The sequence below is a fragment of the Strix aluco genome, chromosome 3 (genome assembly GCF_031877795.1).
Source record: "Strix aluco isolate bStrAlu1 chromosome 3, bStrAlu1.hap1, whole genome shotgun sequence".
NCBI lineage: Eukaryota > Metazoa > Chordata > Aves > Strigiformes > Strigidae > Strix > Strix aluco.
The window spans coordinates 53,646,108-54,222,823 of NC_133933.1; the positions used below are offsets into that span (position 1 = coordinate 53,646,108).

At 40.1% G+C, this 576,716-nt stretch overlaps 2 protein-coding genes across 7 annotated transcripts; both read left to right on the forward strand.

The window, feature by feature from the left end:
• Window positions 1-28,300: 28,300 nt before the first annotated feature.
• TBXT (T-box transcription factor T) lies at window positions 28,301-36,518 on the forward strand. 4 transcript variants are annotated; one of them, XM_074820691.1, is made up of 8 exons: window positions 28,301-28,506; window positions 28,667-28,931; window positions 29,535-29,669; window positions 30,372-30,433; window positions 30,523-30,584; window positions 31,544-31,720; window positions 33,343-33,475; window positions 35,321-36,518. In XM_074820691.1, the coding sequence occupies exons 1-8, from the start codon at window positions 28,301-28,303 to the stop codon at window positions 35,586-35,588; spliced, it is 1,308 nt and encodes a 435-aa protein (XP_074676792.1). In that variant the 3' UTR covers window positions 35,589-36,518. The 4 variants fall into 4 exon arrangements, with proteins under 4 accessions (XP_074676792.1, XP_074676793.1, XP_074676794.1 ...); XM_074820692.1 differs by having other exon boundaries at window positions 33,346-33,475; XM_074820693.1 differs by having other exon boundaries at window positions 31,547-31,720; window positions 33,346-33,475.
• A 51,397-nt stretch (window positions 36,519-87,915) lies between these two features.
• On the forward strand, window positions 87,916-469,919 carry PDE10A (phosphodiesterase 10A). 3 transcript variants are annotated; one of them, XM_074818613.1, is made up of 22 exons: window positions 87,916-88,379; window positions 360,352-360,480; window positions 395,664-395,692; window positions 407,428-407,548; window positions 409,511-409,560; window positions 424,288-424,428; window positions 426,817-426,972; window positions 429,776-429,826; window positions 432,603-432,661; window positions 435,330-435,381; window positions 438,901-439,043; window positions 441,178-441,270; window positions 441,916-442,102; window positions 443,540-443,682; window positions 445,744-445,827; window positions 446,426-446,576; window positions 449,608-449,763; window positions 452,976-453,148; window positions 455,128-455,239; window positions 459,577-459,657; window positions 463,695-463,783; window positions 469,411-469,919. In XM_074818613.1, the coding sequence occupies exons 1-22, from the start codon at window positions 88,289-88,291 to the stop codon at window positions 469,526-469,528; spliced, it is 2,409 nt and encodes an 802-aa protein (XP_074674714.1). In that variant the 5' UTR covers window positions 87,916-88,288; the 3' UTR covers window positions 469,529-469,919. The 3 variants fall into 3 exon arrangements, with proteins under 3 accessions (XP_074674714.1, XP_074674712.1, XP_074674713.1); XM_074818611.1 differs by lacking the exon at window positions 87,916-88,379 and adding an exon at window positions 277,292-278,410; XM_074818612.1 differs by lacking the exon at window positions 87,916-88,379 and adding an exon at window positions 277,292-278,410 and having other exon boundaries at window positions 395,667-395,692.
• The last annotated feature ends 106,797 nt before the right edge of the window (window positions 469,920-576,716 follow it).

Here is a 576,716-nt window from a genome sequence, read left to right on the forward strand (position 1 = left end):
GTTGCACTCTTTACTTAGTTAAGCATAAGACAAAATTGTTTCCCGATATATTACAATAAAATATTACAAACACATAACAGCTTTTTGTGGAAGGTGGTAGAATACAGGTGGATCGATAGCTTAGCTCATAAGACTTTTGTTTTATTTCTATGAAACCCTTGTCAAAACCTGCACATTTTTTGATGGGATCTTGGAAAATCATATTGACTGCAAATTTTTAGGCTTACTAAGTTATTGAAACCGTAGAACTGGAAAGTTCTTTTCTTCTAAAGAAAAGCTAATCTAATCCTCTCCGCTGCCCAGCACAGCCTCAGATAATACCCACTCACCACTGACAGATATTTATCTAACTTTTTCTCAGGGACCTGCTCTCCCTGTCAAACTTGGTCCAGAGCCCCTGTCTCCTTACCATTAAAATGCATTTCTCAACCTTTTCCTGCAACTTAAGCCCATTTCTTTTTGCATTTTTCCCCATGGAATAAGTAAATAAATAGAAAAACCCTATAATTTCCTTTCCACAGATTTGCAGACTTTAGTGTCTTCAGTCTTTTCTTTTTAAGCTAAAACCATTTTAATTGATTGTGTTTTCTAGACCTTTGTTCATTGTTCTCTTCAACTGTTCTGTGTCCCTCTTGAAGCGCCTCACACACAACTGGATGCAGTACTCCCCCCGAAGCTGTAAGGCAGCATACGGTTGAATTAGTATGTTTTGTGATTTCTAGGCTGGACTTAGGTTTATAGTTCCTCTTGCAGTGTTTGGGTTTGCTAAACTTGCAATCCTTGGTAGCCCCTCAGCTTTCATCTCTGTAGATGTCACTCTCTAACCAGCTGTTTTGCAGCCTATCTTCATATAGTGGATTATTCTCGCCTGTGTGCACTGTCTTGCATTTGTCTGTGCTGGATAACCTGCAGCTTCTTCAGACCATGTTTCCAATTTGTCAAAATCACTTTGTATTCTAAGCCCAGCTTCCTGGTAATCTCTTCCCAGTTGGTGTTATTCACAGGTTTAAACAAATGCATCCACTACTCTGTCATCCAGGTAACCGCATGATGTATTATGGACTCTAAGATTAATCCAGGATGAATATAAATATATTTTCTGAAAAGGATTTAAAGTTGTATCTAGTGGTTCTAGTAGTGGTCCTCAGAATACTAAATCAGGAGCCGCAGTGGTGAAGTGTATGAATGTACAAGGACTTTTGTCCTAGAAAAAAAGGAGTTGGGAAGTAATAGGATAAAAGGCAACAAGATCTATCTTCCTGATAGACCCCATTTCCAATAACGTAGTAGCATGTCTAGTGACAGAACTAAACGTTAAATTGGAGATAACAGAAATTCTTCAGTTGAGGCTAGGCTCACTTTTCCCATGTGTCTTGGTTCCAAGTGGTTTATGAATGTCACCAGAGTAAAAGCCTAAGCCCTGCCATAGTTCTTTTTACACTTCATTAGAGACTGGATGATGGCTGTGTTGCCCTCATCAGCTGACTGCCTTTTTTTGTACTGACATAAAGGAGAATCTCTGTAAACCACTCCCAGGTGAACGGTAACTGAAGTTGTGACTCATTTCTGCTCTCAGGAAAGTAGAACTGCATTCTATAATGTCTGGATCAGAAAGATTACTTTTGATAAGGGGCCCCAGAAATACATTTATTATTCTTTTGGCACATTGCAGCCCTAGCAACATGGGGATCACCAAGTCCCACAAGGTAAGGAGAGCACATTGGGTTGTTGGGTTTGGGGACTGTCCAGGAATTCCAGCAAGTGATGGAGATATGGGGGGTAAAAAATAAAAGGCATTTTCCTCCACATCAGCACTAAATGAGTGCTGTAGCAGACTGTAAGCTACCATGCTGTTTCGCAGTGTGATGCTTTGAATGAGCTTTCACATGGGTTTTTCTTTTTAAAATTTGAATGGTTGTCAAATTCTTTCTCAAGGTAAGAATGGTGAGGTCTCATTGGAAGAGGGTGGAGTATTGCACACTGAAACACTGTCAGCAGTCTGCAATCCCTGTTTATCCCACTGGGCTCACTTTTTGTTATTTTTGTTTTATGCTAAACCTCAATGTTGGGTTATCTCCCACAGCTGCAGATTTCTGGGCCCTCTGAATTGCAGAGAAGACTTGAAGAGCCTTGGGAGGAGGTGAGTTCTCCCAGCAAATCTTCACAGCATCTCTCTGTTACCCGTGATTTCTCCACACTCCCTCACCCCCTAACCCGACAAAAAAAAAAAAAAAAAAAGTTTATTCCAACTCTTGTAATTATATCTGTCTGGGAGAACTGAAGTGTCAAGGTATCAAAGTGAAATTCAGAAAAGTCAAGAGCCAAGTGGAGACTTGAAGGAGCAAAAGGGAAGTAGAAAAAAAATGCTGGTCTTTATCATGGTAATAGTAATGAAGCCAAGCTGAAAAAACCCAGACAACGGGCTGGGTTACTGTACTGTAAACTGCTTCCTGCCACTGGGCTTCACAAGGCCACTTCACTGAGCTGATTAGGGAACCACGGAGCCGCTCGGGTTGTTTCAGGGGACCCTTGGGGAAACTTGCCAAGCCTTGGGACTTCTGTCACTTGGGCATTTCTGGTTCTCAGTCCTGAGAAGTGAAGGAGCAGGAAAGACTAAAGAAGCAAACAGCTCACTGCTTAAGGGTGGGGAGCGTTTGGGTGGGCAAAACAACATTTCTTGTGCTGGAGAGCCTCGCCGCAGGGGGCTGAGTGTCCTCACATGCTGGCTGGCTTCTGGGCCAGCTGGGCCCGTCAGCAGCCAGTAGGAAGTAGCACTCGGATTTCTCTTGCTGGGCCCCTCTCTCCAAGTCTGCTGAGCTGATGTTGTGCTTGGGAACACGCTGGAGATGGCGCGAGCGCTGATCCACAAGCGGTCAGTGGAAAATGATTTCTCAGCCCAGGCTCCAGCAGTACAGGAGAATCCCTTTCTGTGAAGTAGCCCTGGAAGCTCCCTGCCTCTGTGCATGCATATCCCCTCAGGGCATCTAGCCCTTCAGGGATGCAATCAGGCTTCTAATCAATTAGGCAAATTGACTGCAGAGGTAAGCTATTTCCTATTCATGGCAACAAGCCTGGGTTACGACGTTAACTCCATATTTCCCAGGAGCCCTGATCGTCCTCGACTTGGTGTTTTTTTCAGATGCCTGAAGGACAAAATTATGAAAAAGTGGAGGAGTGTCTAGTAACAGTGGACATAGTCTGTTACGGCAGAAAGCAAAATAATTTAGCTAAGTGTGGGAGGATTTTGGTGACCCTTTAAAAAAAAAAAAAAAAGTATTAATTTGGATTCAAAGGTGAAGGGACAGATATTCCAGTAAGCAGATATCGGAACATTTGCTTTTTAAATCCCAGTCATCCAAAGACACAGTGCACATGAGCAGTCTCACAGTTACTCACAGAACTAGTGCTGTATGCATTTAAATCTGTATGCGTTACAAGCGGTTATGAGATACCACTTAACCAAAGACAACTTTAAAAGTCCTGAGGATGGAAATTCCAGATGAAAGTTAAGCTGCGCTTTCCCTCTCTGTTGTTCTTCATAGCAGGGATTTATTTTTACCAGGTTCTGCAAGGATTTCTGCATAAACAAGTCACTGAAGGCCAGAGACTCCACATAGGCACAGGTATATTGGAGGGTCAGGGCCATAGGATGTCACACGTGTTCTTAAACATTATTTTAGATATACCAGCCTATTGGTTTCACAAATTGTTGCGAAAGATGGTATCAGGCTACACTATTGTGTCTGATTTCATTTGCTATTTCAAGAGTTTTCTTCAGTGTAACTTCTTGCCTTACATACGGGACAGAAAAGCCAGCCCACGCAGTACTGCAATCAGTTGCTTTCAGTGCTCAGCTGAGCAGCCCACCAAGCATATGGCCCTGCTCTTGTTTCTGTACAGTCCTACCACTTGCATTAGCCTCAACTCTAGTGGAAGACAGAATGCTGAAGGTGTTGTATAATGAGTCACCCACACCAGTAATTTATATATTAAAAGTGGATCCTGCATTAAGAATGATTCCTGAAGTCTTCTGAAGCCCAGCTCCAGAGCCTTAGCTTACAGTTGGTCCTCAAGTCACTCAAGAATTTTAGAGATCAAATTTTTTACCAGATTTACTTCCTTTGGGAGGCAAGAAAGCTGCTGAATTCATATAGAAAGCAAAATTAAGAACTCGATGATTTTGTTAGCATACAAACATAAAAATTAAAGATTGCTGCAATTAAAAATTGGTACTCAAGGTCATTAATGATGGTTTATCTATTCATTGCAAATTACAAACTGAACATTACATGTATAAGAGTGACACAGTCACACAGTGAAATAATGAAAAGTAGAGAGTGACAAGTGGCATTTGCTTGCTGGACCAGTCAGCAGAACAGGGAAAATATAAAAATTATATTTTATAAAGAATATTAAATCTCTCTATAGCTATTCCAATACAGTAGAAAACTGTAATTTAACCATAGTTTTTTTACTTTTTTAAAAATTACAGTATTTCTGAGTCTAATTCAAGGCTTTATCAAATTAATTAAGTGAAAAGGAATTTCAGGAAGTCATTAAACATCAAGTGTTTTACAGGATTATAAGGACAGTGTTCATCTCCTAGTTGATCCAAATATGAATATTCCTTTAAGTAATCTCATAGTTTATAATAATGTTTATAATAATCACAGTTTCTAATATCTTTTTTACCTATAGTACAGAACCTCTAAAAGGAGTAAGAAATATTTCCAACATGAAAGGTACCTTTTTTACTTGTATCATATATATCGTCTTGCCTTTCTTAATATGCCATAGTCCAGGAGGCCAGTTGCTGTCATTATATATGAAGATTTTTAATTTTATCTTATATGAAGACATTTTCAGGCCTTCTGAGTTAACAAATAGCTCCACTGCATAACAGATTTCTGTTGAATTTTGGAAGATGTTATTATACTAACATTTGTTTTACAAGCATTTCTTTTTGTCTCCCCATTTGCAAAAATGATGACAGGGTTTCATTCACAATTGTTAATCAAAGAGTACCAAAATGATGGAGCAAAAAAAAGTCACAAATATTAAAAATCATTAGACTAAGATGACCCTACTGCTCCCATGTTAATCATGTGCTCAAAAAAAGGAAGAGACCAGCCAGTAGGTACCTGAAAATCTGTTTAAACTTCAGATTTATTTCTCCACATGTAACACCAAATTTTGACAAAGCAAGGTTATAAATTTGCTGTATTTCATGCTCTGTGTTGCATGAATGAATACATTTGTGTCAGACCAAAAGGCCTTAAAGACAGAAGGCCAGATACAACACCTAAAGAAAATCTCAGTTACATTAAGACTAGATTACTGTATTCCCATGTCAAAGTCCTTTTTTTTTTTTCAACTACTAGAGCAATAAAATATAAATGTAATACATCTTGATCTAGGAATGTGAACTGAAGGATCAGAGTGGCAACCTGCATTTGTTGTTAAAAGAAGTCCTCTCCTCGTGGAACCCCAATCTTGTGCATGTCCTTGCAGACATCTTGCTTGAGTTTCTTTGAAATACTTAGGAATACAAATGTCTTTCCTGATTGTAATATTGTCTCTTTAAGATGGTGAGCAGACTAAGTGTTTTGATGGTCCCTCACACCTGTTAATGTTTTTCTCATGGACAAAGACACAGTGAGGCTCCATCTTAGGAAGCTAAGTCATTTAAAATTTACACCTGATCCATGTATCCCTGTGCAAGAAAACCTGTTTCCATACTTGAGTTCCAACGAAGCACTTGCTTTTATGACAAAAGACTCTCAGTCCTCCCCCAAAGAAGCAGACCATTTATAATGTTGAGGGTTCAACAGTGGGGACAGTGATTTGGCAGTAATGATAGTATCCGCTATATGTTTAGGGACTGATGAACTTTATTGTTTTTCTCCAAATAAGTTTCTCTATTTGGTGCTACTTGGAGCGGGAAGCTGGAACAAAACAACCAGTTTGCAGCTGTTGAAAATGTGTACAGCATTCATGATCTGGTTAGTAATCAAATGATCACAGCTTTCTCCTCTGCTTTGTTTTCTTTATTGAAGAACTTGCAAGGCAAAGTAAGAACTAAAGCACTTTTCTAGAGTATTGCTATACGGGGTGTGTGTGGGTCTACGCTAAAATGAGTTACTTTGCAGTGAAAGCTTATAGCAGATGGGTGGTAGGTACTAGGGACTTTTCATGTGGAAACCTTTGGAACCCCTACGCAGTTTGGTATAATTGGCATAAGGCTGAGTTCAGGACTGAGGTAGCAGAAATCTGATAATATTGAGAGTGGTAATTGGTGGGCAGACGAGCACTGTAGGCTGAATGCCCTCTAGCACTTGTAATTTGTTCTTGTGGGAGCTAAAACCAACCAAAATTTTTTAAAGATTTTTTGAAGAATTGCACTTCTGGTAGAGTCAATGGTAAATCTGCCCAGAAGACTGGAGGAGCAAGAGTTTGCATCTTCTCTTTTCAACCTCTCCCTGTTCATGAATTTTAATTAAAAAGAAATTAAATTAAAAGAAATTGCCTGCAAGCATAAAGTAATACATTTTAAATAGTTCTTGGATGTAAATTTCACGGTTTTATTACCATACAGGTTAGAAATATTATATTAACCAGAAAAAAAAATCAGACTCATTTTATTTTTTAGATCTTCTAGGCTTTAAAACTGGGTTTTAATATCTACTGATATCTAATATCTACAGATAAGCCTTTCAAGCCAATTATATCAGGATCCTAGGTAGCAGAAAATGAGCTGTGGGTGCTATTTGCCTTTGAAAAATAATAAACTAAAAGTAAGGCTTAGGTTCCTAACAGAGCACCAGTTTGCATGTATGAGTCCAGAACTGTAGTAAGGCCAGAAGTAAGCTCTTATTTTTATAGTGCACCATAAAAGGGAATGCTGGATATTTACTAATAATAAGATATATGAAAGCCAAAGGGAAAATATGAGAGTAAAGACGCATTTTTTTGAAATGAATTTCTGATTATTTTTTTATATATATGAATGACAGACATTTGACTAAAATAAGAATCATTATTTCAAGCAGTAAAATAAATAAATAAATATTTCCCTCATTTAGCTAATACTGAAGAGTATCTGACCCAGCAAAACCCATGAATTGGTTATGGTAGTCTCAGACTGTGGGATATTCTTACTGAATTCAGGGGTGTATGGCTCTTCCAAAGAAACAAAATCTTTAAACACTGTTCTTTCACAGGCTTCTCTTGCATGATTCCTCCAATTATTTCTTTACACTGTGTACTTAACAAGCAGTGTGTGTAGAGGTATTAACTATAAGTGTTTGGTAGAGCAAACCTACATAAAACAGTAGTTAATTTTAACAGCATTTATCTTACCTATTTTTAAGCACCTGCTTTAAATGTCTAACCTTCTGCTTATCTCACCTATCCACCTTCTGTCACTCATGAGGAGTCAGGGCTTCCTCACTCACCTCACCCACCATGCTAACTGGCAGAAATAGACTTTCTTACTCATTCCAAAATTCAGTCTAAAACTATTATTGAGGCTCAAATGTGGTGAATAGTTCTAGTAACTAACAGATATTATCCAAAGCTTGAGGTAAAGATGCATTCAGTTCTGAGCATGTTATTGATTGTTACCATATTTGATGCCTTTTAGCTGTTTGCAGTATTCTGCTGTGAGGGTGCAGACTTGCTTATTGTTACTCAAAACAATTTTGTGTTTCTCCTATGCCAAGGTGAATTATTTATTTCCGTGAGAACATAAATCACCAGGTGCCACTGAGCAAGAGAAAGAGGAAAACACATTTCCAGTTTTGGCCAGAAAGAAGCAGCAGGGACAGCACTGCAAGAGATCTTCAAAAGCATGCAAAGTTTTCAATGAATTGAGAAATTAAGATAATGGAGTCACAGAAATGTGAGTATATTTTCTCCGCATAATGATTTGAATCAGCATATTTCCTAGATCACAGCCATTCTTGCAGGAAGCCCTATCTAAAGTTTATTTCTACAGGGATAATAGTAGGTCCTGTGAGTAAAATGCCTATATTCCCTCATTCTCTGACTGAAAGCAGAAACCTTATTTATTATAAACAATAAGGTCTCCAACGCCTTTTTCCTTTTGTAACTGTGATTCAGAACAATGCAGTTCTTAAAGTAATCACACATTCAAATACAAGTAGGTGTGAGCCTTCAAATATACTGAAAGTGAATATTCAGAACATCACATCCTGGTGTTTGCTTCTGATGTTAAGAAAAACCTGCTGTGCAAACCAGGATGCATGTTTTCAAAAGTCTATACTTTGTTATTTTGAAGCCAGATTTCTTCAAACAGAGCAAGGCACATACTTACCTTCCAGGGATTTGTGCCATTTGTGCCAACTTTGGTACAAATTTTGAGTTTCCTTGAATGCAAAAATGCATGTAAATACAATTTTCACAGCTTATTTTTAGATAAATTTGTTTAGGTGTTCTGGAGTAACATTTTACTAATAGTTTATTTTCACAGAATCACAGAATCACAGAATTATTTTCAGTTGAGGCGGAGAAGGTTTGATACTGTACTACCAAAGAAGACGTTCTAAATAAATGAAGATACAAATTAATTTATTATAATACAAAATTCATTTCTTATGTAATTATTTTGCAAACATAGCACCATGCCGTAGACATTTACATTAGGTCTATTAAATTAATTATTTATAGTAAACCTTTTCAGAAGAGTTTTTGATGTATCTTGCAGTCCAGAGCATTGGAAACCCAGTACCAGTGCTTTAGCCCCACATGAAATAAAACCTGTGCCTTTGACTCTTTGAGAGGTGGCTCTGAAGCATCCAGTGCTGGTATGTTCGGTCCTCATTTATTCTACATCATCATGTTCAGTTCCGTAAGTCTGTTGTAACAAGTTTGGAGGCTTTGTCCCATTTCTGATCAATTGAAGAGAGGTTTGGGTTTGACTTTGCATTCAAGTCTGAACGCAGCAACAGAGACTCCAACTCTCCTGTCTGTGTATAGACAGGCACATGTTGGTATTAATGTCTTTTCCCTAAAAGATAGTATTAGGAACATTAAAAGTACAGGTTTTAGGGATCTGGTTAGAATTAGATTTGATGAAAAATGAGAATGCATGAATTTTGAAACATTTTCTCCTTTCTGAACAAAAAAAGTAAAATATTTTGTTCTCCCCAAAGAAGAAATCTCAAGATTCAGTCTGGCAATAGGAAAGATGCATTTTGACTTGAAAACCCAAACTCTCTCAGCTAAAACACTGATGTTCTTGTCTCAGATTGTGTTGTTTCGGTTTGTTGTAATGAGACGAAGTACTCTGGGTCAGCTCAGTGTTAACCTGTATTCTTACTATGTCCTTCTGACTCACAGGGACTAACTCACATGAGAAGAGAAGCACAGACTACCTCTGCCAGACTCCCACATCAAACCAGCCTTCTGTGCTACACTCACTCATGAAACCTCCAGAGCATTACCAGAGGGGAGACCTCCTTTCATCATATGTACATATAGAGTATGCAGTCCAGCCAAGGGAGCCCCAGTGGAAATATGTCACCATTCTTACATGGAATCTGGCTCAAAGGCAGGCAGGTGTTATACTTGACTTCAAACATTCAGACCGGGTTAACAAATAGTAGCATTGGGACTCAGATTTTACTTAAAACCAGATTATTTTTTGTATCAATTTTTCCGGTTCAAATTATACATGTTCTGTGAAAATGCTTACTTCTGCAAATACTGCATTCTTCTCCCTCCTTAAGTAAGTAGCAAAGTACTAAAGTATTTGTTAAGAGGCTAATAGAACTAAGATGATAAATCTCTTGTTCGGGACTGATACTGTTAGTGTACATGGTTTAATTCTTCAATACAGTGGTGAACTTTTGTTTGTTCTTTAACTTCAGGAAGCTAAATCAAGATTTACTCATTGGACTAATTATGCAGATAAAAAAGAAATCTCCTAAACTGGAAAAGAATGAGTAAAATGTAGAAGCTAGAAATTGCCTTTTTATAATTTCTCAAAAAGCTGCATCAGGTACAGATTATATATGAATACTTGGAAGCCTCGGTATTAACAGTCACCCTGGCCCTGCGTGAAGATAAGAATTTTTCCCACTCTTATCTTCCTCTTCTGTAAAAAATCTGCAAAGTAATTTTTCAGAATGCTTGGTGTTACTGCAACTGAAAGCTTAAACTCGTATAATGACACATGAATTTCTCCGTTTGAGCTAATATACAATAATCACAATACAAGTGATTTTTAAATTTTGTGCTACAACTAAGTTGGAAGAAAATGTTTTCCAGTGTAAGACCTTCCATGTACCAGTACGTACAAGCAACAAAACTGAGTATGAATCAATAAATTAAGCTTCCCAGGGAACAGTATAATAAACATATTCAGAAGTCTTTTCATGTTGTTGGTATATTGAAGAAAATGGTTTTCAGTTTTGTTTTATGAAAGACTTTGTGCCTCACATATGAGTGGGATGTCTTACACTCTCTCAGTAACTGCTTGTAGAAGTAAACAGACAACAGATTCATGTAGCAGAGACAAGACACTCAGCTGTGTGAGAGGACACAACTCTTGCAATGGGAGAGATGAGAACATTTAAAAGAGTCAGAAAAGGTCAGTGGCGAAGAAAAAAACCTCTCATAGATGGGTCACTAACTATTTTAAACTAGAAATATTTACTGACAGCTAGGAGTTTCAACAAAATGACAAATGTAATTGTTTATGAGGGAGAAGGAAATATATAAACCCCAGAAAGTTGTGTGTAGATAAAACCCCCAAATTTCTATATATGTAAAAATTGATTCCCTCACTCTTTAGAACATGAAATGGACAGGCAAATTGGTTTTCCTGTCACAGTTGGAAATTGCCAGGCAAATTTAGCCAGGTATGTAAGCTGCCCTCCTGGTCCCTGAGAGCTGACTGGGCAACTCTCAGCTTATTTAAACATGGATAAAGTCAAAGTGCCAGCAGCTCCCCCCCAACTGTTGGAAGAAAAGCCCTACAGCAGGTATTACAAGACCATGTACTAGTGGCCACTTCTAAGTAAGCAAAGCTTTGGAGGAGATTTATCACACTGCAACCATGCAGAAGAGATTGCTTTTAAGGCTTGAACGCCCTAGTTACTAGCAGGGCCAGGGCTGCATATGTAAGGGTGATGTAACTTCATTGCAGAAAAAGGAATCTAGAGAACAAGTTCATTTCTTACTTCCAGAAATGGCTGCTGGTTTTGTATATCTTGCACAGAACACAACCAACACGTGTTAAAACAGAAGCAACTGAAACTGTAAATGTGTTAAAGGTGAAGCCAGTGATGACACTTTACAAAACAACAAAAATGGGACTGGCCAGCTTGCTTTACAAGAGCATGGCTATTCTGATAAACAATTCATGTTCACAGGAAGAATCTCCTGAAGTTGATGTTTTCTCTTTTGAGCCATTTTTTCAGGGTTAGTAAAAAAATTGATGTTTAATCCAATTTTATAACTGAAAATTCAGAGTTTAACTCCATTCACGCAGAGATAAATAGCTTCATTTCCAACTACCAGTTTCAGAATTCCAAGTATAGCAGATAAAGACCTGGAAAAAAACCTCTTCCATGACCAATAAAGAAAGTTTGCCAGACTTTACTCATATCTTAAAATAAATTTTAAAAAGAAACCAACAGTTTTAGCAAAACAAGGTGTCCTTGTTTCTTTGCATTATACTCCGGGCACCAAGCCAGGGGATAAAAATGCTATTTACAACAGACGTGCAAGCTTACAAAAGGGTTTAGTAAAGACACATTTTGTTGAAGTCACCTAAAATCCAGAACAAAGGTTGTAAGATTTTTAAATGGTATATTTCTGCACTTAACTGCTAATAAAAGTGGCTACTAATTGTTAGGCCCAAGAGTTATATGGGAGGGACCATTAACATGTTGTTCTGGTTTTGAAGTATCTGTCTGCATTAACATAGGGCATTGTAGTGCAGATTACATTGAAATGCTGACTACTCTGCTGTAATATTGCTAGGAGGAAAAGATTTAGTCCTACAGTAAATAATTGATATTAGTTAACTTAGAAAAGGTAAATATTGCTCTGGTTTTGATATTTTAGATGGTTTGCTTGATGACTGAAGGTATATATTAATTTCCCAGGAGGATTTGGCATTTCTGCTTTCTACAAATAAATGTTTTCCACCAGGAGTTTTTAACGTAAAACAAAGCCGTTACATATAGAAACAGTACAAAAGCTTTGACATTAATGCCAACTTCTTCCTGATAAATCTCTTGTACCCAGGAGAATTGGAGCAGGATACACCACAAATTTAAGTTTTAGATTTAGAGGAAACTCAAATCACTCCGGGTCAGGTTAGTTTTATTTGCAGCAGTCAGCCCCATCTAAGAGAAACCAGTACCTCTGAGCTGCTAAAAATACATACATTTACAGTGTGCCAAGATCAATGAAGTCAATATCTGTAGCTTTGCCATATTAGATTTTCAGCTTTACATTTTCATATTAAATTGTTTTTGTCCAAAGTGAATTAAGTGCCAAAAGAAGAGAGGGGGGGAAAAAAAGATAGTTAATTGTCACAACCAGAGCAAAAGCAGCATGTTTCTTTGCACATGCTAATCAGCTCCCTCTGTGTGTTTATGTTTGCCTCTTCGTGGGTGCAGACTGAGAGTGGATAGGAATAATGAATTTCTTGTAACCTGACAGCTATGCTTCTTCCATCATCTCTCCTTCCCCTTTGTTCTCTCCTCCAAACAAAGACATTTCTCCTACCAGGCTTCTTCTCAGCTTACCAGATCTGGCTCCTCTCTGCTCCCATTCCCCCCACCACCCCATGGCCCCTTCCCCCACCACCTTGCCCTTCTCCTGCCTGTTCCCACTGGTTTTCCATCCTCCTTTCCATCTTCTTTCCCAGCACTTCTGGCTCTTTGTTCCCACAGCACTCTGGAGCTGCGCAGAAGGAGCCCAGCTTTCTCTTTTACGTTTTTTCTTTTTCCAGGAGAGAAACCTGGAACATTTGAAGTCCCATTGACAGCAGACAAGAAGATAGAAGAGAAAAGAAGGAACTGTCGTATGCCTCAAGAAAATGATATCACAAACCACAGCCATGTTTTCCTTCAGAAGGAGGTATACAAGTACCAAGAAAGACTGCATGCAACTGGCATGCAATTATGACAGATTGCTGTTTAAGTCATTTGTACAGAATTAAGGACTTTCCTTCATCACACATTTAACAACATTTTTAGAAGCACATTTATACCTGTGAAGAGAAATTAAGCTAAACAGTTTGGGCTGAAGTTGCCACACAAGGTTTTTAGAAAGGTTTTACACATAGAATTAATGAGTATATTTTTTCAAATCTGTGTAAGGACCTTTAGCAAGGAACTAGCTTTCTGTACCAGAGTACAGAAAGGCCTCAGGTGCATAGTATTAACATGCTGGTGTGGTGGTGGTCTGGGTCAGAGAAGTACAGACTTTAAAAAGGGAGAGAAGGCACAACTATCATTTTCCCAGCTTTGGAAAGGCATATCCCGAATTTTTCATTAAAACCATAAAAAACAACTTTGATCCCCACCATATTATGATTATGAGAATAACTGCCAAAACAAGTTTAAGCAACCAAGAAAAAATGTTTATAAAGTGCTATGTCTTTCTTATATTCACCCTGTTTAAGAAAGATATGATCACAAATGAAGCACCATTGCTTTCTAATCAAGTTCTACTGACAGTTTTAAAAATCCCAGCTGCTTCCAGTTTACACTTGAGATAATCATAAGGTGTTTCTTATCACCAAGTAAATGGAACAAGCAGCAGTAGTCCACTTAGGTTTCATGGCAATGCTGAGGAAACTGAAGCTGCCTACAAATTCATTATCCCTAATATCAAAGATCAAAAGAGTCAAGTGTTGCTCTGTAGCACAGCACATAAATTACTTTATAGAGGAATTCTCATGCATCCTGATGAACCTATGAAAACTGGCAGACATTAATAGCCAGTAAAATAATTTCTCTAGAAGTTCACTTCTGCGGTTTGTTTACATACCTCTCTGGGTCAGAAGAGAAATTTGCTAGTATTTCCACCTGAATCCTCCTCCCACACATTGAAAACAATTAAATTCTACTTGAATTAGGACAACAGGAGCGGCAATTTAAAGGGGCCCTAAGGATTGAATCTCTTAACCACAACTGTGACAAAATGCTGTCATCCTTACTGGCAGTTCCCTAGCAATTTACAGTACACCAGTGTAACAGGAGGAGACCTTGCATTGTGAAGAAACCTGACTAGATACAAGATCTTCATCTTCTGATTCCCTTGCCCTTGCAATATTAAACAAATCCTAGTGATCACCAGTTACTCTGCCATCCTGAAGCCATTTGGGATCTAGCTTTTGACCCTGACATTGTATCTAAAGTTATGCAGAAACCAAAGTCAGTGCAGACTTTGGTTTCTGAGTAACCCATTTAATGAGGAGGGCATTTCAGTAGGACTGTGTGAATGCACACCAGCAGCCCCATTAGGCTGCAATAGGAGCTTAAGAGTTTTTAATACAGGGGCAACCTAAAATCTCTCATTCCGGTTGAACTGTGGTTTGGACTGCTCCCAAAAAGGGGCTTCCTTCCTGCGTATAAGACAGAAATTGAAATGCTGTACATCTTTTCCCTGGGAGGTACTGGAACCCTGTTCCTCAGATCTAGGCTGCCCCATGTCTAGCAGTTGTTTTAGCCTATTAAAAAAGAAATAAGTAGGAATTGCCTGACACAGTGCTGCTGACCAGAAATGATCCTTACTGCAGCCATTCAGCAAACAGTTCACTTATAGTCCTGCTACTTCTGAGCATATCTGTATATATAGATTCAATTTACCTCATTACTAGATGCAACCGTTTCATAGAGTGCTTCTGGAGACAACTGCTTGAGAGACTTTGCTAATGCCTGTTACTAGAGTTTAAAAAAAGAACATATCAAAACTGAAGGGCAACAGTATACTCTCTTAGCTAAACTTTTGGAGAATACCTGCCTTTTTCACCTTTTTTTAACAGATCTTCCCTGAAGAGAAGTATAACAACTTACATTCACTTACATTTGTGACCACAGGTTGAGAATCTTCCCCTGAGAGGACTTGTAGTGTCACCTCCTCATGATAGTGTTTAGCTGTTGAACATGTCAACTGATAACATAGTTTGTGAGATACTGCTTTCATGCTTAAGGACTGGGAAAATCTGAGTAAATAGTTAATACCTGTCTACTTGCAAAATGACAAGTTGATTTACTGTACTGCAACTAGTGTAAACCAGAGCAACTGTGTTAACTAAGGAGTTACGTCTCACTACATGTGAGATATCATCATATATATCTCACATTATATATATATATAATTTTTATAGTTTGTTTTATACACACACAATACTTATCTGGTATATATATGATTTGTTTTGTGCAGAAAGATTTCTAAATGTGGTTGCTAACTGCTATTAGGGTAGTAATTGTTACATTTAATAATATTATTGAAGCCAAAACCCTACTCTCCTTACAAATGTAAGACTAGTTTCTGAACTCGTGCAAGCATATATTGAGCTTCTACATATTATCTTCCTCATCCTCAAGAAGCCCTGCTAGGCAGCAAACCTTGCTACTCCAAATCTGACTTGGTCCAAGGTGTTACAGAAAATAAAAATATGAGACTCACAAGAATCAGCAGGCAAAAAAATACGGTAGGCTATTTAAAAATTTCTCACAGATTATTTCACTATTCTGAAACGTATGAAAATGAATATTTACCAACTATAAGCCAATGATTAGAGGTCAAGGATGGAGAGTAAGAGATGTAATGCCACAGTGCAAACCAGGACGTGGTACATTGATTTGTCACATTCACCTCCATTATGCTCTTGTGAAATGACTTAGAAATTATAAGTAACATAGTAATAATTTACAGTGAATTTTAAAGGAGAAGAAAAACTTACCTAAAAGCTAACTTGAGTTAAAAAAAAATAAAAATCATAGTTTATTCATGAATTTGTGGTCAGATGGAAAACTATGGGGAGTCTAATTTAAATCTGAAAATCATAGTATATTATGTCTTAAGATTTTGCTTGGTTCACTTGGCTGATGTTCAGAATTCAGTATCTTTCTTTGGTTAAAATGAAGTCTAAGCAAAGGAATAGACCTTAACATTGATGTGTTTCTTTCCTTAGATTAACAGAGTGTATACACAAAACCAGGCAGGGGAACCATGAAAAGGAAAAGACCCCATTTCATTCCACTGTACTGCAGCTGGCTGGCCACTGGTGAATGGCGATGGGAATTGACTCAGTCTCCAAGATTTAACTGGAAGTCCATTGCAAGTGATGGTGGTATAAACCTGAAGCTCAGTCTTAAGTGAAGACAGCTTAAAAATCAAAATAAAATTATTTTTATTATATTAAAAAGTTATAGCAAAGACTATAATCTTTAATCCAGACACCTTTGACAGAGAAATACTTCTAAATGACAGTAGGTGTTCTTGAGACAGGACTTAAGCCATCTAGTCTCACATTTCTTGAGGGTGAAAGCATTCCCTAAATGGGATTCTGTATCTTTTATTTTCCTTTTTCCCCCTCTCTTCTCTCTTTATGACCAGTCAATTGAAAAAGACAGAATAAATACTGAAAAAGTAACATTTTCCAGTATATTAAGTGTGATCAGTGTACTTTAAAGTGTACTGCTAAGTCAACATCCCTTTCCAGAATAGCATATCTCTGCTGACTGCCTCTTTATGCAAGACTTTGAGACTAATTCTCCATGAAGAGTGTAGCTTCCAGCAACCTGTAAAAAGTATCTTCTTTTCTTATGAAGTCTTTTAGAGATTATAATTCATGTAGAATGAAGAAAATAATATAAAATCAGCTATGAAATGGGTTATTGCCTTTCCCTTCCTGAGGTGTCCATGGGTTTATCCTCTTGAAGGAGATTCTCACCATGACTTTCAGCAATGGAAGGAATTCCTCCAGTGCTCTGCGCAAAGCTCTTCAGCTACAAGCGAAAGGGAAGATAGTGCCGTTGCATCCACTTCAGGATTTCTACTTGGAAGGCTAGTAACAAAACATTGAAGTAAAAATAATTAGAAAAACTTGGGATTTAGTGTCAAATTTTCTCAACTGACACATTTCAGATATACGCATGGCAAACACCCTCCTACCCTTTGCTGTTACTGTTCAGTTACTGTTCAGTATTTCTGTTCAAATAATGTATTAGGCTGGGATTCTGTATATCTATATAGTTGCTTTCTTACATCTTCTTCTTTTCTTTTTCTTTAATGTTTAAGCCAAAAAATGTATCAAACTTCTGTGGCTAAATTTAGGCATGTGATTCCAATTCAATAACTTAATTTCTGCAATTGCTTTATTCAGTGTGATTGAGATGCAGTTAGTTTGGTGAGTAAACCGGAGAATATGCATACCTCTCTATGTCTGGGGACAGGTGGGAAATGGAGGTTTTGGGGGCTGAACTATCCTACTTTCAAGAGTTCTTGACTTTGCTAGGAATTGTAGGTATTTAGCCCCACTGATTAACAACTTATTTAGGTGTTTAACTTTAGGCAAACAGATAGGTTGAGTTTTGAGGTCGTTTGTTTCTTGAGTTTGGATATAAGTGAGGAGAGGGTGACGTTGTATATCTTGTAAGATGTAAAAGCACAGAGGGAGAGAACTGGTTTGAGATTGCATATGAAGATATGTCTAGGAGGAATAAGATGAAAGCTGAGCAGAGTAAGATGTCTGCAGCATATGAGAAAAAAGATGGCTCCCGAGTGTGATACATGAGAGTGTTTTCCAAGACAAGCAAAGGAAATTTTAGCATGCACAGACATTTGAAAGGGCTCTGGATAAAAGGAGGCATTTGCTGGACCCTGCGTAGAAATGGTTTTAATCTCTGATACTGTCTCTGGATATTTGGCATGAAACACAGTGATTTTGTTTGAAAATACGTGGGGCAGCCAAAAGCTTGTAGCCACTCGTGCCTTGCTGAGAGATCAGCTTCCATAAAACTGAGTTCCTTTAAAGAAGGTGCCATGCTGTCAGCACATCTGTCTCGAGAAAGGGAAGGAAGCACTGAAGGTGGAGGATTGTTCTTCATTAATTGCATCATATTGAGCTACCAGGCAGACAAGTACTTGAGACAGCCAAAAGGTGGAGATTTTTAGGTTTCACCCCCTGATTTTCCTTCTCCTCCCCCTTTCCCAAAGGAAATGCTTTGCCAAAACCTCCTGTGGCAACACAACAGTTTTTAAAGAAAAGTTGAGACCAAAGAAAGAATTTTGGAGACTTGGTTAATTCCAATCCTTTCTCTTCTGGAAGGAAGACTTGTAACGTGTACACTCTATCATGTTACACCTCTTCTTCACTGTTACTCAGGGTGCATATTCAAAAAATTAAATTAAAAAAATATAAACAAAAAACCCCCAGGGGCACAAGTCATTACCAAGTCTTGTAAATACAAGAGTTTTCAGCTTCCAGTTGTTGCTCTGATGATAACAAAAATGGTAAGAATTATGGAGACATTCACGCTTCATTCAATTTTATTCTTGTATGGATTACTCATGTAAAACTTCCTATGCTTTCAGTAGAATTTTTTTGCAGGTAAGATCTGTAGAATCTAGCTGATGTTTAAGAACATTTTTAGTGTAAGGGTTCATTAATAAAATGAGTTTGTGGATTTTATAATTTCTTGATCAGAAATGTATACCTGACTTACTAACTTAATATTGGTTCAGTTTTGCACACTGTAATCTTATATATAGCTGTCAAATGGGGAGAAAACTTTTCAGTGCATCACAGCAGTTGCTATTTGAATAGAAATATATTTACTATAAGTGTATACAACTTAATGTGTGAGACAAGACATCTGCTGAAGATGAAGCCTTGAATTAAATTCTATTTTTATCAAAGCTGTCAATGTGTTGGGGCTTGCAGTGAAGGGTTTTTTCCTAACGGAAGGTGCCTTGAAGGTAAAGCAGTTCTTTTTCTACTGCTCAGATTGGCTGTGTCCTTGACACCTGGACAGACAGAATCAGGAGTGAATTCCTGGGGATACATGGCATCTGCCACAAGATCCTGAAAGTGAAATGAACCTTAAATTACAGACTTGGACAATACTGAAAATTTCCTTCTGGTTTCTTAAAGAAAATTTTTGCAAAGCCAGTGTTAAATAATAAGCTGCCTAAGGCATAGAACTGGAGGAGGCTTCAATTAGTGGTGTTTGTGGGTTTTTTAATAATATAAAGCAACAGTGAATATAACATGTTTGAGATTTGATTTAATTCAACTGAAGATTAACAACTTGTTTAAAAAGCTAAAGAAAGCAAATAAATGTTTGCAATGTGCCTGCAAGATTATTAGTGTATAACATTAACAAGGATGCAAGTGGAAAGTCCATGACCGAAAGTAACCTGCCAGCTTAAATGAACACAGGTTTGAGAAGTTCTCAGGTATCAGAGCACCTCCGAAAGAACATAAACGTAATTCAGATTTTAAATGCTTGATACCTCTTATATGATGGCTATTGTTTTTTCACTCGTGTACCTGGGATACTGATCTGATACTCTGGAATACCACTGCAAATGGGTCAAAGCTTTCCAGTGCTCACTGGGAGAAAATTCCCATAGAGTGGTGTGGAACAACATTAAGGACAAATGACAAAATACCTTTTGAATTAGGAGCTACCAAAAGTACTAATGCAGACAGACATGATTGGGATCAATGTCTTTTTCTGTTCCCACACAGAAGTTAGGTGCACAGATTTGTAAAGAAAAGGTCAGGACAAGACTTGAAGGTTCATCGTTGCGTACAGCAAGAATATTGATGTGAGCACACTAGACATGGTGTAAGCGTGTAGCACAACATTGACTATCTAGCTATCACAAAGTATGACTTTATACTTGCTGAGGAGGGGACAAAGGTATTATTGAAGGATTTTGTACAACTAAAGTCCTAGCAATAATAAAGCTGGGTATCCCAGAATTCATATTCTTTTAGAGATCTGGGTGAATTAGCCTGTTGTTCTATCATTAGCTTTTAAAATAAGCGATTCACCTTCTTCAGTGATCTTATATATACAGGGGAATGTAAGAGCTCTTATGAGATGATGAGAGGAAACTTGGGAAAGGAGTTTTCTCAGGTCCAAGGGAGTAAAAAGAAATAGCTGTCCCAGTTAAATCCACTGCTGTTTAGTTGGCCTTAGCTGAGAGTTTGATGTTAAGCCTGTTGGAATCAGCATTGAAAGAAAGAAACTTAGTGCACAGTGTTATCAAAATTGTGCCTCTATAGCTTGTTTTGGACTAGTTAACCACTAACTGAGGTCGCTGGTGTTTAACATGAAAAGATAGTGCAGATTTTCTAGGCGAGGGAGCTATACATTTTTCCTAGCAACCTGCAAGAATATTTATGATGACCCGGGAATGCAGTGAACATCTACTGATCTGAGATAGACATAAAATGTAGTTTCATAGGAGTGAGCAATTTTAATTAGCATAAAGATCATAGGCAAAGTGGATAAGAAAAACATTTAAAATTAAATTGGTTTATAAAAAGCGCAGGTGTAAGTCTTGATTCCTTGGGGAATAAGTGAGTCAACAGAACCACAAAAGCAATGCCTCTCTGTCTGGAAACATTACGAAATAATCTGCATAATGAGAGGTGAAGGATCACTTCTTCCTATGTAACAACTAATCACTGTTAGATGGCACATCAAACTACTTGGACCACTAGTCCTAGGTCACAGATGACATTTTCTTAGCAAGGGCAAGAAATATTTTCCGGCCCTGGGAAAGCATCTACCTTGCAGAGATTTCAAGGAGAGGCTCGGGTGTCTGCAGTATCTCCTAGGCATTCCTGGCACTGCCTCCTGTGGCCCATGTGCTGGTGGTTACTACACGATGTTGTCCCCACACATTCATCATTTGCTGCTCATTCACCATCTCTGTTGTATCTGCATGTGGTGCTGACAGCATGGGCTGGTAGACAAAAAGGTGTGGCTTAAATAGTCCCTTTTTACTATGCAGACTTTTTTTTTTTTTTTTTAAAAAACAAATTGGAAATACAAAGTGAACCGAAGTCTGCAGCGTGCTGGAACTAAGTGGGACTAAAATGACAGTCTGGTAAAATTGCAAGTGTTCAAAAAGCATCCAGCAGGAAAAATGCACCCTTTTTAGTGAATCAGACTGGATTTGCATTACCAGAGAACAAAAATTGACAATTTTTGTTTTGACATGTAATTACTTTTCATTATGCATTATTAGCTTATCGGATACTTACTTCCATTGTAAGTGGTTCCAGAGAAAATAAGAATGGGCTATTACCAGTGAAAATTTCTGTGTAATATTTTCAGTATGAAATGGAGCAGCTTACCAAAGTGGAGATCCAGAAGACTTGCCCAAAGTGAGACAGTGAGTCAGTGGAGCTCAGAATCAGCCCTCCTGACTTCCAGTCTCTTGTGCTGTACATTAGATTAACCATCTTTCCACAGCTAAACTCATTAGGTGGCATAAGGCAGGAACAAAGGTCCAAGACTCAATGAACCTTTGCTGAATTCAAAATAGGAAAGTGTAGGAAACATTTGTGTTTGTCAGAGCTTGATGGGTACATTTAAGGCAGAAAGGCTGAAGTTTGCAAAACATTTTACACTCCTGCTCATGAAACAGAGGACCAGAAGCATGTTTGAACATCCCAGAAGCTGCTCTCCAGGTCTGAGCCCTGTATGACAGGAAGAAGATGGCATTACTTCACCCACTGTCTCCCTGACAAGAGGAACTTCTTTAAGGAGCTGTTGTGTCAGTAGTTTCTCTTTTCTCTGTCACTTTCCAGTGAATGTTGCCTTATCTATTCCTTGTCCACATTTAAAGTTGCTGACATCACAGTCCTGTTCTTCCACTCTGTGTGGTCCTTCTACCACCTGTTTTTCTCTGAGCAGACCTGTCCAGGATGGTGCACAACACAAATGTTGTATACATAATAGAAAAAAGATTTACAGGAAAATATGGTGGTGACTTGATCAGTTCAGGAGTTTTTCACTTTCTTAAAAGTAATAATATGAAAATATTTAGATCAGATGTGGAGAAGTCCTTGCTGGTGAAGCAAGTGTGGGTAAGATGAAGATTTGGGTATAGAGAGTAGAGGTAGGTCATATACAGCTTGGAAGAAAGAAGTTAATTGGGTTCAGAGCAGTGTAAGAGAGGAGACAGTGCAGGGGGCTAAAAAGTAGCTCAGTTGATGTAGAAGTACACTACCTGTGAGTTCAAATAATATCTACATTGAGTTAAGTTCCAGTTCTTTCCTATGAGCCAGCTGCATCAAGATGATGAAAAACAGCATCAGAGTTATGCAAAACTGTTGCTATCGGTCAATGGAGATGAACTCAAAGGAGGTAAAGAAGAAAACAGTTTTCTATCAATCAGATAGTTTCCTTGCTGATGAGAGGCGGAGAATTTGCTTTCAGTAACCCCTTATTGCTAAAGCTGTTCAAGTGCTTTTATTTCATATGGATGAGGGAATTACCAAGAGCAAGAAATCAGGAAATAATCTTGGCAGTAAAGGTCTCAGAAGAGGCTGTAAGCTTTGAGGCCGCATCCAAGGCAATTACTAATTCCAAAACATGAGATAATCTAGATTCGGGCACAAGTTGCCCGGTGAATACTAAAAATGTTACCCTTATTTTTAAAATAGTACTCATCGACACTGTGTATTTACCTTTCCTGTGGAGCAGTGAGGAGGAGGAACAAATGTGTTAAAACAGTAAAGGAGGAGAAAAAAAAAACCACAACGGAAAAGGAGTTGATTTTTTTTAAAAAAATCTGCAATTACAAATTAGGACATGTATCTTTTTTTTTTTTTTTTCTAGAGGTGTTAATCTTATGTAGCTATGAAGCACACAGTTTGTCTTAAACCTTGCAATAATCTCCATGAAATCTTGAAAGGCAAGAGAAACGAGAAACTGTGGATTCCCAACTGCCTTAAATCTTTTACTGATATTAAAAGAACTGCAAGAGAAATATGGCCTGTTTGATTCTCAGCACCACAAACTTTTATAGAGAGATAATGCTCAAGGCAAAGATGAATATTCCTGTAAAAGTATGTTGTTTCGGTTATTAACAATAATGTCAGAAAATCGTAGGACTTCTGTATTGAGACTTGAACATTAATTTTTTAACTTACCCTGACATCTCTCAGCAAGAAAGGTCACGCTTACGTTAGTGCCCTTTAGGAACTCTGAGCTGAAGTAGAAGGAAAGGTGTTGTTTATGGTAGGGTCTCCTGCTAGGATGTTTATGATGAGGCAAGAACTTTCTGTCATCAGACTCCTATGGTCCCTGTTTGAAGCAGAACTCATCTTCGGTATGTGGGTTTTTTTGTTTTGTTTTGTTGCTGTTTTGGGTTTTGTTGGGTTGGTTTTGTAAGATTATCTTGTAGTCCAGGATAAAGCAATATCTGTTATGCTACCACCTCTCTTTGCAGCCCCAGTGCTCCATTGTGCCTGTCCCTCTTTGCAGTTTTTAAAGAAATGGCCTGTTAAGAGTGGTGGATGGCCCTTATTTGTGTCATCTATGTGTTCCTTCTAGCTGACGCGGGATAACTTGGTTTAAATATCTCTAGTCTTCTGAGCAATATAATTAAGATATTGAAAAGGATATTCTAGCTCAAAATTTTGAGTTTGGATCAAAAGTATTCTGCTCTCAAGTCTGCTGATTTCATCCATCTTTGAGTCAGACTCTCCCTTAAGGGCTTTCATGGGAGCTTCAGTTTGTTTTGTTGTTTTTCCCCAGTTGGTGCTGTCTAGTGCAGCAGGAGCTGAAGTCACTGGAAGTTTGATCATTGACTTTCATGAGGGAAACCTCAGGATCTGAGCATCTGAGATGGAGAGGGTACTTAGCAGTACTCAGGCAAAGATCTGACTAAGTCAGTCAACGGGAGTTTTGCCACCTTCAGAAAATGCGGGATGGCACTCTGCCTTTGCCTTGCCTTCCCAAAAGTTAAAGGGGGAAAGCAAAACAAATCAAAATCAACATGTTGTGCTGCGTTCACACTACTTGACAAAGAAAATGTTTTTCAGAACTGTGTATGCATTAAAACCTTTGGAGAAAATCAGTCCTACTTCTTCAATGCTAAAAGTAGTGAACCTGAAACATATCTCTTCCAGGGGCTTAACGCTCACAGTGTATTAACTTAAAATGGATAAAACCACTGGATGGTTTCACACGTTGACATTTCCTATGTAGGTATATGTTAGTACGTTGGGGTTACAAAATGGTGAGTCTTATAAAGAGCTCTCCCAGAACGATCTTTAGGCTTTTGCTTGTTTAAACCTTGTATATAAGGAAAACCTTATGCCAGATTAAAACGAAATCTTATGAAAATGGCATTTACATACTCGATCAATGTCTCAACAGTAATATCAGTAGGACATTCCTCCCCAGTGTCCAGGAAAAAGCAGCTCACAAGTAGAGATGGAGATAAACATCTCTATTACATCTAGATTATATCAAACGTACTCATTTTTCTTAAGGGGGGGGGGAATTTTTTAAAAAAAGTAGATCGTGGGAAAGTAGGTGTTTATTCTTCAGGAGTGGGACTTTTTGACCTTTGAGGGGTGGGTGGGTCCCCCCGGGTCCCCCCCCTACTCCCACCCCGGGGACGGTGGGTGCCGGCCCGGCTGGGCGCTGCTCCCCGGGGCGGCAGCGGGGGCTGCAGGGACGCGGGGCCAGCACCGAGGGCGGTGCTCGTTGCCTCGGTGTCTGTCTGTCTGTCTGTGTGTCTGTCCCGAACTGCAAGCTGAAAGATAATTCAACAGATCCCCCCAACACCCCACCACGCTCTCATTTTCGCTCGGCGTCCCCGGGCGACTGAAGCTGCCCACGGCTCAGCCGGTGCCTGGGAGCGGCGGGAGCGACCACGGGCCGGTTCCCCTTGGGAAGGTGCCTGGGGATTTGAGCTGTCCCGGGGAAGAAGGTGGGGAACGAGGGACAGGTCTTATGAACCCGAGGTAACAGCTGGAGGCTACTGCTCGCCCCATGCGAGAAGGAAAGTATTGCTATAAATCGGGAATCTTTATAGCTGTTCGGCCGGAGGAAGCTTTTTGGCTGTAAACTGTCATGCACTGCAGCCCTCGGTGAAAAGGCTGTGGAAGTGGGGAGTCCGCTCTCCTGAGAACCAAAGTGCAATTAAGATCAGAAAGAGGGAGAAGGAAATAAAATAAAGACGGCGGGAATCCAAGCCGAGGAAAAACTTTACGGTTTGGCTTGATTCCCCCCCCCTCCCCGTTCCAAAGATTCTGTATAACTTCTGGAAACTTTTTTTTTTTTTTTTTAAAAAATGATCATTTAAAAATGTAAAGTTGGATAGACTTTTTTTTTTGAAAGACCAGCTAAATTTGAGTGCATACATTATTCGTCTGGGATGAGCGGCGCGGCCATTTGCTAAGTATTAAGTAAAATGTGAAATAAATTAAATGCAACTTCAACTCTTCTCCCTTTGCCTGAAGAGAGCGATCAGTGCAAAAAGTAATAAACATATAGATAAGTGTCTGGTGCCGAAGGGGTTGCGGTTGCTTGTGTGCGTATATATATAAATGTGTTAAGAATTAGCCCTTCCTTGAAGCATCCATCCGGAAAAATTCGAACCGTGATTTTAAAGCTCGGACCGCCTAAATACCCGCTCAGACCGGCTCTATTTATTTTATTTATTCATTTTCGGAACCGTTCATTTTCCACGGAAACGGCCCCGTCGCTTTTAATTCCGGCTGGTTCTGCTGCTTTCGGCTCTTAAACACGTTCATTGTCAGGTGAGGTCGAGTTAAGGAAGAGCTGAGGCTGGAGTTTGCCCTACGCGCCCCCCCCAGCCCCTCCCGCCCCCCTCCCCGGACCGTACCCTAAAAGGGACGCGACTTCTACAAGGGGGGAAAAAAGTCCCTTCTCTCCCCTTCACCTGCACGGAGTGAGTGACTGTCCTTCTCTGGGGTTAACTTGTCCTGGTGCTCGGCTTTTTCAGGATTAAGATGTTTGGAATGTCGCCTTCAAAATCCAAACCCAAAGTGGGATGGTGCTGCCAACCCGACCGAGGCACAGCGTGCCGTGGTCTGGGAGGGTTTGAAGGCTTTTGCTGGGATGCGTTTGGTTGGTTTGAGTGTAGCACCTTAACTGAAATAAATACCTGAGAGCGAACAGACCGTCTCAAACTATCTATAGCAGCCGCTAAGTATCAACTCAGTAAGCTTCGCCCGTAATTTCTTTGCAAATGCTGCTTTCCCCTGCCGAAGAGGGCAAAAAGCGGGCGGGAGATGCTCGGGCAGAAAGAGCTTTAGGAAACTTTAACGCAGGAATTAATCTGAAGGGATAACAATTTTTCGCGAGTTTTTGGACAGTGGTTGAAGAGAGCTGGCGTGCGGAATTTAACATGTCAGGTTGAAGGGGGAAAAAAAGCTCTGCGGAGCTGAGCAAGTTAATGATACATGAGCCCGATGGTGCTGTGTAATGAAAATACAGCCGTGAGTCGTAGCTTCTAAACCAAAAAGAAACCGAAAATAATAACGGAAGGATTGGGTTTATTTGAAGTTGGATGAGGGCAGACAGCCCCGGGCTGCTGCTCCGCTGTGTGCGGAGCGTGGAAAGGCAGGGGGTGCAGGCAGGGAGTGCAGGCAGGGGGTGCAGGCAGGGAGTGCAGGCAGGGGGTGCAGGCAGGGGTGCAGGCAGGGAGTGCAGGCAGGGGGTGCCTCCTCGCAGAAGGAGACGGTGCCCGGACTGAACTGCCGCCTGCAAAAGGGACCCTCCCGCCTGCCTTCCCCTGGCAGCCCCGACTTCCAGCTCCTCCTGCTCCCGGACTACCCCTGACTACCCCGGGCAGTTTATCCTAAAATCTTAAAAATCCCGGCCGCGATGGTGCGCGGCGTCTGGAAAGAGAGGAGATGCTTATTTTAAAAGAAGCCTTTATTTTACACCGCGCCGCTTCTTTTTCCCTCCCCTTTGCTCCCGTTTAAAGAACTTGTTATTGTTTAAAGAGACCCCATTGAACTATTTCCTGCTCATTGTCACCTCTCTCCCCTTCGCCCTCTATCCAGGGATTCTCACGGCAAGGTAATAAACTGTTTCCCTCACACCACAGACCGCCGCAGCCCCGGAGAATGCAAACTCTTAAAACACCGGCGGGCGGGAGTGTTTCAGAACAGCCCTCCTCTCCCTCGCCCCATCTCTTGCTTTTGCGCCAAACAATTTTAAAAGAAATCCAGCCCGTTGCAAAGTTTCCCCCGCGGGGCTCAAGCTCCACTCTTGCCCGCAGAAACTCGCGGGGGTTCCTCCTTGTTATAGGGAGCGAAGCCTTTCGCTATCCAGGTGGTTTTTAGACCCGAGTTTTTATTTAGGTGGGATGGCTCGTAACCGCGGATCTGGTTTTAGATCTTTTACAAAATGATTTCATTTGGGTGGGACGGCTCGCAGCCATCGTGGTCGAGCATCTCGGCTGCCTGTGCTGGCGGGGGGAGGCGGCCTCGGCGCCTCTTCTGACGGGTGGGCTCTGGTGCTCGCCACGAACCGGGGAGAGGGTGGCGGGGCTGTGCCTTTACTGTGCCGGGCTCCCGGGCAGCGGCTCGGCAGGGCGGTTTCAGCTTTTCGGTTACATTTTCCAGCGAGGCTTCTCGCTGCCGACTGCAACCTTCACTTCAGCAGAAGCGCCACGACCCGCGACAAGGGAGCGTGGGGAGCGGCGGGGCGGGCGCGGCGGGCCGCCGGCGGAGACGGACCTGCCGTTTCTCTCCTTACACCTCAATCGGCGGCGGGGGTGTCTCCCGCCCGGTTACCGGCTGCCTAAAGGCAGGCCCGGGGGCTGGCCGCGGCGGGCGGCCGTGGCCCCGCGAATGTCTGCGGCGGGGAGGCGGGAGGGAGCCCCACGCGAGTTATGAGGCTCTCGCCGAGATGGGCCATTTCCTCCGCGGCCGCCGGAGCCCCGGCCCCGGCGGCTTTGATAGAGGTGCAAACATTTGGGGGCAGATTTACATAAAATAGCCGCGTTTAATCCCGCGGGCTGCAATTAACATCACAGGCTTCCCCGGGCACCGTTGTGATATGGCCGCGGGCAGCCAATCGGGAAGGGCGGCCGGGCAGATCAAAGCGGCCCTCCGCCAATCAGCGGGGCCCCCCCGCCGGCATTGTGATGTCACCGGGGGGGTGTTTATGACGGGGTATAACAGCGGCCCCTTCCCCGCTCCCGCTCGCTGGGGCCGCGGAGGTCAAGCGGAGTCAGCCCCGGCCCCCCCGCCGCCGCCCGGGGCTGTGCCAGGGCCCCGCCGGGGCCCACGATGAGCTCCCCCGGCGCGGAGGGCGCGGGCAAGCCCCCGCAGTTCCGCGTGGATCACCTGCTGAGCGCCGTGGAGAGCGAGCTGCAGGCGGGCAGCGAGAAGGGAGACCCCACGGAGCGGGAGCTGCGGGTCGCGCTGGAGGACAACGACCTGTGGCTGCGCTTCAAGGAGCTCACCAACGAGATGATCGTCACCAAAAACGGCAGGTAGGGCAGCCGCGGGGCCCGCGCCCTCCCGCCGCCCCCGGCCTACACACGCCTCCTGTGGGGGTCCCGGCGGCAGCGGGGGGCGGCCGAACCGGCGACAGGGGACGGGGGGGGGGGGGCTGCCCCCCGCCGTGCCTCGCGCCGCCGTGTCGCCCCGCAGGAGGATGTTCCCAGTGCTGAAGGTGAGCGTGTCGGGGCTGGACCCCAACGCCATGTACTCCTTCCTGCTGGACTTCGTGGCGGCCGACGGGCACCGCTGGAAGTACGTGAACGGGGAGTGGGTACCGGGCGGGAAGCCGGAGCCGCAGGCTCCCAGCTGCGTCTACATCCACCCCGACTCCCCCAACTTCGGCGCGCACTGGATGAAGGCGCCCGTCTCCTTCAGCAAAGTCAAGCTCACCAACAAGCTCAACGGCGGCGGGCAGGTAAGCGCGGGGACAGGCACCGGCACCGGGACCGCGCCGCCCGCAGCGGGGCTGAACCGACCCGACCCGCCCGTCCCCGGGGGACGGCGGGGTCCTGCCGAGCCGCCGCTCGCTCCCTGCCTAGTGCTCGTTCTTGTCCTGCTGTTACCAAACGTGCTGGGGTGGGTCGCGCATTTACACCCCCTTTCCGCTCCCCCCACCCCGACTGCATTCTTTCAGCAGAGCCGGCCTTTCCGCCGAGGATGGGGGCCTCCGTGTGTTGAATTTCTTTGTTAAAACTCTTTCTGGTCTGAGTATCTTGATAATGCCGAAGGTGTAGTAGATGCATCCGTCTGGCTATCTGTTGCCAACACGTCTGTGGCTGTGCAAGCTGCCCTGTCAAGTGACAGGGACGAGGATAGCTAGGCAAAAAGTCGGGGTGCTGACTGCAGTGCTCCTTTTTTCTTACAGCTTCGGTTTTAGGGTTTGTTCGTACCTGTTGCCTCTTTCTCCTCTGTTGGAAAGGTGGTTCATCAGCTACTTAAAAGCCCGAGTGCTTTCTGTGCCTGCCAGCGCCTGCCGCCACTCTGTCACTGCTTACCTGCTCTATCCGTTTGCCCGCAGATCATGTTGAACTCTCTGCACAAGTACGAGCCAAGGATTCACATAGTGCGAGTGGGTGGCCCGCAGCGGATGATCACTAGCCATTCCTTCCCAGAGACCCAGTTTATAGCCGTGACGGCCTACCAGAACGAGGAGGTATGCACAGCAGGGAAGGAAGGATGCAAGTACCAGGAGGTTTCAAGTGGCAAAGTGCAGGTTACAGAGCAAAACAATGGATCTCGTTTCACGTTTTTCAGTTCTTTCTGTGCTTTTTTATATATATGTAAAAGCCCCATGAATGTAGAATAGCACCAAATTCTGAATATGTACTGTAAGTTCATTGCAGGAGAGTAATTCTTAAAAGATTCTGTGTGGCAAACAGGTACGGTAAGAAATATAGTTGTCGTTTTCAGCTACACAGTGAAATAACTGGATGTGTCATTTTCAAAACTGGCCTCTCTCTGTTAGCCAAAATGCACGCCTATGCTTCATGAGTCTGTGAATAACCTACCTTACTGAGATTTTTTGATGCCCACTCTGCTCTGGCTTGAAATGTGAAGCTTTTTAGAACTCTCTAGTGTACTACCTTTCCTAGCTGTTTCCTTAGCTGATCAATAAACCTCGGCAATTAGGTCTCTTAGAATTTGGCAGAGGGACTATTTCCTAGCCCTCTGCTAATACTTCAGACTTTAGGGGCTGTTAATTGGTGTCCGTAGGTTGGTATTATGGGCCTAATCTTCTTTCTTCAAAAATCTATGATTTCACTAACTTCAATGGGTAATCCTAATTCAAATCCTAATATCTGTATGATAATGAATGGTGATACTTGCAAATAAAAATATTTGTTGTTGTTTTTAGATCACAGCTTTAAAAATTAAATACAATCCATTTGCAAAGGCATTTCTTGATGCAAAAGAAAGGTGAGACCTCTTAATTCTAAAGCGTGGATTTTTTTACATAGACTTGTAAAAACATGTTCTTAACTAACACAACACGGATTCTTTTATAGAAGTGATCACAAAGACATGATGGAGGAAGTGGGAGACAACCAGCAGTCTGGGTATTCGCAGTGTACGTTTCCTTTCATTGTGCATCGTGAACATAACTTTGATTCCTTCCATCTCACCTGTTAAGTTAAGCAAAACTTTGAGAGCAGTGTTTGCTGGCTGGCTTGTTAGTTCACAGGGAGAGTAATATTACCAATCCTTATGATTGTGGTTCATGCAGGTTTATGATTGTATAAATATTATGATCTCTGTGTGTGTGGTTAAGACTTCTGTATTACGTTCAAAATCTTTTAATAGAATCTTGCAGTTACCTTCATGTCCAAAAAGACAGTCGCCTTTGTATACAAGGACAGCAGCAATATTCATATGGATATGGAGACAAAAGTTTACTTCAAAATACAGCAAAAAAATTATTGAAATGTTACTAATGTTTTAAGTACTTTAAGAAAATTAGGGGCATCTGCTTAAAAAGTTTTTTCAGATTAATAAAAAGCATTAGTGTGTTAATTATTTCTGTTTTAACAGATTATTGCCAAAATATGTCTGCAGCCTATAAAGAGGAAGAAGTTGAGTTGCAGCACAAATTATTTTGTTTCGGTGAAAATACTTAATTTTTAAGAGTTTGTCTGAGCAGTCTGAGAAATCTCAGACCTTAGCTATAGATTGAGACCCTCAAAGAGCAATTTAAAACTGAAGATTACACTAAAAATTACCCTGAGCACACACTACCTATGTAAGGGAGGGTTTAACCATTTCAGTGTTTCCTTACTGTGATTGTAATTAAATGGTAATTTTAAACATGTTAGCTTGACCTGGGGCTCTTTCTAAGCTGTTGTCTAATTTTCCTTCATAAGATCATTTAAGAAAGTTGTAAAGATCCAGGTTTTTCAGCCATGTTGAAACTCCGTTTCCTTTCCCGAGTGTGCATTTCCTCACTGATCAATTATTTATCTCGTTGCTGTGATTCTTTCCCTGCCTGGCTGCATTACGTACCCATCTGACAAACCTCTTGCTTCCTCACAGTAGGTAGTTGGCTCATTCCCGGGACTGGGACCCTGTGCCCACCTGCCAATCCTCACCCTCAGTTCGGAGCCCCCCTGTCGCTCTCCCCTGCTCACAGCTGTGAAAGGTACTCATCGCTGAGGAACCACCGTCCTGCCCCCTACCCCAACCCCTACACCCATAGGAACAACTCACCAAGTAAGTCTGACATTGCAGCTCTGTAAAAAGATGGGAAATGAGCCGAGGTATGCGAGCTTTGTGGTGGGCTTCTCGAGCAATGCCACAGAGACTGAGGTCGCTGTCTGGCACACAGGGCTTGGGGCCAGCATGGCAAAGAAATAGGGACGATGAGTACGTGTCCCCAGTCTCTGTACGATGGAAAAACTGAGGGTGTGTAGAACTGCCTCCTCCTAATTGATTAGATTATATTGTGCTGGCTTTGTCTTGTGCTCTTGAATTCTTGTAACCAGCGAGCTTAAATTTACTTTGACCTTTTTTAAGTTTGAAATCGAAGGTTTTAATCATTAGTTATAGTTAAGACAATGAAATGAAGAAGTATATGTCTGGTTCTATCACTTTCACTTGTTAACACATAATATTTGAGGGCCTGATTCTGTCAGTCTCACTTGCCTGGTGCTGTAGTTAACATGAATACATTAAGGTTGTTCTCAATTAATGTGTCACAACTGGATACACAGAAACAATGTGGAGCTGAATAAACTTCAGAGCTATTTCAAAGTTGTGCTCAGAAATAGCCAAGTAACTTAAGGCTTGGTGCCTTAAGCCACGAGTACTTAAGGGAGAGGAGAGAAGGGCATATTTAACAGTGATCTTTAATTAAAAAAAAAAAATCACACCCCCCCCCCTTCTTCTGGCAAAAGCCTGTTAATTTTTTCCCTTCAGCCTGTACGTATATTGAAGGTTCCCATTTAAAAAAAAAAAATAATAATTTTGATTTGTAAACTAATATGCGGGCTGCTAGATGCAGCCTGACCAATCTTGTATGTAACTTTGTAGTTCATTTTAAAGTGGAAAACAAGATTTCTGTGGACTTTTCTTGCATCTTAGAAATTTTATGCAAGTTTTGTGACTTGAAACAGAATAAAAGAACAAAACACCTCCTGCGTTCATTCTTGTTCCCTGGTCCTTAGCAAGGAACCTCTTCTCCTTCCCTCCACCAGCTGCCACAGCAACTTCTTTCTTGCTACAGATGGCTGTATAGGATTCCCTTTGTAGCTTCCTAGTGCCTCTGCTGTGTTGGGCAGCCAGTTTTGGTCACAAGCCGACTAGTTTAAGCCACAGTCCAATCACTCCTGGTGGTGCCTAAGGCAGACTTCAGAGCTCATGGTGGCATGCTCAGCTCAAAACTGGGGTGTGTGATCCAGTGATACGCTTGTTATCCAGGGCTGCCAGACTGTTACTGCCAGTGTAGATGATGGAGATAAAGAAGGTGCCCTGGAAGAGGGATTGGTATAGTGTAAGTAAGGAGCCCATCTCTTCCCACTGACCAAATAAGGAAGCATGTGCTGAGTTAGCAGGTGGTTTGAAGACAGCTTTTTGGCCATAGAGCCTTCACAGAAACAGGACTTTGTAGTTGCAATTTGAGCAAAACAACACATCAGCAGGGGCAATGCCAGTGAAAGTGTAAGTTTGACACAACTGGTAGCTGACTTCATTTTCCTGCGTGTGTGTAATTTTGTTTGGTTTTTTTTGCAAGGCAGTAATGGGGGAGTGTGGTTTAAAGCTATACATTGCGTTTGAATACAAGATCATTATTTGGCCTGATTCTAGTGTGTTTAAGTGCTTGCTTGTTTTCTCAGCAGCCTATGCCGATAACTCCTCTGCCTGCCTTTCCATGCTGCAGTCCCATGACAACTGGTCTTCCCTAGGAGTTCCCACACACACGGCGATGCTGCCCATGAGTCACAGCACCGGCACAGCTACCAGCTCCAGGTAGGAGACCATCCCTCAGCAGCCCTCAACTCTGTATAGGAGAAGAAAGCTGAAAAAGGAGGTGAAGAGTCACCAGCAAATTAGAAATCCTTGTGGCCATGTGTGAATCATTAGCTCTTGGGGGGGAGGGCACTAAGAAGGACTGTTCACAAGGAAAACAGATTGAAGAAACAGATAAAAATTAATTTTTTTAATATTTTGGTTTTGGAATTGTAGATACTTGTGACAGCAATATTGGTAGATTAAGGATTGCAAATCGCTTAGACACCTACCCATTGAATTTAGGGATGTTCTTTTAAGCTTAATCTCTTTTAAGCAAAACAGTGTTTAAAAAGTTTATTTTTGATCTGTTTCTTCTTTAGCCAGTCACTGCTTTCCCAGCCATCTCCACAAACCCTCATTCTGCTACAAACGAAGTGTGGAGAAGGAGCAAGTGGTTGGGGCAGAAATTCTCTGCTTAAGCATTGCCATACAAGCCAGCATAGCATGGGATTATGCTTGTGGTGAAAGCCTTTGCCATTTTGTGATCATATAAATGTATCTTTTCTCCTCTTTTTACTTTATCTTAAACTTTTGGATCCTTTAGCAGAGATTTAACTTACAGTCAGTCCCTTGGAGCTAAACCTGAAAATTTAGAGACGTAGATAAGGTGGTAAAATCTTTGCTATTAACGACAGAGGGTTGAGGTTTGGGCATCTTTCTCAGAAATGCAGACCTACCACTCTGTGGAAAGCATTTTTATCTGAACCATGCACATGGACACTTAGCTGTTAATCAGAGTATGTACTACTACCCGGTATAAGATAACTGTATTGCTGATCATAAGTTTTAGTCCTGAACATATGTTAATCAAGTAAATGGGTCCTCCTAGCACTTCTTTCTATGTCTGACCCCCAGGATACATATTTGGAAAGTTGCAAAGTCCACTGACTTTAAGTTGCTACACTGAGTTGTCCAGTAGATAAAATCAGTAGAACTGGAACTGTGGGACTTCAAGAAAGGCACTTCTGCCACCCCTTTTGTCTAAAACCCCTGTCTGTAAAGTAACAATACATTTATCTTTCCAGTTAAACTGCTTGGGATCAATAGGTTGAAAGTGTTCTGTAGTGGTATACAGCAGGAATGAATTTTTTCTCATAGTGTTTCTCTTGAATCACCTTGTTTCTTTCAATTCATATGTGTGTTTATACATATGTGTGTGTGTATACATACTCAGAGGGGAGAGAGTGTGGAGGCTGTACTGTCCTGACAAGGGTTTTTTTTTTCCTTTCAAGCAGCCCTTTCTGTAGTATCCGTGCAATGTGCAGCCATCAATCTGGCTCTTCCCCTTCTAACATGAGATGATGAACGAGGAGGGCTGAACTGCTGTCTGGAGGCATCCATCCCTCTCTGACTACAGAGGCACTCAAGGGGGGTTAGGGCTCTGACAGACTTGTGGCAATAGATTCCAACCTGCCTGGGTCCAACAGCTGCTGTGTCCAGCCACCTCTACCAGGTCCCTTTCCCCTGAGGCAAGGGTACGGTATGGCTCAGGAATCAGCTCTCAAACCTCTGCATTCCTCAGCCAGCCTGTTCATTCCTCAGCTTGGCTTAAAATTTGCTAGTATACCTAGTGCTGGAACCTGCTGTTGGAAAACAGGGAGGTTAGATTTATTGGTGGGGTGCCATGAACATGAATCCTGCCTGGGAGTCCTTTCTACCTTGCAGTGTCTGGGAACTTCCTAAAGAAATTCACTGTCTTCAGCAAGTGGACCCAGCCTGGCAGCTGTATTATGACCCGAGCAACTGTCAGCAGGCACTAGAGTCACTAATAACTTGTTTTATTTATCACTTTCCCTCTTTCAGTCAGTATCCTAACTTATGGTCTGTGAGCAACAGCACCATCACACCAGTGTCTCAGTCGAGCGGGATGTCCAATGGCCTGAGCTCCCAGTTCTTACGTGGCTCTCCAGCGCACTACACTGCCCTTCCGCACCCGGCCACGGCCGCCTCCTCCGCCTCCCCCCTGTACGACGGCGGGGCACCCACGGACCTGCCCGACAGCCAGTACGATGCCGCTGCACATGCCAGGCTAGCATCCACGTGGACACCTGTCACCCCCCCTTCCATGTAAACCCACACCCTTTTACTAGAAGACAGACTTTTTAGCTACTGAATTACTCTAAATGCTTAATCCTCAAGGAAGAAAAAAAGGAAACGTGAAGTAAATAACAGACAAAGCATCTGCACTGCTTTGCATAGAGCATCTACATTATACCTCTTATAGCGAACAGTGCATCGTTGACTTCATGTAGAGTTTACAAACCTGGTGAGCGTGCAATTCTGAGAGCAGATTCACTGCTTCTAATCTTTTTTCTTTTTTCTTTCTTTTAAGTTTGATAGACCTAAGTTTTAAGATTTTTACTTAGATTCCAAATTTCTCAGTGTTCTGATATACTTGGACCTGAAGTTTGGCATCGTTCTTGAGTAAGTTACTCCTAACTGTTTTTCAGTCAATTTTTTTAATGGCAAACTTAGCTATAGTTATGAGAAAACTTTTATTAACCATCTAGTTAGAAGCATTCTGAAATATGCACAAATGTAGCTGAGGAGTGAAGTTTTTGGAAAATCATGTGCACTAACACGTATTTGCCTCACAAATACGTTGTGTTCTTAACTGTATGCTTATTTCCTTGCTGCTGAATTAATGTCGAGACAATCTGCAAGAACTATATTCTTCCTAATAAACGCAGTATTAACGTTTGGTCTAAATCATTTTACCCAAAAAGACTCCTTTTAGAGGTAAGTTTTGCTGTTTGATCATATAGATTTCAAATACCTGTCAGCTTAGCTAAACATCTCATTTCAAACAGCCAGTGTCTAATAAGGAGCCCTATCCAAAACCTTTTCAAGCCATTGGTTTTTTTTGTGGTCTCTGGCTCAAGCCTTAAGGGAGGGAATTCAACACCTGGAGAATCATTCTAATTTATTTTATTTCAATATTGTACTCTGTCAATCTATATTTATTATTTGGTAAGTTACAAGTTTATTTTCTACATGTTAAGATATGTAAATAATCCCTCAATCTACGGTGTACTCTGAAGACAATCATACGTGGGATATGTCACCCAATGGCACATTGAACAGCATGGATGTAAGTAGTTAACTTATTGTAAGAGGGAAAGCTCTAGTTACCAATAATTTTTGGGAAAAATGCAGATATATAAGCTTTAAAATACACCAACTGCTTGACTTGCTGGAAAGATCAGGTCTTGGTAAAATATTTCCTTCAGGACTGATAATATTAAGTAATATGATCTAAATTTCTAATGCAGCTTAACCCAAAACAATGGCTCAAAGTGTGCTCTGGGACATGTCTCTTTTTCCCACTGACTCTGACAGGTACATATCCCAAGGAAAGTGAATTGTTTTTCATAAGCCATAATAGATAACTTTTCTAATGAAGTGCCTAATATAGTGAAGCAAAATTCTATATCAGGGAATTCCTTAAATGACTCATCGATGTGTGCTCATGTGCTACACTGGCAGCTTTAAGATGAAAAAGCAAATATGTGCCACCATTTTGGTCTTTTGGCACCCTATGGGCAGGTCCCTGCACCTAGAAAGACTTTGGCGGGGCTTTCTCCCTGCAGAAGAATTTGTGTGCAACTGCAGGCTGCAGTCTCCCGGAGGTACTCCAGCAGGAGACAGCACCAGAAGCAGATTGCTGCATGTCTGCGTTCTCTGTCAATATGTAAATACTGATCTAAGCGCTCCTATTTTATTGTGAAGGTAAATTGTGTAAATGATGTAAGTGCATTATTATTTAGACCATTTTGTAGAAATTAGGAACATATTTCATTGTGAGGTTTTTTACTTGTATTTCGGAAGTATAATTTAAATTGAGAAAGAGTAAAGATTCTTAAATAAACTCAGTGCTTAATTTTCAGTTTGTGGGGGTGGTGGGAAAGGTGAAACAAGTACACATCAGATATATTGAACCTACAGTATGTTGACCTTCCACGGAGCAATTGCACAAATGGTTCCTGCTGCACAGCAGCTTCCGGATGTGGGCGAAGGGTCAGAGAGTCATGAAGAACTTAAACGGATCTCTTGAGATCCTACATTTTTCTCATCTGCTTCTCCCCCTCACCTTTTTATTTTTTTTTTTCTTCCTTTTGGTAAATCCTTGACCAACTGGTGGTCAGAGGTGGTAGCCGCAACTGGTGTTGGATGAAAGCTCTTCTCCCACAGTGACCAATTTGTAGGGTAAACTGTGGAGCTAGATGCAAGCCTGGCAGCTGCTGTGTTCTACTTTGTTAACCAGATTTTCAAGTGTGTTTCTGAATAACCCCTCTACAGTAAAGCTTTAAAGCAAACTGACCATTTCAACATCTGCCTTTTCGCAGTTGCTCTGCCACCATCTTCTTCCTGAACTGTGCTTTTTCTCTTGCTGGGTTTGTGTGGCCAAGCAGCCATCAAAGGCACCTCAGGCTCACCTTACAAATACCATCAGGGTTGTAGTTGCTGGAGACAGTGGGCAGTCAGACGCAGATGACTCTACAAATACTCAAGCCAGCATGAAAACCACATGGATTTTGTGTGACTCATCTGTAGAGGCTTTTCTTTCCTGTGGGCTAGCGACAGCAGCACAGTGCTGCGCTCCCGCCCCAGCTGCCTGACAGTGCACCGCTGGGGCTGATGGTGGAGGCGAGGCGGACACACAAACGTACCCAACATTTCCAAATGCTGAGGAAGGCTGGTGTGAGACAGCTCACCTCGGCCGGCCCACCGGCGAGTGGGGCTCTGCGGTTTCCTGCACCAGCTCTACCGTGGCTCTTTGCTGCTCCTGTCACCGTGCCACACGCCAGACAAACACTGGGACTAGAGACAGCTGCAAGGCTGGGAGAGGCCCAAGTGCTCAGGGACTAAGCCACCAGAAAATGCTCAGGACTCTTAGGAAACATATACTCTTTACCATCTCAACATGTTAATGCTTTTTTCCTTTATTTTCCTTTGGGTAATGAATAGTTGCTGTCTCAGGCCTATTGTGCAGAAATGTCTTGCTCTGTCTGCAGAAGCCATGTGAATACTCAGTCCCCTGCCAGAGTAAAATGTGAGACTGGGTATTCCCATACTTGTCTCCAGCCTGACTCTTCTCTGCAGACGTCAATTAGATTTGTGAGTTAAGTGACATAATACACATTAGGGTACTACATCACTGATGTCAATAGTCCAAGCAGTAAATGTAATTAAAATAAAAAGCATAAAAAATTAAGAACCCACACATATTCTTAGGCAGGTGTAAAGAAGACAATAGGTAGAAACATATATGTTTTTAAATCACATACAGACCTATTCCAGGGGTTTAGATCTGTGGAGAAAATAATTTCCTCTTTGGAGAGCCTGGTTTTAGCTGCTTCCTGAATTTCTGTGCCTTTGGAAAATGAGATAAAGAAAATGAGGGAGCCAGTCTGAGTGGTGCATGGTGAAGTTCCAGTATTATGCAGTTCTCATAGTGTCTAATAGCATCTTACAGATTCCTTTATTCCTGGCGATGTCAAAAATTCCTTGAGAAGATAAGAATAAACCCAAATCCAGTTTCTCCCACTGCACACACCGCTGTGATATCAAGGATTTGCATATTGTGGGCTTTAAAGCCCAGGGTTATATGACTGGCTAGAGCAGTTGCTTTTGTAAGCAGAGAAGCCACAGGACTTCTCAGGGATCTCCTCCTGGAGCCATCAGTGCTTTTCCACTCACAAAATTTGTCCTTCTGTCCTTTGTATTCATCTGCACCCCTTGCTCTCCCAAGCTGACGCTGCTAGTTTTATTCCTGCAAAGCATCCATACACAGACGGAGTTTTTGTTAGCTGAAGTGTTGGCTTATGTTTATCATGTTTATCATGTTTGTCATGTCTCAAGTGTATCTACACTGCTGAATGGAGCAGGGCGGGTGATGAAGCCCATTCCCAGCGATAGTTTCCCAGAGGTGGATGTTGGCTGGCTGCACCGTTGAGTCAGTGTGGAGCAAACAGCAGTGCATTGGGGCTTACACATATCACGTATCCCCCGTATGATCACATAGCTCACTGCAATTTCAATTTCAAGCCAGTCAAGGCTTTTTTCCCCTCTTTTTATGGATGGCACAGCTATAATAAATATATACTTCTGGTGTTGCATTCCCAGTGTGTCTCTAAGCCCTGTCTCCCAAGGCACTACCTGGGATAGTGCTGCAGGTATGTGACCAGCAGAGTGAATGTCCTCCTGTAGATGGCTGTCTGTACTTGCTTGCAGCTTTTTCTTGCGTTTCCCTCTCCCAGTCTTGCTGCACTACAAAAGTAGGTTACTGCTTCTTGATGCCAGTAAACTTGTTAACTGCCTCGGTCAGTCCATCAATGCCAATAATTTCTCTGTGATAGGCAATTACCAGACTTGTACCACACAGAGTTGGAAGGGGCCTCCTGAATCCAGTTCCTTATTTATAGAGAATCCCTTCACTGAGACCTTTTAGGAAGGCACCTGGGGTTTGTCTCAAAACCAGTTGGTGAGATTTTGGGGAGGTTTTGTGTGTTCCTTTGTGCCTTTGGCAAGTGGTCCTGCTGCTTTTGTTGGGAGACTGTTGCACTCCCCTTGTTTCTCAGTGCTTAGGATCTATCTTTTAATTGCCAACTGAAATTTATCTATAACTGTTTTATGACTATCTGTTCTTGGGCCAAAACCTATTCCCAGCTTAAATAGTTCTTTTGTCTTGGTAGTGTTTAAGCTGGTATGTATTGGTATTTCTCTGCTTCTCTTTTGATAGGTTATAAAACCCCTCTCTTTTTCTCAGGTAGCTTACCCTCTCCTGCTGGCCCTCTGTGCCCATACGGCTCAATGGAAGGGAGAGTATGAGTGTATATGGTATAATGCACGAGCTTGCAGAAGACCCCATGCAGTGACGTGCTGCTTCCCTATCTGCACTGAAACTAGCCATTTTGATAACTCTGAAAACCACATTTTCATTATTTAGAGTTATATTAGTGATTGACTGGTCATGGTGATCCAAGTCCTCCTTTAGCTATTTTTTGCTGATAAGCTCCCATCTTTTGGCAGAAAGTATTATTATTAGTCTCTTGACTATGACTTTGCCCTTGTCCCAGACAGCTTAGTTCCACTTCTATTGCTCCCCAGCTGTCTAGTTTGTCCTGTGAGGTATCTCCATTTTTCTTGGCATTAACGACATCTCTCAGCCTCTCCAGCAGTCAATGTCAATGATCTCTTCATTCTTGGACTAAGTCATTAATGAAAGTGCTAAACCAAGATTGGTCCAAGTTCTCTGCTAGCAAACTTTCCCTAACCTGGTCCTTCCCCAATAACTATGCCCTTACCTTGTCTATAGACTTGCTAATCTCCATTTGTGATTTTAGAGGACAGTCTCAGCCCTGTGCGGATGGGGACAGCAGCTGCTCTGCTGGCAGTAACCTGTGAGGGCCAGAGCTAGCAGGGAGAAATGGTGTTGGGGGGAGAGATGCGTTTCTATAAGGCCCCCCCCCTAAAGCTCTGTAGATTGTCCTTGGCCCTGTGAGTGGCATGGGAGGTTCAGAGGGTTGGAGAGGAGCTGTGACATCTTAATGCTTCAACTGAGGCCAGATAACAATAAACCCACAGGCCATACTAGCTTCCATTTCCATCCCTACCCTTCATTATCCTTCTTTTCAAACTTTGTAGTGAAGCTGTTTGTTCTGGAAGATGAACCTCCCAAAGTCTGTCATGTGCGATCGCATCTCTGCGTGTCTTAGCCTTGCTCAAGCAGCTTCTTTCCCCTCCTCATAAAACACACCTCTGACATTTGCTGCTTGCTAAATGTGCTGAGGAAGAAATGTTTGCTGCTGGGTTGGGATTTCAAGCCTCCAAATTCTGGAAGAGAAATGATGTGTTTATCCCCCAAACTCAAGTACGCTCACCCGCTTGATCCTTGTTTGCATTTGTGAGGTGACAACTCCCAAGCCTTAGCTCCCATTAGCTTTTCTGCCTTTGCCTCCGCATTATACCTCCTCCTCCTCAGGGAGAACAGAAGCAAGCTAATGAATGCTTGTGAAAACAAACCCTGCATTAGCCTTAATTTCCATCATACTCTAATGGCACAGGAACCCCACTTCTCTCTGTGCACATGGGCTTCTCTGGTCCTTACCCCTGGTGGAGGCTAAAGCAAGATGGAGTGTGTCAGGTTTGCAGTACTTGAGGTCTCTAAATATTGTTAAGTGACTACTTCTTGGAGTGTCATTCAAGGCCCAAGTTATGTGGGTCAGTATGGGGAGAGTTATGTGGTTTACACAGGCAACCTGGAAAAAACCCACTTGCTGAACGGGGAAAAGCCTGGAGAAACCTAACAGGAGACTCAGAAAAGAAACCAGAACATTTAGAGCTCATGAACAAGATCTGCCTGTTTGTTTATATTTGTGATCTAGGATCCCTTACTATTTATGCAGGGACTGGTGTGCAAGCTGGACAACTCGTGATCCATTATGAAAGGCCTTACGGCCCTGCAGAAACTGGGCCCACGGAGCTGGCACACGAGCAGCACAGACCCATCTCATGGCTGGCCTGCCTCTGTGGGGGGCAGGGAGAGCAGGCAGGTCAACCTAGTTTGGGTGGGCACAGGTGGGGCTTTTGGAGCAGGCAGAGCCAGCTGATTGTGTGGGAGGCTAATTCACTAGTGGGGAAGAGAGGGAACTGCAGATATGTTTGGGATGTGCAGCACAAGGGTGAGTCTGTCTTTTACCTCAGGAACAGCTAGCCTGGAACTTGCAGGTAGGTGTGGAGGGATTCCTGGGCTGGCATTATGCTGTGGGACTGATGGTGCTGGGAGAAATGAGTTGCTGTGGGCTGGTGATGTCTTTTTCACTAGATCTTCCTAGAGTAGATATGCTGCTTGGCTGTACTGCTATGGTGGGATGGCCAGGAGAGCCTGCAGTTTGGTCCCAGGGGCTGCCCTGTGGCTCAGCCTTCAGAGGGGCAGCTTGCTGCAGTGTGGTTGTGGTGCTCACTAATGTACTTAACTAATGATTGTTTCTGTAATGGAGCTTTTAGTCTGGAAGTGTAAAACCTTCATGAGCCTTGCTGCAGGCATCTCTTGCTTCTGAGGTGGAGAAAATGCTTGTTCTTCCTGGTAACAGGGAGGCAGTGGTGAGGCTGGCTGCTGCTTGACCTGCCAACACTGGGGCGGAGGAGGCATCCCTAGTGAAGGGGAACTGGCTGGTACTTGTGACCTGGAGGGTCTACCTATTTTCAAAAATATAAACTTGTCTCAGTGTCAGAAAACTCTGATGCCTACTAGAAGAAGTTTCTCTAAGAGAAGCTGAAATTGGCCTGTAGCTTGTCTTAGCTTTGGTTCAACTTCATGAATTTTCTCTTATTTTAGATTCTAGGTGCCTGCCACTAGTTACCCTGCACAACCTTACTGGCAGTATTTTGCAGAAGGTTTTTGGCTTGTTGAGTTGGGTTCTGTGTGTTGTACTGGATGTATGCAACTTAATTCTTGATATGTTTTGCCATTCTTCACCTTAATGCAGCATTAGTAATAGTAATTGTGAAACTTTAATCATTCTGAGAACTTCCCACATGAAAACTTCTGTTTCAATATGCTAGAAGTGGTGTCCCCTGCTCTGTTCTCTGCCTGAATTTATGCCCAAAGGCGTATGGTCTGTGTGTGATGCAATTGTAATACTTGTAACCTGGGATAGCTATGTGTTCTGGTTGTCAGTCTCTTACTAATATATGGATGGCTCATATGAGTTTCCATCATCTGCTACTTCTTTGCCCAGATATACGTTGACTATGGTGGGTGGGAGAGAAAAGACAGAAATTTCCACTCGCCCCAGCAGTAGGATTTTGCATTTCCTGTAGTTACTTTATGTCTCTACAAAATGAAATGCAGTCTTACCATTGGGGTGAGTGGAAACTTCTGGCTTCTTCATGTACTTCTGGTTTGGACACATGCGGACTCTCAAAAAAAACCAACCAAAAAACCTGCAAAATAGTCATGGGCTGGATGTAAGCTTTTCTTGGGCCCTTGGCAGCCAGAGAATCTGTCACCTTTTGGTGGTGCTTCAGCTGCTGCCGGGATACTTGCAGGGCTGGAGCTTGGGGAACTGTGCAGAGGAAGGGGGAAATCCAGGCTTAGTGAGACATGTAGGTGGAAGGGGAGCACTCAGTCAGGAAACTTGAGAAAATGAATCCTGTAAATTTTTGAGATCTTTCCTTTACAGAAATTTTCTTATATCCGAGTAGATTATTTGTAGTAAGTTTAGTGATCACTTCTACAGTGCATAAAGATCATTGACACAGCGTCACTGCGGGTTTCATGGTGTAGATGTTAACATAAAACTAATGAGAGCGAGTGTGACTACCCTAAACTAGGGTTATTTTTTAGTGCCCTAAAAATACCCAGCAACTGGATACTAACTTGAATATAAGGTCAGTGACACCTTCTATTCCAGGATGAGTAAAAACACATTAACTTTGGTAGCTGGACATGCAGCAGTCTCTCCTCTAATTTTTTTTTTTTTTACTTACAACTACATTTTTCTATGTAGGTGAGGAATGGTGTTCATCTTTAAAGCACTCACTTCTGAAAACCACAGAGCCATTGTTGGGGAATGTCAGGGAATTCTGCAAATACACTGACTGCCAAAAAATGGTAGCAACTGAACAGCCTGTAAAAAAATTGCCTGTCAGAAGACTAAAATTGTGTTTTTAAACTGACCAGCGACAGTAAACAAAACTTTTCATTTTGACTTGGTTTTTTGGTGGGTTTTTTTTTTGCTAGTAGTTTGATGCCAGCATTCCCTCAGCCTGCTAATTTGTCAGTTTAAGAAATGCCTGCCTTTTTTTGTTGAATTTCTGCTGTTAGATAATCAAAGCAAACTTCATCTGCAGTTCATTGAGAGCTTCAGAAGTTGGTTTCAACACATAGCCAAGTTGTGGAGTGCACCTTTCTCTTATTCGTTGTGTGAATTTGCACTGGTGAAGCTTGGCTGATGACATGCACAAAGTCCATGCTTAGAAAGGCTGCCTACAGTCTAATTCACTTTGACGGACTTGATATCAAATGGTCACTACTCCTCCCCAGTTTTATTTCAACTCTGATTCATGTGGTTGTGGTGGTCCCGGTTAACATAAGGATTGAAATTTATCACTGAAATGTGCATTTCCCCCCTGAACCTTGAATTTCTTAAATTAGTGCAGAAAAAAACTGCACACAACTATCTTTTCTTTGTTGTTTTTTTTTTTTTTTAAGAGAAATTCAGACTCTGACAGACACTTTCTTCTCTGCTTTAGCTCTTGCTCTGTCCCTCTTGGAGGAGTTAGTGTGCTGCTGCTGCTGGGATGGTCTCCATAAGCGTGCTAAGTGTGCTGTCAGGGTTCACCCCATTCTCTCTGCTTGCAACAGCATCCATGCTGCTTTCTGGTACATTGCTACAGGGAAGTCACCTGGTCAGAAACTGGGATTTGGAGAACAGACCTTGTGCAGGGACCTCCTTCTGCAGACTGCATCAACCTGAAATGTTTGTGGAAACACTTTGCACTATTTTTTTTTTTTTTCCTTGCTGTGAATTTCTATAGAGTTCAGGGTGTCACTGCTGGCACTTAGCAAGCATTTAGTGTTGGAAAAATTAAAGCAATTAAATTGTACTGTCAGCTGGAAAGCTGATCCTGAGATAACAAAGCTGGAGGTTACCTAGCCCTAACTGAAGATTCCACAGCCTGAAATTCCATCTTCCTGCCTGGGAACAGCAATTATGTCAATGTATGACTCTGCAGTTGGGCTTCAGGCAGCTTCAGAATACCTTTGTGAGAGATGGAGACCTTCCTTATGTGTGTAGCCTGTGCCACTGCCTGGGCTGTGTCTAGCCCCATCTCTTCATTTTGGAGGTGAGCATGACATATTCCATCCACTTGGATCTTAAGAAACATCTTCCAAGTGAAAAGTCCCATAGCTGATCTTTAAATACCTTTTTTATTTTCTCCTGGTGCAGTGCGTGCTTGTCCTGCTGTGGCAGGGTCTCCATGCATGTGCTAGCATGTGTGATGAGCTGAGCTGAGGCTCATCTGAAGGCTCCTGCTTTGGTAGCACAACCTGGCCTAGGTAGGAGGAGGAAAAGATCCTGGTCATGTCCCAAGGCTGGGGAGTGAATACCATGTGGGATGTGCCAACAGGTCTGCAGGTACTGCTGGGGGCAAATCTCTGACTTGTCATACACATGAGTGTGGGTGCAATGGCAGAGTTGGGTGGGAGCAGCCAGCTTGTTCCCCCTGCTGGGGAATGCTGTGCTGGTGTGGAAAACTCAAACCAGCATTTGCTAATGGCCCTGCCAGCCTGTAGGGAGGCTGTGGTGGGGTTTCTGCTCATCTGTGTGATTAGGCCTCAGAAATTGGCATTGCAGCTGAACCCCTCCTTAGGCTGTTGCGCCTTGCAGCCTCTGGTCCTGGTTCTCCTCAGGTCTGTGCTGTGAATGTGACACAGGTGGTCCCTGAAGCGTGGGAGCTTGAGTTTTGCTGGCTGTCAGGGGATGTCAGAGTCCCAAAGTGACCACCAAAATGTCACCGTTATTTCTAGAACAAGACCAAGCATGTTGCTTGTGACAAAGTACCTCCTATCAGACAGTAAACAATGCTAATAAGAGTGTCCCCAGTCTCACCTGTGGACCACAGACACTTTTTGTGCTTGGACCTTAGTTACAGAGCATCAGAACCACTCCAGTAAGGAAATGCTCAAAAATAAATGCTCATTCTTTAGCATCTTTCACTTGATATCAAACACTCTTGACTGATAAACAGCTCTGCTGCAGCATCAGGCCTCCTCTTTGGGCTACTGCTGGCGATGAATTTCACCAGCCATAGCTCAAATGCCTCCTTTTTGCCTTCCTTCAACATAATCAAAATTGCTGATTTTGTATCTGCTTATTCAGTTTTTGCTTGGTTTCAGAAGTTCAAAGTGAGCAGGTCCACGGGGTACTTCATTGTTCTCTAAAGTGCTTCTTTCCCTCCTTAGCCCCCTTCTGCTCTTCCCCTTCCACCCCTGTAGGATCCTTGCTAGGTCGCAGTAGGGGAGGGAGCAACACCTCAGCCCGAGGCTGTACCAGCCTGTTGGTGTACACCTGTAACGGAGCAAAAGGCTCGCTATTGCTGGTCTGCTATCTCCCTCTCGTGGACAGACTCCTCTTTCCTTCTGCTGAGCGTGGAACGTTGCAGTGGTATGTGTGGTTTGGCACAGCTTGCAACTGATATAAATTAATTGCTAGGCAAGCATGTTCTGTGTACTAATTATTAAAGCACACTGGGCTTGCCTTGTAACTCCGTTGTGTGAACCAACCTCAAACTGGCCCCGTGAATAAATGCTGCTGCAGAAGAAACCAATCACTGTATTTGCATTGGACAGAATTAAAATTTTTAATAGCTGCCTTTCACATTTTGGCTGTTACTTGCTACCTTTTTCTGTTGCTAATATGTTGCATTTTAGCAACTGGAATACTACTGATTCTGTGCTGTGTAAGTTTTCAGATATTTTAACAAGGAAGAGAACAAAACTAGACTTAGTTTTAAAAGTGCATATATGAAAGTCACAAGAGCAGTAACTTCAGATTTGCCTGCATTGTGGTCATTCTTTTCTGCATTTGCTGCCTTACACATGATAAACTGCAACAAATCTGTCCCATGGTTACTTGTTGTACAGCTGCTCTGCCTCTGAAGCACCACTTCCAGGATTGCCTTGCTGAAAGTCTCATTCTAACTTGGCTTTAGTGGCATCTATGTTTGTTATTTTTGACCATTTAAATCTATTTTGATTGGAGTTTTAAGAGAAGAGCTGAGCCAAGGACAGACGATAGTGTTCTGCTGGGTAGAATTTCATAAATGCAGCAAAGCATGGCAACTCTTGCACCACTTAACTAGTCTCACCTTTCTGGATCTTAAAGTATGTTAATAAACACAAACTTTCCTGCTTTAGGTTATTTACTTCAAATAAAGTGCACTTAAAATATGTCCTTTCTTTTTGTATCTCTTGACCTGTTGGGACTGTAAAAAGCCATAGGGAGGAGATGGTGAAGCACTCCTTCGGGCAGGGACTCTCTGGTCTGTTGTTGACAGTGGTAAGGGGTTTCCCTCTGCGGCTCCTCGGTGTTATACAAGAGGCTTTTTTAGTTTGGAAAGAAGCATCTTAAAAATTAAAAAACCAAATCATAATTAAAAATAATAAAAAACCTGTAGGGGGAAGAGGGAGGAAGGTGTGATAGATGAGAAGGGAGTGCTCCTCAGCCAGCTCAGCTCTTGGCACTGCTCTGGCTGGTTCTTGTTGCCTTACAGGAGATAGGAATCTTTCTTTTCAAAAGGCAAATGCACCATCTCGCCAAACGACGTTACACTGGGCCATGAAGCTAGGAGGCAGAGATGAGTCATTGCAACTATGATTTCCATGCTGCAGTGAAGTTTTCTAACTTGTTACCTGCTTCTGAGGGCATATGAGGCTTCCTGCTACCCCTGAAAGTGATGTTTGAGAGTGATTCAGGAATAGGGGAACTGATGTTTGCTGCTAGAAAATACTCTCTTTGTACAGGGCTTGACCATTAAAGACACTTACGAATGTGTTCATTATTCATTGTGTACTTAGGCAGTTTTTAATCCCTGTTTTGGTAGGGAGAAATACACCGGGAAACATAACTTCCTCAGTGCAAAAGCTGTATAAAAATATATTCTGAGGCTAAGCACTTTTAAAAAAAGTACAGATAGCTAATCAACTAAGTAAGATGAGACACTTATTTTAAAATAACTTATGTAGCTTTGTGTTGGATAAGTGCATGGTTAGTCTAAAAGATGCTTCTCTTGAAACTGTCTCAGGTTTTCTGAAGGAACATTTTGGCAAAGGGTCACATCCTTTGAGAGAAGTCTGGAATCTGATTATGTAATGTAATATTAAACATTGTAGTTGCTTTTATTTATTGTTCAGAGAAGAGGTTGCTGCTTTTGATGCAGAAACTGCCCTGGGTATAATTTTGTGACCTAGGGTAGAAATTATATGAACTAGCAGCACTTAGTGGTTGGGTAATGAATGCACACACAAAATCTGTATCAATATTGTTCCTTCCTTTTGTGAAACTTCCTTTAAAACTAAAGCAGATGATAGTCATATCCAACATAGCTTTCTAATTCATGCTTTCACTGCTGGCTGTTCTTCTGCTGTCATGCTCATGGCGCTTTTCCAGCTTTCTGGGCATGAGGCTGTTGCCAGCTCTCAAAGCTTCTTGGGGACAAATCCTCAACCCTTAGCCCTGTGTTTTAAATGGGAAGTTGGAAGGTGGACTGGTGCTGTGTGAGACTTACCATGGGCTCAGGCCTAGGACCAAGTTCTTGACAGCACACTGTCCCATTGACCTTCTGGTAGGAGAAAAGAGCATTTTGGGGGATAAACCACTGACATCTGCCTAGGCAGTTGGATGAATGCTGGCAGCATATCACACTGACACCTGCCTGCTTAAGGGTACTTGGAGATCTTCTGGGCTGGGTGGATGGTTCATAGCATCATGCCCCTGGCTCAGCCTCACACCCACCTCACAGCACCCCTGGGCTGGGTTGTGTGAAGTGTCTCTTCCCTCCTAAGGTGGAACAGCCTGAAATTTAGCATAACCTCCTTGTCAAAGTGAATACATGATGCTACTTCAGAGCACCTGTGGCACGTGGTGTGGGTACCACTTTGTTTTGATGTAACCTGGTCAGTTTGGCCAATTTCACATTGAGGAGGCCTGCCAGTGGAAACTTGCCCAAGGATCTGCTGTTTCCAGCCTCTGTGGGGAAAAAAGCAAAATCAAGTCTATCATAGACAACTTTAACTGTGTGTTGTTCTTGCTCTACACCACAAGCTGTTAAAGACACATGTTTGTTTTATTTAATTCGCAAAAATCCCTGTCGTTGATGTGTAATGGTTACTATGACTTTTTCTTATCCCTTCTTTTCTCCCACATCCTCTCAACACTCTGCCCCTGTACAGGTTCCATGTGTTGCTCCCTGGACAGGGAAACCTTAGCCTTTATTCTGCAGGGAGAGTTGTCCGTGGAAATGGACAACTAAACCCCTTTCCTCTGGAAAACTAGGCTAGGATTTTGAAACAAAGCCAATTAATTCAGCAATCCTTTTACCATAATTTCCAGGGCAGGTTTTGCCTTCAGGGCTGGGGGAAGAGCGAGGCACATCAGGGAAAAATGTCTCTGGAGTGAGATTTACTTACATTTACAGTGAGTGAACATGTATTGTTCTTGTCCTCTGTGTTTTCTTTTTTTAAGGGGCAGGAAAAGATTTTGTAACCTTCTGTGAAGAATAGCCTCTCCTTCTGCAGCTTTGATTCACAATGAATTTCCTCCCCTGAGCTTCCTCCAGGAGCTGCTTCAGCCACAGATGCTTTGCATATGCGGGAAAAGCATGCGTTTTTTCAGGAGTGGAGCACCCTGGCCTTCAAAAACTTTAATTGTCTTTCTATTGGCAGTGCTGCTTATGAATTTATTGTTCCTCATATGGCAGAGATGGTATAAAACTTAGAAAAAATCTGAATTTTCAAGATTTGTAAAAGGATTACTGCAAGAAACATGTAAGTTGAGCAGCAAGATCAAAGAACAAAAAATGACCCTTGAGCCCATTCCCCCCTCCTCCTATTCCCCATCAAGCTTTGAGGTTTCAGCCATCCAGTGCAACCTTTCCCAAATGTTCATTCTCATTTGCTAAGGAAACAGCACTGGTGGGAGTTTGCTGGCTGCCTGTTGATCTGTTGGTCGGTATTACCCTAAAAGCTTTTGAACTTACTGCACAGTTTGTTGCATGTGAGCAGGAAGACAGAGATGTCCCAAAGGTGAGGAAGTAACTGTGACTTGAGGAATGTTCTCACTGGGAAGACGTGGAGCAGGTCTCCTCAGGAAGTGGCTGTTGCAGGCATGCAGCACCCCTCTGTTCGACCCTGTGTGTTCTGACCAGACACCTTAGGGTATGCTGGAGCATGTAATCAGGAGTATCTGGTGTGGAGGGTGGGTGTAGGTGCCTGGGCTTGGGAAGCTGTCTGAAACTGGGCTGCCTTAGTTCTGTTGTGCAGGGAACAAGTTACCTGTGCTGTGTGAAATGCCCCTTTCTACCCCCACATGCACACTTCTGAAGTCAAGGAGACTATAAGTAGAGATAATGTGTGGTTCTACCTGTTGGCAAAAGGGCATAAACTTCACTGAAGTTGAAGTAAATAGAAGGAAAATCAAAGGTCAGAGAGCTAAGACTCGGATTTATTTTTTTCTTGCATGGGTGTTACTAAGGCAAGATTACCTACTCCTTTGTTCTCCACGAAGCTTTCACCTTTATACTTAATCTTTCACAATAAAGCCATGTCTTATACACCTTGAGGAGAATGCTGATCACCAGCTTGCCTGTGAGTTTTGGGGGCTACTGCAGCTCTTGAGATTATTTATCCCATCACTTCATGCTGGGACTGTTAAAATTCAGACTTGTTCCATGTGAGGACAATGCAGGCTACTTTTTGAGTCTTTCTGGAACATCAGTAATAATCAACAGACACTGGCAAAGAGCCTGAGGGACAGAAGTTGCTTCTGGACAAATATCTTCAGTTTAAGCAATTGTGGGATATTCTCAGCATTGCTCTGCCCTGCTTTCTGTGTCACTCTGGAGCTTCTGCCTGTGACCTTTCCTAGGCTTTTCAGTGCCTTGTTATGGAGTTGAAAAGCCCTCGGATGGATGTGTAATGCTTTTTCGTTGTTTATATGCTACTTTCTTCTTGGTGAGACAAGACCTCTCAATGAGCATTTGGAAGTTATAAATGAATTTAACTTGAAAGTTAGTGATACTTTTAAACTCCAGCTAAATAGTTGTTCATGAGAGCCAAACTGAGGGGATGGAAACTGGAGTCAATAATGGGGCTGGGCAGGAATTAACTGATAAAATAGCTTGTTTGCTTGTGTAGGGAACGATGTTTTGTCAAAATGGAGGTGTGTGTATGAATGGCAAGTAATGCTCTGGGAGGGGGTTTGTGCCTGGGTGTCCTTGTGGATAAGTGCCCAGGAGGGTGCTCCCGTGCTGGGAGTGCCATGGCTCCTGACTGCAGCACAGCCAAGTCCCATTCCAAGGCTCCTGGTTTAGACACAGCTGCTAAATTTTGAATGGAAATGCTCAGAATAAGTTATTTCATGGGTAGCTGCTGCAGGAGTTTTGCTTGGTTTGGATTCTCCCCTCCACAGGGAACTTCTACATTTTTATTCAGTTCTGGAATGTAAGTTTGCAAGCATAGTTCCCTAAATGAAAGAGCACAAATCCTGGTTGTTTAATGAAGTGGGGCCTATGTCTGAAGAAAGTGCTAGAAAATAAAATGTGGTAATAGCAGAAGAAATAAGATATCTCAGTTTTATTAATACAGATATCATGTAAGAATTGATGAAATAACTTTTTTGGTTGAGTAACATGGCCTATATATCAGCAGAGGTAATCTATCAGTAACCAGATACATTACTCTGACAGCCAGTAGCTATAGCTGTTGATCTAGCCGAGTAAATATTGCATCCAGTAACCAGATTATGACTCCATGCAGAACTCATATGCATGAATTGCCAAGGATACGTGTTTAACAGTACAATAGCCTGCATAATTCAGATGACTCTGTAAATTACTTTTTTGGAATCATCTATGAAGTCATTAAAGTAGCTAGACAACACCTAGCTACAAGGCTGAGATTCAATATAAAATACAAAGTGTTCAGTATGTCACAAGGTACCAGTGTCCTCTGGGTAAAATGATGTCCTTGCTTTGCAGAAATACTGATTTATTTATTTATTTTACTGTATGCTGCCTTGGATACTACAGAGGCTGCAGTAAAAGATCTGGAAATAAGAGTCTGTGGAACAGCAACTTCAGTTTAACATTTCTTTTTTTAATTGAACCCGGTTCAAAGGACATACATGTGGTAAGTAATGGGTTCCAAGATGTGCAAGGGTCTTGCTCTGAGAACTAAAATGTCATTCTTTTATGAAAATAAAATCTGGTTTGCTGCTGTCCATCTGATCAGATGCAAACTAGTACTCATTTAAGCAAATTCTCCAGAAAGTTCAAAGCTGGAGCCCAGCCAGCCTGTGCTTCCAAGGAAGGGAAGTTCATATGAAAATTCAGAGGAAGAAAATGTGAACTTGTGCCTAGAAACTTTACTGCTATACCCGTTTTAAACGTATCTGAAAGTAAATGGTTATGTAATGCCCAGTATTCAATCAGTGTTAAAACAGAGCTTTTTGCAAAGCTATTGAGAATTTTGAAAAAAATCTGAGAGTAAATTCATATATAGCAGAAATGCAAGCTTCAAGATATGCTTGAGATGCATGGCTGTGATTTCAGCCTAGACCAAGTGATTTTTCATCTTTACCTATTGCAAGCTATTTATCAGCCAATACAAATATTGTGATAGTATGTTCAGAAAAACCTTGAGTTGTTCACCTGAACAAAATGCCAATTATTTTTTTTTCTGAGGGATGAAGAAAAAGCTCATATTTTGGTAGCAGTAGCAATCTACTGGAAGCAAGCATTACTTTAATCCACAGTGAGGCAGTCATGGTTTACCTAGTGTGTGACTTGTTTTAATCTCTTTAACATGTATGCAGGGATGAAATGGAAGTTTTGCAACATGTATCACTATGCCAGGGAGAATCATGGTTTGAAAGTTTTTTCACATGTATAAGTTAAATCTATTTAGTAGTATTGAATATAGTTTTCTGTTCATTTTATTAGGGAGGTCTGTTAACCACATGTGTTTCTATTAATTGTGGGGAAATATTGATTATGTGTGCCTTGTTAGGGAATTACTGCTTACACTATGGCTTCATTTGAAAGGATGGCTGAGCTGGGGCATAAAGCAATGCTTCACTTAACTGTTGGGCAATGATGAGCTCTGCTTTCTGGGGGTGTATGGCTGCAGGACATGCTGCTTCGAAGTAGCTGTTTAAAGGTATGGTTCCAGCAATGTGTATGTAAGGGAGAAAGCTCTTGGCACAATTGTTGAAGAATAGCTGGCATGGAAATACTGTGGTTTTGTGTCCCACAGCACAAGACAAGCTTTTTTAGGAAAAAGAGAGTCATGGGTCTTTAAAGGAGAGATTTGGAGGGACAGGCACAAGATTTCTGTAGGTAAACTTTTATCTTTTGGTGGTGAGTCAGTATTAGCATCCTACTTGGATAGGAATATTAATGGCAGAATCTGCACGTGCTTCCCAGAAGAATGGGGGGAGGAGAAACTGTTTTCTTTTATCTAAAAGCTATGGCCAAGGAGCAGCAATGGACCCTGACTTGGTATTTGCTGTAGTTTAATTTGCCAGGAAAGAGTTGTCTGTCATTTGCTGGAAACTCACAAAGCATCCTTTAGTACCGTGCATTGTTCACATTAGGCTTTGCACTTGTTATTTACTCATGCCAGCATAAAACCGTGCCTGGTTTTACTGCTGCAAAGAGACTCTTCTGTTATACGGCCCTGGTTTGAGTGTGAGTGTTTCTGCTTTGGGGTGCTGATATCTCTCTCACTTCACGCTCAGTTGCAGAGCTTAGAGCTGTCTGGCCTTTCTCCAGGAATTCAGCTATCCATATTTTAAGGGTGGACGTTCAAATGCGTGCAAGCTGGAAATAATCGTTGAAATGTTTTTTCAATGAAAAAATGGATGCAGCATAAGGTTATTTGCCTGCAAAAGAAAGTTGCAGCATTCAAGTGGACAGTTTCTAAAACTACCAACTTGTAATACATATTAAATATGAACATGCTGAATTGTTTTAACTTGCTTATGAATGATGTCAAATTGTTGCCTTGTATTAAAAATATCCATGTAATTGAGATAGATATCTTTTCATGAGACCATATGTCTGATTGCTTGCCTCTTCCAAGTTGTAGTCTGTTTATGCTCCAACACCTCACTGAGAAGTGTGCCGTTACCCTCTGTGCCCATGTTGAGTCATCTTCAAATAACAGTGTTTCTGGGCAAACAAAATTTCCCTGGCACCATGCACAATATGAAGTTGGGGTCTTCAATTGCTAACTCTTTGGAGGCATCTGTTGTCATAAAGTGTCTGCTAAACTACTATGTTTTACAAGAGGACCTGGCTACTCAGATCTAGACCTGGGACATTGTGACGCTGTGCAAACAAGATGAACTGCTTCCTCTCCTAGGTATTCATAATCAAATATTAAAAAGATAGTGAGTTAGGAGGATATCTTCTCACCTGTGTGATTATTTATTTTATTGGAATACTAGAATAAATGGCCTCAAAACTTTGTGATTTAACAGTGTCTGGCATAAAGAAACATGCTAAATAATCTGGTTTTTTGGCTATAAAAACCAGTTCTGTGATTCAAAGTTCTACAGTGCTGTGTCTTGTGAAACATATCTGTACTGTTAATACCTCATTTTAATAAAGTGGAAAGCACTGAAAACTGTCAGAAGGTCAAATGGGCTGGATATCTGTCATATTGTTTATCATATTTATTCACTTGACTCTGACACAGTATACTTCTAATTGGCAGACAGGCAAATGAATTGGCTATAATTCTTCCTGCAATGTTCTCAGCAGGATGCAAGGGAATGGGAGAGGAAAGGAGAAGCTTGAATAGTATCATGCCTAGTGGGAAAATAACAGGACAGAAATCCAAGAAATCGGAGCTGAAAGAATAAAGGAAACTTCAGAGGAGGGAAAACTATGTGTGCAGAAAGTTCCATTGCACTGATAGCAGCTTGAGAGGAGGAATTGGAAACAACCTTCCCTGTTTCCCTAGGGGACTGATTTTTTTGCAATCTCTTCTGTGTGGGGATCTCTCACAGAAAACAGTGAGGAGCTCTCTGCATGAAAAAATGGCTCTGAGCCTGGGGTTACAGTGGGTCCAAGTTGCAGAAGGTTTGTCTAATTTTGTGTCTTGTCCTCAGGGTTGTGGCAGACCCATGCCAGCCTTGACTCTTCTCTTTAATTTTGGTGAGGTTTTTTTAACTCTTGGATTAATGTAGAACATGAAGAGTCCTCTAAGCTACCATGTGGTAAAAGACAGTCATATCTTCTTTTGTGCCCATGGATACATCTCCATGCCTTTTAATTAAGCTGCTTTTGAGTTTTGAGGTACATTCTTCAGTTAAAATCATTAAAATCAAAGGGGAGAATTTGATAGTACTGGGATGCAGTCTTAAACCTAGGATACAAAATGCTTCTTAAATTTGAAAATTGCAAACCAGCAGCATTTGGCAGGTGGCTACTGTGTCTTACTGAGCCTTGGAGCCTGGAGAGATTTAAGGTGAATGCAGTTGAGTGCCCAACAGAACACCTGGTCACTTCAGTGCTGGAAAGGTTTAATGGGACCTGGCCTGCCTGCCTTCATGGAAAAGCAAAGAAACTAAAGACAAGTTCTGCTGGTGATACTGACAGTTTTAAGACAGAAAAGAGCATAAAGATAGAACCCAGATCGTGCTCTGTGGGTAAGGAGACTTAAAAGAGGAAAAAAAGGGAAGAACAAGAGGGTTTTTGGGACTTTCCAGAAATTTCAGTTAACAACCAGAAATCCAGATGCATATCAGCACTGGATCCATGTGCTAAGGAAAAGGTTTCTTAATAAACAAGAGGGAGGATGGTGCTTCAAATCGGTCTCCTCAAATCATATTAAATGCTCAAGTTCTATTTCCAGCATTTGAAAATGACTGCCAAAACCTTGTAATGTCTGTCTGTTATGATGGCTGCCACTGCTATTAACCATTCCCTTGTTCATTACCCTTTATCTCAGAGGAAAAAAAGAGCCGTTTCATTATTGGAATTTGATGTTGTATTCTTTGGGGAAGCAGCAAGCAGAGGTTGGACGGGGGGAGCATGGGGGTGACTGCTGTATTTACTGCCTCAGACACTGCTGCTTGCTTATTTCATGACTAACAGACTTCCAGAAGGAAAGCAGGGTTTAAGGAAAGAAATAACTTTTCACAGTCATGACAGGCCTCAGAAGATTAGCCTGTGTTACTTTAAACTTGATTAAACTCATGCCAGGATATTGCTTTCTGATACTCTGTTCAAGGGGAAAGTAGTTTAAAAAGTGTAAGGAATTTGGGTCACAAATTAACAATTTTTCCATTGTTCTCCTTCCTCTCTGGTTAATAAACTGTAACATTATTTGGAGAACTCATCATGTACAACAATTGCAGGAATAGCCCATATTACAATCTGGTGACTCTTCCATGCAAGGCACACGCTGTTTGCGATATTCTTTCTGCTTTATCTCAGTCACCAGCTGTGTAACCTCTATGAGAATGAGACTCTTAACCGAACATAACTCTACAGGTGATGTGCTCATTTCCACTGCTGTTTTTCCCTGATTTTTCCAAGTATGAGCATCATTAAAATAGATACCTACATAATGTCAGCTACCATTTTAAGTCTGAATCTGCTTTGTTGAGGGAAGTCTATTTTATTGACATCTTCTAGTAACTTTTTGTAAAAAAACTTGGATACTGATTCTCAAAAATATGTTGTTATAGTAGGAAAATGCTGATGATATGACATGGCTTCACCCAATATATCTTTTTTCAGGTATTTTATTCTAATACCTCTCCAGAAAAATTGGACAAGAGCAGGCTAGGTTTGTCCAGCTGAGGTTAAACTGGAGGCTTGTGGCAGAGCATAAACTAAATTCAGGTGTCTCATAGCAGAAGCAATTATCCTTTTTTCCCCTTAGATTTTTAGCAAAGTTGCAGAATTGCTTCTTGTCCCTTAAAGGTGCATTGTGGATGGTTTCCATTAGGCAAAAGCATAAGCTGGCGTTACAGTGTGGGAGGAGTGTAAGAAAAGGAAGAAACAAAAGACATTTTTCACAATCCCTGGAAAGCTTTCAAAAAAAGAAAGTATTAGTGCACTAGGGGGGAAAGTATGAAGAAAGTGCACACAGCTGCTATCAAGTAAATTATGCAGGGCTGATCAGATGACAAAAATGTTGGAATATGCTTCAGGGACTATAACTGCATTGCCAAAGGAAATCTGGTAGAAGTTCCATAAGTGAGCAGGAGTTGATGAAAAACTGTTCTGCTGACGTACTTTTAGTTATAAAATGATGTTCATGCTCTCCCTGCTGCTGAATCCTCACCTAAGGAAGTTCTTACTGTAACTTAGAAGAGTTTCCAGCATTAAAGGAAACTGAAAGTAACACTAGTTTTTTGCATATTCTGGTTTACAAGTTTGGTACTCATGTGCAGAATCTCCATGAAATAAAGGGCTCTGCCCTGTTCAGAAGGAGGCACTTCCACACACCCACTAAACTAAGGAAGGGCTGCAGAAAGTGTGGCTTATCTGCTGACACATAGACAACTGCTACTCAGAAATGTGAAGAGCCTTTCAGAGGTGGGGCTGCAGTTAGCTGTTGTGTGCAGGTCATGGCAGTTCTGCAGCAGTGCTCTGGGAGTGAAACTGCACATTTCTCAAGGGATAATGTGCTTTCTGCAGTGGTGTTGTGCATAGCTTCCAATGCCCTTCCCGTACTCACCTCTCCACTGCTGAGGCCCATAGGAGGAATAGGCAGGATTTTCTGTTAGATGCAAGTTTTAACTTGTTGAATTTACTTATCCAAAAGAAAATCCAGAAGTCAAGAGGCAGTGGGTACAAACTGAAATACAAAGTATTCTATTTAAACATAATAAAAATATTTTTTTTTTATGGTGAGGGTGGTCAAGCAGTAGAACAGGTTGCCCAGAGAGGTTGCATAGTCTCCATCTTTAGAAATATTCAAAACCAGTCCTGAGCAACCTGCTGTAGCTGACCCTGCTTTGAGCAGGGGGGTTGGACTAGATGATCTCCAGAAGTTACTTCTCAACTTGGCAGTTCTGTGATTTTTGTGAAGTAGGATAAAACCTAAACTCTTAGAGTCTTATTCATCTATTGAATAACCAGTCCTGGTGATATTTCAACATGTCAGTAAGTGGAAATAAATAAGAATAACTATTGGCCAGTTTCTAAGTGACTATATGCTTATATATTGAGGTTAACAGAAACATATCTTTACCTTAAAGTCTCCCTCTCCAGTAATAGATTCTACAAAGTGAGTTTACAGGCAACGGAAACATCCCATTAATTCAAGATTCTTGGAGTGTGATCCTGAATGCTTGTTTTGACACCAAAAGCAGGATTCCAGTACTGTTTAGTTGCCTAGATCAAAGACAGCAAGCTAGACAGTCCACACTCAATGGCTGCCTAGCTAGAGATATGTAAAACTAATGAAATTCCTTCCTGTTTGGCCCAAAAATTGTGCACGTGAAGCTGGATGTGCAAACATGCGCCCAAGAAGCCAAGTGTGGGGAACTGGGCCCTTGTGACAACCTGGGTGCTTTTATGACCCACAGCTGAAGTAGTGTTTGTGACTGAAAGCTCCTGAGGGGTTGGCTCCCCTTGATCTGCTCAGAGCACACCTGAGCACAAAAAGCCCACCTGCCCATGCTACTCTCATTGAAAAAGGCAGAGAAGGAAGAGATGTTCACCCCTTGCATAGTGGCTTGGCAGCTACTTGCAACTCCTCCCTAGAAAGTGATAGCTCTGGGTTCAGCTATTTCTGCAGTCTGTCTCCCACTTTCCAGCAACATCCTTAATTCACATACTGGGAAACTGTCCAGGCTGGACCTGGACTCTGGATGAGTTTTGCTGCAAGGAAGTAATGAGATCAAATGATGGCCAAGCGAAAGCAACATAATTCTGTAGCCTAGTGTCAGCAGTAATTTCCAGGGTTATTTCTGTAGCTTAAAATGTGTATTCAGCCCTGGAAACGTGCAGTCAAATGCTTTAACCATGAGACTGTCACGCTAAAGTCAGGTTCAACCACTCTGGTTCAACAGGACCAAGACTAGCTGAGATGAATGCAGAATCCCAGAAGAACACTTGCTGTTTTGGACGTCAGACAGCTGGAAGTGCCTACACTGTGGGTCTAATACAGCTGTCAGGTCCAAAAAGAATCTAGATATATACCATGGCATTCACTATGGGGGGGTCCAGTAATTCATCACTCTGTATATACACTTTCTGGGTCATTCTTCAGAGACTAGCTTGTCTGTTGACTCTCTGAATTAATTACCTAGCTGTGGGTAAATACACAACTTTTAGGGGTGTGCTACGAAGAGGCACACTGAATCTGACCTAGTTCTATTGTGTTTCTAACTGTAACCAACAGCTGATGCCTAGCAAATAAGGATAGGAGCGAAGTGTAGAGATACTTCTTCAGAGTACCCTCACAGAACAATACCTGGATGTGCTTGAGATCTGGACAGGCTGGAGCGATGGGCTAAGGCCAGCTGTATGAGTTTCAATAAGGCCAAATGCCGGGTGCTGCACTTCTGCCACAACAACCCCCAGCAGCACTACAGGCTTGGGGAGGAGTGGCTGGAGAGCTGCCAGTCAGAGAGGGACCTGGGGGTGTTGATTGACAGCCGGCTGAACATGAGCCAGCAGTGTGCCCAGGTGGCCAAGAAGGCCAATGGTATCCTGGCTTGTATCAAAAATAGCATGGCCAGCAGGGACAGGGAAGTGATCTTACCCCTGTACTCGGCACTGGTGAGGCTGTACCTTGATTACTGTGTTCAGTTTTGGGCCCCTCACTACAAAAAGGACATTGAATTACTCGAGCATGTCCAAAGAAGGGCAACGAAGCTGGTGAAGGGTCTGGAGCACATGTCATAGGAGGAGCGGCTGAGGGAACTGGGGTTGTTTAGTCTGGAGAAGAGGAGGCTGAGGGGAGACCTCATAGCCCTCTACAACTACCTGAAGGGAGGTTGCAGAGAGCTGGGGATGAGCCTCTTTAACCAAGTAACAAGAGATAGGACAAGAGGGAATGGCCTCAAGTTGCACCAGGGAAGGTTTAGACTGGATATTAGGAAGCATTTCTTTACGGAACGGGTTGTTAGGTGTTGGAATGGGCTGCCCAGGGCAGTGGTGGAGTCCCCGTCCCTGGAGGTGTTTAAGAGTTGGGTTGACATAGCGCTGAGGGATCTGGTGTACTTGGGAACTGTTAATGTTGGGTTGATGTTTGGACTGCATGATCTTCAAGGTTTTTTCCGACCTAGACGATTCTGTGATTCTGAGTGCTCTTGTGTCTAGTAAGATATAGGATTAAAAAGTTTGCAGAGATGTTTTAGTTGTATTGTTCTCAACAGCTGAGACCAAAAAGTCTCTGTTACCCTAGGAATCCTTACAGACAGACCCTACATTCTGTGCAATGCCTAGAACCACAATCGTACAACCCCTTCCTTACCTGTGCAAGAGGTGTTGCCTTCTATGATTGTATTCAAATGAGCTACATTACTCTTTAGCAGTCTGATTTCAATGGGTTATGTGCAGAGGTTTTGTGCCACTGAGATACACTGGAAAGATTGTATGGGTTTTGATAACTGTAGGAAAGCGTTTCAGGTTTTAGCCAGGAAAACACAGGCTATGGTTTTGGTAACTTGAGGGAGCTGAAGCTTTTGACAGTAGTGAGAGTAAAGCTCCTCTTTCCCTTTCACTCTCTTGGCTGGAAGCAAATGCAACCCATGTGGCATTGAGCTTTGCAATTTCCACTTGCTTATCCCAGTAGTCATGGCTGTAAGCTATCTTGCTATGGCATTCATCTGTTGATCACTTGTTTAGGTCAGACAGACACCTCAGCCTGACGTTTCTGCTGTGCACACTGGTGATGAAATAATTAAGTCTGTGTCGTAATAGCAATGACCAGCAACCCCATAGCCACGTTAAGGTGTGAGGAAGCGGGTCTCGCTATACTAAACTATTCTACAGTCTGAGCTGGCTGGCTGCAGTTTTGGCCTGCCATTGACTTTCAGTTGGGTTTTGGTGGGTTATTTGTCATAGCAATAGGAGCTGTATAATTCTTTATTTATATTATTAACATCCGAGTACAGATTTTGTGGATTAAACTTCCTCAGTAAACTGTTCTCAGCCTTTCATACTGTGTTTGAAGGACACCTAGCTGATGGGTGCCTGATCCATGACTGAGGTTTCCCGGCAGGATTGCAATCAGGTCAGCAGTTCTGTTTTCAGGCGGAATTTGATTGTACTGGGTGATGTAGGAGGGGGTTATCCTTCACTGCTTTCCCACAGTGCAGTGATTAATGATAAATCAGTTAATGACAGTACAGTGATAATCCCTTCAGCAGGTAGGTAGACTGAATTCAGTATTTCTGTACCTCTTCTATGTCTCTTTTTAAATGCAAATAAAAACTCCTAAGAAACTTCTTAGGTGCTTTTGTAATTGCTGACATTCTTGAAGAAACAACTAAATCTTTCTAGGCATAGTTTAAGGCTCCTCCATTTACATCTATGAAAACTGTCTAACTGAAGGTGGTCTGCAATACCCACCCTTGCTGCATTTCAGGGCTGACTTCTAAGTTCAGTACTGTAGGCTGGGATTTTAGGTAGGAGAATGAAAGCAGCTATCTCTTTGAAGATAAGAAAGTGCCAGCGATTTAAAAGGAGACGGTAACTGTAAAAGGAAACTGTATGAAATGGCATAAAACCAAACCTGTCTTGTAAGAGGTACAAAGTCAGATCTGTGGGTCATTCACCAGTATCAGAAGAGTTGTGCGCTTATTTATGTGAGAATATAGCTTATAAAAACACAGCACGGTTTGGACTTTATTTTCCTGTATGGTTGCTCTTTATTTTTTTACAGTCAATGCTGGCTTGCATTGACTGTAAAATTAGGTCAATTGCTTTGTGGTATCCTGGTGGAATTCACTTTACCATGTGTGTTCATCTGATGACCATCATCTGTTACCCACGAGGACTGAGTAACAGAACCACAGAGCTGAATACATTGATTTTTTTGCATCTTGAAATAAGATTTAACAGGCTTGCTTCCTGTGCCATAGGCTAATCTTTCATTCCTAACTTGTCTTTAGAAGAAACTTAAAATATACATATTCTTTTTTTCCTCCTATTGGACTTTACAAAGCTGAGCATTTGAAAGCTGCAAGAGTGATTTGGGTAGGACATGAGTTAAATGCTAATTGGTGTCAAAAAGAAATAATTCAGTTAAGACATTACTTCATAATCAATTATTGAAGTTTTTCTTGCTTCCATCCAGAAGATGATGGTCTGATGTAGGGGAGCAATTCTTGTGTATTTAAGTTCTTTAATTGTAAATGTAACTCTTCTCATTTTGTATTCCAAACGGACACCACTGACTTTGTGTAATGCTTATTCTGAAGAGAAAGCAGTCAGATTTAATTTTCTTCTTCTAGAACAGTCAAAGAAAAATGGGGCTTTACATCAAAAATATTCTAATATAATATTTTGTTTGATTTTTTTTTTTTCCCCCCCTTGCACAAGCATAAAAGCTCCTCTAGATTTAATACTCCAAATTCACATGTTGCTTTTCACCCTGGTGCCTGAGTGCTTATAAGGACTTGAGCATCAGAGCTTGGCTTCAGTCCCCGTTTGCGAATACTAAAATTTAGTGCAGAAACAGCAGGTGCTTGCTTCCTGAGGCAGATTCATTGACAATATAATACAGAATGAAAACTGAGCTGGATAACACTGCAATTCTAACACATTAGAGCAGATCCTGCACTTCCTGAGTACCCTTTATGTAAAATATTGCAGGCAACTTGGAAGTTTCAAATTCACCCAAAGATGGGAAAAATAAAATGAAACTATTATGTTTTATGTAACTATTGTGTATGCAGTTTCTTTAATGAGGACTCAGTTAAAATTTGTTTCATTAAAGTAAATGGTTCAGGGTATCATCTATGAAACGTAAATAGAAAATTATGAACTTCTGAGGGCTGTTTTACCCTTAGTGGCAAGTTTAAAGCTGGATGATAAGCTAAGGATAGGAGAATAATTTTGATAGTCTTTTATCTAGCACTGTCCTGAGCGTTGTTGAGCAAGGTCTATAAAGATGAGTGACACCAACTTTTACAAAAATGGAAGCTGGGCATGAAAGTTACATGTGCCATCAGTGACAGAGCAAGGAGCGCAACTTGCATCACAATTTCTGGACCAAAGCAGGAAAATTTGACAGCTACAACTCTGAATCTTCATTTAATTTTGGGTGTTGGGAGGCTAAATTGTTGTCACAGATGATGAACTCTGATCTCTTGCCTGTGTGATGAAGTGGGGAACAAACTATACAGTTTTGGCATCCAGTTATTCCTAATACTGGTAACTTCAAAAGAAGTAACTATTGGGGACAAGCAAGTAATTTGTTCAGGAGATATGGCCCCATTCACATCTTTTTGTTATGGCAGAGGGAGTTTTTCGTGTTCTAGCAAATTGAGCCTATCAGAATTAGTCATGAAGTCACATTGAATGTGATGAATAACTTCCATTCTCTCCAAAAAAATGATAAATAATTTTGGAAAGGAATGAATTTTCTATTTTAAGTTTGGATTTTCTTTTCCAGGAATATATTTAATCTAAAGCAATCAGGAAAAGTAAAGTTCTGAAAATTAAGAAAAGAAATGGTGCATTCATCCTCAAACTAATTTTTTTAAATCCCAATTTAGCAATAAATCCCAGACCCACTTACTTGCCCCCTACCTCTATGTTAGAGATTTGATGAGCCAGTAATTTATCAAAAAGTCTAAGGGCCCCAGTAGTGAATGTTGTGACATTTGCACCTTTTTGTGACTCAAAGCCAGACTTCTCAAAGCTCAATCCTCCAGCTGCATTGAAGGCCTGGAAAACATTTTTCTTTGGCATCTAGCACCAGCGAAGCCCCTTACAGTAGAATCGCTACAATTAATGGCCATCCCAGTGGATTTGGACTGCCTCCACCTGAAGCAGTGTGAAACAAGGGACGCTTTTAAATTGTGAGCAATTTTCTGTCTTTGCTGAGAAGATTGTTCGGATTCAGGTTAGTGTTCCCCCTACCCGCCTCCAGCAAGAGGGTCACGTCAGGAGGGAATCCAACACCTCTGGTTGAATTCAGTGGGTAATCTTATTGGTTTGCAGAGTTACTTGGAGAACTGAGAGCTTCAGTCTGTAAGATGGACTACTGCCCAGTGTGGCTAGTAAAAGTAAGAACACTGTTAAAGTCATTACCAGAGAAAAAACACACCAGCTAACTTCAAATAGGCTGTTGGTTTTTTGAGACCGGGCCAAGGTTCTTTTGATACTGAGAATCTTGCCAGTTACCCACCCTTTATATATGTATATATAAAATGTTCTTTTTTAGCCTGAACTGCTAAGAAAACAAGACATATGTGAGCTCACTGTCTGTTTATCCATCCCCATTCCTTTCCCTCCCATAGCTTTTAGCCCCACTGCTCAATTTCCACCAACTTTGAAAGAAGGTTTTAACGACTGTTAAACTCCCACTGTTTTGGGGGACACTAGGAACTGAGTTGAGGAAGGACCTGCTGCTACTGCACCTCTGGTGAAAGAATAGGAACAGCCCAGGACTCTGTGCAGCAGCGGGCTGGTCAGCTTGCTGATCACCTAGAAGGTGACTGGACACAGTATGGGCTGCCTCCTACCCTGCTGGGTGCTGGGTGGATGCCGGGGGAACCTGGGCTGTAGCCAGGAAAGGTGGTTGAGAAGTAATGCCTGCAGTGTGCCAGCAGGCAGGAAACTAGGCTTTGCTAGCTGTGCTGCTTGCAGAACAACTTCTTAGTGAGACTAGGTATAGAGATGCATTGCTCCTGACTTCCTCAGTTGCTTAGTCATTTGCTGTGCCTGCTTTGAGGCTTCTGGCCATGCACAGAGCTGCACTCATCTCACTGTTCAAATAGCTCTTATGCTCTGAAATAAGAGCAAAAAAAAGTCTTGTCCACACTGAAGTCAACAGCAAGACTCTGATGGCCTTACCACTGTGTTTGGTTTCACCTGAGGGCTTCTTGCTTATTCCTTTAGGACCACAAGCCTTTGAAATTGCAGATAGTATCAACCTTCCTGTGACAGGGATGACTGGATTTGTGTTCGAGGGGCTTCCTTTTCTGATAAAGAGGTCTGAGAAAGGAATGTTTCAGGTGATGACATATTGGCCAAGGGAAGCTCTTTTGGGTAGAAATTACAGGATCTTGTTTGGTTGTTACTCCTTCCTATTCCCTGTATGCATGACGGCCCACTTGAGTGTGTAACTTCTTTAGAAATTATAGGACACAGGGTTTCTCTTCAAAGGTGTGCAACTTCAGCATGTCTCTGAGTTTTTGACTGCGGCTTGTTACTACTGGATGTTGCCACTAGAAATTCTCTGAAGAGAGACCATTTTCTGTGAAGGTTCTGATCTGTGAAATGGGTTTCTACAGCTGATCTAGTAATGGGTGTATAGTATTCAGGGCAAATGGTAAGATGATAAGATGATGGATCTTGCCTGATGTTAATTATCTGATGCCTTATCTATCAAGGAGAATCCATTGAGATCATACTGTTTTCCTTCAGTTTCTAGACATATATCTGTATGGGTTTATATTTTCTATAAATTTTCATTTTTAAAAACATATACAAATATTCTTCATTCATTCTCTTGGAGCAGAAGTACAACAAACCAACCAGCAATTTTAGTTTGGTTGTAGAGATATTTACATGACTTGCAGTCTTACTGTAAGTGAGGTGGAAAGACATGTGTTGAAGTGATTATGTATAAAGAATCTGTTCCAGCATGTAATCCCTACACTCCTTTTATAAACAAACACTAATTCATGTGTTCTGTCTTATGTAAAGCATTGGTTAGAATTTAACAGGATTTTAGGGGAAAAAGTGAGTGGAAATCTAAGAAGCAAACAGTAAATGAACTAGATCCTGGTGAATTAACACGAGAGAAAACAGATGGATGATGAAATGTTTACTGGAAGAACTATCTTCCTAACTAAAATGACTTAATACTTCACCCTGTCAGCCTCCACATGGGCCTGAAACAAACCTCTTTGAATTCAGATGCACATGCATGGTTTGAAATGAAGAAATTTTATTTGTCATTACAAAGCCTGCAGCTATAGTATCACAGAAATAATCTGCTGTAACTGGTAGAAATGGCTGTAAATCATTAACTTAATCCAGAGGGAAACTTCTGTTTCAGCGCTCACTTCTTGATCTGTCTGTGCCTTGGCTCAGGCTGCCCACATGTTGCATCTCTGTGCATCAAGGCGTCATACCACAGCACTGGTCCTTTTCTGGCAAGTACATGGACACAACACCCAAAATGTACTTGGGATGCGTTATTCCTTTCAATGGAAAATTAAAAACCTTAAAATGAACAATATTAAATACTTAATTTCTAAAATAAACCTTCTCCCAATAGTAAGAGGATATTTCTAAGACGACTAGTATCTTGTAATATATTTTGAGATGTACTGGGATGTTCTGTGAAGCTTGCTTTTTTTTTTTTTTAAAGTCTTCAAAGGGTCTTTCTGAGGTTATGGAGGGACTGTGCAAATACTGTCACTGTGTCAAAGGTGAGCTGTGGAAAAATAAAAAGAAGAGATTCAAGAACTAACATCCTGGCATTTAAATTTCCAAGCAGCTGTGTGAGCTGCTGTTTCTTCCTAAATCAACAGTGTCTCATGGGAAATGGCTGGGACAAGCTGCTGGGTGTTTTTACGTCACTGTAGTGAATCTGCTCTTCCTGAAAAGCTGGAACCTATTTATTTTTAACAGCCCCACTTACTTCCCAAGGGTCAGCGTGTTTTCACATACTGCATTTTAAAAATTTCTGAAGCAGAAATGATGATTAAACCTGTCAGTTCTTTCACAGTGGCAGATTTTGTTTGCTGCTTGTTCCTTCACCTCCTTTCAGGGTGGTAGGCCATAAGATTTTGAGATGAGAATACAGTGACATATTTCCACTTTTTGACACTCCCTCCACTTTGCTATAATCATAACCCAGGTTTAATACCCTGTTGTTCAAGCTAATCTGGCAAAAAGGTTAGACACCAGAATATACAGGGTGAATATGCAGATAGAGAGGTAGTGCAGGCAGTCTACCTGAGTATTGACTGAAGGTTTCTGGGCTTGTAATTAATCTCTTATGTACTTTCTTTACTGCAATTGGTAGTCCCCCTTCTTCTAGGGGCTCCCCCTTGCACGGGGCTCACTGGTTCTCCTGTTGTGGGCACTGGCTGCCATGGCATGTGAAGAAGGATGTAGCTGGGGGCATGGGCTATAGAAGAGGGTTAAAGGCACCCAAACTGCTGTTCCATGAAATACAGCAACTGATCAATGGTATTAAAATGAAATGGGAGAGAATGTATTAGTTTGCTCTTTTAGCTGACTGTGTTCGCAACTGGTTTGTGACAAAATCTGAAAGTGCGATGTATATGAGGATTTTCCACAAAACTGGAATTCTAGTTCCTATTCAGCTCTAATAGAAACTCTTCTGCTCTTTCTCTGCTGCATAGTCTTGATATGTGAAGTGTGGGCTCTCACTATAGAGATGTTTATCAGTGACGGCGGCTGGTCTTCCAACATGCATGGATATTTCTGTGAAACTGAAAGCATGTGATAGTCACTATTTTTCCTCTGTCTACATCCTACGGGAATTAGACCTTCAGCAAAATACAGTGTTTCCTAATGCCATAACAAGGTATCCATCTAAGCCTGCTATGGAAGGAAATAGTGTTCACTGAAACAAACAAGTAGCAGATGACTTTCCTGACTCTGTCATTATCTTTCTTCTGAAAAACCTTAATTCCAGTTAGTTGTCAATACCTTTAAGGTGGTTTTCAAGTCTTGAGTGCAACACTTAACTCCTGCCCACACAAACAGCTTTTATATATAAATCTTACTAGAACAATTCTAAATATTTTCTCATTTTAATTTATTGTTCTTAGAACTATATTCAGGACATATTCCCTTACTGTAGATCTATTAGGACATTAGATGACTATTCCAGCAGTGCAAATAAAAGTGATTCTAAAGATCTATTGGTTACTTAAAATCATTTGTGGTTGAAGTGAGTTAGGAGATTAGTAGTATTAGTAAAAGTGGGAAATGTTTATATATTTGAGTTCCTCTACTGTAAATGTCAGGCTTTGGAAAGAAGAATGAGTTGCACTGAAACCCAGATAATGGGTTGCTTTTAATTTATTACTTCAGGTAAAGAGCTAAATTAAGTACTTCGCTGCAGCAAGTAAGTTGAAGTTGGGTTTTGGTTTTTTGTTTGGTTTTGGTTTTTTGTTTGGTTTTTTTTATTTATTTATTTTTATTTTTTTTTTTATTCAGTACATACATCCTGGCTGGATATCTACAGGGAATTGTCAAAACACCCAAAATGTCCTGTTGCAGAAGCAGTTGAGTATGGAATAAAACCCGGGCTTTGTCTTTGCTTTGGTTGTTCCAAAAACCTTTCTGGAACACAGATTTTTTTTTTTTTTTTTTTTTTTTTAAAATAAACAGTGGCAAAAAACAGGGACAAATGCTCCTATTTTTGTGTTCCTAGCTTCAGTAAAACACCAAAATGAGTTATTTCAAAGACCCTAGCACACTCCATCACTGATAAGAACATATAGAGGAGTTACGTTGCTGATGTGAATTCCCAGTCTGCTGGCGATTTTCCACAACTGTCAAGAACCCAAGGTAAATATCTCCTTGGAAGATACTGTTGATTACAGACTTCCCAAAACTGGAGCTACCTTAGAACTGGTTTATGAAGCACTTTCTTGAGATGACTGAATAACTACCATAACATCCCAGATCAGGAAGAACATGAGCTTAATACATACAGCTGGGACAAATTATGAGGTAGGTTTGTAACTCCATCTTTGGGGCTCACTGCCATGAAAATAATAAAACTGTTCTTTGGAAACTTAAGATAACGGAAGGAATTTCATGCATGAGACTGAATGCTGTTTTCATACACAGCATGAAAAAAATCTTCTTAATTTAATTTTTCAGGAGTCTTTTATGTGGAATCCTTCACTGGTAATGGCATTTTCAAGGCAATAAGCAAAGTATCCTGCAGGCACAAGCACTGAGTCAAAGTCAAGGCAGTGGTAGAACATTATTCCAATATCCTCCGCATGCTACCATGGGCATTGTCCCTGTTACAGTACTGTGTTACACTAGACTAAACTTAAGTACCCTTAACTGTCACAGTGCAGTACAGTAGGTACAGGAAAAAGCTACTGTGAATTCAGTCAGGTGGTAAAGACTCATTCATAGCACAGTAGACTTTGATGGACTTACACGTGGCAAGGTAGTGTACCAACTTTGAGAGTTTAGGATAACTTGACTGCCTAGATATGAATTTTCCACAAGCTTGCATTTTTCTCCTCTAGAGAGAATGGAAGGAAGGCTTGTGCTTTTAAGTCAGAAATGTCTTTTCTTAGCACACCTTGTCCCAGAGAGCAGAAACAATCTATACAGTGTTTTTAGTCTCTTCTCTTGTTAATGAATGAATGGGCAAGATTTTTCCAGGTGTGACTCAACCTCAATTAACTTCAGTGATCAGGGATTATGCTGGTTCATTGAGTTTCTCTCAGGTTTGGTGGGCTGCCAAAATGAATCATGGCAATATGAGGGCTTCTTATAAGTAAGGCTTGAACTCAAATTCATTCATTTATCTTTGTTTCACTGGCAAACCACACAGTTGCTTACACTGGCACCTGTAAACAGAATGATGAGAATCCTCTACAAAGTGTTTCCACAGCTTTCTTGAAAATATATCCTTCAATTTCTTGTTGCCCTAATCATTGGCAGAAATGTTCAGCTTAAATTTTCCAGGTAAAGTTTAGTCCTTGTGTTCACATTTCCCTTCCAGAATAATGACCTTCACGGTTAGCTCACTTCATGATTTCTTTTGATAAATTTAGCTCTGGTTAAAAGTGTTAAGCCTTGTTTGTATTCCAATGAATACACTCAATCTTGGAGGTGAAGCTGTTTCAGACCACTCTGAAACTTGGAGAGACATTTGAAAGTCCCAGGGACTGAAGGCACAAGCCAGAAAGTCCTGGCCAAGCACTGGTTTAGAAAGACTGAATGAGATGGTACATCTCATTTGACTTTCTTGTTACTCTTGGGCTGACACAGGAGGAAAGGAGAAGGGAAGAATAGCAACTAAATTAACATCTTTGGAGGCTGAAGTCCTCCTCTGACAGAAAAAGCAATGGATGCTGAGTGCAAGATTCCTTGCTTGATATGATGCCACAAGGGCACCCTCAAATTCATTCTCAAGGGAGCTCTCCAGAGGAGAAAAGTACTTGTTCCTGCACCTGTGACCTTGCTGCTTACATTGTCAGAGACGACTGCAAACTCAACCAGTTTTGAGCTAGAGGTGCCTTCCTTAGTTTAAACTGTGGACCTGATGTCACTCCTGACATAGGTATGGGCCTTGGAACACAAGCTGCCTCCTCATCTACCAAAAAATAACACTGCAAATTTTGTTCTGCTGGTGGTATTTCTTCCCTAGGAAAATCAAAAACTGTCCTCTGAAATGGCTGTTGTCTGGGGCACGTTAATGTTTGGTATGCATTAGCATTTAAGTTTGGGCCAGGATCCTTATTATCATTCCTTTGTCCTGATGTCCTAAATCTCCTACTTCGTTCTAGATACACGTCATTATCTGAATATTGGCCTCACCTCCACGGTCACAGGGATTATTTTGTTGTGATTAGATAGCTGTAACTAGTATAATCCCTGTACTTTCTTACGCAAAACTTGTTCAGAGCTTCCCAGATCTTGTCTCTCTTGGAGAAGCGTATACACAGAGTTGCATGGCCTTTGTTTATCGGGTGATGGTAGGGAACAGCTGGGCTCCAACTGCAATTTTGGATAGTTCTCCAACTGTAGAGTCAGAATTTGTGAGTGTAGAAAGCCTGGTTACTGCTGGAGCTAGCACGTGTGTGTGTGTTTATGTGCACTGAGAGCAGGCACAGGCTGAAGTTGTAAGGAGACATGCTAAGAAAAGCTGAAGGAACAAGGCTGTAGTCTTACTGCGATATCCTGCTGCTGATTGCTGCAGTCACAGAGCCTGCAACAACTAGCTGCAGAATCTGGGGGTCATACAAAATGGAGGGCACACCTGATGTTTTGAAGCCCTCAAGTACCTACACAGCAAGTCATCTTAGTCCCACAGCTGATGGTGTGTTTGAGTCTAGTGCCTGCACATGTGGATGCGGTCACTCAGCAGGCTCTCGTTCATGGACACAGCCCCAGAGGTTCCTCTGCAGAGCAGAGCACCATGCAGCTTGCTTAGCTTCAGCTTGTGGGGTTGCAGGTGATGTGCTGCATGCAGTACCACCTTGCTGTGGAGTCTTGCATTTGCTGGGCCTCTGGAGATGTAGACGTGGGTTGGAACTGGCTCTGCTTACTCTCAAGGGAGAGTATACTGCAGTAATGACACATGCCCCTTTTTTAGACTTTCTAATCAGGGATGGGGTGCAGCCTGAACAATGGCAATCAGGCTTATTCACACTATCTCCATCAGCACACTTCAGTCCTCTTCAGTTCTGGATCAAGGAGGTATTTTCAGCATTGTTTCTCATGATGATTTGCACATTCAAAGTTGATTTTTAAGGCCACGTAACCAGAACTGCCAAAATAAAAAGCTCTCCTAAGAAACCAAACTTAAAGAATTAAAGGAAATAAGATTTTGTTGGGAGAGAACAAGAGGAAATGTAAACAGTAAATATAATCTCCTCTCCATCCCAGTTTTATGTTCCCTTTCAGCAAGGAAGGGCTTGTTCCCTTTCTCCTAAAGTCAGTATCTATAGACTCTCTCCAGAGCCAGGATTTCCTGATTCACGGATGCTGTTGGTAGACAGAAGGCAGCTAGATGTCTCCACTCCACTGCAGTTCTCACCAAATTTCATATGGGTATTTGTTTTAATTCCATCCTTTTCCTAATCGGGTAGATGTGAGGGAAGGCTGCACCAAACCACGGTTAAGCACCCTCCATCCTCCCCTGAATTTATTTTCTCTCTTTTCTCCTGTAAATTTGATCTTCTGTCCAACAACATACAGCCTCTTGTGATACAAAGACACTGCTTGATTTGTTAGAGTTATTTTTAAGATCTGCATGTAAATCATATAGATGTAAATGGATGCTAAAAAATAAACTGAACTTTGCTCAAGGGAAACCTTACCTAAGAGTAGGCTAATCTGTGTTCACTGTTCACTAATTATCAGGGTCCCATGTGTTCCAGAGTTAGAAGGACCATTAGGATAACCATCTGACTTCCCAAATAGCGGGGCCTAGAGAATCTCAACTAGAAACTTTGGCAACAAGATTAACATCTCTAGGAAGGTATCCAACCAGTCTTGAGTTAAAGACTCCAGAGTGAATTGTGTCCTGGGGAGGCAGTTACAATGGTTAATTTTGAAACACAGAAGATTTTGTTTAGCTTCATCTTTCAGATACTGGATCCCAGTCTGACTCTTTAATATGTGTTATACTGCTTATTGTTTATAGTTAATTTTTTAAATTGGTGTCACATGGAACTGAATCTGAAAGACTTACAGAAGCCTGTTACCTCAAGATGGTTCTCTTTCAACATATGCATTTATAAACTGAAACAAAACAAAACAAATTGAGTGTTGTTTGAGGCCTGTTAGGCTGTTTTTAAAAATCTGTGTTAACTGGCATTGATCATGTTACTCTCTCATGTTACTGTGTTATTTTACATAGTTACCACATCCTAAAATGTTACTGTTGTGCCAGCTGAGTTATAGTAACCAGGTGCAGGTGCTCATAATGAATGGCAAATGAGAAGGATACTGGCTATGTTGGCCAGCAATGAGAAAGAGGTAAGATAAATCCAGTTATTTTCCATTTGTTGTAGTCTCTATCCATTCACATGACAACTGTGACAACTTCGGTGGCACATAATTGATGACCCTGTGTCTGCTCTTTTGCTCTTCCACAGTTTTGCCTAGGATCAGTGCCAAGCTGAATGACCAATGGGTACATCCTGTTTATTTTTTTATTATTTTTTTAAAAAATATTGGCTCTACAGTAGCTCTTTTCCAGTAATCTGGAACTTCCAATTGACTTTCCATTGACTTCAGTGCATGTTGGATCAGATCTTAAAATGAACATCTGGTTGCAAACTCATTATCCAAGGCCTAACAAGACAGCCTCCGTGAAACAAATACCTTCAGACTTTTTGCTTTGATACTCTTTGAATGTCTTACTATAAAAATTTGGTGGTCTTGAACTGTAATGCAGTGGCTCTAATAGCAATGTCAGCGTGGCATTGACAATGTGCTCACCTGCTGTTCTCTGATCCTGTTATTTCCTCTTCAGAAGTACAGCTCAACATATTTCTGGCTATGCTGCCCAATACACAGGATTTACAGCTCAGCTGAGCTAATGTTGGTATTGGAAGGTTACCTTCTTAATTTCTCCCATTCCCTTTCCATTTAGTCAAGAAATTGTGCTGCATTTTTCTAAAGTGATTCCAGGGTCTCGGTAGGTGTTAGGAGTAGAGTTCCCCTGCTCTCCCACAGCCAACAGGTTAGCAGCAGGCATTGGAACCATCATTTTTATGTAACTGTTGAGTCCTCTTTTAGAACTTGGAAGGGATCTAAGTGGTATTTTAGGCTTTGAGGGTTCATTTCATCTGCAGAGGAGGTATTTAGTTTTCTATAATTCCAAATAAGTGGGAGTAAACCTTAGTTATACATGTTTGTATTATCATAAACACACAGGCATATAAAATCAGGGAAAGTAAAACCTGACCCACTTCATCTATCCTCTTTTAATTTGCTTCCAGTAGTTTACATAAGCAGGAAAATACATGAGGACACAAGGGGAAAATAGGCTTCTAAAGAGGTTGGATTATTCTGGGGGAAAAAAAAAAAATTAAAAAAAATCCCAATGCACGTTAAGAAAGGCAAATTTGATAGTTCATTTAGCAAAGACATCAGTGCCTGCAGACACAGAATTTTTACAGCTCTGCTGGATTCCACCCTTTCAAAGTTTTTGTTGTTGTTGAAAACATAAATTTATAAATGTTATTCCTGTCCTTTTTTGGACTTTATTTAATCAGTTTATATTCAGATTATCTAGATCCCTCCTGGTGTGGATTTTTCTGACTAGCAGTGCATTTATAGTTAAACAAGTGAGGCATTTGGACTGTAGTCATTTTGATTTATAGCAGCAGGAACAAAGCGAGAGAGTACAGACGTCAGTGCTGCTGCTGCTGATCTGGCAACAGAGACTTCCTAATGTACAAATTACGTCTTTCACCACACAATTCCCTCTCTACCCTAACTAGAGACAGGGAAGCATGCCTATTTAATGCAGTGCGTGCAATCTATACAAAGGTGTATGTACAGTACTGAGTGGCTATTATATCACTCAGTTTAGGCATACAGTTTATAGATGCTTTCTACATTTTAAAATTAATTTTCCATAATGGCAAATATGCAGTAATTCAGTTTTCTTGCCTCTTCTAGACAGAACAGTTAAGTGTGAGTTAAAGCCAGTTGTGGAGGTGGCTGTGGTGCTTTACCTATACCTGTCCACAAGAAACTGTAGTGAAACTATTAATTCATTGTCTATAGACCACCAAAACACCACAGCGTTTTGTCCACATCTGGCCCTGGAGGCCTTTGAATAACTACCCCATGGGTGAAAGACTCCATATGTTCACACTCAGCTCCCTGCACCATTGAATGGAAGGACTGTTTTGATAATTAATATTGAATATGGGTAGTGGAACAAAGCAAGACTCCAGAGGAGATCTTCTCTCAGTGGTGGCATTTCAGATTCCAGGGCTGAATGTAACTGTCTAAACCTACTTCTGTATGTAAAGATCCTGCCAGTTTTCATTTTCCAATGGCATGAAGTATTCCACTAACCAAAAACCAGACTCGACTCAGTTGGATAAAACAAAATCTTCTGGCAGTCATCACACCCAGGGACCAGGCATCACACAGCTCTGGTTAATAGGTAGCTGCATTTCATTAGTGGCTAGAGTGATTCCTGTGCATATAGCACCATAGTCTGTATATCTGCTAAGCCTTTAAAGAACTTTGAGATGAAAATAGCTCAATGCAAAATAATGGTCTCAATTTAGCACTGCAATCTGCAGCCAAAGACTTGGAGCAACTCCCAAGGCAGAGCAAAGATTGACTTGTTTCAAACCTGCTTCTCCAAAGGCAGATCCAGTGAGTGCAGTGCTGCACTCTGTGCAAAGGCAGGGAGCTACCCCCCAGCCCGTGAGGCGGGCACCACTCCCCTCGGCCATGCTGACATGGAAGAGTGACTGTTTCTGCACAGACAGCAGACCGCTTCCCGCTCCATGGACATTGTTTCGCCTTCAGTGTTGTATGGCATACGCTGGCAATGGCTACCCTTGTTCTCACAAGGTCAGCTTTTAATGTGGGGAAATAAACAGTAAAGTTTCCCTTATTAATATGTACTAGTGCATGCTATTTGTCCTGTCTCCCATTTACCATGCTTGGCTACTGAGAGCTGTGTTATTCATAACATGGAAAACACGCACAAATGAATCCTGAGTTTGGCTTTGCCACACTGAAATTAAATAGTAAAAAAATTTATAAGAAAGCGCACGCAGTCACCGTGGCAGAAAGTAAATGACTGCAGGTGAAGACAGGCCATTTGCCATCCCTGGGACTCTGCAGAAGCCTTTCCGAATGCCCGCCTTTCTTTCCTCGCATGTCCTGTGAGTAGGGCAGATTGCTGAACTGCTCACATGCTTGAATCTTACCTGGTACAGCGAACCTGGGCCCGCTCAGTTCTCTGTCCTGCGTGGCTTTGTGGCCTATCTGTTAAATGGGTATTTATCGAGGAGAATTGCCACTGATACATATAGTAAAATATAGTTAAACAAAAACGTAATGTAAATAGAGTTTAAAGCATAAACTGGGTATTAAAATGGGTAAGCGTATTCCTGTTGTTGTAAGGATCCCTATTGCTATCCAGCATTGTTTTTATGATACCGGGTTTATGTTTCCCTTTTTTTGTGTGTAAAAAAGCAAATAACAATAAGTTTCAAATGCATAGTGAAGCTCTTGCTGTGCACAATTTATTTGGTTGTTAGATTCCTTTTTCTCTTCAGAAATCTAGTTTGTGGTCTAATGGCTTGCCCTTTTAAAATATTTTTTTCCTTGTATTTTGAAGCAAAATGGTTATTCAAAGTAGTTGGCGCTATAGAACTGAACTGTTTCTGAGACTGTTGCTTTTTGCATCAACAGAAAAAAAGAGAGTTTCTGCCATACACTTGTTAGTATACCCTGAGCTGGAGGGGAGCAGGGGTAGGTGCAGCTGGGAGGATGTAAAAATGACTGTGCCTCATACCCCTGGGGCTTGGACGGCACCAGGCTCCTTTGCAGTCTAAATTAATACAGTCTTTAGGCTGCTCTAATTTATCCAGCCAATCCCTGACCTCGAAGGACCTTTCTCTGCTGGGGAGGTGCCTGGAGGTGGAAGCCAGTTTCGGGTTCCTTGCATGGCGGCAGCAGGGAGGTGCGGGACGTGCTCCAGCTGCTCAGCGTCACCAAGGATTCCTGTATGGGAGGGCAGCGTGCGCCGGCAGCACCAGCCGGGCTCGCAGCGGCTTGGCACGGCTGCAGTTAAGATGAATGGAAACGGGGCTGGGTTTGGCCAGAGCATGGCTGCACGCTCTGCCAGCCCAACCCAGTGACGCCTGAATTCACTGATTCCCCTTGACTTTGATAGGACCAGGATATCATCCTCTCTGCCGAGCTAAGCGCAGATATGTTCTGAAGTAGGGCAAGGCCTGACCCCACAAAAATCCGGGGAGCTTTGCCATCGGATTCTCCAGAGGAAAAGAAAAGGGGTAGTAGGAGACAGTCTGGAAGAAAATGTAAATAAATGTGTTTTGGGTTTAACTGTGCCCTCAAGTCTTCTGTCTGACCTTGATGAGCAGGAGAGGAACACAGATGGGAGGATGGGGTTATGCGTGCAACTGAGGACATGCACACAGCAACCATTTTATAAACCATTACTCTTTAGAGCCCAGGACTTGATGAATAATCGGGTGGAGGGAGGGGGGGACAGTGGGAAGAGGAGAAATAACGGTGGGTGTGCAGATAATGCAAAAATGCTGAACAAGTAAGCTATTAAAAATAATAAAAAAAAAGTTGCTTTTCTGGGAGAGAGGGAAATCCGTTATAATATAGTAAGCTGAGAGTGTGCTGGGGACGGCCTCCTGCTTCCAGCCTCCCCCAGCGCTGCAGTGACAGGGAGGGTGAGGGTGGGGGTGGGGGGTGGTCGGTGAGAAGACCCACGTCCCCCCGTGTGACACGGGAAATAAATACATGAAATAGTAATTGTTCATTAAAATTATTATTTTAAAAAAAATAAAAAAGGGGGGGAAGGATAGAACCCCCCCACAGAAAGGAACCGTTAACTGTAAACGTGCCAACGGCACCCGCCAGCCGGCCCGATTTATAAGGGACATCATTAAAAAAAAAAAAAAAAAAATCCCATTAAGGCGTCTCATTGAGGGGGAAAAAAAAAGCAACAAAAAAAAACCCCAACAAACGGGAGAAAGGAGGAGGCGGGTGGGGGTGGGGAGCGCAGAGCCCCGGTGCGTGTCACTGAGGCAGCATTGACGCAGGCAGCGCTGACGGCAGCAACCGCCGCGCCGGGGACGGCGAGAGCCTGAATGGGAGCGGCGGGCGCGCGCGCGGGGGGGGGGGCGGGGGGGAGCCGCGCGAGCGCGCGAGCTCACTCCCCCCCCCCCCCCCCCCCCCCCCCGCGCCTTCCCGCCTCGCGCGCGTGCGGGGGCGGTTCTCGCAGGCGTCGCTGCGACGCTGATCGTTGTGCCGGGCACGGAGCGGCGGGGGCGGGGGGGAGAAGGTGCGTGTGGAGGGGAAGGAGCGCGCCCCCAGGGCCAGGCTGTGTCCCCCCGCCCTGCCTGGCGCCTCGGCGGGGCGGGGCACCTCAGGGCTCGGCGAGGGGAGCGGGATTTTTGCCCCCCCCCCATCCGCCAAGGGGCTGTGTCCTTCCCGCCTAGCCCCGGGGTGAGGGCGGTGTGTGGCCCTGTGGGTTCACGGGTTACCTCAGGATAAGCCTTCACGGACCTGAACGGCGGAGGCTGGCCGCTGTGGGTAGGCAGCGCCGATTTTCTGGTAGTTACCGCTTTACAATTTAGGAAGCGGAGGCTGGCGGACGCTTCTGAAACCCGCCTGCTCGTCCCTTCAGTTTGTTTTTCGAGGCTGGTAGAAAGTTTGGGGACGGTGGCCTTTGGGGAGGAGAAATTAATCTTTCCTGCAAATTTCTCAAGGCTTTTTCCATACAGTCTAAGATGCAAAAGAAAACGATTATAGTATTGCTGGTAATACAAACAAACGCTTAGGGTTTGCTTGTCTTTGCAACTGACTTTTTTTTCTCCGTTAAGAAAATACAACTTGAATCCCATTCCCAGGCTTTTCTCTGCAACTACAACATAATCATTTGTCTTCAGGACCGGAAGACTTTTCATAGAACTGTGAAAGGTGGCAACACAACATTTTTTTGCTGTGCTTCCCTGCCTTTGGTGTTCCAACTGCTGTTAAGCAACCCTGAAAATATCTCCTTGTCGGCGTGACTGATGTTGTGCTGTTCCCAAACACTACTTATAAAGGACCTCACATTTTGGGGTCATCAGTCTGGTAACTTCTAGCCCTGTACTGACTGCAAGCTTTTTATCAAAAGGACAGTACAGGAAAGAGTTTTTCTCCTCTGTCAAGCAGGATGATTTCTGAAGGGAAGCAAAAATGTAATGCACAGGCCCTGACTGAAAAATCAGAGGTCAGTATAGCAGCAGAACCTGTGGAATGAAACTGAAAAGAAGGCTGCTGGTGGCTGTGTCCTAGCAGGTGTTAAACCCTATAGTATGTTATATTTTCTTCAAGCAGGCAGGACATACATAGGAGCACACATGAGCTCATGGCATCTAATTGTACTCTCACATCCATCCAAATGTATAGATTAACACTGGTGGAAGAGGAGAATCGTTTCTTTTGTCCTCTCTGCTCTCCCCAGAGAGGTCTCTGTTCTGTGTTCTAGGTCTCATCCTACCAAACTTGCGAAAGCAAAGCTTCTGCAAGACAAATTCTGCCCTTGAAGAAATGAGGTTTGCTGAAAAGGTTTTCACGGAGTTTTCAAATCAGAAGGGCTATCTGGAACACTGCTGAGGCTTATGACTGAGTGCTGGTGTTTGTCGCTGTTCCTGCCTTACGTTTTCACTTTTACACAGATACAATAGTGAAGCAATGCAAAATGCACTAGTATTAACAGTTCTTTCAGAAACATATAGTTTACTTGGATGGTCACACAAAAAGAAGTGAAGGCATAACATTTTGATTTGGTAAAAAAACCACAACAAACGACCACAAACAAACAAACAAACAAAACCAACACAAAAACCACCCCAAAACCCAGTGCGTTTAGAAAAGCCTGAATCTGTTCCCATAAGTTCAGTGGTGAAAATGCAAGTAAAAAGAATTTACAGAGCGGAATTACAGGTTCAGGTGGGTGGGGACCTCAGCAGGTGTCCAGTCCAAACTCCTGCTCAAAGCAGAGTCAGCTGAGAGATCAGACCAGGTTGCTCAGCTCAGCCCTCTCCTCTCATGCACAGTAGTTTTTGGCACATCTAGCAGAGCTGTCACTGGTGGTAGGTTTGAATGGTAGGACCCAGATTCTTCCTTCTCTCGCTTACATTGGATTTGTACATTCTGGGAGTGGGTGCAGTTACTCCTGCTCTGTACTAGTACAAGGGAGAGCAGAAACCAGTACTGTTGAATCAAAATGAAAAACTCTTTGTGTATGGTTACTGAATTGCATTTTAAAGACTATAAATATTTTGTTTTAACTACTCCTTTAAAGTTATGGTGTATTTTGACAGTATCCTACACTTACTGTGTATTTTTTCTTTTTTTCTTTCTGTTAGCAGATATATTCAGATGGAAATGCCAACAAATATTCTCTGAGAGCCAAAATCATAAGGGTATATGATTTGCTGTAGAGTAGAATTCACAACAGGAGTGGAATATGTTTCTGACAGAACTTGATTTTGTTCTGGGTTCCTTAAATAAAGGGTTAAAAATAATTGGAAATATAGAGTGGAGCATATCTTGCAGAAACATGCAGTTAGAATTGATTTTTTTCTCCTTCTTCCACAGAAAATTGTGAAGAAACAAAAAACCTATAGGCTGGACTCTGTGGCAGAGGTTTAATAGGTAACTCCTGTGAGCCACTGGGATGGTTGAGGAGATGTAGCTTGAAAGCAGAATGAGAGCTAAAAGAACAGTAAGTGGAAATTGTGTGTTTCTCCAATACTGGAATTACTTATTTAGACTAAAATATTGCCCCCCCAATATAATTTCAGATGAAGGTTTTTTACTGAAAACCAAGGAGAACCTGATTGCTTATGCTTATTCCTATAAAAATTATACATAATCAAACATGCATTTTTTTACCCAGGTGAATTTGAGAGGGTTTTACCCCTCACTACTCCAAAACATTGCAGTACAAGAGACACCAAGCCAGGCTGTGTGTGGCAAAACATGCGGAGGCCAGAGAATGTGGGGAAGGCAGAGCAGCTAAACCATCTTGATCCTCCCCAGGCGCAACAGCTTCTCAGGTAGAGCGGCCCCAGTTCAGCCCCGCAGGCCTGGGTTGTCTGGCTCCGCCACAGGGCTCTTCCCTGGCCCAACTCTCAGCCTGCTGCTGCGCTGCCGGGAGCGGGCAACTGAGCCCTGCGCTGGTGGCACTCCCCAAAGGGCAGCTCCCTTCCCACCACTGACTCTGCCAGCAACCCCCAGGGGCCTAGTGTGGGCCTCCCTGTCTTGCCGTAGAGACTTTGGTCTGTAAAGGAGGCTACAAGGAAGAGGGCTACAGAAGTAAATAAATCAAATCAATAAATAAAAAAAGACGGGTCTTGGATCTTTGGAAGAAAGTGTCATGGAAAATGGCAGGAACAAAGCCCAGAGTGGCAGTGTTTGAGGATGAGAGACCTTTGGAGGCTGTTGTCTTCTATTCCAGCCCTTTTGTTACCTAAGGTACCACAGATTATTTTTCAAGTATACAGCGTTTCACATACCCCCATCATAGAAACTCTCAGTACTGACCTTCTAATGCTGGGCTAGAGTCTAAGAAACCTAGAAACTTGTGAGCAGAGTGTCTTTTACAAAACATAACATAGTTACAAGTTTCATCGCATTGATGCCATAGACACTGACAAGGCAGGTGCATGCTTTCTCAGCTGGGTAGTGGACGGTGGATTTGACCTCCCAGGAGTAAAGGAGTTGTGAAATTACTGCCATCCGAATAGAAGAGGAGAGGAATGAACTGGAGCAGAGACAGGGTAGGGGAGGAAAAGTGCTGGAGAATCAGAGCTGCTGCCACTTGGAGATGGGGAAAGTTTCTGTACTCCCCTCCCCATCCTAAGCAGTAGTTGCTGCCTGAACACTTCCGTCCTCAACAGAGAGGTATGTGAAAATCCAATCAGCAAATTCACAGTTCTAAAAATTGGTAAAGGCCCAAATAAGCCACCCTATTTTTACAATTAAAAATGTTACTACACAATGATAGCTAAGGTTTATAAGGAGACATGGATCAGGACTTGGTGCTCGTATGTGTTGAACAAATATGAGGTGTCTGCAGAAGTAGGAAGGAGAAGTGGGCAAAACAACTTTATTCTGGAAGGTGAGAACACCCAGTTCCCTCTAACTTAACAGAGCAAATTCAGCAAGGCCTCTCTAGGTTACTGTACTGATCTTCATCTGTTCTGTGAAAATACAAAGACGATGTTGTGAAGTTAGAGTATGCATTCCACACTGAAAGAACAATATTTAAAAAAAATAGAGACATGGCTTTGTACCTTGAAACTGAGTTAGTACCACCTTCTTTGTAGTGCTGAGTTTCATATTAAACTTTTAAGTGCACCTTTCATCCCCCTCCTTTGAATTGTTAAGTTACGAGATCAAAAAGGTGGTCATTTTTGTAGCATACGAAATTGGGAACTGTGTCAGTGCTCTGAGTTTTTTTGTGTTATGTGTCAACTTGTACCATATGTAATGTCGGTCCAGTGGGGCTACTTGATCATTATTACTACTGCAAATTAGCTTGGGGGGGTGGAAAAAGGACAGATATGGTGGTAAGTTCTGGGTTTTGTTTTTAAATTGGGAAGGTGTGTGAAGCAAAAGAGTGTGTGTGAGAGAGAAATTTCAGTTCTAAACCTGCACTAAACTCTCATCGTGGCCTTGCTCAAATCACTCAGTGGAGGACACTGTGATTTTCAGTCCTATCAAATAGTATCTTACCGTGCAAGAATTTCCACTGAAAGAAGTGGAACTAGCCAGGGATTAAGGCAGTAATCAATGTGAATAAAGATGATAGAATGGATTCTTCACCCCTCTGCTGCTGCTTCCCAATTTATAAAATGAGGATAATAAAATTTGCCAACTGTTCTGGGTGTTGTAAGGATACATTAGCTCATGCTAGCAAATAACTTTGAAGACAAAACCAAATGCTATACAGATGCTAAGGATTCTGTCAAGATGCACGGGAGTGTATCTGCAGTTCAGGGACACATACCAGAAAAACGGCTTTGAGTGGGGAGACGGCTTTTGCAAGAATTAGGCTTTAATGATACAGATGTCTACAATATCTGAAACGGTGTGTTATAAGTCACCTCATAAAGACATACAAAGAAAAAAATTACAAACTGCTTCAGAAAAGTGATAGTATGGCACTGCATGAAAGAGAATTGATTCTCTCTTTTTGCTGTTCATTAAGTATTGGTTACGTATCGCTGGGTCAAATAGCTCTGAACTGAGTCAGCCGTGTGAGAGAAAAGTAAGAGAAAGCAAACTTGCAATATAAGACCTCTCTCGGTCTTACGGCTGTTGCATTTGGTTATTTGCTCTGTCTGTGCAGTGTGTATTGTACAGAGGTGGGTTTGTCTTAACCAATGCTATTTCTATCTCCTCTGAACTTTTAATTTTATATCCCTTTAAAATATGCTGCATTCAGACTGACTAGTCACTGTAAACCGCCGTGAATGGTCCTTTGTGAACATGATTGACAGGCTAGGCTGGTAATGCTTTAAAAAATAAAGCAAAAAGTAAAGTGTTTGCAAACCGAGCTATATTTATTGAAGGTCTTTTGCCTGATGATTTCAGTTATTGACTCATGTGAGGCAAATACCCAGTCCAACTCCATAAGCCTGAAAACACTTCAAGTCTATCTCCGAGTACAACTGTGTTTAGCAGGGCCTTAACTCCAGGCCCCGAGGCCTACTTCTAGAATCCCAAAGTGAGGGATCACGGAACACGATGTAAGGATTCCTATTTACCTTCACAAGTTTTAGATCAGAACCTTCTTCTCTTGCAATGAAAAGACTTTGTATTTGATATACTAAATGCCGCTTGCTTACGTTTGGTGACATACGGCCACCAAAAGAAAACTGTTCATGTAATCCCATCCAGAAGAAGTTACCAAAGTCACTGAAAGCATTTAAATGAGGAATAGCATAGAAACTAGTTACTTTTCAGAGCATTAAAAAGGAACTAATAGCAGAGCTCTCATGTACCATATTAGACCTTTTTTCCTTGAGGACTACCTGAGGGATAGCTAATCACAGTGCCAGGCAGAGATGGAAGGCAGCACTCATCTGGAGGTGGGAGTGAGAAGTACTAGAATTCCTACATAAAAAAAAAGATTGGTAAATAATGGTGATACACCAAGAAACCCCAAACACTGGTAACGTATTTCAGACTGGTACTATCCCCACCCCAAAAACTTTTTCTTTGCTTTTGTCCTCTAGGCCGTATCCAGTCAACCATCAACATGCCATCTTCTCCCCTTCTTCCATTTCTGAGACTGTCCCCACGTGATTTGAAGTGCAGAATCACTTCTAGACTGTGAGTACAGAAAGTCAGTATTGATATGGAACATGGAAACTGGTACTGCCTTCTATTTTTTCCTTCTTCCTTCTCTCCTGTTGTACATGTCAGAGTTCAACTATGGAGAAGGTAACTCCTTGACGTGGTCCAAATCTTGTATGTAGTGGGAAGAAATTTTAAAAAGAGTCCTTAGGAGTAACCAGATGGAAAGCTTTCCTTTGGCAACATCCAACAGGGAGGATGGAATAAAATCCCAAAGGGAGTTAGGCTTAAAGTCTGGCGTGGTACAGCCTCAGAGATGATTGTTTATGGAATTATCCCGTTCACCCCATATCCTCCCCCCAGGAGATGATCTATTCTGTATTTCCATCCCTGATTTCCATGATACTGTAATAAAAACATGATCTGTCAGCATGGTAATAATTTAGTGGAAACTCTTGATCTTGATGGGAACTTCCTAAAACGCAGATGTGGGATAATGCAATGTCTTATATTGTGATAGATATATTGTGACTTCTGTGTGCTGAATGGGGGGAAAAATACATTTAGAAATGTAGTACTTAAAATGAAATACAACGCGGCATAGGATTGCCCCTAAAGCTTGACACATATATCCAGTTCTGGTCTCTAAATTTTTTAGGGTATCTCTCTGAAGGAAAGGGATGTGCTACTAGGTCCCGAAAAAATCCACAAATCATTCACAAAAATAAACACCTTGCTGAATCAGACTGTGTAAGAAAGCAAGCATCCTCTGCTGATGATTTGAAAATCTCCTCCTTCATTACGCAGCCAAATCTTACCAAAGCCCTGTGTGGGAGATTATTGTAACAGATATATCAAAGGCCATCATGAACGCCAAATTTAACATCCATGTGAGCAAGAGTCTTTATTCCTCCTCTCCCTGCTTGGCACTCCTGGTCGCCGTCTTTCCCTTCTCGCCAAGATAAACTTTGAAAAGAGGAAACACCCGGCACCTTGTGAGTGCTTCCAGCAGACAGCGAACCTGATTCGGGCTTGCAGTGATACCACTTACATCACCAGTATCTAAAATTGTTCCAGCCAAAGAACTGGCTTAATGGTTTGGGCAAGTAGCCACGTTCCGTCTGCGGTCGCCTGGGGGCCGAACACGCCGTGCCCCGGCCTGGCAGGGCGCAGGGGGGAAAATCTGGGCGCTAAGCGTGGGGCTGGGGATGAAGAGAGAGGGCAGAAAGCTGCACTCACGGGGAGCCTCAAAAAGCGGACCCGGCCACGCAAGCCGGTCAGCCCCCCGCGTGGCTCGACGACACAGCGAGGGCCCCCGGGGGGGCCGGGACTCCCGAGGGCCTCCCCCGCCGCCGCCCGTGTCGCCCCCGGCCCCCTCTCCGGCGGCGGGCAAGGCGCGGAGAAAGGGGCTGCTGGGTTTTCTCCCCGCCCGGCTGCGGCCCAGCCTGGAGTCACCGCAGCGGCAGCGCGGACACGCGTGGGCCGGAGCAGCCGGGAGAGGCGCTGCCCTCCCCCGCGGCGGGGCCGGGCGCGCTGCCCGCACCGGGAGCGCGGCGCGGTGCCGGCGAGCGCGGTGCCGCCCGGGAACCGCCTAGGGGGGCGGCGCGGCTCCGCAGCACCGGGCTGTCCTTTGGAGGTCGGCGGCTACGGGAGGGGCGGGGGGCAGCCCCCCCGGCGCCCGCAGGGATCGGCAGCCCCGAGGTGCGGCCTCCCCCCCCGCCGCCCCCGCGCCCGGCACCCCCCCCACCCCCCTTTCTCCCACCGCCGCTCGGGAGCGCGGCGGCGGTCCCCATATGCGGTCGGAAGCGTGGCAGCGGGAGTGTGACCCCACAGGGAAAGGAGCCGGCTGCTTCGCATCGGCTTTTTTTTTTCCCCTCTTTTCTTTGTGACCACCTTCCAGTGCTAAAAAAAAAGAAAAAATAAAAAATCGTTGCAGCCTATACACCCAGAAATTGCTACTTAAGAAGATCTAGCGTGTATGGCTATGATCTGGTGCATGGCTCATACACCAGAAACACTTCAGCATGTACCCGAGCCTAAATATATTTGGAAAGATGGGGGGAGGGCACTTTTACTCGGCTTTCATCAATGCCTGCTTGAAGAGAGACAGAAATAATTAAGGGGAAAAAAAAAAAAATCCCTCCCCTCCCCCCACCCGAGCAATCATAATACATTGAAATTTCCCAAAGTCTAGTCAGCTGCAAAAAATAAATGTTTCTGGAGCTAGAGGATCATGTTGCAGAAGCGTGTGACTGCAAGACCTAGATTCCTTTCCCTGCTCCCCCGTCTCTTTCCTTAGGTGTTTTTTAGCGTTATTATTTGTTTTGGGAGGGGAAAAACCATCTTCGCTTCGGTCTCTTGCTAGAGGTCCAGACTGCTTACGTCTGAGCGCCCCTTATCATTTCAGTGAATGGCAATTGCAGCCTTGGTGCTGTTATAGCAATGAAGCTACAGACGTCATTGCCTCCTGTTGGACGTGAGATGTGTCCAAGCATCAGCCCCTTCTGCTTAAGAAAAACTCTTTAACTTCCACGCAGCCGACAGGCAGGCTTTTCTAAGATCCTGTGGACCCAACACTGTATTGAGAGAGTTCTTTTTCTTTATATATACATATGCACACACACAGGTGTGCATGTGTATGTGTGTACGTATGTATATAGAGAGCCAGAAATAGATAAATTAAAGCTGCAGCTATATTGCAAGCTCCTCTAAATTCCTGCTCGTCAGAGTAGCTCTCCGCATCGTTTTGTTAAATACAGCCCGGCGGGAAAGCCATCATCAATCAATTTCGGGTAACAAGGAAGACTTGTTGAACACCTTGTTCTCCAGACCCGGGGAAGATGCTGGGCTGCTGGAGCGTGGAAGAGCCAGGACTGTGCCCTGAACTTCACCCACTTGGCAGCCGCTATTCCTAAACCATTTCCCCTCTCCTCCCCTGCCTCTTTGCCTCCCGGACTGAGAATCTGCTCTTTAAAGTTGATCTGAAGGGGAAAGCAGAGACGAGCTTGTGCATAGTTTGGAGGGTAAGTTGTGTCCTCGTCCCCCCCCCCCGCCAATAAATACCGCCTGAAATCCACCAGGAAAGGGGGCAGGGGGGCAGGTGGCCGGGTGGGAGGGAGGGGGGCGCGACGGGACTCCCCGGGGGAGCGGCACATCTTGCACCCAGGACTGAAAGGGTTACAGAGGGAGAGAGAGAAAAAAGACCGACCGACCGACCGACCGACTGACCGCGGGGGTACCGACTTCACAGCGGAGTTTGCGAGGTGCGAGTTATTCGTGAATATTCCCCGGCGGCTGCGGAGCCCCGCCGCGCCCGCAGGTGCCGGGCGGGGTGACCGCAGTCCCCGCCGAGCCCCCCCGGGGCCCGCGCCGCGCCCCTGCCCGGCCCCGGCAGCCTCCGGGGAGCCGAGGATCCCCGGCTCCCAGAGCACATGACCCCTGCAGGGAATTTAGCCTCCCTGCACCTGCAGGCTCTTGTCATCCCTCCTCCTCTGCTCCTGGTTTTCTTTTTAATCCTCTCATCCTCCCCCTCTCTGCTCTCCACCCCCCATCCATTCAGCTTTTACCTTTTTTTTTTTTTTTTTCCCCTTTTCTTTTTTTAACCAGAAGGAATCCCAACAGGGGAAAATAATATCAATCAGGTTCCTCCTTCCTCCCTCCCTCCCTCCCTCCCCCCAATAAAAAAAAAAAACAAACCACCACCACCCGCTAATATTTGGAAAAAACGACGGAGGACTATTGGCTCTGTCTTTAATTTTCACTCACACACTCAGATGAACGAGCAAGGAAGGGGGAGACCTCAACAGCCCCTTTAGACGTGGGGCTGAATTGATGGGATTGTGATTTGTAGGATTTCTCCACTTAGTCCCTGCCTCCTACTTGCTCTCCAGCCACTCCAAAGTCTCTTCCCCTCTCTTTAAGCAGCGATTTCTTTCAATCTCTCTCTCTCCCTCCCTGTGTCTCTCTCCCTCACACTCTCCCTCTCTCTCCACATACACTCATCTCCCCGGAGAGAGAGAGAGAGGAGAAACTCAACTCCCCAACACCGACCAGATGTCGAAGAAACGCAAAGCCCTGGAGGGCGGCGGAGCCCGGCTCCCCCCCGAGGACCCCAGAGCCCGCTTTGGGGCCGGCGAGGAGCAAGGTAGGGCGGGGGAGGCCTGCAGGTGGCCGGGCGGTGGGCAGCCGGGAGCCCACCGCAGGGGCGCGTCAGCCTGGCTGGCCTCCCGCAGCCCCCCGCCACTGACACCGGGGTGACTTTGGCGTTTAGGCCAGGCTGCTCCCACCACCGGGCTCGAAACTGCAGGGCTGTTCCCAGCGCACCGACACTGAACTTCTGAGAGGGGGAGGGCTAAGGGGGGCAAGGGGAAGGGGAGAGGTGTGGGAGGGTGGCTGAGGGGGGCGGCGGGTCTGCCGAGCGGTCCAGGCTCCCTTCCCTGCTGCAGTTTGTCACTGGCATGGGCATAGCCACGCTGCCTCATTGATTTGTAGCTCGTGTAAATCTCTGTTTGCAGGGCGCTCCTTGCTTGGGTAGTGAATGAGCTATAGGCACCTAATACATACATCGTGGTTTTGCGTGGGTCCAGTTTCTTTCAGCAAGCCCCCGTCCCTGGTACGATTTCGGTTGCGTCACATTGAGGCTTCAAATGCTGCACTTGCAGCGCACTGTGCATCCAGCTAAAGTTGGTTTTTCCCCAGCCTTGGTGCTTTGCTGTAATTTTCAAGCTCCAAGTATTTGTGGTGAAAACTGCTCTGTACTTTTTGACAAGATAATATCAATGTAGCAGCCGAGTGGTGTAAAATCAGCTATGCACACAAGTGTGAGGGAGTTCTGCAGCCGAATTTCTTCTTGTTGTTCAGCCAGCCCAGGGGGTTCCTTTGCTTTGTGTTTATTTTAACTAAGTGGGCCCAGATGAACCAAGCTGAGCTACAGGGCTCTGGGCTTGTGGCTGTAATGCAGAAAGGAGAGGAAAATACCGGTTGGATTCAGAGCAGTGTTTCAGGCTGTTCTGAATGGCTCTGGAGGCTACGCTGGGAGATGGTGGGTGTGTGGTGGGTTCAGATGATGCTGTGAAAATGTCTCTGTGCGTGCTCGAATTCAGAAATGCGGTGCTTTTGCCTGGGCAGGTGTACACAGAGCAGAGAGGGATGGAATGAGTGTGTTCTCCAACATGGAGTCCGTGGCCCTTTTTGTAAAGGATGTGAAGGATCATAATGTCACAAGTCACCCAGATCATGAAATTCACTCGCCACCATGGATGTTTTTGCTTTTTGCAAGGAAATGTCTCCAGCACAGTGGCTGGTGTGCTCTTCTGGTTTCATTAGACAGGAGCACTGGTTTTGGGTTTATGTGGTTGTTGGTTTTAAATTGCTTGGCTCTCCCACAAGAAAATAAGATCCATGTTCATATTTTCTTATAATTTCTCTGCCTAAGACCAAGCTGGACATGGGAGGGATGTTTTCAGACCCTGTGAATGACTTTATTTGCATGACAGCATTCAATGTTTTTGCAGTGTGGAATTTTGCTGTTACTAACCTGGAAAATCTTACCTCTTTGTCAGCAATGGAGGAGGTTAAACACAGAAAGGGCATTCAGCATAGACCTGAAAGTTGGCTATAGATTACATGTAATTTTAATTTAAATGTGTGCCAGTAGTGGGTGTAGGAGCACCTTACACATTATTGTCATGCAGTGATGTGTGCTTGGTTGTTTTTTTAATTTTTTTTTTTTTAACTCCACAATAGTATTTCCTATAACACTTCTGGTTATGTAACAAGAAACAGAAAACAAAATACTTTAAAACAGGATTGTTTTTTCTCGATTTCAGTGTGTACAAAACAAATGAAATGGAAAATAAAAAAATACTTAATAAAGCATTGATGTGTATTTAAAGAGAGTAAATAAGGTATCATTTTCCTCGTAAGGGGACACGAGGTATTTTGTAAATCAAACAAGGTATTTTGTAAATCAGACCTGTGCTTGCACCCAGGTAATCCAGGTTTCTGTCATCGTTGACACAGTAAATGACAAAATTAAATTAAAAATGTAGTTTTATTTCTGAGTTCAAATTTATTTTTGTGAACTTTTATGCTGTTTATTTTCTCCCCCCTATTTTACAGGAAGGAATGTAGCTTGTTAATTACATTGTCTGTGACTATGTAACTGTAGAAACCATTAAGTGCAATGTATCTCAATGTTGTAGGGAGTGTATTTTTGTGTGAGATGGTGGATGTGAAGCTTTCTTAAGGTATGAGATGTGCAGGTAATTTTTTGGGATTAATCTGAAGTATTTCCCTATGAAGCACTGTGCTCTTACAGCAGGTTTATTACCTCTGTGGAGAAGGCATACTTGCTAGTTTGGAGGGAGAGTGTGTAATATTTGCCCAGAAGTATGGAAAAGCCATGTAACTCCTGGGTTTTAGCGTTAAAACGTGTGTGCATTGGGAGCAGAGAGGCGGGGAAGGGGAAATGGGCATTAGTAAACGAAGGGAAGAAAAATAGAGAGCTCAGATTTCTGGAGGCTGCCAAATCCTGTGTTCCTGCAGAAGTCGAATGCAGAAGCCCTGCTGTCCTCAGCTAACGAGGTGACTTCTTTCGGTGACAGAAGTGCAAGTGCGTGAGAGCCTGGATCGAGGTCTGCCATCTTAGGTCTCTGTGTCACCTGGTCAGCTGAGGGCATGTGTTGCTAACAGATGAATCTCAGACCCTTTTGAGGGTCTGCACTTCTCTTTTAGATCTTAAGAGAGTGCAGACAAATTCTTAGCTGCTCCAGACTCTGTTGGATATTTGGCCAACTGAAGTGTGCGCTTGCGGAGTTTCATTCAGCTCTTGTTTATCCTCACTTGGCAAAGCTGTGGGTGGACAGACACTATGTAGGCCACGATACAGATTTTTCAAACTTCCCTGGTGTGGTTTTGTTTTTACTCTCTTTCAAAGTATTTTACGAAGGTCTCTGTAATCCATATTGTACCCTTGCCTTTTATTATGGGGTCCGATGCTATATGTTTCAAGCCTCATTGGTGTAGAGAGGAGATAAAGGGATGAGAGTACTCAGCATCTCCCACCTTCTCAGCAGTGAGAGCCTGAACCCGTCTGTCTAATTCAAGGCACTTCACTGCTTCGCCTTATTAAAAGGTGAGCTCCTAAGGCTCATTCCCATAATTTGTGGATACACAGTGGCATTGCTGGGGGCAATTCAGATTTTATGTGAGCTGAATTGCCTCTTGGAGGTGCCCCTTTCTTTCCATTGACTGCACGGAGCCTAGGGTGACTACGTTGGTTTACTTGTACCAGTCTAATGGCAGGAACTCCAGAAAAGCTGATAGGGTCTTAGCAGAGAAACCAGATATGGTCATTCAGTGTGATACCCAGCATGGAGAAGGTGGGATTTGTCTGTTGAAATGCAGCTCTCTGGACTCTCTTTCTAGTCAGGAAGCAGAACACTTCTAGGCAGCAATTCATCTCTTCCTGAAGTGGAAGTCTACATTCAGTCAGCAGAGTCAGATCTGAGAAGTGCTGTTTCTGCCAACTGAATACAAACATCTAGCATGGATGTAGACAACTGTATTTCAGCAGATGACTCCTGCCTTTTGACCAGATCTTTCAGGCTTCAGTGCAAGTCAAATGGCAAAGGTATTTTTCAGCTGCAGTTGAAGCAGAGGTCTTCCCTTCTGGTGATAAACCTTTTGCTCAAAATCATAGCACAAAAAAATTGAAGAAGGATCCTTTTTTTCTGTGAATCACTGTTTTCTATGAATGTGTTGAAAGCCAGTGTGGAAGATGTAAAAATGGAGGGTGTTGGTTTAAAAACAAACAAATAAAATGTGGATGCTTCTCTGGACCAAATGTAACATGATGTTGTGCCTAAATTATTCAGTAATGCTGCTTACAATTATCCAGCAGATCCTGGATATAGTGTAATACAGTATTTTGGAAATTTTCAAGCAGAGATTTTTTGATCATGATAGATTCAGGGAAGGAAGAGTCTCTAAGTTCTCATTGGGCTGCTCTTTCTCTATTTGGATTGCATATGAAGATAAATAAATGCATTTCTTCTTCCACTTCCCCTGTGGTCCAGTTGTTCAGAGTGCTGAATGGTCTCCATTGTCACAAATGTGAGTGATAGTTGAGAGTTTTCTGCATTTTACAAAATTGGTCTCTAAAGAGAGAACTGTTGCAAAACTCTTTCAGAGGCAAAGTTGAACTCCTATCTGCCCAAGAGTAACTTTTTTAAGACATGATTACTTTCTTTGAATTCAATGGGACTGGCCACATGCATAAAAGTTAATCATCTGCATAAGGAAGTGTTTGCAGGATTTTGAGAGTCTTAGTTATTATTAACCAAAGCCCTCTTGAGGGTCACTTCTACATAAAGGATATTTCCCTAGTAATTACTAGGGGGAGTAGTTTATACTAAACTATTCTCTCTAATACTAGATGACTTGTGTGAGTGCTTAGCATTCATGTTTGTCTTGAACTTTGGTATTAAGTTATTGATTATTATTATATCTTAATGTGGGCTCATCAGGCACAGGAAATCAAGTTCTGTCCTGTTATTCAAGTCTTAGTGATGTAATGGAAATCAGAATTGAACCCAACTTCTGAATTACAGTTTTCCCCCCATACTCGGTCTTCATCAATACAATTAAGTTACAGTCTTTACTCCATTTATTGTTTTATCATGCAAGTGACTACTGGGATTCCTTTAAGCTCTACACACTGTTGTTGTTTGTCACGTTTCTCTGATGCAGGTGGAAAAGCAAAGCAGTTCTTTCCTTGTGTGTGCAATTTGAGGCTTCAGTTTCTTCCGTACTTGTGTCCGTCTTCTATGTCCTGACCATTCTGTTCTTTTCACTTAGCTTCTGATCTCTGACACGAGCAAGCCCCTTCTGTCTCTGGATCCCACTCTGGAAGATCTGACTACTTGGAGTTAAGGTGTTTAGTGAGAGAGGCTTATGCATTTGTGAGAGCATGGGAAAGAGAAGGGAATTACTGTACAGCTTGGGTTTTGTGCTGATACTGTAATAGCAGTGAAAAAAGTGATCCTTTTGACTTCGTTTGGAGGAAAAAGTTTGCATCACCAAAAAAAGAAATGCAGCAACAGCTTTTTGAGGGCTTTGTTAATGGAAAAGAAACCGTGCTTTCCAAAGCTGATTAACTCAATGGTTACTGATAGTTTCTTATGTTAGATTTTAATTTTTGATCTCTTTCTCCTGCGACAGTCAAGGATCTGCCTTCCAGATGCTGTGAACGGTAGATGGGGTCTAACTTTTGTTTCACAGGATCAAATTCAACATGCTGAAAAGGAAGACAGTTTTACCAACCCACTTCATTGTATGTGAAGCTGCAAACTGAGAATGCTGGAAAGATGTGAAGCTAAGGAGAATTCAAAATGTTTGGGAAGAGAGAGGGGGGGTCAAGTTATATATGCTGTGAAATAGTGTTGTAAGTGCTCCCTGGAAAAAAAAAAATCTACCTCGGGTGTTGTTGCTGACTTGCCTTTCTATCCACTGTATCCATCTTGTAAAGACTGTTGAGAAGCTTTTCGGTTCCCATTTGTTTCAGAAAGGTATGTTAGTGTGTGCCTAGGTATAAGTTTATGAGCCTTGTTTGAAGTAAAATACAAAGGCTAACGCTTGAGCGTTTTGCTGAGTCGGTGTTTCCATATAGGAGAGGACTTTTCTGTCCAGCAATGCAGTACTGCCTAATACAGCTTGGTCTTGAGCTGCTGCTAGCAAGACATGATGAGGTCACTGTCTGCATTCTAGGGGGAAAAAAGCTATCCCAACTGACGTCATGAGGCAGAGCCATAGGGAAAGGAGTGGTATTTTAAGTACTTGACAAAGTTGCTTTGGTTGGAAAGTGTGACTTCGGGTGAATTACTGACTTGGTCTATAAATAAATTTATCCAAATATTTTAAAAAATGGAGATGACTTTTTAATTATTTGTGGGCACTTAGATATTTCAGCTATGCTGGTCATGTAGTGTGTATGGTAATGCTATAAAAATGCCTAGTGAGTCAGGAATTGAAATTTCAGCGAAAAGCAGTGGAGAAGTCTCCTGAGTGACTTTTAAAAATGGGACTTTGGTTAAATAACCAGCCTTTCCAGGAAAAGCATCTCTTGAAGCTTTGTGATAATTATTTGAGACTGCTTTGGGCTCCGTGAAGTGGTAGGATAGTTACCGTGATGATGGTGCTGTAGCCCCATTTCCATCTGGCTGTGAGTATAAGATGTTAGTCCTCTCAGCTGGCCTCAGTCTGTAGATGGTGATACTCCAGCGTACCAGTAAGTGTTAACTCAGGGTAGCATCTGTTGTCAAATGGAGTCAAGTTGTGCAGCTGGCTGCGTCCACACCTGGTGGTCGCTGTCTCCCTACCTAGAGAGTGAATGGGGAGAGAGCGGCTCTGAAAAAGATTTTCAATGGAAACGCCCTCCTGACTGCACAATGAGCCCGAGTGGCCTCCCAGAGCAGACTAGGACTTGTCTTTGGAGAGCCTGGCTCTCACCTGGCCTCAGGTGCTCCCCTGACTTGTAGAGGTGCTGCCTGGTTAATGGAGACCCTGGCCTGACAGAGAAGAAAGGCTCTTGATTTAGGATGCCTTCTAAAACTTTCTGAAAAAGCTAAATAGGGAGGACAGCCGTAAAGGTGAGAGGATTACAAAGGAAGTGAAATTGAAAATGTGAAAACTTTGCAGGTGTCCTTTAATTTCTGGTAGAATGCAAATCTGTGTGAATCTCCTGGGTTTACTAATAGTGTATTTTATTGTTTCTGTTTGTTTTCCTTAGTCACTCTCCTCTTTCTGTAAATACATAAATAAACGAAGCTGCTTCTCTATCCCTGGTCAGCCAAGGAATGTGTATCTACCCTTACTATGAAATGTGTAAGGGAGAATCTGGTCTCCCTGTTATGGTGTCCACATTCACCTGATCACACAGTGTTGGCAGGAGGCTGTGTTATTGATACCACCTTGCCATGGTTTCTGAACATACCTGAGTGCAGTGCTTCTATATGGGAAAGGAGGAGAGTTGCACAAGCCAAGTGACATGAAAATGCAGATATATTTATTTTTTAAAGGCATTGTGTTGTTAATATTTAAAACCAGAGACTGTAATAACCTTTAACGAAGCACTTGTTTATTAATAAAGTTGCTTTGCGTTTTCACACTGTGGCCTTAAAGTTTTTGTACTATTTGGGCGTAATCCTGTTTTTAAGTTACTAGTGATAATGCAGAAACCTTGGCAACTCAGTGAGCAACAGTTGTGACTTTATGCTGGAGGAGGAGAAGAGGGGTGCTGTCTGGGTTTGATGGGCTAGAATACAGTCAGTTTACGTGTTTATCACTTCAGTCACAGTGTGATGCCTAATAATGTTGACATTTAAGGTGTGCCCACACGTTGGGCAATTGAGTTTGTGTTCCTAAGCTCATTCTTAGTATATCTGCTAACATGTGGAATGAGCAGCTGTATTTCGGGTGTCAAGCTGTATTAAAGCCATCCACACTGTGTTTTAGTTGAGTACCATATCTCAGCTGAAGGGCAGTTGATAGTAGATGGATTCTTACATTGTTTTTCAGTTAGTGTTGAGCCCAGACATAATACAGAAAAATTAAAAATGAAAACCAGTACAATACAGATCAGAGGTGGCATTGTCATACATGACAGCAATATGAAATGATAATTATACCAAATGAGAGAGGAAACAAAGATAATCCTCAGACTGTACTTGGAAAGCACTGATAGATGTCCAGCCTTCAAGGGAAGGCTTAAGTTTAGAGATGAAGGTAGAAAAATGACAGAGCGAATATGTCGAGGCACCTGGAGAAGGCAACTTCTGCATGAACATAGGCTAAATGTCAGAATGCTGTCTTCAACAATACCCCTTTTTCATAACATTTTTTATGAAATTGTCTTAATCTTTATGTAGCTGTTAGGTTAGCATAATGAATTAATACCTATGCAAGATAAGCATATTGATTGTTCTGTGCTCTTTGTGACCTTGCCCATGGAAAGTCTGATTTATTTTTTGCTTTTAGTCTTTATTCACCTGCATTATTTTTCTGTCATATTTCCTTTAGCATGGATACAGCCAAGATGGCCTTATGCTGTCTATTATTCAGGCTTTGCAGATGTGCTCTGTATATTGTTAATCACTTTCTAATGTTATGTTTTGTAACTAAGGCTTGCAAATGAATAAGATCAGATGGTAGGTCTTTGTTTTAACTGCCCATGCAAGTTCTCCAGCTGTCTTTGGGAAAAAATTAAATAAGTGACAGGTGGTTTCAACTTTGTGTGACCTTGCCAGAAATGGGACTAGGCGCACTCACACCTAGAAGCTGTCAAGAAACAACTAAGTGGCCTTCCTCCTGCTTTTCAGCTGTTTTTTGCCATCTATATAAGATTGCATGAGTGCTTCTAGTCTCTTGCAAGGACAAACCAAAAACAGGCTCACAGAGTCACATCGTGGCTTGTCTGGGCAGTGGTAACTAACAGTTGAATGTGCCTCCAGGGCGTGAAGAGTGTCCTCAGTTGTGTGGAGGGAGCTGCAGGCGGTTTTGTCTGGTCTGCCATGCTTCCTCAGCATAAGGAAGGCTTGGCTTCTTATGAAGCTCAGTACCTTCTTGGAAACGCAAGAAACGTGCAGGCCAGTTTTTGCATTGGTTAACTCCAGGCCCTTGCCTTCAGTGTTTTGGGGATGTTGGTGGATTTTTTGTTTTATTTTGTTCTCTTTACAGTATGTGAAGAACTGCAGCAGTTTCTTGCAATGGAACTTCTGATCCCAGGAGACAGTGCTGTGGCCCATGTAGGGTTCTGAGGCAAATCATGTGGATTGCATTGGCTTCTGGTCACGGTACCTGAAACAGGCTATTTCTTAAGAGCCAGGTACTTTTCTGCAGAAGGTCCTATTTGAACGTTGGTCATTAGTGTACTGCTTGTCCTTTAACTTACATAACCTGTTAGTTTCAGACTGTATATGCTTACCTTAGCATGAGGATGTGGTGAAAATAGTTGGTATTTCAGTGCTGTATGCAAGAACCACATGCTGAGATTTAGGCAGGAAGTTGAAGGTGCACATGAGACACAAGCATTTGACTAGATGAAATGCCTACAGTTGGCACATCAACAATGGTAGCATACAGCTCTACAGATTTAAAACTCCACGGGAAGACAACTGTGACTTAGCCACACACCTTCCTCTGCCACATCTGGGGGAGTGAGAGACCCACTGCAGTTAGTCTGCATAGGTAGGGAGAAAGCAGCAGGTAGTCATCTTGTCCTCTCTACTCCATGAAATACAAAGCCACAGTCCTGACTGGTGGTAGCTAGTACTTGCAAAGATACCTAAATGTACACGCCTGCTAATGCTGCACATGCAGCTTTGGAAAGGATTTTAATGAAGATGTGAAGCTGCTAAATCCAAGGAATGAATGGATTATTGCTGGGAAGAGACCGATGTAGTTATATGTATACACATATATGCTGTATAAAACATTTTTATTGGGTTTTGAAGGGTCAAAGCATCTAGCTAATCCTTTATCTAGGCCTTTTCAGCTAATGATGCAAGTGGCTTCTGGTATGCAGCTGCTCACAGGATGCTCTTGACAGATGCCATTCATTCTGGACTGCAGCCTGGGTCTTGGGTGTTCCTGTGATTTTCCTCAGTAGGACTATGTCTTCTTGCCTTCTTGTATTGCTCCCAGGTAAAAGGAGAGTAATTAGGAATAGGCTGTGCCCCACTGGTTTTTAAAGGCAGAAGATGTGTGACACTTAACCTTTTTTTTTTTAATCATTAAAGAATTATAGCAGTCATTTTTGGCCATGAAACTGCAGAATAAGCACCACTAATCCTAAAGCATTATATATTTTTAATTTGGGATTATAATAGGCTATGAAGGAAGGAGGAAGAAAAAAAATGTAAAGCTTAACATGAAGGAATATTTAATTTTATTCAGGAAACATTTTGGCAAAAATCCCCTGGATCTGCACAGAACCTACAGATTTAAGATGTCTTTGCACAGCCAGAGGCTGAGATCATGGCTGTCTAACTACAGTTGGATATTTTCATATCTGCCAAGTTTAGCCTTAAATAAATAAATGAAAAAAGGTCATGCTTCATGCTTTGTTCAAAATCTTGAAATGGTTCTCACTTAATATTCTAGGGGATAGTGACCTCCCTTTGAAGATACTGTCCTCCTGCTCAAAATCCTGCATGGAACCAAGAAAGTAGCCATTTAAATGAAGCCATGAAATGTCTGAAGGTACTTTCTGGAATCCCTTAAAATGACCCTGGTTCAAGAAATATGCCCTACTTACTGCCAGGAGTGCAGTAAACTCAATCACTGGAAATCTATTAGTTGTGGGCAATTGCAAGCGCGTTACCCAACATTAACCCACAAAAAGGAAAATTAACACAGTTAAGAGTAGTTCTTGCCAGAGAAAGATGAACAAATAGGAGCAGAAGCTGAGTGGGAAGCTTCTAGCAGCAGGAGGGGGGGGACTGTAAAGATCATCTGTTCAGACGTGCTTTTTTACTTCTCCCCCCTCAACTCCCCAGGTGTATCTCTCTCTCATTTTTTTAAAGACACAGATGCAAATATACCTAATAGCTACTGTGAAATCTGTAATAAGGATCAACTAGCCAGAAGGCAGTTTTCAAGGACCACTGTGATCGAGGGTAATGTTTTTACAATGAGGTCATGTCCAAAGGCAGCCTCAGCTGATGGCAAGCCTGTACTTGAGCACTGAATAAGCACCTTGTCTTGCGTGGTCCCTGCTCCAAAGAGCCTGCAATCTAATAAGTCTGGCACACACATACAGGGCTGTATTTTTAAAATTGCTCGTTTTATGGTTTGGGGGTTTGGGTTTTTTTGCTTGTTTCAAGTCATTGAACTCTTCCTTCTTTATCTCCCTCTATTTACTCATCTCTTCTTTTAGTACTCCAGCAAGCCAGTTTTGTGCAAAGTGTTTTTCTTTACCTCACAGAAATACTATCAAGTTCTGTGAAGACAACCATGAGATTGACAGAAGAGAAGCATCAAACAGGGCAGAGAATGTTTTCTGGTAGACCTGCAAAGAGAACAGGAAGGACGGGCGAGGAAGTTCTGTCTGCTTGCTCCTAGCTGCTCCTTTATTTACAGTTTTCTGATACTATTTCCTTTTTCCTTAGAAATGCCCATCTCTGTGATAGCTGCATCTGTGCTCTGCGATAACCTTGCTGTTCAAATGGCAGGATGGAATGGAGCATATATGTGAGAAAAAAATATCCAAAAAGTCAAACAAACTTAGGCAGGATTGGACCAGAATGTTTTGCTTCAGACTTCTAAGCCAAAAATGCTCAGATAAAATGTCTTGCCTTGTTGGGCTGTGTTCATAGCCATGGCAAACCACGTAGCATCTTACGTGGCATTTTGTGACCTTTGAAGTGATGGCCTCTGTTTCCAAATACATGTAGACTGTTCAAGTCTTTGCAGGCTTGTCATGACTCAGCTTGAATGACACCAGTTTATACAAATTAAACCATGAAATAGCTCAGGGTTCATTCTGGTATGGTAAGGTGGTCCTTTGTACTATGTTACCATTTGAGGGTGACTCTTCTTCACTGAGTTTAATATCCCATCTTCTTTCATTGAAACAGAAAGTCAGTATTTTTGAAAGTAATGATATTAGACATATAGAAATTCTTGTTTGATCATCCTTTCTTTTATCTGTTTGAAAATACTTTTTTTAAAAGAAACTAAATGTTCTTAGAATTTTATTCTGCTGTGAAAAGTCTCTCTTACCAAAAAAAAAAGAAGGAGAAGGAAAGAGAAGGTCATTCACTCATTAAAACACCTTGCTGGGGTATTTAGAGACACCTTTTGTTTACCATGAGGGAGTATTGCTTTAGGATAGTTGGGGTTTTTTGTTCAGTTTCTGCTGTCCACTGTATCTAGTAGAAAGAAAACAAAACACACCTGGTGATCAGGGAGAGTGGTTTACTGGTAGGTCAGTGGCTTTTGGTTTGGGGGTTTTTGTGTGTCATGCAGGGGAATTTATGAAAAATAATGGGCTTGGGTAAGTGTTGCTGAGGAGGACACTGTGAAGGCTATAGTAGTACAAGTTTATTATAGAGTTTTGGTTGACCAGTGGAGCTTTTTGCTACTGGTTGTGGTGCTAGGTAAAATGGGGAGGGGTTTTGGTATGGCTCTTGGAACACAAATTGAATTTGCTTCCTTACAATAAAGACACAATGAAGATTTTTACACAGATTTATTGAGAATGGAAATCCAGGAAAAGATTCCGAACAGGGAATGCTGTGACTTCATTTTACAGCTCCCTTCACGTATTTCTGGTGTTTCATGTTGGATTATTCTTTTTCAGTTTTTTTCTCTAAAATGATCCTCCAAATTTTCTTGTGGGATGCTATCTGTGCTTTCTTCCTCTCCAGTTGTTTGTGCTTAATTTAGAAAACCTAAATAAGTCCTATGATAATGTATAGACTAATGGTTTTCCTTAACCGTTTTCTTCCATCCTCCAGATGTCTCTGGAGTACTGCATGGTACAGAAAGTTCATTTTGAAATGAATGCTGGGCTGGACTATATAAACTCCATAACTACTTGGATGTCAGCTGGAGGAAAAATCATGTCAGGCCATCACTGGAAACTGCTGGCACAGCTCTGTTTTTCAGTAACTTTTAGTTTTCTTAACTTTTCTCATTTTATTTATTAGAAAATAATAAGAGACATTAGGTAACTCCTCATCTACCTTGTATCCTTGCATAAACAGGAATGCCATGCTGGTGCTTGCTGTTAGAAGTGCTATTAAACTGTACAGCTGGTATTGAGGGTTATTAGAATATGTCTGGAGCATGGCATTTGCAAAACTCCAAGTTATTACTGAAGTCCTGCATAAGTTTTTAGTATTTATAATGATATGCCTACACAGTATTAATACCAGGTTAAGCTTGTGGGTTTTTCTGTGGGTTTTGTTGGGGGTTTTTTTGTTTGTTTGTACTTTTTTCTAAGTAGTTTTTTGTTCCTTAACTGTCAAGTTTTGTCTTACAAGGGTCCACTTATTTTTATTTAAATGATGACCAGACATGATGTGACTTATGCTTTCATGACCAGCCTTTCAGCTGAGGTCAGAAGCTACGAACTTCCTCTGCTGTTTCATCAGCTTGGTGAGATTGGTAAAAGCAGATATTCTCTCTCACAATTTGCTAATCACTGAAGAGCACAAAGACAATAGGGCAATGCTGAACAAACCCAAATGTCTCTTTGTGCTGCCTACATGTCGTTGTTGTAGTAACCATCTTTGTTCATTTTGCTTTCTTCTGATTTTTCATTGTGGTAAAAACTCTTCTCCTTCCTTGTCCTCTTTCTAAATGTACCCTGCTCTGCTTAGAATTTGCTTTCTAGAGCATGAATGATCACCATCTTGTCAGATCTGGGACTCTGTAAGAAGTGGGGTTAAGAACTGAAGAAGAAAAATCATTTGAGTTTTGGTGTCATCTCCATCTCATTTGCAGACTGAATTCTTCTACTTCTTAGACTGGTTTGTTGCATTTGGGCATTTGTATTTTAAATTAACTTAAGCTTAGGAGTTTGTTTGTCAGGTAGCGGAAGATGAGAAGCACCTACTCCAAAAAAGCTAGCTGAATTATCCAGGTGGAGCAGGCACAGTAGTAAGTTCAAGGATGTACTGAAAGAATGGCAAAAATGGTTACAAGAGTAGAGTGATATATATATATTTAGTAATAATAAAAATAATTTGCTATACTTGCTAAGTCTGAAACCTCTCTGTGGAAAAGCTGCTTCTTACCCTTTTTTCTCTTACCTCAGAATTCCTCAGCTTAACTATTGGTATTGGTTAACTGCAGGCCAGAACTTCTCTACCTGCCAGAAGAGATACTTTTAGTTGCAAGAATCTGTAGATTTTTTTTTTTAGTCTTTAAGAAGATGGCTGCTACCAGCCTACCAGAACTGTTTTAAAATTGGTAATTTTAGATAATATATTTAGCTTTGTTTTCCGAATCTTAATTATTAAGTGCAATACTTTGACTTTGAGGATAGGTAGGAATAGAATTTTATTTCTGGAATCAATGTTGTCCTTGCTGACATGGGACAGAATATGGTATGTGACATTAAGCCACATCCTTACATAGGGATAATTGTTAAAGTTAGAGGTATTGCATTGCCCAGTACAATTGGGCTCTGCTTAACTACTCTAGAGCAACAAACTGATGCTGCCTGGGAAAGGGAGATTGGGATGAACATTCATCCACTGTTGTCACCCTTGCTTGAGCTGGTGAGGGGCCTACTATGAATATTCCTGATGTGGTGTCTAAGGTGATTGAATTGAATCTGGCATGAGACTCTAAGCAACAGATAGTGGAAGAAATATTCACTTTTGAATATAGTGTGTAATAAACTTTTAAAATGTTTGCTGAACATGTTTTTCTGTAATAAACTTCTACAACATTTGAATGTCTTCTGTTGTCTTTTCATGGAAGTTTCATGTTTCAAATACTTTACATGTGTTGTGAGGGTCCTTTTACCACAGGAGGTGAATTATCCAGATTATCTTTATGGTGAGTGGGCTTCTTTAGTAGGAGTTGCAAGCAGCCATGTTCTCTGTTTTGAGAGTTCTACCTTCGCATTAGTTTGGGGGGCAATTACTGTTTGAAAGTCTGGCCTTCGAGTTTTCCTAAACTGTTTTTTTCTCATCTGAAGAGGGTTTTTTTGCCTCCAATAGTGGATGGATTGAACAGATGTTTGATATCAATGTTACTGACTTCTCCTGCTTCTGGTCTAAGTGACAGGCAGTTAGTATAAACAACCCCTTCCCTGTGAAAAATCCTTTGGATTGCTTTGGGGTGGAAGGGAAAAGAGGGATTTGAGGGGGGACAGGATTGTTTTTAAATAAAATGAATGTTTGAGACATATCTTCTGTTGTGTTTACTGGACTATCTCCCAGCACTAGGATCTTCTGGAGGAGGTCTAGCCCCGATTAAAGCACTGAACAGTGGTTGCTTTAAGAGAAGAGATGGCCTGTTGATTTTGTTCCTTTCATGTTTTCATATGTATATAGGGGTCAAAGAGGTAGGTTCTGTCAGCAGTTCATGGCAGGACAGCATTGGAAAAGAGAAGACCAGATGTTTTTTGACTTATTTTATTTAGGTCTTTCTTATATTCTAAGAAGAGACAGTCTGGGAAATGTTACCTGGTGTTTCCTGCTCACTGAACACCCAAGTGCTAGGTAGGAGGGCCAGCTTCCAACAAAAAGTTTTTCGTAAATTTGTAACAGACAAATGTTTTTTTCTGCTTTTTGCTAACAGTATGGCCCACTTACCTGTAGTTTTTAGATTGAAGCTGAAGAGCACACTCGCTCAGCAGCCTTCACAAATGATCTCTCCACCTGTAGTAATCTGCTCCACTGAAGAACTTTCATTCTGGCCTCTTGTGTTGGAAGCATACACAATTTGTCAATGGAAGCTTTTGGGACATTGCTAGTAATGCAGTGGTGGGTCAGGATTTGGGGATTAGCCACTGTCCAACCATCTTTCATTTGCTGGTACCTTTCTATGGTGAAGCTCCTCTTGAAGATCTGTTTCCTTTCAGGCTTACACACAATTCAAAATGAATGTTTATTACAAACACTTCATAAAGAAGTCCAGCTAGAGGAGTCCCAACTAGAATATCATGGAATGATATTTCTTTCATTTGCTGGTAATAGTCCTCAAATGATTTTTTTTCACTGATAGTTTTAATAATCCTTGTAATTTACACAGGTTTTCTGTCTCATTTTAGTTTCTGCTGGGGCACAGACACTAGCTATAGTTAGGTGAGAGGTGCGGTGTGGTGTGAAATATGAAAGAAGCTTGATATCAAGGCAGAAATGGGATCTCCAATTTCACTGAGGTCAGGTGGTCACAGAGTAGACAGGTTTCTCTAGCCTGGAGTCTGCTCATGCCACTGCGTATAGCATTTGCTGTATGTACTGAAGACAGTTCTAGGGACTTTGCTTTCAGCAAAGTCTGATATGCAGAGCTCTCTCAAAAACCTTCTTGAGGTTTTTGCTTGCCTAAAAAATCCCTGTTTTGCAGTGATGTCTAAAGGCTGCTTGCTAGTCCTGCTGGAAATGTATGGTTCCCAGACTTTTGAATGACAGTTTCCCCAGTGAGCTGTTTTTCTTTCACTTGATTAAATGACTTAGTTGCATGCAGAGATTCCCCAACTGTGGCTCCATTTCCCAAAAGAGGGAGGTGGATGCCTTTCCCAAATCTTCCTGGGATCTCACAGTCTTTGCTGTAAGTCGCAGCCCTAGTAGGTGCCATTATCCCAAGTACTGTACAAACAGAAGTCACATAACAGTTCCTTCTGCAAAGAGTTTGCAGATAAACTGATAATAGAGTGAATATTTAGGTAAAGCTAGTTTCTGGATATATCTAAGCCTTTCTTAACATGCACACTGACTTAACCATCTTGAGAAGAAAGCAACAAAATATCCACTATGAGTTGGCTCCTTTTTAGGAGTATATATGTTTGGTCCACTCTATGCTAAGCAGAAACTCTGGTTTAATCCTGAATTTGGAGACGTTTCAGTATTTGAGATGCTGAGGTTTATGTTCTGGTTCCATCTCCAGGCAGGAGTTTACACCAATTCTTCAGGACTGGCATAAGTTCCCATGTGACAGTGTCACCACCAGTGTTACTCAGGGATCTCTCTGGTACAAATGGTAGATGTGGACTTCTGTTCTGCATCTGGGGAGAGAAGGAGGAGTGGTTTAAAGTGATACTTAACCAGGAGAGGCCTTCCATAGAGTTTAGACACCTTTGTGAGTAATAGCAACCTTCTGCCGTGGTTGTGGGGGTACTGTAACATTTTCTGAAATGCCAAAAGTACTTAAGCCTTGCTTTTGATCCTGATCCTTCGAAGTCCAGCATACTGCCTTCAGCAGCACTTTTGAGATCCCTAACAACAAAATGGTCTTTCTTTTTTCTTCTGTGTTTTGGCCAGCCTGTCTTTTACACATTGGAACCAAAGCTTTTGGGTCTCTTTTAGACCCCTCTGTCCTGAGGCTGTGTTTTGAGGGGTCTGCCCCAAACATTAAAATTGTCACTTCTTCCTTTTTTTCTTATGAAAGTAAAGTCAGTTAAGGTTTTGAAGTCTCTTTCTTCCTATGATTACTAGTTTTTTTTTTTTTTTGAGATTGATTCTTTGTGCTCATTTGCCAAACACTCATCAATCAACGAATAGTGAAGTGTGAAGTTATTAACAAAGAGGGAAACCCGTGGTGCCCACTGATCTCAGTGGCTAGTTTGTGGTATGCTGCATGTTGCAAAAAACCTCTCAGCCCTGGCTGTGCTGTGTACAACACTGGACTGCTTGAAGCCTGACTGCTGGAAAGCGCAGCAATACAGATCCTCCTTCTGTGGGGCATACGGCAGTGAAAGGAGAAGAGATGGGGTGGAAAACAAATCAGTGTTAGGTAGGGAGCAGCAAAAACAGTGGTCTGTTTGCAAGGAGTGTATTGCTGAAAAGGCTGACTGGGGCATCTGGGGCTGAGATGGGGCATGTTTGGCTGACTTGGATTGGGTGATTAAATAGTGACAGATGGTTCACATGGTTTTCTAATGCATGAGAAGGTATGAAGCACGTCTGTGTTTGTGTGAGAGAGTGCCAGAGCTCAGAGGATTGATTACGTGCGAGAAGTTTAACGTGTGAGTGCAGTGTTTGTGTGCAAGCATGCAGTCAGGAGTGTTTGTGTCAAAGGGGGTGTGTGTGTGAGAGAACTTGTCTAGCTGGTGTATGTGAGTACACAAGGGAGGTTCTCGATGTTGTAGTAAGAGAGGACCTGAACATATTTGTGTTGGCTGCTAAGTTTTGTTGTTTTTTATTTTTTTTAAAAGCTGATATAACTTGCCTCACTGTAAAACTATAAATGCTGCAAAGATGTATTTCCCTGCTGAAATGTTCTTTCCTGCAAATATTATAAGTTCTTGAAACCTCATTATTTTTAATAAAGCATTCCGTCATAGGACATAAAAATTTCTCATCTGATATTTTGAAGTATGATGAAGCCAAATTTTGCACTACATACCTAAGTCATAACATATAGAAGACACTTAATTTGTGGTCCATTACAACATTTCAGGTTATGTTATGGCCAAAGGCTGTGACTTAATTTACCCAGAAAGTATTGTAATCACACTGAAATGCACTTCCTGAGCTCTCTTACTGTTTTTTATGGGCTGAATTTTTAATTGTTTTTTTACTGTAAGAAAATAGTCAGCTCTGTGCATTTATTGGGCATGATGGAAAAGTATCTGATATTGCTGACCACCTATCAAAAAATTTTGGTTCTATCCAGAATTTTCCAGTAATGTTATGAAGTATAGATGTGTATAGTAGTATTTCATTTAGCTAGTTTACTTAATGGATAAACAAAAATCAAGATTGGACCAATACTGCTATGGTTTAAAAATCATTGTGGAGAACGATCAGGATTGTACCAAAGCTTTACGACTGCCTCACAGCTGTGCCATTCAATCAGAATACTTTAGAAGAGCAAAAGCAAATATATCAAATTTGGACAAACTAAGAGTATGTCTTAGCAAAATCAGTCTGATGTTATTTTATTTTTCTATAGACTTTCTTGTGTGTTTTATCATCCTTTTCAGACCTGCTGTGTTCTTTCCCCTCATTCATGGTCAGCCCATTGAACTCATTCTGGGAAATCTATGCAGTCCCTAAATTCTTTACGTATAAAACAACCTGTGCTTCAGAAATTGTTCTGGGTTTTTTTCCTGTGGTTTGGGTTGTTTTTTGTTTTTGGTTTTTTTTTTTTTTTTCCTTCTTATTATAGGGCAGCCCTTGAGGAATTTGTTCCTCTACAGTCTAAGCTCACAGCAACAAACAAGAAATCTATGAAAAATTTAAACTCCATCCTAGTAGTAAGAGTCTAGTTGCAGACATTAGTCTAGGAGCAGTTGGTTGGGAGTAGGAAACTGAACATTTTTTAAGGATGGCCTCACTTTGGCTCTCAGCTTACTGAACACATTGTAAACTTTTTTATTCTAATATATATATAAATAGCGTGCCAAGAACAGCCAGAGAGAGAGGTGTTGAGCATGAAGTTAGGCTATTCTTTTTTTAACTTATTAGATAGTCTGACACGTTAGGGTAATGTGTTCTGCTGCAGTCATACCGCTCCCCCATCAGCTTTATCCTGCAAAGCAGGGAAAACCCTTCAGTTGGAAACTGCTGGGTTGGAGTTGGGTACTATGGAGAAGTCACCCAGGGGGGGTCCGTAACTTCCACTCTGTGCCGCAGGACTGCCAGGAGCAGTCAACTACTGAAAAGGTTGTATTGTAGTTGAGAGGTAGGAGGAAAGGCCTTGACTATTCAGGGATGAATGAGTTGATGCTGGACAGCTGGTGTAACCCTGCTATCTCAAGTGGTCTCGGATGCTGCCAAAGAACAGGCAAGCAGTTAGTGTGTGGGGAAATAGAATTTGAGGGGCAGCTCCTGCCACCTGTCATCAGGGGATTGATTTGTACTCTGGAGCAGAATGATTGCTTCTGTCTGGTTTGAGTAAATATTCTCACTGTTCACATTTAGCAATTTTGATTGATATTAAACTCTTGATGACCTTGGTGCAACTGCATGGGGAATAAGCTTGTCAAGTTGGTTTGTGTTGGTGGGGGAGGGGAGCAGGAATTAGGAAAAATAAAAGGTTCATTAAAGAAACAATTGCTGCTTTTGATGCTATCACATGGCCATGATTTTGTCAAGGTGTTTCTGCCCTAAAAATTGCACCTTTACTAAAATGTTTCTGCCTTTTGTTCTGTCCTATCACATCACTTGCACTGGGAACAAAATAGCCTAGTTACGAGTGTCTGTTTGTTGAGGCATTCAGCATTTGTCATACTATTTTGTTACAGGTCTACCACAAAGTCCCAGTGAAGCTTCTGTCTTCAGAGTCCTATTTGAAAAGGGGGTGGAAGACACACTGTTACCTTTCCCTAAGCCTTAGCCATTGCTTACTCACTGTCCCTCTGGTAGCCTTTTTATCTTCAGGTTGAGAGAGGCATAGCATCTGGCTTCTTGACAGAAGGTGCAGGTGATCAGAATTGGCCATTATAGAGTCAGTGGGGGTGTTTTGGGTGTGGTCCCAAACCTAACCTGATTTTTAGAAGTGCTGTCTGGTGTTGTGTTGTAAGTCGCCACAGAAAGTAACCCCACATGTACAAAAAGTGTTCATCTATTAGTTGGGAGCATGTGAATTCAGTGTTGATTATACTGACACAAAGTGTGTTTTAATTGATGAAGACTGAAAGGAGTGCCAAGATTATAAATGGTTTCAAAATTACTCTGATCTTCCATTTTTAGCTAGGGAGTGAAGGAGAGTCTTCTTGTTTATTGCTCTCAAAATTCACTTGCTATTAGTAATCTTTCTGATATCAACTGGCTTCTTCCTGCCTCCCCACACTCAAAAGGAGCAATCTCCAAAGCATGATGGAGGTATTTTTTTCTTTTACTTTGGTGGGTGCTGAAACTCATCTGTGTAGGTGGTGTTTTTTGATTTTTTTAATTTAATTTAATGGAGAACTCTTATTGACTTCTCCAGGGGACTTTGAATCAGACCTTGCTTGCTTGTTTTAAAATATTGCGGAAGGAAGATGTGTATTGCAGAAGTTGTTATTTAAATGTTGAAGGGTGGGTGCGACTGAAACATGCACTGAAACTTTTGGCAATTGTCTTGAAAAAGTCCTGGAATATCTAATGAAATATTAAGCTGTTCCACTGTACACATCCTGTTCCTTTTATTGCTTCCTTATAAACACTTCAGGACTATAGAGTTTATGGAATTTTTACAATTATACATAAGGTTGCTACAACCTTTCTTTTAGAGTTTTGGATCACACTAGTGTCTGTTACTTATGAAAAGCTGCTTTGTCAGGTGATGCCTGGGAAACCTGGGGCTACCCACCTGCTGAGCCACTTGCTTGTTTTGCTGCACGTTCTAACCTAGGCTTTAGCTTGCCTGAGAGCTTGGCTGAAACCCACAGGCAGAGCTGAATCACCTCAGGCTTGATCACATTTAAAATCTTACATTGATGCTAAACTGAATTTTTATCTAGGCTTTTTGACATGATTCAGCCCTCAAGCTTTAAAGCAAGTAAGAACCCATGTGAACCTGACACGATGATGTTTCCATGTATCTGTGTGAATTTGTAGTGTGTACTTGTCATATACTGCAAGCCTTCCTAGGACATGAGAGGTGTCAAAGAAGTGTTCTCATTTTACTCTTTCAGTGTAAAGTTACTTTGACCTTTAATTGCTAAATTGTTCTGCTTGCATCCATGCTATCGGAAAGACAAACATAACTGGTAGAGGATAAACTGGTTTTCTGTCTTCTTTCCCTTGTTTTCAGTTCATTGTGTCATCACTAGTATGGAAAATTTTAGGTTGTTTTGTACCTTTTCATTGTTTCTTTCCTCTGGCTTACAAGCTCTCTGACCATGTTTAGTTACTATGCTGTGATTAGTGGCATGTGGCCTGGGAGAGTTAGGTGATACCTCATTTGAGTAATGTTTATAGTGTTTTCTGTTAGAAAGTGGATGCTTTGTAGGGGCCTGACTTGTCTCCCTTCTCCCTTTAGAAAGTGTGTAAGTTTTTATTCGCTAGGTTTTTAAGAGTAAATTTTTAAAGTCGGACATCTAAAGGTTTTATCCCACTTACTCTGGGATTCTCTGCTGTAGCATTGTCCTCCTTCATGTATCTGAAGATATGCTAAAGTTCTGGTGTAGATCTGAATTTCTGCAAAATTTGTGTGAGAGAGTGGGGACTTGGTCTGAAAATCACCAGAACTTTTACTGAATGGCTCTGTGTCTCCATTTCACTCTCTTGAGTCTGTGCCTTCCAGGTGCTTTCAATGTTTTATTATTTATATGTCAGCAGTGCTTACAAGCTGTGGTCATGAATGTCAATATGCAGTTGGACTTTATGCAGATTGGTTTTGACCCTGGTTTTTCTCCTTAAAAATACCTATAAATCCTTATTTAAAAACATTTAAGAAAACTGAAGTCCTCTTAACTCAAAGTTTTTTCTTACGTTCTGAAATGCCTTCCTAGGCCGAAACTGGTCTTTCTGTCTGTGTTTTTGATAAATGGCAGTTGTATTTACTTAGCTATTGCTCAATAGTGTTACCTATTTTTCATATGTCTGATAAATGAGGTTCTTCATCACTTTTATGTTCCAAAGCTTGATAAAACAAATATTTTCACTCTCAAATTGAGCCAATTCTTTTAGTCACAATCAGGACTAGTAAAATTTGCTGAAGTAAAACAATAATGACTTTGATTTCAAGTTATATCACAAACTGGAGAGCAGGTACTGGGATCTTGCTAATGTTTAGCCAGTAGAAGTTATAAGGAAGTCCTAAACTGGATTTTCTATTCATCTATGAGATTACGATGGAAAAAGTTTTGAATAACCAAGTCAGACAAAAGGCAATTTCATACACACCTCCTCTCCTCTTTTTCTTTTTTTTCCACAATTATGGCTAACTGGTGTTTTGTTTTAGTTTTTTCCTTGGGGAGAATGGGGACTTACAGAATAACATAATACATGATGATTTTACTGTAGTTACAATGAATCAATTCAAGCTTTCAAAACTTCAGTCATGCAAAATAGGATGGCATTTCAGGATAAGACACAAAATAAAGTATGAGAGCTGTCAGCACAAAGTACTAGAAACAATACAGGGAAAAAAAATATATTCCCCAGAATGTGGGATTAAAGCTGACTTCCTGAACATGCTTGAGGATATTCGTAAGACTACAACTAATTCAGAATTATAGGAGCCTGCACCTGCAGTTCTTGATCTGGCCTTGTTATAGGAAAAGCGTGGTCAAACGTCCTTTAAAACCAGATGTCTTACACATATTCTTACATAGGAAACAATATTTCATAGTTCCCAGTTCAAAAGAAAAATAAGATCTGACAGTATTGGGTATGTGTCAATATAGAAATATTAATGCTCTAAAATAAAACCCAGACTCTGAAATCTTTGTGTTTACACTGAGTAATTTCCTATTTTACAATTAGCCAACAGAATGCCTCTGGAGTAAAGACTAGTACTTACTGAGAATAAGCATGTGTGTGTTGGTCTCTGTTAATTGTAGAAGAAAATTTCTATATTTGCATATCTGAAATGTTAAAAGTTCCAATAGTGGCTCTGAAACAGCAGTCAAATGTAAAATCTTGGGTTTGATGGTTTTGTCATAGACTTGTATAGGATCGGCTTTTCTCCTTAACCAGTGCAGACTGGTTGTGAACGTAATAAAAGTTAACAGTTCAGTTAAGTTTTGATTCAGATTGTCATTGTCCCAGAAACTTACAACTAAAAGATACTTAGGACATGCTCTTTCTTAGTGCTGGATATCATGCTCAGTATATAAACTGTGGGGAGTTGCCCCGGAGGTGCAGATCACTGCTTGGGGATCAGTCAGCAGGTGGTGAGCAGTTGCATTGTGCATCGCTTGTCTTTGAGTTTTATTTCTCTTTTTGTTGTCTTCCTTTTCATTCCTATTGTTATTATTCTTACTACATTTTATTTCAATTATTAAACTGTTCTTATCTCAATCCTAAGGTTTTTTTTCTTTCTGATTCTCCTCCCCATCCCACTAGGGGAGGGGGGAGGAGGGAGGAGAGAATGAAGGAGTGGCTGCCTGGTGCTTAGTTGCCAGTTGGGGTTAAACCATAACACCAAGTCAGAACAGGGCATGAGCACTTGTCTTTGAGTACATTCCACTGCTGTGGCGGGGAAGTACTTACAGAGAGAGGCTGGTTTCTAAACTACCAAATAGTTTGCCTTGAGAGAGGTAGAGCTTGGCTTGGGGCCGTTTCTCATGTGGAAACATGTTTGTCAGTTATCTCTGTGTCCTTCCACTCCCCTCTCCTCTCATTCAGGGATGTATAGAGCGACTTCACAGCAGTCAGGGCTGGTAGGAAGGCCTGTGAGATAATTTCATAGACTTTGTGCATGGTGAAATCAGGATCGTCTTTTCAGAATGTACTTGCTCCCATCCTGGCATGCCCAACAAAACCCATCCTTGTTTCTGCTGCCAAAGCATACATAGCAGAAGCTACTTGCTGCTTCTGTTCTTCCCATCCCCTCCAACCGTAGTTTTCTGTGGTTGTGCTCTAATTTTGGGTCATTCTTTGCAGCCAGGGAACTTCCTCTCCTCTGTGTGATGTACCAAACAGCTGGATGCTGGATATCTAGTTAACAAAAGGGAAGTTGGCTTCGGGAAAATCACTAGAATATGGAGAAGGGAACTTTTTAGCATATGTAGGAAAAATGCCATTTCCCTTAGGAAAAAGTTATGCTGACTTTATTAGATGTGTAACCAATATAGTTCTATAGACTTTATTTGACAACATTAATTTAAAAGAAAAACCATAAAAAGAATAATGTTTTCTATAGAACAATTAATCTAACAGGTTTTACAGTGAGGATAATATTCTGTAGAAACTTTTAGCACATGGGCCTTTCCCTGTAAGCATTGTCACGGTTTCTTCAAAATATCCTTCAACCTTTCCATGATAAATATCTTCTCTTTCCCTTTGGGTTTGCTCTGGCAAAACTGAAATCTATTTAACTTTTTACTTTTTTAATAAGGTTAATAGCTAATTCAGAAGTGCTGGCAGGCTGTTGGATGAGGAGCAAATGATGTTCTTTTGTGTCCTGCAGTAAGCTCTTTGGAAGAGGAGTGCTGGATGAAGCTGAACGTGTGTCTTGCAGAACCTCACTGCAGTTGTCTGAATATAAAACTGACTTGTGAACAGGTTTCAAGTTTGACTCCTCTTAACTCTATCACCTTAATCATTAATTCCAACCTGAATTTTCATCCTGTGTGGCAAAATATGGAAATGTGAACATACACATGCTGTTGGCTAGGATTCTTCTGTTTTCCCGTAAGAGTTTACAGGAGTGCATTTTGTTAAATAAGCATCTTGCTTTGCTGTGGTAGGTATGAAAAGAAGGGTACACTGAGATAATTAATCCTGCAAAGGAATAATTCATGTTTTTATTATGTTCTTTGGAGTGAGTTTTTTATGTTTGAGGTAAAAATGAAAAATCAATTGTAGGTTGGAGCATGTAGGTCCATCCATTGATTGGAGAGCCATGTATGAATTGAAACCTTTGGAATGCTAATATGAAAGACACAACTGATAATGTAACACTTTTAACAACTACTTGACTCTCGATTTTAACAACTTTTAACGAACACTTTTAACGACTACGCACCTCGATTACTGTGTCCAGTTTTGGGCCCCTCACTACAAAAAGGACATTGAATTACTCGAGCATGTCCAAAGAAGGGCAACGAAGCTGGTGAAGGGTCTGGAGCACAGGTCTTATGAGGAACAGCTGAGGGAACTGGGGTTGTTTAGTCTGGAGAAGAGGAGGCTGAGGGGAGACCTCATCACCCTCTACAACTACCTGAAAGGAGGTTGCAGAGAGCTGGGGATGAGCCTCTTGAACCAAGTAACAAGCGATAGGACAAGAGGGAACGGCCTCAAGTTGCACCAGGGAAGGTTTAGACTGGATATTAGGAAGCATTTCTTTACAGAACGGGTTGTTAGGTGTTGGAATGGGCTGCCCAGGGCAGTGGTGGAGTCCCCGTCCCTGGAGGTGTTTAAGAGTCGCGTTGACATAGTGCTGAGGGATATGGTGTAGTTGGGAACTGTCAGTGTTAGGTTTATGGTTGGACTAGATGATCTTCAAGGTCCTTTCCAACCTAGATGATTCTGTGACCCTGCATATGGGTGTCCCTATGTGTTTATTTGTTGGCTTCTATGGGATGTAGACCTGCTTTTGTAAGTTCAAGGATTTTTTTTCTTGAGAATTTTGATGCAAAATAAATATGCACTTGAAAGGTTTGTATCTCTACTTTTTTTTTTTTTTTTTTTTTAATGAAAGTCATAGTTAAGTATAGACAGATAGCATGTAGTAAACTACCTTTTGCTTAATGGAAGGCTTTACTATGGCTCCTGGGTTCTCAAATACATGATAGTTAAAATCTTGTTACAGAATATAAATGTGTACTGTGGTTGCAAATACAGTGCATGTATCAAAAGTACATTATTGTCTTTTGAGAATGAATTCCTCACAATATACATTAACACTTCTTATGCTTAGCTTGCATTTCTTTATTCTATCAAGTGTTTATTGGTTGGTCTGATAACTGCTTTCTCTACAAACTAACTCTGTGGTTTAAGTCCAGATGACAACTGAGCATCACGCTGATTGCTCAATCCTTCCCCATCGGGTATGGGGAGGAGAAAATGAACCAAAAGGCTTGAAGATGGAGACAAGGATAGGGCGGGATGACTCACCCATTATGATCGTGGCCAAAAGACAAACTCAATTGGGGAAGAAAATGAACATCAATTTAATTTGAACACCATCACCACTTAATTTACCAATCAAAACAGAGTAGAACAGTGAGAAATACAACCACATCTTAAAAACACCTTCCCCCCCACCCTTTCCTTCTCCCCAGGCTCAACTTTGCTCATGATTTCTCTACCTCCTTCCCCTGTGGCACTGGGGGACAGGGGATAGGGAGGTGCAGCTCCTTCCTCTTCAGGGGGAGAACTCCTCACACTCTTCCCGTGCTCCAGCGTGGGGTCCCTCTTATGGGAGACAGTCCTCCATTTGAGTCCTTCCCACAGGCTGCAGCTCTTCATGAACTGCTCCATGTTGTCTTTGGAAAGCTAGAGCCTGATATGTTCATCCTGGTTTCCGTCACCTTCTCTGAAGGAAGGGCAGAGCAAACAGGGAAGTTTTTCCCACCCACTCCCTGCCATGTGTGCTAATGGACTCTGCTGGTGAAGGTGGGAGCTAGCCCAGTCTCTCAGCTGACTCCAAGGTATCCAGAAAATGGATCCCTAGATGTGAGTGCTTGACAGTACTGTAAACATTACTGTAGACTGAAGGTGTCCAAGTAAGTTTTCAAATGACAGATAGAGGTTGCTATGGCCTTTTAACCACAAAAAGAAGTAATGCTGGGTTTCTGCGTTTCACTGTTGGAAGTTGAATGCCTAAGCTACTTTCTCAATACATAATACATTGTAAAAGTTTCAGCATTGTTTAGAAGCTTTGTCATTTCAAACTGCTGTGTATAAACCCAGAGGCATTTATCAGGTGTATCTATTAAAAATAAAAACCCTACTGAAGGAAAACCAAAGAAATTACAAGCCAAAATTAATAAATAACGTGAATGTTGACCTCAATAAGTATGTATATCCCACTATGCAGTCTCTGACCTTTCCCCTTCTTTTGTAACAAAACACTTAACAAAACTAAATAAATAGTGCCCATTTTATATTTTGTGATTAAATTCACATGGGTGGGTTCAGGGTTCTCATACAATCTTGTTGCAGAGCATGAGAGAAAAGACCTGGTAAAAAGAGAGGGGGGAAAAATACCAGTAAACTTAAGCTGACTTTTAAAATTAGTTTAATACTTTCAATTATGCTTCAGTTTTTCAGATATAAAAAATAGAATTGCTCTGCTGATGTGGAGGGCTGAAAAAAGACTTGATTTTTCTCTTTTGTTTACCTACCTTTTTCTTTCCTTCCAGGTTAAAGGGAGAGAAATGTTTTTTAGCTAAAGACTGTTTCTAAGGACCAGAAAAATGCCCAGAACTTCAACTGTTTCTACCTATTTGTGTCAGATATGTAGGTTTTTTGTCAATGAAAATTTCAGGCAACTCTAAACCATCTTCTTAAAGCATTTACAGTCCATAAAATAATAAGGAAAAAAAATGTTTTTTTTCTACATGACCTGAATATTTAAACCCATTTCTCCTTTATTCACTATGGCCTTGATATATAAGGCTGTCAAAATAGAAAGACCCTCATGCTAGGGAAAAATGTCCTATCAACTTCTAATTAGCCAACTGTCTTTAAAGACAATGCTACTATGTATTATAATCTGTATACCTGATCATAAAACTGTATGAAGGGAAGGGCTTATATGGCAACAAACTACTTAACTGTGTAGATCAAACTCTTTAATTTTTAGGTGTTATATGAGGGTCTTGTCCATCTTCTCCCACAATTAAGAGACTGGCTGTTAAGAAAATGGTTCATGCCCTAAAACAGTAATATATAAACAAGGCAAGAACTTTATTGCTTTGGGGCACAAGTCACTAACGGTGATTCTCATCTCTTCCGATTTACAGTCATCTCACTTTAAGACATCTAATTGTTGCCGGTCAGCTTAGGTTGCCTTTGTATTCAGTGGAGCATATATTCAGTGAGACACAGGCACCACCAGATAGTGATTCATCTAATCTATTTTAAACACCTATTTTAAGACGAGATGAATCATCTAGTGAAGGGGCCTTTCTCATAGAATCATAGAAGAATTTAGACAAGCAGAGCTCTCTAGAAGTCACTGGTCCAGCCCCTTGCTCAAATCTGGGCTAACTTCCAAGTTAGATCAGGTTGCTCAGGACCTATCCAGTTTAGTTTTGAAAATGTCCAAGGATGGAGAGTTTGCAGCCTCTCTGGACACCTTCTTCAGTACTGAACCACTTGTACCTGGATTAATTTTTTTCCTTATGTCTGATCAGGATTTCCTACATCACAATTTGTGACCACTGTCTCTTGTCCTTTTGCTGAACACCTTTGAGAAGACTCTCATGCTGCCTGTCCTTTAGCTAATTGAATTCAGCCATTGGCTCTTAGCCTTCTCTTTTTCAAGCTAACCTAACCCAGTTCCTTTAGCCTCTCCTTGTATATCTCCTAGTACCTCCAGCTGCTTAAGTGACAGTCCTAGTCATTTAATGCTCCACTGCTGTACTTTCTCCAGTTTGTCAACACCCTGTTGAAGTCCTTCTTTGCAGGGCTTCTAACCAGTTGGTTGCCAGCTTGTACTGATATTTTTTTTTTCTTTCTGCTGACTATAAAAGAAGCCAGTGGTGACTAGACTTAATGCTAAAATTAGGTCACGTAAATACCACCCTAAAAGCTGATTTCTATCACTAGATTAAATGTTAAATTTGGATATGCTGCTATACTTGTAATCTTAAGCCTTGGAATCCTGCCTGCTTATTAAATGCTAGGAGTTTGGATGTACCAGATGGATATGTTCTCAATAATTTGTCTGCTTGAACTGAGTACCACAGGGGTCTGTCCTGGGACCTGTCAATGAGCATCTTTGACAGTGACCTGAGGAGGAGATGGAGGGCTTGCTCTTAGTTTGCCCACGACACTGAACTTGGGGGACCAGTCAATATGTTTAAGGGTAGAGCTACTGTTGAGGGACCTAGACAGGCTGGAGGGATGCGCCAGCAGGAGCTTTATGAAATTCAGCAAGGACAAATGCCAAGTCCTGCACCTGGGAAGAAACCCTGCTTTGGAGCAGTACAGACTGGGGAACAGCTCTTCAGAAAAGAACCTGATGGTCCTGGTAGACAGCAAACTGAATATGAGTCAGCAGTGTGCCCTGGTAGTGAAGAAGGCAGCCAACAGCATCCTGGACTATATTAACAGAAGTATGGCATGTAGGTAAAGGGATATGATTATCCCCCTTAGCAATTGTTAGGCTACCCCTGTAGTACCATGTCCAATTTTGGATCCCCAAATACAAGAAAGACATTGCTAAACTGTAGTGAGTTTAGAGCAGGGCCACCAAGATGGCTGGGTCCAGAGCACTTGGCTGGTGAGGAGAGGCTGAGGGACTTGGGCTTGTTCAGCCTGGAGGTAACTTCAGGTGGACCTAATGGCAGCCTCCCAATTTCTGCAGGAGGTTATCGAGATCATCTTTATAGATGATCTAGATGAAGGGATCGAGTGCACCCTCAGTAAGTTTGCAGACGACACGAAGTTGGGTGGGAGTGTTGATCTGCTCGAGGGTAGGGAGGCTCTGCAGAGAGACCTGGACAGGCTGGAGCGATGGGCTAAGGCCAACTGTATGAGGTTCAATAAGGCCAAATGCCGGGTGCTGCACTTCGGCCACAACAACCCCCAGCAGCACTACAGGCTTGGGGAGGAGTGGTTGGAGAGCTGCCAGTCAGAGAGGGACCTGGGGGTGTTGATTGACAGCCGGCTGAACAGGAGCCAGCAGTGTGCCCAGGTGGCCAAGAAGGCCAATGGCATCCTGGCTTGTATCAGCAATAGCGTGGCCAGCAGGGGCAGGGAAGTGATCTTGCCCCTGTACTCGGCACTGGTGAGGCTGTACCTTGATTACTGTGTTCAGTTTTGGGCCCCTCACTACAAAAAGGACATTGAATTACTCGAGCATGTCCAAAGAAGGGCAACGAAGCTGGTGAAGGGTCTGGAGCACATGTCGTACGAGGAGCGGCTGAGGGAACTGGGGGTGTTTAGTCTGGAGAAGAGGAGGCTGAGGGGAGACCTCATTGCCCTCTACAACTGCCTGAAAGGAGGTTGCAGAGAGCTGGGGATGAGTCTCTTGAACCAAGTAACAAGTGATAGGACAAGAGGTAGTGGCCTCAAGTTGCACCAGGGAAGGTTTAGACTGGATATTAGGAAGTATTTCTTTACAGAACGGGTTGTTAGGTGTTGGAATGGGCTGCCCAGGGCAGTGGTGGAGTCCCCATCCCTGGAAGTGTTTAAGAGTTGGTTTGACAGCGCTTAGGGATGTGGTATAGTTGAGAACGGTCAGTGTTAGGTTTATGGTTGGACTAGATGATCTTCAAGGTCTTTTCCAATCTAGATGATTCTGTGAGAAGGTAGAGCTGGGGTCTTCACAGTAGTGTATGGTAGAAGGACAAGAGACAGCGGGCATAAGTTGAAGCGAGAGGTTTAGACTGGCTATAAGGTAAAGCTTTTTCACTCTGAGGACAGTCAAGCAGTGAAGTAGGTTGCCCAGAGAGGTTCAACTTCCATCCTTAGAGGTTTTCAAGACACAGCTGATAAAGCCCTGAGCAACCTGGTCTGATCTTAGCTGACCCTGCTTTGAGCAAAAGGTTGGACTAGAGACCTCCAACCTGAATTATTCTATGATCCTATGAATTGCATTTAGTACCTTCATCTTGTCTTTTAAAATTATTTTTGTTTGTTCCCTTTGGGGAGAGGAGGCAGGTGCAGGGTTTATATTTTCTTGTTTAAAATACTGCGCAAGAAATGAGAAATAATTCTGTGAATTGGTAAAAATATAACATTTAGACATGTCATACTTCATTTATTTCCATATGTTTCAATTGCTATGTTCCTTTTTTATATACAGCAATAAGGCCTTTTTAAAAAGTCTCTTTAGAAGGCGGTGGTTACTAAAGGAACCTCCAGACAAACTGGTTAAGATGCTACCCATACGTTAACTAGCTATAGATAAAAATACTGCTTTCAGTCTAATGAGTTTGTCCTTCATGTAGTCCAAAAGCACTTACGAGTAGTGTTTCTCCATTCTGTGCTTTTCCTTTAAACAAAAATACCACTGGGCTAAATTCAGCTCTGCAGCTACTCTGATCTCAGACACATCTCTGCAATCTTGTTGATTCAGCTTTAGTGGGGTATAAAAAGAAAAGCAGTTGAATAGGTTCTTTAGACATTAATGGCTAAGGCTAGCAGGTTATTTCCAGAACTAAGCTTTAAATACTTGAATGTGGAATTAGACAAATACCATGCTTTAAAATGAAGGTCCAGATGAACATATTTTCATGTTCAGTCTTGTTCCAAAGAGGGGACCTTGATGTCTATGGATCTTCATTGCAACACCATCCAGCATCTCATACTCCAATTTGGGGTAGAATGAGTGGCAGGGAGGTGTAGAAGAGCTGTTTATACTCTTTTAAGCAATCTGGGTCTTTTACCTTGCTCAGTGGATCTGTGAACCTGTCTTAAAGGGCTAGAATCAGCCCCAGAAAATATTTTGCACCAGCTGCTGCCTGGGGCTCTTGGCAGACCTTGCTAAGTCATAACAGTGTTAAAAGAATGCTCACGACCCAAGCAACAAACTTCAGAAGGGGGAGACAGTTTCTTTACTTAGCTCCTCTTTAGTCTCAGCTGGTTAGTACTGGATGTGATTGACTCCTTTCAAATTGGGTAGAGACTGGAGGATCTCTTGCTTCCCCAGAGCTGTGCAGTTCATACAGTGTGACTCAGATTCCTGAGGCTGTAAGGCAGGCTGTCTGAAAATCCTCATTCTGCAAGATTGTACCTGTATGCCGGCTCACTTGCTAACATAGATAAAGACTGCCTGCCTTAGTGGTATCTGTATTGTTTATGCCTGGCAAAGCTGTATTTTCATCATCTTCAAAACATTGTTAACATGGTTACATCTAGGCTATGGTCAGGTATGCTATGAGCATTCTGATTGCCCAGACTGAGGAGCTGTGGCTCCTTACATGCCTGCATTCCTGAATTCGTTTCCTTGGGGAACCAAGGATGCATGCCCAGATCTCACCCTGAGATAGGGATCAGGACTCACCTGGTCTGTATGCTTACCTCCAAGAAGTGAGAAATTACGATGTAAATGAGGTTTAGCTGAAGTTAACTTTTTGAGGGCAATTATGTTAGCATGTTGCTGCCCACTGGGAAAATAAATGGCTTCACTGGAACGTATGGAAAATTTGTATTGGTTATAGCAGGAAATACCTTTGCTTGAAGAGCAGATCGTTCACTGGGGTTTTGGGCAGGGAGAAATGATTTCTGATGCACCTGAGGACAAGTATAGGTATGTCATGGGGACTGCTCTCTTCTGGCAGTATAGATCTTCACCTCATTCAAAAAATTCCCATTCATGTAACACAAAATAACTTTTCTAGATGGTGGCTTTGACTTTTTTCCACCTCTGTAAAGTAAAAGCACTGGAACTGCCCTGCAAGCCCTTATGTGACTCTCTGCCTTCCTGATGCAGAACCTCCATGCCATGTGGGTGTGTTGGCTGCAGACCCTTTCTGTGTATTTGTCAGGCTTCTATACAGACACACTTGAGCTTTGTTCTGTGCCATGTTACATGAGTAACCTATATGTTTTGAATTTCCTCCTCCATAGCTTCTGCATGCTGACTGTTGCTCACAGCACGCTGTACCTTAATTCCATACCTGGTGCCTGTAGCCTAGCTATTGTGGCTCATGCTAATTGGTGCCATCAGACAAGGTCCTGTGTATCACGGAGGACATTTTATTTGCAGTTTTTTTGTCTGTTTTTTTTTTGGTCTTAATAGTTTGCCAAAAGCTCTTTGAGGTAGGAGTTTCATCTGTGTGGTGTTTGCAGAGCATCTAACAAAAAGATTCAAACACATGATCAAAAGGCGCAGGTGCTTTTTGCAGTGCAGGTGTGAAATGCTAAAATGCTTGCTTTTCCTAATTTGAAGGGATTTCCATGAGTCAAGCTTACAAAAGCTCAAACATACAGAAACCCTCTGTATGTTGACAGATATGAATTGATTGAAGTTGGATCACGATCATATGCTATTTCTAGATACATCCTTTCTAGATATATCTAGTTACTTTGCCTTCCTGATGAGGTAGGCCTACAATAGCCTACAACTGCATAATTTAATTAAAATTGGGTGTTTCCCTCCATCAAGAGGTAGATTATTGATTATACTTAACTAACATTCCGATAGCTAAATCATGTTAGGATCTGTTTCATGGAAAGATTTTAATACCTCTTATTGCAATGGTGCCATAAATATGTATAGAGAAAGTACAATATTAAAAAAAAAAAAAAGGCAAATTATTTTTCCCTTAAAATAGATTTAGTCAACATCTAGCTTATGAAAAAGCAGTATTGGTAGGTAGTCTTCTTTTTTTTCTGAGAACATATAAAGTAAATCCTTCAGTGAGTTTGAATTTATTTAAAAGTAATATTCTTCTAAAGGATTATAAAAATTATTTTAATGTTTTTAACCTGGATTATTTTTTACAGTAAAATGATTCTTCTGTCTGTCAATCTTGATAAATTTCACTGGTGCTTTGTACATGGACAATATCCAAGGCTTTAAACCAGTTGGCCTATGTAGGTAGTCATATCTGTGCTTCTCTAAAACTATGATTAAGTTCTTCAATCATCTGTTTTGATTAAAAAACAAAACACCTTTGAGGTGTCTTCATGATGAAGAAAATGTAAAAAATGTGAGGTGAATGTAACCAGAGCAGTGAGGGGTCACCATACAACTTGCAGCAGTCACTCCATGTGTGGAGTTAAGTTCACTTAACGTGAATTGTGGATCTTCTAAAATGCCTCTTTTGCACAGGCAAATCCAAAGCATATAAAGTGCAAAACTGTCCTAGAAGTGTTTCAGCTTTGATGAGTTTTCACTGAAACCCTTTTCTTGCTGACCGGCTGTCTGCACTGCAGACTCCAGGGCCTTCACACTCTGCGGACTGGGCAGCTGCTTCACGGATGCTTCTCCGGACTGGGGGATTCCCTCACTCTTCCAGCTGTGGCAGCTGCTAGGAAACCAGCAGATCATGAGATCAACATCTTGATATCAGGAGTTTGAGTCTTCTTGCCAGCTGCCTGAGAAACCTGGCAGCAGCCAGTGCACTTGGGCTTTGGGAGGCTTGTTCTTCCCTCCAAGGGGGAGGTGTATTGCAGAGTTTTTGTAGCAAATTCTGAGTCCTGACCAGCCCAGCTGTCCCAGCAACTACCGCATTCAGCCAAGTGAGTTGGATACCCTGGAAAAAACTGTTCAGATGTTGACATGTGTTGACATGAACCATTCATTGCCGAATTTTTATTTTTTAAAAAAAAGTAGAAAAATCAGAAAATGTGCCATTACTTGTGAGCAGCTTCTCATTTTCATGCCTGCTAGTGGGGTATATTTCACAGCTGTTTTTTCCTCATTTCTGCGGTTGGGAGGTAGGAAGCCTGGGAACGTGACCTGAGCTCATAGCAGGCTCTGCAGTGGAAAGTTTTGGGAGCCTTGATAACCCAAGGTGGCAGCATTTGAAGCAAGTCACAACCAGATGTAAACAGGGAACTTGAGTCAAGAGTGCTTGTGTCCATCACACTTTCTACCCTGTCTGTTTTCTCCCGCAGGGCTCCTCCTCTCCTTGAAGAAATAGGGGTGCTGGGCACTGCTTGCTGTCCTACCTCACTATTAGGGCCTGTGAGGAACTGGCAGGGCTAGCTCGGTGCTTCAGCCCCTGGCCACCTTGTACCTGTAAGTCAGGGAAATGTGATGCAGACCCCTGAAGAAGTTTTGGATTATTTCTAAGCATAGTTAAAAAAAAACCCAAAACAAAACAAAAAAAAGAAAAAAAGCCTCTGAGAACTGTAAAAGAAATATTTGGACAGTGGCAGCAGCTTTCCATGTAAACATGATACTTCATTTAATGGCCGTGAGCATTCTTTGCAGTAGATGGGTGTGTGGCAGGAAGAAAGTGCTTTAACAGTATTCTTCTGGATCAATTTTAAACAAAAAGCAAAGTTTTTTTTAGCAACTAAAATGCATGTTGCTGAAGGGACAAAACCAATTCTGCCATTAATCCTGCAGTCAAATGTAAAATAAGGATATGTTGTTCTTTTATGGAAGGCTGTCCTATTGCTGTATGGATACTGGTCAGTTTTGCAAAAACATCAGATTTTTTTAATGCATAATTTTGAATTTTGAAGTCCTTTGGGGTGTTTAAAGTGGGGGACAGTGATCTATATACCCCTGAAGATAAATATTCTAAATAAAACAATTTTAAAATATTGTTATGGTTCTAAAGCATTTCTTTTATTTTAATTTAATTTTATTTTTACAAGTGTGCATCCCAAATTCAACTTTTCATTCTGTGTGTATGTCATTGCCCTCTACTGGACAGATTTAGAATAATTTTTTTAGCAATGCTGCCTGCTTGCTTGGAGTCCGTGATTGTTACTTCAGTGTAATCGGAAGAGGGATGCCTTCACACTCCAAGTAGTAAACAAGCATATGGAAATATCTCTGTAAGGTGGGTAGGTTTGTCTTTGTGTTCTCTGTGTTTAGCCAGTAGTTTTCTGTTTTTAATTTATAACTAAAGCCTCTTACAAACTGATGTTTTGAGACCTTTGTTTATTTTGTGGAAAGTTATGCAAGGTAAGACTGCTTATCCTTATTATGAGCAATCACTTCCATGGGATGGATGTGGAAAATTCTCTTTTGACTTGGTAAAATCTCCCAAACGTTTCATAAAATAAAAGGATTCTGAAAATTACTTTGGCAGTGAAAATATAACTGTAATGGGCAATGTACTCATGTTGTAGTTCATGGCTAGGCCAATGTCATATATTCTAATCCTTAAAATGTTTTTAATGAACAAGATTAGAATGGGTAAATAATTAAAACCAATTGGCTCTGTCAGTGTCACTGTTTTCACATTGCAGTCTGGGGGCTTGATCCTGCCTTATGCCCAAAGATCTGAAAGCAAGCTGCCTACTGACAGCTTGGGCAGGATCAGCTCTTTTTTGGTTAGATGTTTTTGCTTTATTGGTGGCTGGTTTTCTGCTGTTAACTGAGTTTTGCCTGGTGCTGGTGTTATTTCACACTGAGCAGGGACAAGACTTGATTCTCTGCTACTTTGCGGGTTTCGGTTCTGGGGGTTTTTTTTGGGAGGAGAGGTGGGAAATAAGCACACATTGCACCTTGCATTTGGTGGAGGCTGCTGCACCATGCAGCTTTCCATACAGCACAGGAAGAGCGGGTTTGGTAAGAGTGGGAGGAAGGTGGCAGCTGTCACTAGCGAGTGGCATTTGGCTGGGTGTCTTGTTTGGGGATGCTTTTCCCCCATCTGCTCACTTACTTGATAGCTCTCCGCTTCTGTGGCTAGATGGATATCTAAACACACTAAATGGAGAGGAAAATGTTGCTGCTGTCTTCAAAGGCAGTAAAGTTGAACTTTTAGCACTGTACCGCATAGAGAGTGTTTGGTTAAACAGAAGGAAAGGGGAGGAAACAGGTACATATATGATACATAAGGATCTAAATAGAGTTGGGAGGGTGGTGGGCAGAGACAAAGAAGAAAGTGCCAGCCTTGCTGAGTGAGGATCTACTAGTGGAATTCCTTGAGAATTGGTCTTGGGCCTCCTGTGTGTAATATTTTGATGTTGACCTCAGGCACAAAAATTGAGAGTAATGATGAAATTGGATGATGGTGGAAATTTGAGAAGCGTTGTAAATACAGAGGAGGGTTAGACTGTCACACAGAGAAAACATGGACTATCTTGAGGGCTTCAATAACAGGAGAAATAGGATAAGATTTTAATAATGCAGAGAGCAAGGTCATATTTGAAGTTTCTTTCTGGTCCTTTTCTCATCAAGTAGATGTGTAACGCATACAAGTCGGCAGGCCTAGCTGTCAGAGATATGGTAGTCAGCATAGTTAATTTTAAAGCAGAAATTGATTTTAATAAATTTAATAGTATGCTGCTGCCAAACTGCCATGACTTGGTTTTTAGCAGATTTTAGGACTGATTTTGGCCAATGATGCTGTATCATCTTTTGAGTTGTGTGGTTTTATGCATGTTCTCTTTATTTCATTCCTCTTTTACAGTTATAATCATCAAACACAATAGTAAAGGAAGATGGGAAAGTGACATTTGTTCTTGGGACAGCATGCACAAGAAACATGGCATAACTTTTAGGTGGCAGGAAGCATCTCAAATGACATAAAATAATTTAACTCTTCAACATAAATCTGTCTTTAGCTTGTTCCTGCATATTTTGTAAGCTTTTTCTGAGACTTGGATCATGTAGCAGCCAGACTGTGGATAACTGTTCAGGTCTTCAGAGAATTTCCTTTACCTCTTTGGAGCTTGGGAAAACGAGAAACTTGGATACCACACATTAATGAGGCTATACTGAACGTCTCGGTGATTCTCTCTGTTGTCTGAAAGTCTGAGTGAGTTAAGAGTCTTCAGGGATTGTTTCCAGTTGTACAGTGCTCTGGAATTTGTTGGTGGCTGATACAAAAGTAGATCAGGAGGCAAAGAAACATGGCTTCTGTGTTTGCCATCTTTGGCATTGACAACAAAAGAAAAAGGTGGTTCAACATCTCAACAATAGAAGAGGCATACAATAAATGCGCAATGACATTGCAGATATGCAGAATGGAAACTTTACCTGGACTTTGGGAAATCCTTGCTATTTTCTCTAAAGTGTTTTAGAACAACAAATATGCTATTATGGCAGGAGCACTAAGAAGCAATATGGAATGAGACCTGAAGGGAAACAAACCTGCACTGAGTCACCTGTAAAGTGACATGCAGATGTTTCCAGTTTGCCAGTGTTCATTAGAACTTGTGTATATTAAGATATATATCATTGTGTACTTAGTACGATCTAAATAGAAACATCTAGGCAGAGCTTCATCTCACTGGCATTTCAGAGACAACTTTTTTTACTAACATTTTAGAGTGTGATGAATTTGGATAGTCAATAAGACAAATTAGCATAACAGTTTGCATACAGGATATGTAGCTTTTAGACAAGGCATCAGGTTATAAATGAAACTCATCTGCATCCAGCCAGGAAGCACTATGTTTGCATATATAATCTGACTCACTCACTACCAGTGCTCTAGCCCTTACTATGTTATGCCATTGAGAGAGAATAGCTTGAAACAGTTACGAACTATTTTTAGCTTACGTTTAGCAAGGGATAGGGTTGAAAGGAAAAAGAAAGTTAAGGGCAAGAGAAGAAATTATGTTCTCTATTTTAAATGTTTGAATGCTATATAGTGGTTATTCAAGGTAGCAAGAGCTAATAGGAAGTCACTTTACCAAAAATCACAATGTTATGTATAGGACAGAGGTTGGTGCTGGATTAATGCTGGAATCTGCAAGAGATTTACTACGTAATCTTGATTTTTTTTAAAAACCAAGTGTAAGTCATACTGGCACTGGATGCTGAAGTGAATAGGGAACTTGTACACTAGTAGGATGGTTTTGGTACTCTATGCTTTCCAGAGTATGTCAGACAGCAGAGATGAGTGCTTTAAACATCCTGGAGTTGGAAGATGCCTCTGAGAATGGAGTGGTACTAGAGATCAGGAGGGCAGGTAATGGCTGAAAACACACTGGAACAGTGGAAGTGGTTTCTGTAGGCAGCAAACTGATGGGTATTGTCATATGGACACAAAGTACATGGAAGGATTTTCTTTGTTGGTGACTCCCATTGCTGTCCCAGAAAACCAAGCTAAATAATTCCTGCCTGACATAAATGTGACTGTAAGGCGAGGGATGTACCCAATACATCAGAGTTAAGTTCATGATGTGGGGAAGCATTTGTTCAAAAATTTACCACTTGCACACCTGAAAAAGTTCACTTAAGATCTATCGATGAACAAAAGGCAACTTAACTTAAAGGTAATTTAAGTTATTTACCAGCTTCACTAGCAAATGTGGTGTCTTTTTCCTCACTTCACGGGCTGAGTGGATTTTATCACAAACACTGGATTTTCACAGCTGATGTAACCTCTGAAGAAAAAGAGTTGGGATGCAACAGTATGCCTCTGAGGATGTTGGGGTCAGACATGTAGGAGGAGCAGTTAGCAATGGAACTGCCTCAGGAGGGAATCAGGCAGCAACGGAGGCTGTCCAGATGAATGCGTCCTTCATGCTGTGAGGCTGGACTGGGGTTAAGGCAAGCGGAGATAGTGAGGGTGCTGGCTAGAGCAAAAAAGTGGTTTCTGGGTACTGAACATAGTGGTATGGAGATTCAAATGTGTGCATGTTATAATTTATGAGGGATGACTAAATACAGAAGGCAGCTGGTTATCAAAGCACTTTGCAGTTTGCTGAAGGGTAACTGTAAACATCTTGAAATGGCAAGATCTTCAAATAAACCCATGCTTTCTGTCCTTCTCGGGCACCCTCATAAGTATGGCTTGAAAATACAATTCTTCCACCTAAAATTTGTGTTCCACAGGCTTCATTCATAGCAGCTTTGTTTCTTCCAGTCTAGAAAATACAGTGCTCTGCCTGGAGGGTTTGGAGAAATAACATAAGGAATCGGTGTTTTGGGTATAAAGGAGTATAGACTCTTCCATTTTGACCAAATAATTCAGTGGCTGTTTGATGTGAGAAACTCAATCATGCAAGCACTGGGCAAAATTTTCTGTCTGTCTCCCATTTAATAGTGAGGGATGTCTCTACCTATTTTAAGCGTGTACCCCTGTTTTTTTGAAAGGCAGCACTATTCTGACCAGTGTTAGCTTTTGTTTTTTCTAAATCACTCTAGGGAAACTCAAGTTTATGGCCTGAGTAAAATCTTAACAATGCACAGAAAACATTCAAGTGATATGCACATATAATCTTCATAAATTCTCTGCTATAAATGACAAGAAATCAGGGTCATATATTAAATAATATATGATATATTAAATATATCATATTAAAATAATTTAATTAGGTCTCTTTGAACTGTGTGGCTTGTTTTGGAGCCAATATCCTGCTTTTCCTACGAGCAAGGAAATCCTGCTGATTCAGTACAATTCCAGATGTGCATGCCAGGATATCAGAGAGAAAACTTGTCACACTGACTTGGATTGGAGAACACTATTTATCTTGCTTCTGCAGTTCCATGACTCTGGAACTTGCCCTGTTTATTGGTACAAAATATTTAGTGATCTTGCAGTCACTCTGGGGAAGAAACTTGTTCAACAGGATTTTGGATGGGACTAACCACATACGTGCCACAGCAACAAAAGAGTAGAGTGGCAGAAAGGAGCTTTTATTTTATTTTTCTTTCCATAGATGGCAAGTTGGCAGAATTCTTTGTAGAGCCATTATTTTAGATGCTGCTGGAATTCTGTTCAAATATTGTAAAAAGACTGCCTTGAAGATTTCATTGTTTTTTTTCAGAGGGGAGAAAACCCACTTAGTTAAAGCACTGGACATGTGTATAAAAAGGAAGGTGAGTGTCATTATTCGTGCTTCACAGCTCAAGGAACTGAAGCATAGCGAATTGAGCCTGGCTTGCCCAAGATCATGCAGCATGGTGAATTGGATGGAGTGGTGGATCCAGGAGCAGAATGCTGCTTTTTTACTCTGAAGCAACATCCAGTCCACTAGAGAGTAAAGTCTCGGTAGCAGCCCTACTGACACTGGGGTCATTTAAAAATATGAAAACTTCCATCCCCAAAGACCTGCTCAAATCAAACGTTTTTGAAATGAACACTTTGGGTTTAGTTAGAATAATATGAGAGAGACAATCCAGACTTGCTGCTACTAAATAAATGTATACTAGAGCACAGCTTGATGATTTTTTTTTTTTTTCTTAAATTGAAATGTGCTGGAAAAGACTAAAGCCAGTAGCAAATTTACAGTCTGTTCTTCCAGAATATTTAATGCATGAAAAATCTGAGAGGAAAAGAGGGAAGGGTGATAGCTGTACATGGACATCTTTCTCTCCTGTTTTGTAATTTCTGGAATGATTTTGCATACTGTTTGACTGTAAATTCAAATTTAAAGTAAAGTTACAGCATTGGTGTGAGCCATGGTTATGGCTCTAGCACCCAGTGTTCTTAGTGATGATTTTTTCACCTGTTTGGATTTCTCGCTTATGAGTCCTTATGCTCTGCATCAACAGATTGCAGATGAGGAATTGACTGTAGTCTTTTCCAGCAAAATCTGTAATGATTATTTCTTTTGTATGGTTTTTATTTTGGTAGAATGCTTATCTATTCAAAAGTTAAGGTTCCCATAGCAATGTTAACATGGCCACATTGCACATATGCAGCATTTTCAATAACTGTTAATTTATGCTCTGCTATATATCTTAAACGTTGCTGAATTACTGTTGCTGTGGGAACCTAAACTTTTGAGCCTTCTGACTTCTTTGCCTAGCTTAATGCCCAATTATAAAAATTTGCAGTGTAAAAATGGTGCTAGCATTGAACTTTTTTCTTAGTCTCCTGAGAGCTGGATATGTTGGAAAACAGTGGGCAAAGTCGAAAGAGGTTTTGAACATATTTTCAAGTAAAGCGTTTTAAATTTTACTTCTATCTAAGCTAGTTACCCTAGAACAGATAACACAATAGCTGCACAGCTCAGGGTATGCCCCCAGTTCCTTCAGAAGTCAAGTGCTGGTACAGCTGGTACATATCTCTACTAACGTCTACCTCTGCAGGCAGGGCTTTTTGTGGTGTAGACCAGGACCATCCTTGGCAGCAGTTTCTGACCATATGAGTGTAGAGGAGCAGGCATTCAGTGGCATGGATAGTATTTTTATATCCTGTAATGAGGTATGTCTACCAGCAGTAATACTTGTTGCATGCTCTGGAAATCCTGTGATGTATTTGTCATTTCCTTTATGGACTTTTGTATAGATGATTTAGGGGAACTGTTAGCCATAGATCTTCTAAGTGAATGCAGATTCTTTTTGAAGTTAAACAGTAGGGGTCTCCAGCTGTGCAATGAGATCTTCTGCAGTGTTCCTTCCGGTAGCACTATGGTTTAAGGATTCACCTGTATGAGGAAAATTGATTGGCAGGACTGTTCTCTTCTAGCTATTAGGGTATAATTTAGCTGTTCCAGAATAACTCCCACATGTGGATGAAATATTCCAAAATAAAATGATTTTATTCTATAACAATTATTTCACTTTGGAAATGGAGTAATTATCCCAGAATAAAATAATCACTCTTCTTCCAGAGCAGAATAATTATTACAGAATCAGAGTTGCTTATTTTGGACTAGTGCGTGAGCACTGAGGAGCTGTTATAGAGAAGTTATCCTACTTTATTTGGCCTCCCTAGTGTTCACAGCCAAGTGAATCCTGCTGGTCATACTATGCCGCTGGTGGCCTTGAAGTTGTGTTGGAGAACATATGTGCTGCAAAGAGGGGTCTTCAGTCATATAACCAAAGGCTTCAGGTTAAAAAAATCATCTTAGTGCAGCAAGTCTTTGAGTTCTAAGAGTATTTTTAGAGGTTGATTATTAGTACAGGTGGTTCAGAAATAGTTGATTTAAATAATGTGTCCAATACTAGCATGACACAAGGCTTCTTGGGGTTTTTAATACTGAGAAGCCCTGCTGATGGGGCTTATCCAGAGCCAAAGGGTTAGAAATTGAAGCCATGCTCAAATGAGAATGAAACTGTGCCTGTAGGAGGTTGGTTAGGCAATGGAAGAGGCTACAGAGGGGAGAGGTGAGTTTGCTCCTTATTAGGGTCTTCAAATCAAGATGTCTAGGAGCCCAGCCCAGCCCTAGCCAAACCAGTCTGTCCTTCCCAGGAGAGGAAAAGCAGCTGGGTTCTGTGGGGGCTGCGTCATGTTGGAGGTGCCAGCTCAAGCTTGGCTGGGCACGTGCCTGGGGCAGGAGCAGGAAGTCTGGGGATGCCGATGTCTGAAGGAAACTTGACATATTTCCAGAGTCGGTGTGGTTCACTGGTGACGACATATAATCGCTGTCACCTAGGAAATGAAACGTGTTCCCATGGCAACCCCAAGGCTGCGTTATTACTCAGCTTCAAAATGTTGACAGTTGGAAAAAGGCCTCTTCAGGTACCACCCCCCACCCCAAGGGTTTTTTTTCCTCCTTAAAAAATGCACTTTGTTATTTAATCTTAAACAGTGAGGGGAAAGGCATAGATTTAACTCAAGATGCTTCCTGGAAATAAACCTTTGGAAGGAAGAGAAGCAGGATGTTTTACTCACTAAAAGACTCCACTACCTCCTAAAATAGTTCCAGATCCTGTGAAGGTAATTTTAATGAAGTGTACGGCACTTCAGTTGGCTTAAATCATCAGACAGCTCCTGAAATTATTTTGCTGGATCCTTTTACATAGTTTGAATCACTCTGAAAGTCTCCAACTGTAAGCTGTAGCTTTGTTTTGTAACCATGTAAATAACTGGGAAATGAAACCTTCATTTTACAGTAGTATGAATGGAGACATGCTTGCTATATCCTGCCTTCAGCATTTCTTCAGTATTTATTTACCATGGTCTTTTTCCTTCAGTTACCTGCCCAGATCTCATCAGTCCTACTGGCAGCACCTGTGCATGCATAGATGCTATGCTTCTTAAAGCAGTGGGTATGGACTGGTAGGGAGTAAATGCTATAGTTAGTTATTTGTGACAAAAAGGGCCATGCTTCTTGCTGAGAAGCTCACTAACAGCAATGAAGGCCTATGGCCCCAGCATCTGCTGCTGTTTCTGGGGGATATGTCCCATACCTGTGTGACCTTAGTGAAGTTGCATGGACAGGAGGGATTTCATCACAGCGGTTCTCAGCTTGTTCACGTGTCTTTTTCTTGCTATCTCAAGTCTTGTCGGTGTTGACAGTGCCTCTGAAATTCATGTTTTCTGTACATTTTCATCAGGACTCCCTGTTTCTTTGTACTAAAGTGCTTCGTGAAAATATTAGTACCAACCTATGAGGAACACAATTTCTCTCCTATAGATAATAGTGCTTCTCAACACTACTTGTTGCAAGCTATTTCTCCACCTTTTTAATACTACCAGCAGTCATTTTCTTCTATTAATGAATTATTTCCTACATGGCATCGTATCAAACGCTTAAGTAGGTAAGAAGTACCACTTCTGGGTTTTGTTTGGGTTTTTTGGTGGGAGTTCTTGTGGTTTGGGGTTTTTTTTTTTTTTTCCTATAAGATTACTTTTGGAAAGTTCTGTCAAGTTAGACTAGCACAGTCTATCCTTAAACTATCCTTATCCTATTTTCTTCTCCGCTCTCTGTCTTCTTTTATCCTTTGTTTTGAGATCTGTTGTAGATCCTTGCATGCAAGTAAGATTCCATGGTTTCTTGGCTCTTTCCTTTTCACCCCCCTTCTGAAATAAAGGTCCTATGTCTGCTGTTCTCCTGTTGATATCTCCCTGTGCTTGACTTCAGGAAGATGTAGAGCTGAACCAGCAATTTTAGCCTTTGGATCTTTCAGAGTTCTAGTGTGGTTACCTCTGCCCTTTCCCTGTGTGTACTGACACATCTGTGAGTACATTGAGCTCTTGGCTTGCTTGCAAAATTTGTTTCCATATCTTCATTCTCTTTAGTCATCCTGTTATAATAGACATCTTCATTATCACACTTATTGGTAACTCAGACAAAGCATTCAGTTCGACTTGAGACCATACTTCTGTTAGTTTTTGTACCGTGCCAAATGCAATGTGCCTCTTCTTTTTCTGTCTTTATTCTCTTGTTTATATAGCAAAATAACCTTCCCCCCTCCCCCAACATACAGCAAAGTATATCTTGGCTTGATTTTTAAATAATTTTCACTTATCTTTTCGCTTCTTGATCTGTGGTATTAGGAAGATTGTATTCCTTGCCATTTCACCCTCTTTTCAATTACTTGGTAGGCTTTCCACTTATTCTTAGTATCCTCCTTCGGGTAGTTAGTCATACACTAGATCTGATGTCCCTTAACACAAGTCTTCTTAATTACTGAAAATATAATTTCAGCATTTATACCCTGGGTACCTGTGACTTGGAGAAGTTCCAGACATGCTTCACAGTCAAGTCCCTGACATCCTCAATCCATCTGATTTTACTGTAGAGTTTAACAAAGCTGTCTGTTTTCCTTGTAGAAATCTGTTGTGGACTTGCTTTCTTTGTATTTCCAGTTAATTTAAACAGAGACCTCTTGTGATCCTTCTGTCCAAGGTCAAATTCTATATCTAGATTTTCTATAATGTCCTTATTGCTCAGCAAAAGCAAATCTAAATTTGCTTTTGTTACTGCATTGAATGGCTGAAGAGGTCAGAATAGCTGATTGTATCTGTCATCATTAGCTCCTTGATTGTATGAGAGAAAGGTTTATCATTGTTAACATTATTAATCCTTACTAATGCTGTTGAATGAAACCTATAATTTTACTGTGAGATGTATTTATTTCACTGTAAAATGCTGAAATTAAACTTCTAATATAGCTTGGAAGAAAGCAATATGGAATATCTCATGATTTTCTATTTGGTGAAATTTTGTGTGCTCGTTGTAAATATTAGTTTACATGCAGTGCCACTTCATTTTGGATCAACTAAGAATCAGTAATATGTGAAATAGATGGCAATTCCTGTACATTGAGAAGCTGGTGTGGACTTTTGCAGTGTTTCACTGTCTGTGATAAAAATACTGCTACCTGAAATGAGCATCAGGATTTCTCCCTTGATGTTTTACTTACGTTTTTCTGAGGAATCTTTCATCTGGAAATGTAAAGGTATTTCAGTACCTACCTTGGTGTTAACGCTGTTCATAAGGTTGATATTGGCAACACTCCCATCAGCTGCTGATTCAGAAGGTGTTGACTAACCTAACTACCATCAGATAATCTCTTGGCTGTGACCTCAAGTCAGTTGAGATGTGAGGTTGTAGAGATGAAATGACAGGTTAGTCAGAAGGCCCACTGGAAAGGATTAAACCTTTGCAAAGAAGGTAAAAAATCTCGTCCTGGAATTTGGTTGCGTTTACACAGCCTAACGCTCAGAGGTGATTTGAAATAGATGTTAGGTTTCTAACTACCTTGGGAGATAGCAAGCACCAGTAGATCAGGACAAGCTTTCTCTGTTGGGCGCTGATCAGAACTGTGTGGGAAGGTGGAGTCATACTGTAACAAGAGTAAGAACAGCACCAAGGCAAGGTGTATTATCCCTTTGTGAGGTACGTAAATGGAGATATCTGAGGTAACATTAAACATGGATTCTAGGAGGGATTTCCCCCCCGCCCCCAGCATTCATTAAAACCAATACAAGCTAAAATATTTGAGTAGAAATTGGATATTTGAGGACTGATTCAGGGACCAAAGCACAGGCATGCGTGTAATGTGGTTTTAGATTTCCTGTGGTACCTGAGACATTGGCAAAGACATGGCAGATATGATGCAGAGTTTATGGGAGACCCACCCTCTTCTAGGGCAGCAGCTGAAAGCCAGATTGAATACCTTATGACTTCTAAAATACTCATGCATACCTAAGTTTAAGCTCTTGAGTCTCTCTCCAAATAGCTCTGTGGATCTAGGCTTTACTGTTTGGTGTCATTGTTCTGTTGGATGCTCAACTGCTGAGTCCATTCACACAAACAACTCAAAAGTTGTGCTCGCAAGTTTCATTTTCCTGTCATTTCCTCTCAAATGACAAGCTTTTCAGGTGCTATCAGAGCTGTTCTGCCTCACAGTCCTTATTCTTCTTTCAAAGGAAGATCCTTCTCCAGAGCTCATGAGGGAAAAGGAGAGACTTTGATAAGGTCATTGATTCCTCTTTGCTGACCTCGGCCGAAGGGAAAGGCATTAGAGATCAAATTTTAATTTTATTTTTGTAAGCTTCCTCAAGATAGAGGACCATTTTTTTTTTCTTCAACTTCTCCTCCGGTCCCTCATGTTTTTCATTAGTCCTTTTTTTTCCTCTAGGTCAACATCCTGGCTCTGGTTACTCTGTAAGGTACATCTCCCTAAGCCTATGTAATCATTGAAGGGCAGAATGTCCTGCAAGCTTAGCAGACAGTACTGTTTCTGACTAGTGAGTCGTAGTTTGTAGACTGATCATGGTGAAGACCAGTAAGATATTAGAGAACAAGGAGATTAAGGGGGGGGGACGACCGTTGCTGAGCAACAGCATGACATAAGCATGGTTACAATCTATTTTTACAGCAAGAAGGTTGCAGAAGAGTATGGAAAACATTTTTTTTCCAGATCCTTATTAATATCTGTGGGATGACAGTGGCCTCAAGGGAGGAAATACTGTACTGAGTTGGCTAGTAGCTGCACCCCTATAATTGCCTCACTGTATGGCCAGGAGTTGGCAGCAGATTAGAAGAGAATAGTTGTGTACAATCGTCATATCACAGTTTTTGAAGGAAAAGGCCATGGCTATAACACAAGTAGATGTAGCAGAGAAGCACAACTGCTGGTAACATCTGGAAGTCACTTTTTCCACATGCATCAGCTATATGAAGCATTCTTACTTTTTTAAAAAGTCCAGAATATGTTAGCATAAATTTTCTTTGGGCAGCCAAGATGTCTGCCACATAAATTGTTCTGTGCTTGAGACAAGGGCATTTAGCATCTTTTCCAGCTTTTCTTTTCACATACCTTCCTGATCCCCTAGAAACAATTCTCCTCCACCCTATCCCATCCCCCCCCCCCCCCCCCCCCCCCAGTTTTATGTCCAGAATGGGCTGCCATAATGATGCAATTTTTCACCCTTTTCTGTGGGGACATTCAACAGCAGTCAGGAGGAAGAGTCAAGTCTAGGCATCACAGTACAAAGATCACAAGTTTGATTAGCTAGAGTCCTGAAATCAAGCAGAGCCATGCCAGCTATGGCTTTTTTGAAGGAGGTTGGTTTGATCTTTTTGGCAAGAGGTGCATTGCAAACAAATTGACAGAGCCTACAACTTCAAAATATTGATGATTTACCAACTATGCTAGCATATCTCTTGATTAGTTTGGCATTGGACAGAGAAGCGAAGTGGTAAGGTATGAAGAAGGCAGAAAAAATTATGAGCAGAGGCAGATGTGGCATGAATTAAAAATAAGTATTTCATCTAAATTTAATATAAAATTTTTAAACTGCTTGAAGGTTTAGAGAGAATAACTTTGCACAGTGGCAGCATCTCTTCATAAAGCCTTTATCACTAGAAACTGTGTGAACAAGTTCCCGTGAAACTACTTCATAACTTTCAGTTAAAGGTGGCTCTGAAAAAATTACATTAAGTCATTGTCCTATCCCATTCTAAAAATGTTCTTATTGACTTGTGAGGGTTTTTTAATTGTTTCTTATTCTTTAATTTAATAATAATGATAAATACAGACTTTCAAATCCCAGCTTTTGAGGTCTACAGTTTACATGAAAAGTTGAAAAAGCCATTATTGGATTATTTGGTGCTCTTTCCATGTACTTTGTTCTCTTTTCTCTTGTCTTCTGTTTGAGCTCCTCATAACTGAGAAGGCTTTAAAAAAATGGTGAGGCACCAATTGTGAACTCCATGCAAGATATATGCACAATTTACTTAATTTTATATAAGCAACACCTTTTAGTTAGCCTGTGACAAGTGCCCTCAATCAAATGAACCCATCTATGTAAAACATTTTACATAAGTTTTTAATATACCTGGAACAGGAAGAGTATTTTCTCCCTTGAGATTAATTTTGAATGTTTTTTTCCCTCTGGTTTAGTTTTTATGGATGCCTTTTCAATGTTAATTCATTTAAGCAATATAGTCCTTCTCAATTATGATTTACTGTCATTCCACACAAATTTGTTCTCCATCTCAATTTTGCTGATTATTATTTACTTTGGATCAAACAAAACACCCTGTTAATTCCAGAGTTACTTTTTGTAATGGCATCCTGTATCATTTGTTTCACTTAAAAATTTTTTTTAATAACTTTGACCTGCTGTGGTGTGGATTCACTCATTACTGTGTTTATGTGGACATATGTCTTTACTTACGCATTTGGGAACATGAATTACAGTTCAGGAACTAGTCTTTTTGTTTCAAGTAATAATAACGTATATAAATCAATTGTAATACTCTTGTTCTGTCTCTCAGCTGTTTTCTTTATATTCTAACATTTGCTGCCATCCTGTGGTACACGCAGAGAGGCACACATACACAAACAAATGGTAGAGTAACAGAAATGGGGAATGTTTAAATGTACAGGATGAAGGAAGCTGTAGAGGTGTTGAGAAGAGAAAACATGGGCAAACAGTCTTCACTTGTTGCTAGTTTGAGAAGTGTAGTGTGCCCCTCTTTCTCACAGATACCAGAAGGAAGGCTTATGTGTCGCTGCAAGAATGGAGCAAAATTTTATGTAGCTCCACCGAAGATGCAAAGGAAATCTGAGGTTTGGCTTTTTTTAAAATTGGGAATTCTTCTTTAAAAAAAAAAAAAAAATTCTCAAACACCTTCTCTCCTTACTGCTTAACTTTACAGTGATAAAAGCTTTAAGAGTTGTCAAGTGCCAGATACTTGAAAAAAATGTTGACAGTGCTACAAAGAAGGAAGCTTCATGCAAAGGCTGCTGAGCAGGAAAGCTGGGTTCTTATACTGGTTTGATCTACAGTGATGAGATCTACAATAAACTGATCTACAATAAATAACAAATAACAAACTGATCCACAATAAATGTGATTTGATCTACGGTAATCTGAGAAAAAAGATAATGCTTTAGATTAGCTGGTATCTTACTGGCTTGTGTACTTGCATTGATTGTGAAAGATCCAACAGATATGTCAGACACTCACCTGGATCTTTTCTGTCTTGTAGGATTGTTACCTTTGGGAGGAGGATGGGTAACCTAAGCAGGATACAGGATAGAAACATTTCCATGTTCCTCTTAACAATAAAGTTCACCCAAAATCTGAGACACTTTCTTGATAAATGGTTCGGGTCTTTCTTGTCATAGTCTGATGACAGACCTTTTTAAAATAAAAACTCGGATCAGGTATGAAAGTAGTGTCTATATTCCTTTACAAAAACCTTTTACAGTTATATGTAGCACTTATAATCTCAAACAGAAGAAATGCCTTGGAGGAAAACCGTGGACAGTGGCTCTTCCTTTTCTGTCTTTGCTCACCTACTCTCTCTCTCTGCACCTTCTGTGAGAGTCCAGCCTTCAGCCTGATAGCTGGGACCAGCCTGGACAGGGCTTCCAGAAGTTTCTTGCATGCTAGAGAGATCAGAGGACCTCTTCTTGACTCCTGGATCATCTCATGACATAGTCAGCATTCCCCAGTCCTGTAAAGAATTTCAGGATTGATAAATAGATGGATTAATATGGGCTCACACTGAATGACTTTATAGGTATATGAAAAGTGAGATCAAAGATTTCTGGAGGTTGACAGAAAATCCAAAATCCACAAATAATACTGCTCTTATTTTAAGATTTGAAGCAGGCAGTCTGTGCCTTTCCTGAGGCAGCCATACTCAGTTGTGTACAGGAAGGTGAAATTTTATAGAATTAGACCTATAAGTGTGGGGAAATGGGGCTAAGTTTGAGTCTAGAACTGTTTTCCCCTACTTCCCAAGTTTCTGTTACTTGCCATTGGTGTTTTCTGGTAAGATTTGTCTCCTTATTCCTCTTGGCAAGACAGGTTTTTCTTACTGCTCTTTTCTTCTTACCTTTTCAAGGAATGAGAGACTGTGAGATCTTCTGGCAAAGTAGGAGGCATTCAGATTTCCCCTTCTCCACTAAGAAAAGATAACTGAAAATGTACTTCTTGTTATTCTCTAGTGAGGGCTGTTCCAAATTCTTCTGAGTTTAGTGCCAAGTTGGCTGGCATGACTGGAAAAAGTTTTGTCTTTCAATTCTTCTAGGTGAAAAGGGTGGGGAACAGAGTTCTAACAAAGACTTGGAGAGGCTGTAAATGTTAACAGTCCCACAGAAGACCCAAGACAGTGGAGCAGTAAGCCAGCTCTCTAGGCAGAGATAAGATGGGAAGGATCATTCCAGGGGCAAGTCCCCCTGGAAGCCATTCCCAAACATACTGAACATAAGAAGGTGATTTGAGGTAGTTAACATGGATTTATGAAGGGGAAGTCATGCTTGACCACCTGGATAACTTTCTATGGTGAGATGACTGGCTCAGTGGATCCAGAGAGAGCAGTGGATGATGTTTATCTTGATTTTAGCAAGGTTGAAACTGTCTCTTATGAAAACCTAATGAAGTACAGGCTAGGTAAGTGGTCAGTGAGATGGACTGAAAACTGGCTGAGTTGCTGAGCTTGAAGGGTTGTGACTGGTGGCATGAAGTCCATCTGGAGTCTAATCACTTGGTGTTCCCCAGGGACTGACACTGGGGAAGAAACTATTTATCATCTTCATTAATGACCTGGATGATGGAACAGAGTATTTTCTCAACAAGTTTGCAGATGATACAAAACTCAGAGGAATGGTTGATGGTTGTGCTGCAATTCAGATAAGCTGGACAAATGAGCCGACAGGAAGCTCATGAAGCTCTACAAAGGCAAATGCAGAGGTCCTGACCTAGGCAGAAAGAACTCCATGTGCCAGCATGTGCTTGGAGCTGACTGGTCAGAAGACAGCTTTGCAGAAATGGACCTGGGTTTTCTGGTAAATGATAAAGTAGACATGAGTCAGCAAGCCTCACTTGCAGCAAAGTCAGCCAACGGCATCCTGGGCTGCATCAGGGAGAGCGGTGCTAGCAGGCTGGGGGAGGTAATCCTTCCCTTCTACTCTGGTGAGACACATCTGGAGTACCAGGTCCAATTCTGAGCTTGCCTTAGAGAGGCAAGGGATGTTGACGTGCTGGGGTTGTCCGGCAAAGGGCCATGAGGGTGATTAAGAGCTTGGGGCATTTGATGTCTGAGGAGAGGCTGAGAGAGCTGTGACAGTTCAGCCTACAGAAGAGAAGACCCAGGAGGATCTGATCAGTGTTTACCTGATGGTGGGGAGTAAAGAAGACAGAGCTAGATTCTTCTCAGCATTGCCCACCAACAGGATAAGAGGCAATGGACACAAACTGAATCACTGGAACTGCTGTTTAAATGTAAGAATTTCTTTTTTTTAAATTTAAGGGTGAGTGACGTAAGATGCCCAGAGAGATTGTGGAGTCTCCATCCCTGGAGCTATTAAAAACCCAACTAGACACGGTCCTGAGCAACCTGCTGTAGCTGACGCTACTTAAGCAGAGGGGGTTGGACCAGATGAACTCTAGAGGTCCCTTCCCACCTTCCTGAGATTCTGTAGCTGCTGAGCTGAGTGACTGGCAGATGCTGCTAGAAGAACTTTCTCCAGGGGAAAAAAAACCCCAACAAACAAAACAAAACCAAGAGAGAGGGATTTTATGCTGTAGAAGGTACTAAATGTAGGGCTATTAAGAAACAGAAACTAGTTTGATGGGAGAATTTGCTTTAAAGAGTTTCTTTTCATCCTTAAGCATGTGTCTTGTTTTTTCTACTTGTTGCAGGCTTTTCATACCATGTTAGTAAAGCAGACCCCATAGAACTTCCTTCAAGTTCAAGCAAGCTCAGAGGGCTTCATGAGTTTGGCAGCAAGGGGATGCATAAATTGCAAGTGTGAAGCATGTCAATATATCCTGTCGCTTGTTCAAGGGTGATTTTTTTTTTTTTTTGGCAGAATTGGAACAGGCTGAAAGTGGGAAAGGCCAGTGGTCTGTGTCCAGGGAATGTGTGAGAAAGTCAGAGGATGCCTGAGAACAGGACCTGAGTGTTTATTATCAGGGCTCTGGGGGTACCACCAGGCCTGACTGTTCCTGCCTGGCCCCCAGCCCAGGACCCCATGTCAACCCCGCCTGGGCTGTCAGCCCCTGCCCCAGTGATGCCACAGCAGAGCTGGTCTCAGCTCCCCACAGCCCTGCCCTGCCTGGCCATGGGCCCCACCAGGCCTGTGTCCTGGCCTGGCCTTGGCCTGTCCCCAGGGAGGTGCCCGATGCCCGGGGCTGGGGCTGCCCCAGTGCCCCCCGCTGCCCTGCTCCTGGCTGGGGCATGGGATGCGCCCTGGCTGCTGAGCCCTGCCCTGACGGAACCCCATGGGCAGCTCCCACTGCCCCCAGCCCACAGGGTGTCCCCAGGGCCCCAGTAATTGCTCTGCCACCTTTCTAGAGATGTTCCGAGGCAGTTTGTCAGCATTATGTTCATTTAAAGTTAATGCCTCCCCAGGGTTTCTCTGGGACCCAGCTCCTAGTCAGAATTCCTGCAGGCAGGTGAATGCCTGTTACATTCCTTGGGCGAAAACTTCTAAACTTAACCTATGTTTCATTGACTTTGAAAGACACTTATGCTGGAGTCAGATTAGAAAATGTAATGTGGGTACCTTGCGAACTTTATTCCTTTTATTTCTGTGACAGAGCCTTGCTATTAAAATAGCATAATAGATGTGCACTAGGTAGTGCATTAGAAGGAAAAACAAAGGGTAACTAACTTCTGAGAGACTATAGATAGTGCGCTAAATGGTGACTTTTTTTTCTTGCTAACTTGCATATCTTGTCATATGTTAATTAAATGCCTGGAAAAATCTTTAGGAGATAATAAGAAGATAATAGTGCATAGACTTTAATGTAAATTGGAAGCATTACGCCATATCTCTTCTTCTGTCTTTCTTTTAAAGCTCAGTAAGAATTCTTTACTCAAACAATTGATCTTAATGTACTAAAAAGTAAGACAATTTAAAAGTAAATTAGAGAGTTGAAAAGCAAGCTTTCTGAATTCAAGTGATTTGGTCTGTCTTCATTGTTTAACTCCCCATTTCCCACTTGTTTATGTATCATTTCAGGGTTTATAATAAAGGCTATCCTTGTCCTAGCTGATCTTTTCCCACTGGGAAAAATTAGATCTCTTACATATTGTTTTGTTCCTCCTTCCTCCCCATTTTCCTTTCACTTTTGGAAGTCCGCTTCCTGTGGATTTGATCACGAGTGTGAAACTATAGTTTATGTGCATTCATGCAAAGGCGTTGGGAAGATGTCTGCCATGGCTGTAATGAACTGAATTCTGCTATCCTTGGCACAGAAGATGGGAGAGGGACACAGCTTCTTATTATCCTCATGACTGCACTAACTGTCCTTGTAAAGGCTGATACTTGCATTCCAGTAGGGCTTGATCCTGTGAACCACAAAAAGTAACCTCGTCATTCATCTTTGTCCTCCCCAGCACTAATTGAAGTGAGAACACTTCACTCTGAGGAGGAATCCTAGGCAAAGCTGTGCTGTCCCACAACTATCTTGTAAGACTGGATAGTTGTTTACGTTAGATCCAGATAACAAAAAGATGTTCGGAGCGCATGCACAGTCCAGCCAATATATTAATCATGTAAGTTCCTGAACACCCTGATGCTCTTGCAATTCTAACATCTTGTGTGGTCCACTGAAATCCTTCATCAGAGGAATACATTTCTCAAAACACAGGGAAAATAGGAGTTTCTTTGGCTGCTTTCTGATGTTTCTTCATTTCTTTCTTTCCCTTTCTTCCTCCTCCCCTCATTCTGTCCTGGAAAGGAAGACTTGACATTGTTCTGTATTGAGACCAGTTTTCCCATCTGTTCAAAGCATTAAGTTTGAGAAGGCCGTGCTGGCTTTCAACTCTAGCTGCAGGTCCTCAGTTGGAAGGAACCTTGCTAATGGCCTCCAGGATGCTTCTTTCTAGGTAGTGATTCATGCAGCATATGGAAATGGTCCACTTGAAATCACAAACAATTTCCACGGCAGTTCAGAGTGCTGTCATTTACTATATCAAAAGTAAAGATTTGCATGATGTCTACTGAGTGTTGCAGCTTGGGTCAGAAAATCGGGATCTCCCTTTTCCGTTTATTTTCTGCAACAATTTCTGTCTGATAACTTTTTCTGGTCTTGCCTGGTTTTGGCTTAAAAGTGAAGAAAAATTGATGCTCTCTTCAGTTTGGAAGATAGCGTTCACAGGAGCTGCTTTATTATGCATCAGAGCAGTGGTGACTGCAGCTAAAGACAGGCTTCAAATCATACCCAGATTTTCTCATCCACCTACAAATCTGTCCAACGGTGTTGATGAAGACTTGTCTGAGACTTCGGGATCGTTGCTTCCAGGTATGTGCACCTCAGCAAGGGAGACCTGTACACCTTAAAATCTTACAAGAAAGCCATACAAATAACTATTAATTATGATCTACATGTTCCCTTTATGATCAAGATATTACAGTGGTGGAAACACCATTTTCTGTAAGAGTGTCCTTTTCTGCACCATTATTAGTGGTTTTGATGACACTCTACACCAGCAAGGGGGGTCCATGTAAGCAGTTAAAAGCATAAGTCATGTCTGGTTTTCAGGAAACTCCTCTTTGGGAGCTAAGAACTCTTTGTTTTGGCATGCAGAGTTTTTTCTCTCATTTCTAAAATATCTAACCATTAAAATAAGGAATTAGTGTTCTCTTAAATTAATCCAGGGTGACATTCATCTTTTCCTTTCCAGCTCGGTCATCAGCCATACTATGATACTTTAGACAGCCTGAGCTCCCCTAGTGCTCACATATCCGGCAACTCAGCTTGCCAGTCTCCAGTTCAGGACATCTTTGTATGAAAGAGTAACTATTTTCTTTAAAAAAAACCCCAACACTGAGAGCATATATTTATTCTTCCCTTCATGGCTTCTAAATAATGTTGTCATAAGATTAATGGGCTTACTTTTTGAACTGTGAGTTTGTGTTATGAGTGTCATTGTTTTCAGCCAAACGGTCCTTATGGTAGAAATTGTAGCAGACAGAAAGGTAGGTGAGAGGGACAACACCCCCATCTGAGGTATTTTATAAAGATATGTTGTTTGTTTGGATCTTCCTTGCTGTTTTTACCTCGCTGATAGAAAAAGATTATAGCTGAGATTGTGTACCTATGTAGCAGTTTCCTTAAAACCCCAAACTAAAAAAGGGCAAAGGTAAATTTCACAGCTTTGATCTTCAGGAAATTCTGTTTCTACCTGGATTAATTTAGCTATTTAAGTCTGTCTCTCTCATTGTCCTTAATTTGTAGGAAGAACGTGAAAGTTCAGTTCATTGCAACACAGGTCTTTTAGAGTACTAAAGATCGCATACTAAAGATATGTGGGAAATAACTCAATTTCCCCATCATACTGAATGGGTTGTTAGGATTACATGATACTTTGGCTGGGCTGGGCTACAGTGTGTTCAGGTCCTCAGCATGTCTCCCGTGGTACAGTGAATCATCAGCAGTGGCATTTATAGAGAGGAAAAAAAAATAAATCTAAGTAGCATTAGCAGAAGGGATGACTTCTGTGATGATAAATGGTTTGTGAAGAGGTGCTGTCCATCTGTATTCTGTGATCATGCAATCTATAGCTAAACGGGCAAAGTCTGCATCCTGTCCCGGAGAGATGAACAACCGGGGTTTCCTTATATCTCTTTCGAAGATACCTGGGATGTAGACGTGATTCCCAGTGGATTCTGATGGTTTGAGGAACCTAAGTGTGTACATTGCCAGTGGAAAATCTACAGGCAACTCACCTACAGGAGCAGCTGTAAAAATTCCAAAAGGTGATGACTTCTCCCTGGTGCCAGTAAATTTCTGTTTTGGCTAGCAGGTTGAACCCAAGCAGTATTGAAAAGAGTTTTGCAACATGTTCTTTTTTGAAAATGTGTTTAATAGATGCAAAGAGTTTTATGAGCTGTCTTCTGCCACAAGGGACATGATTTTGATATCTATTTTTAGAAATGTACGTACAGATCTGATTTGAAGTTATTGAAGAATATGAGTTTTCTTTCATTCCTGTTAATAGCAGGGTCTTCAAAATCCATGGAAACATCTTTTTAAACTTCTTAATTGTTGATGTAAGGTTACAAATTATACTCATGAATACATGCAGTAGCTTTAAATGACAGAAACAGTGGAAAGAACCTCAGACTTATGAAATATCTGAGTGTATGTGAATGTCAGAGGGGACATTATTTGTTTTTATGCTGATAGCTTCTGAGGGTCCGATATGGGATCAGGATGCTGTTGTGATGGTGGTTTTGAAACTATGAAAGTCTGTACCATTCTGTAGCTGTGCAATGGATTTTTATATAGTTTGAAAAATGCTGAGCTAAAAAAAGTGTAAGCATTCCCAGTATATTCAAAGCATCCCTTTCAAATAAGGGATATTCCCATCTTTGTCTTTCCCATCTTTTTATTTTACTATGTCTTACTACCTCCTTAGAGTGGAATCAATCTGTGGAGCTATGTTAAATCAGCTTTTCATAAGTGACTGCCATTCAAAATGCAAAAGTAGAAATGGTAGCAAAGTCTGAGCAGCTGATGAGCAACATCAATTGACACATTATCCTATAACCAAAGAAAGGAGGTGAAGCCAGCTAGCTGGGAAAAGTATTGTTTCCTAAGAGCTTGCTAGGGGTTTCTTCACTTGCTCCCCTTCTTCCTCTCTCTTTGGAAGTAGTTTTTTATTTCTAAACTGGGAGAAGGAAGTGGACAGAGTACTTCACCTTTCTGTCTTTCATTCTAATTCAGTAGGTGAGATAATTTACATGTACTGTATCCTACGAGTGTCATGTCCAAATAAGTATATTTAGTCATGCTTCCTAAATGAGGTATGCTAATTTATGTAATGGTGAATTCAGCACAGGATTTTCCCTGCCCATCTTTATTTCTTTCCAAAAATATTACAAGTATGTACAAACACCTTTATGAACCCTTGGGCTGAAAGGTGCAACAGCTGCTTTAATCAAGAGTACCATTTGCATCAGCATTGAAATTGGAGCTAACAATGTTAATTTTGCCACTTGCTTATGTTTTTAACCATTAAATTTACAGAGTCCCTTCCAGACTTCTTAACAGTGCTGTGAATTTCTCCAGAGGGAATACAGCAATTATGTTGGGGTCACTTATTTAGAGGTTTTGTTGGTTTTGCTTCCTGGACTCTTCTGTGCATTACTTGGGAATTGGTCAAGGGTACATTCTCTCCTCAGCTTAGATTAAGAAATTACTTTGCTGAGAAAAAAATAATTTGGAGTATTAAAGGATTTGTTTTAGACAAACTATAGCTAGATATGCCAGTAAACTCAGTTTATTTTGAGGTTATTTTGCTGCTACAGTTGTTCTAGGAAGTTTTGTTCCTTTTCTGACTTTTCTCAGCATTTAATGAAGTCTTCCCAAATGGCTGGTTATCCCAAGAGCAAACATTTTTCAGGTTAAGAAATGCTCTTTCTGAAGAACCTTTACTTATGTTGTGGCTCTCCTAATTGAGTAGTAGTTCTATGTTTACCTATTGTCTGAGCCGAAAGGAGCACCAGATGCTGCTGGACATAAGACAACCAGCCCCTTTGTAGCAGAGCAGATGGTCCTCAAACAGCTGGAGGCCTTCTGGAAAGGTGCTCCAAGCCTTCAGATTTTTCGACCAAATGGTGCACTCGTGGTTTCTTCCTCAGCTGCCTAATTCTTCACTGCTTCCTGTCTCATTTGCCTAGAATGGGGCCACACGCGCAAACATTTCACTGAATGGTCATCACCTTCCCCCACCATTATTTTGAGAGTGCAAGTATATTTGAGGAAAAGCCATTGCCTAACACCAGAGCTGATGAAGGTAACCATGCAGGGGGATGAAGTCTGTCCAGATGATGAGAGAAATCGAGCTTCTGTATAAGGCATGGGAAAAAGATTTGAGTTTTGGGGAAAGATCAGACAGACAGATCAGCATATCTAAGAACTGGGCAGATTCTGCCACTCCGACTGTCGTTTCAGCCATGTTTGGACAATGCTGCATCTGTTGCCAATAATGTCATATCGGGAAGTATTTCAGGTAGTAAGGATGGAAACCTAATGTGGAACTATACTGAGCTATACTAGCTGAGATTCTGGTTTAATGGGGAATCGGAACAAGGTTCACATTCTGCAATACCATGTTTAAAACTCAAGACAGATTCTCTGGCAGATCGCTTGGCTCCGGGAGAGTGAATTATGGGTGGACCTGAATGCTATAATTTTTTATCTCTGTAGGCTGTTCATCTTTTTTTGTATTGTATAGCAACCACTGCAGTGATGGCTGCATAAATATTCTTTACGCTTTATTCTCCTTTACTCCAATACCTAAGGGAAGAATTTTATTCGAAAATTTGAAAAAAAAAAAATAAAATTTAGGCATCTGAATACAGAATACAGAAATGTGTGTACATGTGTGGTGGAGAAATAATTTACTAAATGTGTATGTGTGCTTCTCTGAGCAGTTCAAAAGCTGAAGGGATGAGGAAGACAGTCTGTGGTTTGTTGGGTTTTTGTTTGGTTTGGGTTTTTTTGTTTGTTTGATTTGTTTTTTGTGGAAATATGCCTTCTGGAGAAGCCTCCACAAGTGTTTTGGAGATCTCTTGTTTTGTCTGTGTTATTTCATATTTGAACAGGACAGCTACCACACTTCTTTCTATAGGTCCCTTTGGAATTGAGAGGTTTCACAGTAGAGGCTATGTAGCTCGCTTAAATGAATACTGAAAAAAATACTGGTTCTGAGGTGAAACTCAATAAAATATGTAGGACTCCTTTTGTTTACTTTAGTCATCTGTGGACTGGAAACATGGTGAAAATATACAATGCAGTGAGGTAAAGCTTCATAGGAGTCTTGTGGTTTTTATGTGTCCTATCATGTTAGTGAAAGGCTTCTTATTTGCATGCACTAATTTGTTAGCAAAATAGAAACTTTGCAGCTATTCTGGAAATCTGTTAAGGTGGGGTGTGGGATGTCCTGCTGTTACTTGGGAGAATAGTTATAGTTATTAAATACCTCTGTTATTTATTAGCTACTATATCCTTTAGACTTCTAGGTAATTCCAGTAGAGCATAGCTCTATTGCCGTCCTGTCTGCTAGCTGATAATATTGCAGAGCAAACTCTTGGAGGCCCTCCTGATTCAGGCTTTGTAACCCTTCGTTGTATCAGGAGCTGGTAGAGCAGAGCTTTCTCTTTCTGTCTTTTGTCATAGACCCTCATTAAGAGACTGCACTGAATAGAGTATATGGACCTGATCCTTCTTTATATCATAGAATCAATCATAGAATCATTCAGGTTGGAAAAGACCCTTTGGATCATTGAGTCCAACCATCAGCCCTACTCTACAAAGTTCTCCCCTACACCATATCCCCCAACATCTCATCTAAACGACCCTATGGACCTGTTAACTTTTTTTTTTTTTTTCAGTGATGGATTTAGCTGCTGTGGTATAGTTTTAGTTTAAAATTTGTCATTTGAAAGAGTAGAAGAGGCATGCAGAAGTCTATTGGAGAGCTTGGAAATAATGATGCCAGCCAGCCATCTTTAAGCTTTTACTGCATGGTAATCCTGTTCCATGTGTGGTTGGAGGGGCCACAATCCTGAGTTTATGCCATGGTGTGGCCTGCATAAAACAGAATACCAGGAAGGAGAGGATGCACCTTGGATCTCTGTATCCCTTGAAAAGGGGACAGTTGGGGATGGAGAGGAATCAAGTGGGAGGGAGTAGGGCAGAGAGATCTACAAAATGTAACACCAATTTTATTGCTGTGATTGAGAGACTTTCCTGGAACATTGCCCATGCAGGCATAATCAGTCTGTGCTCTGAGGTACAAACCAAACTGTAGAGCTGACCTGATTAATTCTATTTTTATTTCATTTTTGTATCTGTAGGCACAGACTAACTCAACGAAACCTGTGAGGAAAGCTAATACAAAAAACTATATTATTTTACGTTTTCCTTTACTGATGACTTTTTGGTCTTGTTTGCTAGCACAGCTAACTTTTCACCATACCTTTGTTTGCTTACTGTTTCTGTCTTTCAGTGATGCTTTTGCTGAGCCTCATTAGTTCACAACCTAGCTTGCGCGTCACGTACTCCGCAATCAGCTGGTGAGAGAGTGGTGCCCATTTTCTGTCTCCATTGTTGTGTTTCTGCCTGCTGACTGTGTGCTCTCCTCCCTGCCTTCCTGTAGGCACAGCACCAGAAAGCAAAACTTGCCAAGATGCTCAGCGTGAACTCTGTGTTTTTCTGTTCCACAAAAGAGTTTGAACTGAGGTTGGCTTCACCGCTGGCAGTCATCATTAGCAGCTGTGTCCCACTTTGAAAGTCCAGTTTGTGGATGCACGCACTTTGTCTGCTGAGAAGTTATTCAGCGTGGGTAGTCTCATTAGAAGTCACCCGGCAATAGTTATCTGAGGGAGAGACCTATGCACTAGTCCTGAGTAGCAATGATACATGCCAGGCATAGAAGGATCCAGGGAAGTTGGGTGCCAGCGTCACTGGGTCTCCTGCCTTTGCCCTTTCCTCTTCTCATTTCTCCCCCTGACTTTTGAACTCTCAGGCTAAATTTAGCCAAAGTTTAAAAAGGAATAGAATTTTAAAATACAATTAGTTTCATTAGTTTCCGTTGCAATGCTGGTGGGAGAGAAAGACCCAAATTAGTTCCCCGACAGAGGAAAAACCGGGCAAACTTCAACCATGAGGTACGGTATTTAAGAGTATCCAGGTGGCCACTCTTCCCATGGTCAGGCTGGTCAGTCAACATGTACTGAACTCTAGAGTAGCCATAACATGTATCATCTCTCACACGCAAGACATTACAAGGGTTGGTGTTATTGTAAGAGTGAGAAAGGTTTAAAGGATGATGGACACAAACTGACAGAAAATTAATCTTTTCTAGTTCATGGGACAATTTTTGCAGTTAGATATGAGAAAAAGATCTTATATAGGCAACTGCTGTATATTTGCAAATATAATTTACCCCCTGGAGTAATGGAACTTATCTGCCTTTGCGTCCGTGGCGTGGACCCTCTGTGGATACTATCCGTTTGATGTTGCTCTGCCAGAGTAGGAGCCGCTAACTTGCTGGCTCCTTGGCTGTGACAGTTTGCAGATGGAGTTCTGTGGGAAGCATTTTCTATATTTCTTGTATAAAAGTAGAAAGGAGATTGGGCAATTTTATACCTCGGTTCAGAGCCCATACTACAGCTTTCTGATGTTCCAATGCAACTAATAACAGAATGTTTTGTTTTCCTACATTTCTTAATTTTCATATTTTTTTGTAATAAATGTGTGATTAAGAAACTGCATGATATACTGCCTCTTCCAGAATCTTCCTGGAACAGAATTAATTTGAAGTGTTACAGAAACAACTTCTGTCCAAACATAGTCAGAATGACAGTGGATATGGAAAATCTCATGAGTCTTGGCAGTCAGGTGATGCTGCAGCGAGTCACATATGTGATTTGCATGTTAGACAATTGTATATTTTCAGTTGCAGCATTTTTTACTATTTTGGAAAAAATCTGTTGTGCTATTTTGATCATTTTAACCAATGAAAAAAGAAGGTAATATATGATTTTGTCTGTAAACGAAGCTATCCTGAAGAGGCGTTGTCAGTTCTGCATGCCAGGTTAACAAAAATCTTTGCTTTTAGCAGTAAATATCATTTAACAACATTATGCAGTTTAATCAATTCCATTTACTCTCTGGCATTTATACTACATTTACTTTATATTATACCTGGAATATCTTATTACAGCTTGTTATATCTGATTAGATTTGGTAATACAATAAGCATTACATGCTTATTTTGAACAGTGACACAAATATTTGCTGTTGGTGTGCTCCTGGGGTGTACTTCTATTTTCCATGTTTCCTGCAGCCCTCATCAGTGTCAGAGGCAGTTTTCAGACCTGGGAAGGTTCATAGGAGCAAGGATTAAATTACCCCTGAGTCACAGAAGGCAAAGTGAAGAGTTCCTGACTGCTGGTCAGCATCATGCTGGTCTGCACAGTGCTGGGACTTCATAGAGGACACGCGTTAAGTCACAGATATCCAGATTTGATGTTAAAGGTCAAATAAGCCATCTGTGTTATTAAAGGATGAGCTTAAGCTTAAATGGAGTGGTTTTGCCAAATGTGTCGTTAAAGCCTTTAAGCAAGCAGAAATTGAGGGAGAATGACAGAAGTTGTTACAGAGATGGTGTACTGTCTCTGTAAATTAATTTCAGCCTGTGTGCTGCTCACAGACCGCACGGGGTTGCCTTGTTTCATATTTGCTGTTTTCAGTGGAGCGACTGGTCCAGGGAGGTTCCCTTTCGTGTCCTGTTTCTGATTTGGTTTTAAAATATCCAAAAAGACATCATAGTCCTGTAAGAACAGGCCTGTAACAATGCAAGACTTAGGCAGAAAATGTTTGTGAATGGCAAAGGGTGGGCTGAGGTTAATAACCTGCTGATTTAATAGCCAGGGTAGGCACAGTCCTCTTGCTGGATTGCCCCACTGAAACAAATGAGCAGAAATCTTTGTGAGCTATTGGGGGAAGGCACCAACCAAAGGCAGGCTGCCACAGCATGAGATTAGTACTACAAATGTTTTCTAGAACAGCTAAAACTCTAAATGTTTCACATAGCTTGTCCTGTACCTCAGGCCTTGCCCTCAGTGTTTGGGGAGTGTGTGCAATGTGTATGGGATATATTAAAGATGTATTTTAAGCTTGGTATTTGGTCCTGGGTGCTGCCTGGGTGCTGTGTCCCACCCATACTCACTGCAGCTGTGTTTGTTCTTTACCAGCATGGTATAAAGCCACAAAGGGCTATTTCATATTGCTATTAGTGAGGCTGATTCAAGATTTTTTTGCTCAACTGCCCTATTATTTTCATTGCTGCTGACTGCTCATAAGCTTAATAAGAAACTGAGGACACTTGCAAGCCACTCTGGTGAAAAGGCAGCTATAAACAGCTCTGTCTATGAAGTGGTGAGAGGGTATTCCTTCTAAAAGTGCTCCTGGAGATGTGGTGGTGTTTCTGTTACTGTTTGTAATTCCTGCAGAGGATGTGTGCCCCAGTTGATGTGAGAAAAGTTCACCTCAAGGGTAAGGCTCCCACCTTTCATGTAGGCTGCATCTACCATCCTGGATATGGCTGGCTGGAGCAGAAATGCCAGAGGCCACCAAGAAAAGTCCCATGGCTTTCATAGCAGCTCCAAAACTCTGATCTGACCCAGCATCTTTGTTTTCCATGGACTGTCCAAGAAATAATGACTAATTGTTGATCGATGCTTGTTCATCGTTTCCTTTCAGATGTTTTGAGGTTAAACATAATGCTGTGTTTGAAATTCATGCAGGAACCAGAAGTCTTGTTGCCATACAATCCTTCTGCTGGCTTCTTAGCTGCAAACAGGCCCTGCTGCCAACAGTTCCTACCAGATCGAGCTTTCCCCAGTTTTCCTTCCAAGTGTAAATTGCATACTGGTCAAATCGGGTGAAACATGCACTCCTTTCCTCCTTTCCTGTGTCCCAGTCTTTCAGCTTAAATCACTTCTGCTTGGCAAGAAGTCTGGGCCACAGATTATTGCACTTGTTAGACTGCAGCGCTGGAATTGTGAAAATTACTATATGATTGACAGTCATGAAAATGAATCCCACAGCACTAAAGCAAAGTCTCTCCACTTTTCTTGGCAGGGTATTGATTTCAGCTGTGCTTTGCTTAAAAGATACAGAATTTCTGAGATGTAGAAGCTGATCATGATCGTTCCTGAAAGCAGTGTCTCTGCACATACTCTCCTGAGTCACAGGTACAGCTTTCTTGCAGAGCCAAAGGGAGGACCAACGTCACCACTCTCTTTGTGTGTTGTCCACTGGAGGTGTGGCATTTTTTCGGGAAATGTTACTCATACAGATTATGAAGTATGTAGAGAATAATCTCTTAGGATGCTGTAATAGTGATGTTTTCAGATTTGAAATATTAAGTGATCAGAGTTCACTGCTGTGAAATTCCTTAATTAAAAACAAATCTGCTGTGTTTATAAAATGTCTAAACGTGCTGTTATGGTTAGAAGAACACACAAGAGAAGGCTTTGTTGAAATGTAAACACTTCGTGAATTATTACTGCAGTGCACTGTCTGAATGCACTCATCTAATGACACAGTGCTCAACATTCAAGTGAATATAATTGAAGCAAAGGGCTATTAGGCTCAGATTCAGTGTTTAGGCTCCTAACTTTCCACTGAAACAGTTTATTGAATCCAGATCCTTTGTTAACTTGCTCTTTTTTTTTTTTCCCCCCCCTCTTTTTCTTTTTTTTTTTGGCATTTCTGTAAGATTTTTTCTTTATCAGGTAGTTCCTTACAGTGATGGAAACTGGTAACTTACTGTTTTGTACGTCATGCAAAATTAATTTGCTGAGAGGGTCATGCTTATAAATGAGATCTTCAGCACTGTCTTTCTCTAACACCCTAAGAAGAAATGGCTCTGCCAGAACACTGGGGAAGATTGTGGGAATTGGAGGAAAATGGTTCCCCCAAAGGATAAATGAGAAAGGACCTTGCTTATTTAGGTCAAAATATGAGTTTAAACTAGCTTTATCACTCACCTGAAGCCAGTGCAAAGTGTAGAGGAGCTGTTGTAGTGGGTTCATAGGTGCAGGCAGGGCAGAAGAGAGACTGAGAGGTCTTGGATGCATATGCCACTGGACTCCTCCAAAACCTCATCTACTGTTATTGGCTTTTGGATGCCCCAGATGATAGGGGGTAGACTTCTCTGGTATCCCTATCAGGGGTGGGTGCTGAGGTGAATGGTTCTTCTGAAACTACAGCTCCTGAGCAATGGCAGCACAGCAGGTGTATAGCTTAGATGTTGAAGTGGTGGTATCTGCAGATTGAACAGTTTGATCACTAAAATCCTTGCAAACTACCTTAAATCTCACCACAGCAAACAACTCCACATTAGAGTGTCTGTAGAGCGAGCTGTGGAAAGTTTGGATGGATTTCAGAAGGAGAATAAGATCAGCTTTCTATTCAGAATTTGCCTGCTGAAATTTGTAATTTGAGTCATCTCTGGCAAAGATTTAGCACTTGTGGGCATAATAGAGTGTTAATGTTATGCCCACAAACTTGATTTTAGTTGGGATTTTGAAGAATTTACTACAGGCATGGTGAGAGGAAATCTGAACCAGCCATCTGAAAACTATGCTGATGGTAGATTCTGTATTTTAGTATAGGCTAAAGAATATATCCTCAGCTTTAGGACTCAGGGGATTTGGTCAATAAGTGATTTGATTTTCTGAAGTTGTACTTTTTTTTCTGATTTGAACTAATGAAAACAAAGGCGTGCCACATCCAGAGTTCTCCTCAGTTTTGGAAACTGCTGAGTTGATGTGAATCTTGCTGAAATCATCACCAAAGCTAAAATCTTGCATGTAAAGTGTGCACATGTTCTTAAGAGGCAGACGGTGGTCTCTGCCCAGTGTTTTGCTGAGAATACTTCTACATTTAAGCAGACCAGAGCTAACTACTTTACCCTGTTGCAGCGAGCTGCGTTACAGGTAGCCAAGGCATGGTGAGGAGAGGATGCCGCAGTAGCACAAAGCAATGGCATTTTCGAGGATCCAGTATCCACCGCTGAACACCAGAGGGCACAAACTCTCTAACAGTCGCCTCTTCTCTCCCGGCTCTGTGAATGCCGACATTTAAACAAGTCTAAATAAAAGCAGGTTTAGAAAAGCAAGCACGAAACTTCACTAGAAAAGGAAAAGGAAAGTCAATGTACTAGCAGCTTCAGAGCGCAGATTGAAAGTCTCACACGTCCAGGATGCGTACAGCCATATTATGGGAACTTGTGTCAAGGACTGCTGTATGAGATACGCATGTACGGGTTTATTTTTAAATGCAAGGAGACATGCTAGCAGTGTGCCGCCGCCACCACATATTTACGAGAGTTGTGTTAGGTATGAATGAGAACATACACAGATTAAGCAGGTCATTCTGAACTAGTGACAATCAAAACAACTTTATATAAAATGCATTTATTTCTGTAGGTTGTGTTTTGTAAAAAGATCATTTTAGAAACAAGATAGGACCATTTACCTACCTGATTGCCCAGTTCTCTGTGTCAAAATGGGTACTTCTGTTGTCATGGTCTCGGTTGCACGGAGTCACAGGGAAAATTATTGGTACTAAATCTAAAGACTTTTCTAAGCTGTGCATAAAATTATTGCTACAGTAGCCTCTCCTAGCTGAATATAAATGAGAATTTGTAAGTGGATTCATGTGAGTTTTCAACAGATTTTTAAAGCAAATCAGAAGCCAGACTGTGGCCTTTAGAGCCAGTAGCTTGGGACCTTCCAGGCCTCAAAGCAAGCGTTATCTGTCATTTTGTCAAGCTTCTGCTGTAGGAAAGTATAATACTCCTCTTTTGAGCTGTGTGAGGCTGTCAGCTTTACAATGTTAGAATTAAATCTGGAAGAAACAGATTTAAGAGCTGATTGCAGTTTATCATGTGATACAATCTCAGTGTATTTTATTTTAAATTTGAGTCTAAAACGGGTGAATAAAGCTGTAATCATCCTGTCAGCACATGTAACTACTTTCAAAATTAGACAGTGATCAGTCTAACTGAGTAAAATTTGGTTGTAATTTCAGTAATACCATTAAACTAATTACTAGCAAATGAGGCTGGTCCAGTGGTCCCAAAGCGTATCTGTGATCTGGGAGACCCAGGTTTAGTGTCTAGGTGTGCCACTGGCTTCCTGTCAGACATTAATCTCTTGGTGCCTTGAGTCTAAGGCCCTCAGAGAGGATTAACTCTCTCAGGAACTTGGGCAGAGTTCAGGATACCCAAACATATCCTGAAAGTGTTATTCAGGGTGCTTATGCTCAGTCTGGCGCTCTCAAGAAGAGCTGAAGCCTGTCTGAGCAAGCTCATTTGGGCAGGAGGGAAGTCCTTTACTAACTTTTTGTGTAGTGTTGGCTGGGTGTATAAGAGTTTGTGCTAATGTGGAAAACCTGAACTGTTCTAGCCACATGAGAATCTTTGGGCATTTGTTTAGGCTGGTGTGTGGGGCTGCATCTTCCTGCATCAGAGAGCGCCTTTGTTTACATCATCCATAATTGGTTGCTGGAGTTGTTATATTTTATTTTCTTTTTTTTCTCCTGGCAAACACTTGCATTTAGGATGCTATAGGCCAGAGGTTGCATGTCAGCCTCTGGGGAGGATGTGATTAGCTCAGTGTACCAAGGCAGGCTGCTGACAGATCATGGCAAACTGGAAACTTTTTAGTTTAATTTTTAGGGAGCTGCCTGTGGGTGCCCACTTCTCAACCAGAGTGACAAAACGTGTGTTTTCCTCTATGGCAGGTGGTGACCATAGCAGGAGTGCTTCTGGCTTGTGCTCTTGATCTTTTTTTGCCCAGGGTAGCCTAAATCAGCAACTGGGGAATAATATTCCAGTTCGGGAAAGCTCCTGCTCTCCCTGCAGGATGTAATGACGCAGTAGTGATGGCAGCAAGGCTTCAGGCCAGCTTTGCGCAGGGCAGGGAGGTGGCTGGGGCTCCTGCCTGGCAATGTTAGACCACCAGAAGACCTTTCACTCAGGGGAACACAATGTTGCCCCTGAGGAGGAGCTCCCTGTCAGAAGTGTCCTTGCAAGCTGGCTCTGAACCAAAATTGTCAGTCCCAGGTGAGGAACCCAGGTGGCAGGAGTGGCAGGTGCATGGTGTGAGTGACAGGGACAGTCAGAAATGCCGTCAGGACTCCCTTGGTGTTAACACCCGCCTTACGCTGGTTAATATACTTCCCTCAGGGAGTCTGAGCTCCGTCACGCCTGTCATTGCTGAAGCTTCCTCCCGTTCCTTTGTGCTCCCAGTCCAATCTTTTAAGTTTTGTAGCCATGCTGTTAGTAAATCTGGTGATAGACATGTCTTCCAAATCTTTTTGAAGAGGTGCCTCAGAGCAGGATGATTTGGACAGTGCAAGTAGAGACTGAGCGTGTTGGTACAGCTGCAAAGAGTTATTTGCACTATGCCTGCCTCCAGCCTATGCAAATAGCAGGAGAAATGATTCCTTGCTTTTGTATGACCTGACTCCAGGTGTGCACCTGCGCATTTATGGAACATAAACAGACTCTGCAGCAGAATGGAAAATCTATGAAGAAGCACAAAAGTACCAGTTCTGAGACTGCAAAGGCACCCAGGAGAGCGTATCATTTGAGCAAGCTGAAGAAATAAATTTGGAGTGTGTTACTAGACATTTTGCAGGCACATTTTAAAAAGAAAAAAAAAAAAGCCTCCCTTAGAAACAGTTGTCTTTGATCTCTTCTAAGTAGTGCCTCTTTGCTTTTAAAGCAGCTAAGATTCATCATGCATCAGATAGTTAAAAAATCTTGTTTGAGATCAGGAAAGTGACTGTAAGAAGTGTCTTTCCCTGAATTCAGTGGTTCTTTTATGAGTATATTTATCAAGGAGGTAATGGACAGAGAGATACATTTAACACTGTTATTCATCAGCAACATATCTCTGAATTTTAATGAGTTCTTCCTAAGCTTTAAAGAGCCTCCTGTTTTGTTCCCATCAGGTGCTCTGCCCTTTCTGTATTCCAGCTCTGTCACACCCATTGAGGATCACTCCTTGCTGTCGCTGGCTCCTGGGAAGGTACTTGGTTGTCTCCATGGTCTTATAGAGCTGCATCCATACTGCTTCAGGTTAGGACAGTGATGTGACGTTTGTAAGTGTCATGTTTAGGCTTTCAATGCTGCTCCTTCTAAGCACTTTAAAAATCAGTTACCTGCCATTCCATACTTTCTGGTTTAAGAAAATCCACAAGAGATTTCTATTTTGTGTGGTGTTCCTGAACTGAACTGTCCCTAGCTCTCTGACCTTCTTCCTTGTCGGCTGGTAGCCACCATTAGTCCAGCTGAGGCAGTGACTACAAAAAACTTGGGGCAGGCACTTGATTTCTTACACATGCTTCGTAGACGCATGTTATTAGGAATAGCAGCAGTGGTGCTCTTACCAGTAGTAGTGCCATTTCTTAATAAACTTAAACATTTACTGAAAGAAAGGACTTGCAGGTAGTGGTCTATCAAAATTAAGTGTTGGTTTTCTATAATGTGCTGTAATCTAGGAGAAAATCAACTAAACCCATTAATGTCTGCAGCCATTCTAAATAAAGACCTAATCCTCTGTAAGACATAATCATTTTAAATGCAGCTGCATTCACTAGGATGCTTCTAGGTTTGCCTGGAGATCAAAGTTTCAGTTACTCTCTAAAAGCAGTGAGTGTTCTGGTTGGGGGAATTTAACAATATTTTGTTATCTGGTTTTTGGCTTCTTGCCAAAGAATAGTGCCACTAGGGCACTCACTGCTGTTTATATGATTTTCATTGACTGCAGTGGGCATTGAATCAGGCCTTATAAGCACAATTTCCTCATTGTTAGCAGCTGTTCATTGCTTAGCATTACTTGAGCCACTATTCAGCTGGCCATCTGTGATCTGGGACTTCTCAGACTGCAAGAAAATTGTTAGTTGTTCCATTTTGGCAAGAGAATATTGTAACTTATCTTAGGGATGTATTTGTACAAGGGGTAATAATGTTTTTCCCCAATAGCTATTGCTTGTCACTTGGCCATCTGTGGTTCTAGCACACAAATGTTAAATAATAAATACAGTAACAGAACCAGTGCTTCATACATTCAAAGGCATGTTCTTTCACCAGGATGCTGAGAAATTAAGTCTGTTAGCAGGAGGCAGTCCATAGTATCAGTATACATACTTGTTTGTCGATCTCTGACGCTAGTCAGTCCACAGAGAACCTAGTAAAAGTTTACAAAATCACAAAAACAGGTCCCTGTCCTGGAAAGCTTGGACAGTGAGTTTTGACACCAAATAATGAATGAGTTTTGGATGCAGCTGGATTAGAGTGTATAAGAGAAGAATTGAATGTATGTTACATTAAGTGTTTGTATGGGTGAGAGCGGCCATTTAGAGGTAGAGGTATTGCCCTATAATAATTCCTCTCCAGAAAGAAGCAGCTGTGGAAGTGGAGGTCTGTACCAATAAATCATCACTTCAGCTAAACTGTTGACTATTATCCTGTATTCCTTCCAAGACACACCTGTACCTACATTCTGCTTCTTGCAGGAACCATTTGCAAATTTCTGATGACAAATATTTCCCTTAAAATTGAGCCCCATTTAATAAGAAGGTTTAAAGGAATGTAGTGAGGGTCAGAAAGAAGGAATGAAGGATTGGTTATGTAAGTCTGCCCATTTCAAGGAAAGGATATATTAGCCCAAGATTGTAAGTGATATATGGAGACCTTACTAGAAGGGAAATTATCTTTTTTTGTTTAGAAATATTTTACCTCTATTTATAATAATTCCCAGGCTAAAAGCTGCTTCTCATTTTGCTCATGTGGTAAAATAAATGACTGCAACCCCGAGTTTGGCTTCTGGTGAGTAGCCCTCTGTCCTTTATGTACTTTCAGTCATGTTCTTGGTAGGTACTGGAGATGTGCATCTCTGGCATTGAATGGGAAAAATCTCAGCTTTCTCTGGTTTCTGAATTAAGCGTCTGTCACTTTCAAGTTTTCATCTAAAACCAGGGAAATCGATTTCACTGTTGCTGCTGAAGCTTGAATGCTCATTTATGTGAACAAGGACTACAGAAATGAGGTCGGGGGCAGGAGGGAGAGGCAATGGGATTTCCCTGACTTCCTGAAACACTGTGCCCAATTTTTCTATTTCCAGCACAGAGCATTAGTGCCCAGAGATAAGATAAAATTACAGTATTTCATCAAAGATTCCCAGAGAATAGGAACTTACAAAGTTTCATGCAAATTTCAAAAAGAATTTTCTGGATGCCAAAATAAATGTCTGACTTCACTATGCCCTGGGAGGAGAGCCCACTGAGCTCTCCTGCAGCGAGAGGGAGGGTCTTTGCACTGTACTAGGATCTTTGTTGACACTCTGAGTCTGTCAGCAAAGTTTTGGAGAGAATATGCAGGACTGTACCTTGCTCTGGGAACTGCCAAGAGAAGCACAAAGACTCCGTCCTGTAAACAAGACAGGAGACACAAGTTCTCTCTTTCTCAGCCAGCTGAATGGCTCAGAGAGCATTCCCTCCGTCAGGTGACGGGGGGGTGGTGAGGGAATATTCATGCATCCCCCAAAGTGTGTCTTAAAAGGGTTTAAACTAATGAAATAACAGTTTTCCCTATAGTCAGGCTTTATTTGCCAAATCATGAAGTCTATGTAGTAAGTAAACCTTATGAAAATGTAATAAATCTTCTACATATTTAGCAGATGTTGGTGGATTTATCCACTATAGGAAGTTATATATCAAACTGTACAATTTAGTGCCTGTTCTGTGTACTCTGTGAATCCCAGACATGTTTAATATTTCTCCCTCTGAGGTTTAACAGCCTATAAATAACATTTAATAAACAACCTTTAAACAAATGTATTTAGACGTATGATGTCTGCTTAGATCCCATATTTTAAGAACACTTATAAATACTGGACAGGACTGATTAAATCTAGCAATATGTCTTTAATTTACATGCATTCAGTCTTTCTCACAGCAGCATCATTTGCAGCATCGTTTTCAGTGTCCCAGTTAAGGATGCATTACTTCTGTTAGGAACTGTTGTTTCAAAGGTGGACAATTTTGCAATCCTGATTTGCAGAGAATTTAAACTTGGCATATGAAGTTTCTACCCAAGAGCCATTTTTCCCCCCTAAATGCATTCAGAGAAACAGTTTATTCTTCATGTTGTTATGGTGGAAAAACAATGCCTCAGTGCTTTCATTCCTCTCATTTTTAGGCCTATAAGCACAGTGCTTTAAAATGAAAACTTGAGATATACACTAGGATCTTAAGGTACTTTTCAACTAGAAAACTTTAAAAAAAAAAAAATCCCAGAACAAAAAAATGCCCCTTTATCTCCTCCAGTGACTGAGTTATTTTTGGATTAGAAACTTCAAGGCATGCAGGAACTCTTCCTTAAATTTCAGGATAAATTTTTTGATGATGGCAAATGATAATCTGAGAACAAAATGAGGAAGAAATAAGAACCCAGATGACAAATGTATGCAGTACAGGAAAATGTGGAAAACAGATTAGCAGGCATTTAAAAAAACACAAGCAATCAACCAAGGAAGTGAAAATTGCAAATTGCTGTCATCAGCAGACTGCTGCTGATGGACTTTGTATTCTTAGAGTGTCCAATATCAGCAGCTTTTCTCTCAATGAGACTTAGCTGAAGAGGTCCATAGGCTTGAGAAGCTAGTTGTGGTAGGACACAGGGAGTAAAAAAAAAAAAAAAAAAGCAGCCTTGCTCTCCGGGCTTTTTGGTTTGGGTTCCCACCCGCTCGGTATGTTTTCTGCTCTTCCATCATTTTTAATGTTTCCTAGAAGAGAGCTCTCACCATTGTCATTTAAGATTGTTTGTCAGGTTTCTAGGAGTCTCAAACTGCTATAAACCCAGTCCTTAGCCTACTAGATACTGATCCCTTTCTACTTTCAGTGACTTTGAGAGACTTTTGGGTGCTCAGCAGCTGTTAACATTTGTCTTTGTGAAGCATTGCTCGGTGTAAGGAGCCTGCTCAGAATAAGTGGGGATGAAGGAGGAGTTGATTGACAACTCATCTGAAACCCACTCGAGCTATTGGAGATGATAACACCAGCTTCAGTGAGTGTTAGACTGTGATTTCTTGATTGCAGTCATGTCTGGGGATTTGCTGTTGCTCACCTCAGAATACAGGTATCTTCTTCAGCATCACTCTAATGTGAATAAAAGGACATTTTGAGCATCTGTTGCTTAACATTTGCGTTTCTTAATGTGTAGTGTTTTTTCTGTGATCGTATGAAAAGGTGTTTGTTAGCATTTTGATTAGATTACCTACAGTGAGAATCCGTAATTCAAAGACATAGACATACAGCTCATACAGTAGCTCCCAAAAGCACAGATTTATGATCCTTTTCGTAATGCAACATACTGTGTATCTCTTATTGCTAATGAGGTTGTTAATGGAAGTCTAAACTTGAGTGCCCAGAGGGTATCAAGGCAGTTATACTTTACGTATTCTGCTCATTAATGGTAAAGGCAAAATGTCTATTATATGTTTAGAACTGCACTTCTGTTGCTCAGGAAAATAAGAACCGTTCTCAGTTTCATTTCATATTATCCATATGCAGAGAGCTGCATAGCTGATTAGGGAGTGGAGATTTTTCTAGCCCCTAAACTGACTATTCCTTGAGGAGAAAATTAAAGGTAATAATTCTTTGTGGATCCCATCTGGTGAAAAGTCCTTTGCCTAGACATAGCAGAAAAGTGTTACTAAGTGCTGTACTTTGTCTCTTTTGGTTGAAAACCCCAGAGGAGCTTTCTCAGACTAGTTCTCCAGGGATGTGTGAAGCAAGCAGTGCTCTTAAAACAGTTTGTGCTTGGATTGACAGCACTTTATTGTCAGGTGCAAATATCAACATCAATATGAATGAAATGGGTTCGTAGGTTTTCACCTAGGGTGAATCGGTAGAGACTCCACTGTTTGTTGTTCTGCTGGCTTTGTTCAAGGTGAGGTGATGCTGCTCAAGGAAGAGAAGTCAACAGACTCTTTGAGTCCATCTCCAATTCAAAACTTCAGCAAACAGACTGGGTACATAAGTTACGACATTCCCCCAACCGGTGTTGCTGGAGTGAAATCTGGGATTTCCTGGATTAGTTGTCAAATTAAAAAAAAGGGCTCAGTGGGAATTCTAAATGTTTTGTATAACTGTAAGTGAAAGATTCAGTTTTCAATCTATTTAATATTTTTAGCTTCTTTTTCTCTTTTTAAACTTGAGTCAGTTAAAAAATTCTGTGTTATAGCAAAACATTGACATGTGTAATAATGTGGAAATGAAACATTTCAGCATTTCTGAAATGAGTGATTATGGTTAGAAAATGTTGAAATAAAACCTTACATTGTTTAAAACATTTTTCCTATTCTTTCTGGCCAAACATTTTCATTAGATGTGACCTGACATGGGAATGGTTCCTTATTCGTCCCCCTCCCTCCTTTCCCCTGAAATTGTAGGTTTGGGCTAATTTTAGCTGTTTATGAAAAGAAGAAAAAAGCCAACTCTGTACTCTCCATTTACTTTTATAAACTTTACCTTCACTGCTAAATGAAGATAGGTTTCGTAGTTTTCTCAGTGATGTCTTCCACTCCTCAGCTTTTAGAGTTCAAGGAGCAGTATGTAGGCAGGGGAAAACAAAACTAGTTAAGAGGAGAAAAAGTAAATGTAGGTGTAGACGAGTCACGTGGGTTTTATGCTTACTGCAAAAGGGCTGAAATATTTCACCTCAGTCCCAACTGGGTTCAGGCATATCACTGAGTTACCACAGCTGGAAGAATTATTACACATTAACTGAGCTGTGAAAGTAGTCAACTGATCTGGTAGCTTGGGGCAAGCCCCAGGTGAGACAAATTACTCTAAGTGTCTTTCGCTGAGGTTTATGCTAATGGCTTTTACCTCCTGTTTGTGGCAGGCATGCTCAGCTGACATCACTGCGTCCTAGTAATCAGAGAGAAGGATCTTCCTTCCTATCAGTGAAACACACCGTGGCCCTTAGGGATGATTTGAATAAAGGCCACCATGACAACTGGTCAGCCAGTTTTAAAAAGCACACAAAGGTGTTTTTTTCATGCATGCTTTTTTGTCCCATATTTCAGCTAGCTCTAAGTACAAATCAAGCCCCACTGTAGCAGCTGTGAGTAGTGCAGATCAAGAAAAGGTAGTTAAAAGAAATATTAATTTATTTTGTGACATCAAGGATGCAGGCAGTGTTTTCAGGCAGTGATCGCATTTCTTCGTGTTCGTAGCCTGTCTTGCTGACTACAGGTCCTAGCTTGAGCCCTAGCAGCTGTAGAAGGCAAAGGGTTGTGCGTGAGGCATCTTGATTAGCTCCCAGCTGGCTGCTGCTGTTCTCCCCATCCCCCTCCAAATTACCAGGGTTACTGCCTGGCTCAGATTTGCTCAGGGTTACGTCTGCAAGCGTCACCTCTGCAACTGTAATACAGATAAGAATTTACCAACAATCTTGAGAGACATTCCCTGGCCTGAAGTGCTTGGAGGCATGTGACAGCAGGATCCAGGGTTGTGCTACCAGCAAGACAAACAAACACAGTCACGTCTAAGCGGTTGTGTTGCCTCGTCGGTCCTGGCAAACTGATGATATTGTTAAAATAGTCTGTCCTTCTGGACTTTTCAGAGAGCCTCTGGCTGGGAAGGGTTTTATGCAAAGACTTTCTAAACGTTTATCTGTTCTCTGCTGAGGTTGTCCTTTGCAGATGCAAGGGAAGGAGGAAGCCAGTGTCCCCAAAAGGCAGGTCCTGGACAAAATGGGAGCTGCCAGGTCAAACTGAAACAACAAAACTAGACTTAACTTTAGATCTGCTACATTTTCCCTAGCAAATATGAGTATCTGTTTTATAATTGGTGCCTCCTTACCTGGAGGACTGTCTGATGGCTGCCATTTCAGTGAACTACTCCTAGCTGTGGACTGTCACCAGGCTGCATGCAGAGAGGCTTAAGCTTAAGAGAGCAGCCCTGCCTCTGCTGTGATCGGGCTCTTTTCAAAGAGTTTCTGCCAGTTGACATATCATTTTCTCCTGGTCTGTATCTACTGGAAAAAGGGAAGGAACTGAAGAAGTTTAAAAGATGTCCCCCCTATCATACCAAAAAGGGGATTGTGAAGGATAGTCTGAATTGAGTGTCAGCTCTGGCATACTCCTCCCTTGCTGGAGTGGATGAACAAGGGACCCATGGGCAGAGAGGAATGGAGACTGAGGGCATAAAATCATGTATCCACAATGATGATAATTCATGCTCATATACTTGGTCATCTGAATGGATGGAGAAGAGGAGCTAGCTGAGAAATGAGAAAGGGAGTAGGTTTGGCATTATGGTGTTGCTAGCTGCCTGCAACTGGGGCTCTGTGGCACCTCTGTGGCTAAGGAAATCCATGGGAGTCCTTGGATCCGAATGTGGTGGGCTCCAAGGACTCCTTTTACACCAGGCTGTGAGGCCTTAATCCATTTTTGTGCAGGATCGTTTTTGTTCTCCTGGCTGGTGATGCCATTCCTAAAGTAATTTAAATAAATGAATACAATATGTTTGGTGAGTATATTGCTGTAATTAAGATTCCCAGTTGGGTTTCTCATTTAAGCAGCAGGATAGTCGAGAGAATTAAATTAAGAATTGGGAACTCCTCTGTTGTAACCTTGCTCTGTAGAGTAATTCATGCCTGTTCACTCAGACAGACATTTCTAGACTTGGGTGCCTAAAGATAGGCACTTGGACTTGTATTTAGGCTCTCACATGAATCTTGTTTACTTTGCAGAGGTGCAGCTCCCTGAGAATGGAGGGGGTTTACAGGCATTTTACTTTCTGGAAAAGGAGCTAACCTTTAGGTACCTAAGCAAAGAAGAATAACTTTACCCTCTGGGGAGGGGCACACAGTTCACTCATATGAAAATAGCAATAAATACTTTGCTATATCACAGGCGAAGAGAGAGGCTGAGCTGCTGAAGTTAGCACTGGAGCAGCATTTTGGAAATAAAGCTTTTGGTACTTGATGGCAGAGTGCACAGGAGAGAGAGCATGCATTTATGATGGGGAAATGATGGAGAAGGGAATGAAAGCAGAAAAAACCATCATTTTTGACTTTCCTGACTTAATTGTATGTTTAAATCTCAGCCTTAATAAGGGTCTAAATCGCCATCAATTAATAAAGCTTTTTCCTTTTCTTTTTCTCATGCAATATGGGAAATAATGAATAGGCAAGTGCGATTTATAAGGGTGGAAAATCCACCAACAAGGTTTGCTGAATTGGGCAATTGAGTGGCATTCCTGTGGAGTGGTTTTACAGTGTCACTTGAACCCCATGCTTAAGCAGTCTCTAGGTAACTGGAGGCAGGTCTGTTTTCCGTAATATATTGACTCAGTGTGGAACTAAAAACAAACAAACAAACAAACAAACACACACACACACACACACACACACACCCACCCCCCCACCCCCCCCCCCCCCAAACCTTGCTGTATCCATTGCTGGCAAAAATAGTAAAGCCTGTTTAAAACCTTGTGCTTTTTATCCACGTCGAGTGACTTTTAAATGGCTTGGTACCTAAAGAAAAGGGAGATCTGCTTGGCAAGTTGTCCCGAATCATAGTTACTTCTTGATATAAGGCATTTGCAAGAGAAAATGTATGCTCTGCTAGAAGTGCAGAATTCAGAATAGGATGCGAATTTTGTTTGGCTCTAGGACAGAGCTTTGGGGGAAGCGGGCAATGAGGGAGGTGCAGTACTAATGAACATAAGCCTTACACAGAGGGAAGAGAGATGAGACTCGATATAAGAGGACAGAAAGATGGTGGGAGGCTGATGAAAATGGGTATAGCTTGGGAAATATGAGGGGGGAGTCATAGGAGAGAGTGAGGAAATTGGTGGAGGGTGCAAGAGGTGTTTATCAAGGAGCAGACTTGGTGCTGGGTTTGGTGAAGCTGCTGCGAAGGGCTGGAGGGAAGTCAGAAATGGCAGTGAGGCACGGAGGAAGCTCAACTAGAAACAAACTGAAAACTTTTCCTCAAAACAGTGCCAGATGCTTCTGGCAGTCTTGCTGGTTTGTGAGTGTTGGAGTTCATGACACTATTTGCAGTGTCTATATTATTTCTTGGATGCAGCTTTCAGGAGGAAAATGCTGCCAGTCTGAATGACTGTTTATCCTAGACTGGTTGTAGGAGACTGAAAAAGGGGGAGTTTTTACCACCTTTTGCCACGACAGCCAGGATGGGAAAGTTACAGAGAGAAGACTCCCTTGAAAAAAAATGAATTTTGGACTCCGTTAGAGATTCAGAAGGCACAGGCTGTGTATGTGCAGTAGTTAAAAACGAAAGGGAAATGCAAGCATGTTTTTACTTCTAATTCAATCATTTCTCACTGTAGGCAGGTTGACTAAATGTTGGATAGCTGCATTTCCAACAAGGAGGGAGCTGACACCGTATCTGTTGTACCATCTGTTTACCAGTTACCAGTGTACTGGGGAGAAGCTTCAGCAAGGAGTGGGAAAGCTTCCAGAGTTCGCAGTTGTGTTTAACTGCTTGAATGCCAGTGACATGAAGTCAATGTACTGGCAAGCCTCTGGTGTTCGAAGCTAAAACTACTGTGTGCAGTATCTCCTTTTCAACTAGCACAACTTTTTCAGTTGGGTGCTTCTCCTTGCACACTACTGGGAGGGGCGGAGGACACCTGGCCTCTCCTAGCCAGGCTGCAGCGGGGGGACACTTTCTTTACCTGTCTTTTAACTGTTCTGTGCACAGGGAGGAAGAAAAAACCCACCTCGAGCCTGCTAACAGTGGTACCAGAATAAAAGCTGGAGAGGAAAGTTATTTTGCTATAGCTGTGTTGGTCATTTCCCCCATACAGACAAAGCTGTGGTCTGTAGGGTGCCTTGCTGTTGTAGTGATGCTGGAATGTCAGTTTATTAATGAATTACTTACCAAATACATGGTAACTAAAAGCTCAAAAGAAACTAGTGGCAGCAGTTCAGCCAATCATCCTGTTCCCCCTGGTTTGCAGTTTCACTTTCTGATTGCCACAAGCAAGCAAGTTCCCAGTAAGCTCCTGAAATCGCATTTGGACAATTTCTGCTTTACAAAACCTGGTGGCTGCAAACAGGCTTGAGTGAAAGCTGCAGGCCCTCTCTAGCCCTCAAGATTAGAGGTTTCCGTTTCAAAGCTTCAGTGCAGAAGTAGGTACAGAACATGAATTTTCTAAGTAAAAATTGTGACTCCGTAGGAGGAATAGCAGAATTAGCTTCAAGCTGATAAGGATTTTGAGCCCAGGAAGATGGCACTGACTACCTTTGCTTTCTGAATACTTAATTTCCTTATTAAGTCAGCGCAGCTCAATTATTTTTGCCTCTGTCTCTGAGTGTCAAAACTTGGGCAAGCTGTCACAGTTAAATTTGTAGGAAATGGTTTTGATCTCTTGCAGAACTTTTTAGATATGGAAAATCTTTATCAATTTCAGTTGTAGTTAGTTTGCTTTCTTTGAATGGCATCTTTGTCAGGCTTGAGGCTATGTGCATTTCACTTCCCTCTAGCCTAAATTCCCTAATGTTCATTTACTGTGGCCTGCAGCATAGATCCACCCTAGAGATCACCTCTGTTTATCTATCAGATCCAGCTGGTTTCTGACACCTGCAGTTCTTCTTCTTATGCATAATGGTACCCACAGTGATGAGGACCCATCTGTCCTGCAGTATCTTTGGGGCCGACATGAGCTTGTTCTGCTTGAAAGCTGTGTAGTGGCAGTTTGTGAGCCACTGAGCCCCAGTTAATAGACATGTCTGAGAGGCAGGGCATATGTTTTTTCGCTTGACATTAGAATAACAGAGCCAAGCATCTTCTAGTGAGCTCAGGACCGGGCAGAGTGAAGCAAAGTCTGTCTGCAGAATAAATTGAGCTTCAAGTTATGGCTACATGGTATCATTTATTTTAATACTTGAAACGATGCACTGAGACCAGACATTTTAAGACAAAAAGTGTATGTGAATAGCTGTTCCTGAGGCTCTACTATGAAGATAACCTAAGACAGCTTACATGCCCTGTCATCTTTGTTTCTTTTCCTTGAGCAACTATAACTCATCTCCTCCCTGAGAAAGGACCTTTTAAAATCACTGGAGCCCTTTGATCTCAGACGCACACGGTTGTCTTCTGGCACTGTCTTAACAACTCTCCAGTGCTTGATGAGAAGAAGGTTTTTTTCATGCCAATCTGTTTTCTTCTTGCTTGTCTCTCCTGAAGGGGCTAGTAAACTGGTATCTATCAAGTGAACATCCCCAGGACAAGGTTTTTATGCTTGCTTGTCATCACAAAACCCACTCATCTTTCAGGTAAGCATTCAGAAAAGCACCACATTCACACGGGAGAGCTCCTGTTCCTTCCTGAGGGTTCCTCTAAGAGAGGGTAGTATTTAGTGGGCTTCGAGGTCTTTTCATAGAAACAGTAGCCCAGAGCTTGTGGTGCTTCCCCTTCTCCCAAGGCACAGAATTTTGATGGCCACGCTGTGCTTCGATATGGAGTTTGTATAGCCAGCCCCTCTGTACCAGTCAGCAAGATGGCCTGCTTTTCTTTTTTTCTTTTTATTTCCTCAAGAAAGAAATAAAAGAAAAGCAAAAGAAAAAAACTGACTGCAATCCTTATTGAGAGCTGGTTTGCTCTGCACTATATGCCAGTTCTGCAGGGTATGTGGGCTTTGAATGTATCCGTCAGCTTAATCTGTTTTTCCTGCTCAAGGAGCACCTGAGTAGTTGGGCTCTAAGATGGAGGCCTTTGCTCTTGCCAGCCTGGAAAGCCTGCAACCTTTGTTGCAGGCTCTTGGCTTTCATTCGTGGCGCACCCTGCAATAACCAAGGATTATGTATATATGAAGAGGTCTAGAATTGCTCCAGCACCTGGAATTGCCACATCGTACCCCTCACCACCCAGCCACTGCAGTGTGCAAGTTGAGAACTCACCCAACAGAAAAGCAGATTATAGTTGTAGCTGTGAACAAAAACATGTTGTTTGGTTATGGTCAGATACATACGGCTCGCTGGTTGGTGTGGTATGATGGAGGAGGATGGTTTTATTTTCTTCTCTGACATGCTTTTATATCTAGACCTATGTTTGATTATATGAAAGAACTGAAGCCAATTCCTCAGCAGTACCCCACCTGTCTTCTCTGTGAGTCTTCAGCTGACTGGAGAGGAAGGGAGCCTCTGCACCTGCGTGGAGCTGCTATGGTAAATTGGTTAAGATGTATGTACTCATGGCATTTGGCATTTTGCATGTTGGTGAAACTGCAAAAATGGTCTTTAGGATCCACTCTCCATAGCTAGTTGCTTCTGCTCCGATCTTACACATGTGCACTCAAATGAACAAAATGGCAGAAAGACTTGGCCCCCATCGTCACAGCCCTCTTCTGGCACCAGTCATGTCCCCAGGCGCTCGCCTTCCCCGTTCCAGGCTGCCCTGGTGTAAGAGTGGTCCTCGAACGCGGTGTGCCTGTGTCAGCGTAAACACGAGGGGCCGCATTCTGGGGCGGCAGGAGGGCCGTGCAGCAGCGAGGCCCTCCTGCACCTGCTCTGCCACCCTGACACGTTTTTTTCCCCAGGGCCTGTGGATCGGGGCTTTGGGGCCAGGTGGGAGTGCCCATGGGGCGGTGGGTGCCTGGGTGGCAGAGGCAGGGGCAGTGCGGAGGCAGTGGCTGCGGGTCTGACGCAAGCCCTGTCTTGCTCTCCTCCCCTCCCCCTGTCCGCGCTGCTTCCCTTTGTTACGGCGGGGAGGTTTGATTCATGAGCTTTCTCTCGGCTCACCGCTGAGCTGGGTGACTCAGAGCAAGGGCTCTGTACAGGCTTCATTAGCGGAGATTAACGTCAGCACGCACCTTTTGTTTGTACGAGGTTCTTCTCCTCTCGCCGCCTCCCTTCCCCAAGCTCCCCGCCTTGTAGCTGCCTGCAGAGCAAGCATCGATTGACAGACCCACGTCTGTCCTTGCCCCGTCTCTGGTTGCCACCAAAGTAGGCAGGTTTCCAGAGATGCGGTTCAAGTGCCACCAGCTACCTCTGATTAAATCTGGAGTGCAGGCTTAGACGTAAGCCAAAACCTTCTCCATTGTGAGAGGGGCTGCTGCGAACGTCAGGGCCTCTGCTATGGATCCGCAATAATGTTCAGCCTCTGAGGGGAAAAGAAGATACTGTCGTTTGGGAAAGGAGGTTTTGGGGGCTCATCCTGTGTTTGAAAGAGTGAGGGTAGGGCAGCAGAGATGTCACGACCAGCTAAAGAAAAAACTTCAAGTTGCAGCACCTTGCAATGTAAAAATGCCGACCAGCAACTTCCAGTGTCCTAAGAGGAGACTCACAGGGACCCAATATATTTCTTTTGGATTGGGGAGAGATGTTTAGCAAGGATTTTGTCACTGCCCGAATTGCTCTAGTTTGCTGAAGCTGGTTCCTGGAGTGGAGAAAACAACTTTTTAGCAATGCAGGGGAGGGAGGGAACGGCTTTGTTTTTCATTTTGCTTGTGTAAAGTAGTGAGAGGAAGAAGAGAGGGTTGTATAGCTTTTCGAGCCAGTGAGGGAACAGGGGTGCGATCTCTGACTCCTGCCTCTCTAAGCACAGATGGCTTAATTTTCTAAACCTGGCCTAGCAAACTGCTGCTGAATGCTGTTGTCACAGTAAGATGCTTTGGCAGTTTGTAGCCAATGTGTTTCTTGTCTTAATCCAGCCCTGATTAGCCCTTCCTCAGCAGAAGTATCGTGGCCCCTTGAGTCCTCTTGGTCTGTCTCGGCCATGGGTGGGGTGGGAGGCACAACTGGAGCTTTGGGCACTTTATCTGTTCCCCAGGGCAACTGTTCAGGGCAACTACGAGGTGCTGGAGAGGAGTAGCAGAAGCAAAACAGTACTTGGTAATTGCTTTTGCTCTCTCTAAGCTGCCAGTCCAACCCTTCCATTACTGCTGACATTCATGTTTAAAAAAAAAAAATTTAAAAAATGCAGAAATAGAAGAAATATATGCCTGTACCAAGTAAAACAAGAAACAGGATACTGCAGGAAGTTGGTGAGACGTAGTCCTTGCTGTGAAGCATGACCTGTTTTAACAACCAGTGGAGTGAAGTATTGCTGCATAGCAATCCAAAAGAAGCAAGGCGAGCATACTGCAATAGTGATACAGACCGTGCTTCAACAGCAGGTTTAAAACACAAAATGAAAGCAAATAAGAGAGCAAGTCAGTAGGGCTGTGCAGTTGGGATTCAGAGATGTAAAGTAACCAGACCTGCTTACAGTACATTAGAGAGAAATTTGGACAGAAATGCGAGAAATGAGCAATTGAGGCTGAATATTACACATCAAAAATAGTTGACAGGCATATAAGTTCAGCAAGCTGCTTGACCACTAAGTCAAAATAAGCAGAGTGGGAAATACAGAGGTGTATTATGATGTGGAGAAATGCAGACCCACAAGCTGCCTCAGAATGAAATGATACCTTTAGGTGGCCTCTAAAAGGAGAAAGCAAATAAAGCCTATGTAGATAAGAATCACAAAGAAATTCAGACTTCTGAGAAGGCTTTGAAATCAGTACCTGAATGCTGCAAAATGGCAGCTCATGCCTTATTCCACAGGGCTGCAGCACTCACAGGCATGCAAACTGGACAGCAGGCTTTTGTGTTTCACAGGGACATTTAGCAAATCACTGACATTATGAGAAGGCTGTATTCATTCTCTAATAGCTGGCAAACAAACAGAATAGCTTCTTGAATCTTTTGTCCCCTAAATGCAGGGTGAGGTGGTTAAAGTACAGGGTTTTCTGATAAGTGTTTATGTAGTTGCCTGGTTGTGATGCTGTATTTCACTTGTAGGTGTTCCTTCCTTAGCAGTATCAAATTCTGTAATAACTAAGAATTTGCTCTTTCAGTCTGAAAATTGAAAGGGTAGGAAAATGCAGGGAGAATAAATGCATAGAAGCCTGCTATTCCATTTTTGTTTTCACTGAACTTTTCAAATCAATTTGCAAACAAATTTCCCAGCAATTTTTTGGCGGAAGTTTTAGCCTGTTCTTCTGAAAAGCAACATGGATGTAATCACAGGGATGAGACACAACCTGCCTCTAAATTTCTCTTTATCAGTATTTTACCAGCTGCAGAGATTTCTTCTGCAAGACTCTTGCTAACTTGACTTTTCTGAAGATGTTATGGAATCAAGAATTTCCATAAGGTTTTCTGTCCCATTCTTAAAAAAAAAAAAATAAAAATTTTGGAAACCCTTTTGTTTAAATAGAAACACACACAAATGTGATGTGAATGTACTCTAAAGCCTGAGAAAATGTTTTAAGTAAAAAAAAAGAAATAGTAAAGAAATAGTAAAGCATCCTAGGGATACGTGAATGGAGTGAAATTAAAGCTGCCCACATATCTTCGATTCCTTTTTGTAGCATCATGGGATACTTCAGGTGGGAAGAGACTTCAGTAGGTCCCTAGTCCAACTTTCTGCTCTAAGCAGAGCCAGCTCTCAGATGAGACCAAGTTTCTCAGGGGTCTATCCAGTGACTGCACAACCCCTCTGAACAACCTGTTCCTGTGCTAAGATGTTGTCTGTACAGCTATCTTGTTCAAACGCAGATTTTTCTTTTGGGGGATAAAAAAAAAAGAGTACATTTATATATTCTAATGAAAATGTGGCAGTTACACCTGGGAAAACCTTAGGGGAACAACACAACACAGACACATAGCTTTTTTGAGATAAATGAGTGGTTGTGGCATTGGTAGAACATGGGAACAGACTTGTTGAACCTGGTGCTGGATCCCAGATCTCTGAGCTATAAAAACCTGTGTTATGCTGGCTTATGAAGAAATATGGTATCTGTTACTACAGCTGCAATCAGTGGCTTTCAGATATTTTTGATTTTGGACTTCTAAGGATATTCAAGTAGAGCTGCAGACTCCTTTATCATGATATTTGAAGCAACCTTTCCAGGACTTGCTTTTGTGGGCCCCTTCCATGCACCACAGTTAAAAACTACTGCTAGGAGTCTTCACCAGTTTTTATGTATTTCTTTTCTTGATGTGTGACTCATTTATCTGTAACTACAGGGAAATATTTGTACTGTCATCCCTCATTGTTAAGGCTAAATGATCAGGGTGATACCTTAATCCAATTTTTTGCATAAGGCAAACAGAATTTTCTGATTCCTGTCTCAAGTCACTAACTTTCAATTCTGCTGCTGCAGCTCTTCAGAAAGTTATTCAGAATTGACTTGCAGGTATCGAATGATGGGAGAATCCCTCCACATCTGTTGGTAAGATTTTGTACTGCAAAACTATCTTTGCTGCGAAAACTTGACCAAGATTGAGTTTTCAGGTCTGTAAACACAGTTGGTCTTCCCTATGGCAAATAAGGTGATTTTGAAAATTCTGATGAAAATATGCCCTGTTCCCTGTTGGTTTGTTTGTCTCTTCAGGAGCTTCTTTTGACAAAATGCTGCATGAAAGAATAAAATACTTCATAATATTGAACCCTAAAAGGAATCAGTAATAAATTCCAAATACAGTGTTTATTAAAAGGAAGCATTTAAATTTCACAAAGTGCAAACAAAATAAGTGTAAAATTTTTCAATCTTTCATTTCCTGGTAGGAAAAGCTGCTGCAGCAAGAGAATGCAATGCTGCCAAATCTGTTGCAGATTTCACTGGGACGTGCACAGAAGTGTCAGAAGCTTGGTATAAGCAGCAGAGAATGCAATGAAAGGAGTTAATGCTTGCAGGGTTTTGTTGGTTTTCTTTATTACTAAACTAAAACTCTTTTCTCTGGCTTCCCAATCTTTTTCACTTTATGGTTTGTATGTTTTCTTTCAGATGCTTACTGTATTTTTTGGAAAGGAAGCAAGAACGGAAACAAATGACTGAAAAATTCTGATTCATAGTAGATGTTAGGCAAAGAAAAATTTGGATTATGTGGAATTCTTTAGGAGTATAGTCTTTAGTAATTATGGAAATCAGATAGCACAGTCAATCCTAAAACCGGGAATATACCTAATGGTAGGAAACACTGTATCAGTACTCGTGCTGCCCTTTTCCACTCTCATTGCTCAGTAGAAGAAATTTGATCACAGTAGGGTTAATAACCGTGTTTATGCTTTCTTCTGGATTTCATACCATGACTGCTTGAACATTGATAAGAAAATGATTTTGTTTTATCTTTAAAGATCCGATACCTCTGAAACTCAAAGCTCAAAGTCAAATTCATACTAAGTTCTGACCAACTGTGCATTGAAATTCAGGTCTGGGACAAGAATTTAAAAATTTAAAGTTATTAGAATCTGAGAATTTGACGCAATATAATAATAGAAACATATAATAATATTTAATAAAGGGGGTGGAATTCTGTAATGTGGATCAAGACTTAGCTCTTTTTCCAAATGTATTAGACAGTGCAATTGTAAACTGTCTCATCCTCACGCACTGTGAACAAGTAAGGGTAAATTTTGCAAAAGTTTGTCTGTTCAGCTGTTACCCAGCTTCCACCAAAGGGTTACAGTTTCCAGAGCTGTCTTCTGTAAGTATCACATTTTTAAACAGGCATGAAAGTCCTTGGAAATTCCATTTACGGTGTGATCTTCAGATCCAAACCTGCATAGATCAGCTGTTTCCCAGGTACTGAGCGTCTAATGCCTCTGGAACTGAGAGCTTATAAATGCTTAGTAAGTGTCTTGTAACAGCAGTCTAGTTACATACTACTGATAGGAAATAATTGGCTTTTTCTAAAGAAAGTTAGTTTCTCAAATGATTTATGCACAGTGGCATGTCTGCAAAATAACCAAGTACAAAATCTTTCTCAGTCTGACATAGTCACTCCTTGATTAAATTCTTCTTTGCTGTTTGAGAAGAATTAGAAGAAAGTTTTCACAGGTATTTTATTAACTATATAATATAGCTATACTTTGGCTTCAGATATCTTAATGTTTTAATCATACATGCACAGAAAGTTTGAAATTATTTGGGCAACCTGACAGTAAATTTCCCTGAAGAGTAGATTGCTCTGAAATCTGAAGATTTTATTTGAGAAATGAGAAAATGTGAATGTATATGGCAGTGCATTGAAGGAGAGTGGAAGGCAAGCAGGAAATGAAAAAGACCCTTGTGGGGTCATTTTAAAAAAATCCAAACCATCTTGATTTTGAGTCTGAAGCAGATGTGGGTTCAGATGTGGCATATAATGATCAGCAAAAGGAACTGCAAGTGGAGCTTTTACTTTGAGGGACTGAGAATATTAGTGAGCTGTTCTATGGTGTATAAAAGCCTAAACCACATTTCCCTTGTCTTTTATTTCTGCTTCCCTATCTTCCTTTTTGCCTCAGAGACACTAAGTTTTGTTTTTTCTATTTTTACTAGAGGCCTGCTTGGAGGGTGTGGGCAGCAGAAATCTGCTTGGAAGGGCTGCATTGTTGAAGAAATATATTCAAGTTTGTTAGAGGTATAAAGAGACTAAAGCACTTTACTGAGTTTCTAAGGTACAGATTTTATAGAATCTCATCATAAAAAGAGTTCTCAGCAGAAAATGAAGGAACTATTATGTCATAGTATTCTTTATTCCATCTTGTCTCTTGGACATCAAATAGCTCAGTTAACTGGCTTAATAAAAGTTGTGGGGTATTTTTTGCTTATAACAAAGGTGCTAAAATGGAGAACTCAAAATTCCACCTCATTTTTCAAACATGTTTAAAAGAATGATGTTTGGAGATGTGGTATTATCTCATCAGAGCTTACATGTCAATGACTACGTTTTACTCTGATTGTATTGTGTAATTGTTGTCATTAGTACAGGGGGTTTTGGCAGCAGGCTGTTCTTCCTACATGAAGAAAATATTAGTCCTGGTTAGGTAAATATTTATTTTTCCTTCATTTTTTATATTTGTAGAACAAATACTATATGTACATTTCTGGCATAAAACTGCCTATGCAATACAATCTTCTGTAAGTAGGAGGTGTAGCTGAATATCCCAAAGTTTATTATTAAATCAGCACACAATTAATTTAATCATATCCTAAAATTAATTTAATAGCATACTTTGTCATAAGGAAATGAGAATTCAGGAGTTTAAAATACATTTTCTTTTATCTCATTTTGTAAGCCATGAAGAAAAGTTTGCTGATGCTTTTAGAGCATTATAATAGTCTGAAAATATATTTTCCAGGTGATCCTGTTTTAATTATATTAATAGACTACAGGATTTTGCCTATTTGGATTTCTGTCTCCAAAAATTATTTGTGAACTACATCTGTTGTTTGTAGACATACTCTTCTTTGAAAACAGCTCCAAACTAGATCTCTTAGTCATTTGAGATACTCAACATTAAAGATATGAGTATGGGTTGCTGTTATCTTTCTGCTTTCATGGAGTTTAATAATTACATGTGCACACACAGAAATAATGTTGATTTCCGGTCCACCTTCAGCAGAACTCTGGAAAGTAATTAATTATGTTCTTTTTCTATGTTAAGTAATTGTGTAATTAGTTGGTGATATTCTCAATGCACATAGCAGAATAAAAGTGCTTTTTCAGGACTGCTAGGAGTAGAAACTTTCTGCCAGTAAAGCAGATTAGTTTTATTTTGAGTATGAACATATGTAAGGAGAAGATGTAATTTTACACAATATTTTTACACAGTCACTTTCTGGACCATTGAACAATAAAAGCTACAAGAACCACTTGGTTAAATGAGATCAAGTGGATGGGCCTGACAGATGTTAGCAAAGATCATTGATCTCTCACGTTGCAGTTGAATGCATGAAGTTTCAAAAATGCAGCTTTTGGTTCATAAACCAAATTATTTGTTAGGTTACTACATTGGGAACAGATTTTAAACTAAATGTTCTAGGTATTTAAGAAACTTTTTTTTTGTTTTCAAGTTGGTACAGTAAAATAAAATGTACTTTAAAAAAATCTAGTTTAAAATTTGATGCTTCCTTTCATCTGCAAATACTTCCTGCAACAGAAATCTGATGTCTTAAACAATTTGATTTTTAAATATCTAGACTTGCAGATCTAGGGAATAAAAATCTTCTCTCCTTCAGCTTCTAATCGTTGTCAGTCCAAGTTAGTTATTCCAACTTTGTCTATATGCAGGTGATTTTGGTATCCTCTTCCTCCACTGACAGCTTAGGTATTGTCAGTTTTAACTATATCTAGACCATAAAAAGGGACTTAGCCTTTTTGTGGGCAGGTTTTATCATTATTGCTGGCATTCGGTGAAAGCATTAGATTACATTGCTTACAGTTAACAATCAGTGCATATTTCTTTTCTTTTTTTTTCTTTTTTTCCCTCCAGCCTGTATTTAGTTGTCTCCATCCTTTATTACTCATTTAGATACTTGAAATCTTTCACAAAGCTTTACAGGAGATGGGATAATGGGGCTCAGCCTTTGAAATTTTATCCCTGTGGATAGTGGAGTAAGGAAAACTAAGATGAAGACCTCAGACTATGGCGACAGGTTTATACAATGTGTAGTTTTATGGATACTGGGGAAACTGTGGGAAATTTCTTCTGAAATGTGCCTTTGTTTAGCCTCTGTCATATTATGTTGTAATAGGGTTCATGACAGCCCTATAGAGTGTTTTGTGGAAGCTCATTTACTCTTCAGTAAATTTATTGCTGTTAGAAATTAGTTCATAATTGGAGAAAGAATATTCTTTTCTTTTTAATGAATGTGGCAGATGATATCTCTTGGGCATGAAGAAATCCTAAATGCGTGATTTGGTGAACATACACTCCACAGCCATATCAGAGTAAGATTTTACTGAAGGCTTGACTGAAGTTCCCTCTGTACTACTAAATTTTTATTTTTAAAAACTAAATTTAAATTAAATTAAAGTTAAAAATTGGAACTAGCATCTCCATGGCTGGCTCTCCAAGTGTCAAGGACCACCATGTCTGATATTACATAGCACTAGGCCCTGAGTCTGATGTGACTCTGGTCCCAAGATTAGTGTCCGAGTGGTGGTTTTAGGGAGGATCACTTCTTATGTGACTTCAGGCACTTTGGTCCATGTTGGAGCCTCATGGTTTTATAACAGAAAGCTAAGGTGGGGTGTTGCACGCCCTGGGCTGTGGCACGAGGAGGCGCTGGAGGGAGAAGAGCCTGCTAGATAGTGCTGGAAGACTCTGTGGGGCAGAGGAAGACAAGTATGCTGCAGTCTTGTCCATACTTCTCACTAAGAATTGCCTGGGTGCATGCTATACCCCAAAGTGTGCCCAGGCATTATGCTAGCTGGCACGGGCCCAAACCCCACTAAGGAGCATGCCAGGATTTAAAGTAGCATGGGTGATCACTTAGCTGTTACTAATAAACTGAATCTCAAAAAAAGAAGAAGAAGAAAAAAGAAGACTTCTGTCTTTCTAATAATGTTTCAGGTTACTGATTTATAGACCTGAAATAAACACAATAAAATAGGCTTTTTTCTGTCACTACCATTTTTGGATTTTTAGTGCTTTTTTTTCAGCTTTGATTCTGAGAATTTGGAAAATTAAACTTCTCTTTCACAAAGACATTCTGGAATTACCTGAATTTCTGACGCTATAGGGGGATGTTTATTTCTTTTGTTTTTATTGAATTTTTTTTTAAAGCCATGCTTTCTTATACACATTTCTTCTTTACTCAGTGTAAAATGGAACATTTACCTAAATGCATTTGTTGTGCCTCTCACATAAGGAAGGTTCCACGTCTTTCCCTTCCCACCCTGCTGAATGCAAATTTAATCTTTTCAGACTGGCTGCCCAGTGGCATGGGCAGCAAGATGTCAGGTTGCGGACATGCAGCGTGAGAGGATCACGTGTGCCACAGCTAGAGCTGTGTCTCCCTGGCTGCTCACGCTGTGCTGTGGCTTCTGAGTCAACCCATCACCCTGTGGGATCAGTCAGGCCCTGGGTGTCCTGGCGGCCGTGGGTTTGGGGTCAAATGCCAGCAGGGGCTGCAAGGCTGCAGCACGTCCTCAGGCATGATCCTGTGCTCCAAGGAGCCTGGCTGATGGCACTTTTCCCAATTAACTGACTGGGAGGTTAATAAAAGAGGCTGTGTTTAGAAGGAGCATTAGAGGCTGTCAAATGTGTGTAAAGAGATGGGTCTTTATTTCCTTCTGTCACACAGAGGCAGTCTTCCTAAGGTCCCTCTCAACATCCATAGATCCCATCAGGACAGATTAAGAGTTACTCACTGGCAGAGCAGTCCCACGAAGGCAAGGCAAGCAAGGCTGTAAGCAACTCCACCTCTATTATACTGTATTTCAAAAGCTCCTCGGAGAGGCGTAGACGAATGAAAAATATCTTGGATGCTTTCTAAAGTTAGAATTCTTCCTTTCTCATTAGTCTGTCTAGAAACTGGTGAATTGTTTGGATGTTTTCTGAGTTAGAGCACAGGTGCTGATTGCAAGGCCATTAGACTGGACACTTTAAAGGAAAAATTCTCCCTCCCCAAATGGTTTTCCAATAATAAAAAAAAATCCTGAGAAAACCTGAAAAATCTGCAGTAATCATTTGCTTATTCGTATGAAATTGTAATATCAAAGGACCTTTGAAGGTCAGGTGGTCCAACCCCCACTCAACAAGGCCCAACTTGGAAGTTATGTTGTGTGACTCAGTTCTGTGCATCATTATTTCCACGTAGAAAGTGCTGCTACATTTATTCACAAAATAATGTGCTACAAATTGTTGACTTCTAAATAATTACAGGTTTTTGTAGTATTGGAGCTCTGGTGCATCTGGAGGTTCTTCAGTGCTTTTCTATCATTTAACAGACTTTGAAATTCTGGGGAATAATAATGCTGAAAATAGAATGTATCAAAGGTGTTGATTAGTAAGCAAAAAGAAAGGTTATATATAGCTGTAGGGTCAGGAGTAGTGTTTTAACAAATAAACACAAAGAAATGTGTACATTACAACACTGATTATAATGTGGTTAATGCAGCATATTATTTACCTACAGGATAAAAGTCCAAAAGAAAAGGAAGGTAAAAAAAAAAAAAAAATAAGAAAAGTAACTGCACAATACCAAAACTTTTGAAATGACTTAATTTGAAATAGATATCTATTATAGAAAAATTTCTGAAAGATTGACATGTAGAAGTAATACCATTTTTTAAAGTCTAAAAATATATCGCTCTTAGTTATGAAAGAGCATATTTCATTCTCCTCCAAATGTCTCTTTTCTTTTTCTACCAGACCTGCAGTAAATGTGGTGGGGGTTAAATATTTTCCTCCCACAAGTCCATCACTTAATATCTCTATTACTTTCATAGTGTTGACCACTGTAGAGGTCCAAGGTGGTCACCACCATGAGAGATGCTTGGACCTAGTCATGGATTGTTATGGATTATGCAGGCAGAAGGTTTGAGCTGAGGCTGTGCATCTGGTTGAGTATTGTCCTCCTCAACATCTGGGCTGGGCTACTACCTGGTGCAGGCTCTGGCCAGCTCTTTCGGAGTCCTACCTATGGGAGACACTGGTCCCAGGCAGTCAGTCTAGCTCACTTATTTGCCTGCAGTGGTCCTGCAATGGATTCTTTACTGCTTCTAAGGGAGCCTGGAAAATGAAAGATGCTTTTAGAACCTGAGGGTTCTGCAGCTGTTCCTGGGCTTCTCATTTCATGATCTTAGAAAGGGGGAAGAGGCATGCAAAAATGATGGGGAAAGTGACCAGACTCCTCCCTGGATCTGCAGTGTTCCTGCTGGAGTAGGATAAGTTGTTATTACTGTCTGTTTGGGTTTTTTCCTAGCAGTGAGGAAAAAGACAGTTCATCTCAGTGGACTGTGGAGGAGTAGAAGAATGGAAAGAAAGGTGAGGTCTTATATATATATATTGCTAGCAAAAGAGAGAAGACTTGGGCTTGAAGGTCAGATGCAGTAATACCTCAGCCACAAACTTCTCCTGTGATTTTGGTAAATCACATAATCTTGGCTATCTTGAAACCCCATGTGTAAAATGTGACCAACATACCTGCTGCACTGAAGCAAGGTGTGGGTAAAGCTCATTCATGTGATGGAATCAAGTGTTGATACTGCATTGATCAGCTTGACACAAATCCATGTAGAAGAGAGTCTCATTGCTTTCTGGAGTACTAGCTCTATATTCTAAACCTTTTGGAAGGAGAAAGAAAACTGCCTGAAGGAGTTGCCTTACTGTAAATGAAGGGTAATTACTGGACGATGGGAGAAGGTTAAAGAGAAGTAATTTACACTTGTGATCTTTTTAGGTTTTTCAATGGCTGGTTTTCTTTAAAGTGTTACAAGCACACCTTCCCTTCTCCTTACAATTCTGAAATAGAGGCACAGGACTAACATGAAAGAAAGTAAAAGCATGTCTTCCCACAGCAAGGCTTCTCAGTTACAGCATCAGATTTTTTTATGGCCTGTTATTTCTGAACGTGTTGCAAAAACCATTGATGCTTTTTTCCTTTTAAATCCTGGGAATCTCTTGTCCATCCCTTGGGAAAGTTTTAGTCAGTGCAGAGCTCAGCATAAGTGCGAGTCCTCTTGAGTCTTTCTGAAAACAAGCAAGTTTCCTTTTAGCGAATGCTGGAGCTGTGTACTACTCTGTACTGCCGTATGTGAAAGCTGACTGTTTAGCTGGTAATACGATACTCATGTAAGGATATGCTGTTGCTGGTGCAAGGGAGAAAAACAAGGTCAGCAGCCTCTGCCACTACTCCAGAAGGTCAGCTTTATTTACAGGAACAGCAGCAGGCTTCTTCAGCTTACTTATGTTAATCACCTTTTTAATCCTTTCCTTAGTGAATAGGACTATTTAAAACTTCAATAGAAATCTGCGTTCAAAGAAGACAACTAACTTTTTATTGCATAACTTAAAGATATCACTGATCTTTCTCCCTCCCCCACACCGACAAAGCTGTCAAATTGAAAACATTTTCAGCGTGGAGCACAAGCCTACTCTTTTCAAACCTCGTCAAAATTAACTTGAGAACACTTTTAGAGGGAGAGAAATGCTGCAGAGAAACAGCTGCAGCATGCTTGATCCTGCTTTCTTTTGGGGGACCCATGGAACTGTCAAAGTTTAGACCACTGAAAGGTAGCAATTATTAAAAAGTAAAATTGAGCACAGCTAATTGTGAAATAACACTTTCTTGGTTGGGCTGTTCTCAGTGGTCAGTTGAAGGAGGTAAGAAGAGTTGCGAAGGAGGTTGCTTTACTGCTGGCGTGGAGTCTGGAGTCTTCAGAGTATGTGTGTCCTCCAGGAAGAGGCAAGTTAGAACAAAAGTTTTAGCCATGATAACAGAAGTGCTGAAGGAGAAATGTTCGGCTACATTGTTCAATAGGTTATGTATTCATGATTCAGCTCCCTTGCACAAGTTCCTAACGTCTCAGGTAGGGGTTCAGAGGAACCTCGGAGACTGAGGAAAAGAATGAGAAGAGATTGTGCTGATCTAAGTTAAACTACAAAAGTGAGAAAATTCAGGACATCTTGCACCTGCACCTCGGTTTAGGCACCATCCTGAGGCTTCACTCCTCCAGAGTTAGTCTCTTGCTCTGAACTGCCCTCTAGGGTAGATTTTCCTTTCACATGTATGGCATACAGAGCCTAATAAGAACCCCCCTTCCTAAATCAGTTGCTTGTGTTTGTGCAGCAGCAGTTATTCTCTTTAGGCAGAGGGGTTCAGTTGTCCAATATTAGGTGGGATGAGTCTTGGTTGAAGAGTTTTGGAATGCTCCTTGCCCTTTCCTCTTCCAAAGAGATCTCCAGCCAAGAGATGTCCCCTGTATTACTTGTTCATGTCCCCTCATATTACTTGCAACAGCATAGTGGATGGTGTTTGCAGTTTCTCTTGTTGTCTTGTGGTGATTTTCTGTAGGTTGTCTGATCAAGAAGGGCTATAAATGGTGCAACCAAGAATGCTTGGGAGGGATGCGCTGTAGAGGTGAAAGATTTTACTTTTCAAACTACACCGTTAATCCATACTAAGTACTGTGTGAGTGAAAACTCACTTTTAAGATCACACCAGTTTGATTTGGGTTTCAAAGAGGATGACAGCATGGGTTTGGATAAGGATAGCTAGAAACAGGTGTTTGTTTTAAAACAGATCCCTCTTCTGTGAATCAGGCTGTGACACCTCTGAGATATAATCTTAACTTTTGGTAGATCTAGTGTTTCTAGGATTTTTTTCTTTAGTAGTAACCACTGGATTCATATCTGAGAACTTAAGGCATATTCACATGGTTGGTATCTACATGAAAACATCAAACTGCCAACAGCTGGCTGTATAGCACAGCTGTTCTGTAGTTTTCAAAGCCCAAACACTTTTGGTGAGTGGAGGCTTGCCAAAGACACATTACTAAGCATATGTTGGGAGATGAGGAACGGTTCCAATTTCTCATTTACACTTTTCTCTTTTCCCTGTTAGTCTACACCCATCCAGGTTAAGTGGGGAGTCATTGGGGTGAGGATGGGGGGTCCTGCATGAAATGTTTGGCAGCTGATAGGGCAATCGTTCATTTCATTACAGGTTACATGTTCAAGGACACTGTCTACAGCTCAGCAGTGACCTGGAACAAATTCTCCAGCATAAGGGGAGAAGAATGCTGCCCGAATGCCTTCCTAATGAGAGCAAAACAGAGGGAACCTGAGATAAATTCAGAACCTGAACTACAAAGCAGGAGAACCAATGGGGAAAGTGAACCAATGGGAACTTGGCAAGAGGAAATGCTGCCCCAGTGCATTTGCCACACAAAGCTGTTGAAATATTGCTCCCTTTCTAGTGATAATGCAGCAATCTTTTTAATGATGGTTGCTGCAGATAATGTGACAGCTGTAATGAAATATAACCCAGTCAGTGAACCAGAGAGAGTTCCAGACTTGCTGGAGACTAAGAGAGAAGCGACAAGCACCAGAAATGGCTGAGAGGATAAGTGGCTTGCTGAAAAGAGCTGAAGGGCATCCTGTAATGAGACAGGTAGAAATTCATAGAGCAAAATGGAAGTAAGTAATGGGCCCCAAAAACATTTTAAGAAATTAATCCTAACAGAACTTCCCAGACTCACGGGAAGTTTTGTGAACCAGAGTATCCTGTGTTAGTTAATTCAGAAATAGTGTAATATGTTATGACACAAGAGTCACCAAAGAGTTTTGAAATAATTGGGATTATATCAATCAGTGGACGTTTCAGGGGAAGAAATGGTAGTATCCTCTGATAGGGTACAAGACTGATGCTTGTAGACATACTTCTGGTCTCATGTCTGCCAGAAGGTCTCTCTGGCACCTTGGACAAGGTTCTCAGGGCCTTTTCCCACTGCCATCCCAGCAGTGCCAGAGCTCCTTGCTATCCAGAGCATGGTTTTCCATACAATGTGCCCATTTTCCATGGCTTCAGTGGAACTGACACACCATCTGGACACTCGGAAAATTTGTGGTAGGACTGGAAATGGGCTCAGAGGTTTAGGATCTTGTTTAGGTGCTGCTCTTAGGAGCGTTTGTGCTTCAGTCATTCTTACTGTGTATAAAATGGAATGAATATGCTTCAGCTCAGAAAGTGGTATTTTACTACACTAACGTGTATATACAGAAGTAGCAGAACTGAACAGGTCATAAAATGTTCTGTTCGATTTGCTAAATGCTGCATTAATTTTAAAATCATAAAGAGCATGGATATAATGTCACTGATTTTCTTTATGTATAGCAAATTGTGGATTTCACTTCAACTGTTCAAGACACCTTGAAATCTTGGAAGTTTTATTTATTCTCAGCTGTACATTCAATTCATTTGCCTGTCCTGAGAAGCTCTGAGGATTGGCAGAGCTTTCAGGCAGATACGAAATGTAGATGTTTAGTAGTTCTCAGGATTAAGTCCAGATTGAAAGAATATCAAAGGCAACATATTTCCAATCACAGGCAATATAGTATGACTATTAGAGAATTTTTTATTTTACTGTATAGAATAAATCTTAGTATCATAGTTTTCATTAGAGTTGGAGAACTGGATTATGGGGTTAAAGTGCAGCATATATGACCGTTGTCTGGTGAACCTTGTTGGGAGTTGCTGTGACGTTGAATTCGCCCTTCTGCTCAATCCAAATACCAGTCATCATTTCCATAGTGTGTAAATGTTCATCTAGATGATGACATTTCATTCCCGCCTTATCCCAGCTCATGTTACTGCTTTGGGAATATCTATTGTAACTCTTATCCTTCCACACACTGTGCTGTCGTCACCACTGCTGTGGCTAATCCACTACTATTTGGCAAGAAAACTGTTTATCCATTCTGCGCTAGGGCAGATAGCTGAAGTAAAAGCTGGAGGAGGAGGCAACCAGCGTAGTACATTGTGTTTGTTCTGTAGCACATTAACATGCTAGCTGAGCTAACAAGGAGAAGACGACCAAGAGATTTAGTCACTAGGCTAATTTAGTCATGGGGTTTGACGACATACACCCAGATACACTACAAGGTTACTGCGATCAGTTGGAAGGCAGTGAAGACCATATCCGTGTAGATTTCTGAACTATCCTGTGTTTTTTCTATACCTTGGCATGTGGAGAATTGCTCACACCCTGATTACTAACATTGAACTGCTTGAATCGCTGTCCTAAAACATGAATATTTATGGCTCAGTGTCTCCATTTCCTCCAATTTTCGCTATCTTTATGTTTGTTTTGGCTGCTAATGGCTCAGACAGCAGCCTTTTTTGCTACCACATGCCCCAGTGTTGAGTAGGCAGAGAAACAAGCCAAGGACCATCCATCTGAGGAACAACTGCAAACATCCTTCACCACACACCCTTCCTTTTTGGGTTTTGCTGGTTTTGTTTTTTTTCTTTTGCGCTCTACATTTTTTAGAGTATGTTGGTTTATTTCATTAACTGTTTATGCTAGGAAAAAACCAAACCAAACCAAAACCCAATTGCTGTATCAACCCTCAGGAAAAAGAGAGAAAAGAAAATTGCCAAGGGAAACTTAATCCATCTGTCTCTCCAAAAGCTAAATTAACAAGTCCAAAAGAATGGACTAAAGCTTGTTTCAACTTATATAAACATTCACTACTTCTTTAAACACACTACTTCCATTTGATTCTCCTCAACTAAGGTTACTTCCCATACTCTACCTCCTTGAGTTCTTGCTGATTAGCAAAAATGTTTGAAAATAGCTGTGTCCTTGTTCAACACTTGTGCATTTATCAATTTTTTGAATGAGTTTTCCTCCTAGATTAAGTAGTGTACCTCTTGTCCAGCTCAGCCCTGTGATGAGAAAGATTTTCTGCTGTCTTCCAGGTAGCTCCCTGGTGCTGCACTGTATCCCTTCCACCTATGCATTTCTTATTGTTAAACACGAGCAGGCAAAGGGAAGAAAGCCCAAAAACCCCCAAACCACCAAGGCCTGTGATGGTAAAGGCATTGTTTTATACATGAAGATTTAGGAGAGAATACCCCTTGCAACTTTAATTCTGCCACTGTGTCCATGTGCTTGACAGTAGCCTTCATGTGAATGAGCGCACATGCTCGTTCCTTGCCCCCCGTTGCAGGGATCCCCCATCCCATCCCAGGTGCACGCTGTCCTGCCTGCGTGGGAGCCCGCTGGCTGGCCCTGCTGCTGTGCTGCCAGCATGCAGCCGTCCTCTGGAGATGGTGGTTGAGAGCAGGCAGCAACCAGCTGTGCCCAGGAGGCACTGAAAGAAGTTGAACAGCAGGAAGAAGCTGCATTTCAGACAGTGGGAAAGTTTTGTTGCTGAGGGGTTTTGGGTTTTGAGTTTTGGGTTTTTTTTGTCCTTAACTCTGTCAAGGAAAACTGAAATAATCATAATTTGGGGGAGAATACAGTCCTTATTTTTTTTCCCCTGTTACTGATTAGGGATGACGCAGAGAAACATGCTTAGTCAGAGGGAGTGTCTTGAGATCTTACTAAAGACTCTCACAAGCTTCACTGAGCTTTATGTGGTCAACACATGGTGATTTACTACTGCTCCTAATACGATCCTTTCTGAATGAATGTTCATAGTGCAAGCAAGCAACTGTGGACCTAACCTCCTGGCTAGATTCACATTTCTGTTGCAAACCATGATGGAGCTTTTTCTCCTAAAAGAAGTTTCATCTTTTTAAAGTAATGAAAAATGCAAGGCAAGCTCAAGATTCAACGTTCTAGTTCAAACGAGATCTCAGATGCTCATTAACATTAAACAAGAGTATTTGGTTAATCACAGCCTTCAGAATTTCTCATGACCACAGAATGCTCTCTAAGGTCTTATATTTAATAATATTCTGCTTGTGAAATGCAAGTATGAAAAAGGAATGAATTATTCTGTTCGTTCTTTTTTCCAATAGCAAATATTTCCTTACTCTGTCACCTTATTATGGAACTACTTGTTCTCTAGCATTTTTCAAACCTCCAATATATTTAAAAAACCCCTTATTGTTAGTCTTAATACTCCTAGCTATTTGTGCTTCATTATTCCTTTATGCACTTCAAGTACCATCGTTACATTCCTTTGATTTTTCCTTTTAGAAGTAACAATGCTGTAGTTTTATGCTCCCTGTAATTTTTAGACCTCAAATTTTACTTGCAATTAACCAACTTGTCACTCAGACTTACTGGTTTTGAAATTCTATGCTTAATTTTGCATAATGGTACACACTCCCCCTGAGCCACCTTCATCACATCTTTAAAGTTTAGCCAAATTTTAACAACTTCTCAGCATATCACTAATAAGCTTTGCCAGTTTATTTCACTCATAATTCTCAGATTACACAGTTTACTTTATTCATATTTCTAGCTGAACACCCTCCAAGAACTGTATTAGATGGCAAATTCTGATCTTCAAACAGTCCCCAATTCTTGGTTCATCTCTGCTGTTCATCTTTTGTTTTCTGTTGTCTGCAGCTCAGACTGCTCTGAAAGCAGAGCTTCTGCAGGATTGAACAAGTGCTCCTCATGCGATGTTTGTATACTCTGTTCTTCTAAGGTAAATTTAAATTTCAGTTATCTAGGTGCATTATTTCTAACCTCACAACAGTCACTTGTCCAGCAGTCACTGCTGAGGCTACTTCATTTGGCAGTTTCTACAGAAACATGGGGGCTGAACTTCAGCAGCATAAGAGTCTGCTCTGAAGATGGTTGTAATAGTCAAAACCAGCTGAAGATACGCCCAAGGGTTTGTCTAGAGTTCAACTCACTGGCCTGAAATGGGGCCAGTGCTCCTCCACTCTTTTGTGGTGTTTTCCAAAATAAGTTTAGTTTATGTTAAACATGATAGATTAAGGGGTTTTCTTTGCCAGCTAGGGACTAAGCAGAATCAGCTTGGACTCTGCTTCACATGTCCTCTTCTTTAGCTTCCTCCTCCTCCAACTTGCTGCCTAGAAAATATATTCAGGGACTAATCATATTCCCTCTCAGTTTCTCTTCTGCAGAGCTAAATAAGCTAAACTCTCTTTAGCCTCCTCTTACAAGGTAAGCTTTCCAGTTCCTCTGCTTTTCGTAGAATCATTCTCCTGTTTGACTATTTCCTTCTCATATGCGAGTAACCAGAAGTACACACACCAGTGCAGATGCGAAATATGTGTCAGACGTCTCAGTCGACCCACTGTTAAATCACATTTGCCTCTTTCAGGCTGCTTGATCCATGATGGCTCACTGTCATCTCTGAATTGATCTTGGGATTACACTCCACTCTTCTCCTGTGTCAGTTCCAAACAATAAACTTCTACTTTTGGGTTCTGAAGTTTATCACTTTACATTCATGTTACTGCATTTCAGCCTGTTTCTGAACACTGTAGTTTTTCCTGAATGATACTTCAGTCTTGGTGAGAATCAGAGCTTGGTCTTTTCAGCAGATTTCATCCTCTTGTGCCTATTTTTTGTGCCAAACTTACAAAAAATGTTGGTGTGAAGATTAAGTCTGGAGGAACTCTATTAGACCTTCTGCAGCTTGGAGTAAGGCTTTCATAGTATCTGCTTTAGCTGTCTTCCCCTACGTAGTATTTCGGTATCAATCTCCATTTTAACAACTTCCCCTCGTGGCACGTCACCAAATGCTTTATTAACATCTAAATCAATAAGATCTATTCTGTTTTATTTCTCCAGAAAATTAGCTATCCTCTGAAAGAATAGGCTATTCTGGCACTACCTGCCTTTGATAAATGGTAATGTTATCAAATTCCCTTTTTGTCTATGTCTTTAATTGTATTTTATATTGGTTTTGGAGATTTTTATACTACTGTGAACAAGCTAATATAATCTTGGGCTTTAAGTTTAATTTGCAGTGACCTCACACATCTTTTTCTTTTTTTAATGCAGATGCTATGCTGCTTGATCCCTAGTGATGTAGTATGATTTCTTTCTATAGAGGGAATTCTAGAGGGTATCCTTATAGAAAGAATTTATTGTATTAAAAATCTGTTCTCCTCAATTTGCAACTTTATGTCAGGTGTTTTAGTGTTCTGGGATGGAGATTCCCCAGTCCCTGCTTAGCAAATTGCAGCGAGCACTCTTAGGTTTCTTTCCATCTCAGATGTGGTGTTTTCTGTTCTTTTAATTTCTATACACAATAGTGGTTTTCAGTTAGATCTGCATTGCATTTAAGCTTCTAGCTTGTCTGTGAAATCATGTAGATTATCTGCCTTATCTATTTTAAACAGTTGCAGGCATTATCTCCTAATGGCAAAAATTAAGGCTATAGGTATGGTCATCAGCCTGACTGATGATGACAGCAAAACTATCTATATTAGACCTCATGTAGTATTTTCCATGGAGTGTGGTAGTAATTGCAATTTTTTTTTTTTTTGATTGATACTGGTGAGAAACTGATGGACTGTTCATAGTGTTACTCAACTTTTGCCTATGAGCACTTTCAGGTGTTGCCACTAATTCACTGTTCTGCACGTAAACTTTGTGTGATTAATTTGATGTATTTATAGGTGAGGAAATCTGTCTCCCATGTATTTGGGAAGTAGCAAGAATTGTTGCTCATTCGTTTGCCTCCTGAGAGTGAATTGAGTTCAGGCCTTTTTCTGGTGAATCTTTTGTCTTTTCCTTATAGGTCAAGAATTATGTATTCCCAGTAATATGTAGCTGACGGACATGGGTCTGGATCAAATGGTGATTCCTTTGGCCAGATTCTGTGAAGGTCTTTGAATGTCACCACTCTGACTTTGATGGGATTAAGTATTCAATGAGAGCATAAAGATGATGTGTTCGGTGTTATCTGTATTGCTGAACAGGCTGTCACCTCTTATGCCAGATGGATGGTTTTTCAGGATGTGTGTTTTCACTTCCAGATATGAATTACAATAATCAACTTGGCTGTGCTCTGTAAAGCTTTCCCTTTTGTTGCATAATTTTAACTTTCACCACAGCTGTTAAGACCCTCTGTGATAATAAATATATATATAGCTCTATTATAATGAAGGAATTACTACTTTCAGTGAGCTGCCTTTTGCAAGTTAGCTTTTTTTTAATGTAATGTGCTTCTTTTGCTGTGACAGTTCAGGACTCTGAGACCCAGCAAGTTTGGTGTTAATGTGTACTATGTGGCCGTCGGTGAGTGCTATTCTTACTTGCAACATCAGCATTAGAGCCAAGAATGAAAGTAAATTATATTTGGATATAACTGTTCTTGCTGACTTCTCAACTTGCATGGGATCCCCTGGAATTTCTATAAAGGCCTCTCTTTGATACTGATTACCCTCGTGTAAGTGACTCAGGTTTATGACTCAGTTTCTGCTGTAACTTTTCAACAATACATAAATACCTCTGTAACACTGAAGACTGCAGCCCAGACCAGCTTTATTTAACATTTAGGGACTGAAACAAGTTTTACTGTGACTTTCTTTTTGCCTAATACAGTTACTGTTCGATTAAATAATTTTTAAAATATGCAACGACCACGTTTGAGTTGAATACCAATCTTGTTGGACTTCAAATCCCTAACAAAGGAAAAAACCATCTGCGCTGTGGGTGGGAAGCTAGTACCTAAAGTAGTTCTTTCAGGAGTTCAAGGAAGTAGGCAAGATGAAAATACTTAATATTCAAAGCGTTCTGATATGGGAATTTCTCAGGAGGATTACTTCTGCAAGGAGACTACTGTTTGACTTGCTACAAGTTCAAAGACCTTTATTTCCTTATTTTTTTCTGCACCTTTGTATAAACAGCTTGAGAAATGATAGGATTTACTTCTGTATTGTCTGTCTAGTGATAAGTATTTCTCTCATGTGCAGAAATTTCATTCGTGTGTTGAAAATAATCTCCTGTTGTTTGGGGGATCCACTTGGGAAGCAGGCTGAAGGCCGTGTGCCTGTTCGCCGTTGTCCAAGAGCTTGTATGTAAGAAGAGGGATCTTTAAAGTCATCTAAAAGTAACACACAGCAGGTGTGATAACATAACTTTGAATTTTGAGTCATTAGGGCATAACTGAACAAGACTTTCAGATTTTTTTTCTCTACAACTACTAGAACTAGAAATTACTGTTTTCTTAAATGACTGTTCAGATCCTTATACAATCACCTGACTCACCTGACTCTGAGAGCTGGGGCTTGAAGATAAATATAAAGTTGTTATAACATCTATGATAAAAATGCAGCACTGTGTGCCAGTAGGTTGAGAGAAGGATATTAAAGCAGGTTATTTAACACTTACTTCTGATATGAAGTCAAAGGCAGACATACAGATTGTTGTCCCCAGCAAGGGAAAATGACATTCCAGTTGTAGTGCTTTTAGATCTTTAACTTCTTTTAATCTCTTTTGGCTTTTAACTTTCTTTTCACTGGCCGGCAGTGAAAGCTACATCTTCTGTTGTAAATTAGACTCATCAAAATCAAGGATGCTATACATATTTATGTAAAATAAAGAGCTGGTTCTAAATAGCATATTTTGTAATTATGTAATAGCAAATTAACCTGAGTCCATAAGGCAACAACATGAAGGACTTGTCATGGCAATAAGCCTTTTTGAAAACTTGTAAATGAGATTTTAAGATTTTCCATTCCTTTTGGGTTTTGGAGAAAGGAAACAGATATTTCTGTATTCTTTTTTTCCTACTATTGCAATACAATATAATATTATATCATAATATTATATATATGTTATATAATATAATATATAACAATGTTTATAATATTGATTTCGGTTTGCAGTGGTACACCATTAAATTATTTAAACTTTTTGAAACAATTTAGAAACAAGTCTTTAAACAAAATAACATACCATTTTTGTGGATGTTCTGTTACAAAATCTTGAACTATTTAAAAGAAATATTTGTAATATGCTGCACAACTGTTGTGGATCATTACTACTCTGTTTTAAATTCTTCAACCTCTTCAAAGACAGATGTTTACCTAACTGGTCCACGTTTTGAGATATACGATGTAGCGATATATTCAGTTCTCCAGAATTTCTTGTGATAAATTCAAGAAGGCTTTTTATTCTCTTGGTTTTGTTTTATTATACTTTCCATGCATGGTTGTGTCTGACCACAGATACTGGTAGCAAAACTTCCTTTGGCTTTTGAAGCATGTGTAGATTGTTGGTGTACGCAATTACTTTGACTTTGTAGTGTCTTAAAAGATGTAGCCTGATTTAGATGTGCAAAAGAAAAATATTGATGGAGACAAGTGACTTTCCCGTCATGTTCCGGTACAGTTTATACACCTTTCATGAGGTCTGTTTTATCCTGTTCCTGAATCTTGGCTTTGCCAGAAGTCTAATATAAGAGTATAAACTAAATATAAGCTTAAAGGGGTTTTTTTTGGTGGTTTTGTTTTGTTTTGTTTTGTTTTTATATTTCCTTCACAGCCCTGGTGCTTTTTCTCCATCCATCCTTCATTCTGTAGACTGAAACTGACTATTTATGTAAAAGGCCTGTTAGGAAGCTTTATTTCTACTTCTGCTTCAGTACAGCTAAGCCAGAGTTCAAAGAATTTAATCCCTCCATTTAGACAAATGGGTTTGAAAGACCGTGCCCCAAATTAAGTGTGAGTTTTAAGTGTTACTGAAATGGAAAGGTTGGATTAGGATGTCCAAGATGCATCTGGAGAACAAAATGAAGAAAATGGGTAATAGCAAGAGGAAAATCAGAACCTTGCTGGTTCCATTTGTGTATGTATTTAAAAATGTCAGCAATTCTGTTTTAAAGCAGAAAAACCAAACCTATTTCTTGAATTGGGGAAGGGAGGTTTTCCTTCTGCTTTTCATACATTAACTTCTTTCTCTTTCCTTCAAAGATTGACTTCTGTGATATGAACCTACTTTCTTCCAAGTAGCTGTCCTGAGACAACTTGAAAATTGAGGTTAAATGCTGAACTCAGTTTTCACTGGAAGGGAAGAAGGGAAGGAAATTAGGTAAAATGATCAAGACTAATGAAGAATTTCCTTTCTATCTCTGAGTCAATGGGAAACTTAAATTCTCTGCTGTGAAGGTTTGAAAGTTCATATTTTCTATTCGCCAAGGGTACTGTAAGCAAATTACTAGAGGACGTTCTGAGAGAGGGAGTATGCACTCTCCCCTGCAGAAGCTGTCCTAGTTTGACAGAGGAGGTCTGAAATGCATAGATTGCAGCTCCCAGGCACAAGTGCTGTAGTATGGTTATTTTCTCAGGTATATTTAATTTTTTAGAACAGCTCTAGCAGGAGACAGCGTAGAGATTTTCACAGATATTCCATCATTGGGGGCTTGGACATTTTTCTTAAAGAGAAAATAAATGTATTCAAATCACCTTGGGCAGTAAAGAGAATTTAGACTGGGTACTGAGATTGAAGTGTGATGTGTATCTCTAAGGACTCTGACAAGTCTCTGACCAGTTTGATATTGGGTGAAGAGAAAAGTGGTGATTTCTCACAAGTTGTGAGTCTAGCCCTTGCTTGTCCTCCTTCACTCTTGTAATTGTTCAAAACAAATTACATTGTGTGTAAGTGTGAGCAGTGTATTCTTTGTTTCAATACAAGGAGGAAAGACTGGGAATGTGAAGAAGGGTTTATTTTACTGGAAACTTCCTTGTCTTCCCTCACCTCTCTCTCTTACAAAAAAATAAATAAATTTCAAAGTTGGTTTATTCTAAGCACAAGAGTTTTTATTATTATTCAACAACTGAACTGAGGGAAATAACCTCCAAACCTCACACAGCTTTACTCATCATTTGTTTAATGTGATGAGCACAGGGGTGTTTTTTTGCCAATATTAAGTTCCTAATTGTAACATCATGAAAAAAGCCCAATCAGCCAAGTAAAATGACTGGAGATGACTGCTGACGTAAACTACAGGAAGAAAGGAAAGATTGCTATTCTAAGAGAGCATCTAAAGATTTCAAGAGAGGAACCTATTGATAGACAAGCAAGGTAGTTCTTATGTACTGAAAATGGCAACGTGATGCATCTATTTGTAAGGCCAGTGGTGGAAGGTAGGTTTGCCAAGCCTTTAGAATTTAGATATGTCAGGTTTTGCATAGTAGGCTTAAAATTGTATAAAGTCACTACAAAAACAGGGGTGTGGAAGTATCTCTGTAGCTTTTAATATGTGAAGTCATTTAAAATTTTGTAATAAATTGAACTTTTTAATAGTGTTATATGTAAATACAGATCATTAATGTCAAGTGAAATGTAGAATTGGGAAAGCTAATTTTCCTCAGTTAAAAAAAAATTTACTGCTTTCCAGTATGCTTCTTTAAAAGTCAGCTTAGAGGAAACCTTAACAGATTAGCTATATTCTTTCATAATGGCCGCAGAAGTTACATTTTTTTAATATGTTATAAGTTTATGCAGGTAGCATTTTACAAATAAGTACGAAGGCAGTTCTCTTTTCACAAGTAACTTGCAGTCCAATGTCCTGACCTTGTGCAGGTACTTATGTGTGATTCAAGAATCATCCAGGATGTAAGGCCAGAAGGGACATTAGATCGCCTTGCAGGATTTGTTTTACAAAACACAGGCGGTTTCGCGTTACCCATCTCAACTATCTTGTACCTAGAGACATTTGTTTGGCTAAGCAGATCTTCCAGAGAAGCGCTGAGACATGATTCAAGGATTTCAAGGGGTGGAGAGTCTGCAGCTTCTTTTGGTAGCTTGTTCCAGTGATTAATCATCAACTCTGTTTGGAGTTTGCACCCTATTTTCAACTTGCATTTGGCTTCAGCTTTCAGGCTCAGGGCTGGTTCTGTGCTGCCTGAGCTGTCCTGCTTTAACCCAGAGCATTATGAAACATCTCAGTGATTCTGGTGAAACATCTCCTGCTCTTGAATACGTGTAAAACTCTTGGTGGGGTGTGTTTATGCCTGTGCGTGCTCTGGAATAGAGCATTTGTTGTTGTCCTTTAAACTAAAAATCTAAGGAACTAAAATCGCATGTTCCTTACAATAGATTAGGAGAAGGGCCTGCAAGTTTTTCTGTTTCCTACCTGCTGTATATTTGTGCAAAGACTAGCTGTGACCTAGCTTTGAATGGGTTTGTTATGGAAAAAATACTGTAATAGGCTTTTCTTTAATCTGTGATAATTAAAAGCAGCATTTGTCTTTTATTTCTAGAAAGATGGTTAAGGGGAAACAATTTTTCTGCTTTTACTGTGAAGTGTTTCTTACATATGCTTGGTGTAATATGAATCTGACACGAATGTGTCTTAATGGTATTGCTTGTGTATGTTACAAAACCTGTACGGCATGCCCTTAGCTGGCCTGCACTGCATGTATAATTTCTCACAGTTGATGTCTGTATTGACTCATCTGAATGTTCATTCTTTGTTTGCACATGAAGACTTCACATTTTATATTTGCATCATACTGTTTGTTATTGATTGTAGTCCTGCATTTTCTAAATATTTTAGGTGTCAGGAGAGCATTTCCTGCATCAGTTGGTTTGCTTCCACATATCCTGCATCAGAATATTCTTTAAAATTAAAGTGTGAGGGGCTTTTGACTCTTGAATTACAACAATTTAGTTTTGTTTTAAAAAGGTCTCTTGTAGCCTAATGGTTTATTTTCAAGTTGGGGATATTAATCTGTCACAGACAGAGCCACCTCTGATCTATGTCGAAGGGAGGCACAGCTGCACCTACATCATACAACATGAGGTACACACTCTATACGTGCTTCTGCTAGTGGTAGCACAAATCTGCTTAAACCTCCTGGGATATCTGCACTTGTCTGTACTTTGCAAGAGAGGGTAAAACTGTATTTTGTTGCTAATACCTGATGGCACATGTGGTTCATAATGTACAGCCTGAGTAAAACTGACACAATGCTGGATAAGTCATCTGTGACACTTCACTATTGTGTTATTACTGAATTTATAGTCTTGTGCGTGTAATTGGTTTATTTTAAGAAAACCTGGTTATGAGCTATATTGCTTAACATCATTTGTCCTACTTATGCATGGATCAGAAGTTTTTAATGGCTCTCAGTTATATCTGAGCCATGACACTGCAAGCGATTAGCAGAGGTATAGTCACGAAGCAGAGCTTTGTGGGGCAGCTGCTTGCACCCACAGTTTTCAGTAGCCTTGCAGTAGTTGTACCCCATGGGGCCTATGGTGTCTATATAAAAAAATAGCCTCGGTGTGCATCCCAAGCCAAGGTATTTCTGAGCCCAGTCTGAGGCAGTGTCAGGTGAGAGAGGTTCGAAGAATGCCATTCAGCGGCAGAAGTTGCTCACGGGAGTCTTTGGGGATATAAGCCCCTACAAGAAGCATGGTTGTCTCCTATGACAATTTAGTTCCTCTCCAGCTTGTGGCCTTGTTATTAAGAGGAGCCAGAATAGGTGTGTGGTGAAGTCGAGCTTCTGGCTGCCCTAAGTAGGGATGCCATCCCAGGAGCAGATGTTTGAGTAGTCCCTTGTGGTTTGATTTCTCCTATATCTAACCTGCCAAGGATGGGCAGGTTAGCTATAGGAGATTCCTTTTAACTCCATTGTACGTCCCACTACAGTTTGCATGTACTAGGAATTAAGGATTAGTTGTTGTTATGTGCTTTAAATACTGATTATGAAGGATGTGTAGGATTCCTCTAAGAGAGAAAGGATCTGGTCTTAAATCTTGATGGTCCTAATTCACATGAAGCTGTAATGCTGCACCTGACATACACTGTTCCAGTGTGGGAGTGTAAAGTATTGTCAAATCCCTGATCAGCCTGTGGACTGATCAGACGGAAACAGGGGGTTCATAATTCCTTCTGTCAATGTCTTAACTTGCACATTGTTGTCCAAGTCTCCCAAGTTTATGTTTACTGAACTGTTTGCACTAATTTGTCATACCTAATGTTTAAGAACATGATGCTCAGGCAAGCTGGGAAGGTGAAGTTTTCAGGTGAGTAGGCAGATTTTGTTCTAAAATGTGTATTATAAACTGGGACCCCAAATCCGAGGTATGAAGAACAATTATTATTAAAATATTACATTCATTGATGTTCTGGTATCTAAACTCCAGTACAAGGTTGAGTCCTTTTGTGCTATGAATTGCACAGAATGTAATCCAAATGTCAGTTTGTATTTCAAAGAGAGTACACCGAGGCACTTACTATTTGCTCTTAGCTCCGTTGTGATGGTGGCCCGCACGTAAAGGTGTTATTAGTCAATCATTTGTAACAAAATCATGGATGTAGGCTGTGCCACATTAAAACTTCTCCAGCAAGGGTAGGCACGTTTAAGATAACTCACTGAGATAACTGCAGAAAGTCTTAAAGTACTTACAAAAGACAAAGAGCTGCATGTACAATGAAATGAGACAGCTTGTCAATGTATTTAAACTTACTGCTTACAGTTGGCATTTTAGATTAGTTGAAACACTGAGAAGTATGATACACATCAAGGCAGTTTGTGTGTAAAATAAGTATTTTAATGAATATTTGGTTTTGTCCTTTTTGAAAGACAGTCTTATGGTCTTGCCTATTTTGTTTTGTTTTGCTTTTAAACTTCTCCACCTTCTCCTCTAGTCATTGGCAGCTGAAAGCAAGTAATGATCAAATGTCTTCTGTTTTCAGTACTATGTGATTAGTATCCAAATAAACACATAAGAGCAATGTAATTCACTCTGTCTGTAATGGTCTCCTGGCTTGCATTTTAGAAGCATTTACTTTTTTGTTATAAAGAAAACTATATCCGTGTTAGGGCTTGGGAGTGCATAAGAGGGGTGGAGTTGACTTTTCGAGTCAGTTGCGTACAATGTGGGAAAATGGAGTCCTGAAGTTGGAACCTGAATGTTGTTGCTTCTGTTTGCTTCTGTGCATTTTAACAAGAGGAATGTTACTGATTTCTGATGGTTTTACTTCTCCTAAAAGTCATTCAGGATTTTAAAACAGTTAGTGCATCACAGGATATATAGTCAGTGGTACAGGAACTCACTTAAAATCAAATCTGTTGTCTTTCAATAAAGCTTCTGTTTTAATCTGCAAGCTTCAGGCAAAAGCCTTGTATAGCTTTTCTCGGGTTTTCCTTTCAGTATCCCAGCCTTGCCTGTTAGCTGAAACATCATTTAAGCTGCTCTAACTATGAGGTGGCATAAACCATAAACAAGCATGTAGCAATAACAGCATGTCCCAGCCCAAAGCAAAAGCAGGTGATGGCCACCTAGTTTCTTGCTGGAGAGACGGTCCTGGTTGAGTCTGTAGCTGACATGTGGGGCAGTAGGAGGAGCCAGGAGAACTTCAGAAACTGGATGCAGATTCTTAACCCAGGTCTCCTAATTATGCACCTTGGTGAAATGGCTATTTAAAGCTGGTGTGGATGCCTCCCAGTGCAGCAAGAAATTGTCTCCTGTTTGCTTCTCATTCCTCAGCTGAACTTGGGTATTATTGGAATTGCATCTGGATTTCATCCTAGTGGTCTGCTTCCTACCAGTCCTTCCTTCAAGGAGTGCAAGCTGCAGCACCCCAGGGAGGCTAAGGGGACTCTGTGCACATACTGCTAATAGTATGACTGATTAGTGACGACTAATGAGATGACCAGTCCTTGTCAGGGCCACATCCTGCTGTTGCTTTGACATTAATAGGTATGAGATTGCACCTCTACAGATCAGGACACCTATGATACTTGACAACCAGTGAAGCTGTTTTTGAAAGGAGTTCTCTGATGAAGAACAGGATGGGTGGAGATACCTTGTTTAGCAACCCTAGGCTTTACAGAAAGTATTATTTTCTGCCCGTGGAGAAATTTCTCATTCAACCTTGCTAGATAGCACTCTGTCTGTTAGGGAAATAGTTTCTAAAAGCAGGAAGCTTAAACTGGAGGTGAAGTAAGAGGGAGATCCATGCCAGAGAAAACAAGTGAAGAAGGCGTTCCTGTTTGAGGTACAGGCCAGAAGGTCATATGGATTATCTGAGACATGCCAGGACACTGTCTTGGGAGTGATTACGTATTTCAGAGAACATGTTCCTGCTCTTGTGTTCACAGAGTCACACAAGAATGATTGTACTGCCCACTTGTTTTACCTTACTGGAACTGACATGAGGAGAATCTAGTAGAATTATTTTTTTGTCAGAGGCAACTGAACCACACAGTTTGGACACATGGTCATAAATGAGTTTTGCCTGAATTTGAGGAATTAGCAATGGTATTGAACTGGTTCAGACCATCTTTGATGTTGCTATTGTTATTCCAATTATTATTTTTAAGATAGAGAAAGAGCAAGGGACCCCCTGTGTCAGTTTATCTTACAATAACTTCACTGTAAAGACAATTGCAGTTTTTCTATTGCTGTTCACTTGCTAGACTTGTGTCTCACAGAGTATGAGCTCATGTTTCCTGTTCTGTAGGCATCATTGTGGCAGCTGTCTTGTCCGTTGTTGCTAGCCATTTGAGACAGATTTTGAATGGTTTGAATGGTTCTTATAGCACCATAAGCTTCATGAATGTTTTGAAACTTAAGTATCCAGGTCAAACCCGCTTATCTGAGAAACTGAGGGCTGAACCTCCCTTTCTAATATACAAAGACATTATATGTATTCGCAGGAAAAAAAAAAAAAAAGGGTGTATTGAAAGAAAATTAAGTCTCCCACTCCTGCTGTTAATTAACAATTACCTAGGCAAAGAACACCCTTTCATGGTAAAAAATGACTCATCACGAGTAATGAGTTCTGTCATGCTTTCCCTTATTCGATGGTCGAGCACAGACTTTTCATACAAGGCTATGTTAGCTGCTCCCTTCATTGTCCAGAACTCCCTTTTAATCTAAGTGGGATTTTTGTGCAAGTATTCAAGGAAGAACATGTTCCACCTTGAGATATGGGTATTTCAGTTCATAGCAATCACATGTTCTCAAATCTGGAGATGTTTCTCTTTTCTTTCTCTTGAAAGGGGTGTAGAGATTTTGGATTATGTCAATCTCGGAGCACCTCTGCTTTTCTGAGTATACTATTGAGTAGCAGTCAGTAGTGTGGATAGGATGTGGAAGTGTGGGCTTAAGGTTTACTTTGTGCTGCTGAGCAGCTCAGCCTGACCAAATCCACTGTACTGAACTTTGTTGGATTGCTGGGGTTTAAACTGTCAGTAGTAAGTATGGATTCTGGGAGCTATTATTAGTTGAGAAGGGTAAGAAGAAAAGCCCAGGTAAGGTTGTTTAATTTCCATTTATTCTTACGATAATTCTGGTTAATGGATCCCACATGCTCCCTTGTTGGGATCTGAGTCTTGTCTGTAGTTATGTGAGGGTTTAATTATGGTATTCACAATCTTCCTCCAGTCAGTAAGCAGAGTTCACACATACAAAAATAATACACTGGCCTTCTTTCAAATTGTGATGAGAACACAGAGATGGCTTCATTTGACAGTGATGAGGACACAGTCTTTGAAGCAGACGTTGTTTCTAATCTGTTTTCCTATATTTGTGTGGTGGTAAGAAGTAGAAGGAGGAGAATATGAAATTGTACCAGTGCAACAGAAACTAAACCATGAGAATGGTTTTGTCAGAACTGGGAATAAGTGGTGTTTGAAAATAATGAAACAGTTTTAAGGTTTGAATTTTTAAAGGAATGTGTATTGTGAACAGACTAAACAAGGAACAACGTTTGAAAACCAGATACATTCAAGGCAGGCTTTCCATCCCATTAGTAATTTAATTTACAGGTGCTTTACAAGAAAGGAGTTGGTAGAGTTGGTATCAGCACTTGAAAGAGGTTTGAGTGTATCTCCACTGGATGTCAGTAAAAGTCAAGGAACAGAAAACAAAATGAGGTATTGCAGATATGTTGATCTAATTTACAGAAATGTCGATCATGCATTACCCACAAATCTGCAGGCAGCTGAATGACATTGTACCAGGTACTCAAATTATGGGGTCCTGAACACTTGGCCCTTGTCTTGTCAATGACAGACACAAACCATTTTCTTAGAAAAAGTCTCAAGGTTTTTTCAGACTGTAGCCAAAATTGAACCATAAAAGTCATGCAACTGCAGTGTTATTCACCTTAAAGGGTCACCATTTGTTTTAAAGCTGAAATACAAGACTTCACCCAGGGAAGCCAGAAGAAATAGCTAACCTGCTATTTATTGTTGCACTTGTTTGTACTTCAGCAAGATTCTTTGCCCAGAGATGCTAAGAAATCTCAATGCTGGTTTTTCTACAAAGACATCATCAGATATATCATAAATTATGTAACTAATAAATAAAGTTAAAACCAGGACAATTTCACTGTTGATGCTATTATTTCACTCGAAAGAAGAATCAGGAAGTGCACTGATCTGAGATGTTATGTTTTAGGGTTTGAAGATCTCTCATCCCAAGAACTTTGAAGTGTGGGCTTTGTTGTCATTGATGGCAGTATTCATTTAATTTGGCAAAAGAACAGATTGTGACCTGCAGGGCTTTAGTTTTAAAAAGCTGCCCCTGTGATGTGCCACGTGCATTCATGCTAAGTAGCTTTATTTTAAAAAATAACTCTTGGTCTAAGCATGTTAACAGTCTAAAGTTCTTTTCCAGGAGAGCTCTAGGGTAGATGAGATGAATCTGGCTCTGGATTTTGCACCTGCTCAGCCTCTTGCAGTGTATGGTGTCTCCCACTGCTGTTCACATGAAGGCTTTCAAAAATGTTCATGAAGATTGTTGCATTTGGGCAAAAGAAGCCTGATGATGCTCCATTTTAGAGTATTAATGATCTCCTAAAGCTCTCCCATCTGAAGAAATTGTGCTGCTGCTGCTTCTTGAGACCTAGGGGTTACATTGGTAGGAGCTCATTTAGCCTCTAAGATGAATATTAGCTTTCTGGATTCTTGGCTGAATCTCTGGTAGTCTAAAGTGTGGTGTGGGTGGCTGAATCAGTAGGTGCAGCAGTTCATAAATGGAGTGTAAGAACTTTTTGAAGGTCTTAAATTCAACTCTTGATGAGGATGACAAACTCCCAGAAGCTGATTAAATTGTCAGTGATTCATGTGATGACTTAAGGCTCTTTGTGTTTTACAGAAACTTTGCTAAGGAAATTTAGTGTCATAAAATTTCCTTGCCTTTTTTTTTTTTTTAATTTTTAGTTTGAAAAGATTTAAAACTTTTAACAAACTCGCCCTATTGGAGATTAATCCAAACTCCATTTTTAACAAGGTTAATGTTATCACACTCTGTATGTGTCTTAGTTCCCCCACTTATCTTCAGATAACTTTTCTATTTGTTTTAACCCATTTTCCACGGGGTTTTTTTGGATGGCTAACAGGAATAGAGATGATAATTTCCTAATAAAAAGATGGTTAGGTATAGAAAGGAGAGTCAAAAGAATGTCTGCATTGCAAAGGAGGTTATAATACTGCACTTTCTGTTTTCCCAGAGGTAGTAGTAATCTGGTCAGTGGCAGTGCACGCAGGTAGCTCCAGACTGGTGGAAGCATGCGCTGCCACATGGCTAGCCCAGCATGGAGTAGGGGGGGAAACACGTGGAGAAGGAAAGCCACTTGGCACACAGGAGAGAGTTGACTGAGCAGGGAAGCATTAGGACAGAAATTTGTAGGAAATACACTGCATTAATTCTATTTGTAAAACTGCTTCTTGGGGCCATACGTTCGTGGAAAGATTGGGTAGGAGCTGCTGGAGGCCATCAGGTCTGTCTCTTCGAAGGCAGGAAATCACTAAGAACAATGAATCCTGATGGAGTTTTGTCTTCAGTGCCTCCTGTGACAAATATCCAATGACCTCTGCAGGCAATCTACTCCGGTGTTTCACTAGCCTCAGCTCTGGAGTTTTTCCTAATATCAAGACCAAATCTTTCTTGATAAAATCTAAGCTTATTACTGCTTATCCTGCCCATAGGGAATATGGTGAACTCTTTTCAAGTGTGTAGAAAGCTGTCTTGTCTTCAGAAATAATCTGTATTTAGTTCAGTGGGAATTGGATCAAGTTCCGACTTAATTTCTGAAGAGTTTCTGGTAAACGTACAATCTAGTAGTTGCAGTGGACAATAACACCCATCAAACCATATAAAAAGCATTCACAATACCATATGAAAAGCTTTAAAACAATTTATATCATTTTTACAACTTTCTTTTTGAATGAAAAGTATTCTTTTTGACTTTCTCATAAAAAGGTGGTTTTTATTTTGGAATTTTTGAGTGAAATCCTTTAATAACTTATAATTTGGCAAGAATGAAAATGTAACTTGCATAGAGAAGCTAACTCTTACTGGCTGGTACTGGAAGTGTGAATTAAAGAGCACATTAAAGTATAAAAGTACGGTTAATATATTAAAATTATGTGTTAAACTATGGTAGAGAGGAGGGCTGGGTTAACTTAATTTTTCTTCTAGTCCAGAACATCTGTAGTTTGAATATTTGAAATATATGACATACCGTATGGCCAACTTAAAGTTGCTTTTGAGTGCACCTGAAAGATGGAGTTTCAGAAAGAGATTTTGGATACTTTATGCTGCTTCAGTGTTTTTTTCTATGTAATGACAATAATGCAGTCTATAACCAAGTAAGCATGTTTTTGCTAGCATATTTTGGAACAGTGCACCTACCCTCGATGTGAGCTGTGCGTGCTTCTCTACTAGGGAGGGAGATGTAAACTCCTGTCCAGAAAATTCTCCATAATCCTTTCCTCAAGGCTTGCTTTTTTATCCAGAGCACAGACTGAAAACCAGAGTAAATCAGTGCTTAACTACTGGGTGCTAACCACGAGGCCTTTCTAACACAGGCTAGATTCATGAGCCATATGTCAGCTGGTTCAGTGCTAGTTTTCACTTGACTTCTGTGGTCCCAAACACATTAGCTGTGTGAACTAACAAACCGATTCATGATGTGGTCTTTGCAGTATCTCTGTGATACCATTTTGACTGCCTACAAAGAGATATTGACAGTGTCATAGAAGACTGTTGTTAATGGATGTTGGACTTGGAGGTCTGATAAACATGCCTATAATCAGCACTTCCTATTATTTGTTTTTGTGTTGTTGATGTTGATATGGTGCCAGAGGGCTTTATTAGAAGTAGGAGTGCAAAACAAGGGAGAATCCTGGCTGTGAAGGGCTTTAACTTAAGATGCAAACAGTATGAAGGGGCAAGAAACTAAATGAGGTTTGATATGAGAGAATGAATCATGAAGCATGCTGTGGTTTTTGGAGGCTGCATATATTTCTTTACGATTTTAGCGTACCCGGTCCTAGCTGACATGCATGACTGATAGTCTGGAATGTGTTAAACATTTTTTAAGGTATTTAGAAAAGGTCAAGTTTGAGTTGTCAGTGCAGTGTTACCTGTATTAATTAGTTATTGCATAATCTTGCACATTTTCATCATGTTATAACAGGGGATTGGTTATTTTCAATATAATACAAAAATGTTTTCACGCTCGCACTCAACAGCTTTAAACATTTATTGTGTATATAAAATTTTCAAGCATAATCAAAGTGTTACAAGATACCTAAATGCAGATTCCTGGCACGAACAGTTATTAGACTCTTATTGAATCTTCTAGTTAGTTTGCTATAACCCAAACTGTCCATCCCTTAATTAAAAAAACCTCTGAATCTTAAAATTTCTAATTCTGATAACTAATGCTTGGTGGCTGATGTTTTGTTGGACCTGCTGCTTTTCTTAAGAGGCAAGTGTTCTCTGTGGTCTCCATTTGTTTTGGAGTAATGTGATTCAGAGAGGGCTAAATGCAGGTGCAGTTCTTATTTTCTCCAATGGAAATGTCATCTTCCTAACAGTGAATTTGATTTTGTCAGATGATGACTGCATTCTGGCAGCACCTTGCGGGTGTGTCAGGCGCTTCTGTGTTATGTACAGTGTACACACGTAACAAAAAAGATGCTCCTTGTTCCTCTTGCTTAGGATTTAAGTTTTAAGGAACTTGAAAAACACGATTCTCTTGACTAGCTGTGAGTGTGGTGTTTTTTCTCTCCACACCACCACCATAAACCCTGAAAGCATGTCAGCAGTGTAATCTTTGAATTCAATAGGAAGAGAATATAATAGAGATATTATTGTGAAGGATGAATACCCTGGTAATTGATTTGAGATGGCATTCATATCTGGAGAGTCTTTTGTTTGGTTGCTGTTTTGGAATGCTGAGATTTTGAACTTATAATGGAAATAAGATGGATAAAGTATGAGCTATGATGGACAGAGAATGAAGGGCATCATTATGAAAAGAGCAGGAAGAAAGGACACTTTTGAGGCTTTTGTTTGTTGTGGGAACCTTAATGAGAGAACATGGTTAACAGATGCAAGGCCTCAAAGTCTACGGTCGCAGGCACCAGTACAAAACCCTGCAATAATAACTCTTGCTGAGTAGAACAGAGAAGTAGGAACTTGGAAAGCTTAGAAAATGGGCAATACTGGTTGGCAGCAGGCATTTGCCATGTACATCAGCAGCAACAGGGGAGTGGAAAAGAAGCTGCTGCATAAAGGGAGCGGGCTCATTGCAGAAGGCAACTGTGATCTTTTTTTCTCTATTTCTTTTGCTTTGGGGTGTGGGAATTTCACAACATAGAGTTTTCAGGAACTAAGAGCAACTGCTTTCAGTCCGCACCCAAAATAAGTGAAGAATAGCAATGAAATGAGTGACTCAGAGAGATGACTGACTCTAAATCCAGCAACTGATTGGATGGAATGCTTTCTTGAGTCGTAGACATCTGTATCAGACTTCTGAGCCTGTTTTGGTGCTTGCTCTTCCAAATATCTGGTAGCTGAATATTTTCCAATCCATGTTTGGAAATAGTTGATTCATTCATAAGGATAATATTCGTGCTGTTCAGGAAATGCAGTAGTTTGCTCATACAGATCTAATTCAAATGATGGTGTAAAACTAGCCATTATTTTGATTTCTAAAATAGTATCAAATAATTTTCTGAGAACTCCATATGAAAGCACAAGTGATATGAGCTACCTGTGAGTAACTCAGGTGAAGCAGAGGAAATACTGTTCTTTTATTTTAAAATGTTGATATTTAGTTAGCTATTCCTTGTCTTGAAATTTAAAATATTTCCTTTTAACAATAAGATGGGATCTCATGCATCACATGAGTTGGAATTCTTCCCAGACAAACCTCTGAACAAGAAATTGGCCACCATATACTCTGCTCTTTGCTTACTTTACAAACTTACTGTTGTTTCTTGTGGGGTTAAGAAGATGTCTGTGTGTGCAAGTGGAATCAGGGTATACTTCGGCAGTGCTGTCAAAGGAATATCAGCTTTGAGTAATTGGAACAGGAATATTATGTGTGATCTTGGAGTTCTCTGATACAATTTGTGTTGGGCTTCAGGTCAGAACTGTGGAATAAACTTGAAGAAAGCCAGATCATTGCTTTTCAGGGTACTGTAGACTGGAAATGCATTTTTGACTCAGGTGTCTTCACAGCTACAGAGCTGGAGGAGACATTGCTTTGCCAGGTGATCATGAAAGCCTGCAACCATCTGCCTGCAAATTCTGTAGTTTTTAAAAACATTAAACTCACTTTTGTTTCTTAACTCTTTTTAAAGAGTGGCCCCTTCCTGGGATTAAAAAAAGAAAAAATAAAACAGCCTCAAAAATAAAAATTTTAAGGTAAGGCCCACAGAGCTGGAGAGGGAGAGGCTTTCCAAAGCACAAATGATAGTGGGAGACCCAGTTCCCATCCAGGGTCACTGAGGAAACTTATGGCAGAGCTGAGAAGAGAATACAGGTATCCCTGCTACAACCACGGGCATGTCCTCCCTTTGTTAACTTGGGATTTTTGGGTTTTGTATTCCCTTCCTGTTGCATTTTTGTTGTTTTTCTCCCAATAGCTTCATGGGTTATGCATGCCACAAAAATAGTAAAGAAAAACAGCTTTTATTTCTGTTTTCTTGATGACCTTTTAAAAAGTTTATAAACTCTAAGAATTGAGATTGTTGCCATAATAATCAACTATCAAATCAATGAAGTTAAACTGGTTGCTAAGGAAAGGCCATGTATAGTTGTGATATAACCCTGACTGCAGCAGCCAGTCTCGTAACAAGAGAGGCATTGGTGGGGGGGGGAATGATTCTTCTGCCGGGAGGGCTGCTTAAATCTGAATTCAGTTTAGCAGTGTTGATTTAAAGTACCTTTCTTTGTTATGGCAACAGAAGGGAACTATCACATGTCTTTTGAAGTATCTAATCTTGCTTCCCTCATTGACCTTGCTCTTGATGAACAGGATTAAATATCCTTGTAGGAAATTTGCTTTAGTGAGTGTGCTAGAAGTATGTGAAGTCATGTATAGCTGCAGAAGTGAAGAGCAGCAAACTACAAACTACTTGTAATACAGACTGAATTAGCCCCTCACCTTTTTCCTTTCAAAGTTCACCATTTCCAAGTAATCGCCCCAAATACAACAGCTTTGATGTTGCAAGAGCTGAGTCCTCATCCTTGGCTGCTTTGGAGCCTTACCTCAACAAATAAAAATGTTCCATGGTTGTAAAGCTTGAAATCAGCAGCTGCTATACTGCTGCCCTTCATGATGACTGAAGTCCCAATGATGTCGCCTCAGCCCTGCTATCCCCAGCAGATCTTTTGACCTTTTGGAGCTGTTGGTGGCTGGTCTGACTGAGAGGGGCTAGGTAACTGGCCTTGCCAGCTGGGCGGTGGCGTGATGATGGCCAGAGAATCAGTTTTGAGTGCCTGCACTTTTCCTCGGCTTTGTGGTGTGCTTCTTGGCTGCAACTGAGCCATCAGACCATTGTGTGTTGAACAATCGCCGAACTAAATGGGATTTAAAAAAACACAATATGGATTGTCAGCCCAAGGTTACTGCACAATCAGAGTGAATAGTTAACTCTTAATGTAAATATTTTTACTTCAGGTGTTTATAAAAGTAATATAGAGAACAGGATATCTCAGAGGTGCTTAATGAGAGAATTAGGAATGGTTCCCTTGAAGGCCTCCAGATCAGGTCGTTCTTAAGGTAGCAGCTCCTGGAAAGTTTGAATATTGAGCAGAGGAAAGAAATTATTTAGTTGATTTCTGGCTCTCATCGCAAAATAACAATCACAGAAAGTGTTAGCTATGGTTCTTCTTAGAGAGACCCACAATTACATTGCCATAGAGACTTATCCTCTTGAGCTTCTGTTTTCCTGAGTCAGGGTTAACACTCTTCGGCTGGGCTGCCTGTACTGCCAGCACATCTATCTACCTTTCCTTTGCAAAGAGCTTTAGACTCCGGAAAGGTTTATCTGCCAATCTGGAGGTCAAACAAAACCTGGAGAACAAATATCACTTGCAGTTTGTTCCATTAACAGTAATAGGTGGGTATTAATGCTACAGTCTGCATCATGCTTAGTCCCAACCTGAGAAACATACATGTAGGGAAGGCAAAACACAGTGTATCTTATGGACAGATGACCTACAGAAAACAGTTTTGTGTAAAACAGTTATGAGATTGCTTGCATAAGCAAGGCTTGATGAGTAGTAGTCTTTTTTTTTTTTTTTTTTTTTCCCACTGTTGGGATTTTAATTTTTTTCACTAGGTTGGTGTGATTAGCATTAGGTTGCTTGTGCTGGTGAGATTGCAGGAAGGGATGTGTTTTGAAGAAGGGAATACAAAGGACGAGATAAGCTGTGTGCTTTCTGTGTTCAGGGACTATATTGTGGAAGGTTTTGGCTCTACAAATGACAAACTGTAAATGCAGTAATAATATTTTGATATTACAAACCAATGGAGCTTTACTCTTTTTTGTCTGCTATCAATCAGCAGTCCTCAAAGAAACTGCTTTTAAAGGTTTCACGCAGACTTACTATTTTGCTTGTTTTACTGAGTTTTGTTTTTTGTTTTTTAATTTCTTCAGGGCACTTTGTCATTACATTGCCCTGTCCTGGTTTGAGCCCAGAGGGCAGCTGAGAACCATGCAGCCATTCACTCACCCCTTCCCCACCGAGTGCTGGGAAGGAGAAAATGAATCAAAAGGCTCAGGAGTCGAGATAAGGATAGGGAGGTGTCACTCACCCATTATGGTTGCAGGCAAAAGACAGGCTTGTTAGGGGAAGAAAAAAGGATGTCACTTTATTTCAAAACACTAACGATAATGACACTTAATAGACAGAATGGGACAGTGAGAAGAGTTACCATATCTTAAAAACACCTCCCCCCACCCCTCCCTTCTTCCTATTTTGTTTCTGATATCTCTACCTCTTCCCCCAGTGGCTCAGGGGCAGGGGATGAGGGGTGCAGTCAGTTGCCACTTCTTCCTCCAAGGTGGGAGTAAAGCACTCTTCTTCATTCTTCCCCCTGCTCCACGTGGTGTCCCTCTCATGGGAGACAGTCCTCTGCAAACCTTCTCTGCCGTGACTCCTCCCCACTGGATGCATTCTTCACAAGATGCTCTGGTGTGGGTCACCTCCATGAGTTGCAGTCTTCCCAGCACTGAACTATAACAGCGGGGACTTCTCCTTCCCACAGAGTCCTGGGGGTCCTCCACAGGCTGCAGGCGAATCTCTGCTCCTCCGGTGACCTCCATGGGTGGCAGGGAGGGAGGGCAGCCCTGCCATCTCACCATGGGATACAGGGGGACTCTCTGCTCTGGCGCACCTCCCCGCCTTCTTCCTCCTTCCTTCCACTGACTTTGATGTTCACATAGATGTCCTTCTAGTAACTCCTCCTCAAAGTTGCCTCACCCTCTCTCAGGTTCCCCTTCTTAAATACGTTATCGCAGGGGCACAGCCACCATCGCTAATTGGCTTGGCCTTGGCTAGCAGCGGGTCCAACTTGGAGCCGGGGGAGCTTCGAGAAGCTTCTCACAGGGGGTCACCACTGTATCCTCCTCCCCCACTACCAAAAACCCCGCCACACAAACCCAGCACATGCCGATTAAAGATCTTGCTGTGAGCTGAATGACAGCATGGAGCATAGCTGGAAAAGGCATGCTCTGTGAGCTATTTCACTGCCTTAAATATGCTCTGCAGGTAGAAGGCAGATAGCTTCCTGCACTGTTTGGATGGCTCCTCCATCCTCCTTACAGGTGCTGGGCCAGCTGGCCACGCTGACCTGTTGGGGCAGAAGTGAGGCTCCTCCTTCTCCTCTCCCTACTTTTTCTTAATGATCCCTGGGCAGGAGCCATGGCTTCTAGTACATGTGCTACACCCATGACCTGGCATCTGAGTAGCTCTGCTTCATCCGTACGCGTGTATATAGGGCTTGTTTCTCCCGCCTGCTCATTGCCCTATTGATGATAACAATCTAGCCTTTAGAGTGTTTTCCACTTGGCAAAATCGCCCACAACCAACCATTGTTTAGATTAATGCTGACCTTGTAGCTTGTGATGAACCCAAGACCTACGCAAACAGAAAGTGAATAGCCACAGCTGAAAAGCATCTTATCAGATATTTGAAAGAATAATAAACAAGAGGAAGTGGATAGAAGAATGCCTTTCAGTGCATTATTAAAATAAAGCTTCATGGCCTGGCTTCTGTGATGATAGATAGGTCCAGGCAGAGATTACACTGAAGCAATGCTGTTGTACTTTCTTTGAGGTAGTCACAGTAATCTCCTCTGTTGCCTGGCCTATACCGACACAAGGATGTCCACATCGTTGTCCTAGAGTTAATGCCTAGCATCACTTCAGGGCTTTGGGCAGTCCGGATGCTATAGTTGCACTTTTATTACTAGATGTTTGTCAAATACATTAACATAATTGTATCTCAGCATACAGTGTATTAGCTGAGAATTTCTAGGCTTTGCAGTGCTTGGATTGGGGATAATTTACAATCTCCCTGTAATTTCAAGGAGGGTGCCTAGGGAAAAAAAGGCTTTCAGAGTCAGATTGTCTCTCATTGTGTAAGTCCCCTATTGCTTTTCAGTCCAGGAGCCACGTTCAAGCAGTTTGGCAGCAAGATCTTCCTGAAGGCTCTGCAGGACTCAGCAGCAGGTAGTGACCCTGTAATACCCAGCTGTGGGGGATGCAGGGAGGGCTCAGGCCTTACTTCTCCTGGGACTTCCCTGCCAGCCAGGCAGAGTTGGCCAAAAGTGTGTCTGGGAACCAGGAGGTTGTTGTGCATTTGGCTCTGAACCTGTCACGGCATGTACTGCCTCATGTCTGGTCAGTGGGCCAGAGACAGGTTAGAGACACAGGAGAGAGAGAGAGAGTGTGTATGTGAGAATGTGTAGAGGATGGGAAAGGACATAGGATGACAGCATATGAGGTCAGGGCTGAGACAGAGAGCTGGAGATAAGTGTGGACATAGCACATTGCAGGAGTGAGGCTTGTTGAGGTGAATGGTAGGGATGTAGTCTGCATGTTCCCAAATGTGGTATTTGTGCTCACTGCAGTGTGATCTAGGGTTGTGACGTGGGTTTTTTGTTTACTTTTAAAAAATACATATATTCCTTGCTGATGGGCGTATGCCATATACCTAACAGTAACTCTAACATTCTGCTTTATCTTTTTGTTTTGAAGTATCAGGTGACAGCTGAGTTGAGTAGTGACTAGTGAATCTCTGTGTGCTACCGATACTGTAGCTGAAAGTGGAGGTAAAGGGAGATGGATTGAGGAAGAACCCTGGGGCAAAACAGCCTTTCTGCCAACAAGCACACTCTCTTAGGGTCCTGCACTCCTTTTTGGGAGGGACCTGCAAGGATGAGTAGTCTGACAGGTTCTCTGTGTAATATTGCATAAATCCCCCTGGCAGTGAGCTAGTTGTTTAAAGGATTACAGTAGCTGCCCTGAGTATTGTGAGCGACAAGCAAGAATAAATGTCAGTGACAGCTCAATACAAATGAAGGAAGTGAGGATAACAAAACCTGCTCTTCAAAACAGATTTGTGTTCAAATCCTCCAGTGCTAAAGCCCAAGGTGCAAATGTTCCCTTTTATATAGTGCAAGTTAGGAGTTGAACGTCATCCAACAGTTTGGCCTGGATTTGATCGATTGCTTAAGTATATTGATGCCAGTGGGACTGCTGAAATTGAACACCTGATTTGAACAGGATTGTGATTCACATGCTGGACGTATTACGCCATCTTTCCCCCAAAGATTAGGTCACCAGTTATCAAGGACAGGAGTGTCTTATTTTATTAGTAATATTATTATTATTATTTTAAATCTCTTGGGTTTCCTTGGGGGAAGATGACTGGTTTCTATAGAAGCTGTTGTCACAGTGGGAAGTTACTGCATCCACAGCAGTGAGGGCCTCCCTGCCTTGCAGTCCTGCTAGCACAACTCCTTACTGCCGCAGGGTTTCTCCCAGCAGCCTGTGTAAAGCTGGAACTCCTGAGATTCTCCAGAGGTGTGCTTGGTCACCAAATGCTTTTGTTTGCTTTGAAATAAATGGGTGTTTGCAGAACAACCATGGACTGAAGACATGGGGTATGGTTTGGTTTGTCTGACTTTTTGCCTTGGGAGAAGGGCTTTTTGGGGCGTGTACAGAAAGCCTTAGCTGGTGTCAGTGCACCTGGACTGCCACGAACCACACTCCACGATGAATAAAGTGGTTGCAGCTCTGCTGTCTCCCCTGTGCTCCCTCTGTGGACTCCTCTGGACTGCTTCTTGTTTTAAATGGTTGAAACTGCAAAAGCAATCCGAGGCCTAGAATTGATCTAAATGGTTTAAACACATCTAAAGCCTTAAGGCCAAATCAAGCAGTAACTATTCATGTGAGTAGTTCTGTTGACGTCAGTGGGTTTTCTCGCTTAAGTGTACTATATTTGACAGCTAGGTTAGAGGTTATCAAGATTTTAAACCATTTGAGTGGAAACAAACAAAAAAAGGCAACCACACAGAAGCTATTGTCCTTTAAATTGAAGCACTGCTTTTTGGGGGGACAGCAAGAAGCATCTGGAAATGTAAGCAGAGCAATGTTATTGCTCTCTAAACTTTTAATTGGAATAACTTAAGAAGTGCACAGGGACACCAATCTGTTGAAGCACAGGTGTGCCCTGGAGCCACCCAGGATTATGGCTGCTTTTTCTTGACTAGGAATTGTCAGGGTTTGTTGGGAATTGTTGGGAAACAATCAAGCAAACAAAAGGTCTAATAAATGCAATGAAGGGGAAAAAATTACCTGAGATTACACTGATACTACAAACTGAAGCTAAAAAATCTATCTTAACTCTCAAATTTCCCTGGTGCAGCCTTTAACTTTCTGAAATCTGAAAAAGGCCTCAGATGCCCAGATGCCTTTCTCTTTTCTCGACCTTTGTCAGTTGACATGGAAAAGTATTGCTTCTTCCTCCAAACTTTGCCCTGCTATACCATTACACCGTAATACTGTTACTGCTTTAAACTCATAGTCACTTATTGCTGGGAAATGCATGTATGGAGGACTCTGGAAAGAGAAACTTGGTTTATACACCCAAACCTGGGTGGTAGTCACACCTAGGCACAAAGGAGAGAAAAGAGGCTGTGTGTCCAGCCTTGCCTTCCCCCCTGCCTGCCCCTTTGGTGCCTCACTGGGCAAACTTCTTGAAGAAGGGTGGCTTTTTCATTGAAGAAGCACTGGTTGCAATACACTATGCAGAGTTTTGACACTATGCACTTTGAAGGGAACATTTTGAAGTTAATCTCTCTGGCAGTTCTTTGCTGAGTGAGGTTGAGTTTTATAAAGCCAGGATTGTGGCACTGTAAAGCAGAGTAACTTTGGGTTGGTGCAGTACCTAAGTAATCCCAAGAGCACTTTTCAAAGTGGCAAAGCACATGCAAATACAGTGGGTGCGTAGGCAGGAGATAACAAGGAGCTGAGGAGAACGGTTTTGCTGGGGAGGGGGTGGAATGAAGTGGGAGTGGGGCTCCCAGCCCCAACGCTGAGCCTGTGCAGCACCCTCAGCCACTGCGTGGCTGGCCAGGAGGGAAGGACGAGGTGCTGAGGTGGCAGCTGGTGCAAGCTGGATGGAGGCAGGGAGGCCACAAGCAGGACAGGCATATGTTTGACGGTGCAAGCCTGATTTTGTGCTGGGCTCTGGGTATTTTATTTCCTATCGTGTCTCTGCCGTACCAGTTCGCAAGACATGACTGGCAGCTTTGCCTTGTAATTTATTTGATCATGGTAATTTTTTTGACAGGCTTCCTTGTGATTTTTTAATATATCAAATAGAGTTTAATAATAGCCTGCTATTAAGTCCTTTTATTTCTCCCTTGGGATTTACTTATGACTGTTGCCTCTCTTTCCCATTTGAAGCTCTGAATCTATTTTCCAACTGTGAAGAACTTAGCAGTGTGAGTGCATGCATAATATGTAAAAACATGCAACAGAATTGTTGTTATGCTTGGGAATTAATAAATGTCAGCATTGAGGGTAATGGAAGGATAAACCAGGCTTGCTTAATTTCCAGGGGTATTCCTATGAAATTCAGTGGGACAGGCTGTCAGCAGGATGCTCTCCAGAAGGACTTTTTTTTTTAATTCTAATTTTATTTCCATTCCTCTTTTGAGGATGAATTTTATCATCAGTTTCAGGATCAAGGGACCTCTGAAGAGAAGAACAACAGTGAGAGCCAAAATTCTCTTCTTTTCCTATTCCTCCAAGACAGTTGGTGCTGTATCTTTCATTACCTGTTTTCTATCTACACACATGCTAGGCCCACCTGTTTTTTCTGCTCTTTGCTTACACTGGTATTTTTCCAAGAAATTCAAAAAGTACTTGTCTTCTACTCATTCCTTTCATATGCAATGTTGAAATGGGGGTAGTGTAAAGCCTGATCTGACTGGTCAGTATTCAAGTGCACAAAGGGTGACTCAGACCTTCCCTTATCTCTCATCTGTTTGCTACCACACCGTTGTTTAGCCCCAGTGTGATCATTCAGATTTCTCCTCCAACTGAGATTTTTCTGTGTGTCCCTGCCAGAAAAGAAAAGGGCCAGATATGGGACTGGCCACATTTTGCTGAATTCAAAGTCAGAGTTGACAGGCAAATCCTGACTTGTGTTAAGCCCTGATAGGGTTTGCAGCAGTGTGAGGATAATGTAGCACTCTGTTAAACTGTGCATGCTAACAGCAGACCCAGTTTTGCAGTTGTGGTATAATTCTGGGAGAAGGGCATTACAACGGTAATAGGATGGCTGCCAGTAAGAGCTGTACAAATTCAGCCCTTTGGCTATGTGTCAGATGGGTAAGGGAGCAGATACCTAAGTATGCCCACCCACATCAACAATGAAGGTCACCTAGTGTTTAAATTAACTTGCTCAAGAAGAATTGACAGTGGTTTGCACAGCAATTGCTCCTCCCTTTGTAGAAAGCTGAGATGTGCAGAAGTCCTCAGGTTCCAGTAACTGTCCACAAAGCCAGTTGATTCAGAAGCAGATGATGTTGTGGTTTGATCTTACCATTTGAACATACATGGATTGAACAGATTTCCTAATTTAAACTTTTATTTTTATTATATGTGGAATATTTTCCAGGATATTAGGCAGCCAAGGATTATTCCTTTGTATGCAATGTGAAATTCCTTTAGTCTTTTTACATTTTATCTTTTGTCTCTCCTTTTCCTCCCTCTTTGCAATGGCATCTGTTGTGATCATTGGGAGGAAACGTTGTTCTGCTTACTAATATTTTGGTTCCTCTTATGTAGTTAGAGGACTTTGGGGAAGACCGTGTTGAGATCACACACCACAGCTGCGTGGTGGTGAAGGCTAGATAAGAACTTCCATGACTGCAGAACAGCATGGCTCAGGAGACTGACTCACAGTGAAGGAGACAACTTTTTATATTTCATAAAGACAGGCAAAAATTCTTTCAAGGAAGACAATTACATCAAGAACTAGTATTTTTGCTGTATAAAACAAACTGTTAAAAAAAATTTTTAACGTTAGATGAAGTAGAAGGCATGGAATAGGTACAAAAGCGTAAATCTAATTCTGAGCAACTGTATAGGGACAGTACTGTAACTGCGGTTCAAATTGTGGCAGTGCTTGGCAGATCATGTGGAAATGATTTTGGTGTGCACTAAGAAAACTCTCATTTGGAGGATCCCAGCTATCCAGCACTTCCTTCAAGTTCCAGAAATATTTAATTTGATCTTATTATACTTTTTCCCAGGAAACAGTAATTCAGGTAAAATGCAAATAATGTTGTAGGTCAGAAAGCATCTTACACTTCCCTGAATTTCCTCAAAGACTTTCTGAAACAAATAAAACCTTCAGAAAGCTCCAAATCCAAGTTAATTTTGAACTAGGAAGCCATGAACTTTTCAGAGCCCTTAGGCCATTTTGGGGAATATTGTGCTAGCTGTAGCTATATAGCATTTTTCCAGAGCATTGATGAAGTGATTGATGATGCAAAAGCAGGGAAGTTAATAGAAAAGGACACATGTATTTTGTAACCAATAGAAATATAAAGTAAAGAAAAAAAGCTGTGCTGCTTTAGTGAAAAGATACAGACAGAAACTTCAATCCCTCCCTACGTGTCATGTCCTGTTCTGTTCCCCAATGCAGTGAAGACAAGAGGAGGAGAAGGATCACAGTTTATTTATAATTTTGGCAGCAAGGATAAAAATAAATGGCTGGAATTCTGTGGAAGTTCTTTGCAACTTTCTGAATTTCTGCATATGAATAGAGTGAATGGAGAAACTGTTATGCACCCTTTTTCTTTCCACTAGTTTGTCATTGGCTCTGCATTTTTGTGTCTGAAGTGCCTGCTTGTTGCAGGAACCAGGGGACTGAATCATTACAGGCAGCCCACAGGTCTGGTGACTTCATTTCCTGGGTTATATAAAATCCAAACTTCCTAACAAATTGTCTGCAGGAAGTGTTTACCACATTGCTATAGAACAATTAGAGTGCACAGAAACCTGACCAGGTTGAAAAAACAATTACGTGAAGCACTGACGTTAATTTATAAAGACCTTTAAACACGGCAGTGGGGTTGCCAGCCAACAAGCAACCAACTTACCTACCTGGGTTTCTGAGCAGAAATATTCAGTTAGACATCAAGGCTAGATTTATTGTGAAGGGTGGAGACCTGTGTGGAAAAAATGCAAGCAAGGCATTATGTCTGGTTTGTTACATTCTCTCTGATAAATTGCTTACCTGTGTAGAGCAAGAGATCCTGTATTCACATTTGTTAACATAAATCTTCAGTAAGTCTGCTGAGGTCCCTAGAGTTAGTCTAGATTTAAATAGTCCAATTAACAATTGAATTTGTTGTTTTGTGTGGGAAGATGACCTACCTACTGCAGAAACTTACTCCTGCTCTGAGCCGTTTGGAGCCCATGAAGATGGAGAGCTCCCTGCGCTGGCATGGTGATGCTGGAGGAAATAAGGTCAGCAGAAACAAGAATCGCCCCTTAATCTCTCCCTGCAAAGACTTACAAGTAAAACAGTATTTCCCCATCCTATGTAGTCCACAGGCACTTGGCATCCTCTTTTGCCCTGAAAGTGCAGCTTTTCCCTGACTAATCATTCTTTATAATACAAAACAGGAACAGAACGAAACACAGCAGAAAACTGTTGACAACTACATAAAATATGCTGCTTTCCAATTCACCATTTTCTTTTCTAAAGACCCCAACCAAAACAAACGACTTTTTATGGAGCTGTTACTGAAGCCATGTTTGTAAGTCTTGACTCTCTGGCCAAGTTCTGTTAATTACTTTTACGGTTTGCAAATTTTCATCAGCATGGCAGGCTCCTGTTAATTTAATATTGCAATTTATACTTGTCAAAAGCCTTTTTATCAACATCCATAAACAGGACCTTGGCCTAGAGTTTGAAAAGAAGAAAGATACAACTGCTGTGGTGTGATGCCCAGCACCGCCTTTATGCAGAAGATGAAACAGGAGAGAAATTTGGAAAAGCACATCTTCACGTTCAACTGGAAGTGTAGAAAGCAGAAATCAAATCAGCAAGCTACCCAGATGAACTGGTATTTCACTGTTTCAGCATAGCTTTAACTGTGATCTGAAACAGATACTGCTTTGACTGCTATTTTATATGCAGCAAAGGAAAATTGTTCTCTGAATCATGACTACCTCAGGGGTTCTTGTTTGAAGGTGGAGGGTGCCCGCTTCTGGGGAATTCCCAGTGTCCTATTTTATCCTTAGAGTCTTAAATCAGAGTCCTCAGTGGTGCATAGGACTTGCTAACGCTCAACCATTTAGGGGATTGGTGTTACACACCAGTACTGTGAAAGGATTAAATTTCCCAAATGAGCCACTTAAGTGGCAGTACCTCTTGGTCCACAAGTTTGCTGTTGGGGAAACTTCCTTTTAGGACTATTTGTCAGAAGGTTACTTGTTTAGTGTTTGCTATTTTGTTTTTAGATGATAATGATCAGATTCTTAATATGAAATTTTAGCCTTCTTTAGCCTTCTAAGAAAGCCTTGCTTAGCTATCTGGCTAATTTCTTGCCTAACTTCAGTGACATGTTTGGCTGTTGAAGGATCTCCAATGTGTTACCTTTGTAGAAGCTTATAATTCTGCAGTCTTTGCATGTTTCCCATTTAAAGCAGTACTCTTTTTTTTAGACTGTCTCTGCTGGAATAAAATGTCTTTCTCACTTGAGTTTTCTCATCTATGAAAGGATTGTGATCCTTCATTACTGTTGCAAAGTATTGAGACCTCTGGCCAGTAGTGCTTGTATGGCTGTTAAATAACATGCTACACTTAATTCTGTGTTAGGACTCCGAAACAGAAACAGTATGATTTTCAGAGGTGCTGAGCAAATGCAACTGAACTGAAATAGAAGCCAATAAATACCTAGGAAATCAAGCTATTTACATTTAAGTGCCTAACTATATTGACTATAGGAATCTGGATCTCAGGAAAGAGTATGAATTATTACTATGTACTGGAACTGTCAGTATCTAAACTTGAACGTGCCCAAATATAGAACTAGGTGCCTAAGTTTTTACATCTGAATTTGGAGAGAGCTTGACATTTAGAAAATGCTGAGCTCTCATCTTCTGCAACTTTGGCATATCCAAAGCATCTCAGAGGGGGCATCTAAAATTACTAAATACTTTGAAACTTTTGGCCTTAGAATTTAGACTCTGCTACCCATTTTCTCTTTATTGGGATGCAGCCACTTAGAGCACAGGCTGGAAGATACAAATAGAGATATCTTCTTCAAGTAATTTGTTGTCAGAATTTGTGTTGGTATCTAAATTAATGTACTCAGAATTTTTGCTGAAATTTGTAAAGAGAGCATGCTCCTAACATATGTTTCATGTTAGAGAATGAAACAGCCTTTTTGCAGTCTGACTCAGCCTTATTTGCATTGCAGGCTTTGCCTATGCATAAGGACATACATGTAGACCAAGCTCTTGATGTAACAGTAACAATTATATGCATTTGATGCATCATTTCTTATGTGAATCAACCTTTAGTGCTATTAAACTGTTTCTGTGGAATTTTTTAAAGAGTGCTCGAGCCCTATGAGATTTCATTCTCTCTGTTCCCCAAGCCTGCCTGTTTTCATTTTAAAACAAACAAATAACTTCCCTACCCAACTCACCCCCCATCAATCCTGAAGAACAAACTGTCAGCTTTAGAAATGCTGTAAACATGGGGACAGTAAATGGCATTTTTCTTATAATCTTGTCTTTGGGAAGGAAGATCTGAATGAAGAGGTGATAATCACAAGCAGCTGGGAAATACGTCTGTAAAGAAATTAATGAAAAATAGAGCACTTACACTTCTATTAAAATAACAAAACAAAAAAAAATTTAGTGTCTGTGTAGGAATATAATGGAGGCAAAGCTGATTGCTTACGATATGGTAATAATCCCAGGAAGAGTGTTTTCAGCTCTGGTTGCTCTGCTTCATGGCTTTTGTGTCATCTTGTCAGAGCATATATGAGAAATTACTATCATTATAGTGAATTTGGAGAAGGTGGGCTCGCTGGGCTTCACATGCCCAGGGAGCTGGGAAGTCCTTACGTCTCTGTAAATTTGTAGCCAGGGTAGGGGCTGATTTGGCATTCAGTTCATAGGAGATCTGTCATTGAGCTGCTCTGGCTTGCAGTGGTTCCTCCAATGTGTTATTCTGGCCTTGCCTTTCCTGTCCTGGAAAAGCTTGAGGCACTGATGCAGAACAAGCTCTACCCTCGCTTCACATTGCCCAGGCATTCCCCTTCAACTGGGAGACGATTTCCACAAACAGATCAAGTAGTTCTGTGTTTGCTACATGGTATTTCATATGGACTGTATAGGGTCCATGGGGTGTGAAGTGAATCACCATCTAGCCGTTTTCGTCTGCGTGGACACTTATTTTTCAGGTATTCCCTGGAAGTACTCCTTGCTGGGAGGTCCTTGGTTACTTGACAGCTTTCTTACAAGCGACTGCTCCTTGGACCAGATGGAAAGACCTGTCTATAGGTTCTGGGTAAAATACAGGGATGGGAAGTGGATAAGAAATAAGGGTGTGGGGGCAAATTAATGCTAGCAGTATTCTGCAAGTACAGAGTCCATCCTTGTTGTCTTTACTCAGCTGCAGAAGTCACAGCCATCAGCATCAACAAAACAGTCATATACAGTAAAGGCCATCATCTTTTGGCAGCTCTGTAGCACAGTGGTGCTGTCATTAGCTGTGCCTCAGGGAGCAGTGGAAAGGTCCCGTCTGGCTCTGAACATCTAGTGAATCAGCAGAGTGCTGCATCTCGGCACTGGTGGGAAGGAAGTCTGGCCTTCAGGTAGTAGTCTGTAAAAATGTAAGCAGGTTCTCCTTTTATTCCCTTTTAGTGTCCCAGATTTAATACTATTTTGACCCAATCAGACCCAATTAATCTGACTCTACTTGTACCTGCCAAACCCATCTTAATTGCAAAATAATTTGTTTATTAAATTACTGGTGAATATATAAGTCTTCCTCATGCTATGAGACAAGGCAACTCTGCCTATCCTTTGAAGAATCCAGATAGATTAGGGCTTCGGCAAGAGTAAAATTCCCCTTCACTTCAGTGGCTCAAGGAGTTTTTGGTGGAGAAATGCTAGACAGCACGGATTATAGCGCTCTTGTTCTGGAGCTACTAATGTAAATGCTGTATGCTTCAGCTTGTGCCTATCTTGGCATGTTTTACCAAAATTAAGCTGGTATATAGAAATAAAAAATACGGAAAAAAATGTAGTAGAGCAGAATAATTTTCGCTGTACACCAAAAGAATTTAATCCAAAAATCATAAAAACTCTTACTCCTGAGTCTGCAAACAAGGGCATTAAATGAGTTCATGGTACACAATCTCCTGTTAAAAATCTCTCAAAAATGGCAAAAATCAGTTTGCACTCTAAGATACACATCCTTTTTTAGCAGACTTGTACAAACTGGCAAGTGGGATATGGTTCCTTATAGGCCTGGTGTTGCATACACCCATGTACATGGCCCATTCACCTCTTTGATGTCACTTATAGTTTCTGAAGGAATCAGGACTTCTCTGTTCCGTTAGTTTTTTTGTGTGACATAAGGGAAGTCATTTAACTTCTGTTTTATATTTCTGCCGATTAGTATAAAATGCAGACACAGATGTGCCTGCATGCTACAGAGACCAGCCCCAGCTAAATCCTCCAGTAAATTCTGTGGGCTACCCAACTAGGTCCTCAGTGCTTTTGGAAAGAAGCAGACCTGCTTTTGACAGCATATTTTGTGTGTGATGATGTTGTAGGTAAGTAAAAGACAAACTCTTTTGGTTTGCCAATGCTGCTCAATGCAAAAATAGCATAGGTAAAATTGGGGTTGGATGAGATTAAGTAAACCATTTAAAATGAAGATAACCTTTTCTGATAGTCTAATTTTCTAAATGAAAATAACTGTGGGCAGATGCTGGGAGGTACAGAGAAGCAGGCAGTGAAGGACACTCCAGGGGAAAAGGTGTCTCTCTTTACCAAGGACTCATCCCCTGGAAATATGGGCTGTCCTCCCAAGGTCTGCAGCTCTCCAGAATTTGCAGTGACTGCCTTTGAGAGGAACATCCTGGGATTCCCCTCTACGGTGCTGTGAAGCTGTCATTTTTTATCAGCTTCACTGCAGCTTCCTGTTTATGGGAAATTCCTGGTGGGAATGGGATTGTTTTGGGTTATAGTTCAAATAAAGTCAAAGAAAAAGTCCTGAGAGCCAGGACCTTGGCTGTTTTGGCTGCTTCAACAATCCACTCCTGTTGCTGTAACTCAGCTTTTCGGCCTTTCCTCTCGTGCCTTCTCCTGCCAGGAGCTGGATTTCTGTCCCATCAAACAGTGGGTGGCTTAGTAGGGGCAAATCCTCAATGTTACACTACCCACCTTGTTGAATTTTTCTGGTCAGTGAGTCACAGCCGATGCGGGCATTTTTACTTTGGTTGTGTAAAATCAGCCTGGGTGGTTTCTCTCAGCCAAGGAGGCTGAGCAGCCCAGTTAGTCCCCGCAGGAGATCTCACTTGACCTGGGGTCTTTGGTGGTTTCCCGCATGCCTCTTGTCCTTACCCACAAGGCTTGCACAGTCCTCCTGTCTCCATCTGTTAGCGCTGGCCTTCGTTTTGCTCAAAGGAAGCTTCGTCTTCCTTTGACCCTTACTGCTTTTCGTCCTGTCGAGTTGTTTCATGTCATTAGTAGTATAAATGAGTTCCTGCTCCTGATAGTCTGCCCCCTTAGTGTTGTGTGACAGTGGTCTCCCTCCTCTTTCTGGTAACTGTTTTAAAGGGTGACGAATCACTGACCAAAATGCTCATTATGGAGAGAAAAATAGGTCATCTGCTGCTGAAGAATGCCACGTGGCTAGCAAAGATTTTCTCTTCATTCCACAAAATGTCTATGTCTCTTCTCTCTTTGCATTTTAGGCACAGGAAGCAGGAATGGCATTAAGGGATAAAATATCCCCCTCATTATCATTAAGAGCATTGCTTCATGGCCTCTTTCATAAATCAGTAACAGAGGGTAATGGAGCAGAAGGTTCCCTCTGAGATCTTAATTAATCCAAGCAGAGATATGTGTCTGTGATGTGAGTTAGGATTAGAAATTAGCTCTAAAAACAAAACAGCTTGTATGCTGGCCTATAAAACATTTCAGTGAATGAGTTCCCATTTGTAATGTGGCATTCCTTGAAATAATTGGCTAACAGTCTTCCTCAGAGGAGATAGTAAAGACTGAATGGATAATTTTGTCATGTAAAGTGAATTTATGATGGTGTGGAGAGGCTGACCAGTCTGTTCTTTCACTGAGACAGAGCCTAGCACATTACCATGGCCTATAAAAAGATGCTTTTTTACTTTTTGAGTTACACCTTGAATGTAGAGGCCCGTGATCAGGATGGGAGGTTCAGTCAAGCTCCGAAGGAGGGAAGGCATCCAGGAAAAAAGTGTAAGAGCATCTATGTGGGCATCAGAGAAGAGAGAGGGGTTGGAGAAATGACAGTCTTCCATGTCAGAAAGTGAACTTCTTCCCTACGCACGTCTGTGGGAGTGGGTGTAGAGGGGAGGCTGACTGCCTGACTTGCTTCTGGAAATCTTCCATGTTTTCAGTGGAGTGAAAAGAATATTATTTTTATTACTATTAAAAAGTGCTTCTGCACTTACAGTGTCTGCAAGTGAGTATTACAGTGCTGCTCAGTGGAAGGTTAGCTGAAAGTCAGAGAATATGTTTAGTCTGATGCCCTGGGAGGCCTTGATCTGCATTTCACCTGTGTGATCTCAAAACTAAGTACAAGGGATTAGGAGGCTCCTGTGGTCGGTAATGGGATACAGGAGGCCTTCATGCAGGGCAGGAGGGCTCTTCCATGAGCTGTGGAAGGGAAAAGTGAAGGCTGTGAGGATTACAAGCAAGGAAGGAGGCAAGGAAAAGTGTGTAAGAGGACAAAGAATGGTCCTGGGGAAAGAAGGTGATTAATGAGCATTTCCAAAGGCTCCGAGTATATGGAGTGTCTCTCCTGGGGGCAAGGCATTAGCCTGCTCTGAAAGGGGGTGGGAGGGAGCATGGCACAGGAACTGAAAGATAATGGTGGTGACAGAAAGGGGGTGGCTCCTGTGTATGCCCAAGTCCCTCGGGAAGCTTCCTAAACAAGATAAAATTTTGCAAGGGATGAATGCTGCCAAAAAAATTGATTTTATAAAGTGGGGTTTTTTGGGTTTGGTTTTTTTTTTTTTTTTTTTCACCTACTGCTTGGTGTTGTGTTGAGACTATATGGTCATATCTACCACATTCCCTGGTGCTAGTTGGGCAAGATGTGTCATTCCAGCCAAAAGAATACAGGAAGATGAGAATGATAAAGTGATCAGTGGTCAGCTGCCCTTGTGATTAATAGGGTCACTGAAGACAGGGGTGTTTGCCAGGAAGCTGCCTTGGATGTGTACTGGTGCTGTGGTGCACTTGCTTTGTCCATCCTGGATGTTCCCCTGCTAGTCTGGGAAGGCAGCGGGGATCCCTTTGCTCCTCCTGATGGCAGAAGCAGGTTTGATGAACCTGGTATGGTCTGAGCAATAAGGTCTGGTCTGTTGCCCTTCCCCAGCTGCAGGAATCAAGGGCAGGGCTGCCCAGTCAGTAGGTGCCTCCGGACAGCCCCAACCACCTGGTCTGCATACCTACTTACACCTCCTCCTATTTCTTCACCCTCCTTCCTCCACAGGTCCCTCCTCGCTAGCAGCTGATTCGTGAAATGTGGGACTAAGTAGTTTGGTTAAATGCCCTCCTGAGCCCTCAGCTTCAGGGGGCTGGAGTGTCTGGACATGGTTATTCTGGCATTGATTTTGTTCATTTTATAGTTAGATTAGGGAGAGGTAGCTTTCTGACAGGCACTCTGTGTACCCCTCTTGTCAGTGTTACTCTCCCTGGCAGCGTCAGCCAAAGCAGCGCGTGCAAAGTGTGCCACAGAAGAATGATCGTTGCTGACCAGTGTTGTCCTTGCTGACAACGCTGAGGTGGAAGGGTATACCTGGCATCTCTGTGCGCTGCAAATAGTCTTTGTTGCCAGCAATTAAGCATTGGATATGATTTTAAATAATTATATAGGCATCTATTACAGAAGAACTTAACCCTTCCAAATCAAGTCTGTATTTGGCACAAAACTTGCTTTGAAGTCCTGCAGCTAATAAAATGCAGAGGTCAAGAAAACAAGTCTAAGAAATATCATCTTCTGCATCAAAGAAGAAGAAAATTAAGGAGAGGCATGACCATGTGTCTGGTAGCACTGTGTTATCTGGGGGGACAGGGAGAAATCATAAATCCCCAGCAGGGAGCTTGTTGGCTTCCCATGGGAACTTTCTTATCTAGCAGGTCAGGCCCATGCTCATTCCACTTTCTTCGCATTCTCACCCCTTAAGTCTGTTTTAGGCATCAGAAACCCAGTTCTGCTAGGAAATAGAGTGGTTGCCTCCAAAGCATGGGGTGCTGCTCCCCACTCCATCCTCAGTCTTCCCTCTTTTTAGCTCATTAGGAAGCCCTTGGTGATTAGGCCTCCCAAGAACTAGCTAGACAGGAATAAATCTGCAGTGAATGTATCAGATTGATTGCATGTGTCATTTATACTGCTTGCGAGTAAATGATTGTGTTCTTTGGGTAGTTCATAAATTTGTCTAATTCTTCATATAATCCTCACAAAAAAGGAAATACACAAGAGACTCGCCAAGGGCACCATTCCTCAGCAGGAAAAAAAAAGAATGTGAAATTTTTAGACCAAGCTATTTTGGAGAGCTGACAAATCCAAAGAGTATTTAATAACACTTTTGAAAATGGAATCCAGTGCTCTTTTTAAAAATTTTTTTAATTCCTTTCAGACCTTTTTCTGGGTTTTTTTGGGTTTGATTTTTGTTTTGTTTTGTTTTTTCCCAATCTGATCAATTGCATGATCAAAACTCAGGGGAATGAGTTAAACTGTGGGAAGGATTAGCTCCAGCTTTATTGAGAAATAATTCTTCCTCATTGGTGCAATGCCCAAAAAGAGGAAAGTGAGAGGACTCTTTGGGGACCTGTACACATTGCTAGCCTGGTAATTACTATTAAGTAATTACTAACATTTTGATACTGGCTATAACTGAATTTTATGAGCACAGCAGAGCATAAGACTGAAAGAAGCAGCAAAGTTTACTAAAATGAAGTAGCTCGGTGGAGTCCTGCATCTCCTCTGTAAATGTGTCCCAGGCTAAGGGTGTGGGGCAGAGCAGGTGTCCCTGACATTCTTCCCTTGGAGAAATGTGTCACCTAGACCAGATGCATGAAGGACAGCTGGTTTGATGCCTACCAAAATTTATCTACCCCTCTTTAAGGTTCGGAAGTGAATTGATGTCCTGGCCTGCCTCTGCCAGTGATGTGGCAAGTGACATGAAGGAAGGGGTGTGGACATGTCCCTTGTGAGCTCTGTGCCCTTACCCTGGTAACTGCTTTGGAAGAATGTGGAGTGGAAGCACAAGCTATATGAGATTTGTGTTATTACAGCAAAGGATAGGCTCCCCCTGCCCTTCCATCTTCCTTCCCCAAGCTCCTGCAGCATATTTCTAGTGTGCACATCATTCCTGCGTCATAGCTGTCCTCTTCCCTTATTATTTTTCTACCCTAATTCATCTTGTTCCACAGTGTCAGGCAGGCCTAGCAGTAAAATAAAGCAATGGTTTATTAATCAAAGCCCAAGACAAAGAAAGGTATTAGCATTTAGAGGGCTGATGACTATAAGCAGAGCAACCTGTATGTGGTTATAGCATTTGTTTAAAGTGAGGTGCTTCCCTCGCAGTCTCAGCACGTCTTACTCAAAGGCCACATAGCACATACTGACTTGAAGCAGATGACCTGATCTCTTCCCACATCAGATAAATTCTTCAAGTTCTGGGGGAATTCCATGTCCCTCATAATGTTTCTGATCTTATTAAAAATAACAGGCCAGTAGTAAAGCATTTCACCCAAACCTGCTGCTTCTCTCCTACACTCAGTCTCTGGGTCACCCTCTCCCCAGCATGAGGGAAGGTTTTAGGAAAGAACATTCATAGCTCCATGTTGTACTTCTGCATGCACCTGTGCACACATGTTGTCTTCTGGGGGCACATGGCATTGTTTCCACATGCTCTCTGCAGGGTGAGAGGACAGGATGGACAGGGAGGCTTCCCTGAGAGACATGACTGTAGCAATGGGGGTGGCTGTACACTGATGGCGGGTGACTCCTCTGAGGAAGGAGCAATCCTTGTCTTCTTCCTCACATCTGATTAACCCCGCAGCCATGGCAAACTTACCATCCCTACCCCCTGCTAGCAAGGGCGTACCCACCATTCCCTTCCCTCCAACCTGGAAGGGCTGAGCAACTGGATGAGACAAAGGCTGATCATTTCTCTGTCTCAGGTGGCCATGATGAGCAGGATTGGGACCCATCCACTTACTGTACCCTGTCAGACCTTGTGTTGCCTCCTGCTGCCAGCCCCCATACCATTGCCACAGTCCTGTAGGCAGCCATTCAGGAGAACCTGTGGGGATGTATGCAACTTGAGTGGAAGAGCAAGGTTTGCTGGGGGTGGTGAGGAAGGAGCATGTAATAGGTGTCTGTTTTAGAAGGGGATCAGTAGTTTAGTTCCATGTGTTGCCAACAGAGGTGAGAAATGTTAAGGTCAGTGGTATGGCCTTCCATGACCATCAGTAGTGACATGCTGGAATCTGGCTAGAAACTGTTTTCAGAAGAGCATGATCGAAACCTGGGGTTGTTCAACACAAGCCCGAAGTTCCAAGTACTATATCAGTAGCTGCTTGGTATAGGGAGAGGAAAGCTGACTTATGTAAATACAATTTTAACCTATCTGTGTCTCTTTAACAGAGACTGAAGTATCTAAGGAGGAAGATGTAAAGCCTTTTGAGAACCTGAAGTTGAATAAATTACCAGGACTAAAAGGTACCACTATACATCTAAGGCTTTTGGAATAAATAGTGTGGAATCACAAAAATAATGAATTGTGGGCTTCACCCCAATCCTGGTGAAGTCCAGAGGAATCTCAGCATGCTCCTTCAGGTGGAGGACAACAATATAATAAATAGTTGTTGTTTTTTTTTAAAGGACAAGACAGCTTTATGAATAACTTTTGTATTTTAGCAAGTTATGATTAGCTTTTTGTGGTGAGAGGAAGTTGTTGCAGTGCCTGTTATTGACTGCTTGCTGAGGTGCTTCAGAATGTAATTAGGGAGAGGAAAGGCCAGTGTAGGGTCCTGGAGAACCATTTCATGGCCAAGTGCTTCCATTTTTTAAGACCTTTTTGGTGTAGCCCTTTGTAAGAAACTTTGAAAGCCAATACAGAGCTACTAAGCAAGGAGCATTTATCCTGAACTGATGAGGTAAGATTTGGAAGTGTAGGTATCTGCTGTGCCAAACAAGGGGCATGCTCTGAAGCCACAGAATAAACAAATGATGACTGACGGCAACTCAGAGCAGAGAAAAGTTAAGAGGGGACTCACAGTTAGGAGGAGTTGGTACTTGAACCAAGAGCATTGTAGGGATTTGAAGGATTTAGAGGAGGAAGTGAAAGGTACATTGGGAATTGGCCTGAAGCCCTATGAAATCAGCGGAAAGACTTCCCTTGGGCTTCAGGTCAAAACATAAGCATAGAGGATGGAGAGCACCTGAAAGGTTGCAAACACCAGTGCAGATGGGGAGAGGAGTAGAAGGGGGGTGAAGGCCCTGAAGGTACAGATAGAAGTAGGATATTTCATATTAGCTGAAAACCTCAGAAAGGTGCAGAGGTTCCCATGAATTCTCATGGGCTTCATTCTTCCAAACCTTGAGGCTTCTTATGGCTAACATGGTGGGGGTACTTGGGGAAACCACCCTAACCACTGGAATTGCTTGGATACTCGGTTATATTAAAGAGGGGATTAAAATTCAACTAGAAGCTGTAAACCTACATGGCATAGAATTGAGAGCAGGCTGGAATATCATGTGAAAGGTTGCCATCTCCTTCAGTGGCAGCAATTAGAAAAGATATAATAAAAGTGGTCACAGGAGGAGGCAGGATCAGCGTATAAGAGATTTTAAAGGAGAAAGGTTACAGGAGACAGGTCTGAGTCTTTCTGAACTGTAAAGGAGATCAGTATCTGAAAATATTTAAAAAAACCACAACCTGTGAAGGCAATAGTGAAACATATCAATTTCCTCCTGTTTTTCCTGTTGAATGAAGCCAAAAAAAAAAAAAAAAAAAAAAGGATGACACACTCCATACCGTAGTTGGTGTAGTAGATATAGAGCTAATCAAAGGATATACTTCCTTTCCCAACACCTTGTCAACTGCTGCAGCCTGCAGTCGCAAGAGCTGGAGGAACGTGAAATAAACACTGTGGATTTATTGTTGAAAGACTGGCAATTTTGCAGCAGAATGCAATGTTTGTATTGTAGCACCTGAAGAAATAAGTGGTGGTATTGCTCACAAGTAGGTATTGGGAAGTAGCTCCTGCACAACCCACGTACAGCCCTCCACAATTATCTGGCTACCTACCTCTTCCCATTTGTCACTCCTGGTCACATGCATCGTTTCTCTTGCGCTTTTAGAGATAGCCACAGCAGTGCTGGCAGAGCAGCCCCAGCGGACCACTCATCTAATCTGCTGTGGCAGTTCCTCTTCTCTGTAGGCCACTGCAGAGCAAATTAAATTTTTGGTGTCTTCATCCTCTTCTGCAAATGGCTTCTTTCTTTAGTCCTGCTTTAATTTATATTAGCATCCACCTTTTTTAACTACATAGGTCTGTCCCTCATCTTTGGCCTTTCAGGGAGTCTAGTAGATGTTTTCCTGCAAATGGCAAGTCTATTTTCAAGGCCTAGGCTTTAAATTGCTGTTCTGGCAAAAAAAAAAAATATTCCTCTCACGCCCTTGACATGAAAATAACAATGTGAACAATGGGAGCTGGCCGGAGCCAGCCTGACGCTGGAGTGCGCTGCATGGAAGGAGGTTGAAGAGGAAAAAAAAAGCACATGCCGTGAAGGGAGGATGTTCGGCAGACTATTTGCATCAGAGCTTGAGAACCCACACAATAAAAATGAAAGTGCAGAGTGCAGGCCAGCTGCCTGCGATAAGATCACATTGTTGGAAGGGGGAGAAATGTACTGTCTCCGTGCTAGCTGGGCAGGCAGCAAAAGTATACCATGAAACAAATGGTGAGATTGCACATGCGGCCCTTCTTCCTTGGGTAGTGACATATTGAGCAATTTTGATTGATTTTTGTATGTCACGGTATGCCACAGCCAACCTGGGAAAATTACAACAGATGGTATAGTGTGCAGAGGAATTGTGTGGAGCATGGACATGGAGGGAAGCTAAAATCAATCATTTTTAACAAGTAAATGCAACTTGGTGCAGTTCCTCAGCAGCGTAGGGCCGTAACTGATGCGATGGCTTTATTGCAGCTGTTTGTGGGTGCATTTGGCCTCGAATGGGGGGGAAAGAAGGCTCTACTGTGGCTCGAACAGAGCATTCATTTGTTTTCTGCGCAGTTCCAGGATTCGGTTCCTTGCATCTGTGGCAAATCATCTTATTTACCACCTCCAGTGACCAATTCAGATGTCTACAGAAATGGTGGTTTCAAAAATTCACAGATTCTATGAGAGATAATGGGCTAGCTGGATTTTTTTATCATATATTTAACATATGCTGTGATAAGACTTCAGTGTTGGTTCAAACTCTCTCACCTAATTTTTAATTCTTGTCTCTTTTAATGAAATTTACTAAAAATAATTTTAAAAACCCCTCTCTAAATTACCTTTAAAGTTCCCACATGCCTTGCTCAAGCGTTACATAAGTCTGTGGGGCTGAACTATGTTTGTACTTATTCTGGTCTGAGTTCCTAGGTGATTGCCTCACCAACATAAATGAGTGTATGTCATCATTTTAAGATGGTCTTGATTTTAGCCAAATACACCAACAAATGTCCCTTTGCCAAGAAATTGGGCCTGGTTCCTTAGTCTGTGTCTTTCTTAATCTCAGACTGACTGACTTGCATTTATTAAGGGAATTTGTCTGTAGGAATCAATACTAAATTTTAATTCTGTTTTCTCAGATTCCTTGTGTACTAAGAGTGCTGATAGATGCAGGTTTTCCCAGTTTCTTTTTTTCAGTCAGTAATACATCTCCTAAGAAATACAGGCCATCTTAAGAGGACACATGCTTTACCTTCTGCCTTTGTTCTAAATGTTCACACTGAAATAATTTTATTATCTTGATTTAATATAACATATCTACTAAAACAAGGTCGTCTTTGCTCATGTTGATGAGAAATGGGCCCATCAAGCTAACCCAGGATTGTCCAGCATCTTGTGTTTCTGGCCAGTGTTGTTGGTTTAACTTTCTGCTCTGCAGATGACTTCCTGGGCCTTTCACACTACTTTTATACTCAGCGATAAAAAAACGATGCCTGTGTTATTGCCAAGGAGACATGGAGGGTGTATTGCAGTGCCTACCAGCCATTTCTCTCCAACCTCATGCATGCAGGTGCTAGCATGTAACAGTGCTTTCACCTTCAGTGCTCTCACCTGCTTTGTCCTCCAGGGCTCCTTCTCTCCTGCTACAAATTCACAGGTTCTTAAAACCGTTAGGAAGAGTCTTTAGGATGAAATGCCTGAATACCACGACAGCAGCTTTATGTGTCCTCTGCTGTAAAGCATGGGCAACACCTCTTTATTGCGCGCTCCGTGCTTGCCCTTGGGCACAAAGAATACCTGATGTAGGGAGACCCAGCCTAAACTGGGGCAATTGGGGAACTTCATCATGGAGTGTAGTGCCATGTTGTTGCTCCCTCACAGCAAAAGGTTGCTAAGCTAGCCCACAAATGAGGAATTCTTCTGCATCCTTTGCGACTGCTGCAACGGCCATGGCTGTGCCAGAAGAGAATACCTTTGTCTGTAACAGGACACCATGCTGTGCCCTGTGGCCGTGGGGGACCTGGCCTCCCAGTATAAATGTACATATCTAGAGGTAAATTCCACACAGTCCAGCATGGCTTCATCAAGTTAATTTGCTTGTACCTTTTGTACCAGTGTGTGAAGACATTCCCAGTGTTCTTTCCTGTGTTAGTAACAGGAAAGTTTTATTAACAACCCGTTAAATAAAAAGGTCCCATTTTAACAGCTTTTTTTTTTTTTTTTTTTTTTCTGGTTGTCAAAGACATTGACAGGACTGGCCCTGCAGTTTAGCACCACAGGTGCTGGTGGTGGCTGCGTGGAGCTGTAGAGGTTTGTGAATGCATTGGGTCAGGATTATTGCGTGAACTGTATGTGCAAGTTTGGCCTCCTTGGCAGAACTGTTGAAAAATTACTTCCTGTGCTCAGAATTAAAAGCAAGATGCATTTGTCTGAGTGGAGATACTGATCCTGTTCTTATGTTTAGTTTGATTTTTCAAAAAATTTTTGCGAGCTGTTGAGCTATTGTTGATGCATACCTACAAGTGAATATATCTGTGAGAGCCCACCTGGTTTTTACTGAGTAAGCCTGCAAGTATGGTGGCTAGAAGAGAGACCATGAAGTCAAGCTTCAGATTGCTACTAATTCAGTGTAAAAAGGTGAGCAAATTATTTAACCTTTCAGTGTCTTTATAATTCCACCTCTTTAAAACAGAGTTTGTGGAATTTGGTTCTGGAAGGATCTTTTGCTTTTTGAATAAAGGTATAATAGAAGGAAAGCGCACCTCTTCAGATTCCTGTGAGTCCAGCTCTGCCAGGTCAGCCTTTGCTCAGTCAGACTGATCCTCTTTGTCGATTATATCAATGTTAGGGAGAAAAAGAGCCCTAACTAACTATTCTGTGGGTAATGGGTGGTGATTGTGGCCTGCAGGTTAATAAGGATGTTTTTCCCTCTGTTTACTGACACTTCGACTTAAGTAGGTACATCCTGTAGAAGAGCATTACTGAAACTGTGTTTCCTGGTATTTTAGAAAGTAAGTATAACCTTCCACACTCGGCTGCATTTCTAGAAAGTTGACCTTTTTTTTTTTTAATTCTAGCTGTGGTTTGTTTTTTTTTTTTAAATGGGCTTTCATGGAAGGTGAGCTTTTAGATAAAAGTATACCTGTATAGATTTTTCCAAGCCATGCACAGGAGTGTGGGACAAAGTCCCCGCTACTCTGTAGGATAATCTTAAAGAAAAATAGTAGAAACACGCATCATGAATTATAAAGCACTGTGAGATCTCAGTAAAGTCTGTTCAACTATTTTTCTGCCTCCTAAAGAGAGACTTTGCCATAATCCTTTTCTATATATACATGGATTAATTTTTCATTATTATTTTTATTAAAAGAATTGTGGTTTAAGTGCTGCTCAATCCACAGGGCTTAAACAAAGAACTAATGTCTGAATTGTCATCATCATGTAATTTTTAGGCTGAAAATCCTTCTGGTATGGGATGCTTGTAGCCTAAAAGCTTTCTGCTATATAAGGAAATGGATTTTATTTAACTTTCTCAACCACGGTCTATGTGCACAAGAAAGGAGCATCCAAATTTAGACTAAGAATAGAAACTTTCTAACTGCATTAATGAGTTTCTTCCATAGCTCTGTAGCTAGTAGTCAATGGTGCAGTCTGTGTGATTACTCATCTCTGCTTTCACAAAGGCTAGAGGTCACAAGTGTGTTTTCTAAATCACTTTAATATATCAGTTTTCAAAGTCCATGGTTGCAGCTATTTGGATGTGGGCTTTGCTCTGTCTTCCCTGTGATTGTTCCTCCCACTGTGTTGGCTCTCTGAACTTAGGCAGTGAAGGCAACAGTAAGGCTCTTGCGTCAGGGTACTGTCGGTCCTAGGACTCCTGAAATCCCAGTCCTTGCCTTAGCATCCCATGTTTTCTGAAGTGGATGGCAGGTGTAGTTGCTGAAGACCAAGCTGCCAGGTAATGTGTGCAGCTCAAATTCCCGATCCTTCACCTGTTTGACTTCAGCACAGTGGGTTGTGCCGAGGTCTGTGCACGCTCTTATCAAAATCAGCTCTTGAGCTCCCCGGCACAAGCAGCTACGCCGAGTGGTGGGATCCAGCCTCCTGAGATCAGTTCCTCTGATGCCAAGGGAGCAGATGGTGGCTCCGGAGTCACCTCTGAGTAAGGGGGATGCAAGGTGCAATGTGGTGGGAGCAGGCAGGCTCAGTCTGGCCCTTCAGCTTCAGCAGCTGTCTAACTCTGATGCCAGCTGATTTTCTGGGGTAAGAGTGACCCTTAGATGCTTTCCCTTAGAGCTGTATCTGCAGAAGGAGTATTACTGCCATGGGGTACTTACAGATGCGGTATTTAGCTTATTATCATTTCACTGGTGCTTGAAAGCAGAGATCTGTTTCAGGGAAATGAAACCAATTGCACCCCATATTGACCCACACATTATACCTTCCCGGTCCAGGGATGCGAGGTGCAACTCCACTTTCCCTGCAGCATGCCCTCCCTCCCTCCCTGCTGACATTGAGAGAGTGTGTAAAATGCTTTGGTGGCCCAAGGCACAATACAGAGGTGTGGTGCCGTGCTGAGCTGCCTGTGAGCTGACCCCTGCCAGTGGGAGCCCACCAAAGCTCTTCTCTCTTGGTAATGAAGCACAACAGGCTGCTTCACACATCCGCCGAGATGCCTTTCTTGTACTTGCAATGCTTCACGTTGATTCCTCTCTCTGAGATCTGATTTTGCTTTTCACTGTAAATTGTCAGTGAGTCCCTTGGTATTGGGGGATGTAAGAGATTTCAAACCCAGCAACAGGAGACTCAGACCTACAAATCTATGGCTCAGGTGAATGTGATGGTTGTGTCCATGTGCAGTTCTCTACAGCAGATAGTACCATTGCACATAAAGGATATTTAAAAGCAAAAAGAACTACAAATACTATGAACAATGTTTGCCTCCCCCTCTCCCCCAGTAATGTCTGGCTCTGCCTGTCTGTAGGCCACTGACCAGAGAGATTTGGTAAGGAAGTTGCAGGACATGAACAAGTAGGATCAAAATGGGCACCCCATGCTGCTGGCTTTGTGTGCTGTGGGATGGTTTTCCCCAAGAGGGAAGCTGTGCTGCCCTTCTCTGCAGCTGCCACGAGGCCATCTGGGGTGAGTATCGGAGTGGCAGTGGTGGCATGGTGTAGTGTGGTATGGTGTGCCCCCCATGATGACAGGGTGCTGCAGATCCTCCCTGGGCTTCATAGAATCACAGAGTAGTTTGGGTTGGAAGGGACCTTTAAAGGTCATCAACTCCCCTGCAGTGAGCAGGGACATCGCCCATCCAACCTGACCTTGAATGTTTCCAGGGATTCCTCTCCCCGCATTTTCCCCTGGGCCATTGCACACTGGCTACAGGGCTGCCGTGGCTTTGGGCAGGAAGGAAGAGGCATCTAATCCAGCCCTGCAAACCCTGACCTGCATTGCTGGCATGGGGTAGCCCAGAAACCCCCCCTCACCATTTCTCTTCTTATGCTGTAAAATGCACAGCTTTTGAAATGCTGTGGGAGACTCTAAATGCTTCAGTTGGAAATATCTCCAGAAAAGTCTTTCTTCTTTTTTCTGTATTGAATTTGGCTCATTGTGATGACATGTATAGAGACCTAAATGATTCTATGATTCTATGAGACTATTAGTTGCATGTCCTCCCAATACGTACCACGTCTTCCTCCTACATGCAGAAAGCACAAAAGCTCCCCATCAGTTGGCCGGACACGTGATGGACTCACAGCTCCTCAAGTTACAGGGTGATACCTACAAACAGAAGAGTTTAAATGGAGTCACAGGCGAAGCTAGGCATTGTGGACAGAGGATGTGTAATAGGACTGGAAAGGGGTTCCTGTCATTTTGCTCTGGAGTAGCTCAGCTGCATAAGAACAATGTTACTGAAGCTCAAGGGCAAGCAAGGTGCCCCATGCATTTAACCTGCTTTGGCTCACAGCAAATGCAGGTGAAAGTTTCTTGTGCCAGTGACTCTTGGCACTGTATAAATATATACTTATCAAGGAAGTGCAATACAACAATGGCAAACATTTAACACTGAGGCCCCTCTGTTAAAAATTTAATTTGCCTGGAAATAAATTTAATTCCCGTTTATTCAATTCCTTAAATTTATTACCAGAGGTAGTAGAAGCTTGTTTGTATAGGGAAATTTTGCCAGTTGTATTTGCATAATTATAGCAGAATGATTAGAAACATCATTCCTTGCATAGATGCTTTTATTCCAGTGTAATAATGACTATTTGACACAGGTTATATGTCTTCAAGTGACAAAAGTAAATTAAGAAGTGCCTTTTCACTCCAGGAGTTACACTAGAGTATCTCTACCTAACTCAGCTCTCTGTTTCGTGCTGCTGTAACTTTTCTGGTGGCACAGATAGAGGTGCCCAGTAATACAGTCTCCTTAATAAAATGATCCTACTTAGAAAGGCAGCATGTAACCATTGGTATGAAATTTGGGGGTTTCCCTACCTCAGCCACAGATTCTTCTCCTGCCTTTGAAGGGATCATCATTTAATCTGCCTGTGTATGTTCATTTGCCCTTTTCTAACATCTAGGAAAACCTCTTTGTTTCAAGTCTCCCAGTGTGCTGCCAGGTTTGAGTCATTAAACTTCAGATCTGTGAATGGAAGGCACTATTCGCTTTACTGCTTGATTGTATTATATTATTATTTTTATTACTGTGGTGGTTCTTTAACAAATGCAATGCTTTATAATCTTTATCCTAAAGAAATCCAATTTCACAGAGAAAGAACCATATGCTGTAGTTACAAGCAGGGTTGCTATTGAACACCAGGCTGTTGCTAATTTTCTGCTGTTGTCCAGGATCTTAGAGGCATCCCCATATTTTACTGCCTGTGACTGGGAGCAAGAGTGAAGAGTGACTGCAACAGGAAGAACAGTGGCTCTGAATGGGCTCCTACACCATCCCCTTTAAAAGGACACATGGGTCCAAAGGCAGCAGCCCTTGCAATAACTGAAGACTGCTTCACTGGGGAGTTGTGTCTTTGGGGAAGGTTGGGCATGGTCTGCATCTTGATGGGTTCTCAGATGTCTAGTAAGGGCTGTATTTGGAGGGTATATTTGCTCTCAAGAAAGGCACTAATAGGGTGGTAGCCCAGCTTTCCTCCTGCTTCATTGTGCAGAGGCCTCCTGGATCATGGCTGGAACAGGGTGTTAATAAAGCCAAGTTTTCTCCACCCCTGTGGATGAGAGCCCCTTTCATTTCAGCGTGAACATAATTTGGACAATCTGGAGTAATCTAAGGCAACTTCAAATTCTCTTTCGCTTATATTGGTGTAACTTCGTGGTCTTCTGTGGAGTTTCTTATCATTTATGCTGATATAAAGAAGAGATGAATTGGGCCCTATGTGCTTTGCTGACTGGGAGAAGACAAAATTAAACACAATGTTAGTGTTGCCTCTTCCTTTCTATCCCCATTTCCCCATGGTTATCCTGTTAAGCAATTCAGAGTAGTTCCTTTTCTTTGATTCTCTTCTCTCACCCATTTTACAGTCTTTGCGTTACCTCCTTTTAGTACTCCAGATACCCTTGTGAAGGGCCTGTTAGAAACACCTAAGGTTGATAGCTGTATCATTTGAACTTATCTGGGGTTCTATTTAATCTCTGCTCGTGGTATGTCATGATGAAGAATAATGCAGGAGAAGATGACGTGTCTCTTATTCAGTAGCATCAATCTCTTCATTCTTCTCTCTATTGTAGAATGAAACAAGGATAACAAAGTTTAGATCTTGTCTCTTTTGATTGCTTAATTCATTTTATAGCTGTGTATTTGTAACATAGCTTTGACAGGTATATCTCTGGGAGAAACTCTGACCCAGTTCTTGTCCGCATGGGCAGAATATTGAATATTCTTATGGATGCACTTCCTTTATAATGGGATTTTTTGTTCTTGCAATACATTTTATTGTCTGTTAGGTTCTTTGTGAGCAAGGTGACGTTAACAGGATCACAGTCAGCAGCTACAATGGAGAATTGTGAGTATGGTGCGGTGCGGTTCATTGTAAAGCAGTAGGCAGGTTTCAGAGGTGTTCTGCCTAAAAGGCCACATGTTTGTTCCTCAAGGACCTGTAATCACATCCTACAGAAAATGGTTTTAGTAGACAAGTTAAAATAATGAGTTCCGTTTCTAAGCGTATTAGAGTTATGTAGCAGCATTTGTTATTTTAATGTAAGACCTACATTTCAGACATCCAAGGTTGCCCCGTGACATCAACAAATCGCTAACATAATGGCTGTGAAACATTTTCTATTCATTGTCATTTTCACATTGCTGAGCATCTTTTCTGCAGTTACCAAATAATATAATTTGCTTTCTTGGACTCAAACAGTTGAGCAAAATTTCAGGGCAAAGCAAGCTGTACTAATGAGGAAAAGCAAATGATGGTGTGAGTTATATATCTGTGCCACTGCCCTGCATGTCAGCAAAGAATATGCAAAAACCTGTATTGCTGCACTGGGGGATTGTGTATGTTTGGGAGTGGGGGGCTGGTGAGGGGAAATGGAGGGAATGGGACAGAACCCCAAATAGATGCTATTTACTTGGAAAACAAAATGCTGCCTGAGGAGGTGGGGTCCATGAGCCCAGTGCTTAGTCATGCTGTGCTCCCTCTGCTTGTCTGCCTCCATGGGGATTTGCTTTGGCTTGTTTGTTTTTTTTCTCTCAGTTTTTTTAGTCATGCATCCTCCTCTTTCAGAAATAGTCACTGAAAGATCTTTTTTCCTTCACATGTATAGCACGTGTCTGTGTTCATGAGGTGATCTGTGCCCATGCTTTAGGAGGAGGCTGCCTTTGTTTCTGATACTTTCTTCCAGAAATGAGGCTAATTATGTTGGGTTTTTTAATGCTTTTTCTACATGCTGGATTGCTGTTAGACTCATTGCATTTCAAAGAGATTTAATACGATCCATTACAGCATTAAGTAATTACTCATCTATTGTTGCAATAAGTAAACTAATCATAGTGATGCTTAAAGAGCATATGTTGATAATGTAGGAGATATGGAAATTTCAGAAATACTGCTTTATGCTGCTTTTCTAGCTATTTTTAATGGGTAGTGTAGTTTCCATCTTCGTTTGTAGCCTCCATTGATCTCTGCTTAATTTTCCATTAATGTATTCATCACTTCCTTGCTGGATGTCTCTCTATAATATTATGCCTGTATGGTGGTTATTTCCATTGTTTGTTGGTGCCCTCTGTACATATCACCACTTGGTTTTCCTACTGTGTCTAGTTAGTAACACCGAGGGGTCTTTTGGGCTGTTATGTATGATAAGGCTATCACTGAAGAATTCATTTCATGCTTTCCCTGTATACATGTTATGCGGTTGATGTTGGAAACATTTTCAATAGCTTAATCTTTATTGCGTATTTCATTGTTTTTATTAGACACAGTTTCTGTTCAGCAAAAAGAAGGGTCAAGAAAACTATATTTCAACCAAGTGTTTGGGGTTCAGAAAGCAGAACAAAATGTCCCCAAAATTGCACCACACTTTTTCTCCCCCTGCTGCTGTGCAGAGAAGCATTAAATGGCTCTTCTGCACTGTGCAGTAAATGCCTGCCTCTTTAATCCCAAACATGGGCTTTTCTATTTGGTGTCTGTCTTGAACCAGACACTAACCAGATGTGGACTATCACTGTTTCAGCAGACTGTAAAACAAAAGGAGAGAAAAAGAATTCAGTGGAAGTGGAAAAGTTTTGCTGGTCATATTAAACTCAGTGTCAACACAACGATACCATACTATAGCTCTGGATATAACTTCTCCTCTCCACTCAGTTTGGATGAGCTTTAAAAAAAAGTGCTTGTGAGAGTGGTTTTGCCCCCCTGTTGCAGCTGTGATCACTGAAACATAGAAAACTGCAATGACTGGTCCAAAATCAGTATTGAACACAACGGTTTGACCTTACAAATATTACAGTTTCTAAAGGACAGTTTTTTCAAGCAGAGGATGTTTCTTGTGTTGTTGATGCATGTGTTGCCATTTTGCTTGCCTTATCTCAGATCAGTATTTTTAACGTTGTAACAAGCATAACATAAGGTCAGCTTTAAAACCTGATTGTGCTGACATAAATGAGATTTTTGTCATTGACTTTCAAGAGAGGCTGAAAGTTCCCTGTTGAATTCTGTATACGCTTTAATGCTGTTCAAACCAGGCTGAAGAGAATTTATTGTTCAAAGAAACTGTGTGGCCTATCTTAGAAATTTTATTTTTCACGGTGGTGATCCTAACCAGGCCTGTGGTTGCAGTACTGACACTGTGCAGGAGGAAACCTAGTAGTACAGCACTTGGCAATTCACGAAGTAATTTGGCATATTTGTTTAACACTGCAGTCAGCATGTTTGTGGAATAACTGGGTTTTTTTCTCCCTATTTATTTTCTTTGTTTTTATTGTCTTGGTGATGGGTTTTGGGCTGAGTGTGTAGGTTTGCCAGAGTATTTCCTCTGCTGTTTACACCTGTTACGCAAATCCTTGGCATTAAGCTGTTTTTTTTCGGCTGTGGAGACATGTTGGTTTGGACTACTCTAGCAGTGAGTGTCATGGCAGTAATGGGACTTTGTCCACATCTAACACCGTCTATCCAAGGGCCTCCCAATCTCCAGACATTGAGAGATTGGAGCTCACAGCCACCATATTCACCACCACTGATTGGTCTATATTGCTAAAGCTGTTGTTGAAAAATAAAAATGTTAAATATTTGTTAATTTATTTATGTAAGTAAGACTTGAGGTTAAATCTCAGACTGGGAGTCTGTAAAGCAGGGAGAAAGGCATAGGCCCATGTTCTACAGGCCTGTAATGCTTTTTTTTAGTCTAAATATTCTGTGGAGCTGTTGTATCCCTTTGAGAGTGGCAAGTCTGAAAAAGTACAGCAGAAGTGATTCTGGATTCAAGTTCTTTAAGTCTCCCCCCCTATAGCTTGGCATTCAATATCAAGCAATTCTTTTGTTTTGACCACTTTTTGTTTTGACCTCAGCCAGTATCCTGTAAGAGGTAGAAACTATCCTACATTTCCTACTTTGGAGAGGTGTAAGGGAAGGGGAGAGGCAGAACATTTGGGGCCAGGTTTCTGTTTGCTCATCAGTGGCACCTTGGTGGCAGCAGCGCAAGCAGTGGCAGCTTTATTTGCAGTACTGCTGGTCTTCTGGAATAAAGGACAGGAGAGATTCTGGGAGAAAGCTTCAATGCCTGTTCTGCCATCTTGGCTGGTTTTGTCCGTATGTTAATAAACTTATTTAAAGGTCTCTAAACAAGGCCAGAGCCAGAAACCTAGTCCCGCTAAATATGCAGAGGTCCCTGAGGACAACAGTGGACATCAGCCAATAAGATGTAGAGAGTAAAGATCCCGATTCGGCCTTGAGACTGCAGTGTATTCTGAATTGAAGCTACCCTCTGGTGTCCGGACTGCAGTCAGTGTTTGGGAACGCTTAAATCAGAATTTGTCTTAATGCGATGGAGACGTAGGAAAGATGATTTCCCCATCTGTACCTAAGATGGGGAAAAACATGAGGTTTTTGATTTATGCAACGTATTTAAGTAAGTTTGGGTATGGCGATTGGAAGGACCTGAAATATTCAGGCTTGTAACAGTGTTCATTCTGAGTGATGAGATATGGCCCATCCCGGAGACATTTGCTCACTGTTTTGTGACACAATTAGCTTAAACATGCAGTTAACAGGGAGGGGGGCTAGTTATCCTCCAAGAAGAGTGCAAGCAAGAGTACAGCCAACATCTCGTCTTCAGGGGTCCTTGCTGGTGTTACCAGCTTCCTGACTGCTGGAGGGCTGGGGCTGGGTGTGCAGTACCCTCTGCACTGTGATTTTGCAGAGGAACAAAACTCCTCCTTCAAGCTTGCAAGTCAGACAGTGCACCAACCATAAAGCCATTTTATTCCTGGTACCATCAGAGGTAGCAGAGGTTGAGCCAGGGTCAGTTAAGGTTGTGTCTGCATTTCAGTGCCAAAGACTTGGAATTGCTGCAGTGATGATATGATGAATGCTTCTATCACAGGGTGGTGGCAAGCGATTTACAGTGTTTATCCGGTGTCTGGAGATGGATTTGGCAGGGCTGGTCTTTCCAGATCTGAGAAGTATTTCAGAAGTGTAGGCATAGGCTTTCAGGTCCCTCTGTTCGGTTCTGGCTAGTTGTTCCAAAATGCTTTAGACATGTCTGAACAGCACTATCAATGGAGAACAGAGCCCAAATCGAGTACTGATAGAGCATGCACAATCCCACTGTCCAAACACTACCATGCTTTCTCTCGAGGAGCCATTATTTATTTTGTTTGTTGATTTGATTCCACTCGAAAAGGGTACAACACAATGTCCCTCAAGACAGGTTTATTTGGGCTGGCACACCTACCAGTCAGACTGCATGGATGTTGGCCATTAGCTCTGTTCAGACAGCAGATCTGAAGCCCACCGTGTTTATACGTTCAGCAAAATTAGATCTGATCACTTCAGCTGGTGTTTCATTCATGCAAGCTTCTTGCCATGCATTATAAATATTGTGAAGAAGCGATTACAGTGGGGAAGCTTGGGATGGACTGAAGCAGGTGGTGGTTGCTGAACATTGCCCTCCTGAGTCACCTCCTCCACTGGTTTGACCTTTGAGAGATCTGGGCTGACTCCTTTGTCAGAAGATATACGCTAAAAAAAAAGCATTTTTCCATGGCTGGCATTATGCTGTATTTTCAGACAACCTAGGACATAGCTATGTGCTTTGTCATGATCTTTTGGCATTAAGTTCTAAGGCAAGAACGTCGCCGAGTATTATGCTCCATCTACCTTCTTTTCCTTTGCTATTTCAGCTGACCAAGGTCGTCTTCACTTCCTGCTGCAGGCTGCTGTATTGTGCATCCTGCCGCTGCTCAGTACAGATCAGGTATCCTCCAGGTGGGATGATCCCTGAGTGTACGAAGCTGAGAGAAGGAATAATTGATATCTGGATATTATTGTTCTTGTGTGTATATACTGTTATAACCACTGCTTGATTTTTCATGATGCACTGCCCTTGTGTATAATTGCCCTTGACTAATTGGCTGTGACAAGCAAGATGAAATTGAGGAAGGCACTATAGTTTTAAAATGAATGTACTTATCTTGAAATTGGAAATAACTGAATGATCTGGATCTTAATTATTCTCATACTATAGAGAACTTCATAAGATTTTTTTAAAATGGAAGTTGATTTTTCTTTTTTCAGTTTGTCTTTTGGTCTTTGAAACTGAAGGATTCAGTGATTATATATTTTAAGTAAATCCCTGATGATCAAAAAACTAATGTAGCTTTTATTTAAATTTATATAAATGAAAACTGAGTGTCCTAAGCTGTTTCTTTCAAACCAGAACCTAGTGAATTTGTCCAAAAGGCTAAATATCATGAGATTCAAGTTGCAATAAAATGAGAATGGGAGAGTGGGGGAATTCAGCCATACTCTAAATACTGTTTAATTCAAAGGCACACTGAAATGAAGTAAGCCTTTCCAGACTTCGTAGGGAATTTGATCTGACGTATGTGTAGATAATGGATACATGAATTATATTAAAATAATTTCTTACACTGAAAAGAAGGAACCTATCATGTTAGAAAATCATCTAATGCTTTAACTCTATGTTAATCTGCTTTTATGTTATTTCATGTGCAAATTAACACTGTATAATTAATATCTCACTTAGAAAGAATGATCTTGAGTTCAAGTAAATTTTAGTGGTTTAGTCTTGAAAACATATTGTGCAGAAATTGGTAAGAAGCACACACAATTTGAGAAGAGACTATAATTCCTGCCTCTGCTTTTGTTTTGTTGTGTTTTGTTTTGAAAGGGTAAGCATGTTTGATGAGTTCAGACATTGGAACAAAAGACTTTCTGCTAATCTTTAGTTAGGAGAAATCACCAGCATTGGTTTTGATTCTGTTGTTAATAAACACAAATGGCGATGACAGCTTTTTTTGGTTTTTAAGATTGTCAGTCTGTTTCAGATGCTTTGCCTGCTTGGGCTGAAGGCAGGGTGAGCATTGCTGGGGTGGGCTCTGAGCCCCCTGGGGCTGGAGGGACCTGGGACACCCTGGTTGCAGTCCTGCCTGCAGTGCGGTCAACTCAGGAACTCCTGCAGGCCCTTCAGGAGCAGCTTATGTAACTTTGGACATGCCAGCAATACGTGATGCTGTGAAATAGCCTCTTGCCTGCTTGCTGGCTTTTTTTCATCTTTCTTTTCTTCCCCCCCCCCCCTTTCTTTCTCTCTCAGAGGGATTGCATCATCTGCCTATATTTCACAGCCTGGGCAGCAGGGGAAAGGAATGGAATAAATCAACATGTTGCTTTTATCAAATAAACCTCTGTGATGTGGCCTGGTCAGAAGAAATTTATATTCTTTCTATCTAAACTGTCTTTAAAGAATGTTTCACCCCCTTTCTCCTTTCAAGGATTTTTTTTAAGGCTTTCCAAATCGCTTTATCAGAATGTGTGATATGTTAAAAGGTTGTGTTTTCAACAGTTTGCAAGACTGAAAAACGCTTTTCTCAGAACTGAGAGCATCTAACAGCTAAAATGAAGTAATTTGAAAATCTCCTTGCTCTAAAGTTGCAGTGAGACTGATACCCGTTTCCTCCATGAGAGGTAAACATCCAGCACCCTTCCACTGGTTTCCGTGGAGTTATGGCAGACTCACAAAGAGGGAAGGGAGGAGAGAACCTCTCAGCTCCACCCAAAGCTAAAGGAAATGAGATGGGTCTGAGGAAGCCATCAGCTATTAGTGGGAGCAATGACAACTGCGTCAGAAGAAACATGGGGCTGTGATGTCAGGTGTTAGCACACAAAAATATTTACAGCTCTTCTAAGGTCTTAAAGCGTGGAGCAATGGATACAGGCACAGTTTCAGTTGTTGCCAAGGATTACCTTGTTCCACTTGTTTCTTATTGCTGGTTTTAATATTTTCCTGTATTTCTTTAAATTTTTGTTGGTTGTTTTCTTTTTTTTTTTTTTTTCTTCAAAGGGGGAAAAAGTCCCATAAAAAGGAAAGCTCTGCTTTGTTTCCAGGATCACCCTGAATGTTGTTGGAGTACATGCTCTATATTAAATACAGTTGGGTCCTTTTTATCACTTTATATTGAAATCTCTCATTGGCTTTCAAGATGACAAGATTAGGGATGAGATTGGGGGGGGGGGGGGGGGGGGGCGGGAGTGGCGGTTCCCCTTTGGTAGATTGATATATTTTAGCTGAAGATCCTAAATTAAAAAGCAAAAAAACTTCCTGGCAATCCTTTAAGCTTGAAAATATATCCTTATATTTGAGGATGAGTATGTACAGAATTGTTTAATCTCTCAGAGCTTCTTCTGGGTCAAGCAATGCCTTGTACAGTTCTTACAAGAACTATATGTTAGAATAAATTTGCTCTGGGGCTTTTGCCTTCCACCAAGAAACTGCTGAAGCTCAGTGGGGGCCGGGAGTGGATCTTTAGAAAGCCGTACGTATGGCGAAGAGGAATCAAACCACTGTCTTCTGACAAATAGATCTCTGTTGTTACTACTAAAGGCTAGATGTGTCTGTCTGCTGTGTTGCTGGGCTTTAATGGAAAGAGACTGGTGGTGCAAATAGCATAATTTTTTTTTTCTTTATAGCTCAGTAGCACTGAAAGGGCAGTGAAAGTGGAAGTACCCTCGTGACAGAAAAGAAAGAGGACTAGAAGTAGCATCTATGGGGATACCTTTCTTTGAACAGTTCTAGGTTATTGAGGGCATCAACACCAAGGTATTTATATTCTTCAGGTACACTCAGGTTTGATAAACTGTTGTTATCTGCAGGCCAGAATCCAGAGGTGTCTTTTTTGGGTTTTATTTATTTTTACTAAGGAAATCGCAATGAATTGCAATTAGAATCTCATGTTTGAAGTGTTTCTCAAGAACACAGTTCCACTTAAGGATAATATTTATACTCCATTTAAAAGTCCTTACCTGTGTTATGAAAAATGTTTTAGAAGATACAACAAATGGTTTAACACAATGAATTTACTTTGTAATTTTTGTGGGTTTATTAATTTTTGCTTTTTTCCCTTCTCAGCCTGCTAATAAAAAGTAGATATATTTTTCTTTTACTGGTAAGCAATTTCATGTTCCTTGTTTGGGACACAAATTCTGTGCTTTGAAAGTTGAATTTACTGCTTTGTTTTAAGAACTAGTATTTTTATTTTACTCTAGCTCACTGCAAACTGTGTTCTAGGAGCCAATTTAACTTGTCAGTGTTATTTTAGATGTAGTCTTCGTTAAATATCTAAGCAAATTAAAATCATTCATGTAAGTGAGATATTTTCTCAAGAATTTGGCTTCCAACACCAGAAATACAGGAAAAGAGTGCCAGGGGCTTTACTGTGTTGGAAAGAGAACACTTAAGTGCCAGTGAAGTATAGGATACCTTTATATAAAATAAACATGCTAGAAGAAAACTTTCAGCAGTATCCTTTTCATTTGTTTCGCTTTGCTGAGGAAGGAAGTGTTTACTTGAGAAAGCATCTGGATTTTATTGTTTTTTAATTCATTGTGGACAGCCTGATGGAATCTGGAACCACTTAGAATGTCACAACCTTTCGTTGTCACATGCAATGTGGAAACGAAATAAGAAGCGATCCAAATCTCAGACTATGTAGCCTGAGTTGTTAAGTTTGTTGTGGTCTTCTTTCTGTAAGACAGCCCTCTTGAACAAATACAGATTTGTAGTGACAGTCCTTAAAATGACTCTTTGTACATCTGAGTACTCCTCAGTGAGCCTCAGTCAGGTTTCTCAGGACTAGGGAAACATGAGTGAACCTGGGTAAAAGAAAAAATGAGCAGAATCCAATGAGGCCAGTAATCCTTTTCTCAAGAAGGCAAATGAGAAGAGGTATCATTTATGGTGGTTCATCTGAGACTGGGTTCACTTCTTCCCCACAAGGTTCTGGTCACTTCTGTCTACTATGATAAGTGGGACCCCAGGAAAGTTAACTCATCTGCAAGCTCAGCCCAGTTTTGCAGGCAGAAGTCTGTATTATTTAAATTAAACTTTTTTTTTTAGAATATGCCTGAATTTTTTGGAATTCCATGAAATGAACCTTCCTGTTTCTAGTGACTCATTCATAAAAAGATGAGATTAATGTAGACAAGCTGATCTCAAGTGAGCTGCATCCAATAATTTCTTTCTTTTTTTTTTTTTTTAATTTCTAATTTATAGTTTTAAAGGTAACCTGCCCACCTACATGAGTATGGTGAACAGATGATACATTTCAAGAGCAGATACTTTCATTCTCACTCCTCCTCTGGAGCCTGTGAAGTTACATCAGAAAATAATTTGGACAAGTACATCTGAGCAGTCCTTTTGTTTAATAAATATCTGCAGAAGAATTTGGTATTCCCTTTCTCCTCATGTTCCCATTCTTTCTTCTCTTTGTTTGTGTTTTAAATAACACTTCTTTGTATCAATCTGTTGCTAGAACTGGTGTTCTCGTCTTCAATAACACTTTCTGATGGCAAACCCTCTGCAGTATTAATGCACAAAAATCTTTGTTGTGAAACAGCTACATTGTATGTTTGTGTGTATATAGCAACCCTGATGGCCCTAAGCCACAAAGGCATAAAAATCAAAAGCTGATGTACATGCAGCATTGCTGACACAAAACCAAAGAAAAGGAAGAATCTGGAAAATGAAGACAGTGCATACCTTCCACCCACATGTCCATCCCTTACTGTTACTGCAAACTCCACGCACTTAATTAGTGGAGAGAAAGCTTGCCCTTCTGCACTCTCTTCACTAGCTCCTTCTCCTTCCCCACACAAAACGCAGGCAGTGGCAGATATTGGCTACAGCCTTGAATTGTAGCAGAACAGGATGGTGTGCAGGAGCAAGAGATAATTGGAGTGGGGGAAGGCTGATGCTGCTGTGGAGCAGAATTGAGACTAGGATTCATGGTCTGTGATTCATGATGCTTGTGTTCATAGTAAAATACCCTCTTGTAGGTGGAGGGATTAGCAAGTGTATATTGTTTAGGTGGTTATGTTAGCAGTGCTGAAGGCACAGTGATTGTTGTTTCACAGTGCATGATAATTTCCGGGTTTTATTGAAAGGCAGGTCAGCAAGGAGGGTTCATTGGGCAAAGATTTTCCACTAGTGGGAGCAGAGGTGGGAGGAGAACTTTGTCTCCCTGGTTAGCATGGGCCCTTGAAGGGAGACCTTGATGCAGTGCTAAAAGGCACAGTCAGTTCCCTCCCTTCCCACACTGTCTCTGCTAAGGTTGTGCAGGATCAGTCTTGGGTCAAGTTAGGGACTGGGGTATAGTAGAGTTACTAATAAAAATGCAGTTTCCCATGAATCATCCTTCATTAGAAGATAAAATTGGACCCCCCGAAAACGAACGTATGTGAATTATGACTAAAGATTGCCTGTAGTTCTAACTTTCTTTAGAAGCCCTTGTAGTAGAAAGTCTGTTCTGTCAGTATCTATGAGGCTTCTGTCTTTCTGTGAGTTTCTTCCTAGAGCAGGATGGAAGACAGACTATAGTTTTTCTTTTACTTTTTATTGTCGAGGGTGGAAGGCTAATGAGCAACAATGTAGGTTTCCAAAGGAAGATCAGCATCTAGAGACCAAATGGGAAGATGTCATGTGAAGAAATATGAATAGAAGAGAACAAAGGGAATTGCTAAATTCAGCAGTCTACTCATATCTTAATTTAAAATACATGTGCTGAATCCATGTGTGGAAAGCACATGCATTTTGGCTGTTGTATGATGCATGGAAGACGGATACATAAAAGCTCATAACAATATTATGGCTCCAGGTCCTAATTCAGCATGGCTCTCAGGCAAAAGTCCATCTTTTAGTGCATGTATCATTCCTGTTGACTTTGTGGGTCCCTGTGTGCATATAGGGTGAACTTGACCTTGGATGCTTTGTGGGGTATTAGTCCAGTTTGTTGTACAAAGTGCATGTCATGCTTTCCTGTGGTTAAAATACAGTAACATCCTATCACATATGGGTGATTCATAGCTGATGAAAGCCAAAAGACTTCTGTGCTTGTCTAATTTGGCTTCTTACGGGGCAGACTGAACCACCTTTTCAAACCATGATACAGTCTTTAAAACTGTAGCAAAAGTCTACAGCGTAAGAGAAATATTTTGGTTCTGTCTATGGAGGAAGGACTGAGCAACGTGGCTGTATACGTGGTGTCTGCAGAATTGCATGCAGCTGCAGATCATTGGCATTGTATTTCTGTGTATTTTCTTATGAAAAAGCAGTTCCTGCACAGTGAGCAATTGGCCTTTTTAATTGTAAACTCCTGTTTACTGTTGCCGTGGGTGTTTTTCCTATTTGAACCACAGCTTAATTGTTCAGGAATCTCTCATGCGCAGGTTGCGATCTGCTTTTTTTCTATTGAATTAAAGAGACTTGAGTCTGGCTGTTTCCCTCTGGTATGACACTACTGCAGCCTCTGTCAATGAGCTCTGCTCACCCATGTGATGGTCTGGTGATCCCAGGGCTGATTTGGATTTTGTTCCATCAGCGGGAAAAAGTAATCGCACATTTAACTGTCTTCATAAATAATAGGCTCCTTTCTCACAGAATTCTTTTTTTGGTAAGTTTTTTGTCTGAATTTTAAATAATATCGGGGAAGTAATTCAATCTGCAAACATTAATATTTTGCGAGCAAGGCTTGTCATTGATTTTGCTCAGAAATTATTCTGGTTTATGAGGGTATGAAACCAATTAGCATGCTTCCTCCATGGTAGCCAAACTCATCGGCAGAATTATTAACTAGAACTCACCAGAAATTCTCATACTAGGTAGTAAATAAGTATGAAGTAGACTTCAGTATGGTAATGGACAAGGACTAAAGGAAATTCAGTTTCATTCCACTCTTCTAATTTCTTAAATGACATAGCTCCTTAGTACTTAAGTTTTGCACCCTGTTTTAAAGGAATGACCTTTCCTTCCTGAACTGCAGACTCAATGTTGTTTGGAGCAGAAGCAGTGAAAAGCCTTCTGGAAAATTAAAAGTAGCAAATGAGTTTAATATGATCTTCACTGAACTGAAAGTGAGAGAGTTTTCAGACTCCTCCATGCATCCCTGTTCCCATAGTGATGGTACAATACCAACCAGTCCAACCCTGAGTTAGGTGTTGGATATGATTTATAGTGCCAGGGTGCTTGACTGAAGGACTGGTGTCTATTGATGTTTGTGGATGTGTATAGGAAGCTCCTACCCAAATATCAGGAGCAGCACAAAGATGCTTGTTTATAAACTTAAGTCACAAGTAATGCACATGGTCGTCTAGAGTCAGCTGGGTATCCTGATAGTTGGTGGGAAGCAGTAGGTAGAGAAGATGTATGAAAACTTGTTCAGGGGATTTACTTGCTTTCCCCATTTTCGAATGAGGACAGTGGTTCACTCCCCGCCTCCTAGGATGTTGTACTGGTTTTGGCTGGGATAGAGTGAATTTTTTTCATAGTTCATGATTATCTGTATTTTGGATTCCACAGCAGTAATAACACTGCATTTCTCAATGCTGGCTAAAGATCCCAGTGACAAATACTGTGTTACCAGAGCTGCAGTGCTCATTTTTCCCCATGTGGGCTGTGCAGCACTGTACATACGCCCTGAGCACTCCCCCAACAGCCAGTGCTGGACGACAGCAAAGTTCAGGAGGAGGTCCCTGAGCAGGCTGTCTCAGAGGGAGCTCAGCTGCATCTTCAGGAGTTGCTGTCACAGGTATGGGCTATAGTGTGGAGATGCTCTCCTCTCTTCAAAGATACCCACCTGCAGGTAGTGATCTCCAGAAACTTGAACTTCTTCAGATTCATGTAGTAACATGACAGTCGTTTTAAAAAAGAAGAGGAGAAAATAAATTCCTTCTTATGTTTTATGCTTCTGTCACCTGGTCCACATATGAAGACTTACTAATGTCATCAAACTCTATGTAAATGCATGTTTTTCCTTTACCTTAGAGCTCACTTGTAAAAAAAAAAAATGTACTGAAGCCTCTTTTGGGGGTAGATAAGGCTCACTTAGCTTTCAAACAAAGGAAGGAGCAGAAAATCCTATCAACTGCTAAGACTTATTTCCTTCATTCTTCTTTATAGTTGCTACTTTGACCTGTAGTAAAGTTCTTTGTTTCAGAAAGCGTTCACCTTGAACTGCCCTGATTGGGAGTGCAATCAGCAGGTCAGACTTGCCTCTGAATGTCAGGTGTTGGGTAGTGAGAGCCATCACAACCTGCTTTCTGCTCAGTTTTGTTTGCTGTCTGGGATTTTGGTTTGGAGTTTTTCTTAAGTTGGAGAAAATGATGGTTTTTAATGCTCCTGCCTTTCCAAAAATTCAACAAAAGATCAGAACATGCTTAAAAATGTTAGGAGTTAGATGTATTGAACTAGCCACTATTTAACTTTCTTCTTGTTTAACTGAAAGCCCAGGACTCAAAACTCTTCCAAAGTTCAGCGTTGTCATTTTTTTTTCCTCCATAGAATGGTCCTATGAGGTAGTGAGTCACCCTATGTAAAAATTCTCACTTTTACTGAGCTGTTTGGAAAATATGGCAGTGCATTACCCAAAATACTTACTTGTCTCAAGAAACAAAACCAACCAGCCTCCCCAAATGAGCTACTCCACTGAGCCCGACAGTAAACAAAGGAAAAGAGTTGCCCATCAAAGGAGGCTTGCAGGGTAGAAGAGCTAGCTGAGGTGAAAAAAGCATGCACTGGCTCCTTGCAAAGCACTGATGTCTCAGGGAGGGGGGCAGAACGGGCCAGCGCTTCAGGGACCTGGGAGATGGCACTCTGCTGACTGTATCTGTTGTGCGTCGGGAAGCAGGGAAGTCATGAGCACTGGGGAGGGCAGCCCTGTGAGCCCACAGCTTTCATGATCCTCTCAACATAGGAGATGTGGAATCATCATTTGTCGGTTTAATGGGGTACACTGCTGGGACTGCAGTCCAAGTATTGCCAGCCAAGGGGAAACAACATTAAAGGTTATGAGTGCAGAAAATTGTCAGGTCACTTGCAATTCAATTTATTATGGAAAGGGTGAACAAAGTCCTGAAGTTTCCAGGCTGGAAGGGGGTTTTTGTTATGGGCAAGCTCAGAATTCTGAGGTATTTTATTTTTTTCATTCCCTGGTGCAATATTTGCCACTGGTGTTTAACGATTATACTTTTATGATTGCTAAACTGGACGAAACCTGTTTAGAATCTGTATATGGAAAGTATGGGAACCCAGAATCAGTCATTCAGGATTCAGAGCTGATGCAAAGGGATTGCAGGTTTTATTTTACTTTTTTAATATCATACTTGTAAAGAGATAGGTGCATGTAACGTACTGCCAGTTGTCACTCATTATGGAAGTTGCTGAAGCTCATCACCAAATCTGAGTATCTCTAGCGGTAGAGGCTTAGTCCTGACATCATCCTCACAAGGCTGAGAACTACCATTAGCCTGGTTGTAAGGGGTGTCAAAAGAGGGATTAAATCCCACTGGAAGTCTCTTGCAGAGCCATTAACCAGATCCAGTTTGAGGCCTTAGGTGTCAAACCTATCTTCTCCTCAGTACTCTGCCTTTTAAGCCACTTTCACCTGAATTGCTCTGAAAAGCTTAAAACATTTGCCACTTTTAACAACATGATCTCCCTACCTGATGAAATTGGTGAAATCACCTAATGATGATGCAGGGGAAATGGAAGTATTAACTAAATAAATACATGTGGGAATAAAACTGGCAGACATTCTTCCTCCCCCAGGCTTACAGCTGGCAATCAGAAGAAGGCCATACGTATGTGCTGCTCCTGTCTGCACCATATCTGGGCTGAAGAGCTCTGACAAAGTATAAAAGTCTGCAGTATAAGACTGTCCTTGGTACTGTCCATGCCTGTGTTGCCAGAGCATAGGAAGATATTACTATGGGCATTGTCTCACCACTGAGTTTCTATGTGCTGATGTAGACCAGATAACACTTTCTGCCTTTACAAATTTAAAATATATTACCCTTACCTAAACTTCTTCTGCTGTTTCACCTGTTAACATGAGTGATTGGTAACCCTGGGTCAACCAGTGGGTAGTATCTTGCCCCACTACTGTAATGGTACAGTAGGTGTGAGCTCTGACAAGAGTTCAAGTAACCTAAAGAATCTTTTCACGTGTCTCACCAGGAATATCATCTTTGAATGTGCTTGTCCGCTACAGGCTGAACTGGAATGTACATCCTTTAATTCATTTCACTGTGACAAAAATATTCAGAGGAACTGAAAATATAGAACACAGTCTCCCCACAGCTCTTTATTAAACCCAGGGGTCTCAAGTGATTTGTTTTAATTTGTTTAATAGTTTTGAGATAATTCTGATATCTTCTACTGATTGCACATGCAAATACCTTAGGGATTCTTTGCGGAAGTTGCTTTTAAATGGTGTTGGTTTAATAACGTGTGGGGTTTAACTACCTTCTAGTTTGAGACTATTGCTTATAACTTTTGCATTCTTTTGAGAGCAGTGATTACAAAGACTTAAGAAAAGACAGTGCCAGCTTAGTTGGAGCCTAGAATTTAGTTGTTGAGGTTAATTCAGAACCTTGGTTTACAAAACTAGTCTGAAGCAAACTATTTTAAAGTCTCCATTTTTCAGGGAATGGGGGAAGGGCAAGAAATTAGGTTTAAAAACTTACAGATGTTTCCTTTCATCTTGCTAAGCCGAACACAGGAGCCCTGTGCTGACACCTCATACCCAGAGAGTAAAATGAGCCATCAACAGAAAGTTAAATTGTCTAGAGCATCTCTGGAAGAAAGATTGCAGAAAGTCTGCCATGCAAAATATCCCAGAGACCAGGCTGGACTGGGTGTTAGAACTGAACAAAAGTCACTAAATCTACAAGGAAGGCATTTTGCCTGTGTACTTCCAGCAGATATCTTCTTGGTGCACACCATATTGTCCTCTGTTTTTTTTATAAAAATTTGCTGCTATTCAGCTAGGGATGTCAGCTTCAATTATTCACAGCTTGGTGTAAAATAATAGTGTTTTCTGGGGTTTGGGTTGGTTTTTTTGGTAGAGTTTCATTCAGCTTATATCTCAATATCCCTGCCTTATGCTCTGGACAACTGCATTTGGATCGCCAAATTTAACATGATTTTAAAACTTGACTGATTAATTTTAGACTTCAGTTCAAGCACTATTACTGTGACTTTAAAACAATAAAGCATTCTAAAAGGATTTTTTTCTGTCTGTGTTTATGGTCAAAAGGAAAAAAGAAGAATGTGTAAGCATATAGCAACCACTGTCAGCTGCATTAAGCGAAGAAACTGAACAGTTAATGATCTTTTAGAGCAGTTATTTCATTCTGAGTTGCTGTATTCAGTGCACAAGTTTCACGTGGACACATGTGAAAAGCTGGAATAGCCCTTGCCTTGTTCAGATATTTCGTATACCTCCATTTTTGATACCAGACAACCACAACACAATGTGATTGGATGCTACTTCCATTTTACTTTTTTAAGTACTTGGGTTTATAAATCATTCTCTCCTTGTTGCAAACAAGTAGCTGCTAGCCTTCTTTAATGCTATTCTGCTCTGAACAGAGAACAGGAGGCAGAACCTGCCAGAATCATCAGATCAGGGATTGACTAGCAGAGGGAGGTGAAAAGATGGGTGAGCACAGGGAATATAGGAGCAGAGATAAGTATCTCTGACAATGAGAGCAAGACCACGTGATTTTTTTTCACATTAAAAGGAGCTAGAAACAGACGAGGGATTTGAGGAAGAAATTCTGCTGCTGCAGTAGTAGGAATGATGCTAGCAACAGCACTCAGCATGACCTTGATAGAAGTGAGCACATCTTTGAAATACACTGATGGTTTGTGCTCATTGTTCCCATTGGCCAAACCACGACTGCTTCCCCAGCACAAACCCAGACACTTGCTGTGTGACTTGAGATAAATCGCCGAGCCTTTCCCAGTTCTGGTTCTCTGTGTGTAACAGCTGCCTTTGGGAAGCGCTGGGAGAGCCTTGCCTGGAGAATATAGTGCAAGGGGCAGTGAAGTGCTTGTATGTGATGTAAATGGTCAACAAATGATGAGGATAGAGCCCTGTTAGTGCTCTGCTCCTCACCAGCTCCAGGGCAGGGTACAAACCCTCCAGAATTAGATCTCTGCATCCTTGCTCTCGTTCTTTAAATAGAAAGCTTTCCCAATCGGTGAACTTTTTAACATGCCAGCTACAGAATCAGGCTCATTTCTTCAAATTGTTGTTAATGAATGAAGTGGATTATTCGGCAATCCAGTCCACATGGAACCTGATTAAAAAGCAAAATCTCTGAAGATCTGTTAGGTCGGATCTGTTGGTTGCTCGCCTGAATCAAGACCAACAGCTAATGCATAAAAATGATTTTGACCTGATTTACGCTTCATAATTCTGTAGTGACTCACTAATTAAATTTCACAATTCCAAGTGCACCCCTTGGCTACTCATAAATATCTCAGAGGGTTTAAAAAACATGTAGGTGTTAGTCTTTTAGGAAGATAATGTCAGCCTATCTTCTAGAATCTTTATTTGCTAAATGCTGGAACTATAGTGTCTGTTTCCAAATACTTGGAAAATACTTCTGCAAATAGTGAATGAGTCATGTTTTTCATCTTTCATCTCTAGGTAACTCATGCTGACATAGTGCTTCATCTCCCTCTATCCCTAAAATATGCTTGCTTACCCCTTATTCAGGACCATTTTTCTGCTCCTTGCGCTTGTTAGTTCACCTGAAAATGTTGTCAGCATTGTTAACATTTGTTTCCTCACATACAGAATAAACTGGTTCAATCTTCCATGCTTTCAGATTGATGCTTGCTTTGTGATCTCTCAATGAGCCTACTTTGCTCTCTCATTTTTCAGGTTTTTATGTTTATTTCTTATGCTACTATCATCTCAGTGGGCTTAGTCCACCTTCTTTTAACTTCTTTATTAGAAATTCCTTCTGTGGCTGCTTTTAGAAGGTTGGATAGGGCTAGAAGAAGAGACTGGGAGTTTGTAATATGATTTAACCTCTGAGTGTGATCTTCAAAAATGCCTACCTGGTAAGTTTCCCATGTAATGTGCTGGAGTTGGGAGGTGGCAGGTTTACTTGGAATTGAGACAGTGCTGTATTTTTGTGCTTCATCTTTCCATCCTGTTGTCTTCCTCCATTTCCTTTCTGGAAGACATCCTGATGTTAAAATAAAGTCTCATGCTCCAGGGCTTCAGCTGGCTGCCCACAGGGGTTAGGAAGGATATTTCCCTCTGATGCATTGTTAGCAAGAAGCTTTCTGGGGGGGTTTTTCACTTTCTTTTGACTCCTCAAAGACAGACCACAGTTGTAGATGAGAGACCTGGTAGGGTAGACGGTAGAGGGAACTCTCATTTTAAGATACGTGTCTAGTGCCTCATAGTCTTTATACCCCATGTGAAACTGCTGATCAGATTTGGATTGATCAGGGGAAAAAAATGATTCTCCTGGTCACTCAGCTGAGACCTGGGAAGCATCTTGATTTTCTCTCAGAATAGTTACATGGATCACCTACAAGGAATATGTGGTCATACCACACCTGTGGTTACAAGGATTTGAGCTCCTTTTTCCCTTCCTGCTCATAGTCTTGCAGCATGCAGATAGCTTGGTTGGCTGAAGAAGGAATTGCTTTATTATAACCAAAATCATTGTTCTCAATAGAAAGGGCAGTAGTGAAATTTAACAGCCAGTGGTAAGCAGGAGGTCACAGTAGATCAACTTGTGGTCTCTTCTAGCTTTAAACACTATGAAATCTCCCTCCAAAACTGATGCCATTATTACTCCATAGGTTAGCTGGCAAGGAGAGGATTTCAAGGCAAGCATCCAGTACCCACCCACAGATTGTGTTGGCTTTGAGCCTGGCAGCTTGAGTCCCTTCCAAAATGTATCCAGGATCTTCTAGTTAGGAATGCAGCATATTGCTGGTTGTGACACAGATACAGCTGAGTTTACTCCGCGTCTTATCTGTAACCTTTTAACGTTTTCACATGGCTTACTCATTTGCAGAAGCTTTTGTAAACCTGGAAACAGAAAACAGCATGGGCTTTATGCAGCTACTGCTGTTTTCCCTGATTTAAGATGTTCCCGGTCTTGCCTCTGGGTATCCTTCATGTTACTTTCAAACCTCCAAGGGTCTGCTGTTGTTGTGTTCTGGCCCGCGCCCTTCATTTTTCTGGGCAAACCTCCCTCTAGCCTGTTGATGTCGTTCCTAATTGCCCAAAGGAATCATTGCTGAGCAATGTGAGGCATTTCCTTCTCTCTTATTAAAAAGCACCAAAATAAAACTTAGTCTTTCACAGCAGTGACTGAACCAAACACATCTTAACATTGTGTTATGGCTACAGCATTTTGGACTGTTACTGTGAAGTAACAAGGTGTTTTAAATCAGGTTTTCATTAATCTCTTCTGCTCCCTGACGTTCATGCACACTGTATATACATACATGCATGGCAGCTCAGTGAAGTCTTTCTCTACCCCAGAATTCCCCTGGCAAAAAATTGCTTGTTCCAAGGTCTTGTGACTGTGGCACTGTAGACACTGGAAGGAGATGACTGTGCTACTGTTTGCATTCCAGGGGCAGAGGTTACTCCTAAACTGCAGTGAAGAAAGGTCAATTGAAAATGGTGCTTTTAAGGTACTTACTCTGTGTCCCCTGTACTGACCGCTTGTTATTTTTTTTTCCAGAATTGCCTTGAACTAACCCAGAACAGAGGTCTGTCGTGCTAGTTTGTCATACTGCTCAAACTGGAAAATACATAGTCTAAATGAAGTCTAAAAAACCCCTATAAAGCTAGTTTCAGGCAACTGCTACTTCATAACAATATAACTCAATACGCTTCTTAGTGAAAGAGAAAAAAAATTAGTAAAACTCTGGTGACTTTTTAAGAAAATGTATGGTGGTGGCTGAACACAGTGTGCTCTCACCACTGTCTCATACTCCAGGGCTGTTCCTGGGGTTCTGCTGGCCTAGCAGAGATAAAAACCCAGGGATGAATTGGTGGGCTATAGGTTTCTGTAGTACTGTTAGAAAGGTGTATGAGGCTTTATAAGTCCTTAAAAATTAGCTTTTCTGGGTGTTAGCACTTTCCTGCAGTCAGATGCTTTGATTAATTACACCCTCTTGTAAAACAACTCTATGAAAAAAAATCCAGTTCTTGACAATCAGCTAATTACTGAAGGTCAATAAATTGGAAGGAGGAGTCTTGAGATTCCTCTCAGGGTAATGGTTAGTGATCAATCTCCCAAAAGTTAAAGTTACTTTTCAAATTGGGATTGCTCTGTGTAATAGAAATTCTGGCCCATGAAAATACCATCAAGATGCTGAAGTCATCCCAGCTGTGGAAACTCCAGCTGCTCCTCACCAATAGCTTTGAAACTGGCAGGGCTGGATTGAGATTTAGGCACAGAAGCAATGTCATGGCCCTGTTTAATTTTGCTCTGGCTGGAAAGACTCTTACAAATGAATGAAGAGAGTTAAGTCTGCAAGCCAATTCAACCCTGTGTTTCTTCCACTGAAACTACTGAGAAGGTTTGCTAATAGTTTTTCATTCTAGAGATGTGTTTTTGAAGTGTGGTTGCTCTCCCTTTTATAGAAATTATTTGCAACCATTAATGCCCTACAGGCATCCAGAAAGCCATAAGAGCACAGAGAAGGGTTTGTACTGTACTTGACAGAAACATCTCCCTGCAAAGGAAATGAGACCCCTTTTCTTAAGGGGTGAGGAGAGCTGTATTGAGTCTTAGGACATTAATAACACAATTATTAGTCTGGTCAGCCTCAGGGTGAAATGCTGATACTCTTACCAGCCTCTTGAGATACCCATTCTGCTCTAGTTTTGTACCATTGCATTGATTTTGATGCTCTACCCTGTGAAGGAAGTTGTTTTGCTATCTTTCTGCTTTTCCTTTGTTGTTACTGAAGAAGCTAATTCAGTGATGCACTGCCAGCATGCAAACACGTGCCGCTTTTTGTGTTTGATGCTAGACTACTATGTTGATGCAACCCATTGTGCATTAATTGTATGGTTTCAAATCACCATCGGGGACCACTCAAGGAATAAGTCAGGAGAGTCACTTGTGCCTCTGTCACAGGTGCCTTCCCCCTTCACAGCAGGTCAGGAGCGATCCTCGCCTCTTGTTCTTGTACCTGGCCTCTGCACCATCCCTCTCTGCTTGCCTAGAGTGCTTTTCCCAGCAGTGTAATTGTCCCCACTGGGAACATCCCTAGAGGGTTTGGGTGACAGACTCACCAGAGTAGGGCTTGCACAGTGCCTGGGTCCCCACAGACCGTCTTGAGTGCTACCATTATACAACCAAGTGACCTACGCATCTTTATACTCTCCTGTATGTTAGGAGGGAAAAAAAAACAGTCTTCACAGCTCATCTTTGGGTATATTATGTGTCTATATACATTATCTCCAGTTTAGATCAGAGAAGGTGGGACAGACAGATGTGGTTACCTGCCTGCAAAACTTGAGCAGCACAATGCTTGTTGCTCCTGAGTTAGCAGTGAAATTCAGGGGCTGGTGTTTGTGGGAGAGGAATGCCAGATCTGGCATGGTGATGTATGTGGAGAGCATGTAAAATACAATCATCCTGAGTTTTAAAAAGGGTCACCCACCGCAGGTCTGGAGATGCTGGGAAGCCTGAGTTACGCTGTGTGCTGCTCCTGTGTAATGGAAGACAGCGAGAAGTTCCTGGTGGATTTTGTCGCCTTCAGTTGGGAGGGCAAAACACCAGTTGTTGTCAAAGAAGAGGTTATCAGACTTTACTTCAGGAAATCACTCTTTGACACAAGCCAAATCTCTAGTTATAATTTCTCAACTTGTCATTTCTGGCTGGTGTTTACTAAGACAGCTCAGATGTAGCATCTCCAGCAGTGTCTGGAGTTAGCAGGACATTTTGGTTCTCTTCAGCTCAATCCTCTCTTTGATCAACATGCATGGCACTTTCTGATTGAGATAAAGATGTTCTGAAAAGCTTCCAGCCCACGTTAAAAGGAGAATAAACAGGAGGGAAGGGCAACAGGGAGGGGGGTGAGAGGGAAGAGGGGAGAAAGTGAATGAAGGCGAAACCGGCATGATTGTTGGAAAAACTAATTCAGATGACTGATATCAGTGAGTTTTCCAGATTAATATGAATAAGTTCAAAGACATTTTTTTGAATGTGGTAGAGGCCACTGTTTAAATCTCCTTGAAGTTAATTTTTTGAAGGGGTATAGGGTGGGAGGAAGAGAGAGCGAATGCATGCCAGATGGGGTTTAAGAAGAGAAATCCAGGCACAGAGACAGCATGAAAAGAGCTTGCAAGCAGGCATGTGAGGGGAACACAAAGGGGCTGGAGGGAGGGTGTGAATGGAGACGGTGGAGGGACAGGCTGAGCAGATGGAGACAGAGAGAGGAGAAGGATGGGCAGTCGGGGAGGGGATTTGCTTGTAAAGAGACCCTGGAAAGTGAAAGTAAGGAGTTTGGCATTGGCTATGAGGTGGGGGAAGGGAGAGCACAGGGAGCCCCTGGGTGCTGAATGCAGGTGATGGTGTGGAGCTCAGCACCCTGCGCAAGTTTGGGTGGGTCTGGAGGGGATTGAATCCTCTCTCAGGGGCCAGAGCCCACCAAGGCCTTGCTCCAGAGTTGCTCTGAGTGTATGGAGAGAAAGGGTGAAGATGTTTAGAAGTACAGGGAGCAGAATTTATCTAAGCCCTTTCTGGGGAGTCTTTCATTGCACTGCTCAGCATTGCAGCCGTGATTCAAGCACAGTCATAAAGATGTTGAAATGAAACAAGGCACCAGCTCCTAGGAACTCAAACATGCAAAATCTGTCAAGGGGACAACTCAGAAGAGAAGGAAAAGCTCCATGTACAAAGACATGAAAGACAAGGAGGTAAAAATGAGCTCAGTAATGCTCACACTGCAGAAATTGAGAGCAGACATGCCTAAAAGTTTTCCACCATAAAAGATACGGTGTAAGGAACTTCCATCACCTGTTGCTGAGTAATAACTCCTGCATCCTGGTAGACTCAATGTCTGCCTGGTGGAATCAGGGGTAGGCAGCGCAAATTTGGGTCATCAGTTTTGCCTCATCATTGTTGCCTGTTTTTAAATGGAGGGAGAGGGAAAAGGACCAAACTGTTAACAGTCTGTATGACTAGCTAAAATGTAATGGTCCTCCTGTCAGCAAAGAGCAGGAGGAGAGCAGGGTGCTGACAGGATACCCTCTGAGGGACTGAACGAGGATGGACATAGAGAGGAATTCCTGTCCTGTGGGGTGGAAGAAGATGGGCTGTCAGAGGGAGAGCTAATTCTGGAGCAGAGTGCTATCCCCAGCCCAGGAATGCCCTCTGTGCCTCCTGAGTATGCTTTCTTAGCCCATCCATTCCCAAGAGAGGCTGCTTTACTGGGAAAGAAAGTCAACATTTTTTTTTTTTCATTTTAAACTTGTTCCAACTTGTGGAACCAAAATCAGAAAAAAATTACATCTATGTTTAGATATATCAAGTTGTCACAGAAATGTCTCTCAGCATGACCATGAAGTGCAGGTTCTTGAACATGAAGATGGGGTCATTAAAAGCTGACATTTTAAGAGATTTTGGGGATCTTTGTGTGTCCATATTCATGTATCCCTTTCAGTCTCTTGTTTACATTTTATTATTCCAGACAGCTTTAAAATAACTTTTTTTTTTTTTTTTTTTAAATAAACTAAACCACAACAGATTCATTTGGGGGAAGAAAATAAAGGGAGGGAAATAGCTAAACTTTCTAAAAGGTGGAGTATTTCTCCCAGCTGAGCTCAGCTGGCCTTGGTGGCCAAAACTGTCTGGTGGTAACATGCAGCTCCTCGCTCCTCAGCCACGTATATGTTGTTTGCAATCACCACATCAAGCAAATTGTTGCTTGGGGAATTACCTTTTGGATGAGTGTTGGGGTGATTCAGAGTGCGTTCAGTTTTGTGATTCACAGAGCTGCAAAGGAAAACTGATGACTGGGGGCGGGGGAAGGAGCGAGACAGTGAGGCAGAAAATTGATGTCCAGAAGGCATTTGTGAAGAGGCACGTTTCAGAGTTTCTAACAATATGGGACAGGGACATTTGGCAACCACTTCATTTCTGCTACATGCTTTAATCTCTACTTTCTGACAATATTTTAGTGTTTTGCAAAAACAGTATTGCTAACATATGAACACTAATATTTTTAGATCGCTTCCTACTCTTAGGTACTGTTATATCACACAGAACAAGTTAAACCAACTGTTCCAGCCAGGTACTGTTTGGGAATGCAGTCTGTTCATTGGGCTATATTCTGAAGTCCTTATTCATCTTCTGTTCTGCAAATTTCTTTTTCATGTGAAGTGCTCCATTGCTCTGGTTGAACAACGCGTCCCCCTTTCCCCCAGCATTTTTTTATATATTTCTTTTTTTTCCCCCAAGTTAGGTTTGCTAGAAACATAGAAGAAGCCATTGCAGATAAGCCTGTCTAGTGGTCTTGCCCTGCTTTCAGAGGGTCCACTCTTAGAAACTTTGGAAGAATCTGTGAGAAATCTCAGTGAAGGCACCTGGGGAATGACCTGCTTGTGGGAGAGGATTTTTCCTAGCCTCATTCATTGAATTGGCAGCCTAAATTCTGAAACTTAGGTGAACTTCTTTTCTAATTTTGAGTTTAACATTGTTAGCTGTCTATAAACACCTCATTTTTAAAATAGCAGTGATTCCTACAGCATGGTTACACATTACATATTCTAAATATTTTTAACCAGTTACACAGTTTTAGCATTTCTGGAAAAGAAGCAAACCCTTTTAGTTATTAACTACACTACACTAGCCTGACTCCTCAAGTTTCTGAAAACAACCAGGTACCATTATCGTGCACAAGTGCTTAGGTATACCTCAGTATTTAGTGTTAATTATTTAGTTAGTTCTGTGTGCATAGCCGTTTGAAACAGAGTGTTCACAGAGTCCTTAAACACACAAGAACAAAATGTTCCAAGGATTAAACATGGGCTGAAATGACCTGTCAGCTGAGGATGGTCAGTGTTTGTGCTTAGAATATGCAAACTTCTAAGAAAACCATGATCGTAATGTGTACCAATGGAGTAAAAAAGCCCATTCAGTTGGGCTCTTGTGGGAAGTACACTAGAAAAAATGATGCCAAAAGTAAAGAAATTGAGAAAAGCTTTTTTTCAAGTAAACAAAACATTTCCCAAACAGCAGGACATAATGGTTTTGAAGATATCTGCAATGTCAGAATTGCCATTGTAACTTATGGTGAGTTACCTAATCAGACAGTGATACCAGGGAGTAATGAACCTTAATTTCTTGGGTGTATTAAGTACAAATGGGCTTTCATATAGCATCTATTCCTTTTGTCCCACCTGATTTTCTTTTAAAGATATACTTATTGTAAAGAACTATAAAGAAATCCCTTTCATTCAGCAGTTAATGCAAGACCTGAAAAATTTACCTTACATCTAAATAGCCAGTGAAGACTGAGTGTACAAATGTGGGCAGTTTGTTTTGGTCTCATGTGTGAAAAGCCCAGTTATAATTCTGCTTTCCCTGGCTTTCTGAGGATTTTGTTTTGTTTTGTTTTGTTTTGAAACAAGCTTGGAAGGCACATGTTGACGAATCAGAAAAATATGACAGTCTTGTTAGCTTTTTAAGTAATTTTCCATCTGGTAGATTCATCTAATTGGAGTGGTGGGCTTGAAGTTGTTTGCTGCTGCTCACTTCACACAATTTGAACAGTGTTACCTGCATGGGGATTCCTAAACTTCCCTCCATTTCCAGCGCTCATTGAGAAATGGATCTACTCCTTGTCCCATGTAACTGCAGCAGGTGCTTACCCACAGCATAAGGCTTAGATAACTTCTAGCATTTTTTGCCCTAGAAAGAGAGAGAACCTCATCTCAGCCAGATCCCTGTGAGACACAGTTGGAGAGGCTTTGAAATGGAAAAAAAAAAAAAAAGTATTACAAAGAGTGAATAAGGCAGGCAGGCAAGGGAAGGGCTGGAAGGAAAGGCCAAAAACATGCGGTCTGGCTCTTCTCTTTCATTGTGGTGGAAATAACTCAATCCATTAAAGTCCATGGCTTTATGCTGGCACAAAGCAGAAAAGAATCAGGCACCAGGTTTCAGGCGTAGCGAGGACAAATCTTTCTATGGGTAAATGAGTGAATTATCATTGTTCAGCTTGAACTTCTCATCAAGAAAACTGTTTTATGGAGTGGGGAATAAGAACATGAAGGGTCCATTAGACAAGCATATTTCTGATTGCCTGAATCTGCTGCAAGGGTGTGGTAGGATTTACAGTAACTGCTAGCTAAACAGCTAAAAAAAGTGCTCTGCTTTTTCAGTAAAGATGATGCATCCTTTCCTGGGGCTCCCCCAGAGCTCCAAGATGGTGACTCCACTTGACTCCACTGACTTTTCCATTACCTTTCTCTACATTTCTCTTCCTTCCGAATTTTAACCTGCCATCTGGTAACACAGCTGTTTTTTCTTTCTCTTTTGTATACTTTCATATATCAGATTTCTAGATCTTTTCCATTCCTTCTTATATTTATTCATACATTTCCTTAAAGTGCTATGGAGAGTTGGGGAAATAGTATACACTAAGATCTCTTTTCTGTAGAGAATATCTTTGCTGAATCACAGCTATGCTGATTTTCATGGAAGAGTAGTAGTGTGAATTAACTTTTTGTTGTTACTCAAAATAAGCCTTTTCAAAATGTCTTTTGAAAAACCTAATCTGACACACAATGCACACAGAAGTAGCAGCTGTAATAAGTCCTGCTGTGGTCAGGAGTACAGGTCAGTGCAACTGCAGCAGCTGCTGCTGCTGTGTTGGTTACGTTTATACTGCTGCCTGAAACCCAATTATTGGAGAAATCTCAGAACAACTTCAGAAGCACCTCGAACTGTGTGCCAGGCTTCAACATGGGTCACGTGGATCAAATATTTTCACTTGGCAGTGTAATGCAGCAATCTCATGAAAGCTGTTAATATTGACAGTGCACTAATCCCTAGGTGGGAATCTTCCTTCTATGCCCAGGACAGGCCAGATACTGGATTACAGAGAACAAGTTCTCACTTACAAGAAGGTATGTATAATTGGGGAGGTGGGGGCTTTTTTACATCTCACTGTGAACAAACAAATAAACCAAGAGGTTGGGTTTTGGTTTTTAAAAAATCAATAACAGGTCAGTTACTGTTGCTTGGAGTTTCTAAATTTCTTCTCAGACTAAATTAAATTATTGATGTACATTGTAATTTAATGTTTGGTAGAGTGGACTTGCATAGAAGGCTGGTAGTTCAGAGCTGAGGAGGGATGGTTTGCTCTCAGCAACGAGTGTGGTTTTGAAAAATTACACTTCTGTTGAATGTGAGGGTTTGTTTTAAAAACTGTTTAGTGTCACGTATAACAAAGATAAATGGCCATGGGAAGAAGGAAAACAAAGGGGAGCACAAATTTGTTTTCCTTAAAAAAGCAGGACAGCAGGCACTAAGGACAAGCCATGCATTGTGATCGTATCCTCGGTGGCTGGGACAGCAGGAGGCTTTTTAGGCAGGGCTGGAGCTGTGCTCTTTGGGTGGCTACCCTGCTGGAAGAGCTAGTCTGCTTGCCTTCCTGGAAGGGCAGAGCAGGCAGCCAGGTGCCCTCTGGCAGTCTGCGGCTTTCGGGATCTGCTTACTTTGCCTCTGCCTGAAGACAGCCCCAGCCTGGACTCCTTCCTCATATGTGTGATGGATGAGAAAACAGAGGGTGATATTGCATGCAGAGGAATAGAGGGGGGAATCAGGATAATTTTGTGTCATTCTTTCAATGGTCTTTTTTAAAACTTCCTGCATAACTTTAGGGGAAAAAATTAAACTTCTGTGTTTCTTCCTCTGTAAGGCAGCATTCATGAAAATACTTCCCTGTTTTACAGAGCTGTCAGGCAATGTCTTGAGTATTTGTGAAGTCTGCAGAAACGATGGGTGCTGTAGACCACTTGAAGATGAAGTGCTTATAGCTAAAGGGAGGCCAATTGCCTTGCTGGCATAAGGAAGGTTATGAGTTGAATTTAGCAAGAATTTGTTTGGGCACTGAACTGGTTTCATATTTTCTTTCCTGTATGCAAGTAAGGGTGCAAAGTTTATAGATTATAAAATTTGAGAGACCATTGTCTGCATAGAGGGGAACTGGAGCAGATTTTGGGATGATTCAGAGGTCTCTGAAGTCTGTATTACTGGAAGCTGAATGAAACATAGTGGTACAAAGTGCAAAATCATTCACCTAGGGGCGAATATGAATTTTGTCTTTGAGCTCATCAGTTGGAAACAACCAGGAGGAAAGAAAGTCCTCATGGCTGTGTTCATTACAAAATGACTTGGGCAACAGTGACCCCTCCCACCACCCCCAGTATTGCGACCATGATATATCAGGCAAAATTTCTCCAAAAGAACTGGGCAAGTGTTTAAGCCATCTGTAAAACTTGAGCAAGAGTGTGTCTGCAACTGTAGTCACCTGTACTGAGGAAAGATGAATTCCAAGTGGAAGAGGTGTAGAGAAGGGCTTGTAAGGTGAGATATCAGGAGACTGGAGCTACTGTTATATGGAAGAACTAAAAGATTATGCCTTGATTAGTCAAGGTAGATGAAGTCTGAGAAAGATACTACTGCTCCTTTTAAATATCAAAGGCCAGGAAGGCAGAAGAGGTATTTAAGGCTGGAAGAAAAAGCTGGTCCAAAAGAAATGGCCATATATTTATTTTGGCTGGCAATTAGGAGGAGGAAGAGCGAGATTCTGAATGACCTTTTTACTGGGGCACTGGAAGCCGTCCGTGTAACTGATTTTTGGATGTGTGACCAGCCTACGATAGTAGGGACTGACGTCAGGGATCAGGGGATCCCTCGCAGGCCTCTGTTTCAGAGCTCCACTGACCTGGAAGAGAGTGATGGGCTCCACATGGCAGTGCCTGCAGCCAAAGCCCAGCTTCCAGGCCAAGGGGTGGTGGGTGGGTTCCCCTCCTGTGGCACGCACTGTGTCCCAAGCCTCCCCTCACGCCAAAATTTTGCCCAATTGTCTCATTTTTGTTTTCTTCACCCTTTAAAGGTTCCTGTGGCTCCCTTTCCCCCTCATTTAAAGTCCTGCTCCACAGATCATTTAAAGCTGCATTAACAGTAGTCTAATATTTTGAAGCTCCATGGGGCTGAAATATTTAGAAAATCAACTCCGATTCTTTTGTAGGTGAGAAAAATGGTCTCAGATTTTGTGTCTGTATTGTGATAAGCCATGTGCAGGACAAGGGCTGTCAGGCAACAAAAGCTATTAGTAGCAAAGATTCTGATTTTCTAATAAAATTATTTAGATTTTATTTAGTGAAGCCACATCCAATCAAACCACAACTTAGCTTAGAGTAACCATAGGTGAAAAACCCCGCATAGAGCTTTAGTTAAATGTGAGGTTTGCGGTCTCACAAAGGAACCCTCTCTCCAGAAATAAACGCGGAGTTGCTCCTGCATCAATGGCTTGTTTAGTCTGGATGTTGATCTGTACTTAAAAAAAAAAAGGTAATGGTAGATAATTATATCTGAGTGTGCATGAGCCAGATCAGATGTGGAGATGGTCTGATGTAACTTGGGCGTTGGGACTACTCTGTGATTTACTTTTTCTGCTCCTAGAACATACAAACTAGAGGGCTTGCCAGAAGCTTTCTCAGCGTAGGGATTCTGAGTTATGGGACTCGGTGGGAGCCACATTGCTGCTTTGTCTTGAAAATACTCAGACCCACAGGTCCAGCATGGACAGACCCATCCAGCTGCAAGATGAGCTGAGGATACTGTAGAGATTGCTTCAAGTGGGTTCTCTTCTGCTTTTGTCCTAAAGGTGCAGGAGATTTGCAGAAAAAAGAAAAAAAATTATCAGTTCAAATAAACTGTTTGCAAAAATCTGCTAGATACTCAGGTCTGTTCTTTCCAAATGTGATTGCAGTATTTTGCAGTATAGTGCTCTGTATTTATTGTCTATATAATACAGCAATCAATATATTTTTAAATCCCCATCCTGTTTGGCTAGCATGAGTACAAAGCTTCCTAGCCTGAACAGGACTGCTGTCAGTTATACCTATGGAATGTAACTTTACTTTGTTTCTAAGGAAAACTCATAAAGAAATTATTTGTGCTTATTTTATTTCTGGGCTGTTTTGGAGTAGCTGTTGATCCTGTATTATCATGGGGGTAGGATGTGTCCTATTTGTTCTGCTTGAGCTCCATGGGCTGTACTCTGTCTCCCAGTCATTCATTCAGGGAACCCGTATCAAGCAGGAGAGATGAACTGTCTCTGTGGCCAGGCTGGTAAGATAATGCTGCTTAATTTCTACCACCCTAAAGCCTCCTCCTCAGGCTTCTGGTAGAGCACGAGCAGTGTCTGTCCTTCCTCTTCCTCTGCTTTACCAACTGACCTTTATTTAGACCCAAGGCTTGGGAAGAATCCTCCTTCTCCAAGTGAGTACCAGAGCTCTCCATGGGACCCGGCCAGCGGAGGGGCAGGAGGAGATGCTTCTGCTGGGGAGAGACTGCGGCAGCAGTGGAGGGAAAGCAGATGAAGAGCTTGTTGCAGCTGAGACAACAGGGATGCTGTCAGCTTGAAGTATGTTTTCTGACTTGGGGGAGATGTGGTAGCATGAGGAGAAATGGTGAACTGGAGGGAAGGATGAATTGTACATGAGGGAGAGAAAGCTGTTGGAGTAACATGGGCTGCTGGATGATAGCAAAGGAGATAATGGGGAATAAGTAAACAGATGAAAAAAAATGAATAGAAGTACATGGCAGTGGTGTCATTTCTGGAGGAGAACTGTGCTGAATCAAGTAAGCTTGTCTAGGGTTGCATATGGGAGACAGTATTTGTTCAGGGATGATGGCAGCAATACCTTGGCCTTCTACATGGTGTTTTTCACATGTTGATAATAAAGTATTTTCCAGAGGAAATCTGTACTGTAATGTTGATTCTGCAGCTAGAGAAATACTGGCTCTGTGTGTGTGAGAGAGATGGAGAGAAAGAAAAAGAGAAAAAAAGAGAGGGAGAAGTGTGAAAAACAGGCAAGAAAAAGATAGCAAGTATGTCCTAGGGTGGGATATAAAGACAGCAGGTACATGTTCATAATGCATGCATGTGTGCTGCTGTAGGGAGATAAGTTTTGTTGAATTTCTTGGTGCCTAAATTGAGGATGGGATAGAGGAATGTTACTTAGATAATAAACTTTTCTTAATTTTACCAGCTTGGTTGTGGTGTTGAATGAACGTGTGTTACAGTGGCATCAGTTTGAGAGTCCACACAAGGAGAGCTATGGGTGGGCAACAAACTTGAAGAGTTCAAGCTTTCATTTCAAAGTCAAGCTTTCTAGTTTTTGGGATCGCAAAGGTATGTTTCTGCATAGAAACAGGGCACGGATTTTAAACGCAACTGGTTTAGAAAGCACGTTAAATAGCCTGTGGTTGGTAGAGGTATGCATTTCTTTGCACTTTTTGTCTCATCGGGTTGTTAACTCTGAAGGCTAATGACTGCATTTCACTATCAACAGCCACACTTTTAGGATTGATCTTTTTTAATAGAGAATAGAAGGGAGTAAAAGTCCTGTTCTTCCCAGAGGGTAACTTGATAGTTACTGCAACTGAGGGAAATGAGACTTGTCAGAAACTGTAAAACAAAGGAGGAATTCAGGTGAAAAGGATGAAGCATTGTTCTAAAAAGAAACTTGTTTCCCTCTGAGTGATGCTCAGAAGTCACAACAAGGTGCTTGAATTCAACATAAATTTGGGTTATTTGTAGATAATTCTAAAGGCTGGATTGGTCTCTTCATTTATTTTTGCACCTGCTGTTAATATCAAAGAGGGATCAGCTGTGGGCTTAGGCTAGAACAAAACCTTGCACAAGCTGAGAGCTGAGGTTGCTAGTTCCATCAAAGAATTTGCCAGTGATGGGGCAGCAGGATTTCTCATGAACCATGCAGACTGATTTGGGGAAAGTTTGCTTGTTTTTAGTGGTTGGAAAATTTGGGAAAGTGAAGAAGGGGGTTGCAAGTGAGAGTTATGGGGAAAAGCTGCCATCCCTCTTGTGACAGCAGCGTACAGTCTGTGCTACGTGCTAGCAAGATGGAGAACTCATGTTGAAGGAGGAAAAGATAATCCAGTATTAACTTTTTCTTTTGGATTTTTTCTTAAATCTGTTACATATAAAGCAACTTTAATTCATGTAAAGGTTAGAATTTCTGTTCTAACTGAACACAGTATTGAAACAACCTAATTATTTGTCTCTAGCAGATAGCAAGTTATAACAATGTTCTTTTGACATGAATTAACTCTAGATTTCATTATGAAAACAGAAGGATAAAATTACAAAAATTCTAAAAACCCTATTTATTTTTCTTGCAATAAAAATGGCTATTCCAATGGTATTAGGTAATAACAGTGCTCTTGCCTACCATGCCAACTGTTACGTCGTTTGCTGTTTGTGTTTTGTTACTACCTAAGAGGCCCTGGTCCCAAGCCAGGATCCTGTTGTGCTGGGCATGATTCAAAAGACCGTCCCTTTGTATCAAAGAGCTTACAGTGTTTCTGGTGCTTTGGGTTTATAATACAGCATCTCAGTAAAGAGAGCTGCTGTTGGAGTTTTGATTTATTTAGAGGACAGTTTTTCTGGATGGGGATCCTCTACTTTAACAAAAGTGACTCAAGCCCCAACAGCCGTTTCCTCTTCTGAACACCCTTTAAATAAAACCAATAAAGATCTGATCTTTGTGCTGCACAAAATGGTAGATGGCATCATAATGTTTTCTTTAGCTTCTTTCATAGTCTTTTATAGGAGACAATCTGAGTATGATTATTGTAAATATTTCCCTTTGTACATTGTCACTAGCTTTTTTTTTTTTCTTTTAAAATTCAATGTGTTTTGGTTTTTATTACAATATGTAGCAAAATGTCCACCTGAGAATTTTGAGATTAAAAAAGTCCTACCCTTGCACGTGAGGTATATTCTTTCCATGAGGAATTGCAATTTTTCCCTGAAAAATGATACTGAAAACTTTGCATAGTTCTGTGTGTTTCTAAAAGGAAAAAATTGCCAGGAAAAGACATGGTCTTTACAGCTTTATTAATGTACTCACCATCATACATCACATAGTGTAGCACTTCTAGAGAAACTTTTATTATTTATAGTTCCAGCCACATAACCCTTCAGCTGTTGCCTTGCAGAGCAGAAAGTGGTGACGTAAGCAGAGCTGAACAAACTACTGAAAGCAATAATATATTTATTTAGTAGTTTTATTTTTTTCTTTTTCTGTATGTCAGTTATCTCTGAACAGACCTGGACTTCTTAAAAAAAATGTGTTGTTTTGATTTTCTGAACGAATTGCAGTTCATTTTGGATCTCACAGTATTTCTTCTGTATCTGGACTAGGTAACTCCTCAAAACACTTTCAAGATGGCTGCTAGCACGTTTGCATGTTATCAACACTTGCAGTTAATATTCTTGTGGAAAAGAGGTGGCTTGTATGAGTGTTTGTGGGAATGAAAGAAAATGGCTGATACATACTCTTTAAACAACTTTACTCCTTGCATGTGTACAGTGTTTGAGAATAATCCTTTGTGAAAAGAATCCCTTATGAAATAGGGTTCTCTATAAATTACTCCAAAGGTTTATAGAACAAGGCTTTGGGAAACAATGTCTTTTCTGTAGGTTTCTAATATGTGGTAGCAATTCAGTAGCTGGGCAATAATTACTATATTCTGTAAGATCATTTAGCAGAAAATCCCTAGACAAAATGCAATTATTAACTTGCACAGGACTTTTCCATAAAGGATTTAATTTGGGGCTGTATTTACTCAGCTCTAGAGCTTGGGTTTTAGCTGCACTTAACCTTTTGCTCCCCCCGCCCCACCTTTCCAGCAGGTTGCCTTCTCTGTATTTCATTGTGGCTGCTTCTGCCTCACCCGCATTCAGGTGGTTGGTTCCATTAGCTCCTCTACTGCCATCATCCTACATTTTTCTAAACTCCTTTTCCCCATAATCTGTCTTATTCCTTTTTTTTTTTTTTTCTTAAAGGAATTGATCATACATCATAGAGGGGACTGTTAGGGTATAAGGATATTGAGTGAGATAAGAGGATATACCCAGCAAAAGAGCGGGACCAGATAAAAAATGAGTCACTGTCATTCTTAAAATGTAGCAGACAGAACTGGGAAAGAACAGGTGTCTGGTTTTAAGCTGTATTTAATACCAAACAACCGTTGTTATAACTTGATTTTGCTTTTTCCCCACCATGTTTTCCTTCAAGTATTTTGATTAATATTGCCAAATTATTGCCAAACGGGCTTATTTGCTGCTTTCAAACCAGGCCTGTTCCTGTAAGTGCGATGCATGTTAGACCTCCTGATGGCTTCAGTGGGCACTCTGATTCCTGAACTCTTGTGAAATTGCATTTAGCCATGCAAATACAACCAAAGACTTTTGCTCATGGTTAACACTGACACAGTGATTCATACCAGAACCCTTGCACCTGGTGCTGGTGGATGCATTGGAGTATTTTAATTTGCATTTTTTTGTGTTTCAGAGTTTTTAAAATCCTTTTCTGGGATGATGTAGCAAACCTCACTGCTTCACATCAAAAATTCCTACTGGAGTCGGTGAGACTTTTCCAGTAAATGATGTGGGTGTATGGTTAGTACCACAGTGGCATCAGTGACATCATCGCTCTGTGGCAATGGAAACAGTCATGCTGACTGAGCGATGAAAACCCAGATTGACGGATACATTGGGGAGCGAGCAAATGTGATTCATGACTATTTTATCCCCAGGTATTGAGATGGCCACTGAGCATATTTGATTGACCATAAATCTGTACCCTTTACAAGTATAGATATGTACAGAGCTTGGAAATTAATTTTTGCTGTCATCTAACTTTACTTCTGCAATTGCTTTTGCTTGCCCAGCCAAGAAGCAGGTGACCAATCAGGTATGAATTGCCAATGGCTAATGAATAATAATCAGATGAACAGTTTGTAAATTGCCCTTAGACTGAAAGCTGCTGTCTAGAATATCTGACGATTTCTTACAAATCAAAATGTATTTTGCCTGGTTTGTTGAATATACACATACATATTTATACATGCACAATTCACATTCCTTGTATAAATACACAGATACCCAGTTTCAGTCAGTGATATTTGAACAACTGTAGTTGTTGGATGAACAGCAATTGAGGAATTCAGCATAGATTAGCATAGTCAAACAAGATTTCTACAATTATAAATTGACAATGTAAAGTTTCAGTAATTTACTCTTGATATTGACAGAACAATTTGGGACTAATCTGTCTAAAGGAGAAACTTAATTTTTTTTTCTCTTGCTTTTTGTCAATCATTTCAGTCTGATTATCTTTTCCAATTTAAACATTTCAGTGCAAGAGATTTCCTAATAAGAAGTTGTTAATTGCTAAACAAATAGGCTGCAACAACAAAACACAATTCACTAAAGTTTTGTTCCATTAGCTAAGCTTTCTCTCGGAGAATTTAAATATTTGCTGGATCTCTAGTCATCCTGCAGCAGTTATGAGAGAAAAGCCCTATATGTAAAGTAAGTAATAGTTGGACTTAAGGAAATAAAAGCATCTCACAGAAATAGACATATGAAATAGAAGTTATTAAACTGTTTTGATAAAGTCAAGAATACTAAGAGAAAACGGATCACAAAAGCAGATGCAGTTTTCTGTATTTTAGTTCAGGATTTTTAGGCAACAACAGGTTTTAAGAACCATGCAGATGAGAAGAGTTTGGTAAAACCTTCCCTCTCTTGAGTTTTTTGGTTTGTTTTATGGGGTTTTTGTTTGTTAATGAGAGTGTTTAATCTGTTTGGGCATTTTAAACCTTTTGCAAACTTGTTTCTCGCCGTTACAGAACACTCAACTGGCTGAAAACGCACTTTAATTTGAAAGCGTTATTATTTTCAGAGGAACATCTTGTTTTGCAGCCTTGCAGATTAAGTGATACATAAAAACTCTGACTTTGACGGGAGTTAAGCGTGTACGCTAGCGTTAAAGGAAGTCCTGAAATGATATGTAGAAACTACGTGAACGATTTCAAGTAAAACCCCAAAGCGCAGCTTTATACTGTTTTCAAAGCAGGAGTCGAAATTCGAAAGAAAAGAGCCTAACTCTGACCGGCTGTAGGAAGAAAGCCCGAGGGGGATGCTCGCAGGCACCTGGGATCGCAGCCCCGCTAACGCAGCGCCTGGAGTCGCCCCGGACGGCGCCGAGGTTGGATCTCCCGGCAGGTAGAGGAGGAAAACAGAAGCGCCCGTGCCGCGGCTGCCCCGCTGGCGACAGCAACGGCGGCACCTTGTCCGCGACCCCCTGAGACCGTTTCCGCCGTGCCGGCTCCCAGCCCCGCCGAGCAGGGCAGCCCCCGCGCCGGCCTCTCCCTGCCGCCGGGGAGCCGGTCCCCGCCGCCCCGCAACAAAATCTGCCCCCGGGGGCACGGCGGCAGCCCCGGCCGGGCGGGTACCGCCGCGGCCGCCGCTCCTCCGCCCGCTGGCGGGCGGGAGCGCGGGGGGAACCGGCCGTCCACCTGAGGAGTGCGGTTCCCCCCGCCCCGTCCAGGTACGCGAGGGGGGACGCCGCGGCCGGGTCGTGCTCCCCAGGCGGCGAGGGAGGGGGGCACCGCGGCGTACGCCGGCCCCGCAGCGACGCCCCGGAGGTTCCCCCCGCGGTGGCGGGGGGCGCTGAGGCTGCCCCGAGGGAGCGGGGTGCTGCCAGCCCGGCGCCCGGTCGGCTGTGAGGGCGGGAGGAGCCCCGCTGCCCGGCAGCTGCCCGCCCGGCGGGAGGAGGCGAGGGCCGGGCCGGGCGGCCGCCCCCCAGGTGAGCGCCGCTGCCTCGGGAGGGGCGTGGGGTCGCCATGGGCCCTGCGAGCCGCCCAGGTGACGAACGGTTAACGGCGGTGGCAGGGCTGCGGGGCGGGGGGAGAGGCCGTCCCGGGAGGGGAGGGCGGCGGCGAGCTGCCCGCTGCCCTGCGGTTCCGTTGAGCTGACAGGCGACGCGGGGCAACGGCTCCGGCCCGGCCCGAGGGAAGCGCCCCAGCCGGGCCAAGGGGAGCCCCGCGGCCGGTTGGCGATGCCGCCCCGTCCTGCCCCCGCTGCCGAGGCAAACGCCGGTGGGCGCGAACCTGCCCGCCCGCCTCTCGGCGGCAGCTGGCGCCCGGGGCAAGAGCGAGTTCGGGGCGACAACGAAATACGCGGGGCGGGGGCTTGCAGCGCTGCCCCGGGCCCCGCTCCGGCCCGAGCCCGCCCTCGGGCTTCCCCTGGCCGGGCGTTCCCCCGGCGGCCGCCCCGCTGAGGGACGCCGTGGCGCGGCCCGCCGAGGCGCCGGGACGGGCGGGCTGCGGGCGGGGCGGGGTGGCGGGGCGTCGGCCGAGGGGCCGGCGGCAGTGGCGGGACGCTCCGTCGGGTGGAGCGCGACCGCCCTGGGGGCTGCGGGGCGGGACCCGCCCTGCCCGGGGACCCCGCCGCGGAGCCGGGGTGGCGGCTGGTCGGCGCGGCAGGCTGCGCGGTGAGCGGCGCCGCCGGTGCCTGCGGAGTGAGGCCGGTGGCGGCCCCGGTGCCACGCCACAGCCTGAGGCCGGGGTCTGAGGCAGCCCCTCGGGGGTGGGGGGTGCGGACGGTCCCGAGGGCTGCGGGGCTGCAGGTGTGTTAAGTAGAGACTGGGGTGGAAGGGCTGAAGCAAACACGCGTGATGCGGACCTGGGGGGGGGGTGTGCGCGGCCCGTGCGTCTCCGTGGAGGAGCGGGGGTTTGATACCCCACAGAAAGAGAGGGGCAGCGCTCTGGCACCGTCGTCCCAGGCGCCGCAGCACGTCTGCCTTTTAATCTCGGTGTCTGGAAATATGTTTGCAATAAGGAGGCCACGTGGGGAGGATCTTTTTCCTCGTGTCTCTGCCCGCGTTCCTTCCCTTTAGGTAACCGCTGTGCCGTAGCTCCTGTGTGCGCGCCGGGTAAGGGGAGGCCGGGAGGCGGCCTGGGAAGCGCTGGCTCCGCCAGTGGGCGTTTTCTGGCGGCCGGGGCTGGGGCTGGAAGCGGTACTGCAGTGATTTTATCTGCCTCTTTGCAGGCGAGCACGCACATACGGGGCAATATTTGCCTCGCTCGAAGAACATACAGACTGTTGCCGCTTTCTTGCTTTGAATGCGAGGTGGAAGCATGAGGAAAAGAGAACTTTAAAAGGGGATCGGAACCGCTCGGCGGTCAGTAGCGCGCTGTCCCCCCCAGCCTAAAGGGGGAACGGAAATGTGAGGATTTTATGAGGGCGGGGAGCCGGGGTGCGGAGGAAATACCGCCTGGGGGCTGCTGGAGGGAACGAAGGACCGAACCGCGGTTGTCCCTGGCTTAGCTCCGTCCTTTTTCGGCTTCCCCTTTCGCTTTTCTCCGGTATCCCTCCTAGACGTCCTGCCTTAAACTACCGCGAAAGGGAGGGAAGAGCGGAAGCATGTCCAACCCGGAGAAGCGGCTCTTATCCCGCCCCTCGGCCCCCCTGGCTGCAGCACCCGGGGAAAAGCCCGGCTCCGGCAGCCGCCCGCTCCACTCCCATGGCCAGAGCGGCGGAGGTGGAGGCAGCGGCGGGTCTCCTCCTCCCCCCCCCGCTCCTGGAGGCGGCTCGGCTGCCTGCAGCTCCCTCTCTCTCCTCCTAACAACCACCAGCAGCAGCAGGAGCCGCGCTGCAGGGACAGCCTCCTCCGCCGCCTCCGCCAGCATCGTCCCCAGAGCGGCAGCGGCTCCTTTCCTCGCTCCAATCCCCTCCTTTTCCTCCGCTTCTCCATTTTCTTTTTACTTCTTGCCGCCGCCTCCTCGTTTCCCCTCCTCATCTTCCTTTAACCTCACAAGTCTTCAAGGGAGGGAAGGAGGAGGAGAGGCAGCGAGAGCGGCAGGAGGAGGAGGAGGAGGAGGAGGAAGAGATGTTGGCGGAGCAGCAGCAGCAGCAGCAGCTCACTTGATCGCCCATCCAGGCGGCAGCGGCAGGAGGAGACTCTTCTGTTCTTCCTCCATCCAGGGCTTGCTGCTCCGTTCCGCAGCCGGCGGCCCCCGGCAGCACCACTCCCGGCTCCTCCTCTCTCCAGCCGCCTCTCGCCCGTGGTCCTGCAATTCCCTCGGTGCTGCAGCAGCAGCAGCCCGCGGCGACGGGATCCGAGGAGGCGACGGCCCCGGCGGGAGCAGGACTCCGAGGCGGCAGCAGCGGCAGAGAGGCGCCTTCTTCTCCTTCTCGTCTCCCCTGCTCCTAGGGCCAGACATGGAAGATGGATCTAATTCTGCAAGCTGCTTTAGGAGGTTTACGGACTGTTTCTTGAACACAAGTAGGTACCGGAGCGCCGTGCCCGGCGGCGGGTCGCGCATGTCTCGAGGGGAGGCGAAGGGCTGTGTCCGAGCCCGGTTGCGTGCCTTGAGGAAAGGGCATGTCTTTGTGAGCGAAGGGGGAGGGAGGGGGGGGCGAAGGCACAAAGGGGCCGTGTGCGTGGGGCGTGCGTGGACGCATGGAGGAGCGGCCGGGTGTGTACTGAGGATGCACGGACAAAGGGGATGCTCGGCGTAGCAGAGTCTCTTTGTGGGAGCTGGCTGTTCACGCCTCGGGGGTTTCGGCATCATTTCGGGATCGGACTACTCAAGGTACACGTGTGTCAGCCTTTTTCTTGGTCTGTGCTTAATCCGCTCAGGAATGATGCATAGGGGAATGGAGACTTTTCCCCCTACTTACTTGGAGTAGCAATGAGGAAGCATTATGGTATCGGCAGTTGACAGAAAAGCGGCGGCGGCGGGCCGGGAAGGGAGAAACGTATCGCTGCTGTCTGCATCCCCTGTCAGAACTGCCCCACGCGTGCGAATTCCGTGTTTCTGATCCGGCTTCGGTACGGGGTGCCTCCTGCCCCTGGCTCATTGCGAGGCGGGCGAGAAGCCGGAGAGGAAACATGTGCTCCTCGGCGGGGGGGGCTGGCGCTGTAACGGGGAGGGAGGGCGGAATAAAGGGGGCTGCGAGCCGCTCGGTAAGGGGCGCTCCGCAGCCAGCCTCGGCGGCTCCCCCCGCGCCCGAAGGCGGGGGAAGGGCGCGGGGCCGCCCTCGCCCCGTGTCGGGAGGCGGGAGTGGGGCGAGAGCGGCCGCTCGGCCTCCCGGTGCGGGGCTCGGCGGTGTCCCCCCGCTCTGGACCGGGAAGCCCGGCGGTAGCGGGGGCCGCCGGCCGGCCCGAGCCGCTGGGGCGGGTCGTGAGAGGGGAGAGGAGGGTCTCGCGTGGCAGGAACTGCCCGTTCGCAGGGACGCGGCCCGGCGCCCCCTTGGGTGGCTCGCCCTGAGCCTGCCGCTGCCGCCTTCCCCTCGCCGAGGCGTTTCGCCGATCCACCGCGCCCCGCCGGGTGGGAGCCACCGGGGCTGGGGCGGCTCCGCAGCGGCCGGGGTTCGGGCTGAAGCCTCCCGGGGTCGGGCTGCCCCTGCCCTCCCGCCAGCCCCCGGCTCCCGCGCCCCGCCGGGAAACGTGCCGGGGTTCAGATCGGCCATGGGAGCAGGGAATTTCGAAGCGGAGCGTGTATCAGGGCTGAAATACATCTGTGTTTTTATCAGAAACTTTTTTTTTTTCCCCCTCACCTAATGTTTTGATGCTTAGGGTGACTTCAGTCAGCTGTAGTTATTTTATGCGGGGTTTTTTTTTTGGTGTTTGTTTGTGTTTTTTTTTTCCCTTCTTTTTGTGACAATTTCTTAAATCAGATATATGCCCTAAAGTGTCCCTAAACTTGCATTTTAATCTCTTGGCATACTTTTATTAGGTGGCTTTTTGGATACAGGTGAATAGTAGTACATAGTTAACACATGTACGTGTTTTGGGGAGATGTGAGAAGAACTATAGAGATGTCAGCTGAAACCTCATTATTTGTCTTTATGCCTTACAGCTGTCTTTAGCGCAGTAGCCTGCAAGTGTGGTAGTACTTGTTCTGTTCTACGGTAGAGGTGAATAAAGATGACTATATATTTGCTGCATCGTCTGTTTGAAACTTTATTCAATAGTTGATTATGTTACAGTTACATACTTGTTTAGTTTTGAGGCCTGAAGGGAATCTTAAGCTCTTCCAGTTTTTATTTTCTCTGTGTTTGAGAGGAGTAGAATGCTGTCATGCGTGTGGTAAAGCTCTGATGTTTTTAAAACAAGTGGTCTTGGGAGCAAGAGACCAAGCCAGGGAATGTGTGTCATGTAGGGCAATTCTCTCCTGTATTAGACCAAGAAAAAGATGACATGGAAAACATCAGCTCTGTTCAAAACACTGTTTTAAAAGCAGTGATGAATTCAACTTCAGCTATTTTATGAACACTTGAACACGAGAAAGCTGGTCGTCTTTGACTGATTGTGACCTCCGACTGAAGATTTTCCTGCAGGCAGGAAAGGAGCAGACAGTTCTTTCCCTGTGAGTTTACTGACGTCTGAGAAGACATGCGGCCTCTCTCTCTTGTGGAGACACTTTTCCGTGCTCTGCAACTTTCAAGAGCCTAAATGTCTGATATCTCTACTCGTCTTCTGAATGTGATTGCAACTGGCCAATGGGCTCAAAAGGTATTAGTGAGGTCAGACGGACAGACATCCACATGCATGCGTATATACATATGCATACACTTCCCTCCCTTCCCGAGTGATTGCATAAGTCTGATTTCCTTAGGAAACCGGGCTGAAAAAAGGGAGTGGAGGGAAGTCAGACAAGATACTATTCAGTTCCAGTGCAGCTACTGCAAAGAGCACTTGTCCAACTGTTTGGAGTACTGTGCACAGTCCTGGTTACAGTGCAGCCGGAAGGCTATTATTGTTTTGAAGCGGATGAGATCATCTAGCATAATGAAGATAATGTGCCGCATCTCATAGCTTTTGTTTCCTGAATTGTATTTTAGGTTCTAAATTGTACATATATATGTATACACACTGTTTGACTTTAAAGACAACAAAGTCTGAATATTTTTAGAGGGAAACTGAGGAGTTCTGTAGGGAAGAGAATTGAGATGAGCTCTTTCAGAAGGGAGATTTAAAAGTGATTTAACAGAATCCTCAAGACTGCAAAACAGTGAAATTGCTAGAGATGTATTCTTTCTCCTCTGAGCTCTTTTGACTTGTATGCTCTCTATTCAGGATTTTGTTAGAAGGTTTTTGATACTATTAAAATTTTAGGTTCTGCAGTACTCAGTTTGTGCCGTATCTGGCTATTTTTGTGTTTAAGATTCCTAATAAAGCACTGGACTGCAGAAGTTTACGAACTTTGTGTGGTGTGTGTTGTTTTCCTAAACAGTTTAAAATCTGTAACTTGGTGCATAACATAGTGTTTTGAGAAACTTTTAGTATCTAACATCGTGAATCAATTCTCCAGTGGAGTTCTACCATATTTAGGATGCTGCAAGCTGCCAGGTATTCCAGGTTTCTGTGAAATGGCTTACTTTCAGAGGAGCATTCCATGTTCCTTCTACACTCAAGGTCTCTCAAGCTGCACATGTGTAGCATACTTCATCTGTGTCCTGGGATTCTACCCATGGGTATGAGTATTTTACAGTATGGGGGCTTCCTGCTTGTCAGAGTATTATCAATATATTGATATTTTATACAGTTACCTTTTATCTGACTTTTCTTTTTTTGTGATGCAGCAAGTTTATCCTGCGCCTTCATGTGCCAGATGCTTAGACTTTCCGACTGAGTAGTACTCTAAGGAAGAGTAGACATAGTAAGATCTGTAGATGTGGAAGGAAATAGCAATTAAGGTTTAAATAAAGTGAAAAGTATTCCTGTTACCTGTGCTAGTGGAAAAGTTAATCTTGGCTTGACTCCCTTCTCTTTCCTGGTCTGTGTATTTATTACTTGCAATCAGGGTTTTGTAAGCCAAATGCTGTTTTTCAGCAATTAATCCCATGTGTAAAGGTGGACAGGGTTTGGTTTTGCAATTAAATCATCCTTAAAATTTAGATGCTGATGTAGAAAATGGAATTGTCTCTGTTTTTCACCCTAGGGATTCTGGCTCCACAGTAATTGAAAACCAAATTGTCACTAAAGCAGCGTATAGTTATGATGATAAGTGATGTCATTCAGCAGCTCTTGTCAGGGCTGGTGTTTCATAATACCACATTTTCCATTAACATGTAGAGAACACCATGTATCCTTGTCTGAGGCACTGCCATTCTATTTAGAGGGATAACGGACCAATATATAGGGCAGACAGCAAGGAATGGCATGGAAAGGGAATGGAAACGGTGTGGGCACAAGCAATTGACAGTGAAGGGGGGCTTGTTTGTCTGAGCCCGGTATTTTTACAAATGGCTGTCTATAAAGCATGCAGTTTACATTTGAAATAACTAATCCTTTGTCCCTTTGACTCCTCAGCTCTGCTGCCCATGCTTGTCTGATGGCTTGGGGGTACCTACCGCTCACAGGCCTTGAGAAAGGAGGTAACACCCTCACTGTTATCTCAGTAAGCTTGCTCCTCATTTAAAATGGGCTGTGGAAGGTATGACAGTGTAGGTGAGTTGGGAGATGGTTTCTTTTTGTCACTTGTGCAAGGAGGATGGCAGCTTATTTAAGACTAACACAAGACCGGTACCTCCAGTCACCCCATTTGTATCCTTCTTCCTTTTGTTTATGTTTAAGCCATACTCATCAGCTGGACATGGTAAAAACCTGAAAGCGTAAAGATGAGATTTTATTTCAGCATATAATGAGTTAGTGACTTCATTTTGAAACAGCCATGTAAACACCCATTTTCACTAACGATCTAGGGCATATACTTGGCTTATTTGCTTTTAAATCTTCTGTTGTACAGATCAGTACAACAGTACCTTTTGTTCAGTTTTAGGTTTTTGTGCTGCATTCTAATACAAACAGATTATACCTAAAATTCTCTTAGTATTCTCAAATCATGAACTTAGTTTTAGATTCAGAAAATAAGAATGAGAGTCTCTGTGTGTGTGTATTTATAACTTGGAAATGGCTCATGCAGCTTGTTGGTCAATGTTAACCTTGTCCGTGATTAAAATTGTATTTCAGTTTGGTGAGGCTAATATGAGCTAATATTTTTTTAATGCTACTTTAAAAAGTATTTTAGTTGCAAGTCTTTATGTTTAATACTTTAAAACTCAGTGGTTTTTACAATATTCTAGTTTTTACACTTTTGGCATTATTGTATTCTAAACTAAAGCTAAGATCATAAGTAAAAAAAAAAAAGTATATACAAAAAGAAAAAAGGGCTGGTTCCTTTTCTTAAATTTTATTTTTATACTCCCTCTGCTGGCTGTTTCAATTACAAGTACCTGTACTCAAACTTTATTACAAAATCTGCTCTTTACTGTTTTATCAAGTGAGCAGTAACATGTATTGATTTCAATCTGTATTTCAAATACCAAAAAAAAAAGTCTGTAATTGTTAAATGAAGAAACGCTATTTGCAGGAAGGGAAAATTTGACACCTCTTTTATGGAGCAATGTTTTCATTTTTGTTATACCTTGAATTGATTTGAACTCTAAAAGCAACTGAATCTTTTGGTGCATGGGCCATGTCTTCACCAGTAAATAACCACAGAAATAACAATTCATATATTGTTCCAAAAGATTTAGTTATCTATTTCATTTATTGTAACAAATTTATTGTCCAGCTTTGAACAGCTGTGGCAAAATGTAAATAATTATGCTATGTTTTGTTATGTTAAAAAAATATTATCGTTCATGAGTTTGACTTACATCTACATAATTAGCTACAAGGCTACACTCAGTGTTCTGCAGATGTAATGGATGATTTCTTAAGATACTGGTTTTAGTATGCTAGTATACAGTAGTGTTTATCCAAAATATTTATAGTACTCAAAAATTATAATTCTTAGGAACTTCAGAGATTATGTACAAGGATTGCTGTATATATTATTGAAATGAAACCATCGCGTTCCCCATGGTTAAAATTGTTCAGTATTACTTGTTGATATTTCTGCTAAAGATCCAGACTTTGCTGTGTAATGTGTCCTCACTTGTACTGGTACTTGGCTTCCTGCTGTCAGAATTTGAAGAGTGCCACCTACTGATTGACAGCTCCTTGCAGTACTTTGTTCCTTTGCCATCTGAAGGTTCTCACAGCTCAGCCTTGCTTTATCTTGTGGGATGTGACAAGTTGATGTGGTTGTACGTAGCAACTGTGTTGAATCAACCCTCAGCTTTGACTTGTTCTATGAAATGATGCTGTTTTTTCTTTCTAATTTATTTCAAGGTGAGGAAACAGGATTTTCATCCTGGGAGGTGGGCTTCCCTCACCCCCCTTAACCCCTTTTTAAAAGCTTGTGAGAAAGTGGCATATTTCTGTGGTTTCATCATCACTCCTTGTCAAGCTGTCATAATTAGTGTGGGAGGAACCAGCCTGGCTGATGTTTATAGAAGACTTTGGCTTCTGCTATGCCAGACAATGTATTGATGTGTTGCACACTCGAATGAGACAGTTCAAAGGCAGGTAACAAACTCACAATCATGACTTTATTAACAAGTGAACATTCCAAAATGCTCCTGATATGTTTGTTTTTTGCAGGGGAGAAGGACAATCTGGTTAACAAGTTCTAAATTTTTATGGTAAATTGATGAATTCATCTTCACTGTTAGTGCACACTGAGAATGTTTTATTTCAACTTAGAAATACGCTAATTATGTTCTTAGGGGAAAAAAAACTTGTCAAGAGTATGAATTAGTTCAAAAAAGTGTATAATTCACATATTTACAAAGAACTCCTTTATTTTGGAGTTCTTTTTCTATGTCGTCTTCTCAGTGATTTATTGCCACAGGAAGCTTTCTTAAATCCCAGCTCTTAAACACCTTGTCGTACATGGCGTTAAGAAGAAAAAATATCATGTTTCCAAATTTCATATGCTTTTGAAAAATACATTGATAGCTAGTTTTAGTCTGGGTAAGATTTTTAACAACAAAATGTCGCATCATTAAGAGATGCCTAATCTTATGTCTCAATAGGACTAGAATTGGGGTCTCTGTATTACTTTCCACAGTAGTTCTGGCTCAAGAGTACCAAAAGAGAAGGCTTTTGGATGTTACTCATTGTCTTTAAAGAACTTGTATTCATTTTAGTGGTTTCTAATTAAAATTATAATAAAAAAACCTCAACATAGAAGCAGCAGTAGTAATCTCCCCTTCTTTGATGTTGAGACCCAAAGAAGAGATTGTCAGAATCTGAGACCAGTTAATCCACCTTCTGTCTGGAAACTGTGAATATTTAATGCTTTCATTAGCACTTATTGATCTGATTCCTTGTTCCTGCATTATCAACCAGCTTCTGTGCAGCTGAGCTGTACTTCTCTTAACAAAGTTTATTCAGCTGTTAATAATTCCAACATTCTTCCTTCCTCTTATCCTTCTACTTGCATCAAAAAGAAATCCCCTAATGTTAAAGCACAAATAGTTCCTAAAGAAAAAAAACCACCTTTTGTAATCTGAAGTTCTAACAACTTTGGACAGAAACCTTGCACCTCTAATCCTTCTGATCCATGTGTGCCCAAAATAGCAAATATTTCTAGCTGCTGACAAGCATTGCTGTGTTCACCTTAATAATACTGTTTAGTTTGCTTCACCCTGTGGGGAAATTTCTGAATTGACAGGAAAGATGCCACTTTCTTTGCCCTAGATATTTTAGTAGCATTTCTGCAATGTCGGGGTGTTCTGCTGGTTCAGAGAATAAGATACTTAGCCTGAATTATGGTGGCTAAGTGTGCATCCTGTTTATTCTTTTGTAGTTTTCCTCACTGCCTAATTTTTATTTGTCCATTGTATTTCTTGCATAGTGTGTTATTTACTTCCAACTTTTTACTTTCCAACTTATTTACTTCTTACTACCCTGTCAGCTTATTTCAGATGATGTTTCCTTCTTGATTGCTGGCTTCTGTTGATTTTGTTTTTTCTTGCAGTGGGCCTGTGTCTTACCCTGTCCTTTTTACAGTGTCCTTATTTTTCCCCAACTGCTTTGTTGTGTGATAGCACTATGCTGCCGTTTCTCTTCTTCTGGCGTAGTTCACTTTGGCTGTATTGTCTGGGTTTTTTGGGGTAAGACTAAATTTTGCATGGCAGTTTGAAAACTCTTGTTACATGTTCTGTATTTGCAGTGACTCATTATATTTCCTAATCTGCCACTGTCTGCCCAGCCCTAAGTGTGATGTCAGTAGATATTTTTTTTACTTTTTTTTTTTTTTTTTTAAGCAAACGTAGGACTGTTGAAAGTTACTGTTTGATGTAACAGGAAACTGAACTCATCTGTTCTCAAACCAGGCACTGCCTTAGCCAGTATGTTTAGGTTTCATCATGCCAGTCTCCCGTGTTTCGTGGTTGTGAGAAAATGGCTTTTGTGTGGATGTGTCTCACTGGTCCTGTTTCTTCAGCCTTCAGTTTTCACCAGTAAAGACTCCCAAGACAAATACCCTTGAGAAGCTGCTTCTTCATGAATCTTGAGTCTTAAATGTAGTTCATGATTATGGATGCAAGATTGTCTTGGGATTAGAGGTGTCTTTTTGAGAAGTGCTTTCAAGAGGTCAGAGAGTATAGGTGACCTGCAGTCTCCAATGTTTATAGAACAGTGCATTCCCCTTACAAATTCTGGCTTAGCTTTTGTGGTGGTAGAGAGAACAGGATCATCTGGTATGTTGTGGGAACTTTCATAGGCTGTTTGTAGGTAGGAATGTGCTTGTAGATTGCCTGTTTTTTTCAAACCTTTTTTTGACTTTCGTTGGAGCTGTGTATGCAGTGCTTATACTTTTGAACTAAGCACGAAGAGGATGTGGGCTCGAGCTCTAACCCTGTCCATTCTGCTTAATTTTTAATGTGCTGCTTGGTCCAGGTTAGACCGATGCCTGACTGTTTACACGTGTGTTGGGAGAAGGCAAAGGGTGACTGTTCCCAAAAGGCAGTGGGAATGGTACTCGTCTTTTCTGACCTTGTGTAAGGAGAAGAGCTTAGCTTTGTGGACACAAGCTGTATCATGCCCCCTTACTTTGTGGTTAGAGGACAGGCTCTGGGCTGTTTTATTTACTTGTGTAAGGACATAGCCATATGGACCAGCAGAGGAGTCTTTATATTGTTTGTGGCACTAGGGCAGACCTTGTTTCTGCAGACCTAAGTTCTCCTAGTGAATGAACCACAGGTTCTACAAAGTCCTGAATGAAATATGTGTCCAGTGAATAAGGGACCATTGCTGGAGGACATGGCTTGCTGCCTGAGTCAGTGCAATTATTTAGCTTGCCTGTCTTTGTTTCCTCAACTTGCTGCTTTGGAGGGCTAATTAAAAGTTGTGGCTAAAAATGCATAAATGAATCTTCATAGGGGAACTAGAAGACACAAAGTTTGTCAGTTGACAAGGATGAATGAAGTGGGTGTGGTGATATCACATATCTTAATGAAAAGTGATGGAGGCTTATCCATCTATGGCAGTAGTATTGAAGGGGTAGAAATCAGAGACAGAAAAAGGAGAAGATTGGAATGGTAAGAGAAGTTTAATATTTTTATTGTTCAAAGGAATGCAATTACAGCAGAAGAAAATGTTCATCCTTACATGGAAAGCTATTTATAAACTGAGAGGTTTCTTTTGGGGTAGATGAAAGACTTGATATGTAAATATCCCTCAGCAAATCATCAAATTTTGAAGAAATCTTTTCACTGAAGTATAAGATTACAGTTTTTTTTAAGTGTGAGGGTTATTTTTCTTTTTAATGTCACATATGCTTTCTTTCTGCTTGACTATAATTTTTTTCCTCTTTTTAGTAACAACAGAAATGGTGCCTAGTACATCTTATGTACTTTATGAATGTACTTACAGATAACCTTTTAATTTATTTCTTCACTTTTTGTAGCTTAATGTTATTTACACCCATTGGCCAACTGCTATTTGGCAATCTCTTGTGTATGCCAGCTGGCCACATCTTTTACCATTATTTTACTAGGTCACTCTGAAAGTTTTACTGTTCTACCCTGTGTGTTTTTTCTTTCTTTCCTTCTTTTTTTTTTTTTTTTTTTGTGTGTGTGTGAAAGCTTTCTTTGTAATTTAGTAATTTATCCACCTTGTTCCTGTTTTTTCTAACAGTTTATTAAAGCATAAATCTGGCTACATGTAGAGCACATGCCCCTCTCTGTCTCTTAATATGAGTTGCCTTGAATGTCTCTAGCCATGGATATGTTGTGAGTATAGCTAACATCACTGTGGCTGGTCACTTTGCTGATGGTGACCTCTTACCTGTCCATGACAAGCCCATCACCATGACAAGGTTGTTACCTTCTGATTTGACTACAAGGCTAATTTTTTGTTTGTTTTTGTTCGTTCAGCTGTGTGTACCTCTTTTTAAAATATGTTGAACTACTCTTAGCACTTTGCAGCATCTTATTTTAACAACTTGTGTTTGAATCAAAGCAACTAGCCATTCTGCTGTGCCAAGAAACACTTTTTCCCCGAGAACTTGTCGAAGGAGGTTTTTGTTGTTCGACAACAATTCTTTTGGTGTTTATGGAGCTGAAGGGGGGAATGGTAAAGAAGTTGAAATCTGCTATATATATCAAAATTGAAAAGAGAACATGGGAACGGTTACACCGTTATATTGAGCAATATTGGAATATTGAAATTCTTTTTCCAAAACATAAATTGGTAAGACTTAAGCTCCGTTTAAGTATAGAAATGTCCTGTGCTCAACTTCACTTCAAAATTTAAAACTGAGTTGTCAAACTGATTTGAAAGTCTGAATAAAGACTTTTATGTTGGCTTAAACTAACATAATTTTGGGATGTTTTGGACTTCTCAGAGATGAGCTCTGGCAGGTCTACTAGTGGCAGCTGAGATGCCTAACCAATGTTTCTCTGCTTGAAGTCACTATTTTCAGAAGAAAGGCTCAAGCACATTGTCTGGCTTCCTAACCTGTGGTACATGCAGAGGTGAATGTCTGCTAATATACTGAGCTGTAGGCTGCTGTGATTGATGAAGAACTGCAAAAGTGAGCTTGGGTCCTACTCGTGTGCTGATAACCTCTAGAAGCAGGTTACAAGAAGCTGTGAAGAGCAATGAGGACATAAACTGTTACCTACTTGCTTTCTTCCCCTTTCTGTCAATGCTGGAACATGTCTGCCCCAAAACAAGCTGTTTCAGGGAGCTGAGATGGCAGGTGCCTGTCAACTCTCTGCTGTAGGGTAAGTTTTCTGCTGGTTAACTTCCTGAATACGTTCACTGTGGAGTCAGAGGATCACCAGTGCTGATGGGAAAACAAGCCACATCAGCATGTTGCTGGGAGCTGACGAGACGATAACCACTTTCATCAGCAGCTCATCTTAGATCAGCTTGGCTGTGCTTGGTACAGTTTCGCCATAGTTTCATGGTCACTTGGAAGTTCACATAAAGTAACCCTCTCATTTAAAGTAATAGCCTCATTCTTCCTCCTTAAGGCTGCTCTTTCTTATACATGTGTACTCCTCCCTTGTGCAGGAAGTGGCCCCATGGTGATCTAGATTGAGGAGCTGCTCTCAATTAAAATAGACCAGGATTAAAAAGGGAGAAAGATGCATGCCTTAAAAGGGTTTATAAACTTTTGAAAATAAGTTGAAAGTGCATGTTTTAAAATGTGTTATTTAAGGTGGAAGTGTTCTTCAGAGATGGGGAAATAGCATGATTTATGTAACTTAGATTTTGCCATCTTGGAAGTCAGCTTTATGAAGGTCTCTACTTGCAGGCTCAGTGTTTTTTGTTTTGGTGTTTGTTTTTTTTTTTCCCCACAGGACTTTGCCAAGTACTTTACCCAGCCCAGAATGTGGATGATGTTGATAGTAGGAAGTGTTCCTCAGTATCTTCTTTTTTCTTAGCAAACCCCGAATCCTTCTAATTCTATAACGAAGTCCTTCTATGGAGTGTGGAATTACTTATTGTCAATTGACTAATTGGTGTTTTATGGGCTTCTCTGCTGGTGATGATTGCATGAAAGTTTTGTGGGCATGAAATCTTTTTTTTGTACTATGGGGCAATAAATTCACTCTTTTCACTTTGCATATTTCTGTAGAATGCAAAAGGGATTAGACGGAAGTACAAGAATATTCACTAGCTTTGTGTATGTCAATGATTGGAGATAACCTGAAATAATGATAGCCACCCCCCCCCACCCCTCCTACCCCAAATGCTGGGTGAGTACAGACTAGTTCTCAAGACAAACCAGGAGGTTGTCTAAAACTTAGACAACACTACACCTCTGTCATCTTTCCAAGCAGTTGGGGAAACTGTTTCAAATGAGATGAGTGACTACAAACTAGAAAAATGGCAGAGCCACAGTGAAACTTCACGACCTGGCTTCTAATCTGGTGATCCCTCTGCCAGACAACATTGCTTTACTGATCCAAGGAGAATGTTGCTATAGCTTCCTGTGACTTAATTTGTTGTTCTGTTTATCTTTTTCTGTAAACAGCTCCCAGACACTGGGGATCTAGGAGCTTTGAATGAAAAGCATAATGGTGCATCATTCTCTTCAAGGCCAACAGTGAAACCAGTTTAAATGTGCTTGTATTAGAACCATGGAGTAAGGTAATGATTAGTTTTGATTAGACCTACTTCTGCTGCTGCCACTTTTCTAAGATACATTTTCATTGAGGGAAGAATTACTGCTTTAGCAAATAGTGTTATATTTGTTGAGAAACAGTAAGAACAATAAAGATGACAGAGTTTACCTCACCAGTGTCAATAAGACTGAGAGGGAAGAAAAAAGATGAGAGAGAAGACAGAAGAGAGGATATCCTTCAGATGCTTCTAGACTGTATTTGCAATTCATAGTTTTCTGTGCATTTACCATCTTCTGCCTCATTTATTGATATTGAGCATTAGGATTTGCAGCTGTTTTACTTCATCTTTTAACATGAATTTGCTCTGAGTTTCAGAACATAGTTTCTTCTTCCTGTGCATTTACTGGTATGGTCTGGCCATGGCTAATTGTGCTGCAGTCAGCGCTGTTGCTTAAAGACTGAAGCGTTAAGCTGTACTGAGGGGGAACTGCAGTTAGGTAATGGGATTTTTTTGGTAGATGTTTTCATAACTCAAACCTGCATCTTTGCATCAGTTGGGAAATCTTTGTGAAACTATGTTGGAGCTCTTGAACTTCAAAATAATTACTGTGTTTTGGGAGGAGTATCAGTAAAGGCTGTCAATAAGGAGAAATAGGTAAGCATGTTTAAAATCATACAGTGACTGTAAAGTAATGTATCTCCAGTCTAGATGATGGTTGCTGATCCTTTTCTATGTTGCTATTCAGCATGCACACTGTCATTTATGTGCAGAAGCATGGATAACTATGATTTCCTATCTTGTACAGCTGGAGGTTATATGTGGTCCTTTACTGGTGTCTTTTATCTTGTTTGACTGTCAAAATCTGCATGTGAAGGTTTAGTCCTTCAGTTCTATCAACTGATCAGGTGATGTACAGACCAGTGAACCTTTTGGATTCAGGCTTGGGATTTATTTATTTAGTTTTTAGCAGTTTATTTCTATCCCACACTTGTTTGGCAATAATGCTGTTCTAAAAAAAAAAAAAATTAGCAATGTAATTATGAATTATTTTGGTAAAACACTGTAATACAGGTGCTGTCATCTTACTGCCATAATGCTTTCTTTTTTTGGAGCAATGCAAATTTGAGTGCCACCCAAAATCACAGAATCATTCAGGTGGAAAAGACCCTTGGGATCATCAAGTCCAACCCACATCCATGGCAAAGGTCCCTGGGGAAGGTCCCTCCCATGGGACCATGCTGGGCTGATCTCAGTACCACTAGCCAACTGCCAAACCCTTCTCCCCCTGCTGCGGTTGCAACTGATTAAAAATGCTGCTCTCCTATTTTATATGTCTTCATATTTTCAGCTACTTTGCTTGCATGGTTTTTCTGCTGAAACACTGGGAATCTGCTCAACTCTGCACCTGTGGCAGAGCAATTCAGATTAAGACAGACAAAGATCAGTAACCTCTAAACCCCAAGCAATTCAGTGGGCATTAGATCTGAAGTCTGAATGTTCCTGCTGCTTATTCTCTCTTTGCTTTCTACGCCCATTTCTTTCTGCCTAGTCTTCATGCTGCCTGGAACCTCTACTATCTCAGAAGGTGGGCAGAACTTCTGTTCTCTTTTAGCAGTCACTCATTTGTGTCTCTGTGGTCTTCCTAGCTGCTGGTTTTCATGAACTCATCTGACACATGTATTGTTTGGTCAGATTTGATTGCAATTAGTCATAAGGTTGAAATGTATTTGTAAGGGAAAATTTTGTAGCTGAAAAGCCAGCAAGACAATTGCATGACTTGTTTCTTTTGACCTTCTAAAGATTTTTTGCATTTTGTTGTTGTTGCATCTTTATTAATTCTCTCAATAGCATTGGGGTTCTATTAACGATGGCTCTAATTTCTTTGGCTTCCTAACATTTTTTATGTTTTAGGGACATGGCAGAGATACATAGCTTCTGGGAGAGAGGTCAATGATGTTTTCAGTAACTTCTCTTTTTCAAGTGTAATTTACCAGGGGACTCTGCAATTGATTTATCGTGATGGGAAGTGCATCTCAACTGATGTAATGCATTTGTGTTTCCTGGAAACAGAACAAAATCACAGCTCCACTACATTTAATGCACGATTTGTCATTGATTTCAGTTGCCATGATATTTACTCCTATCATTTGATCTTTTTGTTGTAACAGGTTGTTCATGCTTTATGAATCCGATTTCCTGACATCAGTCTCTCAAAGTAGTGTTGAAAGTTTTTATTCATGAAGAGTATTTTTACAAAATATTTTGAAATATGGCACAGCCAAATCTGATTTCAACAAAACTCCTAGTCTCTTCCTCTGCAGACACTGCTAAAACAAGGAATCAACATAATTGATACAGCAAGAGGGGCTAGATGCATAAAGCTGGATGGACTTGATAGATAAATTCTTCAAATAGATTAAATATTTATCTAAAGCCTATTACTCCTGTCAGGAGTATATTTTTTGATGGAGATACATTGTTTCTGTTGGTCTGTTTTGGAAACTAAAATGCATTAAGTTGAAACAGTATCACCTCGATCCTGTCTGCTACAACAGTGTATGTTTAAGCCAAATCACTTTTCTGTATTACACGCTATTTTAACTATTTTGTCTAAAACCTCATTTAATCTGAAGTAGAAACACATTGCATTTCATCACTTGCAGAAATGCTGTGCATTTTTTCAAAACAGAAACATTCAGTGACTACTTTGAATATTATTTTTTGGCCTCTGGAAAACAATGACTGTCTTGTTAATTTTTTGGCACGGCTTCCTCAGTGTTGACTTAGAAAAAGTAAGTTATGGCAATATATGGAAGAATGTGAACTCCATGTTGTACAAATGGTTGGTCTGAATGCTTGGAGTGTCCAAATGTTTTTATTTGGATACGGAATACCACACACAGAAATTTACCTTAGTGATATTTTGTAGAGTGAATAATTTTCTGTAACAAATTTGTGACCAGAAAGTCTTCAAGAACACTCCACAGGAGGGAATCTTCCCTTAGTTATTCTTGTTTATCCTTAATTTTGATGGGGTTCACAGCAGTGGAGTAGAGGACAGGTTTGGTGCTTAGTAACTTAAGCTGATTTTCCTGTATTTAAGGCAATGGTGGTATAGGGGGAGGGAAGGCACACAGCCAATTAAAAAAAAAAAAAAAAAAAGGTAAAGCAAAGAAGTTCCTCCTGCGTACCGACACTTTGATCACAGAGATGTTTTCAGAATTCAGCCAGATCTGCGTGAGCTGTTGTGATGATGTTCTGTAGAACTTTTTAGGCACTTTATCAGTTACTTATGTATATAAGTATGGGAGCAAAAATGACTACTTGCAAAAGTTCCCCTCTTTCTTGGTCATAATGGTTCTCTGATGGCTCTGTGTTATTAAAAATAATGGTAGCTATTTATGTTATGGGTAATTTCTTGTGCTGTTTTATAGCCGTTGGTCTCAAGAAAGTTTGCAAGCCGCTGGCTGAACCTTGTGGCAGTCTTGATAGGAAGGGAATGGTAACTAGACAGACAGTTGTTCTTTCTGTATGCTGTAAGGCAGAAGACTCAATGGTCAGGTTTTTATATGTTTAACTCTGCATAAATCTTGCTGAAGAAAACTTCTACAAGTGGTTTAAAAGCAATAGGATAAAATGATTTTGTAAAATAAAACAAAGTATGTTTTTGTAAAAGCTTGAAGATATTTATTCTGTTTATGGTCATTTTGTGGCTGTTCATTTTTCCAGGCCAAAGATGTATTTGCAACTCAAATCCCAATAAAACTTTCTAAAACAACAGTTGGATTCACAGATGAGAATGGTACATAGACTTTTTTCTTTTAAGTGGGGTAACGTGTCTCTCAACGCATTTGTGAATTTAATGAAGACTGGTTTAGCTTCAGATTTCAGGAAAATGAACTTAAAAGGACACTATCAGGTGGTCTGGACTAATGAATAAGGCATATTAAACTGTTGAAAGTTTTATTTTTTCAGATGTTGGTGCACTCAGTTCCTAAGTCATAGCAATCTCATCTGAAACAACTGTCATCCTCTTATTTGTTTTTTGGTCATGTAAATCATATTGAACTACTAAATTTTTCACATGGCCTTTCTGTAAAATCATATATTGGCACAAGCTCAAGGGCATGAACTGCATTTTGTGTTTATAAAGAAAATGGATATCAAGGGAAAGGAAGGAATTGCCACCGGTGATGGGTTTTTCTAATGAAACCTCTACACAGCTCTGCTGCTGCTTTCACCTTATGTGCATGTCTGACAGAAAATAGAAAACACATTTCCTTCACTACCTCCTCTATGATAAAAAATAGGGCCTTTTTGCCTGCTGGCCTGCAGCTTGGGGGGCTGGGACTGGCAACTTGTGTTTTGCTTATGAAAGGATTGTGATGTATTTATGGAAGTTTTTAAAAAAACCTAAACATTAAATAGCTGTTGTAAAAAGGGGGACCAGTCATAAAATACACTAGAGGTGTATTTCTGAATTATAAGTTGCGTTTTGGACTTGACACAGACTTTTTGTTCCCCCAGTGTTTGGGGCAAGTATTGAAGATGAGTTAAGGACAATGCTAATCCTGTAGCCATTAGAATATTAAAGCATAGAGATGGTTCTCCTGGTCAGATGCTGCAGACAGGCAGCTCCCTGCTTGCCCTTCAGTCAGTGCCAGTGTTCAGGGCTGAAAGTCTGTCAATGTAACTTTTTTTTTTTTTTTTTTCCCCTGTGACACTCATGGGAGCAGACCATCAAAGATCCCCAAGAAACACACTAAAAAGCTGCTAGGATAATGATTTGGATAAGGATAATACATTTAATTAGCTTCATTTCAGATTTTGAAGAAAGCACAGTGGAACTGCCCCAACCAGTATATTTGGCATCTGAGTGTCTTTTAGTTCGTTATATTTAACTGAGTTTTTCTCTCTTGAAAGTGGAAATCAAGAAGCTGCAATTCAGGAAATGAATATCTGGTTTACAGCACCTTTAAGACCCTTTATCCTTCCAGCTCAGCTCACAGCAATAGTTCATACTCAGGCACTTGCTGCATTTGACTTGAATTCAGCTTAATTTTCTTGACTCTTTTAAAAGTTACAGAGACTTTGTTTTCTTTGACTCAACAGATGGGCTTGTGACATCTTTGAAAATCAGCAGGGTTTGTGAAAAGAAATGGTAGTCGCTGTTTCTGAAGCTGTAGTGAGGAAACAGTGCTGTTGGTTATGGTTGGGAGACTGGAGTCCAAAATATAATTGTAAACTAGTTTACCATTCTACAGCTTTTCTTTTGGTGTTTACATAATTGTATGTAGACAGCAGTTGTTTTTCAGTGCTGTGGCATTTTAAAGTGGACTACTGTGCTTGCACAGATGAAGTAACCCTTCATCTGACTACTTTAATGGTCAAAAGGAGGAAGGGAAATACTGCCTTTAAATGCTGTTTGTTAAACTGTGAACTGCTAGAGCTGTTGTAGTTCACTTAGTATCCTGCTCCCTTCACTTGCTGATTTTAAGTTATGCATGGTTTAGATTTAGCTTTATGGTAAATATATTTTTCTTTACCTAATGTACTGTACCTTTGTCAAATTCCCATGTATGATTCATGTAGAAGTTGGACAGCTGGTGGAAGCTCGGGAAAGAAATGGAGTACTACCAAGTGCTGGTAACAGTATTTTTAACAACATAAACAGATCTGTTCATGTTCTCCTAAAATACAGAGGTGGGATTCCTGGTGGGACGAGATAATGGCTTTGCCTCCCCTATTAGGGCTATCTGCTGAAAGGGTGAGAGAGCTTTCAGTGGCCTTTCCTCCTTCCAAAACTTCTCATATTTTGTTAATTGATTCCTACCACAGCCTTTTAGTACTTGCAGTATCTTCAGGAAGAGGGTTTTTTTGGTTTGTTTTTTATCCCATCACAACTCCAGTTCAGAAGAGACTTTTCTCTGAAAGACTAAACACCTGCCCCTATGTTGACAGCTTTACCAAGGGAGAGCAGCTGTCAAATGAATGAGATTGGTAGTTTTATAGATAACCATAATCTTTTTGAGCAATATCAGGAATGGATATCTAGCAGTTACAATTCTGTGACTGCTTTAAGTAGCCATCTTACAGCTATTTATTGTCTTCACTAATGCTGGTAGCATAAAGGGCTGCTTGATTCCACTATGAAGTGTACTTTGAAAGATTAACGTGCGCAGGATGCGTTAATAGGAAAACGGAAGAGAGCAAGAAAACATATAAAAGAAACAAGATAGAATTTCATAGTTTCCTTGCCAATCAGAAAATAAACATAGCTGGAAAGACAATTGGGACATCAAGAAATGGAAGGGGCAATAAGGAATTTTCTGGCAGAAGAGGAAGATTTAAAAAATCCCAACAAAACAGAAATAGATTATGACACATCAGTTCACATTTTTCCATTGAAGAGATACAGTCCCACCTACTCAAGTTTCTGAAAGAAATTCTGCCAGTCTGAGGAGCTGAAATATCAATCTTTGGTTGTACTTCTTGTGATATGTTCTTTTCCTCTATATGTTAGGAAGATACAGGGACTGCGGTGTTTTTTTTTTTGTCATGTTCTTTATTGCAAATAGCAGTTAGTTTTCTGGTGGATGCCTTTTATGGTGCACTTAGGTTTTAATGCTTCCTTAATAATTTCCTTTGCAGCTTAAAAAGGCAAAGACTGGCCTGCCACTAAGTTTCTCAGCAGCTGAGCTGACTCTGAGAGGGGCTTCTTTGCAGGATTTCCAGTGTGAAATGAGGATGCTATTTCTCGGCCATTTAGGGAGTCTTAACCTCTTTGGACCTTGAATCTATTTTTCAGAGCTATTCAGAGTGTAGATTCCTCATATATATGTTTTCTTACTAAAGAAAGTGAGTTCAACTGCAAGTTGAGCGTGGAAAGGCAAAAGAGCTTTACAAACACCTGAGTATCAGAGGAGAAATTGTTTTATACCAATAGCATTCTTCAGACTAGGTTTATATAGCACTGGATTTAAATATTAGCAATGGCAAGGAAATGTCTGAGGCTTTACTAAAAAACAGACAAGGGATTTTGCTTTCTTCCTGTTTCCACTCTTTCAGTGAATTTATTGATGTATGATTTTTATTTTTTTAATTATTTTTTTTCCTCCCCTCTGCCAAGCCCTAGGGTTCACAGCTGTCTGCCCTGTAACTTCAACTGTCATCATTAGCACTCTGTTATCTCACAGGGCTGTGTGAGGACTTTAATCTTATATATAATTGGTGGTGGCAATTGCTGTTAAAGCTGTAAAGGAAAAGCATCCGTTCAGCTTCGTGTGAAAATGGATGATTGACAAACTCATGAATGTTTCCTCTCGGCTCTGAACGGAGTAAGTAAGGCAGAGTACCTCAGGCAGTCTAATTTCCTGGCTTGATAATAGACTGGGAAAAGAGCCATTTGTTGTCTTCAGGGTTGTCCATATATGGACAAATCTTTTGCCGGGCTGAGTAAAAACAGTCATCTTTCAGGAAAGAATAGAATGTTACGAGATTTTGGAAAATTCAGGTTTTATAAGCAGAGGTCTAGCTTAAAATAATGGATGGCTCTTCGCTTCAATGCACTTCAAAACAGCATGGGCTCAGGTTTGTATCCTGAAAGTGTGCTAAGAGAATTGCAGCTGTAGATGTTAAGCATGTAAGTGGGCTCATGATTATCCTAGTTGTTTGGCAGCCTTTGCTTTGAGAAGGGCTGATGCTGGTGCAGACAACTGTAGGCTTTCACTGCCTTTTTATTTAGTTTTGGATTAAAGACTAGCAAGACATTTAAGGTGAAGTTAAATACAAGAAAGATTATTTCAGTCTTTGACCATCTGTGGCTCAGTAGTACACTTGTTTATCATTGTATGAAGACCTTTAATAGTATTCCTTGATGATTTGGAGGATGACGCTGATCATTATCACATAGGAGATCCAAGAACAGCTGGACAAATCTTGAGTTGACTGCAGAACCGTGGTGTTGTTTTCTAATAATCCAAAAAAACCTATGAAATGCAGAGTATGTGTGTGGGGAAGTAATGAAACAGTTTCCTCTCAGATGGATCCTAAACCACCACAAAATGGGCTTCTTTCAGCCGTTGTTGGAATGCCGTTATCTGCGTTTCATCAGAAGACAGACTTGAGGACAGGAAGCAGGGGGTGGGGGGAATAATTCAAACTCATGGTTGTAGGATTATGTTGTATCTACTAATGTAGTTTTAGCTGGTTACAATATTTTATGTTTAATATCTTTGTTCCAGGTGTTGTAGAAGAGACCTTGATTTCTGATGAATAAGGACCATAGAAAGAGCCCTTGATTTCTGATAAGGGTCTCTGTATAGGACTTCTCTCAGTGCTTGTGTTGTCAAGCCTACAGGCACCCTGGTTAGGACACTGGTTTACTTCTGACTTGAGGGAGCTCATGCGTTATACTGAATAGCCACTCTTCTCCCTAAAACAGTTATATTGCTCTGGAGATTCACTTAGAGTTGTTGTGTTGACGATATTGAAGATGATGGTGTTTTTTGGCACGTAAAAACCCAGAGCACTTTTTTTCTCTCCTAGCTGTTGTACTTGGAAAGAGACGGTATATAAGAGAAAGTAGGCAAGATTTTTTTTTTAAGGGGTAGTGGGAACAGAACAGCTGATTTGCTTTACGCATCACTGAAAATTTCAGCTGAATTTCTTACACAAAGATACAGCAGGTTGCTGTACAGTGTTTCAGTTTCCAGATCATCTTAGAGTGCTTTCCTCTTACAGAGCTGACTTAGAACCCTTGCACAGATCTTCAGCTGTGAAAACTATTATTGCATTTTCTTGTATTTCTTATTAAATTGAGCTAGTTTAAGCCTTTTCCTGTTTTTACTATTACAGTTTTTGCTGAAAGCAAAAGATAGTTAGTGCTACAAAATAGTTTCTTATTACTACTGCCTGCTTTGAGAAATACCTATCACCTATTGAAAAGAAAATCCATATCTGCTTGTAGTTCCATAGCAAACATTGGACCACTTTTTCACTAGGTGAAAAGCTGGGGTTAGGTTAGGTTCAGCTAACAAAACCCAACTGAGCCAGATAAAATTAAATATTTTTTTCCCTCCTGCTTTACCCAAATCTGTTTGGAGGTGAAGTTTACAGTAATAGTTTCATTTTTTCAGGAGAATGAATGTGAAAACATAAATGAACATACACCTTATTTTTATTCATGTTATTTTTACATTTCACTGTACATTATGCTTTTCTTCATACTTTGCACTAATACTTAGCTTACATTAAGTAGATCGATTAAATGGTGTATTAACCATTATTGAGCAATAGCTTGGCTATGTTCCATCTCCAGCCCAAGCTCTGCAATAAGTTTATTTAGCATTAAACTGAAGATTTTGTGACAGTAAGAAGCACTATGTTAAAGAATAGCATGATAGTATTTTAGATTTTTCTAATGAAAAAAGTAGCCATATGAATTATCTGCATCTACCTTATGTACATTTTCTCACTTCTTCTTATGTTACTACATTGTGTGTAGTACTTTCATTCCACCCCTGGCAACTTTATTCTCTGGAGTCCCTCTCCCCTTGTATTTTGTAAGATTGTTTTTGGAATGTCTTCCTTCTGATGGTCTCCCAACTCAAGTGTAATACCATTCCCTGACTGTTGAACTCGTGCAAGGCTCTTCATTACCCAGAAGGCTTAAGACCTTTTTCCCTTCTAGGCTTCCACAGGCTGACTCCTCCTCTTCTCATCTGTTCTTTCAGCATCATTGCTGTACTTCAGGCCTGTGTATGCAGGTCTGCTGGAGCCTCAGTTTGGTTTGAAACAATGAGTTAGATGATTGTGCAGATTGGTAGGAAGCCTGTGTGAGAGATCACCCTGAATGTCTACTCTAACAAAGTCAGTGGGCAGCTTGCTGACGAAGAGCATCTCATGCCGTGGGCTGAGTGAGAAAGGGTAAGAATTGGGCCATGGAGGAAGCGGTTTCAGCCTAGGTCTAAGGAATTTATGATCGAGCAGGGAGGGAGAAGGGCAGGGATTTGGGGCAGATTTATATGGTCAGGTTATGAAGAACCACTGACAATTTTCTCCTATTAGAGGCTCAGTTCTGCCTGGTTTATGGTGATAGGGTACTAGATTGCTGTCGTGGTTTGAGCTCAGGACAACTGAGTACCATGCAGCTGTTCGTGCCCTCCTTCCCCCCACCCCTGTGCTGAGAAGGAGAAGATAAAGCAAAAGGCTTGGTGGTTTCTGCTCAGAGGACAACTGAGCACGACGCAGTTGCTCACTTCCCCCCTTCCCTGCGCTGGGAAGAAGAAAGTAAAGCAAGAGGCTCAGGAATCAAGATAAGGACAGAGAGGGATGATCCATCCATTATGGTCATGGACAAAAGACAGACTTATTAGGGGAAATAAAAAAGAACATACATTTTAATGCAGATACTAACAACACCACTTAAGAGACAGAGTAGGACCATGAGAAGCGTTACCACATCTTGAAAACACCTTCCCCCATCCCTCCTTTCTTCCCAGGCTCAGCTTTGCTCCTGATATCTCTACGTCCTCTCCACCAGTGGTGGAGGGGACAGGGAATGGGGGGTGCAGTCAGTCCCACTGCTTCTTCCATCTCAGTGGGGCGGGTGGGGTGGGACGGGACTGGAACTTCTGGCACGCTTCCCCTGTTCCAGCATGGTCTCCCTCTCATAGGAGACAGTCCTCCACAAACTCTTTGATGTAAGTCACTCCCATGGGCGTGTGGGCCACCCCTGCATGTTGCAATCCTCCCAGCACTGAACTACAACAGCGGGGGTTTCTTCCCATGGGGTCCCGGCCTTCTTCAGGAGCAGTCACCTGTCCCAGTGTGGGGCCCCCCACAGGCTGCAAATTGGTATCTGCTCCACCGAGGACCCCCGTGGGGTGACATGGGTGGCCCTGCTGTCTCACCACAGGCTGCAGGGGAGTCTCTGCCCCAGCATACCTCCCCTGCTTCTCCTTCTTTCCACTGGCCTTGGTGTTCACACAGATATGCTTCTTGCAACTCCTCACAACTCCCACTCCTCCTCCCTGATTTCCCTTCTTAAATACATTATCACAAAACCATCTAGGTTGGAAAAGACCTTGAAGATCATCCAGTCCAACCATTAACCTAACACTGACAGTTCGCAACTACACCATATCCCTAAGCACTATGTCAACCCGACTCTTAAACACCTCCAGGGATGGCGACTCCACCTCTGCCCTGGGCAGCCCATTCCAACACCTAACAACCCGTTCTGTTAAGAAATGCTTCCTAATATCCAGTCTAAACCTTCCCTGGCACAACTTGAGGCCATTACCTCTTGTTCTATCGCTTGTTACTTGGTTCAAGAGACTCATCTCCAGCTCTCTGCAACCTCCCTTCAGGTAGTTGTAGAGGGCTATGAGGTCTCCCCTCAGCCTCCTCTTCTCCAGACTAAACAACCCCAGTTCCCTCAGCCGCTCCTCATACGACATGTGCTCCAGACCCTTCACCAGCTTCGTTGCCCTTCTCTGGACACGCTCGAGTAATTCAATGTCCTTTTTGTAGTGAGGGGCCCAAAACTGAACACAGTAATCGAGGTGCGGCCTCACCAGTGCCAAGTACAGGGGTAAGATCACTTCCCTGTCCCTGCTGGCCACGCTATTGCTGATACAAGCCAGGATCCATTGGCCTTCTTGGCCACCTGGGCACACTGCTGGCTCATGTTCAGCTGGCTGTCAATCAACACCCCCAGGTCCCTCTCTGACTGGCAGGTGTCCAGCCACTCCTCCCCAAGCCTGTAGCGCTGCTGGGGGTTGTTGTGGCCGAAGTGCAGCACCCGGCATTTGGCCTTATTGAAGCTCATACAGTTGGCCTTAGCCCATCAATCACTCCAGCCTGTCCAGGTCTCTCTGCAGAGCCTCCCTACCCTCGAGCAGATCAACACTCCCACCCAACTTGGTGTCGTCTGCAAACTTACTGAGGGTGCACTTGATCCCCTCATCTAGATCATCAATAAAGATGTTAAACCGGCATGGCCCCAAAACCGAGCCCTGGGGGACACCACTCGTGACCGGCCGCCAACCAGATTTAACTCCATTCACCACAACTCTTTGGGCCTGGCCATCCAGCCAGTTTTTTACCCAGCAAAGCGTGCGATCATCTAAGCCTCGAGCAGCCAGTTTTGCCAGGAGAATGCTGTGGGGAATGGTGTCAAAGGCCTTACTAAAGTCAAGTCAGACAACATCCACAGCCTTTCCCTCATCCAATAAGCGGGTCACCCTGTTGTGGAAGGAGATGAGGTTTGTCAGGCAGGACCTGCCTTTCATAAACCCATGCTGACTGGGCCTGATCATCTGGTTGTCCCACATGTGTTGTGTGATGGTACTCAGGATGAGCTGCTCCATCAGCTTCCCAGGCATCGAAGTCAAGCTGACAGACCTGTAATTTCCCGGATCATCCTTCCAACCCTTCTTCTATATGGGTGTTACATTGGCCGATTTCCAATCTGTTGGGACCTCCCCGGTCAGCCAGGACTGCTGGTAAATGCTGGAAAGCAGCTTGGCGAGCACCCCAGCCAGTTCCTTCAGCACTCTCAGGTGTATCCCATCTGCTCCCATAGACTTGTGTATGTCTATGTGATCCAGCCTTTTCCTCATCACTCGTTGTCATGTTTCCTCCTGCATCTAGCAGGGGATGGAGACTCTCCACAGTCTTTCTTTTGCTACTGACATACTTATAGAAATATTTCTTGTTATCCTTGATTGCTGAAGCCAGATTAATTTCTAGCTGGGCTTTAGACCTCCTGATTTCTGCCCTGCATAGCCTCACAGCATATTTGTAATCACTGTGAGTGGCTAGCCCCTTCTTCCAAAGGCTGTAAACTCTCCTTCCTGAGTTGCTGCCAAAGCTCCCTGTTCAGCCAGGGTGGCCTTCTCTGCTGCTGGCTTCTCTTATAGCACCTGGGGACCGCCTGCTCCTGTGTCATTAAGACTTCCTTCTTAAAGAGTGCCCAGCCTTCCTGGACCCCTATACCCTTCAGGACCGTCTCCCAAGGGATTCTGTCAGTCAAGTGCCTAAACAAGACAAAGTCAGCCCTTTGGAAGTCCAGGATGTCAGTTCTGCTGCCCCCTCTCCTGGCCTCTCTAAGAATAGAGAACTCTATTATTTCATGATTGCCTCCAACAGCCACATCATCCACCAGTCCTTCTCTGTTCACAAAGAGTATGTCCAGCAGGGCACCTTCTCTGGTCGGTTCATGCACCAGCTGTGTCAGGAAGTTATCTGCCACACATTCCAGGAATCTCCGGGAGTGGTCCCACTCTGCTGTGTTGTATTTCCAGCAGATGCCTGGGAAGTTAAAGTCTCCCCCAAGCACAAGGGCAAGCGATCATGAGATTTCTTCTAAGTACCTACAGAATATTTCATCCACCTCTCTTTCCTGGTTGGGTGGCCTGTAGCAGACTCCTACTACAACATCTGCCCTGTTGGCCTTCCCCTTGATTCTAACGCAAAGACACTCCACCCTGTTTTCGCTATACTTGTGCTCCAAGGAATTGTAACAGTCCCTAACATACAGCGCCACCTCACCACCTCTCCTTCTTGTCTATCCCTCTAAAGAGCTTGTAGCCATCAACTGGCGCACTCCAGTCATGGGAGACATCCCACCATGTTTCTGTAATAGCCACTACATCATTTTCCTGCTGCATCAGGGTCGCAGAAGCGCAGCTAATTGAGTCAGCCTTGGTGCAAAGGTGGGTCCGACTTGGAGCCGGGGGGGGGCTTTGAGAAGCTTCTCACAGGGGGCCACTGTTGTTGCCCCCTCCCCTGCTACCAAAACCACCACCGCTCAAACCCAGGACAATTCAAACCCAGGACAGTCGCCTGTTACTGAAGCCTCCATCTGCTAGATTGTTCTTCCTTGGCTGACATCAACATTTAACATTAAGTGGAGCAGTGTGTCTTGGGAACATGTCCACATTAGTGTGTTCAGGTCAGAAGTGTGTTTTCAAGGTGACTGTCCTAATTGTTCTCATTAGTTCTTGGTTTACATCAGAAAATGGTCCAGCGGAGCATCCATCCATTACCTTGATTCTTTTCAGACTAAACAAAACTGGGATGTGAGTTACAGCATTGTACCTAACAAAGTGGGTTTGGTGGATAGGACCAGATTAGATCTAGTTTGAAATAAACCCCACCAAACCATTAAAAGTATGAATGCTGGCTTCTCACAGTCACCTGCTTTGGTCTGGAAAACCATTTCTGGGAAGGCTGTGCTAATGTAGGCCCAGATCTGATTTGCAGCTCACTCTGCTTTGAAAATTCAGCAGTGCTACAGGAATCCTTTACAGTGGTGGTGGTAGCAGAAGGGGGGACCCGAGGTGTATATCATGCATTGACTGATGTTTTGCTTGTGCCTAAGTGTCTGAAAAATGACTTCTGAAGGCCAGGGTCTGCTGAAGAACTTTGGTAAAGCATGGTAGAAATAGTGTAGAATATTGCTTTAAGAATATATCATCAACTGTTGAAAGGAAATCAGATGGATGTAGATGAAGGATGACTTTACCATGGGCCTATTCAATCTGTTCATGATTAATGTGTTTGTAAAACATAGCTAAGGCTTCTATTTTACACTGTTTTGAGATGCTATCTTAGGTTTTGGTGATTTATTAATGTTATAAATTTGATCCTGCTGAACTGAGCCTACTTGCAAAGAAAATCAGAATTTTTATTTTGCTGAGAGCAGCATTATGCCCTGTCGGATGTAGTTATGAAAAGTTCTAGTAAGTGTGGTTATGAAATACCATGACTCTGAAATAGGAAGTAAAAAAAAAAAAAAAAATCCAATATACTTTTAATACACAGAAGACAAGAGAGGAAGGTTACATTCTTCCCCACACTTAAATAATGGCATGCCACTCAATGTTCTTTCTGGTTTATAACTAACTGTGTAGACGGAACTACTAATCCTTTGGTGCATGTTCTTTTTGTATTTATGTTAATACTGATTCTGATAGAAGAGTCCTAAATTAAACCATATGATAACAGTTTTCTTGACAAAATTTGTGAATGTTGTGGGGTTTTTTTTCCCCTTGCTCTCTTAGATCTAGCTAAGTGCATTTTTTCCTAGGCTTATAATGGCTAATGGACAAACTTATGTCCCCTTTTTTGACTATCTAACCTAGTTAAAAATAGAATAGTCTTAATTAGAAAGGTCTGAAGAACACATATGGTCATGAACTGTGTGATCCCGATTCTGAACTGCTACTTCTCACATACAGAATAATTCCAGTGGGCTTGTTCTCAGTTTTTGGTGGTATAATTTAATTTTGAATTGATCTTTTCTGTTAATCTTCAGACTGTCCTTTGATGTATAAATAAGGTTCACTTTGCATTCTCTCATCTTTGTTTCAGTGTCATTTCTGGCTGGGTAAGCTAAATACGAATCATCCAAAACTTGCCTGGTTGTTAAAGCAGCTGTTAAAAGAGAGTGAGTGTGGTGTTTGAAGTGTTGTGTAGCTGGAACACATACCAGGAGCTACTGCTTTCGTGTTCCCAAGCAGAAAAGCAAAAGGCCAATTTCGACCTTCAAACTTGACTTCCCATTTGACAGTGCACAGTGTTACTGGCCGGCCATAGGAACATCCATATTTGTGAAATAAATAAAACTGAACATCGCATCCTCTGCTGGGGGCTATGCTGATACCATTTTAATTAGATTCTTATTTGTGTTATGACATTTATCAGTGTAACATTAGAAATCTAATGGGAATTTATATTTGCTGTCAAGACGGTGCATGTTTCAGCAATGAAGCACAGAACCAATATTATAACAAGCATGAGCTGTACCTTACTCTTGCTGAAGTTTATAGTGAAGCTTTCCCTGACTCCCGGGAGTTGGGAAGAATCCCTTGATGGCTACTTCAGGTCTGATGCACTGGGCCCGTTCTTACCTCTCTCTACATGACATAGGGAGATGTTCATAAGGTGGTGCTAGCTATTTTGCTGCGATTTAATAATTTGTGTTTTGATGAGAAGCCTTTTTGTTACATTTGCTGGAATGCCAAATAACACAAAATAAAAAAATCATACGTGCGTTGTAATTGATTCTACTCCTAAATACTGTTTTCTTCTTTTTCTGTTCTTAGTAAATCACTGGTTTTACCTTCAGCAGGTGCAGCATGTTCTCCTAATGCTGATGTTTTATGTAACCATGGTCACAGTTATTTGCAAGGGTTTTACTGAGTGATAATAAATCACTATTCTATCTTGCAATTTTATATATTTCATTACTGATGCTATAATTATCTCTAGTGCAAGTACTGCACTGACAGAAACATACTGAAGTTTGGTGTTACATTTTCTTGGAGTAATTCAGTAGAGCATTCAGGAAGTATCACGTACACTGACATATTTACATTAAGTGTTTGGTGTTTGTAACATTAGGGAGTGAGTGTGTGCGTGTGTTTTTGTTGGTTTTTGTTTTCTTTTGTTCTTTTAAGCCAAGCATTGCCAATGCTGCTGTAGCAATATTAGCAGTTTATTGGTTGTTTTTGGTATCCAGAGATTCTGATGTAAAATTGCTTTAGGAATTAAACTGTACAAACTCTTGTGTGATAAATGCTGTATCTGTACCAGTCTCAGCCAAGTTATCTAAGACTGCCTTTGACTCCAACAATATAAGCTAACTAGCTAGGCATTTTGAATTTCAGTAGTGCTGTGTAGGTCATACAGAGGACACTGGCAGCAAAGTTTTAACCATAGATAAGGTGATTTTATTAGTTGCTCTTTTGTGTAATGTTACTTACATTGGTACTGTGTTGTACTTTTTAATTATAGTTCTGTCTTTGCTGTTTGTGTACATTGAGAGCACATTAAAAATACAGATATGGTATTTGTCACAGATGTGGTTTGTTGCACAAGGTTCTAGGCTGTTAGCTGGAAAATAGCAGAGTAGGGTTGATGAATGTGCTCACATGAAGCAATGAATGTGATGCAACACTGTAAGTAGCATACTTGTGCACATTACAGACATAAATCATGCAGGGTTTGTGGCTGTCTTTACATGCCCTCTTGAGATGAATTGAACCATCAACCCACCTGTTTCTGTTATCTTTATAGTCACACATAAGATTTGTGCAATCTAGACATATGTTGAATCTTACCTTCAGAGTGGATTTTGTGGTTTGGAAAAACCAGCACTGTAAGAATCCGTTTCTGAGAATGGCGTTCCCAGTTGTAATAATTGCTAGAGTTACTGTGAATTGACATTTTTTTTCCTGAAAAGTCATGGTAGAGCCTGAATATGTTGAAATGATTGGTGGTGAAGGAGTCCAGCCAGGCATGTGTTCTTTAATTTTCTCATCCAGGTTTGTGACCATTATATTTTGTACACAACAACATATAAAATACGTGTATTTGATCTTGTTTAATGTCCATTTCTCTAGAACCCATGTTTTATTTGGTATTCTTAAGCCATTCCTGAGGCAAAGCAATTCTTGCTGTCAACTGCAGAAGGTAGAGCTGCTAGGCTACACTTGACCATTATCATGAAAATAAATGTAAGCACAAAATAAATGTTCTTTGTCTGCAAGCTGTTATAAAAGGAATAGTCACTGAAATGTTAGGTGATTATCTAAGCCTCTTCCCACCATAAAACCATTTTTACCTGTGGGGCTGGAGGGTTGGGAAGGGAGCACGAGGGGAGGAGGTTAGGTTACCTGAAGATGATAGATTCTTAATTCAGTCTGTCTTGAGGTCTTGTCTGTTTTGCACATGCTGATTTTTAAGCAGATTGACTGTTATAAGGAGTTTGCAGGAATGATGCTGTAATAAATACATACATAAATCATTATATTGATATTTAACTTGTAGTCTTGGCGATTTATATATTTTGGTGATTTATACCTTGTGTACTTTCTAATTCTGAAAGGCTATACCTGCCCTTTTAACAAGATCTGAAAGCTCCACCTGGGATAGCATGATTGCTTTTAGATGATTTTTCTTCTGGTAGAAATTTGGAAGCATACAGCTATAAACCTTTCAGACAGAAGGACTGCTGTGTTTAACAGTGCTGTATATAACACCAATACTATATGTAAAGAAAATAGTTTGAAAGACAGTAGAATATATGGGAACTGTTTATGACACCTGATTGATTTACATTTATGTTGAAATCTTAATTTTTCTTTCTTTAAATGTAGTTTAAAAAAAAATAATCAGGAGAAAGTGATAATTCCATGTCCCTTGCATTGTTTAACCATTGCATGGTAGGTGTTGAGATCACACTTTTATAGAGATTAATAAGCGTGCACAGTCATCTCTTTCCACAAGAAATGTGTACATTGTGTGTCCACTTAGCCCTTAGGATAGCATAGTATATGCTCATGTAGTTAATGTTGATAATGATACCACACAGGCACAGGAAAGTGGGATTAGATTTGAGTGATGAGCCTGAAGTTCGTGTATTCTAACTTCTGAATTCTGGCATTGCACGAGTGAGAAATTATGATATAAAATTATGGTTTTGTCTTAAATTTTCCTTTTTAAAAAACAAACAAAGCAACAAAACTGAAGAATTAGCAAAATTTAATTATATTCCCATTGTAACAAATACTCAGATATCCAACTTGTAAAACGGGGCCTCTTAAATTAGCAGCATGTGGCATTGTTTGTTAACAAAGGTTGTGAAGTGAAGCCTCAACCCAAGTGAGTGTGAGGGGAAGCTGCGCAGAACATTATAAAGTGAGGATTTCAAAGAGAACATGTTCTACCATGCTGTGAGGCTAAATAGCATGCTTATAAAATGCAGAGCTACCAATTTTATTGTGATTTCTGTGGAGCTGGATGTTTTTCTTGAGACTAACCACACTTTGGGAACATACTTAATGCAGGTAGAACATAAAGAATTTTCTGGGACAAGTGTTGAAGCATAGTTAATTAAGAATATCTGTTACTGGTTACTGTTTAACCATATTTGGTGAAATCTTTATGCATAGCTATGTATCACTCTGACTTCTGTTGTAATCCCTGTTCCCATTTTTAACCCCATGAGACACTAGAACTAATTAGACAAACGTGCAGATGAGTAGAGTTTACTGAATGTGGGAAAATCTGTACATTTTCTACGACTGTTTTCTGAACTAATTCTTTGCTGGTTTTGTTTTCAATTCAAGTTCCACTGAATTAAAACCCATCACAGAAAACTTTTATTTAAAGTCTGTGATTTACGAAGTGATGATTTTAAAGAATAGTGTTGGGCAGTCTTGACTATAAAGACAGACACTGTTATCCAGTCATCCATTTTGGAAAATTTATTGACTGTAGATTTTATTTTTACTTTGATAAATTGCCTAATGATTTATCAGTAATTTGAGTAATAATAATTAGGTGTGATGCCTACTTGTGTTCATTAAGCTCTATGATGACAAATATCAATAAGAAAAGAAAAAAAGCTAGACAGCAGTTGGATCACTAAGACCTTGTGCTTTGATGTTTTGGGGCAGTCTGGCAAATAGTTCAAGCCAACATATGCCAACACTGCTGCTAAAATAGTTGGTGCTGTAATTTCTGAGAGCTTCTGCTTGCCAGCTCAAGGGGAGGGCAAGGCAAAACATTTCCCCAAGGAGGGAGTGTGTTGATGTTCTTAAGAACAGCAGGGAAGACTTTTTGGGGAGAGGAGTGAATAGTTGAGAGAAGGGGAAGGGGTGCTCCAGAGATGCTGATGTATGCCAGGTCACATTATCTGCTGAGCTAGCCTCAGGCTGGGTAAAGTTACGGTTGGTTGGCTCCTGAGTGAGACAACAAGTGATAATTAGACCCATGAGACTGAACAGTGGGACTAGTAAAACTTCTATTTCTACTGGTTTTGTCTGGTGACTGGTCCTCCTCTGTAAATGCCCTTGTATGTTGTAAGGATTTAGCTGATGCTGCAGTCCTTTTCTTGGTGGAGGCACAGATACACCCTCTTTTCTACCAGGCTGATCATTAATACAAGTATTCTGTGGTGATCTCAAACAGATTAAATCCCTGAAAGAGATGAATGTTTTCAGTTGCAAATGAACAGAACTTAATATTTTCTTGCATACATGTGCATATTTGCACATATATTGATTATAAAATTTGCTCATTCCTTTTGGAAATCATACAAAACTAAAGAGGTTTCACATGGAGCTGAATTACATGTTCCAAGCTTAGTATCTCTAGAGGTACCTCTTCCACACTGTAATGCTTTTGGCCTGCATCCCCAAATACTCTTCCTCGCATGGCCCCCAGCAGTCATGTTGAGAAGATATGACATGACTGATGGTGTGGGTTGACCAGTTGCCACTGTGCTGATTGACTAAATTCTTGCCAAACAAGAGAAAATCTGAAGCTTTTATAACCATGGGCATGCCAGTTTATCCAGTTGCCAATGGCCGTAAAACTTTCAGGAATGTAGTTACCCTTGGATAACTGTTGTCTTGCGTTGGTTACAGCTGAAATTGGCTCATAAGCCCAGAACTTTTTAAGGGACAAAAGCAGAGAGGCTGCTGATCTGGCCAGTCAGACAGGAACTGGGCTGAAGGTGTGAACACTGTGGAGCCTGGGTGTTTTCTCCTCTAGACTTCTGCAGCAGCTCTGACTTGCACAGGATGTTTCCAGACTTGCATAAGTCTAATGGGGCCAATGCAGAGGTCATTCTTTCTTCTTGCCTCTGCTTTACACTCCCATGTTATAGCATTTGTATCCCTGATCTCAAGTTGCAGGGCAGCACGTAGCCAAACTCTGCAGGTCAACAGACTGACTCTTCCTGTGACGCAGAGTGGATGTGAACGTGCTGTGGTATAACTAGTTAAAAATGCGCTTATCCTCCCATGGTGGGTGACCCAGTGTACAAAGAGGAGTGCCCAGCATGTGAGTCTCTGAGGACGTATATAACATGTGAGCAAATTGACTGGAATTCTGTTAGCTTGAGAGGTAAGTCTGTCTGCAATCTTGTTTTAACTCGCCATCCACACTACTGTTTCAGTGCTTTTTGTGTTACAAAGTGCTCTTTCGGCAAAAGCTATTGGTGATGTGCAGTGTTTCCCTATATATTGATAAAGAATGGGAATCATGGTGCTCAGAAGTATTGCAATGAAGTGCCTGGGAGTCTAACCCTTTCCAGGGTGGTATGTAGTAATAACCATGGAAATGGGGCAGTGGAAGGGATGTGTGTTGCAGGGAAGGAGATGTGGAAGAAAGGGCTGAGTACTGTGATGAGAAGTATATTTGTAGGGGAAAGCAGTTTGTGTTAAGGACTCAACATTGATCCTGCACATTTTAGTGAGGTTTACTACAGCCTGGCTCTACTTCAGTTCTGTGCATTATAATACCCTTGAAGTTTCTGGAGTTTATCTTCCTGTGTAGCCCAGCCTACGGGGGAATCTCTGTGCCTGTGCTCTGAGACTGCTCCGCCATGGGAACAAGCCACAGTGAGTGGGGGAAATGGGGAGATTCACTTCAGAAGCGGACTTCTGAGCCTGTGATGTATGAATAGTGTGCTAGCATGATGCTAGCATGGATACACACCCCATTGGGTGCGTCTGGCAGTGCTGTTAACGCACTTAAAGAGCGCTTTCGATACCTCTGAAGTCTTCTAGTAGTGCTTTGCTTCAGGTTTTCCTCTGTCCAGTATCTGTGCTGGGCTGCAGGGGTGGTGGTGCTGGGCCATCCTGTGTGGGTGAGCCTTAGGTTGCAGACACTTCACGAAGGCCCACAGCAAAAGCTTCCAGAGACTGATGGTGGGTTGAAGGCCAGTGGTGCGGTGTGCCAGTGCTGCCTGTCAGCAGGCAAGGGGCAGGGTGCTCGCTGCTCCACACTGCTGGTCCACCCCATCCTTTGTCCTTGCTGCCAGCGATGTGAGCTGTGTAGCTGTGATAGGGCATGCAGCATTTATGTCCTTGACCCCTGATCCACTAGGGTGATGTAAAGCAGTGTGTCAGAAGGGACTGAAAAGTGGCACCTGGATCCATGGACAAGATGACAAAGATAAAGAAGAAGGAAGGAGAAATGGGTGAAAAAATGCTTGGGAGCCAGGGTGTGTGAGCAGCACCAAATGGGCAAGGCTGGCCTGTTGAGGGGAAAAATGATGGAAAATGAGTTCCAAGGGGGGGGAAAGCTTTCACATGTCAAAATTCAGGGCTGTTTTTTGCTTTATATGCATTTGTTGCCTGAATGGGCAGGTGTAACTGTATTTGAAATTCTTTCAGCAGTTTGGTTGGTTGGTTTGTTGGCTTTAAAATTAACACATCTGCCACTGATGAGAAGAGGCCACAGAAACCTATTAGCTGAAATAAATGCATGCTGGCTGTCTGCATTTTCTTTCCAGAAGCTTCTCTAAGTCGTAAGTTACTTCTGTGAATTTAAATGAAATATTTTCACTTGTCTCATTTAAAGGTGTTTTTTTTTTTTTCAAAACAGTAATATTTTTTAAAAAAGTTCCAAAGTTCAGTACCTGTGAGAAAGCCAAAGATTGGTGTCAGTGATGGTTAGCCCTCAGCAGCAAAGTCGGTGGACACATTGTAAACTATAAGAACTGCAACTGATGACAGGTTTTGGCAGGTTTTTGCAGACCACCAGAAGATACAAAGACAAAAGCAGGGCCAAGTGAGGTGCAATGGGGAGAAAGCTAGTGAAAGGGAAAGAAAAAAACCATAGTCAGCTTGGTCTTGGTGGATGGAAAGGTCAGTCTTTTGTGTGAAGAGAAAAGAGTTATTGCTGAGTAAGTCCATTCATGGCCTCGGCCTCTCCTAGAGAGAGATTAGCTAGCTTTGTGGGGAGAGGGAAGGTGCTAGTTTACTTTGGGGGGAGAAAGGTATAGCTGGTCAGCTGAATGGGATGAATTATCTGCTTTTCTGGGATTAAAAATTTTGGCAGTGCTTATAGAGACTGTGGGATTTAAAGTGAGAAACCTTTGCTGATAAACGTGCCTCACTGAATAATTTGTGACTGACAGATCTTTTGCCTGAAGAAGGTTCACTTGTCATTTGCAGGAGGCAATTCAATGGCTTTGGAATTTATAAATTTTTCTCTTTCAATTTCTACAAGGTCAGTGAAAGGTGCATTTTAAAATTTGCTGTTCAAGGTTTGCTTGTTCATGGTTTTCCACTTCGACTTTAAAAATTTAAAAAATGTGAGAGGCAAATAAACTTATCAAAAGGGAAAGCCTTCAAACTTTTTCACTCCAAAAGAGATTTCTGTCCCTGCACCCTTTTCTTCCTCCTGCCTCTGGACAAGATGTGGCTTGCCTGCTCACTCAACTGACCTGTCACTTCCATCACTGATAATTGTCTGCTTTTCTGTGAAGATTAATGAATAATTTGTTATTCATCTGTCAACCCTGAAAATCTTGGAGATAAAAGGACAGCATCAGCTTGTTATGCAGCTTTTGAACATGGAAAGCTTGGTAATGCTGAAGAGAAAAGATCTCCAACTGAACTGATTGGAGCTGCTTTGGCCAGTGCATGGCTTGCTTTCTCCTGTGTCTGTAAGGAAGCAGGAGCTTAGTGTAATATTAAAGACTAGTCTGCTGTTGAATATTGAAATCACTAAGAAGAAAACTGAGGGCTCAATTCATTAGTTAAGAAACATTCGTATGATTTTGCATGTAAATGTGTTTGTTTTCTGAACAATTTGCTTGTAGTCTCCTAACCTGTGATCAGAATGCTTCATCTGTGGGAGCTCTTCCTCACTCCTGTGGAGGTTATGGGCTCTGGTTGTTGGGTGGTCTCTGCCTGTACTATGTACAGCGCGTGTACGTCTATCTCAAGAGCCACAGGGAAAAGAACTATTTATATTGTCTCTGTGGTTAAAACATTTCTGTGTTTGGTGAGTTTGAACAAACTATGTTGACTTCTCCAATTAGATAGTTGCTCATTAGCAAGAGTTTACTATGCTGTACAATGCAGAAATGGTAGAAAAATGCGAAGAGAATGATATTCTGGAGTTAAAACCAGAATAACAGGAAAGAAAATATGGAGGGGGAAGGACAAGCAATAGAGGGCCACAGAGCTCAGGGAGCAGGACAGCTTGATTATGTTTCTGGAAAGAAACTTGTTGAAAGGAAAGGAAGAAATTAGTAGGTGTGATGTTGGTAATCCAAATGGAAACAGTTAATAATGGAAAGTTAGGGTTCTTTAGTGAGGATTCCCACCTGAAACTAATATAGAAGAGTAAAACCAACAATAAATATCAGTGAAATGTTGAACATTAAGTAGGCATTTCCCATAAGTTCTGGGGCTCTGTTGAAGGTACTTCATGTGACAGCATTTGTTAAACAAAAATAATTCCAGTTTGGGATGTTTAAATTGGGCATTGCTTTAGCTGTTTGCCCATCAAAATGCAGCATTTTCTAATGTTTATGGTCACACCTGTTACATGCAGCTGGCAATTACATCATGTAGAAACTTAGAGGTCTCAATTGTTTTAAGTAAAAGTATTTGAAATAAATAATACTTTATTGGTTATGAGTTTTTGGCACTGACAGAATGATAGATGGGAGAAGTAACTTACTGGATATCTTCAGTTATAATTCATGATCTTTTTTTCCAAAAGCTAATTAGTGTAGAGTATCCACAAAAAGTAGGCCTTGACGGATTGTATGCACGTTAGGTGAGAATCATGGATAACTTTTCAAAGGCTGAATGAGAAATACTAATCTTCTGAAGATCAGGAAAAAAAAAGCTTTTAATTTGTATGTCTCAGATCTCAGGCAGGCCTGACCCTGCCTTTTGGCCAAAGAAGTCTGATCAGGGCAGGACCAGATGAGTAATGTTTGTGGTGGTTCAAATCCCCGGTGACCCATTCTGAGCAGCTGCAGTTCCTAGTTATTGGAAAACTCAAGTTTTAACTAAGACAACAGCTGGAGTCTGGCAGGTTAGTAATAATAAAACTAATTAGCATTATCAGCTTGACAGTGGCAACAGATTTAAATGTTGTCTAAGAAATTTTAAATTCCTTATTCCAGTTTTGCCTCTCATTTAAAAGTAGAAAAAATTGGTGGTAAAATAAATCCTCTGAATACAATTCACTGTTCATTGTGTGGTGTTCAGGAGTAGCACAGTAGAATTAATTGATACTTTTTTGTATCAGAGCAAGGAAGCAACTTTTTTTTTTTTCCCCCAGGTTTGTCCAGTTCATGGAGTTTTGTTCCTTTTGAAGGTTTTGCTCCCAGAGTAACGTTGTATGCTTTATAGAGATACCTCCTGGGGGGCCCTATCATACTCCCAAGGTAGATGACAGAATATAAAGCAAATCCAGCTGTGAAAATAAGCCCCCTAATTTATTATTTTAAAACTGATCTAATCCAAAATGTCTGATAATCAAGGAGATCATATATCATTCTTTTTTACTGATTTATTGATTGCAGATTTCTGGTTAAAAATGAACACTGCTGGTGTTTCAGTTTATGATACTATACTTCATAAACTTCTAGCAATAGTATCAAATATATGAGAAAACAAACGATGGATACGGAAAAGTGTGTAGACAAGGTGGTATTTCACAGGCCACATGAAAAATAAATGTCAGTACTTTTGGATGTTAAGCCTGAGGTTTCATATGTTTTAATTTGCTCACCTTCTGCATGTGCACATGCAAAAGCGGAATGGAAAGTTTGTTAAAAAAAAAAAAAAATCTTGAGGGAACATTTCCAAGCCAGAAGATATATTTTGTTTAAGAATATACTAAAAAAGTATAATTTCATTCCTGCCTGCAGTATAGGTATAATTCCATCCATTACTGGGATACTGGAAGGACTGCAAGGACTGCACACAACTTTGAGACTAGATGTCCCATTTCTGTGCTTTACCTACTGCTAAGAACTATGGTGACCATTGGGCTGGAAAGCTGAACAGGAGAATGCATCTAGTCTTAAAGCCTTTTGCTTTTGAGTAATACTCTGTTTATCTCTGACTGCTATGAGCAGTGTACTGGCTCTACGACTACTTCTTACAGCAACAGTTATCCTAATGGCTCCTAAAAGGATAGTGGGCATCACATAGCTGCAAGAGGAAGAATGACCTAGCACGTGTTCACAAACCAACACCAAGAAGAGAATAGCCTGCATCACTTTAAAGTAAGAGGTAGAGGATAGATGGAGATGTAGAAGATAGATGCCTTTCATCCATGTTTTTAGTTTTTCTGGTTATACAGTGGTAAGTCTATAAATACTTCTAGACGTTGCCACTAAGATTACACATCAAATTATGCACTAAGTAGCAGTTTGCCACTGCCAAGGGCACTATTGCATATCTAATCTGAGGCAAGGTTAGAGGTAGTGCTTTCTTTACTAATAGATGCGTCCGTATAACTTCTTGAAATTTTAGTATTATACATTCTGCAATTTATAACCAAAAAATAGTAATGCTGTTACATAGAAACAGAATATCAATGTTTTCCTAAGCCTTACTAACAAGAGTATTAATACATGGTCTTTGTAAGCTTATGCTTTACTTCGAGTGCATTTAGTGCTGTTGAATCTACAAATGGAGAGGAATAATGGTATTTGTAATTGGTCTTTGGTTATCCAGAGTTACTAGATGTAATAGATGTACATATGAATGCACTATGATGTACATGTGAAAACACCTTCTTGTTGTCTTTTCCCTGTTGGGTTGGTTGATTGCGATTCTGTCTTCTTTTGATGTTTTGGAGAGAATCTCAACCACTTTCCACAGAAAACTACTTTAAAGCTTAAATGATATGTACATCTGTGAAAACTTAAATTGGCATACTTAATTCAGTACTTGTTAGAGAGGAGGACTAATCTACTAACTAGAGCCTGAGCTGCTTCTCTCTAGCTAGAGCTTGTCTAACATTTCTCAGGATTCCCAACTTAGTTTGTCAGTGTGCTCTAGAACTGACTTGAAATGGGCTTCAGAGATCCCATGACACTTTCTGTGGGTGCTGATAATTGCACAGTAACATCCGTGTGACTGTGTATTATGGTATTTAATATTCCTTCATGTTTTCAGCCTCTGTTCAGTGATACTTCCATGCAAACAGTTCATCGAGGGACTGATGCCACAATTCACTCCCCCAGCGTTGCATCATGAAATTAATTACAGATGACCACAGACAAAATGCTGTCCAAAGTTGTCCATAATCCAATAGCAGCCCCACAGAGGCAGACCCTGCATCTCCAGAGCACCAGAATTAACTCTGAATCCATATTTGGATCATTCATAGGCAGTTTATTGCAAGATCAGTAGTAAATTGTGACCATGTGACACTTTCAATTTACTTACAACTTTTGGGGAAAGGGTAGGAAAAGAACAAAGAATATTGTTTACATACTGAAGCTGAGATAGATATAGATGCTTTCATATGAACCTGCTGACTATATTGCCCTTTTAGGGTATGTACATAGCAGCCATTAGCAATGTGAACTGCCAAGGTTGATATTAAAGAAAATAGAAACAGTGGAGTAGAATAGTTTCTGTTGTTGGAGGAATATTGGTTAGGCCAAAGAAATTTAAGTAAAATATAAATCCAGTTGATTATCAGTTCACAGTTAAATGTTAATCTCAAGAGTTTATAACAGATGTGTCGTATTAAACAAATGTTGCTTCTTTGCAGTCACCAAGTGTACAAACTAGCAGATTAGTAACAGGCTTTGGTATTTATGTGTTTGTTGTTTTGTGTGTGGTTTTTTTTTTTTTTTAAAAAAAAGGCAAAGCTAATAGCCAGACAATTACAGCTGCTCAAAATAAAAATAATACCAATGTTATGAATTCTGTAAGCTGTGTAAGTAGTGAAGAGGGAAAACACTTTCCATATTTTTAATAACATTTTTATATTGAGTGTTCTTAAATAACCTAATGTTTGAGGAATTTGGGCAGTTCAGATTCCTGTCTTTCATTATTATTATCCATATCTATTAAATGTTTGGGTCTAGTTAGCTTTTCATAATTATGTGTGAGGATAACCTTAAATAAGGTAATAATAAATATTTTAAAAGTTTTTATTTACCATTTAAGGAGTCTGAATCAAGCATCCAGCTTTTTTTGACAGAATTAATTTTTGCTGTAACACTGTAGCAGTTGATCATTGCTTACTTATCAAGATATTCTAGGTTTAACAGGCTAATAATTTAGAAGGAAAAAAAAAGGAAAAAAAAAGAGAAGCGGCAAATTCTTGGCAATAAAATAATTCAACTAACTTTATCATTCTGGTAGAGATTTTTGCATCCTGACTCAGTAACAGCTTATTTGATCATTCTGAGTGAAGAAATAAGACTCAGTCTGTTTTGCATTTATATTCTTGCTTGGTTGATTAACTAATGGAATTATTCACCATAGATTTAATCATGGTATGCAACAGCCACTCCTCCATGTCAACGAGTTCCAAGAAAGAATTCTAAAAATAAGAGAATGGCAATAAAGATCATAACTGTCTCTTGGTTTGTTACACACATGTTTCTCTGGTCAAGCTTGTTACTGTAGTTTTAGCACAAAGTCCGTTTTACACGTGGGAAATGGAGACATCAGACCTGTATTGTGAAATGTAGACACAAATTTTACATTTATCTATGCTAGAATGTCTCTCCTGAAAATTCTGGGCTTTTTAAACTCGCTTTCATAACATGGTGTGAATCTAAATAGAAAACAAACTAGCCCTTCTGGTAATCAGGCTAAAGAAGTCTCTGATGGGTACCAGAACGTGACATCTGGAATTGCTGGTTCCTACTGAGTGGTTTGGCCTTTAGAACTTCCTCAAGATCTCATGGGAAAATGATGTCAGAAGTGGATACAGAATTTTGTTCTCTAGAGCAAATCTATTTTTATTAACAAAAATGTTATAATTAAGGCTTCATCATGGTTTCCACTCAAAGTTCCTGGTTTAAATGCTTATTGCCCTCTAAAACTTAATGCTCTTTAGGTAACAATTCCCAGGCTTTTCTTCTGTCTGAGAATGGTTACTTTGGGAATTTGTATTAATACCGTTTTTTGAGGGAGAGGAGAGAGAGGGAGAGAATGATGACAGTGACCTCTTTTAAAAATTCTTTCTTTTTTTTAATTAAAGCAAAACTTTGAGTTGAATGTTGAAGCTTGTACTTGCTAAGGAGATACCTGTTGGAAGTGTTTCAGATTTTGGTTTGACTACTATCAAACTTTGAAAGACAATGTGCATGCAGGATTCACTTTGAAGCACTATTAAGAGTAGAAAGTGAGTAGCTAGGGTCTGTTGCTTATACGTTTCAATAACCTCGTGTTTTACAAATATGTGTTTTCATGTTTCTGATCTCAAGATCAGGCATTGAAGAAGGAAGTGGTCTAAAATTCTATTACATTTTTGACGAGTTAGTGAAGGACTTACTAATGGAAAAAATAGAGTAGATGTACATATTCTCATTTTTTTTACAAATGTTCCAACTTGGCCAAATGCAAACCAGATTTTCACCAATGGAGGTGACAATTTGTTAATCCTTAGGTGGGTACTTGAGGTATTGTTAAGTTTGACAGTATTGGTGCCTTGATGTTTGGGGTTGTTTTTTTGTTTTTGTTTTTGTTTTTTTTTTGTGTGTGTGTGTTTTTTTGGGGGGAGTGTGTGTGTGTATTGTTTGTATTTTGTTGTTTTATTTTTGTGTTTTGGGTTTTTTTCCTCCCAAAATGTCAAGTGTACTTTATGTCACCATTTTTGAAACCAAGTTGAACTATTTGTGTGTAAGTCTGGTCTTCACTGGCTGCAAATGTTTTGATAAACTTGTCTTGAATCATGAAAATTGCAGTTAACTGAAAAAGGCTTTTTCTGGTATGAGTAATCTTAAGATAAATTGTCAGTTTGGGATCTAATTTCAAGTTAATGAGTTGAAAATAATTTCAGCCGTCCCAAAAGACTTTGAAAAAACGGGATCTTCCTGCCGATTGTGACATTTGTCTCACGTTGTGTTTTAAATGCCTCTGCCTTCTCCTTATGCTATGAGAAAGATGCATATGAACTAAGGCCACTGACTATTTCAAGAGGACTTTCAACAAACTATAGCTGGAGTGGAACTAAATAGCCACATTATTTTAATTAAATAATGCTGTAGCTTTTAATTTCAACTGTTAATTGGAAGGCTTTTTCCTCACATGAGCAAAGCCTGAAGGGTTGCTGTTTTTCTCTTAACAGCTGCTGACATCACTCACACCTAAATTATGGGGAATTGCATTACTTTTGCTGATTTAGTGCTCCTTCCTTCTAATCCACAGTGCTGTACAGTATGTGCGTGCTATGCTCTACATGCACACTGTACATTCTTTGTAAAAATGGATGAATTTTGCAATTCTAAATATGATTAATCTTATTTTTTTCCTGTATGTAATAAGAACTTTAATACTGTATGAACACTACTGTAAAGTCAATCTTGTGCGAGAAATTTGATAGGTGTTTAGTGTTGGTTATTTTTATAAGACTGTACAATATTCATGCCTTTCGGTTGCAGGACAGTTGTTGCTGGATTTGGGGACTGAACATTGTGGTGAAGTTAAAATGTGATAGGACTAAGTTGAGAACATGTGAGTTGGAGATCATAATTATTGTTGTATAAAAAAATAAGCAAAAAAATATTGTTATATAAAAAAATACATCTGTGTTAAGAATGTGGCTTCTGTGGTCATCTTGCCGCACTGTAATTTTTTTCAGACACTTGAACTGCTGTCAAGGTGGTCTCTAACTTTATATTTGTTAAAGCTGTTTAATGATCCTGTTAAAGACATAACTCCTGAAATACACATCCACAAAATAGTAATAGTTAAAAACAGTGATTTTTTTTTTTTTTACTGTTTTATGCTAATGATCATTTTAATCTCCAAAATCTATTTTCATTCTCTTTGTGCAAACATTGTCAGTAGTGTTTCATAGGACTGATTAATATGAGACTTTAAGAATGAAAGCTAAAGTGGAATTGGTGTCAAGTATAAACTAGGTCAAAGTATAACTTTATGTACATTTTTTAATGTTGAAAGAGTCTCCTCTAATAATTAAAATGGATAAAACCAAACACAGTTTTATTTAGGTATAATCTTTGTCCCTTAAGGTGCTCTAGGTGATAATTTTTTGTATGCAAGTGGGAACATTTGTGTAGGAGAAGGTTGATTAAAAGGAGCCTGAAAGTGTCTGAGTGTAGCTAAGTACACATGCTTAATACTTAGTAAACTTATACATGTTTAACAAGCAGCTTTTCATTACTTGCTTGAGGCTGGGGTCAGCCTAGGCTTGGAATTGAAAGTTATTACTTGTTACATAAGCTCAAACTGAGCTATTTTGAAGAAAGAACAATGTTTGCAGTACATCGAGTTGTGTTAACATTTTGGGCTTGTGAAAGAAAGAAGCATACAGCTTGGTTAAAGTTAAAAGTTAGCTATACATCACTTTTTTTTGCTGCTTCTAAGAACCTGGCCTTTGCTTGTGCTACATCAGTTAATTCTACTTGCCTCTTAAAATTATTGTATTTGCTGTGTTCTCTGTTGTATTGATAGAATTGTCAAGGCAGGATTCAGAGATGGCTTTCTTGTGACTTCTTAAATCATATCATACTGAGGATGATCAGCTAAGATAAATCTCAGGCAAGTGGGTCATAATGTTGTATTTAGAGATTTTAGAATCACAAAGAAAATACACTTTATAATACATGATTAAGCTGTATTTATGAACAGTTATCTTTGATGTGTTTAATTTGAACACACCTTTAACCTAATGGGGCATCACTGCATACGTAGGTAGTTATTGCAGAAATCTTGGATGTCTCTTGTAGTTCCTCAGTGTTCCACATGTTGGAATCCATACCAGACTGTGGCTAGCCTCACCTGGAGCTACTCAGTTGTATGTTTGCTTTGTCCCCCTTACGAGGTTCCTCTGTTGTCAGTTTTTCATGTGTCCCAAGTATCCAAGCTCTGTTTGCCCCATATAATAGGTAATAATAGATGTTTATCTCTAAAGGAGGGAGGGGAAAATGGGTGGAACAAAAAGAATATGTACAGCGAAGGAAAGAGCAAACATGTAATCTAGTTTGAGTAAGCAATGGGCATAACCTTTAAAGGACAGAATGGTACCAATCACACAGTTAGCTGGGGTTTGAGTGTCTGAAGAGTTAAAAATCCATCTCTTTTATAAGACCATTTATCAGATTATGGAATTGCTGTCTTTAAAGTTACTATGAAACAAATATAGGTCCTATAAATTTCACATTCTGAGTATTCTTTTTATTCTTTGTGTTACATTCAAAAAGGAATAACCTAAAAATTAAAGCTTGTCTCCTGTGTAAATCCTGGGCGTTTGAAGTTGAATCCTCTTGTCATTTCATACACGTATTTTACACTGATTTATATGGAATTGCTGAGCATTTCTGTTGCAGTACTTGGCCTGAATTCAACTCCACTACCTCAGAATTGTTTACATGGAAATATTGATAGCTTTAATATTAAAAAATCCTTTGTTAAGATGCAAGACTTTTTTTTTTTTTTTTTTAAATGTGGTATCCCTATGTCAGCCTAGGATTTCTTAGCATAGTATATTTTCTGCTGTGTAAAGGGCTGTGACTTTAAAATGGATGAGTGAGTTGGTATGTGAAGTCAAGTACGTGACCAGCTTGAAGCATCCATTAAAAGTTTACGTGAACCTTTGGGGGCTCCTTGGCTCTTGCCACTTGTATGGCTGTTCTTACAGAGAGGCCCAAGCCGTTACTGGAGTCTCCCAGAATGGTCCCGTGTTATTTGTCCTCACCAGGCCTGCAACTAGAGTCATTACATGCTACTTTCTCAAGGTTGCCAGCACATTTGAAAAGATCATCTGGACACTCTTCAAATGTTTGTTCCCAGTTACAATCACTTGTGGCTTGCCTTGGAATCCTTTTGGATAAACCACAGGCACTTGAGCCTGGGGTAACTACCTGAAACGTGCATGACAAATGTGTTGATTACTTCTGCCTAATTGTCACTCAGCTTAAAAAAACAACCCACAAATCAAAGAGAAACCACCAGAACTTTCAGGTTTGAAAGGCTAAGGGTTGCTTAGTTTTTATTGAGTCTGGAATGCTGACACCTTTCAAAGCCTGTTGCAGACAAGGCCTTATTATCCAACTGGAGAAGCAGAGACATAGTACTGCAGTGCAAGGGGAGGCATAACTTCCAGAGAAAAATCTGTACAGCCATCCCTTGGCCCAGTTTTGGATTATCTGTCCCTGCCTGATCTGGGAGAAAGGTCCAACCTTATAAAAAACAAAGCCAGGTGGAATCCCAAGTGGTGCTCTCCTCTAAGAGTGAGGCTGCTTTAAAACAAACAAGCCCTGATATTACTACAGAACTACAACATCTCAGTTCTGTGGCTAGATTTCACTAGGTGAAGTTCTTACATTTTCTACTTTAAAAATACTTGAAAAAGCTTGCAAGATTTCTTATTTTAAAACTTGAAGATGAAAAGTAATCTTTGTACAACAATTTTGATCCCTTTCACAATTTCAGTGCTGCTGTAGACACGTGTGTGGGAGTCACTTAAAATTTCTCAGATATGTGAATATGTCTACTGAAATCAGTAATACTTAAAATTGGACACATACTGACATGTTTGCAGGTTTTGAGTTCTAGGCTTCAGCACAGAAAACATTTTCTGAGCAAAAATTTTATTCTGTAAGCATAATCTCATGTGCCTCCCCACTCAAAAATTGGAGTCTGGAAAAAACTGTTAGATTTCGCTGGCAAATCTGCTGACAGTTTTATGAACAAACCAAAGCCTTTTTCTAGTGTACTAGCACTGGGATTGTTCATGTACCTCTGTCAGTAAAACCCTTTCTCCAGTGATGAGCAGGCAATACAGTCTTCTTGCAGAAATGGGTGTTCTGGATAAATCTTAAACTCTCAATCCAGGGATCACTGTGAATGGTACAGTCCTTGTGTGTATTTCAAAAAGATAAACAAGTAAATTTTAACATTGCACTTTGCCCCTGAAGTGAGCAACTCAGTGTCATTTTGAATTATGATGGTATTATCACAAGGTGCTGGATGATGCACTGTAGTTAGCCTAGAGCTTCTGGGCAAAAGCCTGTAAATAAGAATGGCAGAAAAATGGTACCAGATCAGCCAACCACCAAGAACTCTTAAGAATGAGGTAGAGTCATTGTTCCTGCAGAATGGGACTTTAACTGATGTAATTAATAGAGGGTAATTAATAGAGTTACTTTACTAATGTCAAACAGTTTGTTATTTTTGCTCTGCATAGGGAATGTTTATGTCTAGAGACTTTTCTTTGAGAGTTTATGGTTTTCTGTATGTCATTGTGTTTTCCATATCAAGGAAGAATGAGATGTAAAAGTAACAGGTTGAGATAGAGCTTTGTGGAGTTTGGCTGCAAATGACTACAGTTCACTGAGAGGATATAAGCATCTTTTGCAGTGTGCTGCATCAGCTTTGGCTGTCCTGGGAAAGCTTTCCCTGAAGGGAGATGTCAGCTAGCAGCACATGGGATGAAAGAGTGCCCACAAACAAAGCCAGATCTCTTCAGCTGAGCTGACCTGATGTTGTGAAGACAGCCCAAGCAAAGGAAGCTATCTGGGAACATTCTGGTGGAGCACTTTGGTTGCTAGTTGATTTTTTTGCCAAACTTTCTAGGGTCTAAATTTCCAGAAAAGTGTAATTTGGACATGCAGTATAAAGTCAGGTAATAAAATGTGTAGGTCCAGAACCATATCTGTTACTTAACAGTGGTGAAGTAAAGACAGCATTGTTTATTTTAGAAGAGATTTTGTTAAGGTGAAAAAAATGAGTTACCAGAAGTGAGTTATCAGCTAATGTTTTTTGGTATGAGTGCTCTTTCAGTCCTTTTAAAATTGTCTTGAAGCAAGATGTTTAGTTTGGGCTTTTAACCTTATAAACTCTATTTCTCTGTGAGAAAATAGGAATGGGTATTAAGACAATCTGAAATTTCATATTAGAGCTAAAACAATGATCGTAGTTGTGAACATGTCTATGGTGTTTTCTTGAAAGTAACCCGTCAAGGTAGTTTTACTGAATTTTGTGGAGGAATAAACCTTTTGCCTAAATAGTGATGGATTAGATGGATAGAAGATTCACTGCATCCATATGTACCTTATAATATGCTTAATTTCCCATACTAATGTCTTGTGGGGCAGTCTTACTAGTTCAATGAAGATAGAAACATAAGATTATATAGACACTACTCAGTCTGCATAAAAGGCTTTTTTTAAATGTTGCTTTATTTAAAGTTTATTTTTCTGCAGACCTTCGTGCTGTCAGACTTGTTAAAATAATGGCACAGTAGACTCTTTTTCTGCTACTTCTGTAGTATTTTCCATGATGGAATGCAAGCAGAGCAAAACATTTGGTAATTCTGTATCTTAGATGTTTTAACATAATTGATATTTAAAAAAAACTTAAAGTTGTTTAAAGTACAACTTGGTCATAATAGACTGAAAATTCCTTCTATACACAAAGAATTTAGTAATTTTCTTTTTTTTTTTTACAACCCTACAGCTGTCTTGCCAAAGCTAACCAAGATCTCTGTTGTTAAAAAAAGAAGACTTAAAAACAGAAAAAAAAAAACCCAAACCACCCCAAACCTATATTAGTTTTAAAGAGAGTACATGCTTATAGTTTAATTTCTTACGTTGTTCTCTTAATATATTTTGAGCACATTCTAGGGGTTTTTGAGATAGTGTCTGCCCAAGTGCATACCTTTCATGCTATGATCTTTTGAGGGATCTCATGCTAAGGAGTATTTTAAGAAATTTCATATGGTCAAGGAAAGAATTTTTTCTTCCATCCATGCTGAATCATTCTTCTAGCTGTGGACATGTCTTATCTTTGGATAAGATAACAATTTGTACTATATGGGGTGTTAACTTTCTCATGGCACTTCATTAGCTGGGGTATGTTAATCCTTTGTTTTGGCCATTTTAGCTCACATAATTCTTTTCCTTCTGACTTACATTCTTTGTGCAGTTTTGGTTTCCTAATGCTTTCCTATTTACATACATAAAGCTGTTGAACTGAATTACATCAGAATGTCAAAAAAGCACTGTTGCCTTAAGATCTGATGGAGTTTCTTTAATGAGATAGGAAAGTTTGGGGATCACTTCAACTCATATGGATGTTGGGAGCCTTAATTTCATCCACGGTTTGCATAGCAGTTTGAAAACTGGAGAAAACAGCAATGGAATGTAAAGAAATCAGTAAAAGTGCTTATAAAAGAGTGATCAATGGCAAGTTTTTTTGGTGTTTTTTTCTTTGTTTGGTTTTTTTTTTTTTTTTTTATTAGAGTATTTTTAGCAGATACTGTCAAGATCAAGGCCACACTGCTAAATAGGATGTTCAATCTGTGCAGGGTACAAACAGATGTTCTTCTTTTTGCTGACCACAAATGTGATTATCTTTAAGCCTGTGAAGAGATCCTATTGACTTTATTATACTAAATACATGAGTAGAAATAGTGTTTAAGTATTGAGGTATTACCGTAAGAGAAGGGGTAAAGTTTGAATGAGAAGAGTTATATCCATTTTACAGATACAAATATAAGGTGTATAGAGTGAAGCAGCGTTCTATGGTGAGACACAGGAATTAGGAAATTTAACTTCTTTTTTTTTTTTTATTCTTATGTTATTTGTTACCAAAGAACCCTTCCTCTTTTTCAGCTTGAATTTTGACTTTGTTGCATAAAACGTTCAGTAATGAGTAAATAACATGCTCTCCACTCCCTGCTTCCTTACGTAGCTTGTCACCAAAATGGAAGAATGAATACCCGCGGTAATAATCTATAACTTTTGTTCTGTTTCAGTAATGGAGAATATAAAATAAGCCCTGTTAATTTTTGGTCTGTTTAAAATTTCAGAGAAATTAATGTAACATTTTTTACAGTTCTATATTAAAATAAGAAATGAAACAATTATTTTTTTTCTTAAAAAAAAATAAGCATCCTTCATCAGCCGACTTGGGTGCTACTTTTCAACAAGTATTTTGAAATTGTTTAATTTAAAAATCAATTGTTTTAACCCAGAACTGCCACCTGCTCATGAAGTTTGGTAATCTTTCTTCAAGGATTGCGGCTACAAGTAGTTGTGTTGAAAGACTGACCATGTTTGGACAAGCTTGCTAGCTGTACTGTCCCCCTCCAGTAATCTCATCTGTGTGATTCTGTCAGGTCACACTCTCAACCAGAGGGCCAGATTTTACTTTTTTTTTCCCCGGTGTTTAGGCCAATATGCCATCAGGATTTCTTCCTCTAAGATAGCATTATGATTAGTAGAAGTAAATTTCTTCAGTTGAAAAGGAATCTAGCCACCATAAGGAATGTCTGAGGTGCCCTCCTCCAGAGGACTGCATTGCCTCTGCAATGGATTCAAAGTCTGGATCCAGAGTTCCAGTCCCAAACTGAGCTTTCCAGAAAAAAATATTATACCTGTTCTCGTTTCATATTCTGGAATAGAAGTGAGGGGAACTACTTGATTAGTCATATGAACATCATGAACAGTAACCCCTTCCCTGTAAATAACTTGAATTCTTGTTTTCTATTAATTTATAGGAAAAAATTTTTAAAATCCCTTTTCCTCTTTCTTCCCCTCCTCCCTTATTTCTTTTCTCTACTTTCTCACTGTAAAAGCCAAAAATCCCCTAAAAATCTGAACACAAACCTAAAATAAACCTCAAAACAACAAGAGCATAATTCCTAAACCAACTTCTTTGTGTCTGACAGCAAGTTAAAATTTGAAGCTGAAGATGAAATTGAGGGGTCCTTCTTCACTGTGAGGGTGGTGAGGCACTGGAACAGGCTGCCCAGAGAAGCTGTGGCTGCCCCCTCCCTGGAAGTGTTCAGGCCAGGCTGGACAGCTTTGAGCAACCTGGTCTAGTGGAAGGTGTTCCTGCCCATGGCAGGGGGGTTGGAACTAGATGATCTTTAAGGTTCCTTCCAACCCAAACCATTCTGTGATTCTTTGTAAGTTATCACAGTACAAACAATGGAAGCTTGGTGGTGGGTGAGAATGTGCCAGTTGACATCATATCTTTGATAGACGTGATGACATTTTTATTAATTAGAATTCAAGTACAGTTTAAATAAAAAAATGAACAAGAGCGTGCAAGGAGTGTCATCTGGTTCGTTCTTCAAGACCTATGTTGGTTCCGCAGGACTTGAGGGGCAGGGAAAAAAGTTATCCAAACATGACTTGGGTCATTGACGAAATTGGATGTAACTTTGAATTTTCATTATTATAAAACCAAATCAGCTTTCATATTTGAAGAAAGACACACTGGAATAGTACATTATATATACTCACTGTGTAGAGCCTGTGATCTGATTTAATTATGTAAAAAATTACTTTATTTTGTTAACAACGGCTGGCAAAGTATTGGTATATTGTCTTAAATTTAAGTTCAGCACTTAAATTGGCTTGTATAAAATGATCTTATATTGTATATTTGCACTGAGATCTCAATCTTTTTTGTTCTCAAGCAGCCAGGTAATGTGACAGATATGATCTTCAACGATGATGCACATTATTTTTTCATGTTTGTCTGTTTTTCTTGGCTAATGAAGCATCACATCCAGTGTTTATGTATGTGTGTAACAAATCTGTAACTACACTTAAAATTCATTTGTCAATTGTGTTTTCTAATTGAAGGGTACTGTTTCTTGAAAAAATAACACGATCTAAGAAAAGTACCTTCTTCTGTAAGTCATGTGACACATGGAAACACATGATCCCAAATGAAATGATCTTTGATCACTGCTAATAACTTCTATATTTATCATTTAACTCGAGGGGAAACAGCGTGCTCTGCTAGCCACCAATTCTGTATGCCAGTCCCTACGCACAGGCCTTTGAGATGAGCACAGTGGTGACTTCATCCAAGTGCAGACTAGTGTCTAAAGGTGATGTTTCTCTTTAGGCTTCTGATTCTATTTTTCTCTCTCTCTGTTTCCTAAACGCGATAAAGCAACAACCTATTTGACCGAAATAACAAATAAGAAAACAGAAAAATAATTCAGAGTGATAAAAACCAGAATCAGAAGTGGTGTCATATTGTGGTAATTTCATGGATTTTCATAGCAAAGCAGTGATTATGTAGTATTTTACTCTATAGGCAGTATTTTTTTTTTTAAAATGTCAGGATCCTTGGTCATAAATTTTTATTTTGTGTTTTGTGTAAGAATACATTATTGGTATTTACCTAATAAATAGTCAAGTCCTGTTTGGAGAAGAAAGTGTACTACTTGTACTGGAAAATTTCCCAAAATACACTAAACTCACAGTGCAGATTTTATTCTCCTACTGGCAATGTTGACAAAGGCTTAAGATATGTTTTCATTTAATTCTTCATTTCTGCTAGTGCGTTTTGACCATAAAAGCATATTGCCTCTTCAGATGAATTATTGCCCCACAGACTACACAGTATTATTGTGGTTCAGAAAGCTGACACAACACAGGGAATGATACTTGAACCACAGGATGGTTGTATGCAGCAAAACATAACAATTTCTGATGATGGAGTTTATGAAACTGTTTTGAAGTAACAAAACTAGAACCTTCATTAGGGTGAACAGAAGTCCATGACAGGCTGCCCAGTCCTGATCCTCAGCAAGGAGGCGTTCTTGGAGCTCTGCTGAATCGTTAGCCACCAAGGTTTCTGTGCAAGCATTGAGCACTTTTTATCTGTACTGATGTTAGTCTGGCCCACTGCAGTCTAAGATGAAAAGTTTTTGTAGGGAAATACCTGGAAATAATTATAAAGATTGGTCAGGGGTAGAAAACCAGTAATTTCTACAGATACATTGACAGCTCCTCATTTTTTTCTTGTAATTTATACCTTGTGATGCAGCTTTAGAGGTAGAATAGTGCTTAATTTAAAGAAATTAATCTGAATGAGGTGACTTTTTCTGTTGCTGTCTGATTCATACACATTGTGTAGGAAGGGTAGGGTAAGACAAATCATATTTTTCTGAGTAATTATATTATTTTTTCAGTTGGAATAAACCTTGGAAAGCAGACATTTTACTTGATGATTACCTTCTCGGGTGAATGTTTTACTAAATACAAAGGTTCATTTGTGCAATCAAGTTTTAAGCTTGGAGTTGTACTGTACTGTAAGTCTTGTTTGTCCCTGAGAATAATTTGTGATAATAAATCTTGCTGAAGCTGTGCATTTGAAGAAATAATCTGGGCTGTTTCAATCTTGTTTGCAGTAAGAAACTGCACTGGTTCAGAGATTTCCTGGAGGATGCACTTACCTTGATAAGGTTTTTCATGAGTATATCATATTCCTCATTTCTTTGGCAGCCCCCTCTATCAGCTGTATGTGAAAGGGAGCATTGTCCCCTTGACACACACAAATGTTCTGCCTTGTCTGAACCTAAATGAGAGGAGTAGTTCCTCTCTCCTACGAGCATATGGGGAAAGCAGAGAAATCTCCGTTAGGATTTTCTGCAACTGTATGCAGTGCAGTAGGCCAAAGTATAATCTGGGCTCTGTTCTGCAGTCCAGCCTGGATCATAAGTCCCCTTTGACCTCCTCCCAGTTATACACACCTTCCTTCCTTCCCCCCCCTTTTTTTTCCCCCTTTTCACACTGCAGAGGTTGAAGTGCCAGACCCTGCAAACTGATAAGATAAGAACCACATGGTGCACTGCCATAAGCCAGGGGTCCCTACTGGGTCCACTGACGCACACAGTCCTCCCCTGATGTCAAACAGCTGATAAGTAGCACCTTGGCTCTGGTCCCAAACCTCTGTGCCAAGAGGGAAAAAAGGGCTCTTTGTCTGGAAAAGGCAGCTCTGTTGAGATTTTTTTTTTTTTTTTAACATCTTGCTGCTTTTCTTGAATTCAGGCCAGAGTTCTGTCTGTTTAAACTATTTAGTATTATTTCTGAATTGTTTGGCAAGAATAGATGTCCGCTGAAAAAAGTGTGTTTAATTCATCATGCGTGATGTATAGTTGACTGTATTTGCGGCATCAGACACACAATACAGCATGTAGTGTTTATAATGCGTGATAGCCAAGCCCAAGTTGCAATGCTGTTTGAAGCTATATGAAGCATGCTTTTCAAGAACCAAGTATCTTACCATGGAGCAGAACAACAACAACAAAATATCACAAATTTAAGATTATATTTATGAAAAAAAAAAAAGAGTTGTCAAAATAATTCCATAATAAGCATAGGATAGTACTCTCTGAAGTCCTTCACCTTTTTTATTGTTTTTATTAATTTTTATAGTTCTTATTGTTTGACCTTCTGTATTAAAATGTAGTTTTAGTACTTCAGATTTTGAAAGATGTGCTCATGCTTTAAAAGTATTATATTTTCTCTTGTTAATTTTTCTTAACAAAAGACCTTTTTGCTGAATATTGCACAATGTTAAAACCTTTAGAAATAAGATGACGTTATTAGCTTACATGACTTCAAATCTTTAAGTGATGTAGAATTTTTAAGATAGGAAATTGAATGTGTTTCATAATCACATGCTTATTTTTGTATATTTATATAGGCCTTTTGTTTGAAAATGGTACATTTGTCTATAAATGTTTCAAAATTTGCATAGTTATTTGCAATTTTTATGTGTATGTTCATTTTTTCACACTTCCGTGTACTTGCAGATGTATTTATAGGAATATACTGTGACAATTGTATTTTACGCTGCTGTAAAGCCAAATCCAAAACAGATGTGCTAAGATGGCCCAATTAATCATAGGTCTCAAAGGCTGGAGTAGCCACTGCAGTGGCTGCTGTTGTTGAAGCCCCTCTAAGGCTGCTAGAAGTAGCCTTGAAGTGTTGCTGCTGCATGTAGTGAAGCAGCAGAATGGCACTAACGTGGTTATCCTGGGCTAACAATTAAAATCCTTATCCAAAGCTTCTTGGGAAGCTTCATGGTCTAAGGGAATACCTCATGCAACTGTTGGGGCTCTACCTTTAGTGCTACCTGAACTGAAGAGGATATGTCTGTGTGTTGTGAAGTGCAAGGCTAATGCTAATTTAACATGTCCTTTTCAGTGATGACACAGACAACGTTAGTGTATGTGGTATATGTGCCATCTTCCAGGTGTTATACAGAAGTTATTAAAATATTTGGACTCATTTTGGGCTACTTTGTGTATAAAGCCATATATATTAATAGTCATCTATTTATAGAACTTCATCTGTTTATCATAGACCAAAAACTGCCTGAGATGTCTCTGTGTGTGTCTGTGTATGTCTAAAATGCCAAATATGAAAATCTGCTGCAAAATGACTTTTCACAATTGCAGAATGATGCTAACTCTCAGTGCCACTCAAAGTACTGTTTTGGGTATCTCAAAATATAACTTCTCTTGGGGCTGGCACTCCCCTGGCTACGTGGGCAATGCTTGTAAAATTCAGCTGAATTTCTAATCAGCAAGAGTTTGCAGGATTCGTGCCTCAGTGGCTCTGAGTTGGATGGGATGCACAGCATTTAAGTCTAAAACACAAACATGCTTCATTTCTGTAAGAATTGGATGCATAGGTGTCTTAAAAATTATGGGACATCATATTATTAGCCGTTTATGCAGTCTCTTATTAAGATGGGAATACAAGATACAATATTACTTATTGTGAAAGACCATGTTACTTCTCAAGTGTATAGTTTTAAGAAATACCTGAATCATCCTGAAGTGAAATTGGGCATCAAGTGATGCATTATGTATTTTCTTTGACTTCATAAGAAGCCATAATGAATAGACTGTGGTTTAAATTATGTGTAACTGACTTTTTGGGGAATTATTAGTTAGAAATAAGTTATGCAGTCAATTTCACCAGTATACAGTGTTTTTCTCCCACCTCCCCTTCTCTGTCCCATATGATAGTGGGCATTATTTCCTGATTCTATAGGAGGGTTTCTCTTAGCTCTCTTTCCCTTCTCAATCTTGTTTCTCAAGATGAAGTCTACAAAAAGTGGTTTGTGGATCCTCTTTATGGAAAAGAAGGAAAAGGTATTCCCTTAGTCCTTTGCTGCTTCTGTTTTATAGAGACTGTATTAACTGTAGAATCCTATTAAAGATAATGTATTATGAAGCATGACTTAAAAGGCTAGTATTAAGTTAACTGTTGACAACAAAAATAAAGTGAGAGGTCCAGATATTGTACATGTGCCTGTATATTTTCACAATTGTCACATTTAGAGAGAACCTTTCTCTGACAAATCTTTCCTTCTGCAAGAGGAAGTACAGATAGATAATGTAATTAACAGAGGCCAAATTTCACCATCCAACTTCAGCAGGATGATGTTTCACCCTAGGGATTCAAGAAGGATTATCCCCAGATAATTTTGGAAAAAATTATGATTATATTTTGAAGTGAAAAACATATCATGAATCCTCAGTGAAAAACTATCATACATAGTATTAATTTCCTGTGTAATGTGACTCTGAATACTTAATACTCATGGAATGTTAATATTTAAAAAATACAAAATAGCTTAAATTCTCATTTTATCAGTTAACATCATTTTAGTAACAGCATGAAAAGATAATTTAGTTTTAATGTGAGTAATTATATAATTTTGATCCTTTAGCAATTTGGAGTCTGAAATGGATTTCATTATAGTCAGCAGCATGATCTCATTGTCTTTAAGGGAAGCACCAGGCTCTGCGCTCTTCTTTTGCTTTTGCTATAAAGATTTTTGTATTTCTTATATTACTTAAAATTCATGAAATTTTCTTCTGATTAAAAGCAACTTCGAAACAGATAATGAATCGCACTGATGAAACCCCTCAATTATTTAAAAAGATAGGTTTCTGTGTGAAGAGTGGTTTAATAATATATTTGTAATGTTCTAGATGTCTTATAATCTTAATACAGGACATACAGCATGACATGACAGTTACGTTATGCAGAGTAACTGGAAAACTGTACCACTCTTCAAAAAAAAAACAACCCAAGAACAAAAAAACCAAAAAAACACCCCAACCAAAAAACCGAAATGTGAGATGTAGAATGAGTTATAGCTTGTGTGAAACAAACCTTAAGATGTTCCTTAGAAAAAGCCTAGCCATTAGAGCCAGAGGGAAGTTATGAATGAAGTGAGCACTTAAGGCTGAACTAATGACTGTTGGCTGGTTGACTATAACCAAACATTTTACACAGCTGTATTAACAGTGCCTAGTAGAAACATAGCAGGTGAGGACTTTTTCTGGATTTTAGGTGCAGCCTAAGCGGTAGGATTTGATGAAATTCTTCTCGATCTCTTTGTTTGAGGATCTAATTCTGTGGGGGCTGCCCTCTACTCCATAGGTCAGTGTGGGGTTTCCCTTGCCTGCTGCTGCTTCTTTCTCCCCCACGTGCCTGTGCCTGTGCCTGGGTGTGCTGAATTGCTGTCCTGGGCAGCAGGAAGAGCTGCTTCCTGTCAGGCAGTAAGTTTGCAGCGTGTTGAGACTGCTTGTGAATGGGACGTACATCTTCCCTCCATGCCCTCATGTGCTTCCTCTGTGCCTCCAAGAGGCACTCTCAAATTCTCATCCCTTGGGCATTCAGAAGGAATACCAATAATAGCTGTCTATCGTTACTGTGACTTGTATGTTGGTAGTGGACTCTGATGATAAACTGAACATCTCCTGTGGCCGTTTCTGCTCTCCTCCTTCCTCTTCTTATACCATTTCAGGCTCTTCTGCTTCTCTACTTGAGAGCTGCTGTAGTGACCTACAGAACTTTATCTCAACTTTAATGCCATTCTGTGCATTATCACAAGTAAAACAGGGATCTCTCACTTAAGTTATTAGAACGGGATTACTTTACAAAGTGAACAGTGTTACTCAAGGAATAATGATTAGTCATTTGCTCTTCAACTTGGCAGCACATGCAAACCTTTTCTTGGGCTACATGTATTTCATATCTTTCATGAAAGAGGGTACAAAACATGAGGGTACATGCACAAAAATCAGTGGATGTCACCAAGGAAGAGAGAAGTTGCGAAGAAGGTTTATCCTTCAAAAATCTTGATAAACTGGAGTAGTGATCTGTAATGAACCAAACAAAGTATGATATATTTTGCTAACTACAACATATGCACATGTAAAATCAGAAATAGGTAGGTGTAAGTACTGCAGAATCAGATACAGGGATAGTAATGCATAGAAAAATGAGTAATGCAACAAAGTATGGTGAAAGTTTTATGAACAGAAACATCACAAGTGAAATGTGAAAAAAACATTCCCCTCTGTTCACCACTGGTGAGGCTGTAGCCAAAGTAATGTGTATGTTGGATGTTGGAAGACTAAGCTCTTTGGATATGAATGAGTTGGAGTACAAAGGAAAGCAACAGAACTTGTAAGAGATTTAGAAAACATAATAAATTTTGATCTGTCTAGAAAAGAGGAGATGGATTGAAGGGAACAATACAGAGTATAGCAGTCATATTGAGAGAACTTGGTACATGAAGCAAGACAATTGTTTTTCCATGGTATGACAAGAGAAAACATCAGGGAGATGCTGACTAAATAGTAAGAAATACACTGACAGCAAAGCAATGTAAACTGGAATGTTTGCTACCATAGACTTTTAGGAACAGCTTTCAAATGGTATCTGAGAAGGGATGCAATTAAAAGTACTTGTTTGATCTTGATTCAGAGCAGAGAGAGAGACACTTGGAGATTCTCTCATATTTTGCATTTCTGTGCTGTTTACAGTGTAACTGAGTCCTTTTTCTATTCTGTAACTTTGAATCTATAAAAATAAGGATTTAAATCCAGAAGCTTTGTAATAATGAAAATTAAATTTTTGGCTTTATGTTTTCACCAATTAAAAAACAAAACAAAACAAACAGACAATTAGTGAGTGACCTACATTTTAGCCTTTTAGTCTCTCCCTTGAATCTTGGCAGGAAATAGGAAAGTGCAAGATTTATGAGATTTTAGAAATCTCCTCCTGTTTTTTCTTTCACAGAGAACAATAGTTTAAACTTCTTTCGCAGCTTTTTTACTTCTTCCAAAACAGAATTTGGTATGTGAACACCATGCTGTTGTTAAATTAATGTGATTAAGCAGTTCAGTTTGCTTTTACTTTCTGCTCTTTATAAAGTGTCTTCCAAAATCCATTAGAAGGCATTTATAATCTAGGAGAGGGCAAGAATTTGGGCCATATTTACTTAAATGTTACCTCAAATAGGAACCTATTGCTTACAGAAGGGACAAATTATTCTTGACGTGCGTAGACTAAAGACAACTGAAAGTTCAATATTTCTGTCCCCAGTTGTAGAAAAATACAAGATGAAAACAAAGAGTGAAGACAGAAGCAGCAAAATGATCAGGCAAAGAGATTAAGTGAATATTTGAATTTCAGAAAGTGAATTTGGCAGTGGAAGATCTGGAAACCAGCATGTCATTTTAAAATTGTGACCCTGGCAGTGGCTGTAGGAAGTCTGTACTGGAGGTGGAAGAGGAGTATGGTGGAGGGGGAGGAGGGAGGTTATAAAAACTTACTAACTAGCACAACAGCAGAATATAGCCACAGTGTTCAAACTTCTTGAAAAATGTGTGCATTTAATAAGGGATGGGGAATTGCAGAAGTCTGGGCAGGAAACAATTTACGTGTGAATAAAGGTGTATCAAGGAGGCCTGATGTAAGGGATACTATAGTGCACATTTGTGCCGTGTTATTGCTTCTATTCTGATACAAAATGATGGATGTAAATGTAAATCATGAGCTTTGGAGAAAATAGGTATGTTTTTGCATATGATCTTGGTGGTCATAGGCCACTAATTCTTATAATGCAACTGTTCAAAATAGTATTCAGCAATTCAGTAAGGTGGATGGTGTTTTCAGATGGTTAGTGCTCTATAGAGAGCTTAGGTCAAGTTGCAGTAGCTGAATGTGCAGTCCCATGCTCTCTGTGGTTTTTTTTTTTGTTTGTTTGTTTGTTTTTTTTCCCAGTGGCTGGCAAAACATACTCTTTCTTACTTTACTGAGTACTAAAGAGAATACCTTAAAACAAAAAGGAGTAATAGTCGGTTCACTTCAGAAGAAGGTGTGAGGTTACAGTTAAAGGCAGGCAAGCTCCAACTTCATGGACTGAAGGAATGCAATGTTTGGATTAAGGGAAAGCAGTGATGGGACAGTTGTTGCCTAGAGTCTCTAGCTGTTGTTTTGCACTGCCTGCACATCAAAAAGAAGAGTTTTGGACACCCATGATTTAAATTAATTTAAACTGACAGTTTTCCTTTTATCACTTGAAAGCCAGAGTGTTTTTACAGCACTTTATTATATCTTGGTATGAATTGTCCAAATACGTACAATTCTTTCTTTCCACTAAGCAGTAGGATTTACAGAAGAACTGAAGCAGGTTGGATGACTATCATAAAAGTGAATGCTGCTTAGCCTTCTACAGGGCTATACCTCCTTTAAAAAGCTTATTAAAGCATCTTCCATCTTTATTTGAGGGTATAATCTCTGGAAATTTGTCTCATTGTCCTCTACTGTTTTCAAGTCCCAAATTAAATCTCTGTCATATTATGCTGTGTTTGCTGAAAGTGTCAGAATACTTTCTTGTGGATGTGACATCTTTGGGAACAATTCAGTGTTCCCAGAAACAGCGAGATTTCCCTTTAGTGTAAGGTTTTTGATTCATATTCCTTTATCTCATCAAAGAGGATCTTTCATTGAGAATGTATAATCTTCTGCAGGTGTAAGATTGAGTAGTATTTATAAGTGAATGCACAGATTTAGACACAAGCAAGATTTGTTCTATTTCTCTATTTAATACATTACTGTTTTAGAAACACTTGTAGAATCATTGCTGTATTTCAGACTGCATTAATTTTGCTAGATATATGTCTACCATTTGGAATGAAGTGGAAAGTGTGAAAACCTGTCACTGCTTTTAGAGTTTATAGGTGATCTGAAAAATGATTAGGCTCTGAATATTTTTGTTACACTGTTTTTGGATAAGTAGCACTGGAAAAGTAGAATGCACATTCAAGACATGGCCACATTACAGTTAACTCCCATTGGGTTAAGTGAAAGTTGATGGGAAGGCTTTGGACTTCTGAAAATGAGGTTACTTAAATGAGGGTCTTAAAATGCTGGAATCATAAACATAAGGCCCCTCATACACCATTAAAAAACCCACATTCCTCTTATGTGTGAGGTATGTATTGTCATGCAACTCTGTATTACTGAGAATTGATGTCCATACTGATAATTTGACTGGTGTTGAGCCCTCAGGATAGATTATTGCATATATAATAATATGGAAAGTATAAGAAAAGGGCTAAAAGACATGGTTGTCTTCTGTGAATTTTTTTGAAAAGAAAATGAGTTAACTAGGGTGAGGGAATTGTTGAAGCCTGGACTCAGTCTTACTGGTATACTTGACAGCAAAACAAAGTGAAAACAAAGAATGAAAATTCATCGCTGCCATGCTGAGTGCCATTACAGGTGCTTTTCACGTGAAAGTGAGGGAGTGAATTTTGTTGAGCCTTTTTCTACACTCAAGATCAAAGTCAACACCTACCATTTTTGGCTAGGGGCAGACTACTGTGACTTTGTCATCCGGCTGGTCGCTGTGTGAAAAAACATTTCTTCCTGCTGGTGTCAGTAACAGCATATTGTTAAATTAATGTAGATGAGTGCTTATGAGCAGCCAGTATTTTAGCTGTACTATTTGTTTGGGAATATGGCAGACAGACAGTACTTCAGATGATTAAAATGACCTGACACAAATTGCATTTGAAAATGTTTATGCAGGGTATGTGGAGCAAAGTAATTGTGTACACGAATATAAATACTGTTAGATGTTGTCTTAGGAGTTGTAAATAATATATAAGGTTTCTGGTAAGAGACATTGATGTTGAAATATTTCTTATTTGATATGAGTGTATAGCTATAACATTAACACTGAAATACTGTCCTGAGTTCATCTTTACTTGTCAGGAATATTATAAACTTTTAAAGCTGTATCAGTTTATTTCATATAATGAAGTAGTGGTAATTTGTACTCCTCCAAACTTATGGGAAAGCAAAGTGCAGGAATCATTTAACCTCTCCATTCCTTTTATATGATCATAAAATCAATATTCTTGAAGGTCTGTGGGTTTAATTAATTAATGTTTGTAGTACATCGACATGATATTTGAATAAAAAGAAACTTCTTTAGGTAAATATAGAAAAACTGTATTTCAGTTTTTAAAGAAGAGTCTATGCGTTGTTTTGAAATAACAAGGTAGTGACTGTGGGCCCTAAAAATCAAAGTTTACCCAGTGTATTTTTACAGATTGATAGAGTAAAATTATAGGAAATGCCGGAGGACAAAACTTTAGGAACTAGTTATTGCTTATGTCAAGATTCATGTTGTTTAAAAAGGAGTAACATTAAAGAACATACAAACTTCTGCAACACCATTTTTTCTATCTTCAGAGGCAATCTATTTTTTTTTCAAAGAAATGCTGAGGATGTTTTGAAGATGCTGCTTCTAATAAGCCAGTCATTAAACAGAGAAGACACTTCTCTTAATTTCAGTATCATTGTTCTGAAGTAGAAAACAACTTTCAGCATCAAGGCACCATGACATTGGCTGTTCTTTTGTGATTGCATATGGTGCTGCTATAATTTTTAGTTTAATTAAATAACGTTTTTTTTTTTTTTTTCTTATTTAAAAGAAACTGAGACATAAAAGCAAGGTGAAATCAGTGCTGTAGCTGATATGAGTAGTATGTATCTTTTGATGCTTTTCCTTTGCTGTTCTATCTGATTGGATGGAAAGAAGAATTTCACTTTTAATGTTCCAACAAAAGTGCCACCATTCTCCTGAGGTTTCTCTGTATTCAAATCAGTCAGAGCCAGATTTTAGTATACTGAATTAAACTGTTTAGATGGTTCCTGATGCTCCCCAAAGTGAGCTCTGTGTGTGCCTATTAACTCATCTCAAATCAAAAGTTTTCTGAAATGGGGACTCTGTACAGCTACCAACTTGTTGCTGCGATCCACAGTAAAAGCTTCTGGTATGCTAATGTGACTGAACATATTTGTTCTTTCACTTACCATGATTTAATCATCACATTGGCCTACAATATTTCAACTTCTATGGCTTTTTTTTTTTAAATGACTGGACAAGTACATGTCATGCATATGTACTACATTATAACCATAATTGTAATGTTTCAGTTAATATTTTTACTTAATAGTGTGAATTAAATAAGCTTTATGCATTTTTATAACAGAATAAGCAGATAAATCTATAAAATTTTTAAATGCTATGTTAGTTTGTCCAGCATAGCTATGTATCCTTAGTAATAGGGGGAAATTAATCCTTTGGTAGATTCCTATAAATTTAATTAAACCTCCATTAGGGGGATAGTTCTAGCGTGTGTGTGGAATGGTTGCACACTAGATGTTTGTACAGTAACTTTCTGAAATTGTGGCTTCCTACAGTGAAAAGTTTTAATTTCTCTTTTTTAGGGGGTGTGTGAGGAGGGTGTTGAAGGGGGAGCACTAGGTCCTGCTCCTGAGAACAAATTGCTAGTATTTTATCTCTGGATTTGCACTATTTATGATTGTAATTGCAGAACATCTTTCTGGCATGGGCATTACATTTCTTTTAGGGAAGTGGAAAGTGTAGTCCTTAACCAGTACAGCAGTTCAGTATCATTTCCTGCTACATGTTAAAATAAGGGCCCAATAAAAAAATGTGTGTGTGTGCAACATGAAAGCGAGTTGTTCTAGGAGACTTACTTAAAACAAAGCAAAAAACCCCTATATTGTTACCTTTTATGTGCATTGTACAGTAAAAAGTTACTGTATGGGACTAGAAATAGTTTTAGAAGAACAGACCAGGACCAGGGGGTACCCCATGCTGCCAGCTGAGTGCTGGGGTCCCTGTGCTGGAACAGTGTTACATACTCTGCTTCTGGCTCTGTCACTTCTCAGTGTCTGGAAGGACTGGGACCTGCTTCAGAAACTTACCTCCCTCCTTTGCCCACCTCCAGCTAGAGCTCCTCACTGCATGCTGGTTAAAATCTCTGCAGGGTTTTAAGGACTGTTGGTTCAGAAAGCTTTGGCTATGGAAGGTAGTGACACTACACATTCTACCTTCTCTGTAGGTGTTCCTGCTACTGGGCTGTTGTATAAAGAGCTGGTTTTGATTGTTCCTGTTGGCCTATGTTAACAATATTCTGACCACATCTGTGGTTTCAGACTCTCTTAGAAGTTTAGGCATCGCTTTGCAAACCTCTGGTCACAGAGGCAGTGACAGTTTTCCTTGAGATTTTTCATGTTGTGTTTCTTTGATTTAGAAGAAACTAAGATCGGTCAGAAGATGTAGTAGATGCATGCCCTGAGCATGAAGGAAAGCAAAGCTCAAACATGTTTTTTCTCAATACTCTCAATAGAGAAGAAAATAGTTTTCTCAGTTTGGATAACAGGAGAAAATGCCTGTCCCATTTACATGTATTCCTAGATACATCTCAGGGAATCTCTTAACAGTCCATCTCTTGCCAAGGATTTTCATATTTTTTTAAAAAACTGAAGATGACCACAAAGCAGAAATACAGTAAGTTGCTATGTCACACTTACGATAACTTGATATAATATTGGCCATTAGTCTACTATTTTATCTTTTAAATTCAAAGACATGCCACACCACATGGTGGGGAAACAGGGTATTACACTGATGGCTTAGGTTTACAGCTTTGCTTAGTTAAAACTTGGTATTTTCTTATGGGGATTACTTAGAATTTCAGCTGGTGGTTTGGTTTTTTTTTTCCCCGCTCTGTACAAAATTTGTGCTATACATACATTTTATGAACATTTAGGACATAAGTTCTTTGGGATAAAGAAAATGCTAATGAATGCAATAGATTTCCAAAGAAGACATTTTGAGTTTGCATTATCATCTAGCATAAAAACCCAATGAAAATAAACCAAAAAAACCCCACCAAACCCCAGACGTTTCATTCTCCTTTCATGGTAGTGGTAAGTTTGGGAAGTATCCGCTACATGTCTTATGGTTGACAAAAAAGTTTATATTCTTTATCAAAATGCTTTAAATTCAAAATGGATTTGACGTTAACTGGAGAGCTCTAACAAATAAAATTTGCTTATTTTCTTAAAGTAAAACGTTGTTACAAAAAATTACCCTGTTTTTCACTTCTATACTTAATTGCAAAATTGAAGCAACTAAGGCCTAATTTTACCTAGCAGCTGTTGGACTATATGGAAAATGATATTTTTTCTTTAAATTGGTTGTTCGAGATAATTATTCTTTACATCAGTAAAACCACTCATTTTTCATGTGTCACATGGGTTAATATTTGGGACTTATGTTCCAACAAAAGTGCTTCTAATGGGCAGGGTTTTTTGGTATTTCATCAAAAAGCTGCAAATGCTAATCCACACATAACTCTGCTAGTAAACCTTTTAGTGGACAGGGAAACATGGATTGAGTTTTAGTATTTTTATTTTTAAATGATAGTTTTTACTAACAGATTGACTAAAGTTTTGAAAGTTCATAATTAAATAGATAAGTGCTGAACGAGGGATAGTTATGCAAAAACCAGTTCTTTGAACGAGGCATAGTTATGCACAAAACAGTTCTTGAATGGCAGTTTTGACTCCAGTGTGTGTCTCTTGGGTGGCATCTTCAGCTTGACTAAGTAGCCTGCTTATGTTGAAAAATTCTGCTTGATTTCATCTATTTTTTCTTTCTCTGGCTCTAAGGAAGCTCAGTTGTGTTTTTATCTTTATGAGACCATGCTGCTTGTAATATTTTTTTCTTTATGGTTTGCCAAGTAAATTGATCAGCAAGGTTCAGCTCATTCCAGTGCTTATAGTAAGGAGAAGTTAAAGAAACAAGCAAATGTCTGCATATTCATAATAGAGGGATTTTGAGTTGTAGGGAGTGGCTCTCACCACTCACTTGTAGGTTCTGGAAAATGCAGCTTTGTTGAAATACAAATACAAACATATTCATTCTATTAGAAAGATTGTGAGTTAATAATTCAGTTTACATTTTTTTTTGAGTTCTAAATAAAATAATGTAAGTATTAAGTAGTATATGATTTTGACTGAAGCAATTTTTTGTGTTCTATAAAATGAAAAACAAACAAAAAGCCCCCAGTTTTCATTCTTCTGTAAATGGCCAAAAGTTGTTTTTTTTAATACTGATTATGAATGAAAATGAATTTTTGGATGTTAGAATATTTATGTTTCTTGGGGAATTCTACTTTTCAGCTACTTCCAAGAAAGTAATTGTTTAGATGTGCTTATTTTTAATAAGTATTTCATATATCCTAAAAACACTGGTACCAATATCTTTCTTGACAGAGAAGAGAACTTTAGCTATTAGAAGGCACTGAGTCCAGTATGAAAAATTCAGATTCAGTACTTCCAGTATCAGATTCAGTACCTTGAAAGGCACGACGTTGTTGTGCAGCTTCAAAATAAAATAATAAATCTATATTCAGTTATCTTGCTATCTGTCAGAACTCATGGTAATCAGAAACCTGATGAAAATCACAACACTTTAAAGCTTTTGTTTTCCTAAGTGAAGTTTTATTTAAGGTAATGCAAAGATAGGATGCCATCAGACGGGATGTCCTCACTACTCTCCTCACTGCCAGGGAAGAGGTCTGCTGAAACCAACCTTCTTTGCTGCATCAGTTTTCAGAAGGATGGATTTTCCATGCAGTTCACCTCACAATTGCCCAAAAGCTTGCAAAGATACAAAAAAGGCATCAGGAATATGCAGTTGGGGGTGGAAGATGAAGCAGCACTGTCCCTTTTGGTGGTAATCTGCTGTTAGATGAGTTTTAAGTGTTCATAGGAAAATCTATGGGCAGAAGATTTTAGAAATTTATATCAAAAAGAAGCTTCTCTTTGCCTGCAGACCTTCTGGAAAATAAAACCCAACCTCCCCCTTCCCCAGGATTTCACAAAAAACAGGGTGATGGAATTGTCTTTCCAGGGAAACAGATCGAGTAGAGGGACAATAGCTTTCATCAATTTAAATCTTAGGCTAGCTAGATTGTCCTTGGTAGAACAGTGGTTCTCAAAAGAGTTTAAGGATACTAATCATTGACCAAGAGTTGCAAGCCTTGCTCTCACACTTGTAAATGACCCTTTTCAATCAGGTGATTATAGAGACACTTGCATTGGCTTGTTCTTGTGTTGCAGGTGTTTGGAGAGGTTTTGTTTCCAAGGCTGCTAAGGCAATTCCCTGCACAGTTTCCATCAGTTTTTAAAAACTCATATTTCTTATGTTTATAAAAGAGGTATCATATATTCTATCTTCAAATCAGGCTTTCGAGCTTAGGAGACCTCTCCTTTTGTCAAAAAAAAAAAAGAAAAAAAAATCAAAGGAGATTCATAGAGTAGACTACATAGAATAAAATAGCTTGCTGTTACAATTGTTGACATGGAAACAATGTACCATAGGTAAAACAGTCTTGTACAATGACCAATTGGCAGAAAACCTTTTTTATCCAGCATCTGCTTGCTTCTGTGGTTCGAAAAGGCTGAACAGCTCAAGTCTGTGTGCAGGAGAGATCTAGTAATCTTTGGCGTTTTTTGTATTGCCTTTATACAACAGATTCATACTCAAACGAATTGTGGTGTGAGTTACTTGCTTATTGTATCCAGAAAGTGTGTTAGCTGATCTTTTCTGAACGTTATATACCCGCAAGTTATAAGTGTAGCTATGTGGCCTCTCAGTTGGCAGGGTTTCATTCTTCCACATTTTAGACTGTAATTCACAATCATTGTAAACCAGAGGAGATGAACGATGTTACTGTATGAAGAGATCCTGCCTTCCCTCAACCCGGGCTGCTTATTCCCACCCTCATGCTGCTCACTCTTTGCTACAAGATACAGATTTCACACAGATAAGCGGGATAACTTGATTGTGGCAAAAGCTGTTACTTTGGTTTTGTGGTGTGGTGTTTGGTTTTTTTTTTTTTGTTTGTTTGTTTGTTTTTCTTCTTTCCTGGTTAATTTTAAAGGAGTTTGGTTCCTCATTCCAGTTCTGTGTGGTGTCTACCCACATAGAAGCTTCATTCCCTTACCTCCTGAATACAGTCTTTGTACTCTTTCTGACCTGTGTTCATCTTCATGCCCCTCAAGTTTGCTTCTATCTTCTCTTTGTGCTTTCTCCCAGCTTTACTCTGCCCATTTATCCATGATGAAAGAGTGGTCACGGATGAAGCCCTGTGACCTTTTCCTTCTGATCCAGTGTTTCTTGAGCCTGCCTATCACAGAAGAAGGCAACCGTGCCTAAAAACTTTTGAGTTGGTGCATTTTTCATTAACCCTTTGCTTGCTTCTTTCTTCATTCCTTTCACTTCTGTCTGCCCCCCTCAATTAAAAATACATACAGATTAAGATTTCCCCAGCTACGGTCATGCTAAGTGCACTCAATTTACTTATGGAAATATTTTGTGTTTGCTGACCTCAGTGTACTTGGATATCTCACAACGAAGTTAGAGTATGTGTGTCACTGTCATTTGAACATAAGCATTACAGGATCCCTTGTTTGTTGGAAAGACATGCTAGGGGACTCGGATTAGTTTGATTGTCAGGTATGTTCGTTAGCTCATGAAGTAACATGAAAAAAGTGCCAGCACTGTTAAGTCCCCCAAACTGCTGTTCAGAAAATTACTAAGCCATTACACTGGAAAATAATGCAACAGTGGTACTAAAGAAGGAACAGTAATGTACTGTCATTTATGACTGACTTTTATCATTGATGCCGTATCCTTGAGAGACCTCCTGGTGCCATTTTTCTTGCAGTAAAACACAGAGTCACTTTTTAGTTATCTTGGGTGCACTGGGTTTTTCTCAAGATCTTTCATGTTTCTGTCAGTTAAATTGAATAGTATTAACATTTATATTCTCCAGCCTACAGAAGTTGCAGTCTTGGAGGCTTTCCCAGAGTGAATCTGAAGGAGTTTAAAAATGTTGAAAGCAACCTATTTGTTAAATCTCTTTATTTTGTCTGATCTGAAATTCTTGAAGTTCTTGTGTTTACTTCTCCTATTGGATATTTTATAATACAGCTTTTAACTGGATAGTTTTGACAGTGAATCAGTCTCTTTATGCGCTATCAATGTGATTTTTCAGTGTGTTTTTAGAATTTTTGTTTTGTCATTATTATGATATTGTAATGGGCCTATTACAGTCTCATGAGAACAGTTTTGGTCGGTCAGTGTGCCGGACAGAAATTCGAATCTCAGCGTCCAGGACTGTAACACAGTAAAGTGAAAATTTATGACCAGCCCTATGGAAATGTGCCTTAATTTCCTGTATTAGAGTGTCTGTTTTATATGGATATCTTTATAGCGTTAAATTGTTTTCTGAGTGTAGCCAATGACCAAGTTCAAGTAGGCTTTAGATAAAATCAGATTATTACAAAGCTGAATTGCACTGGAAGATGAAATGATTCTACCATTATTTTTTTTTCTCATTGAGTACTTTATCGTCCTTGCCTGTAAAAAGTTTATACAAATTATTATAGCAAAGGCACAATGGAGAACATGCATCCTGTGAGTGCGGGATTGTAGACTGAAATGTTTTTTTTAAGGTTTTTCCTATAGAAACACAAGTCTCAGTTTCCATGCCCCCTGTTTTCCTTTTCATTATTGCTGTTTTCATCTTTTCTTCACCCCCCTCCCCCACTTTTTCTTCTAAGGATGCTTTTTGGAGGTGAACACATGTTAGTGAGCTACACTGTCTCCAAAACAAACAAAAGAGGGTGGGGAGATGATGAGGGGGAGGAGGACAGCGAAAAGATGCAGCTGCTCATTTTTAATTTTGAAACTAGCCTTGAATTCTGTGGCATTTGCTTAAGCTTTATAATAAAAACTGGGGGCCTAACTGAAACATTGCGTCTTTATTTTACTGTGGTTGCCAACAAGAAAATGTTAAAATAGTAACAAATAGATTATTTGAATTCTTGTCTAAGATAGTACTGATGGAAGATGTTTTGCCAAATGAGATTGTATGAGTAGAGGGTTGCCACACCAGCAAAAGCTTGTGGAAAAGCAGTCAACCCCATATGTTGTTTTTTGTTCTGTCGTGTCAACGTTCAAGTCAGTAGAACATATTTCCATTTATTTCACCTGGTAGGAAGTAGGAATCCATGTAGCATTGGGTCCTGTAATTCCTTTCTAGTGAACCTGCACAAGCAGTGTGCCCTCACAGCAAAGAAGGCTAACAGCATCCTGGGCTACACAAGGAAGAGTTTGCCAGCAGGTCGAGAGGGGTGATCCTGCCCCTCTACCCAGCCCTGGTGAGACACAACTGGAGTGCTGGGTCCAGTTCTGTGGTCACCAGTACGAGAGAGACATGGACATAGCGGAGTGAGTCCAGTGAAGGGCCATAAAGATGATCAGAACTGGGACTGTTCAGCCTGGAGAAAAGGAGACTCGAGGGGGATCTTAACCATGTGTATGAGTACCTTCTGGAGGGCAAAGTAAAATAGATGGAGCTAGGCTCTTCTCAGCAGTGCCCAGTGACAGGACAAAAGGCAGTGAGCACAAACTGAAACACAGGAGTTTCCACCTGAACACAGGAAAACACTTTTTCCACTGTGAGGGTGATTGAACACTAGCACAAGGCTGCCCAGAGAGGGTGTGGAGTCCTCATCTTTGGAGATACTCAAAAGCTGACAGGACAGGATCCTGAGCAACCCACTGTAGCTGTCCCTGCTTGAGCAGGGGTTGGATCAGGCGATCTCTAGGGTTGCCTGCCAGCCTCAGTGAATCTGGGTTTCTTATGTGCCTCTGATTCGGTATTTAGCTGAAATACTGGACAATGTCAGATACCACTGAATGAGTTGTATGTTCTCACGTATTTTTCTGAATGGTAACATTAATGAAATAATATTATTAACACTATTAAGGAAAAACTTGTGGTTGAGGAACAAAGCTTGAAACAATGTGTGGAATGAAATGTGTTTGGGACTTTGTTGCACAACTCTTCACATGTTAGTGAGCTCTTACCCACGTAAGTAGTCTCATTGACGTCAATAGTACTGCTCCTATAAGTGTTCACCAGTACAAGTAAGGGTTGCACAATATGTCCTTGTCTGTAATGTACAAGTGTATGTAACAGTATTTAATTATCGCTTCGAACCTCAGTGGCAAATTCATTTAAATATCTCAAATTATACTGCTTTTCCTAGGCCATATTTTACTGATATGGAGATATCATTACATCCATCACCATAAAATTGAGCAGAAATATAATTTCTGAAAAATCATCTTTCCTTCTGTTCGTTTATACAGCTGAAAAAAAGGGGTGGCAGAAAAAGAAAATAATTATTTTCCTTTATTGTGTTTTAAATAATTTTGAGTTTCTAACTTTTTTTTGATAGTTTGGTGGAGTCAGCACTTTACTTTCAGTGCTTAATTAGTCTAAAGGTAGGCTTTCTGTTCCCCACAAAAGTATTAAATAGTTGGGTTTTTTTTATTTTAGATGTCAAAGTTTAATTTTCTATAAAGAGGTAACTTGTGTCTATATTTCATAGTAATAATTAACGTACGGTAAAAAAATTGGTTTCCAGGATTAATTATGTGGTACCAACTTTTCATATTTCAACTTTATTACTAAAACATCTGTTGTAGCACTTTCGGTGGGGTTCAGGGAAGGCGATGTTGTACTCTGTAACATTCAAGTGATAAAGCCAGAATCTCTATCAAAAACCTGATTTTTTGGAGACACAGGAAGCTTTTATTTTTTAAAAGCTTTGGAGACACTGGAAGCTTTTATTTTCTAGTTGCAAGTATTGAAATTTGGTCCAGGTGCCTGAGTTAGGTTAGAGACTTTTCTGAAACTAAGTGTGTATGAGCAGTTGGAATTAAAGCTCTCTGGAATTACAAAATGCTGTAACAATGTAGTGCTGCAATTTAGAAAAGTGAGCCTATTCCACTTTGTAAAGAGGATAGATGTTACTCGTTCAGGCTAGTGGTACCTTTATGAAGAGATGATCTCTAATGCTGAAAATTCTTAAGCTAATAGTTAAAATATGAAAAAAACCTTAATTGTTGGAGGCTGAAATAAGAAAATTTGATACTGGAATTAGAATGTGATTAAAAAAAAAAGATAATAAAAAATTACCTATTAGGTACCTGAAGAGATTCACTGGCAAGTGTGCTAAACTCTTCTGCAAGTTGGGTCTTTTATTTAAAATCAGATGTCTTTTTTTTTTTTTTTTTTTTTTTTTTAAACAAGATGTGCACCAATTCAGCCTTCAATTTATTAGGCTTAATGTACAGCTAGCAGATAACATTCTTTGTGTTAATCAGCAGGTCAGGATCTTGACAGTACTTTCTATCTGTCTTAAAACAAATGAACCTAAAAATGTCATGGCTGAACTTTAGATCGGGTAAGAATAGCACCTTGCAGCCTGTTCCTTGCATACTCTCTGAAGTCATCCATTCAGCAACTCCGCAGGCTCATGCCTAGTACAGTTACAGAATCTGTGAAATACACAGTTTAAACTAACAGACATGTATTTTTCTATATATTTTATTTTAGCCATGTTTTCTAGAAAAATGCTGGACTAGCATGATTTGTTTTTGAAGATCTCGCTTCCTGTGAACCAGATCAAACCTTTCTGAATGTGGTTGTGTTAGGTTTCTTCCTAATAGAGCTTTTTAGTGACAGATTTCTGTGGGTTTTGTACCTTCTCATTTTGCGAAGGATGTTGACTATTTTTAAGAATCCTAAGACTGTAAGGTTGGAGGGGATAAAAAAGGATGACAAATTCTTGTCTGTAGTGCTGCAAATATGGTCCTAGTACTACTGAAGTAGAGAACACTCAGGTGTCTGCTCTTGTTGGTAAGTAGCATGTTATTTGACTATGTGTAGTTGTTATTTAAGAAAAGTCCTGTGCCATGGGAAACTGTCCTAACACGTCTACTAATGTAAGTGTTAAGATGAAGTGGGATGCTCCTGTCAGAAGGAAAAACGTTCTCTGTTTCCTATTTAGTGAAATAACAGAGTGAGACTTGGCACAGCATGTAGTATCCTTCAGAGGAGGTTTCATCGTACTGGATCTTGTTTGTGAAATAAGTTAAGTAGCATTTTAGTGAACAGCATTATATATTTATATTGGTAGGTATATTATAAAGGATTTACAGAACTTTATTCATGGGAGTTCCTTTGAAGAGACAAACCAACAGTAAAACTATGGTAATAAAGACAATGGGAGTACTCTTGAGCCAGAAAAGTTTACTCAAAAAGGGAGCTACTCCAGGATCGGGTGTCAGGTGGGAGGAAGACATTACATCAGCCAGAAGGTATTACAGGAGAAGACATAAATCAAGAACTTGGTCCCAACACCTGTACTCAAGGGAAGAGCTAAGGCATTCTTACCTTGTTTAATCATTAGATTTTAAGTAGTTTACAGCTGCATATGATCTTTCCAGAGATTAAGTATGTGCAAATCCTGAGTGACTTGACATTTTTCATAATGAGTTATGAATGAACTGTATGTTAGTACTTGTCACCATTAAGTGTCAGGTATATTTTGGGCAGGAGACAAGGTACCCTGGCTGTGTGTGTTGCAGAAGAGAATAAAAAAGAGCAAATAATTATAAGTCATACTGAGATGTTCCTTATATGTTTACAAATACATTTTCACTTGCTTCAGTGTGATACATTGTTTTTAAGTATATTGATAATTATTTTTATCAGTAACCTTAAGATGATACATAGCATTCTTCTCAAGCGAAGACTTGAAATTAATTTGATTACAATTTGCAAGTCGTAAAGCATGTCTGTATTCCTTTTGTTAGCTTTTGCAGAGTGTTAATTAGATTTCCAAATTTGGTCTTATCATGCACCTGGAAGGAGAATAAAGCTTGTTACGGACCCCTCAGAGTTACTCCAATGTGCTAATTAGAATTGGAGAGAAGCTACTTTCAAACCAGGAAAGTAACAGTCAGAGTTTTAAGCAGCCCCATGCATCAGATAATGGATAATTTTACTGGGTAACACTATACACGCTGTGCAGGATTAAGACGTTCAGACAATTTGAAGTGTGTTTTGATACCCTGAAACGAAAAATGATTATTCAAATTAGGAACACATTCACCCCATTAAGCACATGTATAATTCCTATGAAAAGATTCTAGGCCTTTTAACTCTAGTTAATGAAAACTGATTTCATCAACACTCTTATATGGCTTTTTGCTTTTTAACTTAACACTGAAGCCAGTATTGTGCAGTTATTAAGCGCTAGATTTTGGGAGACCTAACCAGCTGAGTGAGTGTAGATGTCTATGGCTCAAGCCTGCAAGATGCTGGTAATATCAGAAAAAACATTGTGGAAGTTGTGGAAACTAAAGGCATTGATGTCCATGCCTTGCTCAGCATCTGGCATGTTCAGGTGCAAAGACACATCCATGGCTTTTTCATCAGGAATAAGGGATTTGAATTACAGGATAGAGGATGAGGTGGTTATTGGTATTCTTTCTGTATAAACACATTCCTGCTCTGTTTGGCCAAGCTGGTCTTTATTATCTCTCTCTAAAACTTAAGCAGTGCTGCTGGTGTCCTGTCTGAAGTGTTGCATTGCGTGCTGCTGGCTGCTGTAGCCACTGCATGAGTGACTGCACTTGATTGTGGGGGAAACTGTGATCTAAGTGTATACAGAGCCTGCAGTTTTATGCAGTGACTGGAGGCTGGCATAATTAAATATTCATGAAGATTTGAAATGTTTAATGATAAAATTTATTAGATGTGAAACAAACATACGCCCTTTATACCCAAATCAACAGTGTAGAGTTTTTGTGTGCTGCGTTATTGTTTTTCACTGCTAATACTGCGAATGCCAGAGCTGTGTATTGTTTTTCTTCTAGCAATGCAGGCAAGAGTTGGAGGAAGAGGGGCAAAAACATGAATGGAGTTGCTCACAGATGAGTTTGTGAATTGATTTTTCAAGAAAAATCAAAAATAGGTTTGACCACTCTGATTGCTTCTCGTTAGTGATTATGCGTTTTGCCAGACCAGTAATGTCAGGTTCCAGAGTTTGGGCACTTGGTTGCATTACATTCCTGTATACTTAAATGGATTAAGATAAAAAGTCTGACTTGAAAAGGATATTCCAAAACTGACTGTGCCTGTGGTTTTGAATCCTGATGCTTTGAACAAAGAAGGGATTGATTTAATGGGATTAATGCTTAATCCAGATGAAGCAATGTACACACATGCCTTGAATGCTTTTGAGAATAACTACAAATATCATTTATAAGGTTCTGTAGAAAGATACAGAGTGGTGATCTTTGTGTAAGAAAGAGATGGGGCAAGACAGCTTTAAATAAAGAATACAGGCAAAGTTGTGTTCAAATTAGCTCTTGTGGATTACTTTCAGATATTTTTAAGGGTTTTTTTTGTACAAGTATGGTATTTATTTTCAAGTGCTGATTTTGAGGAACTGTTGCACATTTCTCTTCATCATTTTGATATTCCACATGAGAAAATTTTATTTTTACTTCTATTTTTGAGGTAAGGTTATTTTCTGTTTCAGATAATACCTTATCTGGAAAGTGTTTGTCATCATCGTTTGATTCTCCCCCCCCATCCCCACCCCCCACCCTTGGCTTGCAGATTTCATATGTGTCACAATATATTGCTACTTTCTGGGAGAAATTATGACTTTGCCCATATTTGCTGTGACTCTGTGGCCCCTCTAACTTCAGGGAAGAATTGCTTATTAAACCAAACAAGCCAAGTTGTGGAGTTTTTGTTTGATTTCATTTTTTGGTTTTGTTCTTATAAATTTTTTTTTAAATGTTAACAAATGCAACATTTACAACATTTATAGTTATTTCATCTTTATTAATAAAAGCTTTCTTGATAGATAAAATCCATCTGATTTCTTATATTGACCAATGTATACCCTCACAATGTCTTTTTAAAGCATTGGATCCTGTCTAACTGGGTGAAAGGTATGTCATATGCATCAAACATGGTTGCAAGGGTTCTGAGGAAAGCAATGACTGCAGTCTTTCAGAGTGTATCTCTGGTATAAAATAGGATACAATACTGAGCCTTGGTCAGTATTAGGCTGGCTCATCAATTTTTATCCATTCTCCCCTGCTTTCCCACACACCCCCCAGTCTGGGAACCAGAAACTTTAGGTGAAAACTAAAGTTCTTACCTAATAATGAGATTTGATTAAGCTAGCAGTTTGAGAAAAAAGACCAAATATCACAACACTAATGAAAACATTGCAAGAGTTGCTAATGATGTGACTGACTCATATTGCTAAATGGAGCAGATTTTTAAACATAGCTCTAAGCCTCAATTCTTTCAGCTCATTCACAGTCAGTTCTGCTTTATACTGAGCTCAGTGAAGCTATTCTCAGAGGAGAGTGCAGTATGACATGGATTAAGAGTAGAGAGTGGAGCCATTAATTGATTCAGTACTACACAGGTTATCTAATATCTAAGAAATGTTTTAAATATTTTAGCATAAAAAGCTGAAAGCAAAAATTTAATTTTCAAGTGATTTTTTGCCTTTTTTTTTTTTTTTTAAAGAAGGCTGTTGGAGACTGACTCAAAGGCAAGGACTAATTGTTGATAATTGATGTTTGAAGGAGGTCTTGTTTCTTAGATTATTTTTGAATCTACCTATGCTATATCTAGGATAGTAAACAAGCATTGCAAAGGAGCATTCTTATGTACTGGATTTTTTTTTTTTTTTTCTGTCTGTGCTGTTACATTGTTAGAATGGTTCCTGACAGTGCATTGGGCAAAAACAGCTAGTGATGTCCCAGGCAGGTCCTGAGTGTTGCTCTGGAGTAGGGTCAGGCCAGGGATGGTTCCCAGCAGGCACCCAGCCTGTTCCCTTTCCAGTGTTCCCTCATCTTCATTGTTGGAGTTCAAGAGAGTTTAACATTGAGGATGGAGGAGGTTATAAGCTGCTTGGGTTCAGGTCAGTGAACAGCCCTAGATATATTCAGTTTACTGGTGTAGACAAACCTACAATGTTACCTTGCAGTACCATTACAATTGAAACCAGCAAAGTGAGTTTCTAAGATGCTGAGTTTGGTATACTTTGGAACATCTGCTCAAAAAGCAGTTTCTCCCTTAAGATAAAAGTACCAGTGTTTTATACCTTTTGTTTGTTTGTTCGTTTGTTTTTTTTTTTTTTTTTTTTTTTTTTTAAAAGTGTTGATATCCAGTTACTTTCCAAAGAGTGTTTTGCTGGCATCTTAAGAGTCATCAGCATATAAGACTGTGACGGTGTTACAGTTCCTGTCTCTCCTAAAGCCTGACATAGACATTATGAGGACTGTGGGTGAATATGAGCATTTATTACATGAATCTTCCTGTTCCTTAAGCTCTGTCCACTGTTATGCTACATTTCATTTGGAAACTGTCTTCACTTACATAAGGCTTTTTGAAAAATATTTGTGTCAGTACCTATAAAATTATGTGCCTCCATAGTACGCCCAGCTGCACTGGAATTTCCCTAGTCTTCTCTCATCTTAATTACTATTTTTTTTAGTGCTACAGATTTTCTTTTTGACTTTTGAAGCTGTTGGTTTACTTACACTGGACAGTCGGAGATTGCTCTGTGAATTTAGTTGATCTCTTTTAGGGTTCTACCTGACGTTATCACTAATGAAAAGTTGGAGCTGTTGAAATGAAAGCTTTAGTGGTAGATGAAAAGAGGAATCCAGGCTTGAGCAGGCCAGGCAATAACTAAATCTAGCAGCCTGCAATTCTCATGCTGGCTTTGTGTGAGACACAGAAATACAAGTATATTGGAAGGTAGTGGTGGTGCTGGGGTATTTGCTTTCATTTGGCTTTTGGTATAAGTACTAACAAAAACAGTCAAAGTTCTAGTCCTGGTACACTGTGGAAATAAAAAGAAAAGATATATCAAGTATTAATCATAGGACCACTGAAAAGATAGTTATTTGTTGAACCAGACTATCACAAATGTTTGGCTTTCTAGTTTATGTTGAAATTACTGGACTGTGATACTTGGTAGCAATGTTTGTATTTTCTATATTAAAATAAGGGAAGAAATCCACCCCTAATTCTGTCTTCAACTATATATATTTCTGCTATTAATTTCAGTGAAAAAGAAACTATTTCTCATAGTTTGTGAAGGGAAAAAAAAAATTCTCAAACACTCTTATACATGCTCCACTGAAATCCAAAAGAAACAACACAAATGCCACCACCAAAAAAACCAAACCCCACCCACAAAACCAAAATTTTGATAGACTGGCATGAGCTATGCCAAATCAGATGAACAGCTCATGCTTCAGGCATATGCAAAGTGGAAAAACAGGGCTATTGTTTATTTGGTAGAGTGCATCAATATGTCAGTTTATAGAAGTAAGTGAATACAACTGTGTCTCTTCCATCGTTTGATTCACCCTTCCTACTCCTAACATCCCAGAATGAATGTCCTGCCAGAAAGATTGTTCCCTCTGGCAGTAAAAAGGCCTTTCGCTGATCAAGGAGTTGCCTCTTGGGTGGTGTTTAGGGGACAGGCTGTCTTTCACCCTCTGCTTTGTATCAAGCTTTACCAATTTTATATCATCCTAGCCTATAATAAATGGGATACACAATAAGAAGAAACACTTGCATAAGCCCCAGCCTTTATTGAAAAGCTGTATTTCCACTTACTGTTCAGACAAGGGTAGCTAAGAAATGAAAAAAAGTGAAACCAAATCAACCTTGATTAGTGTTTTCCATGCATATGAACAAACTTTTAAAAGCAGATGGCATGGGCAAAGAGAACATTTTGAATTGAGATCTGCACAGAGAACCTCAATGGGCGTGCTGGTCAGGAAGCAAGGAGCTGCTGAGCTAGCAAAGCAGCGGGCAGCCTGAGCCACTTCTTTGCCTACAGTTTGTTCAGAGGGAAATGAAAAAAGGAAGAGCTTATCTTATACATGTGTGCCCTTTTGTGTGATATTTTTATTATAATTTTCATTATTTAAGCACAAATCCAGAACAAATAGTTAATGTGTGCATAAAACACAGCGATAGTAAGTTGCTCCAGAAAGGTATCAGCACTGAAATGTGGGTTTATCACTTTAAAATAAGTATACAAGGAAGAAAGGTGGTTTGGGGGTGTGTGTGTGTGTTTTTAATTAAACAGTATATGTGTATGAATCAGGAAGGCAAAGTCCAGTGCATAAATGGATTGAATGGACATTCAATCCGAATGCCAGATTCCTTCTTTGATTCACAGAGAAATGAGGGTAGTTCCAGTCTTTTTGTACGTTGTGGCCTGCTGTATGCTAGGCTGTTGGCCAGAGTTCAGCCCTCTTGAGTGGTGGTCCCTCTTGATCACAGCTCTGCTGGAGGATAGACAGGTTCCAGATATAAGACGCAATGCTTTCTGGGAATGCATGAAAAGAGGTGAGCTTTTGTTTGGGCTATTTGCAAGAAAGCATATAGACCAACACAGTTACAAATGTGTGCACTACTACTTTTTCCTTTGTTAGAGCCTATTGATGTATATACTTTATGCTTCATGCAAGAACTGATGAACAAGAATGAGAGAAGTCCTGGCATCACTGGAGGTGATGGGAAGCTCCCTGCTGTGTAGGGGGCACTGTGGAAATAGTAGACATAGTCTACTCTCTCTAGTAGTCTACAGGTCCAATAGTAATTGGAGAGGAAAGGAGTGGTGGAGAAATATTTCTAATGTGAATGCATGTAAAAAAGTTTACTGCCCAAAATACTTAAGACCAATACATTAGTAACAGAAAAATTAATAACCAGCATTGGCTTGTGTTTTGTTTGTTTGTTTCTAATTCTGTAACTGGTACCTGATTGGCACAATGAACTTTTGGTTCCTGAGTTTGGGTGTAAGTACTGCGGTCCTGTTTATTCAGAAGTTATTAATCATTGCCCCTGAATTCTCAAATAATTTATTTTTGCACACTTCAAAATTAAAAGATTGCAACAGTTCAGTAGAGAGATTGATAATATTTAAGAAAAATTCATGTATCAGAAGTTTTCAGGAACATGTGAATGTTCAAGAGAGTAAGTGTGTCCATCGTTGAACCTATGCGTATTCTTATGTAAAGATCTTATGTACATCTTACAATGTAGGAGGCTTTATATAAGCCATAATTGTTTATGCACAGCTATAAAATGCTCTTATCTTCAAGCTTTACAGCACTCTTTTGTCTTAATGTGCATAAACCACAAACCTTTAAGCTTCTTCTAAAAGGCTACTTTCTATTAACGTTACAATTTCTTAATGTTACATTTTGTGAAGTTACAATGTGTTCTTGCTGGCTTTGGTTGTGTGTTTTGTATGCGATTGTAGCATGTATTTCTTGACACAGTAGACTAACAGTTAGGAGGACCGGTAAATGTGCTTTAATCTGTGTAAAAAATAAATTTAAGTTACTCCTTTTTAACTCTGCGAATGTGGTTGTAAATCCTTTTCTGCTTGCTCCCATCTACAAATCTGATATTGAAAAAGCACATCTGCACAGATGCCTTTAGTGAAATAAAGGAGGGTCATTTAATAGACTGCTGTAGGATTTCTTATATCAACTCCATGAATCACTCTTCCGTATAAGGTTAAAGCAGAGTTTTCGCCCTGAGGTTGCTGAAATTGTGGGTTATCTGGAATGGAAATTAAACTCATGACATGGAGACTTGAAGTCTTATTTCAAATTGACATTGTATTGAATTTTGATGTGTATATTGCAAAAAACCACAACACATAAAGGTTTGAATTGAGGAAGTATTTCCATTGAAGTCAAGCAATACAAACTGCAGGCATAAGAAAGTTAAGGTTATTTTCACTGAAAACACAAATCAACCCTTGTAGAATTTCAGCTGCTAATTTTACAAACTTCTCAGTTACAAGAAGCAAAAAGTTTTTGTTTGCAGTCTAAAGATGACTTGGAAGTAGCAGGCATTTTGTGACAAGTTTGTATTGATCATTTTTTATCTAGAACTTATAGGACATTAATTTTGACGCCTTTCTGATGCTTAACTGTGGTAATTTTTCAAAAACGCTATAGTCTTTATGAATAATTCTCCAAACACATGTTTTCTTTTCAAATTCTATTACTATGAAGTTAGAAAGACTTTCTTTTTCTAGGTATTACATTTTTCTTAGTTGAGCAAAGTACAAAATTATATTTATTAGTCTTGATTTTTCAGTATATGAGGCAATACCTGTGTTGGCTGAAAAATATTCTCATTCATGTGGCATGTGTACTTCTTTGTAGATGTATTATGATCTAAATTTACAAACAATCACCTAAGGTTAAACAATCAAAGTAGTGGGATTTTGTTTGTTTGTTCTCCCCTTCCCCCCCTGCCCCGATCATCTCCTGCTCTTGCTGATTTAGGAAGAACCTTTTCTTCTTTACTAATGAAAATCAGGTTGCTTACTTAGCTCTCTTAATTCAAGTGATCCAAATCTGGAGATTCTTGCCTGTAAGTGAGAAAGTTGTTATTTGAGGCTATGATACCCACCAGGAACTGCCACCTATGTGGATTAAGTGAAAGGGTATTTTAAACCAGATTTGGACTGGTGGGGGCTTATGGGAATGATGTGGTGCAGTTAGTGTAGGGAGAGTGGCATGAGTGGTTGGTGCTCTGCAGGTGGGAGTTGTTTTTTGTTCTGATATTACTTCCTGAAGGCTTTCATAGTAAACATTTGTAAAACATCTTAAAGGTTACAGTTGTTGACTAGCATTTAAATTATGTTCTAGCTGTTTTCAGCATGTTCTGATACTGTGTGAAGCATTAAATAGGAAAATTGATCTTATTTTATAGCATGAATACTCTCCAAAAGAGGTCAGCATTGTTTGAAGGAGAGTTTCTCTTCTGCTGTACCTAGGCTGCTTTCTGTGGAGAATTTCTGATTATGTTTATATACACACAGCGCAAGAGGAGAAGTCATATTCAGAGTCATTACAGTGGTTGTTACTCCTCTTCCCCTCAGATCTGATTAAGACTTTTGTACTGGGGGAGCCTGCTCCCTTTGTGGCAGCCTGGATCTTAGTCCCTCAGGACTGGTGAGCTTCACTCCTGCCCTCCCTTGGAAAGCCTCGGCAGTCCTGGGGTCACCTCCCTGCAGCCAGTGGTTTTGTTTGGGGGATTTGTGAAGAGTATAATCAGATTGTAATTTTAGGAATTTGGGAATTAATTTATGATTGTGTCAGGGATCTGAGATTCTGAATTTTGTTTCTTTTTCCAAAATGTATACTGGAGTTTTCTTTTTGTTGCAGATATTTTAAAGGCCTTTTATCTACAATTACTTTTATTTTGATGACTGAATTACTAAGGCAATGGAAGCATGCATGTGAAAGCAGTTTATATTTCTAAAGTTACTTAAGTAATGCCAGTATTTACAAATCGTGCTTGATTTTGGTATTGCATGAGAGGTTTTGTTGCTTTTGCTGCCACTTGCAATGAGAATACTGAATTTGATGCTTTACGAGAAATACCAGTTCGGTTTCTTCTGTCACCTTCTACCCAGTTTCTTTATCAATATATCATCTTGCATATCTTGGAAATAAGTAATTTTAGAGTCATAATCGTAGTCATAAATTCCTTCCTGGCCATTGCTCCCAGGTAATGTTTATGTGTGCTCCTGTAGGGGACTTCTTGTACACAGTGTCTTGCATGGATATGCTTTGCTTCTACTATTTTCTATGTGACAGCTCATTTCTTTGACTGGATATTGTTCTGTCTGGGAGAAGACAATTTAAATAGGCATGTATTCAATCGGCGTGTTAAAAGAATATTGATTCTTACTGCCATCTAGGTATTGTTTCATATGAGGAATTTCATACCAATATGTAATCAATTAATATGCTCTCTTTCAGGTTTAACAGATGAAAAAGTGAAGGCCTATCTTTCTCTTCACCCCCAGGTACTGGATGAGTTTGTGTCAGAAAGTGTAAGTGCAGAAACTGTGGAAAAATGGCTAAAAAGGAAAAATAACAGACAGGAAGGTAAGTCCTTTTTATTTGCAATTAATATTTAGCTTTGAACATCTCAGTTCTTATTTTCAGATGTAAAAAGGAAACCTAGTTTTGGTAAAACTTGACTATTACAATTTTTATGTCTAGGTTCCACTATTTTTTGAAAGGCAAAAGAGGTTAACAATTTTTAAAAATATTTTCAGCCTTTTGACATTCCTATTTTGGAATACACTAGTACTCATTTTGAAGGTTCAGTTTACCCATTTTGAGTTGCAAAGACTATTCCACTAACCTCTAATATCTGTTACATTACTGTATGTTTTGAGAACATAATTTGTTGTTCTTGGATCTAAAATTGGTCAGTTTTGAATTAAAATTATGCAGTATGTGCAGGATGTAAGCCTCAGTAAAATACTGGATATGCCATCTCAAAAGTTCCTGCTTTCAACATGTATTAAGTCATTTTAGATATGAACACAGAGGTTATAAAGCAGTGTGTTGAATTCTGGAGGTGTTTCTGTTGGGTTGCTTTAGGTATAAACCCTCACTTACTAGACCCAGAAAGCAGTTACTTATGAGTTGGCCTGGGTTGAAAATGATCATAAATTTTGTAATGATCTTAAATTTTGTGAGATTGTGTGCAAACATAAAATTCATACAACTTTAACAATGATTTGGAATGTACCAGCTAAAATGCAAAAGAGGAGATGACCAAGAGGGTGTGGAAAGAAACACTGATTTTACTCTGTGTGTGCATTTCTCTGTGTCTGACTTCCAAGGTGCTTGGGGTTTAAGTTCTGGTGGTAATTCCCATTTTAAATACAGGGGCTATTGCTACTTCCTAGAAGATAACTGTTTTCTGCAGAATTACAGAAAAAGAAAATGGGCAAGGGACAGAAAAGGCTATATCAGGCCAGATTTTTGGTGGTGATGACTACATATCTGATACTAAGGTGGCAGTACATTCTTGTTGGTGTAAAAAGGTTACCTAATGGAAAAGTATGTAGCAATAGACCACCTGTTTACTACTTTCTTTGTGGTTTATAAACTGGAGCACTGTAGGATAACTACTGTTATAATCCACAAATGCAATCAGAAACACAGTGTTATGGATCAAGTGAATAAGTCATGATAATGCTTTATGTAGACAGAAGAGAAAAAATACTTTGATGTTACCAGAAACAAATACTACTTATTTTAAAGAGCTATGTTCCTGTGAAAATTATTTTCTCTGAGGTGCTTGAAATCACTATAAGAAGTCATTGCTTGTTTGAAATACAGTTTATAGTCTGGGTCAAGGATCTTGATGCTAAAACTGAATGAATGCTTTGGATAACATTTCAGCTTCAAGCATCTTATATTGCTACATGGAATTTATTACCAGTTGATCAAAGTTTCCCTTTTTTTGGGGGGGGGGTGGGGTGTCTTGAAAATACATTTCTGTGAAAGTGCTCATAAAATTTTTGGAGCCAACTACAAAAGCAAAGTAACTGCTGACCATTGTCTTAATGAAGTTTTAGCATGAATAGCTGCAACAGTGTGATTTGTTCATTGTTAAACTTTAATCCTTCTGTTTTATGACTAACTCTCCCCAAACTGTTGAATTAAAAGTGTCAAGCAATAGCTATGCTATAATTATCATTCAGCTTTATATCTGTTACTGTCAAGTAGGTCTTTTTGCCTTCCCCGCTACTTCCCTTTTGCCGACAGTGATCTTTAAGGTGGCGTATTTATTACACTAAAGGCAGTTAATGCAGATGTGGCTTTCTTAGTGCTGGATTTGTAGATGAAAATAAGCAGGACCAGATTTAAAATGACACTTGCCAAGTCGAAAAGAATAATTTGAATGCATTTTGTTTATAGAGTGAACAGATACTGATTAGCCTTTTCTGTGATTTTCTTCTAGAAGGATAAAGGCTATAGCCATATAAAATGTCTCTGATAAGAAAACATCTTAATTTTTCAGAATGCAACATCTTTAGGAAAGAAACTTGCTAGGTTATTTACTCAGTTCATGTTATGTATGTACAAATCTCACTGCCTGAGTAATAATGGTGGAAGTGAGAAATGAGGAGAAGATGGAAATGATTCTTTTGGTATCAACGTGGATCTGTGGTGACTTAAAGTGACTATGTAGCCTAAGTCACTTTACATCAACAGGGGTATAATTTTCCCTTTGTCCCTCTTGCTTTAGTGTAGTCTGCTTTACAAAAGTTCACATCACGTAATGTGATACAGACAGAAAAATAAGCTTTGTTTTTATTAGAAAGTTGCCAGACAGGCGAAATGCTGTTTTGAGATCTCTGGCTTAGTGTCTGTACTCTTATACGTTGGTGACGCAGAACAGTCATTAACCTATATGCAGAAATTGTGTCCTGCCTGATTTGCAGGCATCCAGCTGTGTGTACTCTTCAGCCAAAAGTCAGTGGGTCTGCAGCCAGGGTAGTTTATCAGAATTTCATTAGCATGAACATGAATTAAAATGTGTGATTTGGACTTAAATGAACCAAAATTTATCTGTGACTGAGATTCACTGAATTAGTTACTTTAGATGGATTTTGGGTTTTTTAAAACCCAAAGTGTTAAAAAGGGAGTCAATCAGTAAGTACTGCAGTGTTTAAGGTATAACTATATCCCAAAATATCATGAGTTTTGTCATCAATGTGTACCAGATAAAAGATTTATCTATCACAGTAAATGTTAGATTGAAAGTCGTTCATGACAGGTTGATGGTGATCTACCTGGGATTGTAAGATTATTATTATTATTTTTTTTTTTTAGTATATTGGAGAAAATCTGCAAAGATAGCACTGGGAAGGAATGCTACTCATACTGGTATTTGGGTATTCACTGCAACTTTTTGAACCCTGGCTATTACCTGTCGATTAAATACATGCTCAACACATACCCAGGCCTTGTATTGTTGCACATGGTATTTTCAAACAACTCTGTTATAAACTAAAACTTGAGTTTTAAATTTTTCATATCCAGATCATGGCTAAATTAGGCAGGACTCTGAATGAAATTGGAGCACAAACAGGACTGCTTGTCATGCAAAGTATTTTTGATTGTTTTTTGCAAGCAAAATTTCAACAAGTAGGAGGGTGTCTTGATTAAAGAAAGTGATTAGATATTTCTGGGTTCATTTTAACTGTTCTTCAAAGTTGTTTACATATTAGCTATGGAAGAAACTTGTTTACAGATTAAGCCTACTACTTGTAGTCTGAGGTATGGTCTGTACTTTATGCATTATGGCCCCATGGGATGTTTTATGAAGTTTATAGATCAGAAAAACATCTTCATATAAACACAGTAAAAAGTGCCTTTGCTTATATATCTAATCTTACTTGAGGTGCTGGTGTAAGTTATACCAATAAAATACATGATCTTGCTTTAAAGATTCATTAAAGGTGCATCTTGATAGAATGAGATTTTTTCAATGGACTTCAAGAGTTAATCTGCCAGAAGGAGATCTTTTCTTTTCCAGATGCCTAGATATAATACTCACAGAACTCACAAGATGTCTTCCATTTGTCCTCTTCCATATCATTCAAACAAAAGTAACAGATGATTGTAGCAAGAGCCATACAATTATGGAATAGATCCTCATCTCTCAACAAATTTATCAGAAAAATATTTACGAACTCTATATAATACCTTAATTATATTATTTGAAGCTTTACCACCACAACAATAAGAAGAGGCTAAGCACATTGATTATAAGCCAGATGCACATCACTGAATTTCACAGGTGTCTTTCCTAATTTTTTAACAGCGTGTTTGTATAGGAAGAAAGGACACAGAATTTCTACATGAAAAGCTGCCTATATGACCTCTTGCTCCGTGGGAGCAAAGTTACCACTTCCCTAAGGGGATAGCCGTCATGTTCATCAAAGTGCATGATCATGTGCTTAATTACTGCTGAATCTGGACACATCAACAACAGCTTTATACATTATTTTCTTCCAGCAGTATTTGCCAAAACCATGTAAAGCTATGTATAGCGGGAACTTAAGGTCCTTTGCTACCGTACAAATGCTGTTGTTAAGTAATTCCTATTTTTTTTTTTAAATTGTATTTAAATGGAAAATTGTATATAGAATAGTACATTCAATATCAATATAACACTGATTGTACACAATCAGAACTTACTGTCTGTTAAGTGCAGTGGACTTAGTGCATTTACAGGAACCCCAAATTTCATAATTGACCTGTTTGAATAAACAGATAAGAAATTAGAAAATTAATTGCTTAATATAATGTTAGCGTGATATTGCTGTAATGTTTATTCAGGATGTATAGTCCTCAAGAAGAGATCACATAATATTTTTTTGGGCTTTGAAAAATAATAGGATTGATTGTCTTAGGATAATTCCAAGGTATTGCCATCCTAATACTAGTATTTCCATTTACAGACTTCATAATGTAATACTATGCTGTAACCTGAAGTACATTCCAGCAAGAAGAGAATGTATTATGTAATGTGACCAAAATATTAAGCAATTTAGCATTTTGTGATGTTTCCTTACATGAGTTGTTTAAACAGACACATGAAATGACTTTTAAAGTAATTTTACTTACGTTATTTCATGGACTGTTGATTTTTCCTGTTGTGCTTTCCTGTATCCATTAATTTCATGTCGGTGTTAAATAAATGCTATCCAGTAGATATGCTGTTGCTAATATGATGCAAATGATTAAATGAGTGTATTTGGTTGTTTCAGTTAAAGGACATTTGTGAACATTCAAAGTACTTTTTCTTCTTTTTTATTTATCATTACAAAATAAATCAGAGTGTATTCATTGCTACTTTTTTGTAATTACTGTAAGCAGCCTGGCTGACTGCAGTATAAAATGTAGTTCTTCATTAGTCATTTAAATGCATGATTTTCTCATGGCATATCTCATTCTTGTGTTGTTTCTTGTGAAACAAATATGACAACTGTGTGTGGGTTCAGAATTCAGATTAAGCCCTGATTCTGTCCTTTTTTTTTTTTTTTTTATTAGCTCAGCCATTTCGCTTTTCACCCTTTTCCCCTTCCTTTCTACTATGTGCCCTAGAAGTGGGTAAAGACGGCAACCACATTTGGTGCACATTTGGATGCCTTTAAGTTTGGCAAAGGACTGGAGGCAGCCATCTCTGGATACACTAATTCTAATCATTTGGACGATCACCGTAGCTTCCCTTTGGTAGAAAATTGAGTAGGTTTCATGAGGTAAAATCCCTCACCCACATGTTCCTTTAGGTCTTCCCAGTATACTGTCTGTATATGCTTTAGCAATACCTATGACAGCTTTCAATGAGCTAATTGAGCATAGAAAGGATAGAGCTCTGTGCAAGTTAGGTAAAGGCATTTCTTTTTCTTACCTTATAGTTTGTGCTGAGCTGAAGGTTTCAGTGGCTGAAATGGTTCTGGTACCTAAGCTAGTCTGTTTAAGCCTGATACCTTCTGTGGTCTTTAGACAAGGAAGTCTTTTTTTTCATTTTTCTGTACTAGAGAAGGGATTCGAGGAATGGGATCTGTGGCAAAAGACTTTGTCATATCCAGTCTTTGAGACTATCTACAGAGAAAGAATTTTCTGTCTGAAAGAATTTTACTAGTCCTTTAAAGCTAAAGAAAAATTGTGCTAAACTGCATCATTAAAATGTAGAAAAAAGAGTTCTGTGATCCAAAATAGTCTGAAAATTGTTTCTGTTTTGGTGCTGCTGTTTCTGCTATTAAGATAACAGCATATTGTGCTTTAAAGTTTGCTACTGTCCTGTGAGAGAGAAAGTAGTTTTGGAGAGATGTTGATGTCTGGCTTTATTTAGGGAGCAAGTCTGTACTTGTGTATTTATTGTTAAGCAATACTGAAGTATACATTTCTACAATAAATCATAGTTATTCCTTTATTTACTCATTTAAATAGGTAATTAATTTCTGTTTTTAAATATTTCTGTATAGAGGAATGGTATTTGCACTTTAGCTAAGGTTGTTAAATATGTGAAAAGATGTCTAACATGCTTTTCCATAAGCAGGGATAAAATATATGAAAAGATAAATGTAAGCAGAAAGAGTATATGTATGCTAAATATATGTCATCTTTCTGCCAGAATTAAAAAGAAAAAAAATGGAGGCTATAATTGATTTGTTAGTTTTCAAGGACTGTGCATTTCCACACTAACTGTAGCATAGGGTAGTCGTTGCAGCACTGCAGATGAAGGATACTCAGCAGCTGCAGACTATCATGGTTGTGATAGTCTGCAGCTTGCTGCAATTCTGATATCTTCTCAACCTAGCCAAGAAGAACTGATATGGCAGCATGTTAATGACCTCCTTGATTTATAATTAGGCTGTCTTAATATTTCATTGATGCTGCAGACATGCTGTTTCATTCTGATGCAGCCCTGCTGTGCTTATGTTTGTGATATCCAAGCAGGCAACAAATACTTGCCAAAAAGCAGGAGTGAACGTGGGAATGATTTGGGTAAATGCATGACTTGCACCATTGGCACCACAGTAATAGCTCTTAATGCTTTTTATTACCAAACCCTGCTATTTATATATTTTGATGCCTTTCTTGGAGTTTTTTTTTCCTCAAAATAAGACAGAAAGGATGAATCCTCCAGTCCCATTCTCCCCAGTACAAGTGGCATAATTACTTGCCCTGTTCTTACTTTTCTTTCAGGGCCTGTTGATGGCCAGTTGGAGACAAGATGTTGGGTTAGGTGGTCTTTCTGGTCTCAACCAATGTAACTGTTATAATACTGACAGGTGCTACTTTTCTGGGATATTATTCAGACTGATGGAAGTTCTTTTTATTGTGAATGTTTTTCTCAGAAATGTTGTAATAATATCTGGGGGCTTGACTGCATAGACCCTGTTCCTCCCTGTATTTGGTATAGACCTTACTTCTGCAGAGATAAAACTGATTGTTAGACTTTTGTATCGAGCAGTTTACAGATTGCTGGAATAATTTTGGAGCTGATTTCTGGGGAGACTGTTGTATTGTGCCATTGCTTTTAAAAATTTTTTTATTGCTGCGTCATTTCCTGAAAGAGCCTGTATAATTGTCCAAGGTGAAATTGTTTCTTTCCTGTGTGTCCAGTTCAGTGGGTTTTTTATTGTTTTCCCTGAGTTAATCAGAAGACAGCCAGTTTAGAAATGGGTTCATTTTTGCTGTGAAAATATTGAGGAGGAGTTAGTGAAAATGTTTCTCTCTGTTGTGTTGTCAGGCTGTTTCTTTGGGCAGAAAAAAATGTTAGTGGAAAGGATATATAGGTCAGATAGATCAGGAGCTGTTTTTATGTACGGATAGTTCAGAAGTATTGAGTAGTGGCCTCTTGGTAGGTAATACTGAGGTCTTGAGTGGTGATGATGCATTTTGTTCAGTATGTGTCTTGATGTTAAGCAGTTACTGATTTTATTCTTTGTTATTTGAATGGCTATCACTAGTAAACTCTAAACAACTGCAAAAGTAAGCCTGGTACATTAGTTGAATATGATTTGGATTGTTTTATTGTAATTTGGTGAAGTATGTGAGAGTTTGTTGTCTGAAATTTTTTTGAGTGTGTCAGGTGAAGGAGGTGATTTTTCTGTTTTTCTGGAGCTCTCCTGCATTTTTAGAATTGTTTAGATGGTCAGAGATTTGCAGAGGGTAATCCTTTAATGATGAGATGTTTGGCCTTAGGAAGTAGACGTCACTGCTTGGTCTGAGTTCCCTCTTGTACTAATTATGTTAATCACATTACATCTAGAGCAATTGTTCTCAACGTGTACTTAAACTGATGTTTTCTCTGTCTTTATTAGGCTTGAATTAAGAATTTTTCTGGTTTTTTTTTTCTGTCTACTCAAAAATACTGCTTCTCCGTAATTTATAAGCCTTGCTTCACTGAAGCATTTTCTGCCTGTATCTGCTAGCTATATTAGAAAGTAAACAGACTGTGATTTTTGTCATTTCTCACTCTTTCAAGTAAATTAGGGCATGCAGCTTCTTTTGGTATCTGACTGAGAAACAGGTTTCCCAGTTTTGTTATTGTTTCCCATCAGTTTACATTTTGAACCTTTGCAGATTATCAATGTCTTCTGTAAAGTTTGGGCAGTGTAAGAGAAATAGTATTGCAACAACGGATTCATTAGTATTTTATGGAATACAAAACAGTTTCCCTCCTATGGAAGACAGTACTCCTTAATGTTGACTGGCCCTGCTGCTCTTTGTTTTCAGATTGTTTCCCTCCTGTACCTGGGATCTTTGGTTTTAGAGTAAAAATCAAGCAAGGAAAATTAAAAAAAAAAAAAAAACCAAAACATCTCATTAATTGATGAAGAAGCTCTGTTCTGATCATGTGTGGAAACTGTATACCCATGTAGCAAATACTTTTTAATAATGATTATTTATTGTGATGTAAGCTAACCTGAATTACCTGCATTAAAATGGAGTAGGGATATTCCCATGGTCTGTAAGCTGAGAAAGCAATAAATAAGAACAATGGAATAGTCATTAAATTTTATGGGACAGCAGCTTTTAAATTCAAGTATGAAAGTATTAACTTGGGAAGTGTTGGCCTAGACAAGGCCTGTAATCAAACATTGACCAATAAGGGTAAAAAGACAAATGTAAAATAAATATATGTTAGCATTGCTTGTTCTGTCCATTAAATGAGACTTGCATCTTGGTGAAAACAGAGTATGTGATCATAGTTTAATAGTCTGTTACACTACATGTGCACAAATAAAGGATGAGTAACATATTTATTCACAGATATTCTGTATGCCAGTAGTGAAAACTCAATTCAGCAAAGTTGTTCATATCTTGTCCATATATAATATAGGTGTTAAAATTCTTCCATCTCTTTTATCTGCCATGAAGTACAGGAAGCTCTGAGGATGAGTGAAAATTCATCTTTTACTGTGGAGATGGCTAGTTGGATATAAATGATAACACCATACTGGAGGACTTCATGTTTTTGTGGCTGAAAGTGAATAATGGTATTTGTCTTAACCTCACATTGGCTATTACTGAAGATTTTCAGCAAGTTTACTTCTGAAACTGCTCTGTTATCTTAAGACCTTGAATTCAGATTGTATAGACAGAAAAGAAGAGCACAGATATAAGTATATTCATAGTATGGGCTTAATGAAGATGTCCTGGTTTAGCTAGGATAGGGTTAAGTTTCCCCAGCAGTGGGTGGGAAGCTCTAGCCGGGTTATTCCATACCATGCTGATGTCACCTCCTGGCGCCCAAGCGTGGGAGCGCAGGAGAATCGGTGAACACGTGTGTTATGCCATATCTCTGCTCTCACTGCTGTATCGGTAGATATCTTGCTCTGTTCATTGTTATTACTGTTATTGTTGTTGTTTGTTTTGTCGCTGTTGCACTGTTGTATTAAACCTCTCCTTATCTCAGCCCTGGGGCTTTGTATTTCACTCCCTTTGTGGGGGAGGGGCAGCGGCCGCGTGGTCTCAGACCCTGGCAGGGCCTAAACCACCACAGAAGACTATCAATTTTGTGTGTCATCCTATAGTGATTTAGCTAATGGTGATGCTAATTCAGTTACTTTATCCTTCAGAGTATCTATGATTAGATGGAGTTTTAGACTAGTTGTCCTCTGCTTGTCTATCAGATTTCATGCAGCTGATTCAAAGACTGTACTTTTCATGGTGAGTCATAGTCACTTAATTTGTCCTACTGGTCATTGGTAGGTCAAGTGCTTTGAAGAGGTAGCTTTGTCCAAAAATGGCTGCTTCATACTATGCATAGGGAAATAAATCCTGACAGTTAACTATCTACTAGACTATAATAAGCTTTTCTTTTTTATGTTTTATGAATGCATGTTAAATTACATTTCCTCTTCATTCAGCAAGATGAAGGCCTAAGCATGACTTCATCCCCATAGGTTTACTGCTATACATTCCCTAACTTATTGTTTCAGGTGATGATACCTATTTAAGTATGTTAAAGGAGGGAGACATGTATTGCACATAAACAAATATTGCTACCTCTGTTTAGCTGCCATAGACTTTTGTTGAAGGAAAACTTATGTCACAAATATTTCTCAAATACTTTGAAGCTATTAAGAATGTCAATGGAAATTATGTAGTTCAAAATGTGTACTCAAGTTTCAGATAATAAAAAAAAAAAAGCCCAAACAAAACAACAAAGCTTTGAGATGAACTTTCTTCAATAATATTCAAAGATATAAGGATTAGAGAAAAAGTCCTTCTATAGATTATTAAGTTGCTAAAAAGTGGGAAGTAAACTATAGAAATGCCTAGACAGTCTTCACTATAGAGGTCATCAGTAGTTTGAGAGGGATTTTTACTTTCATAATCTCTCTGGAAAAATGGATGCATACTAGGATGATAAAGTTTCAGGCATACTGAAAATTAAAACCAGATGTATAGAGGCTCAAAAGAATCTCATAAAGCTGAGTAATTGAAGAATAAGGTATCAGATAAAAATCAGTTTTGACCGATCTTTGACTCTGAGGCCAAGTTGCATGGCACATCACATCTACAAAGCTAAATTACTTTTTCCTCTCTCCCAAATGGGATGTTGCATCCAAACTACTTCCTGGAATCATCCTGGGCAGGTGTTAGTCCTCTCATCTGAGCCCAAATGTTTTGGGAAAGTGCAAATTGGCAAGGTCCAAACCATGCTGTGGCTGCAAACAGTTATTCAGGTACTAGTGATGTTCAAGCCCAGTCTCCAGCCCTATTTCCTCTGTTACTTTAGGCCTAGCCTGAATTAGCTAATGCAGCTCAAGGAGAGATGCTGGGAATATAGTGGAAAAATTGGCTGTTAGAGCTCTAGCAACAGATAGATAGTTCAGCTAAATACAACCAAACAGGAAACATCATTGAGTCATTGTGGAAATTTGTGATTAGTTTGAAGTTCTCTACATGTAATGTCACCTTCTTAGGATACATAGAAGAGCAAAGATGAACAACAGATATGTAAAAGTCTATAATCTGCATTTCTGAAAGTCCAAAAAACAAGAAAGAAGGGAAGGGTTTTTTTAATGTAGATATTTTTGCTGATCTAATATGTGACAAGCTAACAGTTCTATCAGCACAGCTGAGGGTGTCAGATGAACTGTTTGACTAGCAGCATGTGAGGATTGGAGGAACCACTTAACCTGACTTTGTCAATGGAGAATGTACTTGGATAACAGCACACTAAGTTTAATTATGTTTATTTTTTTAATCATTTAGACAATTTGAGCAAAATGAGTGACTATTGATTATGGAACAGGAGGAGTTTGTAGACTGTAATCTCCTCTGGATCTGAGAGGGATGGATCTTTTTTTTCCTGTGGAACACTTAAAGCTCGGGTGTAAGGAGGTTTTGGGGGAAATTATAATGGGTTATAAAACTGCTGTCAACTGGTGTTGAGTCAATAACAGGTATAAATTTTATTTGAAGGACTTGTCTTCCTTAAATATCAGGACTGAAAAGCTAAAAAAGAATTAGTTATTTAAAGAATAATCTTTTCTCATCAGTAGTGCTGAGTTTCTGTTCTTTATAAATTCCCTGAAGACATTTACATCCGTTGAACTATATATATGACATTTGAGGATGCTTGTTTAGTATCCATAGATCTTATGTTCTTTTGTAGGGGGCTTGTTGTAGTGGAGGGAGGTTAGCAAGGTCTGAATTTTTTGCACTGGCTAATGCATTCAATTCAGCCACAGAGATCCCCACTTCTGATAACACCATTACCTCTTTATAAAGCCTGCCTTGCTTGTTATCTTTACACTGTTATGACTTCTGTGGTGCTGATACCAAGCAGAGGGGAATTCTTCATTCTGCAAAAGACCTGGATTGTAGCAGAAGTTTTATAATTATGACTGTCATGATGAAGACAGTTGAGAGATTTACCTTTTTCATGGCAGAAGAACTGAAGGGCACCCCGCAAAATGAATTTGGCTACAGATTCGAAACAACAGGACGTCCCTTTTCACACAACCCATGCCTAAATTGTGAACTCATTAGCATAAGATATTTTAGATGTTAAAAATGTAAATGGGTTCAAAAAGTGATTAGACACATTCCAAGGAAGAAATACTTCATCAAGAGCTGTTACATACAATGATCCTGATGCAGCCTCCAGCTGAGAAAATTCATAAGCATCTGATTGCTCTGAGGACATACTAGAGTAAGTATACTCCATGCATCTATAGTCTGCGCTCTCTCTCCTTTTCATATAACATAATTTCTTCTTACTTTTTCCATGATGAGGTATTACTAGCCATTGTCATAGTGAACTCAAGTAGATGGACTTTTACTTTAGCAGACTAGAGCCATTCTTCTCTATCATTACACTTCTGCTGCCTCTCTGGGATTTACATACTATCCATTGTTTGAATTGTGAATCAAGTTGTCTTAATAAGACATTTGAATATGCTGAAAGAGAAATTGTGTTTTTATATTATAACACATCATTAACAGATCTTTTTAGATAAGCTGCAAGAGGTCTTTTCAGTTGTAACACCAAGACATCTTTCAAACCCTTTGGAGACAGCACCTTATCCAGTCTTGTGTTGCTTAGCTGCAGTACTGAGCTAAGTTATTTTATTCTTTCTTCCAACCTGCATTATGCAGTGATACCCATAAGGGATGATTGTGAATCTTTGGCTGGCAGAAAAAGTTAATCCAGTTGAAATTGTTGAGTAACACTTAGCAATAAAGTAACTTTCCTATATTTTTTTTAAATGCAAAGCTAGAATGTTTTGTGTTGTTCGGCTAACAGAAGAGATGTCTTTTACAGGGTCCTTGGTCTTCACCCTGAAGTGCTACAGTGCTACAGTGTAATTTCATTTGTCATTAAATAAGTATGGGGAGTGAAAGGGAAAGAGATGATTGTGTTGATGAGGAACAAGGGTTAGGAAATTAATAAGACACAATTCAATAGTAGGTGTGGGAGGAGGAATGTGTGTGAGTTTTTGAAGGATTTATAGTAATTGGGTGTAACAGTGACATTAGATTTTGGTGACTGGGGTGGGGAAGTGACAACAGACTTGTTATGATTATACTAGTTCAGTTTAAGTGGGTTCATTGTGAACACTCAGAAATATTTTCATGCAGTGCATCAAGTGTTTGTATAGCAATAGAGAGATGTTTATTTCTGGGGACTTGCTGGACAGTGATTTTAGATTTACTGTAGAACACTTGTGGAGGTTTATCAACACAACTTTTAAAGCTAGTAACTACACAGTGACCCACCTTTTTGAATCAGACTTGTCATGACCCATGCAGTGAATGCTTCTTTAGGACAGGAGGAGGTTACTTCATCTGAAGTTTTAAATTACTGAATGTGCTCTTTTTGCATCGTATAACCTAGGAAGCCATGTCATTGTGACACCTGCTGGCTTACCATCATGTATATATTTCATGGCATATCATATCATATAAATGTGCTTCAGGAATAATCTGAATTCTGAATTTTCTCTATTGCCTGTTACTTTTCTTAAGCAAAATTTTAGTTCTACAAGTGATAGTGTGTTTTTACAGGAGTGCACTATTACCAAATTGCCCTTTCTGACTGTTCTCTGGTCCAAAATGTTTTTACAGAACAATAACTGTTATTCTCCACTCTGCTAAAATGCTTGTGTTCTTCAGAAGGCTTTGCTTATAAGTAGTCATCAGTGACAGTAAATCTCTGATATATTTGAATGTTTGGGGTACTTATTGTGGCAGCCAACTGTATACACCAAGTACAGTGAAAATGGCAACATATAATATAGGAAAAGGGTATTACAAGTCTTTTCTCAAGTTCTGGTTTTTTTTTTTTTTCATCAAAAACTCTCGGTTGCACTGATTAATAACAAATACCAAATTATGAATCAACATGGTTTGTGCAGGTCTGAAAACAATTTAGACTCTTCAAAATGTTTCACGTTTCCATTCACAATAGGTGGTACAGAGCAGTATTGGAGAGTCACTAAAACATAGGAGATCTCAGAAATATTATTGTTGGACAAGGTCCAGTCCAGCATCTTTTATTGACCATTTCAGAGCTGAGTACAGATGAATGGACTACTGGCCCATGATGACAGTTTTTTATTTTACAAATAAGACTTTATGATTTGAGAATTGATAAACTCAAATTTTGGAATGCATACTACAACTGTGTTTCCTAACAGACAGGTTTATTTAAGCACTACCAAGATTGGCCTGTTGATATAGGGACATAAATAAGATGCTTTTAAACATATTTGGAAAAAACTCACCAAACCTATGTTTTTTTTTTTTTTCTGTATGCTGTATGTTATTTGAATGTTTTCTTTGAAGTGTGACAATGCCTATGGTGGTTCCTGTTCACAGATGTGGATGAGTTGTCATCACTCTGAACTTGTAATTTGTTAGTTTATATAGCTGTCCATCAGCTAATTATCTGGAGGTGCTTCTGGAGCACTTCTAAGAATCTAGAAGTGCTGATAGAATCTAGAAGTGCTTCTGGGATTAGCTGAAATATGCATTGGGCAGGTTTCTGATTTTAGCAGAGCCCATTTTTTTTTTTTTGAACAGGAGCAATAAAGGAAGCAAAGGTATACACAGAGAATCCTCAGGAATAAATGTCATGTTAGAAGTTCAACTTTTTTCTTTTCTTCTTTTTTTCTTCTTGTAAATCTGTAGTTAAGGGGAGAGAATCTATTTGATTTAACTTCATTCTTAATAACGTGCATAAAATCTTGGATAAATGTATCTTAGTACTTGATTTATTATACTTGTTTTTCTGTACTTCTGTGATGCATCTTAAAATGTACAGTGGCAGCTTATTTCAAATGATAAAATATTTTCACTGGAACTTTTATGAACTCCAGAATTTCTTAGTTGAGTTTTTGAAGAGCTCTCTCTTCTACAGACTGTTAAGAAATGATTGACTTTTTCTGAGTGATTGCCTCTATGTAGACCTTCTCCGAGACTGGTGTTACCATCAGGGCTTTGGATTTTTCAATCACAGGTTATTATACAGGACGCCAGGCCTTTTGGCATCAGATGGGATGCACCTGTCCCAGAGGGGGAAAAGGATATTGGGGCAGGAGTTAGCTGGGCTCAATTGAGAGAGCTTTAAACTAGATTTGAAGGGGGAAGGGGAGAAAACTGGAACTCCCAGACATAAACTCCAGGGTAGATTACCAGAGTTTGTGGGCTGTTGTGCCAGTGACGACCCTCACCCTGCCATCTCAGTGGGGGCAAGGGATGGAGACATGCAGCACAACAAAGATGAAAGAGATATTGATGGATCAGTAACTGTGGTAGCACCTGTGAAAGATCAGGCTGGACTTAGGACTTCTAAATGCAAAAAGGTGCTGGAGACATCAGCCCATCTGAAGTGCATGTATAGCAATGCACACAGCGTGGGTAACAAACAGGAGGAGCTTGAAGCCATGATGCAGCAGGAAAATGATGTAGTGGCTATTACAGAAACATGGTGGGATGTCTCCCATGACTGGAGTGCACCAGTTGATGGCTACAAGCTCTTTAGAAGGGATAGACAAGGAAGGAGAGGTGGGGGTTGGCACTGTATGTTAGGGACTGTTATGATTGCTTCGAGCACAAGCATAGTGAAGACAGGGTGGAGTGTCTTTGCGTTAGAATCAGGGGGAAGGCCAACAGGGCAGATGTTGTAGCAGGAGTCTACTACAGGCCACCCAACCAGGACAGAGAGGTGGATGAAAAATTCTGTAGGCACTTAGGAGAAATCTCACAATCACTCGTCCTTGTTCTTGTGGGAGACTTTAACTTCCCAGGCATCTGCTGGAAATACAACACAGCAGAGTGGGACCACTCCCGGAGATTCCTGGAATGTGTGGCAGATAACTTCCTGACACAGCTGGTGCATGAACCGACCAGAGAAGGTGCCCTGCTGGACCTCCTCTTTGTGAACAGAGAAGGACTGGTGGATGATGTGGCGGTTGGAGGCCAACTAGGGCACAGTGATCATGAAATAAGAGTTCTCTATTCTTAGAGAGGCCAGGAGAGGGGGCAGCAGAACTGACATCCTGGACATCCAAAGGGCTGACTTTGTCTTGTTTAGGCACTTGACTGACAGAATCCCTTGGGAGACGGTCCTGAAGGGTATAGGAGTCCAGGAAGGCTGGGCACTCTTTAAGAAGGAAGTCTTAATGACACAGGAGCAGGCGGTCCCCAGGTGCTGTAAGAGAAGCCAGCAGCAGAGAAGGCCACCCTGGCTGAACAGGGAGCTTTGGCAGCAACTCAGGAAGAAAAGGAGCGTTTATGGCCTGTGGAAGAAGGGGCTAGCGACTCACAGTGATTACAAAGATGCTGTGAGGCTATGCAGGGCAGAAATCAGGAGGTCTAAAGCCAAGCTAGAAATTAATCTGGCTTCAGCAATCAAGGATAACAAGAAATGTTTCTATAAGCATGTCAACAGCAAAAGAAAGACCAGGGAGAGTCTCCATCCCCTGCTAGACACAGGAAGAAACATGGTAACAAGTGATGAGGAAAAGGCTGAGGTGCTTAATGCCTTCTTTGCCTCAGTCTTTAATAACAAGACTGGTTGTACTGAGGGAATCCAGCGTCCTCAGCCAGAAGACAGAGGCTGGGAGAATGACCCCCCTGCAATCCAGGAGGAGATAGTCAGTGACCTACTGCATCACATAGACATACACAAGTCTATGGGACCGGATGGGATACACCCGAGGGTGCTGAAGGAGCTGGCTGGGGTGCTCGCCAAGCTGCTTTCCATCATTTACCAGCAGTCCTGGCTGACCGGGGAGGTCCTGACAGATTGGAAATCAGCCAATGTGACGCCCGTATATAGGAAGGGTTGGAAGGATGATCCGGGAAATTACAGGTCTGTCAGCTTGACTTTGGTGCCCCGGAAGCTGATGGAGCAGCATCACATTGTGTGAGTACCGTCTCACAACACATGTGGGACAACCAGATGATCAGGCCCAGTCAGCATGGGTTTATGAAAGGCAGGTCCTGCCTGACGAACATGATCTCCTTCTACAGCAGGGCGACCTGCTTATTGGATGAGGGAAAGGCTGTGGATGTTATCTACCTTGACTTTAGTAAGGCCTTTGACACCATTCCCCACAGCATTCTCCTGGCAAAACTGGCTGCTCGTGGCTTGGATGGACAAACTCTTTGCTGGGTAAAAAACTGGCTGGATGGCCAGGCTCAAAGAGTTGTGGTGAACGGAGTTAAATCCGGTTGGCGGCCGGTCACGAGTGGTGTCCCCCAGGGCTCGGTTTTGGGGCCACTCCTGTTTAACATCTTTATTGATGATCTGGACAAGGGGATCGAGTGCACCCTCAGTGAGTTTGCAGATGACACCAAGTTGGGTGGGAGTGTTGATCTGCTCGAGGGTAGGGAGGCTCTGCAGAGAGACCTGGACAGGCTGGAGCGATGGGCTAAGGCCAACTGTATGAGCTTCAATAAGGCCAAATGCCGGGTGCTGCACTTCGGCCACAACAACCCCCAGCAGCGCTACAGGCTTGGGGAGGAGTGGCTGGAGAGCTGCCAGTCAGAGAGGGACCTGGGGGTGTTGATTGACAGGTGGCTGAACAGGAGCCAGCAGTGTGCCCAGGTGGCCAAGAAGGCCAATGGTGTCCTGGCTTGTATCAAAAATAGCGTGGCCAGCAGGGACAGGGAAGTGATCTTACCCCTGTACTTGGCACTGGTGAGGCCGCACCTCGATTACTGTGTTCAGTTTTGGGCCCCTCACTACAAAAAGGACATTGAATTACTCGAGCGTGTCCAGAGAAGGGCAACGAAGCTGGTGAAGGGTCTGGAGCACATGTCGTATGAGGAGCGGCTGAGGGAACTGGGGTTGTTTAGTCTGGAGAAGAGGAGGCTGAGGGGAGATCTCATCGCCCTCTACAACTACCTGAAAGGAGGTTGCAGAGAGCTGGGGATGAGTCTCTTGAACCAAGTAACAAGAGATGGGAGAAGAGGTAATGGCCTCAAGTTGCACCAGGAAAGGTTTAGACTGGATATTAGGAAGCATTTCTTTACAGAACGGGTTGTTAGGCGTTGGAATGGGCTGCCCAGGGCAGTGGTGGAGTCCCCATCCCTGGAGGTGTTTAAGAGTTGGGTTGACATAGCGCTGAGGGATCTGGTGTAGTTGGGAACTGTCAGTGTTGGGTTAATAGTTGGACTAGATGACCTTCAAGGTCTCTTCCAACCTAGATGATTCTGTGATTCACTTCAGACATTGAAATCACCTGCTTAGGTCAGCATCAGCTTGTTTGTATTTGTATCTTATTTGCCTTTTGATAAATGGGCAGAATGAAGCCCATTAAATTCCTTGATTTCCTCTATCTCCCTAGGCTTGTAATTTTTTTAAATATGTATATTAATATGTTTGTGTAGTTCTAAGATTATTGGAAGATATACAATTTTTAGTAGGTTTTCATTTTAAGGTCTTCCATTTCTTTTTACATGTCACAGTGATGGAACAATTTCCCTTGGTTTCAAGGTTCTTCCTCTCTTGATATGTCCAAATCCCTTATCATCTTCCTTTCACTGCTCTTTCTGAAGACGCATTTTCTTAAAGAGTGCAGAAACGGAGACACTTGTCTGAAGCCTTTTTTTGTACAGCAGTTAGATGAGATTTGTCTGAGAGCCGGGCAGTCAGGACCTTTCTGACTGATAGCAAGCTTAATTTAATAGAGCTTTGGTGAGTTCTGACTCTACCTCTTAGAAACAAAAAGCTTTATTAAGGGCTTCTGTCATTACTGTTTTCATATCTTTGAGGCTTCATCTGTACTTCGCAAAAGGTTAAGGAAAACCATTACTACAGTAAGTGAGAAGGACACACATTTTCATAAAAAGAATCAAGTAAAAGGAGGACAGGTGTTTCTCGATATTCTGAGGGCCTCTTTCAGGATTTTTGCATCAGAAGTCACTCTGGTTTTTGAAAATGTTTTCAGAACATATCAGGGATCCAAACCTGGAGGGAGGAATCAATGAAAACTGTCTTTTGATAACTCTTGTGTTTCCTTGAGGAAACAGGTTAGAAATCTAGAGAACAGTATTGAATTTCTGTTCTGACCTTCCAAGTAATCCTGTTATCTCAGTCTGACCTCTGTTTTGAAAATACCTCTAATTAGTTGCAAGAGAGATCATATTTAATTTTTTTTTTTATTTGACCTCTTTAATCCTCACAAATTTTTCTTTTAGTGGTTGCACAAAGTATATGTTGTGTTCCAAATACTGGCATCCATATAGACAGGAAAACAATCACACAGCTCCATTTTGTTTCATGAATGCTACTAGAAAAGTCTAGATCTATGCAAAAGCAAAATGTATTTATTTCAGAGAAAAAGTATCTGGAATTCCTTATAGCCAATTGAAATGTGGCAGGAGAATACATGCTGAACAATGATGCTTTTCTTTGAGTTGATGATACAAAGGGTCTTGTTGTTTTGCTCCTAAAACACATCTGAAGATGAAGTCTCTGTACTTTGGCCAAAAAGTATGTGAAGAATAGTTGTGTTAATGCTTCTGTACTGACTATTTCTTTTACTCTTGCCTTTCATACTGAACTCGTACCTGAAGAACCCTCCTAGCTTGTTTATAAATCCTTACCTTATTGAGTCCTTGTACAGATTCAGAATCTTATAAATTTTCCACTACTACTTTTAGCATTTACTAGAAAAATTACTGCTCTGAAGATTAATGTTTCAAAGACATTGTGGCATAACACATGACAAACTGAGCTGCTCTGTCAGTAGAGAAGCTTAGAAAACAGCTTACCTGCTTATCCCACTCATGCTTTTTGTAAACATCCTTGGCTATGTTCCCAGTAAAGATAGGTATATGAAGCAGTTTTATCTAGTGGTTTCTTGAAGGAATCCCTTATGTACTGAAACTGGAGCCCTTTGGGGTAGCGTAAGACAGATAAGAAATGGACAAAACCAAGGCAAGTAGATACACTTGAACTAGAAAAAGGAGTAACTTGTATAATGTGTTGCTGATGGTGGGCTGAGAGACTCATCCCTTCCAACTAATTAACACCTCATACATTCCAACAAATTTGGAATAATTCTTGTTGGTTTTAATTTTCTTGCTGATTTTCATTTCCAGCTATTACAAGATTGATCAGGTAGGATGCTACAGAGCCTGGATTTCTTTGGGCTTAAAGAAAACATAATTTCTAGAACACAAGTTGCAATTCCAGTAATAAGGAGTATTTATATTAGCTGTTAACTTAAACAGACAACTTAGAGTTTCTAAAAGAATGCTTGCAGTTATGTACTTGTTTTAAGGTTATGGGAAATCCTTTTGTATGTCAAATGAAAGGACACTATCACTAAATGATATATGGAACAAGAAATAGGTCTAGTGACGGATAATTTATTTTAAAACAGAACCAAAGCATTTAATCAGAATTTTTTGCTTGTTTTGGTAATTACAAAATGATGTTTAGCAGAACAACACAGGATTCTGTCATTAAAATAATTCTTTTTGAGTGTTTGTGGTGCTGTTTTCTTTGGATGAAATTATGTACAATATGGTTATGACTAGCATTGACCAAGTGATAGATTAAATTGAAAGATTATTCCTCTTAATCTTTAGACTCTAAACAACCTCCCAATATGTTGCCAATGTGAATGTGTCTTTGGGGACAGAACCCAGGCTGCACTACATGGCTGACTGCCAAGTCTTTCCACTGGAAAGCCAGCTATTATTTTCTACTTTTTACTGCACAGTGGGGTGCATCCACCCCTTTACAGCATTCAGCCATAGCTTTTTATTTTACAGCAATCTTTCGTATTAGATATTCACAGGAATAAATTTTCTCTAGCCATGTAGGTCATATTTCTCTTAAGCCAAAGCTGAAATGTAACAGACTCATTTCATTTCTAAAGTGTCTTTGTAAAAATTTTAGTCTCTAGCTAGGATTGTTTTTGGAAATGCACACATTTTTACCCGTCACTGACATTGTAGGCATACCTTATCCAGTTTCATTGCCATACTATGATAGGCAAGCAAGCAAAAGTAAATTAGGGAGTAGTTCTGCATTCCTTCACTATACCTGGAATTGCAGTGGAAACAGAAAGCAGTAAATGTAATAATACAGCATAAATCAGTAACTGGAACTAAAGGCATCTTTTAGAATGAAGTTAGGGAATCTGCTGTTGTGCTGTTAAAGCAAGTTTCTCTCCATGCTTGTGAGATTTGGCTAAATAATTCAAAACCAGGAAGCTAACAATAATTCTAAATCTTAATCCCCTCCTCCCTTTGATTGTTTCCAAATCTTCTCATCTAAAGAGACAATCCTAAGTCATTTAAATGTAGGATGGACCAACAGAAGCTGCTCATGACTTAGCTGCGTTTGTGTTGAATGTTAAAACAGCATTTCAAGATTTGAAGATAATAATGTGAATTCTTATATAAGCCTTTCTCTGAATGCTGTACACATATCTAAAACATACTAAAACTTCTTATTCTTTCCAGTAATGTGCTAGAGGAGACTAATAAATAGAAATCAATGTTGATGTAGATCATAATACCCTTTAAATGGAAGAACCCATTAAATCTAGACATCTCTGCAACTGCTACGTTTCACTAAAGAGGATGTGTCTGTGTCTCCTGCCTGAAGGTAGCCATAATTGCATTTTTTTTATTAAATATGAAACTATTGCATATGAAGGAACTTGTTATGCTCCAAAAAAAATTAACAGTCATCGTATGAAAGACAGCTTTCAATGCCTCCTTAAGAGCCTCAGAATCTCAGGCTCTTTTAGTAGGCACCAACTAGTCTTGAATAGCCCAATCATTAAGAAACTGAAATGCTAAGGAGTCCTGTCTGCTCAAGCAGTATTCCCTCGAGCCAGAACCTCTTGGTTCCTAGGAAATAACTCTGTGGTTGATCTAAGCCTGTACTACCTGCCCTCAACGTCCTTCCCTGGGTGTGTATATCCCGTCCTTCCCTTGCATTGGTCATTGTGCTTATGTAATTGTAGATTATATCTCCAGTTCACTGAGTTGCTGCAGCTGAAAACTACTCCAAGGTAGTGGGGAGAGTACAGAGGTGGCAGCTCAGGCTTAAATTAGTTGCTGCTGGAGTGGACCTGCACCTTGCAATTCCTCTCTAGATAGGTTTGGCTCTTCAGGAAGAAACAGTTTCAAATAGTCTAATCTGAGATTGCATCAGTTGTAGTTGGCTAAGTAATGGACACACACTGGCAAAATATTGCGTAAGGTTGGGTAATAGATTCATCAGAAGAAAAAAGAAGTGCCATGCAGTTCTTTAAACTCTGGAAAAAATACAAATTTTTAAATAACATACATCCCTCTTTGAGTAATGTTCCATGTAGGTATCAAAGCGAGGACTTTCCAGGTATGACATGTTAGACTGGATAAAATATGCTGAGTGGACAGGGTGCTTAAAGGAGTTAAACCTTTAACACAGATTGCACTAATAAAAATTGCAGAGAGAAGTGGTGTACATTTGAATAAATCAGCACATATGGGAACTGATATATATTAGTTTGGAGTGAAAGCTGAATTTTCAGTGTGTTAGCTATCTCTTTTTATAGTGAATCCATTTTGTCACATTTTGAAGGTGACGGGAATTTGCATCTTTTTCAAGTAAATTAGAATACTAACAGACACCACTTTACCAAGTCGAGACATTGCTGTGGCTGGAAGAAAGACAATAGAAAGTAAGACAAGCAGTTACAAATCATACAATTCCTAAGTGAATTCTGTGTAGGCTAATAATTCAAGGTGGTGAAGAGAACAGCAGATAAAGCATCTCACGTATCAAATAAGCCAGTCTGGCACAACATTTAAAAGCACTGACACATGTGTTAGATGCATTTGTCTGACCTTTTTCTTATTTTCTGGGAACATCACCTCAGAGAATAAGACTGAAATTTCTGTGGGGTAAAATTTCTAGAGTAATTTCATTGTTAGTTATTGTATATCATAGTATGAATTTTATACGTATGCTTAAAGAAAAGTAAATATAGTGAAACCAACAGGCTTTTTCTCTCTCAGCTGTCTTACAGACTGTCTATCTTGAAACCTTTTGTATAGAGTTCAGGCTCAGAATGCATGGAGTAACTTGGAAGTGACCCTGGAAAATAAATTACTGTTTTATAGAGATTTTCATGCATTTCTTGTGTGCTTTTGTTTCATTTGGCTTTATTGGTTTTTTATACTAACTCATAAATATGGGTTTATAACCGTTATTTGTACTTTTATGCTATTTTGAATCCTGCAGCTTTATTTGCAATATTACTGTCTTTTTTGTATGGTTAGTGTTGTCTAATGAACTTATAAATACTTCATTCTACTAGAATTTTAATAATGCCATCTGTTCATTTGATGGAAAATGGCAAAACACATTGAAGCAACTGCCTTTTTTTCTTGACAGCTGTATTTTTAAAGCTTAAGATTTAAGTTTCCAGTTTTTTTTTTCTTTAACAGTGGCAGTGAACAATATTACAAACAAAAGGATACAGTTTTGCACAACTCTTACTTTGTGAATTACATGTATGATTTTCTTTAGATGCCGTTTGGGTTTTTTGATGATTAATAAATAGTATTTTATTTTTTTTAGTAGAACTTGTTTTCTACCATGGCAGAAAAATGATCCTAGAGAGCTCAGTAAAGTACATCACAGTTAGTAACACCTGACATCTTTGTCCAAGCTTCTTACTCATCCTGGCATCTCTGTCCCTCTCTCCTCACATCTCCTCCTTTTGAAACTCTGTTTTGAAGCGCTTTTCTTTGGCTTTTCTTTCCACTTTCAGTCTTGCCTTATTTAATTATGTTAATGTTTGTCTTTTGAACCACCAGTTTATTACATAGTTATTAGGCAGTTCTGCTAGGTGTACAGTTTTGTGACTTAATCTCACTCCTGCAATTAGGTGACAAAACAAGCAGCCTGGTGTTTAGAAATGGTCAAGTCCCTAGTAGCTCTTGAATGAATTAGTGCTGCTGAGCATTTATTGCTTGTGAAAATATGGCCTTATATGTATGCCTATATGGATGTGAGACCCAAACGGATTAACTAATGTGGCTCTATGCTGCAGAATAGATGCAGAATATAAAGAAAGCATGTAAAGGAGAAGTTGCGTCACAGGGTTGTTTATCCAAATTCCTCTTCCAGGTATTTGTGTGGTGCTTGCTTATGTAAGAAATTCATGTTGGTTTTGACAGAACTATATGGCAGGCCTGATGAAGTAAGTTGGGAAGAATGATGCTGTAACTGACAAAATCTTAAGATTCCTCAATCATGACTGTTTCAAAACTATTTTGAAGGCATGGGGAGAAGGGACTTAGATTATGAATTACCCTTTTCATACTTTCAGGAATAGATTTCTCGCTTGGTTGCCTGCTCTCAGTGTGTGATCATTAGTAGTTCTCTTAGATTGACGATTTGGGAGATAGACACAGCTCCTTATCCCAGCAGGTGGCAACTTCAGCCATGCTGAAGAGGTACGGTTGGCTCTGGTTCCCTTTATTCCACTGACAGAAGTGCTTCTTCCACTCTCTCTTACTGCTGTGTTAGATATAGTTTATTAGCTTCCCAGCTGATTTCTTTATATATTTCCTGAGTTCTTATTAGTATTTCAATTAATTTACCATCTGCATTGGATTTTGTTAGTTAAATAAAAAAGCACATAAAAGTAATTCTGTCTTGTGTAAACACATACAGTTCTTCATTCACTCTAAGCTCCTACATATTTGTGGTTTTCTTTTGGATGTTTCTACAATTATTTTTTTCGTTTTTCCTTGATATCTGTCTGTCAGATGGGCTGTGAGCAGAGAATTCCTTCTGAAACTTAGTATAATCTGTTCTCTGTGTGAGTGTGAGGCATGTTTGCCTTTCAACCTCTGAAAATGGGATGCTTTCTGTCACCAAGTCTTTCTCATGTTCCTAACTGCAGAGGTACTGTGATTACCTTGCTTGCTTATGGTTGAATGTTCTGGTCAGCTAGATTCTTACGATGGGGCAAACACCTGTGCCTGATAGTACAGCCAGTCTTCTGTTTGAAGCCCGTGTCAAAGTTTCTGTACTTAAAGTTGGTATGCAGTAGATTTGTTGGCGTAGTGGAGTGTGAGGATGTTGCTGGTAGGTCTGTTCAGAAATGAGAAAATCATCAGTCCACTGAGGACTGGGTTCTGCCTGTCAATTTTTGTGGAATCTCCTAGAGAACCACTGTGGATAAAAGGACAGTAATCTGGATGCTGATGGGCCAAGGTGTTTAATGACCATAACTCCCGATGTATGTGGACTGTTAGGTGCCATGACGTTGCAATGTGTTCCGGCGCTGCTGTTTGATGCTGGCTGTCACAGATTATACAAGACCAATCAGAGGTATATAAACAGAGTTTTGTTTGGAATATTCTTGTTTTCAGCCAGGAACAACTGGTGTCACATTTTTTCTGTTGCTTTTTAGTAAGCTCTGTGTCCAATATTATAACCTTTGTCAATTATTTCACACATTAAATCAGAGAATTGTTACATAGTGCAGAGCCTTAAATTGATGCTATAGGAGCCCACGTGGCTGAGTCCCCACAATTTAGTGAATTATCATTCTCACTTGAGCTGTGGTAAATCATCATGCCTACTCACAGTTGGGGTATTTAACTTCCTTTCTTTTCAAGGAATTGGATGCCTGACTTGTTCAGAGATTTTTGGAGATCCTAGTGCATGTATCACTGCCTGAAAACTTCTCTAAGTCTGGCCTAGTACCTTTAATACTGTACTTGCTACTAGGGAGAGTTAAAATTTTGCATTTGTTGAAATGCCAGTATAAGAATATTGAACTCCACAACATGTCTTGGAATTTTTTTTTTTTTTTTGGTACAGCAGCCAAAAAGATAAATTTTGGGTTTTGCTTGTTTGTTTTTTTCCATAATTCCTGTGGATTATAATTATCTGTCATTATAAATCTTTTAATAGTAAAACTGTCTAGTTTAGAAATTCAGATGGTACTGTCATTATCTTTTGTAGAGAGCTATCTCTAATTTTGTAGTTACATATTCTGTTCCTTTACACTGAAGTTATAATTATTTCTCTTCCAACAGTCTCCTTGCAAGCAAAATGTTTCGCTCATGGTGGTGGTACTTATAAGTAGTAAATAGTTCAATCTTCTCTTGGTTTCAATCTGTTTATCGTGTTAGTGTAACATGTCATTTTTCAAATACTCCAAAGTCCTGAATTATCTTCACATCGTTATTCTGTAACACTCAACACACAGTCACTGAGAGCTTGATTATGATTACAGACAAATCAGCTGAAATATCCTAAAAGCAAAAAGGCTTAATTTGTAAATTTTATTCTGTCACTTTTTCTTCTTCAGTATTATCCGGATTAATTTGAGCATTTTCTCAATTTCTTGATTTTCAATCTCCAGGGTAAAATAAATAAAATACATCTCTAATGTAAATGTACGCATGTTGTAGTTACCGTAGGGTTTCTTCAGAGGGATTGAAATGATTCCCTGACGTAAATATGTTTCACACCGGATCACTACACCCTCCCATGTGGTAACCTATCATCTCAAGCTCTAATGATCCCTTACCCTTGTTGACGTTACCAAACTTTTCCTCTGGGGCATTTTCTTTTGTTTCTTTTGTTAGCTGGTCTAAAGAGAAGGAAACTGCTCAGTCTTGATTTTTCTGCAGATGTTGAGGATTTTATTGCAAAGTTCAGTAACATGACATTTGTTTTCAGTGTAGTCAGAGATGCAGAAACAAGAAAATCAGGCAGTCTATGAAGCTTCTTTTACCAATTTAAATTCTCTATAGCAGATAAACACTGGAATCAGAAAATTTTAAATTTCCTAAGAGTGTGATAGCTTACAGTTTTATTACATGGACATGTTTTTTCCTAAAAAAATCCTATGTTTCTAAACAGAAAGAGGTGAGAATACAGTGAACAAAAAGGAAGGATGAGAACAAAATAGACTTAAAGGGAAAAAGTGTAGTAAAAACATTGGTATCTGACGCTCTTTTTCCCCAAGGTAAGTGTAAGATTGCGTTTTTCCCAACAAGTGTAAGATTATTACATTCTCTTGCTGTCACTGAACCATATGCAGTATTTCCTGCTCCAGAAGGTGAGAACCTGCTAAAATGTCTTGGCCTGTTTGGCCAACAAACCTTTGAAGCCTCACTACATGCTAGGGGTGGGAACTTCATGGCACTGGGCTGTGTGCATTCTGTGATCCCATCCCTTGCCTCGTAGGGGTGAGAGTGCTGTATGGGCTGTATACAGATGGTGGGGAAGGAGGAGGAAGTGCCTTTCATTAAAATCCTCCAGACAGCTTATCAGTCAGGAAGAGGTATTTATGAACTAGGAATGAACAAGCCAAACCCAAGAGGCTCAGCAGGGTCCAAAGAGTATGCATAATAAATCATGCTTTTAAAATATCCAAATGTCTTATGATGGACAAGATCCAACGAGGCTTTCTCAGGTTGTTGGAGCTTTGTAGGACTTACTTCCGGTAGCATTCTCTTTTAATCATCAACTTCAGCCCTGGGTCACTATGCATAACAGGAATGCCACGACATTTAATACATAAAAGCATTTCTGGTTTCCAATGCATGCTGTAGCAGTTCTATTGATTTCAGTGAAAATGCTCAAGGTATCTATCTGACTAGTATTTGAGCCAATGGTGATGTAATTTTTTCCTTCTCACTGAAAACACCTGCTGAACACAATAAGACTTCGACCTTGTGCAGTATATTTGAAACACATTCAAAAGTGAAGGAACAGCTCTATTCAGTAGTGAGAGAGCAGCTTAGTAGTGTTAATGCTGTTTCTGAAATACATCAATTGGACTAAACTTTAAGGATATCTTATACTTGGCAACCAGCAGGATTCTGGGACCAAAAAGTAGGAGAAAATCAAGTTTGATTTAACAGCAGTGATACTGAAATTGTATTACTACTGGATGAGAGACTTCCTTCACCAAACATGTTTGCAAGACCTGTAATCAATTTTAAAGAAAGCTGCCTATAACAGCTAGTGCAGTGAATGCCAAACAGAATTCAGTGACAGGCAAGAAAAGTGGTAGATAGAGGCAAAAATGTGCAGCTGTGAACTGGTGAGTATGAAAAAAATTGTCTTATACATGCTCTTTAGCCCATTGTCTAGTGGCTGTATTCTGGTAATAAATGATGATTATACATTGTTGACTGGTAAAATAGATGAATGAACCAATTTAACACTCTCTTTATTCAACAGTCATGTTGAGTAGGATATGAAATCATAGGCCAGTTACCATAAAACACAATGTAGACTTTCTTGGTGAAGACCATTCACTGCTGGAAACTATAAAGTTTCTTCCTGGTGATCAGAGACTAGTTTGCAGCATGACTTTTACTGAGGTGTAATTCAATCTGAGAGACTTATGTAGAATTTTATGAAACTTTAGCTGATGTGGGGAAGACATCATTCCACAAGTTCAGAGGCACATCCATAATTCCACTATTTAAACAGAAGTGAGAAGGTAAGTCTGTTAATTATGAAGCCATTTTCTTGATCGTTATTTTGTGGAAAAATCCTGCTTAGATTAGCCTAAATTGTCACAGCAAGTATACAGTTGAGAATTTTTTGTCCATGGATGAGCAAAGTGCGGAGCTGTTATCAGTATGCTTTGCAATTTCAGAAACAAGAGCAAAATCTGTATCTTCTATAGGTCTCTCTGTTCTCACAGGTGCTGGTGATCCTTTCAGAGGGTCCCTTTTGAAAATTTTCTGGCCAGAATAGGTTGTCCTGCAAAATTGCTCCAAATGCTTCATCATTTTGGAAGGGCTGAGACCTTAGAAAACAATGAGCTTCCAAACATTTAGCTGTGTCCAATGAAGTCAAATGCACTGTCTCCTGGCTCCTATTTTGTGGATGAGTCTCTTTAACGAAGTAACAAGCAATAGGACAAGAGGGAATGGCCTCTTGCACCAGGGAAGGTTTAGACTGGATATTAGGAAGCATTTCTTTACAGAACGGGTTGTTAGGTGTTGGAATGGGCTGCCCAGGGAGGTGGTGGAGTCCCCATCCCTGGAGGTGTTTAAGAGTCGGGTTGACATAGCGCTGAGGGATACGGTGTAGTTGAGAACTGTCAGTGCTAGGTTAATGGTTGGACTGGGTGAGCTTCAAGGTCTTTTCCAACCTTGATAATTCTGTGATTCTGTGTAGTGTCCTGTTTGCTTATATGTGAAGGAGCGTGTAAAATTTTAGGACACCTGGCAGACAATATGTTTCTCTGCTTACCATCTGTAATGAAGTCTTGTTTCAGGACTTACTTATTTTCTGATCAATGTTACTTTGTTGTTTAAGAAGAGGAAGAACTGAGCATCCTTTCTGAGGAACTTTTAAAAATGTGGATCTTGCTGTTGGTGTAAAAAAGTTAGTTTTCATATTTTGTTCTGCTTCGAGGAAAGAAACCTAGTGTGCCACCAAGGATCAATACTAATTAATATTCCCTTTTAATTTCTAAGTGTCTTTCTAAACAAACTGTCTAAGTTAGTTTTCTATGATGTAATATTACAAGTGCTTCCAAACTGTGAAATAAGTCCAGACAGTTGAAAGTCAGGAGAGCTATTCAGGTGCTCTCAGTGAGATTGTGCATTAAGAAGCAAGACCATTTTTGAATGACAGCTTTAGCATTTCTGTTATACATGATAGTTGCCACTTTTGGAAACTCACCCTCAGCTAAGGTGTCTTTGAAAGATCTTACAAATTCAGTGGAGGCATAAGCTGCCAGATGCAAGATGTCTAAAATAAGAATGTAGAGTATCTCAAACAAGCTGCAATTAAAATAGACTGACCAACTCATCTGATTGATGCCATTCTACCGGAGGAATAAATTAAACCTGGTAAACTCTATTTCATGGTGATGAAATCAGTATTTAACCAATCTGCACTTGTTGATGTGGAATTTCTGTTGACGTGTGGGTGTATGACACTTCTTAAGGGGAAAAAAAGCAGCAAAGTTTTTATGCTGGTCTAATTGCATTCCAAACAACTTGTGTCTTATTAGCTGAAGAAAAAGGAGCCTAAAGCAAATTTTGAAAAGTAAAATTATTAGGTCAGTCTGACATCTGCTATGTGGGAAAACATTCTGTGGGAAAATGTGACAATACAGCTATCTGGGATCTCATAAACAGAATTAATCCTAAGTGTTTGTTTGCTGTCATCAACAATGGTGGACTAGCAATAGTATTTAACTGCACAGAATAAAGAACAGTATAAGACCATATTGTTTTTCTGAAAGAGTTCCTGTGATAAAACTAACTAGGCATTAGAATTATTGCTTCCTTGATAAATACCTCAGAATATCACTTCTGAGGTGTTGAAAGCTTGCTTTGCATGCAAGTTGTCTTTGTGACTACTCTGGCTTGGCATCTTGCAATTTTCAGAAAATCATTCACCTTTGTGGTTTTTTTTTTTTTAAAGTATGAAATGAGATTTTTTTTTTTTTACGTGCAAAATAAAACGTGATTTTTTCCTAGTAAATGAACTATTACACAATTTAACACCCCTTCACACACCCCCCAAAAAAGAGAACCCCAAACCAAATTAAATGTGATCTTGTGTATATTGTGCCAGATACCAAACCTGGCCTCCTTTATACTGTGCCAAATCCCAGACCTTCTGTGGAGGTTTTTTCTGTCTGTTCCCTTTCTTCTTTTCTGCTTCCTCCTATCTTGCTCTTCTTGGTTTAGTATGGAAGCTTTCGCAGATGGAGGTTGTCTTTAATTACCATAGCAATTATTATGCATACCTGTAGTGTGCTGTGCAGTTGTTATGACATATATGTTGGCATATTCAGAGTGCCAGAACTAAACCATACACATTTCTTGTACTACTCTGTGTTAATAATTATGTCAGGTATCACAAAAAATTAACATCTTCCTAAATTCTATGAACAGCAATACTACCAACAGATGGGATTGAGAGGGTGACACTTGGTCATGTATCATGGTTGACTGTATTTGATGTCTAAAGAAAAAGTGAACTCCCAACTGAAAAGTTTCTAGTGGCTGGAGCATTTGTATGATCTCTTTCACAAACACTTGCTTTCTCCCAAGGTGTTTATTTTCCTCAGTGCAGACACTATTAAGACACTTTCCCCTATCTAGCTGTTTTCCCACGCAATGTGCCATAATAAATGGGGACCTTTATATTCAAGCAGAGAATTTTTCTGTGAGATTTAACACTATAGCAAGCTGCTATTTATTGATGTACTTAATGTCTCTGAATTTATTTTAATGGTTGATCTGTTTCTTTAAAAGCTTCATATTTTACAGGGATGGAACTTGTTTTACAAACAAGAGATCAGTGTGTTTGTACCTCTTAAACAAAATTAATGGCTTTTAAATAAACAGGAGTATGCAAATTGAAGGTATTTTTCATCAGCCCCCTGTTACTTTCATATATTAACTAATCCTGGATTTTGGCTATTAAAATAATTTGTGGGAAAAGTTGCTGTTCCAAGGATTTTTCCTAGCTCACAGAAACCAAATTGTAAGAGAAGTATTGTACTCTGTGCTGTGGATAAAACCACAGCGAAGTGGTGCCAGCACTGAGGTGTATGTGTATCCTGTCACTTGATGTGTACTTGTGCCTTAAAGACTGCATCTCCAGAAAAGCAATTTGATTCACTTCACGTTCATGGGGGTCACGTTTCTTCCTTTACTCTTGGGGGGGAAAAAAAGGACTCTTGTTAGGCTTTCAATTTCTTTTAATGTTGAAAATTATCTTCTAGCTTGTTGTGTAGTAATTTAACTTGTGTCTAGACGTATTAACAGAGTATTGATGCTATTTTTTTCCCTTTTCCCCCTCATCTTTTGCTTTCCTCCTTCCCTTAAAAAAAAATCTTCCATTTTTCCCACCAGTTCATAATCCCTGAATTGCAAACTTTGTCTGTGTAGCTCTAATGCCCAAACACTTTGTTTATCTTTCTTCTGAAAAAATGGCATATTGTTTATAACTTTTTTATTATGAAAAAGTATTGTCTCTAATAATTGTTCTGTAAAACTTATCTTTATTGAGTACCATAGGTGTTACTTTTTCCTTCCTGATCTGTTAACATATTTCTTTTAATTTCCTCACAGAAAGAAATCAAATGTTCTTTGATGTAATGACTGTCTGTCCATTTTCATGTCTTATACTCAGCAAAATAGACCCAGATGTGCACAGGGACTTCATATGTTACCTTTATATAACTTCTTAATACAAGAATGATGCCTTTATAATAAAGAAAGGAATTGGCAATGGATCACAAGGCAGGAGTGACACCTGTGTATCTCATGTTATACAAATTAAAGCACAGTATTATATATATGTGGGAAGTTTCATGTTGGGTTGATGGCATTTGTAACATTTTGCTCAGACTATGAAATTGCATTGACAAGGATCTCCAAGAATAGGAAGTTATTCATTGCTCTTTCTGATGTTGAAGCACTGAAATTTTTTTTATAGTGGCCCAAATAGAGATTATGTAGGCTTTTATACTGTGTAGTAAACTTTAGATTTGGTGCATTTAATCTATCTTCAGTCTATCATTGGACGTTGCAGTGACAGTTATGTCTCACAATGGTGTGAAAGACACAGGATTGTGATGTTAGTAATATAGACATATTACAATAAATTCCTTTTGTTATAGTAGAGGGAGATCACTAGTATGATTTACCCGTGCTTTTCAGCATATACATACATAATTTGGGTAAGAGTATGCAGGGTTTAAGGTAATTTGAAAAATGAGATTATTTTTTTTAGGGTATGAAGCTATTCAGAGTGCAAAAAGTACTGAGTAGCTGAGAGAGAAAACAGCTGACAGTTAATACTGATAATGCTGACTGCTTTACATGGGGGAAGATGTTTCTAATTTTACATATGCAGTAGTGGGCTTTTAATTAGTTGTTAACACTCTGGAGAGAGATACCTTTATTACAAAATACAAATGTTTAAAAATGTTAGCTCAATATTTAGTAACCATCAAGAAACAGGTAAAATGTTGGGAATTACTCTTTTCAAAGAGCGATCAGACCTCTAAATCATCCCTGTGTCATTCTTTAAGTCCCTGTTGTGTTTTCTTGAGCTGCAGTATTGCCTGTAGTTCTGGACTTCCCATCCTGGCAGGAGGCAGGGGGATAGAGGAGACAGGAGCGGTGAGAGTCACCCAGCAGTGCTGAATGACTTGTTTGGCACCAGCAGCAAACCAGACCAGATCTCTCAAGCCAGGAAAGGTTTTGATGGGGTGTAAAGCAGAGAAGGGCTTGTTTGAGAGATTCGTAGAATCACAGGTTCCATAGGTAAGGTGAATCAAATTAAATTTGTAATGCGGAGATTCAAAATAAGAGAGAGAGTTTTTCTCATAATATGTGTTTAAAGTGTGTAACTCAGAGAATGTTGTGAATGCTGAAGGATGGTGGCTCAGGTTTAAAAAACCAACCAACCAAAATCTAACACCCCTCCTACCTCCTGAAAGTGTGAGGAAGAAAACCCCTTCCTAGTCTTTTAAACAGAAAAATATCACCACTGATTCAAGAAATGCTTGATCCATTGGTTACTGAAAACTGAGAGTGTACTCCAGGGAAAACGTCGTCATGTCATCACTCAGTTTTCTGTTGTTTACATCTGTTGTTGCTCACTGTCAGAAATCAGGTAGTAGGGGAGATGGATTTTGAGTGTAGCTTTGGCTGTCCTTGTAACAGGTATGTAGATTCCTGTGTTCAAGGAAGATAACATCACTGAACATTGCAGAGTATGTGTTATACATTGCATTACTAATAACAGACTACTTTAAATATCTCAATTAAGTTTATGTCCGTGTTCTGCATGTGTAAGTTACTGGTATATCATTTGATTGGGGGTAAGAGAAGACTAATATTCACTCATAGTTGTGAAAGACATTATTTTACTTGATGTCAGTCAATGTTGAGGAGAAATTTCTATGATTATAGAGAGTTCTTTCATTGGAAATTTGGTCTTGAATTTGTTTTCTAGAAAATCTTTTTTTCTAGCTTTATTTTTCAAAAGTTCATCTTAAATGGCAAGACACGAAGAGCCTTTGCTGTTGATAATATTGAAATACTTGTAAATGTGCCCTTCTCAAGGGGCACCTTGAGATCCCTTTTTTACCTGGGGATGATTTTGGAGAAAATTTAATGTATCTGCTGTTAAGCAGCCTAGGTGATACTATGTCTGTATCTGAGAGATATCTGAAAACCCACTCAGTTAAGATGTATCAAAGCATATGTAGATTAAGATTCACAAATATAACCATATGGTCTTTCTCTATGAGATTGAATATTTGGTCACTTAAAATTAATTTCCAAAGCATAGTGATTTGATTCCTAGTATGAAATAAAAGGTTACAAATAGTTGCCTTCATGTTTTCAGAAACAGCTAACCAACTGGAGGTTTGTAAGGATGTGTTTAAGCTGCTTTTGGTGTGATCTAACTGGAAGTTGGAAATATTTCCTGTGGCAGATGCATTCTTGCTGTATAACTGCTTTCCCTTTGTTTTCACAAATAAAACTCAATGTTTTAGCTAGTGCTCTGGTATTGTACCTGTGTCTATTTTTGCATATTTAAATTACAAAAAAATGCATGAGTTCTTGCATTTGAAAGGACAAAATATAATAATGTGTGTATATATACCCATATTTATGTATAAATATGTGTGTGTATATATATATATATATATATATAACCTTGTCATCTATGCATTTTTAACATGTTATGCCAGATCACATTAGTGATGTTCTTGTAGTCTTACAGCCACAGGGCTTTTTATCCACATCCAAAGAAGTCAAGAGAAATAGCATCTCTGATCTTCAGAACAGAAAGCCTAAGTCTGCTCACTAACTTGCTTGTATATGTAGGACATTGGTGGCATATACATGGTAGCAAAGGGCCTTTACTTCTCAGACTGTGCAATACTAACAATTTTCTTACTGAATTGGAATAAAAATGTAGGAGAAGGATATAGGATTTATCGGTTTAGCTGGCCTGTGAATTGACTGATGAAATACAGGAAATTTTGTATTCTTATTAAGCAGGACAGAATTCTTCAGTACTTTATCCTAATTTTAATTAATTTTTAGACTTAGAAGTTTAAAAGATTGTAAATGCACACCAGTCTCAGGATATTTCAATTACTTTGTTGAACCATGTTAGAAGGTTTGTGCAACAGTGCAAAAATTGTTTGAAGTATGGTATCTTGTTCATTTAGTCTAGAAACTTCCCTGAGTGCCTAATTGTTTGTTTTGTTTCCTCTTAGAAGAATCGACTCCTAAAGAAGTCAGCAGGGTAAGTGCTACTCTCCATCCACTCTAAAAGTTAGTGTATTCTCTGAGGCCTACTTTCACTTGAGATGATTTTTGTGCAGTCTTGGATCAAGGTTTGACTCTATTCCATGGACATAGTGGATCTCCAGAGAAAACAAAATGGTGTACTGACTGACTAGAGAACAGTTAATAAGGAAAATAAATATTAAGAACACTTGATTGGCTGTAAATAAATTAAAGGGTATTTTGTATCAACAAATTTAGAGTTCTCACAGTGCTATTTTCATGATCCAGTTTTAAAAAGGTACTTCACAGAAACCAGGAAAATCATGGGACTTTGAGCATATGCATAACAGCAGACTATTTAATCAGTGTTACTGCCTCAAGAGATGGAAAGCATAAGAGGAAACAAGGGAAGGAATGTGCCCTATCTAGTAACTCCCTTTGAGATGTGCTGTGGTACAGATGAGCTAAAATCTTTAATTTGAAATATTTTGCTGTGTACTGTATGAAATGTAATGTAAAATCTTAAATAACTTATTCAGTAATAAATTCCCAACTCTAGCCTTATGTTTGATTGACACGGTGTCCTGCAGAATATATAGTTAGGGGGATCTATTAGAAACTAGTGCCTTTGCTGGAAATGACAAAAGATCAGTACGGGTCAGTCTGTTGCCCTCAGATGTGTCCAGTCAGCCTGACGAACCCAAATGTTATTTTGTGTAAGATGAGGGAGCTGCTTACAGCTTTCTGAGGTCCTGTTTTGCTCCTCCTCTTGAATGTCTTGCATAAACTATTTCATGTTCCCAGGAGAAATACAGTAGTGTCAGACACATATTAAAAATAAGGCTGGTTGAAAGACTGTAAAATCTGTCTGGGTGGCCTTGCTCTCAGTGGAAGTCCTGGAAAACACTAGGGCATGGAAGGAGTGGAAACAGGCTGGCAGTGGAAACCTTGGTTTGGTAACCCTGAGAGCAGAGGGCTGACATAAGGAGGAACTGAAGTTCACCTCTTATGAGACTATGAAAAATAGATTAAATGATGTCTAGAATGAGTTTATTCAAGCATGTTTATTCAAGCAGAAGTTCTCCATATATGTGATGTGCTATGGATATATAAAGGTATTGAGAATTCAGGTGAAAATCACCATGTTTTAGTAATTTATTAATTTAGAACATGTGTTTTGGTCACCCCTTAGTATTGAGCCATTATGGCAGTTGAGTAAATACCTACCATTGCAACTGAAGATTATTGTTATTAGTATATTTGTATATATTGTTTTGATTTCAAAATAATTGAAGATCTGCCTAAAAATCTCGAAAGACATAATTATTTCTGTGGAAGAATGATCCTTTTAATTGTCAGCAATTTGGTAAATAGTTTCACATTTTACCTAAAACTCTGGAAAATGGAATTACGAAACGTATCTAGGTTACCATATTTGAGCTCTTCAAGGCAACAAAAGCAAGCTCTGGAACCCCGAAACCGCCGAGTCTGCCCTGCCAGTGAACACCGCTGTCTCTCAGACACACTAGTCTCAGCCATCTCAGCCTCTTGAAGTCATATATAGTGATTCACAGTTTTGCCAGAGATGGATGGGCTCACCTGATGGGTTCACCTGAACACCTCAGATGTTCTTAAGTAGACATATTCCCCCTTGTTTGTACGCTTGGTGTGTATACTGTGTTACAGTACTTCTTTTTTTTTAAATACAGTACTTGAGGGCACCCAGTAATGCATCATACTACAAATGAACACGTTTCTTAGTTTATAGTATTTTTGAATAATGCCTTATATAATAATGTAGACCATTGTAATACATCCTCTTTCTTCAGAACCAGCTCAAATAGATGCCGGTTTAATTAAAATCTGAACATAAATTAGAATTTAAATGGGAAAGTTCTGCATGTGAGTAATGTTTTTCAGACAAAAAGGATGTTCATGCTGACTGAAGAACTGAGTTTTACTCATTAAGTGTTACATTTTTAATTCCTTAAAATGTCTGCAAAAAGAAGCTCTTATAGGGAAGCAAAAATAAAAGTTAGTGAAAGGAAATTTATTGCAGAAATAAATCACCGACTGGTTTAAAATATTACATTAGTTACGAACCAAGGTAGAAATATGCTGGAAAAATGTTTCGCTCATTGCTGGGGTTTTTTTTCAATCTTTCAGTGTTGGGCAGAGTGAAAACATTAAAACATTCATATTCATATGCTCTGACATCAGTTGCTCCAATAACCTCCTTTTCTGTTGTTCTTACACAGGACAACAGAATTAAATTGAGGGAGGATATTTTTTGTTAGATTTATTTAACCCCTTTCTCCCCCTAAAAGCCTCACCTTTTCTCTTTATAAACGTACAAGAGAAGGTTGTTCTAGGGGCTCTAAATACTAAACTTGTCATTCATTTGCCTTTTTTTCTTTTTATCAGCAAATGCAGTGGGATGAATGGTGTCCAGATTTTTGAAAAAAATCTTTTGCTGCTTGAATTATTGCAAGGAAATATTTTCAAGGGTTTGTGTTGCAGTTTCACACTTTGAAAACTGAGGAAGTTCTGAAAAATGCTGTTGTATAGGAACTGCATTTTTAATCTTTTGCCATTTTTAACAGCTTGGTAAAAAAATGAAAATAAAGTAACAATCATGGCTGTCAGCATTACATTGCATGTTTTTGAAACAAGGAGAGAGTAGGAGAAACCTTCCACATATTTTAAATTGTGATATTTGTAGCACAGAAATGAAGCTTTTCAAAATTTATTTTAAAGTCTGGCCTACTGAAGGCAATTTCATCAATATTTTGGTGTTCAGAAGTTACAGGTAAGGATATCCTAGATTGGCCTGACATAGTAACTGACAGGTGGGAAAAAAAGGGGGAGGAAAAAGGATTTCCAAATTCCTGTAGACTGCGATTGGCATAAAACCAACTCTGGTTACAAAATATTTCATGAGCATCTGTGACCAAGCAGTGAACCTGTGAACTTTTTACTGCATGCTACATTCCAGTATTTATGAAATATATGTAACTGGGGACAGAATCTCCTTTTCACATGACGTAGTATTAGGAACATCCTTGGAAATGCTGTTTCTTCTGCTTACTTATTGTGCAGCTGTGTGTTGGCTGATCCCATCCATCCTAGCTACACAAGTGGTTTTCTGGGCAGGGATTTCAGAAAGAAAACCAACTATTGAATTATTTTGATGAAGAAAACTTAACCTGAATTTATATTTTGCTTTTGCTGTTTTATGTGCAAAAGAAACAAAAATAGAGGAGTGTGAGTTTGAGCACTAAGCACGTATGTATTCATGTATATCTAGACTAAAGATACATTTCTTTGACAGTATTAGTGAAAACAGTGTGTATTGGAGACATGTTATTCTTTTCAGTTGGCAAAAATAACCCCATTCCTACGTGAACTATAGCCAGGATTTTGTTCTACGTGCTGTTAAGTTTCCCATGATCACTGTGTGCTCTTTTGTACCTCAGATTCTGAAGTTTAAACAAAAATGCTTAACGTTCCTGATATGATCGCAGCAAAATTAGCTGTTGTTCATTTTGCTTAATGACTTCCCATTCAATGTTTACATGAACAATACTTCCAGTGAAGCTGCCTTTTGGCAAGTACCTTTGCTTTTTAAACTCCGGTGATGCCAACAGCAATTCACTTTACAGAAGTTTACCATGTAAACACCAGCAAATTATTACCTAGCAAGTGACTAGCTCATTTACAGTACTTTATTCTTAGAAACAAGAATAATACTTTAATCCTTTCCTTTACCCTTTTTGGACTTGAAGCTTTTGGCAGCTGCCTTGGCACCAGCTAGCACCCAGCACAGTATGTCACTGACGGTAACAGAATTAGCAAGTGTGTTTTCAGTAAATAGTTGCAGTAATTGCATGTATCTTCCCTGTGCAACTGATAATAAAAGTTTGGGCTTTTTATGACACGTTGGCAAAGCAAGCTCAGTCTTTGTAGTATTTTCTTAATAAAGATGGGATTTAAATGTTTTCACACAGTCCCAGAACCGAAGACTGCGACAGATTAATCAAAAAGTTAGGGAAACTAGAACAAACATGTATATTTAGCCTTTAGAAGTGATGCAAATGGCATTGCACCCATTGTCACGAGAAGAAGATGCTTGTATAAGCCGATTTCTTTATAAAGAAAATCTTGTGGTTACTGTGGTAGTGATAAGCAACAGTGGTAGGAAAATGAGGAAGTTTATTTTTAATTTTGTACATGATGTCTTTAGAGTGTTTGCAAGTCAAGTATTAGGAGGGAATGTGATTTTATAAAAAGCTTTTTAAAAAGAGGAGCAGTATTCAGGCTTGTCAAGTTAAAATGAAGCTCATTATGCTGTTTTATTATATAATCTGGAGAAGTGATATAATTGAGATATTGATGCAGTTTGAGCCTTACAGTTAATAACAGCTTATATAGTTACTTCTATATAATCATAATGTTCTTTTCTTGTAAGCCAAGCCTTTGCTTTTTATTATGTATTTTTCCTATTACTAGTGAAGCAATTTATTGCGGTGTTACCAATTGATAACAGGGAACGAGCTGATGGAAAGATTAAAATTGGATGCCAATTGAAAGCAAGAAGCTCTAGGGAAGGTATTCTCCAAGGCTTGGAAATCAACTACATAAATGGACTGGGAAATGCATGCCTTCAAAATTAGTGAACTCTTTCTGTGCAGAGTGAGAACTGGTTTGCATCTTTAGACATTGTAGGGCCTGTCCTGCCAAGTGTCATCTCATATTTTCTCTTCTTTGCTTTTGTCATGAACAGCGTTTGATGTGCCAACAAACAATTCATAAATACCTGTACATGGTGCCCCAATGCTAAACTTTATTTACTGAACAAGTTCTAACCCACGTCCTCTCCAGACAAAACAAGAAGAATAGACGTCAGACAAGCACGTGTAGAAGCAGTTTCCTCTGAGGCTATGTACAAGCATTAAAATTAATCACCTCAGCTAAGTCTGCTCTTTATAGCCTCTTGCTTTCCAGTGTCCAAGTTTAAACAAAACTCATTATTCCAGCCAACCCTGGTTACCTCTCTGATTTTTTGGAGCAAAGAGATTTTTCTGAGCTTTTTCTCCAAGCTTACTGCTCCTCTGAAAGCCAGCTCTGCACCGTATGCTTGCTTAGGCATTCTCCTTACTTTTCAGTCTGAGGATCTGACATCCTTTGGTTCAGCATTTCCACCCTGAAGCAAGCAAGCAGTTTTATTCCCTTCCTGTATTTTTTTTTTTCTTGTGGTGTGGTTAGATATGTTTTCACTGTTATTAGGACACAGTTCTCTCTTAGTTATTTGTGCCCAAAAATGAGAAACACCAGTTTCTATGCAAGATGTGAACGAGCCATCAGTGCAGCTAAACAGTGCAAAATATTGCAGCTAGTGAAAGTATCAGGCCTACAGAAGGTAGCAGTACACATAAACATACATATCAAACATGTACACAACCTAATTTATGTACACATAAAAATGACCTGAATAAAAGTTTATGTCCTTTTCCCAGTCTTATTATTGGTTTAATTAAATATTTTGGGTTTTTTTTCTACAAGCATTTCTTTCTTTATAGCCTTTGGTCAGCAGGAATGCAGTAACATTACTATGACTAAAATGCAATAATTTCTTGCATTTGAAGAAGTAGGAGATTATTGTGATGCTTACAGGTCTGGCCTTTTCTGTCTCTAAATTACATGTCTGAATATTCATTACAGTGAAGTGTAGTGACACATGGAATGAAGTAATCTTAAACAAGACATCTCTTACAAGGCTGCCTTTGCCTGCAAGGGACTGGATTTGGTCACCAATGTTTCTCTCCTTTGAGGGGGGAGAAAAAAAAAAAAACAAACCAGAAAGAGGCAAGAGTATACTTCAGTTTACAAATCTGCTTATTATGTGGCAAATCAAGTAATGGTCCCAAAATTCTTAAAGGACATACAGTATTTCTTTAAAAAAAAGATGCAGCAATTGAGTACTGATGATCTTCCCAGAAGGTAAGTTGTGGAGGCAACTGGAAAATTACACAGAGCAAGTCTCTTAAATCAGGGAAGTAGCTGTGCTCTGTTTTTTTTCATAATGCTACTTGAAAGAAAGGGAAAGCTGATCTGTTTCAACAAAAGGCATCAGTTTCATTTGCTTGTTTATTTTTGTGGCTGCAATGCTTGTTTTTAAGAAGTGCAAAAGTGTTGCTGTTGGGAATTCTTATTTTATAAAGCAGGTATCAATGGCATTGAGAACTTCTATATGTAAGATCAATCTTTTTACACTTCTGATTCAGTATGAGAATACCTAGCCTGAAATAAGTTAGACTGACATCTCAATCAAATATGGAGCAAATGCTCAGACCATTAAAACTGCAAACAAGTGCGCTTTTTTTAATTTGAAGCTTTTTTCATCTTTTAAATTCATTCCCTGATGACTCTTGCTGACGAGACTCTGGTTTTATAGGAAAGAAAACTTGTGTTGGCTGGAAGTTTATGAGGAGATTTTGGTTGGTTTGGGTTTAGCAGCTGCTTATGTACTGTAGTATGCTTCATAGAGAAGAGAGTAGCTGTCAGTTTTAAAGAGAAGACTGAAGAAGTTTGGGTACAGCTTGTTGTCACATTCCAGATCTCCTGACTTAGGTGTTTGTGGTGAAATCCAGTCCCTGCTTAAGGACATTGTTTTGTATAAAGTGCTGTGCAGAATCACTTGGATTCACTATCTAGAAGTCTTGATGCTGTCATTGACAGATTAATTTAGGTGGTTTGATGAAGTATTAGCTGGTTATCTGGAATACTGCCTCATGTAACCAAAGAGAGAATAGGTGTTATAAATTCCTGTGTCGATATACAATCTCCTTGGCCTATGTACATCCTTTGTGCTTAGTGATTTCCCACCCTTCAACAGCTGTGGTGCCTTACAAGAGCCTCTGTTTGTCCCAACGGATCCTAATCCTGGTCCAAGAATTGCTTTTTACCTGCTTACCTGAATTGCTGGTTTTGGTGGGGTAGTTTTTTCTGTGGTGGTTTTGTTGATTTTTTGTTTTTGTTTTTTTAAGAATGTCATTTTGATGTCACAAAGCTTTTTTTGTCCTTAGTTTTTTGAGGCCCTTTTTTTGTTATTTTGGTTTTTTTACCTGCTTACATGTCTCAGATTACATTTATGGCCTCAGTTTCAAGTGTCCTGGGACAGAATAGCCTACACCTTTCCATGGTGTGGCCCTTCTAACACCTCTAGAGTGCCTTGCAAATGATTAGGGTGGCACTGGACACAACATATATAACATTAGCTTGCTCAGCACTGCTGGTGTCCTCATTGCACTCTGTCCAGGCAGCCCACACAGTGGTGAGAGTCAGGCAGTGCCCCTCATCTCCCAAGCTCTTTTTGCACAGCAAACAAAATAAGGGAAGCCTGGGATGGCTCCGGGGGCTGAACCTGAAGCACTGATTATGAAGATCCACACTGCTTTCCCAGGGCCTCTCTAACATTTCAGTCTGATAATAATTGAAAGGGTGGGTAAGGAACCTTGAAAATTTTTAAGAACATGCCTGATGCTTGCTAGAAGAATTGGTCATTGTTTTCCCAAAAGTCTGTTTCTGAGGCATACTGATATGACAGGTCAGTACCTTCTCCTTTTTCCTGGGCAAAACATCTGTGCTGGCCTTCCACGTTGAGCCTCTAAGGAGACAGGACTTCAGAGTCACCTCCCAGCAGGCGGAGTCACCTCCCAGCAGGCAGTACTGCTCTGGCCCTGGTAGCCCTGTGGTCGGCTAGAGGCTGCCTGCATCGGTTGACAAAGAGCTCTGTCTTGTGGTTCTCTCTGACATCCTCTGAAACCAGCCTAAAATGCCTAAATTACAGATGAAAAATAAGCAACATCAAGAGGAATCTCTGGATGTGGCCACTTCCCCCATGTTTTGTGGCTTTCACAGTTTGTTTGTTTGGGTTTTTTTTCTCCTCATCCAATGAAGTTCTGCATCCCCAAAGTACCTTTGGCCACCCCTCTCCACATCATGTGGAATTTGGGCTGTTTTTTTATTCTAACTCCTCCTAGTCTGCCACAATGTCATACACTATTATGTCTGTAAAAGGACGTGTTTCTATTGCAGAACCAGGCAATTGTTGCTATGGAGAAAGACTCTGTAGTACGGAATAAGTATTACATGGAACTTGCTCTTCTCATTGCTATTCAGAAGCCACTTTAAGAAGTAACAGAGAAAACAGATCAACTTCTGGATTATGCTGGCACTTATTGACCCAGTGCTGTATTATTGAAGGCTTTTTGTTGCAGCAGAAGGGCCTTTTCTTTTCTTGAGGAGCATAAAATGCCCCTGGCACAGCTACCCTATAAGCATGAAAACATGGAAATTAATCTTCATTTCAGTTTGTCATACATAAAATTTACTTTAGATATTATGTCCTTGAATATATTTTTTTGGTGTCTGAATTGTTCAGAATGAATGCTTAAAATTAATCTCTATGATATTTCTATATCTCCTTTCTTGGAATAAAATGTTTGTGATTCTCAGCTGCTTTGTTTAGTTCTAAGTCACAATACTATTCCTAAATCACCTGTCATGGGTTGCTGTGTTCTATTGCACCACAATATTCTAAAGACAGATAACCATAGAAATACTTTTATATAAATCCTGCAAAATTCCTTCTTTCATATTTATAAATGTCAATATGAATATATATAACAGGATTTCCCTTCTTAATTGCTAGTTCTTTTTCATAGCATTATAATATGTGCAGCTACTAGAAATACGATGCCAGTGTGATAGTGGTATGATAGTGCTAAACCAGTTTTTAGTCCACTTGAATTATTTTAATGTAATGTCACTGAAATTCAGAATTTTACAGTAAATATGCCAAATTACTTGTAGATGTTGAATCGTAAATAGAAGGAAATCAGCAATGGGAAGAATGAATTAAGTAAAAGGAGTTGAGTATTAACGTTTAAATTCAAACTGAACTACAATAACAAATTAAGAAACAGTACTTACACTATATCTGATGACAAATAAATACCCTTTTTCCACCAAGTGTGTTGAATTTTTTTGAGTAATTGCTTTCCTAAAGTAAGTTTTACACCAAATATGAGCAGGTCTGTGTTAGCAACCGCATTTGATAGTGCTTGTACTAAGGTTTGCTGATGACTTATACAGCGTTTAAATGCAGGGTTTCATAAAGAATATTGTGGTTTTTCAACCAAACATAATTGTGGTTATCCAGTCTAAAATGCCTAGAACCAAATAAATAAACCTCTTTCACTCCACTGTAATAAAAATAAAACCATTTTACAGCACGACGGAGTAATTCTTTGCTGGCAATTGATCTAAGTCATAGAATTATTTAATTTTGAATCTGGACAAACTCTATTCATTGGGCCAGTTGTGGATCCACAGATTGTCAGTAATAGAAATTCTCTGTATTACAGCTTATATGTATTACGCTGCTACCATCTTTTTAGTAACATGGATGCATGCAATGATTTGCCCTGCTTACAAAATGTTTGCAAGCATATGTTGCAGAGGTGAGGATAAAGGGCATGTAGCTTATTATGTAATTACTATGCACACAGAACTACTTCTTGATTACGGGGAAAGTTGTTATTCTGCCACGGCTGTTACGCCAGTAGGCTCATTTTGATGATGCGTTCTCTTAATGTATTAGCTTTAACCTTTGAAGATTTGATTTAAATCCTGACTGTGCATCACAGACAGAGAGATATGTATTCATTTCCAAGTTCTGAGAAGGCATTTTTCCACATGGTAAAGGCTTTGTGCATGTGTGCTTGATTAGCTATTGTCGCTTTAGGATAAGTGGCATACTTTTGCAGATATGGGTTAACACATATGAATAATACAGACTCTGGTTCACCATTTTCCTGTTATATGATTACTCTTGGCTATATCCTAAGTATAAAAATTCCACTTTCATGAAACTATGCTATTATTGTCTCCTTTTGAAAAATCATACAGTAGTAAATACTGGATACAACAGAGGACAGTCAATGGAAGCTTGCCAACTGCCATACGGTGCTAATAATGGTAATGGCATGCTGTATTGTAAACTCAAGACTTAGAACCGTTTATGCATGTATGCAGTGTGACGTTACATTGCTGTCAAAAATTATAATCATCACATCAATTTATAGAAGGAATTATTAATAAATCTGTTATACATTGAGAACATTTTGGACACCCTAGATCTCAGATGTTCTAATATGTCCATGTGGGGCAATAGATAATACAACACCATGTGTTAAGAGGGGGTCATGGCAAAGATTGCATGTTCTTGGGAACCATTTTAAAGTCAAGATTAAGATGTGCTTAATTTAAAGGAATCAGTAATTGATATTATCCAGCAAGCACTTGGGTTTTTTGTTGGTGAAGTTTGGGGTGGGGTTTTTTTGAGATGGAGAAGCTAAATGTATCCTAAATATATGGTCGTATTCTCTGTATTTTGACATAGTGTGTTGTATGTAGAAATTCATGAAAGTAATAGTGGAAATAAAAGTTATATCTTGGAATATATTGCGTAAGTTACGTGCTTAATTCGTCAGTGAGTGTCACATATACAGGTTTACCCAACGTTACTGACAGAGAAGATCTAGAGAGATATAGAGCAGAGTTACATAAGTGTACATATATGTGGGAGTGTGGGTAAACTGTGGTACTCTGAACTTCCACAGCATTTTCCGTAGTACTGTTTTCATTAGTCTGGTCTATGTTACATTTGTCTCTAAAGTGTGAATGAGCAGGAGAATAAGTCTTAGACTTTCAAGCAACATTAATTCATCTAAATATCACCAACTTAATTTTTAGTTTAAACAACATAATGTACTGCATCACTGAGTTCAATAAGTAATTGACCATATTTTCAGTTACCACATTACCAGTTTTGGGCAGGGTAATGAATCTTTACTTACTGCCAAGTATTGCTTTCTGTGAAGTTATTGTTCGTGATGCTGTCATGCTACACATGCACATTTACTGCTTTATCAGCCCTTCAGGACTTGGTTTCAAGGACTTAGGAGCTGGATAACCAAATACAGCTGGGCCCCTGAAGGGAGGATGTGTCTCCTTTCCCATGAGATTTTAACCATGTCATGCTGTTTCATCGTACCAGCAACCAGGACCCCATTGCTCCCATCTAAATATCCTAACTGATTTGTAGTTTCTTTCTGGCTTTTCTGTCATCTTCAGTTGAAACAAATGCCTCTTAGGCCACAGTGGCTAGCATGATTTTGACCCATGTGATTTCTGTCCATCAGTCTCTTGGTGTTAATTGCTTCTGTATTTGAAAGGCTGAGCTCCTTGAGATCTTTGAGACCTCAAAGCTCTGGTGCTTGGCACAGTTCAGGCATTTGGTTCATGAATTTGAGGTGGAAGATGCTGGCAAAGGCAGCTAGTTGCCTCCTTTCATGGTGGAGTAGGAGCTTAAAAGGAAGAAGTTGAATTGTCCCATCTCTCAGTTTCTTCTTAAGACATTGTCATGTGACCTTGGCCAAGTTTAGGTGATTACTAATTGCTTGGTGGTGTACTCAGTGTACTCTAAACAAATGTGTAATGCAGCATAGAGTGGGGTGCTGTGCCTCTTGCTTGGATGTGACCCAGTTCTTTGGGCAGCTGGATTAGGGCACTTGCGATTGACTCAGTATTGAAATCTCAATGTATTAGTTCTAATAAATTTATATGTTTAATACCTGAAAAATACATCTGAATTATTCTAAAATGTTCTTGTCTTTGCTTCCATAGTACCAGGATACGAATATGCAAGGTGTAGTGTACGAATTGAACAGCTACATAGAACAGCGCCTGGATACAGGAGGAGATAACCAACTACTTCTGTATGAACTGAGCAGCATTATTAAAATTGGTAAGAAAGAGAATCAGATGTATCCGAGCTGTTACTTAGCCTCAGTGCACAGTACATTTCTTATATGGCTTGCTTAATTAAGACAGGTATTGAGGGATAACAGTGTTTTCTTTGGATGTTGTCTCAGTATGAACTTTGCCTTCTGTCCCTCAGTGAATCCCTGGCTGCACTTAAGTGAATTTTATCTTTGCAGAGAGTTGTGTATCCAATTGCAAAATTAGTCCCCTGTTAAATGAACCAAAGAATAGACTATTCTGGTTATGATGGTGTTGCAATGTCAATATTGAAAGTAAAAAAAAATAAAAATAAAATCGATCAGTAATATCACTGCATGCTGGAACTTTTGAAACAATACTGAGATGTTACTGAAAGAGGGCATGTCTTTTGCATAATCTCAAATTACATTCAGTTGTTTAACCATATTTTTCTATCTGATGTAAGCACCTTTTGTGGTAAGAAAATACTATACATGATCAAAAGTTTAAAAAAAAAAAAAAAAAAAAAAAATCACAATGACAATATAAGTGTAATTTGACTTCTTTTTAGCTGGAGTGGATGTACTCAGACTTCAATAGCTTTGAATATCAGTGGCTTTGTTCAGTATAGTTTTCAGTCAAGTTCTTAGAAAGGTTTTACTGTCCCTGCTACTTCATCATTTTGTAATGATGGGTAATATTTCTAGTTTATATACATGATGTTTTAAAAGGACCACTTCTGTTTACTGATTTTGTATAAGTGGTTATTTGGATATTGCATCCAGCTCACAGCAAATCAGGCTGGATCTTGTTAATCCGTAGCAAGCAAGAAGCTACAGGAGACAGGGTCTGCTTATCTTTTACAATTTTTTTTCTTTTGTAAAGCAGATGAGATTTTTTTTTGTATTTCCTTTACAGTGCTCATTTCCCTTGTAACTTAATGTGCTTACATACTACAGTTGAAGGATTTAAAATCTGAATGCATATTACCATGCCCTGAACTCTCACTGATGTTACACAGTTGACAATAAGCAAGTAACTAAATAGCAGGGTTTTTTTTCCTTTTGTCGAAGAAATACAGAAAACCAACTGATTTGATCAACACATGATTATAATCACTCCTCTGAAATATGCTAAATGGATTCTTGTGTTCATCCGTAAAAACTGGGTATCAGATGCGTACATTTACTGGTTAGAATGTTTATTAACTGTTAGACAGACAGACAAACTTTCACTCAAAGTATCAAAGTCTGTTGTGTAAAGTGGGGTAAAAATCATTGACTGCTATATCCTCTTCTGATTTTGAGAGTTTTCATTTTAGTAATAAGTTATGATTGTTGACTTTAAACTTTTGATAGTTTAAGGAACTTGATTTTACCCTGTTTCATACAACACTCTGAATCTGGTAGAAATCTGACAAGTATAATCTTTCTGGTGCGTGTCTGTTCTTAATACAGGACAGGTGCAGAAAATAGAAACAGTTTGTTCTGAAACACATTTTTCTGACAATATTTGCAAAATTTTATTTTCCCATAATTTTCTATCTTTAAAGGAAGGACAAATATAGCTTACCATCTATGAATGGTATTTCTTTTACTCATGGAAATTGTAATGTTATCTATATTGTAGTATCTATATATCTGTTATATATATTGTAAATATATGTTCATATGTTACTTCTATACTATCATATGTCAATTAATTTGGATTTACAGACATTAGGTCTTGGAATAAGATGTCTAAAGAGGTTGTTTCTAATTATCTTTTAGAATGTAGTAAATGACAATGGAGAAAACAAGAATTATTTCATACCCCTAATTTTGTAGAGTCTGTGAAATTTCAAGGGACACAACAATAGACCTTCACCTTTAGAATTTTAGATGTTTGTCCTAAGTGGAATTGAATCTGCGGTTTCACCTGAGAGATCTTACGTAAGTTCTATTTCTCCCTGTGAGTACAATTATTTTTTTTATTATTGCTTTGACAGCTACAAAAGCTGATGGATTTGCACTATATTTCCTGGGAGAATGCAATAATGTAAGTATACTGGATTAAGATGCTGCTTTCCTGTACATTTACAAGTGTGTTTTGCAATTTGACAATGATATTTTGATTTTGTTTTGCATGTCATTTAGGAAATATTTCCTGAGTCCTGCATATTAGAGCTTTATGGTATCTTTATTTCTGTAAAATAGAAGTTTATTGAACATAGTGGTAATGGAAGAAAGGCCTTTTAATTTTTTTAAAAGATTTGGCAGTAGTGCTGTGGTTTCTCTGACTGTAGCAACTTAACTTGCTATTTAGCCCCATTATTAATTGTCTTTAACAAACAGAAAACTTAATTTGGATTTACTCTCTGCATAGCCTATTCTTTTCATCTAGTTATCTCTGATTTTTTTAAAAAACATTATCAGGTCTTCTGTTAACTGTCAGCTGCAACTTGATAATGAGATAATGTAAATTTCAGATGTAGATTTTAGTTAGCATAAAATAAATTGTACATTTAAAGTTTATGAGTAAAATCAGTTTCTGATGTAAGAATTTGAATAACAGTGAGTCCAATATTTGCTGGTTTTGTTATTTGACATTTAGAATGCATTACATTTTTTTTCTATCCAGATTAATTTGTACAGTTACCATTATACAAGATTTCATAGTTACTTTGAATGGCTATCAAGAAGGAAATGCAGTTTATACTTCAGTCAGTTCCATCAACTTCAAAATCACAATTTGTCAGAAATTTTATATCTTTCATTGGTTCAAGAAACAAATTAAACTCTTCTTCCTGAAAAATGACTAGAGAGGAAAATATTTTTCTCATTGTTTTTGTTTCCTTACTTTCCACAGCCAGTTTTAATAGTTTATTTTTGTACAGTCCATTAGCCAATTTCCTTTGCTCTTTGTGAAATAATTGAATTCAGAAAAAGGGAAAGAATTAAGTTTTTGAAATAATGGAACGAGGAATGAAGATATACAAACCTGAAGGTGACTTGAACCTTGCCTGAGAATATTTTTTACTTATTCAAAAAGACAGTGTCTATTTTGAAAGATGTGGAAGAAGGCCCATACAGAAATTTCCTAAAAGAAATGGAAGTAGGTTTTGCATTTTTTTTCATTTAATGATTATTTCATTTAATAAAGACAACCCATTTTATTGTTCATAAATTGGGTCTGCTGTGAATGAGTTCTGTAAATATGTAAATACCGTATATTTTTTAATAACCTTTTCACTGAGGGGTGTAATTTAAGTACCATGTTGTTCATCTTTTGTGAATGCAATCTTTGGTTCTCGTTAGTAGGTGACAGGGTCTGCTGTCATGGGTGGGGGGTGATGCAAACAGTCACTGAAGAGCTTCCTCCTGCTGCCAAAGGTAGGAGCTTGCAGGAAGTGCAGCCATTCATTCTGAGTGCACAAGCACTGTCTGGCTTCAGTGGCAGTGACTGCATGCCAGCTGAACATTCATCTCTAAATGCTTCATAAAAGATTACCATAGAATTAACTATACAGCTTGAGACCCAGAGAATTCTTACTATGATGAGTTTTTTCCTGTTAGATTAGTGTGGAATAATATGGGGTTCCCCCCAGTCTTCTGCTACCTTGAGGGCCTGGGCACTTTATGACCTGCCTTATTTTTTTTTTTTTTTTCAGTAGCCTATTAGGCAGTTGAATCTATTTGCTTCCCAGTAGAACGCCTTCCTGAAAAAGGTTCCAACTACTAAAAACACACATTGACTTTATTAACCACTGCTATGTAGCTGCATCTCCCAAAATGGAATGTTCTTCATGTAGTTATTATAGGGACTGATCCCAAGTCCTTTGAAGTTAGTGTGAGATTTTCCATTCACATTAGTGGGCTTTGGGCCAGACTCAAGTTTGTAGTCTTGTAACTAAATGGTAATGCATTAGCCTACTTTTTGTAAGAAATTGTCGTTGAAAATTAATTTGGATATCTTTGTCTCTTGAATATTTAATTTAAAGAATGTGTCCAAGTGAGATTAACCATTGTCCAGCAAATACTGACAATGTATTTTTATATATTCTTATTAAATATCTTTTTTTAAATGGGAACAAAAAGATTCTGCATTGCATAAATGGCAGAAAGGAGCTAATTCTTTAAGTTGAAGTTTCAAAAATGATAAAAAACCCCCTGTTATTACCCTGGACAAAGTAGTTGCTGAACACCTATGGCGACATATTGAGGAATGTTTTCAGTTTTTTAGTGGCTTAATTTTTTGATGCTTGGTTTGTGACTTACGTTTTGCAAATTCAGGGAAACTTTTTTTTTTTTCAATTTTAGCATTTGGATTTTTGTTTGTCAGCTTGAGAAATACATATAAATCTGCTTGTATTTATCCAGTCAGCAGCCTCATGTTTCAGAACTAGACCTGATATAACTGTTATTTCCACCATGCTTTCAAAGAAATAATTTGTGCCTGAATACAGCTTTTCTGGAGTGTGTGTGTATGTTTTTTTGAGAATTAGGTACTGGGAGGGGATTGTGTAAGAATGGAGGAATCCTTTTAATGGTGCAGAGGCTCTCAAAATAAACAGGAAAAATACTTAAAAATAAAATTTAAGTACAATCAATTGGCATTCTAGCAATCATTAATAAACAACAGATTTGAATGTCTGTGAGAGGAAAACTATTACGGCACAGTCCATTCAAGGAATTCCTAGGATTTAATGACAATACAAAACACACAATCACTCACCTAAAAGTGACGGCTCTCAGCCTCAAGTTTCCCTTGGGCGGCATCCCGACCCATGGGGAGAGTCCTTGAGCACAGCCGTGGTGCTCCAAAGAGAACTGACTCAGAAACGACTCTCCCACGGGACTCCATTTATACCCGAGCCAAATCTCATCTGTGGTCAGTATCAGCTCTTATTGGCTGAGGGTCCTAATTGGGCCTGTAAAGACCTGAGAACAAGGGTGCGAAAAAGGAATCGGCAGCTGCTATGTCTCAACAGTCAGGAAGTCCCTTTGTCAGGGTCGGTGCACTCACCACAGTTGCTAAGTAGATACCTGCTTTCTCCCAGATGGTTTTGTAACGTTGTGATGTGTGTTCTGACTATGTTCTATAAGGCAACTTAGGATCAAAAATGAAAGAAAAGCATTAGCTCAACTTTGTCACAGCTCCGGCTGTAAATATATATAGGTATACTTGTGCGTGTTCAAAGAAATCCAAATTTGAGGATCTTCACATGTGTAAATTTCAGCTAAGGAATGTTTTTGCAGTATGAGATTTCCATAACTACCTTTAGCCTAGACTAAATAGTGAATTTCACTAGAAATAATTAGGATAGAAGATAACTTTACAGAAATTCTAGACATTTACAAAATGAAAACTAGCAAAGGTTTAGTGCATACTGTGTGCTATTATTTCTTAATATCAAGAGAAGAGAATTATCGTATTGTAATTGTTTTTTTTTCATGGGTTACTAAGAATTCATTGTAAATCTTCAGTGCAATTTTTAATGTGGACAGCATGTCTCTTACATGAAAATTATATTAGAACTGAAAGCAAATTTGTTTAATGTGAAGAAAAGCTCTAGATTAGCTGGTCCTTTTCTTTTTGTAAAACATAGATACAATGGCCTTTAAAGGAAGACCTCGTTTTAGAAAAAATTCCTTTGGAGTTTAACAGTACAAATGTGAGTTTGTCAAAATACCTGTCCATATGTAAAGTTTCTTTATGGCCTTATTTTCTTTCTCTCTATTGAAGTATACAAAACTATATCTTGATTTGTATTAGAGTTGGATAACAGCATAAGGACAAGGTAATTTCTGGCTGACAGGTCAGGTTGAATGCCTTCAGGGTCTTTGCTTGGGTGAATTTGCTTGAAATAGAAAATGCCGCACCAGCTGCAGGTTACAGCGCATTTCTTTATGCAAGTATTACTCAGAATTGGTGCCGCAATAGGTGTGGACAGTTCAGTTATTTTAGCGACCTTCTGTTTGTTCAAACTGCTTGGGAGTGCTAACATTCATCCAACTCGTTGCTAAGGGTCTTCTGATGGTATGATTCTGCTTTTCAAATGATTGCCCTGAGGCAGGTGAGTACCATTCATATGTCCAACTCCTTCTTTCCCCATAAAGTTGCCCTGTGTATCAGAATCTGTTTTTGCACATGCTATGCATATGGTGGAATGATTGCAAAATATTCGGGTACTAAAACCAATATAGCTACGATATAGGTTCCTCATCAGGGTCAAGTGATCTGAACAGACCTGTGCCCATACTGCCTCTGGTTCTTGAACTTTCTCCATACCTAAGAAATTATCTTTGTCCATGGGCTAATGCAGTTATGCAAATAAAATTATTTATTCTTAAGGTACATAACAGCCATTTTGCAAATACTGTATACTGGAGACTGGAAACACTTCCAAATCAAACAGGAACGTTTCACAACTCTCCAGCAAAGGTCTTGACTTTATTTCAGTTTTCTGTTTTATTCCTTGTGGGGATGAATATATAGTTCATAATTCTCATGTTATGACCTTAATTGAATATCATCTTCAAACATGACTTAAAGGATTTACTGAAATCCTTGTATTGGATGGACTGTGTGTGTAAATCAATGTGCCTAAGTACCGTGGTAGCTGGGAATGGATTTAAGCCCATAAGCTGACATCTTTACGAGGCAATTTTTCTAAAGTACTTATCACAGCTACAGCTTCTAATGTATTACTATATTATCTGATTCTTCAGATGCTTCTTGTTTGTAGTCCTTGTGTGAGTAATTCACCTCATGATTACATTGTGATTCCTACGTAAAGATGTGTGACTTCTAATTTAATAGGCATACACTTGAAGTAGCTTTTACGAGGTCTTGTGAGTGTTACTTAGTTCCTGAAACTGCAAATTGTGTTGACAAACAGTTCATCCTTGCTTCAGATAGAAGTTTCCAATAGCTTTATTGTAAGAAGTAATTATATGAGGCCACAAATATGTGTACATACTCTGTGCTTCAGGGTGTATCTTATTAAGCTATTCTAGAATTTCTGGTCATGCAGAAATTGTTGCAGCTTGATGTGCAGTGCCATCTAGTGAATATATGAGGTGGGTGATTTGAATTATTAAGAGCCAAAGGAAAAATGACGTCTGCTTGCTAACTGTGTCAGGTTTTTGTGCCATGCTAAGGTACATTATTTTGAATGTGTGGACATCTTCTCTGAAATTTGAATCTTTTAAACATGTTTCCAGGTGAAACGCTTCTAGCTGCAAGTCAATTCAGAAAATTTTGGTCTCCTTAAATCAATTCTAACATCAAGTCCTCTTTTTATATATAAAGTGGAAGAAACCGCTTTCTTATTTGCCAGTTAATAGTAATACTCAGCAGAGAGGGAAAGCTGTTGATGAGTTATAGTGTCTGAGTTTAACTTTGAGTCAATAAATTATCAAACTGAAAGAAATTAGGTAGATAACTGTCGAGATATATTTTAGTGAAATTCTGGTCCTGTTTCATGTAATATTCAGGTAAATGGACTCATGGAATATGATCATGATGGATATACTATAGGTAGAATGCAGAACTGGTTAGAAAATAGACAGAGACTAGTTGTTTGTGGTTCACTGTCAGAATGGGAGAGTATTTTACATAAATCCTCAAGGCTTTATCCTGAATCTGGTTTTGTTCAGTATACTCATTAATGCATGGGTGAAGGAAGAATATAGACTTATTAAATTTGCATATTATGTGAAACTGAGAGGGACTGCAGATGTGTTTGTAGGGACAGATTAGAACTCAAAATGATCTTGGGAAAATGGTCTGAAGAAACTGGACAGTGATTCAGTGAGGACAAGTGTTGGGCTCTGCATAGATTGCCTCTCTCTGTGTAGGGCAATTGATGATTTTGAGAAAGATTCCGGGGTTTGGAATGGATTTGAAGATAAACGTCAGTCAGCAATATCATTCCTGTAGCAAAAAAAGACACTTGTATGTAGCAGAAGCAGAAATCTAGCTGTTGTATAAAGTAATTTTCCCATTCTTCTGTCCACTGCTAAGGTCTCAGCTGGAATAATATGTCTGGTTTAAGCACTGCACTTTTAAGAAAAAATTGGAGGAGCTGAAGTGAGTGCAGGAGAAAGCAAGGAGAATGGCCAGGAAACTAAAGAATGGGTTTTGCTTAATCTAAAGAAAAGAAAGTTGAGGGGTGAAGATATGCCTGGATAAGGCAGAGAGGAAGGATATCATCTCTTCTCCATACTTACAGACTGTAAGTCAAGAACTAGTGGGCTTGAATTGACATTAGGAAAGCTTCCCCAGTTATGGCTGTAAAGAAGCACTACAGTGTGTTGCTTGTGAAAGTTCAGGGATCCTCATCCCTGTAGGTGTTTGAGAACTGTCTGGACAAACATCTTTCAGAAAAATGCTTAGCTGACCATGCCTTAAAATGGAGGTGATGGAAGAGAGGTATGTCAACTTAGTTTTCTGTGTCAGTGAACCGGTATAACTCTTGTGGTGTTTTTCAGTTGTGTAAATCAACTGGAAAGTTTCCAGCAGTGAAGTGCAGTTAGAAATTGATACCATTCAGAAGGATGAAAACATTAAAAAAAAAAACCCCAAATAACCCACAACTACTAGTTGTTTTACAGCATGTAAGTGCATTGTCTTCATTTCACAAGTATCCAACATTTGTACATACTATGTAGTTTAAAAATGAAAATATTCTGTCAAGTACACTGTCAGTTATCAAGGAGGAAATCACAAGTTTTCATAAACAATGGAGGCATTTGCTGGGTTTTTTTCTTTTATGCCTGTGTGCTTCATGTAGTAGGATTGCTGCACTTCTGTTTAAAGCCAGGACATAATTGCCTATAGATCTTTAAGACTGTAGCATGGTAATATTGGGCTATTGCTTCAACTTAACCAGTTTACAAATCCAAGGTTTTTAACTGTGAATACTTTCCAAATTAGTTCTGTTTGTTTGGTTTTCTTGATGATCATTGCTTATTGTGATGAGTATTATTCCTGAAAAAAAAATGGCCTTAGGGCACAGCCTTTGTACGTATCTGCAAATAATTTTATCATTAAGCTGTGTGGTCTTACATGTAGGTTGTTACATCCTTTACCAAGAGTAAAAATCTATTGCTGTTACTGAACAAAAAAGGATGTGATCAGCAAAAACCATTAAGCTCACTTACTATCAACTTGCTTAATTCCCATTTCTTTTTAATGTTTTTTTCTCCAAGCATCAAGTCATATAGCAATGCTTTATTATTAAGACTTTCATTTAATGTCAGTTGAATATTAAATGATTTTCCATTAAGCATTTTTAGGGCCAGTTTTATCAGCAAAATTTTCTGGGGAAGGAACTAGATCAGGATCCAGTCACCCTTACCACACAAACAGTGTGTTAATGTGTGTCATGTGTGTACTTTAACCCTCATTCTAATCATTAAACCTGATTCTTATCCAGACCTCTTTTCTGCAAATAAATTTCAGAAAAATCAGTTTATGATTGGTATTTGCTTAGTTATAAGGAATATTACAAAAAAAGAAGAAACAACTGAGCAGTTTGTGAAATGGCAAGCAATACATGTGTGCAGTTCGAATCCAGCCCTGGCAAAACTTTATCTGGTTAGTAGAATGGTTTCTAGACTTTGTGGGTTGGGATTTGGTGTTGTGCTGGATTCCCACAGGCTACACATCAACAGCCAGTAGAAAAATAGCATCAATTACACCTGTAGTTGAGCTATTAATCAGAAGGGCCAAAGACTGAAAGCTCCTGAAAACTGTAGGTACTTCCTTATCTCTGTAAGAATATCTGTCAGGAGGTGCTGATGATATTGTGTTAAGAGACTTGAGCTGCTACTCCTCATCTTTTCTTTTACTGGGATTTTAATCTGTTTCCTCTGTCACACATTAGATTTTTCACTAGAAAAATGAACCGTGAGGCCAAGTTACGACAGCATGACAAGATGAACATCAGTAATTCTTCATGTACATGCTCTTAGCTGTTATAAACGAGGAATAATGAGGGTTTTTTCAGCCACAGTAAAAGAGGTTCAAGATAAATTACTTCATAATTTCAACAGACTCTGTGCATGGCACCAAGAAGAGAGCACCAAAAGCCATGGTATTATGGCTTGCTGGATATATACTACTTTTGTTATGTATCTGAAAGCCAAGTTTGTTGTGTTTAGCTCTGATTGAGAATGCCATCATGTTGATATCCCTCAAGAACTGATTACAGTGTACATCATTCTTCATTGGTGTAGACTGGGAGACTTCTTAATATATTATCATTTTAAAAAGTTATTAGATATTACATATGTTGCCTATACCTAAAGTGCCTATGAAATACGAGAGGGTGCATTTTATTACATTTGTCTCTGTTGACCAGTGGTTGAACCTTTGTTATGGTTGTCATTTGTTTTGGACTTTCTGTTCTGTTTCAGTTTAGGTTTTTTTTAGCACCTCTTGCTCTCTGAAGTCACAATAAGGTCATTAGTGGATTCCAAGCCACACTGTAACATTAGTCAAAATTAATAGGAGTTTTTTTTGGTTGGAGACTTTATCAAAGTGAATTAAGAGATTAAACCAGGAGGGAAGGAATAATTTTGAAGATTATTGGCCCAGCTGGAGCAATCCATCATGTCACAGAAGGCAGGAAAGGAAGCACCTCGTGTGCTCTGAGGTTCCAACAAGGTATAGGAAGTTTCTGGTGTCAGACTTCAGTGTTCCCGTGCCTAACTGCATTTAAAGAAAGAAGTCCATCACCGTATGGAACTTGGTGGAAAAAGACTGGTAGTAGGGTAGTTGAGCTTGATGTAGGTAAGGAGATTTTTGTCTGTATCTGGAAGGAAGGGAAACAGATCAAAATAGGGAATTGCAGGACCCCATGGGCTGCCAGGTGTCAGAATACATGAACCTGGAAGCTTCCAAAGGATTTGCTCTCCAAGCCCAATGTTTGCTCTTGTGGTAGTTTATCAAGCCCAGAGTGACTCTCCCATCTTGGTTGCCTTCTCCCTCATTGGCAGTAGAGATATCTAATGCTCTGTCTACGCTGGATATCTTTTATTACTTAACTTCTGCCAGGAGAATGGCATTGCAATGTCAGTAAAGAGCTATTCGTGTTTATCTGTTTCTGATACTGACTTACATTCTCAGTGCAAGTGGTTTTAGCAGCAAAAGATACTGTGAGCAGTGCACAGGCATCCTCTGTCTCCTCAACCTTATCCTTTTACTGCATTATGAGTTATCAGTATAGTATTTGGGAAATTATGGGACTTTATATTCTCATATTTCCTTTTTATTGACTATATTGTTTCAGTTGTGGTTGAAAATCCACTGGTTTCTTTTATTGATTATTAATCAATGTTTGGTGTCATTACCAGAAATGCCAAGTGTTAGTCTGTGTTTGAAGTAACATATTCAGACCCGCTAAAGAAATGAAAGTAATTTGGAAGAGCCAAATCTATCCATTTCTTCATTTGCATGTGAAGCTATATAAAATATATCTGACATCCTACATGGGAACATTTCTAATTACCCTTTGAACTGGTGAAGGATGATTTGAATGTGTATTTGCAAATTAAAAGAATGATTCATGGTTAGAAGACAGTAGGTGAACCCCAAATTTTATTATTACTACAGTACATTTTATTTAAGAAGTATTTTCTTAGCAAAAGGAAAAACAGGAGATTTGAGCTGGATAGATGATGTGAAAAACCTGGTGGTTTTGGACAGTGGTAATTAAAGAGATTCTCTTAAAGTTATGTCTGCTTGTTTAGTAACAAGCAGTAGTAGAGCAGAGCACACCTTTTTGTTCCTACTGCATTTTGTCTGGATGACCTTGCTGTTGATGGCTTCTAGGATTCAAAAACTCAAATAAATTTCCACATCCCTAATTGTCAATAAATGTTTAAACTCTTTCAGATTTAAATTGATCATATATGGAATATATCAACAGTCATGAAACTTTAATAGGTGTATTTATAAAGTCAATGTGGAATGGTAAGAGCTTATAGACTAATTGCAGCTTATATAGGGTTATGAGAAAATTTGCCTTTCTTTTTAATAGTGCTGCATGGTCATGAAAAGATTATCAATTGTTTCATGGCCTTGGAGATCAAGCGTTGTTGTCTGAGATCTAGGTGGAGGCATGTCCTTGCAGAGTCATACTTTTCTACTTGTCAGGAGGAACAATGGCAAATTTAGAATCTATTGCGTAGTTTGAAGAGTTTTTTCATCACTGACCCCTTAGCAGTGAGGTTTGGAGTTTCCCATAGAAAGCAGAATGGAATTGCTTCTGCAAAACTCACTTTATCACTGGAAGTAAAATAATGTCCTTGAGCTTTTTCCAGTATAGGGATACCTATGCACAACAGTACTTCATGGTGGTAGCAATGGGGTTTACCAGCCAAACTGGTACTTACACACAGACACAGGGAAGACTGTGCTGATGAAAGCAACTTTTGTTCATGGTGTCAACGCAGTTTTTTGGCCATTGAAGATCAAGTGAAGGCCTTTTCTGGAGAAAAGTATTTATGTGCATAAGAAGTGAGTTCTTTGTTTTCTGGTGAAAGTGGCCATTTCGTTTTGTCTTTTTTTTCTTGTATTTTGTTTTGAGAAGCTGTTTCTGAGAAGAGAAAGATTTGTATGTTGTTTTATATTTAGTTATGGACGTGACTCAGGAGACCAGTGTGGAAAAGCAGATTTATACAAGTAATTTAAATAACACAGTTACTTTGCTAAGTGTCACACATTGCTATCTTGGCGTAAAGAACCAAATGTGTCTTAAGAAAAAAGTAAGAAGAATGCTGTGAATAAAGGTGTTAATCTTTGGAAAAGATCAAATTTGGTCTCCAGTGTCCTGTTAATTTAATTTGACTCATTCCACTACTTAGACTACATAATTCAGACTTTAAACATTGTCTTTCATCTCCTACGTTTTGCAATACTCTGCAGTATGAACCACCTTTTCAGTATTGAGGTCAATATAGTGTTACTGTTCCTACTGTAAAAGTACTTTTTTAATAGTAAAAAACATATAGCGTAGCAGGTCAAACATTTGTGAAGATAGGTATTTCAGTATTTCTGTGCCCTTTATGTCCTAAACCTTTTACTAGCTTTTTTGATTTTTTTTTTTTTTTAAATATTTCATATTGGAACACTAGTTTAAATAAATCATGAACTGTGGTTTCTTTAGTTTTATTAGAATAATGTACTTTTTTCAGATCATGGGGTGCTTTTGTTGGATCTGTTATGTAAAATGTTCTTTTTCATTCTATCTAAGTGCATGTAAAAACATGAAACTGAAGCTTATGAAGGCAAGTAACTGTGAAACTAAGTTTTCATTTAGGAATTACATGTGTCTATTAGATTATAAGAAAGTAAGAATAAATTGAGCTTTTTATTCTGGTAAATTGAGCAGGCTTGTTCTGGCAGGTTCAATGTACTGATGTAATGGTTTTTGTTGTTTGAGTTTTGTGTGTGTGTTGCTTTTTTTGTGTAGCACATTCTTGTAATTGATATGGAAAACAAACATTCTGACTTTTCCAGTGTCCCACTGCTAAAAACCACTCTTTAAAGAAGCTGTGAGTGTAAATGGGTTTGAAGAGTAATTTTGAAGTTTGGGATCAGGATAAACAGAAATTTCAAGTTTTCATGCACTTTGTACCATAATGAAAGACATCAAAATGGAGTAAATACCGAGCATGTTCAGGAGAGCTACTCCATGGAAGAAGTATCTTTCCTTCCAACTGCATGAGACATATGAAATAAATATGCTGAAATGGCTTGTCAGAGCTGAAATACTATGTGGCAGCTCTGTTTTCTCTTTTAAGATAGTTTAATTCTCATCTGTCTCACATTAGCAGATGATTAACTGGATGAAAAACTCTTCCTTGTCTTGCAGAACGTTTTGAGACTGCCTGACTTTCTGCTTAAGAACAAGACAAATACTCAGTTACTGATTTTGTCAGAATCTTGAGTGTTTTTCTTTTGAACTCACTAAATGCCCTAACCACTGGACTACTGATTCTTCTTGGATAGACTTTACTCTTGTTTTGGCTATGAATTCCATACTTTTCTTTGACCATTTGTTTTCCCCGAAGCATAAAGTCCAACTTTCAAAATGCTGTTAGTCCACTACAGATAAGGTACCTTCATCACTGCAGGAGTACCTATATATTGTGCATTATACTGCATCTCCTTAGTTTCTGAACATTTCAGTGTGTTATTTTTTGAGTTGCTTAGTATGTTTTATAATGTGCCTTGCATGTTTGCAGAATACAGAAATTTATAATTATGAGAGGATGCATCTCATATCACTTTATTTTCTACAGCTGACAGCAGATGCTGAATTTTCACATGCAAATTGTCCCTTTAATATAAGATGCTAGAAAACAGCCCCTGTTTAGTAATTTACCTGGTTTCACAAGGCCCAGATTGGTAACTATCTCTGAAGTCTGTCTCCTTTCTTTCACACCTGAGTGTTCTTTGTCTTGTTATCCATTTGGCTTGCTCTAGCTCTAAGCCATAGTGCAAGTCATTTTGTAGGCTATGTGGTGAGCTGTGAAGTTTGTAGTCAAATGGTAATTGAAGCCTCAGCTAAAATAACCATATTAATACAAAATTTTTATTGTAGTTTCTGTCTATAAAATGAAGATACCATCACTACCCAACTTACAGGGGAGTTGCAATAATGCATAGTTAGAGATTGTGAGGTACTCACGTGCTGTAGTGATACTGACCTCACAGGTCTAGGAGAGCAAAATAAGAGAAATGCCACTGACTTTGTAGTGCCTAGATTTCCCTCAGTTTCTTTAATGAATCAGGCCCATAGATTTTCTGTTGTGATTTTTTTTTTTTTTTCTGCAGGGAATTAAGTATGCATATAATGGCATAATATTTAAATAATAACAATTCCAGTGCGAAGTTCCCTACTTACTGCCAAGCCTAAGTAGAAATCTTCTTTGAACAACCTACAAGGTCTTTGTTCAGTCTTTCAAGGCAACGCTACATCCTGAGCTACTGGAATCTGGAATACCTAGGCACCTGCTTTTGTCTACTGTTACATAAACCTTTATGAATGATGAACATAGGAGATGGATTAGATGTAATTAATATTAATTATAATAACCATTGATGCTGTAGAATCTTGGGTGATTGACCCTTGTAACAGCCCTAATGAAAGCAATGTCTGATAGTAAAATTAATCAGGACAAAGGAGTGGCACAACATGTGGCCATTCTTACCAGGAATGTTAGTAATACATTCTGTGGTGGCACTATCATTTATCTGTGGTATTATATATGTAAATTAAAAAAAATTATATTTTCCTAGCAATATTCTTTGCTTAAAATGTTTCATCTTGGCTCATGTGCTTTAAGTTCATAATTTAAAATTTTATAGCTATTTAATAGTAGAGTTACTACAGGATCTCTCTATATACTGCTATCAGTGAAAGAAACTGGATCATTGAGTACAGTAAATAAGAAAACACAATTTGCCAACAGCATATTGTGTCTCTGAGGTGGTGCTTTAGTTGTGTTAATATTAAGAATGTATAAGGATGGATGGCTCAAGAGAATAGGAAATAAAGCTGAAGTCTTGGAAATACAGATTTGATCCCTGCTGTTCTAACACTGTGTAACCTTTGCCATGTTATGTATTCTTCATGTGCCTAAATTCCCTTTGTGTTTAAAGGGTAATAGCTCTGCCATGCTGTATAGGGTGTGACAGTGATAAATGCTTTAAAATTTTGAGAGTCTCTGATTCTGTGGTATTAAGAGACACATAAATTGATGGATGTAATGAAACATAGAAAAATGAAACAGAAGATGAAAATTTTTGCTTGTAAAATGAACTGTTCCTGCTGATTGCATTGGAGACAGGGTTTTTTGTGGTTTTGTGACTTTAAAATTGGTTCTGGCTAATAGACTGCTTCTTTACAGGTTGTCTGAGGGGAAAAAAGAAAGGAAAATTTTAAAGAGACTGTGATAGAGGCATTGTTTTCCAGCACTCTACTGTTCCAAAGAGTTTATTTTTCATCCAAAAATGAATGGAATTTTAGATTTGAAGAGTGGCATACAGATGGGTTTGCAAGTTCCACCTTCATATGTGTGTGTAATTTTCTTTTTGTAAAAGAATATTTGCAATCCCATTCGTTCTGGTGGTGTTAATTTGTTTAATATTTTTGTTATAGAACAAAATAATCAGATGTTTCTGGATGAGTTTCATGGCGTGAATGTTGTCATACCTGACTTTTCAACAAATGAGACAGTTTTAGGTAGGCAGCAAGTAAGATGTTTCTTCTAGTACAGGGGATGAATGCAGTCACTTGGATTTCAGGAAATACAGCATTAGGATAATTTTAAAATTGCCTTTCCTTGAGACGAGATAAACAAGAAATTTAAAGATCATCCATGTTTTTTGAGTATTTTCTATTGAAATAAATGAGTGAGTGCATCCTAGAAAATAAAATACTTCTCTTACAAGGTAATATTTTCTTCTGAGTCTTTATGCAGTGTACTGGGTATTCAAGGTAAATGCAGTCCAACCCTGATATAAACAATGACTGACTTCAGCAGAATAGAATCCACTGCCTGAATGGTGACTTTAGAGTAGGATTTCCTAAGATTTCAAAACAGTTAAGTGGAGTTTATCCAAGTACTTTTCATTGTAAAAAGCTGTGTTTCTCTACATTATCTACTTTATTCAATCCTTTACACTAGAGATATAGCACAGTAACTCTGTAAAAGTAACCATGCTTTCTATTTACATTCTTTTTCTTTTTTCTTTTTTCCTAACTAGAGTCTGTGTGTATTTACACCACCAGGAGCTAAAGAAGGACAACCACGGCTTATTCCTGCAGGGCCCATTGCACATGGCACTACAGTATCTGCTTATGTAGCCAGATCCAGAAAAACGTTGTTAGTAGAAGATATTCTTGGGGTAAAAAGCTTTCTCTTGTTAATGAGATGATTACAGCATGTTCTTCGAATGAATATTTTGATGCTGAAATGTTTATTGAGCTGAATGTATAATGATAGAATTTACATCTGTCTTGCTACCGAGAAAATAAATTTGTGTTTGCATTAGTTTGATGGAATAACTTCAGAATATCTCATTTATTTTTAAGTTCAAAGATTAATTTTTTTTGGTCTTTGAACATTTTTTTTGGTTGTCAGATAAGGGAAGTAAAGGTACCATAGTCACCTGGGGAGAAAAAACCCTATCAGTCAAAACTCCTTGTCCTCCTGATCTTGAAATACTTAATGTGCTAATCCCAAACAAGAAGACTTCCATATAGTCAATCAAAGTTTGATTTCATTATAATGCAGGGCGCACACTGACAAGAATGTCAATCGGAATTCAGGTTGTTAGATAGGACTTTGATCTCTACTGGCACAAATGTAAAGCTAGGATACTTATAATATCAGTAGACCTACATGAAAGACACATTATTGTAAATGATAGCAAAATTCAGGCCTTTGTCTGTAAAAGGATTCAGAAAATCCTAAGGTGATATTCTGATAATTCTTGGCACTCTGTATTTCTGTCCCTTCTAATTTTTTTAAAAACTTCATCCTCTAGTTGCATCTATGCAACTGTATGAAACTGGTATCTAAACTGTACTTTATGAGAACACTTTAAGATCAGCTGGTTATGAGAACACCAAGGAAGTTTAAATTCTCTTCTCTCTTCAGTGTTTTCTGTCCTTTTGAGTTCTGTCCAGAATAGCAGTCTTTGGATACTGTGGCCAAAATTGGGCATTGCTGTCTCTATTTTAAAAAATATTTGTTAAAAAATGTATGACCTTTATTAGGCAAACTCAGGCTATAAACAAAATACCAAATGCCTAATGTGAGTACACGTAATCAGGACCACAAAAACAAAAGGCAGAAGCTGCTTTTCCTGTAGTAACAGTCAGTGCTTTCTATACACCCTGGGCTATAAAGATTTTATACGTTGTTAGTTTTTTTCAGTCACATATAGGGCCGAAATTGATACTGGCAATTGTCAATTAATATAATGATATCCTTGTATATGAGGGTTGTATGTTTTCATTTTACATTCATAATAAAATGGGGTGGGGGGGTGGGGGGGGGGCTGGTAATGGGTAGTGGGGAGGAGTTTTGAACTTTTTTGTTGGTTTACATTATTGGTAGACTATTGACCAAACAGAGAGATTCATTTTGTTGACATGGTTTACCTTCATGTGGTTTTAGGACCATCTCAACAGTGAAAGGGAAGTGCTTGCAGATAGGCTTGCCAGCCCTTTTTTGGGGAGGACAGAATTAAAAAGTGAAAGCAGGAGGCTCGTGTTGGAAAGTGCTTCCCACTCTTTTTTGTCTGTTACTTGTTCAGATTGATTGTCATCTTAGTAATTAAGGTAGAGATTACTTGCTGTTTTCTTTGAGAAAGGAGAGATTTTGATCAGCCTTGAAGGAATGTCTGTCTTGCTTAAGCACAGCCTGCAGGGAGCATCTGGTATGAATCAAGTACTTAAGGATTAAGACCCACAAAGCGGGTCTTGCATGCTTCACATCTGCTTGTTACTGCCTTACTAACTGTAACATCCAGGTGGTTTCTCAGGTCTTTGTGAGTTTTCATACATGGGGTACTGAAGCTCTAAAGCCCTGGACATTCACTGTGTGGATTAAATGTTATGAATTTGGGCCTTTTAGAGCAGCTGGTAGGATTATTTTAACATTTGTTCCTATAACTTTTGCACTGGTTTATTCAGGATGCATAAACAAGGGAACAAGAAAGATTCTTACTCTCATGCATAATTGTTTGGGAACACATTTTCCTCCTCAGGAGTTGGCTGAGAATTATAACTCTCTATAACCTAAAGCCTTAGCCTCAGGTTTTGATTTTTGTTCTCTTGCAAGCACTGCTGTCTGCTTTGAAGGGGTTTTTTTGGGGGGGAAGGGGGTGGTGGGGTTGTGTTTTTTGTTTCGGTTTTTAATTAATCTGGACTGGCATTAGCAATGAAGTGCTGTTTTTGCTGCATGTGAGATTAGAGAAAATGTATTATAAAAACAAACCCAAAGCTATGTCTAATATCACAGATAATTCTGACTTTATATCGATATGGCTATCTGTATATATAAATTAATGTTGAGACTTTTTTATTGCATTTTTTTAGTAAATGTCTTAATACTGTGTGTAAATTATGCTGAGAGATATGAGTTTTAGTGAATTTTATCATTTTCCTGCAGATTTGATCAGCCAGGAGAGGGAGGAAAATGTCAGTTAATGTTGCGTTCATGTAATGTTACTTTCATGTTAATGTTATGATATTTACGTTTTATCAGATTATGTTACATTTTCTAGGATGAGCGATTTCCCAAAGGTACTGGACTGGAATCAGGGACTCGTATCCAATCTGTTCTGTGTTTGCCAATTGTCACTGCAATTGGTGATCTGATTGGTATCCTGGAGCTTTACCGTCATTGGGGTAAAGAAGCCTTCCACCTTAGTCACCAAGAGGTGAGCTCATGCCCAGCCTTTGCCCACTTCCCCACAATGGTCAGCAATTCAGCTCCCCCAGACTTTCTTCTCTCACTCTTCTCATGTGTTTTTTACCTTTTTCGTACTTGGTTTTTGTTCTCATTGAATGTTACTTATTGAAAAAAAAATAGTGATGTGTATTTCAGTCACAGGAGGTAAAATTACATATACAAGTACAGGGACACTTCAAGAATTTTACCTTGTGTTCTTTTGTGGAAAAACAGATTCAGGATTTCTTTATTGATTGTACACTCAATACAGAGTTGTTAGAGAAGTTAATCCAGAGCAGGTGACTGAAACATAAGTGTAAATCAAATGTCAAAAACCAAAATCACTTTATATGAAAAGGATACTTGTGAGTTATCCTAAGTCTCAATTTTAACTTTCCAGTAAAGCTTTATTTTGCAGTATGGAAGATTGATTTATTTTTTTTTTCCAGTTGAATTTTTTGGTGTGGCTTCTCACCTGAATGAGCCCTATTGTAAAACATAATGTTACAACGTTGTAACAAAAGTATAGCAAATCTCAATGGTAGGTCTCACAGGAGGGGAAAGTGATTTATTTTAAACCAAAAGTGAAGCAAAAGAGATTTCATGTATTTGCATTCACATTCTTAGATCCACGCTCTCTCAGGCACCAAGATGTGTGCCCCCCAGGTGGCATTTCCAAGAGTCACGCACAGAAATGTATGTATCCAGGTAGACTCTCCAGGATGCCTTGCAATGGAAGGACAAGGGATGCCAGCTGTTGAGTCCTTATGTCTCCTTGTTTCTTCCTAGGTTGACAACCATGTGCTGCTTTTGGGTCAGCCTTTTCTTTAGCCTTTAGGAGCTGACATCTTTTGTCTCTCTAGCCTGTCCCTTCTCTGTGAGTCATCAAGATTTACTCACCATCCTTTGTCTCCTGACCTAGATGTCCTTAGAAACTGTGTGTAGATGTGCTGGTACCTGGATGACCTGCTAATCTAGGTGCCATTCGTAAAGCTCTCTTCTGCTTTTTTTTCCCTTCTGATGCTTCCCCACCCAGATATTCCCATTCGTAATAATTTTGCCATTTCCATGACTGTTCTAAACTGCATGGTTTACTGTATTTATATAAGGCCTGTGTAGCTACATTGTCCATATATGTCCGTTTGGCAATCCAAAGTTATGAGTTGTTAGCCAAGTACAAACAAATTTGAAAATGGAGCAGATGTCTCAAAGGCTATTGCTGTATTAAAGGTGGTAGAAGTGCATCTTAGATCTCATGTCTGGGTGAGGATCCTTGTTGTGTCCCATCTACATGTTAAGATGGCTCTCACATTAAGAAGAATGTACCATTTGTTTCTCGCTGTACCCTTCCCTAGGGAAGGGAACCTAAACACAGAAGTTAGGGCAAAATGGGGTGAGTTCTACCCAGGTATGTTGTCTTGATAGTGGTACAAGATGCACCGTGGAGCAGTTTAGATATAGTGAACGCAAATTATTCTTGTGAAAAGAACAGAAAAGGTGCAGACAAGAGATATTAAAACTAGTCCTCCCAAGGAAGGAAAAACCAGCAATTTTTGACAATTGTATAGTCTGTTTATCAGTAACCTAAATAGCCTAGCATACCTGTGATGCTCATACATGTATATTAGTTGGGCAGTCAATGTCACTTCAGCCTTGGTGTCGCACCTGATATTTTTCACAGTAAGTAGAGGTCATGATAGGGGATTGGATTAGTCTGTTGGTGCCAATGTCCCTGCTTGCAGAACAAAGGACAGACATTCATACAAAATCAGGCTTCATTAATTCTGGTGCTTACACACAATGTATTTATTTTTTTAAATTATCCTATTACATTAATCAATCTACAATTCAGATAGGTCTCAGACATGCATTGTTCTGTGCAAATATTAATCTTTTATGTTGTATGAAGTTCCTTCTGTAACTGAAGTTCTAGACTGACTACTAAATAAAAGTATTTTATTAGTAAATGAAAAATATTTTAAGGTCACTTTCTGAGTGTTCTAAAGCATTCTTTTCATTTTCAGCTTTCAGAAAGCTTTTGGATACCATTAGCAGTTTTTATAAAATGTACGATGTCTTCTGTTTAAAAAGAAAGAAATAAAATTTTTAAAAGTACCTTAGGAGGGTATGCAGCAGCAGACCTCTTGTACTTTTGTCCTCTGTGTTCCTATAAAGCTCCTGTGTTTCAAGGACAGGAGATTATGCATGGTAGCTCATCTTTGTTAACTGCAATTTACATGACATTTGTTTGAAATGTTGCCTGGAAACTGTCATACTTAAAACAGTAGTCTTGAGCTGAGGGATCAGGTCTGATTCTTCTGCCACCAAAATGGTAGTGAAAGAAACAGTGCCTGTTTACAGCTAGAAATAGCTGTGGTGGAAGAGATGCCCCAGAAAGATGTTATGGGATATTTTATTTCTATGGCAGATGCCTTTCGATAGTGTACACAATGTAATTTTTAAAGCCCTCAGCCTATGGGATATTTGTTTTGATGTTGTATTTCTGAGCTGATGGGTTCCCAATACCTCTTCCGAAGAGCATTGGTAAGCATTTTTTTGTTACAAACAATGGGGATTGTTCTCTTGCAACTGGTTGTACCTTACTAAAATTGAAGCACCTGCAGGTATACTGAGACTTTTGCAAAATAACTGTCTTCCCACAAATTGTTACTGCCTGCCTGTCTAAAACAGCTCAGTCAATTTACTTAGCAGCTAGATAGAGAAAACAAACACGTAACTGATGTGCAGTTTTCAAGGTTTCTTCAGAGTTAGTTTCTTCTCTTTTGTTTCAGGTTGCAACAGCAAATCTTGCATGGGCTTCAGTAGCAATACATCAAGTACAAGTAAGTGTGGGTGATTTTTCATTTTTTCACTGTGTAACCCTTCTGCCAGAACTTGATTAGTAGGAACATGGATTATGGTCAAATTTAGGTGGAGGTCACTACTGAGACCTTGATTCAAGCCCCTTGCCTGAACCTGGGAAAAATACGCTAACATTCTGGTGTTCATTGAGCTAGTTTTCCTCACTTGCAACCATGAATCAAATAACAAACAGTATTTTTACTAAAGGCAAAAGTTTAACAAAATAGATAAATAATTGTTAAAGTGGAATTATAACAACATTGCAGTTTTTTCTTATAAGAAGGCAACTGCTGGGCCAACTGGTCGCTTTCCTTCTGCTTTGGTATTCAGTTTGAGGTTATTAGGTGTTGCTGTCTAAGCCTACTTTGAGCCATCCTTGCTAGCTGCTTCATGGTCCTGTAACTACTCTCACTAAGGATGCTTCATGCTGTCCCTAGTCAGATGCCTAATGAAGCTCCACACAGTGCAAGCTGCTCTAGCAAACTCCAGCAGCTTTGCTAATAGGTTTTGTTACTTCAGCTAATAGAAGATGGTAACACTTGAAACTAAATATATTCTGTCAACTCACAGAAGATGCTAAAATACGTTCTTCTGTCAACTCACAGGAAGAAGTTTTTGACATTCTTTTTTTCAAGGTGTCTTTCATACACTTAGAATCATAGAATTGTTTAGGTTGGAAAAGACCTGTAAGATCAAGTCCAACCATTAATGTAGCACTGCCAAGTCCACCACTAAACTATGTGCCTATGCACCACATCTACATGTCTTTTGCTTCCAGGGATGGTGACTCCACCAGTTCCCTGAGCAGCCTATTCCAATGCTTTGACACCCCTTTCAGTGAAGAAATTTTTCCTAATATCCAATCTGAACCTCCCCTGGCGCAACTTCAGGCCATGTCCTTTTGTCTTATCTCTTGCTACTTGGGAAAAGAGACCAACACCCACCTTGCTACAGCCTCCTTTCAGGTAGTTGTAGAGAGTGATAAGGTTTCCCTTCAGCCTCCTTTTCTCTAGGCTAACAGGCATTCCTCATAAGACTTGTGCTCTAGACCCTTCACCAGCTTTGTTGCCCTTCTTTGGATGTGCTCTAGCACCTCAATGTCTTTCTTTTAGTGAGGGGCCCAAAACTGAACACAGTATTAGAGGTGCGGCCTCAACAGTGACAAGTACAGGGCATTTCCCTTGTCCTGCTGGCCACGCTATTTCTGACTCAAGCCAGGATGTTATTGGCCTTCTTGGCCACCTGGGCACACTGCTGGCTCATATTCAGCCAGCTGTCTACCAACAACCACAGGTCCTTTTCTGTCAGGCAGCTTTCCAGCCACTCTTCCCCAGCCCCATGTAGCGTTGCATGGGGTTGTTGTGACCCAAGAACAGGATCCGACACTTCACCTTGTTGAACATCATACAATGGGCCTCAGTCCATTGATCCAGCCTGTCCAGATCCCTCTGTAGAGCCTTCCTACCCCCAAGTATGTCAACACTCCTGCCCAACTTGGTGTCATCTGCAAACTTACTGAGGATGCACATGATCCCCTCGTCCAGATCATTGACAGAAGACTTGCACAAAGCTTCCTGCTTTTCTAGGCTCTAATGTTTGCTACCTTTGGTGCTGGAAGTCATTGACTTTGTTTAGGATGGTCATTCACCCTGGCACAGTTAGGCAGAATTACCTAACATAGACTAATACACACCAGCAGAATTACAATTGCATGCGGTTGTAGCTTCACTATGTAACAATGACTCCCTCTTTAACTGAGAAGTCTTTCACGCATAGCAAAACAAAACATGGAAAGTTTAGTTTAAGTCTGTCCATTGGTCATTTTCATTTCTCTCCCTCCTGCTAAGCAGAAGGCTTTGTGCCTTCCCAAGTTTTTTGCATGATAAGAATGCAAGAGTTTTGAGCATTCGGCCGTACCTACCAGACTCACAGCTGGCCTTTAGGAAGTAGTGTATGTCAAGAAGTTGTACCTAGCTATGTAATTATATGCAAGAGTAAGTCTTGTGGATGTAGTTTTTCATATTTTGAATATTTATTTAAATCTGCATTACACAGATGAAAGATATTACAAGTTCTGAATTATATTTTGTTGTGTAAAAGGTACAAACAGTAGAGGCTTGTTTTCTTCTTTTGACCTCAGTGCTTGCTCTAGTAATATGCAGGTGTACAATTGTACTTTAGGTACAGAGTATGTAATTAGGTGAAGTAAAAATATAGTTCAAAGCTTTGCTTCAGCTAACACTTTGCTTCTAAGATGTAGTATGCATACTATTTTTTTGTGTTCATATTCATGCTGATTTCTCCCAAAGCTGAGCGTATATCATCTGCTACTTAGCTTACTTAAACTTGCCTGATGTCAGTCTTCAGTTGTGTCTACATGATACTTTGAAACCTGGAAAAAAACTGGTAAAAGTGTGGTAAGGAAGAAAGCAAAAAAAATATTCTCAGGTGAGCTGAGGGTTCAGATAAGAAGGTGTCATTAAGTTGATTCCATAACCATATTCATTGGCAGCCTTTGAGACTGCACGAACAAGTGTAACAACCAACATCTTAAGAAGGATGTTACTTGCATTTGACAGTTTTAACTTAACAGCTATATATCTAAGATTGAAACGCAGTGCACAAATCCAGGTTTTAATTTTATACAGTGCTGTAATGTATGTATATACTAGTTGTGGTATTTTTTTCATCCAAATTAAGTGGGTAGACTGTGTGACTTCAGTGTTCTGGAGCAAATTATGTGATCTGTGCTTCCAGGTGTGTCGGGGCCTTGCCAAGCAGACTGAACTGAATGACTTCTTGCTTGATGTATCGAAGTAAGTGTAAGCTCTATAACTTCATCAATTTATTTTGATAAGCTTTTCTAACATGGCTCTTCCAATCTACCTGTGTTTTACACTGTAGCTCACAACCAGGTATGAAGGCACATCTTGGAGGGTGGGCAAGCTTCAGCACAGCAACAAGAATGAATGATGTTTGTGGCAATGGTGTATACCTGTTAAACTTTCTTTTTGGTGGTGTGCCAGAAGAAAATATGACATCCAATTTTACCTTACAGGATTTGTTTACTCTTGTGGTCATAAGCATGGGGTTTTTTGCGTTTTTTTTCCCCTCTTGTGACAGAGTTAAACATGGCCCTCTTTTGAGAAGTGACAAATAGACTTGCCATCTCTTTTCATGGCCAGTTTTAGCAAGTTTGAAAGGACTTTATGAAAAGTCAGTTAGCTTGCTTCAACTTCCCTCCCCTTTTTTTGACATGTATGTATACACACACACACGCATGAGTATATACTCTTCAGGAATATATCCTTGAAGAATCAGGGCTGCCACATGATTGTTCTTTCCCTGCATTTTCTGAAGGCTCTGTTTTCATTTTCAAAGACTATAACTACATGTAATATGTTTTCTTTTAATTTCTTGTCACAATAAATGCAAGATTAAATTAAAAACACAGAATGTGAAAGCTTGGGCTTAGACTTGCAAAGTCAATTTAGTGTCTTAGGTGATCTGCTCTTCCTTCGTCCCTTTTTGCTTTGTTGCTGCTATTAACATCTTTAAATAGTAGAGAGAGCCAATAAATTAAAAGACAAACCAGAGTTGTACTTTTGGTAAATCACAGTCTGGGGTACTTAACAGTGTTTTATCAAACTAGTTGGTTGAAGAATTTCTAAGTGCATCACAAAGGACGGATGATACAGTGAAAAAATGTCTTGGATTTTTGCTGTTGCAAACACTTCCATGGGTCTTGATGAACAATTCTCAAAGTGATGAGATTACAGGACATCCAAGATTCCTATGCCATTGCTCAGGAATGCAGAATGCCGAGTCCACCCGGCTGGAATGGGGAGTGATACACTGCGGGGAGGAGTCTACCCCTTGCAGGGAGGGCAAGCTGGTTGTATCCAGATGTTTTTCCTAGCTTTTTTCCTCAGGAATGACTTTTTTTTTTTTTATTTCAGTTTAGGTTCAGAGTGTGTCTCCTAAAGGGCACTCCCATTGTTCCCTTGCCAGAGCTACCCATTTGCTGCAGTGTCTTGCACCATTATGTTTCTTTCTAGGGTGCTTTTATGTGGCTAACATCTGTACTGAGCTAGTTTACCAGAGAACTCTGGATCAATCTACCCAAATTTATGGGCTGGCAATTTACTCTTGGTACATAGTCCTGGATTGTTTTAAAGAACTTGGTAATTATTTTAAAATTCTAAGATAAAAATTACAATAAATACCACAAATATTTAATATGAATTTCTATAAGAAAATACCTCTAATAAGACGTTATCAATTGCTAGAATTGTTTAGTTTTAACAAAAAAGAAACCCTGTGTTTTGAGCCAGAAAATTAGGATATCATTTAATAATAACTTTATGAACTTCACGTAGGTAAAGGCTTGCACTAGCAGGAAAATAATTAGTTCCCTCTTAGAAATGGTCTGTACCTTTTCTTACATGGAAGGAGGGTTTCCTATTCAGTGAGGAAATTGTTAGTACGCAGTGTCACTGGGACATGTTCTGTAACATTTTAGAAAGGGCATAGTATGCAGCACTCCACCTCTTCATGTCCTTGACAATGTAAGACTAGCGTATTATATATTTCCTTTCCACTAGACCCAGACAGAACTGAGCTGTATATATGTTCAAGGCCATGGGATAGTGTCTTTCTTCTGCTGGGAACATTGTAATCCGAGGGTTATTAAGACTTGGCATGTGGAAAATTTAGACTTCTTTTACTAATAAGTTTGACCTTTATCTTTCACTGTTCTTGACTGTCCTTGGACAGTTACCACTTTGCTGTGAAACTGAGATAGCTTTTTTTTTTTTTTAATAAGTCACAAGATCAGTCTTTTTCTGCAACTTCAACATGCTACACCTGGGTTTATAGAGAAGACTCATTAACAGTGTTATAAATTGTTGCCTTTTAAATAGTGTTAAGGGTTGGATAACATGATGTGAATTTAGCTACAATACTTAGTTTTCATTAGCTCTCGGTACGTAGTCATCTATGCATAAACCTAATGAGATATTTTGAAAGTATGTAGATAATATATCTCAGCAACGGAGTAAATTATGTTTCTTTGATCTTTTGGATTGCTTTTCTTCTCCTTTTTATTTCTTTTAAAATTTTCAGTGTGTAAAGGGTGCCAAGGCATTTTGATACATTCTTGGTGTTGCTCAGCAGGGACCTATTCAATCCATGGTAGGGAATGTTTGGTAGTCTTTTCATTTTCTACAGAGAAAATTCTACATATTATAGAGAATATTCTACAATTCTGTCATTGTAGAATAATGGCTTAAAGGAACAGAGCTAGGACCATTTCTCAATTCCCTTGTGCTATGGCAAGCCAATCAGTGATTTTTCAAGGTGCAGAGGTTTGTCCTTGCCTATCTGGGCTCCACTGTTAAGTGGCTGTGAAACAAGAGCCCATGACAGCCATTTGAGAAGTGTTTGACTAAATGCCAATATTTACTAACTTCTCTTTCTCTGCAGAACATATTTTGATAATATAGTTGCAATAGATTCTCTACTTGAACATATAATGGTAAGTTGTCTTTTTCACTTCTAAGTTTATTAGTCTTAGTTATTAAAGTTCTTCATTCTCCTTTCCTTGAAGTAAGACATTGAAATATATGAGCTGTTTCTAATGCACATGTAATACAAAGAGTATTAACATCTCTATATGGAAGAAGGTGGCGAAGGTCAGCTTGGTTTTACGTTGTCTCAACAACTTCCTTTCACAGCTTTTATAGTAATGAAATGTGACTGTCTCTGAACTAAATAGTTACTATTGTGTTTTAGAGAAGGTTTGAAAATTGTAACAGAAAGGCTTCTGGTTTTCTTTTTATTTCAGCTTGTTGTACTGCTTCCTTTTTCCTAAATTCAATTTGCTACATGCTGCAAAACACTCCTGCAGAAGTTATTGTCAGTAGGAAGGACTAGAGGTCAAACATTACTCCTAGAATATTTGTTCCAGTTGCTGAATGAGGTGTGCATGACACGACATCCCTTCTGTTTTGCAAAACAATTTACACCCATAACTAGAGTGACAGAGTCAGTTGATGTTTTATAAAAACTAATAAAGCCAAGTCCATTGAAATAACTAATCAATGAATTAAAGTACATTTGAGAATCAGGTTATAATTTTCTAAATCAGTTTTGAATTCAGAATTATTTCCTGAATAGTGTTTATAAATACATGTGGACTGGTTAGTTGTAGCACATTTTTAACATTTGATATATGAATTATGCTTTTTAGCTTTAGGCACATCCATTGCATACTGCAGTTCTTTTTCCTGAATGTCAGTCTTAATCAGGTTTGTGATACTATTGTTTCAATTTGGGTTACTCTCCAACAGTACTCCGATACATGCTCCAATCCTCAAAGTGATATTCTTAGACTATTCAAAGACAGCAAACTTAAAATGCAAACAATATTAATGTGGTTTTATTTAGAAACTGGAAATAGTAATGGAAAATATTCTGAGTATTTGTCTTATTCTAGTTAGTACACAGTCAAGGATTCTGCACATAGGACGCATTTCTGAACATTGACTTTTCCAATTTAAATAACTGCTTAAAAATAGCTTAACATTTAAAAGAACTGGTGTAATATAACATATGGCATTGAGAACAAATATTGATATTCTTCACTGTTCTTCCATATGAATAGAGGTCTGGTGGAAAACACAATTGGCAGTAAAATATGCTTACTCTTTCAGCTTCTTTTCCAACACTTGGCTGCATCGTGATTCTGCATTTTAACCCGCGTAGATGTTTCATACTCAGCTTCCTTTGTAAGCTGTAGCAGTTGGTTGTTTCTTGGGCCAACTAATTGAATTACGTGTTTGCACATTTATTGCCATTTTATGGGAGCGTGATTTTATCATTATGTGGCTTACTCTGTGTCTCACAGTGAGAAAAGAGTGGAACTGAATTTCACCTCACTACTTCACCCTTTGGTGATTGCACTTAAAGATTGATTTGTTCCTGTAATAATAAAGAAAAAAGTACAGGGATTTTAGCATTCTTTTCATTTTTATTTTCATTAAAATTCCTCAGTGAAGTTAATGATATAAGGGTATTTTTCAATACGGATGCAAGGAGGGGAAGCAGAAGTTCAAGTTGCCTTGCAAATTTTCTTACCAATATGTTTGAGTAGTTACAAACAACCTACCCAAAAGGTGGTCCCTGGCCTCCCTGTATGCAATGCAAAGCATACCTTTTGTACTGATAGTCCCCTTCAGCCGCTGGCCTGGATTTGAGCTAGGACTTCAGAGAAGTAAGACTTTCTCATCCCATTAACTATTTCTCTCAATTAGTAGTGTTTAAGCAGTTATTTTTGAAAAACATGAGTTGTGACCAAGGTAAGTTCTTGAATCATATACATTAGAACACCAAAGTTTCATTGTATAAAATCAACACTGTGCTGTTGATTTTATAAAGAAATCTGATACAGTTTCAGAGTAACTGTACTGGACCCCTTGTCCTTTTTGGCACAGTTTATATTCACTCTGTTTTGAGCAAAGGAATCAATGGTGTGAGTGGTCAAGATCTTTAAACTTCTTAATGCTCTAAGTGGGAAATATTTCACAGCTACCTCTTAGCTTGCAGTCTCCCTGACTTTCTACTGCTCTGATGGAGCAAATGGAATAGAAAGCCACAGAATCTTTCCAGCCACAGATTCTGTTGGTATGGGAGAGCCCTCCAAGTTTTGTAGAGTTGGTCTAGATGGTTTCTGTGAAGTTCCCATTACACAGCTCATATGACACAGGATTAGAGTCTCCTAACTAATTGTCTCAGGTTTTTTCTGCCAAGGTCTAATTTGTTTATTTGCATTAATATGCTATGAAATATTTTAGGTTTTTGGTTTTATTTTCAAAAGACAAGAGAGAAAGGGTGGTGGAGTTATTTCATTCATAGGAAAGTCTTAAAAATTCTTAAAACCTACATGCATTGCACCCCAAGATGTAATCAGCCTCTTTATGTGGCTGAATGACTAGATAGCTATTATATTTTTAAAAGTTGAGCAAGATCCACCTCAGCTCTACCATGCAGTTACTATACTTTCTGAGAAGATAAGAAATATAGGAGGTGTATCTGAATTGGATAGAGCAGGTTCTTGAACTGGACTATGTGATGTCTTAACACAGTAATCCTTGTTCGACTTTGGTTCGCTCTTTCCTCTTGTTCTCAGAAAGTCCATCGTATGTCAAAAAAACATTTCAGTGAAGAGCTGCTGTGTTCCCAGAACGAGAGTCTGTTCTGACAGTGACTGCTGGCTGGGAGTTAGTTTTGCTAAGATAAAACTAGCTGGTTCGAAGTATGATAGAGACCATGCAAGTCTATTGCTGTACCCTGGTACTTTCTTGACTATGGCTGGTACCTTGTGGGCTTTGATTTGTTCATGTAGAACTGCTAAGTCTCAGCTTTTGTGCAAAAATGGTCTCTAGCCTTAGGATGGCACAGCCATTTCCTATACCACTGCACAGGGCAATCCATAATGACACTTCAAATCTTCCCTATTTGTTTATTGTTATGTATTACAGGCACATTTAGCTTTTTTAGAAACAGTAGCCTCTCTGCTATGTCTTTCTTTCCTGGCTGTTTAACACCAATATATTTGCATTGAAGATACAAAAAGCTAAAAATGTTCTTGGGTCTTGTTATATCCTATCTATTTAAAATCAAACAAAGGTGAATAATATCTAAACATAGAGGGAGGAAAGGTACCATTTTGAAAAACATTCCTTGTACTTGAAAAACAGTGTAATAGGAAAGCCTTTTTTTCTTTTAGCAAACGTTCAAGTCTTTAAAGATTCCTGCATTTCTCAAAAAGAACGCTCTAATTTAAAAAAAAAAAAAATTGAATAAAAGACACACTTTCACTTTGATTTATATCCTAAAAGATTACTGTGAAGGTGGATCCTCCTTCAAACACATTTTCATACTGGATAATTTATCAAAAGTTTTATCTTCTAGGGACTTATGTTTTTATCAGATAAATGACTGAAGATCATCTAACTCATGACCGTTAACTTCAGGTTTTTTTTTTTGTCTATAGATATATGCAAAAAACCTGGTGAATGCAGATAGGTGTGCACTCTTCCAGGTTGACCACAAAAATAAGGAGTTGTATTCAGACCTTTTTGATATTGGAGAAGAAAACGATGGAAAGCCTGTTTTCAAGAAGACCAAAGAAATAAGGTAAGAGTAGCTAGCAGAACAATGCAGTTTCATTATAACTACGGATGTGCAGGCATTTTATTACCCAGTCTCTGTGCCTATCTGCAGGTACCCTGACAATACTTGTCATACTGTGATATCATTCCCACCAGGACCCGCCTCCAGAAGGTAGTACTTCTGGGAATGACATTGCAGTGCCATCGAAACAACGTCTCTGAAGCTATAACGTCACTCCTGGAAATGCCGTCTTCCGGAGGCGGTCCTTTTGGAAATCATGTTGGGAAAAAAACAGAGGTGTTCTGAGGTAGGTAAAGGTGCAGGTAAAGGTGCACCTAATCCATAGTCTGCCAGTATGGGACTTTTTTTTCCCAAGAGGGTTCCCAAGAGGAATTGCAATTTGTGCGATTCAAGCACATCCAAAGCAAGGAAATAATAATTTGTACTTCTTACAGATGGATTAGGCATATGTAGAATCGAGTATGGACTGGTCATTGGTGTTGAAGATTTCAAGTCCAATAATTTAGTTTTACTTTCTCTCATGTGAATTTAGAGTATTTTCAAACTTTTAAATAATTATGATTCTGAAGTATGCTTGAAGTGGTGAATATGAAAATGTATATGGGCTTGTAATGAATACCTAGGATTCTCTGCCTAAAACTGATGTGTGTTTGTGTTTCAGGCCAAAACTACATAAATTTTACACATATGCAATTTTAATGCAAGAGGCAAACATAACATTTTTCACTTTGCAAAAATTATGAATCCTTAATAGATACAGATTGAGATTTTCAAAGACACACAGGTTTTAAACCTGTGGCTTTTTAAAAAGAAAGAAATGTGTGACTAAATATCCTGCACTAAAATTTTGTTAAAATACTCAGCATAGATTTTTTTCTCAGAATTTTTTTCATTTCCTCCTTATACTTTTCAAGTTCTAGGCCAATATAAGACGTGATTCATGTTTTCACTTAGACTCCTTTAGACAAACTTACTCCCACTTACTACATTGTGTGAGTGAGAATGGAAGGAGTCAAAATTGGTGCAATTTACATACTGACAAGCAAGGAGGTGGTGTAAATTAAAGAAGGTGGCCTGCTTTAACGTACACTTTAATACTTCTTGATAATTGTTTTTCTTGCTTATATCTTTCTGTTTTTTCTGTATGAAAATTATTGAAACATTGGCTCTGAGTGCAAGGGTGTGAGCCACTTCACTGGTGCTGTGTACTGGAAGAGAAGTACAACTTCAGTAAGAAAGTGACACTGAGTTAGTCATCAGGAAAGAGCCTTAAGTTGGTGTGATCATAACAAGCAGCAGAAGAAACTAACTTAAAATGGGGTGTGCAGTGAAATCCTGTCATCTTTGTCACTAACTTCAGTGGGGGCAGGATACTACCTGGGTACATTTGGATACGTGATTCTTTCTACTTATTTTTTTCCACAAATACTTTTGTGCTTGTACATCATAACTGTTTTATGTCGAAGAATTGAAAATTATTTCCTCGCAAGACAGACTTGTAGATTTTTCTGATTCCACTCCAGAATATATTTGTTGTGTTTAACTTTCTTGTGGTGATTAAGGGATGCAGTTAGTCCCATGACAGTGTTTGCATGTCATGAGATGAAACAAGCTAGTTATTCTGAAGTGTACATGGCAATTGCATATAATGTTTAGCTTTGAAATTTCCACAGGTCTTTTTCCAAAGTTTATTTTACCAAATCCACCTGCCTTCATCCCCCACCCCCACAAATAAACAAGCTCCATATTGCTTATGGTGTGTTTAAAGAAACAATGAATATGTAAAAGTGATGATAAAATCAATAGCTTTTAAAAGTAAATACAAGTCTCAGGTTCTGTACAAATGTCATATTTATCAGGCATAACCCCCAGGGTTATTGAAGACTGAATTTTTGTCACTAAAACTGTCATACTATGAGGTTATATAAAATGTTTTCAGAAGGTGTCTCTTAGTATGTGCTTTTTTATTTTATTATTTACTACTATAGTTGTTGTCTTGTAAAATTTTTCTCCTAAAAGCATCAAAATGACGCTGGTTGGGAACAAATATCCATTACTGTGCCCAAGACAGACTCCACTGGAGAAATGTTTTTCCAGATAGTTCATATTGTGGCTAACACATTTTTATTTTCTGCAGATTTTCTATAGAAAAAGGAATAGCTGGTCAAGTGGCAAGAACAGGAGAAGTCCTTAACATTCCTGATGCCTATGCAGATCCACGCTTTAACAGGTAGGATGTTATTCACAGGAGGCGAAGACAGCTCACCAAACCAGTTGTAAATTTACTTCTTAAATTTCATATTAGGATGCATTCATGAAGCTGTGATTCTCTAGTGAGGAGACAACCTATAGATATCTCTTTAAATGCTTTAGCCATCAGGGATATTTTTAAGATATAAAATAAGAAGTATTATTTTTATCAAATACAAATATAATGGAGAAAAATTTAGTTATTTTTCCTGTTACAGAATTTTGCCCAGTTAGGTAGACTGTTTCTGGTTTTCTTTATTAGCCTTCCTGCAATCTGATTAATTTTGGAGGAGAAAAAAAGTTCACTAACAAATAGCATGCCTAAGTACCTGAATGCATTCTTTAATTTTATAATTTTATAAGATGACTGTACATTTGAGGAACCATTAATTCTTTATCTTGCAAAAGGAGATTAAGGGATTAAAAACTACTTTCTAAATATGACACAGTAGATGGAAATATTTGAGAGCTTTGACAGTGAACTTCTTGCGGGTACTAATTACATATACTTTAAAACTATTTAGTATATTGTACATCAACATTTCTGAGAATCAAGGACTAGATATTAATTAATAATATTAACTCTTTCCTTTTTTTTTTCCCTTTCTCTTTTCTGGCTCTCCAGAGAAGTAGACCTCTACACAGGCTACACAACCAGAAATATCCTGTGCATGCCTATTGTAAGCCGAGGAAGTGTAATAGGTGTTGTGCAGATGGTGAACAAAATAAGTGGAAGTGCCTTCTCTAAAACTGATGAGAACAACTTTAAAATGTTTGCAGTCTTTTGTGCTTTAGCCTTACACTGTGCTAATGTAAGTTTTATTTACAGTTTTGTAAGATGTTGGTTATAATGGGAAGACTTAGAATCCTACTTAAAGATTTTGATGTTCCAGATTATTAAAGTGATTCATAAGTCTGTTTTGTTGAATTAATGAGGAAACAGGAATCAAATTCTTTTCTGAATAATGGTATTTTAAGAAGATGATAGGGATTAATTTGATGCTTTCTGAAATAATTGTACTCTGGATACATCAATTTCATGTAGCTAAACTGAGAGAGCAAACTCTGAAATGTGAATGATATCTGTCTGTCTTCTCTTTTCCATTAAAAACTATGATTCTTATTTACTTTTATAATTTCAGATCACATTTTACAAATTTAACTGGGGGATGGAGATGTTATGTATTCTCTCGATTCCATATGTTTAATATTCAAAGATATCAATTTATACATTTATATGCTGTGCTATATACTCATAATTATCCATGCTTATAGAGTGGATAGCTATTTTTGTTTTCAAACCGTTCATCATCACAAAAATTACTACTCCCATAGGAAGCATAACCAATGTAATGATCATAACTATGTAAGTATAAAAATGCAATAAATGCAATAAAAATGCAATGCAGAAGAAATGTGTTGTATTCATGGGAGATAAGATACAATACAATGCCAGTTAAGCCTGGTGATTTACATTAAGACATTTTACCAACATCATGTTGGTATACTGGGGCAGCAAATTTCACTAACAATTACTTAAACTCATTCCACATGACTCAAGGCAAGTAGAAAGGCCTGCATATAAATGAAACTTGGGACTATGCAATCACTCAATTGTGTGTGAGTTCACTCTTTTTAGATGGTGAATGTTACTATTCAGGGCATGCTGCTCCAGAGGATTATCTTTACTAGTAAAATTGTTGTGTCCTCACTTGTTTACAAACCATGCCGTGTCTGCGATAGCTATCTGAACCTCTCGATAATTAACTGCACTTATTTTTCACAGTTATTGTATAGTAATGTAGGTATAATAAACATCTCATGTACTTTTTATTGTGCATAAGTATCAGTTATTTCTACCAGTTAATAGCTGAATTCATGCAGTGGCACAAAACATGAACTGTGCCCCGTTATCAGTTTTCTTTCTGGTAGCATATTGTAAGGGACTGAGCTCTGTTTCTAACTCATGAACTTTGATTCTTTTTCTTGGGAGAGCTCAGACACAGTGAAAAATCAGCCGAGCCTTAGATGTTTACTTGACTGAGTAGATGCAAACTGATGTAATAGAAAGCTCAGTTTTCAAGAAGTACTGAATTTCATATAATCTGGCACTTTTCTAATGTGGGAAGTTGAGCAGCCAAAATAACTAATGTTTGCAGATGTGTATTTTAAGAGTAAGTGCTTGAATACAAGAAAGAAATGTTTTTTCCTTTATTAAAATTTTACACTAATTACTTCCTTTTTTTCAGATGTACCACAGAATTCGCCATTCAGAGTGTATTTACCGTGTAACGATGGAGAAGCTATCCTACCACAGTGTTTGTACTGCAGAAGAGTGGCAAAACCTCATGCACTGTACACTGCCTCCACATATTTATAAAGAAATTGAACTGTAGGTATTTTTCTTATATAGCGACAGTTGCATCTTGTATCAGTCTGTGAAAAAGATAATTTTTGCTGGTTTTATTTTTTTCCGCTAGATGTAGTGGAGGGGTTTGTAGGAAGCACTTTTATTATTGAACTATCCCAAAATCATAGGTATTTATCTCCAGCTTTCTTATACTTAGTTATATTTAATGACCTGTGAACAAAATTTATCTTATCAAAGATGTAGAATAATACCTACTCAGAATGGTAGCATTTTTCTCAGGCACGGGTAGCTACAGTAGTTGCTTTAAGCATTGGTTTATATCTAAGGATTGTAGAGATGAGCTTGCTTTCTACCAGTCCCAAGTCACCAACAGCTCAGATCCAGATAGGAGGCTGAGCTGGAACATCAGTAGCTAAGACCAGATGCATGATCTCATCCCCTTGTAAATGTTTTAGAATAAAAGATTGACCTAATTCCTGGGATTTTGGGGGTTTGTGTGTGTTTTGGTTTGGGGGGTGTGTGTGTGTGTTTGGGTTTTGGGTTTTTTTTTTGGTATGTGTGTTTTGTGCATCTGCCTGTGTTTCTTGAAGGAGGGGAAAATGGATACAGATCTCAACTTCTGAAGATAATTCAGGGTTATGAATCTCAGGTGCTAGAGTTTAGAGTTGCGGCCTCAATTTGGAGGAGGACTTCCCATCCAGCCTCTCAGGCTTTCTCTGAAGTAATTTGGTTACTTTCAGCTCCCAAGGGTCTGCTGTGTACTGAAGATGTAACTCTATCTGTATTTACCAGTCAGTCTTCATTCAGTGCTAACTCCAGGATTCATTTAATTTTTTTTTTTTTGGTCACTGTTTCTGTCCTAGGACAATAAATTCTAATGTAGTGACCAGGTGCCTAAAATCAAAACTCTGTGATACTGAGTCACAAAATCTAAGTTGTCTTTCTAAACCTAATCTCCAGAGCTCGCTCATTTCTGTCAGGTGCTGAGCATTGTAGCTGTGAGCAAGCAAAGCATGCAAGCATATAGTTAATAGGGGCTGCTTACAGTTAAAGTTCATTACATGCTGAAGTGATTGGCTTGAAAGCCAGAGTATTAGCAGTTTGCAGGATTACACCCTAATTTGCAATACAATTTCTTGTGCTCTGTTAGATGATATTATATAACCCACCTCCTCAGCAAAAATGACTTTTACTTGCAAAGATGACAGGTTTCATTCTAAATTATATTAACATCCTTTAGTTTGAGCAATCTGAATACATTTAACCATTTTCCAAGCAATTCATCTACCTTCAGCTCTCCTGCACCTGCTGTGCTGTTCAGTGGGCCACGTACACACAAGCGTTTAGCTGGGTTCAATGGAAAGTAAATAGAAGACTTGCAGCACAGGAGGTGCAGGGAAAGGCGTTAATTAATAATCGAAGGACAAACAGTTCTGCTGAGTGGGTCCCTACTATGAGGCCTAGATGTCCTAATATCAGGAGAGGGGAGAAGTCTTTAGCTAACAAAACATAAAAAATACAGTATTAAATGTTTTGAAGTTTGGGCTTTATTTCTATTAGCCAGTAAAAGTTGATTTTTTTTCTATATCAAAATTAGAGTGAGTCTCACCAAATTTGTGACAAATTATTGAAAAAAGCCAGTAAGTATATTATTAGAGATGCCATCTTTACAATTCCTGAGAGAAAAGTCTGCAGTATTTTAGGGGTGCTGATAAAGCTCTCATCATCCCTGTAGAACAAAGATTTTTGTACGTTACTTAAGCAATGGATTCTTAAATAAAGATTTATGTTTCTATTAACTAAACAAAACCAAAGGCTACCAAAGGCTAACGTGTGGACTTGATGATTCTGAGTCTTTTTTAACCTAAATGATTCTGTGTGATTCTATGAGCATAGTTCCATTGACCTTAGCAGAAATATATTAACTTACATTGCTGGAAAATGTAGCCTGTAAAGTCAGTTTTCTGTGTATATTCAGAAACAAGTCAATGCTGTTGGATATATATTACCTAGTCATTTTCACTTGCTTTTAGTAAGAATGAAAAAGTGTTTGTCCTTACTAAGATGAAACTTTCTTCTTAGATACCACTTTGATATCAGTCCGTATGAGGATGTCTGGCCTGCCATTTTTGTCTACATGGTTCACCAGTCCTGTGGGACAGCCTGGTATGAAGTATATGATTTATTGCTTTAATTCTGTTCATTTGGCCAAACTGGAAAAAAATTTTAACATTTACTTGGAAGAAGTGAAATCTTCTTTTCATAATGTCAATATGGAGCATCTCAAATTCTTTTATTCAAAACAATTCATGCATTTGGCATTTGACCGAAAGTTTCATTTAAACGGGATTATTTCTTCTGTGTCACTTGCTTTAAAAAACCCAGTTTTCTGTTTTGTTCACAAATTATGTTTTCAAATTGTCTATTAGATGCAGAGTTTCACTGTTTGGCAGGTTGAATGGATAACAATTTAAAGAAACCATGCTTCAAGTTTCAGGGATCAGGGAAGGTTATTCAATTGTGTTGCCGGAACTGGGTAGCTTGACTTATGTTCCAGAACTTTACAGATTAAACTCAGAGCATTGTCAGGTATCTACACTCCTCTGTCCTTGCCAAAATATGAATAACTCTTGTAATCAATGAGTCATCCACAATGAGAATCAATCCTAGCAAGAAGAGTAAATCAAAAAGCATCTTTTTCTCCTCTATTGGTTATTTTTCCCATTCTTATTTCTTGTCTCTGACCAAATTAATTTCTTTCTAGCTTTGAACTTGAAAAGCTATGCCGATTTACTATGTCTGTAAAGAAGAATTATCGCCGTGTGCCCTACCACAACTGGAAGCATGCAGTTACAGTTGCACATTGCATGTATGCCATACTTCAGAACAACCAGGGGCTTTTCACTGATCTAGAGGTAGGTAAGATAATTGTATCAGTTGCTAGACCTGATCAGAGGTATCAGCTGTTGTAGAAGTACATTTTCTATGCTAGAGTTTTGCTGTCAGCTTGGGCAGAATGTATATAAAGGTCCCGGCAGAGGAATGTGTGTGAGTAGAAAGCCTGAGGAAGGAGAATTATTCAGATTGCTAATCCTAGAGTTTCCTTCACGGTTTTCAGGTCTGCCCACTGAAGAAACAGCAGCAGACTGGCTATAAGTCCATGTCCACATTTTGAGGTTCTCCCTGATCACTTACAATCACAGTCTTTATTTTAATTATTTAACTAACTGTCAGATCTATATGAGGGAAGAGAAACACCGTGGGTCTTGAACCCTGTGAGGTCTGGGAGATCCTGAATTGGAGAACAAGGGTAGCAGAGATTGTTGACATATGTGAGTAAAGGAGAAGAGTAGAAAGGATGGAAGGAAAACAGTTGTCCAAATGTGCTAATTCACTGATTAACTTTTATTATAGTACAGTTTTCCTTAGCAGGCAGGTACATATTTTGAAGATAAATGCATAGTGTTTAAAAAAAATCAGAAAAAAAATACTTCAAATAGATCACTAACTGGAAAAGTTATAAAATGGAAGGTTTAGAATGGTTAAATGTTAATATACACTGTGAAGAACTATCACTTGTTTTTTTTTTTTCTGAATTATGGTAGGTACAACTGGGAGTGCTGTCTATTATTAATACTACCTGAAAGTTCTGACTGGGAGAACCTGTTTTCAGTTGTGTATAACTTAGATAAAGCTGGCCATTTGGGCTGTAATTTTCCAAGCCCCATGACTTCCTCAAGTTGATTCATTTGGGGAAATTTCAGCCAAAATTATTTGGCTCTTTTAGGGAAACATGCTAGGAGAAATCAAGTTTTTGTTCATTGCATAAGAGTAGAATAAAATTTGGTGATCTTTCATTTGGAAAGGTCGAGTTTATTCTGCTGTAAAGCAGGGACTGGAAAATTTACACTAAAATAGGAAAGTGGCATTTGCCAGGCATATGCTGAAAGTTGGCAAAGCTATACAAGTCTGAAAAAATCAGTATTACTTTAACAACAAAAATCTGTGGATTGCAGCCTCAGGGAATGTTGAAAGGTCTGATAACATTCAGTACTAAGCAAGTAGTAAGCCCCATCGTTTTGGAGATGCAGAGTAAGAAAGGCAGGGAGAGGAAACAAGGCAGCTGTTAAGAGAGATGGAAACAGTATTTGTTCCCTGCCAAACTCCAGCCAACCTTCACATGTTAGAATTCTTATCCCAGCCTATGTTCCAGCCCTTTCCAGCAGTCTCCTTTCTTGAGACTAGAGAATAATATAGGAAACTGCTGAAGGAAAGTTTGGGGAACTAGGATGGGCTGGTCTCAGGTGAGGGATGATGGCATGAACCTCGATAAACTTAGAGATGGGAAGAGAAGTATGAAACACTATAAAGAGGACTCTGATCTAGAGACAAATAGATCCAGCAGTTGGCAGTGGTCAAAGATTTGAGATCCAAGCAGGGAGAATGGGTACAAGGTCAAGGGCACTGGGATTAAGCATTATATAATCCTGAAGGACTGAGACAAGAATGACTTACTGGGTTGAGGAGACTGGGACAAGTTAGACAAAGAGAACCATCTGGTACAAGGGACAGACTGATAATTGTAAGACTGGGAAAAACACGGGTTGTAAAGGATGCAGCAGGAGAATTAAACTTGTGGGGGAAGGACAGAAGAGCTTATGCCCTCTAGATCTAACATGTAGCACAAAGGATTCTGAGAGTCACTGTTCTTCTGCTGTTGGAGACTTTTTCAAGTCTATTGCTTACATGTCTTGCACCTCCTGATAGTAGTAAAAAGGGATACCAGCTTACTACAGCTGTTACAGCATGACTTCAAGTAATACAGGTGTGTGTTATGTTCCTAAGGGTTCCATGTCTGCTGAGGATCTGTGTGTACATGTGCTGCTGCATCATCTGTTCTATTTGCTCTTTAAAAATGCACTTCACAAGATGCAATACTGAACAGACGTCACTAAAAAGAAAAGTGCAGGATTTAAAATAGAAGTGAAGGTCTCAAAATCAGAAATACAGTTGGGATTGCTACAACCTTAATTCTGCACGTTGTATATTTGTGATAAAATCTTTAGTTACATCGTTTGCTGTTTTCCCACAGAATCATGTGCCTCAGTACAGTATACAGATTTGGAAGTTGCTCACTTAATAGATGGTTAATCAGTAGTCTTTTTCTGCTTCATTTTATAGCCTTATCCTTGTTTACTGAATGCTTATCAGAACCAACTATAAAACAGAGCTGTTAAGTCTATAAAGACATTTTCATGATACTCCAGGCTGACAGTAACTGCTTCACAAATATTAATGAATGTGTTTTCAAAACACACCTTCTGTGTGAGCACCTTTTGCAAGTGTTCATGTGTTTTGTGTGTTGAAAGAGAGATTTCAGGGACTCCATTGCTTTAGGATATTAAGCAGTTGCCTTTTGTCCAATGGTTCTATGGCTCATATTAGTGACTTCCTAGGGAAAGTTTCACCTAGTAGACTTTGTTAGTGTCTTCAAGGAGCATTGCAGAGGCAGGTCTAGCATCAGACTTTGGTGCAGTTGCCTTGACCAGAAGATCATACATCTTATGTATTTCCTCCAATAACTGCACTTTTTATTTTTTTAATAAACATGGTAAGGATTCAGTGGATGACCAGACTTATCTGTTTAAAACTCAGATTTCTTCCTGAAGCAGAATTCCTCCAATAGTTTGTGATTGTGCAACAATGGTTTTTAAATTCATAATTTATAAAAGGTTTGAATTACAATTGGACTGAGAAATTTAATTTGCACATCCTCACTTTTGTGTTTCTTTCAATTTTAAGGCTGTTTCTTCATATGCTTTTTGAAGGCCAGGCAAGCATAGTGCAGCTTTTACAGTATTTTGGGAAGAGAGTGACATCTAGGGGCAGGAAACACATCTTACTTTTCGTGTTTCTCTCTCTCTTTTTTTTTTTTTTTTTAAATAGCGAAAAGGTCTTTTAGTTGCATGCCTGTGTCATGACCTGGATCACAGAGGTTACAGCAACAGCTATCTTCAGAAGTTTGATCACCCCTTAGCTGCTCTCTATTCCACATCAACAATGGAACAGCACCACTTCTCGCAGACTGTGTCCATCCTGCAGGTAGGATTATTGAAATTGTATCTTCTGTGCAGTAGAGTCCAGTGGTGGAAATAGGAGTCACATCATTACCCAGTAGATTTTCTGAAGCATGCTTCATTTAATTTCTGGATTGTAGTGCTCGTTTAGAAGAGTGGAAGATTTATTACAGCAAGCCAGGTTCCACAATTACCAACCCAAGCATTCAGTAATAGTGCAAAACATAGCTTTCCCAAAATCTTGGTGTTATAAAAAATATTGTGTATTTGAAGGTCTTTGCTTATGGCCTTCCTTTGGAGCTTTTAGCCTCTGGGTCAATGAGTGTTTTTCCTGTGACCATATGGAATATGGAATGAAAAATCAGTTTCTCACTTACTTAGATATTTCCAGTGTAATGTGCTTCAACAAAGTCTTCAACCATTCTGGAATTCTGAAAAAAACCTCAGGTACTGGCAAAAGTTTGCATGAGAATCTCGAAAACCTGCTGTAATAAATTCTGTGAACATTAAATGTGTGGCATGAAGAAGGAAATGTTAATTTTGCACGCATGAAAAGTTTAAACTTATTATGTTATCATGTGCTTTTTTGTTATTCAGCAATTTGAAATAAAAAACCTAAATAAGGTAATATTCTGTGAAAGAGAGTTCCTAATGTGAGATAATGTGTCTGTATGTTTAATGAATAGAAAAGTACAAGCAAACATGCAGACACATTTTGGGAAATCCAGGTGTGCTACTAACACACAGATATTTTCTCATCAGGGAAAATTTTTTTCATGCTCAATTAGAGGAGTGAGAACTCTCACCTATGAAACCACTGCCAGTCCATAACATACTTGTGCTCACTGATTTTAGTTTATCATGCACATGCTCAATGCACAGCCTTACCATGCTACTGTGCCACTAATTCATTGTTAACTTTTCTTTCTTTCTGGTCTTTCAGGGGGAAGATATTTATTTTCTTAAATACCTAATCACCTTTTAGGAAAAATACATATTCTGTATTGTATTCAGAAGCACATCATGTGATTATGGTTTTAGGTATCCTATACATTTCATCAGGGAATGGAAGCTTTATCTCTGAATGCTCCTCCATGTGTAATTGAGGAGTGTGTAATTGAATCCTTCAGTGGTGGTATGGCATTAGAGTTTTAGTATTTAGTCTTGATGTGAGTTTGTGCACAGTGAGAAAGTTCCTCAGTCATTAACTGTCCCACTATGGCTACGTGAAGCAGACTTAAGTCATTCTTCAAAAACCATTTTACATTTTTCCTGCAGAAATGTAATCGGTGAAAGTCCCATTTGCCAAGAAGGCAGGGGAACCCTGTTGCTTCCCTTCTACCTCCTAGCCTTGGCTGTCAGTGTGAGTGAAGAGGGGGAGATAGCTGGTCAGGGGTGTAGAGTGGATTCAGACACTGGCTACCCAAACGCCTGCGGGTGGTGATTAGCAGCAAAGGCAGATTAGAACAGCCTTTTGGACTTGCTGGTTTTCATTTGAATCAAAAAGCCTTACTGAATTCCTGGACTGTTACAAAAAAAGGCCAACCAACTCACCAAACCCTTTAGGGTTTACCTCAATAAGTTTTAATTTTATGTTAGTAAACCGTAGTACTTTTCAGTGTTTGCAACTTTATAGCTGCTTTGCTCATCCACCTGCAGTTCTAGTGTACACCATACTTACAAATACAGAGGATTCTATTCACTAGCTTTAGGTCAGCAGGGAAAGAATAAAATCTTAGCAGCTGTACTTTGTTATGTACCACTCAAAAGCCTAAGTGACATGCTCAGAAATGGCAGCTTCTGTCAGTGCTTAACAGAATCTTTTCTAGTAGTATGAACAGAAGCTGTCACAGTGGTCTTTCTGATAGTGCAGCTTCTAAAGCCTAAACAATAGAATCTAGAATAATTTTAATATTAGGACAAATAGCCTGCTCTCATGCATTAGGCAGCAAGATTGGGAGGGATCCCCAAAACTCTAAATCATGAAAACTGGTAGTAGTCATTTCCTGCTCCCAAAGTGTTGATGATGGGTTAAAATGTTCTGAACTTTTTTTTTTTTAAACATCATGTTCTGTGATTTAGGAGTCTGTCAAAGGAGCATTGAGACATAGACAGATTGTATTTTCTATTCATTATTCACAATAAGTCTACTTGTCCAAGTAAAAATGTTAGAAAATGGTGTTTACGTTCCGGATGGTGAGAGAAACCAATCGTATTTGTACCACGGAGGATCTATTTTGAACAAATTATGTAAATGCTTGACAAAAGTCAGGGAAACTTTTTATGAGCTTCAGCCCAAATGCCAATTAAATGTCAAAACACATCTGCATTTGATATATTTTAATAATATTTTCTATTTGTGAATGTGCACACCTTGACATGGCTGGCTCATTCTTTCTTATTTTCATCTGATCCCTCTCCACAGCTGGAAGACTTCTGACAGGTTGTTTTCCAAATCTTAGACATAGTGAATCATGTTGACTTTTCAGAATGTGATACAGCTTCATGAGTGATCACAGTATATGGATATTGTCAGTTAAATGAGCAATAATACATAGTGGAAATTGAAAAGAGATAACAGTGGCATGTTGCCAGAACCTCCATAGTGAAAACCACTGTCTTTAGCTCATGAGTCAGTCAACTCATGGTTGAACAAAGCAGCTTTTCCCCTAAATGTTCATATACATTAAAACACTGTAATTAACTTTATTTCTATAGAGAAAATTGCATGAGTAAATGCAGCAATTTCAGGCACATTTCATTTGGAACACTATGAAAACAAAATTATTTTGGTACTTTAACTTGGATATGTCCTTGTCCATATCATGTGTTTTGCAAAATTGTACTTCAGAGTGAATCAGACACTCAGTTTACTGACTTGGCGATGTAGTACTCTGGATCAGGATTGAATCACAAGTTCCCAAGCTAATACTGTCTGGCAGTGCTGTGTCTATAGTGTTTATAAATCAGAGAAGAAAAAGCTACCATTTTTCTCTATTAATACCTTTAGGCTTCAGAAGGAACAGTCCCAAAACCAAATCAGTGGCTTAGTCATAGGTTTCTTGACAGTATTTAAAAGGAAAGATAAAAATGGGAATTTCAGACTGTCAGCATTTGAATTTGCAACAGAAATTGTCATTGGTCTGTAAACCATTGTAATCTGTCTTGTGAAGTAAAGACTGAAGTCATCTCAGAATTAGAGCTTGTGCTTTTTATTGGTTTTTTACTTTTTCATAGCTGGAAGGGCACAATGTCTTCTCCAATCTGAGTTCCAGTGAATATGAGCAAGTACTTGAGATCATCCGGAAAGCCATCATTGCCACAGACCTCGCCCTGTATTTTGGAAATAGAAAACAGCTTGAAGAGCTGCATCAGACAGGAGCATTAAACCTTAAGAACCAAGCACACAGGTAAAGCAGCAAGCCAGTATTAGTTCACTATGGCATTAGTCATAGAAAGAAAAACCTTATTTTTTGAAAAGCATTTCTGTGTACACAGTAATTATCTTCTATATTAGATTTCTAAGACCAGCTGTATGTAAAACTCCAAGTATGTAACAGGAGTTTCCAGTATTTTATATTTGCATGCCACTGCCTTTGGTTGTCATCTGCACAGTTCAGTGAGAGATCACCTGCAGAGGAAACTTAGTGCACAGTCAGTTAGGTGGTGGGGGAAAAAAGGAATAGTGCAATAATTACTTAGTTTTATTTTTATCTCAGTATTTTTATTATTCTGTCAACATGCTTCTTTTGGAAAGAATTCTGGTCAGATCTCAACCTTTGTGAATTAAGAGAGCTCTAAGTTTTAAAAATATACAAGTGCATATATTCATATTCATAAATACATGACTCTGTCTAACCAAAACATAATGCAGCCTGGATTAGAGATGTGTCTAGTAACAGGCTTCATTGAAGTGCTCATGCAGCCCTTCAGAGGTTCTTTAATGGAAGGTGGATCCTGTCATTAGTCTAATGCAGGGAAAAATTAGAGAGGTGATACGGGAAAATACTGAGTCATGATTCTGATTTATTTTCAAAAGGGACTTTGGTACTTGGGTCTTCTTTCTGAGGAGTTTTACAGGTTTTTGTCAGTAGTTTTGAATAAATTATTACAGCACTGTAGGAAGGACAGTTTTTAAAAACTTATTTCCCAGTATGGAACTGAAGCTTATCAGACCTGAATAAAGCTCAACATCTTAAAAAGACAAAGATATTCTAGCTCCTGATAGTCTCAGAATGAAATTTACCAGAAACCTTGAATGTAGGGTTTATAAAATTTAGATAGGATCACAACTATTTAGTTTGTGGTTGAATATTCTATTGCGTTTATGTTTTGTTTTCTTACCTGCCCTGAGAGCATTTTCAGTGTAAAGCCACATGTCTGAAGATATGACATCAGTTTGTAATGTGGCTAAAGAATCCAAGACTTCTAGTTGGTATCTGTACATACAAAGGAATGCCAAATTTGGCCCTTACGTGGCTGATGAATCCTCTTTCTTAACTCGGGGGAATTGCACTTTGCCATTTATCTATTGATTATATTGTCCATTTTTGTATTTTCCCTGATGTTTTTGTCTTCTGGCACAGTTTTAATGACTGCATCACACTGGCATGCAAGTTAGAAAGTTGTGTGCTTTTTTCATGTAACAGGCATTATTAACAAATGTGCAGGTGTCCTTAAGTGTCACCTTCTCCATTGGGTGGAAAACACATGATTTCATTAATTTGCCTGTTTTCTTTCTAAAACTTAGATTCATAAACCATACATTTGAGTAGTAGATGAGTGCTATAAAGGTATTTAAATAAGATTTTTTTTGTGTGTGCCTTATTCTAATAAAGATTATAATCCTCCTGTTCAGTTATTATGTGACCAGGCTTGTTAGTGTGCAGGACAGTTACGTGTAGGATTCTTGTTCTGTCAGCGTTAGAATTCATTCCAACAAAGCAATGACAGACTACCTTGAGAAAGATTCAAAAGTAGTTTTTCCTCTTTTTGGAGCATGTGTTCCTCTCTCTTTGAAGAACAGAAATACAGCCACAGGATATGCCATCTTTCTTTTTATAGACTGTACTGTATTTTCAGAAAATTAAGGAGGGGCACATAAGTGTTTTAACATGCAGGCATTCTTGTGTAGTTTTCTATGAATGTGACTGTACAGAGAATACTTAGTGAACTCTGGTTGCAGTCAGTGCTACCAGGGGAATACTACAGGGAATATAATACACAATTTGTGTGATGCCTTACCAATGAATCGTAAACAAGTAAGGAAGAAACAAGCAAGGTGGGAGAAATTTTGTAGTATATTTACTGCTGATTGAGCCGAGGAAGGGCAGATAAAAACTTTGTAGTGCGATCATTAATTCTACAATTTAATGTAATTTTATTTTAGAGATAGAGTGATTGGTCTGATGATGACAGCTTGTGATTTGTGTTCTGTAACAAAGTTGTGGCCAGTTACCAGACTGACAGCTAATGATATATATGCGGAGTTCTGGGCTGAGGTATGTGCATTTCTTTTGTTTACTCTCTTTTCTTTATAAATGTAAGTATCCAGGAAGGAAAAAACAACCATAAGTATTTTTCAATCGATATCTTAACATGCTTGTTTTAAAGACTGTTCATTGGTGCATGCATGTGTTTTGTTGTTTAATCCAAAGCTATTTAAAGACCTAAGTTAGTTTCCTTATTTTCAGGCAGTGTTTTTTCTCTCTGTTAAAGATGAATTTAGAAAGTATGTCCTAACATAAAGTGACCAAGCAACAGAATACAGAATAAAATCTGTAAGTTTTGTGAAGGTTGTATTTGTATTCTAGAAAACCAAAATATGAAACCAGCTTCCAGGTCAGCTGCCTTGAAACACACTTATAAAGCTGTAGTATGAGTCCAGGAAATGCTAAAGCAAATATGACAAACCTTAAAATTGTTCTGATCCATCCCATATTTGAATCTTCTTTGTGAGCCAACTCAACAACTAGGTCTCAGAGAGAGATGATTTTTAACTGAAAGTTACTCCACAGATAAGGTGTACTGAGAATTGAAACAAGGCATTGAGCCAGGCTAATGTAATCACGTCCATAAATAAAGATGCAATCTCTCATGTGTCTTATGCTGAGTAAATGTTCTAACGGTTTAATTCTTAAAGTGCAAGTGACTACTTGAGGGATAAGGAATAAATTCTGAAGGTGCTGCGTAGAGTTGAATTATGCAGTTTTAGAAGATATGCTGTATTTTCAGAACTGCTGTTACACATGTGTATCATAAAGTGTTGTTCTTTTCTGTTATGTGCCCCGTGGGAGTCTGCAGAATTCAGTGGGCTTATTTCTGTTTTACACAGGTGTAAAATGGAAATCAGGCCCACAGAGTTGATGTAGCATGCATATAGTGTGGAGATTGTTGTCCTGCCTGTTGCATGTTCATTATGAAATTCAAGATGTGCATGACTTGTGGGTGTTCTTTATATTTACATGTTCTCATTCTCTTAATTATGAACAGCTCAGACTGCAATAAAATATTTGAAAAATGCAGTGTATAAGGTCAAAGATCTAGTTCAGTACTCACTTTCTAAAATGTCAGCACTGGAAAGTGTTCTTATGAGTGACATAATGGAGGTATAGTGTTGATGTGCCTCACTGATTATATACTCCTTTGCTTACAAGCAAAGAGACTTTTTAATGCAAATCTTGTGAACTCCGTGGAGAAGGAAGGATCAAACTGATTTTTCCAACTCAAAAATAGTGAAGATGGAATTATGGACATAATTGAGCCTGCCCAGACTTTAACCTGTTTTGTAATCCAAGAATGAGTTAATAAAGGTAGATCTTGTTATATTGCTACTTCATGGAGCAGAACTAAATTAGAAGTTATTGCCAGAAATTGAATTCTGTAACTGGTGTTTTACTGAATCCTCATTAAGAAGAGGTCAATTGATACATGGCAGAAATTGGGTATGTTGTGATCCAGTCAGGATGGCTGACAAATCCAGACACAGGTCTAAACCCTTCTAGAAATTGGAAAACTGGAGGCAGATATAGAGAAAATCCTGAGAAAGCTAAACCAATAGAAATTTTAGATTGTGTTTCACTGAACAAACTGATACTTAATTGGGAAAAAATGTTAACTCTTGAATGGTTGTGTTACAGTTCTAAAGGTAGGATAGAATGTTGCTTCTAATTAGTACTTGAGTTCATATCTTAATAAGTTGAATGATTTAATCAGAACATTTTTATAGTATTTCTTCTTTGTGTAATCATTAACTAAAACAATAACTGCAGAAGAGGTTGCAGCAATTTTGTGGTATGCCACACTGATTGTTTTTCATTGAAGGAAGCCCAATATAGCTAATGTTTTCAGCTAAGATTTACCTTGATATCACTTCAGCATGAAGCTCTCCCACAGTGCTACAACTCAAGCAAATTAATACATTTGCTGATCAATTATATAGGATTACAAGACTGTATAAGATTTGTCTGCTGTGATTTTTTTGGGGGGGAGATATGAGACACTAGGTAGTTGTTAAACCCTTTCTGCAGTATTTTTAAGAGACTTATTATAAGCCACTTATAGCCATACTGCAAGTATGATATAAACTCCTTTGCTTAAAATTTCAACTTTACCTATCTGATCATGATCACAACTATGAGGATAAAAGCAGCATTTTTTACAACAGTGTATCATATGTGTTCACACATACTTGAACGCAAGAAACCACTTGTGTTTCTAGTGCATGCATTCCATCTAGACGTAATACTGATCAACCAGTGGCACAGGTTGCCCAGAGAAGTTGTGGAGTCTTGATCACTGGAGATATTCAAAACCTGACTGGACCACCTGGATCACCTGTTCTAGCTGATCCTGCTGGCATAGGTGTGTGGGATGGATTGAATTGTGCCAAGAGGTCCCTTCCAACCCAAACCATTCTGTGACTCTCTTATCTTTTTCTTTCAAGGTGAAATGGTGAACATAAATCTGAGCTTTGTTCAGTTTTGGCATAATCAGTCAGAGGCTGGACAGCTTCCTCAAAGCTCTGACTTTGAATGTCTCTCAAGCGCTTGATGTTATGTTAATCGAAATGCTTAAAATCATATGATACTAAATGATTTAGCGTTGAGGTTCTTATCACTGAGACTATGGTAGCTGCAGACAGTCCTGGATCAATCAATTGTAGTAGTTGAAGCAAATGGAAAAAAATTAAATATTATTTACTGGGGGCACATAAAACCAAAATTTGCTTACAGTTCCTAAATAACAATCCACTGAATTTCTCTGCTTGGAATTATTACAGGCATCTTTTTTTTTTTATTAGCTGAGGAAAGAGGCCTTTCCTTTTGTTTCTTTCATCAGTAAAATGTCTAAAAGAGACTAGATTTGATGATTCTAGCCTCTCTAACTACTTGGAGAAAGAAATATGTGATATGAGAGAATATTACAGACACCGATTCAAAAGTAGCTTCCTGGTTACATCTCTTTTTTGTTAATTGACCAGGATCCATAGTTAATAGGTGATGAGGCCACATATGCAAGAGGGAATTGACTTCCAGAAGCCTCCATCCACTCAGTTAGTTGCAAGGCAGTCAAGCAAAAAGATGCTCTGCTCAGACCAGAATCAATTTGTTTTATTGCAAACTTCTCCTTGAGTAAAAGTTCCAAAATCCTCCTTTGAAAGGGCATGTTGGCACTTGAAATGTAGCTTGATAAAATCTTATGAGAAAGGTATAATAAATTGTCTTCTGGAGATGCCTTCACTAACTGTAGCAGAAAAATAGAACGCAGATTTAGGGAACGTCCCAAGCTTTCAGATAGCTAAACCTCTGTGAGCTGAATCTCACATTAAGGGACACAAATAAGCAAATATTCTATAAGCATATTCCTGCATAAACTTTCTCCCTAACTAAGATGTATTGGGTCGGGCTGGGATGGAGTTAACTTTCCCCATAGCAGCCCCTCATAGTGCCGACACTGGCTCTATTGGACATGGGGGAAGCTTCAACCCTGTAGGCTCCCGCTACCAAAACCTCACCACGCAAACCAATGCTACAGCTGTAGTTGCCTTTATAACCTTAAGATTAAACATCCGTGGTGGTTTGCAATGCAGTTGAGACATAAGACTATTGGAAGACTTCAATTTGTTACAGAAAGTAGCCAGCTACTTATGGGTTTTTGAGAAGTAATTTTGCTCAGGCCCAGTATAGTGCTCAGAAACATGTTTTGGCTGCTCTTCTGGTAGTGTGTGGAATATAAGGAGACAGTTTTCTCTTGTACATTACATATATCTGGTCTTTGGATATCCTGCATCATTCCCAGCATTCCTCTTATGAATGCAGAGGAATAACGTACTTAAAGAAGGCTGTTTGACAGGCAGCTTCTTCAAAGCAGCATGGTCATAAAGATTGGATTGTTGACAAAGAGGGCACATTGTAAATTCAGCTTTTCCTTGGATGGGTGAGTTGTATTCTACTGGTCATTTTATTATAGTGCTTTAAATGGGTAATGTTTTGAAAGATGAGACTAACTATGAATAGAACAGAATAGAATGAACTGCTTTCTTTGGTTTTATTCTTCCAGTTGCTTTTCATTATGGAGATGCCCTCGGAAACAAGGAAAATGTGTGTACATTGATTCAAAAACTTCATTTCCAGCATCTGCTGTTTACATTATCATTTAGGTGAATGTACAAAATGAGCCCCTCCTTACGCAGTTTTGTGAGTTTGCCTTAGAGAGGCACTATACATTATTTTAACTTCTGGATTTTTAGACTGACATACAATAGAAGATGGAAATTAATTCAGATCTCAGTAGTCTTGATTTTTGTTTTCCTAATCTCTCCTCTACCTTTCTCCAGGGTGATGAAATGAAGAAAACGGGTATTCAACCTATTCCTATGATGGACAGAGACAAGAAAGATGAAGTCCCTCAGGGTCAGGTATGAACTCAATCAGTAAAATGATACATGTTTATAGTGTTAATAAAACATGTATGGAAAAAAACATTTTACATATTAGTGAATGTTGCATTTGACATTAGGGTATGTGGGCTGTTGAATTTTATGTTCTGCATGCAAAACAGGGTTAACTTTTTTAAGTAGCAGTGGGAAACTTGTTTTCAAATGTTTTCTTAAATGACAGTGTGCTCTTTGCTGTTGTTACTTGTTCCATTCTTTGTACTTGTAACTCTAGCTAAAACCACAATCACCTATGATTTCGAGAGGTGTCAATAACATGTTTTCAACTTAGTCAGTGGTTGCTTCAGCCCTTAGCTAAAAGGTTTTGCTGTTTTATCCTGAATGCAAGATGAACTTCGTCACCTGTTCCTGGTTAAAATATTCAGATTAAGATTTCAAAATATTTGTGATTTTATACCAATACTTCTTCATTAGGTTTTTGGATAACTACAAACACTGCTTTCTGTCATTCCTAAAATTAAAAAAAAAAAAAAAAAAAAAGTGAAGAGTTTCTTAAGGATAAGCAGTAAAGAGTGTATTTCCAAGAGCCTCAGTATTCTGTGTTTCATAGTCTTTGGGTACTGATTTTCCTGTGCACAAATGTGCAGAAATGACTGATTTTTTTTTTATGCTTTCCCTTGGGAAAATTAGTATTTTGTAAACATAAATTTGAGGGGAAAAAAAGGTCTTTGAACTAACTTTTTTGGGTAAATGAAAAAGGTAACTTGTCCTTTGATTATCTGAGCAGAGCAAAATAAATTTAAGTTGTCCATTGTCCATACATATACATATGTATGTATAAGGGTTTTTTTTATTTCAGTGGTATCTGATGCTTTAATTGTCAGTAGTTAACACTCACAAAGCATTTCATGAACTCTGAAATGAACAATAATTAAAATAATTTAGAAATGACAAAGTGTCACAAAATGACTATAGATTAATTACTTGGTAAGCAAGACTATGGAAATTTCTATATTCTGACACTTTACTCCATATGCTTTATCATATTTTAGCATGAAAACTATTACCCTTATTATAGTAGGGATTAGCAGTTAATTTACTGAATCTGTATGTTTAGTATAAACCTAAAAAAAGCAGAAACGTTTTTCTGCATTTGATTTATTTTCCCCCACACTATATTAGTTATCTTTGGACATCTTGAAAAGTACAGGGTATTATGGTATGTAGTCATCTTGGCATTTGTGAAAAAAATGTTAATGAGGTGAAAGCACAGATCTAAAAAATAAGCTTTTTTTTTTTCCTCTTTAAAACACAGTCACAATTGTTCCAGGTACTGTCTTCATCAAGTTCTTTTTTACTTTGTGCTCTATTTCATGCTTCTTAATAGTTTAACAGTAAAATATTAAGCAAAATCAGATGTTAAAAGCCAACTTCAGTAGTATAGTTGTAGCTGCTCTATCTTACAACAGTGTTACAGCAAAACGTGAGATTTAGGACATATATAATCCTGTGAAAGTAATCATTCCTATATTTATGTAGACACTGAAGAATTTAATAAAGCATTATCATCCAATTGCTTGGTCCCTAACAAAAAGCATTAATGAGTATTTTTATGTGGATTTTAATTAAAGAATTAATACCTTGTTTAAATGACGATGTTTAGGAAATGAGGATTTGTATAAACATGTAATCTCTGACAAAACCGACTTCCGCCTCAAGTACTCATCTTTGATGAGAACAGCTTGTACTTAGCTCTTCCTCTCACTTGGATGGCTGGATCAGTTGGTCTCTGTTGTGCTTTACACCCTTTGCAGCACAACTCATGTATGGTCTCTGAGTCTGGTGTCTTCTTACTGTGGAGCCTGCACTGAGGGTTTGTTCCTAACTCAGCAAGGATCCCACCACCTTCTTTTCTGCTCCTGCTTTTGGAACCTGTGAAGAAAATAGCAATGCCAAAACTATGCAGTGACCTGAAAGTCCTTTTAATAAGCAAGTCAAGCCAGCCTGAGTAATGAAAGGAGAGAGAAGGAACAGTTCATGTGCTTCAGCCATTCAAAGCTTATCCCAGAAATACAGTTTTCAAGTTGAAAATAAAAAATTTACTCTTACGCACCAAGGATTAAAATGTTAAGGGAGATTTCTTACTTCAGTCAAAACGTTAAAGATCCATCTCTTAAAGCTAGCAGTATGTTTAGGATGCACAGTTAAAGAGCCAGGAACAATTTATTTCCAAAACAAAAGATATTTGCCAGTTCCTCTTGCTTATGCATCTTTAAGATATATATACACTGCGTTTCCTGCAGTGACTTCAATAGTTTGCTCGTACCCAAGTCAACTCTAGGATTTCTGTCTAGCCACAGCAACATAAAAATAAATCTGGAATCATTGATTTGGATAATCCAGACCTTTTACAAAAGGGATTTGTGTGAGTTTGCTCTCAGTCAGAAATGGAAACTCTCTCAAAGGAATGTTTTTAATTAGCTGGCTTTATTCAAAACTTAAATCCATTGAGCCTTCTAGGGTTTTTCCTCCTTGATTGATGTGCATTTCAACTTAAAAGTTTTCAGGACCTTAAAAGACACATTTTATTCTGAATACTGGGGTTCCAAAGAGAAGGTTGTTCAGAATATATTGCAGATGAACTTAGTTTGGTTGAAATCTGTTATGTTTTGCAGTGACAACACACTTCTCATTGAGCCAGAGGGTCTACAGTGTGACTGTAGGTCCCATTTTAATTTTTGATAACTATGGAGTAATATTCTGTTTTTCAGTGAAATAAAATAGTCCCCATTAAAAATAAACAAACAAGAAAAAGAGCCAACAAGAAAAAACACATAGGAAGAAAACAGTGCACTATGCAAAATAGCAATCTTTTTATTGATGGCAGACATCACACCTGTGTGCAGTCTTGCCTTCTCACTAGCTGCAGTTTCTTTCTATTGGTTACATCATGATTACTTCAACTCAGACTGTTGGGTTCTCAGGTCAGAAAATGTATCTCTTTTTTTTTTTTTTTTTTTTTTTTTTTTTTTTTTTTATAGTACAGAATGAATTTGTGGAATGGAATAGATTTCCTCCCCAGCAGTATTGGAGGAATCTTTGTATTGAGGGAGGTGAGGGCAAGAGTTGCTCTTCAATTTCTGAATAAGGGCCAATGTTTAGGCTGCTAAAAAGAGACTTGTTATCAAATGCTTTGGTCACAGTACAATACATGGTATTTCACTAAAAGGCATTTAAAAACTCTGCCCAGAGAAAGGGATCACAGTGTGCTACTGTAACTATCATGAGAGTCTGGGATAAATGAGTGATGTTATAATGGATCTGAATTTAACCTGTCATCCTTGCTAATATTTAAATAGCATTTTCTAAAAATTTCCTTGTGTCATGACAATTGAGCTGTGACATGGTAGCTGTCATAAGCCCCTAAGCCTGCATGAATCAGATATCATTAAAGAGGTACTCATTTGATGTTCTCAAAATAGATTTATAATGGTAAAAATGTATCACTGGACCACATACAAGAAAACAAATTGCAAACCAGTTACTGATCACAGTGCACACCTTTTAGAAACTTTCCAAAGGTGCAAAGCCCCTAGCATCTCAAATAAATTGAGCTATGGAATAAATACTCTGGAGGACATCAGAACAATCCAGAATCTAACCATATTTTGGCAACGCTGCACAACTTCATTTTTTTTTTTTTTTTAAATATCATCACAAGAATAATATTTGCAGAAATGGCTCTGCCATCAGCACCTATTTCCTGCCACTGCTGACACAAAAAGCCAGACAGATCCTGAACGAATCAATTGGATAATAAAAGCAGTCATATTAGTCATAAAAGAGAGGCATGTAAGCAACTTGTAATTGCCAGAGACTTCACTGTTAGTGCTTCATTTTAAAGCTTTTGAATATTAAGAGGAGATGCAGAAGTATGAAGTACTAATGTAAATGGTAATTAGGTAAGTAGTCAACAGCTTTGAGCTAGTTGGCTGTTAACTTTCAGTGTTGTAGTTTGGCAAATTTTAACTATTCTTTTTCATTGTTGTTTTTCACAGATTGGGTTCTACAATGCTGTAGCCATCCCATGTTACACCACACTTGCACAGATCTTTCCTCCAACTGGGCCACTACTCCGAGCATGCAGGTGAGTAAATATGCAAGTTTTTGCATAGCATGTAGCTTGGTTAAAGAAAAAGCAAACATGCTTTGCAAGTTTGTCTGGAAATATAGACTTTTAATTTTAGAATTTACATGCAGATAAACAGGGATACACATCTCGCATTAATCTATGCAGAAACCCAGAGGCAATAACTACTGTCTGGGACTATCCAATGCAGATCTGCAGACACAGCTGATTAAAATGTGTTTGATGCTAAAAGCATTTGGAGAGAAATGGGTTCAGTGCTTATGTATACCTATCTAGGCTGGTTCAGTACAATTTCACTGTGTCCTTTTTACTTCAGCGTGGTTCTCACAACTAAGATTGGCTAGAATTCAGTTTCATTAAAAAAAATGTGGTTTTGGCATGTAGTTTCATTTCATGTCAGAACATTTTTATTAAAAAGCAGGAAAAGAAAGATCCCTGGAATATTCAGTAACTAGGAGCATAAGGGTAGTACCACTAGGATGTGGGAGAGGCAAATGTCCTATCAGTCAGTTGGGATGTAGCTTGGGATCTTCTGGAGGAGAGGAGAGGGTCCTTAACCAATTGGCTGCTTCTACCCTGGAATGATGGTGGATCTCTTTGTAGGTTGTTCTGTCCAATAATTATATCCTGGACCTTAGCAATCTTTCCTGACAAAACTTCTGTTGACACCAGTATGCTTCATGAAAATGTTCCATTTTCAAGTTACTATTCTCTAAAGAAAAACAGTTGGTTCATAAAATGCCAGCAATCTTTAGTCACATCCAGGGAAAAGAGGCCTGTTTTTCTATGCTCTTACTAGCACCTCTCTCATAATTTTTTTTTTTTCTCTTCTGGTCCTTAAATTCTAGCTTGCATTGAACTTTTTCTTTGTTCTGTATGGCATATCTACCTACTCTGTCACTTGCCTGATCTCGTGCACTAAATGATCCATGTGAAATAACAGAACGGTGCCCACTATATACAATGCCATGAAATTTAACATAGTGGTTAGCAAAATAATTTAAATTGCACCCAAACGCTATTTCATATAGCTATGAGAAGAATATGTAGGTCTGTACCAGTGAGACAGAGGAGTATCATACAAAAACCAGTGAGCATCTAGGAGCCATCGTCAATAGTCAGCTGCCTCTAAGGTCCCACTGGTGGGCATGGATGTGCAACCCTTAGATAGATATGGAGGGAATACTAAGTAGGATTAGAGACAATACCTCTGTAGTTATTACACTAATGGGGCTACAACTGGAATCCTGTTTAGCACCTGTGCTTTAAGAAGAGTAGATAAAGACACTAGAAATTAGGAGAAGATTAAGAACTTAAAGAATGTTTTGACATCTTAGTAGTGAGAGACTAAAAAATCTGACATAATGTATTTAGTTTATCCAAGATAATATCTTTATCAAAATCTGTAACTGTCTCCATAGTATGTTTTCTGATTAGACAAAGCTCATTAATTTAGCAGGTAAAGACTATTTGAAGCCCAAAGGTTCAAATGAGGAATATAGTGAATGTCTTTTTTAGCATTTGGAGTAATGCTAGTTGAAGATCTTAAACCAAGGCTAGATATACTTTTTAAAAGAGAGGTAAAAGGGATACAGGTCTGAGGCACAGTTACTGGTCTGAGGCACAGTTACTGTGATGAAATTGCCAAGGCTTGTCTCCTCTATGCAGTCCAGCTAGGTGATCCTTATAGTAGTGTCTTTCGTCCTTAGAAAGTAACAGTGTCTGGTAAACAATAGGCAGTGATTTTTTTGTCCTAAATTGAGTAATGTGGAAGTATTTGTAAGTGCATATTTCCGTGGTTCCATCAGTTACAATAAAGCATTAAATTCTTCTCTGGTTTCAAAACGCTGTGGAGTGTCTTACTATCATAAGGGTATCAAAGTCCAAATCCTGTTTTGAATTTTGGAGTTACAATATGGGGTAGGAATGTGTACTCCCTGAGCTGTGTTGACCTAATATATAAGTGTTGATAGTTTGATCATAGATAGTTGAATAATGTGTACTCTCACAAATATGGAAGAGTTGCTTTCAGTGTGAAATCAGAGAACATGAATTAAACTACAGAACTGCTTGTAATCCTTTCAGTCTTTACAAGGTCATGAGTCATCCAACTGCTTTACTGAGAAGTAGTCTGAGATCTTGGAATTTTTAACTTCTCTCTCTGTGTAACTGTTGCTTGAAGGCATGTTGCTTAAGCTGTGTTGATGACTGAAAGCTAAATGGTCAGTTATTCGATCCATGTAACTGGAACACAGATTGTGCTTTTCATAACCATGTTTTCAGACAGAAAGAGTTTTATACTGTTTACATGGACTAAATAGCAACTATTATACCCACCATTAGAAAGGCAGTAATACTATGAGTGTTTCCAGTTACTTGTTTCTACTCAAGGTAATACTGTCAAACTACTTTTTATATATATATGAAATTTTTTCTTTCTTTTGTATTATTAATTTGACAACATGTGGGTGTACTTTTACTCCCCAAATCAGTATCTATATGCTTTTAACGTGAAAATGTCTTGCAGAGTCTATATGATTAATAAAGTAACCTCAGCACTGGATGTCAGGAAAGTTCTGCTACTAGTACAATCAAATGGGAAGTCTTAAAAATGTAGAACCATTTGCATAAGCCTGCCAGTACCTTTGGTAAGAAGTTAGCATTGTTATTCCACTTAATGGGAACTGAGGCTTAGAGAGGCTAGGTTGAGTGCTTCAGACTGCACAGCATCTTCTTCAGGAGAGGGTTTTGGAAAGGCCCATATCTTTTCATTTCTAGCCACATGGATATCCAAATGAGGCTTATTTGCAAAAGTGGCTTGTAATAGTCGATGGTCCATCTTTCAGTACTCAGCTGAGTGGATTTAAAGTTGAATTGTAGAGTATCAAGCACCCACATACATATGTGGCTTAGATAAAAGGTTCTCCATGATTCTGAAGATCGAGCATGAACATCTTTTTCAAGAGTGGGTTTCTCTGCAAAAGGTGTGATATCTGAAGTAAAAGCAATCAGACTCCTGGCAGAGATTATATGAACCTTTGTGTTCTAGAAATTATGTATGTTTGTTGGAATTCCAATTACAGATATAATACTGATACTTTTGAAAGCTACACTGTCACAGTCTCCAGACTGGGCACAGCTCTGTACAGACACAGCTCCCCACCTCGCTCTTGTGCATTCCTTAATTTAGATTGCACTGATGCAGAACTGGGGCATAGATGTGTGGATGGGGTTTAAGATCTCTGTAAGACTAAAGAGCTTCCTGAAAATCCACACCCTGGCACAGTCTTTTGAGGAACAGTTTGATAGTTTTAGCTTAGCCTTGCAATTACCCTTTGCTGTCTGCTTGAGGGGGTTGAGGAGGAAGTGTTGAGAGTTCAGACTCTGAGATGCAGGGTACAAAATCAAGAATACAGATCTAACTTCAAACTCCCCAATTACTAAAATACATGTCATTGCAGGGTTTAGGTTACTCCAGAGCATTTCAAATGGCTGATTTTGCACTATACTGGTGTTTTTCCTTTATTTTTGATGGGTAACTGTTATTCAGTGTGATGAGAGGAATACAGCCTCATTCCTGTTTGGTATTGCCTCAGCTGCTGACAGAACCAATTTTGATATCACCCCTTCACCAGCAGTGCTCGTTCTTGGAACGCAGTGTTTAAGCTGGAGCATCCTTCAGTTCTTTGGAACACAGACACCAGCTGCAAATAATAGCAGCAAAAGCAGCCAAGGCAGCATGTCAGCATCAGGGTTTTTATTTTGAGAGTCTCTGAGAATTTATTCCAGACACTTAGGAGCCAGGACTTCACTTGGAGCACAAAGGCAAATGAATTGTATTATCGACACCTTTAAAAAAAAAAAAAAAGAAGTATCAGTCACTGATTTCCCTGAGGTAAGGTAGCAGCTAAGAATCTAGAAGGTTTTCTTGTCCAGTAATTTAGTCCACATTTTTAAATACTCTCTTGTCATTCTACGTAGATCAAAATTACCAGCCACCTGTGTTAGTGTTCAGAATAAGTCCTATGTGTGTTTTGTAGCCCACATACTCAGTGGGCCTACCAACGTGGCAAATCTGTGATAGTATATTTATTTTAAGGATGAGGTGAAGTGATTTAATTTTTTCCTTTATTTCAGACCAAATAATTTTAAACAGTTTTCCATGTGCTTTCAGGTCTCTCAATTCTTGATGAAATGGATATAATTTAAAAATATTTTGGCTGCAATTCTCCTCATTACTTTCCCAGTTTTAGGAAAGGGACCTAGAAATAGTGACAGTTCAGTTTTTTCTAATCCTTAGTGCCTGAATGTATTAGCTGAGATTCAGTGCCATGTTAACGCTGGCTTCATGACTTCCAGCTGGCCTGGAGCAGTGGCAGAGCAGGTTTCCATCTGTCTGCAGACAATGGTGTAGGTGTTCCCCTAGGGGGCATCAGCTTTCTTCGGTAGACTCCATAGATCCTGCCTTCTCCCGTCCCCAGAAAATGCAACATTTTCTTTTCTTACCCGTTCTCTGTGCTTTCAGCTCATTATTTGATGTTTTATCAACTGTTTCAGCAAAGCTGTGCCATAAAAATCAGAAGAGCTCTGCCACATAAATTCTGATGTAATACAATAATATGACATAGCATGTAAGACCTTAGTACTTTTACCATCCTGTTTGTTTACTGAAGACTTCTAAGAACTGTTGTTTTAGTAACTAGATGTCTGATAGTATGAAACTGAAACAGCTTGCCCTTTTCTCTCTGTATTTGAAGACTGCTAGATTTGGCCATAGGTTGCATGAATGGTCCACTATTGGACATCATCAACACAGACTTCCAAGTCACTGGACTGGTATTACTGTGTACAGCAAGTAAGATCACGGGTCTGTAGTCCGTTCAGATCATTAGAATATTACCAGCTTAACTTCCCATTATTTTATGGCTTGTGAACCAAAATTTGGGCTTGAGGGTTGACCAGAATGTGAGACGCTAAAAAAAATTTCTGTCTTGGTGAAGGGGTACTCTTTAAATGTAGTAGATTGATAGTATGATCACCACATTAGTAACTGAAAATTGATACTATGATGTTGACATACAACATTGTATAGACTGGTGGGCAGCCCATATGCAGGAGTTTTAGAAAGCTTAATGCACTTCTGTGGTTTCCAGTGAAGGAAGTTTCCTGGCAAAAGTCCTGATGTCTGGTGGTTTTGAAAAGGGCCAAAGGATGCTGTGGTAAAATCCCTGAAGTCCAAAGTGAAGAAGGCTACTTGTCTTCAGGCTGCTGTTTCAGAATCTCTGCAGACATGTGTCTATTAGGTCACAGCTGGGTTTTCTCTACAGCTGTGAGGGCTAGAAATTTTTAATGGAAGCAGGTTCTAGTCTCTAGCTTCAGGGGGAAGGTATGCCATAGACTTATATCTAGTGAACACATATACGAGCCGCCAAGAATTACAAAATGGGATAGCTTAAGGTGAAAGATGACATAATGTAAAGATGATAAAAGCTTGATGATATACAGGTACTTATATACAGCATAAAGCTACATCTCTAAGTATAGTACAGCAAATGGTATTGTTAAGAGGAAATCCTAGTAAAGTTATGAACAGTGCTTTACCTCTGACTTTTTTGCATCTCCAGGGACAATCTCAGCCAGTGGGAGAAAGTAACAAGAGGTGAGGAAGCCTCTATATGGATTCCCTCCCAGTCCCTTGCTCCTGGGACATCAGACTCACTTCCTGTGAAGATCGATGACTGAACAGCAGCAACAGATTGTTTTAACCCGAAAAGCATCCCTTCTTGTTTTGGGCGTTGTTTTTTGTTTTGTTTCATTTTTATTTGGAAAAAAAATAAAAAGGAAAAAAGAAAAGCTACAAAATTCTGAGAAGCAGATCTGCCTAGGAAGGTAACACCCATGGAGTTACCTCAGCTAAATGACTCTGGCAGCCGATCTCCTGACCTACACCAGTGACACAATATGAACAGAGGGAAAACGACAACCCAGATGTTTTGGAATCAGCTATCAAAAGAGAACTTACAACTTGTGAATATAAAAGACTGGCCTTATCTCATAGGCTACATTGCTGAGGCCTTAATTTAAAACTGACTGGGGAGGGGGGGAAATCTTAGGGGGTACTTCTAAATTGTATCTTTCTAGTAAGGGTTTCAATGGTACTTTTATTATACCGTACTGTGGCTGGCTTTAACACCAGTGTCACTTGGGAGTTCTTGGCTATAAATAGAACAATATACCCATTGCTATTGTGAATGTTTATGTGTGATCTACTTGTAATCAGTTTGAACTCCAGCAGAATCCTTGGAGACAATAATTCATGCTTAGGTTACAGTGAATTCTCTTGCTGCAAACTAAAGGAAAACCAACATTCAGGTTGAAATTTTAAAGTACTTCATTAAGCATCGTGATGCAAATTGTCTGTCACTCACAAGGCAAATGTTGAAAGAACTAGTGATGGTGCTTTGTTCTTCAGAATGATTTATAAACCTAGAAAACTCCTCCTTTAAAACACTGGAAGTACTGAGTATTTATCTCTGCTATGAGAGAGAATTTCAGGTTGGAGTTTTTGTATCTGTAGTGGCAGAAGTATCAGATTAAAATTTAAATGTGACAGCAAAGATTTCCTTGCCTAGCTCACAATTAAGTAAAGTCATCATTTCTGTTTCTACCTGCTGAGTTGTATTTTAAAAGGTATTAGACACATACCTGAAGTATGCTATCTGCTGGGAACAAAAGCCTTGTCAGAAGAGTCAGGTCTGATAAGAGCGATTGTGGTACCATCACAATAAATCAAAAATGTTTTTGTATTGACTAGCTTTTGTGTTGCACAGTAACACTGCATGTCTTCTACTGCTCTTTTCCCCCATCCCAAAATGAGTGAAATTAGGAAACTTCCCCATTTGTCTGTTTGCCTTTTTCCCCTAGTTCAGCAAAATTTCCAGGCTTAAACTGCCTTTTTTAGTGAAAGAATAGCTGACTGAAGAAAAGTACTCTAAAATATTGTGTTTACAGTTCTGTGCTGACTTAGGCTTCAGCCTTACAAACTTATGTGCAGACTTTTAAGACCTTACATTTAATGCCACTCTTTTAAATTTAGTGCAATTGTACAGAGTATGTTTCAACAACAGTTAGTTTGCCTTCATCTTTCTCTTAAAAATAATGAGAAAAAAATCTTTATATTGACTGTGTGAAAACAGTCTTTGCATACCTTTCACATACAGCCTATACTGCATTATATGCTTTTTCACAGACAATACACTCTTGTAGTGGTTCCGTGATAACATGGCCATTTGTGTAACTGCAACAAATAACAGTAGTGACTTAAAGACAGAACACAGGTTCTCTTTTTCCATCTCATGTCTGTTGAGCTGTATTGCTCTAATAAGCATGCCATCTTATGGGTTTCATGTAAATGACTTGGACTCTTGAGTTTTGCCTTCTGTTATGGTCGAGCACATACCAGTATCTGTACATGTGTACAGTATGTGATACATAATTGCATAATGGATAAATGCACCTAAGCCTTTGCAGTACATAGATGTCCCAGAGGTTGAGAATTCAATATGAAGCTTTCTTATTTGTATGATACAGGTTACCTAGCAGCAGCCCCATATTTTTTTCAGTTTGCTTTACCAATTTTAAGTGCAGAAATTCATTGTTAACCATAGCAAACTATTTTGGAATTAAAAAAAAACAAAACCCACAAACAAAAAAATGGCAGGAAACAATTACACCAAAGTAGAATGAATAGAATCTCATGCTGTGTCCTCTGCTTTACTCCTTAGCAGTTCTGTTTTAACTAAATCATGCAGATGCAACTTTTCATCTGCTCAGTACTTGAGACACGATCCATGGTTCCTAATTTACATGGAAATTATCCAAATCTGTGGTGACTACAAAAATACTCCCTGAAATTCAGATACTGCAACAACTGGATGGAATGTTTTTCCTTCATGGATTAAGTATATTTGCTGTTATTCTCACTCTTTGAAAGCTGGTCTTACAAGCGTTGCAAAAGTATTCCTTATCACACTTTGTCTGAGTGATTTAAGCTTTTAATTAATCTTTTACTCATTGACAGTAAAGAACCTCACTAGTTCTGTTACTTACCATTCAAAATATTTGGCAGTATCACATAGTATTTTATGTTTTGAAGTTTATAAGTACTGATACAGAACATGTTTCCCTAGCAAATTTGTCAAATTGGCAATAAGTTGTTCTAGTAATGTCTCCAGTCAGTCTGGTATTGTTTCTAATGTAGAACTATTCAAACCACATAAAATATATGTTTGTGATAGTATAATATCCATTAGAATTAAAAATTTTGGCTCCACTGGTTGTGGTTTGACTTGTGTTCCAGGTGTGTAAGAGGAGAAAGGTCATGACAAAATGTTATTCTTTGTTAGCACCTAAACCAACAAAAATAGCCACAATTGGCTGTATTGTCTAAGCAAATTTAGTCTGTTGTAGCATTTACAGGGTGCAGGTTCAGATGTGTAAATTTTTTGTAGAAACAAACTTATACCTGCACTTCCAAAGTCAAAGCCACTGAAAATTAAGAATTTGAAGCTGCATTTGAATTTCATGGCTCAAGAGTACGTGCTGAGATTTAATTGTTCAAAATTCCGGACTTGAACTCACAAATAGAGTAAGACATCTAGATCCGTAAGACATCTGGCTCATTAAGTTAAACTGCCAAAAGCCATTCTTCCTTGCATTTTTATCCTGCTAAAAATGATCTTGCCCAAGATCAATAAGAATGTATAAAAGCACTAAGAGATCTCTCCCTTCCTAGAAGTGTTAGACTTTTTACTCCCAGAACTGCATTATCTTTGTTAATAATTCCAACTGCTTTTCCCTTCTAAGCCCAGTAAAGGTAAAAGGATTGTTTGAAGCCATATCTGAGCATTTCTAATGTATTAAGAAATGGTGCCTGAAAGGTAAGCACTAAGTGAGAAAAATAGTCGACATAGCATGATACTCATCTGAGATGTTGCATATTTTATTACAGCACTGACAGAAACTCCATTGTTATAATTAATCTATCAGTTTTGTACAGTAGTGCGACATTCTTCTGTAATGGTTCAACTCATGGCAGTATTTTCTTTTTTTTAATAAGTGACCATTAGAGAAATGCAGCAGGCTTTTGTAATTGGAATATATGATAAAACATATTTATGTTGGAGGGGACATGCAGTGTGGCATTCATCTTTTTATGTGTCACAGACTTCTTTCATGTGTTTAAACTTAGAACAGTGTGTTCACTTTGCTGTGACTGCATTTAGTGTTAAAATTGTAGGGATAGCAAATAGCACTATTCGTGATAAAAAATAGATTGTTAGATGCTCAAACAATTATGACCCTCTTGAAATAATGCATTTGCCTCAAACACTGTGATACAGGAACAGTTCTGTGAAGTGGAACAATTAATTTGTTCATTCTAAACACAGGAAAGGCTTTCTGCACACTACTACAAGGAAGTTCATGTTCAAACTTTAGGTTATATATCCCAATCTAGCAAAGGCACATCATAACTCTTGTTTTGCTTTCTGACCAAAAACTGTGCTCGATTGTAATACGGGTGTATACTCTGTCAAAAAACCTAAAATAACAGACTGCTTTCTAGGGTAGATCAAACTGATTTGTAGAGTAGATTCATATGTATTCAAAATTCAGGTTGGGCTGTTATGTGAAGAAGAAAGAACTTCAAGGTAACAACATTCAACTTTACTACATTTAGTGAGCTGAAAAATTTGTTTTATATATATATATATTTACACACATATATATATATATGATACATATAAACTATCTTTGTAAAAAAACAAAAAATATGCAAGTGCAATAATTTAAAGAGGTCTTAACTTTGCATTTATAAATTATAAATACTGTACATGGTGTGTAATTTTTTTCATGTATTCATTTGCAGTCTTTGTATTTAAAAAACAAACCTAAACCTTTACTATTACATTTGTACAATAGAACAGTAAACATTTATTATGATAGTTAAGTTGTAAATAAATTCACAAACCAAACAGCCAGTACATATGCATATATGGGTGTCCTATTGTGAAACCTGTTTTTGCTTTTACTGCTGGCTTTAGCACAGCAAGACTATTTCTGTGGATATGTAATTATACATATAAATATATGTATGATACATAAAATATATTTAGAAATGTTCATAATTTTAATGGATATCTCTATACATATACTTTGGTGTGAATATTACTGAATACAGAGTTTTTTAATATTATTTTTCATGTTTATTTTTGCTATTATTGGGAGTGAAAGAGAGGGTTGGGAAGTGTGTGCGTATATGCGTGTTTATACCACAAGTAAACCACAGGAGGAAGGGATTCAAAACATAACGGAATCCTTCAAAAAGGGTAGTGCCTGTTTTTCCCTGTAATTACAATTTACTATTTATGATGTGTTTTCCCAACATAAGTTCCTCCTTCTTTTTAAAAAAAGAAAACATATATTTTATCACCTACTGCAAGTTCACATTGTCACAGGCTGCAAAGGGATCCACTTTCCTGTTTGCCCTCCTGCAACCTTGCTGTTGACAGAGACTTCCACACAGATCCTTGCTTTGCTACTGTCAATTGGCAGTGCAGCTAGTGCAGAATCATTTGCCATCTTTCGGGAATTATGGAGATACTGAGATGCTAAATTGTAGAAAAATAATCCCTCACGCAAATTTTTGTTTGCTAGTCCAAAGTGATATAGGGCTTTGACAGCTGCCAATACCCTGAAAAAACAGGGTAGGTTCTGGGAACTGTAAGGCAAAATTCTGAACAACACATTAGCAGATATTTATAAAACAGGTGGAAAAAAAAAGAGGGAAAAAAAATTGCTATTTATCTACCTAATACACTGATTTGCTTCAAAGATCTCTTGCACTGTTCGTGCTCATTAAACAGGGTATTCGCCATTTGTAGACCTCAAAGTGGCCTTGTGCCTTTATGACTCTGCATGACCTTTCCATTCTCAGAGAAAGATGTTGATCCTCAGATAGAGAGTTCAACCTGAGCTCTTCTCTGTTTCTCAGCATGGCCTCCAAATGTTTCTGGTCTCCCTCCTCACTGAAGGAACTTGGCATTGCTAGGATGACTTGGCCAGAAATAGGTTTCCAGGGCAACTGTTTCAGTTTAGCTACTGCATACAGTTGTCAAAAACAAGTTTTACAAAATGTACCTGGGTTTGTGCTGTTGTGACCACCCCTTCCAGAAAGCTCTGTTTGCTGCAAGGGACATGCTGCTAGGGCTAACTTTTGTGATGAAACAAACTGCACTGACATTTAATACATTTTTTTAAGGTTTACTCATTTAAGTTAAAGCTCTCCAAGTTATTTTGAGGGACAGGCAACAGAAGAGGAATGTTTCTGTGATTATTAATTTGGTCCTTTTTGCCTGTTTCTGTATTGTTTGCAAGGAACTGTAGGCTGAAGTCAGTTAATGACTTTCTGGTCAAGCTTCTCAAATTGGTAGCAATCAATCACATGCCTTTTCATATTTTTCTGTTTCTCATGTAGACTTAGCTCTTGTAGCACAGCATGGTGCTTTGTCATTGACAGTCCCTGCCCAGTCAGTATGTTTTCCTTAACATTTTTAGCCCTTTGTTATTGAAAAACATCATCGGAGACTTACAAAAATGAACGCCTGAATATATTCCCTTGCAGATACTGCAAAATATAATCATAAAAGCACCTTAACTGAAGCTTATTGAAGTTTGGGGAGGAAAGGAGTATTTCAGGTGGCTTTGAGGAACTTTGAATTAAGGTTATTTGAAAGTATCCAAGCGCTCTATAAGATCTTGTGCTCATTTAAGTCAATTGAAATCCTTCAATGGATTTCACCTGCTCAACAAGTGTTGGAGATTACTTTGTTGTACTTATTTTGCTGAAGAGAATTACTAAGGAGAAATTCCCGTTCCTCAGCCTGTAGTCCCTCTTCCTCAGGTTAGGCAGAAAAGGTTTTTTTCAGTGTGTTTCAGTTGTGCCCTAAGGAAGAGCTGCCTGTACCATGGATGTTGTCTTTGAAGATGATGATCTTTGTCTCTGGGTCAAGAATGAGTTACAGAGGAATGCTTCAGAGGGTAATTGTTGTGTGCATAAGACGTGTTTTTTAAAAGCCTTCTAAGAGAAAGGGGAAACCTGAAACTTAAGAACTCTGACAGGAGTGAATTATACCAGGTAAAGTTTTCCTTTCATGTTTTTTGGTTTGTAACATTGCTGGAAGGGCTAAATGATTTTCACCACATTGTCCAGTAACATTCAGCTGGCATTAATTATTTTTCTTTTTTACAGCAATGTAAACTCTGTGCATATAGGTGAGAATAAGATTTTTGTAGGGCTACTTCTGTTCCTTGAGCTGCTTTTATGCTGCTTATGGAAGCAACATAAGTTGTTAATAAACACTATTTAATAAGCACATCAAAATGAAAAAATAGGACTTGTAAAATACCAAAAAGAAAATCCAAAAAAAGAAACTTTTGGAAGCACCTAAGAGAGTCAATATCCATCAGAAGCCTTTGAAAATTTTACCATCAATGTTAGTAGCAGTGGTGAATATGGGTAGTTTGGAATTAGTGCTGATGGACAAGTTAATCCTAAAGAGAAGTGGTATGATAACTAATGTTCATTTCCAACTAGTGAAGTCCAAGTTGTTTTCTGCTGCTGACTTTTTTCTCTTGGAGAGAAAAGAAATATTCATATTGACCATATTTTACATCTTCTGACAAAAAATCCCACCTTGATGAAAAAAATGTAGTTTCTCATGTGACTAGCCTGGGAAAAAGGCCAGTGACATATGCCTTTCCTCTTAATATGAAAATGTACTGAATCTTGCAGAGAATAATATTTACAGTACATTTGGAAAGACAATAGACATCTGTTAAGATTCTACTTATGGACTTGAGAGAACTGAATTTCTCTGTGACAGATTTCCAGATTTTTGTTATGACCTTGTGCAAGTTGCCCAACACTGGATGGTTTTGGGTTTTGTTATTTAACTTACTTAAGCCTCTAAACATGTTTGGTTGTTTTTTTTATGTTATGTATGTTTGGAGAAGTCCTTGGTTACATGCAGTCCAGAATATAAAATAGGTTGTCACCTTATAATATGTATGATGGTGTTCACTTTCCCGTCTGTGAAAATATCACAGAGCTGTGATGCTCTCAGATATGCTGCTGATGAATATCATAGGTGAGTACATTCTCTTCCATCTTCTTCAGATGTGAGGGGAGGCTTAAGAAATTACAGTGCAAGCTTTCAAGATGGCATATGTATTTTCATATTTAATAACTTCTGAGCTGTCACAGTGCCATATAATCTTAAAAATTTTCAAACCCATTTAATTAAACACAGTATCAGATTTTATTTTAAATCTGACTTCTATGTGAGGGCAAGTGGTTTTGAGTAACACATGTGTGTAGTTCCTGTTCCACAACCATTTTGCAGAGTCTGTTCCAGGACTGCTGGGAGTGGTATGGTTAATTCTCCTGGTCCTCTGAACTATCTGAATGAGCTCCAGCTGTAGGACAGCATCCTGTTTTGGGCTTGGTACAGTCCAGGGAACTGGGTTTATCTTCTGAGCAGTTCTCCCTGGTTTTCATGATTAGTTACCAAGTATATTAAGACATTTTATAGCCTCATGCAGAGCTTCACATGCAATATATTGACTTCCTTCCTTTCAAAGTTTCTCAATTAGCCACAGCACTAGTAAATGTTCTAGGTACTCTAGAATCACAAGCATGGTAGAACTTAAAGTTTCCAAGGAATAAATGCCTTTTTTTCACATTGTTTGTTGTTGGAATATGTGTAAAATAAGACACAAAACCTCAGAATATGTTCCTTTTGGAAGCTGTCTTTCATGACTCTCCTGCATATTACAGAAAAATGTTATCTAGAATCCCTCCTTCTGTCCCCAGCAGAGTGTTGCCATCAGAGCTAGCTGTCTTTTAATGGTGATATACCAGAAGCATTAATGAACTAAGTGCCTGTCCATCAAGCGAACCTAAAGAACCCATCAAGCGAACCTAAAGAACTTCCACATGGTCTGGGACTTGGAGCTGATCCAGGATGTCTGCTAATATAGTTTTGCTTCCTGAATGTACAAGGATGGCAATCTTTGTTGAGTTTGTTCTAAATCTTTGCAATACCAACAATCAGAGGGAGCTGACCTAGTGTTTAGAGGTGGTTGCCATTCTAGCTGATGAGGCGTCAGCTGAAGACCATTTTCTGTCCTTCACCACAAAGCATGTGAACCCCAAGACCACCAGTCTCAGAAAAGCAAGATGTTCTGTACTGCAGACTTTAAAGAAAGCTTCACACAGGAACACTTAACATCCTATGAGAGACCTGTGTAGTTTCTATCTGAAGGCTTCTAAATCAATTCCTTGGAATCATTAAATCGAATTTGCTGATAAGGTTGGCAGGTTCCTTATTTTCTGCCTTCTTCCTTTCTGCTCCTTTGTCCTATGAATTTGCTTTCCTGGTAGAGCAATTTCTTTTTTCCTTTCACCTTTGAGGACTGCATGAATAAAACAAACTGCCATCTCTACAGCCTTTTCTACCCTTTCTACTTCTGTGGTCTGAATTCATTCCCCGTGATTGGGAATTCAAGGTGTAAAGCTATTCTGCAGGGTTATGTTTTCAAGGTTTATGTAAAGCACAGAGAACAGGGTGTGTACCAAATACCGAGTTAATGGGCTGGAATTGTGGAAAGGAGACCTTAGTTTCTTTCTACTGTGAGAGTAGTAGTTTGCATGTAGTATTACTACCTGAAAAGCCTGGAATGAAGTAAATAGTGTGGCATGTCAGGGTAAAGTAAGGGCAGAACTAAAATGAAAGACAGGCTCTGCATATAGGAAAAGCTTCTCTCACCCACAAGTATGGAGGCTAATTTGAAGTCTCAGCTCCCCAGTCTTCCTGCACAGTAAGTTTTGCCCTGAATTGCATAAAGACCTCATACAGAATCATCGTCTACCTTTTGGCAGTGTCGTGTAATGCTTATCATGCAGAAGAGCTTTCTGAAGTGCTTTGGACAGTGCCTCTATGCAGAGCTGGCATAGATGAAATAGATGTGTTTGGCAATCCCGGTGCTTTTCTTTTGAAGATGCAGCTGTATTATGGAGCCATTTAGGAAGTGACAAGAAAGGACTACAGAGTGAGATCAAGAGGGTTCTTCATTTGCAAAACCTTTTACCAATTTCTAAAATTTAGTTGATCCTGCATAGCCTGCCTCACAGATGAAACCATTATTGTATCTTACTCTTTCTGCTGCTAGCTCATAGTGGCAGTAAACTAGGGTAGAGTTTGCAGAATTTTGCTTGAACTTCCACTTCTGTTTGGTATCTAACCTTAGTGTGACAAAACGCTTCTGACACTGGTGGAGTTCTCCCTTCCCAGGAACACTGATGCCATGGGAAATGGCATGGCAGACATCCACATGGTAAACAGAAAAGATTTTTTCACATTCTTTCAACTGGAACATGTACCAAGAGAGGATCAGTGTTGTCTTTTTCAGTGAAGTCAGTCAATATAAACCATACCATGGAAAGACTGGAGCAGAACATTATTTCTTTTGCAGATGTGAGAAGGCTTTGTGTCAATGACTTGTCACTAACTGTTTTGCTGTGTTGTAGTAACAACTCTACATTTTAAACAAGAGTCCTGTGGCTGAGAATGCTGTAATTTAATATTTATGCTGCTGCAGTCAAGGCTAATGAGGTTGACACAGCCTGGAAGTGTGTATTTTATGATCTCTACAGGGTAGCCTGATGGATGTAACCCATTTTCTCTCCTTCCATAAGTAACATTACTGCCATGCTTGTCCTGAATTGAGAGGGATGCTGGTAACCTCAGCAGGGAGAGAGGATGGGTTGGGACAGACGGAATTATCTTCCTTTCTAGAGTTTGTCTCGCCAAGTTATCCTGGAGATACACTGGTTGGGAACATCAGTTTCACTAGTGTTACTTTCACCTCAGGGAAAAAAAAATGAAATAAATAGAATATGCCACATTCTGCAATAAGATGAGAAACCAAATGTGAACTGTGTAATTCTCCACATGACCCTCCAGTGTTCATCCAAATCAGGATTATCTCACAGCCTATATGGTTCTCCAGCACTGTATCCACAATTGCATTCAGTGTCTGTTTCAAACACAAGTAACCTAGGGAAGTGCTTGTGAAAACTCCATTAGAGAGAGTGATATTTTGAAAAAAACATCTTTTTTACTCTGAGGATAGTTGCATCTAAATTTATAATAAACCACCTGGATACTACTTCTCCAGGTTATAGAGACTCTAAATACGTATTATGATTGTTGGAAATAATATAATCTGAACACTTATGGTAGCAACAGGCTGGGAACACACAGGAACAGACTTCATAACTAAACTATGAAAAATAAACTGCAAAAAGCAAAACACTGGTGTTTTAAAATGTTGAAATGTTGAGAAATAACTTTCTCAATGACTTAGCATATGGCAGATCCCCAGCTTGTTAGAAATAGGGTGTTGACAGGCCAGGGAAAGCTTTAGGAAAGGTGCAGCCACTTTTCTCTCTTGTAGTCACATACACCTATGTGGGACTGCATCTCACTTAGCCCTGACTGTTTAGAGCGATCTAACCCAGAAACGGCTCTGCACATCACTGTCACTGTGTTAATAGGATCAGAGGGTACGCAGTGTGACTGTGAGTCCTCTCTGTTTAACAAGGAAGAGGTAAGTGCCACTGGTAAAGGTGATCTATACCAATCACCAAAACAAGCAATAGACAGAACGAAACCAAATATACCCCTGTGCAGAAAAGACTCTGGGACAGGAGTCCATGTTGTTTCTTATCTCCGTTCCCAGTGATATTAACTGGTAGAACCCACAGGAGCAGAGCTGATGTGAAATCTTACCCAAAGAACCTGAGCCTGCACTGTGTTCCCAAACAGGTATTCCTCTGACCCATGAGAGTGATGAAGCCCGTATTCCTGTGCATTTCCATTATTATTCTTCATTTTAAAAAATTAAGTTAGGTTTTCTGCTGTCTTTACACATAACTTTGAAATTCTCCTCACTTTTGCATTACAATCCATCTCTTGCTATGCTTTGGCTGTGATTCACAGACTCCCATATTCTGTAGAAACTCATCAACAGAATGAAAAGTTATGGGGTGGAACCCAGTCCTCTCTCTAAACAGCCACCTGTTTTATAAAATGTGGAATTTTGTTCTTTTTGAGACTGTTGCCCCTGAAGTTTGGATTAAATCAGCCAATGCATTCAAAAGTTTTATGGTAGGAGAATGAAGGCACCAGGGAGTGGGAGGTCTAGTCTGACATTGCTGGAAAGCCACTTAAGAGATCAGACTGTGATTTACAGTTTAAACTTTGACTTCAGAATTATGGTAAAAGAATAAGATCTATTGAAACCCCACATACTGTATGAATATCAGAAAACTTCTATTTTTCGCATTCCTAATCCACAACCTAAACAATGCAACTTGCCTGCAGTATCTCAGAACGAGTCTGGACTTACCTTGTTTTTTCCTGTTTAAAATGCATTATGTAGAGATATTTTGCCTCTGTCTGCAGCAGGAAACAATGCTTCCTAACAGGTAACTCTGGTTTCAAGACTAAGTGCAGCAATGCTTTGGACTACATACAGGTTATATTTCTGGGACAAAAGTGTGATTATGAAACTGGGATGGAGACAAACAGCTAAGTAGCACATATTTGGAAATGATCTTAGATTTTGACTTGTTAAGGACTTGTGGTTTTGTTTAAGGATTTAAGTTTAGAAACTCTCTTAAATCTAATTCTGGAGCCTGCTGGTGTTGACCCCAGTCTTCCCACTGGTACTGATGAGACTGAATGCTGTGACTGTTGAATAACTGGACTGCGGTGCTGTCCCCAGATCCTGTAAACACTTTCTGATGGATGGCCTTCCTTTAAGGGGTCCATTTTGTCCTTTGTACAAAGCCTGCCCTGCACAGCAGACAGGTTTGAATTAGTCCAATTCTATGGTAAGCGTCCCTCAGCCTCCTGATGTTTCTCCTCTGTACCCTAGAGCCTTCAGCTCTGTCCTGGTCCATGCAGAAAAATTGGAACTGGATCCCGACTGTGTTCATGGAGAATTTTCACAGAAAGATCCTGCTGACTCCTTTCATAAAGACCAGTCTTAGAGGGGGATTGGGACAGGTGTAAATGCCTAAATCATCGTCAGTCCCTAAAGTACAATGTCCATTTAGCCTCTGAAGGTAGCAGCGTAATTAGTGATGGATGGTAGTGATCTCAGATCTACTCCAATAATGCAAATTATGTTTGCCCCCATTTCCCAGCTTTGGAGCTTGCTTTTGACACAGGTACCTGTCTGAGCCTGCCCAGGCCCACTACACAGCCCAGATTACACATCTGTCTCAACACAGCATCCAGCCTGTTTCTGTGCCAGAGATAACTGAGATAAAGTCTGCCCTCATCCTGCCTCTTCCATACACCACAGGGCAGCCTCTGAGCTGCCCCATGGATCTGAGCACAAGGTCACTTCCAGCTGCAGTAGTCTGGTTTGGGCCCCTCACTGAGGCTTGCAGAACAAATACATCCCATCCTTCAAATAGACCTCCTGCCCTCTGGTTGATTGTGTCTTTTTATGTAATAACAATATGAAATTAAAGTAAATGGAACTCATGACTGTGACAAATACATAACAACCATAAGATATTTGCATTTGAGGGGTAAGATCCATAAAATTTGTAGCAGTAGGTCTGGTTTCTTGGCAGCCTCTTCTGTTGCTCATTGTAAACAGAAGCCCCACTGTAGCACCAACAGTAACGGAAGGAATGCTACCACTTCTTTTCCCCTTACACAAACATAGTCTGAGGAGCAGGAACAATATCTCAGAGGTAAGAGAGGCTTTGCAGCTTGTCGCCCACATGTTTCACTAGTAGCAAAGCTATATTGACTTAGCTAGATTTGTGGTCACTGTACATAGGAATGCTAGCTAGGAATGATCATTGCTGGGCGCAGATAGGAGGTTTCAGATTTATTCTAAACTATAACTGGGTCCAACTGCTTTGTGACTCTTGAGCATAAACCAGAGATCCTTTGGAGAAGGAGCTCGAGCTGCTGTGTGCCAGTTTGAGGGATGGATGCCAGTCTAGGGACAGCCTTTTGAGCCAGGCAGGTGCGATGACCCAGTGCCATGCTCGATGTTTACTGGAGTGGTTGTCACCTAGTTTGTTAGGAATCAGGCATGCAGTCTGATATTACTCAAATTTCTGGAGAAATGGATTTCATTAGGTATGCTTGTAGGATTAACATACAAACATTGGTATGGTTGTTTGGTTTGGGGTTTTGTTTTGGTGGTGGTGTCGGTTTTTTTGTAGTTCTTCCTTTCTAGCTGCACTGAGAACCAATTATGAGATTTTCAGGTTAATGCGTATGTAATGGGACAACTGTGCTAAGAAGATGGGGCCTTGGTGATGGTCCTAAAGTTGGTCAGACATGTGCCTGTTGCTATCTGTCAGGGACAGTTTATCTTCCACTTTATTTCTCATGTACTCTTACAATGTCATCAGCATGTCTACATTTTGATTCAACAGCTTGATGCAGATTTGGAATTCTGGTCTGATACTCATGGAGGCTCAGTTTGTCTGTGGCTTTGCTGGATATCATGGTCTTAAGACTTTCTATCATTTGTTTTCTTTCACCTCTTCCACAGGCCATTTACCGTATGGTTTTTCCCCCTCTTTGATTTTAAATGAACAGACTTGCCTGTAGCATGTTCCCCATGTGACATGTCCTTCTGGTACAGTCACCTCACGTCACCTGAAATTTCTGAAGAGGCCTGTGCCTTGACTTCATCCTGCTTCTGGTCTCTCACTAGATACTGGTGTGACTGTGTGAGGATATGGCTATTCAGCTTTGCTGGATTAGGCCTGTTGCTCGTCCTCCACACTGCACCCACGCAGCACCTCAGGTCAGTCCAAGGCTAAAAATCTTCGGTTACTGACTTCTGTCAGCAAAACAAAGCAGGAAACCCTCTTTCCTTAAAGGTTAAAATATTTTTGATGTATAATGAAAAGATTTGGTCCTCTGTCAATGAAAGAAACCTCCTCAGACAAGAGCACTATGTTTTTTGTAGGTTAGCCAATGTAACCAAGCATTATCAGAGGACTAGATGTAAGGTCTTGGTCCTTCAGCTCCTTTGTGTTTGTAATACCTGAGTCACACAGTCTCTTTAGAAATAGATGAAGCCTCACCCTTCAAGGAGGTGAGGGTGGTGGCCGAGGCCCTCTCCACTCCTATGTTGACAAGAAGGCTTGTGCAAGACTTGGAAGGTAAATTGTACCAGTGAAACAAAGGCATCTGCAGGCAGGTGAAAGAGGGAAAGGAAAGCGGGGCAGTAGGAGCTAAGCAGTGGGAACAGGATCAATGTCACAGATCTCCAGGAAACACCCAAACTAAGCATGTGTTCTGTGTAGGCATTCCTCCTGGCTCCCCACAGCTGGACTGGAACCTCCACAGTCTCCCTTACTGTAAGCGGCAGGTGGATGCCCACATTTCCCAGGAGAAGGAATTACTTCAGAAATGGGTGCTGGGTGCCTCAGATTTGTTATCACCGTGCTCCCCAGCAGCCTTGACTTGGGCTTGCTTTGCCACAGCTTTTTCTTTAAATGAGGTGGAGGGAAGCAAGTGAGGGCAAGTGGAGAAGAGAGGGAGGCAGGAGGAGAGAAGAGGTAGAGACCAAGTCAAGAGGAAAGAAGTCAGCCTTGTCTGAACAGGAGCCAAAACTGCTCATCTGTGCTCAGTTCGCCTCTGGGGAGTATGAATGGTCACGGTATATGGTACTGCGAGCTCAGGAGCATTTTTAAAAGGTAGGTTGGATGAAGGGTATCATGACCAAAGTAGAAAATACCATCCATATTCAGGGGGAGGGGCAGAGGAAGGGAAGAAGTAACAGCTAGGCATTGCATCCAAATAAATTGACCTTTAGTTACATGACACATAAATTCAGGACAAATTTTGAAAGTAAATCTAATTAAAGACAGGGAGGGAACAGAGAAAGGGGGGGTGGAGGGAAAGTTTGCCAAAAATGGGACATGTCAGGAGAAGTGCTTTGCCCCCACACACTTTTTTTTTCCTTTGGTAACTGATGTTTTTGGACAAGGGATGCATTGGTTTTGGTTGTCTGTGGGGGTTTGAAATAGTGTCAGTTGAGCCATTTTTGACAAAACTGGAGAAAACAGTAATTAGTGCAAGAAGTAGTAATAATTAGCACAAGAAGTAACTGGGGCTATCCCAAAAGCCTGGTTGGGTGCATTGTGTGTCCCAGCACCCATCCTCCAGGACAATACTGTTGGGCCCCTGAGGGGTGAGCGGGAGGGCTGTGCGGCCGGACGGGAGAGGTGTGTTGGGCTGACCTTGGGTTGGGGAGGGGACGGTTTGTAAGTGGAGGTTAATGCTTGTGCAGGAGCAATGGGTGCCTGCGGTAAATCTGGGGACCCTGCTGTAGCCTTGGGAGAGGGCAGCGGGATGACAGACCAGCACCTCACAGGACCAATCCCAAATCAAGTCTGGGTCTGGCCTTAAGTCGCAAGCTGAAAGGTGACTGAGGGAAGGTGAGGCTCAGGACCAGGGGGTTGCCCTGGTGCTGGGTGGGGGTCCTGAGGACAGTGGGGCATCCAGCCCATGTCCGTGGTGGTGGTTAGGGCCTGTGGTGAGAACAGCCCCAAGTCTTTGCCCAGGCCTTGGTGGTGGCCAGAAGATCACGTGAGCACCCCAGGGCTGAGGCACTAGTTCCTGTCACCCAACTGTGGCTGAAGGGCCAGGTGGAATGTTGAGCATATGGTGAGGAAGCCAGGAGGGGTGCAGCAAGTGAGGCCTTCACCCAGCCTCCAGCTGATGTGTGGACTTTCCACGTAGCAGGAAAAGCCAAGCATCACCCACGTAGTCCATGCTGGCGAGCAGGGATTGGTGTGGCACATGCTGCAGGGCCACCCCAGCTCAGTGACCTTGTCCAAAACCTCACGCTGGGCTCCGGCACACATGCATAGGTTTTGCCATGTGCATTCCAAGTTTCCCTGAATCCTGGGAAGCTGTGTTCAGCCGTACTGAGCTGCTTTGTCGCATTTCAAACCTCTCTTCCACCCTAATGTGGGCAAAAATATCCCTCTACCTCCTTCAGGAGGTATATCTAAAGGAGAGATGAAAACGTAGTTAACATCTCTTCTACTCTGAAAGTGCCAATTATGTGGGTTTTTTTTTCTCAGATGGTCTAGTTGATAAATATAGCTAGCTAAATTCAGAGTAACTGTTTTCAACCTGTGTTTAGCACTGAAGTGGGCTGGTTCTATTTTTGGGCTGAAGAAGCATTTGCGTGCCTGAAATCCCATCCAAGTTCTAACTATATCAGTCGGTCTAATAAAAGAGATTACCTCTTCCTACAGACCTTGCCTCACTCACATCCTTCAGACACTGACTACAATAATGCTGCTGCTTCTTTTTTCCTGTTGCTTCTCTGCCACCTGCAGTGCACAGCTTGAATGCACAAGACAGAGGATGAGGAGAAGCACATTAGGGTATTTCCTAACTTTATGGTGTTTCATTTGCAAGTTTAAAGATGTTCCTGGAAACATAGAAAAAGTTAAATCAGAAGGGACCTCTGGAGTTCACCCAATCCAGCCCTGCTCCATGCTGGCCTAAGAAATTTTGATCAAATGCTCAGGACCTTATCCAGTGAATTTGCAGATACTTCCAAGGATGAAGATTTCACAGCCTCTCTGGGCACATGCTTCAGTGCTGAACTAGTCTTGCTATGAAGATATTTTTCCTTACGTCCAACCTATTTTTCCTTTGTTGCAACATATGGCTGTGGCCCCTTGCCCTTTCACTGTGCACCTCTGAGAAGAGGCTAATTCTTCTCTACCATTTGTTGCAGTGGGAGACAGCAATTTCTTTCCTGCTTCTTGTTAGTGGTCTCAACTCTGGGCTATATGAAAAAGTTCTTAGGGTGGCCCATGCTCCAGCATCTCAGCAAACTCAATGTTCCTCTGCTGGACTATCTCCAGTTTGTCAATGTCTTGCTTGCTCTATAGGGCCCAAGACTGGACACCATATTCCAGGCATGGCCTGCCAGTGCGGCGTAGAGGGCAATAAGCACTTTCCTTTGTCTGCTGGCTATGCGCTTGCTTATGCAGCCTAGTATGTGGTTAGCTGCCTTCATTGCAAGGCGTGCTGCTGTGTCTTGTGCAGCTTGCCCAAAAGGACCCCTCAAGTACTCTTCTGCAAAGCTGCTACCTATCCAGTTTGTCCCTAGCATGTACAGCTATGTGGGGTTAGGCCATTCCAGCTGTAGACATGGAACTTCTCCTGTAGACATGTCATGGGCAGGGACACCTTCCACTAAACCTGGTTGCTCAAAGCCCCGTCCAACCTGTCCTTGAACATTTCCAGGGATGGGACATCCAGAATCTCTCTGGGCAACCTGTTCCAGGGTCTCACCACCCTCACAGTAAAGAATTTCTTCCTTTATATCTAATCTAAATCTACCTTCTTTCCATTTAAAACTGTTACCTCTTGTCCTATCACTACACTCCCTGATAAAGAGTCCCTCCTCATCTTTCCTGTAGTCCCCTTTAAGTACTGGAAGGCCACTATAAGGTGTCCCCGGAGCCTTCTCTTCTCCAGGCTGAACAACGCCAACTTTCTCAGCCTCTCCTCATAAGGGAGATGCTCAAGTCCCTGGATCATCTTCGTGACCATCCTCTGGACCCACTTGAGCATGGGGAAAATACAAGCATGTAGTTTCCCATCCTCTTGTGCTTGCGTTTATGCTATACAGACATGTTCAAAGACCTAGTTCCTTCTCAGAGCAGTGTTTTATCTTATTGTAGACTATAGAGGCATGGTGAGATATTTTTTAGAAGCAGACTACTCTTACTTTCAGTGGAGATAGTCTTGGAAGGGGAAGGGCCTGTGATGCCCAGCATGTTGCCCAATGCCTTTGGAAGCTTTCACTTTTTTATTGCCCTCCCACTTATTACCAGAAATGATAGTGACAAGATGCAGACCTACTCCCTAGCAGGAAACATAGGCCCTGAGGTATTCACCTTTGCTATCTGCTCATGGATGAAGTCACTAAGAAGATAAATTAGAGAATTCCTGCTCCTGAACTGTTCAAGAAAACCATTTTATAACAGACACTTTGCTTGCTTTTGTTTTGTGTCTTACCTTGTATTTTGCCTCATCTCCTACCCACTTAGACCTTGAAGTTTCAGCTTAAATGAGGACTGAACTCAGGGCTGCTTTTGTGTTGAGGTTTTCAGACTACCATGATCTCCCCGGGGAGGAAATGAAAGGACAGCATCTGAGTATCAACTTATCCCAACCCAGCTCTAGGCTTCCCTTTAGGGCCATCCCAGGCTATATTCTGAATGGGAAAACAGCCTCCTTTTCTGCCCTACACCTAGCCAGCCTACTGTTACATTTCTAGAATAAATAATGGTAATCGCCACAAGAGGGTTTTGAGTCTGTTTAAAGACAGAAAAGAAGAGCGAATATAATTGTCTAGGCAGATTCTTCTCAGTAGCAGCTGCTGCTGCATCTCCTCTACTCAACATGCTGCAATATGCTCTTTCTTTCGCATGTTTCTATGAAAAAAATCACGACCTTATTATCATGCTCGTTTCCATCCCTCCAGCACAAATCAATCATGGGAACAATTAAACAGTTCTGGAATTAGAAGTGACAATTAAAAAAGAAACAGAGATAAGAATGGAGTGGTAGGAGGGGAAAATTAAAAGGTTTCTTCCCCACTCCCCTTTGCTCCCTGTATCATATTGTTGAAGGAATAATATAGTTCTGCCTTATTAATTGTCAGTTTATAATATTTACTCTGTGCTACCTAAAACCTTCCCATATCCACATGCTTTCTCCTACTTCTCCCCAGTGGTCCTTCTTCCAGTGAGCCAATCCCATTTAAATGTATTGCTTCTTGATATGTCAACCAAGGCTCTGACTGCATCACATTTAAATACACACTTCAAATACCATTTAATAGCAATGGGATTCTGTGGGTTATCATGCTGTCTAGGCTGATGGGTCAGGATTTGACTTTCTGGCTGTGTCTATCAGTCCCCATTCTGTTTTCCTGGGTAGCAAGAACAGTTAGGGTCTGCTCTTGGTCACCCCAGGCTGCTCATTTGAAAACTGGGAAAAGCAAGGCATGCTCTGTAACATTGGAGACTTTTTTAATACCTGAACTCATAAAATCTTTGCAGTCATGCTACAAACATGTTTTCTGCTATATCTCCCTCATTTGGTCTCTTCTTCAGGCTAAATTAAAATCTTCCATCCACATGCATTTTCTTCTCATTTATGGTTTCAGCTCACTCTCTTCTGGAATCCTCCAGTTGTCCTAAATTTTTCCTGAAGAGTGGTGCATGGAACTGGCCATAACATTTGGCTGAAGCTTCTTCTGTGCTGGACACACTGACAGGAGTATTCCCACTTCCTGTGTGTTGAGCACTAGCCTGTATATCCCAGAATGGCATTTGTCTTGCTCACCATACTGACACTGTTGATTTGTTCTGACCATATCAGCTACCATATTCCCCAGATATTTTCTAAACAATTTTCTACTGAGCCAGCTGTTGCTGGGCACTGGGCAGCTGCTTGATTCTGCACATATTGAAGTTCATCCAGCTGTTCTCAGAATTTTCCAATTTATCAAGAGCATTTTCAGTTTCAATCCTGTCTCTAAGAATATCTGCATCCCCTCTCCATTTCATGTCATCTGCAAATTTAACAAACATACTGTGTATTCCATCTTCCATAGTGTAAACAAAAATGTTGGGAAAATTAGATACAGATCCAGAATGAATCTCCGTCTAATACTGCTTAGTACCTCTTCCATCTGGACAGGGAACCTTTATAACCACTCTTTGAATATAGTTTTACAGAGTTTTGTGTTTTGTTTGGCTTTGGGGTTTTTTAATTGCACCCATGCTAACCTATCTCCATCTAGATTATTTTTTCTTTTTTTTTGCTTGCTCATAAGAATGCTACACAGACAATGCCAAAAGCCTAAGTAAAGTCAAAATATGCAACAGCTACTGCTTCTCCCCTGCACTAACACTCTGAAATCATCATACTGGCTATTATTCAGCTCCTTGTTTGTCATCTGGGTGCTTAGAGCAAGTTTACATTTTTCCAGCATTTTTTTTTCTTTTTGGAAGTTGAGGGTAAAGTTGCTGAGCTTTTACTTGCCTCCTTTTTCCTTTTCCTACTTCTTTTAAATACAGACACTGTATTTATGCTGTTCCCATCATCTGTGGCTCACCTGTCCCCAGCTGTCATTCTTGAAAGTAACTGCTAATGTGTTTGAGACTGTTTCAGGCAGTTTTTCACATATACTAGACAGATGTTCACCAGGTTCAGCCAAATTAGCAACACATTACTCTAAGTGCTGTCTAATCTGCTCATTTAGGCTATTAGGTTTTTTAACATTTATTTACTCTTCTCTTGCGGATGTTACCTGTACCAGCCACCTGCTCACCATTTCAGTGATGACTGAAGGAAACAAGTTCGCTTTGGCATTTCTGATCTCTTCCACCACCTTCCATACTGAGCAGGGTGACTACATTAATGTATTCAATTCATGGTGTCTTGCACTGTTTGAAATGAAGAGGCAGTGGTTCCATGCATTTGTGTGAAGGGACTGTATCTCTTCAGGAAGAAACATGTCCTGCCATTTCAGAATTGTTGGACAAAGGTTATCGCTGTAAGAACACTGTTGGCTTGCTGGTTCAAGCCTCTCCTTGCTACAAGCCCTCTGAGTTCACCACCGGGCAGGGTCAGCATGCTAGGAAAAGCAGTGGCGTGCTGCTAATACAAAAGATGTGCAAACTGGCTTTTCTGGGAAGGCGGGAGGGTCTAAAAGGAACCTGTTTTAGACACATTAAGTTGTCACCATCTTGAGGAAGTGAAGCAAGCTGTACTAGGGAGACAAAAGAGCTACTTGAAAATATTAACTCATTGAAGCTGGCCTTGCCTGTACTAGCATTGATAGCAAATGCCACTTGGGCACCCTGGCACACTCTGACAATTAATGCAAATGTACTCTTGCCTTTCTCGTTACTTTTCTCATGGGCTGTTATTGGGTTTGGGGTGTGGGATGTTGAGGTCAGGCTGTGCCCTGACCTAGTATGGCCTCCTGCAGGCTTGAGTGTCTTTCATATGTTGTGTGGGTTTCTGACAGGGTGTGCAGCCGTTTTAAGGTTGGTTCCAGCTCCCTGAGGTACAGAGAACTGGCCTAAGCACCAACCTGCCCCTTGATTGGTGCCTGGTCCTTTGTCTCAGTGCAGCATGGAAAGGAGTTGCATTGTTTTCCTTCAAATTCCTCTCCATTTGGAGACAGCTCACAGACCTCTTGTCTTCCTTATTCTGCTTCTGTGGGCTTCACCCCCCAGGGAAACAAGGTCCTGCAAGACCAGAGTATCTGTGTACATAAGCCTAAACACTTCTAAATACACCAGAGTGCAACAGTGACTCATTTATTAGGTCACTCTGAGCCAGAGTACAATAATATGGGTTACAAAAAAGTTTTCATTTTTGATGGTGATCTCACCTTCCTCCCCACCCCCAAAAAAGAAATCAAGCAATGTCTCACCTTCCAGAAAAAATTAGGAAAATCAGCCTAACATTTTTCTCAAGTGTTAGGATAATGCTAGTAATGTCATGATGTTACCTGAGTTTATTGCACTATTTAATGCTGAGTCAGTAAATAGATGACAAAGTCATTACCACCACAATTGCCAACTAGTTATCAGCTGTAATGTTTGTGGGCCTTCTGAGTCATGAGAATGGACTGTGCCATCTTTATCCCAAAGGAGCTATGGTCTAAGGTTGAGGCGTATTAATGGTAAGTATGGGCATCCTTTCTTCGTAAATGTGCTCCAGGGATGTCATTGCCAATGTTGTTCTGGCAATGTCAGATCTATGCTAATCCAATGCGTCGATCCAAGCTCCATGACAGTTTGGCAGAAAATGCTACTTTTGTCCTCTCAGAATTTTTAAATTTCTTCTTTTTTCTTTTTCATTTCAACTAAATAAACTTAATTTAGAATCAAAAGTCCTTTTAATTTACAATCACTCAAACTGGCTCAACACTTAAAAATGGGAACATGAGTAAATGCTGTGAACGGTCCTGTCATTCATGTTCAAGACAGAGAAACTCAAAGGCTATTTGCTCCCTTGCGGCAAAGACGCCCAGTCACATCTTGGGCTGCATGAGCAAGAGTGTTGCAAAGGGGCCGAGAGAGGTGATCCTTCCCTCTTCTTAGCACTGATGAGATCCTTCATGAGTGCTGGGTCCAGTTCTGGGCTCCCAAGTACAAGAGAGACATGGACATACTGCAATGAGTCCGGTGAACGGCCATGAAAATGGTTAAGGGTTTGGGGCATCTGACATAGGAGGAGAGGCTGAGAAAGCTGGGGCTGTTCAGTCCAGAGAAGAGAAGACCCCCTGAGTCTTTTCTTCAATGTGCTATCAATGTGTATTAATACCTCATGGGAGGAGCAAAGAGGATGGACCCAGGCTCTTCTCAGTGGTGCCCAGTGACAGAACAGGAGGCAATGGGCACAAACAAAAACACAGGCAATTCAATTTAAACACAAGAAACAACTTTTTTTCATGATGAGGGCGGTCAAGTGTCAGAACAAGCTGCCCATAGAGGTTGTGGAGGCTTCATCCTTGGAGATAATCAAAACCTAACTAAACATGTCCCTCAGCAACCTACTGTAGTTGACCCTGCTCTGAAAAGTGGGGTTACACTAATGATCTCCAGAGGCACCTTTTGATGTCAACCGCTCTGTGACTCTGTGTAACTATAAGAGGAGCAAAGCATTGTTACTGAGATGACTAGAAGAATGGTGAGTCTACCTTAAAAACATATGTTTATATGTAAGCAACATACACTGAGTTTGGGCAAAAGGAAGAAGGCTGAAAAGAGTCATGACTTCTCTCTATAAATAACATAAAGGAGTAGATGACAAGGGAAGAACTAATGAAAGTAAAGACCTCACAGAAGATTAGCCAGTAACAAAGTATTATCAAACAATGAATAAAGTTAAAATTATGAAGCCTAAATTTCTAAAACAACACACCAGTAAGAATACTGAGAGTTTCTGAAGGGGATTTTTGATAAACAATAGAAGGGAACCAGCCTTAGGCCTAGTGTTAATGAACGGGCAGAAGAGCTGCTCTCTCAAGCAGCAGAATTCATGGTGAGTCCTGGGGGAAAAGGTCAGAGACTGTCACCAAGAAGTGCAGGCAGAGGCTGAGCTTTGCAGGAACCCACAGGTGTCTCCAGGTCTGTCTGATTATTTGCATATTGCTGTGGATAAGAAGGAAGGTAGCACATTTTTGTAAGCCATGTCTATGTAAAATACTCTGTTCTAAAAGTGGAAGAATTTTGTTCTGTGATGAAAGTTTTTGTCATCTAAAGTTTTCTCTTTTTAAAGTGTATTTTGTCTTTCCTCTTTTAAGTGTGTGCTACACAATCTGTTTCATCATGGAGAGAAACTGTCAAGTGAAGAGCCTGGCTCATCTCTTAGATAGGGTGGAAACAGCCTACAGAATAGATGTTAAACTTTACATGTCCGGACACTTAAATCATAACAAGCTTTATAAACCTTCAGAGAAAATAAAACAGGGACAATGGTAGTCTGCCAGGAAAAAAACTAGTTTCATGACAGAAATAAATCAATTCAAGCTAAAAATGAGAGAGCAAGGAAGATGAAAGGATTTTCAGGTAACTTTTGTTCCAGCATCCCTCTGCTTCCAGCGCAGGCTGAATCTTCCTGCCCTAACAACAGACATCCACAATCACCTGTGACCAGTGTTGGTGCCTCAGCAGATTTTTTTACTCCACTGGAAATATCAAAGTTGAAAGCACTTAAAAAGAAAGTAGAGGAGGGAACTGATGGACTCCATATTTGTATCAAAAGAGATGACTTAGATGTGTCAGAGATTATGTTACTGAAAAACAACCCAGCTAAGAACAGCCGACAGTGTGTTGTGGATCTTGCCAAGGAGGAATACCAGTTCATACCTTTATATTTGGCTCGTGTGACTAAAACTGAATAGTTTAAAAAGTTCTTACGTTTCCAAAAGGAGTCAAAGCATGAACTGTTACAGGATGATTTCACAGAGAGCAAAGTATCAGAGCAGCATGAAAGAAAGCTGGCTAAGGTAAGAAAAAGAGTCCCCAGGTTGATGGAAAGGTAAATTTTGCATTATCTTTCTGGGTGGATTCGTTATGTGTGTTCCAGGAAGGTGAAATGGGTTTAGGCAAAATCACCTCTCCTCTTGTCAGAGAGATGATCCCATGTGTTTGTTAGTTGCACACTTGTAAGACACATCTACTATGTGCTCCAAAACCCTGAGTCCTAATCTGTACACCACTGTTTAACCCTCCCTCCATTGTCATGTGGAAACATTAAGTATTCAGTAAAGCAGGATCTTGCAAGCTAGTAATCTGTATGGGAAAAATCACTGTTAGTCAGCAGATCTGTAGGAATTGTATATTCAGTGTCTTGTCCAGCAGCACATTTGAGATAATTTGTAAAAGAAGCTACCTTCTCTATGTGTGCTGCAGGTTATCTCTTTACGCACAGACAGTTGCTGCACTCTGACTGGCCTCTCATGATGGGTGGGCTGGGGAGTGAATTTGATCGGTTAAGCACATACACCTTGCAGAAATTGCTTGTGTTGTTTGAATTGCTGCCCTGGGGAAAGTATTAATAATCTCATCAGCACTCAGAGCCAAATGCAGGAGTGAGAGTAAGATACTGGATTCACAGAAATTAGGGGCGGAACTTAATGAAAGCAGTTGGGGATCAGTAAACTAAGAAATGACTAGGCTACTGTGGGCTGGAGAACTGGAATTTCATGTAGATGAGAGTTAATTGTTGAAAGAATTTGGCACCTTGTCCCTCACTATGGTACTTATCGACAGTTTTTCATCCTTTGTAAGATGCCAGCTGATTTATCAAGGGCGTTTTACAGAGAATTAAGCAGTGGTATTTGCAGGACTGGGGGAGAGATGGCTGCTGACAGAGGAAATAGAGAGGTCAGGCTTGACTGAAACAGTCATTCCAACAGCAGAGCTATGTATACCAGAAATGGGCACAGAAATAATCTAGGAAATAAGTAGAGGTCTTTCTTGTATACCTCCAACATCCTACCAAAGTTTTTCAAGAAAAGTTATGTAAAGTGAGAGAAGTGAGTTGACAAATTCATTCAATCTACTTGTGGGTATAACTCTTGGAGAAGCAGCATAATCCATGTTCCTCTGGATTCTAGGAGGTGTCATCTGCCATACAGTTAACCAACTTGCCAAAAAGTTGGCTACTTCCCACCTTGGTAAATATCCTCAAGCAATATTTCTCCTATGCCTCTGGGCTAAGGCCAGAGTAAAAGGGAGAAGGGATGGAGGAAAACAAAACAGAAGTGCAGTATTATAGCAGGATAACAGCTTGATCTTGTAATTTTTAAAGCATTTTTTTCACAGAAAACATTTTCCCCAGAAACAATTTGAATCGTACAATTTTTGTGAGATAATATAACTCTGGTACAAAGTTTAGCAGAAAGCTGTACTAACTAGCAGTGATGGCAATCTTTGCCCTTTGATTAAATGGTCAAATTTTCTATCAGCCTTGGTTTGAAACAAGGGTATTCACAAAGTGAAAAACTGCCATAGTCTATTATCTACCTAAGAGGCTTGTTCCAAAAAAGTTAATCTTAGGAATAGAGCACTTTGAAGTGAGGCCAGCAGCACTCTAGAGAAAAAATTCCCATGACAGAGGAACACACAGCACAGGTTGCCTAAGACACCCTTTCTTTCCTTCTCCCAGGTTTATTACTCAGAGCTAGTATGTATAACCATGAGATTATAAGTGTATGATTTTAACTTGTATTCCTTAACTAGGGTTTCTCGGGTTATTTATGTATTAATTATGTCTCTCTGAGCTAACTGTTGCTTTAAGGAATGCAATGTGTTCTAAGCGCTGCTTCTTCCAAACCTGGAGATGATCTGTTGAAGTCAGTAGAGATAGACAGACTAAGTTATAGAAGGATTGGCTGTAAAGATGTGAGCAAGATACTCTACAATAAGTGGAGACATAATGTAATAGTTATGCCACACAAATCTGTGTCTTCTTTGTTTTTTACTAGCCTTTTTGATGATTAGTACATCCTGTCTTGTTGAATGTGAGCTTTCTTCTTACTGATGATCAAAATACAGAATTCATGCTATGACCATCACTTGATCTGGATTCTTATGATATTTCTTATTGCATACGGTCAGGAGAAATGGCATGAACTAGAACAAAATAATATATTCTGACAGTAACTGTTTTAGAGCACCCTCTGCACATGCAGGTATGTAGTAATTCATTTCGATGACTGTATAGGAGCTCCAGAAAATCTGTGGCTGTGATCCACTCTGCTTCAAGCCACTACAGGTTGTTGAGGAAGTATTTGAAGATATATGCAACAGCTCTCTGATATTTGGTGATATTCTGAAGTAAATTACGGTAAGGAATATTCCTAAACTTTAGCACAACATAAGTGAAATGTCCTTTAATTACTGTTTTTAATGCATTATCTCCCAATACCCTTTGTCAATTTTTATTCAGTGCATCTGGGAAGTCTAACCTTTTTTAGCTACAGTGAGGAAAGTGATTCTCCTGGAGATTTATATTCTCCAGGAAACTTTTCTCTGCCCCCTTTCTTACATGGTAAAGTCAAACATACCTAACAAACTTCATGAGATCATAGCAACATTTTTTTATTTAATCACTTGTGGTCTCAAAGGGATGGCTGATTTCTTCCTCATTTTTGCTCCTTCTCCATTGTACACAGGTAAGTAAACAAGAGCAGAGAATAGAAGCGTTAAGAGATAAGCCTCTATAGAAAATTGGTTTCCAGTCTGCTCAGTGATTTGAGCTGACACCACTTCCACCTATAAGCGTCATCACGTTAATCATGTTAAAGAAAGGAGAAATCAAAAGAAATTATGCACTTCTGCAAATCATCTTCAGACTCAAAGGCCACAAGACTAGAAGGAATATTGCTGGGGAGAAAGCCTGCTCCTGCATATGAGCAGGCTATGTTTTCAGTCACTGCTTTCATTTGTTCAGTTAGGGCCATGACTGTGTGTGTGTTGTTTCCTTCAATTCTTTTTTTATACCTGACTGGCAAACTAAACTACATAGCTATAAAAGCCATGTGATTTTGTCTTTAGTGTGTTCCCGTTCTGCTGCTGGCCCTACTGGTGAGATGACAAGCCCTTGCATGTGTCCCAGTGCTCCTACTGTGACTCCTGTCTTTTAATTAACCATATAGCAGCAAGCCATGACTCTTCCTGCAGTGTCCCCCAGGTTACAAGACAGCAGCAGCACATGCAATACTTACATTTGCACTTGCTTGAATGTCTTTGTATGGTCAGGAGAGAAGGGCAGACAGCTTTTGGGAAAGACTTATGAATGGTTTCCCAGGTTTCCCCAATGTACTCTGTGAGTGACACAAATGGACGCCAAACATTTGGCTACCACTCACTTTGATAAAAGCATTACTAAAGAAACCCCACAAAAAACCCCAAAACCCCAAACTTCACTAACTTTTCTTCTGAACTCTAGTCCTTAAAATGTTTGAGGAAAAAAATCAGGCTGCAGCCTACTGGTGAATTATTTTTCCAAATCTCACTTTGACAGTTACACGTCAGGAGTGATAATTTTTATCTGACTTATCAGGCAGTTTTCTCTTCTTTTTTTCCTTTTGATTTTTCACTATGATGAAGGATGACACTTGAAATCCTTTATTTGGGGACCAAATCTGTTTGTTTCTCTTCTTTGGCACTTGGGACAGTGATTTGCATGTGGAACGCAACTGAAATATTATAAGTGAAAAATGAAGTTGCACTCTGATTCTGTACACTGTGATGTGGTGCTAGTGATGGTAGAAATTCTGCATTGACTGTCCCCAGTAATAACTGAAGGAGGAAAAAAGTCATTCCTCCATATTTGTTGACAAAATAATTACCTGCTAAAATCTCGTATTTGTAGGCAAGAGAAAGGAAGAGGTGGCAGGCATTACAAGCAAGAAATCCTTGAGGAAGAGGAGCTAGTTGTGAACTAGTAAGTGAACTGTGCTGAGAATGACATTGGCATAGTAAAAATCCAAATGATTACCTCTGTGTTTTGAACAAACCCATGTGTGATAGCATAAGAAACCTGTCACAGCACAAAAGGTATGATTTTCCTGAAGCCAAACTGAAACAAGGGTCTGTAATCTCTGGACTCTGTTAAACATTTTTTGATGATCTTCTTTCCTCTCAATTTATTTAGAGTGAGTATGAACTGTACATGATGATGCTTCTGGACTCTCTGTCTATAGCACAATACAAGGTAGTATTTGCTTGTCAATATTAACTCCTTTCCTTGGTGATGCTACAGAGAAATTCAGTATTTGAAGTCAGATATGGGCACTTCCTGACCTAATCTTTGACATAGGAGATCTAGTGCTTGCCCTTTGCTTCATTGTTTACAACAGGTCTGTAGCAGCAACCCACAGTAGAGAAATCTGAGACAGCAGCTGCTACAGAATAAGCAGAGCACTGGCTGAATATCCTGTGCTGGATTTCAGAAGTATCAAACCTGCTGTCCCTCTGTGTCCTCTTTGGTAGGGCCACATCAGGCTTTGTGCCAGCTTCACTGCAGAAGTGCTGTTGTACAGAGGATGACATTGGCCTCAGGTTGCCAGGAGTAGTGCCACACACCCCTTCTCCCCACCTCTCCCACCAGTGACATCTTACTTCTGACAAAAGGAAGAGACACCGTGAAAGGTGTGCTCCACTATGTAAGTAGGAGAGGAACACAGAGGAGATGTCAAGCCCTGAGGTCAGAGCCATCCCTGACTGGCCCTGCCTACTTCCTCTGTTCTCCTATGTCTAAGATGATTCTTTGACATAGGACACAAAGATGTCCAGCATGAGTGCTTTGTCTAGGATAAGTAACACACCACTCAGTGGCAGAACACCTGATTGTCCAAAAGCAAGGGGTTTTCATGAGTCCAAGTCTTCATATTTGCTGGTTGTGACACACAGAGGGAATCATCCATATTCTTTTTTATCTGTAACAAACCTTTAATCTGTTTATAAATGGAAAAAACTTAGAGTGACTTTAAAAGCTGCCATAGGGTTTTTTGTTCATGTCTGGCCATATTAACTCTTAGTCTCATAAGCAGCTCACTCAGAAGTTTTCATTAGAACTGAATTTTACTGAAATGGTGCTAGAACCTGTAGCAAAGGAAATAAATATTCAATGATGTGACTTCACATTTTACTCTTTTTCATGTATTCTCATAGGCTCTGAAGGCTCAGGTCAATGGGATGGAAACAAAGCCTTCAAGGGCTACAGAAATACAGGCACTCAGGAAAGATGTGCAGGTTTTCATGAAGGCAGCCAGTATTGCTCTGGAAAGAAACAGAGAGTAAGTGTTGCAAATACTGTCAACCCCTCTAGCAGCAACTAGGTAGACAGGCTAAAGCAGAAGCAAGTAAATAGAGTTCTTGAAGTTTTTAAAATGTCAGATTTTGGAGGGAAGGCCAAGGGATTAGACCCTGCAGATGGCCTGTTCTAGGCAAAAATCCTTCTCCTTTTTTAATACATATTTTTGACCTTCTGCCCCCCCACCCCCTGCCATTTTTTGTGCCAATCACACTGAGAGACATGGTTGAGCTCTAAGCAGGACAAAGGCTTTCTTTTGCTATTCCTGACTGACCCCCACCAAAGACCTTATGTCATCTCAGACAAGTGATCCTAACCACACAGACTGTAGCCTGCATTGCTAAATTTCAGACTGTGTCACTTTTGTTGGGATGTTGGCTTTGTTCCCTATTACGGAGGCAACAAAGCCTGTGCTTTCAATTGCCTGTGTCTTGTCCTTTAAGACAGGACTTGGTTTTACTTTCTTAATTTGCCTAACTTATTCTCAGACTTTCTGAGGCTCTCTGTCTTTTTTGGACTGACCCAGTGTTTCCATGCCTCTGTTGTGTGCCCCTGATATTTTATACGACAGCTTCCATATCTCCTTACGCCTGCTCCAAGATCTGATCTAACTTGCTACCCTCAATGTTTGACCTTATGGTTGTTTAATTTTATAGTTCTAGCCTTCCGGCTTGAAAGCTGTCCTAGCAGAAGATCTTACCTACCAAATTTCCTGTTCTTGCCCACTCCACTCTCTGAACTGGAAGAATTAAGAAGTCACCCTAACTAAAGTGCAGGTTTTCCTTCTTACCCATCCCTTTTTCTTGTAAATGTTACTCTAACTAGACTAGATGACTGAAGAGGTCTTTTATGTCTTTGCAATTGTTGTTTCCAGTGTATTTAGTGTGTACTCATTACAATATTTACACTGTGCTTTTGAAATGTAGTTTGGATGATTCTGCAGTTAAGATACTGGACTGTGAAGGAGACTCAGGTTCACTAAGTTATGCTAGTGTAAACAGGAAGATAATTAAAACTGGCCTAGTACTCTACACATCTATACTTGTCTACAGAGAGAGAATTCATGATGTGTTACCATGGGATAAAGTCAAACTGACATGAATTTAAGATGGATCAGGGGCATAGTGTGGAATATTTATAGAGCACACATATGCAAATTTTATCTAGGCTACAGCAATTGATTTTTGTGCAAGCTTTTATAAATATTTTAGAGGTAAAGGGGAAAAATATGACAGTCTGTCTTCTGTCATAGGGCTGATAAGGAATAATGATACATATCCTAGAATGATCTAAAGAAGTTCTTGAGAGATTTGACAGCTATAGGTATAAGACTCTGCAGTTCTGGATAGCAATCTGTTTCCAGAGAAGTCCAGGAACTTGTGCTATCCTAATGACAACTTTCTAGATCTGAGTCATTTGCATGCATTAGTTACTACTGGAAGCCTAAGACTGAATTTCTCCTCTTGCCATGGATTATGTGTAGTCCTTTCTATGTGTAGGGAAACCATCCTTGGAGGGTGGGCAGAGAAAAAGATTTTCATACAAGACTGATGTCTTTATTAAAATAACACTAGGTTAGTAGATGTTAGGATATTTGAGATCTGATGAGGAGAGGGGAAGTAAGAATATTGAAGTATCTGAAAAGAACTAAGCTCTCCACTTATGTTATTGTGATACCTGTGTATCTCACTATGTGTGTAAGTAATGTGTAATTGCTTCAGTATTTTCATTCAGTGAACAAGAGGCTTCCCATCTTAGGAAAAGAAGCTGCAGTTTTAATGAAGTAGAGGATGATTGTTCAAATCTTTTTAGCTCCTCACAGAGAGTCAATACTTCTCTCCTTCGCATCACTCAGCGTTCAGACCTGGAGTCACTTCACTGTAATTCAGTGAGCTTGAATTTGTTCTACACCCTGTTAGAGCAACATTTGGCCTCTGAACATGTGTAATAATCTTCATTATACAGAACAATTATTTGCTCACATCTAACTTTGTATATGATCTTGAAAAGATTCTTGTTAAACTGTAGTTCTGTTGTTCTATTTTAGACTGAAGTATAAATTAGGAATGGTGCTACGGATGACCCAGACTCCAGAAGATACAACAGGTGAGTGACAGGACAGTTCTGAGTCAAGCAGAAAATAAATATGGCACAAATTATGGTAATAAGTTGTTCTAAATGCTCAGAAGAAAAACCAACCAAAAATTACCTCAGCTGTTGAGATTTTTCCATTAGTATGATCAAAATGTGCTGACATCTAATGAAGTCTGAAAGCAACCCTGAGGAGAAGGACTTGTTGATTGATGAGAAGCTCAACATCACCTGGCAATGTGTTTTTGCAGCCCAGAAGGTCAACCTTATCCTGGCTACATCAAAAGAAGTGTGACTAGCAGGTTGAGGGAGGTGATTCTCTCCCCCTACTCTGCTCTTGTAAGACCCCACCTGGAGTACTGCATTCAACTCTGGGGCCCCCTGCCTGAGATGGAGACATTGACCTGCTCAAGCAGGTCCAGAGGAGGCTACAAAGGTGATTGGGGGGCTGGAGCACCACCTCCCTTATGAGGACAGGCTGAGAGAGTTGGGGTTGCTCAGCCTCGAGAAGAGAAGGCTCTGGGGACACCTTATAGCGCCTTCCAGTACCTGAAGGGGGCTTACAGGAAAGATGGGGAGGGACTCTTTATCAGGGAGTGTAGTGATAGGACAAGGGGCAATGGTTTTAAACTTAAACAGGGTAGATTCAGATTAGATGTAAGGAAGAAATTCTTTGCTGTGAGGGTGGTGAGGCACTTCAACAAGTTGCCCAGAGAAGTTGTGGCTGCCCCCTCCCTGGAAGTGTTCAAGGCCAGGCTGGACGGGGCTTTGAGCAACCAGGTCTAGGGGATGGTGTCCCTGCCCATGACAGGGGGGTTGGAACTAGATGATCTTTAAGGTCCCTTCCAAACCAAACCAGTCCATGATTCAATGAAATCAGGTGCATAACATCTTTCTTACACCTCTTTCACTCCTGGCCTTATCTGAAACCAGTAGGTGTCAGTGGGAGACTTTCTAATGATGAAGAAACCTAGGGAACTGCCAAATCATCTTTTTGAGTTTGTGACTGATTCTGTCACTGTCAGAGTCACAGCACTCTGGTGTGTTAAAGATGTCTCAGGGGATGGTACATGAACCTCTTCAGCTGGCAGAAACGCGGTAAATGGATTTCATGCTTATCATTAGTAGGTTAAACCCTGAATCACGTTCTTTCATGTGCCCTTCCTAAGCTTCTTTTCAGCCTTTGCTATATCAGTCCTGGATGCTTTAGTTACCTATACAACAGTCAAGTCCCTCTTGGATGCTTGCTGGGTACTTTGGTTCAGTAACACCAATGAGGTTCACAGTCTATTTATGTACTGCTCAAGAAAGGAGTGTCTTTTGATAAGGCCTTTGATCAGTGGAATCTGGATCAGGACCTTCAAGTAAGATAAAATACATAAATCTGGAAGGTTGTGGAAGAGCAAAAAGAAAAGCTGACTGATGATGGATGAACTGGGAAATTCTGTGAAATATTATCAGTATAGTATAACGAGTCTGCATTTTATTGCTTTTATTGAAAACCTGTACTCAAACTACAGTTTTCTTCCAGAGCATGACAACATACCAATTAGCAAATTATAATGTGCTAAATAAGAAAATAGCTGGTTAAGTGGTGATATAAAATGCCTTCTGCATTTCCTCTCTGAGGAAAGAGGAAGATCTAAATCTGCTTTCTGTGCAGTGTCTTAGTGTCCATCTCCAGGCTGTGTTAGCTTCACCATGGGCAGCTCCTATCACTGGCCTCTAACTCACTTTTACAAACACACCTTCAGTAGGAACAATGCTTGAACAATCAAACCAGCTTCAGCTTCTTTTTTTTTTTTTTTTTTTCCCCTCAGCAATTAAAGTGGCCCAAATTCCTCCCTAGTGTAACTGTCTTCCCATCAGTGAATGTATGCCTGAATGCAGCTGACCTGATTATGTTTGTTTCTGCAACATGGCCCAGGTTTTGAATTCCAGAGCTTTGCAGCCAGCCACTAAAAAACTCATAAAATCAGTCATTGGCTCTGGGTCTCCTGCAGGACTAATGAATAAAACAATCAGAACTCTCTAGGCCAAGGCATATCTGAGGAATGGTTTTGCATAAAATGAGCTAAAAGACATTTAAACAATGGGTAAAAGTTTCTCCCCTTCCCCTCCCTACCAGGTACTAATTTAAAAAATACTTACTCAGTTAACCTTAAACTTCCTCTCCCTACCTTCCTCAATTACACATTGAGGAATCAAAACCAGCAAAGTCAGAAAGATGTAAATGTTGCTGTTCTTCTTTTTGTTTTAGAGCTGTATTTAGAAGCCCGAGTCAAGAAATTCAGGCCAAATGTGCTAACATGTGCTGGCAATATAGGGAACAAGGCACTGCAAATCTTGGGGGATATTTTTGTCTGTTTGTTTGTTGGGTTTTGGGGGGTTTTTTGGGGGTGGGGGAGTTGGGGTGCTAAGCAGTTAAAGAAGTATTCAATCCAAGTTAACTTGAAATGAGAACTTTACCATTTTCCCAGAGGAAAAAAATGGAGCTCTGATTATTTTTTTTAAATTGAGTAAAAGGTTTTCTTACTCTTTTCTAAAAAAGAAGGCATTATTTCCTTCTCTCCAGGTAACATTTCTGTAAGGCCCTTCCAGGGCCAGTAGCTATCCTGATCCACAGAGTGGGGATGTGTTCTCTATCATTTTCAGGGGCTCACATGAAAGGACAGGATTTTTGAGAAGCTACTGGCTATTAGCCCCTGGGACAGGGAGCGGCGGGAAGCACAGTCAGGTACTTTCGCCACACCAGGCCATGCAGCACTCAACCTGGGCTCATGGTCTCTTCCTCCAGGCTGCCTCGCTTTTCATCAAAGCTGTTGGCTCTCACTGGACCTATTGACTGCACGCTGATACTGCACCGCAGACCAGAGGGAGGCAGAGGGGGGTTGGCTGGCCATGACAAGCTGCTTGGAGAGTAGGAAATTTAGGTGTCTTGAGATCACAACAGGCAGTCTTTTATCATTGAAACATCGAGGTTACACAACACAGTGGCTTAGTCCTGAATCTGACAGCATGGCACAAAGCCATTACGTTGCAAATGTGGTTAATGAACTGCTGTGGGCTCCAAAAGCCCCTCCCAGCTTCAGTGCAGCCCCTGAGTCACTGGTATTTTCTTGACCGTCTCAATGCACCAGTCAGACAAGCCAGGCTGCACCATCAGGATCTCTCGCACAGCAGAGACAGACCAGTTCTTCCTCTCCCCGTTCTCACTCCTTTTGCGGGTACCTTCCCTCCCTCCTTCCTTCCCCTTTCTGCCTGCTCTGCAACTGCAGAGCCTCGGGGGTGTAAACCTGCACCCTGGCATCTTTCATGGCTGCTCCGCTTTCTATAGATCCCCTTGCGGGCAAACACCAAGAGTTGAACCAAGGTGTGGGAGACAGATAAAACAGCATGACCTTGACCTGCACTGTCACCAGGGGAGAAAGTAGTTGATTTGTATTAGTCCAGACCCTTGGAATGAGGGGCATTATTAGTCTGTGCATGTAGCTTCCCTCATTCCCTAGATGAAGACCTGGCAAGGCCCAATAATACAGCTCTGGCTGCAGCATCCACAGGCTGCAGATGAGATTGCTGACAAGCTGTGAAAAGCTGAAAAGGTCTTTGACTCGAATAAGACCCTGGCTGGGCAGAAGCCTGAGCTGGCCATGTAGGATCTTGTAAGATCACACCATTGACTTCTTTTAGTGAGGTGAGTGGGTGAGGTGGAAGTGAAGTTGGCCTGTAAAATTCCTAAGTGCATTTTAGGGACTCTCCTAAGGGAGTACAGCATGTTTATTCTGCTCCTTGCATGCTGTTATCTGTTCTTTGTGCTGGGATGCAGTGATATCCTCCTTGACTGTGTTCCCATTTTATCTAGAGCTCCACTGTATTTTTGCATAAAGTGCTAAAGGACCTTGGTTGGGGTGACTGTGAAAGGTGAGTGGCATAGCTCGTGTGCCAGTGTTCAGACTGGTGGAAATGAAGTGTGGATACAGTGGGTGTTTGTACCAGCTGAACTGGGGGGCAATGTCGTGGGTGCTCCTGGTCTGTACTGCTTGGCTTGGTTAACTCAAGCTTGTACCTGGGTACCTGGCCTACTGAAAGCACTGTGGACACAGCCTTAGATGGTAATTAGCTTTCCACTGCTAGCTCTGTCCTTTAAACTGTGCATGTATTTTTTTACTTCCAGAAACTTGCATCAGTCATGAGACAAAGAGGATAGCATGAAAACTGCTGTTTCTGGATAGCTTGACTCTATGAGGTGTAAATTTCTTGATAAATGGAAGGATACAAACATACTAGAGACTGAGAAGAAAGACACAATGGTTTATGATGGGATGGTGGATATGACAAAAAACACTCTTAAGGAAATAGAAGCAAGAAATCATTAATTCTAAATATGTCCTAGCAAGGTTTCTCAAGAAGTACTGAGGTGTCCAGGTACCACCGTGATGGACCCTTTAGCACTGAGATTGACACTCAGAGGTCTTTATTTTCTCCTCTGAGAACATATGTGCCTAGTCCTGGCGCTTCTGTGATGACCACAATGTCCAGCCTCTGACCCTGTAATAGGAGGCTTGTAGGTTGATCCTCACTGTGTCAGATGATGTTCATGTTCTGAACCCCTTCTGCATTGATGTTACAAGTTTGAGGATTTGTAACCAAATATACATTAAAGAGTCACAGCATCATTATTTTTAACCTGTTGTATTTCTTGGCCTGGAGAATGGGATGGTTCTGGGTGGGATTTTCAAGTATCCCAAGTTGGCATCATCTACCCTTGAAATGAATACTGAAATGCCTAATAACTTCAAAGGGGGAGGGGAGATAGGCAGTCCTGTTTCCCTTTGAAGTCCCATTTCTAGATGCTTAAATAACTGAACATTACTGCATATTATTCACTGGGGTATATAAATGACCATAGCTGTGAACACATTTCAGACACAGGAAGGTCAGGTTTAATTCTATATTGAAAAAGAGGTCTGTGATGGATTGTTGATATCAAGTAATTGATTTTTAATAAAATTACAAATATTAAAATGACTACTTTTTAACAGAATAATGTTATTACTTTTTTTTTTTTTAATTCACTAGGCTCCGTCACTATTCATTGAGTTCTCATTATCATTGGTGTTGTACAAAGCAAACTGAGACACAGGCTCATATTGAATATTGTGCAATCCAAGGTACAGAATTTGCGGAGATTTGTTTATGTGCTAAAATTTGCATACTGAGAGTGGCCTGTGTAAGGACCACTTAAACTATAAAACTCAGATGCTTTCAAATTTCTGAAGGATTAGTGCATTCAGCATTTAAAAACAGTATTCCTTTTCTACTGGCAGTTGTGCATTTAGAAATAGCATATGATCTCAATAAAGGCACTTTTAGCCTGTCCTTGTCACTGGTTATGCTGATAAGTGTTCCAGCTGTGTGAAGTAAGGAGGTAATTTCATGCAGCTAAATAGATGCTAAAAGTACAGTCAACATGAGTAGGGAATAATGTGCCACTCTTAATGGTGGGCAAACAGCAGTTGTTTAGGTAGAGTTTATGTTTGGCTAAACATCTAAAAGGTCAAACGTTTCTCCAGACTTTGTCTCCTGAAGCAGAGTTATACCTGTTGACAGGACATCAAATTAATTAATTATTTGTATTGAGAATAAAACAGAGCTGCCAGAGTCACAGGAAAGCTGAAAAACATAACATGAAAATTGCCCAAAATCTGTGTTTCTCTTCACCAGTTCAGGTATAGGTACAGCCATTGTGTTATTGTGCTATGCTTGGTTGCCTTTAAACTGAATGATATATTTAAAATCATTGTTTCTCCTGCCAAATTTTTCAACCAACCCTTTGCACTGCTGCCTCAAAGTAGAAGACAGAAGTCTGTCACTTGTTTCTAAAGCAATTAGCAGGCCTCCAGCATCAGAGAGCTTTGGGGGAGGAGGTGAACTCTTGGTTCATTCAGTCAAATTTACTTGGTACCAATATTAAAACAATGAATAGTGGCAATTAGTCATGACAACTTCCTTTTTTTTTTTTTTTTTTTTTTTTTTTTTCCTGGAAAACAGGAGATCTTAGGCTCCATGTGCCTTCTGAAATGTTCCTGCATACACTCTGTAAGATATGCTCCCACAGCATGGTAACAAATGAGTATATGAAATTTGGTCCTCTGAAAAAATAGCCACTCTGAGAAGTTCCTCTCTTTAATTTTTTTAAACAAATATGAATATTCAGAAGGTCTTTAAATGTAAACTAATGTTTTTTAGAGTGGAGTTTTTTGGGGGGCTGGGTTTTGTTTGTACTGTAATGAAAAAGGACAGTCAGCAGATGGCAATGTTGTATAGCTGTTCCAGCAGGAGACAGCCACCTCAGCAAAGAAGGGAAACCTCTGATAGCCCCTAAGTAGCCATAAGGGAATGGCCCTCCAGGCCACTGGGGAGTTGGCCCTCCAAGCATACTTTGGCTGAATGCTTGTGAAGTCTTACCGAGTTTTTATTACTATTTGTAACAGCAATTCTACATTTAAAACCCCTTATTTGAAAGGGCAAGCCCATTATCATTTAAGAAGAGCAATCTAATTAAACTAGTGCATTTCCATATTCTTTTAAAAACATGACTTCATAATGCTACATAAGTACAACGTGTTCTTTCCCACACAGATTGCATTTTTAAAAAGATAAGTGGATCTGATACATTGGCTTTTGCTGGAATGTTGTGTGACAATTTAACTGATCTGTTACTGCCTTTTCAGGCTGAAACTATGAAAATCAACTCATGAAACATGTTTCTCCAAGGCCAAATAAAAGTAAGTTATTGCCTTAGAACCCACTGTCGTTCAGACATAATGCAAACTTAGTTTATACATAAATTACCTTTACTAGATCTAATTCCAAATCACTGGAAAGCTTCTCTTTGGCTTCAGCAAGTTCCAGATTAGGCCTGCTGTGCTTTGCCAGCTAGAAAGTCGAAAGGTACAGGATATATTTCCACCTCCTTTGTTTTTTTTTTTTTTAAAAACCACCCTACTGTGGAGAGCTATTAGGGTACTTTGATCTAAATATGTAAATCAAAGCTGCAAAACCTCCCTGCTTCCAACTGTACTGAAGGCACTGGAATGAGGTAGAAGAGCCTGTGGTAGATACCTCTGACATATAAAATCCATGGAATAGCTCAGCAAGAACTTGGAAAATATAGGAACTAACAGATGTCTTGAGAGAAGAAAAGTGAGTAATAGTTTGAATAAAACAATCTTTGGTTCAGATGATATTCTGCTGCACAGTCTGAAGTCTGAAGCTCTGTGTTAGTAGCCAAAAGAGCAGGCATCATTTCGGATTTTAGTGAAATGTGAAGTACAAAGCTCTTTGCAGCCAAACAGAGTTTTGCCTAGCAGCTCAATCTAAAAGCCAGAAATGGACATGTATGTTGAAAGACAAAATCAAGTCATTTATATGAAAGCAATTGGTTTAGCAAAAACAATGCTATGAACACCCTTCCTTGTTTACATGGTAAGACCTGGTTTTACTGTCTGTTGGGTTTCCCTCAGGGTACAAGAACTGGCAAGAAGTGAGGCTCTGTGTCAGACTCAAAGACATGTGTAACTTGAGATGTAGTGCTAAATTAAAACTCCTGTCACACAGGAACTACTTACTATAATTTATGTCAAGGTTAAAGAAGTAAAAAGTATTGGAGTATTTTAAATGCTGATCAGACATATTGCCAATTAGTATCACTGCAGGTTTTTTCTTGTGTACTGAAGGATATTTCAATGTTTCTTAACATTTATGTCTTTTTTACAGGAAGTTGAAAGAAATATCACAGAAATTTTAGATAAACTGAGAATCACTCAGGAAAATCAAAGGTGAGTCTGAAATGGTCAAATATCTATGTCAGTGTGGTTACACAGAAAGTGTTAAGAGTAATGGAAATGCTGGTTGTAACAACTTGCTAGGCCAAAGTAAGACAGATTAGTTATTAACAGCAGCTGTGTTCAAGTGCTGGTTGTAGAGCACACACAGGAGCAGCTGGGAGTCATAATCAGATATTATAGATTTGACTTCAGTATGGCCCAGAGTATTAAATAAGAAAAATTGACAATGGGAATTATGCATAGTGTTTGATTAACAAGTCTTATTGCTTCAGTTCTTTATTTAGGTACAGAACAGATGCATTATGGTACTTGTTAAAGACTTTTGAGTTTTCTGATGGTGTCCTGCTGATGTTTTTTCACACATGATGTGGAGCAGTTCAATCCCTTGTCTGTTCTGACACTGCTCACTAGTGCCAGTTTTGGTAATTTCTTTGTGAAGTGGAATTTTTTAATGTTGGGAACTGGCTTGAGACTCCCAGACTTGTTTCACTTTTTTTTTTTTTTATCTTTTGGAAAGGGCTAGATTATGGGGTCACCTCAAGCATTTGAGGTAACATGTTTTAAGAGGTTAAAGCATGCAGCTTTGGTTATTGATGCTGCCTGTCAGAAGTAAATACTGAATACATTTGTTGCTGTGGTGCTTTCAGTATTTAGGTTTAGCCCAAGACTGTATATTCTTGCTATTTTTTGAACGTTCCAAAGCCTTGGATGAGGAGCAATCCAAGCTGAAACATCATGGAAGACAGACTGTTTACTTATTCATCCACTGTTAATGCCATGAAATGCATGTACTCAGATAGGTATAGGTTTCAACATATGTGGCATAGCTTCAGACTGGTTGCAAGTTTGTAGTGCTGCTCACAGGTTTGTTTTTTGGACCTGCAATTCAGTTTTACGAAAACTGACCAAATGTCAGCCATAACTAAGGCTCTATGTGAGTTGAAAAATTATATCTATAAAATAGCTGAGAAGTCTAGTTTATTGTCAGAACAGAAGGTAGCTTTTCACTCATGTGCCCTGCTATTGTCCACAGGCATTTTTGCACCTACAATTTATTGATGTAAGAAATCACTGCATCCAGGCAGTGATTTCCAGTAAGGAAGCCAAACAGCTGGGATCCCTGTCTAGGGAAGGTGACATTGACAAAGCAATTGGAAAAAAAGACACAAGCCCTTGGCCTCTGGAGGTGACTTCTGTTGGGTGTGAGGAAAGGTATCCCTTCAAGGAAGATGTATATCAATCAGGCAAGTGGACCACCATGAAGAGAGGTATCCAGTAATTGAGGGAAGTACCTGTGTGGGAGATGGTTTATTGTAACCCAGACAATGTGCAGTTACCCACAGATCTAGATGAAGTCCAATGCACACAACTTATGTGGCAGAAGTTTGTATAGAGTACACAATCATGTAGTGGCAGGCTGCAATCAGTTTAGTTCCTTAGTTTGTTGCATGCCTGATTAGCGAGTTTATATCTGCACGTGTAATGCAAATGAATTAATGTCAGTTGGAGGTGGACGTTGCAGGTTAGTAAAAGGCCTGAGCGACACACAGAAAGGCTCACTGACCTTAGTGCATTTTGAGTCAGCCCTTTAGGTTTTCAGACACTAGGCAGGAATTATGGAATTGTCTCCTGCTGTTGCAAAACAACACTATCTAAGAGAACAGTTTCTCAAATTTAGATGGCAGGTGGTGTTTTGTGCCATAGGGCCAAACAGTTGCTGCAGGTTCCTGTTGTTTTTGTCTGTGTGCTATATACTTCCATGCACAGTTATGAAATTGCTTGTAAAAATCCAAAATGAGACTTATAGACTCCAAAGAACAAGATCCATTAATATAGAAAAGAACGATTCTATTTTCATCTTATTGCCAACATTTGGTGTTAAAGGGGATATGTTTTATTTGCTGACACAGGCAGAAATTTTTACTTTTAAATTGTATTAAGAAAGTAAGAAAAATCTTTTTTTTTTAAAGAAGACTTAAATCTTAGCAAAAAAGAATCCTGAACCCAGATCTTATGAGATATAAAGATTTTAAATTAACCTTTAGCTTAAAATAAAAAATGATGACTTCTAGGTGTCTGTGAGATCTTAAAATTAAGGTTAAGCTTCAGTTAATTTACTGTTTCTGGCTCTTTGATTGAGAATTGCCAACATCAGGTTTCACAAGATGGTATGTACAGTTACAGTAGACTTTTGTTGTTGGAGGGTGGCAGTGCGGATGGTTTTCAATTCAGGAGCTGCTACCTAATGATCTAAGACCACTAATATATGATAATTTCATGAACATGGAAGGTAACCTGCTTTATGGTATGACATTACAGTATATTATGTTGTTAAAATTTCCTGGATGGATGCATTCATTAAGCTTAATGAAGGGGAGGGGAGGAATTGGAAGAGAACAACAGTAAAGCAAAGCATGAAATTTAGATAAACAGTCTCCTCACAAATAGCATGGAGACTGCTTACTAGACAATGGCATATATCTGGCCTCCTGCTTAAATCTGCAAGATTTGCTTTGCCAGAGCTGAGTGCTAGTAGATCTAGAAATTTATGGACAATTACAAAATTATATGCAAAAATACATGAAAGTGTGTTGGTTACTGATAGTTATGTTCCCTTCAGGATCTGAACATAAGTCAGGGTAGCTGAGGTGGTCAGGATGACATGAAGGACCTATATGAATAGGAGAGTCCTTTGATCCTTCCCTTCAAAAAGATATTGACATGTCACAGTTGAAGAACATGCACAACAGGAAAGGTGCAAACAGGATGATAAGACTTGATCACACTTGCATCTGCTTAGAAATTACAGAACTGTGCATGAACCTACTCTCTGGTATTTCTTTGATTTTGAAATGAGTTGCATGACCTGGAGGTCAGGTATGGAACTTAACAGATAAAAGTCAATGTCATTTGACAGACCAAACTTGGAAGAAAACGAAGCACAGTTCTGTCTGAGAGGATGCATTTTGTGAAAAGTTAAAATTTGGGAACATTATTAACATGGAATAATTGGTCAGCCAAAAGGCTATTAGAAATAAAACATCAAGGTAATTAGTAGTAGATATAGTTGAATACAAGGTTAATTAGTCTCATTTGTATGATGTTAAATATTAAAAGTAATCAGCCTTGGGATGCTTACAGAAGTGCTCTCACTAAATGTTTTAAAGAATGTAACAGAAAGACTCTTACATTTTGCTTCCAGCACAGCTTATACATAAGCCTTTTAAAGATGCACACTGTCTTGGGATATTTGCATAATAAGCTTTATAAAATGAATGTCCAAAATTCTGCCCCTCGCCCCCGATGTTATGAATCACATTTCTAGAGCTGACATTATTCTCTTTCTCCAGGACAGACCAGGGAGACTGAAACATTAACAATAGCATGAGATTTCTGAATCAAAGCCTGTCTTGAGGCATAATTAAAGGACGGTGTCTAATTATCGGAAGTCAAAACTGTATCATCCTTTGCCCTTAATGCACATAAGATAACTTAGATGACATTTAATTAGAGGCAAAGCATGGATTAATACTTATTTAATATCTACAGTAGAAGCTTCTCTCAGGTGCTAAGAGATTGTCCAGTGCATTGGGGCAAATATTTAGTCTGCAGGTAAATAAAAAATTTGCAGCAAACAATTTACTCAGCCAAGTTTCTACTGTTTCTTCAGCCAGAATGTGATTTCTCCAGGCTTAGCAGCTATCTGATGAAAAACTTTTTATTTTTAATGCTCATTTGAGAAATTAAAAATATTCAAAATACAAAAGTTTGAACACTATTTTTTAGCTGTGAATGGATGGTTTAAATCATATGGTTTTATTTATTTTCCTAGTTAGATGGTAGTATCCATAGCTCTAGCAGAAGTAGTGAAATTTCTTTTGGACTTAGCTTTCTGTTCTTATTTGTATTGGTCAACTGTTTCTCTCAGGACTTTGTAGAAGGTGGATAGAAAACAACTACAAAATGTGATGAAATACATTCTTTTTGATGTGAGTAGATATTTATGAGGAAAAAAACCCCTGTATTTATTGTCAGGTCTTAACAGCTCTATCTGATCCATGCCTAAGTCATTGTAGGAAAGGAATCCCTTGGGAGATGGTCCTGAAGGGTATAGGGGTCCAGGAAGGCTGGACACTCTTTAAGAAGGAAGTCTTAATGGCACAGGAGCAGGTGGTCCCCAGGTGCTGTAAGAGAAGCTAGTGGCAGAGAAGGCTACTCTGGCTGAACAGGGAGCTTTGGCTGCAACTCAGGGAGAAAAGGAGAGTTTACAGCTTTTGGAAGAAGGGACTAGTGACTCACAATGATTACAAAGACACTATGAGGATATGCAGGGCGGAAATCCAGAGTTCTAAAGCCTAGCTAGAAATTAATCTGGTTTCAGCAGTCAAAGATAACAAGAAATGTTTCTATAAGTACTTCAACAGCAAAAGACAGACCAAGGAGAGCCTCCATCCACGGCTAGATGCAGGAGGAAACATGGTAATGAGTGATGAGGAAAAGTCTTTAATAGCAAGACTAGTTGTATTGAGGGAATCCAGCCTCCTCAGCCAGAAGACAAAGAGTGTGAGAACGACCCCCCCACAATCCAGGAGGAAATAGTCAGTGACCTACTGCATCACATAGACACAGACAAGTCTATGGGACCGGATGGGATACACCCGAGGGTGCTGAAGGAACTGGCTGGGGTGCTCGCCAAGCCGCTTTCCATCATTTACGAGCAGTGCTGGCTGACTGGGGAGGTCCCGACAGATTGGAAATCGGCCAATGTGACGCCCATCTATAAGAAGGGTTGGAAGGATGATCCGGGAAATTACAGGCCTGTCAGCTTGACTTCGATGCCTGGGAAGCTGATGGAGCAGCTCATCCTGAGTACCATCACACAACACATGCGGGACAACCAGATGATCAGGCCCAGTCAGCATGGGTTTATGAAAGGCAGGTCCTGCCTGACAAACCTGATCTCCTTCTATGACAGGGCGACCTGTGAAAGTTGTCTACCCTGACTTTAGTAAGGCCTTTGACACCGTTTCCCACAGCATTCTCCTGGTGAAACTGGCTGCTTGCAGCTTGGATGGGCACACGCTTCGCTGGGTAAAAAACTGGCTGGATGGCCGGGCCCAGAGAGTTGTGGTGAACAGAGTTAAATCCGATTGGCGGCCGGTCACGAGTGGTGTCCCCCAGGACTCGGTTTTGGGGCCACTCCTGTTTAACATCTTTATTGATGATCTGGACGAGGGGATCGAGTGCACCCTCAGTAAGTTTGCAGATGACACCAAGTTGGATGGGAGTGTTGATCTGCTTGAGGGTAGGGAGGCTCTGCAGAGAGATCTGGACAGGCTGGAGCGATGGGCTAAGGCCAACTGTAGGAGTTTCAATAAGGCCAAATGCCGGGTGCTGCATTTCGGCCACAACAACCCCCAGCAGTGCTACAGGCTTGGGGAGGAGTGGCTGGAGAGCTGCCAGTCAGAGAGGCACCTGGGGGTGTTGATTGACAGCCGGCTGAACAGGAGCCAGCAGTGTGCCCAGGTGGCCACGAAAGCCAATGATATCCTGGCTTGTATCAGAAATAGCGTGGCCAGCAGGGACAGGAAAGTGATCTTACCCCTGTACTCGGCACTGGTGAGTCCGCACCTCGATTACTGTGTTCAGTTTTGGGCCCCTCACTACAAAAAGGACATTGAATTACTCGAGCATGTCCAGAGAAGGGCAACGAAGCTGGTGAAGGGTCTGGAGCACAGGTCTTATGAGGAGCAGCTGAGGGAACTGGGGTTGTTTAGTCTGGAGAAGAGGAGGCTGAGGGGAGACCTCATCGCCCTCTACAGCTACCTGAAAGGAGGTTGCGGGGAGCTGGGGATGAGTCTCTTTAACCAAGTAACAAGCGATAGGACAAGAGGGAATGGCCTCAAGTTGCACCAGGGAAGGTTTAGACTGGATATTAGGAAGCATTTCTTTACGGAACGGGTTGTTGGGCGTTGGAATGGGCTGCCCAGGGAGGTGGTGGATTCCCCACCCCTGGAGGTGTTTAAGAGTCGCGTTGACATAGTGCTTAGGGATATGGTGTAGTTGGGAACTGTCAATGTTAGGTTAATGGTTGGACTGGATGATCTTCAAGGTCTTTTCCAACGTAGAGGATTCTGTGATTCTGTGAAGGCAGCAGGAAAGCAAGCTATGCTGTGGAAACAAGGATGTCCACACTCAGCATTATAAAACCTTGTGGACCAGTGCCATGGATATAAACCATCTTTACCTTCAGTGCATAATACCAGATCTAGAAAAGGTCTCTGAGGTGCTAGGGCTCTGAAACAAAGTTGACCTCTAGTTGAACCTCACAACTAAACGTTATCCATTATCAGTATGTGTTAATTAGTAAAATCTGTATTACCATTAGCGTTAATTATTGGTATCTGATCATTAATGAAATATGTATGCTCACTAGTAAAAGATGTATCTTAGATTATAATCAGTAGTGAGGATGAAATGCTGTGAGAATGTATCCAACTTTCCTTGCTTAGCCTTGTTCAAGGCTGAGAACTGAAGTATTTGGCCTTTTTAGAAACTCCCTTGGTTCTTCTCCTGGACCCTGGCCAGGCTTTGTGTGGAATCCAGCTGAAGGATGAAACCAGATGTTTCTGCTCAAAACAAAGGTGCAAGTTATTCTGGCTTACTGTTTTTTGGTATATAAGGATGGACCCACTTGTCACGACTTTGGATGCCTCACCTATGGGTGGACGTATCGCGTAGGACTTCCCACTTGCAGGGAAAGGTACTCCAAATCCTCACTGCAACTGGGGCTCCCCAGCGACTGCAGATCTGGATGTTGGTAACGTATGCAAGTGGTGATGTATCTTTCTTAATCACCGTTCTCCCTGTCGTGTAGTAATGATTAAGTACATTACCTTGCTTGTTCTTATTTTCTCTAATAATTAAGTGTACTATTCTGTATTTTCCTTATTGCTTATTTTCTGTATTACTTGGTTATATCCTTTAATAATTAACAATAAAATAAGCCTACTTTTTTCACTCTGGTGTCTGAGTTTAATTGGCATCCTCAATCAGCAGAACAGTTTCTCTCTTGGTCTCTATTCTTTAGAAAGGTATAGAGGGGAACAGCACATCTTTATGTTCTAGAGGTTCTGAAACCAGTTGAGGAGAACAGGCAGGTGGATGAAAGCTTTCTGCCTAGATCCATTCCAACAGATTTCAGTCATCTAGCAAGATGTTAGCGAAGATGAATCATCCTCTGGAGATGAATCTTTCTCTCTCTATAAGCAACCTCAAGTGCCTGAAGCTAGGTAAGTTGGTCTTAGTTCCTTTTGTATGGCTCATAATAGGAAGACTCCCCAGTGATGCCTGTGTTTGCATTGGGTTGTTGGCTGTCACTGACTTAGATCTCAGTTTCTGCTCAGTGATTGTGTTGGTTGTATGCTATACTTTTTTTTAGGAAGGTATGGGAGCTAATAGAGTGAGTCTTGTTACCTGAAAATGAAGAATGAGTTTCTGACAATCCAGAAGAAAATAAGGATAATGGAGTAAAGCAAGATAAATACTTACTACTTCAAACGTACTCTTAACATCTTGAAGCTGTGCAAGTGGAATCCAGGCTTGAAAAACTACTGTTGGATCTTAGAATCAAATATTATAATGCAACTTCAAAATCAGAAATGTGATTTCATTTTATCATACATTATTGTGGATAGCTATACTGTCTTCTTAAAGAGATGTTTTCATATAACATTTTTACAAAATGTCTAGTGCTAATAATTGTTACATTAAATAGCTGTGTTCTGTACAGTTTTCACTAGACACTACCCTCTTTCTTTCATGGCTCCTTTCCTTATGGGAGCACCAGCAGGTATTAAACTCTCAGGACAGAACTCACAAGTGGAAGTTATTTAAGTAAATCAAAGCTTCATCTTCTAAATAAGATATGTATACTATTCTTGAATCAGGCCTTGAACTATGGTGGTACACGCTGGCATATGAACATTGCTTATGTGAGTGTTTATATGATCGCCGAATTTTGGCTTTCTTTTGATGAAATTTGACTATGGCTGCAGAATTTTTTTGAAACCATGAGTTGGCTTCAGATCAAGTGGAAGCATCTGCCTGATTTTTCAGAAAGCCTGAAAAAATGGGTCAAAGAAAAGAACTAGTCCTTTCAACTGGAAGGCGTGTTCTTGTGAATACCCGTAATTAAACTTTTGCTATGAGGATTGTTTCTGTTTATCTTTATGAAAGAATGTGAGGAGAAAGTAGGAAGGAGACAGATTATACCAACTGCATAGCTGTATCCATGCTAAAGGAACATTTTATTTTGGCCCATACAGGATCAACCTGGGGACAGTGGAATCTTGCTTTTCAACTTAATAAGTGATCATATTGAAAGGGGATCTGGGAACATTCATAATTCGCAGCAAGCAAAACAAACTCAGAGATGTCAATGTGTCAAATGAATGTATACGCATTCATTGGAGAGACATTCAATCAAAGAGACCCATAGACTGTACATCCCAGTTTAAGCAAAGTACATAGTCTACTGCTGGCAACCTGGGAGAAGTCTTTTATTAAAACAAAGCAAAACATACAAGAAAGAAACAAACCCACCATTTCCAAAAAGAGAAACAACAACAGCCCAGGGATCTTGGGATTCCTTGAATTTGTTTCCTATTTGGGAAAACTAAAAGGCTATTTCAGTTATTTTTTGCTGTTTTTTTTCAATAAGGTGGTTTCATCAAATTTCATAAACAGGTAGTAGGTGACGTTGCAAGAGATCAAGTTGAAGTTACTTCATGGAGCTGACTTGTTAGGTTTTTGTCTTGTTTTAGGTGCAGATACATAAAAACCTGTAGCTGCCAGAATTAAAATATCCTTAGCCTTCTTCCTCTACCTTCCTTCTGGCTCAAGCCGCTATCTAAGATGAGAGACACATGAAGTCCAAATTCTGCAGCAATGCCTGTGTTCTCACAGCATTTCAGTACCTCACTTGCATTGGACTTCCATGGGATCCACCAGTGATGCATTACTGTCCCTGTCTTAGACATAGACATCTCAGAGCAAGATTCCAGCTTGTCCTAAAAGATGTATTTTAAACTTTGGGGTTTTTTTTAAAAATTATTTTAGACCTGTAGCCCCTTTATTCTGTCTTCTGAAGAAGAGTACAAAACCAGGGATGATTAGGGGAATTAGCAGTGTCTCCCATCTTCTATTGAACCACCTTTTGTTTGAATCTGCCATCTTCTGCCATCCATGCTATTAGAGAGCAGTTAAACAAGCCGTGATGAAAAAGGAAGAGAGAAAGACAGTAGTATTACCTCTATGATTTGCTGCCTAAGGTTTCATTTGCCCGTGGAAACCTACTATAGAATGACAATGTCACAAAGAAGTGAGAAAGATAGTGTTTTCTATGGGTAACAAGAGTAGTCAGAATTATAACAGTTACTGTTTGAAACAGAAAGAGTTGAAAGTAAGCCAACATCCCTCAGTAATACCTAATCTGTGGAGTAGGAAGGGAACGTCATATAGCAACATATGGTGCTGCTCGCTGCTGGAGACAGCATTCTGTGGAAAATGCTTTCTGAGTTTGGGCCCACAGTGCCTGTTCCCATGTCCTGTTTTAGAGATGGAAAATGGAGAGCGGCTGCAATTTGCGATTGGCCAGGAATGTACTCTATGAGGGTAACTTAAAATATCATAGCTGCAAAGTCCCAAAGTCCATATTTAAACTCTCCTTTTTTTTTTCCTCTCTTTCTTCCCCCCGCCCCCCCCCCTCCCCCCCCAAGTTTGGAGCCTTTCTGAGCATTTTAGTGAAGTCAGGGCAGGAGAAAGTGATGTGAACTTTTTTCTGGGGGTAATGTGTGTGTTCATCTCACAATATAAACCAGCCATTACCCAAGTCTGATCTATACTAATGTATGAGTACTGATTAGTATTCTGTGAACAAGAATGTGTGTTTTGAACTCACTAATTATTACAGCAGATTTTTAATAATTCTCTTCTTGTAACCCTCAATTTAACTTTATTGCATTTATGAAATAAATGTAGGAGCTCCCAGAAGGTGAATGTAATATTATTTTGTGCTCACCTCTCATCAGGGACTCTGCCAGAAGTTTACAAACATCAATTAAGTTTCACCATGCTGCCATCTGGGAAATAACTTTTCTTACACCCATGTTACAGATGGATAAACAAACAGGAGCTAAATAACTTGGCCTGGATCATGTAGCAAATTGGGAATAGAGTTCTCACACTGTCTCCCAGTCCCTCACTTGTGTCTAACCAGTAAGCATGCTGCTACATAGTTTATTTACATTTTGAGACTGTTTTTAATGAACTAAATTGCCATTTCTATTTCTTCTGAATCATCCAAAACTTGCCAACTTTTTATTTTAATAAAGCTTTCACATACTGAGGCTAGTATTTATAGTTAAAGACCTTTGGTTGCTTCTAACGTTTGTGTGTACTGCTACCACAGGATGATAACAAACAAAGCACAAATAATTTTTTGTCGTTCCTTTTAAGACACGTTCCCACTGACAACAGTGACTTTTGAATCAGTTCCTCATGCTCATATTATAAATTGATCTCTCCAGTTCCTCAGTTAGTTTTATTTTTCCTTGCACAGAATCTTTTCCATTTTCTAATGTTTTTATGGTGGTGGTTGATAAGGCATGCCTAAGAGGATGAGTAGCTGTTTTTTTCTGGTGTGGATTCTTATACACTTAATCAGGTTGGACTAAATACAACTTCCTTTTTTATTTTTTAATTATTTTTTTAGAATTTTTCATTGTAGAGTTTTTCTTCTTGTATTGTTGGTAGCCCCTTTCAATCTAACAGTGATATATCTAATTGTGGGTGGAAATGGAAAGCTTCTAGTTGTTACAATTGCTGTCCTTTCATTTCAACTCTAGGTAATTAAAATTTTCTGTGGGGGTTTCTTAAAGTTCATCTCAGTTCTCCTTTATATGTGATATTAATTATAGTGGCAGAAGGACCACTACTACAGTAGTCATGCCATGAGACTGGAGGATTTACTTCCATGTGAAAAATGGGTCATTATTGTTACACTATTGGAAGTTCCTCAAATCATTTCTCCTGGAGAGAAGGTGGTACCAAAGAAAACTTGGTACATTACTATACTGATAAATTCCAAATATTAGGGATATTCTCTCAGGAGAAAGCCATCCTTGCTAACCTATGAGATTTAGAAATGCCAACTGGTTCTTTCTGATTTTGGCACTGAGATGGACAATTATTAGAACAGATGGTAGGTACACTATGATAATTCTCTTTGTAATAAACACTATTATTATTTTAAAATACATCAAATTATACCTCAAATATTAGCTTAGGGAGCAGTCAGCGGAGTTCCGTTATTACCCTGAAGTGATTGGTTACTGTTTGGTCTGTTCCCAAATGAAAACCAGTCATATGATGCATACATTAATCCCAGCAAGTATGACTAGCAAGGTTACCTGTATATAAAGGAATATAAGTTAAATACATGAAGAAGATGCACTTAAGGATTTGAAACTGCCCACACTGGCTTTTTGCTTCACAAGGGGCTAGCAGTCTGTCAAGCACCACAGCAGACACTATATAACTGCTTGCCATTTGGGCAAGTGATAATCACATCTAATCATGCCCAGGAGACACCAATGTTTCCAAAGAAGATGGGAGCAGCCAGGGGGTGGGAGATCAAGGGACTTCTTTGAAGGAAGAAGTGACAGGAAAAAGAAGATTTGAAAGAGAAGATATGAGGGATCGGGGAGAAGCAGAAAGTAGATAATCTTCTGTTTAAAAATTTTATTTCCTTTGTGCTAAGCAACTAGATGCTGGGACTTGAGCTCTGAATGTTTAGTAGTGGGTTCAGTGTGAATATTTAGAGCTGAGTGAAATAGAAAGCTTTCTTTTAATCTTTTATAACTTTTTTTTCTGTAAATTTTGTAGATCTCTTATCTCTTTAGCTTCTGTCAATAAATGGTTTATTTTACATTTACTTTAATTTGGCTTGAGTTTAGGTTGATTTCAGGGTGCTCCAAATGCCAAGATTAATTACTTCTTCTGGGTAGGGAACCTTAAACTTGACTGCAGGATTTTAAAATTTTTTTTTATTTTTCAGTGCCCAGCAAATCTATTGTTCTTGGTTTCCAAAAGGAATCTGAGCACCTGCCCAGCTGCATGGGCCAGTTTGCAAGCTGATGATAGAGACCTATGTGTAGGAAGCTTCTTTTGGCTAACAGAATTAATTAAGTACAGAATAGCCTGACCCTCACAGAAGTTGGTGAAATCCAATATTTAATTTACAATAAATTTTACAAAACTGAATAGGTGATACTTACTCCCTTTTCTGGAAAAAAAAAAAAAAAAAAAAAAGAAAAAAGAAAAGAAGAGCTATTATCCTTGGAAAGCATAAGAAAAGATTCATGACATTAGTTAGAGAAGATAAGCTGAGGAGAGGATTTTTGATAAAGGTAAGAATGGAAGAATAAACAATCTGAAGTGGAGGATATTAAATGAAGTAATAAAAGAGAAAAGACACTGCTTTGATGCATTCTACAAGCAGGAAAACTGTTCCAGACCTGGAAGCAGTTTAGCAAAACAGAGCCTGAAGCCAAGTGTTAGAGTTTGAGGAACTAAGATAGAAATCCCATCCATGTTCTAAAACATGGATGAAACTACAGTAAATACAGTCCCTGGAAAACTGTCATTTAGGATATAAACAGTTAGTAAATCCTGTGCATTCTCAACTTTTCTTTACCTTAATGCCAAGTCAAGGAACTAACATAAACCACCTTGGATATTGACATGGCACTCCTCTTTCCTACTGTGCTTATGGTGTGTATAATAGTGTTCATAATACAGATGTTATTTCTAGGATAACAACTTACTGAAAACTGGAAATTTGAGAATTTGTTTTTTATTTTGAATATGGTCATACCTCTTACAAAGTGTCTTTAATTAGGTCTCCTTTTGCCTATACGGTCAATTTTTTTACTAGTGAACACTTAAGGTCTTGGTAGAAATTTCCATAGAACCCTTAAAATAGAGCATTTCTCTCATTAAGTCCGAGAAGAGCAGACATCCTAACTGGATTTAAAGAGGTACTGTTGGAACTTCTTTTATTAAACAGGGATATTTCTTCTTAGCAGCAGAATTATTATTTTCTTCTTGGATGTATTGTTCTCCTGCACCCTGAAAAGCTATTATAAATGCCATGCAAATATTAGTTTATTCCTGTTCTATTCATAAAATGAGATATTGAAAAAAGAATGATCTTTAAAGTCAACATTATTTACACTGTGATGAATATGACACAGCCTTAGATGTGGGGGTTTTTTTCCTTACCCCATTCTATTCTGATACGTTGAACTGTCCTTACCCAGCAAGCTCAAACTTGCAAAGTTTTTAATCAAAATAGTGAGTTGGGTGCCTGAATCACAGAAACACAGAGATGGAAGAATGCTCATGAAACTTAACTGGGTCCCAACACCTGGCTAACCTGTTCTTAAAAATCTTAAAAATATAGAGGGTGAAGTAGATTCTCACTCTCTGTAGTTTTCCTGATCTTTCTTTCATTTTCCTGACTTAGACAGTTTTCTGAAATGCAACTTGAAGTCTTCTTAGGAGCTCATCTGGCTGATTTCTTCTTGCAATCTCTGAAAGGGGAATTACCTTTTAATGAGGTTTCAGTCATGCAGTTTGATGGAGGGGAGAAGACTGTGTCCTTCACTAAGTGAAACATCATTTAAATCATAAAAAGGACCAAGGCTTCTGAATACTCACGAGAACAGTTTGTCTTAAAAGCAGAACACTTTCAGTGGCAAAATTCTCATCACCATGCCAGCAGCACTAGGATTTCATTCAAAAGTGTAGTATCATGGGCCAAATGATGCAGAGAGAAGACTGTGGTTATTGCCAGATTGTGCATTATAACTGGTAAACATAGAAAAATGTGAAGAACATCTGCTTCCAAAGGGACGAACCCCACAGAGAGAGCTCTGAATTGAGGAAGACTTTTGTGGGCAGGATTCATCAGAAAGTGGAGAAAGCCTCATTTGATGGCTCGTTCTGTAGGATTATCAACTTGTATCCATTTTGTAACCATCCAGGAAGGGTTTTTCTTATCACTTTCACATTAGATAGTGCTTCCCCTTATACGTGACTATACAATGTCAGGGATGTTTTTTTGGGTTCTGCAGTTCTCTTGGTTTGCTTGGCTCATTTATCTCAGGAAGGTTTCCCAGTCATAAGGGAAATAAAGATAACTTTCAGGATTTTACCATCAGCAGGCAAAAAAGGCTTACTATTCTCCACTACCTTAAAGCAAATGACCTCAACCCTTTAGATCTTTGCAATGTGTATCTGTCATCTGCTAGGGACCTACTCTATATGATTGCGACTCCATCACAATATTGTTTCAAATGAGCAAGTAATTCCTTATTATTAGCTGCCGGGCATGGGATACTTAAGTCACTACAAAATCTGCACATGACATACAATCAAAGTGTGGCATGCATTTCTTCTGTGTTGTTTTTTTAGTTAATTAAGCCATTATCCAAATGTGATTAAATTATTTAACCTAGAACAGTTGGTGTATTCAATCTCTTTTATTTTTTCCAATAAACAAAATGCAAGAAGTGGGTAGTAGTAGTAGTAAGATATTGTAATTAACATTTAGTTCTGTTAATGAAAAAATAGAACCCAAACACATGACTAAATTAGTCAGTTACCTAAGTGTATTTAGAACAGAACATGTAAAGCTGCCTGTGTATGCAATGAAAAACCTAGTTATTAAGTTACCACCAGCTGTTTCACAATGTGAAGTGATGCACTTGTTAATATCTACATTGCATCATCTGTCTAATTATGAGCAGATTCAAGTGTCTAAAATCTCCATCATCCTTATCTCTTTGCTTGTTTTCATAAAGAACAGTATTTTGGCCCAATGTTTTGATTAGGAAATACTAGGCAGGACTAGGAAGTACTGCTGTGTGTTCTTCAGGATCCTGTAGAGTAGAGCCAGTTCAGGACATCCTGGCATCAGGATAACAGCTGGGAGCAGTCTGGACATTTCGGGACCTATAGGTGAGTATGGAAAGGATTGGTGTGGTGCCAGAGGGCTGGGTGGGGGAGCAGCTAGTGATATTTTATGAAAGATTGAGTATATAAAAGTATGTAATCCACAGCTTCCTAAAGCTGTATAAAAATCACATGGTTTAATGGGACCTTTGAAGTCTGTGAATTAAGTCTCCTCCTCCCTTCTTCTCTTCTCCTAACTTGTCCTCCCCCTTTTCTCCTCTCCAACTATTTCAGGTTTAAGCCTTTGCTCTACAGCCCCCCCCTGATACATGCAAACCATTCTTTCTCCATGCAGATATTTGCTTCTACCCTCACACACCTTCTGTTTGCTTTGCCCCTCCTTATTTCAGGGGTCGCAGAGGTAGTATTATGCTGCCTACTTGCTGGGGCTGCCCATGTCTCCAGCTGTCCCATGAGCTGAGTCTGCTCCAGAAGAGTTTCCTTTAGAGAAGCTGCAGCTGTGTCAGATAAAAGGATACCAGCAGCTGGGGAAGATGGTAATACAGAGGAAGACTTGTGTGATTGCTGTTGGTGTTTCCTAGTATTAGGCTTGCGTATCATGTATTTAAGGTTGTAATAATGTTTCCCCTTGAAGTATGTCTGGCAGATGTGATCTTGTTATGAGACAGGATCAAGACAGAGAACAACTTTGTTCAGGAGGTATGCTAAGCCCACAAAAAATATAATGAGAAAAATGTGCAGTTGTCAAGGGCAAGATGCACTAATGAGAACATGCATAGCTTGCTGAAGTAATATAAACTCAAGAGAGAAAGCTGCTTTTTGGAAGAGGTATGCTTTTACAGAGAATAGGTACACTTGTATGCCCTACTGTTTTAAAGAGTATTCACACATAAGCCTATCTCTTATTTTTCTTAAGTGAAGATAGAAGGAGGGAAACAAATTCAAGTCTAAATAAGGATCCAAAAATGTTCTGAAATCTTTGTGAGCTAGCTATTATTCAGGTGCCAGAGAATTACTAAGATTTTAATTAGAGGTGTTATAAAGGTAATGGAGATGGGAAGAAACAAGTTAGAAAAGGAAAACCCATGCGGTTATGGTGTGGTGTGCTTCAGTCTGCATAATGGGAAGAAGGATGGCAGCAAGTGGTGTAAGCAGAACAGTACATGAAAATACTTCACCTTACAGGGATGTCAGAAGCCATTTGCAAAAAGCAGGCAAACGTGTTTTTCTTCTTTGGGATTTGTTTTTAAGTATTCCAAGTGCTTTTGTGATGGGTTCTGTGAATCTTTTCAGTGGTGATGTGGGGAGGTGGCGCTGCACCTTTTTATAGTTATGTGTGTTGTGCCTCGTTTCATATGCAGGGGTTCAAAGCCACTTGGGCTAAATTGTAGCTCTGTACTGGAGTTCTGCATGGATGTGGGTTTCAAGAAGAGGTCTTTCCTGTGTATTTTGTTATTTTGTTTTAAAAGATAGCAACTCCTAGCTTTCTTTGGCTATGGGATAGGAGTGTGTGTGGGAGGGGAAATCTTTACTGGCCACACTTTTGGCTTGTTCATAGTGTTTCTGGAGGGTAGCCTTTTTTAGGATTTCTGTGTGTGCCTGCCACGTCTGATCTAGTTTACAGACTTCCTTGGTGTTTCCTTGTCTGCCACGAGCTGTTTGCATCTTTTGTCTTTCGGCAGTTGCTGAGCTGCTGCAGTCCTCTCTGGGCAGCAGAGTGACACCCTGCAGACTGCCAAACAGCCCAAGAGACTCCTAAAGTAGCCTCCCAGTTCTATTCTGGGCTGTTGGTTACAGTGAAATAGAGGTAATACCTTTTTAATAAGTGTTTCCGGGTGAAGTTATGAATAAAACGGAGTGGAATTGGATCTTTAGGAAGAATAATGTTTTAAAAAGTTATTGTGTGGTCTGGGTAGTTGTCTAGGACCTGTAAATGACTGATTTCAGTCTCTCATCTGCAGAGGTGCTCAGGACATCTCTTCTGGGAGAAAGATTAGTGCTGAGGGATTGCTTTCTGCCTGTGTGTGTGAAATTAAGGAATTTCTAGCTGCTTCTATGAAAAGGCAATGGCAATTTTAGTAAACCATGACAATGTCATTTGTTTACCTAACAATTTGGAATTAAAGCTTAGTTTGTGCTGATAGAGCAATATCTTACTGTGCATACTACTGCTAACACTACCACTGGATGGAGAACTGTAGATGTTGTTTTATTCACTGTTTTTATAAGTTTTAAGCTAAGATCTGATTTCTGTAGCATACAAATGTGCACAAGGACAATGCTACCATCTCTATCTCTACCTACAGTGTAAAAACAAAGTAAAAAAGTTTCAGTGTAAAAACAGAGGTATTTAGTAGACTCCCTTAATTGCTGTCACAAGTTCCTGTGTCTTCGCAGTCAGTCTTGCTACATGTTGCCTTTTTTTATTGCTGTTTAGTTGAGGAGAGGAAATGCAGCCCTTCTAACCATTAGTATGCTTCATTTTTTTAATGTCCAGATCCCTACTCTGAATAAATTAGTAAAGACACCTGAATGCTTTTTTCCCCTGCAGGTGAATGCTCTGGATTATAGGGTATTTTGCCTCAACTGCTTTCACAGGTATTTTGTTGTGGGTTTTAAATATTTTTTCTTTTTTGCGACTGTTCCACTTTGGGTATAATACAGAAATATTTTTGGGTGTGAAGACCAAAATCCAAGTGTCGCAGTTCCCAGCTGAGTGCCCCAGTGATCAGTTATTTACTCTTCTTTCCCACACTTGATGAACATTTCAGTATCTCATCAAAGAGGAACAGCACGCACAGGAGACAGTACTGCCATGTCTAGGATGTGCTCCTGTGCTGTACGTGATACAGCTCTGTCCAGGAAGAGGAGGGAGCTTACATCTAACCTCCAGTTTCCTCACATCAGCCTGCAATTGCCAAGCTCCTTTTAGCCAAAAGGTGGGTACTACCCAGGGTGCTTCCCCATGCATCTCTGTGTGTTCCGCATGCCTGTCAGGTTGTGTTTCTCAGGTGTGTGAACGCTATTTTATGGGTTCCTGAATTAAGCAATTAGGCATCTGCTTACACAAGGTGGTGGTGCTGTCGGCTTGCAGGATAGCACAGTTTCAGTTTTTGCTTGAATTTCTAGAAACTTCTGGTGTCCTAGGTACCTAAGTGGATTATTGAGAATTTTTGGTTACTCTCTTTTATGGAGACACCTACTAGTTTGCCTAAATGTCACCTTTGGCATTCAAGTGTGGATTGGCATTTCCCTGAGGCTGCAGAGCTGTTGCATTGACAGTGTGTGCTGTTGGGTGCTGCACTTTGAGGTTTCAGCAAAACAGCTGGAATCCTTAGCTTTGTATTTCTTTACTTATAATCTTGTGGATAGTAAGAAAAGAGGAGGAAAAATAGTAGGATAGGCATGCCAAAATAGAACCTGGATAATAGTAATGTGATAAAATGCACTTTAAAACTATTTAGAAATATGTGAGGCTACAGGAACCTCTAGATCAACTTGCTCATTTTGTGTATTTCAGACTATGTAACTAGGTTGATCCTTGCAATCTGAGTTAAGCTAAGCTGTTTCATCACTCAGAAAACTAAACTACTAGGACAGCCCAGGCCTAGACAGTAGCAATCAAGGTACTTCATGCCCAAGATCACTTTGATGTAATGAGGTTGTTTAGTATGATGCGGACACAATTGACTTGGTGGGTTACTTCTAATGCAACTGAAAAATGTAGAAACCCACCATATTTCCTTCTGATCTTACTATTTGGGAGGCTGTATCACTGCTATTTTAAATGCTTTCACCTTGCAAAAAAAGACTGGAGAACATGTAAGTCGCACACAGTGGTATTGCTACTATAACTGCTCTAGCTGGGTTAGCAAGGGTGTGTCTCTGTGCTCTAAGAGAGAGGATTTTCTGTAAGAATTATCCTATTGCTTCAGACATTTTTTTTCCTATGAAAGCTGTGTGCTGTGGTGGTATGGATATTTGATATTGTGCATGCAAATTAGGTTGATTAGCCCTTCCAGGAGAAAAAAATAAGCAGTGCAGTTTCTCTGTCTTGGGTGGATTACTTTCTGTATGTTGCTCTGAAGTGTGTAGATGCATGAAGGTGAAGGGTTATTATCATTGTTATTATCAATGTACTATCATTGTTAAATACACAAAATAGTTTATTTCTTAGTGCGTGCTGTGCTTCATAATTCTGTGTGAACTTGAAAGACACCTTATACTTTTTCAAATACATCCACACTTAACAAATGTTGCTCTTTGCTGCAAAGTCAAAGTATATTTGAATATAAGGGCACTTACAGCATATTTATATCATCTTGGGGCAACCACAGGGAGAACTTCTAAGGCTGTAAAACCTAAGCAACCAGCCACCATCCATAATTGTGGACTTTCGTTATTAACCCCTGTGACCAGAGTACTGCTGGATGTGGAACGAGACGCATAAAGTATTTATTGAAAAATAATAAAAATGCATTCCCCAAACAGAATTTTTACCTGCAGTTTCACAGACTGACTTTGTGAAACAAAGAAATTGAAAGAGCAGCCTGCTGGAAACTACTGTCTGCAGGGAGGAAAAAAAAAAAAGAAAAAAGAAGGACAATAAACCTGTAGCTGAAAAGTATTCTCAGACAAAAGGAATTAGTTTACAACTCACCTACATTTGTATAAGAAAGTTTAAGCAAATTAATTGCTCTCTTGAAGTTCTAACATACCCCCGAAGTGAAGCCTGGAACTAGGATGAAATTATGTTTTGTTACAGTAACATTCATGGATTTGTTCCAACTAATTGTCATTTTTGTATTGTATAGATGGCTGAGCAAAATCTGTTGTGTCTAGAGTCACATGAAGTATTTGCAGTGGCATATGAAATTAGGCAAATTTCTGTTTCTGACACCTTTGAAAGTAGCCTTCCAAAGTAGTTATTACAACAAACATCTTTACCACCTGATACTAAATTGTAAGACGAGGTCAAGGAGCAGTGGGGGAAAGAAAAATGATAGTGCTATAACCATGAGAGATAATACAGGTGCAGATATTTTGATTGACATTATTATCTCAATTGAGGGTAATCTTCACCCATCCGAAGAGGACCTCTATATGCTCAAAACAGATGCTGATGTTTTAAGTAGGACTTCAGTGGTGTCCAAACATTATGCCAGCAGTTTGCACTGGGGCAATCTTGGTTTTTCCTTTTTTCCTGAGACCTGACAACCAGCTGAATGATTTTCTTCCACTCCTCCCCGCAGCCCACCAATGTTGTTACAAAACCCAGGGATGCTCTCTAGGAGAATTTTATTTTATGTGTGTATTAGACCTAAGTAAATTTGTTTTTTGGAAAAATTGGTTTTGACTCAATTACGTGTTGGTGTGTGAAAAGTGCCTGCTTTCAAGAGAAAACTTCAAACTTTCTCCTAAAAATGCATGCTGTCAGCTAGAATGTTTCTATTTGGCTATACAGCAATGATGTGCTGGGAAGCTGTAATCTTGTTTCTCATTCACTTTTTCTCCAGTATGGACATTCCCAACAGGGGTAGGATCCCACACTTCATGGAGGTCATATACTTGTTAAGTGTGGAAATGGCAGGGCATGCTGCGGACTGAGGCAGTCTGGCCAAGGAGCACGGTTATCTGCTGAGGATACCCCCTAAGGCACTTAATTAAAACTCCCAGCAGGCAACATCTGCATGAAAACAATTTTATTTTTGTGCAGACTGAAAATTTCAACGTTCTGATGGATTTTATTCCCCCCCCCCCGCCTTGGTAAAAGTCTAGTCTCTAGTGTATTTGTAAACAGACCTCATGGATTCCATTAAAAACTTGCAAATTATCTTTATAAACACTTTTCTTTATTAACACTGCGGTGTTCTCACCATGTCTAGCATAAAGAGAAGTGTCAGCACTGTAATGGCCATCACTTGTGTATGCATGCATGCTTTAGCGGCTTAAGGGCAAATAGCTTATGCCTTTCTATGTTATTGAAATAAGTAGCATGTAGGAGACTTGGCCTAGCTCCTTCCTGAGTGGCAATACTGTGTGATGTTTATTCGGTTGCTAATTTAAAGGTATTATGGGGACAAAAAAATGAAAAAGAAATGAAGCTCCACAGGCAGAACAATTACTAAATAGTGTTTGAGCTATTATACTCCAGACTGCTGGTCTAAGGTACCATTCACAATCCATGGTCATTTTTCCTGTTCTCTCCTGGTATCCCTGCCCTTAGCAGTTGTTATTACTGACCTGGGAGTAAGCACAATTAAAATATTTTTTCAGTTCTTTCCCACACTCATCTTTAACTTCTCTGACTTGCATTTTTGATATTAAAAATCCCCATCAAGTTTAATGTTCTAAAGCGTGGGGTGGATGATTACATTTGCTGAAAATGAAGCTCAAAATGAAAGACAAATTCAAGTAGCAGTAATGTTTTCAAAGAGTGTCTCTTTCATGTCACAAGTGGCATAGCCTGCTATTAGAGGTCCCGAAGCACAGTTTTCATACTAGTTGCAATAAATCACACACATATGGTGATGGGGAAGAAAGAGAGATGAGGTCACTTAAGGAGGAGAACACAAAAACCTCAAAGGGAAAATGCTGTGATTGGCACTGACTTCCCTTGTGAAGGGAAGAAATATGGGAAGTTTATCTGCTTCTTACTACTGCATGGACATACTTGACCAGAAATGTGTATGGTTGAAAGCATTTTTAATCAGTAAAAAACAAAAACATTAACAATGGCAGGATACCCTGACAGAAAGTATGAAAACCATCTACAAGTGGTTTTGTAAGGGCCAGAGAAGCTGAATTAAAGGGAAGGACCATGCTGCTGGACATGTAAAACCTGAGAAAAGTCTGAATATTCACCAGGGATCTGCATGCCCAGTGCTAGGAATAGTCAGTATATTTGAAAAATGTGTTAGTTTACACAATTACTTCTTCGTTTTTTGCTGGTAAAAACATGGCTCTGCTGAGTTCAATAGGTGACTAGCACCCAAACTATAGATACTTATAATGTATAATTAAATAAAACACTAAGCAGGGCTGATGCTTTAGCTTTACCTCCTCCTTCACATGAATAGTTTTGATAATGGCTATCCATATGGCTGAGACTTGTGGAGTCAGGCTTTGTATTAGAGAAAAACTGGGACAGAAAATTCCCCTTCCAATACCTGGATACATGTATCTGGAAAACCAAGTTAAATGTAAGAACAAGGTGATATTTCATTATGATGTGTGCTGAAATACCTGTTTCTTTACCAGGATGCTTCATAGCCGTAGCCTGCCCCCACCCCTCTGGTGTAATTTAACTGCATTTTTGTACAAGTGGAGGTTCAAGGCACTATTGTTTTCCCCTTTGGAAATGATTACATGAATGACTGCATGAATTCAGAAGGAGGTTGCTTTAATCTTAATCACCTCTTCAGTAGCAGTAAAACCTTAAAAATGATATAATATCAGAACATAACTTTATCTGTGGGGAAAAAGGTTCTTAGGATGTCTTACAACTCCTGCCTCTGCTGTACCAGCTGCAGAAAAGATGTTTCTCTTTGGATGTAGAATTTAGTGGAGAAGATTAAAGCACATCTGAGTCCTGATCTTCTGCAGGGGCTGGATCTGAGTGTGTACCCCAGCCAGCTCCAGGCCTGGAGGCTCTCTGGACTTTTTGTGTGGCGAGGATGTCATGGAAGTGTGGAAAGCTCCAGTCCCGTCCATATGAAGACAAAGTTTATTGCAGAATCTGGTGTCAGCGTGACTGCTGTTGGCTTGGTTTGCTGTGTTATGAGCTACATACCTTTCTGTCAACCAATATATTGAGGACTGGAGAACACTTGATGTTTGCTTTTTACATATTGAACAAGAGATTTTTATTTTTTTCAAGTGTCAAAATTGTCCCCACATCAGCCTTTCAATTTTTTCCCTGTTTTAAAATTTATCTTTAGCTTCTTAGGAAAAAAAAAAAAAAAAAGAAAAAAAGGAAAAGAAATCAAGCCAATACTTTTTATGTAACAGTTTATTTTATAGCTTGAAAATGATAAACTCATATATTTTCATAAGGGGAGAAATGTCTTCACATCCAAAACTGCAGGTACCAGGGTAGGTGGTGTGTATCAAAGAAATATCTGTGTTATGGCTTACCATCTGTTTAATTAAGTAGCTGCCTTTATTCACTTGTATTTTGCAGTATCCTGTTTATTAACAAATTATTTAGTTTTAATTGGATGAGTTCCAATTACAAGAGGTAGTAATGCTCTCCTTTCAATGCAAGGCAGGTAAGTAAGACTCTGGGCTGAGGAACCAGCTGTAGCAATGAATCCTTATTAAACAAAAGGATACATATAAGCTAAATGTGGGAATGTCTTGGAGGTCAGGAGAAAGGGCAGGTTCCTGAAATAGAAATCCATTGAGGGATGTCAGTGATGTGGACACCGGATGTGGACACCGCATGTGGCTGGGAAACTCCCCCACCATGAGCAGTGCAAAGGCAGGAGAGATGCTGTGATTCATATTTTCTTCCTCTTCCACTTTCAAGACATTTTCTTATGGCCACTGTCGGTGACAAGGTACTGCATTAGGGTGGACCTTGATTTAACTGAGAATGGCCATTTTCATACTCTTAGGGATGACAAAGCTTATTTGGATCTCAACATTTGGTAGCTATTTTAAATTATATTCTTCCTAAGCAAGATATCTGTTTTCTTGCAAGTGAAGACAAATGTAGGCTGAGTAGTAAGCAAGTATAACTGTCCTTCTAGAAGGCTCTGAGCTGGCTTGGATATCTTTGCACAAGGTGTGTATGCAAAACCCTTAAGACATCTGAGGAATAGAGTGAAGAGGACACTACTCACACTTTTACATCTAAAGATATTATTTAGTTTTACTTTAGAATCACTCTAATATTCCACAGAGGCTGGTGTTTGCATAAGCAGAAAGCAAGTTTGCTGTTGACCCTGTCTTATCAGGGGACTTGCGTCATAGTCATGACTGAAAACTCATGTTCTGGTTTCATGGGAAGTTTCCCTGTAAAGATTTGCAGGTCTTTGCCCTTGGATGGAATGTAAAATTATATTGTACCTATTTGAGGATATGGATTAGGTCTGGGCTAGTCTGTGAGGTCCTAGAAATGTCATGTTTCTATGCTGAGAAGTCTGGGTGGTTGGTGATATTTCAGTAATATTATATTTGTGTTTTAATTGTATATTAAGACTTTATTGAAAGCTAAAACTCATGAGGTGTAGTTCAGATGTTAAAATACTGGAGGGTGGCAAATGTGACACCCATCTACAAGAAAGACAGAAAGGACGATCCAGGAAACTATAGACCTGTCAGTCTGACCTCGGTACCAGGGAAGGTCATGGAACAAGTCATCTCGAGTGCCATTAAAAGTCATATAATGGACAACCAGGGGATCTGGCCTAGTCAGCAGAAAGGCAGGTCCTGCTTGACAAACCTGATCTCCTTCTATGACAGGGCGACCTGCTTATTGGATGAAGGAAAGGTTGTGGATGTTGTCTACCCTGACTTTAGTAAGGCCTTTGACACCGTTTCCCACAGCATTCTCCTGGTGAAACTGGCTGCTCGCAGCTTGGATGGGCCCATGCTTCGCTGGGTAAAAAACTGGCTGGATGGCCAGGCCCAGAGAGTTGTGGTGAATGGAGTTAAATCCAGTTGGTGGCCGGTCACGAGTGGTGTCCCCCAGGGCTTGGTTTTGGGGCCACTCCTGTTTAACATCTTTATTGATGATCTGGACGAGGGGATCAAGTGCACCCTCAGTAAGTTTGCAGATGACACCAAGTTGGGTGGGAGTGTTGATCTGCTTGAGGGTAGGGAGGCTCTGCAGAGAGACCTGGACAGGCTGGAGCGATGGGCTAAGGCCAACTGTAGGAGTTTCAATAAGGCCAAATGCCGGGTGCTGCATTTCGGCCACAACAACCCCCAGCAGCGCTACAGGCTTGGGGAGGAGTGGCTGGAGAGCTGCCAGTCAGAGAGGGACCTGGGAGTGTTGATTGACAGCCGGCTGAACAGGAGCCAGCAGTGTGCCCAGGTGGCCAAAGAGGCCAATGGCATCCTGGCTTGTATCAGAAATAGCGTGGCCAGCAGGGACAGGAAAGTGATCTTACCCCTGTACTCGGCACTGGTGAGGCCGCACCTCGATTGCTGGGTTCAATTTTGGGTCCCTCACTACAAAAAGGACATTGAATTACTCGAGCGTGTCCAGAGAAGGGCAACGAAGCTGGTGAAGGGTCTGGAGCACATGTCGTACGAGGAGCGGCTGAGGGAACTGGGGTTGTTTAGTCTGGAGAAGAGGAGGCTGAGGGGAGACCTCATCGCCCTCTACAGCTACCTGAAAGGAGGTTGCAGAGAGATAGGGATTAACCAAGTAATAAGCGATAGGACAAGAGGTAATGGCCTCAAGTTGCGCCAGGAAAGGTTTAGACTGGATATTAAGAAGTATTTCTTTACAGAACGGGTTGCGGGTTGTTAGGTGTTGGAATGGGCTGCCCAGGGAGGTGGTGGAGTCCCCATTCCTGGAGGTGTTTAAGAGTCACGTTGACATAGCGCTGAGGGATATGGTGTAGTTGAGAACTCTCAATGTTAGGTTAATGGTTGGACTGGATGATCTTCAAGGTCTTTTCCAACCTAGATGATTCTGTGATACTAGCTTGAATAATCAACGAGGCCACTTCGTAGAAATCAATGGAATATAGGAGAAAACCTGAAAAGGATGATATGTAATGAAACAATCAAATGGTTCTGTCAAAATATTTTACAGCAATGGAAGTAGGAGATGTTGATCAAGAAGCAAATGTTTCTATCCTTATTAAGTGGTAGGGAAAATATTTTAGCTTTGTATTAAATCAACCTGAGTCATTAATAGCTTTAATAAAATCTGTAGTGTATTACTGCTAACATGTCATTAAATGTATGATTTTTTTTAACATTTTGCAATATTAAATATTGAAAATTCAAAATGCATTTCATTGCTGAGAAAACTTTTTTTGCTTTGGGTTGTCATGAAACATCAGCATTTCTCATAAAAAAAGAATTCTGAGTTTGTTACCTCTACTACCCGCACTGAGAAGGTGGCTACATACCTTTTTTGCAGTGTTGCAAACCAACAGGTTACGGAGACCAACTTCTCACAGACAAGGCTCAGGATGAAATAATGTATCTGAGCACTTTGTTTTATGGAGTAGCATTTGTAATGAACTGTATCAATGCTCTGGGCCGACTCATATTTATCTGAGGTATGACACCTCTATTTCACACTCAAGAAGTTTGAAATCTTCCTGTTGCACTGGAAAATTCACTTCTGTAATTTTCCTTGTCATCTCTTTTATATGTCTGATTTGACAATAGTTAGCCACTATGCCTTCAGAAGTAAATCTGCGCCAACATGGCCTTATCAATGGCTGCAGTCTCCTAAGGGGAGTACCTGCTCTGTCATGGGCTTATCCATGGCCACACACTTCGAGGTGCTCCAACATGATCTCATCATGCACAGCCACAGATGCTTTGAGGTGTACCTGCTTTGGTGTGGACTTATTCACGGCCACAGAACTTTGGGATGTCCTGCTCCTGTGTGGACTCATCTGCAGGTCACAGTCCCTTCGACTTGAGTTCACACTGGAGTTCCAGCCTGTCCAGTGCAGCAGCATGGAAACAACAGCGATGCTCTGGCCATCTGCCAGCCCAGGCTCATCGCCATTGCTGTTATCAAAATGTTGCCAGGCACAGCAGAGTAAGATGGTAAGTGGTACAGTGAGCAGCAAAGCCAAAAAAAAACCCACTAACAAGTGCTAGACTGTAACATACAGTAAGACAAGCAAGCCCCGATGCAAGGACAGGAGCCTGCCAATTAATAGCTAAACAGTAATAACAGCTATAAATTCAATCTAGCACATTCCAATTAAATCTGTCATTATCTTGAACCCTTTGAGCCCCATGTTGGGCATCAAAAAGGACTACAGTGGTTTAACCCAGCCAACAGCTAAGCACCACATGGCCACTTGCTCGTCACTCCCCTCCCCCCCCCCCCATCCTGCGGTGGGTGGGATGGGGGAGAGAATCAGAAGAGTAAAAGTGAGAAGACTCGTGGGTTGAGATAAAGACAGTTTAACAGGTAAAGCAAAAGCTGTGCACAGAAGTAAAGCAAACCAAGGAATTCATTCACCACTTCCCATCAGCAGGCAGGTGTTCAGCCACCTCCAGGAATGCAGAACTCCATTACGTGTAGTGGTTACTTGGGAAGCAAAAGTCGTCACTCTAAATGTAACCCCCTTACTTCTTGTTCCCCCAATTTTATATGCTGAGCATGACATCATATGTTATGGAATATCCCTTTGCTCAGTTGGGGTCAGCTGTCCTGGCTGTGTCCCCTCCCAACTTCTTGTGCCCCCTCAGCCTACTTGCCAGTGGGGTGGTGTGAGAAACAGGAAAGGCCTTGACTCTGTGTGAGTACTGCTCAGTAATAATTAAAACATCCCTGTATTATCAACACTGTTTTCAGCAAAAATCCAAAACCTAGTCCCATACTAGCTACTATGAAGAAAATGAACTCCATCCCAGCCATAACCAGCACAAGATGTAATATAAAGGAGTACTTCAGCTTATCAGACCTGAACTCTGCATTTCTAAAGGTAACAGTTTAATTTTTAAATGCTGTGTTTGTTCTTTTGTAAGGGGAGTCAGTTTTATTCACTTTTGAGTGCTCATAAAAAATAAGTGCAAAAAACCTCTAACCCAAACCCTGCAGTTTTACTTCAGCTTTATTCCGTTTTCTTACTTTGGTGGGCTTAACTGAAGAATTTAAAAAGATCTCTGATGAATAATCATATAAGATTCTGGGTTTACAGTGACAAATTCCATTGTAAATCCCTCTGAATCAGGGTTTGGGTTTTTTTTTCCCAGGTTGATTGTTTCTCTCATTTCTTCATCTTTTCCAATGTAGCACTGTTCTCCTTTGCTTTCAGATTTTACTTGCAGACTACTTGCTTCTACATCTGATGAATATGGTTACTGGATAGAAACTGAAATACTTTTTTTTTTTTTTTAAACAGTATTTTTGTATTTTCAATGTTGTTCTTGTGTGTGTAACCTTCTGTGATGGTAGGTGAATTGTGTCCTGCAGTCACACAATGCAGGGAGTAATCTTCAAGATTTCCTGACAGTTCTGTAGACACTTTGGGGCTTTTTTTTGTTCCTTCTTATTATTGCTTATGATGAGGAATGCTTTCAGCTGCTTTTAAAAGAGATCTTTTTGCTGTTACACTTTTCAGTTAAGAGGTTGAGGGAGTTGATTTGAAAATGTCTATTATCAGAGATTCATGTGGGTTGCAGTTATGGAAGTGCAAGACACATCATCAGCAGTGAAATGGTATTTATAAACTATATTTCCGACGAAAATCCCTGTATGTCTACTAGCTTGTATTTGGTAAGTAATGCCTTACAGTTCTGTGGATAAAATAGTTTTGCTACTTATACTAAAAGCACGTAGACTTTTTTTTTTCCCCCATGTATTTGCCATCCTAGGCTTTTCTAAATAGGCTGCATTAATTAGTCCACTAATTGTTATTAGGCAGAAGTACTTCTGGTGTCAGCCAGACAGTGGGGCAGTCTGTATGATAGTTCATATCCTATACGTTACATTTTGCTTAGGAGTTGGGCTTTTTCTCCTCACCACCCTGTTGGGGAAATTTTACTTTTTCCTCCCCAGAACTTCCCATATGTGGGGGTGCCAGTACAAGGAGCTGCTGGACAGGGCAGGCCCAGGTTCTGCCCGTGGGAAACCTGGGCAGGAGAGCGTCAAAGCCACTCTCTGCTAACACCATACTGCCAGGTAGGATATAACAGGGCAGTAAGAAAACAGTTGTGGCACTGAAAAAAAAAAAGAAATCATTCCTGTTATGAGGTGTCATCACTGGTGTTTTTCAGGAGAGCAAAGGCAGAGAGATCTCTTATTCACTGAGAACATACGCTGCTTTTAGTGGAACAAGTTTCATGCATTTGGTTAATGTGGCGTTTAATTGATATCTGGATGGGAGTTAAACTTTCCTGGTTAGCATTTTCACATTTATTCAAAAAATTGCTTAAAAAAAATCCATATGTTTTGACCAGAATCCTCATTAATGTTTCTGAACTCCATACCTATCATATCTCCTGAAGTATAGCATTTGAACTGTGTATCCATGAAGTACAATGTATGTAAAATTTTCATTAACACAAGAAATTCCAGTCTGCTTCCGTACAATCATTTTTTCTAAAGTACATTACCACATAGTCCATATTTTCTGCTTATTTACTAAATTTCAAGGCAATGAATTGCTGTTGATTACATTATTCAGCTATCAGCTTGTTTTATCCCTTCAGAGGGTGTGTGGAGGGGGAAAGCTCCAGAAAAGCCTATTGTAAAGCAGCAGTATTCCTGCTGCGTTTATTCAAGCTTGGGCTGGTTCTTACTGGGCTCCCAGGAAATAGTGGTGCTGTGATACTTTGAGGAGCAAGGAAAAAGAAGAATCAGCTTTTAGCCTGGAATAAGAAAGTTACTGCAGAATTGCATTTTGTTCCTCTGTCTCTTTTTATAGTGAAATCTGCACTCCTGGGTATAGAGTCACTTAACTTGAGCCTTCTTTCCCCAGAATTTTTTTTTCTTTTCCCCCCCTGAATTGCTCTCGCTTTTCCATTTCAATCTATTTCCAAGAATCCAGTTTTCTTCCCCTTCCATTTAAGATACAACTATGTACTGCTGCTGCAATCACCGCTTGTATTGCACATCATTTTTCACCACTCTTTGCTCTATGTCATGTCAAACGTAAGCCATAGCTTTTCTCTTAAGACCTAACTATCCTTCCTCCCAGAACTGAGAGCTCAACTCCCACCTCCAGTAACCATCTGGAACCAGAAGTGCCAGATGCTTTCACCCTAATTTTTTAATGTTCTCAAGCAAGTACTTTTGTGCTGTTTCCTGTTAGTGCAGCTGCTTGTGAGCAATTCTAGTGCTCTGCTCCACCTCTGTGAAGTGACCTCATTGCTCTCTTTCAAATGCCTGTTTGTAATTTTCCTTAAAACTCCCCTAATACCTACCAGAAACTTGACAGGAGCTGGGCTGCCATGGGTTGGGCCACCAGCAGGCTGGCATCAGCTGTGATGCTGAGCGCTGGTTTCTCCTTGCATTGAGACCCTTGCCTGTGCACCCCTTTGCTTGTGTTCAGACCCTAAAGCTTGGAGTCTAATGCTCTGTTTGCTTGTCTGCCTGTGCCATGGGCTGTTATGTGCAACCAGTAGGTTGGCATGCCAAGGCAAGATGAGAAATTTGTACCACAGCTCTTGGGGAACATCCATCCACTGCCTTGTTAATCTAACTTAAATTTAAATTAAATCTAGCAGTTTAATTTCACTCAATGCTTTCAGAACTAGAAAAGGCAATGATACACCAGTGACATTATAAAATTCATTATATTGGTACATAGGTGTTTAAAATAGATGTGTGCCAAGATGCTATAGTGATGGAAGGCTTTTTTCACTGTGTGATGCAAGCAGTAGTGTCACTCAGCTGTCTGTTCAGTACTGGCCCTACAGAGATTTCTTCTGCCCTTGTGCACTGAGCGTCCAGGATCCTCCCATAACTCCTGTCAAAACTGGAAGTGCTGCTCTGGCCTTTCCAGACTTGCAAGTTTGTGTGATCTTTGCCTATTGTCTTAATAAACTTATGTCTGATTTCTTTTATATAGGATATATTTATCAAATATACAGGATATAGATCTATAAACTGAAATCTGTAGGGAAATGATTATATATATATTATTATTAAAAGTCTCGAATTTAGCTGATATTAAATACAAAGACAACCTACACATAAAAATTCCAGTTATTTTTTAAGTTAGTTTTTCATATTTGTTTAGCTGTTCCTTGCACCTAGTTTGTCAGTGCAAGAAGAAAATACTTGAGATATATATTCAAGAACAAACTAGGGGGGAAAAAAAAAAGGCACTCTCCTTACCCCAGATTTCAGAAGGGTCTAAAGAGACTGATATGTGCTATTTTAAAATAAATTATAATAAAAAATCTCTAATAAAAATGACTTATCTCAGTCACGTTCTTCACAAAAATGTTAGGTTTTTTCAAAGGACTTTTATACTTTTGCCATCTAAATGTTAGTCAAACTCTTTAATAATTAAACACAGATGGCTAGAAAAAAGATATTAATTATGCATCTCCTAGGCCACAGAAATAAGCTATTTTATCAGGCTACAAAATGATTTAGTATGCATAAAATTTAACATTTAATACCACCAAGAACATTTATTTTAAATGTTTCTATGTTCCAGTCCTGTCTAATTAATATTTAAATGTTAGTGCACTAGTTATGCTCTTTTGTTTCTTACTCAGTGTAACTGAAGTTTTTTGTTTAGCAGCCCTTGGTAGAAGTTTCAACAAACTATACAATGGAGTAAACAGGCTGCCTGGTGTACACTTGAGAATCCTGAGATACCTCAGAAGTATGGCTCATGAGGAATGCTCATGAGGAATGTCTTCTGTTACAGATGAACATGAGTCCTATGGTGTATCACAAAAAAAATATACAGAAGAGGGTTTGGGAGGTATTATGTGAGGTAAAGAAGGTTGCATGCCTCAGACCTGCATCTTCATGCATAACTACAAAAGCAGTGAAGATTATTTTGACTTGACTAGCATTTAAAAGTGTGCACTGGAGCAAGTTCTCTAATGCCCTCTTCAATTTTAGTTCCTGAAAGACATGCTGCACTTGACAGCATATTAAGCTATTCAAGAGCAAAGCCAAAGGGGAAGCCTTTAAGATGAGCAATATTACCTGTTGAAGTGCAGACATATTGGTTCTAAGCTAGGTAATGTATAGACAAAATACAGATTGAGCTAGATGACATGTTCTCATAGTCTCGTCTGAGTCTTGTCCTTACCAAAATAAAATTCTATGTTGTATCTTTGTGTGAAAATGTATTTGAAGTGCAAAACAATGACACCTGAATGGAATAGAACTCCTGCCAGGAGTGACTGCTGCTTTATCAGTTAATTTACTCTCCTTCTCCCTTAGTGGCATGCAGAGACTGGGGCAATCTTTCACTGATAGACACTGATGTCAAGTAATGATACCATCAAGGAGCCTAAGTATCCCAAAGCAGTGTTAAGAGACCGGAAATACCTATTTTATTCCTTTCTGAAACTTTTGCACAACCTTACTCTTCACTTCCCTTCTCTGTTTCTTCACTGCTTACCTTTTCCTCCCTTGCAGACATCCTGGAAATGTGGGAAGAGTTCTAGATGCTTCACCAATTCATTTGTTCCCTTCCTTCAGGTGAAAACTTTGATTAAATAATTCACATATGCTAGATGGGGTAGATTCTCCTCTGAGACATCACCTTTATGAAAAATACTTATTGGGTAGAGGAATATGGATAAAAGCTTCTTGAGTGATAGCTGCAAAATGGCAACCTCACATAACTGAAATTCCAAAGGCAATGTCTGTCAGCATCCCAGACAATGAGTTGCTACATTGTCTAATGAATAAGTAAATAAGGAATTCAAGTGAGAGTTGTGTAGAGGGCATGAGGTGTAAGCATCCCCTGTAAGGAGAGCAGAATTTAATGGTAATAGCCACAAGAGTAGACTTCACTTGTATTAGACCAGAATTGAAGGCTTGTCTAAAAAAAAAAAAAAAAAAAAAAAAAGAAGTGTAAGAAGGAAAACTGTCTAATTTGACAGGCTAGCACACAAGATGTGTCAAGAGAGGCCATCAGTATGAGGCCAACTCATCTTTACCATACACGCATTTGGTTGCTCTTGGCAGTATTTTGTGTCAGAACTGGAGGGGATGGAAAGTTGCTACTGTGTGTTGTCAGGTGATGCTTTGAAATGTGAAGCAAGCAGTTCAGTGCCAACATTTCCCACCTCCTTTTGGACACAGAACCAGAGGATATCTGAGGTGACTTGATTCTTTCTCACTTTTCTTTCCTGGTCCCCAAAGATCTCTGTGGCCTATATGTGGATCTGTAGCAGCTTTCATCCTTCTATTTACCCTTGCCAGGCCATCAAGGACTTGCTGAGGACCATGGGCCTGTGCTGGCTTGCTGAGCTCCAGACTGGGGCAGTGGAAGCGCTGCTGCATCCCCCACTCTACTGCTGTGGGGCCAGTGGGAAGCTGAGGTAGCCACTGAGCCCAGACTCGCCAGAGTACTCATACCCCTTCTCCCTGGTGAAGCCAAGCCACAAGGGGTGAGGCCAAGAACACTGGCTAAAAGTTTAGGGTATCAGCTTAGAAGAGTCACTCTCTTACCATGCCAGTTGCTGTGCCATTAAAGTGGAAGGTTGGTCTCTGCTGGCAGGTAGTGTCTCACACCAGCACTTCATATAGTGTGTAAGTTAGTGCGACCTCTTTATCATATGCAGCTCTCAAAACAACTGTTAGATTATTTTGCAAGGGCCCCTACCCTGGCGTTGCGGAAACTTAGACGTGAGAGTTAAGACCTGGTAAGGTATCTGTTGGTAAGCACAATCTCAGATCTTGGTGTGAGGTGCTGTTTCATTTGTAACCTGTTTTTCAGTCTTGGAGCTAGAACATTGATTTTGTTTTTGTAATGAAATCAATTTAGCTTTTAATGCTTAGCTTCTGCTGGAGGTTGTCCCAAGGGGAGTTGAAAAATTTAGCATGTTTCTTTCTTTAAAGGAAGCCATTCCAAATACAGTACTAAGAGCGTAATCCTCAGGAAAACTGTTCTGTGAGGTGTGTAATGGGCTGGGAAGTATCTTCTGCCAAGCTACAAGGCCAGTATAGGCACTAGCAATGCTGGATTGTGATCCCACTGGCACAGAAAAAGCAGGACACATACCTCTTCCTTACCCTCTTGGAGACACCACGGAGTTTGGGGCAGTTTCCAGAGCACTTCACACGGTGTGCTTGCCTCCACGATCAGCAGTGAGTGTGGTTCCTCATCTTGTGGGACACCAGAAGCATGGCTGAGTCTAGTCTGTGGAAAAGATCATGGATCACTTTTTAATTTATTTTTTAAAACAATAATACAAATAAGAATATTCTCATGGTCAGAGAAGGAAAACCACTAAAATAGTGATTAAGGGGGTATATAATTCCATCATTCTCTTTATTTTTCTTTTTTTTTTCTTTCCCTCTTTGCTAATAGGCTGGTATTGTTACAGAGTCTTCGACGTTACGAAAAGATGGTGCAGATTCAGGGCTAAAGGGAGCCAAGAGCTAAGAAGGAGCTGAGAGGGGGTTTTTGGGAAAAGACGCAAATGCTGTTGCTAAGGAGCAGTCTGAACAGGCTGTGCGCTTTGTAGATCCAACTGCCTCTCTGAGTTGCCAGCCCCTGAGTCAGTTTTGGACATGCTTGGGATTAGTGAGTTTGCAGTTTTTGTTAGGCACGGCCATGTCCTTGAGGCAACAGATAGCAATTCTGAGCTTCATTTCACTTTTTTTTCCCTGCTGGTCTCTGAGACATCTGTGACAAGAAATGCTGTGCCTCTGTGTATGCTGGTGGGGGAAAGAAAGAATTATAAGGAAAACATCTCTTCTGCTTGAAGTCTCTGCTCTTTCAGTTCATCTCTAAATCCAATATTATTCTAATGCTTTTTAGTGCTCTGCAAGAAAAGCAAAGTTGAGCCACTGATAAGGTTTTATCTACAGGTAAACATTTTCTTTCGCTGTAAGAAAACTAGACTTTAGGGACCTTAAAGAAATTACTTCTTTTTCCTCTCCACAGATTTGATGGGTTTTTAGCAAGAAAGTGGTGGTGAAGAGGGAGTTGAGGAAGAGGGAGCAGAGCAACAGCATCTACCTATCTGCAAATACAAAATGCATTTAGATTTAATAAAGGCAGTGAGCAAAGGGATGGGACTTGAGCGAGTGGAAAGTCTTGATGGCTTTGACAAGCCTTTTCTTTATTCTCTTGGGCTAATTGTGTCAGTTGACAGGCTGGCATCAGGGTACAGTCAAATTCTGACAGGCTAATTTGAGCTTGTGGTTCCAATGAAACATACATACGGCACTCATTATATTTAGTGACAATCAGTGTCATTTTCTGCTTAAATGCAGACAGCTCAATACATTTATTCAGCTGCCTATCTGTAAATGAAACAAGCAACCCAATGATGAACATGAAGCAAAAGGGTTAGGTCAGGGGCTCTATTTGTGCTCTTGATAATGCTTGGGGTACAGAAAGAGGGTGGGAGGTTGACTATTAAGCTGGTTTGAGTGAGACTGGGAGGGGGAGACAGGAGGGTAATTGCCATAACCTGCCATTTGATGTGGTAAACAGAGGAATTTTCCTTTCTGCAATAATTGAACTAGGGATTGAAAGGACTGGTAACAAAACTATCTCTGCTTATCAGAGGCTGCCTCCTGGACACTGAGTAAGCACAAAACCACTCATTGTTGCATAATCTTAACTACCTGTTGGAAAGGGTATTGGGGAAAGCAGCCAGCTGGGCTGTGCACTGCTGGAAGATGTCAGGCTCAGCCTTGAGCTGCCCTTCAAAACTGAGGAAGTTGGACTGCATACAGGCTGTCACTGTGGAACAAATAATCATTGGTATTAAAATTCTGCAATTAGAAAGCTAAGTGATAAATAACTTAAAAGAAAAAATATCTTTTTTTTTGTTGTATTAATTTGCATTTGCTTAATGTCACCTTTGTACACATACTCCAGCAAATTTGATTTAGACCCCAAAATTACCAGATAAATGTCTCATGAGGACATAGGGAAGAAAGAACATGATTTTTCAGTGTTGGCTCCTGTTGTTTGTGAAATGTATATAAGTTCCTGTAACTTGGGGTTAGGACCTGATCCTCTGTTTTGTTACATCATCTTTGGTTAATGCTATAATCTGAGCACTGTTGTGCTATAAATCTAGTTAAATGAAAACTCCATGACATTCTTCTCTCTCCTTTCCAACTTTTAAATTCTCTGTCACTGGAAATGGTATTTTTCTCTTGGAGCAGATGCAGTTATTCAGTGTGACTGTAAAATATCTATAGTATGTACTATCTAAATCCTTATTGCACCAGAGAAAAAAGCAAGTACATTTGTAATACTTTAACATAAGAATTATTTATTTCCTTTTTTTGCTGATCACGTTTGAGGTCTGTGTGTAAAGCAGAGGCAGCTTGTGCAGAGATTGTTATCCCTGACCATTGCTAAGTTTGTTATGATTAATACTCTGATATAGTCCTAAAAAAGAGAGTTGGAGATGTCTGAGACCTGATTGTCTCGGGGTCCTATCTGTCCTTCTGTTCACATGACATAGCTGTGTGTTGTACATTCAGGAGGACTCTACTTTTTTTCAGATCAGCAGAGGCCCAACACATGGCTAACAAAGTCTACATTGAGCTATATTATGGTGAAATCATGTAGCATGACAGCCTCTGACTTTAACTTCCAGTCTACTCTTAGTCTTGGTTTGACAATTCATGAAATTCACTTGTCACTTTGGGGAAAGGGGAAGAAAAACTTGCATTGCAATCTTGCAGCTGGATTTCACTGAAGCTACTTGGATCCAGAGTGTGGTTTTGAACTGCTCTTACTACAAATGGCAGAATTTATTTTTCAACTCTTTGGTTTTTTGTTTCCCAAAAGCCATTCCCCTAAAGAGTGACCATTTTATAGAAGATGAGGAAAGTGTAACTGGCATCTTACCTGGGGAATCTGATAATTTTCTGTATGCTTTATTCAGTTTTAAAGTATTAGCATGTTTCCTGAAGATGTATTCCCCTCTTGCATCAGTACAATCTTGCATTTCTCTACAAGGTTATGTTGATTATGTGCTAATGTGATGATGCTGTCATTCAAGATGAAGATCAACATTTTAATGCTAATCGCTGGTTTCAACTTTGGAAAGAAACCTGTGTTTAGCTCCATCAAGGCAACTTTGTGTGACACATGTCACAGTTTGGAATTGATCCAACTAGGTGTTATATTGTAAACACCTTGTTTCCCCTCCAGTGTTCAGAGGCTGAGATGTAATTTATTCCAATCAGGACGTACTTTGACAAGCCAGCTGAATGGGATGCAGCTGCTGTTGTTAAATATTTCCATCTCCCTCTGCTTTTCAGGTTTTCCCAGATGTCATAATCTTCAGAGCTCTCCATGCTAGCATTGCAGGCAGCTCTGCCAAGGGTTAGGAGGAAGTGGGAGTGGGATGAGCTGAATGGAAAAGTAGCCCATTATGCTCATTATAGAAAGAAATGGACAAAGGGTTTTGATTGGAAAAGCCTTCTCCACTGATGAATAACTAATTCACTCGGATACTAAATCTGACACTTACTGTGCATTTGATGAATGCTTTGAAAATTCTATATGTGGAAAGACATTTCATAATAATGTGACTCAGAAACACTGAAGCAATAAGTCTTTTAAAATCAGAGATTCTACCTGAGCTGAAATTATGTTGGTTTTGCTTTGGCATACAAAAACTTTGAAAGCCAAGGTATTTCCCCCCACTCTACAGACCTAGCAGGTAATGAGCGTTGCACTAGACTTCACTTATAAATAGATATGCCTGTCTCCTAAATCTGTCCTCCCAAGCCATCCAAATTTTTCTGGATAACTTTTTAGGGAAGTTTATGTACCATTTGTCGTTGTCCTTTTGCAGTGGAGACAGCAGTGGAGTTATTCCATAAGGTCTTTGAAAATATACCAGTGTGAAATTGTGTATGAAGCTATCTGCATTTTTTGAAACTGAGTCTTTGCCTCTCAGAGACTGAAAAAGGAACAGTAAAGCTTATATGTATTTTGTTTAGCTACCTGCATCACACAAACTTACTGCCCCATCCTTAGCGAAACACGTATGCTTGTGCTATGGATTATCTGACTATCTAGTTGACTTCAACAGAGCTCTGACTTTCTCACTCATTTAAAATGACATGAGAAATAATTTCTCAACCATTTGTTTTCCCTTACAATGGCTAGTTTTGTTTATATTCTCTCTCTATAATTTTTTTCTGCAGTCAATATTTTTACTTCAACAGTGAAGTAAATTGTGAGAAAGGGAGAGAGAGTTATACCTTTGTTAAAGAGGAGCAAGTGAACTTAGAGCTGGGTCTTTGGTTTTATCGTCTCTTGCAACCTTTGTTGCTCTGATTGCTAGGGCTAAGAAATAAACTTTAGTCTCTGAACTACATTCCGTGTATTGAACACCTTTACATGAGAATAATTCTTTTGCTCTTCTTTCCATGCTCTTTAACTGAAAGAAAAAGTAAAGATCACCAACAGGGAAAGAGTACTTTTCCTCTTAGAGATCAAGTTGCAAGGAGGAAACACACAGTATGTAGGGAAAGATGATATTTAGGGACCTTTTAAGTCATTCCTAGGGTACCATGATGTCCCTGAGGAGACCTGGGAGTAGATTAGATTAAATTTACAAGTTTATCTATGAATGCTCCATTTATGCAGAAGATCTTCCCAACTCCAACACTTACCGTATACTGCTTTAGGGCTTGCTCTGAAAAAATCTTCCACTCATGGCCTTTAGGCATTTATGGTTCCAACAGTATAGGGCAGTAGTAGAGAGAGTACCTTCTGTTAATGTGTTAATAAAAATATCAGATTTTTAAAGTTTGGCTATGAAGTCTCCGAGCAGACATAGCATAATGCACTACAATGGAAAGTTCTTCAGGCTGGCTTATATATTGTACCCAAAGGGGTCTGCTACTAGAGTTTGGAAGAGTATGTAACTGTGCCCATTCAGGCAAAGTTTACGGGCGCAGAAAGCACTGTTAAAATCTAGCTGCCCGCATCACAAAGTGAAATTCTACATGCTGTCTCGTCCCTACAATTAAAATCCAGAATACTGCCTCTACAAATCCAAGGTGTTGGTGTTCTGAACCTATAAGCAAAACCAGCAGCGGAGTTGTCTGTTCAGATTCAAGAAAGATCTGTATATAATATGCCTTTATTTTCTGAATACTGTCTCTACACAGAAAATGTCAAGGGTCACAGTTGCTTACAGCTTTACAGATCTTTCATCAGGATAACTAGCTTCTGTTTTATCACAATCTGTCTTGATTTCTCCTCTCATAGTGCCTAGTCCTGAAAAATTAAGTGTCTACCTGAGTTAAACGTGTAGGGTAGTGTAAGCTGAGCTGAAATCCTCATCATATGGCTTATTTCAAGACATTTTTACTTTGAATCTGGGGAGCAAAATAAAAATTATGTTTTGAGAAAATGTATTTTTTTACAATTTCAGTAATTTAAACTATTTTAAGGGAAACTTTCAGAATGTTTTGGAGTCACTTGAGAAATAGACAGACAGTGGACATTCCTGTCCAGGAAAGCAACTCTGAATTATTGCAAGCATGAAAAAAAAAAAAAAAAAAAGAAAAGAAAAGTTTTTTTCTATCTGAAGTTTAATATGTAATTTAAAAGATTAGATATTTGTCATATGATTCAGCTCACTGGTATAATGCTATGACAATCATCAGACACTTTAGAAAAAGGCCACTAAATGTTCACAATTCAGCCAAGATAAATGCCATTTGTGCTGTAAATACTCTATGAAAATTATATTCTGAAGGACTAGTTTCCGAGTTCATAGATAATTGTTCTGCTCAAGTGCACATGGCATGTAATGACTTTTTTTAGTACTTTCTGCTGTGTTAATTTGGCCAGAGTGTCTTACTGGACCCTTCCTGACCCCTCATGTCAGGAGGAGCCAAGGTGGAAGTGTTCCTCTGCTGTGTTTTTTCCCTTACTGTATTAAGTTTCCCCCAGACCTTTTTGGGCATAAAGAGTAGTTTTTACTGACAGTCAACATAGATTTCACTTCTGAATAAGATGTGTAAACTTCCGGTGCCATCATTCATGCTCTGAAAGGGTGGAATTGATAGTGATGAATACTGAATATCTTTCAGTGCAAAAAGTGAATACCCAGAGCAAAAGGCACTTTCATTTCCTGCATGACAACTTTGCAGATTGTACAGTTCAAACCTGTTTTAAAAAAAATAATTAAGTGTGGGACAATGGTGATACCTAGTGAAAAGTAACTGCTTTTAAGTTGCTAAGCAGGAAGAGGTTGGCTTTCCTTTAATAACCTGGCAATCAGAACCTTGATTTTAAAATATTGTCTGAATGACCAACATTATTTTTCCATCTCCTCCTTTTTTTAAATGGCTAAGCTGTTTCACTAGCTTTGTGCTTAATTTTTGCTGCCATATCATAATCAGAAGTTGAGATAGAAAGATTTTTTTTTTTACATGCAAACCTCATGAAATTCAAAAAGGCCAAGTGCAAAGTCCTGCACATCTTTCAAGGCAATCCCAACCACAAATACAGGCTGGTCAAAGAGTGGATTGAGAGCAGCCCTGCAGAGAAGGACTCAGGAGTAGGAGTGGATGGAAAACTGACTATGAGCCAGCAATGTGCACTCGCAACCCAGAAAGCCAGCTGTATCCTGGGCTGCATCAAGAGAAGTGTGGCCAGCAGATCATGGGAGGGGATTCTCCCCCTCTACTCCATTCTCATGAGACCCCACCTGGAGTCCTGTGTCCAGCTCTGGGGCCCCCAACATAACAAGGGCATGGACCTGCTTGAACTGGTCCAGAGGAGGCCATGAAGATGATCAGAGGGTTGGAGCACCTCCCCTATGAGGACAGGCTGAGAGACTTGTGGTTGTTCAGCCTGGAGAAGAGAAGGCTCTGGGGAGACTTTATAATGGCCTTCCAGTACTTGAAGGGGGCTACAGGATAGATGGGGAGGGACTCTTCGTCAGGGAGTGTAGTGATAGGGCAAGGGGTAATGGCTTTAAGCTGAAAAAAGGTAGATTTAGATTAGATGTAAGGAAGAAATTCTTTACTGTGAGGGTGGTGAGACATTGGAAGAGGTTGCCCAGAAATGCTGTGGATGTTCCCTCCCTGGAAGTGTTCAAGGCCAGGTTGGACGGGGCTTTGAGCAACCTGGTCTAGTGGAAGGTGTCCCTGCCCCTGGCAGGGGGGGTTGGAACTAGATGATCTTTAAGGTCCCTTCCAACCCAAACCAGTCTATGATTATAAATTTATTTTTGATCAGCAGTTAGTGTCTCTTAGAAATTTAAGAATTTTTCAGTGTTTCTTCAAATTATCTTCATTTTTGGAAATTAGTCTGAGTTTAATAGATCAACTTGTGAAACCTGTTCAGCACAATGGGTACAGCTATCAAATAAACAGCTCCATGCAAATACATTGATTTGTTCCTTCCATCTTGCCTTTCACATTGCAGTGGCCAGCATGCCATCAGTCATCAAAGGAGACATGGCAATGATACAGTCACTGTTAGAGTGGGTGGAAGCAATGTCAAGATCTATAGCTGTTTAACAGTTAAGATCAACTTTTTTTGTTGGTACCAGAAATATCATACCCAGGTAGATCAAAAATTGTGTACTGTTATATGTGCAGATGTCGCATTTTTACTCCCATGCAAGTGCAAGATGAAAAAGTGTTTCCTTCTCTCTTCTAGGCCCTCCTGTCTCTGGCATTTATGCCCAGATAAAATAGACATAAACATTGTTTCCAAAGCTAAATATAGGAGAAAAAGTATATCTTGGAGTATTTCCACTGCCTGACTTGGAATTACAATGCTTAAAACTTCCTGGTGTTTTGTCTGCTTTATTTCTCACACTCATTTCTGTTTCTTGTCTGTTTCTTCTGCTTCTTCTCACCTGCAGTCTCATTCTTCAACCCTAAGCAATGCAATGACTAATTTTTATTGTTCTACATGAGAATTATTCTTCTCTTTAAGAAGGAGAACTGTGAGGATGATGCTTTTCATTAGTTGTTACTCTTTTTCCCATGCTAGCTTGGACCATCAATGCTTTCTCCTTAATTTTTTTCTTTTGTCTTTGTGATTCCTCTTGCAGTGTAGTAATAGCTTTTTGTGTATACTTTTGGTGTCAGGGTTACCACAAGCAGAGCTGCTACTGATGGCTTGCCATAGCAGAGTGGAAAAAGATTCTGCGTGAAAATGTAAACATGGCAAGTTCCTGCTTGACCAGACAAATCTAAACAATAGGACTACAAATGGACTGGCATGCCATGTTGTGGAGCTGTTAGAAAATTGTGATCCAAGAGTTTACATGTGGAGGATTGCAAATGCACCCAGACTTTCCTTCAGAGCACAGTTTGCTGCACGGAAAAGAAGGGAATAGAAATGGGAGTAAACAATCTGTTCTTAGGACATAAAACTTTAGAAGTGAGTAGGATGAGAGAGTGCTACTTGGTATTCTGAGGCAAATGCAAATATCAGGTATGATATTTGTTTACAGTTATGCCAGTTTTCATACTACATGAACTGTTATTTGACATAACACTCGTTTCCAAGATAGAGTCTAAATATATACTAAAACAGTTCACAATTATTAAAACTTCTGCTGATGTTGCTGTGGGGTTGGGATTGTTCAAAGATTATGTGGGACATTTGTGCTTTTATTGCACTGCATGTATGTCTATGAAATGTCACCTAACAGTGCTGGATAGAGCTGGACTAGCAAGATGGGCCAATGCCTTTGTTAAATGACATGGAAACAACCATTTCACTACTGGTTCAGAGATCTCTGTCAATGTGGCTTCCCTCCTCCTGCTTCCATGTTGTTTATTACTTATTGACACACAGAGCTTCATGAAGCTGCAAAAGAACCTACACAGAGATTTCTGAGACTTCTTAGTGAATTTTGCCCTGATATGTGATGTCAGTCAGTTGTGTGGAGCTGCTACTAAGTGGTTCTAAAAGGCAAAGAAGCTTGTTGATCCACAAGTTGCAGATTTGCATGAATAGACATTTTACTGTGATCGTTAAGAGTGGCTCCACTGAAGCGATTTTACTGCTTTGTGTTAATCTATCTGGGAGCCATTTATGATATTAATAATGTTGCAGGTTGGCCCAGCATCATGTTCAGTGTTGCAGTGGACTCGCATGATAAATGGATGGTTGGGCTCTATGAAAAAGTGTCAGTCCTTCAATTTCAAAATATACAGTAATGCTCACTGCTTCCTAAGAGTCCATTATGTGCTCTGAGGCAGTTTTTATCAAAGCAGGCATAGTACAGCTTCGTAGTATGGTTTCTTTTTTTGCCTTCTTGTTGCCTCTTTTTAGTACTTCATAGTTATCAAGCTGCTTGTGATTAACAAAACACACCTGTTTGTGTATGACTACTGTTAGTCTACATTTTTTGCTATTACGTTCATCTTCTAGAAAGTGATCCTGTCTTTGATAATTTGTTAGAAGCTGCTCAGTAATTTATACCCTTACACTGAGAAAGAAGTGCCTGAAGCAGAAGTACAGATGAAGCAAGTCTGACTGGACTCTGATCCTATGAAGTGACTCACATTACATCTGCAAAGGAACTGAGGGATAATTGTGCTTGTTGGTTTGATTTCCTCTGTCAAGTTTCTCTGCACATCCTCATTCTGGCCACAACTAAAAGTAGAAATGGCTCAATGTGATGAGATAGTGGCTTCAAGCGGCTGGCCTTGCTAAGCTTTGGTTAACATAGGACATATACCAAAGTGACACAATCAGAGCCATTTGAATACCTCCTGTTTCCAGATGTCTTTCTTTCAGGAGAGAGACTCTGCTGATACCTTTATGAATAAAAGCAGACCAGTCCAAGCCTCCCCAGCCCTTTTTTCTATTTGATGGACAGTTGTTGTGCCCACCTTGTTGTCTGGTGTTTGTGTATTGCTGTAGTCTCAGTGTGGGTCTAGACTTTGCTGTTCTCAGTGGCTTCACAACCTAGCTGGTGCATGAACTTCTTGTCTGAGGGTTCAAGGAGACCTCATATCTGCTTTCATTCTAGCAGTTTCAGCTACATGGGGGTCCTGCACTGCTTGGTGTTGTGATGGGTACTGGCTATCGGCCCTGTCCTCGTGGGTCACCTAATGGGGGCAGAGGGGAAGTCTTCTCTGAGTCTCTGGCTCATTTTAATGTGCACAATAGCTCAGATTTGTAGAGGTCACTTGTCCACATTGTTCTCTGCATTGCTACTCCTGTTCAGGCCCTGTAATCTTGCTGCAGCCAACCAACTCTCGCACGCCATACAGCTTTCTCTTTTTTTCCCCAGAAGGCTTCTTCTCAGGGAGTTGCTGTTTCTGTGCTTAATTTCTTTTTCTTTGTTCCTCCACCAGACAGAACTTGAGAGTACAAGCTGTCAGGGCAAGTATTATACCATCTCCATGGGGTTTCATGCCCTTGCCACCTCCCCAAACTAACCTTCAGAATAACTTTAACAAGTGCTGCTGCCTGGGAACTGTTGATCTCATGTCTAATGTAGAATGAAACATTTGTAGGGAAGGCTTTCATCTACCTCCAAATGTTTTAAGGCTATTTCAAGGGCCATATGCAGGAGACGTCTGGAAAAGCATCGACATCTGCTCTATCACATTCATGCTAAAGCAAAAATAACTGCTAAACTCAATGTAGTTACTGCATATTCACAATTATGTTAATGAAGAACATTTCTGTTGTTCACCTTTTTGATGCTTACCTGAACCTTCTGATGATGTCTCTAAATGGTTGTTTTGGTCTTAGTTTTTTAAAAGATGTTTAAGTTTTTACATATCCCATGAAATCAGTACTCTTGAGGCCAAGGGACCTTTGAAAAGACTGGCCCTTACAGGTTAATGTAAGGAATGCCTTCTCACATTTTTGCTTGTTTTCTGCCTTTTTTTTCAAAATCAAGTATAACATTTTAAATTGGATTAAGTAGGTAGTTGATTATTCCAATTATTTAACTAGTAGCCACCTCAAAAAACTGTTTTCCTCAAGAAAAGAAGACTTTTAAATACAAATATATTTTAAAAAACCTGACCTCAAACCCCAAAACACCCAGAAAGATGCCTAGATCTATATAGTATTTTGCCAGTCAAGGTATAGTATTATCCATAATTGCATTACTCTTAAACTTTTATCTCTGTGCCCTATCTGTGAAAGCTTAGTAGCAGCTCTCTCCAGTGAAGTTTTCCATTTGCTAGTCAGTAGCAGATTCATACAATTGTATAATAATCAACATTGTCTTGAACCTTCTTCAAAGGGAGATTGTAACAAATTCACTTTAGATTCTTCAGTAGAAACAAATTTAAAAGGATTGTGATTAAAGGCCATGCTCAGCATTGCATTCAAGAGGCATCAAAAAGCTTTACAAAGGAAGAGACAAAAGATTGAGGATTACCTTGTGGACTAGAGGGCCCAGCTACATTGAAACAAATTAAATTGGTCTCTAACTTAGCACTGTGTAGCCCTGGGAAGAAAACCACTGTTCCTCCTGCCTCAGTCTTGATGCCTGCCTGGTTCTGTCCTTTTCACTTCCACATACAACCCTGTCATGGCTGCACCTGAGGCAGCAAGGGCAGCACTGTGTCACTCGGTCCCAGGGTTTGCTCCATCCTCCTGATATGGGGGGATAGGCCATACTCTGTGTTCGTCAGTCTGATGTGGAGACGGCACACTTGGTGAGATAAGATATGCCCAAGGTTTGGTGTCTCACCTGTTAATTCTGTAATGCGTTTTAAAGCTGATTCTCAACTGATCATCTTTTTAACAATCACTAGGCAATTGCTCAGTACTAAGAGCTCAGTTCTGCCTCTTCACAGCCCACATCAAAAATCTGGGCCTGGAAATCTTGGGGGCTTTTCCCTCTCCTGCAAGAAACTAGACTGAATTACTCAGAAGGAGGGGACTGTGGAGCAGGGCTGTGGCTCTCTCATTGCATGTCTAGATATTTACAAGATGTGAGAGATACAAGTGCTTTCTGTAGAGGGTCTTCTGTGCTGCACTGGAGAAAGAAGAAAATGCTTAAAGCAAGGCTTGTAGGCTGGGATTGGGAAGGCCTCATTTCTGGTTTGTAGCTCAGGATTGTTTCTGTAATTTCCATGAAAAAAAAATCGCAGGATACTGAAGAGAAAGAATCCTTGAAGTGGGGACAAGGTGAGTGTTAACAGCGTCTCACTTATTGGCCAGATAACTTGCCTTTATTTGAGATAAATTTTGAAGGTTGACTATGGTCTTTTGATCCAAAACATCTGGGAAAACCTGTTATATAAATGATGGGCCATGGCAGTGTTCTCTCTTTTTCTTGCAGTACCTGTGGTTTAAAAAGTTAGTTCTGTTTTGTTTTGGTTTGTTCTGGAGACTTGTAGGTGCCTGATTGAAAAAAGGATTCATCCAGCCTTGACTTCTGTACCTAAACTTTAGAAAGTTATCAAGAGTTCAGACATACCAATCTCCTACTGGTTTGCTACAAAGGGAACAAGCTTATTAATTCATTTATTTGGCTTGGTCTTCTAAACTGACATATTAGCATACATTGACTGATGATTGCAACTTCCTGCTTTTGTTCTGGAAACCCAATGTTCTCTCAAAAGCAGGAATTTCAATACCTTGCCTCTAGGTGCCTTCTTCATCTCCTAGTCTCCAGTAATGGTGTCTAGTACTGGGGGAAGTGTTTCTGTGCATAAGCAGAGGTTTGGAAGATCTGGTCCATATTGAGAACCTGCAGTTCCTTGGTGTTACTAAGCAAGATTTAGAGAGCTATTAGCATGGTGTGAGCACAGATGTTGGTTGCAGCCAAACTGGATCTATCCTTGCAGAGCAGGTGTGTACATTGCGGAAATGTGAAATAAAGTAATTAGTGAGCTTTTTGGTAGCATGATGAGTTTACTCTTGAACCTTGAGTATCTCATCTGTATGCTTTGCTGCTAATGAAATTGAGTTAGTCCTAAGTTCATTTGTAGTTCACCTCTCTAGAAAGGGCTTTTCCTCTGGTTTATAAGGCTTCTTTGATTGCTGTACAGCTGAGTGAATTCATGTTGATGTTTCATTACCGACTGAATAGCATAAACTCTGAATGTGAGATAGAAACTTTGTTGTTTTAAATTCCATTAAGCTCCTTGGTTTAAAAATACTAGCCCTTAAAATCAGATGTTCCGCATGGAAATATACTGTACTACATCTGTTTAAATCTGTGTAGGCAACCACAGAGATGGCAAGAGAAAAAGATACTGACACAATCATTGAAGTGTGGAGGAAGGAGGGTATTCAGTTGAAATCATGTTTCATTCTTCCAGGTTTCTTACATTAGGACTCGAATGAATAGTGCTGCACAATCAAATGCTTTGCAGACATCATTTGCTCAAAACACCACTTCCCCATTTAATGACTGGTTGTTGAATGCTTTGTATATCTAGAATTTTCTTTCTCCTATTTTGAGAATACTGTTATGGTGTTCAAACTATTTACTTTTATCAGTGTTATAATATCCTGAGTCCAAATGACTGTAATTGAAGATTCTTTTCTGATACCACCCAGTAACTATAGAAAAAAACAAAATATTTTGATTGCATGCTTAGACTGAGCAAGTGGAAAAGGTAATGCTCCAATATTAGCCTTTGATGAGACAAGAGACTCCCTTTTTTTCTTCTCTCATAAAATGCCATTTTGAATTGCTTTGTGCAATTACCAGTTTGTTTGTTTTTAAAGCTGCTCCTCCAAGCTTTGCAGCCTTTTGCCTTTTTATAAAAGCTACAGCAAGTCATGCAAGTCTGAAGAGGAATAAGTGTAAAGAATAAGTGATATGTTTGTGAAAGAGCTACTACAGTTCTTTTTGTAGGTTAGTAAAGGCAGTCAGGATAAACTTGAGGAGCACAATGAATGTTTTAATGTCTTTGAGTAGAAAGTTATTAATCTCGGATTAACTTTCAATGCTGACTACTGCATGATACTCTGAGAAATATAACATTGTTGTTGGTTCTTCTTTCTATGAGTTTTCAGTGTGAAGCAAGAAGTGTTTCTTCCATGAAGAACTTTAACCTTGTATCTCTGCATTTGTCTCACTTTCCTTCCATACTTCTGTCTTTATTTCTTATATCATATTCAACAACTCTACAGCTAGTGTTTAAACGTGCAGACACCAATGTGGATAAACATCCGTAATATGGAGAATCACTTAGGTCCACTGATTCTAGTGATTTATACTTAAAGTTATGGGAAGCTGAACATTCTTAAGTGAGGTTTCACATTTGTGAGCTAAAAGCATAACTGTCCAACACAGGTGGCAGAATTAATCAGAGCTACTTAAATAACAAATTCTTAGGTATTGCTCTCTAATTCTCAAGCACCACTGTGGAATAATTTTTAGGGTCAAGTTATGTTGCAAGCAGAGATGTGTAGGTCTTGAAAGCAATGTATACTGCATTGTGTTATTGAAACAGCAAAGCATGTTAATGTACCTATTTAATTACAAAAAAACCCCCCACAACCAAAAAAACCAACACAGCAAAACATGCAGATCTAAATTGTATGGAAATTCTCTGGAGCCACAGTTCATACAAAAACTGTATTGATTTAATTGCTAATTATGCAAAGCCAATGTAACCCTGAAAGAATGACCTGCATGCACACCAAATATCAAGGTAGAAATACAGTCCCCAGAGGAAGCCATGGGGCTGCACAGTGTAGCCGAGGGCTGGGGCATGGCATCCCTTACAGAATGGGTGGGGGTCTGGTAGAGAGCCCAAAGTACATTTCAGGTCTAACAGAGTAAACAGCTGAGCAAATCTGGTATGTAATCTACAGTGTGCATTATACACAGAACTCCATAACAATTACTTCAAAGTCACTTTTCAGGATACAACTGTATTTAAATTCTGTACAATTTACTGTTTCTTCCTGGCAAAATAATTTGTTCCTGAGTCTTGCCTGTATAGAGCAGAACTGCTCTCACTGCTGTTAGAAAAGAGAAGGAAAATGTGAAGTCAAGAATGGGGGAATTGAAATATTTTTGTAAATAAAAATACAAGTGTTATGCAGTCATGCTCTTCTGAATAATCAATTGTTGTGGTTTAACCCCAGTTGGCAACTGAGTACCACACAGCCACTTGCTCACTCTCCCCCAGTGGGATGGGGGTGAGAATCAGAAAGGCAAAAGTGAGAAAACTCGTGGGTTGAGATAAAGACAGTTTAATATGTAAAGCAACAGCCGTACGTGCAAGTAAAGCAAAACAAGGAATTTATTCACCACTTCCCATTGGCAGGCAGGTGTTCAGCCACCTCCAGGAAAGCAGGGCTCCATCATGTGTAGTAGCTACTTGGGAAAACAAATGCCATCCACTCTGAATGTCCCCCCTTTCCTGCTTCTTCCCCCAGCTTTATATGTTGAACATGATGTCATATGTTATGGAATATCCCTTTGCTCAGTTGGGGTCAGCTGTCTTGGCTGTGTTCCCTCCCAACTTCTTGTGCACCCCCAGCCTACTCACTGGTTGGGATGGTTGAGAAGCAGAAAAGACTTTGAGTCTGTGAGCAGTGCTCAGCTTACGCATCTCTGTATTATCAACACTGTTTTCAGCACAAATCCAAAACTTAGTCCCATACTAGCTACTATGAGGAAAAGAACTTTATCCCAGCTGAAACAAACACATCAATCTACATACATTTTGTGTCCAGATTGTATGAAACTATGACCTTGTGGTACATTTTTCTCTTTAGAACTGGGCCACCCACATTGGATGACAAAAGGGCTGTGGTGGGTTAACCTTGGCTGGCTGCCAGGTGCTCACCAAGTCACTCTCTCACACTCTGTCCTCAGCAGGACAGGGAAAGAAAGTAAGATGAAAAGATCTTTGGGTTGAGATAAAGGCAATTTAATGAGGAAAAAAAAAAAGAAACACCAAAACACCAAAGGCTGTGTGTGGAAGTGAAACAAAAAAAAAAATTAAAAAAAAAGGGAGATTTATTCTCTACTTCCTATCAGCAGGTGACGTCCAGCCACTTTCTAGGAAGTAAGGCCTCAGTATCTGTAGCAGCTTCTTGGGAAGACAAAAGCCTTAATAACAAATGCTCCCCGCTTTCCCCTTTCTCTTAGCTTTTATTGCTTAGCATGCCGTCATATGGTGTGGAATATCCTTTTGGTCAGTTTGGGTCAGCTGTCCCAGCTGTGTCCTCTCCTAACCTCTAGCCCACTGGCCTTTGCAGGTGTGTGTGGGGTTGGAGAGACAGCCGTGAATGCTGTGTGAGCACTGTGCAGCAGTAGCCAAAGCACTAGTGTCTCATCAACACTGTTCTAGCCACAAGTGCAAATCACAGCACTATATGGGCTGCTGTGAGGAAAGTTAACTCCATCCTAGCTAGACTGAGAACAGCAATAAAAATAGACAAACATAAAAAGAGACAACCCTGTGTGGGTAGTTACATTTTTTTTTATTATTAAAACATGTATCTAATGCTCTGGGTCCATGACTTTGCCAAAACGATGCTCCTTCTGTGTTTGGTTGAATAACCTTTTATTCAGCAAGGGTAGATACACTTGTTAGTAAAATTATTGCATGTGCCTTTCTAACCAACCTAGTTTCATATGTGAGATGTTCAAAGTAATTATCATGTGCTTATAACTTCATCCTTGTCTGCAGATAAAATGGATTGCTTTGGACAGAGAGTGAAAAAAATGAGTAAATCTCATTGTCATTTGGTTCCTGGGAGAGGTCTCTGATTTTGAGCTTACTCTTTGCAGACACTACCCTGTATGCACTGATAATCGCTGTTGGAAAACAGAAAGCTGTCATTGCTGAGGGACATTCAGGTCTGTCACCCTGGAACAATAAATCTCTTCTCATACAGCTGTCATAAGGAGCAATCTGTTTTTCAGTCAGAGGGTCAGGTGTGGTGGTTGTCTTACCAGGTGCAGATAAATCATGTAGTGCTATGTTGTTGTGGTATTGGTGATGGGAAGGGAAAGTTCAGGAGATCTTCTGTTGACAGATATGAAATTTTGTTAGTTTTGGAATTGTTGTTGCACAGCTTTAGGGTGAACAGAGAACCGAGTAGAGGTCTGCGTAGCTATTTGAAATGTTCAGGAAGCTCCTAATTCAGCATTCAGCACTTGCTATAGCCATATGCTTGTCAAGTCTGTGTAGATACTCAGGCAGATCATTCTCCCTGGTATATAAGACAGAGATACAGAGTTGTATGGCATTATTACTAGTAGCAGAATTTCTCAAGGATTTAGCCAAAGGAATGCTTTTGACAAATATAACACAGCGTTGTCTTTCATATCACTAGATTTCAGTTAACATTGTTGATCAGGGCTTGCAAATTTGCCAAGTTAGAGAATTTTGATCTTTAAATTCTAGACCATATCTTTCACCAAGGTTAGCTGACACCTCCTCCAAGCTCTGAGAAACCCAGCCCTTGATCTGCTCTATATGTCTACTTATTCAGTGTTGGCATATTTTATGATCCTGCCTTGGAGATGGAAAGCTTGACTGTTTTATTGAAATCTTGCTAACAATTGACTCTGTATTAAAAATCAGCCCTGCCAAGGCTCAGAAATATTTTACTGCTGCAAGAAAGGTTATGAGCATTAAGCTGAATGTGGACATTTTGTCAACAATGCTAGGGTGTTTAGGCTTTTTTATTATACTCTTTTTTTTTTCTTTTTTTTTTTTTTTTTTGTCTAGAGGATGGTGCTGTCTGTGGCTTTCAAGGGACATACATAACAATAGCCACGCAAGAAAAGCAGCACACTAAAGATAATTGCATCAGCACAGACATGGAGTAAACCCTGAGGTGAAAGAAGCCTGTGAATCAATTTCACCTGACAATTATAACCATGCACAAAACATACTAGACATGAGGCAATTTAATTAGTGAAATTAAATAGTTAAACTGCCAATGCAATATACACCCTTACATTTTATTTCCTTTTCTTTACAGTAATATACACTATTGAAGGCCATAGTATTAACTCAGACTCAATGACAGAACTCTAACTTTCTAAATCACTGTTTTATTCAATTTTTTCCCTTCCCAAAGGATCCCTCAAACTTTTCATCTTGAACAGTACCTTTAGCTATAGAAAAGTACCTTCAGTCCTCCTTCAGACTGCTAGATGGGCAATTTTTGGATTGAGTGGTGGCTGGGGGGTCAAAAAGCTGGATAAGGAGGATGGGACTACCAGGTTAACTGTGTGAGAGCTACTTCTGGATGGAAAGAACCATTTATTTCTCAGGTGCCCGTTACAGAGAAGGGCAAGGAGCTGTAGCTCAGTTTCAGATGTAAGATTGTTAAAATTAATGTAATTTTATATGTAATGATAAACTTGATCCTTAGTTGGTCCTATAAACAACCTTGGGGAAGCCAGAATTGCACCTAGTAAGTTCTTAAGGAAATTCACTATTCTGTATTTCCAGCTTATGGTTTGGTTTTTTGTTTAAAAAAATGTTTTATACCTCTTCCTTTTTGTACACTTCTTTTGTCTCTCCCTCAGACTCCTGCAGACAGTTTCCCACTCCAGGTGCTTTTATAACTGCTTATCATTTTAACCAGCCAGATCTCTCCTTATCACTTAGTTATTTGGGTTACCACTCTATTGCATGATATATTTTTTTTTACACTCTCTCTTTTATTTTTTTTTTCCTTTGTGCCATTAGTAAAGTCTTCAGTAAGTCTGGGAAGATGTTTCCCCTTGTGATTATAAGGGAATCTGGGATTAAGTGTTTATAGCCAATCTGCCACAGCCTGTGAATCTATTAAGACAGTTAGACCTGCATGAAAGGCCAAGAGAAGCAACCTTTTTCAGCTTTACCACTCCTTAATCTCATTAGCTACCTCAAAAAGTTGTGCTTTCTCTTCTGGTGGAGGTAGCTGTATTATAATATGTCTATAAATAGGTCTTGAATCAGCTGCAGCTGGATAAAGCATCGTCCCTGAGGACACAAAAGCTTCATGCAATTTCTGGAACATGCATTTTGACCAGTTTCTCAGAATTGGGAATAGTGGATAGAGGGACACTAATGAGGCTCAGCTTACCAGCTGGTGATCCAAATATCTAGTGTCTGACATCTTTGCACATTATTCCCTCGGGCACCATCTTTATGTGGTATCATCTTTATTGAACAATGAACAACATTTCACAATATAATGCATCTTTCCTGAAAACTCGGAACATCCTATAAATATAGGGCTACTTGCATAACACTACTTAAGTTAAAGTTGCTATTTACTTGTTCTTAGGCTAGGCTTTCAGTCTGCCCTTGGAACATCTAGTTTCTCAACACCTTTCATGAGTATACTTTTGCTTTTTCCTTTCTTGGGTTTAGGGACTTTCTGCAGAATTACAGTCTAATCAAATTAGGAGAATTTAAAATAGAAGTTGAGTGCATTTTAGTGTGATAAGTTATTAAGGTTACCTTCAGGTGATCAAAATCTGAGGTCAGATTTAAGTTAAAGCTCCATCTACAAAAAGGCTCTTCAGTGACTACTTTGTTTAACTGTAGGACCGGTGAGATTTTGGGGCTTTTGGTGGTTGTTGTTGTAGCATGTTTTGGTTTTTGTTTCTTGTTTGTTTTGTTTTTCCAAAAAGCACTTATCAGGGTAGCAAAATTTTCAATGTAAGAGACCCTGATCTAACAAAAAGTCTTGACTTTTATCTCAGAGAAAATCAGGATGAAATATTTCATGTTGGGTCTGCCACTCCATTTGTATAATAAAATGTACGCCATGATGTGTGAGTCCCAAACAATGCTGTAATTAATACAGATTAAGAGCTGGTGTGTCACACTGGTGGCAACTACTCACATACTAGTAGTTCAAAATACAATCTTTTATTTTTTTCTGGCCAGATTTTCAGCTAGTAATTTGGCTCTGATTTAGGTAGGTTCTTGGACAACTGTATTGTCCAGAATATCTGAGTTCATTAAGCAACATGATTTCTGTCATATGAGTTGCATTTTGTGTTTGCTTTTTTATTCTCATCCTTTCCCCAGGGAGACAATTGTTTGTGGGGAGGATTGCCTTTGAAGGTTCTGTTTTGATTGCTTTATTTATAGCAGTGCTATCGGTGTGTATTCTAGACTTCCCTATATCTGGACAATCTTGCACCTGTTTTAATTGCTGAATGTTATTTAGGTGTGGATGTCATCATTTATTCAAAACCTTATTGCCTTGAACCTCCCCTGCAGAACTGTTTTACGAGCATTTTACATTTCTTTTGTGCAACAGTAAATTACTACAACTTTTACATGAGGTGCAATGTAGTGTAAGTGCAGGGTTAGGAGTATAATCCCATTCAATGTCATCTTGGAAGAAACAGTTTAGGAGCTCTGTCTTTGAATTAGTTTACAACTCTGCCCTAGTACTTGGAGGGGCTGTTCTCATCTAAAATGTTACTTCCACTGAATTCAGTGAATTTACATGTACTTCCTATTAACCAGGTTCTGGAGAGGATTAACCAGATTCTGGAGAGGTAGCTATTGACATTTAAATTCTGGGGTTTATTTGGAGCTGGAGCTGGTCATGTTTCTGTTTGCCCTGAAGTTTCTGATAAGATCACGGCCTGAAACAGGAGGAGTGGAAAGAGAAAGATGCTCATGTGACTATGAGTGAAAATATTCCACTGAATAAACTTAGCACCAGTATTTGTAAAAGTGTATTTCTATATAAGTTAAATGAGTAATAAGGTATAATGAGGATCAGGAGTTTCTGTCTTCGTCACTACAATGTGTTTTAAGGTATTTTATAATAAAAACTCTGCTGTTTGTCTAAGAATAACAACTGTGTTGTACAGTGTGACTTGTGGAACTCTTGTACAGAAACTGTCATTCAGCATCCTTCTGCTACTTGAAGTGTAGGGCTGTGTATAACAAGATTTTGGATTCACAGCTTAGTCATGTGAAGGACTTTAAAATATGGTTTTAATATTGAAAGAATAGACTGGTCATGAGTTTCAGATGTGTTTATATCCTTGGCTTCACTGCCTGAAACTTCAATTACTTTTAAAAGAATCAAATATATGGGATATTTTAAGCTCTCAATTTAGATTTCTTAGGGGGAAAAAAAAAAAAAAACATGTCTGTGAAAGAAGGGAAGATAAAGAAAGAAGTATTGGATTGGACAAAACTGATGGAGGACAGCAAGGGCTCATTTTGATTTGTTCTGACTTTATGAAATGTAGATTTTACAAATGTGTGGGATTTATTTCGCTGTATTAAAAGAAATAAGAGCCCATCAGTTACAACTGACCTGTATATTTCAAGCAGTCTGGTGCCATTAGCAAAATGCAGAGGATTTTCTCTTGCTATTAATTTTATACTGTTCTCTCATCCAGTGTGCATGTTGAAATCTCTTTAATTAGAGATCCCAAATACTCTAAAAACAACAGCTGTTTTATGTCAAGTTCTCAGCTACCCATCTTCATTATCTTTACCCTTTGTATGCCAGTGATGAAAATAAACTTCTATACAACAATGTAAATATTCTCTGCCTGCTCTGTCATACTCTACAAGGCATGATTCTTAGTCAGTACTGTGCTTAGTAAAGCCTATGAGAAAATATTTCCTATTTTATTTTTTTAAGAAAAAAAGAGGCAAAAAGACAGTTTTCAAAAGTAAACCTATTTTTTCACCTTCTATATTCTTTCATACAAGGCTTCAAATGAATTGTCACATATGCCCAAGGCTTCTGATATTAAACATTTTCTGAGCTATGAGAAACCTACCAAGTGGTCTCTGCAAAGAGACAAATGCATGGCAGTATTATGGAGAGCTTGTAACTGCAGAAACAGCAAGCATATGTGATCCGATAGACTTGGTTCTTCTTTACTCTATGCTCAGGGCACAGTAGATGTAAGTTTTGCCCTTTTTATGCCCTCAGCCTTGGCAATCAACTAAGAATCTCACTGTTGCAGGATGGATTTGTATAATTTACGGTTTGGCTGATAGACAGCACTCCGACCCCCACCACCAAAGTCATCATGTAAGGGAAGAATTGCTGGCTGTAAAGTCACCACAGCCCTGCTTGTGTGCTGCCTGCTCCGTGTTGTAAGACTCCTGCTTAGGTATGGGTACCTTTTTTGCAGGGGATAGGAGGGGCCAAGGAGGTCTTCATTATCTGGCTCCCTAATTAGTTTGCAATGTCACATCATTGCAAATGAGGAGACAGGGTCCTGGCTCTGGCTGAGGACAGCAGGTCCACAGTTGCAGGCCTTTGTTATCAAAGAAGCAGCAGTCTCTCCACGTGGTGTCAGTAAAGCAAAGAGCTTGTTTTGCAGGCCAGCTCGATATGTTTGGCATAATAAGCCCATGATCACAGCTGACATTACATCCATTCAAGGACAGGGATTCACACAGGACCTAGTTATATCCAGAACATTACAGTACCAATCAGAGCCAGCTCCTGAGGCTGCACCTCCTGGCTTCTGAGCAAGGCAGGGGAAGGAGAGGAGAGCTTCATCATGTTCTACTAAAGCCACCAGATGATGATGAACAGTCTTTCTCCTGCCAGAGAGCAGCATAGGAGGCTGTGTTGCAATGGGCACGTACAAATCACCCGCTAAGGTCAGTGATGACAGTGCTTGCCTTCTTAGGGGGTGCATCAGCTTTCACTTGCTCTTTTCATAAACACAGAAAAATCAGATCAGAGCTTGTCTTTTAATAGCTGAGAATTTTTCCCCTGCCTTTTCCCTCATGTCCCACTCTACTCCAATGCTGTCGCAAACCTCACTCTGGGGTTGTCTCTTATTAGCAGAAATGTTGCTGATCCCAGAGGAGAGATTCAGAATGACAAAATATCCCATTCTAGGAAAATAATTTCTTCAGCTCTGGGTTGTGATCCACAAGTCTTTACTGCTTAGCTACAGGAAAAGTAGATTTTGCTGTGATATTTCTATTCAGCATCATGGCCAGCTGGAAAATGTTAGGGATAGTAATAGCTGCCTTTTTTTTTTTTTTTTTTTTTTTTTTTTTATCAGTCTCCCTTGGTCATATGTAAGCTCTCCTGTCTTTTTTTGGAAGATTGAATGTGGTTGTTGTAGGGTAAAGGAGAGGCAATGAAAATGCTGGTTTCTCCTCATGGCAGCCTGCCCCAGTTGTACTGTCAAAGGGTGATGGATTACTGCTTCTAATACTGTATATCAGCCTCAGGTTGTATCATGGGCCATAGGCACCTAAAACCCTCCAACTTTCTTGGGAACAACAAAAGTCAGAGAGCATGTGCAGTTCAGGGATTATGCTCTTGTTCTTCAGAAGCTAAGGAGAATGTCACTGCTGAAGACCCTGACACTGGCAGTGTGGAAGCAGAGATGTTGGGACCTTCTAATATTTCCAGTAACAGCAAGCTCTTTTTATTACGCCTCTGAATAGAAAATACTAAGTAGATAGAAATGGGATTCCTAACCTGCTTTTCAAATTTTCTGTTGAGTGAGGAATAATGAAGGTTTTAAAGATAAGCTTTTACGCTGGTGACTTTCAATTGCATAAACCTAGGCAATGTAAACACTCCTTGTGTTTATGTTGAATCATTATGTTTTTACCATGCTCTTTGGTACTCTTCACTCTGATAGGTAGTCAGGGATTTATGTTAGAGTCCTAGTCTTTCTTTCAGCCTTTGCTTGCCTTGTAAGGGAGGTAAGGACCAGAGAAAGCCTTTCCCCTAATTTAGTGTGCTTTCCAAGGCTCTCCTTGGATAGGAAGCTAATGCAGGGTGGAGAGCTGGAGAAGGATGAGAGAGTAAGAGATGCATTGAGTGACAGACTTGAAATACTGAAATTATTCCAGGTAATATTCTGGCCCATAAGAGGAAGAAGATTAGGAGGCTGATTTTGGGGGAAGGCTGTATTGGCACAGGAACCTAGAGGTCTCTGAGAAAGCACTCTATTTTTTGGGAACAGCTCAGAACAGGTATTGCACAAAGAGGACTAAAAGTGACCTTCATTTCCTTGCACCCAGGAAGAGGATAGTGAGTGGTGAAAGTCTACATTATGTAGAGTAGAAAATGCAGATCTGTGCTTAAATTTATGAAAGAAGACAAGCAGGCATAGTTACCATACAGTTTACATTTGGGTATGCTGCTTGTACACAAATTGAGAGCTGAAGAAGTTCACCCCAGAGAGAGTATCCTTTCTTGCTTCCTTATTTTCTAATTGCTGGGATATGGGAAGATGCTCTAAGAAAATTCTAGCCATGCTTTCTCTGATTTTACCCTCTTGCCTAGCCATAGTAGAGGCAGAACTGTGGTCCACGGATGTCTACCCTGAATTGGTAGGACCACTTCTTCATTATTACAGGGGAATACAAATATCAGACTTCCACACTTTGGACCTTTTCCTTCATAAGGACAGACAAACAGAAGCAAAGTCATGAAAACATGACTGAACTAAAGCATCATTAGTAATCTTAGTGTTATGTAAACCACAACTTTTTGAAATTTTTTGAAAATGCAGGAAAATAAAGTATATCCTGTGTTGTTGGCTTTCCTAGTGTACTTCAGTATGGATGAGCTTGAAATACCTCTTTAAACTAGATACAGAAACATGTCTACTGTAAATAAGGGAGATATAATTTTTTGTCAGAAATGCTTAGTCCTATTCCCATGAGAATGCAGAAATGGGTAAGTGGAAGAATAGTTTCCTGGAACATAATGGTGGACGTTGCCTAGCACATTTAACATGCATCATAAATGGTGCATGATTTCTATAGTTTAGAAGAATACTTGAATGTAGTTCTGCCTAAATTCCTCTCCCTGGATTCTGAAACAGCAGAGGGAGGGAAGAAATGCCAACAGAACTTGCAGGAGGACACTCTAGGATGTTGTTTCTGGAGCAAGTTGAATGAAAGGTGTGGGATTTCTGTGTTAGTTCAGAGCGAGGAGCTGCTCCCACAAAGAAAGCAATCTGTGTCTATCACAGAGGATGAATTGTGCAGGCTGTCAGTTCCAGAAGCATAGTCAGATTTGACCAGAATTGCTCTACTGCCTCTGATGAGTGGATTTAACAGTTCCTGGGAGCACATTTTTAGTACTCTAGTTGCACACCTGACAGACTGCAAGTGAAGAGCCATCACAGCTTCAAGGAAAGAGAATGAACTTTCCAAGAGGCACCATGCATGAAAATGTATATAATTTCTTAGAAGATACTTGCATCCAATTTTTTGGTGAGTTGGAGTTGAGGCATGCACAGGAAGAAAGCATATGCAAAAGAGCTGAGCCCAGGTCTTTGTTCAGGATTGTGGTGGACTCATTAAGGTGCTCTGATATCTGTAAACCAGGAATGGATCACGACAGTCTAAATTGGAAGGCATGGCTGGAAGTTGTGTTTCTCAGCCTTGAACTACTCCAGCATTTAGTGTGACAAGATGATATACAATAACTTCCAGATGGTTTTCTCACTTGCACTGCCTAAATACAATGTTGAGGCTGTTGTTCCCAGAGCCAAATCCCGATGTCATGGTTTGAGCTCCTGCTGGGTCAGAAAAAAACCCTTTCACTGAGTGCTTCTTTACTCATCCTCCTGGGGACTGCTACGTTGGCTTTGTCAAACACAGAAAGATCCCCGTGCCTTGGCATTCTTATGCAGCCGTCTGCAGCCTTTATTTTCTTATCAAAAGCCTTCTGCTTAAGCAGTATTCATCTTGTGTGTTGTGCACCAAGATCCCTTCTACAAGGGCAGCTGATGTTGGCTGCCCTTCAGCAGCAATGGCAGATGAGTTTCTCCTTCACCTCTTGCCATACGTGGAGTTGCCATGCACAAAGTCCTCACAGTGTGTCACCTCACAGCAGCTGGGCATTGCCTCCCAACAGAGTCCCTGGATTTGCCTTGTTGAGGCTCTGCTGTACCCCCAGGAGTATGGTGACAACCTGCCAGCTGGAAGACCAGATAGGAATACTAAGCAAGTACTACAGACTTCTACTTTCATTTGAGTGGACACCCTTGTTGTTGGGAGCAAGATGTACTGCCCTCTCCTTTGCTGGCCTCCCTGTGCTGCCAGAGCCATTACTGATCTTCAGACTGTCAGTCACTTATTTGTTTCCCCCTAAACCTGACAGCAGATACCACACAGGTCACGCTGGAGAAGGCAGCTACATCCACAGGTGTAGGATTTCTGAGCACTTGTATTGTGGCGGTTCTCTTCACCCTCCCATACCCCTCTGCCTCTCACCTCAGGGAGAGCTGCCAGGTGAAGTTCCCACAGCAGACAGTCCATGTGTACAGCCCCATTTAGGGGCCAAATCATGAACCATCCTTGAAGGGTCTTAATAGGGAACTGCTACATGGTGGTGGCACAGAGGCTGCAGCAGTGCTGCCTTTGAGATTTTGGCTCACAGGGCTCTTGGCAAGACCAAGAATACCAAGACACCTATCTCTGCTTGGTGAGGGGCTGTGTCACAGGACTGGTCCCTGCCCCAGTGGATCCCCATGGGGAGCCCCAGCCACCAGGGATCCACTGGTCCCTGTGGCACCCTGACAAAATGTGAGTAGGCTTTCATTTGTGCAATGGAAGATGGAGAGCACTGAAGCCACCATGAATTTGTTGGTGTGGACGCAGTGCAGGTGCTATGAGGTGGTTGTAACGCACAAAGTTTAAGATGGTGCCTGCTGAGCAGCTATATAGATGTGTAAGTCCTCATGTTATGGGCATCCTTGTGGGTATATGTAGCTTTCTCCATAATGAGTTTGGCAGGGATTTCTGGAGTGAAGAGAAGGGGGAGGGGAGGGAGAGTTTGCCCTCCTTTGTACCATGGGACATACTTTCTTCTTAAGATAATCTGAGAACTTTATCTTTGTTGTAATAGTGGGGACTTGTGATACTTCACACAACAGAAAGAGGTGTGTATTCCTGTGGCTCATTGCAGTAGACATTCAAAAGTCACAATAATGAGCCTTGTATTTGCCAGGAGTTAGTGGGTAGTGTAGCGTGGCTGTGGTAATATGTAAGGAAGATGTTTTCATGGCAGTTTTGGGAAAAACGTTCATTGTGCATTGCTTTCCTTTGTGGGTAACTGGATCTGGTGATTCAGGTGATATTTCAAGCCATGTGTACCCTGTTCTAAGCACTGAACTGCTGTTAGCTGCAGGCTTGTCTGCCTCAGTGCTTAAACCAGGGGACTCATAATGCAGCTCCAATAACATATAGTGGACTTCCAAAATGAGAAGTTCACAGTATAAGGATAACTACTTTGGTTTCACTGTACTGTTTTTCACTGTCTTGTATCTTCTCTTTAGCACACTTCTACATTTCTCCTCCTTTTATTATTTTTTTTTTTTTTCATTTTTCTAAATCCTCTCCGGTGCCTTTGGTGGAAGAAGATCATAAGTCAGATCCTGCAGACTTCAAAATTCATTTGATCTCTAAGAACTCTTTTTGACCAGTTTGTGATTTTCACGTTGCCCTTGATAACCCTGACAATGTTTTAGGTTAGATAACATGCAGCCAGGGAATGTTGCAGGTTTCCACTTTGAAATAAATCACCACTAATAAATGAGAGTAGTTGCAATGTACAATGTGTCTTTGCAAAGGTACCTAATGGGTTAGGGAATACAACTGAAGGGAGTGCAATGTCATTTTTCTTCCTTTCTGTGAGCTACAGCGAGTGGCAGGTTCATCAGCTGTTTCACGTGGTTTGATAGAGACAATGCAAACAAGACTTTCTAAGTCTCTGCTCCCAGTAACACTCCTGCTCCTCCTTCACCTGGAAACAATCTTGCTTTACTGGCTGTTGTTTTACTCTGTGCTGTCATGCCCTGTTCATTTCCCTCTTTTCTCGTCACCTTATCTGTCCCAGGAAATTGTAGCTTTCTGTTTTATTACATCAAACAGGAATATTTCCAGGATATGTACAGCTATGCTCTTGAACTTGTGACATTTAAAGGGCAATAGAATGCTAATGTGACTAATAAAATAGAAAAATGGCTTTATATAAGTCAAAGTGAAAATGGCTCAACCTATCTTTTAAATGGACTAATTTCAACAACATTCATTGATAGGGGCCTGGAGGGAGACTGCAAAGCTGGGGGGATTGAGGTAGAACTGTAAAAACAAAGAAAGTTCTTGTCATTCTCTTTTGACACCTTTAAAAGAGATCCAGACAATTTTTCCTATCATGGGGACTCTTCACCATCTATTTTCTGCAGATGATAATTCACAAGGGTAATTGGCCGTATGTTTTTGATTTGTTTTCAATCTGCTGTGAAAGATGTATAATCTAAAAGCAATTTTATTTGATTTCTTTAACAATGATTTTTTGATTTTTATTTGAACATGTACAATAAAAGTTCCACATTTTATAGTTCAATATTTCTAGCTAATGCTATGAGTACTAGAACAACTGTATCTATAATATTTGCGGGTCATGTCCCTTCTGAACAGTATTAAGGCTGAAGTGATACTGAGTATATGCCATGTGGCCAATAAATCATGAATTGATGTGTATGGATAGACAACAAAGGAAGGCATCCATCAGTTTTACTTTTTTGACCTTATCTTTTCCACTGTTTCTCAGTTAACATGAAAACCACCAATTTTTCTGGATTATTACAATAGTCAAAAGGCGTCAATTAACAAGAACAGTTTGTGATTATAATCCACAGTAATTCTGAGGTATGTCGTTATTCTGAATAGGATTGGTTTATTTGATTAAGGCTATACTTATAAAGCAAATTTGGGGGTTGAATGCTGGGAGTGTCCCATGTATGTCTGTGAAAGTTTGCTACTTGCAGTAAGAGAATTATAAGTATTTTTTCTGTTTCTTTAACAACAACAACAAAAAACCCCAATTACTCAGAGAATAAGCAGATACAGATCTTATATGGCAGTTGCTTAAGAGTACTTTTGACTAATTATCATTAAAAGCTTATTAAAACATTGTTTTCTTTAACACGTTATATTCTTTAATCTTTTCCAGTAATGCATCATCTATTAAAACATTTTGATGTGGAAAATTAGTGCTTCAGGTCTGAAGAGAGTGACAAGAATAATGTTAAGAGAGTGACAAGAATAATATTTGAGTTATAATTTCAGGATTAATAACATAGATTCACCCTTCCTAGTGGAATAGAAACATGGTCACCTAATGAACACTCTGTGCTGTAAGTTAAATTTTGTCTGTGCTGTAAGCTAAGTTTTGTCTTAACTCCAATCAGTGACATTAACAGTTTCTTACACTTGGCAATATATAGAAAGCTATATTCTGGCTCTTTTTTGGCCCAGTACCTCTGCGTGCCCTGTTCTTGTTATTCTAGCTTAAGTGCTTCCTGCTACTGAGGGAGCTTGTTTTGTTGGTCTTTTCTATTTTGCCATCCTTTGTGGTCCCATGAGGTTTGTGGCCCCAGTGCCTTGCTGGCTGGATGAGTTAGCCTGACATGTTTGCACTGACTATCCTGTGCGAGCTAGCTTGGATAGTGTGGTTATGTAGCTCAGGATCTTGGAGCCCTGTATGGATCTATTTGAGAAATGTGTTATGTAAATAAATCCATGCCATCAGGAATGGTCTTCTTTCTTAAAAGACTGGTTTTCTAAAGCACCTTTGATCACATAGGTGGTATAAGGCACCTCTTCACTGAATCATTATGTACAGTGTAGGCATTTCCTTGAAGAATTTCTTTCAAATCTGAAACTGAATCTTTTAATAAAGCTAGTAACTGAGTATCTTTTTTTTCACTACAGATGTTTGTCACTTTGCCCAGTATTTGTTACATAGGAATCCTTTCTTTTACTGGACAAATACCTCTTCCTTATTTCTCCCTTCTTCTTTTGATAGCTACATGCAGATTGTTTCCTCACTTTACTGCAGTTCTTTTGTCCCATTTCCCCTTGTCTACAGTCTTTTCTCTGGGAACAGGAAGAACAGGTGAGAATGATTATCTTGTGCTTGCTTTCGAGATTCAGAGCACTGTAGGAGATTTTACTGCAATCTGCTCTCCAGTTGAAAACAGCTGGCATACACTTCTGTAGATGTAGTGGTAATTTGAAGATTGCTCATACTTAGTCTTGAAGATTTGAAAATCCTCCAGACTTTTGCAAGAAAACTTTATTGAACAAAATAAAGCTAAGAAAAATTCAACATTGTTCAACAGTGTTTATCTAAGATGACTGAATGTCATTCCCGAGATGAGTGCAACTGTAAGACTGCAGAAGAAAGGAGGCTTTCTCCCTGTTGCGTTATAGAGAGGAGAAACTTATTCTGAATTCATGTGGGGTCTTACAACTTAATTCCTACTTTTTAATGTCAAAACCAGTTATCTTAATTTCCCTTGGCAAATCTCTTCCATGAAATCTATTTGCTATCCATATGCTTTCCATCTTTCTACTTCCCAAACCCACAACTTCATGATGATAGTCCATCATGCTGCAGTTTCTTGAAAGAGTTTTTGATTTGGCTGTAAACTGCATTTTGTCTTACACTGGTAAGAATCTGAAAGTCCAAGAAGCCCTATGATGATGGCGTATGCCACTAGGGCAGTGGTTCAAAAAAAAAAAAAAAAAGAAAGACTTAGTCTGGTTGGCAAGGACTGCTGCTAGGCTGCAGGAGCAATGAATGCGTTCCTGCAAGAGTGGCTCCTGGCTCCTAGCCCCACAAAGTTCCACAGGATCCAGGCTGAGGTTTGGAGTGATAACTGTGCTGTGCATTTGCTTTCTTCCTTTACTGGTCAAGGTGCATATTTCATTTCCTGCAGTCACTCAAGGAGGAAGATAAAAATAAAGTGTGAGAGTTTAGGAACCTTCTCAGTTAGATCCTGTTTCTTCTAGGAAATAAGATGCTGTGATTTTGCTCCTTTTCTGACCCTAGAAATAGGTGGACCCTTTTAGCCAGTTTTGACAAAGTTTTGTTGAAAGAGGGATGGGAGTCTCTATCTTCCTACCTACAATGGAATTTTTTTAGGGAGATGGAGAGCATGGTTTGGTATTGAGGTAAGAAATGATGGCATGGGTAGGAAAGATACAATTTGTAGGAAGGCAGCCTTTACTAGGTCTACTGTTCATGAAATAACACACTGATTTCTTTTAAATATGATAGTTCATGAATTTTCATAACTGCTTAAATTTCCTCAAAGAAGAAAACAAATATTTTTAAGGATAGTTATTATTTTTGTATTTCAATACTGCCTTGCTGAGATCAGTGTTATTTTTTTGCTCAACATTGCCTGTGAGTTGTGCTCTAAACCTTAATTATTAGATAGTTATTCAACTTGACTCCTATTCAGCCATAACCCAAAGATAACCTATGTTACAGATTGTGGTTCATTTTGGTTTGTTTTGTTTTTTTTTCTATTGTTCTGCTGGAAAACATGCATCTCATAAATACTTAACTACTTTTTAGCACTGAAGTTCACGAAAGAGGACCTCTCTTTCTCTGTGTCACTTGTCACTCTATGTTTCTCTCAGTCAATCAATGTGCTTTTGTCTTTCTGCCATCTTACAGTTGGTGGTAAGCCTCTGCAGCGTAAGGGATATGTTTTTGTTACACATCACCTAATATAGCAGATTTCCAGTCAGGGAAGTCTTGCTATTTTACTAAGTCCTCATGATTACTCTGAACCATTTAAAATGAGTTGATGTCAGGCTTAAGGGGTGATAAACCAGTGCTGCTGCCTTTTTGCTCTTTCCTTCCTGACCATGTGAGCTTCTCAGCTGAGCTTTTCTACAACAAAAAAGTGGTGCTTTTTTGTTTGCCTGTTTTTATTTTTCCTAATAGTTCAGTTCTTTCAGAAAACCTCTATGCCTTTTTATTTGCTTAAGCCAGAAAATGCTTGTTCTTTTAGTTACATTTATGGTGCTCCTAAGTAACTTCACAGTACCCACTAGGGAGAGAAAGTTCAGGTTAGACCATCCTGATAATGTTCACAGGGTCTTGCACAGATCAGCATCCCCCAAATCTTTCTCCCAAATCAGGATTCCAGATGCTAACTTCTCCATTTGCAATGCATCTAACTGTCCTTAAAAATGGAAGGAAAGAGACATTTTACATTCCAAATACTGTAACTTCATAAACACTGTTTTGGTGGATATTTTTTTTTTCAGCTGCCCTTAATGAAGGGGCAGCTGAAGGATGGTTTGTTATCCAGAACATGAGGAAGGTCCAGAGTATGTCAGCAGCTGTGTGACAGGAGGTCATCCTCAGCTTTGCACATACCTTCATGGACTCTCCTGGTGGAGAGCTGCACTGGAATTTTTTCTACATTTAAAATCCCACTTACCCTTGAATGGCATCTCCTGAATGGATTACAGTGTTGAGGATTTAGAGCTCAGAAAACAGTGTGTGGAAAGTGAGGGAATGGATATGGGAGAGTTGTCAGCTGCAGCAAGGTGATGTGGATGCACTAAGGTCAGTTGAGTCATAATGCTATCCTTAAGAGATACTGTCCTGAAGACATGTCTTCCTATGGGTTCAGGAGACATGCCAAGAATGGGAAAGACACTGTCCACATACATCTGATCTTTGAATAGCTTTGTCTGAGTGCCATGGACTTTTTGATGGATACTTTGTTTTGAGGAAGTTGCTGCATACCATTATTGTGCAAGACTCCCTAAGGGGAGCTGTTAAGCCTGCTTGGTATCAAGACTGCTAATCAAAATGGGATAACCTCACCATGCTGATAAATATGGTTATATTATAGGGTCCTTTTCTTCAAAGAAAAGTGGAAGCACAACCCTGTCACTTGAAAGGAGCATGCGCAGGGAACAGGACCCTGGAAAAGTCATCCAAGGATGGTGAAAACTATTACTGTACTGAGATAATATCACAGTGTTCAGATAAATCCTTTCAGGAATGGCCTGATGAGAGAGAATAGTACACTTAGGACAAAGGAATAAAACCCCCAAATGCACAGTTTTTTTACTGTATCATTTTATAGTTAAACTTTGAACATTGTTTCCAAAGCGAATTAGCTTTCTGCAGATACAGTTTATCAGAAACTAGGGTTATTACAAAACCAAAAAAACCCCCATGAAAATTACATTTTTTCTACCATTTCCCAAAAGAATATAGCAGATAAATGTGAAAGGGTGTTACGTGTGTAGCAATTAGTCTCTAGCTCACAGTAGGGAAAAAGCTCACTTTAACAGGGTTCGATAAAAGCAGTTGCATCTTGCTTTAATGGACAGTAAGGGTTTTACGCTCCTAGAGTACCTTGATGTGCTGGTAGCAGATGAGGTCTCATGTGGGATCTTAATTGTACTTTGGAACACTTTCTGCTTGCCAAAAGTGCAGTGGAAAAGATATACAAAATATAAGTTTTCAGATACTGTGATGAAGCATCTAAAATGACATCATTAATGTTATCACATAAAATCCATCTATAAAAGTTGAACTTATTTCTGATTGTTAAGAAATAAAGTATAAGAAATTTCCTGATGGTATCATCCTTTGGAAGTCAAGGTAAGTTGTAGGAAGAGGTTTCCAAATAGTAAATGTGGCTCTGGCTGGCAGAATGTGCTTTGGACACTGGAACTTGACTGGCCAATTGTTTGAGTAACTCCAGGTGGACCTGCCAGTGGGGCTGACAGTGTTCTTGTGTCCCAAATGTTCCTCCATTCCTTGCTCCTATTTAAAAATTTATTCAGTCCCCAATTTTTCTTCAGTCAGGACTTTTACCACATGTATGGTGTTTTGGAACAGG

Coding starts and splice junctions, on each gene's coding strand:
- TBXT (XM_074820691.1), top strand. CDS start 28,301: ATGAGCTCCCCCGGCGCGGAGGGCGCGGGCAAGCCCCCGCAGTTCCGC. Junction 28,507..28,666: donor ATCGTCACCAAAAACGGCAG/GTAGGGCAGCCG, acceptor GTCGCCCCGCAG/GAGGATGTTCCCAGTGCTGA. Junction 30,585..31,543: donor GCAGTCTGGGTATTCGCAGT/GTACGTTTCCTT, acceptor GCTTCCTCACAG/TAGGTAGTTGGCTCATTCCC.
- PDE10A (XM_074818611.1), top strand. CDS start 277,549: ATGTCCAACCCGGAGAAGCGGCTCTTATCCCGCCCCTCGGCCCCCCTG. Junction 278,411..360,351: donor GGACTGTTTCTTGAACACAA/GTAGGTACCGGA, acceptor GCTCTCTTTCAG/GTTTAACAGATGAAAAAGTG. Junction 426,973..429,775: donor TCCACCTTAGTCACCAAGAG/GTGAGCTCATGC, acceptor CTTTTGTTTCAG/GTTGCAACAGCAAATCTTGC.